Below are 576,716 nucleotides of genomic sequence, written 5' to 3'. Positions count from 1 at the left end.
CCCCTATAGAAATCAGATGGATTAAAGCAAATGACAATACACTGCTGTAAATTTAACCAACTAGTAGACTCACTTAAACCTACTGGTGATATCTTCACTGGAACAGATTAATACAGCCTCTGGTACATGATTTAACAAATGCAATCTTTTAAACCCTAGCTGTAAGGAAGATCAAAAGCAATGTGGTTTTACACAAGGACAACAGCAACATACACACTGTCGTCCCCCAGAGCATCTTTAACTCTTTGGTGTTCTGTCATAGTAATATTGCAAGGCAAGACAGCATGAGCCTATATATATATAAGGTAATATTTTGTCTCAAAGCATCCCTCAGAAAAAAGGAAGTTGCCTTCATTCAACTCCTTAAGAAGTCCCTCGTATTACCTGGTACTCTTTCAATGACTTTATTTTTAATATTTTATTTATTTATTTGAGAGAGAGCACCAGCAGGGGGGAGAGGGAGAAGCAGGCTTCCTGCTGAGCAGGGACCCTAATGTGGGGCTCAATCCCAGGACCCTGGGATCATGACCTGAGCTGAAGGCAGACGACCAGCCAACTGACCCACCCAGGCGCCCCTCAATGACTTTATTTTTAATAGCAAAGTACTGTTTAGAGAAGACATATCAGCCAGAAAAGATCCAATTAGTGCTGGTTTGGGATGGCCACAAGTCAACTGATAGGATAAGCTTAAAAAGAAGCAACAACAACAACAAAAAATAGCATCCTTCTAAACCCTTTTAATAATTATAATATACAATAGTTATATACAGAACTATTTGACCTGTCATTTTTCACTAGAATATAAGCTCCAAGAAAACAAGAACTTTGTTCACCTACATATTTCTGCATCTAGAACAGTGCCCAGTGCATAAAAAATAAATATTTGAGGAATGAATAAATAAATTCTTGGAGTCATGAACTCAAAATTGCACATCTTGGAAGTTGATGACCTTCTAAAGATCATTTTAAAAACAAAAGAAATGATAGGGCACCTGAGTGGCTCGGTCAGTTAAGCAGCCAACTGTTGATTTCTGCTCAGGTCATGATCCCAAGGTTGTGAGATTAAGCCCAGCATCAGGCTCCACTTGCACTTGGCCAGGAGTCTGCTTCTCTCTCACTTTCCCTCTCCCTCTGCCTCTCCCCCAGCTCATGTTCATGAGTGCTCTCTCTCTTTCTAAAATAAATGAATAAATCTTTTTTAAAACACACACACACACACACACACACACACAAAAGAAATGTAAACTTGTTTTATTTTTTTTAATTTTTTATTGTTATGTTAATCACCATATATTACATCATTTGTTTTGGTGTAGTGTTCCATGATTCATTGTTTGTTCATAACACCCAGTACTCCATGCAGAATGTGCCCTCTTTAATACCCATCACCAGGCTAACCCATCCCCCTACGCTCCTCCCCTCTAGAACCCTCAGTTTGTTTTTCAGATTCCATCATCTCTCCTGGTTCGTCTCCCCCTCTGACTTACTCCCCTTCATTCTTCCTCTCCTGCTATCTTCTTCTTTTTCTTTTTTCTTAAAATATGTTGCGTTATTTGTTTCAGAAGTACAGATCTGTGATTCAACAGTCTTGCACAATTCACAGCGCTCACCATAGCACATACCCTCCCCAATGTCTATCACCCAGCCACCCCATCCCTCCCACCCCCGACCACTCCAGCAACCCTCAGTTTGTTCCTGAGATTAAGAATTCCTCCTATCAGTGAGGTCATATGATACATGTCTTTCTCTGATTGACTTATTTCACTAAGCATAACACCCTCCAGTTCCATCCATGTCGTTGCAAATAGCAAGATCTCATTCCTTTTGATGGCTGCATAATATTCCATTGTGTATATATACCACTTCTTCTTTATCCATTCATCTGTCGATGGACATCTTGGCTCTTTCCACAGTTTGGCTATTGTGGACATTGCTGCTATAAACATTGGGGTGCACGTACCCCTTCAGGTCCCTACATTTGTATCTTTGGGGTAAATACCCAGTAGTGAAATTGCTGGATCGAATGGTAGCTCTAATTTCAACTGTTTGAGGAACCTCCATACTGTTTTCCAGAGGGGTTGCACCAGCTTGCATTCCCACCAACAGTGGAGGAGGGTTCCCCTTTCTCCACATCCCCGCCAACATCTGTCGTTCCCTGACTTGTTAATTTTAGCCATTCTGACTGGTGTGAGGTGCTATCTCATTGAGGTTTCGATTTGGATTTCCCTGATGCCGAGCGATGTTGAGCACTTTTTCATGTGCCTGTTGGCCATTTGGATGTCTTCTTTGGAAAAATGTCTGTTCATGTTTTCTGCCCATTTCTTGATTGGATTTTTGTTCTTTGGGTGTTGAGTTTGATAAGTTCTTTATATATTTTGGATACTAGCCCTTTATCTGATATGTCATTTGCAAATATTTTCTCCCATTCTGTCGGTTGTCTTTTCGTTTTGTGGACTGTTTCTTTTGCTGTGCAAAAGCTTTTTATCTTGATGAAATCCCAATAGTTCATTTTTGCCCTGGCTTCCCGTGCCTTTGGTGATGTTTCTAGGAAGAAGTTGCTGCGGCTAAGGTCGAAGAGGTTGCTACCTGTGTTCTCCTTTAGGATTTTGATGGACTCCTGTCTCACGTTTAGGTCTTTCAACCATTTGGAGTCTATTTTTGTGTGTGGTGTAAGGAAATGGCCCAGTTTCATTCTTCTGCATGTGGCTGTCCAATTTTCCCAACACCATTTGTTGAAGAGACTGTCTTTTATCCATTGGACATTCTTTCCTGCTTTGTCAAAAATAAGTTGACCATAGAGTTGAGGGTCCATTTCTGGGCTCTCGATTCTGTTCCATTGATCTATGTGTCTGTTTTTGTGCCAGTACCATACTGTCTTGATGATGACAGCTTTGTAATAGAGCTGGAAGTCCGGAATTGTGATGCCGCCAGCTTTGCTTTTCTTTTTCAATATTCCTCTGGCTATTCGGGGTCTCTTCTGGTTCCATACAAATTTTAGGATTATTTGTTCCATTTCTTTGAAAAAAGTGGATGGTATTTTGATGGGGATTGCATTGAATGTGTAGATTGCTCTAGGTAGCATTGACATCTTCACAATATTTGTTCTTCCAATCCATGAGCATGGAAAGTTTTTCCATTTCTTTGTGTCTTCTTCAATTTCTTTCCTGAGTATTTTATAGTTTTCTGAGTACAGATCCTTTGCCTCTTTGGTTAAATTTATTCCTAGGTATCTTATGGTTTTGGGTGCAATTGTGAATGGGATCGACTCCTTCATTTGTCTCTCTTCTGTCTTGTTGTTGGTGTATAGGAATGCCACTGATTTCTGTGCATTGATTTTATAGCCTGCTACTTGACTGAATTCCTGTATGAGTTCTAGCAGTTTTGGGGTGGAGTCTTTCGGGTTTTCCACATAAAGTATCATATCATCTGCAAAGAGTGAGAGTTTGACTTCCTCTTTGCCGATTTGGATGCCTTTGATTTCTTTTTGTTGTCTGATTGCTGTGGCTAGGACTTCTAATACTATGTTGAATAGCAGTGGTGAGAGTGGACATCCCTGCCGCGTTCCTGACCTTAGGGGAAAAGCTCTCAGCTTTTCCCCATTGAGAATGATATTCGCTGTAGGTTTTTCGTAGATGGCTTTTATGATATTGAGGTATGTACCCTCTACCCCTATACTCTGAAGAGTTTTGATCAAGAAAGGATGCTGTACTTTGTCAAATGCTTTTTCTGCATCTATTGAGAGGATCATATGATTCTTGTTCTTTCTTTTATTAATGTATTGTATCACGTTGATTGATTTGCAGATGTTGAACCAGCCTTGCAGCCCAGGGATAAATCCCACTTGGTCGTGGTGAATAATCCTTTTAATGTACTGTTGGATTCTATTGGCTAGTATTTTGGTGAGAATTTTTGCATCCATGTTCATCAAGGATATTGGTCTGTAATTCTCCTTTTTGATGGGGTCTTTGTCTGGTTTTGGGATCAAGGTAATGGTGGCCTCATAAAATGAATTTGGAAGTTTCCCTTCCATTTCTATTTTTTGGAACAGTTTCAGGAGAATAGGTATTAATTCTTCTTTAAATGTCTGATAGAATTCCCCTAGGAAGCCATCTGGCCCTGGGCTTTTGTTTCTTGGGAGATTTTTGATGACTGCTTCAATTTCCTTAGTGGTTATAGGTCTGTTCAGGTTTTCTATTTCTTCCTGGTTCAGTTTTGGTAGTTGATACATCTCTAGGAATGCACCCATTTCCTCCAGGTTATCTAATTTGCTGGCATAGAGTTGCTCATAATATGTTCTTATAATTGTTTGTATTTCTTTGGTGTTGGTTGTGATCTCTCTTCTTTCATTCATGATTTTGTTGATTTGGGTCATTTCTCTTTTCTCTTTGATCAGTCTGGCCAGGGGTTTATCAATCTTGTTAATTCTTTCAAAGAACCAGCTCCTAGTTTCGTTGATCTGTTCTACTGTTCTTTTGGTTTCTAGTTCATTGATTTCTGCTCTGATCTTTATTATTTCTCTTCTCCTGCTGGGTTTAGGCTTTATTTGCTGTTCTTTCTCCAGCTCCTTTAGGTGTAGGGTTAGGTTGTGTATTTGAGACCTTTCTTGTTTCTTGAGAAAGGCTTGTATTGCTATATACTTTCCTCTCAGGACTGCCTTTGCTATATCCCAAAGATTTTGGACAGTTGTGTTTTCATTTTCATTGGTTTCCATGAATTTTTTTAATTCTTCTTTAATTTCCTGGTTGACCCATTCATTCTTTAGTAGGATGCTCTTTAGCCTCCATGTATTTGAGTTCTTTCCGACTTTCCTCTTGTGATTGAGTTCTAGTTTCAAAGCATTGTGGTCTGAAAATATGCAGGGAATGATCCCAATCTTTTGGTACCGGTTGAGACCTGATTTGTGACCTAGGATGTGATCAGTTCTGGAGAATGTTCCATGGGCACTCGAGAAGAATGTGTATTCTGTTGCTTTGGGATGGAATGTTCTGAATATGTCTGTGAAGTCCATTTGGTCCAGTGTGTCATTTAAAGTCTTTATTTCCTTGTTGATCTTTTGCTTAGATGATCTGTCCATTTCAGTCAGGGGGGTGTTAAAGTCCCCCACTATTATTGTATTGTTGTCAATGTGTTTCTTCGCTTTTGTTATTAATTGCCTTATATAATTGGCTGCTCCCATGTTCTGGGCATAGATATTTACAATTGTTAGATCTTCTTGTTGGATAGACCCTTTAAGTAGGATATAGTGTCCTTCCTCATCTCTGATTACAGTCTTTGGTTTAAAATCTAATTTGTCTGATATAAGGATTGCCACCCCAGCTTTCTTTTGGTGTCCATTAGCATGGTAAATGGTTTTCCACCCCCTCACTTTCAATCTGGGGGTGTCTTTGGGCCTAAAATGAGTCTCTTGCAGACAGCATATTGATGGGTCTTGCTTTTCAATCCATCTGATAGCCTATGTCTTTTGATTGGGGCATTTAGCCCATTTACATTCAGGGTAACTATTGAAAGGTATGAATTTAGTGCCATTGTATTGCCTGTAAGGTGACTGTTACTGTATGTTGTCTGTGTTCCTTTCTGATTTTTGCTGCTTTTAGGCTCTCTCTTTGCTTAGAGGACCCCTTTCAATATTCCTGGGAGGGCTGGTTTCGTGTTTGCAAATTCCTTTAGTTTTTGTTTGTTCTGGAAGCTTTTTATCTCTCCTTCTATTTTCAATGACAGCCTAGCTGGATATAGTATTCTTGGCTGCATATTTTTCTCGTTTAGTGCTCTGAAGATATCTTGCCAGTCCTTTCTGGCCTGCCAGGTCTCTGTGGATAGGTCTGTTGCCAATCTAATATTTTTACCATTGTAGGTTACATATCTCTTCTCCCGAGCTGCTTTCAGGATTTTCCCTTTGTCTCTGAGACTCGTAAGTTTCACTATCAGATGTTGGGGTGTTGACCTATTATTATTGATTTTGAGAGGGGTTCTCTGTGCCTCCTGGATTTTGATGCCTGTTTCCTTCCTCACATTAGGGAAGTTCTCTGCTATTATTTGCTCCAATATACCTTCTGCCCCTCTCTCTCTTTCTTCTTCTTCTGGGATCCCAATTATTCTAATGTTGTTTCGTCTTATCGTATCACTTATCTCTCGAATTCTGCCCTCGTGATCCTGTAGTTGTTTCTCCCTCTTTTTCTCAGCCTCTTTATTTTCCATCATTTGGTCTTCTATATCACTGATTCTCTCTTCTGCCTCATTTATCCTAGCAGTTAGTGCCCCCATTTTTTATTGCACCTCATCAATAGCCTTTTTTATTTCAACTTGGTTAGATTTTAGTTCTTTTATTTCTCCAGAAAGGGTTTCTCTAATAACTTCCATGCTTTTTTCAAGCTCAGCTAGTATCTTTAAAGTCATGATTCTGAACTCTAGGTCCGACATCGTACTAATGTCCGTATTGAGTAGGTCCCTGGCTGACGGTACTACCTCTTGTTCTTTTTGCTGAGGTGATTTTTTTCGTCTTGTCATTTTGTCCAGAGGAGAATAGATGAATGAGAGAACAAAATGCTAACAGGTTTACAACGTCCCCAGCAAATATACTGTATACAAATCAGAAAAGACCTGAAACCAGGGGAAAAGAAAGGGAAAGAAAGAAAAAAGAAAGAGAAAAAAAAAGATAAAAACAAAAACAGAACAATACAAAAAAAGCAGAATGTGATCAAATATGATCAGGCTAGTGCATAGATCAGTGCCACACACTAGATTTTGGGCATATTTTGGTCTGTTAGAAAAAAGTGCCTCCTAAAATTTTAAAGGAAGAAAGACATATATGTACAAAATAAGGGTTGATACAATGAAGGGACAGAAGATGACTGTAAAGATGAAAATTATAAAAGATTTTATAAAAGGACTTGATAAGATAAGAAGTTGTTTGAAAAAAGAAAGAAGATTTAAAAAAAAAAAGAAAAAAGGGAGAGAATGTGATCAGGCAGGAGACTGGAACAGAGCCATACACTAGTGATTTAGGGTATATTTTGATCTGTTAGAAGAAACTGTATCTCAAAATTTTAAAGAGAGAACAACTTATATATATATGCCAAAAATAAGGGTAACTACTATGAAGGGATAAAATATGACTCTAAAAATGAAAAATAAAAAATGTTGTTTTTTTTTTAAAAAAAGAGATTGATAAGATGTTGGTTGAAAAAGGGAAAAAGAAAAAAAAACAGTTAACACAAATTAACTTTGATGAACTAATGAATCATGGTAAAAAGAAGCCATGAATTCTATGTGCAGTATTCCCCTAGCGCTGGAGTTCTCCTGTTCTCCCTGATCAGTAAACTTGGTCTTGGCTTGCTGGCTGTTCGTGCTGATCTTCTGGGGGAGGGGCCTGTTGCTGTGGTTTCCAAATGTCTTTGCGGAGGCTGAATTGCCCCGCCCTTGTCGTCCGGGCTAAGCAAGCTGCTCGGGTTTGATCTCAGGAGCTTTTGTTCCCTGCAAGCTCTCCGTACAGCCTTGGAGGACCAGGGCAAAAATGGTGGCCTCCCAATCTCCACCCGGAGGAGCTGAGAACTCGGGACCCCGCTCCTCAGTGCGCCCACAGAGTAAAGCAGTCACTCCCGTGTCCCCGGTCTCCGGCCGCTCTCCGTGCTCACCCGGCCTGTGACCGAGCGTTTCTATCTCTGGCACCCGACCCCGTGTGGAGTCTCCAAACCCAGCAGATCCCTGCAGTGCGCTCCCGCGCCGCTCCTCCCCGGGAAGGAAGGGGAGTCTCCCCGGATCTGCCGCCTGTTGGGTCCCTGCTGGAGGAGCAGTGGCCCGACTGGGCCGCGGATCACAGTTTATGGCAACCCCGAGCCGAGAGCCCGCGCCTCAGCTCCGTCTCTGCAGCCGGCTTCCCCGCTCCGATACCTGGGAGCTCTGGAGCACTCAGGCACCCCCGGTCTTTCTGTGACCCCGAGGGTCCTGAGACCACACTGTCCCGTGAGGGTTCCACCCCCCGCTTAGCCACTGCAGCGACGTCCCTCCGCGGAGCCGACTTCTAAAAGGTCTGATTTTGTGCTCCGCGGCTCTATCATTTGCCAGAGCGGGCGGCGGAGGCCCCCCCCCCCGCCGTCTATCCTCCCGAATATCGCCTCGGATTCACTTCTCCACACGTCCTGCCTTCCAGAAAGTGGTCGCTTCTCTGTTCAGAGAGTTGTTGCTACTCTCCTCTTTGATCTCCTGTTGAGTTCGTAGGTGTTCAGCATGGTTTGATCCCTATTCAGCTGAATTCCTGAGACCAGACAAAATGTAGGTCTCCTACTCCTCCGCCATCTTGCTCCACCCCCTGTAAACTTGTTTTAGACAAAAACTGTTCGTGAATGTTCATAGCAGATTTATTTATAAAAGCTAAATTTTGGAAACAACCCAGATGTCCTTCGATGGGTAAATGGTTAAATAAACTGTGATAAATCCATACTATACAGTATGACTCAATAGTAAAAAGGAATGAACTATTGATACAGTTAATAATTTTGATGAATCTCAAGGGAATTATGCTGTGTGAAAAAAGCCAACCCCAAAAGTTTATATATGTATGATTCCATTTATGTAACATTCTTGAAGTAACAAAATTATGGAAATTGAAAGTAGATTATTGGTTGTCAGAGGTTAGGAATAGGGGATGGGTGGTGGGAGGTGGGTGTGGCTATAAAAGAACAACAAGAAGGATTCTTGTGGTGACAGAATTGTCCTGTAGCTTGACTGTGACGGTAGACACACAAACTTATATATGTGATAAAATTGTATAGAGGTAAACACACATACACACATGAGTACATGTGAAACTGGGGAGATCTGAATAAGCTCAGTAGGTTATATCAGTGTCAATTTTCTGACTATAATATTATACTATAGTTTTGCAAAATGTTACCATTTTGGAGGAAACTGGGTAAAAGGACACAGGATCCTTCTGTATCATTTCTTGAAACTGTGTGCAACTGTACAATTATCTCAGAATGAAAGAGGACTTCAACTACTCCATTTTGACCTCAGTCTGTACTTTCTAAATGATTAAGCTCTTCTTTCCAGCTTATCTCTTAACTCAGGCAAAGCATCCCGGTGATGGGAACCAAACTGTCCCCTCAAGCAATAAGGACTGCCTAGAGCCAGGAAGACCCCAAGTGACTGACCCCAAGACAATGACCAACCTGACCTGCACTGCCCACCTGCACATACCTACCAACCTTTGCCCCACATTTTCCTTTTATAAACCTGGAAGTATTTACAGCACTTTGGAGACAATCTTTGAGACGTCAGTCTGCTGTCTTCCTGGTGTTGGCCTCACTGAAATAAATTCCTTTCTGGTTTCACTGCTACTCGTTTCTCTGCCTTTGGATTTTGTCAGACACAAGTGGCCAGACGCAAGTGGTCTTTTTGGGACCTCTGAAGCCAGGTGCTCTTGTACTCTTGGGCCCTAGCTACAAAATATTTTTTAAAAATCAATAGAAAACAAAAATAATAAAAACTAATAGAAAACAATATAACAAGTATTTAGGTGGTGGAAATCACAAATGTGTAAAGGACCATGAGCCATACCAGTATGTGAATGAGAAACTGTAGCCTGGATAAAATTTCCCGGGACAGCTTCCTACTCAGATTCAAAGGTACTGTACCTCAAACAACATAATGAAAGTAAGGTTATATGCTCCTGAAAACTCTGTTGGATAACTCAAAAAATTACTGTAGTTGATGACAATGCCACTTATAAAAACTTTGAATAAAATTATTTCTTAAAGACTGAGAATTGAACAAAATACTACTTTTGAATCTAGTATATGCATTTTTAAATGTCTAAAACCAAATAAACTATTACAGGTAGACATTTGACTATTTCATTTACTTTCCTAAAAACATACTCAAGTTTTTATAAATCTTTTTTTTTTTTTGGTGAAATGAGAAAATCACCTTATGTTCCAGAAGGCCCATATATTTAAATGTATGGAATATTATCCATGTGAAAAATTAGGCTCAAAGGAATTGTGTGAGTGTTTATTACCACGATGTATTAAAGTGGCAGATCCAGGATTAGAACCCAGATCAGCTTGATTCTAGACATGGAAGGACTCTTATGGGCCTTTAAGTTCTCAACCTCCAAAACTTGATCATGACATTCTACAAATCATCCCTCAGTGACAACCCAAACTCACTTCCTCCTATCCATCTGTTGAGCAGCAGTGCAGCCTGATTTCAATACTCTTAGTGTCCTCTTAGTGAGCTGCTTTTTCACGGCGTTATACATGTTTCCCATGCATACTTTATTTTGAGCTATACAACTTTTGAATATAGGGTTAAAAGTTTTGAAATATGTATGAATTGTACATAAAATCATTAGCGTCTGATAGGACTCAAAACAAACCAAACTGAAGACCCTCCTCAATGTCTCCCTCTGGAGGCCCAATAAAGAATTTGATTTTTTGGCTTCACTGAAAGTAAAGACAATGCATGGTATAGGAAAAGAGTCCACATTTTGTCTGTGCATGGCCAGATAGCAAATATTTTAGGATTTGCAGGCCATACAATCTCTGTTGCAATTACTCAACTCTGCTGTTGTGGCACAAAAGCAGCCATAGACAACATGTAAATGAATGAGTTGGCTGTGATTGAATAAGACTAATTTATGGATGTTAAAATTTGAAATCCATATACTTTTTACATATCATGAAATGTTATTCTTTAAACATTTTTTTCAATCACTTAAAAATAGAAATGCCATTTTTAGCTCACAGACCATGTAATGGAGGATAGTTGGAAGAAAGGCAGGCAGGGGCAAGGGGCCCTGTCCTAAGAGGAAACTACCCTTAAAAGGAAAAAGACCCCATCCTGTTATTCTACACCACCCTGAAAGGAGCTCTCCACCCTTTCCCACCTAAACAACTCCCTAATAGGCAGATGAGCACGTGGACAAAAATCTGATTGGGTGACAGGCACAGGGAGGGTTAATCAGATTAAAACAGCCTGCCAAAAAATCATAAAAACCCCTAGACTTAGAAACTCCAACAGCAACCCTCTTGGGTCCCCTCCCTTTTTGGGAGCTTTGTACTATCACTCAATAAACTTTGCTTTGCTGTCAACCCCTCTTTGTCTGGTCTACCTCTTCATTCTTCAAAGCTGTGTGACCAAGAACCGTGGGCACTAAAGGAAAAGAAATCCTGAAACACGTGTAAAGACCGGTGGTAAACCAAACTGGCCTCTGGCCGTAGTTTGTTGGCCATTCATGTAGGAAAAAGAACACTGGATTTGGGGTCAGAAGCCCTGATTTAGAGAACTGCTGTAGTCACTTGTCCAACATGTGACATCAGACAAATCAAGTGAGTTCAGAAAAACTCTCAGAATCTTGATTTACTAATCTATAAAATAAACCATTGGATTAGATTAACCTTAAAAGCCATTTCAGCTTTAAAAACCCTATATTGGCCTTCCATTCCCAGCAATATGGCAGACTAGATGAACTAAAAATGCCTCACAATGCAACAATACATTAAAATACTGAATAAAATAAAATATTTTTTTAAAAACTATGACTGAGCTAGCAAGAGCATAAGGGAATTCCTCAGAGGCTAGAAAGGTACAAACTTCTAGTTATAAGATAAATAAGTACTAGAGATGAATTGTACAGCATGATGACTATAACTAACTGCTATACAATATATGCATAACCATATATAATATATATAAAATATAACTGCTTATAATATATAGGAAAGTTATTAAGAGAGCAAGTCCAGGGGTGCCTGGGTGGCTCAGTCAGTTGAGCAGCCGACTCTTGGTTTTGGCTCAGGTCAGGGTCTCAGGGTGGTGAGATCAAGCCCCACATCAGGCCCTGTGCTCAGTGGGGAATCTGCTTGGAATTCTCTCCCTCTCCCCCTCCCCCTGCTCCTTCTCTCTCTCTTTCTCTAAAGTAAATTTTTTTAAAAAAGAGAGAAAGAGAGCAAATCCTCTGAGTTCTCATTACCGAGAGAAAAATTTTCTCTTTTTTTCTTTTTCTTTCTTTTCTTTTTATTGTATCTATGTGAGAAGATGGAGGTTAGCTGAACCTATTGCAGTAATCATTTCACAATATATGTAAATCAAACCATCACACTCTACACCTTAAACTTACACAGTGAATTATGTTAATTATTTCTCAATAAAACTGGGGGCAAATGTTGTATTTAGATTTGTTTAGCTTGTGTTATTAAATATTCCCAGAAGTATAATTCCCCACAACTATAAGTATTAGTGATAAAAATAACTTTATAAGATCCAACAAAAGAAATGTTATGTATTAAAGTATATCAACCCAGCAGTTTGATTTTTACTTCAAGATAATTTCATAAGGAAGCAAGAGATCACAAATAGTATTGGCATACCTCAATTACCATAAGATTTATGTGTGAAAGGGGAATACTTAGTCATCTTATTTGACGCAGAAACATTTAATAAAGTATGCTTTAATCTTTGTATTATCCTAATAATATCATCTTTTTTTAGGAAACAAAAGTGTGTAAAGTGCAATTAACTCAAAGTTTTGTTACTCAAGGAAGATTAGCAAATTTTCATCCACCAAAAATATATTCGATGATTTTTTTAAACACCAGAATTTGCTGATATTTGAGATCCTTTACTTTACCTGTCTTCTCTATCCAGAAACCTCTTTTGTGTTAGTTTTCCAGAGGGGACCTCTACCTTATGAAAAGTAAAAGAGAGAATGCCAGATGACATCATCTAATTTTAGTACTTGTCTTGGTATTCTCAACATAAAACCATACTAACACCAATTATAAAACAATGTATAAGATGAATGACAAACTTCAGAGAAAATTATTTGTAAAAGAAATAAATAGGCAATTCAGAGAAGTACATATTTTATATGTATATTAGCCTTTTAGCTAATAAATATAAAAAATACTCACCTGCACTACTAATAAAAAAGATGAAAATTAAAATAACAATGAGACACTGCTATTCACCTATTTCATTGGCAAAATTTAAAAATTCCCATCATCATTCCAAAATGTGAAGAAAATGCCTTTTTACATGCTACAAGTGGAATCGTAAAATGGTACACAGATTCTGGAGTATTATTTGGCTGTACATTGAAATAGGTAAGAGAAATTTCACTCCACCCAAGTCAGTCCCTCTCCCAAGCAAGCCCAGCTCAGTGCTGAGAGAGATCTCACTCTTCCCTGGGAAAAGGGGTGAACATCCAAGGTCCCCAGCCTTCCAGTGTACTCCTGACTTTCAGGGCACTTTCCAAGAGCTGTTTTTTATCTCACTTCACACACAGAGAGCTGAAAAAAACTAGAAAAGTTCAGAGACCTGGGGCAGCTAGGGCAAAAGGCACCTTCCTGCCACCAGATCAGTTCTATGAGGTTCAGATAAAGCACATGAATGAGGACTTTTCTCTAGAAGAGAGAGATTACTTGAGTTTAAATCCAACATCCCCAGCCTTTCAGTACACTTCCCAAAGAGCTGGTTTCTGCCTCACTTCACAAAAATCTCTGAAGGAAGTGACATACTCAGACACCAGAGGGAGCAAGAGATTATGGGTTCTTGAAAGAAAAAGAAAGATTAGACACCTGAGGCAGCTAGCAACAAAGGCCAAGAATCTCTAGCCAGGCTGACTGGTGTAGGTCTTCTCAGTCAAACCAGTCTATAAAAACTGGGAAACCTGGCTGTTTCTTCAAATATACAGACACCAATGCAAGATTAGAAAAACATGAAGCATCAGGAAACACAACATAATCAAAGGAACAAAATAAATCCCCAGGAAGTAAATGACCTTAAAGAAATGGAGATCTATGCATTGCCTGACAAAAAAAACCTCAAAATAATCATCTTAAAGAGGTTCAGTGAGTTGCCAAACAACAAAGATAAACAACTAAACAAAATCAGGAAAACAATGCATAAACAAAATGAGACTATCAGCAGAAATTTAAACAAATACTAAAAAGTGCCAAACAGAAATCATAGAGCTGAAGAATACAATAACTGATTTTTGAAATTCACTAAGGAATCAACACCAGACTTGATCAAGCAGAAGAAAGAATCAGAGAACTTGAAGACAAATCATTTCAGATTATGCACTCAGAAGAGAAAAAAGAAAAAAAGATTTTTTTAAAAACTAAAGAAAGCCTAAGAGAATTATGGGACACCAACAAGAAAACTGTGATACACATTATGGGAGTCCCAGAAGGAGAAGAGAGAGATAAAGAAAGAGGTATAGGGCTTACTTAAAGAAATAATGGCTGAAAACTTCCCAAAACTTGAGGCAGAAATGAACATCCAGATTCATAAAGCTTAAAGGGTCAAAATAGGATGAATCCAAAGATTACATTAAGACACTTTATCATCAAATTGTTAAAGTCAAAGACAAAGAAGATTTTAAAACCAGTAAGAGAAAAACAAGTCATCACTTACAAGGAAGCCCCCATAAGACAATCAGTAAATTGTTCAGAAGAAACCTTCAGGCAAGAAAAGAATGGGATGATATATTAAAAGTACTGAAAGATAAAACCTGCCAAGCAAGAAGACTATATCTAGCAAACCATCCTTCAGAAATGAAGAAGAAATAAAGACTTTCTCAGACCAACAAAAACTGAGGGGGTTCATTACCACTATACCTGCCTTATGAGAAAGGCTAAAGGGAGTTAAGGAAGTTGTTTAAGTTGAAAGTAAAAAATATTAAATATCAACATGAAGCCATACAAAAGTATAAAATTCATTGACAAAAGGAAATATATAGACAAATACAGAATAATGTAATACTGTAATGGGGTAGTGTAAACCACTTTTAACTCCAATATAAAAGTTAAAAGAAAATAATACTAAGAATAACTATAAATACAAAAATGTGTTAACAAATACATAATATAAAAAGATGTAAATTGCGACATCAGTAACACAAAGTGTTGGGGGAGAGACGTAAAAGTGTAGAGTTTTTGTATGCAATTGAAGTTAAGTGGTTATTAGCTTAAAATAGACAGTTTTAACTATAAGATATTTTATGTAAGCCCTGTGGTAACCACAAAGAAAATAGCTAAAGTAGATACATAAAAGAAAATGGGAAGGAAATCAAAGCATATCACTATAAAAAGTCAACATCACAAAGGAAAATGGCAAAGGAGGGAAAAAGGGACAAAAGAACCACAAATCAAACAGAAAAAAATTAACAAAATGGTAATAGTAAGTTCTTAATTATCAATAATCTTTAAAAATAAATAGATTAAACTCTCCAATCAAAAGACATACAGTGGCTAAATGGATAAAATAAAAACAAGATCCAACTATATGCCGTGTACAAGAGATTCACTTTAGAATTAAGGACATATATAGGCTGAATGTGAATATTCCGTTCAAAAGACAGTCCGTGCAAATGGTAACCAAAAGAGAGCACACTTTAAATCAAAACCTGTGCAAGAGACAAGGAAGGTTATTATATAATAACTAAAAAGTCAATTAATAAGAAAAATATAACAATTATAAATATATATGCACTCAACACCAGAATCCCTCAACATATAAAGAACACATTGACAGATCTGAAGGGAAAAATAGATAGCAATACAATAATAGTAGACTTCAACTACATTTTCAACAATGGATAGACCAACCAGACAGAACATCAATAAGGAAACGACTCAAACTACACTACAGAGCGAATGATCCCAACAAGCCTATACAGAACATTCCACCCTGCAAAGAAATAAACAAACAAAAAAACAAAAAACAAAAAACCCAGACTACACATTCTTCTCAAATAAACATGAAATATTCCTCAGGAGATATCACATGTTAGGACACAAAACAAGTCTCAACAAACTTAAGAACTTTGAAATCATACCCAGTATCTTTTCTGACAACAGTGGAATGAAACTAGAAATCAATAAGAGAAAGAAAACTGGAAAATTCACAAATATGTGGAAATTAAACAATACACTCCCAAGCAATCACTGGGTCAAAGAAGAAATTAAAAACTTAGAAAATAAAAATACAATATACCAAAATCTATAGAATGCAGTACTAAAAGAGAACTTTATAGCAATAAACATCTACATTTTAAAAAGAAGTATTTTAAATAAACAACCTAACCTTATCCTCAAGGAAATAGAAAAAAAAAAAAAAGAGACACAACTAAGTCCAAAGTCAGCAGAAGGAAGCGAATAAAGATAACAGCAGAAATAGAGACTAGAAAAACAAAACAAAACAAAAAAAAGTACCAACGACATTGACAGGTGGTCTTTTGGAAAGGTAAAGAAAATTCACAAACCTTTAGTTTGACTAAGGAAAAAAAGTGAAAACTCAAATAAATAAAAACAAAAATGAAGAAATATTAAAACTGATATCACAGAAATTAAGATATCATTAAGAGACTACCATGAACAATATCCCAACAAATTGGATAACCTAAAAGAAATGGATAAATTCCTAAAAACATACAACCTACCAGAACTGAATCATGAAGAAATAGAAAATCTGAATAGACCTATAACTAGTAAGGAGATTGAATTAGTAATCCAAAATCTCCCAACAACAACAGCAAAAAAAAAGTCCAGGAACAGATGTCTTCACTGGTAAATTCTATCAAACATTTAAAGAAGAATTAATGCCAATACTTCTTAAACTCTTCCAAAAGTTGAAGAAGGAACACTTCCAAATTAATTTTTGAGGTCATTATTACCCTGTTACCAAAGCCAGACACTACACACACATACACTCATACACACACAAAACTATAGTCCAATATCCCTAATAAACATAGATATAAAAAAACTATGGTTGAACATATAAAAATCAATTAATGTGATACATCATATTAATAAAGGAAAAAGTCTTCATCTCAGTAGATGTTGAAAAAGTATTTGACAAAATTTGATACCTATTCATGAAAAACAAACTAGGTATAGAAGGAATGTATCTCAATATATTAAAGACCATATATAAAAATCCCACAATTTACATTGTACTCAATGGTGAAAAACTGAAAGATTTTCCTCTAAAGATCAAGAACAAGACAATAATGTCCACTCTTGACTCTTACCACTTCTATTCAATATAGTACTGGAAGTCCTAGCTAGAGCCATTAGGCAAGAAAAAGAAATAAAAGGCATCTAAATTGAAAAGGAAGTAATAAAATTATGTTTCCAAATGACATGACTTTATATGTAAAAACTCCTAAAGACTTCTCTCTCTCTCTCTCTCTCTCTCTCTCACACTCACACACACAACTGTTAGAAGTAATAAACAAATTCAGTAAAGTTGTGGAATACAAAATCAACATACAAAAATCAGTTGCATTTCTATACACTAATGATGAACCATCTAAAAAGGAAATTAAAGAAATGATCCCTTTACAATAGTACTAAAAATACTTAGGAATAAATTAACCAAGTAGGTGAAAGACTTGTACACTGAAAAACTATATCAATGAATAAAAATTAAAGAAGACAAAAAAATGGAAAGCCACCCCTTGTTTGTGGATTAGAAGACTTAATATTGAAAGCAATCTACAGATTCAATACTATCCCCCATCAAACCCCTAATGGGATTTTTTTTTTTACAGAAATAGAGAAAAACAATCCTAAAGTTCATATGGAAGCACAAAAGATGCAGAATAGCCAAAGTGATCTTGAGAAAAAAAGAACAAAGCTGGAGGCATCACACTCCTGATCTCAAAATATATTACAAAGATAAAGTAATTAGAACACAATATACTGGCATAAAGACAGATATATAGACCAATGGAACAAAACAGAGAGCCCAGATACACCCACCCATGTACAGTCAACTGATCTTCAACAAGGGTGCCAAGAATACACAATGGGGAAAAGATAGTCCCTTCAACAAATAGTGTTGAGAAAACTGGATATCTACATGCAAAGAAAATGAAATTGGACCTCTATCTTACACCATACACAAAAATAAACTCAAAATAGTTTAAAGACTTCAATGTAAAACCTGATACTATAAAACTGTTAGAAGAAAACATAGGGGGAAATTTTGACATTGGTCTTGGCCATGATTTCTTGGAAATGATACCAAAAACACAAGCAACAAAAGCAAAAATAGACAAGTGGGACTACATCAAACTAAAAAGTTTCTGCAGGGCAAAGGAAACAACAGAGTAAAAAGGCAACCTATGGAATGGGAGAAAATATTTTCAAACCATATATCTGTTAAATAGTTAAAATCCAAAATATATAAGAAACACCTACAACTCAATAGCAAAAAAATTTTTTAAGGTTTTTTAAATATGCAAAAGATTTGAATAGGTATTCCTCTAAAGATGACATACAGATGGCCAGCAGGTATATGAAAAGATGCTTAACATCACTAATCATCAGGGAAATGCAAATCAAAACCACAATTAGATATTACCTCACACTAGTTAGGATGGCTGTTATCAAAAAATACATAAATAAATGTTGGTGAAGCCAATCACAGGACAAATATTTCATGATTCCACTGGAGAGATTGGAACCATTTTACACTGTTGGTGGGAATGTAAAATGGTGCAGCCACTATGGAAAACTGTATTGCAGTACCTCGAGAAAATTAAAAATAGAACTGTCAAAGGTTCCAACAAGCTCGCTTCTGGCTATAGATCCAAAAGAATTAAAATCAGAATCTTAAAGACGTATGTGCACTCTTATGTTAATAACAACCCTATTCACAATAGCCAAAATATGGAAACAATTCAAATGTTCAGATGAGTGGATAAAGAGAAAGTGGTATATCCATACAATAAAATATTATTTAGCCTTAAAGAAATAAGGAAATTCTGGCATTTGTGACAACATAGATGAACCTGATGACACTATGCTAATTGAAATAAGCCAATCAGAGGACAAATATTTCATGATTCCACTTATATGAGGTACCTAAAATAGTCAAATTCATAGAAACAGAGAATAGAACATTAGTTATTAGGGACTGGGGGGGTAGGGAGAAATGGGAATTTTTGTTCAATCGATATAAAGTTTCAGTTATTCAAGATGAATTAGATCTAGAGATCCACTGTACAGATCAAAAATGCTGTATTGTGCACTTAAAAATTTGATACACTAGATCCCATTTTCTTGACGAAGCATACATACACACACACACACACACACACAAACAAACACACACACATACACACACACAAAGGGACTCAAGGCACAAGGAAACTTTTGGAAGTGATGGAGATCTGTTATTGTGGTGATTGTGGTGGTTTCATGAGTGTATGCATATGTCCAAATTCATCAAATTGTATACATTAAATATATGTAATTTTTGTATATCAATTTTATCTCAATAAAGCTGTTTAACAAAAACATACAGATTGGAAAGGAAAGGGTAAAATTGTCTCTATTTGTGGATTAAGCAAGTGTTTATGTAGAAAACCCTAAAGAATCTACAAAGGAAAACTGCTAGAACTAATCAGTGAATTTAACAATGTCGTACCGTGCCTGTTAGCAATTTATTGCCTCTAATTTCCAAATTCTTCCTTTCAGTCTGCTCTGTGAAAATAGATCTGGGCCTTTTAAGTATTTTTTCCCATGACAGTCAGTAGAGAGCACTGGAGAGACATTACAGAAGAAAAGTTTTGCTCTCTGTTTCCGGTGTGCTTGCTGGGCATGTTCTTGTCCGGAGTGCAGCTTATCTAGCACAAGCCTCCTAAAACACACATGGCTACTCTAGTGCCTTTCTCCAGCAGTGACAGTGGCCAAGCAGCCCCCACCAGCCAGTAGCTTCCTCTGCAACATCACTGTCACTCCTCTTCTGACGGCTTGGTAGCAAAATGCCTCTAGTGCAGTGTTCACTCACAGCTTCTCCACAACCCTTGGCAGTTTGTAGTGAGTAGTGAATAGCCAATGAGATACCTTCTAGTGAACAGCTTTCCTGGCTCCCTCAAGAGTGGATTTCCAGCATGTTCTTCCAGCATTGCATTCAGCAAATTCTCTGCCGTCCAGTGAGCTGCAGCTCTGTCCTATCCTGCAAGTTCTAGATCTTTGCTCTGGGGAGGGAGAGGGTCTCTTCTCTAGGTGCTCTGTATCAGGACAAGGATTAGTGGGTGCTGCTTTGAACTCTTATTCCTATATTCTTTAGAATTCTTTTTACTTCTTACTAGCCAATCCCTCATTGTTGTAATCCCTCATTATAGTTAATAATTCTTTATATTAAACTTTCCCTGTTCAAATTACTGTGTGGTTACTTTCTCCTGATTGGACCCGGACTTATATACTCTGGATATATTTATATAATGTTGACTAACAATTGTATGTTTATATACTATCATCAATCAATATGAAAATTTTTCAATTTTTAATTTCATTTACAATCACACCAAGAAACATAAAATACTTAGGCATAAAGTTAACAAAAGATGGGCAAGACCTCTTCATTGAAAACTACATGTTGCTAAGGGAAATTAAAGACAACTTAAGGAAATAAAGAAATATGCCACATTTATACATTAGAAAACCCAATACTTTGAGAGTGCAATTCTCCCTAAATTTACCTATATATTTAATGCAATTCTAAGCACAATTCCAGGAAGCTTTTTATTTTTTTTAGAAATCAACAAACTAATTCTTAACTTATATGGAAATGTAGAGGCCTAGAACAGCTAAAGAGATATTAAAAAAAAAAAAAGAACAAAGTCTTACACAACCTGACTTCATTATAAAGTCACAGTAATCAAAACAGAGAAGTACTGGCTAAGAATTGACAAATAGATCAATGGGAAAGAATAAAGTTCCCAAACATAGAACCATATTTATATAGTCATTTGATTTTCAGGAAAGGTACCAAAGCAATGAGGAAAGGAAAACCTATTCAATAAATTATCCTGGGACAACTGGATATTCATGTGAGGAAAAAACAATAAACCTCAGGTCCTACCTCACATTTACCAAGGAATTAATTCCAGATGGACAAGACACCTAAATATAAAAACTAAAACCATAAAGTTTAAAAAAGAGAGAGAGAGAGAGACTATCTCCAAGACTAGGAAAGAGGCAAAGATTCCTTATAACATCAAAAGCACTACCCATAAAAGAAAATATTGTTATGTTGACTTTATCAGAATTTAAAACTTCTACTCATCAAAGATCAGGTTAAGGAAATAGATAGGCAAGTCACAGACTGGGAGAAAAATATTTACAAAATAAATATCTGACAGAGGACTGGTATCCAAGCATATTAGTCAGCTTGGGCTGCCATAACAAAATATCATCAACTGAGTGGCTTAAACAATAGAAACATATTTCTCACAATTCTGGAGGCTGAGAAGTCCAACAATATTTGCTAATTCAGTTTCCTGGTGAGGGCTCTCTTTCTGGCCTCCTCGCTGTGTCTTCACATAAGAGAGACCCCCCAGAGACAGAGAGATGTTTCTGGTGTCTTTTCTACAGGCACTGATCTCATTATGAAGGCCCACTTTCATGACTTTATCTAACCTGAATTACCTTCCAAAGGCCCCATCTCCAAGCACCATCACACTTGGGGATTAAGGATTCAATATACAAGTTTTGAGGGGACACAACTGAGTCCATAGCACCAGGACATATAAAGAACTGTAACTCAACTAAAGACAAACAACCCAACCTAAAATATGGGTAAAAGATCTTAACAGATTTTTTTATCTGTAAATGAACACATATATGACTGTCAATAAGCATATGAGAAAGTGCTCAATATCATTAGTCATCAGGGAAAAGCAAGTTAAAACCACAATGAGATATCACTACATGCTAAAATTAAATAGCTAAAATTTAAAAGACTGACAACACTATATGTTGGTGTGGATATGGAGCAACTGAAACTCTCACATCACTGGCGGGGGGGAATATAGAAAGGTAAAACCACTTTGAAAAAAATGCCTAGCAGTTTCTTATAAAACTAAACATATGCCTTACCCATGACCCAGCAATGAGAAATGAAAATACGTTCATGCAAACACTTATATAAGAATGCCCACAACAGGTTTGTTTTTAATAGCCAAATGCTGGAAATAGATCAGGTATCCATTAATAGGAGAATCTGGAATAAATGACTGATATATGCAACAGCATGGATGGATCTCAAAATTGTTACGCTAACAGGAAGAAAACTTGCACAAAAGAGTACATACTGTATGAGTCCATCCTATATAAAATTTTAGAACAGGCACAGCTAATCTACAATGGAAAAAAATCAAAGCAGTTGTTGCCTCTGAGAGTGTAACTAGGGAGGAGCATAAAGAGATTTTCTGAGGCACTGAGAATGTTCCACACCCTGTAAGGTTTGCATTACACAAGAGTATGCACTTGCCAACATGTACACGTAAGATTGCACATTTCCTTATATCTAAATTTTACACTAAAAAACTATAGCTCAATATTGAACCCAAGTTAATAATAAGCATGTTGATGTACATAGGAGAAGTGTAATGATGTCTCCAGTTAACTTTGAAATGGATGGATAGAGGAATGGATAGTTGGAATGAGGTACATTAAAGCAAGTGCAGTAAAGTACTTAGAGTGAGATGTTGGCAGTGAGTACACAGGTTTTTGCTGTAAAATTCTTTTCATTTTTCTGCGTGCTTAAAATATTTCATGGTAAAATATTGAGGAAAACAACTCCAAAAAGCAAAATATAAGGAAATATGACCTTGAGATGGTGAAAATTTTCTTAAGAGAAAAATATGCAAAAGATAGGTGCATTTACTGCCTTCAAAAAAAATAGAAATGCTTGTCTACAAAAGACTTCGTGAAAAAAGTAGAGTGAAAATCCATGTTAAAATTGAGGCAGCATGTCTGCCACATATGAAACCCATAAAAGGCATAAGAAACTTCTACAAATCAATTTGAGAAAGGACAAATAATCAATGCATATATGAGCAAAAAACATAAACAGGCATTTCAAATAGTAGGAAATGCAGTGACCAAAAAATATTAGTATCGGGGAAGATGTAAATTAAAACCAGAATTGGATACAATTTCATAACCACTGGTTTGGTTAAAAAATAAATTAAAAAAAGTCTGATAACACCAAGTGTTGGAGAGTACAATAGACCTAATAATGGTCCCTCAAGATGTCCACATCCCAATCCCCAGACCTCGTGAATATGTTACCTTGTGTGGAAAAAGAAACTGCATGTGGATGTGACTCAATTAAGGATCTTCAAATGGAGGGACTACCTTGGGTTATCAGGTGGGCCTGATGATGTAATCACAAGTGTCCTTACAAGAGAGATGCAGAGGGAGATATAACTACAGAAAAGGGGAAGGTGATTCCAGGTCTATGGAAGCAGATCTTGGAACGATGCTCTTTGAAGATGGAGTAGGGGGCCACAGGCTGAGTGCAGGATACCGGTAAAGCTGAAGGAATCAGACCCCTCCCCCTCAGAGCCTCCCGAAGGTGGCCGGCCTGTCCACACCTTGACTCTATCCCTGGGGAAACTGATTTCAGACTTCTGACCTCCAGGTCTATAAGAGTACATTTGTGTTGTTTTAAGCCACCAAGTTCGTGGTAATTTGGAATCTAATTCAGGAAGAGTGTGGATCTAAATAGTTATCCACTGCCAGTGGGAGTATAAACTGGTTTAATCATTTTAGAAAATAGTTTATAATTATCTAGGCGAGTTGAAGATGTGTATACCCTCCATAGTGACACAAGTACTCTAGAGAAATTATTGCACATTTGCACCACGATGCATGTATAATAATGTTCATAGCATCATGATGCATAACAGCAAAAATAAATGAAAAGAATAAGAAAAAGAAAACATTACAATCCATTCCCTTTCCACTCCCAACTCCTCTTGAAACATTTGAAATGGTTTTCCTTACCCCTTTGCCCCTGACACCAACCTCTATGCTATGGTAAGAAAACTTAGTGGTTTCCTACTGTCTTTTTAAAAGTTTTTTCTTGAGCCCTTACCTTACACACTTCTACACAATATATTTCTGTGTGTGCATGTGTGTGTGTTTCCTCACTCCTTCCACCTTGAGATTCTCACCTATTCCTTTATTATTCCAGCTGGACCTTTCCTCAATATTTTTCTGTCATGAGGTATGAGGATGACAGACTCTATGAATTTTTGTTAATGCACAAACATCTTTTTTTCCTGCAGGTGAATGATATCTTAGCTATGTGTGGGAAATTTTTGCTTGGAAACCCTTTATTTCAATGGACTATGCAAATTATCCTACTGCCTCTTTACCAAAACTTTTTTGGTATGGGACATACAAAAAAGCTAGGTATTTATAACCTTAGATACATCCATTATTCACAGAAAACTATGAAAAAATGAAAGAATTTGTCAGGTGTGGATTTACTATGATGATTATGAGTTTTCAGAGTTCCTCACTTACATAGACTCCAAGTACTTAATTTTATATCTATAATTGTATAATATTTTTCTTAGAGTGGGCTCCTGGAATTACATAAGTTTCAAGCTCCACAAAACCTGAGGTGAACTTTGGAATTGAGTATTCAACCAAAGAAGTTGGGAAAAGAACAACAAATAAACCACAAGAAACTATGGAGAGAGAAGTAATAAAAGTAAAAGCTTAAAATGAATGAAACAGGAAAAAATAGTACAAAGGATAAAAAGTTTCCCAAAAGTTAGCTATGGAAAAAGCCAGCAAAGTAGATTAACCTCTCTCAATTCTAATCAAGAGAAAAAGAGGGGAAGCGCCAATGGACAAAATCTGAATGGGAAATGAAGCATAATCACGGATACAAACAAGAACAAAAGAATTACAGAACAGTGCAGGCAGTGCTATAGAGCCAGAAGGGAAAACCTGAAGGAACTAAAAACTCTCAAAAACTTATGCAAGATAAAACAGAAAACTTGAATAAAGCCCTTTCTTTAAAAGACATCGGAAAAGTGTTTAAAGACTTGCTATTAAAAAGGTTCCATGACCTTTTAGCTAACATTTGAAAGCTAGATCATACCAATATGTTTTACATTATTTATGTAAAAAGGATAGAAAGTTCTCTAATTTGTATGAAGCCAGAAGATATTTAATATAAAATTCTGAAAGAGAAAAAAGAAAAAGCTATATACCAATCTTATTTGCGAATATGGATGCAAAATACAGCTAAATTAGAAAATAAAATTCTAGGGACAGCTGGGTGGTTCAGTTGGTTGAACGTCAGACTCTTGATTTAGGATCAGGTCGTGATCTCAGGGCGCTGGGTGTGGTGGAGCCTACTGAAGATTCTCTCGCTTTGCCCTCTGCCCCTCCCCGCCCTCTCTAAAATAAAGAAATAAAATTCTAGCAAATTATCAAAAGAATACCACACTTTAACCGAACAGAGTTTAAGAATATATGGAGCACTCAGGAAGTATGGATCCAAATAATCCATTACATCAGGATTGGAAAACTTTCTTAAAGGGCCAGCCAGTAAATATTTTAGGCTTTGGGGGACATGGTCTCTGTTGCAACTGTTCAACTGCCATTGTAACATAAAAGCAGCTTCAGACAATAGTGAATGGCTGGGTGTGGCTGTGTTCCAATAAAATTTTATTGACAAAACAGGCAGCTGGCCCTGAAACTGTGGTTTATCCACATTGACGTACCTGCATTACATCAATAAGCTAATGGAGAAAATCATAGGCATATATCAATTATCTTGGTTTAGGTTTTACCAGAAGCATACCCTGAGTTAAAGATTCAAACAAAAATCATTTATTGGGGACAAGGTCCAGAAAACACCAATAAGGGAATGAGTACATGAGACAGAGACAGGAGGAAACAATAATGGGATGCATTATCAGACCAGTTGCCACTGCGGGAAACATTGGAGAGATGTGGCAAAGCACGGTTGAGACTTTTCTCTCTCAGGAGGCATAGAAACTGGGGAATGATCCACCACTGCCCCACCCCTATCGGTCATTGGCTGAGAGCTGCTTCAGTGGTATTCATTCTTGGGCCGTGCGGGCTTGCCCTGCTGCTCTCAAGATCCAGAAAGAAAACCCTCAGGGAGTCACAGTTGTTCACAGTTGTTTTTAGCAAACAAACCTTTGGTGTGGAGAGGTGAGCACTGAGGGGTCATCGGCAGATACTGATAGAATTTGCTATATTAATAGAGGCTGGAAAAGTACCTGGTAAAAATCAGCAGCAAATCCTAATAAAGACTGCATATAATAGAAATGGAAGAAAGTTACTTAGATATAATAAAGACAGTTTGCTAAAACCCACCGGCAAATATTATCCTAAATGGCAAAAGACTAAAACCATCTGGATAGAAATGCCTGCTATCACCATTAACTTTCTTAAGGTCTTAGAGATTGTAGATAATATATTCAGATACATAGAAAATAATGCATATAACATTGGAAAAGAAGAAAGACATTTGGATTTTTTTCTCTTTTTTTCCTAGAGATGCTATTGTAAACATAGGAAACCAAAGGATCTTCCAAAAAAAAAAAAAAAAAACAGTGAGAGGAGACTGGGTGGCTCAGTCAGTTAAGCATCTGACTCTCGACCTCAGCTCGGGTCTTGATCTCAGGGTGGTGAGTTCAAGCCCTGCATTGGGCTCCACAGTGGGCATGGAGCCTTTTTTTTTTTTTTAATTTTTTTAAGTGAGAAGATTTAATATAATTTGGGAAGAGGATGTATGGATTGAATTGTGTTCACCCAAAATTCACTGGAGCCCTAACCTCCAATGTAACTGTTTTTAGAGATTGGGCCTTTAGGAAGGTAATTAAGGTTAAATAAGCTCAGACGGGTGGGGCCTAATTTGATTGGTCTCCTTATAATAAGAGGAAAAAGAGACACCAGAGATCTCTCTCTCTCCTCTCAAGCATAGAGAGAACACATGAAGACATAGCAAAAGGTGGCTGACTGCAAGCCAGAAAGAGAGGTTTCACCAAAAACTGACTGTGCAGGCACCTTTATCATGGACTTCCAAGCTCCAGAACCATAAGAAAATAAATTATTGTTTACACTGCTCAGCCTGTGGTGTTTCATCATGGTAGCCAATGCAAACAAATACAGGGGCAGAATACAAAAGAAATACATTTTTTATAGTTTTCCTCTACTCCAGAAATAAGCACTTAAAAGGAGAAATAGAATGAAAGATTCTATTTACAATAGCAACAAAAATTATAAAAATTATTTCTAGGTACAGTCAGGAATGAAAAAAACTACTCAGGGATAATTCTATCAGGAAAAATACAGGATTTACATTTAAAAACTATAAAACCTTATTGTAGAACCCTAAAAAATCAAAACAAATACAAAAGCCCACCATATTTTTTCATGGGCAGACATAATTATATAAAAATGTCAATTTTCTCTAAGTAATATGGAATTTAATATAATTCCCAGCAGAACTCAATAGGAAATTAATGTTGGGTTTTCTTTGCTTATACTTCAGAAATAGATTACCTGACCATAAAAAAATAGAAGAATAAATGCCTGGGGCACTTGGGTGGCTCAGTCACTTGAGCATCTGACTCTTGGTTTCAGCTCCGGTCATGATCTCAGGGTCGTGAGATTGAGCCCTGCATCGATTCTCTCTCTCTCTCTCCCTCTCTCTCTCTGTCTCTGATAAATGCCTGATAGGATCTCAGAAATAAAAAGAGAAGGCAGGGTTCAGGGGAGGAGAGCCAAAGTATTGAGAGACTTACCTTACCAAGCAGTAGAATGCATAACCACTGTGTTCAAATCAATAAGGCTTTGGTATAGGAAGAAAAAAAAGCATATCGATAAAAATGAATAGAGAATTCAGAAACAAATCACAGGAGATTGAAATGTTTTTAATTACAATATTGAAAACCAGTAGAAAAGTGTGAATTATGTGATAATTCGTGTTGGTACAACTGGATACCCACATAGGCAAAAAAATAGGATCCCATCTCAAACCGTATTCAAAAATTCAAAATGCATTAAAATTTTATGTTTTAAAATAAATAAATGACTTCCATGTAAAATTATTCCAATGTGTTAGAAGTCAGCATAAAGGTTACCTTAGGGGAAGGTAGTGACCAGGAGGGAGCATGAGGTGGACTGCAGTGTTATAGCTTGATCTGGGTTATATGGATGTGTTTCCTTTGTGAGCATTCATCAGGATGTACCATTACATAACTGGTACTTTATATGTATGTGTGTACATGTATGTTATAGTTCAAAAAATATTTAAAAGTGAAAAAAAAATCTTGTAAGGACATCTAGAATGCAGGTGGACTAAGTAAGGGAACACCTTCCTAACCCATAAGCTGCAAAATAAGAATAAGTGAGGCCACACTTGACTACATAAAAATTTAAAGTATTTGTGTGGCAAATGATATCGTAAAGAGTCAATAGACAAATGATATGTCAGCCAAAAATCTGTAGTTAGATGACAGATAAAGTTTTAATATTTTTCTTATATAAAGAGCTCTTACAAATCAACAGGAATAAGACAGCTCAATTTTTAAATTTGGCAAAGGACTTGAATCAGCACATTGGAGAAAAGCAAGTCCAAGTGACCAATGAACATAATAAAAGATGCTTGAGTTTACCAGCAGTCAGGGAAGGACAAATTAAAATAACAATGAGACATTGGGGTGCCTGGGTGGCTCAGTTGGTTAAGCAGCTGCCTTTGGCTCAGGTCATGATCCCAGGGTCCCAGGATCGAGTCCCGCATCGGGCTCCCGGCTACGTGGGGAGCCTGCTTTTCCCTCTGCCTGCCGCTCCCCCTGCTTGTGCTTGCTCTCTGTCTCTCTCTCCTTCTCTCTCTCTGACAAATAAATAAAATCTTTAAAAAAAATAAAATAACAATGAGATATTATGCTGTAGCCATCAAACTATGGAAAATTTAAAAGCACTATAACACTCGCAGCTAACAGGGATGTAGAGAAAAGGATGTTTTGAAGTGTGAGGTGTTATAGACTTTTTGGAAAGTAATCTGACAATTAAAAATTTTAATTTAAAAGTTTAAATACCTATCTTTCAACCCAACAGTCAGGCTCATAAGGGTTGAGTCTACGAAGGTACAATCACCAGTGTGAAGGACCTGCACGTTTTCAGTGCAGAACATCATAATGCAGAAAAAAATTGGGAAAAAAGTGACTTCCCTTCAGTAAGAGATGGCACAACCTCACCAGGGAACAATACCCAGCCACAAGAAAAAATGCAAAAGTGTTTCTCAACCTCTTTTTCATTATCACCCCCACCCTTCGGAGACATTTGGGGTATTTTTCCCTAAGTGCTCTTTCATGCAATTTTAATATCACAGATACACAGTATATCTGTTTATTTACTATGCCGGTGCTTTGTACATGGAAAGGGTATGATTTTTTTCACCACCCTTCGAGAAGCAATCTTCACCCCTTGGGGTCACTATCACCTCCAATGAGAATTCATGAACTACACTCATTGACTTAGATTTTCACAAGACATTTTCTTTTAAAGACGAATTTATTTATTTTAGAAAGAGAGCATGGTCAGGAGGGGCAGAGGGAGAGGCAGAGAGAATCCCAAGCAGACTCCCCGCTGAGCACAGAGCCCACCCAGGGCTCCATCTCACCACCCTGAGGTCACGACCTGAGCTGAAACCAAGAATCAGAAACTTAACCGCTGTACCACACAGGGGCCCCTCACAAGACATTTTTAAGTGAGAAAAGTCAGATACAGAAAGTTGCATACGATTCTTGTATTTGCATGTATGTATGTGCATGGTGTGATTATATGATTGTATGAGTAAAGAGAAAAAGATGGAAGGATATTGTCATTAATAAGGACTAACTTGAGGTTGGGGACACCTGATATGATCGGGTCAGCGGTAGGAAGAAGAGAGCCAAGCAAAAGAAAAAGTGGGGAAGACACTTCACTAAAAATAAAAAGTATAATAATAATCACATTTATGTAAATTTATATATGTAAAAAAGCTTTGTTTTGCTGTTAAGACAGAGTTTCCAGGCCTCTAGCCTCATGGGAATGGATAGGAAAGTGGGGTCTTCCCCCACTCAGAAGCAGGGAGCTGAGGGTCCATGCCTCCTGCAGTCTGTCAAGTTTTCAATGAACAGAAAATGACAGAATGTTCTTTCAACATTTTTTTACTCTCCCAAATCTTTCTGATGTATCAAATTCAGCTGTGGACATGAAAATTCTCATCTGGGAGAGGCTTTCCCTGGATCAAGGAGAAAAGGAGGAAAGTCACATTAGCACTTCTTGGACCACCCCCAAATGATCTGTGGTTGCAGATGGTCAAAACACAGACAACCATGCAGCTGCTACTTCACTGTGTGGCTCAGATGAGACATTCGTCCTCTCTACACAACAGCCTGTTGAGGAGGGTGGAAGCCTACCAGGCTCTCCTCTGGGGAAGATTCAGCTCTGTCTGCCCCTCTTACTGCCAACCTCAAGACTTGGCATGGGCTTTTTCCCTGGTGACGATCCTTCTGTCTCACACTTACTGTCATCTAACTTTGAAAACATTCATATTGGGGGGTGACATCAGTTTAATTTCACAAATATTGTAGACTTCTCAGCACTTGCTAAGGACCATTGGGAATAATTATGTTTCCTACATACAGATGACAGCTGAGACAATAGCCTCAGAGCTCCAAGGAGGCAGGAGAGGTCAGGATGGATGTGGGATGGAGCTGAAGGAGAGAATTAACCAGAGTAAGAAGTCTGACCCTTGCCAAGGTGGGGCCTGAGTCAGAACTACCAAGTCCATGGAGTGTTGTCAACTCTAGTTAGATCTGAGTTGAGTTAATGCCCAAAGTTTGGATCCCAAAGAGCAGGGCAGAATGATGTGGCAGCATCTCCAAAGCAGCAGTGCTTCTCACCATCAGGCAAGAAGCAGAAACATGGAAGTGAAGGCCTGTGGAGTCAAGGCAAAGGGCCAGAATGAGGACCAGGTGCCGCAAGGAGCTGGCAGGAATGAGGTGGTGGGGTGGTGACTTGAATGAGGTGCAGGTAAGACCAGTCTCTACCCCAGGGGAAAAAAAACTGGAACCAGACAGAACCAGGCAGCCAGCCTGATCATGACCTTGGAGTTCACATGGATTCCCAGGACCTCCAGGGCTCCCCAGACACCAGCTGGAAGGCCACAGCCTAGGGTTCTCCTTGGATCTGGGGCAAGACTTCATAAAGAACCCTTTAGTGACAACACTGAAATAGGGAAGAACTGACACCAGATCATTTGGGAAGACAAGACAATTGAGCATGAAACAACTAGAGAATACTCTGAAACACTGGGATTAAACGCCAAAACATGGGGGCGATCCCTGCTGTCTGCCATGGGGAAGAAGATGGACCAGTGGATGCCCGTTTGTCTGAGAAGGCTGCAAATCACTCCCCCATCTCAAGGTTTCCATTTCTTGCCTTGGGGAAGAGATATGATTATGGAATTTCTGGGGTCACTGGTGAATAACATTCTTGAAACTACATTTCTGAGGGTTTGTTGTGTGTTCTCAAGACCTGTGTTTTGTTACTGAGCTCTGCCTCGCTGTGTTTCTTGTGGCCAGGGGTTCTTTTGCACAACTGCCATGGCTTCTTCCCAAAGGAATTCCTTTTCCCTATCCTAGAGAACAGACACTGTTGATTTGATGTGCTCACAGCCAGCGGTCCAAGGAGAGGGTAGGACTCGCCTCCCAAGGTCCTGGCCCTGGCCCTGTAGCGTCCTGCTCAGTGCTCCAGGTGGGCAGGCCCCATGGACAAACACATAAGACAGACCACCTACTCAGCTGAGGCCAAGCTAGCAGTTCTGAACTGTCTTCTTCCTCCAACAACATGACTTAGAAGCCACCCTTCAATATCAGTACATACATCTATTGCAAATGCCCTTTGAGATCAACAGCTTCTGTGAGGGAACGCCCTTCCCTCTCACTTCTAATGCCATCTTCTTTTAAATTAGAACAATTTAAGAATGCACTGCAAATTTAGTGATCCTTTTTCTCAAAAAGAAGAAGACTGATGAGAGAATAGGAAACAGAAGTTGAGGTAATCCAAAGAGTATCCCAAAGTCAGTGAAAAACTAGCCTTTTTCATTCGGGGCCTTATCACTTCAGCATTTTCTGGAATGCAATGAAATGATCTCCGAGTATACATATACAAATAGGCACAACCAGTTTGAATTTTGAATATGTTCATTTTATACATGTAATATATTATCAATACATAGATATATGTGTGGAGATAGATGGTCAGGTAGTCATAGACATGTCTGTTTTCTTTCACTTAAAAAGCCCTGAGCATCATTTGAGTCTTTGGGCTCAGGCTCCAGACAGTGAAGCCATGGGAACTCTAAAGCTGGCTTCTGGGCAGCAGGGTGACCTTCTGCTCCTAACAGTGTCTGTCATTCCCTCCTTCTCTCCTGCTACCCACCTCTTTTCACTGCTTGGAGGCCCAACAAAGCCTTTCCAAGTGATTACACTTCTTGCAGCCTGCTGTGAGAGAACCAGGCTTTGGAGGACTTCAGAAAATGCCCCAGGGATTGGGCTCACACCCCCCTGTCCCCACTATGGCCAGCAAGTGTCTGCCAGGCTTTCAGCCCTCTCTAAAGGCAATAGCCATTGACTTCCCAATAACCTCTTTCCTCTCTACTTTCTCCCTGCTAAAGCCAGGAAGGCCATAGTTTCTCTTGTATATTTGGAAGTTCTTAGGCCTAATAGCTCTTAGCTGCTCCCAGGGGCTCCGTGCACCCTCATGAAAGCCAAACTTTTGGGAGCCTGAGTTGACATCCCAGACTTCCTGAGGAGGGTGTGCAGACCTTCTCTGTGACCAACACAACATGCATGTTTTACACACAAATACATACATGGCATATACATGTGCAGGTGTATTCAGTCATCAAACATGCATTAAGGGCTTACTAGTGGCAGGGTATACGGTTAAAATAAGAATGATCACACACCCATATAATAGAAATAGAGGAGAGAGATCTTAACCAAGGCACCAGCAAGGAAACAAAAATTAACCTTCCTGCACCCCCATAATGTAGCCAGCTCCTTGGGCTTTGAATTCAGAGAAGCCTGATTAGTGCCCTTCTCCCAGGTAAGCCCATTCTACCTTCACCACCTGCCCAAGAAACCTACTTCTTTTTTTTTTTAAGATTTTATTTATTTATTTGACAGAGAGAGAGAGAGAGCACAAGTAGGGGGAGCGGCAGGAAGAAGGAGAGGGAGAAGCAGACTCCCTGCTCAGCGGGGAGCCCAAGGCAGGGCTTGATCCCAGGACCCTGGGATCATGACCTGAGCCAAAGGCAGACGCTTAACAACTGAGCCACCCAGACGCCCCAAGAAGCCTACTTCTTTATCCCTTTCCCCAGAGCTATGCCCAGTTAGCCCCTGTCTGTCTCTCCTCAAAGATAAGCTATTCCCCTTTCCAGGGGGAGCACTGTTTTCATGAGACTTCAGAGGGACCCAAGGGTCTCTGGCATAAGGGAATCTCAAGGGCTTCTCTCTTCTCCAGCCAGGTAGACTATTCTCTCTTCTCCCCTTGCAGCTCGCCCACCCACACCATCACACGAAGCTAACCTTCCCATCATCTGCTTTCGGATGCTTTCTCCCCTTCCTTGCCATCCCTGAATGTGAACATGTAAGGACCGTATGCTAATCATTCCTAGGAAACAGAACAGCAAAAGTAACAATGGGGGAGGGTCAGTGTTCCTTATAGATTTCAGAGCTGTATGCTGCTTTCATGCCTATTGTCCCTGATCTTCATTTTTCCATCCCAAGTGAAGACCCATAGGCTGTTCCTGCCCTTAGTTTGGCTTTACTGTTCTATACGAAGGATTTAGAAAGTGAGCAATTTCATATTAAAAAAATCTGGATTTTGATCTCCTCTTTTTTTAATTTAATTTAATTTTATTATGTTATGTTAGTCACCTTACATTACATCATTAGTTTTTGATGTAGTGTTCCATGATTAATGGTTTTCGTATAATACCCAGTGCTCCATGCAATACGTGCCCTCTTTAATACCCATCACCAGGCTAACCCATCCTCCTACCCCCCTCCCGTCTAGAACCCTCAGTTTGTTTCTCAGAGTCCATAGTCTCTCATGGTTCGTCTCCCCCTCTGATTTCCCCCCCTTCATTTTTCCCTTCCTTCTCCTAATGTCCTCCATGCTATTCCTTAGGTTCCACAAATAAGTGAAACCATATGATAATTGACTTTCTCTGCTTGACTTTATTTCACTTAGCATAATCTCCTCCAGTCCCATCCATGTTGATGTAAAAGATGTGTATTCATCCTTTCTGATGGCTGAGTAATATTCCATTGTATATATGGACCACATCTTTATCCATTCATCTGTTGAAGGGCATCTCAGCTCTTTCCACAGTTTGGCTATTGTGGACATTGCTACTATGAACATTGGGGTGCCCATGGCCTTTTTTTTCACTACATCTGTGTCTTTGGGGTAAATACCCAGTAGTGCAATTGCCGGGTCATAGGGTAGTTCTATTTTTAATTTTTTGAGGCACCTCCACACTGTTCTCCAAAGTGGCTGTACCAGCTTGCATTCCCACCAACAGTGTAAGAGGGTTCCCCTTTCTCCACAACCTCTCCAACATTTGTTGTTTCATGCCTTGTCAGTTTTTGCCATTCTAACTGGTGTAAGGTGATACCTCAATGTGGTTTTGATTTGAATTTTCCTGATGGCGGGCGCCTGGCTGCCTCAGTTGGTTAAGCAACTGCCTTCGGCTCAGGTCATGATCCTGGAGTCCCGGGATCAAGTCCAGCATCGGGCTCCCTGCTCAGCAGGGAGTCTGCTTCTCCCTCTGACCCTCCCCCCTCTCATGTACTCTCTCTCTCTCTCATTCTCACTCTCTCAAAATAAAAATAAATAATAAATAAATCTTGAATTTTCCTGATGGCTAATGATGATGAACATTTTCTCATGTGTCTGTTAGCCATTTGTATGTCTTCTTTTGAGAAGTGTCTGTTCATGTCTTCTGCCCATTTTTTGACTTGACTCTTTGTTTTTTGGGTGTTAGGTTTGAGAAGTTCATTATAGATCTTGGAAATCAGTGCTTTGTCTGCAGTGTCATTGGCAAATATCTCCTCCCATTCTGTGGGTTGCCTCTTTGTTTTGTTGACTGTTTCCTTTGCTGTGCAGAAGCTTTTTATCTTGATGAAATCCCAAAAGCTCATTTTTGCTTTTGTTTCACTAGCCTTTGGAGATGTATCTTGAAAGAAGTTGCTGTGGCCAATGTTGAAGAGGTTACTGCCTATGTTCTCCTCTAGGATTTTGATGGATTCCTGTCTCACGTTGAGGTCTTTCATCCATTTTGAGTTTATCTTTGTGTATGGTGTTAGAGAATGGTTGAGTTTCATTCTTCTGTATATAGCTGTGCAATTTTCCCAGCACCATTTAGTGAAGAGACTGTCTTTTTTCCATTGCATATTTTTTCCTGCTTTGTAGAAGATTATTTGACCATAGAGTTGAGGGTCCATAGCTGGGCTCTCTATTCTGTTCCATTGGTCTATATATCTGTTTTTGTGCTAGTACCATGCTGTCTTGGTGATCACTGCTTTGTAATATAGCTTGAAATCAGGCAACATGATGCCCCCAGCTTTGTTTTTCTTTTTCAACATTTCCTTGGCAATTTGGGGTCTTTTCTGATTCCATATAAATTTTAGGGTTGTTTCAGCACTTTGAAAAATGTCATTTGGAATTTTGATCAGGATGGCGTTGAAGGTATGGATTGCTCTGGGTAGCATAGACATTTTAACAATGTTTATTCTTCCAATCTATGAGCATGGAATGTTTTTCCATCTTTTTGTGTCTTCTTCAATTTCTTTCATGAGTGTTCTGTAGTTCCTAGAGTGTAGATCTTTATTTCTTTGGTTAGATTTATTCCGAGGTTTCTTATGGTTTTTGGTGCTATTGTAAATGGAATTGTTTCTCTAATTTCTCTTTCTACAGTTGCATTTTTAGTGTATAAGAAAGCAACTGATTTCTGTGCATTGATTCTGTGCATTACTGAATTACTGTATGAGTTCTAGTAATTTGGGGGTGGAGTCTTTTGGATTTTCCACCTAAAGTATCATGTCATCTGGGAAAAGAGAGAGTTTGACTTCTTCTTTGCCAATCTGAATACTTTTTATTTCTTTTTGTTGTCTGCTTGCAGTTGCTAGGACTTTTAGTACTATGTTGATCTCCTCTTGAAAAATTGCAATCATTTCCATGCAACAACGATTGGCAGGAGAAGTGGCTCTCCCTTTTGTAAATGGAGCATGTCACTCTTGTGTCTCGCCAGCGCTAAGTCTGTCACAGGCCACTTACTATCCACCCAGTTTCCTCCACCAAGTTAGCTCTTGTCCCAGGGCTTTGGGAGCATTTGAGCTCACAGTTCCTGTGCTGGAGTCTCAGAGCAGTGTCCCTTCTCTTCCTAACAGGAAAGTGATTTAGATTAAATGGGGTTCTCTGGCAATCAGGGTAGAGACAAAGGCATGGGAGCAAGACAGGCTTCAACCAGATATGAGGAAGAACATCTTGTCGATGAGTGAGGCCTACAGTGGGGTGGGCTGTCTTGGGGAAAAGTGAGTTCTTTTCTCAGCAGAGCTTTCCAGGCATGGGTGAGGTAGTAAGTCCTTTCTGACCTTGAAGTGTCCATTGCTATGAGGCTAACACTCCAGGGGCGCACAGGACATGCCACTGTAGGCTGGAAGACCCCACAGAGTGAGGGAACCCCTCTGCATTTACAACAGTAGATAAGAGTTTCTATTTGATCATGGAATCAATTAAGGAAGAATTTGCTTTAACTTAATTTTCGCAGCTGATGTGCTCCTCTAACTCACCCTGCTGATGCCCAAGTCAGAGCTGCACAGAGAGGAGGGGCCTGGCCCGCTCAGATGGTAGAGGACAAGTGCTCTCCCCCACCCTCAATGTGGGGCAGCAAATCTAGAGTTAATTCCCTTCCTCCCCCAGAGAACAACTCCCTACTACAACCAGAGAACTGGAGGTGCCCTTAGCAAACAGCAGAATCAAAGTGGAAAAAATTACAAGGCAACTTTTCTGGTTTCAACTTGTCCCCTACAGAAAGGAAATAGATTTTAATATAAGATCTAAGAGGCAACATGTTTAATAAACTGCAAAAAAATGTACTTTTGGCTGGATACTAGCATGATGAGCTTTGGGATAAAAGGAGATTTTTTTTTTTTAAAGAAAGTTAGACATGGATCCAAAAGGGGGTTGGAATCCACCTCCCACCATCCCACTAAAATGCTCTCTAAGCAGTTGGGAGCAATCACCCAAACCCCATCACAGATACCATGCAAAAGGCAAGATTAAAGGCTTTTCCTGCTCCCTTTTCACCCAAATGGAAAAGTTTATTACAAAAATTCTTTGTGCAAGCCAAGCAATATATAGCCTCCTTGTGATGGGACATCACTTAGACACTGACAAATCCCATTCCCCAAGTTGTGGGGCCTCTAGCTGACTGTGCAGGGAGTCAGCCCCCAAGGTCAGGAATGAGAATATTTCATTGTGTCCACCCCACCCCCAAGTAAAGAAATATTTCATTCTCTTTCTCTTTACCCCAGTTGGAATCTACAGTCTAGACAGTTGTCAGATAACAACCATTAGAGACAGCAAAGGAGAATGCATATGCCTCCCAAAGATAAGCGGACGCTGGACTTCTCTTGTGAGTTTTTGGAAAGCTCTCAGAAGGCCCTAGTGATGAGCAACTGAGGGAAATGTGTCTGGCAATACATTCCCAGATGCTGGGACACATTTTACTCATCCCTGGAACTTTCGCCCAGTTCTTAGAGACATGTCAGAAGGAGGTCATCCTTTCCCCAAAGCTTGTTTAGGAATAAACACAAAGGCAGTCCATGGGAAAATAGTGGGGTGTACACCAGTGTCCATTTCAGTCTCTCATTAATTCTCTCACTTAGCAAATATTTATCAAAGGTCCACCGCTCCTCAGGCATTTCACTGGACACAGAAGACCTAACTGAACAAGGCCAATAAAATCCCCGTTCTCATAAAATTGAAATTCCTACTAGAAAGTCTGGCAAACCTTTTTTCAGAGATGGGACAATGTCTAAAGTGTATTGTGAATCCCACTGTACTGCTTGTACCTTCAAGCAACCAAATCCTCTACCCCTTTTCCCATATCCGCTGTGGTCTGGGGTTCACAATACTTCAGTATCTCCATTCCAGATAGCAAAGACATTCCACTCCACCAATCCTGGGGTGTCAGAGAGCAGACACCACACCCTCCATTTTCCTTCAGGCTTCCTTAGGACCAGGCTTCCTTCCACTGGGCACAAAATGGTGCCCAGTATTTGCACAGTTACTGATTAAGCAAAGAAACTTACAAGCAATAAAAAGGGTACCCATGCCTGTCAGTTCAAGGGCTGTTATAAATGCAAACTTTATCTTTCTGCCTTTGGGGAGAGGAGCATTTGTGCTGGTCTAACTCTGATCCCTTTAAGACTGACCAGTTTGGGCTAAGGCACTCACCATTTTTGTGTAACATCAACTCCTAAAAGAGCAACCAAGAGTTTGACCAGGTTAGATCAGACCCCAAGGCAGCTTTTAAGATGGTTATGTTGATGCCACTTTTCTCACAAGAGGAGCTGGAAACTCTATCAAGCCTCTGATCTGATACCAGAGTCTAGTTCTAAAAATTCTCTGGGTCAGCAGCCAGGGTATACATAAGCCCTGGGAAAAGGAAAGAATGGCTTATTATTGCTGCATCTTTCTTCCTTAAAGCTGGAAAGAATTATGTGTCTTGATCCCAGTGCTTCTGTGCCTCTGATGAAAAGACTAACCCTGAATCCCAGAGTGATCGCCTGGAGCAAAGGCTTGAGTAAGTTTTCACCTCTTCTCTTGCCAAGATGTGGCTTTTAGAGCCTGGGCTGCTGATGAAAATGTCAACAATGCTCACATCAAGAGGGAAATGCTCATTCCACTGGCAAAGAGCATCAGCATTCCATAGATCAGTGGTGGTCTGAGGCACTCTTCGCTGGGCAGGGAGAAAGAACACACTTCCCTTCTCAGATCCAGTGTAGTTAGTAAGTGTGCCTGCTCCACAGAGGTGAACAAGGAGCAGAAGTCAATGAGGGCTTGCCCTCTCCTCCCATAGGGTCCCTTACAAGGAGGCAGCTGGTTTTGTCCCACATCAGAGTCTCTCCTGCAGCAATAGAAACAGGGGATCCAGGTTTGGAGGCTGACCCCGTTCTAAGATCCCACCAAGCACTTGCAAATTAAACCTAGTTCCAGAGGACAAACAAATGGACCAATCCCAAACCCAAAGATCCAAATGGTGGCAGTTAACTAGAAGGAGGTTAATGTCCCTGTGGGTCTAGCTAACTCTAAGCCCAAGACTCACAGGTTAAAATATAAGTGAATTATTTAGGGCCAACAGACCTGATGGCCAAATCCTGATTAAGAATGAGCTCACAAGACTGGGATCCTGAATGTGCTGGAAAATCTGAGGGAAGACTGGGCTTGTTTGTCTCAACCAAGGTGGCCGCTTGTTATTAACAATACTAACAAAGGAGAAGAAAGTGTTGAAAAGTAGCAATGATACAATAACTGGCTTTGCAGTGATTCTAGGAAAGGAGCAGACATCTGGTACAGAATTCGCTGTATTCTTCCACAGAATCATAGAATCCTCTGGTTGAGTGGCTTCCAGACTGTGCTGTAAGAACAAGGAGTTTCTGGAGATCTTGAGCTCCATCTCCCAGCCCTGTTTTAGTATCTCCACTCGCAGGTATGAGACACGATTGGGATTCTGATTAAGATTCCTTTGAAGAAACGGTTTTGCTGCTTGTATTAATAGTACTCTTTTTAACTGCAAAAGACAGAGACCTCAATTTACACAACAGTACATTTAAACCAAAATAGTGACACACATAACTGAAAAGGCAAAGGCTAAAGTCTTCAAGCAGAGCCAGATACGATGGTTTAAATAGTGTCAGCAGGACTGAGGCACTCTGTTTCTTACTCAGCTTCCTTCTAGGTTGGCTTCATTCAGGAAACCCTTTCCATGCGGTAGCAAGTTTCAGGCTTCCGTTTTTTCACCTCGAAGCCCAGTGGCTCTCTTCCCCAATAGCTCTCTCTGTTAGAATCAGGTTAATCTGCCAAGTAAAAGAAAACTCGAAATGACAATTGTTTAACCAAGAAGTTCATTATTTCTTATAAAAAGAAATTCTAGAGATAAGCAATCCAGGACTGAATAGTTGCTCCACAATATCAGGAATCCAAGCTTCTTTTTTGTTATTTTATTATTTGTCACAGGTGGCTATCAATTCATAGTCTAATAACGCTGCTTGAGCTCCAACCATCTTGTCTGTACTCCACTCAGCATGAAAGAAGGGGAAGGGGAAAAAAGGGCTTGCCCCCCTTCCTTTAAGGTCACTTTAAAGAAGTAATACATGGTACATCCTCTTATATCCCCTTGGTCAAATTTAATTATATGTTCACACACAGCTCTAAGGAAGTCTGGAAATGTAATCTTTATTGCTCACACTTTTGAGGCCAGCTAAGAATTGGGAGTTCTACTACTAAAAAAATGGACAAAACTGATACTGGAAGAAGACCAGTAGTATCTGCCTTGTTGGAACTACTAGTTCCAACAAAAGAATATGAGTCTTGGGGCGCCTGGGTGGCTCAGTCGTTTAAGCATCTGCCTTTGGCTCAGGTCATGATCCCGGGGTCCTGGGATCCAGCCCTGCATTGGGCTCCTTGCTTGGCAGGAGGCCTGCTTCTCCCTCTCCCGCTCCCCCCACTTGTGTTCCCTCTCTTGCTGTCTCTTTCTGTCAAATAAATAAATAAAATCTTAAAAAAAAAAAAAGAATATGAGTCTTATAGGTTGGACTTTAGTCATGTGCCCATCCCTGAATTAGATAGAGGAAATACACTGACTTACCAATTCTGAGTCTCATGGCCATGCCTGATCCTAGAAAGGAGAAAAAGCAGGGGGAGGTACTGGGCAGAATCCATTTTACTGCCAAAATAAGTTTTGACAACAACAGAACTCTAGCACCCTAATACAATCTGTTAACCTTTTTATTTGTCAAGTGTGGGAACTGAGGTCCTAGGAGGTGAAATGACTTGCACTGGGTACGTAGCTGAGTACATACTACTCAACACAAGTCAAGAGTCTCTCCAGTGCTCTTCCTACTTCTGCTTGATGGCTCCCCCCTGTCATATATACTTCACAGAAATGCAAAATTTGAAAATGAAAAGTCCATAATTTATATCTTATTTGCCTGAACATAATGAGTTCCAAGAAATTAGTTCTTAATTTTTTAACCTTTGTGACCAAGATTGGAGAATCGCTAACCCCATAGACTCAGTGACATAAATACAGAAGAAAATACATCTCCTTGTTTCCACCCTCTGATGGGGGGGGATAATCCCCCCTCTCCTTCCTTCATCCATCTATATATCCTTTTGTGAAGCTGCGTATCAAGCACTGGTAAACAAACATGAGAGAGGGTCCTTTCCCTCAGGGGGCTCACATCCTTATGAGGAAAACAAACAGGTAGACAGATAATGAGAAAAAATGGGTTTGTATGCTTAAAGTGCGAAGGAGAACAGAGAGAGAGAAGGGCCTTGCTGTCAAACTCCACAGGAAGGTAGCACTTGAGAAGCCAATCAGGCAAGAAAGGGCGCAGAGACCAGATGTGCGAATACACGTCTGCCTACGGGACACCACGCGGAGTCCCGTGTGGCTAGAGCTCGACTGTGAAGGTCCCCGAGGGAGATAAGGCAAGGAAGGTGACTGAGTGTTATATCTGGAAGGAGACAGCTGGACAGTATCAATACTTACCTAAACCTGAGGACAGAGAATAGTTTAAATTATTCATCAACTCAAAATTAAAATTAAAATTGAAGCAAATAAGTACTAAGTCACCAGCCAAGTTCCAAAGTGAAAGAATCCCATCTATTCTGTGACTATCTTCCTTAAAATGCTATAAAAAGCATTTGTGTAGAAGAGAGGTGAGGTGGGAAGAGAAAAAAAGTACAGCTGATCCTCATAATTTACAGATTCCACATTTGCAGATATGCAAATTTACTCTAAAATTTACGCATAGCCCCAAATCAACAGTGTGGTGACCTTCCTGATCTTTTGCAGACACATGTTGGGGTGAAAATTTTGAGTCGCCCTGCAGGTATGTTCCCAGATGAGGTCAAACAAGGCAACCTTCTGCCTTCTTGTTTCACACTGTAAGCAAATGTATTTTTTGTGGTCTATTTAGTGCCATACTTTTGTGCTTTTTGTTGGTGATTCCACAGTGGTCTGAAGGGTGGTGCCAAAGTTCCCCTAGTGTTCCCAAGCACAAGAAGGCTGTGCTGTGACTTATGGAGAAAAGTATGCATGTTAGGATCAGCCTCATTCAGGTATGAATCACAGTGCTGTCGGTCATGAGTTCAGTGCTAATGAATCAACAATATATATATAATAAGGTGTTTTTAAACAAAAACACATAAAACTAGGTTATATATTGATCAGTATATTGTTACCAGAGGTTCATAGGAACTAACCCCATATTTCTCCACCACCATCGCATGCAGGTCAAGTCCTAGCCCCCCTGCCCTGCCCCACCCAGGCCACGTAGATCCTGGCCACAAAGAGAGACACTAAGTGACTGCCACCTCCCTCTTTACAGCCGATAGTGGCCCCAGTTTGTCTCCATAGCTGACCACTACAAGTATCCCTTCATTGTACCTCAGAGGGACACACAGCAGCAGAGACTGATGCTGCCCCCTGAGCTCACCTGGCCCCCACCACAGACCTTGCCTAGAGGTCCACGTCTGGCCTTGCAGACAAGGGAGATGAACAGAAAGCCTTGCTAATGGGTCACCCCTATTTCAGGTACCAGGTAGCATCAAACTGAAAAAACAGATAGCAGAAACAAGATTAGCAAAAGCAGAAAGGAAGGAGAGTCTTGCATTATGATAGGCACTGTGCAGGTACTTGGTATATCAGATGTCATTTAATCCCCACCTAGGGATAATCCTCACCATACAGATAAGGAAATTGAGACTTAGAAGAGTTCATAACTTATGCAAGATCACAGCTATTGAAGCTAGAAGGAAGATTCAGACCCACATTCACTCAGGGCCAATCCTGGGTTATTTCAACCCTCATCATGTTGCCTCTGCTGTGCTCCCATAGACAAGTCAGGGCCAATGACTCTGTGAGGACTCAGTGATGAGATCTGTGAAAGTGCTCTATGAATTATTAAGTTCAGCACAAACATTAGAGGATATTCTTGTAAGAAATCCCAAAGGACAGTCCACATTTTCTCAGTGTCCTAGAATCTGATTGTATCCAAAGCTGCTGCTTATAGAGAGAAGATTTGACCTTGGTTTTTGTCCAAGGATCCAACTCCTAGGTGTAATTTTATTTGGAGGCAGAACGTGTGGAAAGCCCTGGAGATGAGCACCTTTGTTACCCATCCTTGCTCAGGACAGGTTCACAGGACATTCAAAGTAGAGGTTCAGCATTACCCAGTCCCAATTTCATTCTGACCAAGACCTCCATGGGCCCCAACCTGCAAAGCCTGGACTAGCCCTGGTACATGGTGCCTGGTGCCTGGTCCTGCTGTGAGTGCCAGGTACCTGTGCTCCTCTGGAACAGGGGTCTTTTCCTAACCCCAGCATGCATTCAGAACATCCAACAGAGGTTTGGCCGGCATTTCATGCTTTGGGCCCCCAAACTCCTGCCTTGAATTCCTTTAGTAAAGAAGCTTAGAATTTAGCCAGGTATACAGAACAGATTTGTGGATCCACACGTCCATCCTCCAAGAACAACATGCCCCCTTGTGGCATTTCCCAAAGATAAACAGAGGAGCCTTTGTTTGGAATGAAGAGTTACCATCAGAGTGACCAGCACAACATCTGAAAACCAAGACCACAGTTGTCACCTTTAGAATGCACTCATTCAGGTTAGGATTTGCTGTTAAAGTGGTGGAGTTTGACTCAGAACTCAAGTATTCTGACTCCGAAGACCATGTTTTTTCCCCTAGCTGTGCTGTCTCCTTCCTTTCCTTTTGGAATGTGAATTCCTTTAAGGACTGGGAATGTGTCCCGCATGTAGTGCCTCAAAACCAGTGTAAGCTTCTGAAGGAGAAAAGGAAGGAAGGGAGGGAGGGCTTCCTAGGAAGCCCATACTTCCTGGGCACACCTGGGTCTCTGTTTGGCCCTTTTTACTAAGGGCTCCCAAAGAAAAGATGCACCCAGACAAGGGCTTGCAGTTGAGAGACATGGGAAAGGAACCACAAGTACCCCTCCTTTCACCAAGCTGCACCTGCATCCTTCAATTCTTCCTGACATCCTCCCTCTATCCCCTAAAGTATGGTATCTCTGAGCATGATGTAAACCTTGGCTGTTTGGAGTTGGGGGGACAGCTCTGAAGCTAAAGTAGGTTTTCTGTAGGTGTTTTGACTGATTTGTTGGGATGTCCTAGATAACACAGAGCAGATTTTCATGACTATTAGACTCTGTCACTCCCTCTCTGCTGCCTACCACCTAGGTCTTCCCTTGTGATTAATTCCCAGCTGGCTCTTACCAGGTGGCACTGTGGAAACAGTGCCCCAGGTCGTCTCGGTCTTTGGGAGTAAAGTAAGATGAATCTCCGAATTCAGATGTTTGAATTAACAACAGCACCATTGAAGGAGATGAATGGCCTCACCGTGGAATGTGTCCAGAGCCCTGGATGCCGTCCAGGTGCTTGGGGAGCTAAGCCATTAGTCCCACTGTCTGATTCCATCTCCCTGCCTGGCCCTGGTGTCAGGAGAGATTGAATGAGCCCATGTTCTCAAGATGGAACAGCGGCATGCAAGCAGGGAGGGAAGGATGTGTCAGACAAATGGGGTGTCACAAGACTAGCTGACTTGTCTTCACCAAAATGGAATTTGGTGGGGGTGGGAGCCCAAGGAGAAAGGAGCCTCTGCTCTGCTGCCCCTTCCACAATAATAACTAGAGAGGTCATGATCCCTCTGATTCCTACACAATTAAACAGATATGGCCACAGCCAGCATGCCAGACCACTTTCTTTCATTGGTGCACTAATGGGCCCTACATGGATCCCAGAATCTCAAGCGGCCGAAGGGAGGTATCTGCCAGCATCTCAGGCTACCCCAAGAGAAAGAAAAGAGAATGAAGAATAGGGAGACTTTGGGGAGATTTCCATTTTCCTGATGCAAAATAGAAAGTAAAAACCAAAGACCATGACCGAAAAGTTACCAAAGAAAGTTTTAAGGCACACACAGTGGAAAATAATGCAAGTACAGGGTTGAAATACTGGTAATCAATTAATTAATGGCAACTTTATTAAACACTTCCTTTGGGCCTAAAGCAGAGCTAGATTAGTAGTTCTCAACCAGGAGAGTGATATATATATTTTTTTTTATTTTTTTTTTTTTTAATTCTGGAAAGTCATAAGTAGCTTGAAAACACTCTGGTCTTCCTCCCATACTTAACTGTAATAGACAACTACTGTTAGGCATTGAGAAGGGGAACACCTTTAAAATATGTGTAGCATCACTAATCTGAAGGAGTTTACACTTTCTAGAGAGACCAGACTTTCTCATCCTAAATCATATACTTGGAAGATTTCCATGGAGAAAAACCTGAGACTCAGTCCCTTTGTTTGAAAGATAAGAAACCTGTATCCAGAAAAGGGAGGAGACTTGCTGAAAAACCCAAATCCAGCCTTGCTTATGTGAAAAAATGCAAGTTTGATATAAGACAGAAGAGAACATAATCCTGAACTGGTCACCTCTACAGGGTATGCACGTGTGTGTCTTTTGTGCACCACAGTGGTTCTGGGTCAGTGTACCGTGACATAGTGGTGTGTGGCTATGGGAAGCAATTTTGAGTCAACACATAAGATGTATTTTTGTGACAGCAATGCCTGTTAGATGGATCACTGAGCTGAGAAGGTCACCCATGTGGCATGGAACCGGTGTAGTTGACATGTGTAATACTACCTGTTGACTAGACCTCGCAAAAGCTTTATCTGATGAGCAATTCCAAGGGTACACTGGAGGCAGGAAAGAGTTCTGTTTAAACAGCAGCATGGGGGACCCCTGCGTGGCTCAGTCAGTTAAGCCTCTACCTTCAGCTCAGGTCATGATCCCAGGGTCCTGGAATGGAGCCCCACATCGGGCTCCTTGCTCAGCGGGGAGCCTGCTTCTCCCTCTGCCTGCCACTCCCCCTGCTTATGCTCTCTCTCTCTCTGACAAATAAATAAAATCTTAAAAATAAATAAATAAACAGCAGCATGGTACCAAAGGGTGGCCAAAAGGATAAGGGCAATAAGAATAAGTGCAATTTAATTCCTCCAAGCAGGCTGCAAAAATTCTGGAATTCTAAAGTAAGCCAAAGACATGAAAAACTTGGGACCCACTGATAACTGATAGGGGATGCTCAAGATGGACCAAACCACAAGACTTCATTCCAAAGGCTACGAGTTATGGCTAGAGCAGAGGCGAAAAATGGAAACTACCCCTAGGATCGACCCTGGCTAAATTGTGAAGCCCTCTTCTCGCCTGTCTTTTCAGCTGCACCCCCCACCCCCCGCCCTGCCGAGCCAGGTCCCTGAAACACCCCCAGGCTGTCATCTGTCACAGCATGCTCTCTCCCAGGCTGGTCTTCTTCCCTATCCAAACCTGCTTTCCCTAGCCGTCAGTCAGAGTTCACATGTGGACTTACACTAAGATGTTTATTGGACGACCTGCATTTCATGCTTGTAATCTAAAAAAATAAATTTCTGATAGACACATAATAATGTAATTTCAGGCCTAAATGCTAGGCCTTCCCAAGTGCCCCTCAAATCATCCCAAAGGAGGTCACTTTCTCCTCCCCATGCATAAAAACAGACCCTCAGCACTAGAGTAATTATGATGCTGTGTGTTTTCGTAACTACCTCCCACACTCACTGTATTGTTCACTTAACTTCTGGCCTGAGTTTCTGAACTTACGGTCTGTCTAAACTGGAGCAACGCTCCAAGATCTGGCTTTTTCCTTCTTTTTTTAAATAACAGCTTTATTGAGATACAATTCATACAATTTACTCATTTAAAATGCACAACTCAATTCACTCATTTAAAATGCACAATTCAATGGCTTTTAATATGTTCACAGAGTTGTGCAATCATCACCCTGATCAATTTTGGACCATTTTCATTACTCTGAAAAGAAACTCCACAACCATTAGCAGTTATCCCCATTTCTCCCCAACCTCCTTGGTCCTGGGCAATCAACAATCTTCATTTTGCCTCTATGAATTGGCCTATTCTAGACATTATATACAATGAAATCATACCATATGCGGTTTTTTGCAACTGGCTTCTTTCACTTAGCATAATGATTTCAAGATTCGTCCACGTCAAAGCATGTATTGGTACCTCATTTCTTTTGTAGTCCACTGTTCCATTATATCGCTATGACACACTTTATTTATTCATCCATCAGTTGTTAGACATTTAGATAGTTTCCACTTTTTGACTATTATGAATAATGCTGCTGTGAATATTCTTGTGTAAGTTTTGTGTGGACATATGTTTGCATTTCTCTTGGGTATATACCTAGGACTGGAATTGCTGGGTCATGTGAGGACTCTATGTTTAACTTTTTGAGAAACTACCACACTGTTTCCCAAAGTAGCTGCACCATTTTGTTTTCCTGCCAACAGTGTATAGGATCTCAACTCCTCCGCATTCTTACCAACACTTGTTATTATCTTTTTTTACCCTAGCTGTCCTAATGGGTATGAAGTGGCATCTCACTGTGGATTTAATATGCACTTCCCTAATGATGTCAAGCATCTTTTCATGTGCTTATTTTCCATTTATGTATCTTGGGAGAAAAGTCTATTCAAATCCTTTGGATATGGCTTTCTTCTTTAGGAAAATTTAGAAGTAGCAGGCAGTATGTTTCTGGCTTGAATACATTTTACATGGCATGAAAATCAAGAGATGCTTCTGAGGATTGATAATAAACTATTGGCTTATGCAATTGCATTCCACAAACCCCTGTTGAGCTCCCATAATGTATAGTCTTTTAGACCCTGTAAAGACAAAGAAGAATAAGTCATAGATCTTCACTGAGGAAGCTTAGACTTTCATGAGACAACCATTTGTTTTCCTGATTTGAATTAAAATTTAACTACTTTCAGTATATACATATCAGATTTGTCACTAGTTCTGATGAGCCACCCCTGAATTAATGTAGGTAGTAGGGTTTCTTTCTATTCAATATTGTTTTAATTTCCTCAAAGCCCTTCTTTTTCCCCTCTACTCATTTTTTCATTTTTTCCTAAAGTATCATTTAAGTGGCTAATGACTCATGTAGAAATACATCTCCTTTAGATACTTCCCTAACATGGTAAAGAATATATCAAACCAAGAGTTAATATCATAACAGCAAAACACCAGAAACATTCTAATTAAATGAGAATCAAACCCTATCTCCTTCAGTGTGGATGGACTTAGGTACTTGGTTCCCAAGAATAAGGTATGAAAGGGAATAAAAGTAACTTTACTGAGTAGAAAACCCTTCTTTGGGCCAACTCGCCCTTGGCCAGATGACCAAGTTGCACACTGCCACTGATAAGTCATGTTGATAGCATGATAGCATGTTTATAGCATGAAACAAAAGGTAAAGATAGAGCTCTGCCTTACAACTTATCCAAAACTCCAAGTATATTAAGAAGTTACATGTAAAAATGACTGGAAGAAAATGGATTTACATAGTCTATTATAAAATAATACATTGATATTATAAAATAGAGGTATATGGTATTAACAGCAAAGTTTTTCTTTTTTTTTAATTTTATTTTATTATGTTGTTAGTCACCATACAATACATCATTAGTTTTTCATGTGAAGGAAGTTTTTCTAAGCTTAACACTAAAAGCAAAAAGCACAAAGGAGAAGACCAATAGCTATAACTAAATAAAATGTTTGCAATTCTTTAAAAAACAAGAAGAGATGAAATTGAAAAATACATGCAAATAATATTTTCAATGTGTATAATGATAAAGAGAACTCAGAAATGAGAAAACAAGGAAAGGATGTAAGCTGACAATTCACAAAACCTTTTCAAGGGTCAATAAACATATGATTAAATATTCATCTTCCATAGTAAGAATAAAATGTAAATGAGAACTCTAATAAGACAGTGTTTTATATCTGTCCTGTTGTAGAAAAGAATTTAAAGGTAATACCCAATGTTGGCAAGAATGCAAGGAAAGGGGCACTCTCGTACATTTCAGGTGGGCACTTTGACAGTCTGCATGAAAGCCTTTAAATATGCTTAATCATTGGCTCAAGAAGACAATTCCTAGAAATGTATAATAAGAAAGAAGGTGCATAAGCATATATGTACAAAATATTTTTCAAAGCATGATTCACAATCGTGAAATATTGAGGAAAATGTCCAAAAATGGGTATTAACCTTAAAAATCATAGGACAATTTTATTCCATAATTTATATGGAGATAAAAGGGCCTAGAATAGAATAGTCAAGACAATCTTAAAGAAGAGCAGCTGTATGAGCTATGTTTAGAACTCTTTCTTTTTTTATTGAAGCATAATTAACATACAGTGTTATATTAGTTTCAGATGTACAGTAAGATGATTCAACATTTTTATGCATAACTCAGGGCTCATCATTGAGTACTTCTTTTTTAAAAGAGATGGCTAGAACAAATACAACAGAATATTAATATTGAGTAAATATATGTGGTAGGAATGTGGGTGTCACAGTACCTTCTGCATTTTTGTATGTTTGGAATATTTCATAATTTTCTAAATTGCTATGAAAAGCAGACTTGCTCTCCAAGTTGCCACATGAAGAACCAAAACTGGCACCAGCCGCCTCAGCAGGTGATGGACTTCAGCCATTTGACCATCAGCAGTTGGTTGCTACAGTTGGAGTGATGGGCCTGATGACCTCTGAGGTCCAACACTAAAAATCCTAATCTCTGTGACAATAAAACTGGAATTCTTGATGTTGGAAAAGTATTGAAGATAACTTAAATCTAATAATTGAGGAATATTGGTGAACCTGTGTTTATATGTCTTAGAAATATTTTGAGATCCAAGCTTGATCTAGATGGATAAGAAGGTTTGATTGAGGAGGGGCAGGGCAAGGGGAAAAGTAGACCCAGAAAAACATGAGCAAAGCCACCTTAGACTCTCAAGACCCAAGGTAGATGTGGGGAAGCAATAAATTAACAAAGGGGGGATGGATGGATCCAACAAAGAGCCCCATCGTGAAATACTTCATTCCATTTTTTGTTTTGTTTTGATTTTTAAATATTTTCAGCAACCAAAGTGCTGCAGATCAACTGGCCTTGCTTAATTGAAATGTTTTCCCCCAGGAAAATGCCACTCTCTGCTGATGAGAATTTATATCTCTTCAATCAGTCTGAAGGGCAATTTAACACTATGTATAAAACCTTTTAAATTGTTTACTGCCTTTGACCCAGTAATTTCATCAATAATTTTTTTTCTTAAATGATCAAAATTGCCCTCAGAGATTTATGTAGAAGGATATTCATTGCAGAGAACAATGAATATTTAGAAAACTCAGGGAAAGCAGATATCTAGTAACACAGGATTGACTAACTGGACTATTACATCTCCAAATAACAGAATATAAAGCAGTCATTTTTTTAAAATCCCATTCTTGAAGAATATTTAAGAATGTGAATAAAATCCTGAGAATTGCATTACATGAATAAGGTGGGTTATAAAATTGTATATATGCTCCAATTCCATTTTGTAAAAAAAGAAAAGTGAGAAAAAGGAAGTAAGAAGGAAGAGAGAGGGCAGAGGAGAAAGGGAAGGAGGGAGGGATGGAGAGAGGGGAAGAGGGAGAGAAAGAAAGACTCCCTGCTCACCCCGACCTTGGACCAGTAGCAGAACTTCTCTAAAACTAAGTTCTCTCTTCTGTGAACAATGATTTAATCTTACACATTGTAAAAATTAAATGAATGATATGCAAGTGAGGTCCTTTGTAAACTTTGGTGATAGTACCAATTAAAGGTGGTGGAAGATTAAGAAAGCATAAAGGTTAAAGAACAAACTTAGAAGACACAAGCGCTCTGCCCTGGAGGAGTTTCCATGTGAAAGAGGGAACATAAAACCTCTGGAAGATGTTTATGCATTTACAAACCAGTAAGCACCCAATCCACGCCTGGCCTCCAAGGACCCTGGCCCTCCTCGCTCAAGTGGCAGGCTCTCTCCTTTCTCCTGCATTGCAGCCTGCCCCCCTCAGTTCCTTCAAACCCTAGTGTTCCTCCTTTTTCCAGACTTTGGCACATGCTGCTCTCTTAAGGCAGAACACTCTCCTCCCACCCCCAATTTTCTTTTACTAAATAATTCCTACTTGTCTTCTAGAACTCTGTTCAATTGTCACCTCTTCAAGGATGCCTTCTCAGACGGGGTTGGTTCTCATAATATGTTCTTATAGCATCCTGTACTTCACCTTGATAGATTTTGATTACAACTGAAATTTATTAGTCCCATATTTGTTGCTTTCCATCTGCCTTCCAGGCTAGAATAGAAGCTATCTTGCTCTCTGTCACATGCCCTATACCGAGCACACTGCCTTACATATAGTGAGAACTATAAATATATAAATATGCGCCTAATAAATTGTGCAGTCTCCTATAACCTGGCTCTCTAGAGAACCTAGGATGTATCTCTGGTACACAAAGAAATCATCTGAAGAGATTTAAAATATACATTTGCCCAACCCTCACCCCCAGAAAACCTGGTGTTAATTGGCCTGGTGAGGTGTGGGCATGGGTGGCACCCGGATTTCCCCAGGTGATTCTAATATGCTACCATAGGTGAGAATCACTGCTGAGAATCCAGGCCCAGTCTCAGCACAGGTGAGCATCTCTCAGGTCTGGTCAGGTGGACTCGGTGCAGAGCAGAAAGCCTCGGACCATGAGCTCACCTCTGCCCCCCTTCCCCACCTGCCCCGTGTGACATGTGTAAACACTTATACAGCATTACTCAAATTTGACACAGCCCAGGCCCTAAAGTCAAGCTAAGGAGAGGTTTGTTTTTACAGTACCAACACTTGACAGATTAAAATCTAAAGTTGGAGACTGTTTACATCCTTCCCACTGCTTTTCTGGCATTTGGTTTGCTGAAAGGGCACTATCCCTTTTCAGAGGTCTTAAGGAGGCCATATTAACATTGTGTTATACTAAACAGGAGCACTCTGGACCCAGGGATGTATCACACACAGGGTTAGCTGCTTACCTTCATTTAGTTAAACTGTTTCTAAATAATGTCATTAGATTCAGAGTCCATTTATCTGTAGCATATGGATTTTCCCAATATATAAACCACCTCCAAACTAAACTATCTCTCAGCAAATGTTATTTCCTGTTACAGATGTTGTCTTCCACCTCACTCCACAGCAGGAGAGCTAATCAGGTAATGGAAGCCCTTGGGAGGGTGTTGGGAGGTCATGCATGGCCTTAATACACAGTTTGGTCCTTGGACCGGCAGCATCAACATCACTGGGAGCTCATTAGAAATGCAGAGTCTCAGGCCCCACCCCAGACCTGCTGAATCCACAAAATCCTCCCCAGTGTCTTTCCTCCCATGCACATTTACAGCTGAGAAGCACTGCTCTCAAACACACTGTGCATTGGAATCATCTAAGAGTTTGTTTGTTTGTTTAACTAATACCTAAACCCCACCCCAAGAGATTCTGTTTATTATGGGAGGTGGCCTGAACAGCAAGATTTTAAAATTCTAATGTAAAGCAAAAGGTGAGAATCTAGGCTGATCACTTCTTTTCTGAACAAATTAAGGCAGGGAAAGTTAGGTGAGTCATCCAAGGCCTAGCAGTCAAGATTCAGACTGGGTTATGATTGTGTGGCAGCAAAATGTCTTAGGTCCGTGGTAAAGACACAAGTGCTAAGTTGTGCAGTACTTTTTGTTAGTGCCTGTAGTGGGTTGAATGGCATCCCCCCAAAAGATATTGTCCAAGTCCTGACCTGCTGGTACAAGTGAATGTAACCTTATTTTGCAGATCTCAAAAGGAGACTATCTTGGATTTTGGGTGAGCCCAAAATCCAGTGACAAATGTTCTTATGAGAAGGGGAGAGGACACAGAGAGGAAGGCAAGGTGAAGTTGGAGGCGGAGATTGGTGTGATATGTCTACAAGCCAAGGACCGCCAAGAATTGTCAACAACCATCAGAAACTAGGAGAAAGGCAGGGGTCGGTTTCTTCCTCAGGGCCTCCAGAAGGAACCAGCCCTAAACACCTTGAATTCAGGCTTCCTGAACTGTGAGGAAATAAAGTTCTGTTGTCTTAAGCCACTCAGTTAGTGGTGGTTTGTTCCAGCAGCCCTAGGAAACCAATATAGCCCACCCTTAAGCTTGCCTACTCTTCTGGGCACTCCAAAAAATTATATCTGCATCCAGCCCTGAACCAAACAGTTCTTGCCAAGCATGGCAGCCCAGAGAACACCCAATGCTCAAAAACACTCAAGGGCTCCTCTTTTATAGTGAAGTTAACAAAGCCTGAGTTTCCTGTGTATTCTTTTACTTAGAGCAAGACCTCCAAATTTCATGAGCTTTAAAAACCACAAAACCTGAATCTGCCCCTGCCTTTAGAGTAAAATGTAAAGTTCTTAGCCGGACAGTCAAGCACTCTGCCAGCCAGCCTCAACTCACCTCTCAAAATTCATCCTCCACGTGTTGCCTACCCAAGCCCCCCCCCCCCCCCCCCCCCCCCCCGCCGCTCAGCAGGACCTTCTCCACACTCCATGAGCATGCTGCATGCCTCCCATCTTCCCACTATAGCTCAGGCCAGCCCTCTGCTTCTCTAAGTTTGTGCTATCCACAAGACCTAGTTCAAGTCCCATTCTGCTTGGATAGCATTTCTAGACCTCTCTAGCCACTGGAAATCAGCTGTCTCCTGCAGTATTCTCTACCTTGGATTGCTATTACCTCTTTAACATATTCACTTCCCTCATAATTGGCCAGTTTGCTTCTCTGAACCTCTTAGGATTTGAGGAGAGGAAGAGGCCAGAGAATTAGACCTCGTAGGCATGTCCTACTCTGCACCTCCCTTTCCTTCTTTCTGCTGCCTCTCCCGGATCTACAGATTCCAGATTCCAAAGCTCATCCCAAACGGCAATCCTAAGGCTCCCACCTAAGTGAGGCCAGTCACTTTCTTATTTCCTCTACTATTCCTCTCTTGGTGAAATTCACACCCTAGGTTGCAGGGAACCTCAGTATTTATCTGTATGTCCCAGGACTACCTAGAACCTCCCTTAAGGGTGGGCTCTGGGCACTCTCTTGGGGGGAGGGATGGGCCTCACCACGGCCAGCTCTGTGTCTCTAAACCAGATGTAGGACACCCAGATCCTGTAATGGGCACACCCACCATCTCTGAATCACTACAAAAGGAAAGACAGCCCAGAAAACTTCTCAAAAGAGATTTGCCTAGTTTAGTACCTTAGTTCTTACAGGAGCCTATGAATTTCTGGCCACATCACTTCATTTAAATAGTAAAGGAAAAGATGACCCTGGAAAGCTAGAATAATTGGGGACATTTGGGAAGACTCAGGCAAAGATTCATTTGTGGTCATCTGTAAGCTAGACAAGGAATAAAAGGAATATAAAGGAATAAAAAATAGGACGGAGATGGCTAGCTTACATTTTGCATTTACTGTGCTTCTATAGTATTCCCTTAATGATTTGGATTAGAATGCTTTTTTTGGCACATATCTATCAAGATGACAGTTTGCTTCCCCCCCGCCACATCAATTTCTTCATAGATATCCAGATTGAATTCTGGCTGTGTGTCCCCTTCTCTGTTGGGGGGGTCATGAAATGTTACAGATCACCTCAGTGGATGAGTATGAATGCCACAGGAGGAATAAGTGTAAGGCATTAGTCATTCATTTGTGCCCCCATACTGTGACAGCATAAATATGCAGACTTTAGTCTCAAAGCACCCCCAAAGAGCTCACAGCTTAATGGGGAAATCTCACATTGTATTGCCATCATTTTGTGTCCACATGTCTAAGTGCTATAAAAGAGAAATGAATCATAAGTACAAAACACTATGGAAGCACAGAGGAGACAGCAACTCACTTGTTCCCCATGGATGAATCAATCACATTCTTCCCTAAACCAAATGTTCACAGAGAGAAGGGAAGTGGCAGATATTTAAAAAAAAAAAAAAAAAATAGAAGAATTAAGTGATTTAGAAATTGAATCAGGAATATGGCATAGAGTTAAGGTTTATTTCAGAATGCAAGAGTTGTGCGATAGTTCAATGGTTTCTAAACTTGGTCTCAGTTAAGATAATGAATATTATTGATACACGTGAGTAAAGGGATTATAAACTATCAACTCATATCTAAGCAGAGGGGTTTTAATTACCAAGAGGTCAAGGAGTTAGCATGAGTACATGATTGATGCCAGAGCAATGACCCTGGACAATAAAGGAGTTGCCCAAGTTAGTAAAAATTCATCTTTGTTCAGTGGAACTATGTTTGCCTGAAGTATTAGCACTATGAGTAAAACTTTTTAAAAAATAATAAAATCCAGTTTCTATGATGTGGTCAGAATTTATGAACACAGAATAGCAAAGACCCAAACATTGGGAGAGGACATGAGCCAAAAAAGAGGACATGATTTGAAATACCACTGGACCATAATTCCTACGTGTAGTTCTCTGCCTAAGATAATCTTAAGTACAAACTATAAGGTCTACAAATGATTGTGCAGGATAGTGTGTGTTCTTGTGGTGGTTTTAAGATTAAAAATTCTTTGTTCAGTTACTGTGTTTCCTGATAATTATCCAAAACCCACATCCTTATAACCCATATGACTTTTTGCTTTGATTTTTTTTTAAAGATTTTACCTATTTATTTGAGAGAGAGAGCACAGGAGACGGGGGAGGGTCAGAGGGAGAAGCAGACTCCCTGACAAGCAGGGAGCCCAATGCAGGACTCGATCCAGGGACTCCAGGATCATGACCTGAGCCGAAGGCAGTCACTTAACCAACTGAGCCACCCAGGGGCCCTTTTTGCTTTGATTTGGACACACTAAACACTTAAAGAAAAGTCAGTCCTCCTAGGAATCTACCCTGAAGATACAGCTCAATAAATACATGTGTGGCTTCTACACTCATTCACTCATTGTAAGACTATCTGTAACAGCAGGAGATTGGAAACAATCCAAATGTCCATCAAAAGAAGGCTGGTTAAATAAACTATGGTACATCTACCCAGTGTGGTTTTACATAACCCTAAAGAAATGAAGACTTCAAATGAATGTATATGGAGTGATTTCTAAGACCTTTATTAAAGAAAAAGTCAATAATAATATAAATGGTATATTTAGCACATAAAGTATTTTTTTGTGAAAGAAAAACATGAAGGAAAGTATTCATTTTTTGTGTGAAAGAGGAAAATATATACATTTTTGTTGTTATTGTTGTTGGTTTCAAAAAGAAATATGGGACACGAACAAACATTTCTCCAAAGAAGACATAGAAATGGCTAATAGACATGCAAAAATGCTCAATATCACTCAGCATCAGGGAAAAACAAATCAAAACCATAATGAGATACCACCTTACACCAGTCAGAATGGCTAAAATTAACAACTCAGGAAACAACAAATGTTGGGGAGGATGTTGATAAAGGGGAACCCTCTTACACTGTTGGTGGGAATGCAAGCCGGTATAGCCACTCTGGAAAACAGTATGGAGGTTCCTCAAGAAGTTAAAAATAGAGCTACCCTATGACCCAGCAATTGCACTACTAGGTATTTATCCAAAGGATCCAAACATGGTGATTTGAAGGGGCGCACGCACCCCAATGTTCATAGCAGCAATGTCCACAATAGCCAAAATATGGAAAGAGCCCAGATGTCCATAGACAGTTGAATGGATAAAGAAGATATGGTATATATATATATATACAATAGAATAGTACTCTGCCATCAAAAAGAATGAAATCTTGCCATTTACGACGATGTGGATGGAACTAGACGGTAGTACGCTAAGCAAAATAAGTTAGAGAAAAACAAATACCATATGTGGAATTCCACTCACATGTGGAATTTAAGAAACAAAACAGATGAACATAAGGAAGGGAAGGAAAAATAAAATACGATGAAAACAGAGGGGGAAGCAAATCACAAGAGATTCTTAACTATACGGAACAAACTGATGGTTGCTGGAAGGGAGGTGGGTAGGAGGATGGGGTAACGGTGATGGGCATTAAGGAGGGCACTTGATGTAATGAGCACTGGGTATTATGTGCAACTGATGAGTCACTAAATTCTACCCCTGAAACTATATGTTAACTAGATTGAATTTAAAGAAGAAATTAAAAAATTAAAAATTAAAATAATTTAAAAATTTTTTAAAGATATACAGGAAACGTAAACTGAAACAAATGAAAAAGGGGAGTTGAAGAATAGGGGGAAGGGACAGGATCAAGGATTTTCCAAACATAATTTTGATATTATTTTGACCTTTAAACTTTACAAATATTTTATATATTCAAAAGCTAAAATTAAATCAAAAATGGGGGGAATCTAAAACCTTAAATGGAACACAAACAAAAATAAATTAGTTTAACTGGTTACCAAATGAAAAATGTGACAATATTATTTTGAGTAATTTTTGAATACTATGCTCTGTACATCTTCAATGGCTCTATTCTCTCTATATGACTATATTCTAAGGACAAAAAGCGCTGCAAGGAAATACTAAACTTTATTAGGTAAATTTATTGTTAATAGCAATATTGTGATTATAATCATTAAATTATTTTATGTATATAACAAGATAAAGAGAATAAGTTAAAGTAAGTTATTCTGTAAACCAAGATTTTCAGAACAAGAGAGCAGAGATATCTATACAGAATAAGTGAAGAAAAACCTACACTGTTACATTAGATTTGGAAATACCAACATAAACTCATTTTTTAAAACATTCTTTCCTAGTTCCATTTACTGAAAGGATGGGGAAACTATGAGAGTAAGTTTATAAACATACCTACCTGGCACCAGAATCTTGATTGGTTTTTTTGTGTTTCTTTTTAGTTGCAGTAAAATACACAATATAGCATTCACCATCAACCATTTTTAAGCATACAGTTCAGTAGTGTTAAGTCAGATCTTGGATTTTAATACTCTTCCTCATTGAGAAATCAGGACTGTCTGAGAAATGGCTAATTTCAGGCCCGAGGTGAAAAAAGAGTAAAGGAGCCTGGGATATCATGCCCAAAAGCAAGAACGGTACTCTAAAACCACTAAGGTCAGATTAGAAGGACACAGGAGCCAACTTGAAGTCACTCCCACTGTCTAAATTTGGGGAAATGTAGGCATCAAAAGTGACTGTAGGGGCACGTGGGTGGCTCAGTTGGTTCAGTGTCCAACTCTTGACTTCAGCTCAGGTTGTGATCTCAGGATCGTGAGACTGAGCCCTGCAACCGGCTGAGCATGGAGTCGGCTTGGGATTCTCTCTCTCCCTCTCCCTGTGCCCCTCCTCTCTCTGTCTCTGTCTCTCAAAAAAGTGACTAACTTATTATAACATACGGAATAAATAAAACACAGAAATCTACAGTGATCCTCAAAGAAGGAGAGAGAAGTGGGGGGCGGGGGTAGCCAGGGAGGAAAGTTCTTCTTTACAGAAGGCCAGAGAATGTTGGAGAATGATACACTTAGAAATCCCCACTTTAGTGTACCTGCATGGTTCAGTTGGTTAAGCATCCAGCTCTCAGTTTTGGCTCACATCATGATCTCAGGGTCATGAGATTGGGCTCCGTGCTAGGTGTGGAGCCTGCTTAAGATTCTCTCTCTCCCTCTCTCTCTTAAGAAAAAAAGAAAAAGGAAAGAAGAAAGGAAGGAAGGAAGGAAGGAAGGAAGGAAGGAAGGAAGGAAGGAAGGAAGGAATCCCCAGTTTGTAACCTCTAAAGTCCTTAGTGAGTCAAGGTGAGGAGCATCGAAAGTTGCTAAAACCATTCAGTGAGACATTGGGAGCAGAAGATTCCCAGGGGGCCAAAGTATCACCTCTCAGATTGCAAGGGTGGAAATGGACCCCACAACTGCAAGATGTCAGTTATCACCTTTAACCAAGTGATCATGCACATCACTGACTGGGGACAACCTGTTACCATGTGCTTCCTGATATCTGATATGGAGTGATATAAGGGACACAACATCACCTTTGATTTATTCCTGCAAAAATGTTTAACCTGAATCTAATCAAGTCTGGGTCCTGATTTTCATTTTACAGGAAAAGCAAGGGATAGAGGAACAGGTTTAAAACACCATGAAAAGACAGACAAATCCAGAATGTCAGATATTCTATAAAACACCTGGACTGAAATCCTGAAAAAGTCAGTAGGTGAAAGGACTGCTCTAGAGGAGCCAGGACTAAAAACCAAAAGCAATGTATGAATCTCAATTAAATCTTGGTTGAAAAATAATCAACAAAAGACATCAGTAGGACAAGTGAGGGAAAATGTATGTTTGTATAAGAATTTTATTTATGGGGCACCTGAGTGGTTCAGTAGGTTAAACGTCTGACTCTTGATTTCGGCTCAGGTGGTGATCTTGGGGTGGTGGGTTCAAGCCCCACACCAGGCTCAGTGCTCAGCGCAGGGACTGCTTGTCCCTCTTCCTCGGCTCCTCCCCCCCCCAAATAAATAAAATCTTTTTTAAAACGAAAAATTTTATATATGTGTGTGTTTGTACACATACACACACACTCAGAGAAAGAATAAAATAGATACACCAACTACTTCAGTTGATCTCTCCAACTGATCCAAAGCCACTTGAGAGGTAACTAAAGGACTACATAATAGGTAGGCCAGGTGAGTTTGTATAGTCTGGGCTAGAATAGTCAGTTTTCTAGCCTTGGGCCTCACTACTAACAGGAGCTTGGAGAAAGTCCCATTGTTTCCCAGCTGCCCTTTTCATAAAACTGAAATGAGAACTGCCAACCCCACAGAGGAACTCTCTGAGGACTCACTAGTTAACATCGTAAATACTGTAAGGTTGAAAATCATTATAAAAATCAGATGTGCAAATATCAACGTCCCTGAGATATGTAGAGAAACCAGGACAGTTCTTCCACAAATTAGTGTGTGAGTGTGAAGGGGATTTTAAAAAAGTGGCAGTTCTTGCCAGATTCTCTTTGGAATTTGCACATCCTAGGGTATGACTGTGGAGTCAGACCCCTACCAGTGGCACACCATTTACACTCAAGGAGAGGCTACATGACATGGGGAAGGTGTACCTGGATGGACATTCTAACTCTGCCATATTTTTGGCCAGTATCTAAGGGAAACCCAAATTCCCTGTGTTGGATTCAGAGGCGTTTTATTTTATTACAAACCCTGGCTAGGCATTAACCAAAGATGCATAGTTTAATTAGATCTGTATCAGAAAGTGTGTATCAGGAACTAGCCAGTTCATCTTGCTAGCTTCCCAAAGAACTGTGTTGTGGCCCAGCCACACTGCTGGTTTCAGCCACATCCAGCCATGGCTCATTACTACTCTATCCCAACGACAGAATCGGAGACTGGTGGAAAGGATTTTCAAGGTGCTTCTATAACCTTCATCTCAGTTGATCATTCCAATAGTCCCACGAGACAGGCAGAGCAGGAAATAAATGAATTTTGCAAGTGAGTAAACTGAGGCCCAGACTATCCTGGCCAAGGACACGTAACTAGTACATTACAAAGCCGGAAACAGAATTCAACCCAACCATCCATGTACCACCGTGGCCCTGGGCTTCACGGGGCCTTCTTTCCACACCACGCCTAGAGCTGATCCCTTTCCCTGAACCCCAAACCAAACCCATTCTGCAGGCCAGCAGTTCAACAGCCAGCCCCCGGGGCCCCAGCTCCCCTTCCCAGGAGATCCCCTCACAACGCAGGCTGTCCTATGAAGCTTCAAAACTTCTGAGACTGGCAGGGAAAAGTGCAGGCAGTAAAATAGGACATAATTGGGGCGGGATAGAGACAAGATTCCATCGCCCATTTCCTTCCAGGTTCCAGCCTCTTTGTTGGAGGTCAGGAATCAAAACCTTTTGCCCAGAAGCACAGAATGCTAGATGGAGCAGAGAAAGCTTGAGAAGATCTAATCCAGTGATTCCCAAACTAGGCTTCCCGTCAGAATCTGCTGGAGAGTTTGTTAAAAATAAAGAGTCCTGGGGTGCCTGGGTGGCTCAGTCAGTTAAGTGTTTGCCTTTGGCGCAGGTTGAGATCCTGGGATCCTGGGATCGAGTCCCACATCTGGCTCCCTGCTCAGCGGGGAGTCTGCTGCTCCCTCTGCCCCTCCCCCCTACTCATGCTTCTTCTCTCTCTCTCTCTCTCTCAAATAAATAAATAAAATCTTTTTTAAGAAAATAAAAATAAAGATTCCTGTGCACCACTTGCAGAGATTTTGATTGAGTAGGTCTGCAGGTGGGCCTGAGAATTTGTATTTTTACCAAGCTCCCTTGGGGGCCCAGCTGGAGCGGGTAGCGCAGTGAGCAGCCCTGCGCAGTCTCTGTCAGAGTATGGAGGGACTCTCCAGGACAGGAGACTGATGCTCAGGGGCAGAGGAGACTTGCCCAGGGTCACAGAGCTAGACAGGGATTTATAGCTTTCTAACCATATTCACACACATTATCACCCTGGGGCACTTATCAGCCCTAGAAGGAAAGTGAGAGCCACATGCCGTACTCCTTCTGGGGGAGAACAAAGGGCTTCTTGTGCTTCTGAGCACCCTAGCTTCTGAGCATTCCGAGACACACTGGATTAGGGCTTGCAGATGAGGTCTTCTCCTTGAGTCTTCACATGGTCTCCCATGTGTCTGTGTTCAAATTTCCTTCTCTTGTAAGGACACCGACCCACCTAATGACTTCATTTTAACTTAATTACCTTTTTAAAGACCCAGTCCCTAAATATAGTCACATCTAAGATACTGGAGGTCAGGATTTCACCATATGAATTTGGTTGGGGCAGGGGGAGTGGCACACAATTCATCCTGCAAGACTCACCCTACCCCAAAGTGCTGAAATTGCTACTTGATTTAGAATAAAATCAAGGTAATCAGGAAACAAAAACTAAGCTTTCTAGTTAAGCATTAATTAAGCATTTTTAATGCTTTTTAAGGTCCAAAATATCTTTTGGGTTATAAATGCAGAAAACTTTCTAAGAAATGCTGTTTGTAAGCCCTTAAAATCTGTGTTCAAATTTATTACCAAAGAATGCCGTAATTCACAAGTAATTAATATTGCCTCTCTTTATAAAAATCTGATGAGTTTTGTTTTTAAAAAGGAAACCTCTAAAAACAGATGTAAGAAGGGGAATGAAACACATTTTGGAGCAGCTGAGTTCGTTGGAATAACAACCCATCTCAATGTTCCATTGAACAAAATAACCTTTCATCTTGCTCGTGTCTTGTGAAGGCAGGATTCTGGAGGTCAAAGGTTAATTGGTCTGGAAATGATAGTATGTTTATGAGCAAAATAAACTGAGAAATAACGTGTGAGTAAAAGCCGATCTGTTCTCACTGTCTCAAATTCCTAGAAAAATACAATGAAATTGACAATCCATGCAGTCTTCACACAAAAAAAGAACATTTTTCCTTTTTCGTGCACTGACAAGGACTGTGCCAATACAAACTTCTGCTTTTCATCTTCAGAGTAGTCCAGCTCAACAGTGCTATCTCTGACCCAGGGACATGTTTTTAGAAGCATTGGCTCCTCTTCACACGAAATTAATTAATGGGGTATTTTCAAATCTCTCCTAAGTGCCTCCCCCCTGTTGCTTCCAACCCTCCTTCCACCCATCATTTGCTAAAAAAAAAAAAAAAAAAAAAAGGAGCCAGGCTGCTCTAGGACACTGTAGACAGGCACTCCATTAGAAGTTTGTGAAGCTGGGTTCAAATTTCTGATTTCCCATCTTCTGCGTGATCTGAGGCAAATTAACTCTCTGGGCCTCCATTTTCTCATCTGTAAAATTAACAGGCTAAGACTCAAAGACCTCTTAACTCATTGCAATGACCTTCATATTCTTTTTTTTTTTTTAAGATTTTATTTATTTATTTGACAGAGAGAGAGAGAGAGCACAAGCAGGGGGAGCGGCAGGCAGAGGGAGAGGGAGAAGCAGGCTCCCCACTGAGCAGGGAGCCCGATGCAGGGCTTGATCCCAGGACCCTGGGATCATGACCTGAGCCGAAGGCAGGTGCTTAACTGACTGAGCCACCCGGGCACCCCTATATTCTTGTTTTTTAAAATGAAAAGATGTGAGATCTTGAAAAATGCGTTTAAGGAGTGTCTGGATGGCTCAGTCAGCTAAGCATCCGGCTCTTGATTTCAGCTCAGGTCATGATCTCAGGGTGGGGAGACAGAGCCCCACGTGGGGTTCCCTACTCAGTGGGGAGTCTGCTTGAGATTCTCTCTCTCTTTCCCTCTCCTTCTTTTCCTCCCCCAGCTCGCTCTCTCTCATTCGCTCTCTCTCAAATAAATAAAATTAAAAAAAAAAAAACACAGAAAAATGCATTTAAGTTGTATTTGTCTGACAAAAGAAGAAAGAAGAGGTGAAGGAGGAGGAAGAAGGATAGAGCCAGCAGGAAATGCATGAACTTTCTTTCGTGCGAGAGTTGCTGCCCCAGTCTTGGCTGGAGCACCCTACGAGGGAACATTTGACAGGGGGGGTCCCTGCAAACACACATCACAAGTGGAGAACAGCCTCTGCTGATAGAAACTGGGACTGGAGCTCAGGTCTCCTGACTCAAAGCACACTGTTGTCACTATCTAGCTGTGTGACCTTTGGAAGGTCACATAAACATCTCTGGTCTCTAGTTTCTTCATCTATAAAAGGAGGGACTTAGATTAGATGGTTTCTCTCTTTTCCAGGATTGCATTTGTGAGACAGTTGGTATTGTTAATTGATAAGGAAGCCATTCAAAGCGGATCCATCTGTTTTTAATTAAATTCCATTTGCGACATCTTTATAAATGCTCTGGGTCTAGGAGATAACATTTTAGGAGATACTGACAACATACATATTGAAGCCATATGGCAATGTATAAAGGACAGACCCAATTAAATAGAATTGAACCCGGGAATGGTGAGACTGGAATAATGCTTTGAGAGATTTGGGGAGGGAGTTAAAGTGTATTGGGCATCAGAAAAGTAAGAGGGTATTTTCAATGAAAATTGGATGTTAGCAGCAACATCATGATAGGAAATCAGCATTCCATGGATTCTGACAGAGTAAAAAGAAGTAAGAAAAATAAGAAAACAGAAGCCAGAAGTAAAAGAGAAGAAATGGTTGAGAATGCCATCCCTGGGGATGTGGAGGGAGAGGAAGAGGCACAAAATCTGGAGCAGATGACAATTCCTAGCCACAACTCACATTTACCCATGGCTTTTGGTTTTAGTTTTTTAAAATCAATAAACTTTGTTAGAGCAGTTTTAGGTTCACAGAAAATACAGAGTTCCCATATGCCCCCTGTCCTCACACACACGCACACGTCCCCCACTATCAACATCCTGCACTGGAATGGGGCATTTGCGATAACTGGTGAACCCACACTGACACACCCCTATCGCCCACACTTTGTAATTTGCTTTAGGGTTCACTGCCGGTGCTGTACATTCTATGGGTTTTTGACGAATGTGTAATGACATGTATCCACCATGGTAGCATCATGAAGAATAGTCTCACTACCCTAAAAATCCTCTATGCTCTGCCTATTCAGCCCTCCCTGCCCCCCTAACTCCTGGCAACCACTTTATCTTTTTACTGTCTCCATGGTTTTGCCTTTTCCAGAATGTAATGTAGTTGGAATCTACCAAATCTAGTCTTTTCAGATTGCCTTCTTTCACTTAATAATGTGCATTTTGGGTTTCTCCACTCTGTTACCTGATAGCTCATTTCTTTTTACCTTGGACTAAAATTCCATCATCTGGATGCACCACAGTTTATATAACGATTCACTTACTGAAGGACATCTTTCTTGCTTCCAAGTTTTGGCAATTATGAATAAAGCTGCTATAAATATCCATGTGCAGGTTTTTGTAAGGACATAAATTCTCAATTCATTTGGGTAAGTAAATACCAAGGAGTATGATTGCTGGATCAAACAGTAAGAATATGGTTAGTTTTGTGAGAAACTTCCAAATTCTCTTCCAAAGTGGCCGTACCATTTTGCATTCCTACCAGTAATGAATGAGAGTTCCTGTTCCTTCAAACCTCACCAGCATTTGGTGCTGTCAGTGTTTTAGATTATGGCCATTTTACTAGATATACAGTGGTATCTTGTTGTTTTGACTTGCAATTCCCTAATGATATATGATGTTGAATATCTTTTCATATGCTTACTTACCATCTATATATCTTCTCTGGTGAGATGTCTGTTCAGGTATTTTGCCCATCTTTGAATTGGGTTGTTTGTTTTCTTATTAAGTTTTAAGAGTTCTTTGTATATTTTGGATAACAGTCCTTTATCAAATGTGTCTTTTGCAAATATTTTCTCTCATTCTGTGGCTTACCCTTTCATTCTCTTGATCATGTTTTTAAAATGTTTAAAATGAACATGATCAACTTTGAAGAGGAAAATAAATCACAAACCAAATCATATCCCTTGAAGGGAGTATAATGGAAGAGTGGCCAGTAGAGGAGAAGGGGAAGGTAGTATACGGCAGAGTTCTGTCTCAATATATATGTTCTAGTATATATACCCAAGGTGTGGATAAAAGTACTAAAACAAATTGCCCACATGATATGGGAAAACTCATTTCAGAGAGTATATGGAAGTCTTAGAGGGATGGCTGGGATGGTTAACACCATTTGCCTTGGTTTCCTCTCTTCTTCCCTTTCTTCCCATATTTCATCTCAAATGGGGCACCTGGCTGGCTCAGGTGGTAGAGCCACCTTGATCTTGGGGTCATGAGGTCAAGCCCCATGTTGGGTGTAGAGTTTATTTAAAAAAAAATCGGAGACGCCTGGGTGGCTCAGTTAGTTAAGCATCTGCCCTCAGCTCAAGTCATGATCCCAGGGTCCTGGGATCAAGTCGCGCATTGGGCTCCTTGCTCAGAGCGGGGAGCCTGCTTCTCCCTCTCCTGCTCCCCCTGCTTGTGCTCTCTCTGTCTCTGTCAAATAAATAAATAAATAATCTTTTTAAAAAATGTTTTAAATAAAAATAAATCTATAGCTATAGATTAACTCAAACATTTGTAGAGGAGGTGGAGTTATGATACCACATTTAGATGTTGCTTCTTCCAGAAAGCTTTCTCTAGCCCTCCAGGTACTGATTTAACACCTGCTTTTGTGCACTCTGTACTGTACCAGAGACTTCTCACACTTCATTCTGATGGCCTGGGCACTTATCATGGACATCACTTGAGTATAAGTTCCATGAGACAGGAGCAACCTGCCTTATTTCCAACTGTATCCCAACATCTAGCACAGTACCTGGAATATTATCACCTCTCAACAAATATTTGTTGCATGAATAAATGAAGTAAGTACTGGAAGATGAGACAGAAACTCCTCATATTAGTTTGCTGAGGATGCTGTAACAAAGTACCACAAGTGGGGTGTGACTTGAACAACAGAAGTGTATTGTCTTACAGCTCTGCAGGCTAGTGATCAAGGTGTCAGCAGGAGCATGCTCCCTCTGAAGGTGCTAGGGAAGGATGTTCCAGGCCTCTCTCCTAGCTTCTGGTAGTTCCTTGGCTTGGGGCAGCCTAATTCCAATCTTCTTTCTGTGTGCCTGTCTGTCTCTGTGTCTAATTTTCCCTTTTATAAAGACACCAGTCATATTGGATTAGGGCCTACCCTAATGACTTCATTTTAATTTGATTACCTCTATAAAACTCCATCTCCAAATAATGCCACATTCTAAGGTACTGGGGATTAGGACTCTAACATTTTAGGGGGCAAGGTTGGTCTGGTTCAACCCACCATACTCATCTAGAGGCCTTGAAACTTATCCTGTAGAGAGATAGGCCCTTCAAATAAGAGTATGACACAATCAAATTTGCATTTTAGAGAGATCATTCTGTTAGAAGTGTGAAAGGTGGAATGGAAGCATATATGACTGATGAAGGAAGCTGAGGTGGGTCCAGGTAAGAGGTCAGGAGCCCCAAACAAAGGCAGTGGGAATGAAGAAAGAATAGTGATGTTTTGGAAGTAGGCAGGCAAAGATGAAATAACTAATTGATGTTCACTAATTTGAGAAGGGATGTGAGTTAATAATTTAGAGAATTACAGAAAGGAAAACAGGTAAAAGAAGATGATTAGCTCAGTTGGGGGCTTGCATAAGTCAAGTTGTCTTGTGCCCCGATATCTCTCTCTCTGGATCTCTACCCAGTCAGTAAGATCCTGGATAATTTACAATATCCTCATCTAGCATCACCTAATGACAAAGAGATAAGTACATGCTCATTGCTACTTACCAGGGATCCTAGTATTTCTTAGAATATTTTACTTTTCCATTTTGAAATAATTACATAAAGGGTTGTAAAAATAATCTTAATATATCTTTCACCTAACTCCTGCAAATATCACCTTCTTACAGAACTATAGTGTAATTATCAATAGTACTATTAATTGTATAATTATCAATTATGCTATTAATTAACATGATAATAATTGTGTTATTAATTGGTTGCACAATTAATATTGACACATAATATCAGCTAATCTACAACTAATCTAGTACTTTAGATTTTTTAAGGCAATAATTATTTAAAGGAATTCAAAACAGTGCCTGACACATATAGGCACCCAACAAATACTTGTGAAAGAATGAATGAAAAGTAATGTTAGAAGAGGAACCAAACTAACATTGATTTACCAGAGTTAGGAGACTTACATTAATTATCTCATTTCATCCTCATTACAACCTGTGAGGCCAGTAATTAATGGTCTCTGATTTCACATAAGAAAATTAAGGGTATAAAGTTTTTCTCCATTAAAACATGCTGGATGGATTGGAAGGAAAAGAAAGAAGAAGAAAAAGGAAGGAAGGAAGGAAGGAAGGAACGAAGGAAGGAAGGAAGGGTGGACAAATCTTAAGGAATAGGTATTGCTTAGAGATGGACCAATCTCTAAGCAATAGAGAAGTCCACTTCTGGACTTCCCCCAGAAGTGTGGGTAGAAGAGCCCATTTTTCTCCAGGACAGGAGAAATGTATGTCTCACCTGGCTAGATATACAACGTATCAGAGAACACCTGGTTTTTAAGACCTACAAACTTGGTCACCCCTTCTCAATGCCACTAAATCTTGAAGCAATTGATTCTGATGTCTGCTCACCTTTGAAAGGATCCTATCACTTACAGTGCAACAACTCCAGTAAAAGTAGGAAAAATTTATCTTGAGGGTTTCCACCCCCCCCCATTTTCCCTTCCCAAGTCCTTCCCCTACCTACCTATTAGGGACCATCACACAGAAGCCCACCACCCACTTCAAACCTCTCCCACTTCCTCTGCCTAGTCCAGGCTCACCTGACCTTTGTCCTATTCTCCATGGACCTGCCTGGTCACTGACTAATCTGACAGCTACTAATGCATAGTGGAGAAAGGTAACTTCTCTGCCAGTTCAACACATTACAGGGTAAATGCCTTGTCCTGGACTAGCTTTTAGCAAAATTGTGACTGGGTGCTGACATCCCAGATGTTCATGCCTTTTCCCATGTACCCTAACGTTAGCGGTATTGGGCCACTCAAGAAACCTTCTGGGAGCTCCTTTGGGCTAGTCTCTGTGGCCCAACTATTCCCCTTCACACTTCTCCACAGAAAGAAAACTCACTCTCGACCTATTGTACCCTCCAAGACCCTCCAGGCTTCCAGGAAAAAGAGAAATCAGGGGTGCCTGGCTATCTCAGTCAGAAGAGCATGCGACTCTTGATCTCAGGGTTGTGCGTTTGGGCCCTACATTGGCTGTAGAGATTACTTAAAAATAAAAAATCTTAAAAAAAAAAAGAAAAAGAAAAATCGGTCTAAGTCAACACATTCATGAATGTAAACGTGCCTGGGGAAGAAATTTGCATTCAACACTTGTGTGCCTCTGGTTAAAAGGTTTAAGATCAAAGAAGTAAATCTAATAGAGTATTTTCGGTAGGAGGGCCTTGGGCCATTTCTTCAGTTACATAGTGATTTTTTAAGCCTCTATTACTCACTAACCCTGCCTATCAGTGAACTTAAATGATGGAGTAGAAATTCTGCTGATTAAATGCAGGGGATTCATTAAATTAGGTACAAATGAGACCGATTGTCAAGGGTAAAATGGAATTTAATAGGGACATGATACAAGTCTTATATTAAAGAACTAAAAACATAGCACAAACAATATGAAGATCACATGGTTCAATATCACCCAGCAGGAAAATGTGTGAGGGGCTCACAGGGTGAGCTGAGCACGCAGTGCATCCTACAGAGAAGGGTTCAATAATGTATGGATGGATGGTTTAGAAAGCAGAGAGGATTCTCAAACATACCAAACAGAATTCTGAGTCTGTGGCCACGGATGTAGCCTTCTCAAAACATCTTCTCCAAGGCCTTCGATTTTCTCTGTTCTTTTTCAGGGGGTTCTTCACTTATTCATTCTTCTTGATTCTTTTCCAGCCATGAGTTGTCCAACTCCTTTCCTCTATAAATACATTTCCATGGCCAAATGTCAAGAGGAGAGTAATTCACTTCCCTAAAAGCCAAGATCTAAATATACATCCCTTCTTCGGCAGGCTAGTTCTCAGGGGAAAAATAATTTCTTAAATTTACAGACACTCCCAAGTCCCATTTTGCCAACACCCTGGCATGCATGTTACTATAAAGATACCTCTGTGATTAAAAGTTCCTCCATGCCTGATGGATGTCTGTCCTTTATAAGACAACAAGGCATAATCTGCAGTGAACTTGAAAGGACCTTTTAGGGAGTTGTGCCAATCCATAGCCCTAGAAGCCACAAAAACAATTTAAACAGTGCCAGAGTCTGAGAAGGAAAACCACACGCTTGATGGGCCCTTCCAACTCTAGGAAGACACAATTCTAAGAGAGATTTGTTTTTCTTTCTTACTTTGTCAAAATTCACATTGAATCAGCTTCCACAGAGATATGGAAGCTGAGTCATCTATCCCAGGTAGTGATGGTGTGTTCCTACCAGATGCCCTCTTATTCTTACCACCCATAATCTGTGACGTCCAGCACAAAATGAAAATGTGACTGCACATTCAAAAATTAAGAATTTCTAGATGACGACAGCAGAACATTAAGCCAAGCATGGGCTCCCTGTAGGTGTGGAGCTCTGTGAGACCATGCAAGCTACAAGCCCACAAAGCCAGACTTGCTTCCAGCTCTGTGACTCTGCACTGTGCCGGTGAAGAGAGTCAAACCTCCGAACCCTCTGCTACAGCCAGCTACTGCAGACATAAGAGGGCTGCAATATGAGCTCAAACAGTAAAGGCAAAGGACTCCTATAAATGACATTGCTCAATCCACTCTTCTTACCTCACAGTAAAAGAAACAAAAACACAGGCAAAAGAGCTCTTTCATGAGGAAAGTGTTCAGTACAATAGTTAGGCATCTGTTCAGCCTGTTTCCTGAAATTGGGACACATGTTGTTCTGGATGGTGGGATTTAAATAGGGAGGAGCAGATGTTGTCAACTCAGGTATACTAACAGTATTATCTCAAAATGCAGTGGAGACATATAAGCTTCTGAAACAGAAGCTGACTAGAAATTACCAACAAATGCGTGAAAATGAAGAGACAACAGTCCTTGGAGTTCTGTCCGTTGTGTGAGCACCCTAGAAACAAGAAATTTCATCCCCAGCTCTTATGAGTAAGCACTCAATAAATATTTGTTGAATGAATTCATTTTCAAATCATTTCTTGAAAATCTATCACGAACAGAGTAATATAATAAATATGTAGGACTCAAAGAAACTAGACACAAAGGACTCAAATTTTAAAAAGGAGGAAAGAATGCATTTTTAAGACTATAGACCAGTAGCTTTATAACCAAACCAGCAGGAGTTGGCTCGTTGGTAAATCAGAAGCTGCACAAGGTGGAGTTGTCACACAAGGAAAACTTGATTTGCAGCAAATAAGGAGATCACAGGGAATAACTTCCAAAGCTGTGACTCTCTGACTAAGGGTGAATGGGTTCCTTCAATTTAAGACTAGGATGAACATTCAGATAGGAAAGCCCTGTCGTGGTAGGTAGAGACAGGCATCAGATCGCTCACGTGCCTTACGGAAACATGCCTATACACACATTGCATGTTACGTAAATGAGGCTGAGGCTCCTCCTTAGATGGAGATTTTAGTATTATAATGAGGCAAAGGTAGTGATCAGTCATTTTAGAGGTCACTCCACGGTCCATCTGCATAGGTGTGAGTCAGGGGTTAGGCTCAAACAGGTCGGGGTGGTCTCAGCCAACTGGAGGTCTTGTCAGGGCAGTTGCTACCTCCAGGGATAGTTTTGCTTTCCACTTGCCTGAGTTAAGAGATAAGTTGGGAAGGGGCACCTGGGTGGCGCAGTTTGTTAAGCATCCGACTCTTGGTTTCATCTCAGGTCATGATCTCAGGGTCATGGGATCGAGCCCCACAACGGGGCTCTGTGCTCGGGGTAGAGTATGCTTGAGATTCTCTCTCCCTCTCTTCTGTCCCTCCCCACTGTGCTCTCTCATTCTCTCTCTAAAATAAGTAAATCTTTAAAAAGAGAGAGAGAGAAGCTGGGAAGAATAGTTTAAGGAAAAATGTGGGACAAAGGTAGGACAGTAAAAGCAGGTGGACAGGAAAGCTCAGGTCTTGAGGCCAAGAAAGCTGTGAGGTCTAGCTGGTGACAGCTTGATTTTAGCACCTTAAAATATTAAAAGATTTTTAAAACACATAAAAGAATAAGATGATCATTTGGAGCTAGCGTAGGTTCATGGATCACAGATAGTGTCTGATTCATATTATTTTCATTATTTGGCAAGGGTTACTAGATTTATAGATTTAGTAAAGATTATATGAGATAATGCATATAGACTACTCAGCCTAGTTCCTGACACTAATAACTCAACAAGTCATAGCTATGAGTATTATTATGTTGATTTTCGCAAGATATTTGATTATCTCTAACGATATAACCATAATAATAAAGAAAACAATGATTACTATTTATTATTTATTATGTGGCAAACACGTCCTAAGGGCTTTACATACAATATCGCATTGAAACCCTGCAATCAGGCATACTGGGTTGAATAGTGTCCCTAAATATTCATGTCCATCAGGAATCTCAGACTGTGACCTTATGTGGAAATAGGGCCTTTGCAAATGTAATCAAGTTTAGACGAGGTCATACTGGATTAAGGTGGGCCCTAAATCCAATGGTTGGTGTCCTAGCAGGAGAGAGATTTGAAGACATGGTGGAGACACAGAGGACAAGTCTGTATAAAGAGATTGGAGTTATGCTGCCACAAGCCAAGGAATGCCATGGATTCTAAGCAGGAGTTAGGGGTCCAAGACACAGGTTTTTTTCTTCTTTTTTCTTTTTTTTTGAGAGAGAGAATGAGCACACGCACGTGGGGGTGGGGATGGGGGGCTGAGGGAGAGAGAGAAACTTAAGCAGACTCGAAGCCCAGTGTGAGCCAGACACAGGGCTCGATCTCATGACCCTGAGATCACCACCTGAGCTGAAACCAAGAGCCAGACATTTAACCAAGAGTTGCTCATTTAACCAACTGAGCCACCCAGGTGCCCTGAGACATAGCTTTCTTGACACAAGAAAAGTCATTTTAGACCTCCAGTCATTTTGTAATCTATGCCTTACCAGCACTACTTGGCCAAAGCACATGCCTTGCAGAACTTTCCAAGACGATGAAACTGCAGTAGAACAGACTTCAACAGGTAATTATTTTAAGGGAACAAAAGAATGTAGACCAAACTGCCACTATCAAGCCAGGAGATAGCATAATCATACCAGGGACAATTTATCAGTGGTCAAACTCCCAGTGCTGATTCAAAAGCAAAGATTGACCTGAGTACATTCTTGAGTTACCTCTGAAAGATCTGAACTCCCTTGAGAACTCAGATACCAGACCAACTGGAACCAGGGAATTGATGATACTGACCCTTGCCAGCCTTCAGGACTCTGACCAACTAAGATCTGGACTCTATCACCTTAAGATGACTTTTGGGGTGTCTCGGTGGCTCAGTCAGTTGAGCGGTCGATTCTTGCTTTTGGCTCAGGTCATGATCTCAGGGTCATAAGATCAAGCCCCACATGGGGTTCCATGCTCAGTGGGAGTCTGCTTGAGATTCTTTCCCTCTGCCCCCCTCCCCACTCTCTCTCTTTCTCTCAAATAAATAAATTTTTATTTAAAAAAATGGGGGCATCTAGATGGCTCAGAGTCTGAATGGCCCATTGCACAAGCCCCTTCATGAGTATGTATGCACCCTTAGCTTAAAATTTCCCCAGTTTTGTTATTCAAAGAGATACTGTTTTAGGAAATATCCTCAGTGTTCTCCTTTTCTTGTTGCAAGTAGAACTCTCCTTTTTCCTATTCTTTGGCTTGGTTGTGTCTTCTGGCTCAACATCCACCAAGAGGTGCACCCAGTTTCAGTTAACAGGATTGTCAGCAATCACCAGAAGCTAGAAGAGGAAAAGGAGGATCCTTCCCTAGAGCCTTAGAATAGAGCAAGCTCCTGCTAATACCTTGATTTTGGACTCTTAGCCTCCAGACTGTAAGAGAATAATTTTTTGTTTTTTTAAGCCACCCAATTTGTGGTAGTGTTGTGGTGACCCTAGGAAACTAATACAGTGATTCATTATTATATTCACTTACAGTAAGGAAACTGAGATGTAGAGAGGTTATTATACATCTTGTCCAAGGACACAAAGCTAGAAGAGTGCAGAACTCACATCCCCGCACAGGTCCAATTCCAAAGCCCATGCTCTTAAACATGTAAACTGGTCCCTAGATTTACAGCTGGCTTATCTTTTGCCATCCAGGAATACTAATCAGTATATTGATGTCAACCTTAGGAGTTCTCTAGTGATATTCACTCATTAATCCATTCATTCATTCATTCATTTCTTTAGAAGTGAGGAAGGGATCTATCCCAGACCCTGTTTGCCAATTAGTGAATATTATCAATAACAGCTAATATTTCTCTGTAGCTTACATAAGCTCTGTGACTTACTATGTGCCAGATACAATTTAAGCACCTTTTATATATTAACACATTTATTTCTCTACCTCATATGAGGCAGTGGGAAGACGAATTACAAAAATAGCCCTAATTCATGGGGGGATTGGTTAAATAGGTGAAGGGGATTAAGGGTATACTTATCATGGGGGCACCTGGTTGGCTCAGTCCGTTGAGCGTCCAACTCTTGATTTCAGCTCAGATCTTGATCTTGGGGTGGTGAAATCAAGCCCCACATGGAGTTCAGGGCTGGGCATGGAGCCTGCTTAAGATTCTCTCTCTCCCTCTCTGCCCTCCTCCCAAACCGCCCCCCGACCCCAGCTTGCATGCACATGTGCGTGCATGCGCTCTCTCTCTAAAAAAAAAAAAAAAAAAGAATACACTTACTATGATGAACACTGAGAAATGTACAGAATTGTTGAATCATTATATTGTATACCTGAAACTAATATAACACTGTATTTAAAAGAAGGAAGAAAGAAGGAATTTTTTGTAACTACTCCCCCAAAAAAATGTCCCCAAGTCTCCACTTTTCCCTGTACCCATGCCCCTGCAATGTGACTTTGCAGCCCCTCCCATGAAGAAGAGATGGAACATCTTTCCCATCCCTAAATCTGGCCTGGCTCTGAGACTTGCTTTGGCCAATAGAGTAGTAGAAGTAACTGTGCCAGATGCAAGCCTCAGCCCCAAAAGGCCCTGCATGATTTCCCTCTCCATACCATGAAAACAAGCCCAAGCTGGCCTGCTGGAGAATGAGCTGAGGCATTTCAGCTAATGGCTAGATCACCCTCAAAAACAGAGCTGCTTCCTTAACCTACAGCTGACCACAGACAAATGAAGGAGCCTACCTTCAGACCAGAAAAACTGACCAGCAGAGCCCAGCTCAAATTGCCAATCTGAGAATTAGAAACTAAATAAATGTTGTCATAAGCCACTAAGTTTCAAGGTAGTTTGTTAGCTAAAGGACACAGGAAGGTACATTGATAATAGTGTATTATTATTAGTTTCCTATTTTACATAGGAAGAAACTGAGGTCCAGAGGTGTTTAGTAATGTGCCAAGATTATATAGCTAAAAGAGCCAGGAGTTCAACTTGAGGAATCTGGCTCCAGAGTCCATTCTTATGACCACAACAACATCCTCTCAATCACTTCCATGAAGTCATGGAAGGATTGCTTATAAGATTGGTCAATGACACCAAGCTAGGAAGGATAGATGGCAGAATTAAGATTCAGAATACTCAGTGTTGGCATGACCCAAAAATCTATGGATCTTTAAAATAAAACTTCAGAGGAAAAAAATATATGTATAAAGTCCTGCATCTGAGTCTTTAAAAATACACAAATAAACAATAGGGGAGGTTTGACTTAAAAGCAGCTCAGTTGCTGGGTGGCTCAGTTGGTTAAGCATCTGACTCTTGATTTCAGCTCAGGTCATGGTCTCAGGGTTGTGAGATCAGGCCCCACGTTGGGCTCCATGTTCAACACAGAGTCTGCTCGAGATTCTCTCTCTCCCTCCCCCTTTGTTCCTGCCCTCTTGTCCACGACTCTCCAAAAAATTAAAATCTTTGGGGGAAAAAAAGCAACTCATATGAAAAATTACAAGGGGTTTAAAGAAATAAAATGGAGTAAAAATCAACCACATGATGCCCTGCATTGATGAGGGTCTGGTGCCCAAGCCCCAGGCAGCAAGGGTGTTGCTGCACATGTAACTGGAGGGTAAAAATGTCACACCAAAACTCTGTCACATGAGATGGTAAGGATATTTAATCTTACTGGGATGGGGAGGAGCATGAGTTTTGAGCTCTTAAAACCCCTAAGATTTATAAAAATGTTGAAGAGGAAGGAGATTGATTCTCTGATACTTTGGGGAGAAGATAAAGATCAGTGATTGGAAGTGTAACAGATTTAGTGAGTGGAAGAAGGAATACTTGTGTTCTCTCTCCCACTGCCCCCCCCCTCCCCAGTCTACTGCCTGGACTTATTCTTTCCCATCCCTCAGCAAAATCTCCAGCAGGCCCCTTAGTTTTCTGTGCCCTTTCAATCAACTGAACAGTTTAGTTTCGGTAACTAAAATATCCCACCAGTGTAACATCAACTCTCCAAACTCATCTAAATTTAAGGCTACTCTCTTCCCAGCATGGAAGCTAACAGAGGGGAAGTTTGGGGAAAGGATGCATGGTTGGCCTAGTCTTTCTTCTTTGCTCCGTCTCCTTCCCCGGATTGCCAGTCACTGCATTTGCTTCTTTCAGGGAAAACCCAAAGGGAGAGGAGATGAGAGACAAAGGGCAAAGTGGCTGTATGGCTGTACAAATATGGCTGTAATCTGGTAGTAGTGCCTTGTTGGGGGCAGAAGAACAATTATATTTCTTTCATAAGTGTCAGGCTAGGCTCCTTTGATTGAGTCAATGTCTCTCCTCCCATGAGTGGCTTGTAGCTTTTCCCTGGCCATCCACCATCTATTGGGATCCCTTTGCCTCTCCAGAAGTTCCTCTTTTGTTGGATCTCTTTTAAGAAGACCCAGACCAGCTCCCTTCTGCATGACCATTGGATCCCTGGAAAACATGTACCTTTGCTGTATGATGAGAGAAAGTGTAGCTCCTTTCCAATGCAGCCTCTTCAATAGGTCACCAGGAGTGGGCAGCTACAGGCATGGCCTCCAGCCTTTAAACATTTCAGGAATGAGGTCCTCAAACTCCAGGGAACACACTGGAAGCTCTCAGAATATTCTTCTTGAATCCCCTCTAATTTCCTTTGATAGGAAATGCCACAGTACTCTAGAAATCCTTTAATAAAGAAGGTTCTCAAGGCTAACAGAGAGAGATGGGTGATGGTCTATTGCAGATAGGACAGGTTTTTCAATCTCCTAAATAGGTCCATTTAGGTATAGCTTAGCTTCTGTTCTCAGCATCTGCTTAGTAGAATTATAAGAAGTTTCATTCTAATATATGATTTCAGAAGTTACAGAAAAGTGGATTTCCAGCCAGTAAAAGGTTATCTTTCTAATGAAGCAAATGCACCCAGATGATACAGCTGTAGTCTACCAGTCTCTAAAATTAGTACTCAAGCTGAGGTTGTAGAGTTTCTGCAAAGAATGGGAGATGGACAGGTGACATCTAACATCTTTCTCACTCTAGAATTCTATTATTTCTATTATAAATATATCTATTTATAAAGAAAGCAATATCAAGTGGTCATAACAGTGAGTGCATAATTATATAGCACACATGGTATTCAGAAGTGCTCAGGGGAATTTAAAGGAAGGGAAGCTCTTGGTAGGGTATATAATTTAGTTAGAGAGGATTTGTCTGCTATTATATTACTTACCCCATACTTTTAAAGGAATTTGTTTCTGGTGTTCTTCATTGCTAGGCTGTGAGCCTATGTCTTATCCATAATTGTATCCTAAGTTTTGACATAGTACCTGGTATGGCATAGGTATCAGTATAGATCTGGAGAGTGAGATCAGCTGGACCACTAAAGCCTGACTTGTCCATTCCTGTATCAGAAATAGCAACCAAGGGCCACATGCACAGGCAATAACAACAAGGACATGAGACAGTGATTGCAAGGTACTATTGATTACAATATTTGCCCCGATTTCAGAGAGGATATCATAATTTCTAGCTGGAATCTATCTTAGAAGAGAAAAAAGAATCAAAGAAATCTTTACTCCCTCTACATGTCCATTTTTCTGACCAGAGCACATTCCAACAAGACATGATCACTTGTCATTTGAAGCATCACCAATCCTTCACTCTTGTAGAAGTCTTGGGTGGCTCCATGTGATGCTCTATTGGTTGCCAAGTAGGATGATGCTTCTAACCTTAGCTCAGCCCTCAGGAACTGCAGAAATCTACTGTAAGATTTTAAATTTAGAGGTTACAGGGCCTAGGCAATAATCACAGCAGCATCTGATACTGCTTTGCAGGCTGAATTTTGAGTCATTCTAAAATACCTGCAGGAAAGGAGTGACATCAGCAAAATAGAAAAATAGGAGTTTTCTACTGTCTTCTCCCCAAAGAACACCAATTTTCACAATCACCCATGGGCAATAGTGTCTTTGGGTAAGTCTGGGAATCCAGTGGAGAAGTCCCAGCACACCTTTAAAGAAGAAAAAAAAAAATCCAAGATCGGACCCATTGAAGAGGATAAAAGGAACAGCTTCATTTCACCTGCATCACCTCTCCCCCAAAATGACACAGCTAAATGCCAAGAGACATTCTCAGCCTGTGATCACCTCTCAGTGATTTCTCCCACAGGGAAAGTGAGAGCCTATGAGCGAGTGCCCAGCTTCCCCAGTTGCATGGAATGCTGCCAAAGAAAGAAAGATCCGAAACCATAAAACTCTTAGAAGAAAACACTGGGAAGAAGCTCCTTGACATGGGTCTTGGCAATGATTTCTTGAATATGACAACAAAAGCATGGCAAGAAAATAAAAAATGAACAAGTGAGACTACATCAAACTAAGGGGCTTCTGCATGGCAAAAGAAAACAATTAATAAATTTAAAAAGCAATCTACAGAATAAGAGAAAATATTCGCAAACCACATATCTTATAAGGGTTTAATATTCAAAATATTAAAGAACTCATACAGCTCAATAGCAAAAAATAAATAATCCAATTATAAAATGGGCAAAGGACCTGAATAGACATTTTCCCAAAGAAGATGCATAATGGCCAACAGGTACATGAAAAGGTGCTCAACATCATCAATCGCCCAGATATGCAAATCAAAACCACGATGAGATAACACCTCACACCTGTTAGAATGGCTTTTATCAAAAGACAACAGATAACAAGGCTGGCAAGGATGTGGACGAAAGGAAACCCTTGCACACTGTTGGTGAGAATGTAAGTTGGTACAACCACTGTGAAAAACAGGATGGAGTTTCCTCAAAAAATTAAAAATAGAACTACTGTGTGATCCAACAATCCTTCTTCTGTGTATATAACCAAAGGAAGTAAAATCAGTATCTCAAAGACATAACTGTGCTCCTATGTTAATTGTAGCATTAGTCAAAGAGGCATGATATAGAAACAACTTGTATGTCCATAATCATAATGGATAATGGATAAAGAAAATATTTTTATATATTATATATTTTATATATATATTTATATATTATATAATATATATAAATATATATTTATATATAGTATATACTTATATATATTATATAAAATATGAATATTATTTGGTCATGAGAAAATCCTGCCATTTGCAACAACCTAAATGAATTTAAGGGACATTATGGTAAGTGACATCAGTCAAATAGAGAGACAAATACTGTATGATCTCACTGATATGTGGAATCTTAAAAAAATAAAAATAAAAAGTCTAATTCATAGAAACAGAGAGTAAGTATAATGGTGATTACCAGGGGTTAGGGATCAAGGAGATGGGGAGAAGCTGATTGAAGGGTACAACAAAGGGTTATAAGATGAATAAACTCCAGGAATCCAATGTACAGCATGGTGACTATAGTTAATAATTATGTGTTGTGTACTTAAAATTTGCCTAAGAGAATAAACCTTAAGCATTCTCACCACACACTCACACACACACACACACACACACACACATGCACATGCACACGCACACACACACACGGTTACTATGTGAGGAGATAGATGTATTAATTAACCCAATTGTGGTAATCATTTCACAAAGTATACATATGTCAAATCATCACATTGTACACTTTATGTATATGCAAATAAATATGTACAAAGTATATACAATTACATCTCACTAAACCTCCCAAAAAAGGGGGGGAAATCTGGTAAGTGAATGAGTTAGTGAATGAAAGAACAATACAACGAATATGAAGTGAGTATGGAAAGAATAAGATTTAGTTTAGGCTAAGAAAATATCAAAGTTTACCAGGAGACAAAACAGAGAAGTGAAGATACAGTAGTGGGAACAGGAGAGGGTCCCAACAAGTCAGTAAACACAGAGTCTGACTAAAAATGAAGGGGCTGTGCAAGAGAAAAAGAGAGCCATGTGGTTAAATTATGTAGAATTAGTTGACATAACACCAGAGTTAGATCCAGCAGATGTTAGGAAGATGTTCTAGTTTTCCAAGTAGGGGAGCGAGGCTATGACTAGAATATAGAAAGACTAATCTTCAGAAATAAACAGACAATTGAAGCTCCCAGCTAAATACGGTTTAAAGGGAAATGGTTTAAACCAGAGAAGGGAAACTAGATTAGGCATTAAAAGGCCAGTATGTGAAAAGTTTATGAAATCTTCCCTAGAGTCCTTAGAAATCTTATCAGTGAAGTTTCTGCTATGAGGCAAGGGAATTAGATATCTTTTTTAAGGGCACTTTCACACCATGGTTATTGGTTTCTCTGATAACTAAAACTGAATATGCTAACTAAATATGAATTAGTAGTACCGAATTCCAAAATGTGTTCAACTGCCCAGAATAGGTTGGAACCATTCTAGACCATTCAATACCACTAACAGTAAATCAACTGAAGGAGAAGAGACAGAGGAAAGGAAGAGGGAGAAGGAGGAGGAAAATGAAGTCTGATAGAAATTGAAATGTTTTATCTATACCACGGTCCTTCATCTAAGCATACCCAAGAAAGTGTTTCATCAATGTGATTGGCATCTATCAGGTGTATCAGGCAGAAAAGCAGCTTGGGAGCCACTGGATAAAAGTATATCACTGATCGGTCTTAACCAATTTTGCTTGGAGAAAAACAGTTTCATAGTCACCTTTCTACCTCCTTCAGTAATTTGATAGAATAGAACCTCAACCCCAATCACCAGGCCCAAAAGAAACATAAGTCAGTAGAGAGCCCACCTCACCCAGCTAAAGCCTATTTATATGGAAGATCAGATTTCGCATCTTTGGAGGATAGCTTTCCAGGTGTGCATTGTGAGAGATGAAATTTATAGTCTAGAACAGGTGGGCTAAAGAAATAGAACTTTATTTTCTCTTTATTCTCTTTCCTCCTATTTTGTAGCAAGAAAACTTCCCTTCCAAGCATTTTTTAAATATGAGTTGGGTTTTAAGCTCAGTTAATTATGAGTTCCTCCTTCTCCTGGAGGAAATCCAAGTCCTAGAAGACTTTGTATAGCGTTCTGATTTGTGGGAAGGAGAACTGGGTTCCCTGTTCTGGCATCCTCCTGGGTCTAGCTTGCACTGCCTAGTCTCTGGGCATCTTGTGCTACTATTCAGTAAGACATGGCAAGACCCACCTCGTCCTTTTGAACACCCTGCTGCCAGCAATGTAGAAGTCTGCATGGCCAGCCATAGGTCCTTCCGTTCTGCAACCTCCTCATTCCCATCCCAGGCTTCTTCCATGTCACTGGATCTCTTGGCACTTCCACATAGGGTGCTCTGATTTCCCCAGACTACAGAACAGGATATTTGGAGGCACCATCTCTGGCCCACCAGCCTTGGCTCTCTCATCTGCCACCTGTATGGCACTTGTGTTGCTCTGGTTCCCAGTTCTATGCTGAAAGAGGGACTTCTGGCCTAAATCTTGAGAAGCATTGAGCAAGGTACCCTGCCCTAGCATTCTGGTTGTGTCCACTACCCTTACTCCCAGGTTCTTCCTGAAAGAATATAGACATATGAATGTATGGGGAGGGGAGTAGACATGACACTAATATGACTTACTGTTTTTCTATTCCTATTTCACCTAGGTTCTTCTTCTCAAGTATCAACAGTTGGATTGTACTTTCCCTCCCATTTCCTGGGGCAAAAATGAATGAGTGAATGAACTGTTTCACCACCCTAGCCTTAGTGGTCAGGGGCTACAGGGAAAACCCCAAGTTAAAGACAAAGTACACAGAAAAATATTTCAAAAATACTACCCTTTTACACAATGTATGAAAGCTGTTTTGTCTACTCCCCTAGACTGATAGTTCAAGAGTTGAGACTGTTCTGTTTGAGGATGTTCCCAACTGCAAATATTGAATATGAAGGAAAAAAAAACTCCTAGGAGATCTTACTGAATCAGTAAAGAAACATCAACTTTAGAGTCAAACACTAGTAGACATTTAATGTAAAACAGGGTCAGACGATGGAATGGAATAGAAAATCCAGAAATAGCCACACACACACACACACACACACACGCACGCACGCACACGCACACGCGCGCATATAAACAACTGACTTTTGACACAGCTACAAAGGCAATGAAGTGAAGAAAGGAGAGTCTTTTCAACAAGTGGTGCTAGAATAACTGGACATTCATATCAGGAGAAAAAATGAGCTTAAATCCATACCTGGGGTAGGCAGAATAATGCCCTCCCCAAGATATGCCCACACCCTACTGCCCCCAAACCCAAGGATATGTTAAGAGAGTGAAAATGCAAGCCACAGAATAGGAAAAAGAAAGATTGCAAATCATATATCTGATATAGGACTTTTCTCTAGATTACATAAAAAACTCTCAAATTTCAATAATAAGAAAACAAACACAAGCAAACTGCAAAAAACTTGAACAGATACTTCATCAAAGAAGATATAGGGATGGCAAATAAGTACATGAAAAGATGTTCAAAATCATTAGTCATAGAAAAATGAAATTTATAACCACAAGAAGATACCTCTATACAAGTGCTGGCAAAGATGTGGAGCAACTCTCACATGCTGCTGGTGGGGATGTAAAATGGTACAACCACTTCGGAAAACAGTTTGGCAGTTTTCTAAAAAGTTAAGCACTAGATATTTACCCAAGAGAAATGAAATCATATGTCCATACAAAGACTTGTAGATGAATGTCCAATAGCAGCTTTATCTGTAATAGCCCCAAACAGGAAGCAACTTAAAAGTCCATCAATGGATGGATGAATGAATAAACAAACTATAGGACACCCATACAATGGAATACTATCCAGCAACAAAAATGAATGAATTCTTGATAACACAACAACAGATGAATCTCAAAATAATGTCTATGTGAACGAAGCCAAACCCCCCCAAAAAAATACTGTGTGATTCATTTTATATAACATTCAAGGAAATGTAAACTAATATATAGTAGCAGAAAGCAGATGCCTGGGGAAAAGGAACTGGGTAAGTAAGGTCAGGACAGAGGGATTACAAAGGAGCATAAGGAACATTTTGAGGGCAATGAATGTTCACAATCTTGATCGAGATGATGATTTCATGGTTGTATATATATGTCAGAACTTTTTACATTGTTCACTTCAAATATGTTCCGTTTGTTGTATGCTATTCATACTTCCATAAAACTTTTTAAAATACAGTAAGAGAAATTTTTAAAAATATATAAAAGGCAGGATGAGACAGTGGTGCAAACAAGTTGTATCAGCCAGGCACCAGCAGACAAGGGTAATGTGGGGTTTCTTTGCCTTGCAAAAGTATGCTGAGTTAAGTGAGAGCGCCTGTGGTCAAGGAAAGAACTGCTTGTCCTCTCAGGCCACCTGAGGGATGTAGACTGGGGTGATGGATGAGAATCTTTGGGGTAGGAGAAACGGTAACACCTCGGAGAACTGGAGAAGGGATACTTGATAATAAAGCCCAAGCAGGTTCTTTGTCCTCTCTTTCTCCCGCCTCATTGCCAAAAGGATCCCTAGACGTCTGCTAGTTCCAAATTTGTGTGAGCAGTTTGTTTTGTAGAGTCGGGCGGTGTCCCACGTGTAAGCTAGGACATCCAATCAAGAGTGAAAATAACGCCTTACATCAGTGATCAAAAACTACCTCGACCATCACTAAGGAAATGACACAACACGGATATGACACAACGGGGAAATCCCGAGTCTTAGACCTCTGCTACCACCGGGAGAGTCCAGCCTCCACAGTTCTCCCCCACACCGCCCCCCTCCTAGCCCAGCCTTTTCCTTCCGTGTTGACTCCTCCGGGCGGGGCGAGAGGCGGTATCGGGCCGGGCCCCGCCCCCTGGGCGCGCCTCCACGCAGCAACGCGCAGCCTCACCAGAGTCGCTTTACGGCCGGGAAGAGGGTAGGCCCCGGCCTTGAGGTAGGAGGCCGAGCTGTGGGGCGGGGAAAGAGGCCTTTTGCGGCAGGACGTAAGTGACGGCGTGGGCGGTGCGACTGCAGCTGGAGGGCAGAGGAGGCGGGTTAGTGTTTCCCGGGCCGAACCGGGCTGTGGGGGGCGCGGGGCCTGGGCCGGGGCTGTAGCTAAAAGCCCGCGGTGACAGTATGGGTGAAGGGGAGTGGGGCGGGGGAGGCCTTGGGCCGCTTTGGCCCGTGGGTGGGGCTGGGGTTCTGGCGGGCTGGAGTCTTGGGTCCAGGCCGGGGCTTTGACCCGTGGTTGGTGTCCCCCCCCCCCCGAACCCGCAGCGCGCGCGTCCTGTCCTCGCCATGAGGCCGCAGCAGGCGCCGGTGTCTGGGAAGGTATTCATTCAGCGAGACTACAGCAGTGGCACACGGTGCCAGTTCCAGACCAAGTTCCCCGCGGAGCTGGAGAACCGGGTACGCATACTGGCTCCCCGCACCTGCTCTGGGGCGAGGGAGGGGGGCTCTTCAGGGACCGGAGGGAGTATGGGCCGACACGAGACCCGCAGAGTGTCTCGCGGCTCTGGGGAGGGGCACGCAAAGAAGGAGCCTTGGTTAGAAGAGGGCCACTAAGCAAGACATGGTGCTTGGAGGAGGACGAATAAGGCCAAGCCCCCGGTGTGATGACCTTATGGAACTCTGTTGTGCCCAGTGCCGGGAATCTGTACCCAGCCAGCCGTCTTCTTCCCGGCTGTCCCTCCACCCCCACCCCGGGTTATTAACAGCAGTGATGAGGAACTAATTCCTGAGGTTCCAAGCCACCTAACTCAGCGTGTTGTAAGCTAGATCCTCCTACCTCCCCAGGCAGGAGTAATCATCATTCTCGTGACTGGCGTTTGTGGCCGTTGTGCTGGTCGCACTGCTCGGCAGAAAGGGTTAATATTAAGTTGCTGTGCCAGGCAGTACAGACAGGCCTTTTTTGAACCTGAAAAACGCAGAGCATTAGATCGGCCTGGACAGGGAAAGATCTCAGAACAAGGCCTTTTACGCTTGTCATTCCCAATTACCATCACTGGGAGCCACCTGTATTTTGTTGGCTTGCCTATCAAAATTGGCGTCAGGATATAGGTCCCTTAGGCAACCTTGCATACAGAAATGGAAGAATGGGCTGTTTCCTCTTTCTTCAGACTTGGGGGGTGGGAGTCATTGTATTTTATTTTAAAAGTACAATGAAGTGAGCATATGTTTGTGTTTTCTTATACCCGCAAGTGTTTATCCACCCAAAGAAAGATCTTTTGGTCTTGAGCCATGTTACCTTATATTCTGTTTCCTTTTTAGAAATCGGTTTCTGGTTAGATGGAGCAGGTTTTGTGCTCTCTTCACCTTGATGGGGAGGGTGAGGGACTGAGGTGATTAGGTGTGCTGTGGGTGTGGGAGTAAGAAATACTGGTCATGGGATAAGTGGGTGTAGTTGAGTCTGTACTAGAGAAATGTGTAGCAGTCCTTTAAAATCAGCTTGTAACAGGTAGGTGGTTCTACCTGATTGCCAAGTTTGGAAAATCAATGTATATCAATTGTAGTGTCCTTTGACTTAATTTATAGCTGTGGTCAGGTTAATGACCTAAGTATGTTTCTTTAAGTGCAAATGAAAGATAAGGTATGCTTTATAAAGATGGTTTGTAGATTAGCTTGTCTGTGAAATGCCATATAAATGCTGCAGTTTATTGTCTCCATGTTGGGTTAACTCAGCTTGACACTGGGTGGACATTTCCACCGAGGTTTGAAGAAGTAGAAATTGAGCAAGTTGCCTGTTGGCTAGAGCTACTGAATGTTATTTTTAAAATAATTTAACATCACAGTTAACATGTTTTACATGTTAGGGCTTGTATGAAATGAAGCAAATGTTTTATTTGTAAGCTTGTTATGGAAACTCTGACTTATACTATTTATGTACTTTCAAATCAGTGTAAACTATTCTTTTTACCACACTTATTTGGATGTTACAAGATTCCTTTGTTTAAAGGTTTTAAAGTCAAACTTCCAGCTCATAACTGAGCCAAATATATGTATGCAGAATCAGACATTAGCCTTCCATTCCGTGTGTGGTAGAGCCTTTATTTTATACTCTGAATACAGAAACAGTGTAGTCAGAGTACTCCATTGATACTTATAGGAAATTGATGTTTCTAAATTCTCGAGTCCTTTTATTTCTTTGACTTCAGATTATAGCCTAGAACTGCTTGTGACTCTGAGTACTAGATGGAGTGTTATTTGGTGCTGTTCAATTGTGTCTTTGAGGTTTTTCTTTTTTTTTCTTTTTTTTAAATGTTTGGGTTAAAATACTAGTTTATACTTTAAACTGCTTGGGAGAGCTTTGATTTTTCTTTTAATGCGTTGAAATCAAATTTCAATTACAGGTTTAAATTTTCCTTGCTTTGTTTGATGGAAAATTGAAAGGTTTCTGTCTTTGTTTCTCTACTACTTACCCTAGAAATTGTACTGATTGCTCTTGCCACTGGGGCTGATTTTCCTTTTGTGAGAACATCACACTTGGCAATTTTATAGAGGAAGAAACTAATATACAAATGTTTTGTGTTACTTTAAAGCATTAAACAGACATACATTTGTACCCTTTAATCTGGGAGTGAGGACAAATTCTGCCTATTAACAAGTTTACTTTTTCTGTTGCTTCTTAGAATGTAATACTTAGATGTTTAAGTACTTTGTTGCCAGGACAGTTCCTAAAGAAAGCTTTATTCTCACTTTCGCAAAAATAGTCATGTTAGGCACCCTTGGTCTGGGTAGGAGAGAAATGAGTGAACTATAATTGAAGCATACCTTTAAAAATGTGTCTACATCTGGCTGGTAGAAATTACCTTTGACTTGTTACCTTTGACTTACGATCACTTTAAGCTTCAGCTCCATGCTTTCTACCACATAGTTCAGGAAACAGAAATTCTGGGAAAATGAGTCTATTCCTATTTCCTTCTGATTTTCAATGTTCATTACTCCAAATTTATATTTGGCTCCCACTTCACAAATCCCCCAATTTTGATATAGCTTCAGTATCAGTCTTCAAGTACCCAAGGAAGAACACTGACAGGTTCTTCATAGTGAAGTGAGTGAGAGGAAAATGCCCACATTTGTTCTGTTGAGCCCTTGTATGTTATGTCTTTTGCCTTCACTGCTGGCTAGCATGCTTTTTACCCCCTTTTCTTTTTTAATAACCTTTCAAAGAAATTACTGACTTTTTAAATTTTGTTTTTATTAAACTTTTTTTAAAAAATCCTTCACCTTGGATTTTTTTTTTAATGATCTATGATTTACCTCCATCCTATAAAGCATTATAATCTTGGAATAACTTTTTTAAGAATTCATGTTTCTGGTATGACCAGTAATTCTGACCTGAAAGAAATGTTTCTGGGTTGGATCCCATGGTTTTGAATCACACTATGTCTAGAGAAATGTAAATAATTCAAAGAACTTTCCTTATCAGATCATAACATTTTAGGTAGATCAAATGTGCGTGTTTGAAATTATTTAGACTTTTGTGGATTTGCTGATGCGACAAACTGAAGGTGTTAATGGGCATAATTAGTAAAGATAACAATTTGTTGTAAATATTTGTTCATGGAGTGAACAAAGTCCGTTTTCAGGGAATGAGAACTCTGACATAGATTCCCCAGATGACCATTCTTCAAGTGATGGCTCAGTGCAGGAATGCTACCCTGGCTCCTAGCACCATCTCCACCCACCGAACCCTTGTCAGAAACCGAATATTCTGGGAAATTAAAAGTAGCTCCTTTTGAAAAACAGAAGAGCCGCCACCACTTTAAAGTTCACATTAAAGTTTTTCATGCCATCTGCCCATTGGGTCCTCAATAGTTTTTCCACACAAAGGACAAAAAATAATTGCACCTGCCTCTAACCTAAAGGGTTTTAATAGCTTAAAGGTGATGATCATAAATCGTTTTACATTTTAAAAAATTATGTTCTTGGAACTGTTTTGTCTCAAACTCTATATCGAAGTTCTTTGACTTTTTTTTCCAACTCTGTTTCTATATAAAGACTTCACAAAAGTGGGGCGCCTGGGTGGCTCAGTCAGTTAAACCTCTGACTCTTGATTTCGGCTCAGGTCATGATTTCAGCGTTGTGAGATCGAGCCCTGTGTCAGGCTCCGCGCTGAGCATGGAGCCTGCTTAAGAGTCTCTCTCAAAAGAAAAAAAAAAAAAAAGCCTTCATAAAAGATAGAATTTATATGTAAGGAGTTACTCCTTTCAGGAATAAGGCAGATATGTGAGAGGAGGCCTAGAGTAAGGACAGATAAATTGTCCTTTTTTGCCAAGAATGAAAGTGTTGCATGACATACTCTACTAATGGGGTGAAAGTCCTAGGGTAGAGAATTGAGTTTTAAAATCTACCAAGTTAGGGGAAAAAAGTGAAAGCAGGAGATTAGAGTAAAAATGGATGACAGTGGTAGTATTAGTGTAAATGTGAGAGAATGGTGTCACTGAATAGAAAGGTAATAGGAATGACTTGGTGTGAAGAGTTGTGTGATAGTTTGAGATTTTGTCTTATTTCGTGTGAGCTTTCAGTAGATTCCAGTGTTTAGGGACTCAATTTAGGATTACTTGCTCTTAAGAGTGAGAGAGGCAAACCGAGAGACAGACTCTTAACTGTAGAGAACAAGCTGATGGTTACCAGAGGGGAGGTGGATGGGTGGGGGGGGGTGAAATAGGTGATGGGGATTAAGGAGTGCATTTGTGATGAGTGTCGGGTGTTGTATGAAAGTGTTGAATTACTCTTTTGTACACCTGAAACTAATATTACACTGTATGTTAGTTAACTGGAATTTAGATAAAAACTTTAAAAAAATAGTAAGATTACCTGCTCTTTCCAGATAAAGAGAACGTCTCCTTCCTTTTGTGCCCCCACCATACTTTAAATATGCCTCCACTGTAGTACTTTGTCAATTTATTACATTTATATGTTTATATACCTATTCTGCTTTCATGACTGCCAACTCCTGGAGGACTGAAACAGTTATTCATCTTTCTCTAAGGCCTGTCCTAACATCTGTCTGATGGTAGGTGCTCAGTAAATGTGAATATAAGTGAATGGAAAGATGGAAGGATTGTATAATTTTTTTTAAAGATTTATTTATTTGAGAGAGAGAGAGAGCACGAGCTGGGGGTGGGGGAGAGGAGGAAGGGCAGAGGGAGAGAGAAAATCTCCAGCAGACTCCCTGCTGAGCACAGAGCCCAACATGGGGCTCCATCCCATGACCCATGAGATCATGACCTGAGCCGAAACCAGGAGTCAGACACTCAACCAACTGAGCCACCCGGGTACCCAGGATTGTGTAAAATTTTATTAAGTTACTTGATACTCAGTATAGAAAATAAAGAGATACCATATTGAGTCTTGAAGATACCCAGTGTCCATAAGAGGGATAAGATTAAACAAAGACTATGCAGTTCCAGTAACATAGGTCCTGATTTCATCACCTAAGATGTTTGCCAACTAGTGGATAAGAATGTTGATAAAACAATAATTTAGTGGTAGCAAGCATCAGTGAGTGGTTGATCTTTTTTTCCAAAACTTATTTTTAAATTCTTTTTTCCATACAGATTGATAGACAGCAGTTTGAAGAAACAGTTCGAACTCTAAATAACCTTTATGCAGAAGCAGAGAAGCTTGGGGGCCAATCCTATCTTGAAGGCTGTTTGGCTTGTTTAACAGCATACACCATCTTCTTATGCATGGAAACTCATTATGAGAAGGTAAGGCTACCTTTGTTTTCACAAAATCTCAAAATCATAAAAAAAGGTGAGTTGTTAACATGTTTACATGGTGACAGTTGCCATAAAACTTAAAGGGGCATGTATAATAATAATTCAAAGTTTGTTGCTCCTATATCTAGAGCACATAGTAAAGAGTCCTGAGTCTTTCAGAAACTGGTCAAAATTGATCTGTCCACATGAAGGTGACATACCAATGTTCAAATTGGCTTACACTTAAGAAGACTGGAAAATCTATATTCTCATTCTGTCTAGCTTTCTCTGAGAATCCTCTTACTTTTTTCCCCCAGGTCTCTATCTTCAATCTTATCCTGCCACTTCTCTTTCCAGCTGCCTGCTAGACCTGGAGTTGCCAGCTTCTCAACTTAGATTTCCAAAAGGCAAACCTCACACCTCCCCATTTTTTTGTTTTATTTATTTTTTTAAGATTTTATTTATTTATTTGACAGAGAGAGACACAGCGAGAGAGGGAACACAAGCTTGGGGAGTGGGAGAGGGAGAAGCAGGCTCCCCGCCGAGCAGGGAGCCCGATGCGGGGCTCGATCCCAGGACCCTGGGATCATGACCTGAGCCGAAGGCAGACGCTTAATGACTGAGCCACCTAGGCATCCCTCACACCTCCCCATTTTTTTAATAGCGCCCTGCTTTTTTCAGTACCATCTTAAGGTGTGGAGGATGAAGAAGGGGAAAATTTATCAGTTGTCAAAGACTGAAATATCTTCCAGTTTCTCTTTTCATGATTTCCTCTGCCACTGTTCTAATATGTGCCCTTATTACCTGTCTCTTAGACTATTGAAATAGTCTGACGAGTTTCATCTCTTCCATTCTTTTATTTTTCCAAACCATCTGCTGCTGCCTTCATAAAATACTGTGTTACTGGGGTGCCTGGGTGGCTCAGTTAGTTGAGCCTCCAACTCTTGATTTGAGCTCAGGTCATGATCTCAGGGTCCTGGGATTGAGCCCTGTTTCGGGCTCTGCACTCAGCACAGTCTGCTTGAGATTCTTTCTCTTTCCTGATCTGCCCCTCTCCCCACTCACATGCACTCTCTCTCTCTCTCTCTCTAAAATACATAAAATCTTTAAAAAAAAAAAAATAACAACACTGTATTACTTCCTCTAGCACTCTTACGAAGCCAAAGGCTTTCCCTGGCTTCCCATTTACTGCCAATGAGTAAAGTTCAAGCCCTTTCTCCAAGTGACCTCCAACTTACCTTTCCAACTTTGTCTCCCATCCCTTCTTCACTCAGTCTTTCAGCCAAACTCCTTCCCTCGCCGGGCCCCAAGCACACCCTCCGAGGTCTTCCTCCACCTACAGTGCCATTCTTCCCATGTTCAAATCTCACCAGTTCTTTAGGTCCTACTGTCATCTCACTTTTCCTTACTCTTCTAATCAGAATTCTTTCTCGACTTTGTAGTCCCACAACATTTTATTTTTGTCTCTTTTCCTGGCACTTACCTCTCTTGACTTTGGAATGTAGCAGTTTGCATTATTTGCCCTTCAAGTGTGTGTTTTTCTTGAGATCAAGGACAGTGCCTTAACCATTTTGTGTCCCTCTTCGTGCCCAGCACCGTGACCTGTGTATATTAGGCACTCATTGAATGTGTGTTGAATGAATTTAAGTTAATCGCGGTAATGTTTAGCAACTGAAATGCTATAAGGATATCTATATTACAGATTATACCCCACCTAATAGAAGTGTCCCTGTGGTTATCTTGGACTCTTTGTAGTGGAAAGCAGATACAGTTGCTGCTGAAGTTATTTTTGTGAGTTATTGGCTGAAAATGCTGCCATATGCTTCATTAGCATCCTGACATAAATTGTCTTAGTGTTACTAAAAGGGTGTCTTTAAATAACTAAATCAGTAGTTTATATTTTTTTCCATATCATGCAGAGAAGCAGCTAACTTTCGTTCCTGTTTAACATTCAAAATCGGAAGTTTTAAAGGATCAGTATCAGCTTTCAGTCTGTGTTTTGTCTTAGTAGCTTCTCTTTAATAGTACCTTTGCTGAGTGAAGGGACAAAGGAGTCATTCATTTGGTAAATATTTATTGAAAGCCTACCATGTGCCGAACAGTGTGAAGGGGATATAACAGAATAAGGCAAACATGATTGCTGACCCTGTGTTTATAATTTAGTGGTAGCAACTGAGGCAAAGGAAACAAAACCAACTAAATTATAAATGATGATAAGTGTCTTGAAGAAAATAAACTTTCCTGTGATAGAAAATAATAGGAGAGACCTAATTTAGATTGTGTGGTCAGAAAAGGCCTCTGCAGTGGTAACCTATAAGCAGCTACATGAAGAATGCAAATCCTGGGACCATTCATTCAGGTAGAGAGATAAGTGTATGCAAAGGCCCAGAGAGCGTGATGTGTCCCGGGAACTGTAAGAAGTTGGGTGTGGAAGGAGAGGAGTGGAGAGGGGCCAGAGGTGAGTTTGGAGAGGTAAGGAGGAGTTGTATCATGTAGGAGTGTGTAGTCCATGGAAAGATGTTCAGAATTTATTTTCAGTGCAGCGGGGAAGCTACTTAGAGATTTTAAGCGGAAGAGTGATATGATCAGATTTTCATTTTAAAGCAATCTCTTTATTCTAGGGGGGGGAAAAAGATACAAAAGTGGAAGTAGGGAAACCAGGTGGGATGCTCCATAGAAATCAGGAAGAGATGATGATAGCTTGGACAGGGAATGGAGCAGTAGAGATGGAAGGAGATGAACAAATTCAAGGAATATGGTGATAATGGAACCAAGATTTCATGAGAAACTGAATGTAGGAGGGGATAAGGCTGAATTCATATGGCTAGAAACTAGGCCATTGCGGATGGTCATTTAAAGAAGTATGGGATACTACCAATTTAAGGTAGATTTATATCCTCTAGAGAATTTTGTTCATGCTTAGTGGAGTATTAGAAAATTGAGTTGTCATTTCACTATAGCTTTTACATTTGTTGATAAGATTTTAATTAGCTTTTATTTATCCATGTGCATTTGCTGAAATAGATAGATACCTCCTTCTAATGTCAGTTGTAAAAAGAAATTGGTAATTGGTTGCCAGCCAAGTCAATTACATTAGTTATGGGATCATGGACAAATTAATCTTAAGTCTGAGTTCTCTCAACTATAAAATACATTAAAATTAATGTATTTCCTCACATATGGTAGATGCCTAATAAATAGTGTTCTCTTAACACAAATTTAAAAATTAAGTTAGTGTATATACATATTTTTATATGTATATACACACACTGATGTGTTTACATATATATATACACACACACGTTTTAATTAGATATTTGTGAACAGTTTTTTTCAGGTATAGGTCATCTTTTTTAGCAGCTGCTAACTTATTTAGCTGCTTAAAACATTTAACAGCTTTTAATTAAAATCCCTTTGACTATTGGGGCGTCTGACTGGCTCAGTTGGTAGAGCATGCAACTCGTGATATCAGGGTTGTAAGTTCAAGCTCCACCTTGGGCGTGGGGCCTACAAAAAAATCAATGAATCAATCAGTCATCATCCCTTTGATTATTAATCTTGAAAGGCAGTTCTCTGTATCAGAAATAGAGTGGAAATTGATCCTAATATATGTTTTAACTTGGATTCATAGGCAGTGTAGGTGCTACTTTGTAAGTCTTATCAAGGTTTCTTTCTTTTTTTGGAGTATTATAAAGCAAGTAAAGACGAAATAAAATTAGGGATGCCTGGGTGGCGCAGTTGGTTAAGCATCTGCCTTTGGCTCAGGTCATGATCTTGGGGTCCTGGGATCAAGCCCACATCGGGCTCCCTGCTCAGTGGGAAGCCTGCTACTCCCTCTCACTCCCACCCCACTCATGTGCACTCTCTTGCTCTGCATTCTCTCAAATAAATAAATAAATAAAATCTTTAAAAAAAAAAAAAAGACCAAATAAAATTAGTCAAGAAACCAAAACTTAAGGTGTGGCCACATTTTTTTAAGTAGGTGATTTTATTTTAGAAACTGGACATGAATAACTAGATCGTGCCAAGTGAATAACTGGAATGGTCATAATTAAGACATGTACTTATACTTTAAACACTAAAATTTTCAGTCTACAAACAGTAAGCCAAATATAATAGTGCTTACACTTTGTCATGTGGGTTAAATTTTTTGAAATTGTAAATAAGCCTTTTAAAACTCACTAGAACAATCATGCTTTTTTTCCCCCTATAATATGCTATTTATTGATTTAAAATGAAGATAAAGACTTCAGTGTTATTTCTCTATTGTTGCTGCCCATTATAATTAGGGAACAAATGGGCTTGTAGAAGCTTCTCCTCTCAGTAGCTGTCTTGTACATAACATCCCTTCTGCTTATGTGCTTTAATCTGCAAAAGGAACAAATTAGAAGCAACTTAGATATTTTCTGAAAATACTAAGATCCTGCTGTTCTCGCTTAGCCTCACTTAGGATATTTTTTCTAGAACGTCTGTATTTTTTCTTAAGGGTCTCTCCAGTTTAATATTCTCAAAGAGAATAATAGTCTTTACTGAGGTTTGATTGTGTTTAGCTTTGTAAATATACAGGTTGAGGGTTTGAGGATAACAGATAATTTTGTTCAGTATTATAGTTTGTTTTGACATTGATTTACCAAAAATAATAAACAATGACTAAAATGTCAACATAAAGTTTCTTGGGAGTTAGAATGCTGCTTTGTCCTGCCTGGGATGCATTATGAGTTTACTCATGTTAATGCTTTCTTGTTGCTAAAGAGACTAAGAGTTTACGAGCGTCTTATTTAAGACAGTCCTGCCTTCACCAGAGTGGTATAAGAGGATTTGGAGCTTATGCAAAAAGAAAACCTTGTTTTCTTTCTGAACTGATACCTAAGTGCACATGAATGTTATTAAAGTTTAAATAAAAACCTTGCACAACAAAGTTATGCTTAAATCAAATAAAGGCATGCTATTTCTTTGCTGGTAACCTGTACCCAAGGAGAGAGGAAGGAAAGCTGTTCTGAAGGAGTCCTTTCTTTGAAACCAGTCGTGCAAGCACTTTTCTGACTGTCCCCCCTAGTGGAAATGGACTGGAGTGAGGGTAGACCGACTCTCCAATTTCCAGTTCTGGCAGGTGAGCTGAGAAAGAAATTGGAGAGAAGATTGAGGGTCCTGAGTTGGGCACTTTTATGGGCTACTTCCTTCTATTTGTTATTTTAGCATGATTGACAAACTGATAGAAAGATAGTACCTAAGATTTCTTTTTTGCTCATAAAGACCAAGAATCACTCGAGTTCTTTGAGAATTAAAAATAGGAGAATGATACCTATATTACTTCAGGTAATTAGATGAAAAAAAATGTTTTCTTTAGAAGTGGTATTCTTAATTCACTACCTAAAGAACCCTGCAGGTTGCTCTTTTAATAACATCATGCTCTTTTAGAACTTACAATATTCCCAAAGTATGCAACTTGAATTTTAGTATTCCCAAAATATAGTATTCCCAAAGATGCAACTTGAATAAACTTATTTAAATTTTATTTTCCTTCAATAAGAAAATTCAAAAGATACAAATAATGCAATTCACCTTAAGAGTGAAAAAAAAAAAAAGAAAATTCGTTACGCAGACTACCTAGTGTTTTAAATTCTAAATCAGCTTATACTACAGCACCTAAATTGTAGCATCCTAATTTTGTTAGTTTGCCCTGGTACATTATAGACCCACACTTAATTTGTTTCTTAATCTCTAACGTTATTCTCATACAGTTCTTTTTTCCCCTTTATGTTGTGATCACATTTATCCAAGACTATAGTATATGCTGGTACTATGAATCTAAGAAAATATATAGTAATTAAAGAACTGGATCAAAGCCTTTTTGAAGATTAGAGCCAAAAAAGGGTTATAATGACTTTGAATCTGAAATAAAACATGTAACTCTTTGATTTTGTGTATAGCTATTAAGATTTATTTTCTTCTAGCTTATCTGTCTCAAAATTGACCTTATTAAAGCTAGCGACTTGGCAATTTCCAGAAGTTCCTTTGTATCCTATCTGGCTTTTGTCTGCATTTGCTTTGACTTTTACAGCCTTAGTGCTAAACTTATAAACCAAAGTTCCCATCAAGGACACAAGAGCAAACTACAGAGTAGCATTATATGCAGTGGTGGAAATGATGTAAGACACTTGTCATCAGAAACTCCATAGCAGCTGTCAAATGCCTTACAAAGAAAATAAACTCAGTTTTAAACTAACTGGGCTATTTCTTGTTAATGGGCCAACTTTGCATCATTACTTAAAGTTGACGAAGACATTCAAAGGAGAGAAGCAGCAGTTCTTAAGTGTTAAAGGGAACAGCCAAGAGCTACCTTGGTGTCACATTAATTTTGATGAGTGGGAAAGAGAAAAGTACAGCCAACTTTTGTGTACAGAATCACCTACTTATTTCTCTGTATCCAGGATTGAGCTGACAGCAGGTAAGAAGGAGGGGCTGGTGCTCATGCTTTTGTATGCATTGGTACTTAAGTGACTTGCAGAGTCCATCAGGCTGTGCTGTATGTCGTACACAAGCGATGGTGTGTGCCAAATTCTCACAGCTCTATCCCTTCATATGGATATCCATTTCTTGTTTCAAAAGCTAATTCCACTGCCTGAGTATTTTGAGATCCAGCTGATACTTAATGGGAAATCTGATGACATTTGTTAAAAGTTATGGTGTTTCTTTCTGTCAGGTTCTGAAGAAAGTGTCCAAATACATTCAAGAGCAGAATGAGAAGATATATGCTCCCCAAGGCCTCCTCCTGACAGATCCCATTGAGAGAGGACTTCGAGTTGTATCTTTTTTGTCCAGATCATAAGGTCTAAATATCTATAAAAAAAAATTTGATGGTACAACTAGAGAGAATTTAACTCCCTTCTCTTGTATTTGCCCTGGGAATCTTCTTTCTTTTTTTTTTTTTATTTTATTTATTTATTTGACAGAGAGAGACAGCTAAAGCAGGAACCACAAGCGGGGGGAGTGGGAGAGGGAGAAGCAGGCCTCCCGCCGAGCAGGGAGCCCGATACTGGGCTCAATCCCAGGACCTGGGATCATGACCTGAGCTGAAGGCAGACGCTTAACGACTGAGCCACCCAGGCACCCCTGCCCTGGGAATCTTCTGTGTGAATTGCATACCCACCACAAGCTCCTGTCCCCAACATTTTTCTTAAAGCACATCTCCTTCCTTTGCGTTGTGCAGGTCTCCAGATTGTTTAATATTCTGGTTACTGTCTTTCTTGGTGGTTCTGAGGGCATCTTATAGTAATAATGGGGGTGGCATGAGTAATGCACTTCAGCTGCAGAAACTCTGAACCTAAAGCCTCTTTGAAATGCATAAACTCATAATGTGTGGTGAGACTTGTCATCCAAATGAATTGCAGTTCCATGGGTTCATCCGACTGGCTGAAATCAGTTACAGCTGCCAGATGTGTAATTTCATTACCTTTGACATACTGTGCATATTTTTAGAGGCAGTAAGCTTTGAAACTCACTAAATGAATTTGGTAAATAGAATTGCAAAAAAACTAATTTAGCTTGATAACTGAAGTAATGAGTAAAATAAATTTTTTTTAAAAATCTAGGTCAGATAATCCCAGGCCTTCTGGCTGATAATAATTTCAGCAGTTTTATTATACTCTGCAGCAGTGGTTCTTAAACTTTTAGAGGTCATGAACCCTCTCCCAAGAAAAAGTTTACAAATAATTACAGGGCATTTTAAACCCTTGAATTCATTACCTTATTCGATTCTCAGCTAACAACCCCCTGGTTCTACAATATAGCATCTTTTTTCAGAATTTTTTTTTTCCAAAAAATAAATAATGTTTTGGGGGGGGAGGGGAATTACATGGAGATTACTACAGGCAATTACATTTCTTAAAGTTTTTTTGCAAGGTGGAGAGAGCTTCATGTTTAACTTAAGTGGGAGAAATTCTTAATAAAAAAATGAGCAAAGGAAATTGAAAGCAAAGTTTGTGCAGATCGTACACATCATCTTGCCACAGTCCTCTTTTATATGTTCCATTCTCCAGTGTGTTTTCTTAACAGCTATGCTGTTTAGATTGAAATCACCATTTATGAAGACAGAGGCATGAGCAGTGGAAGATAAACCATAGAATTAAAGGTAAGAAAAAATTACATAATTTATATGTAGTTTTTATCATTTGTAGCACGCGTGAATTTTCTTCCCTGCATGGTAAATAAATCGTTTGATAATGGCATATTCTCTGTATTGGCTTGAGATTTAAAATGTGTCTTTAGGGCGCCTGGGTGGCTCAGTCGTTAAGCGTCTGCCTGCGGCTCAGGTCATGATCCCAGGGTCCTGGGATCGAGCCCCGCATTGGGCTCCCTGCTCAGCAGGAAGCCTGCTTCTCCGAACTCTCCCACTTCCACTCCGGAGCCCTGTTTGTGTTCCCTCTCTCGCTGTGTCTCTGTCAAATAAATAAATAAAATCTTAAAAAAATAAAATGTGTATTTAACCCAAAGTTCTATTCAGTGATCTAGAATTTAATCCTGATTTTTCCCCTCTGTATTGTTTTCAGACTGTTTTGTTGTTACTTTGTTTTGGCAGATGTTTTTTCAGGGGAGGAGGTCTTGTTTTAATATTTCAGAGCAATCCTAGACATTTTACATATAAAAATCATTTTGGATTTTGCATATAAAAATCATTTCAGCGATTGCCCTGCCTGTATGATGAATGGCTTTAATAACGAAAAAAACATTTCAGAGTGGAGGGGGAGATTCTGAATATTTCATTTATTTAAGTGGCTTCAGAAGAAGCCACTTGTAGAAGAAAACTTACCCTCGTGGTTAAAACCATAAATTTAGTTATTTTGTTTAGAACATTTATGTTCTTCTGTATCCATATAATGACCTTGAAGAAGTGAGAAACAAATTAGTTAATACTGATAGGAGTGTAGATGCAGAATCATGTGGAAACCATAGCCCATTAGCACAGGCTTCTAAGTAACAGAAAATCGTACTGCACTGTTTCTGCCAATTCGAGTCATTTACGCTTTCTACCGAGAGTGTTCTGCTGCTGTACTTTCCTAAGTGACTCTTTGCAGGTGTTTGTCACTGACAGGCAGCACAGACACAGATTCTGCCAAAGCAGACCTCCTCCTCCTTCCCGGGGCAACAGTAATAATAACTGCCATTTCGAGGGCACCTGCTCTGTGCCAGGTGTTCTACAAATGATATGTCTCATTCTTACAAAAAGTGTGCGGAGTATTTCCTCCATTTTAGAGATGAGCAAACCGAGGTACAAACAGATGAAATGGTGTTCTCAAAGTCATACAGTTTAACACATTTTGGGATATGAACCCAAGTTCGATGGACCATAAAACCCCTGTTTTTTACACCATACTTCCTATTAAGTACTTGCAGCAGCAGAAACATGGGGAGAGGGAAGAGTTCATCAGATTCAGATTATTCTAAGTGTTTATCCTCCCCTTTTCTTTTTCAAGACTTTCTTAAAAAGATACATTTTGTCTGCCCCTGTACAATTTATCAAATCCTATAAACCAACCAACATTCCAAAGCTGCTGTCTTGTAGCACTAGTGAAAGTGTTACCTGAATTCTTTGACTTTGAAAGCCAAAAATCTAAATAATGATATCCTCTGCCATGTGTTTTCTTTTCTTTAAAAAGGTCTTGTTTGGGAACACTTAGTGTTACTTGCTCATAGACTTTGTCGTGTACAATTTCCAAACTGACACTTCTCAGTGGAGCAACCAGGAACCTTAATGTGTGGTTTTTCTTATGTGCCATTGGAATAAGTTTATCAATTGCAGCTGCATTGACTTGGCACAACCCATTTGTCATGACTCATTTTGCAGCTATTATTGCTAACTGTAATGTTTTTCTGAGGTGGTGTCGGGTTTTGAGCAATTACACACCAGAGACTAATCTATCAATAGTCAGGCAACTGTGAAATTTTGAAATGGGAAAGATTTACATTAAGAACTTCTGGATAGTTTCATGAATGCAAATATTTCTGTTCAATTTAGAGCCGTGTGTTCCTCAGGCCCAGGATCTAGTGTGGGCGGAAGTCTTGGAGGAGGGGGAGAAACTGTAAGAATAATTAAGTCAGTTCTGTGGTTTTTCTTAAGTCTCTAAGGTTTCTGCAGGTTGAAGTATTACATGAGAGTTAATGATTTAACCAAAAAATACACAAATTATGGAGATGGCCTTTATTAAAAATGTTTAAAATAGCTCTATTAAAGACTGATGGTGTTTTCTCTTTGGATTGTCTTTTTTATTTAAAAATTGGAACATGTCATTACCCGGTCACAATAAATGAGCGCTGAGGAACATAGCTAACTTTTGTGGGTGCTCATTATGTGCCTGCACTGTTCTAAATGCTTAGTAGTGATCATCACAATGGCCCAACAAGGTACGTACTATTATCCCAGTTTTCTCAGATGAGGAGAGTCAGGCGCAGAGAACCCAAGTTACTTGTCTAAGGCTAAAGGCTAGTAGGTAGCAGTCGAGGTGGCCTGGCCCCAGATTCGCCACTTCAGTCTGTGCTGTGCTACCTACCTCTTGTGACAGGATTGTTCAAAGACTGAAATATCCAGGGCTTGCATTTCTAGACTGTTGAGCTATGTCCTCACTTGTCAGTTAGTACAGATTCAAGTATTCTATTAGAACTAGCCCACTTCTGAGGAGCTCCTATGAGCTGGTGTAGAAGAGATGTTGTAGAGGTTATCTTAGCATCCCTTTCTAAAACTTCTTTTTGCATCTAACTGCAGATCCCACCTCCAGCTGGGACCCTCATCTATCCACTGGCCGATCGCAGAGTGTCCCCTACCTCCTCTCCAGAGCATCATTCCTTTGTATCTGCTGCCAGAGCCACGGTGCCATTTACTCCAAGGACTAACTTTCTAAAATTCCACACCTGGAGTGACCTCTAGTCGCTCAGCATCCACTTTGTGTCTCCAAATTGTGTAGGACTCTGTAATCTTTTGATTAGTTTCTGAGAAAACACAATGACGCATTTCACTTTTTTTATTCAAAGCCGTTAATAAAATAGGCCGTTGGTTAACCCAACACAAAGTTTCTTTCTTATCTGCCACCAGGACCAGTGGCACCAGTTCCCTTCATTCCTTGGGCCAGCTTCCCAGGTGGCTCTCAACTTCCAAGTCATATCTCAGCCCGTGTTCAGTCTTATCTCCCGCAAAGTCATAAAATGCTTTTCTCCAGGATTTTGGTGAAAGGTAGGCTGTGTCTGTGGTTTTGCTAATGCATCTCCCAGATTTCGAAGAACTACCAGTTTTGCCATGACTAAAATCTTAAAGATCTGTTTCTGTTCAGTTTCTCAAACTGAAACTCATTGGAAAAATAATGTATAATGTTATTTGTTTTATGATAGCAATTATTCCTAATTAAAGCAGTATTTAATGCAGTTTCCAGTTATTTTTCTTTGGAGAATTTTGTTATTGCATTACCTTGAATGTTGGGAAGATGTAGTATGTGTTGCGTGTTCCTTACAAAAATAAGTAAGCACAATAAAGTGGATGCTAAACCATCAAACACATAAATGTCCCTGCTGTGTCCCTGAATGTGTAATAAGCAAGTATAATAAATATTTTAATTATAGTTTTGTTATAAATATAACTTATGAGAAAAAAATTTGATAGGAATAATACTGTATATTGCTAATTTTTAACTGTCCCTACTGGCAAATCTTATGATTCATAGACTTTCCTCATATACAGTATTCAGTGCACAGAAGTCTTATGATTGGTTCAAGTACAGTAAGTTCAGTGATTTCCAACTAAAACTTTCAAGTCTGAGTCAGTGTTTCTAATTCTTTTGGCTGTATGTTTAGTATCCGGGTTTCTTATGCCCTTCCTTCATCTTTGGGGTTTGAGAGCACTGTTTTTGGGAGAAAGTTCAGAAATATATTAGGAAAGAATGAAACAGTTAAAAGTTTTACTTTCAGAGATACTGTAGGTGCTAATACTGGATTTAATCTTTCAGATTTAGTTTCTTTTACAGATCTGTTATTCAGTAAATCTCATTGGTCTGTGTAATATTTTAATTGTATAAAATTCCTTTGTTACTTTAGAGCCTGTAATAGTGTGTCTGTCTGCCTTTTAAACCTGTTGCAATAACTTTGCTGAAATAAGAACACATTAGTAAAACTTTTCTTAAACAAATCGTCTCTGTATCATATTTGGTGTGATTTGGTAAAGTGATATGGCATTAAATTCCGCAGATAAACAATACTACTAGAATCGGTGCAGCTTAATAGTTTCCAACAAACATCTTACACTCACCACACTTTCTAGTTTTTTACATGCTTTATCTCATAAGAGGCAGATATGTTAGCTAAATAGATAAAAACCAAGAAATCATCCCTGAGAGTCAAAACTGTATTCAATTAAAGAAATGAAAGATTAGGATGTTTCATTAGGAATAAAATACCAGTTATTGTTACTATCTTGGATCATGTGATGACTCTTTTTTAAGATGAAGTGCATTTTAGTAGAGAATAACCACTTATAAAATATAGTCCATATTCTGACTTTTGTGAGATTATTTTTCTTTATAAAATTTTCAGGGGTGCCTGGGTGGCTCAGACGGTTAAGCGTCTGCCTTTGGCTCAGGTCATGATCCCGGGGTCCTGGGATCGAGCCCCTCAGCGGGGAGCTTGCTTCTCCCTCTCCCTCTGCTACTCCCCCTGCTTGTGCTCTCTCTCTGTCAAATAAAAAATAAAAAAATCTTTAAAAAAGAAAATTTCAGCTTCTCTTTCCTACCCAATTTACACTAACAGTAAATGGTACGCATAAAGAAGGTCATAAGACCCTGCCTGGCTCCTAGCATAAAGACATGGTTTCTCAAGAGTAACATGCTTTGTTTTTCGGGAGGTCAGAGTACTAGTGCTATACATGATTTATACACTGAACTCGCCTTCCCCTTGCCATGTGTCTCCTAACCCACCCTAATCCTTCTAATTCCATGAGGGCAGAGGTTGTTTCTAGTTACCCTTGCATCTATCCCTAACTCCCAAGCATCATCCTTGCAGGAGACACATCTACTTAACACTCATATTTGCTAAGTGAGTAAGATACAGGCTGATGGGGCATTAGCAGAGTTACTTCACTACATCTTGATTAGTAAGGTGTTTAACTTCGTAAGATAGTGACTTGTATACTCCCCCATGTAAAGTTCTAAGACTGGAAAGATACCTGTGGCTTAAACTCCATTAGAATAGACTTTTGCACAGAGATAACTACTCTTGAGGATTCTGGTGACCTTCTTCCCAGGGAACATAGGAATTCCCAGGGAAAGGAAAGGAATTACATTTTAAAAAAATCTGGAAGTACGTAGATCTGTAAATAATGAGTAAGCCTCCAACTCATCCTTTGTCCTTTTTTTTTATTCTGTAGATCACTGACATTGTCCATAAGTGATCCCCATCCTCTGTGCTTGGTTGGAGGATAAACCAATAAATGTAAGCATTACACAGTGACCCACTTTAATCTGCAAGTGTGTAAGGTGTGAAGGATTTTATTCTTCCTCCCACCAAAGCTGTAGTGAGTGGTTTTACAACAGTACTCCACAGTACTCAAAATTTGGAAATGTGTACAAGATAGCAAATATGTACAGTGAATTGTGAATGCCAAAATGTAGGTTCTGTGCCACCTAAGTTCTAGGATGGTTCGCTTCAAAATGAATAAACATAGAATTATATGACTGTAATAAAGGCTATAGCTCTTCTTGTCTTACATCCTAAGTTCTTACATATTTCAAATGGTGCAGATGTGAGGTTCTGTGAAATTCTGCCTACAAGCCCTGTAGGAATTGAATGCCTACTTTAAAAAAAAAAATTAAACTTCCACTTTGCAAAAAGCAGTAATTTTATGAATCAGGCACAACCAAAGATTTTGGTTAAGGGTCATTGTCAAAATGAGTTTATGCTAGCAGAATTTTCTGATTTTTTAAAAAGAGCATCTGAGCAATATAAGTGTTTACTGACCTTGTAAGAACTTAACTTTTGTGCTGTCACTTTTTTTATGTGAAATCTTTAACCGTCAGAACCATAAATGACCTTGCCTTTGACGAATTTATTTCTTTTGTTTCAGCTACAAAGATTTAAAAAAAAAAAAGTGGCGGGCTGCCTGGGTGGCTCAGGCAGTTAAGCATCTGACTCTTGGTTTCGGCTCAGGTTGTGATCTCAGGGGTCATGAAATCGAGCCTCATGTCAGACTCCGCACACAGCAGGGAGTCTGAGACTCTCCTTCCTCTGCCCCTCCCACTCATGCTCGCTCTCTCTCTAAAATAAAATAAATCTTTAAAAAAAGGTGGGGGGGCTAAAAATCAGTTCATTGGCTGCCAAATCTGTCGTTCTTGATCTTAATGTTTTTGTTCTTATATATATTTTCTTACCTCGTATTTTCACAGGCCAATTTATTGCCAGGAAATGAACATAATAATTTGTATTCAAAATGTTTTGGCAATTAGTCTTCTGGGAACAACCAAATGCCAAACAACATAACCGTAGAAGCTCAGATTCTGTGATATACAAGGACTCAGAAACAGATGTAATGTGACCTTTTCTTCCCAATTAAAGGATTGCTGGGCCCATTTGCATATCTTTGTGTATCTCATACAACGCACAAATGTTTTATTTAGTCCAATTCCTAATTTCTTAGATGTTTGAAGGATTATGTGCTTGAAAAAGCAACATTATTATAGATGTGACTGTCTACTTTAAAATGAGTGATGCTTTAGTTAAACAATTAGGAAAGGAAAGGCCTAACAGCAAGTTGTGGGCATTTTTAATATTGCAGAAAAAGATCTTCACTTAATGTCTAATGATATGGAGGGACTACATCAGGATGGGGAAAATCACCTTTTTAAGTAACCAGAATTCCCAGCAGAAACCATATTGACAGAAACTTTACCAACCCCTGACGGCAAGAGCTACAGATTAAAAATAATCAGATCCTTGATCGAGACTCTGAGAAAACTCTTGAGGGGGAAAGAAAGTTCCTTGTGTACATTGATTTCTATTTCCAAGTACTGTGTAGGTTTTGAAGTGACCACAATCTTTCTATTTATCAAGGTAATGTGCAGTGTCAGGATAATACTGCAACTGCATATTAATTCTATGTAACAGTTAAAGGCAGAAAGTAAAAATCCCTCTGGGACTGGAGGAAGCATTTAGGGTAAAATTTGGTCTAATCAATTCATTCTACAGACAGGCTTATTAAGAACTTAAAAAATTATTTGCCTAAGTCCTAATAAGGTTTTTTTATGCAACTTGACATGCTGATTCTAGAAAAAGTGAAGAGACCTGCCCTACAACTAGCAAGATAGATTAAGTTGTAATGCTTAACACGGGGCATTGGTACGAGGATTAGCTCGCAGAATAGTGGAACAGAATAGGGACCGGGATGCAGACTCAAGCTTATCCGGTTGGCTGTTCTCTTGCCCCTCCAGAGCCTTTCTCCTCCATGTGCAACTTTAGGTTCTAGAAAACTGATCTCTGCGGACGGCCTCCACCACGTTCCCTTGGCCTGTGGCTTCCAGTAGGATTCAGCCAATGGGAGAAAAGACTGAGCAGGAAATCTGAGCATGGTACGCTGATTCATGGGAGTGGCTAGCTGGCCATCTGCTTAGGGACCTGGGAGGACAAAAGTGGAAGGCTGGTGAAGAGTAGAGGAACGCTCTGTGGAAGAACCTCCAGGAACAGTCTCAGAGTGTGAAGAAATCCATATGCCATGTGAATGCCCACGAGATAGCACCCACTGCAGAGAGGGTCTCACTGTGGACGTGGAAAGTTCTCTGATGTCAGTCAGCCTCTCCCCAGCCCCCCTGGGGCTTGCTCACTGGGACCATGTAAAATGGTCATGGCAGCAAGGATGGAGGCTACACGTGACTCAGCAGCATTGGCTTCCGCTCATTATGACGGATCTGGCTACTGCCACTGCCCAGCGCCCAAATGGCCAATAGAGGCCATTGCTAAGACCCCAAGGTGGCACTCTTCTCCAGAGGGGGTTTTGATGAGAACAAACTAGACATTTTAATTACTGAATGGGCACTGTGTTTTGTGACTTATAAAGATCATGGGACTTTTTTTTTTTTTAAAGAAATAGTTTTTTTTTTATTTTATTTACTTTTTGAGAGAGAGAGAGAGAGAGAGAATGACAGAGAGCATGAGAGAGGGGAGGGTCCGAGGGAGAAGCAGACTCCCCGCTGAGCAGGGAGCCCGATGCGGGACTCGATCCTGGGACTCCAGGATCATGACCTGGGCCGAAGGCAGTCGCTTAACCAACTGAGCCACCCAGGCGCCCCACTTTTTTTTTTTTTTTTTTCAACCGAAGAGTGACAAGAATAATCACAGACCTTCCTCAGTTTTCATCCAGGATAGGGGAAGAACTATACCCACCCAACAAATCAATGTAAAGGGACAAAAATAGTATTGGAGACAAAAATAAAGTTGCTTTACAATTACATTCCATGAGTTCTCCTAACTGATACACATACACGCAAGTTGTATATTAGTACATTATTTTTGGATACATGCATCTATGGTAAAATATGTCCATCCGCCTGGGAGCAATGAACACTAAGTTGACTGTAGCTGGTGGTTACCTGTAGAGAGGGAGGAAAGAGAATGATGGGGTCAGAAAGAGGAGCACAGAGCTTAGACTGAATTTGTAATATTAAACGGCTTTTTATTTTCTATACATTTTCAAATTTAAAAAATTTTATTACAAAAACAAACACCTACATATGTCCATACTATATCTAAGTATTATACACACCAGTTAGTATCTGCAGTGTCATGATGGGCTTTGATAATTTGGACACATCCCCTCGGATTTCACTCGGGTCTCTATTTCCAATTTCCTCTAAGGGTTCAGGCCTATTTGTCTCGTTGGTTTCACTGTTAAGAAGCACTAACCTCTGAGTTCTGCTACTTGTAAATATACCAAAAAAGTGAAAAATATGGACAAAGGGCTTTTTCCTGTTTATAGATATGTGAGTAGCCCTTTTAAAACAAATGAATTAAACTTCTAGGCTAGAAGCAGCATAGAGCCGAGGGTAAAGTTCAGGGTCCAGCTGAATTTCTCATGTAAACATGTTGAAGGTGAGAGAAAGAGAAGCTGTCTAGGAAACTTAGGATCTCACTTCCCCATAAACAGGGTAAGTCCAAAGTCACTTCAGCCTTCCCAGAGCTCCACGGGTCACATCCAAAGCTTACTGACCCTAACAGGTTGGCAACACAGAGAATGATAATGATAATGCTCACAGCAAGATCAGCAAGTGGCCCAAAGCTTCTGGTTCTTGTCTCCAAAAATATCAACAGTTAACACAATTTCATGACCAGATTTCAGTATTTCCAGCTGAAAACATTTTCATAACTAAACTGGACATAACAGAAACTGACAATTTCGTGGGTTTTATCACTGTGGGATACTCTAAAGGTAGAATAGAATTATTACTTTATCTGCTCTAGCTAATTTAGTAGTAAAATACCCAGATAATGTTCTGGGACATGGAACCCAGGTAAAAATTATCTATTCTCCAGTCTTCTCATAGAGGATGAATACTAAACTCAATTAAAATGATTAGCTCACCAACAAGAAACCTGTAAGAAGTGTTTAAATGAAAAAACCTAGACATAATGCCAGAAGCTTTTAAGATGTAACAGATTTTTAAGTTTCACATTTTTATATTAATCCAGGCCTCTTATTTCTTATTATTTTAAGCACTGACATCTCGAGAGATGTTTAATTTATAAATGCTCCATATAAAAAATAAAAGAGAATGGTAATAATGACAATATAATTCCATCTCTGTAACTTGAACCAGAAAGTTTGGAACTTAACGTTTTAAAATAAATCTTCATTTATCTTGTCATCTCATGGAAACTGATGCCCATATACAGATGAGTCTCAATTGTATTCTAAGAGTCGTCCCTACACAGAAAAATTATTTCAATAAACTTTACTCTGAAGTGGAATGACCCATTTTGTTAGTTATATGAAGTTCTCAACATGGGGCCATGTCTGTGATCCATTAACACCAAAAAAGGTAAGGCATTAAAATGAAAACCAATGAATGGAATTTTGATACAGGGTAGACTCGATCAAGACTACCCTCTAAGCCTACCTTTACCTGTGGCTACATACTTAAAAACAAAAGAGAGCACTGTGCTAAACTGTAAGTACTTAGAAATACTGAGTTTATCCTGGTTTTCATTTAGACCTAAAGACAATTCCCTAGGGCGCCTGGGTGACTCGGTTAAGCAACTGCCTTCAGCTCAGGTCATGATCTTGGAGTCCTGGGATCGAGTCCCACATCGGTCTCCCCGCTCAGCGGGGGGTCTGCTTCTCCCTCTGACCCTCTTCCCTCTCGTGCTCTCTGTCTCTCATTCTCTCTCTCTCAAATAAATAAATAAAATCTTAAAAAAATATATAAAGACAATTCCCTAAATTACATGGACCCTAACAAACATGAAGACCTGCCAGCACTTAGATGCCCCTGACATAAAGTCACATGAATTTTTTGATGGAAAGACCACATTTCTCTTTGCTGACTCATCCAGAAAATCATTAAGAAAACAGTTTTCTGTAACCCGCTAAATGGCCATCGTTTTTCAGAAGATAAATTACATTTTTTTAGAAAAGGAAAAGGCGTGGTCATTGTGTATTCTGCAATGACAAAATGACAATACAGTTTTTGTTTCTCTTCACATTGTTGCCCGCTCATCTCTCCTGGAATTCATTCACTCTTCCTGCAAACTCTGTCACATGTCACCTCCTCAGGGAAGCTGCTATAGGCTGAATGACTGCGTCCCCTCAAAATTCATATATTCATATATTAAAATCCTAGATAGACCCCTAGTCCCTAATTCAGAGCCCTCATGAATGAGATCAGTGCCCTTATACAAGTAGCCCAGGAAGCTCCTTTGCCCCTTCTACCATGTGAGCTTACAATGGAAAGACAGCCTTCTAGGAAGTGGGTGCTCACCAGACACTGACTCTGTTGGCTCCACGATCTGGGACATCTCAGTCTCCATAACTGTGAAATGCAAGTTTCTGCTGTTTAGAAGCCACAGAGTCTATGGTATTTTATTATAGCAGCCCAAATGGACTAAGACAGATGCCTACTGCAACCTTCTAAAATGTCCCCACCCGCAACATTCTGTTACCCGGCTTTATTTTATACCACCTGACAAATAATTATTTGTTTATTGTCTATCTCCCATCAGAGTCTGTGTTTTCTATTCACTGCTTTTTCTTTAGCACTTACACAGAGCCTGGCAGTAGATACTCAAACATCACTAGATGCTCAAGACATATTTGTTGAATGAAGAAATAAATGCATGCATGAATGACGGGCGCTGTGATGGATTTGAGGGTTACCTTCGGGGAATGCACAACCTAATGGAAGGAACAGACACATAAAATGTGCAATATAGCATGATAATTGTTATACCAGAAGAGTATAAGGCATATGGGTGACCTAAAGAAGGGGTGGATAAATTAGGGATGCTGTCACAGAGAAAGATTTACTTCAGCTGGGTCTTGAAGGATGCAGAAGAGTTCATTGGGTAAGGTGAAATAAAGAAAAGCCTAGAAAGAGGGAATAGCATGTGCAAAGAAAGGAGACAAAATCCCTCGGGTCCTTGAGTAGTTCAACAGGAGTGGAGCAAAGAGGGTGTGAGGGAGGAAGACCTATACTACAAGAAAATCAGCAGCACTGTTGTCTAAGAGAGCAACTAAAATCACACCAGTGCCTGCTAGCCTCCCTGCTTCTCTCCAGGGAATCTACTTTGTCCTGCACCTCCAGTGCAGGTGTCTAGGCCTAAGAGCAATGAGGTGCTAGCCTACAGGTGTTCTGTTCACTCTCTTCTAAGGAAAATGTCAAGAGTGCAAAATAGCGGAATAGAAAACCCAGAAATAAACCCACAACTATATGGTCAATTGATCTTCGACAAAGCAGGAAAGAACATGCAATGGGAAAAAGGAATCTCTTCAACAAATGGCGTTGGGAAAACTGGACAGCCGCATGTCAAAGAATGAAACTGACCACTTTGTCACCACGCACAAAAATAAATTTTTTAAAATGGATGCAAGACCTAAATGTGAGACATGAAACCATCAAAATCCTAGAAGAGAGCCCAGACACAGTAACTTCTTTGACATCGGCCAGAGCAACTTCTTTCAAGATAGGTCTCCTGAGGCAAGGGAAACAAAAGCAAAAATAAAATACTGAGACTACATAAAAATAAAAAGCTTCTGCACAGCAAAGGGAACAATCAACAAAACTAAAAGGAAACCTACGGAGTGGAAGATATTTGCAAATGACATATCCAATAAAGTGCTAGTATCCAAAACAGAGAGAGAACTGAGACAACTCAACACCCAAAAAACCCCAGATAATCCAATTTAAAAATGGGCAGAAGACATGAACAGACATTTTTTCCAAAAAAGACACGCAGAGGCCAACAGACACTAAAAAGATGCTCATCATCACTTACCGTCAGGGAAATGCAAATCAAAACTACAATGAGATATCACACCACACCTGTCAGAATGGCTAAGATCAACAACACAAGACAACACACAACACGAAACAGGTTTTGATGAGGATGTGGAGAAAAAGCAACCGTCGTGCACTGTTGGTGGGAATGCAAACTGCAGCAGCCACTGTGGAAAACAGCATGGAGTTTCCTCAGAAAGTTACAAATAGGGCTGGACCCTACAGTCCAGCCATCACACTACCGGGGCTTTACCCAAAGACTATAAGAACACGAATCCAAAGGGATACATGCATCCCTATGTTTATAGCAGCATTATTTACAAGAGCCAAGATAGGGAAGCAGCCCAAGCGTCCATCAGTTGATGAATGGATCAAGAAGATATGAAATATATATTTCGTATCTGAATACTATTCAGCCATAGAAAAGAATGACATATTGCCATTTACAACAACATGGATGGAGCTAGAGAGTATTGTGCTAAGTGAAATAAGTCAGTCAAGGAAGGACAAATACCATATGATTTCACTCATATGTGGAATATAAGAAACAAAACAAACGAACAAAGGGGAAAGAGAGAGAGAAACCAAGAAACAGACTTAAACCACAGAGAACAAACCAATGGTTACCAGAGGGCAGATGAGTGGGGGAATGGGTGAAATAGGTGATGGGGATTCAGGAGTATGCTTGGTGTGATAAGCACAGGATGATGTATGGAAGTGTTGAATCACTATATGGTACACCTGAAACTAATATAACACTGTATCTTAACTATCTGGAATTTAAATAAGAACTTTTTAAGAGTGTAGACACTGAAATGAAAGGTCATCGTCTTACACTTTGCTTGAGGAGTCATCAGCCTCTGACCCGGATCATCACCTCTGCTGCCTTAGGGACAAAGTTGAGGCAGGGGGTTCAGGAGGGAGATGGCCTCTACCAGTCTTGGCTCAGGCTTGGGAAGCTTGTGTTCAAGCTGAAACTTGGAGCCACATGATCTCTTTCCTGGGTCCACTGTCCCTCCAGAGGATTAGTACCCACCATCCATAGCAAACTGCCTCTTCTTGGATATTCTGAGGCTGATGCTATAGTCATGAAAAAAGCATCCTCCCATTAACCACGAGAAAACAAAGCACAGAGGTGAAAGTAGGAGTTATGTGTCTGTGCCAGAAACTGGGAATACATTAAGGCCAAACTAAAGGAAGAGCGTCACACCATGTTGCCACAGGGGAGGGCACAGACAAGACGGAGAGCATGGCACTGACGGTTTGTGCATGCTTGAACAAGATTATAAATTGTTTATTACCAAGCATATAATCTGCTGTTACCGGTTAAAACTCTTGAAACCATGATCTCAAAAGTTAGAAAAGAAGAACTTAGAAGAGATTTGAAAAGCGTCTATCTTTGCTGGAGACATTTCTGTGTTAATTTAATGTGCTTGAAATCAAGATGGGTACAGGATGAGGAAAGAAATCTGAGGGGGGAAAAGGAACACAGATTACCCGGAATTGCCCAGATCTTACATTTGTCAGGGAGATCCAAGGCAGACCCTGGCCTCCGGAGTTTTCCAGCATCTGCCCATACAAGCGCATATGGGGTTTTACCATTGGCTAGAAAAACACTTGTAAGTTCACCCGTCAATAGCTTTCCTTGAGCGGCTAAGGAAATATCCTAACAGCACTTCTCTGTACTCTTCTTTAATAATGCAAGTTGCCTAAAAATGCTTACCTTCCTATCCTTAGTCCAAATTGTCATTCATTCAGAACAACTGGGGGTTCAACTTCATTTAATATACTCCCCAAAACATAAGGCTTTTCTTCTCAGGGCAAGGGGACCAAGAATGTGATGGAATTTAGAAGAAGGAAACAGCAAGGAACAGCTGTTGACCAAATAAGCAAGGGCAGGGATGGTATGAAAACAATAATGATAGTATTACCTTGTATTTCAAAAGCACCTTTCTGCAAAAGGCTTGAAGTACTGTATAGAGTATGCAGATTTTGTCTCTTATCCTCGGTGATCGAAAAAAAATTAGATTCATTCTTATTAACGTGTGTTTCCATAGCTACCCACAAATATTTTGGCTGTTTCTATTTGCTGTGTCTATAAGTGCAATTAATTTCTTCATTGAGCAGTATCGGGAAATCCCAGTAACTTCTCAGCTTCTTCAGTTGTTTAGGGTGATGTTTTCCGTACGGTCGGGCAGTAGCTTTTCCCTTCTTTTGCCATGTTTGTGGCTTCACTGTACTTCGTTGTACTTGTCTGAGTCCAGGTTAGCATGTGTGTCTTGCCCTTTCAATCATCAGAACTTGCCTACAATCTCTGCCCTGCGGTTCCATTCACCACCATCAAACTTGCACCTTCCTGGTATCATAACCTCTGTGATTCTCTTCTATGTGACTGTTTTAATGAATGGCATTCCATTTACATGGCTGTGTAGTCATTTTTTTTTTTTATGTCTTGACAATAGGTACACATCAACCTGATTTTTCTCTTCATTCTCCATAATGTAACTTAAGACACGTCTTTTCTCCCACCTTCCTGAACTTGACAGTGCCATGTGACCAACAGTTTCATCACAGATTTCTCCCTAGGTAGTTCTATATATTCTGTCTGGACATCTCCTTAAATCCTCTTTTTTTACGTAGTAGAAGTGTTTCTCTAAAAATTCATTTTACTCTCTTGTGGTTTCGTCTGATACATATTAGTTGGAATCAAAGATCTTAGAAGTGAAAGAGGGCCCCTCGATTTTGTATCTATCCCTCTGCCTTTAAGAAGATACATACTGCTCTCACGAACAGGTGGCGCCACTGAAGTCCAGAGAAGAGATCTGTTTATGGCCACACCTCTATTAAGGAAGCAAAAGCTGGACCCCCACTCCCCAGTTGAGGAACAGTGGGAGACTGGAAAAGGCAGTTGGCCCTGGAGAAGGAAAGTCTCTGAGTCAGTAAAGTAGTCAATTGGTACTTGGGTGGAGAAGTTAGAGTGCTTGGACTCAAATCTATAATACTTAAGGAATATTAATAACAACCACTGAAAAGCTATGTAGGAATGAAAATTACAGAAGAATGGAATTGTGCTCAATAACTAATGTTCCGATCATCTAACGCTCCGATCATCTAATGCTGCACAACAAACTACCCCAAAACTGAGGGATTTCAAATAATATTTTGCTCACAAATCTGCAATCCAGGCAGAGCTCTGCAGGGACAGCTCATCTCCACTCCCTCCAAGTTAGCTGGGATTGCTCACAGTCTGAGAGTTAGAATCATCTGAAGGCTCACTCAACTCAGACATGTGGAGGACAGAATATGGGGCTGCCAGGGCTCCATCCAGAGACATCACTCTGTACCTCCATGTGACCTCTCCATATGGACCTTTCAGCGTGGCAGCGGCAGGACAGTCAAACTTCCTACATAGCAGCTCATTGCTCCCCAAGGGATGTAGCTCAAGAAAGAGAGTCAGGTGGAAGCCTTTTATGAAGTCATACAGCATCACTTCTGCCACATTCTCCTGGTCAAGGCAATTACAAAGTGCCGTTGAAAACCGACCTCTGCTCTGGGGCCAAAGTATGTACCACGAAGACAGATTTTACACATAGTAATAAACTTTGCCAGGCAAAGGAGGCTGTAGCAGGCTAACGCCTCCGGGACTGCAAACCCACCCACAGTAAAAGGCTGAGGGGTTTTATAAGAAAAAACAGGATCTGGGTGGTTTCAATAGGAAACTGGTACTTGCTGCCAGCCACGTTCGTTATGTCTTCAAGCTGGTCTCATGACTAGTGCTGGCGCTGGCCATCCCCGCCTTGTTACTACGCATACACTGAGATCAGCGATTTGTCAATATTGACACCGCATTCCTGGAACAAAGGATTCTACAGAAAAACAAGTGAAAGGGAGGAGGAGGCTTCAAGAATTAGGAAGAGAAAAATCTGTTTAGTTTGATGTCAAGCCTTGCTGAAGCACTAGTGTGTCCATCTTGATTTCCAGCCCTCTTTACGTTTCTATAGCGGTTTCAGAATGTCTTTCCAGAGGCGGATATAGACACCCCCTCTCTCGATGGAGGAGTGTCAACATCATATTGCAAGAAGAGTACATGGGATGAGATCTATATCAGAGCAGCTGTCTTTGGAAAACACAATCTGCCACAACTGAAAACCACGGGATTACCAAACCATTAAAACAGCCCTTGAAAAGGCCATCAGTTTGTCACTAACAAAACTAATTCTGCAAGATGAGCTCAAACGTAATTGTCCCATCCTTTTGGAATTCCTCTTCAATGTCCCCCAGCTTCCATAGCCCTTTGTAAATATGCCCACTCTGCCATCAGGATGTTCTATTTTCAAAACATGATTGTAATCAGGCAGGTACTATCAACCTGTCAATTAGCCAAACTTCTTTTTCAAATCAATCAGTATAGCATAGAAAACATCACAATTTAAGAGTCTTCGGACTGATGGGGAAGTGACCCCTCAGGGGAGCCACAAGTGGTACTTTGCATAGAAAACAGAGCAGAGAGGAAACATCAGCAATTCTGAGAAAACCTGACATCAAAGAAAAAATATATATATATACACACATATATACGTATGTATTTGTCCTACATTAAAGGTAGAAGGTACAGCAGTACAGTAAATGTCAAAACAACCTCGAGAATGAAGCAGCTGGGATGGAAGCATAGCCTAAAGCAGTGTTCTCCAACCTCACCTGCATCAGAATCACTTGGAAAGCCTGTCGAAACACCCCCAGAGCTTCTGACTCAGCAGGTCTGGGTCGGGCCTGAGAATCTGCATTTCTCACGAGTTCAGGGACAACGCTGTTTGTGGTCTGGCACCACGCTCTAAGAACCACTAGCCTAAAGGTTTTTAGACCTGGAGGTAGTGGCCCCAGCTGAGGCCCTGGCAAGGATGAAGGAACCAGAAGCGCCACAAGAGCGGTGGGCGGGGAAGATGACCCACGGGACGGAAGTGGCCTGCTTTTAACAGATCCCATTTCTCCTGTTGGTCCCCCTGCAGGCCCGGGCACGCTCCGGCCATTGCACCGCGAGCCCGTTCCCCCAGCCCAGCCCAAGGCTGACGCCGCCGGGCCACTGCAGCCGCGGTAGCGACGCGCCCCCTCCCGACCGTCCCGGGTAATGTCATCCGAGAACTCACACTCAGGCGGCCGGCCGAGGTGGGCGGGGCTAACCTCCCTTCGTGAGGCTGTTGGGAGAGCAGACCTCGGAGATCCGAGTCCCCGCCCCCGAGCCGTGATTGGTCAACGCCGCCCGAGCGCGGTGACGTGAGGCCGGGGCGGAAAGTTTGTTTGGAAGAGCGCGGGAGCTGGGAAGTCCAGGGCCTGCTACGTCCGGGAAAGGCCTTAAGATTGTTCCGCTGCCAGGTGCTCCTTCGGAAACGCGGGCTGATTCCTCACGACTTTCCGGTACTAGCCGTCTGTTACCTCGGAGTGCCTCTCTGCCTCCCTGGTGCCCAGGTGAGCGTCTGAGTGGGACCTCTGGTAATGTGTGTGTGTTGGGGGAGGGGATTACTGTGCTCCTGGCCCCCCAGACAGGAGAGGAGCTGGAGGAGTATGCTCAGTTTCTCCGATGCTCCGAGGACATCCTCTCGTTCCCACCACCCACCTTCTTAGCATTTGGGATCACTGGTCTGATGGTGCTGGGCCTTGTGGCTCTGGCTGATCAGTTCTTGCAACAAGTTAAAAGTACCTGCCGTGAGTTAAGCACAGGTAATTATGTCCCAGTACTTACGAGTGCCGGTAACAAAGCAGATGCGTGATTCCTATTTGAACTGAAGTGAACACAGCCCCTAAGGAAAGGACTCTACCAGGAAGACAGGTATTACGTGGCGTGACAGGTGCTCACTTCGAGGTGTATGGGGAAACACTTTTAAGGGGTGACTTCTTTGAGAAACTGGTATCTGACCTAAAGTTCGAAGGAAGAGGCAAAGAATTGAAAAGAATCAAAGCCTGTGAATTGACTGGCGACTGCTAGTCAGCCTCTACAACACCAGCGGTAGACAGACAGTTGCCTATTCTTGCAAATAAACGGAAACCACACTGCAGGGTATTGGTTCTTTTATTTTCATTAGGTACCGGTTTCAGAGAACATGACGGAGGCACTGGACCTCACAGGGCGGGACTCTGATGCGGGTAGTGAAGAAGTGGTCCTAACTCCCGCAGAGCTCATTGAAAGGCTGGAGCAGGTAAGCATTAATAATAGTGGTTATTTCACAGAGTCATTGTGAGGAGTAAATGGGATGATATATGTAGAATGCTTGCTTAGCGTATTGTTTGGCCCACGATAGGCACTCAGTGTTAGCTGTGAGTAGTAATAATCGTTACTACAACCCGGTGAGGCAAGTATTACTGCCCAACATGAACCAAGTCTCTCTGACTCCCATATTATCTGCTCTTAATGTACTACACCTGCTGCCTTATTCTTCTCTCTTTAACAGCCCCTTTCTGGAACTCTCTGTTTGTTACTCTAGTAGTCTTCATTCTGTCCTACCATGCATGTCATCATGAGTGACAAAAGGAAGATAATTTTAAAATTATATCTTATATGATAATTCTTACTGTATGAGTAATTCTTCATTTGTATTTGTATCACAGACCTTTCTGAAAATCTGGTGAAAACTGGCCCTTTTTCCCAGAATAATATATGTATACACACACACATCCAGAAATTTTGCATGTCATTTCGGGAGGTTCACAGACACCCTGAAACCTGCCCACCTAGTTTAAGAGCCTCTGCTTTATTAGGAAAGGATTCATGAGACAAAAACCCTAAAGCACAAAGATTAGGAAAAAATGGATACATTCAACTACGTTAAACTTGAGAACTTTTGTTTTTACACCTTGAGGGCAGTAAAAAGACATGCTGCAAAACTGGGAGAAGATATTTGCAATATTAGTACCCACACTGTATAAACAAACTTTACAAACTACCCAATAGAAAAAAATGAAGTCTTAACAGGCATCTCCCAGAAGCGGAAATCAGGACGGCCTAGTGGCCATCATATGGAAAAGATGTTCAATCTTTTTAGTAATCAGGAACATAAAAATTTAAATCCCAAGGAGATACCACTTCATACCCATCAGATTGGCAAAAATGGAAAAGGTGAACAATATAAAGCAATGTATAAATAAAACAAAGGATTGTGGAGCCATTTGCACACTTGTTTACTGTGGTGAATTGGTGCACTTTGAAAAATAATTTGTTACTGTCTTGTCAAGTTGAAGGCACACGTATCTTGTGTCCCATTCTTTCTGCTCCCAGGTCCATACCCTGGAAAAAACTTCCCGGGGCCATGCACAAAATGTTCATAGTATTGTTTGCAACAGTTAAAAACCAAAAGTAACCCAAATATCTGTCAACAATAAAATAAATAAAAATTACGATCTATATGCACAATGAGAAAAAAAAAAAAAACAGCAATACAGTGAAAGAGAGCTCCTGCAACAACACGGATGACTCTCGAGAGCATGATGTAGAACAATAAAAAATAAGTTTCTGAAGAAACCATTTATGCTAAGCTCAAGCACTTGCAAAACTGTTGTTCGAGGCGTAGCTCATGACACATGCTGGTATGCTGCAGTGCATCACAATGTTGACATTTGTCCTCTGGGACAGGGGGATCCCCCAGACTGGTTGCCTCTCGTGGCTCTGAGGGGCTCCTTGGAAGGCAGCACAGCCTCAGCTTGGCAGTGGGTGAGCAGAAGTTACATCTCGGGCCTGAAGCTCTGTCGCAGTGCCCTGAGTGCAGCCGAAGAGTTGGTCCACCGCCTGGACAGCTGCTGTAGCCAGAGCATAGCCTGAGGAGCCACCTGACAGGGCCCCTCATAAACACAGCTCCAGGAGCAGATAGAGGATACTCATGAATGCCTGTTAAAAAAATGATTTAAAAGTTATTACCTACAGTGCAAAGTTTCTCACTTTAATAATTGTGTTTGTTTGCTAAGGCTGTATAATGAAGCATCATAGCCTGGGTGGATTAAACAAACAACAGACGTGTATTTTCTCAACTCTGGATCCTGGAAGTCTGAAATCAAGGTGCTAGCACCGTAGATTTCTTCTGAGGCTTCTCTCCTGGGCTTGTAGATGGCCATGTTCTCCCTTGTCTTCACATGGTCTTCCATGTGTGTCTGTGTTCAAATTTCCTCCTCTTAGAAGGACACCAGTCTGGGGCGCCTGGGTGGCTCCGTCGTTAAGCATCTACCTTTCGGCTCAGGTCATGATCCCAGGGTCCTGCGATCGAGCCCCACGTCGGGCTCCCTGCTCGGCGGGAAGCCTGCTTCTCCCTCTCCCACTCCCCCTGCTTGTGTTCCCTCTTTCACTGTGTCTCTCTCTGTCAAACAAATAAAATCCTTAATTAAAAAAAAAGGACACCAGTCATTGAATTAGAGCCCACCTAATGATCTCATTTTAACTTAATTACCTCTTTAAAGACCCTGTTTCCAAATGCAGGCATTCTGAGGTACTAGGAATTAGGACTTCAACATACAAATTGGGAGTAGAGAGGAACACAGTTTAGCCCATAACAGTGAACAGATTGTCTTTAAAAATTTTAATCGGGAATCAGATGTAGCTATTTCAAACATAGAACCTGATTATTAAAAAAAAAAAAAAAAAGACCATGGATTTAAATGCAAGTTTCTCACTAAATATTTTGAAAACATTTTGTTTGAAAGTTTTATACTAATATAAATTTTTCCTAATGTTTTAAAATTTTTACCAAAATAATTTCATAATGTCAATGAGAAATCCCCCTCAAATCTACTCCGTTTACCCCAGTGTACCCAACAAGTGCTATCATTTTCTTTGAAATCTTTGGGAATCATAATGTAGAGATACAAACAAATGTAGTGAGACTATAGAAAATTAAATACTAAGGTCAGGCTAATGATTACCTTTGAAGAGGGAGGAAGACAGGGACTTTTAAAATAATGATAATACTTGTTAATGAAGTTATGTGTTATGTGTACACAGGGGTTTATATCTCTATTCATGTTATATGTAATAAATATTTCTTACCTATTCAGTATTTAATAAGATCAGTTAAAAAGAAACATTCCTGCTTTGTAAGTCCTCTGTGACAGTTTCAGTCTTTTCTCATTTGTAATGCTCCTTGAAAATACAGACTTTTCTTTCTAGTTAACATTTACAGCACTAATACAGGAGCTTGAGCCCGTGGAAAAAAAATTTATGATAGTAGCAATACCTACTATTTAATAATATGTCTTCATGGTGATAACTGGAGATGAAGAGACTCAAGGATGTCAAAAGGAATAAAGTAAGCCTGATTGGCATGTAATTCTGAGCTTTGCTTGAAACTAACTGTAATTGAAAGACAAGATTAGTTTTCGTCAGTCACCTGTGGATATTTCGGTTCTCTAAGCCTTGGTAATTTCTGAAATGTACCAAATATCTGGGCCTGAGTCATAAATTAAGGATTTAATCTCTTGTTCCAAAACTGTTTAATAGTTGATCCTTTTATATTGTGATCCTTTATACTCTTAGGCAGTTAGTAAATCTGTGTTTTCTCATTAATGAGATAAGGATAACTGTATCCATTCCTCTCATAATGAATGAAAAGGTATTTGTAAAGTACTCTAAGCTTCCCAAATGAGATGTGTAGATTTAGGTTACTTCATCTCTCAAAATAGAAGGGTGCTGGCGCCCCCTCGTGGGAAATAGCAGGTGAAGTTGTAGGAACGAGTTGATGCTGTTTGACGAAAGGTACTGTTTGAACACCAGGTGTTGCTCTCACTAGTAGGCATCATACTGGCAACATTTTTTTTTTTAAATAAATGGTATTAGGGAACTGCAGAGGCAAACTGACAATATTTTTGAAGTGAACAGTGATTTTTTTTTTTTTGCAATTTTGGTTAAATATAAAATTGTAAGCACGGCCTTCCCACTAAAAGAAATAGAAAAGCCATCATAAACATAGCTCGTTTACAAAGCATTTCCAGTATTTCCAACTCATAGGCAAATAGTTTTCTTTGCTGGAAAGAGCTGTGATTTTCATGGGATATGTACAAACTCACAGGGTTATTTTGCTCCATTGTGAATGATACTGATATATATATATGTTTGGTGGGGGACATTGTTTTTTAGGCCTGGATGAATGAAAAGTTTGCCCCTGAGCTGCTCGAAAGCAAGTCTGAGATTGTAGAGTGTGTCGTGGAACAGCTAGATCACATGGTAAGAGTTGCTTATCTCGGGATTACAAAGGAAGAGAACTTTAAAAGGGTTTTGTCAGCATAGTGAGAGGTTGAAGTATGATACCAAATCTGTTTTGTTTGGCCCAGCCTAGTGGGTTTTTTTTTTTTTTAAATGAAACTTTTTTTTTTTAAAGATTTTATTTATTTATTTGAGAGAGAGAGAATGAGAGATAGAGAGCATGAGAGGGAAGAGGGTCAGAGGGAGAAGCAGACTCCCTGCTGAGCAGGAAGCCCGATGCGGGACTCTATCCCAGGACTCCAGGATCATGACCTGAGCCGAAGGCAGTCGCTTAACCAACTGAGCCACCCAGGCGCCCGGGTTTTTTTAATATTGAATTAGTTACCTGCGTTTATGAAGCATGAGCGTTCCTATAACTATCTGCACGTCAGCTTCCCCTGAAAAGTCTAAAACCCTGTCAATACTGGGCCCATGTTTCTATTAGAGAACAGCTGACCAGAGCAAGGTAAGGGCCACCCCCTTTCATGTGCTCTGTTCCCCACAGTCCCTACCTACCCACCCCTCTCAGATAGCTTGCCTGCCTGGCCCCCGTAGACGCCTGAGTTTGTGGCCTTTGGCTTAGATGGGCTGGGCTTAAGTCATTATTAGCCTCAGAGTAGCTTTACAACATTGGTATTTTACAGTTTCTCAATTGGTGATTTAACACTGCCCTTGGACATGTCTTCTGTCTGCTGTATTATCTCCTTTACAATTGGGCCGGAGTCCTTCTAGGCCCTTCCCACTCACCATATTCAGATTCTATTCAGATGGTTGTTTTCTAAAAGTAAATGAGTATTGTTTGAACTTTTTATAATGAGGCTGTAGTTTTTTGGTTCTCCTTTGACCTATATGTAGTCTTTGAGTGCTCAACTTTGCCAGTGATGGTGGTCCCTGTGCAATTGTGCAGACTGAATGAGAAACGTCCTTCTTCTGAATATCATGTTTTTTATATACTTCATTTTCTCTCTTAATAGGAAGAAAATCTCAGGAGAGCCAAGAAGGGGGATCTGAAGGTCAGTATCCATCGAATGGAGATGGAGAGGATCCGCTATGTCCTTAGCAGCTACTTGCGGTGTCGGCTCATGAAGGTTTGACGTGGAGATACCTATAGTTAGCATTAAGGCAATGCAGTGTGTAATATGGACTGAGCATCTTGGGGAGACGTTGGGCTGGGGCCTGAAGATGCTGCAAAGCCCCAATATCAGGGTAGCTAAAGAATAAGGAGGGCAAGAGATTATTCTGGAGAAGCCTAGATGGAACATGCATTGCACACCTCCGGGGACACATTTGTAGTCTTTGTCTGCTGTGTGAAAGGTGCCCCTGGAATTACAGCACGGCAGTGCCGAAGAGTCATTTACATTAGTTCACTAGGGAGTACTGACCAGAGGCGAATAGTTTTCAGGAATTATTTTGCAGCCATTGTATAACCAATGTCAAATTGACCGTGATAACTTGACATTCAGCCATAGTTATGAGGCCATCTAACTTATGAAAATGAAATTGCAAAACATTCTTGTTTTATATGATGTTTATTTTAACCCGGAAAGTTCTTACTTCTTTGAAGTATCTTCTCATTTGGTTCCACTTGTTCCCTTAGTTAATACAAAATGAATACATCCTCTCCTACGTGAGAGTGCTCTCAACTAAACATCTCAACCATTTATTTCCATTTGCTTTCCTGGTTCTGGTTCTGACAAAGGTTCTAGTTTGTCGGTATCCTTAAATTATACCACCTGCAACTGAGTACAATATTCCATTTGTAGTTTGGCCACTTTTGTGAAAAACAGGATCATCACTTCCCTTATTCTAGATATTAAACTGTAGTAATGCCACCCAGTATCACATGAGCGTATTTCACAGAGACATCACACTCTTCATTCTGCACTTGCCATGAACTCTAACCTCTTTGAAGTTTTTGAGTTACCATTTTCCCATCTTGTCACTATCCTATGTTTGAATGGTTTGATTTTTCAACCCCTAAGTGTGGGACTTGATACCCCTCTTATGCTTCGTCTTATTGAATTGGGCCATTTCCCTGGTCTCTGGATCCCGATCTTGTCATTTAATACATTAGCTATCTCTTAACATTTGGTATCATCACCTTATGTCAAGTTTGATAAGTATGTCATCAAAGGTCTTATCTGATTCATTAGTAGGACTGGGCCAAGGACAGAATATTCCACCAGAGACTTCCCTACAGGTCAACATCTGTCTGTTGAATCAATGTAGTTTCTTCAACTGCTTCTGAGTCTGTACTGATCTATACTGTCACAGCCCCAGCTTTACACTTTGCCCCCAAGGATGTCATAACAGTGGTGTCATGTGTTTTGACAAAATGGAGATTTAAAAAAGAAAAAGCCTCTCCACCCCACCCTCAACTACCAGGCCATCCTTTTTTTTTTTTTTTCCCCTTAAGTTGGATAAATCCTTTTCATGTAATCACTTAATTTTCTTTGAGTTCACAAACCAACTCTTAAATGATCAGTTCTAATATAATGCCACATACCAATGTGAAGGCCATTAATCTGTATTTGAAGGTTCCCCCACCGTCTTTGTATTTTTGGAAGTTGGGAAATCGGCCCACCTCCACTATTTCTCATCTCTGTGAGTGCAGTGATTCTGAGACCGTGAGACTGCTTGCATCGGTGGTGCACTAAGTGACAGAGGGCGGTTGGCGTGCATCAGCGCAGAGCGCCTTATACTCCAAAACACCACACAGACGTTCATTTATCCTGGAATGTAATTGGTCCAAGCCAAAAGACATAAACTCCTTTAAGCAGATAAAGGCTCCTCTGTCTTGGCCTGGGGTCCTCCTTCCCATTGTCCTTTCCCTACTTGCATTTCCTTCCACAGACAGCCCTAACAGCACTGACTCTGAGTGGTGGCTTAATCCCTGTGCAGTTCCTGACCACTTACCTTCATGTAGCTTTTAGCGTTTTATTTTTTTTTTTCTGTTTTGTTTGTGTTTTTTTCCTGGTATCATTTTTTCCTAGCCTTGCCTCATTGTGGACTTCATCCTTGCTGGTTATATTCTTATAATTAAGAGTCACTGTTCTCGGGCAGCTGGGTGGCTCAGTTGGTTAAGCGTCTGCCCTCGGCTCAAGTCACGATCCCAGGGTCCTGGGGTCGAGCCCTGCATCGAGCTCCTTGCTCTACTAGGAGTCTGCTTGTCCCTCTCCCCCTGCCCCTCCCCCTAGTCATGCTCTCTTTCTCTCTCAAATAAATAAAATTTTTTTTAAAAGTCACCCTTCTCTCTGCTTGTGTATTCTATATGTGTCTTCCCAGCTTTTGTACATGCTTCCTCTCAGAACAACCTGTGCAGTTGCCTAGAAATGTTAAACGATACCCCCTTCTCTCCCTCATTAATATCATTTACAGTTACATTTTCATATTTTCTTTTATGAAAGCCTCTCACCCTTTTGAAGTGGTCTTCCTTTTTAGAGCCCTTATCTTTGCTCTGCATTCTTTGAAACCTGCCTCCTTGAAATCTTGGAAGTCTAGAAAGGGTCTTGACTGTGAAGACTTGCCATTTTTGAAGTCAATTCTAGTTTAACCTCAACCTGTTTCAGAAAATTTGTATATTTGACTCTCGAATCCTGACACATTTACACAATGCTTTTTATTTATCCTCAGATAGAGAAGTTTTTCCCTCATATCCTTGCAAAGGAGAAAACACTCCACGAGGGGGAGCTGTCTAGCCTTTCTCCAGAGGAGCTGGTCTTTGCCAAACAGTGAGTAAGCAAGACGCGTGGGGACTGCTTTCTTTCCGTGGCTTGTGAGCATGAGTTTTGGTGGTTGTCTCCATGAAGTTGATGGCTGGACCACTGTTGTGTGTCTGACAGCCTGGCGGCTCCTGCAAGGAGGGTGGTCACAGTAATTTGAATTCCTCTCTTTCAGGTACATGGCTAACACAGAGACCTACCTCAAGAATGTTGCCTTAAAGCATATGCCTCCTAACTTACAGACAGTGGACCTCCTGAGGTCAGGTGAGCAGAGCACTCTCTTTTCAGACGTATCTTCAGGTGCCTTAGAATAAGATCTTCATCTTTACTCTCTAGCCTGGAAAAATAAATATGTAGATAAGCAAAAAAGAGAAGAGAGGATGTGGTTTGGTTTAAAAACAAACAAACAAAAAATCATTGTGCTCCTGGGTGGCCCGTCGGTTAAGTGTCTGACTTCAGCTCAGCCAGGTCCCTGGAATTGGAAGCTTGTGGAGAGGATCAACCTGCGTCAGTGCAATAAATCTTGCTTAGTTAGCCCAGGTGCCCTGAGTCCCCTTCAGGCCTCTGGAGCATTGTAGACCCTGAGGGCAGAGTCGGGGAAGGCATGTTGAAATCCAAGCTGGGTTTCCTGGAATAAGTAGCTGCCCAGCCGGGTCATCTGGCCCTGTGAAGTTGGAGTCTCTGTGGCAGGCCCCAGACCCTGAAGCGGCCCAAAGGACTCCCTTAGACCTTTGGAGCCAGTTATCCTGAACCCCCACCTGTGGATGAGGAAATCAAGGACAATATGAATGCTGAGCTAGGCTCTTAGAACTGAGAGTTATCCAGTAGGTTCTTAGAACCTGCAGTTGTTGGAGTCCTCTGGGTACACACAGAGCTCTAAGAAATGAAGAGCTGTCGAGCAGCACAGCCTAGGACCCCTCCTTACATGCAGTGTTGGCTGGTGATAGAAGAGGCAGCAACCTCTCACCCCGGAATCGACCAGGGAAGGACCGCTTACGGTGAAAACCTGTATTCCGTCGTCTGGCACTCAAGACTATCCCCCTGTGACCCAGTCTTTCTAGATGTATAAAAACATTTTCTCACTAGATTTATACACTCCTGTCCCCCCAACACTGCATGCATATTTCTGCCTTGGCCCTTGCTGTTAGCTCCCAGGCTCACTTTCCTCGTTGAGTCTACATTGACCTCTTCCTCCCCACTTGCCTGAGGGACTGTGCCACCAGGGTGAGGCTTTATCAGATGCTGCCGGTAGCCCTTTTCAGAGTGACTCTGTGTCACGCTTGCTTGTATCTTCCACAATGTGCACATTTTACATACTCAACGTCTGTTGAATGAGCCATTGCTGTGTGAGGCCCTGCGTGGAAAGTGTGCTGTTTCTGTAAAGAGCCAGATCTCTCCTCAAGTCACCCTCCCCGCAAAATGCTGTCACATCAGGGGTCCCTTAGTGCTCGGCGCAGTGAACCCCAGCAGCTTTCCCCGACTGGTCTTGTTGGCTGAGCATTTTCTGACTGCATTATCATTTCTCTGGCAGTTCCCAAACCAGATCTAGATTCATATGTGTTTCTGAGAGTGAAAGAACGACAGGAAAACATCCTGGTAGAACCAGAAACAGATGAGCAAAGGTGAGCAACATGTGACCTTGACGGTGGGAAATCTGCCTCCACTGGGGGCACCAGCTCAGCTCTGCATACATTTTTTCCTCCTTTTTCAGGGACTATGTGATTGACTTGGAGGAAGGCTCACAGCACTTGATCCGATACAAAACCATTGCGCCCCTGGTCGCTTCTGGAGCAGTTCAGCTGATATAAAATCAAAAGTAAATACACAATGACAGCATGGAACCCTAAAGATAATGTGTAAGAGCTCCTTACCTCTTTGTGCCTGCAGACGGCAGAGTTTCCCCGGCAGTGCTCTGGGTCACCTGGGCATTGAGAAGGAGCTCAAGGCACGATTCCTAACTTGCCACACGTCCTCACTGCCATCCTAGCCACAGTCAGCAGGTGGAGCCATCGCTCTGCTGATTCTGCATGCTGGCCCCTCTGGCCGAGCCCTCTGAGACGCTCACTTTGTGCGCCTTTTTCCTTTGTGGTATTTCTTGAGCTAAGGGAAGTGAGGCAACCGCAGTTCATAAACGAGCCTCGCTGCCTGTGATTAAGGGGCAGTAGTTAGCCCTGACCTGAGGGTGACCTGACAGCTCTTTCACCTCCCCAGTAAGAAGAGGATAAATGCAGTAGAATAACAGAAGATGAAATATCTTCTAGATTATCTCACTGGACTATGTGAACTAACCTTCTGGAACCTCTGATATTGGACTTAAAAGCAATTTCTGCCCTGGTGGGTACTGAGAATCACAAATAAACCAAGAAACCATTACGGAGTTTCAGTTTTGTGCCAGAAGGAGCCTCTGGGCAGTTCTCAGTTTGTAGCCTAATGAAGTATATACTCCCTGCTGCTAACCTGCAGCCTTCCCTGAATCTCGGGCAGCTTTGCCAAGCCAACCTCCAGGCCATCTGGCCATTCTTGGCCAGGGATCTGCTAACAGCAGCATTAACTATCCTATCTTGTGACCTTAGTAACAGCGTTTCTGTTTTTAGCTCTACTTTCTCAAGGGAAGTGGATGAAATTCACGTGAGCAGAGAGTGTCACAGTGACACCTGAAGGAAGGATGTAGAGACAGTGAATGAATTGTCTTTCCCTGAAACATGACCAGAAGGAACCTGCATTCCAGTCTTTTCTTGCTGATGAGAAGGCAGCAGATTTTCGTTTAGAGTAATCAATGTAATATGGCTATCATTTCCAAGAGAAATCACTAAGTAAAAGCAAGAAGGGTTTATTTGTTAATAAAAGCATTTTCTATTTCATGTAGTGCTTTACTTTTTCCGCAGTGATTTTACCTTCTTCAGCTGTTTATAAAACAAATAGGTATTGAGCATGTAGGGTGCTAGGCACAGTTCAAGGCACTGAGGCTCCAACCCAGAATAAGACAGAGACTTGGAACAGGGCGACTTCACTAAAGAGTAACTAGAGTGAGGGTTTGAGAGGTTCTTACCTAATTCAGTGAATCTCACTAAATTGGGCCAAGATCTGAATACCAAGGAGCCAGACACAGATCAAAAGGAAGGTGATTCCAGATGGAGAAGACAGCTTATACAAAGGCCCTGAAGCAGAAACGAGGTCTGCCCATAGTCCTAAAACACAATGGGCCCTCAGTCGGGTCTAAGAGGCAGTCTGGGCCCAGATCACGTAGGGCTTTGTTAGCAAGGATCCCATTTGGTTCTCACAGCAGTCCTGAGAAGTTGACAGGGCTGGTAGTAATAGGTGGGAAATGGATGTTAAAGTGGATGTTTAGTGGTTAAGTCTGAGACTAGAACCCACAGCTGCCTCCTAATCACATGTAATACGAGCTCTCTCCCCAAGGCCTCCCTTGTGCTGAGCAGCCCGGAGAGGGATGTGGGCTATTACGCTGTTACCTAGAACGGTGCCTCCAGAGCCTTGATACGAACACCAATCGCCCAGAGGTCTTGTTAAGATGCCCATCCTGATTCGAGAAGACTAGGGTGGGGCCGAGGATTCTGCATTTCTGAGGATCTCCCAGGCTGTGCCGGCGGTACTGACCCAGGCACCCACCTGGAGTGGTAGAGCTCTGTGCCGTCACCGGCTCCCACCACGGACGTGCCAGACACACAGAAGACTTGAAGGTCTCTACAAAACCACAGAGTGCGTTTCTCCATTTCCTAGGCCACCTCTTTAAAGGAAGACTGGTTTAAATCAGTTGTTTTAAGATAAAGGGGAAGTTCAATTTCAAAACCAAGTAAGAAAGGAAATGAAGTGGCTTAGTGTGACATTGACTTCAACTTGTCCAGTTTGTGGTATTTTGCTCTATTGATAAGAACTCATTATGAAAGTATGAGAGATGGTTTTTCAAATAATTGCATCATACTTCATCATAAGCTTGTTGCTAGCAAGATGGTTCTTCCTGAGAAGTGCTGGCAGGTCCGGATCTGGGTTTTTCCAGCCACAGCAATCATGATTCAGCTGTGACCTTAGAACAAGGTCAGCTGTTTTTACTCTGTACTCAGGCTCCAGCAAGCAATGTGACTTTGGTGCCATCAAACTTCCTTCTGTGATGTACACAAGTTAACCATAGAGCTTTCAGAGGAAATTGTTAAGCAAGGACATTGTTAATCAATTCTTATGTTCTTCAATTTTTCATGGGAAGCTAAAATTCCAAACATTTGGAATTCTTCTAGAATTGATTTTTTTATATATTGTGGTAAAATACACATAACAAAATCTACCATCTTGACCATTTCTAAGTGTACGGTTCAGTGTATATTAAAGAGATTCACATTGTGCAGCCATCACCACCGTCCAACTCCATAACTTTTCATCTTGTAAACCTGCAACTCTTTACCTCTTTAACAATAGCTCCCCTTTATCTCCCCTCCCCCCCAGCCCCTGAAAGCCACCATTGTACTTTCAGTCTTTATGGTTTTGACTACTCTTAAGTACCTCATACAAGTGGAATCAGAGTATTTCTCTTTTTGTGACCAGCTTATTTAGCATAGCGTCCTTGAAGTTCATCCATGTTGTACATATCATGTGTCAGAATTTCTTTCCTTTTTTTTTTTTTTTTTAAGATTTTATTTATTTGAGAGCACGAGCAGGGGGAAAGGCAGAGGGAGAGAGAAAGGGAGAAGCCGACTCTCCACTGAGCAGGGAGCCTAACATGGGGCTCGATCCCAGGCCTCTGGGATCATGTGCTGAGCTGAAGGCAGATACTTAACGGACTGAGCCACCCAGGCTCCCCAGAATTTCTTTCCATTTTAAGGCGAATAATATCCCATTGTATATGTATAGATCACCTTTGCTTATTCATTCATCCATCATTGAACACTGGGTTGCTCCACATTTCAGCTATTAAGAATAATACTATAGGGGCACCTGGGTGGCTTAGTTGGTTAAACGTCTGCCTTGGGATCCAGCCCTGCGTCGGGTTCCCTGCTCAGCGGGGAGCGTGCTTCTCCCTCTCTTTGACCTTCCCCCCACTCATGCACTCGCTCACTCGCTCTCTCAAGTAAATAAGTAAGTAAGTAAAAGAATAATACCATCAACATGGATGTACAAATATCTCTTTTGAGACCCTGCTTTCAATTCTGTAAACCCAGAAGTGGAATTGCCGGATCCTATGGTAATTCTGTTTTAACATTTTGGTACTGTTCTACTGTTTTCCACGGCCACTATACCATTTTACATTCCCACCAACAGTGCAGAAGAGTTCCAGTCTCCAGTTTCTCTACATCATCCCACTGTTTTCTATTTTTGTTTTATAATGACCATCCAAATGTGTGTGAGGTGGTATCTCATAGTTTTGATTTGCATTTCCCTAATTATTGGTGATGTTGAGCATCTTTCCATGTGTTTACTTGCCATTCCTCTATCTTCTTTGGAGAAATGTCTATTCAAGTTCTTCACCCATTTTTTAATAGGGTTGCTGGTTTTTTTGTTGTTGAGTTGTCAGAGTTCTCTATATTCTGGTTATTAACCCCTTATCAGATTTATGATTTGCAAACATTTTCTCCCATTCTGTGGGTTGCCTTTTTACTCTGTGGATAGTGTCTTTTGATGTACACAACTTACAAATTTTCGTGAAGTCCACTCTGTCATTTTTTTCTTTTGTTACCTGTGCTTTTGGTGTCATAGCCAACAAATCATCATGAAATCCAATGTCATGAAGCTTTCGTTATATGTTTTCTTCTCAGAGTTTTGTTTTATGTCTTACATTCAGATCCTTGTTTTATTTTGAGTTAAATTTTATATATGGTGTTAGGTAAGGGTTCAACTTTTTTTTTTGCATGTGGATATCCAGCACCCCCCCCCCCCCCCCCCGCCGCCCAACACACACACACGCCATTTGTTGAAAAGACTGTCCTTTTCCCATTGAATTGTCTTGGTATCCTTGTCAAAAATCATTTGACCGTTTATGTGCGGGCTTATTTCTGGGCTCTGTACTCTGTTCCCTTGGTCTATATGTCTGGCTTTATGCCAATACCACACTTTTGATTACTGTAACTTCATAGTAAGTTTATCATCAAGAAAGTGTGAGTCACTTTCTTGATGATAAAACAGTTTTTTTCAAGACTGTTCTGGTTATTCGAGATTTTCTTGAATTTACGTGTGGGTTTTAGGATATATTTCTTCTATTTTTGTAAAAACTATCATTGGGATTTTGATAGAGATTGCACTGAATCTGTAGATCACTTTAGGTAGTACTGACATTTTAACAATATTAAGTCTTCTATTCCATGAGCATGGAGCGTTTTTTCATTTACTTAGGTCTTTAATTTCTTACAACAATACGGTGTAGTTTTCATTGTACAAAGCTTTCACCTCCTTGGTTAATTCCTAAGTGTTTTATTCTTTATGATGCTATTGTAAATGGAACCATCTTTATAACTTTTCATTGTTTGTATATAGAAATGTAACTGATTTTTGTGTGTTTGTATCCTGCTACTTTGCTGAATTTATGTATTCTAACAGCTTTCTTGTGAAGTCTAAGGTTTTCTACTTTTAAGATCATATCATCTGCAAACAGAGATAACTTCACTTCTTCCTTTCCAATTTGGCTAACTTTATTTCTTTTTCTTGCCTAATTGCTCTGACCAGAACTCCCAGTACTATGTGAAATACAAGCGGTGGAAGCGGACATCCTTGTCAAGTTCCCGATCTTAGAGGAGAAGCTTTCAGCCTTTCACCATTGAATATGGTGTTTGCTGTGGCTTTTATTATGTGGAGGTAGTTTACTTCTCTTCCTATTTTGTTGAGTGTTCTATCGTGAAAGGGTGTTGAATTTTGTCAAATGCTTTTTCTGCATTAACTGAGATGATCTTGTGATTTTTTTTCCTTCATTTTGTTGATGTGGCCTATTACACTGACCAAGTTTCATATATTGACCCATCCTTGCATCCCAGAAATAAATCCCACTTGGTCATTGTGTATAACCTTTTCTGCATCAGTGCTCATAAGGGGATTGGTCTGTACTTTTCTTGTAGTGTCTTTGTTTGGCTCTGGTATCGGGGTTATACTGGCATTGAATGAATGAGGAAGTGTTCTCTCCTCTTCCATATTTTGGAAAATTTTGAGAAGGATTGGTATCACTTCTTTAATTGTTTGGTAGGATTCACCAGTGAAGCCATCAAGTTCAGGGCTTTTTTTTCTGGATGGAATATTTTTGATTACATATTCAGTCACCTTACTCGTTATAAATCTGTTCAGATTCTCTATTTCTTTGTGATTTAGTCTTGGTAGCGTTCTGTGTTTCTAAGCATGTGTCCATTTCTTCTGGGTTAACTAATTTTGGTTCATGTACTTTCTTACAATCCTTTTTAACTTTCTGGAATCAGTAGTAATGTCCCCACCTTTATTTCTGATTTTAGTAATCTGCGTCTTCTGTCTTTTTTTCTGTCCATCTAGGCAAAGGTTTGTCAATTTTGTTGATCTTTTTCAAGAACCAATTTTTGGCTTTATTGATTTCCTCTGTTGTTTTTCTATTCTGTATTTCATTTATCTCTTCTCCAATCCTTACTATTTCCTTCCTTTTTGCACGTTTGGATTTAGTTCTTCTTTTCCTAGTTTCCAAAGTTGTAAAGTTAGATTGTTGATTTGAGATTTTTCTTTTTTTCAATGTAAAACATTTATGGCTATAAATTTTCCCATTAGCTCTGCTCTTGCTACATCTCATCATGTTTTCATATGTCATGTTCTCATTTTCATTTGCATCTGTTTTCTAATTTCCTTTGTGAATTTCTTCTTTGAGCCAGTCATTGTTAAAAGGTGTATTGTTTAACTTACACAATTTTGTGAATTTTTCATCTTTTTTATGGATTTCTAACTTTATCCTGCCGTGATCAGAGAAAATGCTTTGTATGGTATCTATTTTTTTAAATCTATTGAGACTTAATTTGTGACCTAAAATGTGGTCTATTCTGGAAAATATTCCATGTGCACTTGAGAAGGTGTATGCTGCTGTTGGATAGAGTGTTCTGTATATGTCTGTTAGATCCAGTTGGTTTATTGTGTTAAGTCCCCTGTTTCCTTACTTAACTTCTGTTTCTTCTGTTCTTGTTGTGAGGGTGCTATTGAAGTCTTCAACGGTTATTGTAAAACTGTCTATTTCTCTCTTCAGTTCTATCAGTTTTTGCTTCATATATTTTTGATGGTCTATCATTAGATGCATAAATGTTAATAATTATTATATCTTCTTGCTGTATTAAACATTTTATTAATATATAATGTTCTTCTTTGTCTCTTCTAACATTTTTTGATTTAAAGTCTATTTTGTCTGATATTAGCATAGCCTCCTATGCTCTCTTTTGGATACTATTTACTTGGAATATCTTTTTCCATCCTATCCTTTCAACCTGTTTGTTTCCTTGAACCTCAAGTGAGCTTCTTGTGGACAGCATATAGTTGGGTCATGTGTTTTGTCCATTCTGCCAATCTATTGATTGAAGAGTTTATGTACAAATTTAAAGTAATTACTGATTAGGAGAGGCCTAGTTCTGTCATTGTGCTGTTTGTTTTCTATATGCCCTATAGCCATTTTGTTCTTTATTCCCTGCATTTCTGTTCTTCCTTTGTGTTTAGTTGATTTTTTTTTTTTGCAGTAAATGTTTAAATTCCTTTATTATTTCCTTTTGTGTATACTCTATAGCTACTTTGTGGTCACCATTGGATTACATTTAATATCCCAAAGTTATAACACTCTTAATTTTAATTCATAGCAGCTTAACTTCAGTAACATAAAAACTTTGCTTATTTGCAGCTCTGTCCCACCCCTTTCAGTTATTGGCGTCACAGAATTACATCTGTGTACACTGTGTTCCTAAAAATATAAACTCATTATTCATCTAAATTCATTAGTCTCCTAAATTATGTAGAAAGCAAGATTTGTAGTTACAAACCAAAGTTACAGTAATACTAGCTTTGACATAAAATTGAGGGTTTTTTCTTAAAATACATGTCTCTTAAATCATGTAGAAAACAAAAGGTACAGTTGCAATAATATTAGCTTTTATAATTGCCCATATGTTTACCTTTATTAGATTTTTATCTTTCCATATGGTTTTGATTTACTGAGTAGTGTCATTTCATTTCACCTTGCCGACTCCCTTGAGCATTTCTTGTGGGGCAGGTCTAGTGGTCACGGACTCCCTTAGCTTTTATTTATCTGGGAATGTCGTAATTTCTTCCTCACTTTTGGAGAACAGTTTTGTTGCATAGTTTTTTTGTTGACAGTTTTTTTCTTTTAGCACTTTGGATATATTGACCCACTGTCTTCTGGCTTCCCAAGCTTCTGATAAAAAATCTACTCAATCTTATTGAAGATCCCTTGTTATGTGATGATTTGCTTCTCTCTTGCAGCTCTCAAGATTCTCTGTCTTTGGCTTTTGAAAGTTTGATTATAATGAGTTTTAGTGTGGGTCTCTTTGAATTCATCTTGCTTGAAGTTTGTTGACCTTGGATATTTATATTCATGGCTTTCATCAAATTTGGGAAGTTTTCAGCCATTATTTCTTCAAATGTTCTCTCTGTCCATTTCTGTCTCTCTTCTCTTTCTGGGATTCCCATGATGCATACATTGGTCCTCTCGATGGTGTCATGTCCCACAGGTCCCTTAGGTTTTGTTTGCTTTTCTTCAATTTTTTTTTTCCTGTTCTTTGGCCTCAATAATTTCCATTGGCATGTCTTCAATTCACTGAATCTTCTGCTGTTCAAATCTGCCTTCAAATCTGCCAGTAAATTTTTCATTTCAGTTACTGAATGTTTTCAGCTCCAGAGTTTCTTTTTTGTTTCTTTTTAAGTTTTCTCTATCTTCGATATTTCCATTCTGTTCACACATCATTTTCTTGGCTTTCTACACATCTTCTTTTAGTTCTTTGAGCACCTTTAAGACAGTTTTTAAAGTCTTTGTCTAGATTACTATTAGATCTTTTTCAGGAACGGTTTCTATTGATTTATTTTTTCCTTTGAGTAGGTCATAATTTCCTGTTTCTTTGTATACCTTGTGATTTTGCATTGAACACTGGACCTTTGAAACTAATAATGGGGTAACGGTAAATCAGACACTCCCTTTTCCAGGGTTTGCTGTTTTCTTGTTATTGTTTGTGTTTATTGGTTTTGGGGTTTTGTTTGTTGTAGGCTATCTCAGTGCCAAGGCGTGGCCTGAGGTATAAACTTCATGTCTTCTCAGGTCTTTTCGGAGCCTTTCCCTGGGCATGCACAGCCACTTTCTAATTTTCCCTGCATATGCAATTATTTTTGAATGTCCTAGTCTTTTAAGTCTGGCTCCTGAATAGGGAAAAAAATAAAAAACAAATAGGAAAAGAAAAGGTACCAGCCCTTTAAATACCTTGGAAGTCATCTCAACCAGAGGGAAAGGGGCTTGCAACAATGAGTGGAGGTTCAATAATGGCTGCCTGCCTCTTTGCACCTGTGCCACAAGAAGCACCAATCAGCAATCAGAGCACAGAACACCCTGTATTTAGAGGACTGGGTCCTTTTTACCCACCCTGTCTCCCACAAGCGGAGCACCAGCTGCTCCAGGAACACTTGTACAAGCACCTACCACATGGCTAGGAGTGAAGGATGGGTAGCTGCTACAGAGCTAAGAGCTGAAACTGACCAAAATTAACTGTGATTTACCATCCAAGTGTTCCCTCAGAAGTTGCAAGCCTTCAACAGACCCCAGAGTCCCAAAATAGTTAAAAAAGACAGATTGTGCCAGTGTAATTGTTGTCTCGGCAGAGAGATTCCTGGTGCTTCCTACTCTACTATCTTCCCAGAATCCTCTGAGAATTTATTTTTTTTTAAAGATTTTATTTATTTTTTTGACAGACACAGAGAGGGAACACAAGTGGGGGAGTGGGAGAGGGAGAAGCAGGCTTCCTGTGGAGCAGGGAGCCCAATGCGGGGCTCGATCCCAGGACCCTGGGATCATGACCTGAGCCAAAGGCAGATGCTTAACGAGTGAGCCACCCAGGCGCCCCAATTTTTTTTTTAATGTATCTAATAAACCAGCTCTGAAAATACTCTCACTTGTCAAAACAACTTCATTTTTAAAAAGGCAAAATCCGTATCCTTTATTTACAGCTTGGTTTCAAATAATGTAGCTGTTTCTAAAAACTTGAACATCCCTTCCATGGCTGAAAAACAATTACTGCGTGTTGTGAAAATTAATAAAGGAAAACCTCACTGACGTGGAGGCCAGAAGAGAGAGCAGTACCGTGCAACATCAATTATAAGCACCAACAGAAGAGTTCCCAACAGGAAAGAATCATCAATTCCAGGTCCCAGTAGGGAAAGATGTACATTGCATCTCCCACAAGACCTCTGCTACCCCTGCAACTCACCCAATGGGAAACTGTCATCACCCTGGACTCTTACTTTTTTCCAAGAGACTTTCGTTCAAAACAACACCCCCCAGCTTTCTCCTTCTCCATAATATAACATGCCTCTCCTTACTTTGTTGGACATGCCTATGGTTTTACCCTAGCTTGCATATTCCTAAATTACAATTTTCTGTTATTCCTGAGTAAGCCCATATTTGCTGGTAAAATAACTTTTAGTTTTTTTAAGATTAACAGGGTATTCAAAGGAATGTACTACAGTTTCTGAAGGCAATAATGTTGATCAAGTATTTGCTATGAGTCATACTATTCTATGCCTTCAGTAGGATAAATTTGTAAATCTTCACAGCAACTTTTTTTTTTCACAGCAACCTTATTTGCTTACAAATTCTTCTTGTTAAGGAAAACTATTCAAAATAAATTCATACAATTACCTAAACTTTGCTTTTTGTCCCAGTTCTATTAGGTTCTATGAGAATAAAAGTAAATGACTATTTCTGCCCCCCCCCCCAAGGAATTACAGTGAATACTAAGAGAACCACCTAAGTGTAAATCTGAAAATATGAGATTGTTTGACAAAGGAAGAAGATTGTCTTAAGAGCCAGGACTATGAAGTTTGAAAGGAAATTATCTGCTTGGGTTCAAAGCTTTGTATATGAGAGGATGTTTTAAACCTCTTAAGTAGGGTATTCCTTGGGACCCAAAGTTGTTCCCAGCTGAAATGTAAATTTTTTTAAACTTCAAGTTGCAGCTCCTCTTATCTCTGAAGCTGCAATTTTCCTCAAGTATAATTCTGACCATTTCATTGCCTCTTTTAAAAAGCTTCAGTGGCTACCCACTGCCTACAGAAAAGGAAGGGAGTAAAGGAGATTAATATTTTTTGTGCACTTGTGTCCAGGACAATGTACGAATTGCCCTCCACAAATTACCTTGTTTAATCCTCATACTCACATTGCCTCCCAGCTTCCTGGTTAAATCACCCTTTCCCTTTCCCTAAATGGTTTCTAATCTTTTTATACTTATAGTTTTACTGTTTTCTGTTGATTAAAATCCCACCAAGGTTCTTTGGAGAATTAAGTAAGGTATAAATAATTTTATATTAGGAACACTGGAACAAACAAGATGATTTAAGCATGACTGCAATCTAATTTCCTGAATAGATCATGAAAATAACATAATGAGAAATGGCATATGCCTCATCTCATTTCATTTGTTAACAAACCCGGCATGTGTGCACCCACTTGGCTGTGTTTGCAGGCGTGGCTGCCCTCAACGTCCAGACGTGGCAGCTGGCCTGCAGTCTCAGTGAGACTGCAATAATAGATCATCAGCTTTGCCATCTCCTTGTACCTAAAGCTTTCTGACCTGCAATCAACAATATCACGTCTCCACTTGAGTGAACTCGGTCACGAGTAATAGACTGCCAACAATGGTGTGTCAACAGTTTAATAAACAAAACAAGAGAGATACTAATGGCCGTATCTTCAGTCTCTTTCTCTTGGTTCCACAACTTTTAGTTCTGTATCAAACTTGGTCCCAGAAAGCAGTTACCCTGGGCTAATGGGAATGTATTAGTTCCTTGATTTTAGCAGAGAAATAGCTGTGTGAATAACATCTCTATGTCTTCCAAAAATTATAGTCAAAGACAGTCTCAATTATGTTACCTTCTGTTGTCTTTATAAGGATCCATGTAAGAAATTTTTCTCAAAATTTAGTACAAATAAAAATTTGTCTCTTCAAACTTCTATGATTCATTGTATCAGACAGAGGAGTCCTACCAGTTCCCATTTTTAGCCTTCCTACCAGGGAGCTCAGAGCCAATTACTGTGTCCATTGCCTCACCATGGCTTCCCATCACATTGCCCTGAGTCTTTCCTTAAATAGTTTGATTTTTTTATACCTACAATTTTACTGTTTTGTCTAAATTTAAAAAGCTATGTCAAATCTTGAGAATTAAGAATAAGTAAGTACATAGTAGTAACTTGGACATATATTAGCAACCTAGTGTTCCCAGTTTTTAAAACGCGTAGGAATGAGCATTTCGTGGAATACGAATTCCTAGGTGAGGAACAAAAACAAAAGTTGTAATGAAGGCAAGAGTTGTAGTGTCCTGTCACTCTAGAATTTTGCAGAGTGACTAGATCATATAAATGATACAATAGAAATAGCAGTATGCGGTGTGCTTCATCTAAAATTCAATAGTAAAAAAAGGTGTGAAGTTTAAAAAATTAAAATAAAAAAAATAGTATGCCAAGTACAACTCCTCTCAATTTGGTAAACAAACATAAGATCAGACACTGTGGCGTGTAACCTGCAAGTAACCTGTGTATCAGAGGAAGAGATTGTATCACTCAGTGAGGGAGACCAACAAGAACATAATCACAGAATAATATGTTTTCGTAAAAGTAGGAATGGGCAAGAAGTGGTACAAAAGAACACAGGAAGGACTCCAAGGACAAGAAATCACAAAAGCTTCTTGGAAAGGGGGGGGCCTAAGCCAAGACTTGAAACACTAGAGCAGTTAGCCAGGCCAAGGAGGGAGGAGGAGATGGCTATTTTGGGTAGAAATACCATGAGCAAAGCACAAAGCCATAGGGTACATACAGCACTGTGGGCACTCCAAGAAGCTGGGCATGGTAATACGTTAGGATAAGAGTGGGTTGTGGGAGGACGGCAGCTTCCCATCTTTTAGGGTCCCATAGGAGACACCTGGGAGCTTCTGGAGGACTTGAAGCTAAGGTCTGAAATGATTAGAATTATATTTTAAAATCTGATTTGCATTTAGAAAAATGCTTCTGGTGACTATGGAGAATGGAGGGCACATCACAGGGTTAGAAATCAGTGGCTATGCTGGCAGTCCAAGTGAGAAGAAATAAGGACCCCATAGCCCATAAAGGTGGGGATGGCATGACAATGGGCAGGCAGCTCTGCTTCCTGTAATGGCGGACTAAGTAATTTGGATCAATTCACCCTGAAGAAAATTTAAAAATTGGATAAAATATAAAAACATTTTTCTGAAGACATCAAATTGCTAATGAGGTAGTGAAGGATTGTTGCACCAAGATCTAGGAGAAAACAGAAGTCCTGGGAAGTGAGTTCAGCATTTGGCCAGGCCAGGTGTTAGCCAAGAGACTGAATAGCACCGCCAAAAGCCAAACAGCCAAATGCAGTGATCCTAAATCTGAGGTCCACAGACCGTTCAATTCAGGGGGTCTATGACCTCGGTTAAAAAAATTACATCTTTCTTTTCCTTAACCACTAAATGAAGCTTAGACTTTTCTTCTGTTACTAATCTAGGCCACAAGCCATAGTAATAGCCACAGTACTTGTGACTTTGTCATCAACAGAAATCAAATGTTTTCATCAACATTTACAGTTGTTGCAGATACCTGAAAATGTCATTTATGTTCATCACTATGCTAAATTATAGTTGGTATTAGACCTGCTGCAAGAACTTGCTATTTAATACATTAATAGAGAAAACATGTATTACCATATCACAAATTTTTAATCAGTGTTTTGATAACTTTATTGGAATATAATAAGTTTCCTTTGTAATCCTATTTATTTTATGATTTTAGGGGCACTTGGGTGGCTCAGTCAGTTAGGTGTCTGACTTTTGATCTCAGCTCAGGTCTTGATCTCAGGGTCATGGGCTTGGGCCCTGTGTTGAGCTCCACACCTACTTTAAAAACTTAAAAACAAGGCAAAACAAAACATTGTTCCAAGGAGTCCGTAGCTCCATCAGATTGTCAAAGGACAAAAAAGGTTAAGCACCTCTTGCCTAGTGGAACCAGTGGCACAAAAGTTAGAGTTCAGTGCCTGTGAAGATTGAGAGTTCTGGTAAACCATCCTCCTTTGGGATCAGCATTCAGGGCGTAAAAGAGAATTAGAAGTAAACCAAGCCCTCACACACAGATTTTAGGTCAGCTTTGAATCATGTGGATGGTCCTGAAAATTTCAAACTTGTAAATTGGATTAAAGCAATCCAGACTGCTGGTGAACAGAACTAAAATCATATCTGAAGAAAGAGAACATCCTAGGCCTCAAATGATTTCTATAAATAATTTTTCAAAAGCAACATCTAACATAAAATTAACTAGGCATATAAAGAGAAAAGATAATATTGTGAGAACCAATAGAAGCAACAGATAACAGAAAGTCAGGTATTCCAAATGGTGGAATTAATAGGCACAGGCTGTAAAACAGCCATATTCGTGGGGATAAAAGATGAACTCCAAAATTTCAGGGAGGAACTAGAAGCAGTACAAAATAACATTGCATATTTGAAAAAAAAGGGGGGGTTAGCAATGAGCAAGTCTAAAGGAGATGACCATTTAGATTGGAGGTGAGTGGAAATTACAGTAGAAGAGAGAAGTCTAGAATGACATCCAATCTGGGTAACTGTGAAAACAAAAATTACATTAATTGGTATAGGAGAATATAGAAAAATCTTGTTAGTTGGAAGTAGAGTGAAGGAAATGATGATGTCATGGACGTATGGAGCTTAATGTATTCATGGGACATGAAAGTGGAAATTCCTGCAGAAGTATGACTGGGTTCAGCTCAGACAGGAGGTCTGGCATGGAATATAACATGGAAGTCATCAGTACTTGGGTGAAGTTGAAGTCCTAGGAGCAAGTGAGATAACCAAAGGACAAGTTTAGACTAGAGGGTGTGAAGACAGTTCCATAGATCAGGGATTCTGGTTACAAGTGATGAAACTCAACCTGAGTTAACTTCAGGAAAAGGAATTTCCTGGCTCCTGTAACTGAAAATGGCAGCTGGCCTCCAACAACCAACTAGGTCCACAGATTCCAACACTACGTTGAGAGGGATATGCGCGCGTGCGTGCGCGCGCGCGTGTGTGTGTGTGTGTGTGTGTGTACCAGTCTCTATCTTTTCTCCTGCGTCTCCATGTCTTTTGACCTTACTCTCTCCTGCAGATGGGGTTTCTCCTGAGCAGGAAATAGAGCGCAGGCAGCTTCATGGTTACTCCACTCCAGCGTAGTGAATTCACATGTTCAAGTCCCACCCCTCCAAGGTGATGCTATTTGGAAGTGGGGTCTTTGAGAGGTAATAAGGTTAGATGAGGTCATGAGGGTGAGACTGCAATGATGGTATTAGTGCCTTTATAAGAAGAGGAGGAGATCAGAGATACCTCCCTTTCCACCATGGGAGGACACTGCAAGGAGGTAAGGAGGTAACCAACTACAAGCCAAGAAGTAGGCTCTCACTAGAATCCAACCATGCTGGCATCTTGATCTCAGACTTCCAGCCTCCAGACCTATGAGAAATAGTTGTCTGTTTTTTAAGCCACCCAGATTATGGTATTTGTTTTGGCAGCCTGAACTAAAACAGCATACAAAAGTTCCATGGACGGGCGCCTGGGTGGCTCAGTTGGGCCTTCGGCTCAGGTCATGATCCTTGGAGTCCCAGGATCGAGTCTGGCATCAGGCCCCCTGCTCAGCAGGGAGTCTGCTTCTCCCTCTGACCCTCCTCCCTCTCATGCTCTCTCTCTGTCATTCTCTCTCCCTCTCAATAAATAAATAAAAATCTTTAAAAAAAAAAGTTCCATGGAATTTCCATCCTGGGAGTCTCTGAGAAAGATGTAGCTGTGTCCTCTGTCAATGGGAAATTGGGACTTCCTTGCTGCTTGTGATTCACAGCCAACCAAGATTCTTTAGACTCCAGTGACCTTTAAAGTGAAACTGCTTAAAAATAAACTATTGGGACTACACCAAAATAAAAAAATTCTGCACAGCAAAGGAAATAATCAAAACTAAAAGACAACCTACAGAATGGAAGATATTTTCAAATGATATCTCCAAAAAAGGGTTAGTATTCAAAATGTATAAAGAACTTGTACAAAGCAACACCAAAAAACCCCAAATAATCCAATTTAAAAATGGTCAGAAGACATGAACAGATATTTTTCCAATAAAGACATAAATGCAAATCAAAAACACAATGAGATATGACCTCACACCTGTTAGAAAGGCTAAAATTAGAACCACAAGAAACAACAAGTGTTGGCAAGGATGTGGAGAAAAAGGAATCCTCATGCACTGTTGGTGGGAATGCACACTGCTGCAGCCACTGTGAAAAACAGTGTGGAGGTTCCTCAAAAAATTAAACATAGAACTACCATATGATCCAATAATTCCACTACTGAGTATTTTCCCAAAGAATACGAAAATGCTAATTTGAAAAGATACATCCATCTTTATATTTATGGCAGCATTATTTACAATAGCCAAATTATGGAAGCATCCCAAGTGTCCATCTATAGAGGAATGGATAAAGAAGATGCGGTATATATACACAATGGAATATTACTCAGCCATAAAAAAGAATGAAATCTTGCCATTTGCAACAAAATGGATAGATCTACAGGGTATAATGCTAAGTGAAATGGTAAGTCAGAGAAAGACAAATACCATATGCTTTCACTCATATGTGGAATTTAGGAAACCAAACAAACAAAGGAAAAAAACAGACTGTTAGGGTGCCTGGGTGGCTCAGTCATTGAGCGTCTGCCTTCAGCTCAGGTCATGATCCCAGGGTCCTGGGATCAAGCCCCGAATCAGGCTCCCTGCTCAGCGGGAAGCCTGCTTCTCCCTCTCCCACTCCCCCTGCTTGTGTTTCCTCTTTCCTGTCTCTCTCTGTCAAATAAATAAATAAATCTTTAAAAAAAAAAAAAAACAGACTTTTAACTACAGAGAACAAACTGATGTTTACCAGAGTGTCGGTGGATGGCGGATGGGTGAAACAGGTGAAGGGGATTAAGAGCACACCTTGATGAGCACTAAACAGTGTATAGAATCATTGAATCACTATATTGTACACCTGAAACTAATATAACACTATATGCTAATTATACTAGTATTAAAATTTTTTAAAAATGAAACTGCTTAATTTTCATGAATTAAACAAAACAGACAGGAGTCTGGACATGATGACCAATGATGAAGCCATCAATTGGTATGTGGTAATTATCATAAACTAGATCTGATGACCAATTTGATCTTGGTTTTTAAGGGATAAATTAGTTTTATGGGATAAAAAAAGCAGGAAGAAATGGCTGGGAAATTATTTAATTGAAAGGAAGAAGGAAGGAATTAAGCAGCTTTTAAAAAAAAAATGAATGTTAAAAGGCCAAAATTCTCTCGTATTATGATTAGCAGGAGGAAAACAATGGAAAAGAAATGGAGACTCATAAAAATCAAGCCGCTTTTCTAAAGTATAAGTCCGCACACTCAGGAACATGTATAAAGAACAAAAGAATCAGAAAAATGACAAGCGACAAAGACAGAACTTTTTACCAAGAGGAAAGAGACTTATATGGTATCATGAAGAAAAGGCTGTTTGTCATAACACTGGATTGGTCTACCAAAGAAGTTTGTAGAAGCTAAGATCTTGGAGATGCAAAAAAAGTCATAAATACTTTTCTGTTCCTAAAAGCTTTCAACACTTGCTTGCCTAAACCTTGCAAAGGCTTGGACCAGAAAATCTCCCAAGTTCCCTGGCAGTTTTCAGTCTGCCAGCAGCCCAGCAGTCTTCTGAAGATTTATGCCCAGACCCACACATGCCTCTTTCAGAAAATTAACACTAAACCCTTACATTTGCAAGGTGCTTTTTGTTTATCAAAATGTTTTCCCAAGGAACAGGTTACCATGAAATGATGCTGGGATTTGGAGTCAAAACTAGGCTCAAGTCCTGAATCTGCATTTTTTTTTAAGATTTTATTTATTTATTTGACAGAATGAGAGAGCACAAGCAGGGGGACTGGCAGAGGGAGAGGGAGAAGCAGGCTTCCTGCTGAGCAGGGAGCCCAACAAGGGGCTGGAGCCCAGGCCCCTGGGATCATGACCTGAGCTGAAGGCAGACGCTTAACCAACCAAGCCACCCAGGTGTCCCCCGAATCTGCATTTTTATCGACTCAGGAGCCTTGGAGAAATCACTTCCTTATATGTAAAACAGGGAGAATAGTAACGCCAACATAACAGGGTTGTCAGAAGGAAAAAGTGAGATGAGGTGTGAAAAGGTTTTAGAAAATTCTTAAATATTAATACATATATAAATTGTTCATTTATTGCTGTCTTTTTCTACAGTACCTTGATGTAGGCAGAGATCCCTATCGCATTTGTAGACTATCATGGCTGTTCGTAATTACCACTAAGTGATTTGGCCAAGACGAACCTAGCACCTCTGACGCAGAAAACCAGTTATCTTTCCTTGACCCCACATCACTTGTCCAACAGAAATATGTTCTAGCCTTGTGCTCTTCAGATGGGAGTCACTACAGAAAACGCCTCCCCAGCTCCCCAATTTCCATGTTCTGTGTTAAGTAGTAAGGTTGCATATCTTGTTGTAGATCTTTTCCACTTCTAACTTTGGTTCAATATGTTCTTCCAACTCAATGTTTTTTTGTGGGTGAAGGTTTTTAAAATCTTTGCGACTTTTGCATGCCTGCATGCACATGTGTGTTTCTGTGTTTACCAGATTTGGGAAATTTAGGTGTACATGATAAATACACACAATCCTGATATTAGGAGGTCTGAATAGTGGCCAGAAACTCACCTTTCAGTCCACATTAGCTTTGAAAGCAATGCTAGGATCTCGTTGAACTAGATGTTTGGCATTAAGACAATGAGGATGGAGAAAAACCAACTCTTACACAATGTAGGTCAATTGGAAACCTAGAGCTTATTGAAAAGGACCAAGAGCAAGAGGAAAAGAAGAGAAATATAGAAAAACACAGTCCAGCTATTTCTGTTCCTCCCAAATAACCTCACACTTAAAATAACAAAAAAGTGGATTTAATAAACAGTAAATACAGCTATAACAGACTGATATTAATGAAGCAAAATAGGGGTACAGATAGAATTATCAATGTAGACTGCAAGGCAAAAAAGATTAAATAGGATAAAGAGGGTTATCATTCGTTGATATAAGATAGACTCACTAAGAAGGTATAATAGTGCTCAGTTTTCATGCACCAAACAAGATAGTATTGCAATAATATAAAGCATAGTTATCAGAGAGTATATGAATTTGAGAAAACCACTATCATCATAGAAGATTTGAACAACTCGTTTCTCAGAATTTGAATTCAACTGAGGGAATTTTATTTTAACAAAAGAAGAAAACACTTTTTTTAAGAAAATTTGTTCACATTTTGACCAACAAAGAAAATCTCAATAAATTCCCCCCAAATAAAGGTAATAAAGACCATATTTTCTGAATGCTAAAAATTAAACCCCATGTGGTCAGCAACCTTGCCATTTCTGTTCACCTTTGTACCTCAGCACCTAACACATCCTTTACCACGTTGTAGGGATCCAGAGTATTGGTGCATAAGAAAGAAAGGAAAGGTGACCCACAATATAACTCTAAATCAACATGAAAAATATATCCTCCCCCAGGATCATCCCTTAGAAATTTCAGTAACATGCTTAAGAATAATTCTCACAGGGGCATCTGGATGGCTTAGCTCATTGAGTGTCTGCCTTCAGCTCAGGTCGTGATCTCAGGGTCCTGGGATCCAGCCCCATTTCGGCAAACTCCCTGCTCAGCAGGGAGCCTGCTTCTCCCTCTCCTCCCCCCTCGTGCTCTCTCTATCTCTGTCACTATCTCCGTCTCTCTCAAATAAATAAAATCTAAAAAAAAAAGGTAGCCCACGGCACCAACATTATTAACCCACCCAAGAACTACTACTTCATTTAAAAATATACAAATGGCTTACTATAAAACTTGGCAAGAGATTTGATTATGCATCTCGCTGAGAAGAAAATGGAAATGGAAGAAAATATATGAAAAAAATACTACATACCATTTTCATTTAAAAATATAATCGGGGCGCCTGGGTGGCTCAGTCGGTTAAGTGTCTGACTCTTGATTACAACTCAGGTCATGATCTCAGGGTCGTGAGATTGAGCCCCACATGGGGCTCTGCTCTGGGTAAGGAATCTGCTTAAGATTCTCTCTCTCTCTCCCTCTGCCCCTCCCCCGCCCCCCCTGCCGTTTTCTCTCTCTCTCTCTCTCTCTCTCTCTCTCTAAAATAAATAAATAAATATTTAAAAAAGGAACAATCAAAACAATCATGAGAGAGGTGCCTGGGTGTTAAGCATCAGTCGTTAAGCATCTGCCTTCGGCTCAGGTCATGATCCCAGGGTCCTGGGATCAAGCCCTGCATCGGGCTCCCTGCTGTGCCGGAAGCCTGCTTCTCCCTCTCCTACTCACCCTACTTGTGTTCCTTCTCTCACTGTGTCTCTGTCAAATAAATAAATAAAATCTTTAAAAAAATCATGAGATACTGTTTTTCACCTATCATATTGGAACATATTTTAAAGTGTGATCATTCTAGTGATGGTGAAGCTATGGAAATAGGGCAACTCTTGAAGGTTATTGGTGAAATTATAAACTTACACAGTCTTTCTGGAAGCAATATGGTGGTACTCATCAAAGTTTTAAATGTGGGTACCATTTGAAATAACAGTCCTCATTCTAAATATCTGTCATGGAGAAATTCTCACACATGTACACAAACGTATGTATGCAAGAGTTTTTCGGGGTCGCTTCATTTTTTTTTTAAAGATTTTATTTATTTATTTGACAGAGAGAGAGCAGTAGCAGGGGGAGCTGCAGAGAGAGGAGAAGCAGGCTCCCCACTAAGCAGGGAGCCTAATGTGGGGCTCAATCCCAGAACCCTGAAATCATGACCCCAGCCAAAGGCAGACGCTTAACTGACTGAGCCACCCAGGTGCCCCAGTATCCAACCGTTTTAGTTGCACTATTTTATTGGCAAAAAATTTGAGATTCACTTACGGGGTGCCTGGGTGGCTCAGTCGGTTAAGCATCCAACTCTTGGTTTCAGCTCAGGTCATGATCTCAGGGTTGTGAGATTGAGCCCTACCTCAGGCTCTGCGCTCAATGGGGAGTCTGCTTCTCTCCCTCTCCCTCTACCCCTCCCCCTACTCATGCTCATGCTCTCTCTCTCTAAATTAAATAATCTTTTAAAAATATTTAGAATCACCTAAATGTGTATAGTAGAGTATGGTGGACCCATATGATAAGAATACCATGCACCATAAGGTGAAAAATAAGCCACATCTATAATATGAAAAGATGTTCACAGCTGTATATATATTAAGTGTAAAATACATATTGCCTTTATTTTTTTTTCATATTGCCTTTATATATATTCATTCTGAGGCCATTTTTGTAAGAAAAAAATCTCCAAACCTCTATATAATTAACAATTTTACCTCCTTGCTGGTTTTTTTCTTTATTTTTTTTTTTAAGAGAGAGCACGCGCACGAGCAGGGGGCAGGGGCAGAGGGAGAGGGACAAGCAGACGCCCCACTGAGCAGGGAACCAGTCGTGGGACTCAATCCCGGGACCCTGGGATCATGACCTGAGCAGAAGGCAGACGCTTAACTGACTGAGCCACCCAGGCGCCCTTTTTTTTTATTTTCCTTTAAATAAACCTTTGATTGATTGAAGTAAAACATACATACAGAAAATTACACAGGGAGCTCACCTTTGGTACCACCGCCCAGATCTAGAAGTAGAACCATCATCTAGGAGCCTGGAGTGTGATGAGAGAAAGGTCTAAGCTAGGTCCAGATGTGTGAGTTAGCATATGAAAGTCATTGAATAGTTGTCAGAATTGGATCAGGATCTCGGAGGAAAAGGTCTAAGGTGAAAAATGCAGAAGGCTGAGGACTTGGGGTGCCTTACGATTGAAGTGACAGAGAATACAGTGGTCTGCAGCAGAGACTCGGAGAAGGATGCCAGAGGTAAGAACACAGCCCCTGAGGCAATCTGATCACATCTGGCGCAGGAGCGCCATGCCCGCCGGCCCGGTGGGATTCCTTATGGAGGTACTTTGTGCCCTGTGACCCTGTCGCTCTGGCCACAACTGACTGAACCAGAGATCCAAGCCCCAGGCCCTGTAGGAGCGATATTGGTCAATGAGTGCCTCATCCAGGGACCCTCCTCTCTCTTAGGATCACACACACACACACACACACACACACACACACACACACACACACACACACACACGGCTTACAAAGTAATAAATCAACACAGAAACAGAAACATAGAAAGAAAGCAGTGGCGAAATGTGATTGGGGAGAAGATCAGCCCCAAAAGTAGGCAGCAGGTCACTGGACAGGGAAAAGCCCCAAAGCCGACTCTGTCAAGGGAGAGGCCGAGAAAAGTCTGTCTCCCCTGGAGAAAGGAGCCGCAGTGCGTGGGAAACCCTCCCCTCCCTGGAAGCCTGGGTCTGTGTCATTGCCCTGCCCCTCCTCGTCCCCGACCACAGCCACAGATAACCCCAGCGTGACCCCTAGGGCTGTCTGGTCAAGGCTGGAGTGCTGGCGGCCCAGGGCAAAGTGTCTGAGTCACACTTCTTGTCACATCCTTTCACTTCCCCAAGTGGTTCCGACGCGAAAGGCCTTTCGGATTGGCTGCCTCCAGGTGCCCGCGCCCCGCTGCGGCTGGCCGGCTGGGGGTCAGGAGCCCATAAATACTTCCGGCTGCCGAGAGCGGCCTCAGACTAGGGGAGCTGCCGCGCGCGCCGCTGCCTGGAGCCGCGTGGGTAAGTGCGCCCGCCTTCAGGAATTGACAGGCTCCCCGTTGCCGCCCAGCCCACAGCCACTGCTTGCCTGTGCTTCCTTTTACCCATTTTCGTCAGACATTTGCGGGCAGGGGACCCCACGGGAGGAGAAGCGCGCGATGGGGCAGGGAGGAGGGGCAGGCTGGGCTGCAGCGGAGAATGCCAGGTCCTTCTGCCCTGTCCTCAGAACATCGTTGCCCTCTTGTCGAAGGTCCCAGTGCTGCCGGCCCGTCTCCTGTGCACCGCCCCATGCACCTCTGCCTCAGCCACAGCCCGTCCCCGCAGCAGCTCCTGCGGGCTGGCGGAGCCCAGCTGCGGCCCCTGCGGTCCTTAAGCTCCTGTCTGGCACGACCTCCTAAACCCCAGGGCCCCAAGAAGCAGGTGGTGTTTGCAGACACGAAGGGGCTTTCGTTGACATCTGTGCACCTGTTCGAGGATGCTGTGGGCGGAGACTCTGAGGAGGGCTCGTGTCACCTGTCCAGCTTCCCGCGCCCCGCCCCCCCCCAACCCTCTGCGCCCCGGGCCTCTTGGCCCCTGGGCCGGACTCGGGGTTTCCGGAGGCGCCAGCAGAGCCGGAGCGTGTGCCCGGAGCAGAGCGCGGGGCGGGGGCGCTGCCTGCGAGGCCCCGTGCCGGCGCGCACTCTGGCTTTCCAGAAGGCAGTGCAGACGCGCACGACCTTTGATGCCAGCGACTCGTTCCAAGAAGCGCCCCAGCGTTGGTGGTACAGTGGTGAGCGTAGCTGCATTCCAGAAGCGCCCTGTGTTCACACGGCCGGTCCTTGCAGAAGCGAGACTGACAGCTTCGGCTTCCAGGTGGCGAGGTCACTAGAGTCCCCGGGCCCTGAGGACGCCATCCGGTTCTGCATCTCTTTAGGGTGTGCTCAGCAGCTTTCGGGGAACAACAATCAAGGACAGAACTGTTGCGTGGTGCCCAGTTCACAGTCCTGCTCATCAGACTGAAATTGAACTCTCTCGAGGGCCCACAGGCTGAGCCCTCTGGGATTACTTTTCCTGCACAGGCAAAGCTTGATTTTCTTGCCCAGGTGGTCCGTGTTTCCTCTCTCTCCAGGAGCTTCCCCCAGACTGTTTTTGCTCCCGGATTCATAGTGGGAAAACCGGAATGGGGCAACTCCCAGCCACGCCCCCTCCTCGGGGGCGGGGGAGCCCAAGCCTTGAATGCCTTGCATTCTTCTTTCTGGGGGGCAGGCTCACTTCCTGACCGAAGGGATGAGATTTCCTTCCTGAAGATGCTCGGTATGGCACCTTTCTACCCTTCGCAGGGAAGGAAGCCTTTGGAATGTGGAACAGGAGAAACGTAAATAAAGCTTTTAAATGTAAATCTTTAAAAGGCCTGGCAGAAAGTGTCCCTTAGGGCTGGGTGGGTGTGTGGCAGAGGTCAGGAGGAGCTCTTTACATTGAAGATAGAGATGCAGCACAGAAATGTGCTTTTACTTTCCCCTCTATCCAGAAAGGGCTAGTTTTCTGGTAACTCAAAGTCGTCTTGCCTCTTCAACTTTTGCCAAAAAAAAAAAAAAAAAGTTTGTTAGAGCATCCTCAGGAGTTCATCTTGTATTGTCCACCAACACCTGACCTTTCCCCCTCTTCCAGCAGATAAGAGTCTGGGAAAACTCTGTCTACCTCCAATAAATGTACTTAAAAAACAAATATTTTTAACTCTTTAGCACATTCTTTTAAGTGTAATTTACCTACACCCAGAAGCCAGACCTTTGTTCCTATTTGCCCCTGCCCCCCCCCACACACACACACTTTCCCTGTTGTATTTATCCCCCTGTACTGAAACTGCTAATTGAACTGTTTGCTCCCCTCAGAGCCTGGGAAAGGCTGGGGCAGGCCCAACCATGTACTGTACTTTGCTGGCCCATAGGCTGGCCACCCCTGAGACACTCAAGACATATGGTTTGAAATAATGCATGAGTATTCATGCCAGGTATGCCCCCAGCTTCAATTTATAATGTTCTGAGATCCTTAGCCTTTGGAAGATCTTAACCTCTTTTCAGAGACTGTTCATTCTCTCAGATTATCCTTCATAGATGACAAATTTTTAACAAGTGTTGTTTTTGTTTTTGTTTTTTAATCTTTATCTCCTCTCATCCTTGACTTCTTGGGCTACGTTTGTTTGTGCCTGTGGTAGGCTAATACACGCAATCATAATGGTTGAGCAAGCAACATTCGCTTTATTTATTTTTGTCCCTTAGAGGGCCTGCCCCCCGCTAACTCCCTCTGGGTGTAAAACGGCCAGGTGGTTAACAGGGTAATGATAGAAGGAGCCGAACAAGCAAGCTTCCAGGACAGGGAGAACACAGCTGCAGCTTCCTCGTCTGATAAGGGGTGCTAGGTACTGCCACTGTTTCCTCCCCGCCCCCCACTCCAGGCTTCTAGTCTTGACTCATGAAGAGATGATCGGGGAATAGGGTGGGTGGTCCCCACTGGGTAAGCTGTCCGGATTGGGGGTCGGTCTCTGAAACTAAAGCTGGTAAGAACAGAAAAAATGAGCAGTCAGCTGTAAAGGTGACTTACTCTCAGAATGTGTTGAAATATAGTTCTCATGAAACTAGGGTTTTCTGAAATCTCATTGATGAGCTTCTAAGAAAATACAGTTGAGGTCAGGGCCCGCCACTGGAGAAGGGAAGTCTTGGAAGACCACATAGGTCAGGTCTAACAGTTTGGGGGTGCTAAGGAATCTAGACTTAGGATAGTTATACTCCTGCAACCACAGAGACAACCAGCAGGATTGAAAAGAGATGCAGCTTGTTAGTCATCTTTGAATTTCACATGTTTCAATGCCAGATCACAAAGTATACTATGGAATTAATATTTGATATTTTTATAAAGCCTTATCTTATAAACAGCATAACAGTGTTTAATTGTGACTTTTGGAAATACACACATGTACTATATGCCACAGTTATATAATCCTGTAATTCGTTTTTTTCTTTTTTATAGTGATAATCTCAGAAAAACAAAAGTGGCCCAGGACTCTTGACCTTTCAAACGTCCAGACTAAGATAAACTGGTTTAATTTATGACAACCTTTCCTATGCAGGTAATTTTTCCATTCAGTGACCCCTTTCTCTGTCTTTCCCACACACACCCTGTATTATCTACCAAATTTCATGCATTAAGTACTAGTTCATTCATGATTTTATTAAATACATGCATACTTTGTCAATTTTCTGGTAGTCATCATGTAGTTTTGAGTCATTCAACAAACATTTACTGAGCAACCATACTGTGCCAGACATCATGTTAAATATTGGGGCTAGAAAGATGAATAAAACAAAATTCACAGTCCAGTGAAGGGAGCCATACATACAGATGATTGATAAAAGTAATTCTAGACACACCAGGCAGTGTGAGAAACACATGGAGGAAAAAAAAAAAGGAGAAAAAGAAGAAAACACACACACACACACACACACACACACACACACACACACACAGAATGAGCACCTAGGAAGAAATCAGAGAAAATGTCTTATAGGAGTTGCCCCCCAAAGTGAGTGCCTAAAAGATGAGTAGATGTTTGCCAGAAATTACATTTCAGTTAGCTTAAGTGGCCTTATTTATATATGTGATTTCCACAAGACTTTTGAATTATTGTTCCACTTATTGGAAACTTCCCTTTTGTTCCCCTGAGGATCCCAGGAAGTCAGCCCTTGTTTTAATGGAGGTGATAATGGCCAGCAGGAGTGAATTTTGGAAAATGGAGAGCTGGGCAAAGAGGAAAGTATGGCCATATTCATCCAAGAGGACATTCTGCTCAGCCAAGTGTTTTTGGCTGTTTGGCAGGTAGAGCTCTGTATAAGCACAAGGTATATCAAATTGCCAGAGCCTTTAGAGTCATACATTTCCTTTTCTCTTTTTTTTTTTAAACTTTATCATCAACCTATTGATGCTGATTTGGTTTCCCAAGTAGACATTGCTGTAAGGGTTATGAACTGACCTATGGATTCTATTATTCCAGTTAATTTTGCATTTTCAATTATCCACCTAATTTAATAAATAAGTCCCCTTTATCAGTGTCTCCTGCAGATTTGATTACTATAAATCAGTCCCCAGAAACAGATCATCTTGCTGTGAACTGACAAAGTTGGGTCTGTGAATTTTCAAGTTGAGGACCACAGTGTGGCTGCAGACTGAAAAACTTGTCTTCTTCATTTTGTTCTTAACTACAAAGTCTCTACTTCTTAAGTCAGAGTGTTCTTGTATTGATCTGATCCAACATGCATATTAGCCATATTCTGATGACTCTCAGATTTAAATCACTGGATCTCTCCTCCCAACTTTAGACTCCTATATCAAAGAAGAGCATCACAAATGGTGGTTTCTCCCAAAATTAAAAACAGAATTACAACATGATCTGGCAATCCCACTTTGGGGAATAGATCCAAACGTACTGACGGCAGCATCTCAGATATTTGTACATTCATTTTCACAGCAGCATTTTTCATAACAGCCAAAAGAGGGAAGCAACTCAAATGCCCATCAGTGGATGAGTGGGTAAAGTAAATGTGGCATATACCTACAACACAACATTATTCAGCCTTCAAAAGGAAGGAAATTCTGACACCTTGCAACATGGATGAACCTGGAAGGCATTAGGCTAAGTGAAATATGCCAGTCCCGAAAAGACAAATATTATAGGATTTCACTTAGATATGAGTATGAGGTATGAGTAATTAAACTCAGAAACAGAAGTAGAATGGTGGTTGCCTAGGGCTGGGGGGAGAGGGAATAGGGAGTTTTTGTTTAACGGGTATACGTTTTGGTTTTTCAAGATGAAAAATTTGTAAAGACTGATTGCACAATAATGTGAATATACTTAACACCACTGAACTGTACACTTAGAAATGGTTAAGATGGTAAATTTTATGTGTATTTTGCCACAATTAAAATTTTTTTTATAAAGAACACACCTCGGGGTGCCTGGGTGGCTGTCAGTTGAGCATCTGCCTTCAGCTTGGGTCATGATCCCAGGGTCCTGGGATTGAGCCCCGGTCTAGGACTCCCTGCTCAGTGGGGAGCCTGCTTCTCCCTCTCCCTCTGCCCCTCACCCTGCTTGTGCTCCCTCTTTCTCAAATAAATAAATTCTTTAAAAAATAAAATTAAATAAATAAAAAGAATACACCTTTTCTTAATTTGTCTTTTTCTCTTGGTGCTTGGAAATGAGCATTGGTATTGCTAGTTGTTTAGTAAATAGTTGTGGTTCACCTCTTAATGTCAAAGGCTTTATACATGAAAAGGTATCTGTGGAAGGAAGCTGCAGCACACTTATGGGAATATTCTACTGGGGGAAAGAGCATCTTTTAAAAGGAATATCTTCCCATTTGCCATACACACAGCAAACACAATGATTCTAAAGGCACATTTTGGGAAATTAGCTCAAAGTCAGAATGACACGGGGGTTGTTAACACTGTGATCCCCCTTTAAAATTTTTTTATTTATATATTTTTAAAGATTTATTTATTCATTTGAGAGAGACAGAATGTGTGCGCCCAGATTGGGGGAGGGGAGAGGCTGAGGGAGAGAGAGAATCTCAAGCAGACTCCTGATTGCAGAACCCAAACGGGGCTCCATCTCATGACCTGAGATCATGACCTGAGCCCAAATCAATAGTCAGACACTTAACCGACTAAGCCACCCAGGTGCCCCAAGATCCCCCCTTCTTTTTTTTTAAAGATTTTATTTATTTGACAGAGAGAGAAAGAGACACAGCGAGAGAGGGAACACAAGCAGAGGGAGTGGGAGAGGGAGAAGCAGGCTCCCCGTTGAGCAGGGAGCCCAATGCGGGACTCGACCCCAGGACCCCGAGATCATGACCTGAGCTGAAGGCAGACACTTAACGACTGAGCCACCCAGGCACCCCCCCTCTTTCTTAATGGACTATCAGGTTTTTAAGATTACTCACATAGCTTTTGTATTAAAAGAGTATTTTCATTTTAAAATGGGGAAATACCTCAACAAAAATCTAAAGACAGTCCAAATTCAGAGTGACAAGGAATTTAGTGTTGGATGTAAGCCTAGTCATGCTATAGGCAGTGGGCCTTCTCTATAGTTAAACCTACTTTGTGTCTAACTTTTCAAGCATTATTTGCTCATCTTCTCTCTCCCATTTGTATTCCTCTGCCTAGAAATGGGTATGACAGAGATTTGCCCATAACATTAACCTTTGAAAACAAAGTTCTGGAACCTGAGGAAACCATATTAACCCAGTTCTTTTTGGCTCCCTCTTCAAAAGGAAGTTTGATTGCCTTCGTGCACTAAAGAAGTTTAGAGAATGTGTCAAGGAGTGTGTGTGTGTGTGTGTGTGTTGATACCCAACAACTGAGTCTACTATTTGGCTGGGCAAAGAATCAATCAATGTCATTTGTGTTGAGTCTCTAAAATGTGTGAAACATTTTTTAATTTCAAAATTATCATATAGAAAGAACAGTAATATATGGTGGGAATTGTAAGAAAACATAAACACAAATACACAAAAGCAGAGAACAGACTACTTCTAAGTTTTGACTGGTTCTGGAGGCAGGAAAGGAGACCAGATATCAGAATCCAAAAAGCATTTAAGATGGTAGTGACCACTTTAAAACTCTAGCCCTAGCACTGAGGAGGACACAAAAATGTATGATGTCCAGTTTCCTTTATGGAATTTAATCTAGTTGAAGATTTTCCATGGCCATGAATTATTCAACTTTGTATTGCCATTGGGACAATAGCAAAAACTGGCCACATGGGAAGGACTCGGTGAAGATTTGTTAAATGAATAGATAAATGATTGAGTTTAAAATATGTGATAAGTCCCAAACAGGTGTGGTGATGAGTGGAAATGAGTGGTCCGGTGTTTTGGAGTAGAGCCGTCATTCTTAAAGTCAGATTTTGAGGCTTAAGAATGTGGACTTTACCCTGAAGATTTATTATCAAGTTATTTAGCAAGGAATGGCAATCCGACCCTAGTACACAGAATAAACTGGGGGGGGGGGGGCGGGCTTGGTATTGGGAGGTAAAAATGTCTTTTAAGAACAAGGAGAAGGGCTAATTTTTTTCCTAAGGAGAATCCATTTGAGGGAAGATGATAAACTTGAGTCCTTGGGTTAGGCATTTGAAGTCTGAAGTGCTGGTGAGAAATACACAGGCAAACTCCAGCAGGCACCAGGCTAGAGTGATCCCTTCCGAGTTGAGGTGGACGTTGGAAAGTTCCAGCTGCAAAGGAACAGGGAGATTGTCCACACAAACCCCTTGCACTCCGTGGCTTCATTAGTAAGGCAAATGACACCCAGGGATGATGACGATGGTTTCCGTGACGGTGATGGTGGTGGCAGTGATGGCGATGTAATGGCAGCTAATGTTTCTTGAGCGTGCCAGGCCTTGAGCTAGGTTCTTTACGTACAGAACCGTATCTCACCGCATTACTCACAACAGCCCCAAGACGACAAGATAATTTTGTGACTCAAGCCTTTCTCGCTGATCAGGACAGATTTCACCCTCTCTAGAACCTACACGAGTGCACCTTGGGGGAAGTAGCCAGTATTCGGGCCCGGGCACAGCTCAGAAACGTGGAGACCCCTCTTTCGGAAGCGCTCCCCTTATTGGAGCAGGAATCCCGAGGGTCGCGCGCCGCGGTGAGGGGCAGGCAACCAGTGCCCTCGAAGCACAGCATCAGCCTCCACAGCGCTCCGCCAGCCCGAGGTAACGGCTCCTCGCCCGCCAGGGAGCGCCTCGGTCCGTCCCAGGCGCCCCCGACCCCGGGCAGGTGACGCGGCTCCCCGCCCCTCGTGGTCCCCGCCCCTCGTGGTCCCCGCCCGGCGCACGCCCGGCGCGCGGGTGCCAGGCGAGCGATTAAACGGCGGGAGGGGTGGGGATGGGACGCGAGGGGTCACGTCAAAACGGCGTAGACAAAGGGCGGGCGCGCGCACGTCTTTACGCACGCCTCGGCCGGCGGCGGCGGCGGCCAAGGGCGGGAGGGATCGGCCACGGAGAGATTGGGAGCCCCGGAGCCTCGCGGTCGGTGAGTATGACCGCGTTCCCGCCGGTCCTGAAGGTCACTGGCCCCAGGGGAGCCGACAGCGGGCCCCGGGGTTCGGGGCCGGCACCCCGCGAGCGGCCTGCGGTCTGGGAACCCCGTCCCTACGCCGCTCCGGCGTCAGGAGACACCATTGCCGCTTCCTGGGGTTTCCCGGCCCGTCGGAACGTTCCGCCCCCTCGGCCGCAGTGGAACAGTCCGCGCCCCTCCCCGGGCGAGCTCGCCGCGCCACCCTCCGGTCCCGCCGCAGCGCCCCGGAGGCCGGTGTCGGGTGGCTCCCGCCACTCCCCTGCTCGGTCCGGTCCCCCTCCGGCTGGGCTCTCCGGGCTTCTCCCCGTATCCCAGGTGCTCCGCAGCCCGCCCTCCCCAAGCGTGGAGGAGTGGAGCTTGGGAGGGCTGAGGGGGTATTAGAGATCACGAGGAGGCGCCTTCTCCTGTAATTTCTTTTCTTATGTCCTTTGGCTTCGCTGGGATGTAGATTTTCCTCGCTTGTTCTCCAGAGGGACCCATTTTTCTTTCTTTAGAATTTCTTAACCCCCGAGATCCCTTATCTTTCCGTTTTGATTTCACGCCCTGCATGGCATCCTCCTACCAGAGGGTCTTGTTTATTTACTCACTTCGTTTCACGTAGGATTTTAACTTTTGCAGTTTCAAAGTTAGAGAAAACGTACTGTAGGAAACATACGGTATTATTCTGTGGAAATAAGTTCCATACTGTACTAGATATAAGTGCCTCTCACTGCTCATGCTCTCAGTGCCATGGATCTTCTCAGTGATAACCTTCTTGACAGCATTTCCTTTCTGGTTCATTTTCCTTAATTTTGACTGAACTTTGAGTGCCTCTGCTTAGTTTCATCTCCTGTAGATTCTATCTCAACCCAAAGGAAATGGTGTGAAAGCAGTTATCCGTATGCCAGAGACTGTAGAAATGAGTCCTGTAATAATGCCAGTCTGGTATTCTCTTCTAACTTTGATAGTGTTTTTTGTTTGCTTTTTTTACAACTTTGTATTATGGAGATTTTCAGACATAGACAAATAAATAAAATAGTGAGCCAGCATGTATCCATCATCCAGCCTCAACAATTGATCTTCAGGTTAAGCCTGTCCCATCCATGTCCCCCTTCCCTAAGCTCTGGGATAAATCCTTGATGTCAAAAGGAGCTTGAGATTCAAAATAAAAATCGTACTGTTGTATAAAATCATAATGTACTTTTTTGGGACATACCTACTCTTGGAAGTTCTTCAACTAAGAAATACGTAATAGCATTGGAGAAGGGCCAGAAAAGGACACCTAAAATGATCAAAGTGCCGGAGGACAGGTTGAAACAAAAAAGTCTTCAGATGTAGATGAGAACTTCCAGGTCATCTTTCTAACTTTTTCTTTTCTTTTAATTTTTTTTATTTATTTGACAGCGAGAGAGACAGCGAGAGAGGGAACACAAGCAGGAGGAGTGGGAGAGGGAGAAGCAGGCTTCCTGCAGAGCAGGGAGCAGGACCCTGGGATCATGACCTGAGCTGAAAGCAGACACTTAACGGCTGAGCCACCCAGGCGCCCCTAACTTTTTCATTTTTAATGCACCCTCAGGGTCCATAGATGTTCAGAGACTTGTCCAGATCAACCGGGAGTAAGAGTCCAAAGAGGCTGGAAACCTCTCCCAACTCCACATTCAGTCTTTTTTCTCCTTTACCATAGTACTGCCTTTAAGTTGTTTCTTTCAGGAAAGGGAAGTGTGTGGGAGGGCTATAATGAAGACTTTTACAGTGAAAGGTTTGGATGGGTTCATAGGAACTTTCCCATCAAATTCTGGAATAATAAAACTAGGGGTTATGTCTTAAAATATTTCTTAAGCCAGATAGGGGACAAATGAGAAATTCTAATCACAGCTTTTAGTAAACATGGGAAAATTGTGACCTTAGAAGGGGAATACCAGACTGAGAAGAATTATAAACTTTAACAGATGTAGATAACATTCACAGCTATTTAAGAAAGAGTAACTAAAGATTTGGCATGCACTTCTGAAGTTTTGCTCTTGATAGCAGAGAGAATAGTAGCCTTCCATAGAACATCCTTTCTTGCCATTAAACGGATGAAAATCCTAGGCTGGATGTAACATGGATTAGGTGTTTGCTTTCTTTTTTGTTGTTGTTTTTTTTGTTTTTTTTACAAAACATAGTATGTATTTCTTAGCACATTTTGTGCTTGTTAGGTTTCCTTATCTCAGGAAAGACAGGTAAATTCAGTACTTGTACCGCAGTCTTCGCCCTTAAAATTGGAGGGGATATTGTACCTCCAAGGAATCTTTGTATATAGAGTTCATCGAGTTTGCTTTTAAGTTTGGTTTATATGATGTAACATAGTTGTTCATAAATTATTTTCAGGATGGGCTTTTGTTAACTTATGACTTAAATACAGTGGTCGACACATGCATCCAGCTTATGGAAATAACTGCTGAGATAACAGCGTCGGGGTGTCTTGGTAAATCATTACCCTACAGACATGGGTGCAGGGAGAACTTTTATATTTTGTGTGGGTTTTGTGGTTTTTTTGTTTTTTTGTTTTTTTAGAGAGAGAGGGAGAAGGGGGGGAGAGAATCTTAAGCAAGCTCCACACCAAGTGCAGAGCCTTACACTCAGGACCCTGAGATCATGACCTGAGCCGAAATCAAGAGTCAGCACTTAACCGACTGAGTCACCCACCCCTTGTGTGGGTTTTTTTTTGTGTGTTTGTGGTATCGGAAATTTCTGAGTACAGTGGTTAGCTAGGATTCTAGCCTGGTAACTGGTTTCTGCTGAAGAAATAAACCACTTATCTGTAATGCACATCACAAAATGTTACCTTTTTAAAAAATCTCTTGCTTTCTGGAGCCAGAAGCTGAGATTATTTGATCCTGGTTGAACTGTACTACAAAAGTGTTTTTTCAAGTAAAGTAGAACCTCATTATGGAGTGGCATTTACGTCTTTCTGTATAATTATGCTCAGGGGAGGACTTGACCAAATATCATCAATTCCATGTATCACTAAACTGCAAAATACTTATGATAGCATGATGAATGCTTTTTAAAAGCACCGAGTTTTAGAGTTAGTAGGAATGTTATAAAGCTTGCAGTTTTTCCTAACTCCTTTAAAGGTACTCTCTGTCCTGTAAAACATGCATACTTTTGCACCTGCCATCCAGTCACAGGGCATTGTCTCCTTTCTTTGGGCACTCTTTTAGTTTGCCTTGTGTTTGCTTTGTACCTCCTTTTAAACTATAACCCCAAGATCTGCAATATTAGAATAATGCTTTGTAAAAAGTAGGAGCATAATAAATTTTTGTTGACCTTTTGAATTAAAATACCAAAAAACTGATGAGGAAATTGAAATCCAGGGAAGCTGAATGACTTAACAGACCAGATAGTAACAAAGCTATGCCTGAATTCTTACCTAAGGATACTCCTGAGTTCCAATTCTAAGCTCCTTTATGGTATCATTTTCTTCACACAGCAGAGGAATGGGGAGGGAAAAAATATTTATGTATGTTTTTTTCTTTACCAGTTACACATATTTTATTTTCAGGGTCTGCTTTAAAAGTTTTTGATCAGGGGCGCCTGGGTGGCTCAGTCAGTTAAGCTTCCGGCTCTTGATCTCAGCACAGGTCTTGATCTCAGAATTGTGAATTCGAGCCCTGTGTTGGGCTCCATGCTGGGTGTGGAGCCTACTTAAATAAAATAAATAAAAAATAAACGTTTTTGATCAGTGCTGTCCAATAGAAATACAATACATACCATATATATGATTTACATTTTGTAACTAGCCACTTTTATTTTTTTTTATTTTTTTTTTTTTCACCAAGTATTTATTTGTCAGAGAGAGCACAAGCAGGGGGAGCAGCAGGCAGAGAAAGAAGCAGGCTTCCCACTGAGCAAGGAGCCTGATGCGGAACTTGATCCTGGGACTCTGGGATCGTGACCTGAGCCGAAGGTAGATGCTTAACCAGCTGAGCCACCCAGGCATCCCGTGTAAGAGCCACTTTTTAAAAAGTACAAAGAAACACACGAAAACAATTTTAATTGTGTATTTAATCCAAATTGTCCAGAATATCACTTCAACATGTAATCAATATACAGATTATTAATGAGGTCTTTTACATTCAGTTTTTCAGAGAACATTTAAATCCAGTGTGTATCTTATTTACATTTACAGCATATTTCAATTTGGACTTCCCACATTTCAAGTGCTCAAGAGTTATATGTGGTTAGTGGCTGCTGTGTTGGACAACAGAATCACTGTCAGCTGAGCATAAAGATAAAGGAGCATTTTAGGCTCTTAGTTATAAATTCTGAGATTAAAATAGTTTGTGGTTGTATTCATTGTTTTTTTTTTTTTGTTTCTTAGTGATTTTTCTTTGCATAGTTAGGATTGTTTCAAGTTTGTAGAAAGTTGAACAGAGAAGTCTGATGGTCCACAAATTTTGTACCTTTGTGATTAAATGCTCTCTCTCTCTCTCTCTCTCTTTTGGTCTGTGGGATCAATCTTCTCTCTCTCTCTCTCTTTTTAACCATCTTGACCATTTTTAAGTGTGTAGTCCAGTAATAATGCTTTCTCATTTTAACACTATTTAGTCATTGGGGGGAAAAAGCTTGATTTAAAAAAAAAATAGTAACAAAACTAAGTAATAAAATAACCTAATAAAAAACAGGTAAAGATTTGAACACTTCACGAAAGAAGATAGATGGATGGTGAATAAGCAAACAAGATGCTCATTATCATTGGTCATTGGGGAAATGCAAACTAAAACTATGAGATACCACTTCACATCGATTAGTGTGTCTAAAATTAAAAAGACTGATCCTATCAAGTGGCAGTAAGGTTGTAGAGCAAATGGAACTTTTATACGCTGCTGGTGAGGATGCAAAATGATGGTACAACCAGCTTAGAAAGCAGTTTGGTGGGGCGCCTGGGGGGCTCAGTCGGTTAAGCGTCTGCCTTCGGCTCAGGTCATGATCCCAGGGTCCAGGGATTGAATCCCACGTCGAGCTCCTTGCTTAGTGGGCAGCCTGCTTCTCCCTCTGCCTGCCATTCCTCTGCATGTGCTCTCTCTCTCTCAGATAAATAAAATCTTAAAAAAAAAAAGAAAGCAGTTTGGCAGGTAAACATAGACCTGCTTTAGACTCCGTCATTCCACTCCTAGGTATTTACCCAAGAGAAATTAAAATGTACGTCCATATCAAGACTTGTAGATAGCAGCTTTATTTGTAACAGTCCCAAACTGGAACAATCCAGTTGTTCATCAGTAGGTGAATGCATAAGCGAATGTGGTATATCCATACCTTGGGCTACAGCTCAGCAGTAAAAAGGAATGAACTCGTGACAGGTGCAGCAATATGAATGATTCTCAGAATAATGGTGCTGAGTGAAATAAGCCAGACAAAAAAAGATTAAAAAAAAAAAAAAAAAGGCTAGAAAGTTGCTTCCAATTACATATACAGTACTTAAATGTAAAAACACCATCTCTGAGATGGAGCTCGCAGAGCAGCATTCAGGTTGGGTAATGAAATGTCTTGGGTCTTAAAAACCCCAGAAAGTTAAATTGTCCTTTCTTAGGCTGATTGCCCCTGAATATCAAAATATCCTGTGTCCTTTGTCCTTTTTTTCTTTTTCAGCTTCGAAGACTTCATGTTGCTGTGGGGGAATTTGGTACCAGGTTTCTTACTACCCAGTTCCAACTCAAGTTAGTCCTTTGTAGGCAAGGAGAAAGGTACGTAAGGTCAGAGTGACCTTAGCTAAGATCAAGACCCCCAAACTGACCCTGTTACTGTCGTCTTTCTGGTGAGTTGAGTTACCCTTTAGCTTACTGTATCTTGACTTTGTCTTGAACCATTTATTTTATCTAGCATTGATGTCAGCTCAATGTATAGTCTTGATTTTTTAGCACTTCAGGTTCACTTCAACCTCTTAGCTCTGAGTGCTGCCCTGTTTCTTTGGAAACACTGTGTACTTCCTCCTAAGTACCAGCATTCCATTCAAGCAAATTTCTTATACTCCACTACTCTGATACACTTGACATTCAGTTCACCCAGCACTATTACCTATTCAAAATGGTAAATAAAATTTTAAAGGTAGCAAAAAAGATAAAGTGACCTGCCCTCACACTCCTAGAGGCAGCACCTGTAGCCATTCTTGTATCTTTCCAGAGATCTGTATCTTTGCAAATACATATAAACTGTATATATTTTTCCTTTTCCTCCCTCTCAATTGGTATTTACTGTGGACATTGTTCTGCATCTAACTGGTAGATTGTTTCTTTATCAGTGCACAAGTAAATGTCTTTTTTCATTTAACAGATGAATAGCATTCCATTGTGTGTTCTGTTAATTGTGGACATTGATGTTTCTTTGGATATTACAAAACAGTGCCGCAGTCAGTAACCGTGCACGTACATCGTCTTGTATGTGCATCAGTACAGGGTTCTCAGCCTCAGCACCATCGTCATTTGGGGCTGGATAATTCTTTGCCATCAGAGGTGACCTACGTATTACAGGATGTTTAGCAGTACCCCTGTCGTCTTTGTACTCGTTGCCAGTAGCCCCCCATCCCAAGTCCTGACAGCTAACAAAGTCTACAAACATTACCAAACGGTAGGGGGAGTGTTGGGGGAGAGGGGAGAGGTTGGGGGGCAAATGGCCCCTGGTTGAAAACTACTGTTCTAATTTACCTGTTTTTTGTTCGTTTGTTTTTTCTTTTTTTAGAGAGAGTGTGTGCAAGCAGGGAAGGGCAGAGAGAGAAGGAGAGAGAGAATCTTAAGCAGGCTACACGCCCATCATGGAGCCTGACGGGGGGGGGGGGGGGGGGGGCTCAATCTCAGGACTCTGAGATCATGACCTGAGCCGAAATCAAGAGTCGGATGGTCAACTGACTGGGCCACTCAAGCACCCCTCTAGTTTATCTTTAGGATACCTTTTTAGAGGTAGGATTGCTGGAGCTAAGGTTACGTGCATTTAAAATTCTGATGGCCGGGGCGCCTGGGTGGCTCGGTCAGTTAAGCGTCTGCCTTCGGCTCAGGTCATGATCCCAGGGTCCTGGGATCGAGCACCTGCATCCGGCTCCCTGCTCAGCAGGAAGCCTGCTTCTCCCTCTCCCACTCCCCCTGCTTGTGTTCCCTCTCTCACTGTCAAATAAATAAAATCTTAAAAAAGTAAAATAAAATTCTGATGGCCTTTACTGAGTTGTTCTCTAAAGAGGTTGTACCATTTTTATGCTCTAGCCAGCAGTATTTGAGACTATTTTCTCATTGTCACCAGTATGGTGGTTTATAAAATAATTTTTTTTGCCATCTCACTAGTTTTAATTAACATTTATGTGCTTTACAACTAACCTTTTTATTGAGCACCTAGTGCTTGTTAGGCATGTAGTATTTTTTGGCCTGTGGGTTTTGTGACATACTTTGAAATGCTTTCCTCTCTATCTAGCTCTCTTAAAGTTTGGTATTTAGAACTGAAGACAGGGGGCCCTGGATGGCTCAGTCAGTTGAGCGGCCGACTCTTGATTTTGGCTCAGGTCATGATCTCAGGGTCCTGGGATTGAGCCCCATGTTAGACTCTGGGCTCAGCAGGGAGTCTGAGGTTCTCTCTCTCTCCCTCTGCCCCGCCCCCCCACTCACAGATGTGCTCTCGCTCTCTTTTGTGCATGCGCATGCTCTCTCTAAAATCGATAAATCTTTAAAGAAAAAAACTGAAGACAATACCCTGGGTTTCTTCTGATCCCAATGGAATGATGGTACATACCATTTATTGAAATCTAATATGTGACAGACATTGTGCTTGGTGTGCTTAAAAAAATGCATTATCCCTCTGTTGCCTAAGCATTTATGTTTAATGAAATGTTTTATTTTCTTTCTTTGAGTTGGTATGTGACATCTCTCTAGACATATTCTGGTAGTCATGGTCTCCTGAAGTAGGATGTGTCACAGAGAGCTAGCTGAAAAGAAATGCAATTGGCCCTTGAACAACATAGGCTTTAAAGACTCCGATTCCCTGTACAGTCTAAAATCTGCGTGTAACTTTTTTTTTTAATTTTTTTATTCTTTTAATCACCATACATTACATCATTAGTTCTTGATGTAGTGTTCCATGATTCATTGTGCGTAACACCCAGTGCTCCACGCAGAATGTGCCCTCTTTAATACCCATCACCAGACTAACCCATCCCCCACCCTCCTCCCCTCTAGAACCCTCAGTTTGTTTTTCAGAGTCCATCATCTCTCATGGTTTGTCTTCCCCTCCGACTTACTCTCCTTCATTCTTCCCCTCCTGCTATCTTCTTCTTTTTCTTTTTTCTTAACATATGTTGCATTATTTGTTTCAGAAGTACAGATCTGTGATTCAACAGTCTTGCACAATTCACAGTGCTCACCATAACACATACCCTCCCCAATGTCTATCACCCAGCCACCCCATCCCTCCCACCCCCCACCATTCCAGCAACACTCAGTTTGTTTCCTGAGATTAAGAATTTCTCGTATCAGTGAGGTCATATGATACATGTCTTTCTCTGATTGACTCATTTCACTCAGCATTAACACCCTCCAGTTCCATCCACGTTGTTGCAAATGGCAAGATCTCATTCCTTTTGATGGCTGCATAATATTCCATTGTGTATATATACCACATCTTCTTTTTCCATTCATCTGTCGATGGACATCTTGGCTCTTTCCACAGTTTGGCTATTGTGGACATTGCTGCTATAAACATTGGGGTGCACGTACCCCTTCGGATCCCTACATTTGTGTCTTTGTGGTAAATACCCAGTAGTGCAATTGCTGGAAAATCTGCGTGTAACTTTTAACCTTCCTGAAACTTAACTAATTGCCTACTGTTGACCGGAAGCCTTACCGATATGGACGATTAGGTTAACACGTATTTTGTGTGTATGTATCATATGCTGTGTTCTTATAAAAAAGTAAGCTAGAAAAAGAAAATGTTACTAAGAAAATCATAACAAGGGATGCCTGGGTGGCTCATTTGGTTGGTTAAGTGTCTGACTCTTAGTTTCGGCTCAGGTCATGATCTCAGGGTTGTGAGATCGAGCCCTGCATTGGACTCTGCACTGAGCATGGAGTCTGTTTGAGATTCTCTCCCTTTCCCTCTCCTTCCCCCTCTGCCCCTCTGCTCCCTTGTTTGCACATGCGTGCGTGCACGAACTCTGCCTCAAAATAAATATAATTTTTAAAAAATCATAAGGAAGAGAAAATACATTTATGGTACTGTGGTTATCAAAAAAATCCATATATAAGTGGACCTGCACAGTTAAACCTGTACTGCTGTTCAAGGGTCAACTATATTTGATTCTTCAGTTAGAATCATAATAGTCCCTGTCTTGTGATTGGGTCAGAATTGGTTTAGATGACCTGATTTAAATGGAGTTCCCTCTGTTATTTTTTCTTCCAGGATCCTCTTTTTCTTGCTAACAATCATCAGAGTGTAAAATTATGATTTTGTGTATGCTTATTTGCTTAATGCTTGTCTCTAGGCATATTTGTTCACCACTAAATACCACCTAACATAATGTGTGGCGCATAGTATGTGCCCAGTGAATATTTGTTGAATGAACGAACTCGTCACTCTGAGAACTGAGGAGCACTGGAAATTGGGTCATTTGGGGGCTTAAAGGCCCAGATGTGCCATTCAGTGGGTTGAAGAGTTTAGTTAGCTTAGTGATGGGCTCTGTCACATTCCCTTCTAAAAGGCTGAGAACGTGGGTTGAAGAGTTTAGTTAGCTTAGTGATGGGCTCTGTCACATTCCCTTCTAAAAGGCTGAGAACTCCTTGGTTCTTAGGTTTTTCTCTGGACCCTTTGGGCTGTTAGGGGAACTTTGGTCCAAGTAACTCTCCGTAAGTTTGGCTGAAAGCTGTGGAAATTAAGAGAACGAGCAAATACTACCTCATGCTTATGGAGTCATGGTTATATTCACTTGAAGCAAAGTGATATCCTCTCCTAAATGAGCAGTTATCTGGAAATTGTGGTGTGGTAGAGCTCTGCTGTGACTAATCTTCTGATAATATTTCCAGAGATCAAAGTTTGTGTTAAGGAGGCCTTAAGACACCAGTCTTCTGGCTTTAATGGCCGCTCTGCTAATCCCGCAAGATGTTTGGAACTCTGTCTGATAACTGCAGTTGGCTTGCTTTTTCTCTTTACTTCTAAGAATTTATGTGAGGATTGTTTAGCATTGGCCAGATAACTTGTTTGGCTAGGTTACTGTTCTCTCTGTTCTGGAGTCTGGCACTCATGAACATGAACTCAAGGGGTGGGGCAGGACCGTAGGGGGTAGTTCAGTGCCTCTGAGGGGAGAAAGGAGTGGCTGGATCATGGGTTGGCAAACTGTAGGGTCAGATAGTAAGTATTTTAGGCTTTGCTGGCTGTGGTCTCTGTCACAAATTATTCTTTGTTTTTTACAATTCTTTAAAGATGTAAAAACCATTCCTAGCTAATGAGTCTTAGAAAAACAGGCCAAATCCAGATTTGGCCTATGGGCCATGGTTCGCCAACCCCTGAACTAAGTGAGGAAATTAGTTTATAGCAATAACATGTTTAATGTTTGGGGGACATGAACCCAGAATAACCTTGGGAATTCTCAGTTGATTGTGATTCGAAGAAAAGAGATCTAAACTCTGGCATGGGAAGTCACAGTGACCCCAGTGTCCGTCATCTTGAGAACATGGAAATCAGGGTAACCATAGCTAGTGGGACGGAGGGATTTTGCTGCTGCTTTTCCACGGGAATGCTGGACAAGGGGGATAGGAATGGAAGAGTGGGACAGAGATGTGGCCCGAGAATTAGGCTGGAATTAAACAGGTTTAAAGAATACAGTGACTCAGCAAATTAAGTCTCAGAAATATTTCTAATTTCCTCAACCTCTGCTGGGATGTCGTTAGAAATCTGGCATGTAGAGTCGGTTTGGCCAGTTTATAAAAATGAAAGGGCAGGTTTGTACCTTGGATTCTGAGAACACCAAATTCTGATACATGAATCCAGATTGGCCTTGTGGTTTTTCTCTGACCGCAAGAAGTTCTGTAGAGCAGGCCTGGCATGAAGGAAGTGTTAATTTATTTCAGGGTAGTTTGGAGTTAGGAGGGCATAGTGGTTAAAGAGCATGGGCTGTGAGACAGATCCCCTGCTCCAAATTCCTACTCTGCTACTTAGTAGCTGTGTCATTCTGGGTAATTTACTTAATCCTCTGAGCCTTGATTTCTTCATCCTGTATCAAATAGCAATGGTAGTAAGAACTCCACCATAGGCTTGTGAGACTTAGGTGAGGGTCAGATATGTAAAATGTTATGGGAGCTCAGGGTCTTTCGTGTTGTTAGTATTCAATAAACGTTAGCAGTGATGATGATCATGTGAAATTGGAAGAACTGGAGGATCCAAAATAGGAACTAGTATTTGTGACTCAGTGCCACGGAATAGCATGTCATTTTGATTTAATCACTAAATGCATGGGAATGTAATGGGAGCAATACTGGGTTAGGAGTCCGAAGAACTGGATCTGTCTCCGTCTGCCTTTGTTTCCTAATTGGTAAAACGGAAATAATACTGTTGACAGGTTATGAAAGAACCTGTGAAAGAGGCTCTACGAGTTCTAAAAAGGCACTGGACAAAATTTAAGGTAAAGGTAGTAACCTTATTTGTTCAATTTCTCAACTTTCTATAAATGTATAGGAGCGGAGCCAGAAGGTGATTGGTGTGAAGCCGCAGAGTTTGCCAGAGATTTGAAAGGACATTCCCAAGTGCAGGACTTGCATTAGTAACTTGTGGTTAGGGATAAGTAATATAAAATTGAAATACTTTTGTAAGGTATTTAAAGTAGTGTAGTTCACGAGTGGCTATGTTAATTTGAAAAAGCCAATTTGAAAATACGATTCAGACTAAGCCACCCTGGCGCCCCTATGGTATAGTCTTAAAGTTGAAACTATGCACCTATAAAGAGAGGGAGCCCTGCATGTGCTGATGAAGTACTCTTCCAAGATATGGTAAGCTAGAGACACAAACCCAAAATGCAAGTTGAAGAACAGCGTGCAGAATATGGCATTATTGTTGCCAGGGTGAGGGGGTGAGTAGTAAAGATAAGTTAGGATTTCCTCATATAAGGACAGAACAGGTTGGGGAGAATATGAAGCTGGTAACATGGCTGCATGTGCAGGCTGCAGAACTCTGGGTAGCTGGGGACAAGTAGGGAAATCTACTTTTTGTATTATAGATGAAATGTGGCATATATCCGTATATGATGGGTCTTTTGTCCAAACTTCTAAAATGTGGCATATATCCATATATTTTCTCTTCAAAAACTTGGCCACAGATGGTATCGTTGGAATCGAAAGCTATACGAAACATCTCCGTTTGCTTCCCGCCTCTGCGTCTGCCAGACGCCTACCTGTTGCTGTGCCTGTTCCCTTTGACCTTGATGACTCAAGAAGCTGGCACTGACTCTAGGCTTACTCTAAAACAGCCCCCCCCCAAAGCATATTGATGTTTCTCCTCCTGATTTGTGTGACTGATGGTGTTTCTGTTTCCACCCCCAGCTTTGGCAGCATGTGAGCAACTTCTTGCCAAGAACCCAGGTCACCGCTGAGAAGGGGGCCTTAGGGAGAAGACTGTCCAGAGGAAACCAATGCCAGACACGTCTGGAGTTACGCTCAGCGCAGGCAGCATGAGACATTCTGTGCCAGCCCCTGGGTCCTGCTGGCAAAGACTGTAGCTCTCCAGATTGGAGGGTCCTGGAAGCAGCATGCACCAGGAACCTCTCTAGAGGAAGAATGGGGCCAGATGTGAACTCTCTACAATGAACACAGTTTTCAGCTTATGAAGGAGTTTTAAGTAAAACAATTATTTAACTTCCACATATTCAAGTTCAATAGCCTTCTGTGTGAAGGCCAGCAGTCACCCCCCTCCACAGAAGTTATCAGGATTGTTCTGGCACCAAGTTGAACTCTTCTTGGTACTTCTGGCAATGACGGATGTTCAGGACAGATTTATTTGCTAAATGCTCTTGACCAGGAAAGAAAAAGTAAAACTTGTGGAAGGAGCGGAAGGGTAGCAGAGCAGAGATCCCTCCCTCACTACTCACTTTCACAGAAACTCTGCCTGGATTCAGATGCTTGTACTGAAGATTGGTCCCGCCTCACTCACCTCCAAAGTCCATCGGTTCTGGGGAGAGCTGGTGTTTTTGGGCTGCCCCCTGTGGCCCTTTTTACTGTCCTTCTGCCCCCAGGCAGTCGAATGATGTGAACGTGGAACGGGGTTTGCTATCCTATGGGGACTCGCTGTCTTTCCCAGGCCGGTGCTAACTGACAGGACCATCTGAAGACGGTGGTTTGTTCTTGGGGTGGAAAGCGCTGGCCTTGCCTGGATCTTCCACCATGTTCCTGTTGCTGCCTTTTGATAGCCTGATTGTCAACCTTCTGGGCATCTCCCTGACTGTCCTCTTCACCCTCCTCCTTGTTTTCATCATAGTCCCTGCCATTTTTGGAGTCTCCTTTGGCATACGAAAGCTCTACATGAAAACTTTGTTAAAAATCTTTGCGGTAAGTTGTGCTGTTTACAAATGGTTGCTGCACAGAGGATGGAAGAAATGCTGTTATTAGTAAAGAGTTTTTCTTACCTGGCAGATGATTCTCTCTTTATTGCATACAGAGAAAATTGGGAGAATGGGAAGTAGCATTTTTCGTAAAAAAAAAAAAAACTTCCCTAAATGTGTACTTGTGAAAGCCTTTAGCAGACTTTCTTTTCAAGCTAAGGTCCTTGTATGCTTGATTCTTCTGAGCAAGGGAACCTATTCCATAACTCCACACCTTGCCTATTTATAATTTCAAAGAGAGGGGCTTAGAATTTAAGAAAAAAATCACTGCCAGACTCTGCCTCTGCTTATGTAACAGATAATGAAACACGGAGCTGCTGCTCACATACTCCCTCACTAATAAGTTTGAGAGAGACTTTTCTCTTGTTTAGACATAAATATCTTAAATAGATTCTTGCATTTCAGACAGAAGAAATTAACAGGGCAGGGCATTTGGTGAATTGTTTTATCTTCTTAAAGACAGAGGAGAAGGACAATCAATTTCTTAACATGTGTCAGAACTTAGCTAATTATACCGCTGAACAAAACTGGCCACAGTGTAAAGGAACCGTTCCTGGAAGTTGATTCTTGCCACAGGACTTTTAATATCTATCCAAAGACTTGGTACTTTATTAGCAATATCTGTGTTCAGTAGTCAGCAAATCTTCAGTCATTCTTGTTCATAGCTGAGACCATTTGAGAAGTCAAAAATTTGAGAAGTTACTTATTCATATACTATCTTATGGTTCAGAATAGATTCATTCATTTTTCTTTGGTTCCTTGTAATTCTTCAGTGGACAGGGTATCTACATTTTGTCAGTGAAAAAATAGAGACTCTGAAAGATTAAGTGAGCTGTATGAAATGTTACTTTATGGTGGGAAATATTTTTTATGTGTCTTATTGAATATTGGGTTTGGGTATTTAATATTCCTGTAAGAATGTGATTTTTGTCACATTTAAGAGTGGCATTTCTTATATTCACAGTGTTGTACAGCCATCACCTCTGCCTAGTTCCCTAACGCTTTCATCACTGCAGAGGGAAACCCCACACTCATGAAGCAATTGCCCTCCATTCCCCCCCACCCCCACCACCATGAGTTTATTATGTTCCAGCTTTGGATTTGCCTATGCTGGATATTCCATGTTCATGGAATCATATAAAATGTGCTCTCTTATGACCGTCTTCTTTCATTTAGTGTAGTTTTGAGATTCATCCACATTATAACATGTTTCAGTACTTTTTTTAATGGCTGAATAGTATTGTGTGTCTGTACCATGATTTGCTTATCCATTTATCCAGTGGTGGACATGGCTGGGCTGTTTCCACCTTCTGGCTGTTGTCAGTAGTGTTGCTAGAGTGTACCTGTTTGTGTTTGAGTGCCTGTTTTCCATAGTATGATTTTTGAGCCCTACGGATGGTCTCTGAGGTTATCTAGTTCCTTGCTACTTGGGGAGTAGTATGGATGCCAGCAGCTTGAGTGTCACCTAAGAGCTGTTTAGAAATGGAAGTCTCAGGCCCACTCCACACCTGCTAAATTAGAATCTGCATTGCCGCAAGATCCAGGCAATTCATATGCACACTGAAGTTTGAGAAGTGGTGATCTAGTCAGTCTTTGGACCAGCTACTTTGCTTATGTGTAGTATTTATTTTAATTAATCAGGAAATGTAATTTTCTTAAATGTCAGTCCAAGAAAATCTTCATTAGAGCCCAGGATTCCTGTGGACGGTATAACTTACTACTCATGCCCTTTTGCCACTCTGGAAAACCAGTTAGAGGGTCAGTAGAACAGCTGGTAAACTTTTAGGAGACAACATTGAGTGTTGGCTAGCTTTCATTCAACTTTAGAAGCAAGTGGTTATTAACTCATAGATCTGTGGAAATCCTTATTTTTAAAACATAGAAATCATAGAGTTATCAGCCTTTTGAGTTATTCTGTAGTAACTAAAATTTTCTAACTTGGATCGCTTTGGGCCACAGAAGGCCTAGAATCCATGCATATTCTCTATTCCATTTTGAATATCTGCCCCCAAGTTAATATTTTAAAGTTCATAGTCAATTAAAATCCCTCTAATTGTGACTGTATTTTTAAATGTATATTCTTGTGACTTTCATTGTAGATTATAATTGCATAGCTGAAATTCATTAAATATATATTGTTGGGCCAATCCATGGGATAGGTAATATTGGCCCGTCAGAGGCTTTCTTTGCCGACCACATCTTGAAAATCACTAGTTTGAGGCACAGTGATGTAGAAGTGATTATGGAAATAATGTGTGTATATTTATGTATGTACCCATTTTTTACCCCAAGATTTAGGATTTCAAAAACTGGATTTACACTTATTTCCTAGAGATGTATACATCAGGCACTAAAAGGGTTCTGGATACTCTGGGTGCTGTCCTGTTAGCTGCATGGATAATTACAACTTGGCTATAAGCTAGAGTCAGGGGTGGGCTAGAAAGGACTGATACCATTCCAGCAAGGTTATAGGTGGCTCTGCAGGAATGTCTGGTCTTTTCTGACTCTATTACTATTCTGAGTTGACCTTTAATGGACAGTAAGAACTGAATGCTATATATATCATCATTAGTATTAGACACAAGTTGGATTTGGCCAAACTGGTTTTGTTTTATTTTATTTTATTTTTTTAAAGATTTTATTTACTTATCAGTCAGAGAGAGAGAGCACAAGCAGGGGGAGTGGCAGGTAGAGGGAGAAGCAGGCTCCCCGCTGAGCAAGGAGCCCAACGCAGGACTCCATCCCAGAAGCCTGGGATTATGACCTGAGCCGAAAGCAGACGCTCAACCAACTGAGCCACCCAGATGTCCCACTTGTGGGTGTTTTTTAATAGACTTTTATTTTACCTTTTTTAGCCTCTTCATCCTTCCTAAATCAGGCTGCTATGTATAATTTTGGAGCTGTAGAAAGCTCAGAGATCATCTTAATTCTGTGGGTCTGTCCCCCAACTACACATTTGAATTGCCTGGGGAATTCAGTAAAAGTACTTATTTGGGGGCACCTGGGTGGCCCAGTCAGTTAAGCATCTGCCTTCGGCTCAGGTCATGATCCCGGAGTCCTGGCATCGAGTCCCACATCAGGCTCCCTGCTTAGCGGGGAGTCTGCTTCTCCCTCTGCCCTTCACCCTGCTCGTGCTTGCTCACTCGCTCTCTCAAATGAGTAAATAAAATCTTAAAAAGATAAAATAAAAAATAAAAGTACTTATTTGGGAGCACTAGAATCTCCCCAGAGATTCTGACTTAATTGGTCTGGATGGGTATATTTTTAAAACTCCCGAAGTGATTCTGAGGTCTGCCATCAAAAGGTAGAGTCTGATCGACTTCCTTGTGAATAGGGGGGCCTGCTTTATGACTTGATTCTAACAAATAGAATGTAGTGGACAGGGCGCCTGGGTGGCTCAGATGGTTAAGTGTCTGCCTTCAGCTCAGGTCATGATCCCAGAGTCCTGGGATTGAGTCCCACGTCGGGCTCCCTGCTCAGCGAGGAGCCTGCTTCTCCCTCTGCCTCTGCCCCTCTCTCTCCCTCTCTCTGTCTCTCTTGAATAAATAAATAAAAATCTTAAAAAAAAATGTAGTGGACCTGAATTATACTGTGTAATAGGTGAGATTAGGTTAGAAATGGCAGTATAACTTCTGACTCTTGGGATGCTTGCCCCTGGCACCCAGCCACCATGTTGTGAGGAAGCCCGGGCTATGTGTTAGGTATTCCAACTCGCAGCTCCAGGGAGGCCCTGACAACCAGCATCAACTGCCACACACAGGAGTGAGCAAGTATGAAGAGGATCCCAGTCCTTAGCCTTTGAGCCACCCAGCCAATGTCAGACCTCATGCAACTTGCAGATTCATGAGCAAAATCAATGGTGGTGGTGGTTTAAGCGTCTAAGCTAGGGGATGGTTTGCTATGTAGCAATAGATAACCAGACAAGTAATAGAATATTAAAGAATTTTAAACATTCATTCATGTTTACACAGCTTCTAATACCTTAACATTTTGTATGTGTATTACTTCTCAGTCTTTGGCACTGCATTCATATTTTATGGTTGTGTTAATAGCATGTATATATAGTTTCGTATCCATATTTTCTTTTGGGATTTTTGTCGGCCATTTTTAATAGGTAATCTTCATAAAGATGATTAAAACTGCATATCCTCTTGGTGCAGGCCATACCTATCCCTGTGCTTTCGGCAGAACTCAGCAAGCCCTGGCTTAACAGCTAGTTTCCCATAATTAGTGCATCCCGTATAGAAGAACCTCGGTATCCCTGCCAAGGGGAGAATATGGGTGGGTCCGTGTCTTCTCAGTTCCCTGTCCTGGAAGACTTGACTCCGTGTAGGTCCTCTCAGTGCTGAGTTGCAGCAGATATCCGTGTGCAGAGGGCAGCAGTGTTCTTTAAAAGTGTTTTTGTTGTCTTAATGTTTGTGCTTCAGATTTACCCTCAATACAGTGATGATGATAATATTTGGGGTAGAAGTCCTGGGAGTGGCTTTCCACTGGGTTGGGAATGATTTGGAAAAGAAGAAAGTAGAAAGCCTAGAAATAGATGGAAAGAAATGACCTGGGTGATTTTGCCTCATGGGTAGCAAGGGCTCGATCAGTTCAGAGACCGTTGTAAACGTTACAACAATTCTAAACATGATGCTGGAGAGTCCCAGAAAGTGGTAGTTTTGAGGAAATTGAAGAGGCTGTACAGTGGGAGTGGCATGAGTTTTTGAGTCAGTGGTCCTTAGCTTGAAATCCAGGGCTCTTCGATGAGCTCTGAAACTTGACCTTAGTCATCAGACTTTCCCCATGTGCTTCCTCATCTACAGAGTGGAAGTCGTAACCCCTGCTTCATGTGCTTGTAGTGAAAGCGGTCATGTCAACCAGGCATGTCCTCCCTACTCCAGCAAGAAGGGTGACTTTAACAGAACCCTGACGAGCTGAGAGTATGGACTGAAGAAGGTGAGAATATGACTCTGGCAGGGAAGGTGATGGGAAGTAGTTGTAGGTTGTATCTTTTCACATGGAGATCTTGATGGAGAGAAATACTGGGAGTTAAATTGCAGCCCTTAGCGACTGCCTGCTAAGTGCAAGACCTTCTATCAGACTCTGCTGGAGTGAGAACATGGGTACGTTCTGACTCCTGTTCCTCAAGGTATTTACAGTCTAGTAAGAAAGACAAGTATATGCATAGGTAACTCATTCACAATTGGATGCTAATTCAGATACACCGGGAAAGATGAACTCTGCAGGAATTGGGTAGGTAACATTTCATAGAAGAGTTGGCATTTGAATTGGATCTTAAAAAGGAAAAGGCATTCTAGAAGCACGGGTGAGAAAATACAGTCTTGTTTAGTAACGGTACATAGCCTAGTGGAGCAAAAATATTGGGTGCACAGAGGGAGTGAGGTCGATTATAGAAGCAAATGTTTCTTTAGGCATTGAAAAGCCATTGAAGTTTTTTTGAGCCAGGAAGTGACATGATCAGACTGGCAGCATGTGTCTGGGTGGCTTGAAGGGAGGAAAGAGCAGTTGAATTGCCTTTGCATTAATACAGGCAAGAGAATAAGCTAGAGAGCGAAGGTTCTGACATCACCCGGGAGGCAGCTGTGAAAGAGTCCCCTTTCAGGGGAGGAGCGAGAGGACTTGGTGACAGATGGGAAGCTTGAAAGCTTGGTGAGCAGTGCCACAGGAGGAGGGCCGGAGGGAGGGGAGCACTTTCGGGGTTGGGAGGTGTGCCGCCTTTAATTTGCAACATGCTGGTGAGGGCTGGTCGGACTTGCATGGGAGATGACCAGCAGGCGCTCGGGAATGTGAGGTTGGCACTTCAGTGAAGTGAAGACTTGCAGATCTGCTAGTAGCTACTTAGTGGTCACAGCTGAGGCAGAGAGAGAAAAGAGAGTTGTTCAAAGAGGTAGTGTGTGCAGGGGAATAGAGTTACTAGATGATGAGAGCCTGAATTTTCTAAGGGTCTCGTTCTTGGGGTATACATGGTTAGTTCATGGGACAGTGCAGTGAGGGCTGACTGAGAAGGAGGCAGTTTCTGCTGAGATTAGGTTGCGAAATCCGTTAGATGTGACTTGTGATTAATTCCTAAATTGCAGTGTTCAGAAGAATGAGTAACTAGCAAAAGTACACATTGTACCCTCTGCCTTTCTTGGAGCTGGGCCTGCCTTTCACCTGCCAGGGTCTGCCTTGGTTTAATGTTACCTAAGAGTGCAGCATCGTTAATGCCCTTAACTGGGCTCTTCTCTGTCTAGGAGAAGCTGAGACGAGAATAATTGAGTAATCTGATGCTAACTAGCACGGTAAATGGCATCGCATGTCAGGGGAAGGAGAGGACGGTTATAGGAATGAACTCTGAACCTAGGATTCTCCCTTTATTCTGGATCTTCTGAAAGTAACCACTCAAGAGAAGCCAGCTGGGGAGTTACAAGACATTGCTCCTGTGCAGCGCCCCTTTCCTTCAGTCTTCTCCGCAGGGCCAAAGCAATCCGGTTCACCAATCAGGCTCTCCTCCTGAACAGGCTCTTCCCAGCTAACAGCCAGGTCCCTCCGGCCTTGCGACTGGACAGTTCTCTCCTAAACACAGAAGCATTTTGTAATGTACCTGAAGTGTGAAAAAGCGAAGCTAGATGCACAAAGCAGGAGGGCAAGGCGATGTTGATGGCAGCTCTGCGACAGAGCTAGATGTAGGGTCTCATTTACCCTGTACCTTTCCAGTTAAAACACCTCAGCCATCTTGAATTTTGCAACGAGGCAGTTCTCACAGACTTAAATTCTAGTGCTCAAGAGGCTTGATGTCATATATGAACGGCCTATTGTAGCCTCATCTGAGTATCAGACTTGTCAGTACACAACCACGTTCTTCTGATTCCGTCTATGCCTGCTGTACCAGTGCGGTCTTGGCCACAATGGAAAACCCCAAACTCCAGTTGAGTGGCCTGTGTTTGTATGTCAGGCTTGCTATAAGCTCTCTTGCCCCTATTACCCTCTTCCCTAGATGGAATTCCCAGGCGGAGTCTACCTTCCTCCATTGTAGGCATTTCTTTTACGTTTTTTTCTAGAAAAGATCATCCATGCATAGAGCCAAGAAACATCAGTGCTAAATATCCGAAGTATAGAAAATGGGCTATGTGGGTTTTCTTGCCTTAGACCTCTTCTGAGTGGGTGACTCTAAGCTGTCTTTTTTTCTTAGACAGTGGTGTTTGAAGAAATTTCCAGATGAGGTCAGGTCACTGATTAAACTCATGTCCTGCTTTTGGCTCTGCTGGACCGTCCAGAGCAGTCTTGCTGACACTTGAGTCTCTGCCAGCAGAATCTACGCCAAATGCTTTGGGCTGTGTGGGTTTTGCTGCATCACAGAATGATAGGGTTCTCTCTCACCTTGCGTAACTGTGGAAACAGGTTTGAAAAGACACCTTTTAAAATTTCTATTTCTTTGACTTGCCATGGACATAACTTTTTTTTTTTTTTTTTTTTAGATTTTATTTATTTGACAGAGAGATACACAGCGAAAGAGGAAACACAAGCAGGAGGGAGTGGGAGAGGGAGAAGCAGACTCACCACTGAGCAGGGAGCCCGATGCGGGACTCGATCCCAGGATCCCGGGATCATGACCTGAGCCGAAGGTGCTCAGACGCTTAACGACTGAGCCACCCAGGCGCCCCTGGACATAACTTTTTATGCAGTGATAACATATTCCAGTTAGGGATAAGTGAGCTCGTTTTCACCTCTCATTATGGGATAGTGGGAGAGACCCTGGCTCACTGTAGTTAGATGGGTGTTAAGGAAGAGAGTCTCTAGGAAGAGGCTTCTCTTCTAGATCTCTTCTAGAGTCCATTAGTATTTCAGTCACAGTGAGGACAATTAGGGTGTTTTGCAGTTTCCGAAGTTCTGTCCCATATATGATCTCATTTGATCTTAAGCAACCCCGTGAAGCAGGAGGTTGATGTACCATCAGTCCTATTTTGTAGATAGAAAAGAGTGTTGGGATGAGTTGCTTAAGGGACTTAGCATAAGTGTTCAGTTAGATTTTTTTTTTTTAATCTCCATATGGTGTTTTTGTTTAACACTATGCCCTTCTATATCATGTTGTGGGGTCCTCCTATTACAAGGCTACTCAGAGGTGGATGGACAGTCTAGACATGTATGTTATTTAAATACTCAAAAACTAAAACTGTTGCTTCTGGAATAATTTGGGGGGTAGGCAGCATCAGGTGGTAGGCAGTTGCTGAAAGGATGCTTGATTTTGCTGTTTGTGAATAGCTGCTGTTTGGCAGTGAAGAAGAAACACGAGAGGTCTAGTACCGTCAGCTAGTGATTTCCTTAGGTGCCCTGAAGACAGACTTAGGCAGAGAACCTAGGCCCAAGAAATTTACCCAAGCTTCTTGAGACTCTAGGCCTTTACTGTAGGTGACTCATCTTTTGTTCCTTGTCATCAAGGAGGGGGACTGCTCTAGAAGGAGAAGGCTTTGACTTTCCTTTTAGAGTGAGTGCTTTCTCAGCTACAGTCCCATCTCAGGTGACTGGGATTGAGGCTTTCTTAGAATGGAAATGGAGTCATTTGCTGTATGAAGAAGGATCCCCTTCTATGTGTTGCCGTTTCTCCCCACAGTGGGCCACCTTGAGGATGGAGAGAGGTGCCAAGGAGAAAAACCACCAACTTTACAAGCCCTATACCAATGGTAAGACCGGCTCTTCCTCCTTATCCCGAACAGTCCCTTTGAAACATGTTCCTAAGTGCTTTTAATTCCACACATACTCTTCACTATATCAAAGGGAGGATATGGACTCTGAATATTTTTTAATGATTTTTATTTATTGATTTATTTATTGAGAGAGTGTGGGCGGGGGGAGGACCAGAGGGAGAACGAGAAGCAGACTCCGTGCTAAGCACAGAGACCAATGAGGGGTTCGATCCCAGGACCCTGAGATCATGACCTGAGCTGAAACCAAATAATTGTGTGCTTACCTGACTGAGCCACCCAGGCGCCCCTGGACTCTGAGTATTTTTAACATGCTTCCTTCCAGCATGCTGCTTGACATGGATATTCTCGTTTGCAGGAATCATTGCAAAAGATCCCACTTCACTAGAAGAAGAGATCAAAGAAATTCGTCGAAGTGGTAGTAGTAAGGCTCTGGATAATACTCCAGAGTTTGAGCTCTCTGACATTTTCTACTTTTGCCGGAAAGGAATGGAGACCATTATGGATGATGAGGTGACAAAGAGATTCTCAGCAGAGGAATTGGAGTCCTGGAACCTGCTGAGTAGAACCAACTATAACTTCCAGTACATCAGCCTTCGGCTCACCGTCTTATGGGGGTTAGGAGTGCTGATTCGCTATTGCTTCCTTCTGCCACTCAGGTGAGGGCAGGCTGGATGGGGATTAAAGGCCTGGGCTGCTGCTGCTGCCTAAGCCCAAGGCGTGGTTGGCCTCTCTGCATCGCTCTGCTTTGCTTTCCCATTTTAGAAAGGAGCATGGTTTGATTCTGTCACTGGCCAGTCCATCTGACTCTTGGAAGGGTACGCTGGGGTTATCTTTTAAAGGCCCTTGGATTCTCTGCATATCAGACAGAAATCGTGGGGTTTCTTAAAATCAGACTGCTTGTCTAGATGGCCTAAACAGGGACAGGGAACATGGTGTACTTTCTGGCCACTCTTCGCTGGGCATGGCTGATGCTTTCCTGCAAGCTTGCCGCTCTAATACAGAGGCAATATTGAACTCTTGGTTTTTCTGTACCACGTGCTATTCTGAGTATGCCTTGCCAGCTGCCGGTACCTTCAGGCTCTACTTCCTATTGCTCCACAGAGAAGCTCTGCTTCCGCCAGGGTGTGGAGCCAAAGGGAAGGGTGAGACAGCAGGACAGCAGGTGCCTGAGGGCAGAGCGGCCAACAGTAGGCTTTTCCATCTTTCTGGCTGCCTCATGGCTGAGGAGATAGCATCTGCTGAGAGCCAAATCCATAGCTCACTGTCAGTTTGGAATTAAAAGGATTTCTGCTCTCTTTTCTAGATGAAACTTACCTGGATCCTAGGTGATCAGATGGTCTTGGGGTTGGTTTTCATGACGCTCACTTTCATCTTCACATGTTCCAGTCTATCTGTAGTGCAAGGATTTGTTTGCTGTGTTTTCACGTGTCTTCCTCTTACAGGATAGCTCTTGCTTTTACTGGGATTAGCCTTCTGGTGGTAGGCACGACCGTGGTGGGATACCTGCCAAACGGGAGGTGAGTGGTTTACGAGAGTCCGTGCTGGAAGGCACTTAGTTCTGCAGTGGTGGCTCCAGCCGGGCCGCTCCTCTGCGGGCAGCCAGGCCCCCGGCATCTTATATGGATAAGTTAACCCGTTGATAACAGTGGCGTCAGCATTAAGATTGTATTTTTCACCAGTCACACACTTCCCATTTTAAAGACAAGGGAGGAACCTCACAGCCGTGGAGTCCAGGGCCAGCAGATTTTTTTTTTTTTTTTTTTAAGATTTTATCTATTTGACAGAGACACAGCAAGAGAGGGAACACAAGCAGGGGGAGTGGGAGAGGGAGAAGCGGGCTCCTTGCCCTGCGGGGCTCGATCCCAGGACCCTGGGATCATGACCTGAGCCGAAGGCAGATGCCCAATGACTGAGCCGCCCAGGCGCCCAGGTCCAACAGATTTTACAGCATTAAATTTAGTTTTGAGCATTCTGCTGTGTTGATAAATTGGTAAAAGGAAAAGAAATATAGGTAGGGTTTTTTTTGTGGAGAAATTTGTTCCTCCTGGAAGTTCTGGGGCTAGCTCTCTTCTTCCCTGGGCTGTTGAGGTTAGACTCTGTCCTTGGAAAGGAAAGGAATCGAGGAGGCTCACCTTTGCTGGAAATTTGAGGGCTATAAATTCTAAACCCAGTCACTTCAGTGAATATAAGCACTTCTTGTCATTTCTCTGTTTCCTCATTACATAGGCATAAAGACACTTGTACACCATAGAGTTTTACCATATGCGGTAATATTTATAAAAACATCTGCAGTCGTAAAGGGCTGTAGGCAGTGATAGTTACATTGTTAGAGGCCGTAACTTTTCCTGACTTCCTATGTATGAAGTAAAAATAAAAATCTTCGTCCTGTCCCACCAGGTTTAAGGAGTTCCTGAGTAAACATGTTCACTTAATGTGTTACCGGATCTGTGTGCGAGCCCTGACAGCCATCATTACCTACCACGACAGGTGAGGGCACTTTGCATGACACGGGGAAATGGCATTGGCCAGCGAGGGCTCTTCTGAGCTCTCAGAGCCCATGAGGTGGGTGAGGTAAGGGCTGAGTTCCAGATCAGTTGTTTCACATGGATTTTCTTGTTTTGCGTTCTTTTTTAAACACAGGGAAAACAGGCCTCGAAACGGTGGCATCTGTGTGGCCAATCACACCTCTCCAATTGACGTCATCATTTTGGCCAGTGATGGCTATTATGCCATGGTAAGATCATTTTCTGTTGCTTTCTTGGGTAAGTAAGAGCTTTAGAATGCTCAGGGCTGGGGGATGCTTCTGGACCCTTCAGAAAGCTCTTACTTAGGAATATAAACGTGGAAACATGTTTTTACCCACGGGCTCCAATCTAGATTGTCGCCTCTGTTTCTGTTGCTTTGAGAAATCCTTGGGACTTTGATAGGGGGTATTCTGAGCAGGGTAATAACTAAGAGTGTGGTTGGAGATTAGACTTTGGATGTTTAGGCAGACCATGGGAGGGGGTGAAGGACAGGGAAGGAAGATTTGAAAGGACTGGGTTCAAGGGCATTGGAGAATTTGCCCAGGAAAAGCATTTTTACACAAGGTATTATTTCTTCATTATTTCTTTTTTGGGTTTTCAGCTATGTTTTTAATGATGTATCTTTGATATCACTGAATAATAAAAGGCAAAATTTAAGATTCAGAGAGTCTAATAATGGTTTCTTAATAGTGAGAAACCTATGCTTGTCAAAGGTTTTCACATAGAGGGTGAGAGGTTGGGGTACTTTCCTTTTGGGATCTGGGGCTGTCTCCACAGAGTGGGGGATTTGTGTGAGGATGGCTTCACTCCCGGTTATTCCTTTCTGTGAGATTAGGTGGGTCAAGTGCACGGGGGACTCATGGGTGTGATTCAGAGAGCCATGGTGAAGGCCTGCCCGCACGTCTGGTTTGAGCGTTCTGAAGTGAAAGATCGCCACCTGGTGGCTAAAAGGTAAATCCACAAAATGCTGTTGCTCTGTATGACCAGTTAGAACGAATGCGTTTTAGGGGTAGTTATCCCTCCACCGTAGAATCATAGCGTCTCCTACACTGAGCCTGTACTGCTTTCATAATAAAACTTTTTTCTCCCCTAAGATATGGAATATAAGAAGGTATAGAGACCTTGGTATTATTTGCCAAGTTAGTAATCTCTCAACCTTTTTCCTTCCTTCTACTTCTTGTAATAAACCACATATGAACTTTTAAGGCTATTTGAAATATCAAGGTGAACTCATTATCACAAATAAAAACAAACTTAAGGCAGTGGAAAAAAGGTAGAGCTGGTGTACATAATGGCAAGAGCTTTGCAGGAAACCGAGAGGAATGAAGACTCAGCTGAGACCATCTTCTACAGGGACAGGTGAACCTGCCCCGGATTCCCTTTACTGCATCTCTCAGGGACAGTGCTAAGCCAGGTGGACTGGTAGGTTTAACCCAGCACGGCTGTCAGGAAGTCCAGAAATCCAGTAACAAGTGTTTATTGAGGGTGCTGTTAGCAAGGCCCTGCGGCAGGCACATCCTTTAGGTCGTCCCACGTCTGAGCAGTGTCCTCTACATAGACCTTAATACTTAACTGAACAGCTGGATTAGTTAAATAGTCATCTGATTCTCCCTGTCTGTATAAGTTTTGTCTTTATGAGATTCAGACTGTGGGTTTATAAAAGATCATATTTGTTAACTTTCATACGCCATCCGGTGTGACATCTGCATAGCTTATTTATAAGTGCATTTTGATGATGGATGTAAGGCTGTCTGAACCTTTGTTTTCTTTTTCCCTTCCAAAGGCTGACTGAGCATGTGCAGGATAAAAGCAAGCTACCCATCCTCATCTTCCCAGAGGGTAAGAAGGGGTCGATCCCTGTAGAGAGCTTCTGTGTGGGAGGGTCCAGAGGCCATGCAGGATGGTTTTATCCTGTTTGAAGAGCCATTAGAAGAATTTTTCTTAATATATTCAGTTCTTAAACTCCTAATCTCTGAGGTAAAAGGACCAAAAGAAATTGCATTTTACTCTCCTGTGTTTTAGGAACCTGCATCAATAATACATCAGTGATGATGTTCAAGAAGGGAAGTTTTGAAATTGGAGCCACGGTTTACCCCGTTGCTATCAAGGTACAAGACCTCTGAGGACGCATGTGGTCATTGTCACAGCTGCCATGAATGGGACACAGCGAGAGAAAGGGGAGGAAGAAGGTGGTGTCACCGGTCAGCGGGTCGGTCCTCCGGTGGAGCAGCTTGGGCCGGGCTAGTGTGGGTAGAGCGTGCCAGAGGAGGAGAAAGGAATTGTTCACGGTTCACAGCCCACTAGAAGGGACAGGGGAGTGTCCGAATGAGAACCAGCCCGTTCTGGCCCACACCTTGCTGCCATCACCAGATTCAGGAAATGGCAAACTCTTTCACAACCTTTGCATGTTGTCCCCCGCTTATGACATCTTCATAAACCTTCCAGGAGTGGAAGGTAGTCCACTTGAAGAGGAGGCTTGCTGCAGGGAGTGGGGGTATGGTCCAGCTGGATGTGTACATTTGGTGGAGAGGTGAGCATGAATGGCTACAGATGTGTCCTTGATCCTGAAGGAAGAAACAGCTCCACTGCTCTGTGGTGCGGTATCATTGTAAATACCAGGAACTATGGATGAAATGAAATGCATCTTAAGAGCTTGTCCAGGCTGTCCCCCACCATTTAGGAACTTGTACTTCAAACTCACTGGGAAGATGGGATTCAGTTAGTTTCCTCTCTCCGCCTTTATATCCATCTGGTTTTATAAATCCGTACATTGTACTATTTCTAAAAGAATGTTATGACGTTATTACTTCTAAACACTACAGGCTGTTGTCAGTGTGTTTAGTGCTTACGTTGAAATCTCAGATCAGGGTAGAACAGCAAGTACGTTTGTGCCAGTTCTACTTAAAATTTAGCCTCCACCCTTCCGCAAGGGTCTGCGTGTTGTCTGCAGAGCATTCTGTGGAAAGAATCAGCGTCACTTAGCACGGCCAGTGCAGTGGAGGAAGAGGGGTCTGTCTTGCGGAAACATGCTTACCAGCACTCCCCTTTGCCAGGGAGGCCGAGCACTGGGGCAGGAGTGGTAGATGCATGCTAGCTGGAGGAGAACTGGCTGACCCATGGGTCAGGGCTGCCCAGGCCTCCTATTGAGGGTACTGTCTCTGGGAACAGCACAAAAGAGAACAGTCTGTTAGTGGTGTCTGCCATGGGAGGAGAGCTGGGGAGTGGTGTCTGTGTCTCCTACATCCCATTCTGCATTTCAGTATCCAGTGCACCCCATACATGGGCATTAAAAACATTATTAGAAGAGGCCCTTCCTTACTGTTTGCTCCAGAACGTCAGTTCTTTGTAGCTGTATCAGCATCCCCTGGAGGGACTGGGAAAATGGTGTTTCTGAACTTGCATTTCTAACCTGTTCTGGGGTGCTCCAGATGGGCTGGTTGGGAACCACACTTGGGGAGCCCTGCTGTGGAGCAGTGGTTCTTAAACAGTTTTGAAACATGTACCCTTAGGCCAGTTGTGGCTCCTCTCCAAAGAAAAAGGCATGTCAGCTTTACATATAATTTCACTCTGTCCACAGATTTATTTAAGCCCACTTAGGATTAAGAACTGCTCTACAACAACTTTGCTAGTTTTTGTAAAGCCTTCATTGGTAACCAGATTTGGATAACCTTAGCAGTTTCGAGGCTCTTAATATATTTCCACCAAAATTAGGCCGTTATTTGATTTTGAGAAATTTATTGCAGTTTTCAGTTTCTGCCGCCTTTTTCTCTCTACGGTGTCAGCCCAGCATGGAACAGAGATTCAGCTCTAAACAAGGGCTCTCACATTTGATGTCAAATATTTTATCCATATAGTACTTTATAAAATATAACACCATTTTCTTCAAAACATAAGTATTAGTTTCAGTTTAAAACTCATTCTTCTCCCTTATTTCCCTTTGCTATTATAATGTAAGCTCACGGAACTTTCTGTAGTTAAATCTAAATTTCTTAGTTTAGTCTGTAATTTAATCTAAATGTCTTCCTTCCTGTGCGGTCAGGTCCACAGCTAGGCATAATTATCAGAAACTGTGAACAGTTTCTGTTCTGAGAATCATTAAATCTAGGCTTGAGGAGCCTGAAAGATCCTGTGGTTCACACCCAGCCCCACCCCGTCAAGGGCGACTCCCCGCAGCATCCCTGCCGGTGCTCCTCTCAGCTTCTCCAGGGAGAGGGCGTTTCTCACACCGTTAGCAGCTTGCTCCTGCGCGATCTCTCTTGCCATTCCATCTCCTTTTCTTTTTCTGGTCCTCGTCTTTGCCTGAGGTCGTGCGTGTGATAGCCCCTCAGACATTTGCTAGCAGGTTCGGGACACTCCGTTCCGGAATTCTCTTTGAGAACTCAGTTCCTTTTGTTGCTTCTTACGTAACTTCCTCACCTCTCCCCCACTGCTTACCTGCCGCTTAGATTTCTCTTCTAGTGGGTGAGATTGCGGGTCACAGCTTCAGCCATGTTGCCCACAAAATGCAGCCTTCGCTTGCATTAGAGTCACTGGCAAAAGAAAGTTTCTGGTGAGCCTGCTGCTTGTGCGTGGCGGAGGCCTCGTGAGCTGTCCTGCGCACCTGAAGTGCGCTGAAGAATGCTGGTGCCACGATCAGACCAGAGCCTCTTGCTCACAGTTAGCTTTGTTCGTGGTGTCATCACAGAAGTGTATCAGAAGCTTTGTCATTGTTTTCTCCTTGGTCAGGGGCACCAGAAATGATATTAAAAAGTTGGTATCTTTGGGTGAGGTACATGTAGAAGTATGGATGAGTGAATGAGGCAGTGTTGGAGATAGGTGAAGCACGTGTGGTGGAATGTTCTAATGGTCAAATCTGGGGAATGGTGGTAGGAGAGTATCTTCTTCTCTCCGGTTTGGGATATGCTTCAACATGTTAATAATTACATACACCTATGAGTGAGGAAGACGTGAAAAGGGTCAAAGAGGGAGCTCATTTGTTTAAGGAAAGCAATTTGGGGAGTCCTCCCTGATGATCTACAGCAGAATCTTGAGCCCATCGGGAGGTTCATGTTGCTAGAGGTCAGAACTGCCCGGGCATAGAATTACTTCAGAAGTGTTCGTGCAGGGGTCTGAGAGCGGCTTTCTGGAACTGATACTGCCCCAGGTGATGCAGTCACAAAAGTTGCTGGCGACACCCACGTTTTGTTAGAACTACTGACTTCTTATCATCCAGTTTTCCACTGCTTTTCAGTATGATCCTCAATTTGGTGATGCCTTCTGGAACAGCAGCAAGTACGGGATGGTGACGTACCTGCTGAGAATGATGACCAGCTGGGCCATTGTCTGCAGCGTTTGGTACCTGCCTCCCATGACCAGAGAGGTGGGTACTCACACCGTGCAGAGGTCTTGGCTTCCTTCTGTGTGACTCCAGCCTGTGTTGAGTGGTCTCATTTATTCTTTCTTACAGACAGATGAAGATGCCGTCCAGTTTGCAAATAGGGTGAAATCCGCCATTGCCAGGCAGGGGGGCCTCGTGGACCTGCTGTGGTGAGTCAGAGCCAGGTTTTATCTGCAGAGTCTAGCAGGATGTGAATGTCTGAAGCAGATGCTGAATTGTCTCCTTTTACGAAGAATCTGTCTCTCCCTGGTGTGGAGAATTAAGCTCGCCAGCCTTGGAGAGTGAGCAGTGTGACTCCTTTCTCCTAGTTCCAGCTCAGAAGTGTCCCATGCTGCCTTGACCTTGGGCACACAGAGCCCAGCATGCTTGGGCTGAAGCAGTTGATTCTCTGCACCTTCTGGGGTCTGTACCCGTCTGCCAGGGCACCTAGACAGTCCTTGTCTCTTTAGGTAGGGGTGACCTGATGCTGGTCTGGAAACTGCCTAAACTGGGCTCTCTGATCTTATGTATTTGGTAAAACTGGACCATCCATAGAAAGGCAGAAGTTTCATTTATTACATTTAGTTGTTCCCTACTAGAGCAGGAGTTGGCAAGCTCTCTCTGTGAAGTCAGTAAATACTGTAGACTTTGTGGATCATGCAGCCGCTGTCATGACTGCTTCAGTCTGCCACTGTCATGTGACAGCAACCTGAGACCATATGGAAACACATGAGCATGCCTGGGTTCCAGTAAAACGTTCTCAGAACAGGTGTTAAGGCTAGCTTTGGCCCACGGGCCATAGTTGTGGACCCTTACACTAGAGTATGAGATAGTTAGACTCCAAATATCAGGAGCTGAATTGGGAGGAATGCTGGTTCAGGGAAATCATTCCATCCTCTAGGCCCCTTCGTTTTAAGCACAAGGGTCAGTTCTATGGGGCACTTAACTAAAGTGGGCATTATGGGAAAAGGATGTAGTAGAGATTCACAGTTTAAACTGACATGTGGGTTCTCAGGTGGTGGCATGGTCCTCGAGTGCTCATTGTGAGCCAGTCACTGTGCCGCTGCCGAGGATGACCTCACCCCATCCTCACAGTAAACCCATGCAGGGTCAGGATTGTTACTCCCATTTCACAGATGAGACAGCAGAACTCAAAGAGGTCCAGAAACCTTCTCAGAGTTGCAGAGGAATCAGGGCATCAGACTTTGAGCTCAGGTCTGACAGGCTGTTAGGGCTGGAATGTTTAACCACTGTTCCACATTCCCTGTCCACGGGGCCTTAGATCAGCGTGACTGCCTTTAAAAAGGCACCTTTGCTGTGGATTGAAAAGGGTGTCACACATAGAAGAGCGTTTGCTGTGAGGTCTGTCCAGTGATGGGGGCGGTGCTTCATCAGACTTTCTCTGCCGCCACCACCTGCATAACTCAGAGGGGGAAGTATAGGTGTTCCAGAAAGCCTGGAAGTGGACTGGGGTTTCCGTCAGTCACTGAAGGTAGGTGATGCTAATTCTAGGGTGTAGGCGAGCAGTTGGGGTGCCAGTTAGGAATGGGACTTTGAAGAAGCAGATCCCAGTGTAGAGGTAGTCGTCAGCCCAGGAGTCTGAGAGCGACTTGGATTTCTCTCCAGCACCATCCTTCAAGCATGGAAGAAGTAAGGATTCGCAGTTCCCCTTGTGTTCGTTGTTAGCATGCATCTCTGGGTCTGAGTCTTAACAGACTTTATTTCACAGATCAGATTTACAGCTGCATTACAGTCTCAGTAGTTCTTAAAGCTTGGCTCACCTTTCGTGATGCCAGAATACCTCCTTTATCTGTTGTCGGGTGAAGGTGAATGTTTGAGTCGAAAGCATTGTACGCTCCTTGGTCGGTAGGTTTGAGCGATTACAAAGTACCTTGACCACCTTGACCGTGAGTAGTGACTTCTGACCTCAGGGCAAGAGTGAGAGATTTAAGGTAGAAACGGTGGAATTGGAGAGTGCCTGGTCAGTATCTGAGGCCACCCTCCCAGGGCAGAGAGCCATTGAGTGCTTTTGTTTCTGACAGGCTCTGGGGTTTTGAGCAGTGTGGTGCTGTGATCTAATGGTGGGTAGGAGGCCTTCTTTGCTATTACACCACACTTTCTCTCATCAGGGATGGTGGTCTGAAGAGGGAGAAGGTGAAGGACACATTCAAAGAGGAGCAGCAGAAGCTGTACAGCAAAATGATCGTTGGGAACCACGAGGACCGGAGCCGGTCCTGAGCCTGCGCCTTGCGCTGCCTGGAGCCACCCCCCGCAGGTCTGGACCCGCGAGCCAGCTGCTGCCCCCGCCGCCTTTCCGACTCCGGGGCTCCCCAGGACTCCAGCTTCTTCAGACCCGCCCCAGAGATCCCTGGGCGCACCGCCTGAAGTGGACGCTTCTGGGGGTTGCTGCCCAGGATGAGATGCCTTCTTGTTTCTTTTACACTAAGTCCGTCGGAGGAATGCCATTAAAGTCACCTCTCCACCTGTACATGTGTGGGGCTGAGTGGTGGGGAAGAAGCGGCCACTTTCCCGTGTCCGGGACATTAGCATGTCAGTCTGTTACGGATGCCACCTGCCAGGGACTTTGTTGGGGAAAGGGTCCCCCCATTTGTGAGGAGAGGCACTGCCGAGGCAGTGTGACTTGCTTCAGCCTAAACATCACCCCCCGAAGCCTCGGAGCTCCGCAGACTGGATAAAAGGAAAACCGCTGTCTGCAGGGGCTTTCGGCAAAATGAGGTTTTAATTCTTGTGCTCCTGCCCACGGGCAGTCACCAGACGGGATGGCAAGAAGCGAGGCGGACCGGTGACTAGGGTGTGGTGGGAACCAAGAGTCATTTTGTGTTCAAACTCCAGTGCTAACCCTGAACTCCCATGTGACTTGCTCTTTGTTAACTGCTGCCTCAGTTTCCCCATCTGTAACCTGGATCAGGAGGGGAAGGGTGGTGATACCTACCTCACAGGGTTGTTGTGGGGATTGAAGTGCTATTTTAAAGGACAAATTGTTCAGTGTTACAAGTATAGGTCCATGAAACGTGGCAGGAAAAGGTCTGAACTCAGAGCTGCTGCAAAGGGCTTTGAGTTTGTTTTTGTGAGTAAATAAAATTGTCTTTGATGGTCAATTAATTGAGGGGCTTTCCCCTTCACTCTTTGTCCCTTGGATGTAGCCCTAGGCAGCACACTTCCTACAGCAGTTACAGTTTTCTGACTCAACCAAAGCCCCGGGACTGTAGGGAATCCACTTGACTTCTGGAATGAGGAATAATAGTGTTCAGAAGAAGCTACTCCTCATATCAGATGTTTGCCTATCTCTCTGATTAACTTAGAACTTCCAGCACAGACTGAGATGTGGATTTCTCCGATGGGTGCCTGGGATTAGAGGCGTGTGAAGAGGCACCATTTGTTGGGGTGAGGGCAGGGCGGTCTGGATGTAAGGACAGTGGGAAGCAGCAAGGAAATGGGGCAAGGTAGGAACAGAGGCTCTGGAAGGGTTAGTGAGGGGTCAGGATGGGCAGGTGGCTCTTGGGTGCACTGTGGGCTTCCACACAGCCGGAGGAAAACTGTGGGCTTCCTGGGTCCCCTGCGCCCACCTACAGTCACCGTGAAGGCGGATCCAAAGCCACGCAACCCTCACCAGTTCTGGCTCCTAGGGTGTACCAGTTTCACATCCCTAACAAGAGAGAGTTGCCTTCCCCGCCCACCCAGCTTTCCGTCCCTCCCCACTTCCACCCCTGGCTCCAGCATGGCACAGCTGTGGCCCCTTTCAGGATTTGCACCAGCCGTGGTAAGCATCACCTCTCCCAGACTGCCCTCTGGCCTGTGCCCAGGGATGAGGTGGGAGGGCAGCCCTGCTCCTGAGGCACTGACTTGATAGCACTTGGCCTTCCCTGCCCTGACTGCTTCCGCTTCCTTTGCCTCCCTTGCTAGCCTTCCATTTCCTCTTACCTGCCCTATTGCTAACCAGTGAAAAACGATTTTTCTTTCCAATAAAAACCCTGTTTTGACTGTAAGGAACAGCCTCTTATGACCTGTTTTACGAAGAGTAAACAGTGGTTTTCAGCCTTTAGGAGGAGGCAGTATATTTATAGTGTTTAAAGACCATCCAGAATGATCTTTAAAATCAGTTTTGAAGATCAAGTTCCCTTTTTTTAGTTCTTTTTTAAAAAGCTCTGTTGTTTAGTACGTTTATATCATGATTTTCATAGGTGTGCTGAAAAGATAAAAACAGTATTAAAAATATGCCTATCTATTGATGACCTAGCAGAGGTTTGCAAGAGCCAGGGTTAGAATCAGCTGCTGTGTAAAGAAATACTTGTGGAAACTAAGCAAGGATTATTCTACTGTTTTACTAAGAGAAGAGATGTGAATTATACCCCCCAGAAAAGCAATTTCTAAAATTTTCATATAGTGCTTGTCGTAAGTATGGAGACTCATCAAACTACACGGCCATCCTTTTTATTTGGGGACCTGCAGGCCCCGCATTACCCCTAAGTCAGATGCTTGGTTTGGGATAACTGGACAGGTCTTGGGTGGTAAAGCCTTACAACATGCAGGAACGACAGAATCATGTAAAGCAATGCCAAGTACAGAATACTCTCATGCTTAGGATCCTAGCAACAATGAGGATGATTTGGGAATAAAACCAACGGCATCAATTTGGCGGGATGAGCACTGGCCAGCTTCTAATACCACTTCCAAACCTGCTGCTCATTTGCTGTTTTGACTTTTATTTCTCCATTTCCTGATCCACAATTAAGGACTTGGGCTAGATGGCCTCCAGAGCTCTTTCCACCTCAAGTGTCTGTAATTTTAAAAACCCTGGTTCAAATTTTATTTCTGGGTTCTAAAGTCATCTGGTTCCGAAGTAGTTCCGTTTGTATCGGTTTAGTTCCTCTAGAACATAGGGCTAGTGGACGCTCCAGTAGAGTCCCCTCCGTGTTTTAGGTGAAGCGGGGGGCTGCCTGGGTTTGAATGTGGATCTCGGCTAGCTGTTTCCATTCAACCGGGAGGTATTGTTCCAGCTAATTAGACAAGGAACTTTCCAGAAAGGCTAGTAAAGTTCCCCTGTCAGAGGGAGCTCAGCAGGCCATCAGCCAGGCCAGAGCTCCGCAAGCTCAGCCTGATGGAGCAGTTTGAGATGATGGCCTTGTGACAGGAGAACCAACTTGAGCACTTGCTTCTTTACTCCCTGCGGCTGCCCTTCCGAGGGGAAAAGAGTCTGGCCGTGAGGGGGCAGGGAGCCCCCCGCGGATCCCCGAGTGCTCAGCCCTTGGCAGCATCACCCCGTCGACGGCGGGCGCCAACCCTGCCCACCCGCAGAGGTGTTCTGGGTCTGGAGAGCCTGCCGTTCCTTCCGGGAACTGCCCCCGAGCCCCCTGGTCCGTGGGGTAGGTGCCCCCGCGTCCGGGACACAGCAGCGACAGAGAGCCCGCCGGGGTGTGCCCCCGGGGCGCACGCGCGCTGTGTGGCCTGGGACCTGCGGGTCGGAAGGGCAGCGGCACGCACTCTGGCTCTCGAACCGGCTAGGAGACGGCCGTCCGGCCATCCATCTTCCGTGGCGCTAACACCCCCTCTCCCCCTCTCCCAGTCAATATGTCTCTCTCCGATGGGAAAGTTAATAAATTTTGCTCTAGATTAAAAGTATTGATCATTTCATTTGTAAACGATAAATAAAAAGGGGGGACTTTTCATTGCAGCCGGGGTAGCGTCTGGTGTATTTTGCCGCTGCAATCGCGCCAGGCGTGGGGGGGCGGGGGGGCTTCTCATATGCATTCCGGCCGGCCAGCTGCATTGATTTTCTATTAGTCTCCCCAGCACCACCCAGTAACACATCATTTCAGTACCTGCTATTAATGGTCTTTTGATAAATAATCACTTGTAAGTCAATAAATTTTTATTAAACAGTGTGGCTCTTTGATTTATTAAAATCCGACCGTGTTTGTCTGGGAGAAAAGGGATGCTGAATTGAAGTGGAGGCTTTCATACATCTTCCTGACGCCGAGCAGTCACCGCACACTCCAGAGAAAAACAATTGCATTTTAACAGAAACAAAACAGCCGAGTTTGGAACTTGAGCCCGGGGAAACTTTATCTTCGTCAGTCTGATCCTTTCCTCTGCAGGGAGCAGCGGCGGGCCGGAGGGCGCCGTGTCAAGAACTTTGTTTACTTCCGAGAGCGGTGAGCTACCTTGGCCGGGCCCCGCGTGCGCGCGCGCACACAACGCACGCGCACACGCACACGCACCCGGGGTCAGCGCAGAGCCTGAGCCGCCCCACAGGCCACCCCACCTGCTGCACCCCCGAGTAGGCACCCTTGACAAGCAGGCATCGGGGACCCATGAGAAAAGTTGGATTGCAGGGCCTTTCGGCTTCCATCCCCACCGAATCTCCCAGGTCCCATCTTGTGGCAGGAAATGCCAAGAGATACGTTACATTTTATGTAGAGATCTGGCTGTATGGATGATTTTTTTTAAAGTGGGCCAATAGCTGAAGACTGGAGGACTTTTTTTGTGAGATGGTCATGGCATTAAAATTTGCTGTAAAGGGTTGACAAGTTTTCGTTGAGGCTAATATGGCCCCACAGGGATTGTCATGGGTACAGAGGCCCAAGTACTGAATACAGAAGCAGAACTCCCAGCCCGGACGGAAGCAGGAGAAAGGGGGAGAATGTGGCTAGTAAAATGCTTGTATTAAAGCTCATGGGTAGAACTCCTTGACTCTGGCCCTATCCAGGCTACTACTGTGACTCTTTTTCCCTTCCTGGTCAGTGTGACAGGTGTTAACAGGAAGACGTGCAAAGTGGGGACTGCTAGTAAGTTCAGGTGAGGGCTTTAGCGTTTTTAAACATTTTAGGTTATTTAATGTTTAAATTACATTTTTAAATGTTTTTAAAATGTAATGTTTTAAACCCACTGCAAGTCTTCTCTGTTGCTTGGAGTTCCTTTTCTGTCCTGGTCTTGGTGGGGAAAGCTTCAAGGGAACCTCAAAGGGGAACAGGAAGCTGAAGAGCAGAAAACAAACAAACGCTTGGCGCTTGGCGCACCAGGCAGGTGAGTACTGATGCGGGTTCTCAGGGGCGTGGCCCATTCTGCCCTGCAGGAGGTTGGCCAAGGAGCCGGGCTTCCCCTTCCAAGGAGCTCAGAGCCTGTGCCTGAGGCTTGAGCCTCACCCCAACCCCCCTGGGGGAGGGGGGCGTGCAGTGGTGGCCCAGGCAGGAGAGCCTCAGGGCAGCATGTTCCTAGCTTTCTAGAACACGAGTAACATTGAGTATAATCTGTACTTGATATGTGCAAAATTCAAGTCCACTTTCAAGGTAAAACAGGAGACCTGTGAAATGTTTCACTTGGGGAGTTTACCTCTGGCCTCTGTTCATTGCCCCTCACTTCCCTTGACCTGTCCGTGTTCTTTCCACTCTGTTTTTAGGACTCTGGTGAGGAAGGTTGGGGGAGAATCATCTTAGAGTTTCTTGAGCTCCGTGAGTTTACTTCCGGTGATTCGGAATCAAATACATTAAACTCTGGGACGGGGGTGACTCTCACTGCTGGGCAGCTGGTTGGGGGCTAGGGGTGTGAGGCTGGCCCAGAGGAGGTTACAAGGGACTTTGGGGCCATCACAGCAGGTACCTGCACACCTGTAGATACAGCCGGACAGTAGAGGCCAGGGGAAGGTGGAGGTTGGGAGGGAGTCAGGGTGGAGAGCTGAAGCTTCCAGAATGGAGGATTTGGTAATCCTAGAGAGCTATGACAATGGATTTCCCTCCCTTGACCCCACAGCTCCCCAAATGCATATTCATTGCCTTTGAACCCCTCCATGCAGCACAGATTCAGCTCTGACTGGCTGGAAGTGAGGTCAGGAGAAGGTTAGCTGGTGCTTTCCCATCTCATCCCATCCAGAGTTCCAGGCCAAGATGGTCCTCGGCTCTCCGTGCTCCCTCCTGCCCTGTTTTCACTGTTCCTCCCTTGCTGAGGAGTGGCTCCGAAGGAGCGGCCAGGGGAGGTGCCCAGCCTCTTGGGGTCTCTGGTTCCACCGCTGCTGCAGTGGGCTTGGGGAAGGGCTGCCTGCACTCCGATTGATCCACCAGCTGTGATTTGTCATTTCTCTGAGGCAGGCGCTGTTTTCTCTTGCTTCAGGAGGCCCCTTCGACACCTGCTTTATTTTTCTTCCTGCGCTGACGTGACGGGAGACAGGTGTTAAACTACTTAATCACTTTAAAATTGTTTTAATTTTCTGTTTTTTATTGATCTCTCCAGCACCAATTAATCAGCTCACTGGACCAGGCAGTTAGTACATTAAAAATTGTCAGGGAGGCCGTGCATCTTGCAAAATGTCTAAAAAATATTCGGCTAGCAAATTGCGTTTTTCTTTGGCATGCAACAGTCCTTGGCCCACAGAGCTCGCACTTGCAAAGGACCTCTGGGAGTATTCAGGGTACAGGAGGGATCCTGGCCAGAGAGGCTTCCTGTGGGGGAAATGGAAGCAGGTGCCCTTTTCGGTGCTGATTTGCCACCTTTCCTTCCACTTTTGTTTTCTGCTTCCCACACAACTGGGTCTCCTTTCCCCAAGAGCACTGGGAATTTTGGTGGAAGGGCGCACTCGCCCTGCAACCATGTGTCCTGACCCCCACAAGGGCAGGAATTCATGGTCTGTAACTGTTCTTGCAGCCGGGCACCCAGCCCACAGCCAGATTTCCTCTCCCTGGGACGTCGGCACCTTTGATTTGTCCTTCTGATGTTGCCAAAGCCACCTCCCTGCGGCAGGGGGCCTGCTAAACTTGGTAAACTCTCTCTCTTGGCAGGTGGCTGTTGTGTCACACCGCCTTGTCCCTGGCACCCTGATGATGAACTGAAGCCTTTCCACAGAATGTTCTGGACAACCCCACCCCCACAGTCACCAGGTCCTGTGCTGCAAACCCTTTGCCATCTATCTTTTATCACCCCTCCAGAAAATTATTTATTAACTGCTTGGCTGTACTTTCTGAATTAAATAAAAACACGGACAGAATAATCAGGGGCTTCAGTATCACTTCTTAGGGGTAGAAATTTGGTTTCCGGTTTTCCCATTTTTGCTTGACTTTCTATCACTCTCCAAAAGCAAGTGCCTTATTTTTTATGTGGTGAACTAAACATCCAACAGCCCGTTTGCAGGCTCTGAACTGTCTGTGCCATCCCAGGGCTGAGCTCCCGAAGCATCTCCATGCCCTTCTTCCTTCCTTCTGAGCTGCTCCCAGGACTAAAGGGCAGCTCTTCTTTACCCAGCCCCCCAAGACCCCTGCACCGCTCACACAAGCTGCCCCCCAGACACCTCAGGTGAATCAGGGCTGGCAGCCCCCACCTGAGGAGGAGAAGGGCAGGAGCCCCAAGTTGTGGGGACGTTGGGGGCAAACACGGTCAGGCCCTGCATGCTGGCCGGCCAGACTTATCTTCCCCCAGCACCCAGCCCCACCCGCTCTGTATTAATTGGCATTTGATTGGGCTAGGGCATATAATCTAGTATTGATTTTCTCTCTGGACGCCACAGCTTTATTTGCTCACATCTGCCTTGTGTTTAATTGGTGCTTTGCTCTGGAAACGAGAGATCTGATCGGCTTGTTTAGTTTCTTTTCCTGGGGCACACAGGCACGCACACACCCTCGCACTCTCAAGTTGGCCGGCCCAGCCCGGCCTCTCTCTGACCCACCCCCCAATAGTGAGGCCCTCCTGGCAGATAGGAGGAACACGGAATGACCCAGAAGGCTTCCTCAGAGACTCCTGGTCTTTACACTTGACCTCACCTGCAGTGGGCTGATCCTTCCTGGTGTGAAAGTGTGTGTGACCATTCCTGGGGGGAACCACTGACTCCAGGGTCAGACCTGGGTTCAAATCCACCTTTTGCCTGTATGTGGCCTGGAGGCGAACCTATTGGATCATCTGCCCTGCAGTATCATCCTTGAGACCTTCTTTGCAGGACACTTAGGGAAGCACTGCCAATCACCACACTCCGTGCCTGGCACTTAGCGGGTGCTCAATAAGCAGCAGCCCCTTGGCCAATAACGGTGCCCCATTCAGCCTGTGCAGCTACAGCGCACTGCCCGCCTGGCGTGAAAGATCGCAGCCCTGCGTACCGGAGAGAAACAGTCACCCGAGGCCACGTCGGTCCACGCACAGGGAGGGGTGCGTGTCTCCTTGGGGCTCACAGTCCAGTGAGAACCTTGGCCCCAAGGCACTGTGGGCACCACTCACCTTGTCTGAGGCTGGCAACATCTCCCCTGCTCCCCCTGCAGCAGAGACCTCCCTCCCAGCCGGGCCTCTCCTGTCACCCGACGTCCCATCCAGCACAGCCTCCCCGGGCTGGGCCCTGGGCCGGGTTGCGGGGGGGGGGGGGGGGGTTTCTTTCCTCTGACTCTGGTCCTGCGTTTGGGCTGGTCCGCCCTGGGCTTTTTGTAGCAAAGGGAAGATGTAAAGGCCAGAGGCAAACACTAATTTCCTATTGACACAACATTAATTCTCTTGCTTGGACAGGTGAATGTGCTTTCACTCACTTTGCCAAGATTAATGATGTTTGTTTGCCTGCTCAGAGAGGCCCTAATGAGGGGTTTGTGAACGGCACGCCTCCTGGGTTGGCTGTGGGGAAAGAGGCTGGAAACTGCCCTACACCAAGGAGAACGGCCTCTTCCCCCACTTCCAATGTCATCGTGTCCCTATTCAGGCGCTGGGGCCTTCCCTGGAAGAAACAGGGACAAAAGCATCATTGGTTAAAGAATGTGAGCTGTTTGGGGCGCCTGGGTGGCTCAGTTGTTAAGCGTCTGCTTTTGGCTCAGGTCATGACCCCAGGGTCCTGGGATCGAGTCCCGCATCGGGCTCCCTGCTCAGCGGGAAGCCTGCTTCTCCCTCTCCCACTCCCCCTGCTTGTGTTCCTGCTCTTGCTGTGTCTCTCTCCGTCAAATAAATAAAATCTTAAAAAAAAAAAATGTGAGCTGTTTGTGTCCTGCCCCCATGGGGTTATTACTGACAAGGAGACCTTCTCAACAGACCTGCACACAGGGCTGCAGCCGGCCCGCCCCTCCCCTGCCCTGCCTATCTAGCACCTGAAGCTCTCTTCCCACCTGGGGCCTTGCCCCGTTTGCACACCCGGAGTTGTCAAAAGTCGGGGCCTGAAGAGCAACAAATGCGTGTGGCCAGGCCAGGGCTTCTAAGGATGGGCCGCTTTCCGAGGAGCATCAGGAAAAGGGAGGGTGCCCACTGCCGCCAGGGGAGCAGACTCCTGTAAGTGACGGGATCACTAGACTGGTACGGAGCGGCTTCAGTGTGATTCTGCAGGCTCAGCACAGCCCAGGCAGATGGGCAGGGAGGGTGGTGCGGGGCCCTGGAGGTATGAAGCCATGCACTGTGGGGGGCTCTGCAGGGGGCTCTGCAGATTTCACTGGCCACCCTCCATGGAGCGCAAGTGTCATTCCCCACGAGAGTCAGGCGCTGCTCTCTTCAGGAATCTGAGCCGAACTCCGAACCAATAATCACCGAGGAGGGGAGGGATCGCTTATTACAGCCCCATTTTGTCACTAAGGATGGTCCATTCATTACAACCTGGCCATCCGAGGTTTGGGGGGAAGTGGGGGGAAGCGGGGAGTAAAGAGAGGGAAAGGGTAGGAGCCAGCTCTGGGTCCGGGCTGGGAGGGAAGGAACGCTGGGGAACTCTCGCCCAGGGCGGTTCCCCTTTGTCCACGTACCCCCATGTGGCAGGCCCCCTGAAGGACCAGCCTGTAAGCAAACAACAGGGTTGTCTATTTATTTTTGCTGTTCGTGTTCTTGCTTTTATAAATTATAGAAACCCACTTCAACCAGCCTCAAGACAAAAGGGTATTATCTCCTGAAAAGGCCAGTGGTGGATTAGGCCTGGGCTGAGTTTGGGCCTGAAACAGTGTCACCCATTCAGTCGCGCTCCCCCTCCGTCTCTCAGCCCTACTTCTCCCCGGGGTTGGATCCCTTCTCAGGCGGGCGTGCCGCACCCTCCCCGAGGTAAGAGGGCCGAGGTAGCAGCCGGAAGGGCGCCCGCTAGACGGGTAAGACTGGTAGCCCGGAGGCCAACCTGGTCCTTGCTCTCTGGCTGCAATTGAGCCTCAGGCCAATCCCAGAACCAATCCATCACATGACCAGAGAGGTAGCATTCACTGATTGGCTTAGGACTGTGTCAGTCATGCAGGCCTGGGGGTGGGGTCAGCCCGCCCAAACCAGATCAATCGAATGAGGCAGAAGGGTTTTTTTTCCCTAGAAAAGTCAGGGTGGCCTTACCAGAAAAAGGCAAGGATCAGTGGCAGGCCAGCCCAAACCACAGACGCGCACTGCACCCCTTTACTACTCAGTGAGTGTAGAAGCTGCCATTCACTGAGCAAGGCACTGTACTTTACAGTTATCCTGCACCTCGCCCGCAGACCCCGCTTGTGCCGGCTCCTTCCACCGTGGCATCTGATGGACCCAGCTAAAGCAGTATTAGAACTGCAAGCGCAATGTTGCTTTCTTTTCCAGAACACAGCGGCAGTGGTTTAGCAAATCTGTTAGAGCAGGGTCTCTCCCTGGAGCACTTGAAGGATTGACTATATTAGACCTCGCAAGTATCACAGCCCCAGAGCGGATTCGGCAGCAGGAGACCGGAAGCGTCCTACCATCTCCCCATCTTTCGTTGGGAAGAAGATCCAGACCCTTTGCTGCTTTGCTTCCATCCGGGCTGCCTTCCCTATTTGAATCTTTGTCACCCGAGTAAGAAGGAAGCCCTACAGAACCCACAATGCAAGTCATTGTGAACAATTCCAGAGCCGGCAGGGAGAGCCAAAATGTGGGCTTCTAAAATCACTATTTGCCAAATTTGTCCACTCCAGTGCCCTGGGCACTTTTCCCCAGACACATTCCAGGGGCAGCCCTCGTCCAGCTGAGTCCGCAGATCCAGAGGGGCCCTGGGGGTCTGTATGCCTGACAAATCATAGGTCAGGCAAGCTGGGGCAACTGCCTCAGTGAACATCTTCTCTGGCTGTGGCATATCTGCTCCTTCCAGAGACACCGGTGGTCAACGGCAAAGCAGCATAGACCACACCAAGAGAAATGCTGTTCGCCGGAGTCGTTTGCTACAACGCATTTGATCAGTGTGTCTTTGATTAGAGGACTTCATCTGGTCATCTTGTGTCCTCTGTAGCTTTCAGGTGTTTACACGTCCACGGAGAGACGCAGCCTGGACTTAGAAGACAAGGAGTTTTGAACTTGCATAGATCTTAGTTTCCACATATGCAAATTGGGGATAAAATCCAATGACCAGTCTATTGGAGAATCAAATGAAAGAATGTGCATGAAAGTGTATGGAAGGCCATAGTGAGTATGGCATTATCGTTCAAATGAGCATTCAGTCATTGCTTTTCATTCAAGCTCTGTAAATTCTAATGTTTAGGTCATTCAGACGCAGTGATTCTTACTAATGAAGGTCACCTTTATTCTATAGTGCCCCTTCTTACACAATACAGGATATACGCTTTTGATGAGATATGGTAACGTGTGGATCAACGGGGAATTGCGTTTTTGTTAGTGTCCATTGCCATCAATTAAATTCTCTCTAATCCTAACCACTGCCTCCTGGGGGGTCCCTCTGTTCCCTGTGAAGACGTTCATCACAATAGCATTGTGTTCCCCTTCTTTCTTGGCAGCTGGTCTCCTTCTAGACCGTGAGCATCAGGAGGGTAGGGAGCTTGTTCTCTGTTCGGATGCCCAGCAACAAGCACAGTGCCAGGCAAAAAGCAGATCTCAAATGTTGACGGCATGGATTTTAATTTATTAACACATATAATCCTAATTTTCTTTTTAAACAGTTCACAGCCCAGACCTAACTCAAATGGCCCCTCTCTCTTTCCCCTTTTATGGTAGTTAAAAATGGAAGCTCCAGAGTCAGACTGAGTTAAGCTGTGTGACGTAGGGCAAGTTACTTAACTTCTCTGTGTCCCCAGTGTCCTTGGCTATAAAATGGGTATCATAATGGTGCTTATTTCATGTAAGGTTTTTCTGACAGTGAGACGAGAGAAGCCCCTGGAACAGGGCATGGCCCCATGGGTGTTTAATGAATGCGATCAGTGCAGTTGGAGGACAGAGCATGATTCTGAAGTCAAGCAGAATCACTACTGTGTATCCATGGACTTGGGGTCAGACTCATATCAGTTGGTTTCTCTGCCTCAGTTTCTTCATCCGGAAAATGGGGATACTAAATTGTACATGGCTGTTGGAAGACAAATGAGTGGGTGTGAGTAAAGCATTTGGAAGGAGTCCCTTTCACAGAAGGCTCTGGGGTCTTCTTCTGCAGTATAGGGAACAGACGAACACCTCTTTGGCATCCTGGCCTGATGCCAAAGCTCTTGGCCTGGAGACAAGATGACCACAGGGGTTCCCTTAGCCTCATTCGCATGACCCCTGCCTCCCGAACAACAGAAGTCCTTCCCACCACAGGTTTGTACTACATTCCTCTGTAAACTCCCAACCCACCCTCTGAACCAAGTTGAAATGACATGATCTGATAGTCAGAACAGCACATTTCTTTTATTTGGTATCGGTTGGTTTATCTGAGCATCATCAGAGAGTGAACTGTTCTAAGCAAAATAATTTCCCAATGAAAATCCTTCTAAAATACCCTCCTCTGCCATCTTACACAGAAGACAAAAGACGGGGTTTAGTCTTTCTGATGGCTCTGGGACATCGTTATGAACAGGAACCACAGTGCTGTCTTCAAAGACCTCTGACCTAAGTCAGGCTTTCGGTCCTATTGCCAAACGCCCACAGAAGAGCTCTGGAATTCCTCTTTCTCCTTGTGGACCGCTGCATACACTTGCCACCTTGCACCTAGGCTCTGGGCCTCTGCCTCTGATCTTGCAGCCGAAGGGCTCCGGCCACCTGGGAGAGCAGTGCGGGCCCTGTGGTAGCTACTTTCTTGTCCTCGAGACTTTTAAAAATGTTGCTTACAATCAGGTCCCAGCTGTGTTTTCCGTGGTCACAAATGCTATGATTGTACCTACGCTCAACTGTATCCATTGAACAACTTTTTATAGAGCCAAGACTCTGTGCTCCGAGAGGAGAAGTGCTGCCCGCCCCTTCACACAGCCATACCCACCCTGGCCCCTCTCACACGGTGCTTGGTGAGCCTGGGAGCCGGAGGGGGATCTGGTTATACGCAGATTCTGGATGGGGCCTGCGGGTCTGTGTTTCCAACAAGTTCCCGGGGGAGGCCGCTGCTGGTGCCCAGATCAGGTCCCAGAGTAGCAAGGCTTCCGTGCAGAAGAGACAGATCCAGACGCCCCGGGGCAGGCAGGCCAGGCAGCCGTGTGGCGCCCAGGCAGGCAGAGGTGCCGGGAAGAGGTGGGAACCCCTCCCTGCCCCAGCTAACGTGTCTACAGAAGCAGAGTTGGCCTGGAAGAAACACATCTGCAGGCTGCACTCAGCCCTCCACGTCTGGTAGTGGCCTGCCGGGGAGTTGGGCATCTCAGGCGCTTTGTGGGTAAACGACCCGGGTCACACGCGAGTCCTTCCACCGCCGCCCAGAGAGCAGGTGACCAGCCGTGGCCGAACGCCTGACAGGAGCCGGGAGCGGGTCCGTTGTGGAGAACTGTGCAGCACTGGCTCAGGCGCTCCCTGAAGCCATGAACTTGGGGAGGAGGGAAAGGGCGGCAGCATCCTCATATTTAAGTGCCCACACCGGTCTGTTCATTGTACCCGATTTCCTTTCACCTTCCCCGTCTTGCGGCTTGCGGCGTCAGCCTCATTTTACAGATGAGGAAACTGGATTTCAAGAGGTTTACTAACTTGGTCACCTGACCCAGCTACTCGTTGGTGACGTGAGGACTCAGAGCTTCGAAGCCCTCTTCGGATAATGCAGCAGGTCGGGTGTCTGCATATGCTGGGCACACTCATTAGCTCTGATCTCACAGAGCCCCGCGAGGTCTGTGCAATTTTTCCTGTCCACAGATGGGTATACTGAGGCTCAGCGGCTGAGTAACCAGCCCAGGCCACACGGCGGTGGAGCCAGGAGGCAACTGAACACAGTCCTCCACGCTGTGCTGCGGGAAAAGGCTCGGGTCAACTGGTATCCAGCCTCAAGCCCTAGAAGGGGCCCGAGTATGGGGAGGGGTTGCCAGAAGTGGAATTCCAGTACCCTATCTCTTTAATTGTCGCGATCAGGATGTGGCCGTCCTCAAGCTGGTAAGACACTGCCATCGCCGTACTTGCCCCCAGCCCGCTGGGACGCGTCCCGTGTCCTTCTAACACTGGCAGCCACAAATACGAGGGCTGTGGCCCAGAATGTGTGCCTGCCTATCAGAGCCTACTGGGCTGCCCATCAGCGCAGGACTCTGTGGCTATTGGGAGCATGGGATTTAATTTCTTCCCGCTCGTCTCATCCCTGAAAAGTTTGCAGTGTGCTAGGAGAGGAGTCACAAGAAGCACAAATTTCCAAAATAACTTCGGCTTTTTGTTGAATTCAGGACGTACAAGAAATTCTTTTTATAATCAGGCATAAAATGTCTAGGGCTTATGATTTCTTTACGATAGATGAAGTGGCATAGCCTTGAGCTCTCCCTGGCAACACACATACGCGTGCACACAGGTGCACACACACATACATGCACATGCACCCAGGTGCACATCTGCTGAGAACAAGACTTCTTCCAATTACCCTCGGGAATCTGGGCCGGTCACCGGGGGCTCCTCCCTCCGTGAGAGTGCAGTGAGGGCCAGGAGCTCTGGCTGGCTGGGCACCTGTGCTCAGGCTGCCCGTGAGAGCCGGAGGGAGGTAGACGAGACGGCGGGGAAGATGGAGTCTTCGAGCCACAGGTTCCAATGGCAGGTGTCCCAGAACTTGGAGACTGGAGAAGATTTTGTTTAGCTCAGCAAATGTCTCCCCAGGGAAAAACCTCCCCCAAGCTTGATTTAATACTGACCCCAAACGACTTGAATCAGACATGCAAGAGTTACAGCTATACGAGAGCAGTTGGGATTATAATACGCTTACAGAAGAAGGAAACAAGCTCAATTTGGGGGTCACTGGCCTCCTCCTCCATACCCGCTTCGTGATTTGGCACGTGGATTATGTTCCGCTGCCTCCTCCCGGCCTGCAAGCCCCTTGCTCTCCTCAAAGTGCTCGGTAGACACTGGGCAGCTCCTGGCTCCCAGAGCCCACAGAGGTTTTTCATCTTGGGGGGCTGTGCTGAGTGACTCCTCGGGTGCTCCCAGGCTGTTGTCCCACCTGCTGCAGGCCCCACATGTCAGCAGAGGGCTCCTCAGTGCAGCCTGTGGCCAGGAGCTTTCAGAGATGGCGCTCTGTTCTTCGAAGCTGTCTTCTGTCTCCTTCCCACTTGCCCTCCAGAGAGACTGAGTGTGGGCATCGTTTTGGGTTGAGGGTTAGAGCTCAGAAGCATTCTATGTTTTCTTGTCAGTCACTCCTTGTCCTCTGGCTCCACTAGGGTTATTATGAAAGGTTGGTGCCTCAGTTTCCAAGCGGCCCCAGCTGGAGTCTTGCTCCTACCCTTGCTTCCACTCCAGGCAGATTCCCCAGGCCAGAGTCTCCTGCCCTGGGGGCCCAAGGGACGAACTGAAGGACTTGGGACAGCAAAGGGGACTCAGGCCGTGCTGGTGTTTGCATGGAGCATTCAAGTTGGAAGGCTCCTAAAAGCACACCTCGTTTTGGCCTCTCATTTTACAGAAAAGGCTTTGAGGGGCTGCTCCTGGGGCAAGTGGATGTGAGAGCCTTGGAATTCACTCTCGGCTTGCTCGCCTTCCCACTTCTGGGACTTGGCTTAGGTACCTTCTGAGCCCGGGGTTCCCTCAACCAGGCGATGAGCATAACACCTACCTCTTAAGTTCCTTGTGAGGTCAAGTAAGGTCATCCAGGCCTTCCACGTGGGAGAATTTAGTTGGGGGGGGGGGGTGTTCAGTTAATGTTAGTGCTTCTATTTCTGTCCCCCCTAATCTTTTCTTTATGGTACCTAGTTCCCCAAATGGACCTTTTCCCCCACTAGGCTATGAATTCCGGGAGGTCAGGAACCCCGTTCAAGTCTTGGGTTTCTCAGCACCTATGACAGTGCCTGGCATTGACCCATGTAATTTCAAATTGACCAGTGTTAGGCAGGGTTTCCAGACTCCCCGAGCTCAGACCCCCCCCCCCCCCGGGGAGTGGAGAGGCCTGCCCTCAGAGGGCCCCTCACAGCCCGCATGGCTGGGATTCCTCAGCCAGGTTCACAGAAAGACAGGAGCCGTGGGGAGATTTCTGGGACTTTTATTTTTACTCTTTATATTTTCAAAGCCAGTAAAGATGGGCAAATGCTTCGTCCCATTTGGGCTGCATTCCTCTAGCCAGCCCTCGCCCGCCTCCCCCGCCCCTCCCACCTGCCCACCTCTACGAGTCACCTGGGCTGAAAAATGCCACCCCACCAGTGCCAGGCTGCGGCAGTCTAAGGAAAGGAAGGACGGGGGTGGGGGGTCCCCTGCAGGGGCCTCCCCCTTCCTGTGTGGGCACCCCATTTGGAGAACCCCAGTTGGAGGTCCCCGCTGGGGCCTCCCCACTTCCGGTGTGGGCACCCCAGTCTGAGGTCCCCTCTCTCCGGGTGATCTTGTCCTTGTATCAGCACCAAGGGAAACCCAGGTGGGCGGCTCTGGGGTGTAGCAGCATCGGCCCCTGGGATTCTCTCATCTTTTCTCTGCCTCTGCCTCCAACCTCCCTCTTTCCCAGCCAGGTGGAGTTGGGTGGCGGAGGGGGGGGGCGGGTCTTGTCTCTTCCTATTCTGGGGGAACCCCCGCTGACGGCAGAGTGGAGAAAGGGGGCCAGGAGGACTTGGCCCTCCAGGGGTGTGATCCTGGAGTTAGGGTGTCAGGAGCGTTTCTCCTTCGCTGGGACCCACTTCCCCTCCCTGAGGTGGATTTCCTCCAGCCGGGGTTCTGTAGTTAGTTCTGGCCCCTCCAGTGGGATCCTTCCTGCGCCCGGGTCAGAGAAGGGTACCTGGACATGCCCTCGTTTCTCCTGCAGTCAGCCAGGAGCCCACCTGGATCCAGCACCCCGGTCTCCCAGCTCCCAGAGCAGAAGGGCGACCTCTGCCCCGGCCAACTAGCTCCGTGGGGGTGGGGCCCCCCTGCAACAGCTGGCTCACAGTGGCACGTCCGGGACGCCACAGCCACTTTCCTGGTCGCAGAGCCTGGTCATTTTCATCTACCTGGGCACTCAGGCGTTTGCGGAGCGGGCAGGGCCAGGCCCGGGCCCCAGAGGCGCGGGACGGCCGACAGGGTGCCCGGTCTCAGGCAGCAAGGGGCCGTCCCTCCCTGCTCCCTCCTCCCTCCTCCCTCTTCCCTCAGCTGGGCTGGCCCCTCCGCCGCCGCCACCGCCCCTTGGCCTCCTCCCTCTCGCCCTCCCCCTCCCTCCACCTCCTCCTCCTCGGGTGGGGCGGGGGGGGGGGACCCGGACCCCCGGGCGGGGCAGGGGAGGGGACGCAGGCGGGGACGAGGGACGGGGGCGGGCGTCAGACGCTGTGCGCGCCCAGGCTGAGCACCGAGAAGGCGGCGCGGTGCTTGCGGAGTAGCAGGCGGATCTTCTCGTCGTCCGAGTCGGGGTCCAGCGGCTTGTTGTACTCGTCGTCCTCGTTCTCCGAGGCCGCGCGCTCCCCGCCCGCGCCCGCGCCCGCGCCGCCCGGGGCCCGGGGCGTGGAGGACGACGGCTCCAGGGCGCTCTTCTTTCGCCACTTGGTCCTTCGGTTCTGGAACCACACCTGGGTGGGAAGGGAGCTGAGGCTCGTGCGCACACCGCACACACAGGGCCCCGCTTCAGGAGGGTGACTCCACTGGGCGGCAAGGACCCTCGATCCTTATTTTTCTAGTAAAATAAATGGCTCAGTGATAGACCAGGTTGTAATATTCACACCGTTTGGGCGGCGGGGGGGTAAAATAGAAACGAATGCGTGTAAGTGAAGCAGCCCTTTCTGCTTAGCTATAAGCCCTCCTTGCGGTGGATCTTCTCTTTTGCCACCTGGGGCACTTGGATGGAAGATGCTGGAATGCTCCCGTGAGGGCACTCAGTAGGTGCTCAAGAGTTGTCCCTTCTTTAGCTTCATGGACCTTCACTGCACTTCATGAATAATTTCCCCCTAATTATAAAAATAACATATTTACATTGCTTAAGATAGTTGATGAATGCAGAGAAGTACCTAAAGAGGCAGAAAAATAGGTAAGAAGGCCCAGACACGCCCTCCACTTCCATTCAGCAGACCTGGAAGCTGCAGAGGTAGGTGGCTGGTGATGCCAGCGGAGGCCAGCCGTGGGTCCCAGCCCGCCCCTGTTGCTTGCCTCTTCTACCCTTAAACCTGTCAGCATGTCACAGAGCTGGGCAGTTCGGGCATAGCTTTCTTCTGCCCCCCCCCCCCAAAGTCTCTCAGGAGAGATCTGGCATCGCCGTGGCCTCTGGGAGCCTGGAGGGAGAAGCCTGTTCACTGATTGCAGGCTGGGTGACAGGCAGCGTGAGCATGGCCCTTGCATGCCGCTTAGAGGCTGCCTGCCCCGTATATCCCGTCCGAGCTTCATTTGGGGTGGACTTGGAAGGAGGTGTTATCTTCACCTTATTGGCAAACCAAGGCCGGCTCCTCCTGCCAGGTGAAGCAACAAGCCTATAAATCCAGTTCTAACGTGGCCCCGAGACTGCCTCCTGATCTGGGCCAGAGGCTGCCAGCAGCCCTGGAAATTTCTGGCCAACACTGTGCAGAGGAGGGTAAGGCATTAGGTGGGTGCCCCACAGATCTGGCTTTGAGCCCCAACTCTGCACTTACCAGCCAGGCGACCTTGAGCAAGAGCCTCAGCTGAGATTGTTCCTTCCAATGTAAAATGGGTAAGAATCCCCCCTCCAGGTTCCTGGGAGGCTTACATGAGCTCCTGCACTCAAGATTCTCAAAACAGAGAGCAGTATTGACAGCCATCTTTTTGGGTATGGTCATTATCGTCACCTCTGGGGTGCGGTGGGCAGGACAGCCTCCCGCTGAGAGCCGCCTTTCTTCCCCTGGAAGGCTGCTCCCTGCAGGGCAGACCCCTTCTCCCACACAAACTCACCTTGACCTGTGACTCAGTCATCCCCAGCGAGTATGCCAGCCGTGCCCTCTCAGGGCCAGCCAAGTACTTGGTCTGCTCAAAGGTCTTCTCCAGGGCAAAGATCTGGTGTCCCGTGAAGGTGGGCCGGGTGTGCTTTTTCTTGTGGATGCTGTCGCTCAGGGGATCTGGGGCTGGCGGGAGGAAGAAAGTGTGTGGTTAGCGGGAGGAGTAGGGGTGCCAGCCCTGTCCTCATCTCCCACTGGGCGAGCCCCCTCCTACAGAGACGCCCCTGAGATTGTGGGGGCATCGTGACTCCGCTAACAAGCAGCATTCCTGGTGATCGGACAATAGGACTGTGACCTCTGCCACATTTGGGTGGACAGGGACCCCGAGAGGGCCCCTGCCCCAGGGGAGAGCTACTTAGGGGCAGAGGGTGCCCTGGTCTCTCTGTAATGTTTTCACTACTCAGTGATGCTGCTTTCCCTCCAGGGGCAGCAAGAGGTTCTCGGTTTTCTCACCAAGACACAGGCTAGGTACCTTCCACCAACTGTCAGGGCCCCAAAGGGTCTGGGAATTCCTCTCCTGCCTAATCCCTTGTTCTTGGGATCCCATTTTCCAGGTTTCTGAGAAAACCAGAGCTTTAGGCCCCAAGTTACTGCTCTCCCTTGTCACCAGGCCTAGAAGTCCTACGGTCTCAACCACGCGGGACAGTCTGCACACAGAGGCTCGGGGCCCTGCCCCCTGCCCAGCTAGGGCAGCCACTCAGGCAGGAGCCTGGCTGGAGAACAGCAGGGCTCCGGGGAGGCAGAAGGCCTGCCTGTTGGGCCTTTGTCAGCGCAGCCCAACAGCCCATGTCCCATCTCCTCATGTTACAGGTAAGGAAACTGAGGCACTGGGTGGGGAAGAAGCTTCTCAAGAGACTGTCATCCGCAGTCCTCTCTCCCTTTGTGTTAATTCAGCCACCGACTTGGATACTTTCCTGTGTGTGGCTGTGCACTTGGGATTGAAGAGTAGGGGTGTGGGGAGAGTGTGTGTGGTGGGGGGAGGGGGAGATGGAGGTGAGAGAGACAGGCCTAAAGCACCCCCAAAACCAGTTCCAAGAGATGAGGTCTTCACCCACATGGAACTCGCCATGCTTCAGGCTGAGTGAGGGGTGGGCTGTCAGGCGGTGTGACCAACCGGAACAGTGCAGCAGATGGGGAGGCAGATGTGTTTTGGGGTTTTCTTGGTGGGCGCCAAGCCCCTATTGCGGTGGGGCAGCCCCGAGGTCCGAGAGGAGCAGAAGTTCCCTCCGCCTCTGCCCCTGCCTGGTCCTGGCTGGGCCTCCGTGGCACAGGGAGGGCTCCTGCGGCCACTGTCACTTCCCTGCCTCCCAGGGGAGCCTCACGGGCCCGTGCATGTCCTGCCGCCTCCTCCGGGCCCCGACTGGCATCCTGGGGACCCCGCACCCGTTCTCTGAAAACAGGTTTGGGCATGGTAGGGTAGGGAGACCCCCCCGCTCCAACAACTAGGGCCAATTCTGACTTGACTCGGCAGCTGCTCCCGGGGGCCGGGCATTTGTCGCTGCTCCTGCTGACATGAGCCCCGAGGAGGATGGTGGATGGCCGCCCCCTTGATCGCAGGTGGACCAAGATGGGGTCGGAGTGCATTTGGTGGCCCTGAAGGGTGTCAGGGCACGAGTGGGTCTCCCTGGGAAGGTGATGCTTTGGCAGCTTCTCACTGGGGACAGCATTTGCCTGCTTTGGAGGAAGAGGTGACATGGGCTCTGAGTGGGAGAAGGAAGCTAAGCTTCAAGGCGGACCCTACATAGGGCAAATGTGGGTTATGGGGTCTTCTCCTGACCTGGAGACCCCCGGGGTTTTTAAGAGGGTAGCTGAGGCGGCCGCTGGTAAGGGCGAGGGGTGAGGGGCAAGACACCTGTCCAGGCAGAGCTGGGTGGGCCCAGGAGGGGAGAAGTCAGTCGTGCACCACGGTGAGCCATGGACCCAGGTGTCTGATGGTGGCTGAGGAGAGGTGGATGGCAGGTACGCACCACCCTGGGAGCCCTCCCCTCCCTTCCCACACCTCCTCCTCCCCTCATCCTGCAGGGGGCCGGGGGCCGGGGTGGGGATGGAGCCTTGCCCTGTACTCACTGTTGCCGCATTGCCGCCCGCCTCGCCAGTCCTGGCCCGTGTCCGCCCAGCAGTTCCGGGTCCGGGGCGGGTACTCATTGCCAGCCTTGGGAAAATTCCCCACCTGGGGTCCATAGTAGACCGCCTGGGAGCCGAGTCCACCAAAGCCTGCCACGTGGGGGTAGCTGGAGAGGAGGCTGCTGTTCGGCGTGGCCACGGGCCTGCTCAGGATGTCTGTGATCCCGTGGGGGGTCCCGGCAGCCAGCTGGGGGCCCAGCCCCGGAGGGCTGAGCTTGTAGAAGGAGTTCTGCACCGAGTACTGGCACACGGGGGCCTTCATCTCCGAGAACTGAGCCAGTGGCGTGTTGTTCAGCAGGAACGTCCCCTGCAGGTTGGACTCCATGATCCTTGGGTCAGGGTGAGGGAAGGTGAGAAGCCCAAATCTAGGCCCCTAAAGCCAGAGACCCCGAGCTCTGACCCAGAAGCCCATGGCAGGTTTGAAGGGGCAAAAGCGGCCCGAGCCCCAGACTGCCCTCCTACCTAAGGCATCCGGCCTGGCCCTGGCCCGGGGAACAGCATCTACGTAAGCGGCTCGGAAGTCAGGTGCTCCTGGGGCAGGTGAGAGGCCTCACCAGCGCCCCTTGGCTCTCTCCCTGTCTGTCCTGGAGAAGGGCGGCTCCCCACGCCTCAGCTCAGACCCCTCCTCTGCCTGTGAGTCTGGGGACCCTCCATGAGAAGTTTTAAGTTCAGAGAAGCAACATTTCCCTGATAAAGATATGGCCCATTAGAATACAGACCTGAGACTGGCTGAGCTGTGAGAGGCGCGGCGCCATTGGTCGAAACCCACACAGGCCTCACATTGGCTTTTCCAAGACAAATTGCACTTTGAAAGATTGACTGTAAAATCAGCCAGGGCGCGCGCGCGCGCGCGCGCGCCTGTGTGTGTGTGTGTGTGTGTGTGTGTGTGTGTGTGTGTGTGTGTGTGTGTGTGTGTGTATGTATGTGTGTGTGTGTGTGTGTATGAGAGAGGGGCGGTGGGGGGGAGGGATGAGCTCTGGAAGCTCTCTTCATTCTCAGAGGGTCTACCAGCTCCTGGTCCCCCAAGCCCAGCATCTAGAGAAAGGTGGGTACCTGGGGCCCCCTGGAGGCTCCTGAGGCAGCTGCTCCCCTGAGGGTGAGGAGGCCAGGGTCGGGGTCGCTGCCCTGGGGTGCACAGACCCCTTTATGTGCAGATCCCCAAGCCAGTGGGGGAGTATGGCGTCTGAGTGTGGACACTTCTCTTCCTCCGAGCTGGGATGGGTAACTGGGGAGGCTGGGCTTTGGCTGGGAGGTTGGGGGGTGGGGATGTGGATCTCTGTGACTGGCCTGAGAGCCTGGGAGTGGGAGCCTGTCAGCAGACTGGGGCGGGCGGTGGGAGTGGAGCAGCTCTGCGCGCCTGCCGGGTGTGTGCTCTTCCCACCTCCGCCTCCAAGCAGACTTTCCTGATTCCCTCTCTTCTCCCATCTTCCTCCTCCGAGGAATCATTTGTGCCTCTGCTGGAGCCCATTGCCATGTTCTGTCTGGCTCGGCACCTGGGTTGGAAAGCTGTAATGGCTGAGATGGGTGTTGATTCAGTGGTGGGCCCCCCTGGCAGGCACTTGGTTGGTGCTCAGTCATTATTTGACTGAGTTGCAGAGCACCCATATGCCTTTTTTCTAATGAAAAAAAAAATTTTTTTTTTTTTTTTTTTTTTGCAACATACAAGGCTCTACTGGGGGCCTTCTTCCGTTTTACAAACAGGGAAGCCATGGTGAATACCCGGTTGTTTCTGCATGGGGCAACATCCTTTCTTGCAGTTCTTGTTTTTGTTTTGTTTTGTTTTTAAAAGTGGAAATCAGCGTGCCACTGGTCTGAACATGTAAAAATGACAGGACATTAGTGACTGTCAGGCAGATAGACTTCTGTCCCTCCTCTGCGGGGCAGTTCCAAAGCCTTTCCAGATGAGGCTGTGGGCTCCTTGGCTGTCTCAACAGCCCGTGGTCCCACTGTGGCAGGTGGGAGAAAAGAGGTGCCCTTCGCTGGCCTTCTCCCAGGCTTCTGGCTAGAGGTCTGGACCCAGGACTTGAGGAGGGCTCCCCTCTCACACAGAGCCTGCCTCTCCCCACGCTGCTATCTGTTCCTAGTGGAACTGGCTGCCCCCAGCCATGTTCTCTGTAGTGTACGTGATGTAGGCTAATGCAAGAAAGATCTCACACAGGCCGTGGAGGTTATTTCTCTACAAGTTTAGACTAAAAACAAGAAAAAAGGATCTTACCCCTCTGAGTTGGCTGTGCTACCAAGCTGCCCATCCCAACCATTTGGGAAATTTAATTCCGACTTCCATGTCGCTGCCTGACACCCACCCCCCCCCCCCCCCCCCCCCCCCCCCCCCCCCCCCCCCCCGTGACTGTGATCCTGAAACTGTGCTTTTGAAACAGCTCTGGGCCATGCGGCTGCACAGCCTCGGCTGGTGCCTGGTCAAGGGTGGCTTTTCTGAGAGAGAAGTTACGGATTCCGAGTGAGGGCCGCCCGTGCTCCTCGAACCCTGCGACTGTGACTTGGTCACCCCCTAATGATGGGAACTTATGAGGAAGAAAACCTGCAGCAAATGATTTCTTATTTACTGCCAGGCGTGACAAAGGCATTCACGTTTGGGAATCCCAGGAGGACAAACTGAAGAGACTTTAGCAATTGTTTGATCCATTCCCCCATTTGACAGATGAGAAAACTGAGGCCAGCTTGGTGACCAGCCTCATGAGGTGTTAGGAACTAGTGAGGAACAGGGCAATTTTCTCAAAAGTTCTTGAACTTTGAATGACATTGAGTGCAGGGGCCAGACACCTTCACAGGGAGGGACTGGGGGGGCCACCTTAGTGTATACTGTGTGTTCAGCCATGCACCCTGGGGGAGTCTGGTGCCCCCCTCCACCACCTTGGACTTGCCCCCATCTCATGGTAATCCTTAGGAGACAGAAATCTGTCCTACTAACCCCAGCAGTTTGATGGGCTTCTCCCAGGATGGGTGGTCTGATGAAGGGGCTGTCCAGGTTTCCAGGAAGGGGACACCCCCCCACCCCGGGGGGGGGATGCAGGCCTCCCTGCTGACTGATCCCACCCCCAGACTCCTTCAGGCCCCAACCTAGGCTTCACTCTTGCCCCGGCACCTCAGATTGCCCCAGGCCGAGCCAAGAAGGAGAGATGGAGCCCTGTGCCGTGAGTCAATTTCTTTATTAATTTTGACATTTGTTCAGCTGGTGTAGGGAGAATGGTCTATACATCAGAGTGGGGTGGGGGGATTCTCTCCCGATAACAGAGCATTTGGGAGAGAGTCAAGAAAAGAGTCATTTCCATAACAATTAAAAAAATCAGGGTAATTCCAAAACTTCTAAAAAGCGTCTAATGTGCAGACTGCAGCATTCTCTAGGCATCGTGTGGAGACCCCAAACTCCTCCCCTAACAGCTCCTACTAGCAACTGGAGCGCGCAGCCATGCGGCCGAGGGCCTGGGGCCGGCGGGCCAAGCAGCCATGCCAGACGCAGCGGAGGGTGCCAAAGCATAGCCTGGAGCCGCGGGGCCCACGCGGGGCTCCACATGGGGCTCCACGAGGGGCTACTGGGGGCGGCGGCGGCGGCGGCCTGCGGGGGACGGCGCGGGGGTCGAGGAGGGGAGGCGGGCCCTGCGCCTGTCTTTCCCCGGCCCGGCGGCCCGCCGCGCTCCTCCCGCCCCCGGCCGAGCCCGCCGGCTCCCGCGGTGGCCCCGGCGCCTGGCCCGCCGCGGAGGAGCGTCCCGGCGCGGGGGCCGGGGCCGCGCCTCCCGGGACGCAGCGCCGAGCGCCAGCTTGGCCTCCGGCGCCCGGGCCTGCCCCTCGGAGAGCCGAGCGCCCGCCGCCCGGTCGGAACGGTGGGAGCGGTGGGAGCGGAGCGCCTCGGCCGGCCCCGGGCTCGTGGGGCCTGCGGCCTCCGCCGGGAGACGTGTGCGCTGGTGACGGGCACCAGGGCCGCGGGGGCTCGGTCGTGAGGGAGCCTCTGTGCTACTTGGAAGGTCGGATGTGTCTGAGGCCGCCTCAGAGGAGCGGCAGGGAGGAAGGTGACAGGACGTCCGCAAACAAAGGCCCTCGCGAGCGAGAAGAGCCTGCCAGTCTCTCTCCCGGCCCTAGAGGGCGCCCGCCGGGACCGGGCGGGGCAGATTGTGCTGATTCGGGCCTCGCTCCGCGGGAGGCTCCAGTGTCGCCTTAAGGCTCTTCCCTGGTGGTACCGAGGCGAGGAACAGCCCGCTGTCGGTCTCCTTCCTGCTCTGCCCGAGGGCCTGGCCCAGGAGGCGCTCCTTCCGAGCCCGGGGCCTCCCGGGGGCCGGCTGCGCTCTCCTCCGGCTCTCTTCCCCCTGCGCCTGTGGTCAGGAGTGGGCCCCTCGCCCGCCTCTCCCGGTGGGGCAGAGGGGCTTGGTCAGAGTGGGGGCACTGAGGCTGTCCGGCCTAGGCCCCCCATCCTGTGGGCTGCCTGGACTTAGAGCACCAAGTTGGCTCTGGGAGACCTTTTGGGGGGGGGTGGCTGACTTCTAAGAACTGGCAGATACATTCACTAGCCCTACTCCCTTCCTTCCTCTTTCACTGAAAGACAGGCTGTAGCTCCTTCTCCTGCAGCCTGGAGAAGTCCTCAGGAGCTGAGCTCTTAGTGCTTTGTACATACTGCTAAAGTGTTTCTATTGGTTTGCATAGTATTTATTGTTTTTCATATACACAAGGCTGATTACTGTACAGTTTACACTTTGAACACAGACTATGATATAAGTGCTTGAAGATATAGGAAACCTCTTCTCTATTGAACACGCTGGTGCAATCCTGGGACAGCCACCGGCCCGCCCCCCGCTGAGAGAGAACACCTTTTCAGAGGGGGTACTGGCTCCCTTTGAGGCCTACAGCTGAGCCTGGGGGGTGTCCTCGCCTCAGATTCTTAAGTCCCTAACACAAGGAACCCCGAATGCACTCTCAAGGTAATGATTTTCCATTGGAAGATGATTAATACTGAAACTGGCAGAGAGAGAGAGAGAGAGAGAGAGAGAGAACATAAAAAAATTCCAGTTTGTCCACAGGAGATTCTCTACAGCTTTGGACATCACAGTAAAATCTGTGTGTATACTGAGAGGGGAGAGCTGCTTGTGTGTGTGTGTGTGTGTGTGTGTGCGTGTGTGCGCGCGTGTGCGCGCCTATGCGCGTGTCCTGAATGTCATGTAGAACATTCTGGGAGGAGCGGCCCCCTGGGGAGTGGGATGGGATGGCTCGAATGGAATGGAGGCGTGTGTCGGTAGGGAAGACTGGCAGATGAGAACATGGCATTAAGGTGCCGAACTGATTTGGTGCCTAGTTTTCTTTCTTTTTTTTTTTTTTTCTTTCCAGGAAGCCCACATGGATTTCCTACAGATGAGGATGAAAAAAAAGTACCCTGTAACAAGTCAAAATTAAAATGATTTTACAAAAGATACCATCCCCAAACACAAAAAAGCCCTTGTTCACTTTCGCGTTCCGCGCTCTCGCGCTGGTTTTCTATCCCCCCCTCTCTCTCCCCACCCCCCTTCTGGAGGCGTTTGTCCTGATTCCCGACAGAGACAGAGATCCGTGGTCGCTAGAGGCAGGATTGAGGACTGTAGGTCATGCGTCTACAGTCGGTCGTTCATGCGAATAGGAGACCAAAGGAAGTCCCTTACAGAGATCATGCCGTTAGCCTAGAACAGGTGCACCATTCCGTAGCCCTCTGCTCCAGCTCTCCTCCCGTGTGCATGGCAGAGTGTGTGGAGTTCAAGGGTTGGGTGTCGAGGTGTGATCCTGAGGGACACAAAGAGAGAAGGAGTTACTTAGGATCTAAAGGGGCAACTCCCAGCAAAAAACCCAACTACTGAGTTTTGTGCTGGCTGCTGAGGCAGGGTCTGATTCAGGAAAAGCATCCTCCCCAAGCCAGGCAAGGAGGTGAAAGACCTTGAGCTCAGAGCCCCCTGACCTTTGGGAACTGCCAGCCATCGTTCTCCCTCTCCCCAGCCCAGAGGCTGCCCCTCAGGGGTGGCTGCCCAAGCCTGCATGGGTCCCCTGCCCAAGTGGACGAGCTCCCCAGAAAACCCTCGTGTGTGTGCTCTGTGCCTCAGAGAGGAGGCAGGAGGCTCCCACGCCTGCGGTCCCCTGAGGGAAAATTCCCTCGAGTAGATCCTTGGACCTAGGAAGGGGGCCAAGTTCATAAGCCAGGGCTTGTGCTAAAGAAGGCAGCAGTGCCCTCCACTTTCTCAGTTCAGTTCAGCCAACACGCACTGATGTCTCTCAGTGCCAGCCCTGGGGACCCAGAGATGGAGCAGACATGATCACAGACAGCCTCAGGAGCTTGGGACCTCAGGGGACAGCCGCCCCTCTTTGGCTCTGGTCTACAAGCTCTTACTGTCAAGTTCCTCTGGCTCCACTCCCCATGCCCTGGGGGTGGACAGCCTCTGCGGTGGCAAAGAGATCTCTTTTTTTAAGAGATCTTTGAAAACAAACGGGTGCATTCTCCCCAGGACATTGTCTATCTTTGGCTGGAGAAGAGCAGCTTTGCCTGCAGAGTGAAGTCCACTTTCTGCAGCTTGGGGTTCACAGGGAGACACTGCTCCTGCCACGTCTTGGTGCCTCGTCCCCCTCCTCCTTCCTGGGGCGAGAACTCTGTGTTTCCGGGACTAGCCACTCAGGATTCTGTCTGCAGGACCTTGGGATGGATGCAGGGGGAGGAGCACACTTAAATAAAGAGGAGCTGACAATCTCCGGGGCGGCGTAGGAAGTGACACAGAAAGGCAGAGACTCATTCCACGGTGGAGCTGTCCCCAGACAGGGAGCTGCCCTGGGCCCTACAAGGTGACACGGTTACGGAGGAAGCTGGAGGGGGTCAAAGTGAACTCAACTCTGAGTGGTCCTCCAGGGGTGGGAGGGCCAGGCTAGGTCCCCTGCCAGAGGCTGCCCCACAGCCAAACACCAGGCATTCTGCTGCTGTCACCCCGGAGGGCAAGACTCTTTCGTCACTGCCTGAGCTTCTCTGTTGGCCAAGCTGGCCTCCTCCAAGCCTTCCGAACCCACGGCGCACACCAGCTTCCTGCCTTGCTCGCGGCCCTCCCCTCATGGATGCTGTCCTGTCCCCTCTCTGCAGAAGCTCTGCTCACCACACTCAAGGCCTCTCCTCCAGGAAGCCTCCCTGATAACCCTGGCTCCTTGTCATTTCTCTCTTCTCAGCTCTGGAAGCTTCCCACTCCCTCCACCACCTTTCATTGAGAGCGATCACAGGGCAGAGTGGGTAAAAGCAGGAACTCCGAAGCCAGCCGGGTTGCCTGAGTTCATATTCTGTCTCTGCCAATTTCCCTGGTCCCATTACTTGCACTCTCTGTGACTCAGTTTCCTCTGCTGTTAAACAAGGGCAGTAACAGGCTGCACCTCATTAGATGGTGGTGATGTTTCAAAGAGCTTCCGAGTACTCGGGACAGTGGATGTACACTCTGACTAGGCTCTCTTCCCTGTCTCACGCCTGTGGCATCTCCCCAGCTGGAGCAGAAACACTCTGAGGGCCAGGGCCCGGCCTTACCCTTCCCAGGGGTCCGCCCCCCACTCAGGGCTAAGCACGCCTCAAACAAGAGACCTCGTAAAAGTTTGAGCCTGGGGAAAACAGCCGACCACCTTCCACTTTTCTGCCCAGACACAGCGCAGAGGAGAGAGGTCAAAGCTTAGAGATCATTCTATGGTGCCCTGCACCTCTTGTCCCAAGAGAAAGGTCTCACCCTATAAAGAACGGGGAGAAGTGGCGGTCCTGCTCCGTGCCTGTCCTGCCCCATCCCTCTGTGCGGTACCTCCTGTTCCCACCCTGCCCAGTGTCTGTGGCCCTCTCCCCTCTCCCTCAGCCCCAGACTCACACCCCTGCAATGGCTGGCCTGTAACTTAAAACAGCAACATAAAACATGACCCCCTTGCCTCCCTGCCCCTTCCCAGGGAGATGACTAATTGCTTAACTTTTAAACTTACTAAAACAGTCCATTGTCGGAGCTAACACAAGCTCTTAGAACCACAGTGTCTGAATGGAAAGCGTTTCTTCAAAAGGAAAACAAGAAAAAGCTGCAGCCTTGTTGTGCCGCAGCTTCCTGAAATTCCAGAAGCCAGAGCCATGGCGATGCAGAGAGATGCCAAGACCCAGTGCCTGCCCAGGCTGCAGGGAGCCCAGCAGACGTCAGGGCTGCCCCTGCCACAGCCCTCCAGCAGCCCACTCCATGCCGGTGCTCCCGCACAGCACACACCCCAAGTCTTGGACCCACCTCCTGGGGCCCAGAGCAAAACCCACCAGTTGCTACCATCACCAGCCGTCAGGCCTTGGATAAATAGCAGTATGGTAGCGTCTCAAACACCACCAGAAAGCACCCTTCCCCCCAACTTGCCAGGCCTATATACAGAGTCCTTCCCAAGGTGGGGGTGATTGGGGGGGGATTGATGGGTGAGGGGGTCTAGTCGCTCTTCACCTGGGGTGGGGGCATTCTGCCATCTTTGAACAAACTTCTAACCTTCATTCCTGGCGGCCCGCTTTTTAAATACCAAGTGTACAACTTGCTATCAAGTCCATGTCACCTCTTGGTGGTTTGGAAGGAAAACCAAATTTGGTCGGAAGAACTCACTCTTCAATACACATAAAAATCACTTGAGGCGCTTGAGGCAGAATCCCGAGTTCCAGAATTTTAATTCAGTAGGTCAGGGGCAGGGGCTGGGAATCTGCATTTTAACCTGACTCGACTCTTGGGTGGCACTTGGAGAAACAGCGGGTGGGAATTGAACAATGTATACAGCCTTTCACAAACACGCCCCATCCATCACGAAAACCATCCTACAGGGGAAGGGAGTGATGCAGCTGAGATTTCATGGTAGGAACCCGAGGCGTAGCGGGGTCGGCTGACCTGCTCCGGGTCAACCTCGGATGGACACCGACTGAGCACAGCTGTCCTGCACTCCTCACCACAGCCTGCCCAGGGACCACGACTATTTCTAAACCTCTCGAAAGAATGGAAGGAACCGTCTGCAATCTCCCTCCAGGGGACGGAAGCTCAGGGCAAGTGACTAGTGCAAGGCCACACCACCTGGAACAGGAGGCCAGCCTTTGCATCTAGATTCCCAAGCCCCAGCTTTGACTCTCTCTGAACCTGACACAGTAAACTCTTGCCATTCGCAGTGGTCATGTTCGAGAAAGTTGCCAACACTGCACCACTGCTCTTAAGGAAAATGCCCAGTTAGGTTCCTGTGAGCCTCCATTCAGCACATCTTTGTCAAACAATGAATACATAACCTTGTCTCATGTGTGTTTCTGTATAAAGACACCTTATTTAATACTGCTGATCCCGTAACTCCCCACCGACAGTGCCCTGACTCACGGCCAGTGACTCTTATCTAACACACGTATTTGTCCCCGTCGGGTACATCCCAGCCTTCTTGCTCTTAGGAACTTGAGACAGCACTTGGGCACTAGGCTTGGGAGCCATTTTAAACAGCAAAATCAACAAAAAGCACAAAAAATGCAAACAATGTGGCACTGAACACAGATTTTTCACCATCATGGGTGTGTGTGTCTGTGAATGACCACGAAAGCACCGTGTGTGTGTGGGTTTTGGGGTTAACATAAATTTTAGGCAGGGGGCAAATTTGCAAGTGTGCAACCCAGGAATACTGAGGGCCGACTGTACGGGCTTGCGAGTGGGTGGCAGGAAGTACTGAGAGGATGAGAGGGCCATCGGCCCCTCAGGGTCTGCTCTGCGGTCTTTGTCCTGTTGTGCGGGTGGAGCACTGCAGGCTACCCACCAGGCCCTTCGGGACCAGGCAGGAGCCTGTTCCACACTGCCTCCCTCACCACTGTCCCCACCGCATACTTCCCCGGCCTTTTCTTGGCAGAGGCCCCGGCACCGCGCTGGAGCTGGGCTGCCCAGTGCTCCCCACACCCATGCTCAGTGGTCTGGAACACTATCTCCTTTGGGGGTTTCAGTAACCTTGCAGAACATCCACAGAAATTAAAAAAAAAAAATTCTAGGTTCCTCCCTTCCTCCCAGCCTGGCTTCTGGGCTGCCGCTTTCCTGTTCAGGAACATGAGTCGAAGGAACCCGAGCCAAACAGAAGCAGAGATGTAGAACCCCTGCTGCTGCTAAGAAAGAATCAGGCAGAAGAGTGCATTTTTCCTTCTCCTCCCTGCTCCTTCAAATTGTTTGCACCTTTGGATTCTTTCCAGGACTCATCCCAGCTAATCTAAACCAGCAGCCTGGTGGCACCCTTGGCAATGCCGGGGTTAATACTGTGACCTCCTTAAGCTGCTGAGAAGTCAGGTCTAATTTTATCCTATAACTGGATCCGCAGTCCTTTTTTTTTTTGCCCGGTGCTGAGGTATGTTGGGAAGCCCAGAGCCAGCACTTCTGGTGGCTTGGGAGGCAGGGGCCCTGCTTTTTGCTGAATGCAGAAAGCCAGAGCCTGCTTTCCTCTTGGCCCAGAGCCAGGCCCTGGGTGGGGGGGGGTGTGCTGAAATGCCAAGAACCGGATTAGTACTATGCTGGGGCCACCATGCTTCCTTGCTTCCCGCCGACTCCCACCCCGATGCATCCTGTACTGAGCTGCCCCGAGCTGGGCACAGCGAACGGCCTCGGGGCAGCTCAGTACAGGATCCCTCAGGGAGGACGGAGGTCAGAGCTGGCCGCCGGAGCCCCCAGCACTGCTCGGGCCTGCTGGAGAGCCTTCGCTGCGGCGTCTTCACGGCCCTCCCTCATTGCAAATCCCCACACACCCCCACCCCTCAGCCACGCAGCCCTCATGCTCCCGCACGCATGCACCAAGCCTCGACAGCCCTCCTAGCTCGCTGGGAGGACGCCATCCGCCCCTCAGACCTGTTCACTTCACCCTTTCCTAGAAAGCAACGGAGCGACCTGTCTCCAGAAGCACCGAAGAGAATGGGCGCCTTGGTTTGATCAGGACTTTCGAAGGGTTCCAGGCTCAAGAGACAGTGCTGTTCTAAGTCTGTCACTGCTGGAGCTCTGCCGGGGGACTTGCGTTGAAGTGGCCCAGGCTAGACAGACTCCCTGTGCCCCCCTAGGCCCGTCCCCACCGTCCTCCCTCCCCATCGCTTGGCTTTCAGGAGAATATCATCACTGAGATTTGCCGAGTATTTTCACTCATCAAAGCATTTTCTCAAATTTGTATTTCTGCGCCCCGGGGGAGGTCAATCAGCAGATACTGTCGGCTGTTTTCTTGAGGAGGAAATTGAGACTCAGAGAGACAGTTAGCAGGTTGGGAAACAATCTGGGCCTCGAGGCCACGGCACCCCTGTTCCTCCTGCATCGTGCTGGGGGTGGCGGGACGGAGAGCTCCCCCGGATGAGGGGGAGACGCGAGGAAGTGAGCAGCCATTCCCAGCACCAGCCACTCCTCGAGCACCAGGCCATGCAGAAAGGATGCAGAAAGATGGCGTTACCTCCAAAGAGGTCATTCGAGGGGAGGGGCTAGAGATCACTGCTTCCCCCTTTTTAGGCTGGCCCGCTTCACTATCTGAGCCCCCTTCCTGCTCTCTGTCAGGTCCGGCTGCAGGCTACTCCCTCGCAGCTGCACCTGGAGACAGCAGCAGAGACAGAAGGCAGGACGGATCACAGAGAGACAGGAGATAGGCAGGAGAAAGCATGGAGGCCGTGGAAACGCTGCCTGCCAGAGGGCACGGAGGCACAAGGGGAGACCGGCGGGAGGGAGTGTGGTGCCGCCTGAAGCCCAGAGTGGGCGGGCGCAGAGGTGAGCAGCCCGTAGAGGTGCTGGGCGCCCCGAGGCCCGGGAGCCTGGGGAGCCTCCAGGAGGCTGCAGCCTCCGCAGTACCTGCGCGTGTCTCATAAAGGAATCAACATCAGCTTCCATCTCACTGGGATCCTCCAGGGGCCCCTCAGCAATCACCTCCTCATGCTCCTGGGCGTCATCGGCACCGGACGAGTCTATCTGCCGAACGACTTTGCGAATGATCTGGAAAAGAGGAGAGGACGAAGGGCCCGTGAAGCCGTGGAGACAGAGGCTGGGAAGAGCAGGTCCCCTGGCAATGACATCTGGAGGAGAGGCAGCCTTTCTCCTAAGGCATCCTTCCTCCAGTGGCCAAGAGCAGGGACTGGTCTCCCGCCCCCACACCCCTGCCCCATCACGTGGCAAACAAGCTCTGCGAAGCCTCAGGGGGGCTAGAATTTGCAGCCAGTCCATCGATGGTCAGGGTTTTTGCCTCTTGATATTGTTGGAAGGTCCTGCTGTCTTCCCCACACCATGAGCTGCTGAGGGCAGAACAGCTCTTTTTCATCTATAGGGATTCCAGGCAAGTGTGTTCTCTTATTCCCTCACCCAAATATTCTAGCCCTGTCTACTCTGTGCCTACCACGTCCTGGGACCGAGAGATGAAAACACAAGGCACCGTCCCTGCCTGCATGAGGCACACTTTGCAAGAGGCAAGATGGACACCTGACGGGTCTTGCTTCAATTTACTGGGAGCAGCACACAGTGGGAGCACATACTAGGTCCCCCCTTTGGCCCTTCTTCTCTCTTCTGCCCAGACCTAGCATGGTGCCCAATACTTGACAGGCAAAATCAGGTCTAGCGAATTAAAAGCTGTGGCCAATTCAATGCATTTCCACAGCCTTTTTGCTGTTGGAGGCCCGTGGGAGTTCGGGGACCACCACCCTGCCGTCTTATAGCAGTTTCCAGGGCTAGACATCGCTGGGCTAGGTTTGGGCTGTTCCATGGAGCCTGGTCCTTCTGGAACAAAGTAGCAGGAGCTGAATTCAGGCGGAATCAGGTAAAGTGGCTATGAGGAATGTCAGACCGGACCTCAGATGACCAGAGCTCCCAGCACCTGAACCAGCCCGCCCGAGCCATCCTGACCCTCTGTTAGGGCAGCAGTGAGAAGCAAGGAGGGGAGTCCAGCACCTTTTAGCTTCTGGCCCCGCTGCCTCTTCCCAGCTCGGGGGCACTCTGTGCACCCACCTTCTTGGTGACAATGTTGCCCTGCTCATCTGTGAATTGTTCCTCTGTCACCTGCTCCCCTGGAATATTCTGAAACTCACTCCCCTAGAATTGTAGAAAAGGAGAAAACTCAAGATTAGTAAGTGGGTGGCCTGGGCGTAAGGCGGAGGATGAGGGAATTAAAGAGCACGGCCAACAGTCAGAGTCGGACAAATCCCCACCACGGCAGGCAACTCCAGCTCAGCAAGTAGCAGCGGCCAAACCCAGGGCTCTGAGCACGAGAGGCGCCCCTGGGGGCCGTGGGGCCTGAAGACAGGATGGAGCCCCACGCTTGCAAGAGCCTTGTGTGCCTGATCCCTCACCAGCACCAGGGAGCAGGCAAAACCAGGGCGGTCACGCAAGTGTTACAAAGGAGGCCCTGAGAGAGGAAGTGAGGCACCTAATTTATCTCTGGACAGCCCTTTGCAGCGTGAAAGCTCTTCCACAGACACCGGCGCCCTGAGTGTGACCTGCCCGCTTCCTGAAGCCGGCTGGAGACAGGGGCAGGCCAAGAATGGGCCTCCCAAGTCCCAGAGCGGAGCTGCCCGCGCTGCCGCAGCGCTGGCAGTCCCAGTGGGCTCCACAGCCCCTGGCTCCGGCTCCTGACTCAGGGCCCCGTCCCTTCCCCCAGCTGCTGCCCACGCACATGGCGGTGCCGTGCCCTCAGCCCTGTCTCCTGCCTGGCGGTTACCTTCAGGAAAACCCGACGCCGGACCACCCTGGTGGAGATGGTCTCCTCGTCGTCACTCACGCCCTCGCTCTCCCCCAGCTCCTTGTCCAGCTCCTGGTGGATATGTTTCAGCACAAAGCACAGGGAGCCCTTGACAATGTGCATCACGTTCTGACAGCTGACCAGAAAGAAGCCCAGGAGCACTAGGGTGACCAGGAGCTGGGTGATGAAAGTCCACATCCTCACCTCCTCAGCAGCTGGGCCCTCTGGGGACTAGCGGGGCCAGGGCTCCGGCCGCTGTGGGGGTCCAACCTCTCATTCTCCTCTCAGACTCCCACGTGCCCCTGGGACCCCTTGCATTCTCTCTCCACAGGAGACCGGACGGCCCCTCACTAGAACTGCCCGCTGAGTGCCCTCCTGCCGAGCAGCCCCAGGCTCTGCCCTCACGCCTGGGTGACATCAGGCTTCGATAATTTTAGCTCCCCAAACCAGCTGCTGGGGCTGTCCAACTGGGCTAGAAGGGAGCAGGCAGGTGCGCGTGTCCCGGGCACTGAAAGCGCATGTCAAAGTCACTCTGTGGGTGACGGATGCCCCGCCCCGCCCTCTTGCCCCACCCACCCCCGCCCCCCAGGCCTGCCCGGCCCATGCGCACTAGAAGCAGTTCTGCCCAGGGAAGTATTCTCTTTCCGGGACTCCAGGAAATAAGGTGTCCGGAGAAAGTGGCCACTTGTGTGTTTCTCTGGGCGGTTACTGCCGTGGTCAGAATGGAGCTCACCCCCACCCACAGGGATGGGACCGGCTACTACCCTGGAGAGAGAGTTAAGGGTTTACTTCAGAAATAGCCCTGGGATGAGTGATGTGCTCAGGCCTAACCAAATTAGCTCAGCGGGGGTCCAGCACAGGTTGGGGGGCACCGGGAAGCCTGTGCAATTCCCATCAGCCCTGAGGGCCCTCGGCACACGCCCCGCCCTTTCCCCCCCGGACCCAGCAACCCTAAACGGTAAGCGTGTAACTGGTGTGTCTATTTAAGGCCTGTCCTCAAAGGCTCTTCCCAGGCGGGGCCGTCAGCGCCCACCAGCAGGAACCACGCGCTCGCCTTTACAGAGCTGATTCACAAATGCAGCCGTGGCGGCTGTGGCCCACAGGAATTTCACTTTCCGGATCAGGCTGTGCCGCTCTGAGTAACAGTCCACATGGCAGAGGGAACAAAGATCTGGGGCACAGCCCAGCGACTTGCAACTCACCCACCGCGGGGGCCGGGGAACTCTGGGTGCCTTCTCTGGGAAACAGGGACGGACTGAGATGCTCCCCCTACCCCATCCGGCGAGGAGCGCCGGGGTCAGAGTACTATCATGATGAAGAGTCAGCGCAGGCCCTCATGCCCTGCGTACTCCGTAGGCATTGTGCTGTGTGTACTCCACATACGAACTCGGTGAAGCCTTCCCACAGCCCTACCATGCAGGTTCTATGACTTTTCCATTTTACACAAAGGCAATGGAGGCACAGAGTCAAAGAGTAAGTAAATGAAAGGGTCCAATTTCAAGCTCCCGTCACTACACGGTACTGCCTCGTTTCCACAAGGAAGCACCTGGAGAAATAAAAGCCCACCGCACATGCAAAGGAGCTGGGCGCCGGTGAGCACTCGGTTTGGGCCCAGCCAAGGAGAGCCCAACCTCACATATTTCCAGCTGGGGCCTCAGAGAAGAATGTACAGTCATTTCAGGCTTGCCTCCCTAGCCCCAAGTTATAGGGCATCTTTCTCTCTCTCCGTCAGTGTTTTCAGAGATCCACCGGAAATACCAGTCAATGAGTGCTCTGCAAACCCTTGCCGCCCGGGGTCCTGTCAGATGATTAGGATGACAGCTCATCTATGCCATCTAATCCTGTCCTGGACCTGAAAGGCGGTAGGCCTGGTGGCCCTGCACACTCACTCGCTCTGACTGGGAAGCAGGATCCGGACCCTCCTGGCCCTCACACTGGATCTCTGTGTGACCCTGGAGAAGCCCTCAGCCTCTCTGGGGCCTCAGCTTCCTCATTTATAAACAAGGCAGTTGGACCCTATGACCTAGAAGGTTTCTCCTGTGACCCCTGGAGTGCTCCTGCTTTCTCCCCAGTCCTCCCCTCACCAAAGGCTAGCTGCGGAGGGGCCATGGATAAGAAGGCTCCTGGCATCCTTCTCTTTCCCCAGGAATCAGGAATCAGACCCAGTTAAGAGCACCTGTGCTCCCAGCCAAGTGCTTGCTATTAGGAGTACAAGTGCCAAAGAGGAGCCTGCTGGCCAAGAATGCACGGGGTGGTCTGGGGTTAAAAATGGACACAGCTGCCTGTCCTGTCCGAGGCACATCCTGGGAGGGAAGCAGTCTAAATAAAACCTTACTGGATTCCTAGCAGTTCTTTGCAGATGGGAGCCCAGGAATGTTGTGCAGCTAACCTAGTCGTGGGGGCCCCCAATGTGCCTACTAGGGCTCAGGTTCAGGTAGGGTAGAGGGAAGAGAAAGTGGCAGAAGGCAGGCGGGTGGGGGGGGGGCGGCGAAAACTTCCCGAATGAGGATAAACTATTAGAAACCAAATGAGATGCAGAACACATTGTTTATGCGCACACTAAAAATAGGCATAGAACAGCGATGCATACATTAAAAAGGCACACCTTAATGAGATGTCTGGGATTTGTTTCAAAAAATATGTTGGGGGGAGAGAAGAGAGGGGTAGGTATCAATGAAACAGGATTGACCATAATTGGGCAACTGTCGCGCCTAGGTGGTGCGTGCACGGAAATTAATACGCTGTTCTGTCTTTGTATTTGTTTGTGATTTTTCATAACAAAAAAATATTCCCAAACACATTAAAATGGATGTTTATGGGAATGGGAATGGGGAGTGAAGGTAAAATGAACAGATGAAGGAAGTACAGCAGGGCAAACCCGGCGAGGGGAGGGAGGTCTGAGGGAGGCAGGGATGGCAGGTGGGGAGTGAGGTGGGGCGCCTCTCCCGGTCCACCTGCTGAACCCCACCCAGAGGATCGCAGCATTCCCAAGCCAGTGAACCTTGGCAATAATCCATGCAGTCCTCGTTTCCTGGTGAGCAAACCAAGGTGCTGAGAAGCGAGTGGCTTGTCTGTGGCCATGCAGACCACGGTAGGACCAGAGTTAGCCTAACACCCAGGTCTCTCTGCCCTACGCCCTTCCTAAAACACAACGGAAAAAGAAAACAAAGACCGTGGCTTTGCAATCAGCCAGACCTAACTCCAAAGCCCACCTCTGATCCTGTGACCGTGGGCAACCTGCCCAACCATCCGCTGCCACATGGGAGTAACAGCTGAGAGCCGAGGGAGCGTGAGCATGACAAGCACACAGGCCCTGCCTGGGATCCACGGAGGCTCCAGGGGGCTCCGAGAATGTTAGCTCCTCCCTTCCCTCAGCAGAGACCGTGACTTTGTATCCTTACTGCTAGAGAAAGTGAGTCCCCGCCACAATTTCTAAAGAAAGGAAGCAGGCTCAGCCCGGGGCTCCCCTGAAGGAGAGGCCGCCCTCGACCTCAGGCTCCTCCAGCGCCGCTGTGGGCATCGGCAGGTGCCTCTGTGCGCGCCCTCACCTCTGCCATCTGGGAGAAAGTGCTCTGAGCCTCCTGCACCCACGCTTGGTGGCTTTGTCGTCTCCGTTCCCTGCTCTCAGCTTCTGACGGCTCTTCCCGAACGTGCTCAGTTGCAGACACCAGGACCTTCTCATACTCCTGAGACCCACTGGGCTCCAGCTCTTGGATGGTGGTGACCGTACTCCGGAAGGAGTGTGGGCCTTGGGTGACCTCCTCTGGCCAGGAACCTTGGGCAGCATCTTGCAGGTACGAGACAATGGAGCCTTCCTCATCCCAGTCCTGCAGTCTGGGGCCCAGGAAGAGAGAAAGGACACCCGGTCACCCTTCAGTCTCTGGCTGCTCAGATACCCTCCTCCCCGCCCCCGCCCAGAGCTGGAGGGATGGGCCTGCGTGAGCAAATCCCACAGCCCGCACACGGCTGCCTGTCCTGTCCAGAGAGGCGCAGATGGTCCGTCCGTGCTGTCCAGGTGGAAAGGGCCATGCGGACCAGTACCACTGGCCCCATCCCTTTAAGTGGATGGCTCTCCACCCTGGGCTCCTGAGGCACTTGGCTCACCCAGCTGGGTGTCACCGGGTCTGCACGCCCGTCACCTCACCGCCTCCCCTCCAGCCCTCCAGGCCACCTGCCCTCCACAGTCCTTATCCCGGCACTCGTCCAATAAGGTGGCCACTCTCTCCCCTGGAAACATGCTCTTCTATGGCTTCCAAGACACCACATTTGCCTCGTTTCCCCACACCCTCTCTGGCTACCACTTCTCAGTGTCCTTTGTTGGTTTCTCCTAATTTCTCTGACTCCTGAACATGGGAGCACCCCAGGGCTCCGTTCTCAGACCTCATCTCTACCTGCACCCACAGTAAGCTCATTCAGTCCACGGCTTCACACCCCATCTGTGTGCTCCGCGTGCCCCGGTGTGCACACAGCACCTCTTCCTTGACCTACAGACGTGTAGACCCAACTGCCTCTGCACATCTCTGCTTTGGGGGTCTAACAGGCCTCTCAGGGATAGCACAGTCAAGTCCACACTCATGACCTTCTCCCCAGCCTTCCCCCACACTGCAGTATAGTATCTTCGTCCTTCCAGTGGACAGATCGAGGGTACCAGTAAGCTCTGACGTCTCTCGGTCTCTCACACTCCACGTCTTGTTTGTTCAGTGAACCTTCTGGTTTAGCTTTCAAGTATATATCCTGAGCACAATCACTTCTGGCCACCAGCACTGCTACCGTCTTGGTCCATACCAGCAGCAACGCTTGCCTCCTGGCTCATCTCCCTGCCTCGAGCCCTGGCCATGTCAGGCTGCTCTCAAGGCAACTGCCACATCACCTCACTCCTCTGCTCAAAACCCTCCGGTGGCTCCCCATTCCACCCAGTAAATGCCAAAGTCTTTCGTCTTTCTAGAGCCTCAAGGCCTGACATGTCTGGCCCCATTACCTCTCTCAATCACTCTGCTGTGATCAGTGACCTTCTCACTGTTCCTCGACTGTGCCTACTGCAAGGCCTTTGTGCTGGCTGGGCCTTCTGCTGGTTATGTGCCCTTGGTATTCACATGGCTCACCCCTCAATTTCTTCTGCTCTTTACTCCAACGTTGTGGTCTTAGGCTTCCCTCATTTCGGCCATCTCCTCTCCACACACTGTACATACGACCTATCTCCCCCTCTTTATTTTCCTTTTTAGCACCAACACCTAACTTTTCCCTTTTCTTCTGGGGGGGGGGGAGAGGGGCAGAGGGAGGAGAGAGAGAATCTCAAGCAGGCTCTATGCCCAGCATGGAGCCCAACATGGGGCTTGATCTTACAACCCTGAGATCGTGACCTGAGCCAAAATCAAGAGTAGAATGCTTACCAACTGAGCCACCCAGGGGCCCCTAACTTCTCCCTTTCAATTACTTTCCATTTCATTGGCTTTATCTCATTTATTGTCTGTTTCCCCGCTAGAACATAAACTTCTTGCAGATGGAGGCTTTTGTCTATTCTGTTCAATGCTACATTCCCTGCACTGAGGCACGGTTCACAGGTGCCTGGCACACAGTAGGCGCTCCATACATACTGTTGAGGGAGTGAACGAAATTCACCTGTCCCCACTGGAAGGCTGACCGCGGTCAGAGAACCAAACTGTACCACACTGAGGCCTAGCACCAGGCCTTCTGGTTCCCCCCTGCGAGGCCAGGCTCCTCGTGGTGCAGCGGCCGGGCCAGCATGCAGTGTGCGCAATGCGCGCCCAGTCAGTCCTCCTCAGTGACTGGCTGTCCCAGGTTGTTGGGGGTGGCCTTGGCCACAGGGATGCCACTGTTTCACTCTGAATCCCCACAGGCCCTGTCCTTCTAACTCTCGCTGCTCATCGAAGGATTCGTTTGGGAAATGAAAATGAAATGACATAAATCCTTGCTCTCTCATCTTGTAAATGGTCTTCTTTCCCTCCGCCTAGGGTATTCGGGCCACACTGGATGGACCCCGGGGAAGGGCCCAGTCAGCCTGGGCTTCTGAGAGGGCCAGAGGAACTGGCGGGTGGGGGCAGGTGTGGGAAGAGGAAATGAGAACAGGTTGCCCGAGGCCTGGCCAGACCTGAGCCACGCGGGTATGGTGGGTGTGCACAGCCTTCAGGGGGCACACGGACCATCTCCTTGCTTTAGGGAAACTTTAGGAAGCAATTTTGGGGGAAAGGGCCACTGCGGCTCAGCTCCTATGCCAGCCCAGGGAGGCCAAAGTGGTCCCCCGCACTCCACCCAGCCCCGGGGGTGTGGTTCCCCCCACCCCCGCCACAGAGGTGAGTCGGGCCTGAGGCCCAAGACCCTCAGTGTCTCCCCGCGTGGCTGCCTGCTGCAGGCCCAGGAGTGGCCCAGGAGAGCACCAATCTCTCCACAGTGGAGAGCTCTGTCCTGCGCCTACTAAGCCCACCAGCCTTACACTTCCAACGGGGTAAAGCAGAAGGGCACCATTATCAGCTCTGTCACACGCAGGCTGTGTGACTGCCTGAGTCACTCCCCTGGGCCCTGGTGCCTCTAGGTTTCTAAATATGGTCTTCCCCAATAAGCACCCAATAACGACGGGGGCCCAGAGCACCTACCCTCAGCTGCACTCGAAAGAGGTGGCTGGCCTGAGCCTTGTAACTTCTCTCCTCATGCCCTCCCCTGTGCCAAGCCCCCTGCCCCCAGCCTCTCTCTGGCAGGCCACACCCGGGGCGGGGGGCATCTTGGGTGACTACTGGCCTTTGCAGATCACGGCTCCACGCCCACAGGACAGAGGCCTGAGCGACGGCTCCCGGGCACTTAGGACGCAGCACCTACCAATTCCCTCTGTGCTCCCCATCAGCCACAATCTCCCCCGAAGCCCGGGAAGACAGATCCTGCCCCGGCAGCCCAGCCCTTACCTGTCCTGGCGCAGCTCCACCGCCCGACTCCCGCTGGGGGACTCTGTGATGCGGGCTTGCGCCCTCTGCTGGCCTGAAACAAGAGACACTTCAATCTCTGAGTCCTGCCCTGCACCTGTGGAGTCCTCCTGCCTCTCATGACCTGGCAGCTTCTCTTCTGACCTCTGACCTTCTTCCTGGTCAAGCAAATCGATAAGGCCATTTATGGCATCTGAATCCACTGTGTCGTCCTCCACGAGGTCCAGAGAGCCTAGCGTGGGGCCCTGGGGTCCCTCGGAGAGCACCCCCTCCGGCTTCCACTCGTGGCCGGTGGTATCCAAGTCCTCAGCTTTGCTGCACTCCAGAGAGGAGTCCTCAGCAGTGACCAGAGAGGGTGTGAGGCCCGCGGACCACACCTGCATGTCAGACATCTCCAGCATGGCGTCATGCTCCGTGGCCGCCAAAGGGATGGCGTCTATGACGGCCACCTCGTTCCAGTACTGGTCTGCACGCAGCGGAGAGGGAAGCGCGTAGTGCAGGGAGGCAGGGGACAGCAGCTCGTCCTGCAGCGAGGAGTAACCTGGATGGGCAGACAGAGGGCAACATGCTCCAGAAGCGATTTCTGTCACACACACTTACGTGCAAATCCACGCACACGCACACGCACACACAGGCACGGCCATAGATATGCATGCACATTCCGGGTAGGGAGGCTTTCCAAGCTCAGTGTCTAATGCTCAGGCCTGTGGCCGCTGCCCAGGGCAAGGGGGCAGGAGAAACAAGGCTCTGGGGTGGGCAGGGGACAGCCGGGAAGTGGGAGCGGAGAACAGGGCTCCTTTGCTGAAATGGCAAAGAGCCTGGAATTCTTTCTTATCCAGTTCAGAGCACTAGATCAAGCAGGCTTGCTCCGAAGGATCTGTGCTCCAATCTGTCTCCAACCAGATGAAAGCCCACTTCTTGATGTCTGGGCAGAAAGAAATGTTGCTCTTTCTTTGCTCAAAACATCCCTTTAGCACAGTCCTTGGGGTAACCAGCCAGGGATGTCCCTTCAAGGGAGGGAACAGCACCCCCCTAGATCTGGGGCCAGTAACCAAGCTGCCTTGGAGGGGCCTGATGGGGTACACCGAACGCCCACCCTCCGTGCGGTGGTCAAATGGGAAACCACTTGGTTCCAGATGAAGTCACTTTTTCTCAAGTTGCAGACTGGTTCTGGAAACTCTGAATGATCTAAAGTGGCATGAGTGAGCATCCTAAGGGTTCAGAATAGGGGGCCAGGTCAGAGGGCAGCAGGAGGTACCAGGCCCATCGTGGCTGCGTCGGTGCTGTCCCGGGAAGCTCCTGGCCCGCAGGCCCTGCCGCTCCCAGCTCAGTGGTGAGCTGGTGGGACTGTGGTCAGTGAGCTCAGGCCCCCACAGGCCTGGCCTGGGGGTCACCGTGGCCTGTTCATGCATCTGTCCCTTGCAACTGGCTCAGATACGCGTCCCTGCTAGTTTTCTGCTTGGCTCTGGCATGGGCTCCCTCATGTTCAGAAGTGACTCGGAGCCTGAGTGAGGGGCACATGTAAGTGCATGAGGAATTGAGTGCAAGCCGAATGGGCAGTGTTCCGTCAGTTGGCTCCTCCGCTCTCCTCTAGCCAGGAGTGGGGGGGTCTGTGGGTAGGGCAAAGAGGGCCTCTGACTCCCCTTCAGAGTTCGTGCCAATCTGTGGGTGGGAGAAAGGACCGGAAGACAAGCTTCTCCATTCAGCTCAGCTTAGCTGGGGAACCGGGGCCTAAAGACCTAGTAGCGCCAAAACAGGACCCCTGGGTATGGGCAAGGCCGCCCCTACAGTCTCTAGGGAATTTCCTGTGCCCAGAGAGGCCCCTAACTTAGCATCCAGACTCTTCTTCCCGCCATTCACCGCCTCCCCGCCGCCACCGCAACCAGCTCTTCCCAGGGCTTGGCCTTTCTCCCACACAGATGGACCCTCCTCATCCCCAGGCTGGACACAGCTCCGGCTCTCTCACTGCTTCTCTACTGGAGACGAAACTGTCTGTGGCTATCCTCATTCACTCACTTGTTCAACCCAAAGATACTAACTGAGGGCCACTTACATGCCGGGGACTGTGCTAAAGGATTGAGGATTACAAACACACGAATGCACACTAACAAGGCAGGTTCTCTTCACCCTCTGCTTTCTTGACGTTTTCCCAGTGACTTCGGCTCACCTCGTTTCCCCCCCATCTTTGAACCCGTCCTGTGTTCCCTTGTTAAGCTGGTTCGTGGGACAGTGCACTCTTTGAGGGCAGGGATGTTGTCTCCCTCTCCCTCCCACTTTCCTAGAACAGGATTGGGACTCCATAGGCCCTGGTGACTACTGCAAAACTCTCCAGATGGGTGAGGAGGACATGGGAGCCAGAAGAGATGACCTCAGCCACACTTAGTAAAAACAAAATCGCTGATTTACGTATGTGTCCCAGGTGCCAGAAACCATGCTGTATGATTGACATACAACCTCTCTTCATCATCCCAGGAGAGTTTTCTTCCTGACCGATCTCTATAAGTCTCTGTGGTTCCGGGGCCCACAATGAGATGGGGGAGGAAGAGACCATCAGGTGCTGGGTGGCTGGGAGGGTAGCACTGTGCTTGCAGGCTAACAGCTCTGGCCAAATGAGGAGGAACAAAGAAGAGGTGGAAGAGTAGGAGAAATGGGTGGGCCAAATCTTCCTGTGTTAAATCCAAATCACTGTATGTGGAAACTCGACCTAAGGAATTGGGAAACCAGGGTCAATGGCCTTCAACCCCTCCATGGAAATCTCTCCGGAATATATGTGAGCCGAACATCTGAGAGTCAAGTGATTATTTTTCTTATTCCCCCCCCTTTTTTAAAAAAGATTTTATTCATTTACTTGAGAGAAAGAGCAGAGCGAGAGAGAGCACATGAGCAGGGGAGGCAGAGGGAGAGGGAGAAGCAGGCTTCTCGCTGAGCAGGGAGCCCGACTCGGGGCTCAATCCCAGAACCCTAGGATCATGACCTGAGCTGAAGGCAGATGCTTAACCGACTGAAACACCTAGGCGCCCCTCTTCTTATTCTTGAAGGCATTATTATATTGTTTCCATTACTAATTAAGCATCTATTTTGTAAAAAAAAAAAAAAACCTAATATGTTATTTTTAGTTGTCACAACAACCCTACAAGGAAAGCAATACTTCTCCTACTCTATAGATTAGCAAACTAGAGGTTCAAGAACTGGCTCAGGGCACACAGTAAGAGTGGTCTTGTCACGAGATTTTGCCATTAGTATCTTTTAAAATTGCTTTATTGAGGTATAGTTGACATACAGTAAGTGCACATATTTTAAAGTAGATAATTGGGTAAGTTCCAAGAAACCATCACCACAACGAAAAGAGGGATATTCATCGCCCTTGAAAGGTGTCCTCATGTTTCTTTGCAATCCTTCCTTCTGCGTCCCCGTTCCCATGTACCCACTGATCTGCTTCTGTCACCGTACATTAGGTTGCATTTCCCAGAACTTTCTATAAATGGACTTAGACCGTGTATACTCTTTTCTGCCTGGTTTCTTTCACCGGGCCTAGTGATTTGGGTATCACCCATGCTGTTGAATTCATCGATGATTTATCCATTGTTACCGCTGAGCTGTATTCCTTTAGGTGGATACATCACAGGTGGTTCATCCATTCACCTGTTAATGCACATGTGAGTTGCTTCCAGTTGGGGGCTGTTACAAATAAAGCTGCTTGTCCGTGTGAACATATGTTTTTTTCTTTTGGGTATACACCTAGGAACCAAGTGGCTGGATCACAGGATAGGTGTATTTTAACTTCTCAAGAAGCAGAGTCTTTTCCAAATCGGTTGTCCCGTTTTACATTCGCACCAGCAGTGGATGAGAGGGCCAGTTCCTCCCTATCCTCATTGACACCTGGTATGATTGGCCTTTTCCATTTTAGCCATTCTTAAGGGGGGTGGGGGGTCGTGGGATCTCCTTGTAGTTTTAATTTGTATTTTCCTAATGACTAACAATGCTGAGCATCTTTTTATGTGCTTATTTGCCATCTGTATCTCTTCTAGGTTAACTGTTCAAATTTTCTGCTCCCCTAAAAACTGGACTGTTTGTTTTCTTACTGAGTTTTGAGAGTTCTTTATATATTCTAGATACAAGTCCTATATCAGACGATTATTTCCAATATTTTCTCCCAATCTGTGGCTTAATTTTTCACTTTCTTAACAGTGTATTTTGAATAGCAAAGGTTTTTTAAATTTGATGAAGCCCGATTTATCATTTTTTACAGATTACACTTTTCGTGTCGTAGCTAAGAAATCTTTGCCTTAACCAAGATTTCTAAGGTTTTCTTTTATGTTTCCTTCTAGAAGTTGTATAGTTTTATGTTTATTTCTAGAAGTTTTTATGTTAGGTTTTACATTTAAGCTGCCATCCACTTTGAGTTAATTTTTGTGTGTGCTGATGCAAGGTATGAATCCAAATTCAGTTTTGCTTATGAAAATCCAATTGTTCCAGCCCCACTTGTAAAAATTACCCTTTCTCCACCGAATTGCCTTTGCACTTTTGTCGAAAAATCAGTTGTTCATATAGATGTGGTTCTATTTCTGGACTCCATTCTGTTCACTAATTTATCCACCTTTTGTTGTTGTTGCTGTTTTTTTTTTAAGTCAGGAATGGATATTGGATTTGTCAAATACTTTTTCTGCATCTTTTGTGATAATCATATGGTTTTTCTTTTTTAGTTTGTTAATCTGATGGATTACATTGATTTATTTCTATTCTTTTAAATTTATTAAGATGTGTTTTATGGCTCAGAATATGGTCTATCTTGGTGAATGTTCCATGTGAACTTGAGAAAAATGTGTATTCTGCTGCTGTTGGATGGAAGTAGGCTATAGACGTTAGTCACATCCAGTTGATGATGGTCTTGTTGAGTTCAACTGTGTCCTCACCCATTTTCTGCCTACTGGGTCTGTCCATTTCTGACACAGGGGTGCTAGAGTTTCCAACTCTGATACTGGATTCATCTGTTTCTCCTTGCAGTTCTCTTAGTTTTTGCCTCCCATAGTTTGATGCTCTGTTGTTAGGCACATACACGTTAAGGATTATTATGCCTTCTTGGAGAACTGACCTCTTTATCATCATGTAATGCCCCTCTTTATCCCTGATAACTTTCTTTGCTTTGAATTCTGCTCTGTCTGAAATTAATATAGTTTCTCATGCATTCTTTTTTTTTTTTAAAGATTTTATTTATTTATATGACAGAGAGAGAGAGACAGCAAGAGAGGGAACACAAGCAGGGGGAGTGGGAGAGGGAGAAGCAGGCTTTCCGCCGAGCAGGGAGCCCGATGCAGAGCTCGATCCCAGGACCCCGGGATCATGACCTGAGCCGAAGGCAGTCACTTAACCAACTGAGCCACCCAGGCGCCCCTCTCATACATTCTTTTGATTAGTGTTAGCATGGTATATTTTTGTCCATCCATTTACTTTTAATCTACATGTGTCTTTATATTTAAAATGGGTTTCATGTAGACAAGATGTTTTTTGATGCGTTCTGAGTCTTTTAATTGGTATATTTAGACCACTGACCCCCAAAGTGATTCTTGATATAGTTGGATTGATATCTATCCTATTTGTTACTGTTTTTTATTTGTTGTGCTTGTTCTTTGTTCCTATATTTATCTTCTACTCTTTTTCTGCCTTTTGTGGTTTTAATTGAACATTTTATATGATTCCATCTTTTCTCCTTTCTTAGCATATTAGTTATGCTTCTTTAAAAATTTTATTTTTAGTGGTTGCCCTGGTGTTTGCAATATACACTTATACAGTCCACAAATAACACTACAGCATAGGTAGTGTGAGTATCTTATAAAAAAATAATTTTAGTTCCTCCCTCCCATTCCTTCTACCACTGCTGTGCATCACTCATCATTCATTTCACTTACACATAAGCATGTATGTATGTGTGTGTACATGCATAAGATACATACATAAGCATGCATAATCGAATACATTATTGCTATTATCATTTTGAACAAACTGTAGATCAACTAAGAGTAAGAAAATTTAAGCTTTTATTTTATTTTCACTTAATCTTTCTTTGATGATCTTCCTTACTTTATGTACATCCAGGTTCCTCACCCATATTGTCTTCCTTCTCCCAAAAGAACTTTTAATACTTTTTGCAAGGCGGGTCTGCTGGCAACAAATTCCCTCAATTTTTGGTTGTCTGAGAAGTCTTTATTCTTCTTTCACTTTTGAAATATAAAATTTTAGAGGATACGGAATTCCAGGTTGGTGTCTTTTCCTCTCAACACTTTAAATATTTCACTTCACTTCCTTCTTATCTGTAGGGCTTCTAAGAGAAGTCAGATGTAGTGTTAACTTTGTTCCTCTATAGGTAAGGTATTTTTTTCCCCGTTTTTTCGCCCCCCTCCCCCCAGGATTTTTTTCTTTATCTTTGACTTTCTGTGACTTGAAAATGATATGCCTAGGTGTAGTTTTCGGCATTTATCCTACTGTGTCCTCTGAGCTTTCTGAATTTGTGGGTTGGTGTCCAACATTAATTTGGGTAAATTCTCAGTCATTATTTTTTTCAAATATTTCTTCTGTTCCTTTCTTTCTTCTCCATCTGGTATTGCCATTATGTGTATGTTACACCTTCTGTTGTCGCTCCACACTCCTTGGGTATTCTATTCTTTCGGTCTTTGTTCTCTTTACTTTTTGGGTTTGGAGATTCCTGTTGACATATCCTCAAGCTCAGAGATTCTTTCCTCAGCCGTGTCCAGCATACTAGTAAGCCCATCAAAGGTGTTCTTTATTTATGCTAGTATTTCTTTCTGGTTCCTTCTTAGGATTTTCATCTCTCTGCTTATAATACCCACTGTTCCGACATGATGCCTATTTTATCCATTAGAACGCTTAGCATATTGATCATAGTTGTTTTAAATTCCCAGTCTAATAATTCCAACATCCCTTGCCATGACTGCTTCTAACGCTTGCTCTGTCTCTTCAAGCTGTGTTTTTTGCCTTTTGGGATGCCTTATAAATTTTTCTTGATATCCAGATGTGATGAACTGAATAAAAGGAACTGCTGAGAATAGGCCTTCAGTAATGCAGTGGTGAGGCATGGCAGGAGGAAAAGCATTCTCTAGTCCTGTGATTAGGTCTCAGTCTTTTAGTGAGCCTCTATGCCTTTGGACTACGAGCTTCACAAGTATTAAGATTTTTTTCCCACTACCTTAGGTGGGAAAAGATAGCTAGCATGGGCTGGAGTTGGATATTTTCCTTTCTCTCATGTGGATAATTTTTAAAATTTGAGAACGTTTCTCTTTTCCCATGTAGACATTGTCCACCCCTAAGTACTGCCTTACTAGTGTAGCGTAAGCCCTGACTGTTGGGTTGTCTTTTCTTTTTCTTTTTTTACTTTCTGTAGTGCAAGTGCCTGACCTAAGCTTTAATTGCCCAGGTATCCACTTCAAAGATGGCTACCTCAAATAAACATATTGCCAGGCACATGACACATTGCCGGGCCACCTCCCCTGACTGAGGCCCTTCTGTTACGGAGATCTTGGTTGATTTCAGTAACTGATCATTTGGGCCACTTGATTTTTCTTTTCTCATGCTTTAAATTCCCACTCTTATGTTTTAAATTTACCAATAGTGAGCTCATGAGGGGCACCTGGGTGGCTCATTTGGTTAAAGTGTCAGCTTTGGGCTCAGGTCATGATCTCAGGGTCCTGGGATTGAGCCCCGTGTAGGCTTCCTGCTCGGTGGGGAGTCTGCTTCTCCCACTCCCTCTCTCTCTGCCTGTCCCTCCTGCTTGTGCTCTTTCTCTCTCTCAAATAAATAAAAAAAAAATCTTAAAAAAAAAGTGAGCCCATGAAACCCTAGGTTCCCACTCTCAACCCCCCAAAAGCAGAACCTCAGCCCCAAGCTTGATCTCTATCTCTTTCCTCACAACCTTGCTATGTGGCCTTAAATATGCTATGTAATTTTCAAGTTCTGTAAGTAATAAACCTCCCCCACCAAACATTCCTGGTGGTTATTGCTAATGGACATCTTGCAATCATAATAAGAACCACAAGGGCTGGTCCAGCCACAATATTAACTATTGATAGGCTGAGTCCAACACACAACTGGCATCCTATAAATTTTGATGTCTTGTGTTCAACTCAGACTATATTCTAATTTCCCTTTTACTCTCTTTTTTGACCCATGGGTTATTTAGGAGTGTATTAGTTAGCTCCAAATATTTAAGATTTTCCAGATTTTCTGTTATTGTTTTCTAATTTAGTTTCACTGTGGTCAGAGAACATGCTTTGTATATCTCAAATTCTTCTAAATCTGAGACTTGCTTTTTGGTCTAGAATATGTCCCATGTTGGTATAAGTTCCAGATGCAACTAAGAAGAATGTGCATGCTGCTGTTAATGTTTATAAGTGTCAATTAGGTCAGGCTGGAGGACAGTGTTGTTCAAATCTTCCATATGCTTACTGATTTTTCTACTTGTTCTATCAATTATCAAGACAGGGATATTGAAATCTCCCACTATAACTGTGGTTTTGTCTATTTCTCATTGAAGTTTACTCAGTTTTTGCTCCATGTATTTTAAAACTATATTACTAGGCACATAAGCGTTTAGGATTGTCATGTCCTCTTGATGAACTACTTACAAAATTATTTTCGTCCTCGCTGGTAATATTCTTTGTTCTGAAACCTACTTGTTTGATATTAATATAGCCATGCCAGTTGTTTTTTGATTAATGTTAGCACAGTTTATCTTTTCTCATCCTTTTACTTTTAAGGAATTTGTGTTTTGATATTTGAAGGGCATAGTTGAGATTTACCTATATATTCAATATGACTATCTCTGCCTTTTAACTGGAGTATTTAGACCATTTACATTTAATAAGATTATTTATATGGTTAGGTTTAAATCAATCACTTGCTAATTTCTACTTTTCTATTTATCCCATCTGTTCTCTTTTTCTTCTTTATACGTCTTCTTTTGGATTAATTAAAATTTATTATAATTTCTTTTGGTCTATTTTGATGGATTATTAGGTATAATTCTGTTTTATTATTTGAGTAGTTGCTTTAAGGCTCATAATATACATCCTTGACCTATCACAGACTACTTTTTTAAAAAGACTTATTTATTTATTTTAGAGAGACAGAGAGTGTGTGAGTAGGGGGAGGGGGAGAGGGAGAGGAGAAGCAGACTCCCCACGGAGTGTGGAGCTTGAGGCAGGGCTGATCCCACGACCCTGAGACCATGACCTGAGCAGAAACCAAGAGTTAGATGCCTAACCAACTGAACCATGTGATAGGCACACCTATCACAGTCTACTTTGAAGTGAAATTGTAACACTTGGTATATAGTATAAGCACCTTATAATAGTACATCTCATTTTTCCCTCTTGACTTTTTTAACTTTTCTACTATTGTTGTCATACATTTTACTTTTACATATGTTATAAACCCAACATTACATTGTTGTTATTTTTGTTTACACCACTGATTATCTTTTAAAGAGATTTAAATAATGAGGAAATAATGTAATTAACTAGAAAATTATGTATTAATCCTTGCAGTTAACATTTTTGCACTGTTAATTCCTTCTTATAGATCCATATTTCTGTCTGGTATCATTTTACTTTGGCCTGAAAGACTTCTATCTATTTTCTTAACCTTGCTTGAAGCATGAGTCTCCTGGTGGTGAATTCTTTCAGTTTTTGTATATTTTGAAAAGTCTTTATTTGCCTTCATTTCTGAAAGCTATTCTTGCTAAGTACAGAATTCTAGGTTACTTTAGAAGTGTTCTTTAAAGATGTGGTCTACTGTAAAGATGTTGCTCCACTGTCTTCTGACTTGCATTGTTTCCAACAAGAAGTTTGATGTCATCCTTATCTTTGTTCTTTTGTACACGTCCCTTTCTCTTTGACTACTTTCAAGACCTTCTCTATCACTGGTTTTGACCAGTTTATTTAAAATATGCCTTGCCCTAGTTGCTCTCATGTTTCTTGTGCATGTGATTCATTGAACTTCTTAGATCTGTGTATTTATAGTTTTCATCAAAATTGGACATTTTTCAGCCCTTATTTCTTCACATGCTTTTTCACCCATTCTCTGTTGGGAACTCTATTTTCACAAATATAAGGTCACTGAGGCTTTTTAAAAATTTTCTTTTGGGTTTTGAAGAGTTTCTACTACTATGTTATCAAATTCACTAATCTTTTCTTCCGTAATGTCTAATCCATTCAGTGTATTTTTCATCCTACACATTATAATTTCCTCTCTAGAAGATTGGCTTGAGTGTTTTAAAATGTTTTCTATGTCTCTACTTAACTTTTTTAACACCTAAAATACAGTTATAGTAACTATTTTACCATTCTTGTCTGCTAATTCTAACATCCTGTTTCAGTTTAGAGTCAGTTTTAATTGATTGATTTTTCTCTATTATGGGTCACATTTTCCTTTTTTTTTTTAAAGATTTTATTTATTTATTTGACACACAGAAAGAGAGAGAGAGAGAGAGCGCACAAGTAGGCAGAGCGGCAGGCAGAGGGAGAGGGAGAAGCAGGCTCCCCACTGAGCAGGGAGCCCCATGTGGGACTCAATCCTAGGACCCTGGGATCATGACCTGAATGGAAGGCAGACACTTAACTGACTGAGCCACCCAGGGGCCCCTCCTATCTCTCTTTATGTCTGGTGATCTTTAACTAGATATCAGACATTGTGAATTTTATCTTGGTGGGTGCTAGATATTGTTGTATTCCTGTGAATATTCTTGAGATTTGTTCTGTTATGCAGTTAAGTAACTTGGAAGCAATCTGATCCTTTTGAGGTTTGCTTTCAAGGTTGATTAGATAGGACTGGAGCACTGATCAACCTAGGGCTAGTTTTTTTCTTCCATTTCCAGATAAGGCCCTCTTTTGTTCCCTATGCAATGTCTCTGAATGATCAGTCTGACTGTTGGGAATTGCTGATTAATATTCAACCAAAACTTGCAGGGGACCCTCTGAAGATCTCTAGAATTCTCTAAGCAGCTATGTCTCCCCTGGTACTCTATATCTCGACAACTCTAGCTGCCCCATTCTCTCTGGATTCTCAACAACTTCTCTTCAACCCAGGGAAACTTCTTGGATTTCTCTTCCCTATGTCATGACCTAGAAACTAGCAATTACAGAGTTTTCCTCAATTATTTCCCATGTCCCATGGATCACGGTCTTTTATTGACTAATGTCCAAAGTCGTGAGAACTGTTGTTTCATATATTTGGCCCATTTTGGGAGTGGGGGGCTGTTTTAAGCAAGAGGGTATATTCAGTCCTTATCTATTTACCTCATTTTGGCCAGAAGTGGAATGCATCTTAAACAGCCCCTTGGTTATAGCCAAGTGAATTTCTGTCACTTTTGGGAATCTCAGTAAAACCTGATAAAGACAGGAAGAGGGTAGTTCTACTGGCCACAGAATACCTGAGGCTCATTTGGGTATCCTTTGGGAACGTTCTTCCTTAAAACTTCTATGGTGTTTACTTTAATGGAATTTCACCCAAATGAAATGTGTCCATGAAAAGAACTCATGCATACCCTCTCCCAGGCTTTTCTTTATTCTGGAGCCCCTCCTCTAGTAATAGTGTTTAGGGTGTATGCCTCGCTGCTCCCTCTCAGGCTCCAGAGGACACCCACTGATCTATCCACATCCCCATAAGCTTAGATCTGAGGCTGCGGGTGGCCATACACAGTGCCAGTGGGGATTACTATTAAGTCAGAGCAATGCTCATAAGGCCTGAGCTTATCCTCATGAGGATTATCTCCCAAAATCTGGGGTGGACCAGACCATAGGAAGGTCTGCTGAGTCCCCTAGGTTGAGTTTCAGGAGTGCCCATCTTTCTAATAGTCTCATGTGGCTCTGCCACCCCTGAGTCACCAGCCCACCCCTCACTCTAGAGCTCCTCCCTCTGGGGTTGCATTTTGGGGAGATCAGGTAAGAGGCAAATACAGATACTGCTCTGGGGCAGAGTACAGGCCAGCAGTCCCTACCCAAGTCTCTCTTCATCTCTGGTTATCCTGCTGGGTTTCTGCTGACCAAGATGTAATGATCACCCTCAGAGTTTAATGTTAGTAGCAAGCTAGACAAGGAGCGGACAGCCAGCCTGGCCTCAGACAAGAGCCACATTCACCAGTTGTATTCAGAAGTTGACAGAAGTAAAACACATTTTATTTCGACATTACCACATGTCCAACTAATCAAACAAATGGACCTGACAGGTGTGGATGTGAGAGATCCATTTTCTTCCCTCTTCTATGAGAAATCTGATTTGTTTTTAGAAACATGCTTTTGTTTTCTTTTTTTTTTTTTGCTTTATGGGCAGTTTTTTTCTTCATGTTTATTACCCAAGAGCCCAGGGCAGCCCTCCAGTGGAGGAGATGAAAACTGGCCTTTCAACTTAAGCCCCTTTCTGCTTTGACCAGGCCAGGCGCATATGGCAAGAGGAGCCAGGACGGAAGGAAAATAGATCTCAAGTTTCTGTTTCCTTGACAGCACAGAGCACTCAAGCCCTGCCCTTCATTCCCATCACTTCATAAGGAGGCTCAGACAAGCAAAGACGCAAGGTAAAGTGCAAAGGAGGCAAGGTTCAACTGCAACATCTGTGTGGAGGGCTGGGCGGGCAGCCGGACAAGCCATCATGGGCCCCTGCCCAGGAGAGTGCCAGGGGAATGACGGGTGACTGCTCTCCCACCACCCTTCTACCTCTCAGTCTTCCTGCTCCTTCTTTCCAGGCTAGAGTGGTACCCAGATATGGGATGGTCTTTCTGGGACAGGGAAGAGGGCAGGATAAACAGAGAGAAGCCAATTCTAGTGCCAGAAGGGCAGAGCAGACCGAGCCGGGTGTCTGTCTGCTTGGGCCGAGGTGGGGAGCACGCATGCAGGGCACAAAGCCTGTGTCCATCAGGAGGCCAGCTGGGGGGGGTGGTGGAAGGGGTGACAGGGCTAGACAGGGAAGCCAGGACGCATAGAAGCATTCAGTTTGTGATTATCTAAGAACAACAAAGCAGGGAGAGGAATCCTTTGAAACCTTAAGTTAGATCATGCTACTCTTTCTCGCCAAAGCCTCCAGTGGCTCCCTATCTCACTTCCAGTGACCAGTGTCCTCAGGGGAGTCTGTAAGAGCTGGCCTCCTGATGCCCTCTGAGCTCTGCTCCTGCCCTGGCTTCCTCCCTCCCTCTGCTAGCGTGTTATATCATTCACTTACATACTACATTGTTGCTTGACTCGCCAAACAGAAGGTAAGCTCCCTGGAGGCAGAGTTTTAGGGGATTTCTGTGCGTGTATGTCTGAGAACCGATTTATCTCCTCTGCCTAGACCAGTGCCTGGCATGTGACGGGTGTTCAGAAAGTATTTGCCAAATGAGCAGACCCACTAAAACAGAGCCTTTTTTTCACCAGTCCCGGAGCACCCAGTCCCACAGAGGGATTTCGAACTCTCTTGAGGCACTGGACTCTCTAAGCCTGACTGGGTCTGCAAGTCTGGCGGCCGATGGGGAACTCATAGATGCCTGAGTCTGGGACTCTTTTTTTTTTTATTGTGGTAAGAACACTTCACATGGGACCCACCCTCTTAACATAGTTTTAATTGTCATCCTGCCTTGTTTCTGCTCACGTAATTCTATGTGCCTGCTGTCCCCTAGGTACGTAACTGGGGCACAAAGAAACAAAAACTTGCTGATTTGACTTGACTGAAACAGCACCAGGAATGTTAGGAAACCCAACCAAGGGATCAGGGATCAGAGTGAAAAGGAGAAGCATTCTGTCCCGTGGATTTCCCAAAGTTTCCAGCATCCCTCAGCTGCCCTCCCTTTCTTTCTCTGTGGAAGGGAGCTGGGCTCCTTAGCAGTCCCTGCAATGCTCCAGCTTGGTCCCCCCGAGGTACGTGGGAGTAGACCACTGTCTCGGAGCCTTTTTATGCCAGGCATGAAGAGCGGCGAGCAGCGCGCAGTACACAGCCTCCCCTGGAACCAGAGGACCCCCGCCCCGCCGTGCACACGCGCACACACACGCCCTCACACACAGCCGTGAGACACACGGGGAGGAAGGGCTAGAAGTCCTTCACGACATGCATCTGCGGAGGTGGACGGCTCCTGAACACCGGGCCAAGGTGGAGACAGTGGAGCCAGGCAGTGTGAGAGCATGAGCGGACGAGAGGTCCAGGTGAGGTCAGAGGCAGAAGAGAAAGACGACAGGACGTGATCAACAGAAGAGCCCTGCGCCCAGTGGCGCTAGATGGCATGTTTCAGGAGACACGGGGCACAGGAGAGAGAAACGTGTAAGGGGCTCGGCATGCGCAGGCTCCACCTGGCAAAAGGAGGCCGCACGCCCAGACAGGCCAGGAACTTACCGGCTCGGGGCACGCCCCCCCGGCCGCAGGCACCTGCGCAGGCAGCACAAGCGTGTGCGGCCCCGGACGCCCGTACACTGGCAGCCTGCGGAGCGCGGCGGGAGGTAGCTGCCCCGGGTGACGACTTAGGCACCAGAGAATTAAAATGGTTCCTTCAAGTTCTGTAAGGACCCTCGGGAATAGACTCTAAGTTGCTGACTTTAAAGAAGAGGAGCTAGTCAGCCGCTCATGGAGTCGGGAGGAAAGAAGGGACTGGAACCCTAGCTTCCTGGCTCCCACCGAAGAGCAGGGCCTCTGCTCTTTCTGTGCCCAGTGGCTGGAGAGACGGCAAATGAGGGGAGGGGGTGCGGGACCCCCAGCCCGTCTCCTTCATGCAGCTGGCTACTTTCACTGCTGCTGGAAGGAAAGAGGTGCAAGGGAGGCACCCCCTTCCCCCGCCCCCAGTGGGGGTCCTAGGGGCAAAGGTCAGGGGCCTCCGGGCTTCCTCCCCTTGCCACCGGTCACCCTGGGGGTCTGCGCCATGCTTGAAGCACATTAAAAAGAGGGAGACGAAAGAGATGGGGTGAGGAAAAAAAGAGAGAAGGAGAGACCAGGCTCAAAAAAAGGAGCCCAGTTAGCCTCACAGAAGGGCTGCAAGAGGACTTTGAAAACACCAGCCAGCTTATCCACATCAGATCTTGGGCCCAAATCTCTACGCCCTTTCCTTCTCTATCACTGACTGTCTTACAGATGGGAACACGAGCCCAAGAGGGTCCATTCCTGGCGCAGAACTACAGAGAGGGGCGGGGGGCCCAGCCCTGCCCCGACTCCAGCTGTTGCCTGGACCACGCCAGGATCCTGTCGCTGCGGAGAGCATCAGGAAGCATCTCTGCCCAGGAGTGCACACCTGTCTCTCCTGCTTGCCTCTGCGCTCACCCCCACCAGGGAGGGAGCGTGTGGAGGTCGACCTCCCACCAAAGGGAGAGATGGTTTCATGAAGTGTCACATGCTGGTGCCTGGAAAGTGGCACCGAGGTCAGCCCCGCCTCCTTCCAGGAGACACTCACCATTCATCTGGGAGGGCGACGAAGAGTAGTCCCGGTCCGTGTGCCGTCGCTCAGGTTTCAGATTGCGGCTTTGTCTGCCAGAGCCTTCCAGCATGTTCACGATCTCACCTCGGTCAATGTTCCGCAGGGCTGCGTACAGATTCTCCACTGTGGGGGGGGGGGGGAGAAGAGAAGGGGCGCTTGCCGAGGGGATTCTCATCATCGTGGGTGGGGCGGGAATGTGGGGGGGGCAGGCGGGAGGTGGGGGGTGGGGGTGATTTATCATCTCCGAATGTGGAGGCACCCCTCTTTTGTCATAATCAAAACTACCCGCCTCTTTGGGGGATATTTTGTTATCCTTCCACAGATCTTTTCCAACCCCGTAATGGTGGCCAATTTCAAAGCATGGAAAGACTTTTTTTTTGTCATCTAAGAGGAATTCCACAGGGAATGAGAGTGAGGAGAATTGGATACTGTCTTTTTGAAATCCTTGGTCCTTGCCAGTTGATTTGAGATGCAAATGCAGACACTCAATTTCCTCTTAGTGTTCCTGAGGACTGGGAATTTAGTTGAGGAAGAACTGATGAAAAGAGTGAGACAAATCTTCCCTCCAGGTTGGAGGAAAAGATACTCCCGCATCAGGCAGGATTTGCTCCCCCATGCTGTGTCCTGAGAGGACAGTCCTCATGTGTTTGAGACACTCCACAGGAAGTCATACAACCTGCACCTATGTGGTCATCTTGGTCCCCGTGTGACTGTTCTCTTACTCAGATGGGAAAAAAGATGAGGCCAAGACTTTCCTATCTTCTTACGACAGGATTGCCTAGAGGACCCCGTGACCCTGGAGAGGTGTGTGTGTGAGAGACAGAGACAGAAAGAGTGTAAAAGAGATTGGTTCCAAAGGCCATGATCACAACTGGAATTTGAAAGAAGAACTGCTTGGGTGAAGAGGCCCAGGCTTTGGAAAGAGAAGGCTTCCTTAGCTTAATGGTACTGACTGTTTGCGTTTTTGCCTTCACGGATGACCCAGAGGTTCAACAAGGCTACACTCTGCTCCAACAAGGAGTTGGGGTTTTCCACGCGGATCCTGTTGATGTCTTCCACACTGAACTGCAGTTCCCGAGCCAACTCTGCAAGCAAAGACCCGAGGCCAGGGGTGAGCCACGCCAGAGCCCGGCTCCGGCTCCCCAGCTGGGCGCCATGGAGTGGGGGCGTCTGGCAGGGAGTACCATGACTTAAAGGACAGTCTCCCCGTGGATTTGGTAGTCCTTCTTACCCAGAAGTACCTAGTGAAACAGAGACACCTGCATCTTTGTATCTCCCAAAAGTGGGGCGTAAACACGAGTGCTCAAAAAATAGATAGTGAATGAGTAAGTGAATGAATGTCCTTTCTTTCTTTCATCACTTCAAATATGAGATGACAATACTGAGCCTCTCAGCAAGGCTAGCGCTCATGCAAGGTCACAGAACAAGCCAATGCCGGAGCCGGGCGTGGGCTGAGCCAGCGGATGCCCACTCCAGGGCTGTTGAACAACACCAGGGTGCCACTTACTTTCCACCAAGAAGCAATTAGAGTGGAAATGCATTTCTGTACTTATGTTTCTTCTGGGAAAGGCATTATTTACATTGAAAATGAAAATACAAGTTCCCATCTAAATGCAAGGCAATAACACAGAACGTTAGCTTTTTCCCTGCCATTGTTTTTATTCTTATTTCTCACAGGTGCTTTGGAAAGGAGAACAGCCTCAGAGTCCAATTTCAAGGATGAGGAAGACCAGAGGACAGTGATGGTAAGAATCAGAATGTACACGAACCCCCCCCCCCCCCCCCCCGCCCCAACACACACACACAAGAAGCAGCAGCAGACATTCTTTTTTGGCTTAAGAATGAATACTCCCTGAACTTCTGTTGTAAGTTTTTGTCAGAGTCTTTCAGCAAGTTATTGTTAAGGTTTCTGAGTTTGTCTGAAGCCCCCTCTACAGGGAGGCTGAGTGAAGGAAGTCCTTTCATATGAAAGTTAACAAAAAAGGACCAGGGATGGGGCGTGGTGGTGGTGGTGGTGGTGGTGGTGGTGGTGGTGGTGGTGGTGGTGGTGGTGGTGGTGGTGGATTAAGTTATAGGGCCGGTGACTGAGTAAAACACCATATTTTGAGCTTTCACCATATTTTTCCCACACACAGCCTCACTTCAAATGAGATCTGCCCTCACTGTTGATGTGACTTCTGGTAGACCTCAGTGACAGCCAGAGATTCTAAGTGAAGAATTTTGAGACTTCTTTTCTTTCTTTCCCTCAACAAAGCCAGCCTTTGAGGAAGGGCAACGTGAGAACAGGGAGCAGTGGACAGGTGGTCAGGAGACGTAGTTTTTTGTCTCTGTGTTTTTTATTTGTTTGATGGTTTTCCAGAGTTCTCTCACTAACTAGCTACAAAACTAGAGTCACTCTATTTAACTGGATCTCAGTTTTCCCATCTGTCAATTGAGGTGAACCAGATCAATTGTAAGGTCTCTTGTAACTTCAGAAGTTAATTCTTCCTGGGGTGCCTGGATGGCTCAGTTGGTTGAGCGTCTGATTCTTGGTTTCAGCTCAGGTCATGGGATCAAGCCCTGCGTTGGGCTCAGCGCTCAGTGTGGAATCTGCCTCAGATTCTCTCTCCCTCTCCCTCCTGTTCATTCTCTCTTTCTTTCAAATAAATAAATAAAATCTTTTTTAAAAAAGTTAATTCTTTCTTATAAAGAAAAATCAGGCTGAAATGGAGGAGGGAGGGGGCTCACTTTTTGCACTGGTGCCCAAAGGCATTGCTGGGTCCAAGACAATCACACATCAGATGCACCAAGGATGGTGAAAAGAGGTTGCTCCTGAAGGGGAAGGAGCTGTAGGGGTTTGTGTAGACTGGCAAAGTGCCGACTCACCCGCCCAGCTGAGGCCAAGGTGTTCTGATATAATAGCCATCTTCATATCTGCTCGGTCTGTCCCACTGAGGGAACCTGGGGAGAAGCATTGGGTTGCAGTCAGTCCTCTGGGCAGGACAGGCCATCAGCAGGTGTGAGTAAATGACCTTAGATGGAGGCTCAGCTCACGGGCAGCCCTCAGCGTCCGCTGACCTGGTGGCCAAGCCTGTGCAGGCTGGGTGCAGGCCGGGGCCAAAGCCTCCACATGCTGTGCTCACAACGGGCTAAGCTACTCTAGGAGTGAGGGGGAGTGATGTCACCTACAACCTTCTGGAAAGGCGGCGACACACATTGCCAAGAGTTTATACCCAGTGAGGATTCGCTGAGAATGCTGTATCTCAGGGCCAACGGCGTCAGAGTCCTTCTCCTCTCATCAGCACCGCTCACCTGCAGAGGGAAGACAAAGAAAGGGGACTTGGGGTCTGGGGCGTCCCCCTTCTTGGAGCTGCTTCAAGCCCACAGGCCGTGCGGTGGGGCGTGATGCCCGTCCTGGCAAACGGTAAGTAGCCCTGCTTCTCTGGAGCCGCGACACGAAGAACAGAAGTGTGCAAAGAGGTCGGGGCAAGAGGGAGTGATGAGATTCACATACTTTATTAAGAATAACCAGAATGGCAAGCTCGTGTGGCCCTTACCAGGTGCCAGGCCCTGTCTGATGCTCGCCACGGCCTCTGGGTAGGTATTAGTACGACTCCCATCTCATGGATGAGGGTACTGAGCCATAGAGGGGTCAAATAACTTGCCCAAAGTCACTCAGCCAGTAAGTGGTAGAGCTGGGGTTTGAACCTAAAAACCAAGTCTTTCTTTCTGGGTCCCTTTATACTCAAAAGACCCGTTTTCGGTACTGGCCCGAGGCCTAGCACCCCAGCTCTGCAGAGAAGCACCCAGATGCTTGCTCAAGGCTGCAGGAAATCCTCTTTTGAAAGGGAAGTTGGTTCACACCCTCCCTGGACAGTAAAGAGAAACTAAGCCACGGACATAGGGCCAAAGCCCTGCTTTTTCCCTAGCTGGCCATGGAAGGCTCACAGCACAGCAGCAAAAGAACAACAGGAACATGGAGACGCACAAGCCCTCCAAAGTCCCTGGTGCAGCGGTGACTCTGAGGCTCTTACAGGGACGGATAAATCAACATATTTGGTCAGGACGCCTTTGCTGAGCTCAAAAATCTGGGTGTTTGCAGGGGCTGAGACACCAGGGCTCCCTTCTCTGAGGGCCTGGCACACTGGGGAAGATAAGCAAGTACATGAAAAAGAGGCTTGAAAAAACCTCGTAAATGGCCAGTAACCTCGAGCAATTCGACACCTGGTTCTAAGCCTCAGAGGCCTCAGACAAGGGGTGCCATGGTAGATGCCTGTGAGGCTCCTTCTGACCTTCGAGAAAGATCATCCTAGAGGGCTCAAGGCCCACAGTGAGGACACGCATACTGCTGTCTGATACTGGCATTGCTCCTAGCTTGCAGGAAGGCCTGGGGTGCGCTCTCCCTGCCCAGGCCAGTCAACTGTCCCGAGGACAACCAAGAGCCTTCCTGGACCTCAGGGAACTCAAAGGCAGCTTTTCAACAAGAAGTCCTTTGGAAGCACTTGACCTTGAGTCTGTACGGGGACCCCCCCCCCACCCCCCAGCAAGGGCCCTCCTCAGGGGGCAGCTCACCTTGGTGCAGGGGGGCATGGTGATGTTCAAGTGGCAGAGAATGTGCTGGGCATCCTCATACTTCATGGCCTTGCGCAGAAATGACAAGGACCCTGCTGGTTCTCGACTGCTGTCCCTCACCTACATTCACGCACACAAAAGCAAGCCTCGGGGGGCTGTTCCAGAGGCTTAGAGATTTCTGCCTCCCAAACCCCCTCGACCCGGAGGATTCATCGGCACCTTCACAGGTATGGCCAGGCGGTTCTCCCGAAATGACTGGAACTGGAAACTCCGCTGCTGGGCAGCTTTTCTGACGGGTACCAGGTTCCCAAAGAGCTCTGCGAAAAGAGGCATTCCTTCCAGAACCTGCAGGAGGAGAAAAGCAAATACAGCTTGTCGGGGAGACATGCCTGCAAGTCCCGTCCTGCCTCCAGCTCTGGTCTTTCTTTCACCAGCTCACGCCCCATCTACCACACGAGGCACAGGGGCCGTGCTCTGGGAAACCCCACCATTTGTTTTGAAAAAGGTTTTGTTTCCGAGGTTATAATGAGCGAGGCACGCCTTCTCACTTCAAAGGATTTTATAATAGGCAAGCGTCTTTGTATATCTCTGGGTGGTTGATCAGAATTGCCATCTGAGTACTCTAGAACTCCACTGAAGGGTCATCATAGGGCTTCCCCAGGAGAGCTGGGTCTCTTTTTACACCTGTCCAGGAAGGTTTAGTTTATGGGAAGTGCTACAAGGACCACGTTATATTGGAATCTCACCCATGGATATAGGAATCCTTACTGCGCATATGCACGGTTCGAAGCCATTGAACTTCATGGGTTTGATGAAATTATCATCAAACCCATTTGACAGTTGAAGAAATTGAGGCCCAAAGAGAAGAAATGTTTCATCCAGTTAGTTCCCGAATTGGGACTAGAGGTAGGGCTCCAGAGTGCCAGCCCTGTGCCCTCAGCCCCCTGGGAAGGCTCAGAACAGACTCTGAGGGCAGACGTTTGGAAGGGTCCTGGCTCCTTGCACGTCTTGACACGACAAGTCTCCTGGGGTCAGGACTAAGTTCCGATCTAGTCCCTGGTCCTTTCTCCTCACATCATTTGTCCAGCTGTCCTCCCTGCCTCATCGGGGTGCTACCAGAACCCTGGCAGAGCAGGTAAGCTCGTGTGCTCGGGGCTCAGACTGCTCAGACAAATCCTTTCTCTACCTTTTCCTCAGGTGCATGACCTTGGAGGGTGACTTCACCTCTCTGGGGCCTGGTGCCCCAGTCTGCAGATGGGGATCATAAGAGCACACCCGCTGATGAGACTCAGGGGAGATCATGCTAGCTTGGCACAGCCAGTCACGGTACCTCTATGTCCCTGCTCCGAGCCACCTCGATGAAGTTCTCATGCTGCTCCAGGGTCTTGTCCACTTTGTCATCTGTCATGCAATAACAGCGCAGACGCCCTTCGCGGGGGTCATTCATCTTGGCAAAAATGACAAACTTGGCCATGTAGGGCACGGCGGTGAGCTCCTTGTACAGCAGGGAGGCGAAGTTCACAGCTTCGGCAGTCCGAGGACAGTCGGACAGCCAGAACCTAGAAAGAGGGGGCTGATCAGAAGCATGTTCCGGCATGCCCGGTGGAGAGCTTCATCTCTGTGCCCACAGAAGGAGCCCGTGCGCCACAGGGGTGGCCGCTCTGATGGCCCCGCTGGTCGGCGCGGGGCCTCTGTGTGCAAAGGGGCAGTGGAGGGCCCTCCCTCAGGTTCAAGCCCGGGATGGGCGGGTCGAGGCGGGAGGATGGGGCATGAGTGGGGGCCGCGCCGACCCCCCTCGGTGCAGGGGCTGCAGCCCACCTGGCAGAGACGTTGGTGGTGAAGGCAGCGCACTCGTTGGCATACACGAGCTTGGTTGTCCCCGTTATATCTTCCCACTGGGCTTGGTCTGTTCCTCCTGCAACAGGAGCAGAGACGGGCTGGGGGACAGCGTTCAGAGGGTAGACAGAGCTTGGCGAAATGTAAGGGCAGAGCGTGGAAGGGCAGAGCCGGGGACACCTGTGTGGCCCTGAGCGCACCTTTGTTCTCATACTCTCCTCCTCCTGGTGACCCCTTCTTCTAGGGGCCAGAGGGCTAGACCACGGAGGGGGCTCTACCCAGACGGATCGCCCCTCCCTCCATCCCCTAGGGAAGCCAAAGCAAGCTGATGGCTGGCTTCACCTTCTCCCGTTTCCCCTGAATGTGGCCACAGGGAGCCGCTGCCGCCTGGAAGATGGCACAGAGGCAAAAGGGGGCACCTCTCACCAGTGACACTGCAGAGCAGGCGAAGGCTGGTGGTGTCCCCCTCGCCGCTGTCCCTTGGGTTGTCCGTCCAGGAAGGAGGGAGCGGGATCCGAAGCCCAATGGGGCGGTAGAACTTCCGGCGCCGTGGCTCCACGGTGACAATGGGGCTGAACGTGGCCTGGTTGCCCAGCAGTTTGGTGACCAGCTCATCTGGTACGGGCTGGGCCTGTGAGGCATCAAAGGTGGACCCTCAGCCTCGAGGAGCAGAGGGGCTTGTTCACGAGGGGAAGCACACCCCCAAAGGGAGAGCAGGCTGTTTATGCAGAGGGCAAAGTCTCCCCGGGGGGACGTCGGGGGCCCTCCACCATTGGACCACGCAGATCTGTTTTGATGAGCACAAGGCCTGTGTTGGGGTTGACGTCACTGCTCAGCTGTCTTTCTGGAGCCCCCTTCTCCCCCTTTCCCTCCTGCTCCTCATTCCCGGGATGACACGGTCCTTGCTCCACATTAGTTAGCTCTCCAGAAGAATCCCCTTGTAGCTGAATGCACGATCAGGGGCTTTCTGCAGCGTAACAAGGAGCACCTGTCTTTTCCTACCCACCCGACTTTCTTTTGAGCTTTAAGGTCACACCTCTAACTGGAATTTTAAGGCATTAGACAAAAGTGGGGGGATGTCCTGGGGAAGAGGGTCATCCTCCCGGGGGCCTTGAATTCCTCCCAGCCTCCGTGAACTCTGAGTTGCTGAGTGGGGGGTGAGGAGGAGGGCTGTGTCACCTGCAGAGCCAGCTTCACTCTCTTGGTAACAGCGTTTTCCGGGAACGTTGCCTGCACCAGTGGGACCAGCTTGCTCTTCAGGAAGCCCCCTTCAGGGCCAATGGTGTCATAGTCCTGGCAGAGCCGTGACATGATCACGAAGTACAAGGGGAAGTCGGTGGTGATGATGCGGCAGACCCTCTTCTTCTCCAGCTCCTCCAGACTCCCCAGCTCTGGAATCACACAGCACGGCGCCGCCCCCTGTCACGCTGGGCTCAGGCTCAACCACTGAGTCCCCAGGACCTCTGCATCCCTGGTGCCCTCCCCGGGCACCCCCTTAGATGCTCCAGAACTGGACCTGTTGGGGCCATCCCCAGTCCCTCCCACCCTCCCAAACTCCAGGCGGCCCCAACAACCGCCCCAAACGGGCAAGCTCAAATCCCACCTTCCGGAAGGAGGGTGCCTTGGGGCTGTTACCTTCGTCCATCCCATTGAGGATCTGGTCCAGATCCAGGTAGCTCTCTCCATGGCGGTTCCTATGTTCCTTCCACACGGAGCCGTTTTCACTGCGCAGCACCACAAGCTCGCGGTCCCCACGGCCATGGGAGGCAAAGTGGGGGATCTCTACGATCACGGGGCTGAGGGGACAGAGCAGATGGGGGGCAAGGGGCCTGGGTGTGGGCGTGCGTGCCTGCCGAGAGGGGGCTGGGCCCTGGGAGGAAAGCACAGGGGAAGGGGGACAGTGCGTCCCCGCCTGGAGGAAGAAGGGATCCTGCAGCCATGGCGAGGCCCCCCTGGGGCAGGGCGGACAGGGGAGCAGACCCGCCTTGGGTTCCCGAGATGTTCCGAGGGCCCCTCACTCACGGCCAGGCCCCCGAGGAACAGCGAGCACAGGATTCCACCCCATTTCACAGGGGGCCCTCCTGCCACGGCCACAGCGGAGGCTCGCACATTAACCTAGCCCTCGGACCTGAGGCCCAGAATCCCCGGACGGGGCACCAAACCTCTCCTAGCCTCAGCTGCCTTCTCTCTCCACCAGTGCCGATGACACTTCCCTCAGAGGGAGGCTTCAATGACTACATCAAAAAGGGAAAGTCAACACGAAAGCACTCTGCAGGCTATGGTGGGTGGAAACTCGGTGGCAGGGATGGCAGTGCACAAAGATGGACGGGCAGGGCCTCCCGGGCAAGACCTGCCCCAGCATTACCATCCCTGGTGCCTGGTGCATAACAGAGCTCAAGTAGAACCCCACACTTCGCTTTGGAAAGGGAAAGGAATAGGTCTCTGAAGCCCATTAATCTTGTCCTTGGGGGCAATGCTGCAGGGCTGTCTTCTAGATATACCATTTTAGAGCTTAAAGAATTAAACCCTTGGGGGGCCCAAAGTAGCCCTGTCTTCTCAGTACCCTTCCCTAGTGTCCTACAAGGTTTGAGAGGAGTAAGCTCCCCCTGGGCTATGGTGTATCTGGGAGAAGGGGAGTCCGAGCTCCTGGTTCTGCTCCTCGGTCAGGACAGCAGAGAACTGAGATGGCTTGGGGCTCCGGGGCTCGCCTCTCCCTCTGCCCTGCGGCCGGCCTGGCTCTGGGTGGTTGCTGCTGGGGCGGCTGCGACCGACCAGTGGGGTGGGGACAGGTTAGGGACACGTGCCGCGCACATGCATGTCCAGCTCGAGTGACCTCTCACCTTAAGAACTGGGCCCCCGTGGGTCCCAGCGCAATGATCCTGCTGGCCAGGCCCTCCTCCTCAGCCAGCGGGGGCGGCGTGCTCAGCTTCTGGGGCTTGACCAGGCGGCAGGTGATGCGAGTAGGTGCGGCGCACGTCCGGGGCGGGATCACCACCCGCAGGCCATTGTGACGACTGCCCCTCATGGAGCCTCCTCGGGCATCCACCATGAAGCTCACCAGAAACCTACGGCACAGGCAGACCCGTGTCGGGCTTCTGTGCACTCTCTCTGAGACAGGGAGAGCGAGGGCCCAGAAGCCACGAGGCCCCGTCACAGGGGTCACTCACCCTGTGTGGACAGGGCTGGCCACTGGGCTGATGTTGTCTGAGGTCTCTGTGGCCGGGCTGCTGGGGATGAGTGAGTCTTCGTCATACTCCTTAGATGCCTGAGGAGGAGAGAAAGGCCAATGGCCCCATCACTTCCTGGACCACGGGAGCTAGTCCCGCCCAGCTGGTGGTGTTCCGGGCTGGGGAGGCTTGGGAGCATCTCCTTGCCAGAAAGCAAGTGACCCAGAGGAAGTATTCCCACACACTCACCACTGACCCTTTTGGGACAAGTCTTTCCTGGAGTCGAAAAGGAAGCACAGACTTCTTCCTACCACCATGGCTTCTCCTTGGCTCCTTTTAGGTCCCACATCTACTGCACAAACGGCAGACCCACCCGCTCTTTCCTCCAGCCACATCCCAGTGTGAAAACCCTGTTCTAGGGAGCTTGGTTTTCGAAGACTCACCACCGGAGCCATGCACCATCACCTACTAGCTACTTAGCTCGGGCAAGTGACTTATCTTGCAGGCATCTGAGATATAGGAGGTGACCAGAGCAGACCCTACCCTTGGGGGGCTTCCTGTGGCCTCATCTGCAAATGGGATGGTCCCTGCCCCTCAGTGACGCTGTGGTGGCAGAGACATGGGGTTGCCACACATGGGGCCTTGCATATCACAAGGACTCAGGAAAGCCAGCAGGGTCTGCATCTGGCCCTCGGCCCTTTCTGGGTTTATTCCCAACTCTGCTCTCACTCCCAGGGGCCTGATGCCCTTGCCCCTCTCTGTCGCTGGTCCAGTCCACCCACCCTCACACCTTGCCTCCTACACGAAGCTTTCCCATGACTCTAATCCAGAAGGCTTCACGCGGCACGATCGAGCACCAGGACAGGGATTCTTCCTGCATTCTGGGTTAAGTAGCTTCAGATATCTGAGCCCACCCTTCCCAGTTGGCCCATCTGCTCCTAAGGGGCAGGCTTGGGTCTCACAGTTCTACGTCGAGCCCGGAACAGGGCATGGAGTAGGAATCCAGGAATACCCGCTGGCTTGAGTTCATGATTTAGTAAGAAGCTGAAGAGAATGGGTTGGTCACAGAACAACAGGACATAGGCTGACTCGGTGACTTTCTAGTCTTTGGCAGCATCCGGGGAATATGCCAGAGCTGTGCCAGGGCCATAGTTGACCCTATCTCCCAAATGCCTCCACGTGAGTGACAACAGCATCACAGCACTGTGACATACCCTAGCATGGAATGGCTGATGGGACAGCTTCCTAGCTGCCTTGTCCCTGCACGCCACCTCTGTGCGGGGCTATGGCTGCTGCCGTCACACCCGGAGTCCCGGGGTGGCGAAGGCCAAGACCGGCCATGGCTGGAGATGGGCCATGCCCGGCTTGGTTACCAGGCCTCAGGGCAATAATCTCCAATCTCCAAACGTCACACTGCTTTTTATCCTAGAAGACCCCCTCGCCGTGGGGAAAAAAAAAAAAAAGGTACCAAATAGCATACAATGAAATCAAGGGGAATTAAATTGTTTGAAACCACCCTACTGTTTTTTGGGACAAATTCAGGTGGCATCCAGGGAAGCCGCAAGTTGGGGACTATGATGACTAACAGTCCCCCTGGGAGCACTCTCTGACGCCCCTTCCTGTCTGCATTGGTCTTTTCAGCTCCCAATAATCCCTTGAGGAAGGGGAGGCAGAAACTGTCCCCCTTTATAACGGATGTGAAAGAGAGGAGGTCCGTTCCTGTGTGTGCAGCTCGGCCTCAGCTGCCTCCCCAGCACCGTGACCCGCTGCGGGGGCACCGAGCCTGTGCCCAGGGTGGGGTGGTGGTGGCTGTGGCCGGGACAGCACGGGCTTTGGAGCCAGAATTTCGGAGCCTCTCTTGTGTCTGGACGAGCGTGTTTTGCACACTCTTGGGTCCTCGGAGGCTCCTATCATTCATATCTGGGGTAAGAACTCGGGCAGCATGGGGGTCGGCAAGGGACACATGGAAGCAAGGATCTAAGAGCTTGGTAAGCGCCACAGGCTTTAGAATTCGTAGTTGCTATTGTACTGCAGGTCATCTCAAAACCATCACTGTCCTGGGGTACCCGCTCTCCGCCGACGGGAAAAAAGAGAAAAGGTGCTTCTTACCTGTTCTGGCTCTTCCGATCTGATCACCACTGTCTCAGGTGTGACACAAGGGATCCTCGGGATGGCTGGAGATTCCACCCTATATGCCCAGAACATTGGGAAATCAAAGGGATGATCCTTCTAAGTGGCCCCCATCTACCACGGGAGGCCTAACAAAACAGCTCTGTACCCCCGTGATAACCTCTCCCACCTGCCCCCGTTGCTGCACCCCAAAGCGCCCATCACACAGGCAATACTTCCCAGCCTTGCACACAGACCAGCCTCTTCCCCTCGCCTCAGAGCCTCTCCCCGGGGCCCAGCTGACCTTCACAAGCCAGGTGAAGGGGCTGCCTCCTGCACGAAGCCTTCCCTCACACTTATCAACTCCTTCTCAGTCTCACAGCCCTTACTGGTAGGATCCTCACTCTGGCCTTAACATCTCATTCTCTGGGTGTGTGTGTTGTGATCCCACCAAATAAATCGGTCAGTTCTTTATGAACGATCAAGTCTCGTATTTCTTTCTAGCTGATGTGCAGTAAGTACTAATGATGTTGAGTTTTGGGATTTATATTTTATCCAATAAATACTAACTGATTAACTATTCTGGGGTTTCACTTCCCACTGGTCCACTGCCCTGTTTAGTAGAAGCTGTGGGACTGAGCCGGCACACGTCTATTTTTTCAGAAAACACTGAGGACTTGGTGTTTCTACAGAGTTGTCGCTTTTAGACTTATTTGCCAAACCTCCCTGTGTGCCGAGGGACCCACATGGGAATAACTCCCTGCAGGGTGAGGGAGGGATGTGTTCCAGGCAGACACAAACCCTCCGTGGGTCTCCCTAAGGTGCCATGATGACAGAGGGACATGGTCAGCGTGTGAGCTTAGCTTGGTCACCATTGTGAATGTGAACCTTCCTCAGGGGACCTTTCTGGTGGGAAACTGGGGGTGCAGGAGAGGGAAGGGCTGTGAATAGGAGACCGAGAGAGGGAGGCAGAGAGTTGGGAGCAGGTCACGGAAGACGAAGGGACACACACTGCCGGACAGCATGCCATAAGGGGGGGCCTCTGTGTCCCCATCTGGAGGTCAAGGCACAGAGCTCGCTGATCCTAAGGATGCCACAGTCTGACCACCCAGCATCCCATCCCCGTTAGTGGCACACGTGGCGCCTGGCCTTCTGCTCGGGCCTCCCTCTCCTCTGTGTCCCAGAGCTGGACCTGCACGTCCATGGTATGCCCACTCCTTACACTTGGTCCAGCTTCGGCACGAAATCCAGCAGCTCCTTCTCTTCGTCTATATCCCTGGAATCCTGCCTCTCAGCCTTGGAGTCGAGTTCTTCCCCTGAAACCACACAAGCTGATGTGAGGGACACAATGGAGATTTCCTCTTTCTTTTTAAAAAAGTGCTCTCCCACTCCTCTCAGTGCTGGCTCCCGAGGAGTGGAGCAAGGTCCTTGCTGCTCCAAGGGGACCACTAACAGCATCTTCGGCCAGTCCTGTTCCTCCAGCGCTGGTGCCCAGAGCAGGGCAGCCAGCTCCTCACAGCTCAGTCTACGCCAGGCTTTGTGGAAGACAAAAAATACAGCCCAGAAGGGACTGTCTCGGCCTGACAAGTCGTACCTCACAATAGCCCCCGCAAGGTATGCAGACACCAAGGAAAGAGTTGTTTCTGTCCTTTGCCACAGGGCACACTGCAGAAGGGTCAACTACAGTGGGACTGAACCCATTCATTCTGAAGGGCTCTAGGCTTTTTGGCAATGACAGCAGCCGAAACCTCATGATTTCCTAAGTCCCTTCCCAAAAGGTTCAAACTAAGTCTGCAAGCCAGACTGCCTCTTTGTGTCTCTCTCCTTGCTTGGACTGGAGTGGGAGCCCTCGACCTTGCAGTGTCCTTTCCTGTCACTTGGTGGTGAGTGGCCTGGCTCTGTGATCTGAAGCTGACAGAATGGAAGAACGGCTCATGCAGTTATGATCACGAACACGGTGGCATGGGCACAGACACGAAAATGGAGAGGCGGGAGCCACCCGCCTGGGCATGGATCTTACGGGCGCACATCTCCTGTTAGAGTCAAGCTCCTGGCTCCGAACTGTTAGCCATCGGAGGAGGGTAGAAAGCAGGAATGGATTAGTGAGAGCTGGGATTGCTTAGGGTGGGGTGCACTCGTGAGAAAGGGCCACAGGGAACAGAAAGTGTTTCATACCCATGATAGTTATATGAGCGGTTCCTGGAAAGCAAAGAAGAGCCAAGTTTAAGAAAGGACAGGATTGAAGTCAGTTAAAGCAAGAGGCATATCATTAAAGGGGATACAAAGGGAGCTTGAATCATCTCGCCAACACGGTTATACCACCAGGGGCTGGAGGGAGAATCCAGACCAACCCCACCATTTTACATCACAACGGGTCCCCTCAGACTTCCGTGAAGAGATGGGCTTATGTGGGGCAGGAAAAAATACTAAAGCACTCTGTGGGTCACAGAAGCTGAAACTCTAGTCGTTTCATAATAATAGATACACTCCAAGACTTACTGACCCACGATACACTCCAAGACTTACTGACCCACGATGGGGTCAGAAGTGTAGCTTGCTAAGAAAAAATTCTTCCAGAATTTAAATGAATAACTTCTTATTTGTTCAAAGCACAAGGAAAACCTCAGGCAAAACTTTATCGCAGTTTTTTACAGTCTGACAGTTGATCTGAGTAGAGTCATACTCCTTGTATTACATATGTAAACACATATATTTATGAAACTTCACGGAATTTTGTATTTTAATCTCTGAGATGTCGATTTTTCCTTCTCCTAAAATTACACTAAAGGAGTGTTTTTGATAACACACAACATCATTAAAAAGCGGGTCTCTCTGGCTTTGGTACAGACCTGCAGACTGAGGCTGTGCAGCATGGCAGGTAGCCGGAAGCCCCCAGCGAGGGAGGGCTCACCGTCCCCTGTGCTCCCTTCATCCTGACTTGCCCCCGCTTTTTGTTAATCCCAGACTTTACCTTCATCTTCAGAGACATCCAGGATCTCATCTACCGTCTCAGGGAAACTCAGCCGGTGCTTGTCACTGGTTAACTAAATTGAGAAAAAGCAGAGAATTCAACCCAACTAGAACAGTGGGCCATTTCACTGATCCAGCAGTTACCTGGTTATGACTGTGGAGGAAGGAAGTGGGAAAGGAGGTTTGTCTTTGCCCTCGGCCTGAAAGCTCAAGTCTGGCAAGGGGGCAAACAGGCAGCGCCAGCTTCCTATCGCCTTGTCTGCCCCCACCCCATCTTGCTGTTTGACCCCCCTTAGCTCTGCTCACAGCCCGAGCCTTCTCGCCACTAGGTGGCAGCACAACTCCGTGCGATGGAGAACACTCTCCCCGCGGGCCCCAGCCCCGCCTTGGCGTGGTGCTTCCTACCCCGTCCCCCGAAGGCGCTCCTCTTTTCCCTGAATAACCCACAGGGGCGCCCTGTCAGGCTATGTGTGTCGGGGGTGGTGGGTGCAGTGGAGAGGCGGACATACCACAAAACTGGGTTCATCCGTGACCACCTTGAGCACGTCTGTGACCGAAATGTAGCCCAAGCGCTTGGCTATTGCCAGAGGTGTGGTTCCATTCTGGGAGAAACGGCAGAGAGCGGATGACATCAGACAAGGAATGGACTCTGGGGGTAAAGCATTGCCCCTTTTACACAGACCAAGCTCACGTTCTAATTGTTTGGAAGGGTCTAGGTGGACACGTTGCACCTCGGAGCCCAGAGCAAGGCCCCTGCACATGCGTGAGCCCAGACGGGTGTTAGCAACGATGCTTGCAAAGACCGGGTACGGAAGAGAGGAGGGCAGTGATCCTTTAAATCTGGAGCACTGAGCGCGGGAGTTTTGAAACGAGAACAGGGGAAATCCTGCCGGGACATGCCAAGAACTGCCAAGAGGGAACCAAACCGACCAGAAGGAAAGGGTCCGGAAAGCACCATATGCAATTCTGGAATAGGAAAGTGATGAGCAACGCTGCTCACTGCTCCCAACACCGGTTCTTTGGGTGTCAGTTACTGAGCGTTAAAATAGTTAAAATAATCCATACACACTTCAATGAACTATGTAGGCCAATCAGAAATCACAATCACCAGAAACAGGGGAGGGGCGTATCTTCTACTCCTATTTGAAGAGACAGAGCTACGTGGAAGTAAATTGATGTTGAGGCTTTATTTTTCTTTTGAGTTCTCCAGTCCCAGGATGTGCCCTGGACCCCGTGCAGATTTAGCTCCGACCACAGTTATAAATTTAGCAACCACATCTACAGTCAAACGTCCATATGCTTTCAGAGCTGGATGCGGCCAGGAGGAGATCTAGTAAAGCCTTCAGGGTGTCGGATGAGGAAGCCCCACTCAACCATGATCCCGATGTCAAAGACAACCCTGAAGCCCTGAAACAGCAGGAACCACCTGAGATGTTTGGTTGTGTGCACTTGTACTCTATTGACAGCAACTTCACATAGTATAGAAAGAGTTTCAAAGGTAATATTTAAATAAAGGTAAAAGGGGGAGGGTAAATGGTACTTAAAAGGATATCCTACAGGGGCACCTGGGTGGCTCAGTTGGTTAAGCGTTTGCCTTAGGCTCAGGTCATGATCTTGGGGTCCTCAGATCAAGTCTGCTTCTCCCTCTCCCTCTGCCCCTCCCCCTGCTCTTCCATTCACTCTCTCTCTCAAATAAATAAATAAAATTAAAAAAAAAAAAAAAGGATAACCTACAGTTCACCAGAACCTACAGTTCACTGCAGCCTGCCTAGGCCCCAGACGGGCAGTAAGGACAGGCTGAGCCTCTGTGGTTAATAGGGGTCTCACAGGGCTGCCCGTGAGAGCGGTTTTCCGAAATGAGGAAACTGGTGGGTACTTACCGAGCTGACCTCGTTTGGGGAAGCACCATTTTTGAGAAGCAGTGTCACGATGTCTGTATGTCCTTGTTGGGCCGCCTGGTGCAAGGGACTGTATCCTTGCTGTAAAGCGAGGTGACATTTTGACAGGATTAACTAGCTATGAGAGAAAGAACTGCCTACATATTACAGAGCCTGTCTTCTATGCGCAACCCACAAAAAATGCATTTTCCTCAGTTCCTCCTCCAGGGTCAAAGCTTAACATTGTGGCAGAGCCCCAGGCACACCAGAGTAACTCTGACTGCACCCTAATTTGGCACTTAGGAAGCATAGAGGTCAGCTCTCCAGTGTTCCCATACCTTCGTCTTGGCATTGACGTCTGCTTGGTGCTGTAGCAGAAACTTCACCACCTTGATATTTCCATAATGACTGGCCACGTGGAGTGGAGTATAACCCATCTGAGAAGCAAGAGGTGAGAATGAGTGAGCAGGGGGGCTGCCGGGCATCCCCAGAGCCACTGTGGCTGGGCATTGCTGCAATCCTTAGAATGGCTGTTCAAAAGGGAGGATGGCCAGGAAGCCCGTTGGAAGGCTAGCAGCTGCCAAAAGGGGTGGGGTCCACTGGCTTGGGGAGGAACAGGGCTTGGTTTCAGACAAATGAAGTTTGAGATGCCTGCAAGCGCCGAGTGGAGATGCCAAGTAGGCAACTGGAAAACGGACACTGAGCCCCATGAAGAGGTCTAGGCAAGGAGACACCTATGCGAGGTGCAGGTCCTGCAGACGAGAATGAGTGTAGAGAGAAAAAGTGGGGCCCACATTCCGAGGCAGCACATAGAGGGAGAGACAAAGAAGAGGAGGTGTGAGGAGACAGCAGGCAAAGCTGGGGAGCCACAGGTTAGCAGAAGCCGGGGGAGATCAGTCCAGAGGGAAAGAGCCTCCATCGCACCGTCTGCTGGGAAGGGGGCTCCGACGGGGACTCGTTGTTGCATGGAGGTTGCTGCCAACCTGGGCAAGGGCATACTTATTTCCACTAGAAAGGTGAAATCCCACTGTCCAAAAACCCCACAAAGGCTGTCCAGGTTACTGAGTTGTAATGGAACGGAATGTATAGGAACTGGTCATTGCTTGAAACAACCAGGTTTGGGGTATTACTGACTACTTAGAGCTTAGGCTGCAAAGGAGTTCATTTTCGAGAAATCCGTTCTGCTGAATGGTTGGGTGCTTCCCTACAAGCCGACAAGCCAAGGTTCCCTGAGCCCTTTGGTCCTAAGTGTCCCTGAGGAGCTGGTGCCAGATCCCAGAAACTATCTTGAAACAGACACTGCAGGCTGGACCTCAAGCAATAGTATGGCTCTGGGACCCCCAATTCTAACTCACACTATAGGGTCTCTCATGCAGGACCCCAAAAGACCTAAGTGGGCCCAAAAAACCTCAAAGATCCAGAACATTGTTGGGTTTTAAGCAGATTCCTGGTGAAGCTGCAGACAGTTGGGGATCAAACAGTTGCTAGATTTTTCTCAAAGAGACTTCAATATCACATGGTTGATCGTCAGTCTCCCCCAGCCTCCTCCTGACCCCTCCACACTGGACTGCAAGTCCTCCAGGCAGGTCCCCCACTGTGTGCTGTGCACTCTGTTATCCTCAACTATCCCCACAGAGCTTCTTGCACACAGAAGTGGTTCACAGAAAGTTGAACTGGATTTAACTAATTGCTGGAATAAAAGGCCTGAATTTTCAAGCGAATCCACAAAAGCCTGACATTTTGACACACTGCTCACATAGACTAGGTCATAGAATCATGATTAAATGTTCCTCTTAGTTTCTCACTACAGAGGTTCAAAGGTCTAGCAAACTTTCCGAAGTTCCCCACCGGAAAGCAAGATCATTAGGATCGGTGTCTTCAAACTCCACTGCCGCCCCTAGGAAGTGGCAGAGAAGAATGGGCTGCTGAGCCCTTGGGGTTTCAAAGCTCTGCGAACAAGCCGCCTCTGAAACGGGAGGGAGTCTGGCGCCGGGCAGGACGAGGGTGCGCACAGGGGAGAAGGGAGGCCAAGCCAATGTTCTGGAATTAGATAGTGGTGATGGTGGCCTGATTCTGAAGGGAGACACAAGCACGAGCTGCCTGCCTTACCCGGGTGGTGGCGTCCACCGTGACACCGTGTTTGATGAGCACGTCTGCCACTGGAACGTGGCCTTCTTGTGCTACCAGATGGAGGGGGGTGAGTCCGCTCTGGAAACAAAAAGAAGTTCATCACCTTGTGTCCAGTAAAGAACCCTGGGCCACCGTGAAAGAGCACTGAGGCTAGGAGCCCAACCTGGCTGTGCAGCCACCAAACAGCTGTGGGACCTGGGACGAAGCTCTTCCAGCTCTGAGCCTCTATATCCTTATCTAAAAAATGAGGTGGTTTAGCTAAATTAGAGGTCAGCAACATTTTCTGCTAAGGCCCAGATGGTCAATAGTTTAGGCTTATGTCTCTGTCACAACTACCCAACTCTGTCAGTTATAGTGAGAAAGCGGCTATGGCCAACACGGAAACACACAGGCACGGCTATGTTCCGATAAAATTTTATTTATACCAACAAGTGGTGGGCCGGTTTTGGCCCACGGGCCCTAGTTTGCTAACCTCTGAACTAGATAAACTTTATGGAACTTTCCATTTTTAACATTCCCTACTTCCCTGATTTAAGATAAGCCTCAGATCCTACTTTCCTTACCTAGAACAGAGGTTATCACTGACCTATCTTGAGGGCAAAGTAAGGTTCACTTGAGAAAACACACTGGAAAGCACAGTGTGCCATTCAAACGTGGCACATGACTAGCACCTCACAACCCATCCCGCGCTGCCAAAGGATGGATGAACCTGCTGGCACTGAAAATGCCATATTCTTGGGAGTTCTCACCACACCTTTCTCAGGAGGATAAGGATGCGCCAGAGATATGGCCTGGTTTGTGCACACTCACACCAAAATGTCGGAAAAGTCTTCTCTCCCCGGTACCTTACTCAGTACGCTCCCCTAACTATGGGGCAAACAGAGCTATGATTCCTCTGCAGTTGGAGTCAGGGGGCAGGGCCTGTCCCCTCTCCAGGGTGGAAGGCCCCCCTCGGCCTTCTGCACCTCCCTGCCTGCCGACCAGAGGCCCATGAGCAGTAACCCTCCCCAGCCGAGGCCTGAGCAGGCGGGCGGGTGGGGTGGAACAGTCCTACCTCAGTCACAAGTCTCTGGGTGCCTTGCCTGATTCTTGGGATAACACGGTAATTCGCTCCCTGAGGTGGTGCATGGATGAGTGAGGATGTCTCCAGTACAGAGAATCACCATCACCCTCATGGGTCCTCACAGAGCCTGTGTGAAATGGCATGGCACAAGCAAGAAACGAAGCATCCAATCCAATATAACGGTCCTGCCCCTAACAGTTCTCTCCTGGGGGTCACCTGTCCAAACCTGTGCAAAAAGAACCAACGGATCTACAGGGTTTTAACAGATCTGCTTACCCTTAAAACGCTTGCCTTTCTGAAACCATTCCCTCATCATCTAAAGAAGTGGCTCCTTGTATTGGTTCCATGATATGAAATGTCCAGAATAGGCCAATTCAAAGAGGTAGTAGATTAGTGGTTGGTGAGGACTGAGAGATTTGGGGGACATGGGGAGTGGCTGCCAACAGGTATGAGGCTTCTTTGTGGGGTGATGAAAATGTTCTGGAATTAGATAGTGGTGATGGTGACCCGATTCTGAAATATACTAAAAATCACTGAATAGGACAGTTCAAAAGGATGAATTTTATTGTATGTAAATTATATTTGAATAAAACTATTATTTAAAAAAAATAAGTGATTCTTAGTCTTTCTGGAGTCATGCATTCCTCTGAGAGGGTGAGAAAAACTATGAAGACCTCGCCTAGAAAAATGCTCATGTGCCCGTCCTTCCAAAATGCTGTGTACAGTCTTGGAAGTACTTGTACTCCTCCACCAATAGTCCCTGGGTTGGGAACTGCTAGTTTAGTGTATGGGTGGGCATTTAAAATATTCTCCCACAGAAAAAGAATATTTAGTACCAAATTACTTACTACATTCCTGAAGGTAGACACTAGCCTATATTTGGAAAAGTGTACTATGGATTTTAATATTGATCTTTTTTGCAGACCCTTAAATCAATCTATTTTGAAAAGGCTCTGGCATCAGGTAGGCTCAGGGACATGCAATCTGGGGAATGAGCAACCTTTCTGACCCTGTTTATTCATTTATAAAACTGCACTCAGTAGGTGCTCAATATTCAAAGAGAATAACTGGTTAGCTACTACAAAAGCGTTACCGAACCGGCAGGGCAAATTTGGGAAGCCGTGTTTACCTTGTTCCCCAGGTTGCCATTGGCTTGTTTCGAAAGTAACAGAGCCACCATCTCTGCGTGACCCTCTTGGGCAGCCAGGTGAAGGGGGGTCACACCTTGCACCGACTCGGCATTCGCTGACCCCCCGTACTGCAGCAGACTGCGGGCCACCTCCATCTGGTTCTGCTTGGCAGCAATGTGCAAAGGGGTGTAGCCATTCTGAAACAGAAGAAGCATCGGGAGGCTGGTTAAGAGAATGCTGAGTGGACAGGAATGAGCAGAGACCTTAAATGTTAAATCCTCAGAGGGAGGGTGAGGCCTGCTTCTTGGCCTGCTGGACACCCACTGAGCAGAGCTGGAGTCTCCAAGGAGAGCAATTAAAGTCAACAAACAAACCAAATCCCTTTGATTTGGAAGGATCCAACACAACGCGCCTCCCCCATCCCAGCCGGCAAACATCCTGTGCCGCTCCTCACCCCCTATTTTCTGTATTCAAGCTCTGACAGACTGGTCTGCAGGGCGTGCTCTGCCACCACAAAAGCTAGGATCCAAGCAGGCAGCTCACGGAAGAACTGGCAGGCTGGGGAAGTAAATGAAAGGCTCCTGTCTGCAAGAACCACTCTCCCCCCACCCCCCCCCACCCCCCCCCGATAGTTCATGAAGGAAAAGGATCCTAACCCTCTTCTTTCCCCGTGCAACAGCCCGGGCTCCCCCTGGGCTTGCGGGCTGGGACTGCTGGTGTAAGGGGACAGGTGTCCCTGGCAAGGAACTGGGGATGTGGAGTCAGTCCTCCTTCCACACTAACTAGCCAGGTGACTGGAGAGTCAGTGACCTCTAGACATCCTTATTTTTAAAAGGCATTTATAGCGGATAATGACATCCAGCGTGTTCTTTTCTTGCAGCTGTTGGATGGATAAAATATGATAATATATGTGAAGGTGTTTTCCAAAATAAAGATATAAAAGTAATAAACCTGCGTACGGTTTTGCAGTGCACTGGTTTACAAGATGTTTGAGGCCATGACAAGATGAAGGAGCCTGGCCAAAAGTAAATCGACTATGACACCATATACTGTTTATTCAGGGGCTCCTCTCTCTCTCTCTCTCTCTCTCTCTCTCTCTCTCTCTCTCTCTCTCTGGTAGGAAGACCTTTTCCGTGAAGGAAGCAGTACATGGGTTTACAAGCCAGAGTGCGCCCCTCGTCCTGCTGCAGACAGATGAAGTCTGATTTGGTCATCACTGTTAGAAACCCCTTTCACCTACATGGTCCCTTGTACAGCAAGTCAGGTAGGCATTTTTATTATTATCTCATTTTGTGGCTAAAGAAGTCAACTCTCGGCAAGGTTAAGTGCCATATCTCATGTCACCGAGTAAATGAACAACAGGAAATCCATGCCGGCCTTCAGACCCCAGAGCTGAGGTTCTATCAGCTGGAAGAGTGCTTCTCAAACCACAATGTGTACAAAAAGCACGTGCGATCTCGCTCAAATGTAGACTCTGACTCGGAAGTTCTAGGGAGGCCCCAAATTCTGCATTTCCAGGTGAGGCTGAGGCTGCTGGCCCAGGGACCACACTTTGAGTAGCGAGGCCCCCACACATTCAGGGCTAGAAGAGAGGCCAGGCCTGAGGACTCTGAGCTGGACCCATACTTTCAAAGCCCACGCCCGCCAGTCCCAGAGCGCATGGCATACAACACCTGGTTTCCCCACCTTGGCCAGCATTCTTCCCGCTACCCCAGAGCACTGAACCTCCCCGCCAGTGTCTGTCAGACTGTGCAAACCAATGTTTCTGATTCTGCCGGGATCACTGATCAGGAAAAGGAAAGAGGAAAAAAGGGGTCTGACAGTATAGTAACATTCCAGTTTTATAGCATTGGAGGACAGGGAAAGAGCCACTTGGAAAGTGGACTTCGTGGGGAAATGAAAAGTTGTAATAAACCCAAAGAATTAAATTGAATTAAAAAAATCATTTCCTTTGAATAATTATGTGAGATAATTCATTTGAGTGTTCCTTTTAAAAAAAAATGAGAATACGTTCTTTTTAGGCTGTGTTCCCATAACGAGATCAACATTTTGATTATAATATTAACTAAACAAATAATGTTTGGATCGTATCAACAGAAAGCAAAGAAAGAGGTGTGGCTTGCCGGATGAAGCCTGAGATTTGGAGCCATCCCCAAAGGAGATCACTCTCTGTAAGGGGAGCATCAGGGACCGCTGTCCATGGGAGGAGCGGGGATGAGGCAGCTAAACCCCTCGCCAATGCCCAGTCTGTAGCAGGTATCCACAGCATGAAAGCAATGATTATTAGGACTTCTTTGAACAGACAAAGGGCAGAAACTGGAGCGAGCTGCAGTATTCTCCTAGCGGTATAATCAGGAGTCCAGGTCACTTGGGCAACTGGGGGTGTGCACACTGGCAAAAGCAGCACCCTATCCTGGCAAAGGGCACCCTGGTGTTGGAGGCAGCTCAGGCCAGGTGACCCTTGGTTAAAACTGACATACACAGGAGAAGGTGGCCTTCTCAGAACAGAGACTAACCCTCTGCGCTTCCCTAAAAGCAGGATTAAAGGGAATGAATGACCTTCTGTAGGTGACAAGGACAGGGGCAGCCAGGTAGAGAGGTTAGGGAGGGCTGTGTGCCCCGAAAAGGTCTACTTCCCCAAGGAAATGAGCTCATCCAAAAGAATCCACTGCTGGAGAGAAATCTCCCTTAAATGTTAAAACAACATTAGCATCAAAATTAGAAGGGGGAGGGTTTGGTTTGGGTGCAGAGAGATTTGCATGTGAAATTCTACAAAATTGCCAGACTACTTGGGAAACTATTTTTTGCCATGGAAACAAACCCCATCTGTACAAGGTTTGTACTTGGATAAGGTTCTCTTTAAATACCATGAACCTGGCTCCAATTTCTTTTCTATAAAGAGGGGAGTGAGGAGGCAGGGAGTCCAGCTCTTTATTTTTAGAGGCAGGAGTAAGCCACATCTTAGCAGGGCCGCATGCTCCGTCTACACAGTGACGTGGGCTTGCTACAACAGCGGGGACAGGAGCCCAAGGAGACAGAGGTGTCTGGGAGACGCTGTTGTCTCCAGCAAAGTGATGCTGGAAAATTCAGATGAGCATCCGTTCTGAGGAGGGGAGACAAACTGAAGGCCCGCACTGATTTTCCCTGGCTCGGGCTGTGTTCCCACTGAAGTCAGCAGGTGTCAGCTGTCATCACAGACCAATCCCCCCCCCCCCCCCGGAGGCTCCTCCTGCCACGTGGCTGAGGACTGGGGTGTGCTCTCCCCGAAATTATCCTGGTTTTCTGAGTCTTGGCTGCCCTGTAGTGAGCTCCCCGGAGTGCAGGGACCATGGGTGCATCCTTTGTGTCAGAGCCCTGCCCCCACCTCTCCCCTTCCTCCCCTGTGTGACCATCAGCCCCCTCCCCTCACAAACAAACACTGCCTGCTCTCTGGTCCCACACAGGCCAGCCTGTCTCCAAAAATGATCCTCATGACTAGCTTTATCCCTTCACCTTGTACTAGCTCCCCGCCACCCCCTCCCCCGCCCCGAAGTCAGATCTTACATAAGCAAGCCCAGTCAACTCCATTTACTTGGTTCCCCTGAGAGGCAATGAACCTGCTACTCGGGGCAGCGTCTTTCAGGGGCGGGCACACTGGCCTTATGTCCACCATGTAATATATGGGGGTGTGCCTTGTTGCAAAAACACCTTGATGTAAAAGTCTGAACTCATACGAGAAATACATTTGGGGGTGACTATTCACGTTTGAAAGAGGCCCCCCCACTTCAAGGTTATGGCAGGGTCCCCCGCAACCCTGGATAGTTCTCCAAGTGGGGCCATTGTGCCAACAGGTCTCACCACCCCCGGAGATTCCTGGACATGCTGACCCTTGACAGCCGGCTGACAAAACGCAGCTGACAGAACTCAGTTGACACACAGTCGTTGGGGAACCCGTTTGTTGTGTAACACGAATCCCACCTCTGTGAGGTAATCTGTTGCTGAGAAGTGGTACCCCTTTCCCACCCCACTCCTGGTCTCCAAATAGCAGCAATTACAGCAGGTAACATTTGTGTGAGCGAGGCGAGATCTCTGAGGTAAAAATAAAAGCAAAACAGGAAAACCCTCCCGCTGCTCCTGGAACAGCCCCTGCTGACGGGGCAGCGGTGGGCCTGCCTTGCAGGGGCCGTGGCCCTGAGCAGGTCTGGGGCTGGAGCCCTGGGTGTGTGGCCCAGGGCGGGCTTACCCAAGCAGGGCTGTGCGGGGAGCTGCCCCGGGGAAGCAGCAGCCGGACGATGTCCAGGTGGTTGTGATGGACAGCCACGTGCAGGGGAGTCAAGCCATTCTGCAGGGAACAAGACAACAAAGACAACCACCTTCACTCAGCTGGCTTTCCACTAGCGACCCCTCCAGCTATCTATCGACAGCACCGCTCGGGGCTCTGTATCGCTTCTTTTATATATGGTGCCGGCTGGTTAAAAGGCTTCCAAATCCAGTATTGATCTGAAGTCACTCCAGAGCATAACCCACCAGACCCGGGGCCACCTCTTTGTTCTGCAGGGCCCCGGGGGCCGTGGGCGGCCAGGCCCGGCACAATCAACACACTCGCTCAGAGAAGGCCACCAGGTTTTTCTAAGAGCACAGGGCCCTTGTCAGAAAGGGGGTCTAGCCAGAGCCCCTTCCCCCTGGATGGCCGCCCACTCAAAAGATGGACACAAGAGGCACAAGTAGCGAAGTGTGTCCTTTGCTCTGGCCTCAAAGCTGAGACAGGGCGGGAAGTTCAAGCTCACTTTTCCGGCCGCATTTGGATGCGCATCTCTTTCCAGCAGGAGCTCTGCCACCCTGACCTTGCCATACTTGGCCGCCACGTGGAGAGGGGTAAATCCTTTCTGAGGAGAGACACAGGCTGTCAGAAGCGTGGGGCGTCAGAGCTGTGCCCCCCCCCCCCCGCCCCCAGAACAAGATGCCCCTTTGCCACGGCAAAGGAGGCATCCCACCTTCACCGGCATGGAGACACCAGCCACGTAAAGGACACGATTTCTGATCCCTCCCAGAGGCTGGGGCCCAAGAATCAGCAGGTTTCCTCTCCCATTTGCCACCTGCACCTCTGGTGATGGCACATATAATAACCATCCTGTGTTGTTACTCCACTACTCACTAGTTGAGGGCAAGGGTTGACTAAGATTCATCTTAGTCCTTCTTGTATTCCCAGACCCGATTTGTCTAGAGCTAATAGCCAGTCCATGATAAGGGGATGAAGGCTCGGTGGGTGGACGAGAAAGGACAGTTTTACCACCTTTCTGGGGAAGGACGACACATCGGGCTCACAGATGGCGGCCAGTCTGGGGTGCCGGCCCTCCTGACTGCTTTCAACATCATCCGGGCCACACAGAGAACCAGGCAGGAGTGCCCATCCCGCACCCCAGGCCCGGTGGTGACTAGCCAGGCCCCTCTCCAGAACAGGGGAAAAAGGCTGTACCTTGGTCATGCATGCCTGGGATGCTTCCTTTTCCAGAAGGGCCAGGGCCGTCTCCACATGGCCCTCTCGGGCCGCAATGTGCAGGGGGGTGTGCCCGGCCATGGTGGCCAGGTTAGGACTGGCATTATTTTCTAGCAGGAGCTTCACCATGTTCATGTGGCCGATGCGAGCCGCACAGTGAAGCGGGGTCTGGTCATCCTGGGACCCAAAGTGAAAACAAAGAACAGGGCATGATCTTAGGGTTTCTTCATCCAACTCTTCACTTTACGAAGGACGAAGGTGAGGCCCAGAGAGGGTAAGTGACTTTCTCAAGGTCACACAGCTAGGAAGATGAAGAGCTGGAATTCAAATCAAGTCTCTGAGTTATAGAAACAAATACGCTCTCTCATTTCATCCTCACAACGACCCTTCAGGTTAGCTGTTATTTCCACTGAATTGCCAAAAGGCTCAGCCTTCCCATCTGTAAAATGGGAACAATAATCTACCTCATAGGGCTCTGGTTGGGATTAAGCAGGTAGTGTATATAAAATGTTTCACACAGTGTAACAGGCACTCTTCCTGTTTCCCAAGTCACGTCTGAGCAGCAACTTGCCTTTCTGCTTGAATGGGGTCGCAGGAAAGTCTAAACTGCTGCAGGGGAAAGGTGACTTTCTTCCCACCCTTGCTCCTCCTCCTCCCAGATACTGAAGGGGTTCAAGGCTAGGGTCTCTGTGCTGTCGGGCCCAGCTGGGGGCCTCTGTGCGTGGCCCAAACACAAACCACAGTTCTAACTCTCAACAGAGCCTCTGTCATCAGTAGAGTAGGAAAACCCAATCTTGGGCAAAGCCCATCGCCTTGCACATTCAGTAGCAATTCTTACTGTTCCCTCGCCCAATCCCTGGAGAACACTTTTTACAACAAGGGGGCATCTTCCATTTTTTAGGTCAAGTAATTCCTGACTGGTTTTCATTGGTAACATATTCTCCAAAAAAGTTGCCTCTCTTCTTACACCAGGACTGTAACCACCATGAAACCCTTTCAGCCCCCAAACCCTGCAGGCCAGCCATGCTCTTTGGGCTTTCATTATCCCAATGAATAGGATAGCTCTGATACAAACATATCTCCGGCCTTCTCAGAACACCTGCAAAGCAGAATCTGAGCGTTCAGGGCAACCACCGTGGGAATGATGAGGAACCTTTGTGCCAGGCCTCTAATAAGGATGGATTTCTCCTCATTGCGCTTGAATCGCTTACATCCCAGGATCCTTCTGGCCTCCAGAACTCACCTTGGCCTTGGCATTGACTTTGGCTTTGTTCTGGAGCAAATATTTGGCCACTTCCGTGTGTCCTGCTCTGGCTGCCATATGTAGCGGGGTCTCCACTTTCTGTAAAACCACAGAATTATAGAAATGTTAATCCATGCCGAGTTTCGAAAAGGACACACGCAGAGCTCCAAAGTGCCAGCCTGGAGTAACTTGGTGGGTTTTCGTCCAAGAGGTGGAGTTGTCCCAACAAGCAGCTACTTTAGCCTTTAGCCTGCTGACACCTAGTGTGTGTGTGTGTGTGTGTGTGTGTGTGTGTGTGTGTGTGTGTGTGTGTGTGTGTGTGTGTGTGTGTGTGTGTGTGTGTGTGTGCGTGCGCGCGCGCGCGCGCGCGCACGCGCACATATGTACATGTTTTAGGTATACTTAAAAGTAAACCTCAGAGCTAATGAATGCTAAAAACTATAAATGAATTCCCAGATAACACAGAAGTTCCCAAATTATTCTCTAAAAGAAAACTCCTAGGACTGACAGATGTGTGATGAATTTAATTGGGAAAGGCTCAATATATACACATATTCTCCCCAAACCTGCAGTCTCTCCTATTGCGAGAATTCTCGCTCTCTCCCCAGAGAAGAGACCTTAGGATCAGTAGCTCATCTCCCCTCTGAGCTCTCAGTCGAGAGGACAGAGCGCTTGCTCTCCCCAGTGGGCTTACCACATTGGAGACATTGGGTGATGCCCCCCGCTGTAGGAGGTTCTTCACGATGGGCAGGTGCCCCATGAAGGAGGCCACGTGGAGAGGTGTCAAACCAGACTGGAACACACAAGAGAGGAATGAGAACAGAGGAGCCTTTTCCTGCTCCTACAAAGAAGAGAGAGCCAGGTGAATCTAGTGCTTTCTTGTTTCTAGGGGCTCCAGAATGGTTTTCTAAGCAAAGGGAGTTAAATGAGATGCGTTTTTCTTCCAGGAAAATGGGTGGAGGAAAAAAGAAATCACTGCAGGGTGATTCTGTGTGCTTTACAACTCAAAAACTTGCATCTGGTCTTGGAAAGCTTCCTGAAACTTGACCCATGTCCCCCTGTCTCGGTCACCCAGTTTATTCCTTCAAGCAGTCTGGACTTGCATACACACACGCAGTCCTGCAGCCACATGGAGCTAAAAAGAACAACTGTCCAGAAAGCTTTTGGAGGAAGACCCCGGGCAGGGACCATTGGTCTGTCTGTGGAGTTCTCCTACCTCAGTGACAGCGTCAATGGAGGCCCCCGTCTTCAGTAGCAGCTCCATAACACGGATGTGGTTCTTCTTGCAGGCGATATGTAAGGGGGTAAAGCCATTCTGCAGCCCCACACATAGGGAGACAGACAAGCAGGAACTTACAACACTAGGCCGAGGGTCCCCCAGACCCCCCTGCTGATGAAAAGGCAACCTCTGCCCACTGCCTGGACTCCGGTTACTGTCAGTCGCCCGAGAGGCAGCTGGCTCCCACTTTAGGCACCAAGCACGTTCCTGAACGAGTTGTTTATAAACCTTTTTTAAAAATTTAATCATATTTTTGGATGCACAAAAAGGGCCTGCTGTTTTAAGTTTCCTTCAGGGGAAACTGACAGTAAAGAGCACTTTTTGTGAAGCGAATCATGTTCCCTCTCCCCTGAAACCACTGATCATTTTTAGTAAAGTGGATTTCGGGATAGCAGCTCTGCTGTGTACGTCAACTCCACAGGGGCTAGGGAGTTTTATTTGTTTGTTTTTGTCTGTTTTTCCAGGGCTTTACTCTGATAGGCAGTGATTCTCCAAGTGGGGGGGAGGGGATTTTGTCCCACCCGACCCCTGGGGGACACTGCTGATTGTCACCACCAGGGGAGGAGGGTATCAGCACCTGGGGGGGTGGGGGGCAAGGATGCTGCTAAACATCCTACCAGGCACAAGCCAGACCCCCACAACAAGGAATGTCAGACCCAAAATGTCAGTAGTGCTGAGGCTGAGAAATGCCCCAGCTACCCCAGAATAGTCCCTGGCACGTGGCAAGAGCTCAGTGAAAGCTTTCTGAATGAAGGAGCCATCCTTGCGAGACCTGGAAGCTCTCCTGCCTTCTAAATTCTCCCCTGTGGGAGTAGGCAGAGAGGAGATGGTGGTCAAGGGCATGCTCTGTGCAGAACTCTGACCCCACCACACCCCTGACACTGTCCTGGGAATGCCTGGCCTGGGGCAAGAGTGAGAGGAGCCAGAGACTCTAGGCAAGAACTCACTTCTACACCAGCACTAGGAAAACTCTAAGTCCATGAGCAGAGGAAGGATACTTAGCTCAGCCCATTTCACTCACCCCCCAAAGCAGATACAAAAGTCAGGCAGCCTATAAGGAATCACTGTTCTGCAGCACCAGGCTGGCTTAGATGGAATGGCACCCCAACCCACACACATACCACGGAACCGCTTCTTAGTGAGGTCTCCTGGGCCCAATCCCCCCCTCCATGACCTCAGCCTGTCATCGGGGTGCAGAATGGGGAGTGTGAAGGTCACCATCCTGCCTGTGTGTTGCCATGCCTCTTGGGCCCTAGCCAGTGCCACCACTTTCCAGGTCCCAAGTCTCGGGGGTACCTCCAGGCACCCTGGCCCTTCCCACCAGGCTCAGCCAATGCAGCTCTGGTCCTGCTTCCCTTCCTTTGCCCCTCTGGTGCCCTCTCTAGTGGCCTCCCACTCACCAGGGCTCTGGAATTCGGTTTGGCTCCTTTATCCAAAAGGACCTTGGCTACTCTGTGATGGCCACAGTGGGCTGCCACGTGGAGTGGGGTCAGATGGTCCAGGGTGATGTCGTCTATCTCTGCGTTGTATTGCAATAGAAGTCGGACACAGTCAAGGTGGTCTCCCTGAGCCGCCATGTGAATGGGGGATAAGCCATTCTGGAAGAAGAGGGAGAAACAAGCGGTTGCAAAGGAAATTCAAGGCGATGACTCCAACTTCGCTTCCTACTTCTTCCTTACACGATGCTTCCACATCTGGCCCCTGTGCTCATGCTGGTCTCTGACTCTGCTCTCCTTTCCACCTCATCAAATCCTCTAAGCCAGCTCCAGCCAGGCCCACCTCTTCCGGGAAGCCTTCCCTGACCACCCTAGACTTCTGTGGGCTTTTCTTTCTCTGTCCCACTCACTCGGACTTCCTCACAGATTTGCTGAATTGTGTCTGTAATTAACTTGTTGGGTGTGTGTCTCCATACTTAGCAGCCTCTTAAGATCAGTGACTGTGCGTCCTGTCTCTCATATGCCCCACAAGCTCCACACGAGCACGAAACACACAACTGCGCTTTTGCATGAATGAATGACCACAATTTGGAACTCAGATCTAAATCCCTCTGTTCTTTGCTCCTAACAAACACACATCACTTGAACAACTTCCTTAAGGACTCTGTTTCTTAGGTAGCAATCTCTTTTTAAAAAATAAACGAACAAACATTAAAAACAGAGGAGACTCTTTACTCGATCCTTCACACATTAATTCAACAAATATTTATTAAGCGATTAATGAGCACCACGTATGGGTTAAGCTCTGGGGAAACAAAAGAGAACAGACATAATCCCTGGTGGAAGGAAGCTTGTGGACCCATAGGCAAAGGAGGAAGAAACAGATAACATTGTTGCCATTCAGTGTGGTAATATCAGGGAAGGCAAGTTCAAAGCACAGGAAGGTAGAGCTTCCAGGAGGGAGGATGGGGGAGAAGGCTTTCAGAAGGAGGTGGCCGGGAGCTAGAACTTCTCTAGGAAGACAGAGGGGAGGAACCTCCCAGCGAAGGGAGCAGTGTGTGCTGTACCACAGAGGCAGAGATCCTTTGGGAACTCGGGGAGCTCTATCTTTGCATTTAAAGCTGCAGGAGGGCCAAGCCTGACGGGGGCGTGGAGCTGAGCTCCGGACAGGCAGGAGCAGCATCATGACAGTTTGTGAGCTCCGGAACTGGGATGTTAGCTTTCAGAAAGGGACCATGAAAAGATTCTCAGCAAGGGAGACACACAGTCAGGCTGCGTGACAGCTAGTATCCGTGTTATGGGTGGAATTGTGTCACCTCAAAATTCACATGTTCAAGTCCTAACCCCAGGAGCTCAGAATGTGACCTTATTTGGAAATCAGGTCACTGCCGATGTCCTTAGTTACGATGAGGTCTTCAGGGGGGCCCTGAAACCAGTATGACTGCTGTCCTCATAAAAAGGTGAAGTTTGGACACAGACACTCACACACAGAGACCATGCCATGTGAACATGAAGGCAGAGGTCAGGGTGATGACAAAGGAATGCCAAAGATTGTGAGCAACCACTGGACGCCAGGAGAGAGGCTTGGAACAGATCCTCCCCCGCCCCCAGCCTCTGAAGGTACCAGCCCTGCTGACTCTGATCTCAGATTTCCAGCCCCCAGAACTGTGGGGTAATGGGCCGCTGTGGTTCACGCCACCCAGTGAGGCAGTTTGCTACTGCAGCCCCGGCAAACTAATACAGGTAGTTGCCACTCAGAATTTCACAAAGGTCACACCATACTTCCCAACTGAAAAGTGGGAAGTCCTCAGTGAAGAACCTGGCCTGCCGCCTGTATTTGTAAATAAAGTTTTATTGGAACACAACTGCTAGTTTGCATATCATCCGTGGCTGCTTTCCTACTACAATGGCCGAGTTGAATCGTTGCAACAGAGATCGTGGCTTGCAAAGTCTAAAAATACTGACTACCTGACCCTTTAGAGAAAAAGTGTGCCGCGCCTGATCTAGCTAATAATTAGAGCTATACCAAGGGTCTCCCGTGTGACAGGCATTGGGGTACACATCACACTGGTTCAGTTAGTAGTATCAGCATCCCCGTTTTTTAGAGATGGGATTTGATCCTGGGTTGGCCCAACCTGAAGCCCTGCCGAAAGGATGCTCCTCGCGGAAAGGAAGCTACGAACCTTGGTTTTGGCTTGGATGGGTGCCCCGTGGTCCAGCAGGATCTCTGAGATTCGCACGTGCCCATTCCGAGCTGCACAGTGGAGAGGTGTCAATTCATCCTTTAAAAGACAGAGTCCAAAAGAGAAAGCCCCAAAGGCACCTATCAGAGCCACCGGAGGGAAGACTGCCCGCAGTACCCCTGAAACCACCGAAGCGAGGATGCTTCCTTAAGGACCAGCCCGACTCCAACCCATCTCGTTGTGTCTCCTGCTGCCTCCTGGCTCCCACTGCAGGCTGTTCTAGGATAATGGAGGCCCAGCACCAGCCCATCACAGAGAGCCCGCCACACCAGCAGGGTCTCTGGAAGGCAGAATTCCCTCCCCTGGCCCCGCCGCGGAGCTCACTGGCACCCACCTTGGTCCTTGTTTCTATCTGGGCCCCGCGGTCCAGCAGGAGCCGCACCATGATCACGTTCCCCCTGCGGGAGGCGATGTGCAGTGGCGTGATGCCGTTCTGGAAGAGGAGGCATAGGGACCTGTCAGGCTGTGGCATCTTCCTCTCGAATGCAGCTGCTCTGCCCCCCATGCCCGTGTCCCCCCAGCCTTGCAGTGGCAGCAATGCAAGAAGCCACTTTCAGCCTACTCTTTAGGACACTTCTCACTTAAGAACAATCTCAAAACCTATGAGGACAGGACGGCATCCTGGTTAATCGCAGCAATCTGGCCGAGCCCTGTCTCCCAGCATCATCACAACAGACTGGCAGAAAGCCCTGCCCTCCAGGCTTCCCACCTTGAGAGCGGGCAAATGGAAACTGATGGGTAGATGATCAGATACCCATTAAGGAGGAGCCTTAAGAGACACCAGGGCTGTCTCCCCCAAGGGCACTCGTGCCATAAGGAGGAACCCCGTGGTGTCACAGTGAGGGGCAGACAAGCCCAGAGCCCAGGCCCGAGAGTGGGGCCTGCCGGAGGGCCTTACCTGGGGCGTGAAGTTGACACTGGCACCCCTGTTGAGGAGTAACTGGGCCACATTGAGGTTCTCGTAGTGAGCTGCGATGTGGAGGGGGGTGAATCCCGTCTGGGGCACAACAGAGGGGGACAACTTGTCACAAGCCATGCTCTGCCATTTCCACCTCAGAATAAGGACAGGGATTCTGGAAATGTTGGCAGGGCCCAAGGACCCGAGACGGAGAGGTTTGCTGAAGGGGTCGAGAAAGGCTTTGCGGCAAGTCATATTCAAAGCTGGGTCCCACCTCCGAGGGCCCCCCATTGTTTGTTTTGTGGTTCCTGTGGACAAACCACAGACTAGCATTACCTCAAACTCGGCAGGGCCCACTTATGTGAACGGTTACTTACGAAGAAATGTTAATTAATGAACAAAAAGTGTTACTGGGGCCATGATCTTCACTCTAGAGATTGTTTCAGCCCCCTAAAAGGGCGCGGCGACTCAGCTGGCTGGCCAAAGTGGTCCTTTGGGCCCCTTGGTGGGTCGTCATCATTCTGTCCCATAACCTGAGACCATGCCTAATCCAGTCAACAGCCTCCCAGATAAAACCCAGCAACCGTGGGGTGGAGGGACCATGTGAATAGCTCAGGGCAATCCACTCCCACTATAGAAGAAGTCATCAACAAAACAGCCTAACTTACAGATAATGGATCGGCAGTGACTCAGAACATCTGACAGCTAGAGGTCCAAGCCCCTGGGGAGCCCTCCCCATTCTCACCTCCCCACGTAGGGACACCTCCCTTCCTCCACCAGGGGCCAGCCAGGAAAAGAGGGGCATACATTCTAGAACACCACCTGCCAGATCCCAAAGCCAGCCTGCCCTGGATACTTTTCTGGATGACCAGGAGCAACAAGAACATTCCCTGCTCCACACCAAGCACATTTTCCTGGGTGTTCACTAGGGCGTTTAAAACTCCTCCAGGTCACTAGTGGGAACCTGGAGGCCCCGTGGGGGCTGGTGGTGCTCCGAGTGCACGGCTGGTGCCGCCTCCAGCCACGGTGCATTCTCAGGGAACGGCTGGGGGTCAGCCCTATGGCTCCGCGGCCAGGGAAGGCCGCCCTCACCTTGGAAAGCACGTCAGGGTTGGGGTCATTCTGCAGCAGCACTGCGGCTGTCCGCGTATCGTCGTTGCGCGCCGCGATGTGCAGGGCGGGCAGGCGCACCTTCCCTTTCGTCCCATAGTTGATGAGGTGGGCCACCACGTTCTCGTGACCCTGCTGCAGAGCCACTGCTAGAGGAGTGAAGCCGTCCTGGCCACAGGAAAGGAGGAAAGATCCATTTGCTCCGACCCTACCCGACCACTGTCTTCCAGGCAGGACGCACGCTTTCACACCTCAGGGCTCTTGCTTGTGACGGGCCCTCAGCCTGCAATGACTTTCTTACCATTCAGAGCCCTCTTTATCTGTCAAGCTCAGATTAAATGCCACCTCTGCCTTAAAGCCTCTCTTGGCCCCACTGTCTTTCTCTGCAATCTCCCTGAGCGCAGAGCCATTCATTTTCCTTTATGACTTGTTCCCAGTCTGACTGCTTGGAGTGCTCCTTGCCTACCCTCCCTTGCACCCTTCAACATGGCAAAGGATCATTCATTTCTTCATTGCACGAGTATTAGTAGCACCTACCAAATGCTAGAAACTATGCCAGGACCTGAGGATTCGATTGTGAGCTACTGTGATTAATCTCCTCGGTTATATGCCGAGGGGCACAGGAGCCCACGAACTGGCGAAGCAGAATGAGCACAAAGTCACCTAACTGCTGAGTGTTATAATGTTAGTAGTCAAGAGAAGCTTTGGCTCTATCTAGTTCAATTTCATCCTTTCATCAATGACAAAACTCAGGACCAGAGTTGACGTGACTCATGGCTTATGGCAGGATCCTTTCTCATTAGGGTCCGGCCTTCAGTGGTGCTTAGTGTGGGAAGAACAAGCTTGAGTCTGATGTCATTTCTCTGGTATGTGTCTGGGCATTCCTCAAGACCCATGACTCTGTCTCTTCTTCCCTCGCATAGCCTGGCAGCACCCGGAATTACAGTGCAGTGATCAGAAGGTAGAGAGCACGCAACGACACTCTACACTGCGACAAAGGAAGTCTTTCAAGCCACGTCCCAGGTGTCCTGCACCCGGGGGCGTCCAGTAGTGAGGACATTTGCCCCAGGTACTTACTTCTGTGGCTACATTCTGATTAGCTCCATTTTCCAGTAAAAACTTAACCACTTCCAAGTGATTCTCTTGTGCTGCCATGTACAGGGGTGTAAAGCCTTTCTGTAGACCAAGAGCAAAAGTCATTAACATTCACCCACAAAAGGAGAGATGCTAAACCCGGTGCACAATCCTCTCAACTTGAGGACAGCTGTCTCTTCATCCTATTTTCACCTAGCCCACAGGGCCATGTCCCCACCAATATCTCCTGTTGGAAAAACAGGCTTTGAAACGGCTTAGTGGGATTATTACAAAAGGCCACCAGGTGGGGGCGACAGTCCATGGACAACAGCATCTTGCAGGATACACACACACACACACACCCTCTATTTTCACTCCCTTCCTCGTGAACCCCCCATGTCCCACCCACCCCTAAACAGGCTTTCTCTCCCCAAGTGAGCCATAGCTAGATATATTGTTTGGCTGGTTTAACTGAACAGAGATGGGGCCCTCAATGATCAACCACATCATTCATAGAATATGCAATAGAAGCATGAAAACATAATAAGGATGCCTTCATTACTGCTTAGAGACACACTGCCGATTAATCTAGACCATGCGCCCGCAATATTACAGAAATGCAGGTGGAGAAGAAGGGCAATGCCTGGGACCCCAGAGGACCATTACCTGTGACTGGGCGTTGACATTGGCGCCATAGTTGACCAGCTCCCGGACCACCTCATCCTGACCGGCGAGGGCGGCGATGTGCAGAGCTGTGTTCCCTTTCTGAAACACATGGGGGAGAAGAAGCAGACGAGGTTTCCCACTGGGCTGTCAACGGTACCGTGACGGTCAAAGGTAAAGTCACCATTAAGGGTACACTAACAAGGCTGCGGGTTGGGGTGGGGGACAGTGGGCTTTCTTTAGGGCCAAAAGGGGTAGACAACACCCATGAGTGTGCCTGACCCATTATACACCTTGAAATAATACCAAAAGCCCAAGGAGGAAAAGCCTTCCTGTTTTCCACACAAAAAATCACGCTAAAGAATAAAGAAGCCACTTTTCAACATCGAATCTGCTGCCTGCAGACATAGCGTTCTGTCATCGGCTGACAGTCAGCATTCCTCAGGACACACACTGAAAGGTTTGCCAGGCAAGCCGGCCTTCCGTGGACTTCCAGCTCCTCACAAGCTGCAACTGCAGGACGACGCAGAGTCCCCGAGAGGCCCAGAGCCCTGGGGAAGGAGGCCGGCTGAGGCCGTGGGCTCGGTGCCCTTCACCCGAAGCTGGGCCAAGGGGGGACAGAGGACTGAGAGCCGAAGAGAGGAAAGGGCAGAAATATGTAAAGGGACTGGGGGCAGGTTCTGAGGAGGTGACTAGAACACTCAGATTTTCTTGTCCAGATCCATTCTGGGTATTTAGCAATTGGTAGACGGGGTTCAGGTCTGGCAGGCTGCTTGTGATCAGGATGCCGGCCTTCCTGCCAGTCTTCCTCCTGCCTCCCAGATGTCCTGGGGCTGGAACACAGGCACATTCTCTGACTCACCTATGTGACCCCACTGGCACCCCTGCTCAGTGAGAGGCAGGCAGGACAGCCCCCCTGCCTCGCCGACAGCTTCTGTCCATAGGGCAGGCAGGAGAAAATGGGACCCATCTGGGCCCATCTGTCCCTCTGCTACTTAAGGAGCAGAGATCCCAAATGAACTCATCTTTTTATAGTTCAGATGGTATATAATTTACCTAAACTACATAAACCCTTGCTAATCCATCTCAGGCAACTCAAGCCCCGACAAGTAGGGACTTCAAACTCAGTCCATGCACTGGGGCCATCTGCCACTGGGAGAAGAGTGTCCTCACCCGGGCAGAACAGAGCAGCGCGGGCGCCAAGTTCTGTGGCCCCTCAGCCAGCACGGCCCCAGGCGCCCGCAGGTGGGAGAAGTAGCCCCACTGAGGGCTCCTGGGGGCTGGAGGGGGCTCAGGTCTTTGTTTCTTTTAAAATGTGGCCCATATCAGGCCAGAGGGCCCTGCTTGTCACCTCCTAAGGGTGTCTTTTTGATTTCTCCTTAAGTTCCATTTGATAAACCAAAGGGTTCTTCCTCAAATATCTGTCAGAGAATAAGTGCCAGAAATGAAGGTATAGATGCTAATTAATCATTTTTCATAGAAGTCCAAAGAGCTTACATTTAGAGGCCTTGGCACCTGGGTCCGACTCACTCACTGTACCAAGTGGGACACGACTGTTGGCACCAGAACCTTCTCTAGAAATCAGGACTCCGATCTCCAAGTCTCCTCATTTAGAAGGAAGTGTGCTGTGCCCATCCATGCGAATGCTGCACACTGAGCACATGCGGGTCAGGTGCTAGTCCAGGCGTGGGCGTATAGGAATGACGGACACTCAGCCTTCTTGCCCTCAAGAAGCAATGTCAGATGTTGCTTCCCACCTGCCCCTTTCTGCCTGAAATCACAGGACATCCAAGGTCTCCCCACAGAAACCCATGCGGGCGGCAGGGGAGGGGGACAGCTGGGCCCACGTGGAACCCTGACTATGGATCCTGGCCCACCTTCTGGATCTGGGCTGAGGGCAGCACGGGTGATGGGTAAGAGCAAAGGGGAGACTGTGGGAAACAGACCCCCACCTACACATACGTGCACACTGTGCAAAGTGCAAGAGGGCCCTGACCTGGGGTGAGGGTCACAGGGCAAGGAGGTAGGGCTTCTGTTTCCTCCACCCTTCCCTCTGCATGAAGGAACATGCCCTCGAAGAAGCAAAAAAAATTCTTAGCCACGTGTGATCCACAAAGACCCACTTTGTCCACTGGCAGGGGGTCCCGGAGCTCCTGGAAGGGAGGCGGCTGGGGCAGGTGCGGGGTAGACACGAGCAGGGAGATTAGGGCTTTCTCCCTCACCACCAGCCTAGAGGCTGAGCATGGGCCTCTGAGAGGCAGAGACGGGAGGATGGGGACACGGATGCTTTTGTTTTGTGCTTTTAACATTTCTAAGCACAGCTTAGGAAACTATATTGGTTTTGGCTTTTTTACTCTTTTCTTTTTTTAATCTTTCTCCTGCTTGCGAGACCCATTAGAATTCCCCAATCTGCTAGGACTCTTGCTCAGCCCACGGTTTCTGCTTCACCTTTTTTCCTCCCTCTGTGTGGCATTCAGAAACCACGTTGGCTCACAAAAATGCCTATAAATAACAAAGACACACCAAGCGCTCGCTTGCAAAATAACAATCAAAGGGGGAAATTCGGCAAGAGCAAAAACGCTGAAGCGCACTATTGGCACCACTCGCCCGGAGCCCGCAGACGGCGCGCTGCAGGCAGCCAGGTACGTGGGAGCACCAGAAGGAAAACTAATCGCGTCCCCTTTGTCCACAGAAGAAGGGTGGAAACCACTGGTGCCTGTCAGGGAAAAAACAAAAACAAAAACAAAAAACGCCGCACAGACGTCCAGGAAGAACAACTCTTGTCTATTTCACCGGTGCGATCTCTTCACCTTCAGGAAATGGCATGAAAATTCCAGGATTTGACTGCCAGGGATGACTGTACCTTCATAATATTCGGGTAATACTCTTCATAACCACTGTATCTGCTGTCTACCTCGTGTTCTTCTGGTTCTCCGCTCGAGAGGGGGCAAACACACTTGCCGCCCGGAACTGAAATTGGGGCTGGGTGTGAGAGCACCCCGGGTAAGAAACAGCAAATGGGAAGAAAGAGGCCGGCGGGACAAAGCCAGGAGGAAAACCGCTGGAAGCAACAGGGAAGGAGGAGAAGAGGAAGCAGTCCTCGAGTCAGCAGAGAGATGTGATTTTTGTGTGTAGCTCTGTTTTGAAATGCCGGCAGCAGCATCTTGCTCACTAAGCAAACAGGATGGATGGACGTAAGAAATAAAACCGATTTTGCAACCTCTAGGTGCATAATTCTGTGACATGGTTTCTGGGCTCGCGTCCCTGGGGCTACGGGGAAGAGTGTGATGGTGTGGGGGCTGGGACCGCAGCCTTCGCCCAGTGCCTCCTAATAGGAGCTGAGAACGCTGTTCAGGGTAATCAGGGAGGGGAGGAAGGAAGTGTGGAGCTGCCCAAGGAGATTGCTGGAGAAGGCTAACTGCGACAGTCTGGCCCTCTCCTCCTGACCTCGGTAGCAACACAGCCACCAATATTTGCTGATGCCTGTTCGTTTGTCATCTGAATCCTGAAACCAAGTATTATCATCCCCATTTTATAGAGGAGGGAGGGAACTGAGACTTCTCACTAGCTACCTGCCCACAGTCACAGAGCATGAAGTATCCCTGCTGGGATTTGGACCCCGGGCACCTGACTGTGGGGCTTCTGGTGCTCTTAGCCCCTGCGCTGGAATCAAAGACCCCAAGAAAACAGAAAGCCAAAAAAAGGGTTCTATTTCTAGGTTTCTAATCTAACGAGGAGGATAAAGAAAAGCCCACTCTTTTGTGGAAATAGGGTCCTGTGCTTTTCAGGTGACTTCAGGGATGCCTAGAACTAGGAAGCAATGGGAAAGACAAGAGAAATTCAGAGGCACGCTTGGGTTTCTCTCAAGTTTGGGACAAGACATGAGGGACCCCCACACTTGAATTATCAATGAAAAGCTCCCTGCTCCCTAAGAGACGTACCTTGGTTGTCGTTTCTAGAATGATTTCTTTGTGCAGAAGTTCAACCACCATCTTCACATGGCCTTCTTTAGAGGCCAGGTGCAAGCCGTTCAGCCCATTCTGTAAAGAGCAGAGAGGCAGGAAGAGTGTGGTTAGGGGACTATGCATTCTGCTGTTCCAGTGGTTGGGATGAGGCCATTTCCCTGTGAAGAGATGTGTGACAGGCCAGAAGGAAGAACGGGAGGGGCCCTGAGTGGTGCTGGCCCAGCCTCTCCAAGTTCTTTTCCGCAGAAGTGCCAGATAATAGGAAAGCAGGGCGATAACAAGACCACCACTGCCCGGATTCATCTCCATCTTAAGTGTGGAGAAGCTCTCACTAAGGCAGTGGGTGACCCTGAAATTCAGATCTTGGCCAGGCTTTTGGCAATCACTTCATGGAAGTGCTATAGCTTCAACACCCTGGTTAATTGTCACGGCAGCAACCAGTAAAAGCAAAGGGGCAACACCAGTGTATCCTAAACATTTGTAGAGCTAGATGCATATTTAGTAAAAAAAAAAAAAAAAAAAAAAAAAAAAAAAAACATTCTGAAATAAGGTCTTTTGAGAATTAAATACCACCAGCCACCCAGCTATAAGATTTCTCTGACAGAAGAATCAGTATTAAAATAGCCCCTTGGCCACCTTGCCATTTCAAATGTGGTCATAGCGTGTCTGACAGTTCGATTGTGGGGTAGAGGGTGGGAAGAACCAACACTATCCATGCCTGCTCGGCAGTCCAGGGGAGCAGAACTCTCCCTGACCACAGAAACTTCCAGCCATACGTGACGAGGTACGAGAGAAGGCTTTACTCGGCACTTTTGCATGTCCCGTCTTCTGATCCTTGCACTTAAGATGCCTGGAAACTTCCTGGCAAAAGCTGACTTCAAAGAGTGCGACTTAGAGCCACACATAATTCCGACAATATGTTGGAACTCATTTCGCTTCCAGTGATGAGCAGATCTTGGCTCCGTAAGGAAGATGACTGTAGTCAATCAGCACTCCCCATGCCCTACTGTTGTGTTTTCCTCCTCCGCCTCCTTGCCCACCAGCCATTTCCCCTTCTTCTCCCATTCCTTCCTGTCTCCTGTTTCAGTCAACGCCGTTCTAGCATGTTCCCTTTCAGGGGATGCCCTGCAGCCACCGCAGGCTCTGGCTAATAAGAAAGACCCTTGCCACCACAGCAGAGGGGCTTGGCTCCTGACGGTGTGCCTCCTGCAGCCCCACCTAGCACGGGCCCCTGAAATCCCCACTTTCCCTTTGTGTCCGGGCATTCAGAACCCAAATGCTCGTGGCCAGGGACTGTCCTGCCCACGGGAGCACCAGAACGCCAACAGTCAGCATCAGGAGATTCCTGTTAAAACGCAAATATTCTATCTGGGAGTGGCAGCGCATTAACCTTTAACAGGTACGTTCTGTTGCTTTGCTAATACTGGCAGAGGAAGTAATGAGGGAACACTGCAATAAGGAGAGGGAGGGCAGGTACCTCGGGATGGGAGAACGGAAGGTATCTAAAACTCTCTTTACACTGGTGCCTTGAACAGGGAAAATAAAACGGGTGCCTGGGGTGTCAGAGCAAAGAGGAAGTGGGCTCCGAAGGGAACTTCATCTCATTTCTATTTAATCGGGCCCTCCCTGCACCCCAAAACACGCAGAGTGCAGTGGGCCAAATCTTTGCATGTCAGCACTGCCAGCTTGGCTAGGGAATGTGTGGGGGTTGGGGGGCGATGGAAGGGCTGTCTCATGCAACATTTCCTCATGCAAGGGCCTAGAAATCACCGTAAGATGTTTTCCTCTTGCAGATTGTACACACCATTACATGCAGCGTCCCAAGTAGTGTGAATTATTCACACCCCGGTGTGAACGGGCTTATCCAATAAAGGCTGGGTTCCCGTCAGGTTTGATAACAGAAAGGGAGACAGTGATCTGTGAGAACAGGAATCTGGGGGAGGGAGAAGAACACTGGGGGGCAGTAAACCAGTTCCCCTCAAATCAATCTGCAAAACACAAATTCACTGAAAAGCAGTCTGTCCAGGGACTGGGGCTCTGGAAGCCTGGAGCCCCTCCCTGCAGCTTCGGGCCCTGGGCTCTACCCCAGGGCAGGTCTGCCCAGGAGCCCCTCCTCCCTCCCAGTGCACTGCGTTCTGCCATCCCCTCTTGAAACCCAGCAGTGTTCTGGAAGGCTCCCTGCGAGCACGCTGGTGTCTGCAGCTGCTGCAGTGTGCTTCCCGCAGGGGACTCGGCTGTGGCGACAGGGAGAGTGGCACGGTGCTGACTGCTGTGGGTTTCGTGCTTACTTGGGCAGCACGGTCCCTTCCCATCAGCGGTCGCGGCTCCTGAATGCCTCAAAGCTGGGGAGTTGGCAAGTCAAAAAGGAAAACACCCAAGTTGACTGCTGATGCTCCAGGGTATCTGTCCCTGCTCTTTGGAGCCCGTGTCAGCATCTCCATCCAGAGGGATTCTAGACGTCCTGTCTGCCCAGAGGATGGAGTGGAATGGGAGGTTGGGATCCCTGAATGAATGCTGAGGAAATCAAGGTCTGGGGTAGTCAAACGAGTAGCCAAGGTCACACATCTTTTCTAGGGCACAGCCACATAGAAAACAAATCTGGATTTCCCAAGAAAAAAAGGGCTTGGGGTTTTTTGTTGGTGGTGGTTTTTGTTGTTGTTTTTGCCCCTAGGAACTAGTAGGTTTCCATCAGAGGATAAAAGCCTATTTCTCCTTGTTTTGCTCACCAGGCAGCTCAGAACAAAGCTTCAGTCACGATCACTCACACGGGTCCGGTCATGGCCATTATAGTTTGACATACAGGATTTTATTCCTTGCTCTGGTCCACAGAAAGCCCTTCTGCTTTCCTCCCTGCATCACAGGCCTCCCTCCAACAGCTACACTCCTGGCAGAAGGTGGCCACTTATAAAAGGGACCATCCGAATAGATCTGCAGTCAAATGCTCTACCCCTGAGCTATACCCCCTCATCCGAATAGATCTGTATCTTAAATTGTGTTACTCACCTTCCATCCCAGATCCTGGATCAATGTTCTCTTTCTTCTTTATGACTTTGTATTTTTCTGACTCTATTTTTAATTTGTTTTCAACACAGTCACCCTAAGTCACTTCGGAGTCTATCACTGCAGTGATCTGAATGCAATGCCCTCCTCAGAGCCACAGAACCGAGCCCCATTTGACGTGCATAGGAGATCTGCAAGAAGGCCCGGAACTTATCGTAGAACAAGATCACCTATGGAACATGGCTGGACCGAACACTTATTTCAGCTACACTCGGAGTCACGGCAGTTACCTAAGGTGAGCATTTCTTTAATCCAATTCAGACAAAATTTACTGAGAACCTGTTCCGTGCCTGGCACCATGCTAGAGATAAATAAGACGCAGACCCCTTATCCTTAAAGATCTCAATTTAACAGAGGCAACAGATGTGTAATAAATAAGTGCAAGATAATGTTAAAATGCCCCAAATGGCACGCATGAGATTAGAAGGAACACAGAGGAGGAAGGAGTGCTCCGCCCAGAGGGCCATGACATCTTCCTGGAGGCCTTTTTCAAGGCAGCCTGTGTGCAGGCAGGGTTACAAGTTCATTAACAATGGCAAGATGAGTTGTTTCTGAGTTTAAATTCTAAACCCATGAGCTAAAATTGCAGAGACTATGCTCCCAGCCCTTCTCATCAAGTGCCATCCCTTTCCATCCAGGAAGCCTCTGAATTTAAGAGATACACAAACACTCAGACCCCCAGCAGCAAGTGTTCTCCAGCAACTGGCCTCGGCAGGTAGACAGCTGGTCACCATCTAGCAGCTAAAGTCGCCGAATGCCTGAAAACTAATTTACGGCACATAAACAGTAAGGAACTTATACAACTGTCTTATTAAATGCATTACTAGGGGCGCCTGGGTGGCTCAGCTGGTTAAGTGTCAGACTCTAAATTTTGTCTCAGGTCGGGGTCTCAGGGTTGTGAGATCGAGCCCCATGTCGGGCTCCACATGTAGTCTGCTTGAGATTCTTTCCCTCTCTCTCTCTCCCTTCTCCTCTGCTTCTCCCCCTGCGTGATCTCTCTCTCTCAAATAAATATAAATAAAATCTTTTAAGAAATGCATGACTAGCCAATAGAGGAGATCACTTCCAGTATTTCAAAGATGAAATGAGCCACAGAGATGAACAATAACCTACCACCTCTTCAAAACCAGGATCCATTTGTTTTATTTTAGTTAAGTCAAGTTTAAGTTGTTTGCTGAAAGGGAAAGGTAAGCTGCTGAACCTTGCCTTGCATTTTTTCACCACTCCAGCTACCTTTCCAAGCCCCTCCTCTTGATGTCAAATGACAGACAGACTGCTGAGGGGATGATGGGGAAAGTCACATATTCCATATCCCAAATAACTGGGTGTAGAAGATAAGCAAGAAGGAGGTGGAAGAGTATGAGAGTAAATGCTTCAGTTAAATTAGAAGCTGGAGAGCAAAGCAGTAACTACTTTTGGCCATTTTTTAACCACATGCCTTCCTTGGGAAAACACCAGCTTGCCAGATTCCTCTTCCTAAAGATTCCTCCTTCTGGGTCTCTAATTACATGTACATTCAGTTAACTGACATTGTCCCACAGTGCTTGGCTGCTCATTTCTGTTTTCTCTTTGCCTATTCTTTTTTCTCTGTTGTGTCAATTTTGATCATTTCTATGGACTTATCTTCAAGTTCTTTGATGCCTTCCTCATCTGTGTCCAATCTACCAATGAGCCTATTAAAGAAATTCCTTATTGCCAAAAAACTGGTTTTTTAAAAATTTCTAGCATTTCATTTGATTCTTTCTTATACTTTCCATCTCTCTGCTGAAATTCTTCAACTATTCATGAACGTTGTCCATCTTTCCTACTAGATCCTTTAACACTTTAATCACAGTTATTTTAAACACCATCTGATAGTTTCAACACCCAGGTCATCTCTGAGTCTGCTTCTGTTGATTGTTTTGCCTCCTGACAATGGTTTTGTTTTTTTCTTACGTGTGTGTGTGTGTGTGTGTGTTTATGTGTATGTGTGTGTGTTTGTATGTTGACTTAGGTCTGAGTTTTTTTACCTTCAGTGCACTACAGCCTTCAAATTCCTCTAGATGGAGGCTGCTGTTACTGTAAGCTTAGAGTAGGAGCAAGGGTGCTGGAGGGATTCCTGTGTTCCTGATCTCCCCTCAGCTATCAGCCAGCCCCGCATGCCTGTACCTCAGCTGAGGTCCTTCTCCATGCTTCTGCCCCCCTTCCAGCAGTAAATGCTCTTCCTTGTCATGGGGCAGGGGGGCAGCAGGAAAGCTCTCCTTTGTCTTGACCCAGACTTAGTCTTACAAACGATACCGCGAAAGGTCCTGCACCTGGACCTTGCGGGGGGGGGGGGTGGGGGGACTCTTGTTTTAAGCATTCTTTCCCCTTGTCTCTGTGGCAGCAAGACCTGCCTTACCTTTATACTTGGTCTTGGGTGGGAATTTCTTGCTCCTCTTCCAGCAGTAGCAGACCTCTGTTCATTATTGGTACAAGACCCTTTTGGGGCCAGGACAGTCTCCTGCCCTCCCCCGGGTGAACAGGGGTTTTGCCTCTACCTTTCCTGCAGTACCACTGGAGTTTTACTGTGTCCTGGGGGCAGAGGTAGTTTGTTTCTATTCCTTCCCCTCAAGAATGGGTTTTTGCCTAAGGTTTGAAGGTGAGAGGATTTGTTTTTGCTTCACATGAGGGAGGAATCTGGGGAAGCAGCCAAGGCTTTTTCTGTTCCTGCCTCTACCTCTGCCTCCAAAGCCACCAAGTGCCTCCTGTATTCCTTTGCCATCCTGGGAGACTCTCTCTTATCTCCTGACTTATCCCAATATTTTTCATGAACACCTACAGGAGGCCTGTGGTTCCAGACACACTGCAGTTCACACTGACCTTGTTAAGATTTTGGCTTGTACAATAGCTGCTTCTTTCTCCTGTACTCTGCCTCAGCTGACACAGTGGCCCCCTCTTCAGAGGGGCTTACCCCACTTCGGAATTCAGTTAACTTGGTTGCACAGTGTGATCTCAGCCCTCGGAAGGGCTCAGGATGAATTATAATTTTGTAGATTGTCCAGGTCTTTCTCATTGTTAGGGTAGGAACAATGTTCTTGGAAGCTCTTTACATCCTACATACTCCCTATACTAAGCCTCTAAGGACACCTGACCTCATATGATCTCATTTCACATGGTCTTAATAGAGCAGACAACCCTTTTATGATCATGTTTGGCAGAAGTGTTCATGCCAAGCACATACACCTGGAGTTTTTCATCTGCCTTTGCTCTTTTTCAGGTAAAATGTCAATTTAGAGGATTTTTCTGAGAAGCAATCTGTCCAACAGGAGGGGGAGGAGATCTCAGCCAGGCTGTGTTTCTTTTAACATTTTTAAGAAGGGAAAAAAAGTCACATTCAGCCTGAATGATTTAATTTGGAGTATTTTCTTGTACCAACTGTGAGAAATTCCATTGGCAAAATATACAATTCCAGACATTTGTTCTCAGTAAATTGCTCCTCTGTTTAGCATCTCTGATTGCCCCAATTACACTAATTGATTTCTAAATGTACAAATACAGTAGACATGTCACAAGGAATTTAACTCTTCTCCTGTCCAATGCAGAGGATGGTTTCAAATAGAAAAGCTATGGTGTCCTGAGAAGCTACATCTCTTTGGAAACTGCAGGAACATCTCAAAAGTTGCTGCTTACCATCCCATGTGGACACACAACCCTTCCACCTCCTTTTCTCACAGCTGTTTATTTTACCCACAAACATGGCTGGCCCCCACCCCCACAGAGCAGGCAGCCCCAGGTTGTGCCCTGAGGACCTTGAGGCCCACCTCCTCCTCCCACCCCCACCCTGTGTTCTGAAACTTATTATTTCCTCTTTCTTTGAGCCAAGCAGTGTGTTTCTAGAGGACTTAAGCTAACATGCTAATGTAGTATCCAGGAAGCATGACTTTTTTATTCATGAATACCTACTGGTTCAGCTCATCAAATTAGTTAGCTGCCATCCAGTCAGGCCCAGAGGCAAAGGAGCACTGGCCAGGGGAAATTGTGATGGGGAGGAAAGAACTGGGATCTTGGGAAGAATAAGCCAAGAGCAGTGGCAGAGAAAGGCAAGAAGTCTGAGGACCCCAGAATAAAGAAAAAGAGGGGTGGGGGAGAGGGGCTTCTAAGTAACATTGTCTTCATGCAATATTCCGCTTTACTCATGCAATCAGTAAAGGTTAATTGGTTAATTGGCCAATTGGTTAATCAGAAGATCTTGCCCATAATAAGGATAAGGATGTAGACAGAGAGGGTCATATACCTAGGTCTTCATATTACTGTCCCATTTTCCTACTCAATCTGGATTCTCTATAAGTTTGTTCTATCTGTCCAGAGAAGATCAGGATTTGACTCTATGTTACAGAAGTTTAATTCTCCAAATAACACACAGCCTGTACACTTGTGACTGCTAACTGCTCTATTATTTATCCCTATTTGTGGAGCAAGATCATGGACATTATATATTTGGAAGTCTGCAGCCGTGAAACAGAACAGGAAGTAAGAATCTAAACAGGGCTTATGGAGACAAAAAAAGGATCACCATTCCTACTCCAAATCCCGAGACTGATGAGAAAGAAAGAGGAAGGGAAGAAAGAAAGGCAGACTATGGAAAGCAGAGGCAGAGAGGATGAGAACCAAACGAGGTGCTAGAAAAGGAAAGAGGGGGTGACTATCACTACAGTCTGACTACATGAGGAAGTGAATGAAGCTGCCAGCCAAAAAAAAATCACTGGAACACTATAAATTTTGATTCCTTTCCCCAAATTGCCTGCATTAAATTTTCAGCCAAAACAGAAATGAGATAAATGAAAGGGAGTTTTTCCACCTTCCCTTCTGTTCCTTTCCCTTTCCCTCCCCTCCTAGCTCAGAGATGTCAGCTTCTGAGGAAGCAGAGCCGTGAACCAGAAGGGGTGCCCTGCAGAGGTGTGGGCAGCAGTGTGTCTGCTCTAAGAGGAGGGGGCTGCTCCAGTGGTTGGGAGATTGATACCCTGAGCAAACAAGTCAATACACTGAGGATGATGAATATCGGTGGGAGTCAGGTCCCTCACTGTCTGAAGGGATTTACAAATGGGGAAAGAGGAAGGCCTAGAAAGAAGCCCGAGGTGTTGGACTAGACCTGGAAGTATTGGCACAATCTCATGGATTTAAAAAGTAGATAGATGCAGAACTAGATCTCAACGTATGGACACACATGTGACAACCAGTAGCAACGAGCACATCAAGTGACCAGATTTTGGTGTCTAAATACCATCCTACACTAAAATGAACCTTGGAGAAATGGCTGATCCAAGGCTGGGGCAGAGAAAGTACAAAATCACCCTGGGACAACATGCTCCAAAAAGGAAGGAAATGCCCAAAGAGTGACGAGGGCATGTTGAAGAACAAAGAAGCCAGCCTAATGAGAGTGCTTCCACTGGCCTCATTTAGACCTGAACATCAAAATAAATCACGAGAGTATTGGTTTATAACCCATCAAATAAAATAGGACCCCATGAGTCTGAATAGGTATAAACAAAGAATGAAAAAAAAAAATCAATGAGGGAGGAGGAAAAGCTCATCCTTTGGTAGAATGCCAGCTAATAAATGTACTAGAAATGACAGAGATGGAAAATCATTGTCTGGAACCATCATAGTGGCAGCTGATACAGGCAGACAGTATCAATGTTTGCCAAGGTTGGTGGTTGGAACTTTAACGAAAAACAGGATATTGGCATTATATCAGAATATCCACCCCCACCCATATACACACAAAACACTGATCAATGACAAAGGGAAAAATCAATGACACCAACAGATGACCAAGGTTAACATCACCAGGGGTGGAAAGGGGGCATGATTTCTAGGGTGTTCCTACCAAGACTGCACTGCCTTGGTCTGGCCATAAGGAAACATCAGCAGACACACAGCTGAGGTTCAAACTACAAATGGAAACTGTAGGAAACATGCAAGACAGGCAAAGACTTGAGGAAGCATTCCAGACTGAAGGAGACTGATGAGAAATGACAATTAAATACAGTCTGGAGAGACCCTAAGAATAGAGGAAGAGAGAGAGAAGGGGGAAGGAGCATGCAGGAAGGGAGGGAGGAGGGAGAGAAAGGGAGGGAAGGAGGGAGAGGTAGAACAATTTCTCATTATCTGGACAGTTAGCAAAATTTTAATGGAGTCTGTAGACGGCTGTGTTGCATCAATGCTGATTTCCTGCTTTGGAGGCCTGCAGGGTGGTTATGTGGGAAAGTGTCCTTACTTTGGGGTGGTACACACTGGAATGTTTAGGGGTGATGGGGAATTACATCATACATGTATATATTATAGATAAATAGACAGACAGGAAGAGCAAAGGCAGTAAAATGGTAATCGAGAGTCTAGATGACAGAGATGTGAAAACTCTTTGTATTGTTCTTGCAACTTTTTTATAGGATCAAAAGTATTTACCATTTCAGCAAAGAAAGCGGGAGCGAGGAGGGACTAGCAAGAGAGGAGAAGAGGCTGTGGGAGGAGGGACGAGCGTGGTGGGGGACTCTGGGCTCTGGCTGTGGTGGGAGGGGATAGGGTTCCTGCATGCCTACAGACTGAGAGCCAGAAAGGAGCTGAGCACACAGACCCTCCTGTTTCTAAAGGATCTGTGAGGTACCAGTTTTCCTGGAAGTCTGAGCTTATTCCAAGATGGAAGCCCCAGAGAGCCACCGCACCGGACTGCCCAGCGTGGGCACCAGCGGATGGAGAAGCCTCTCGCAGAGGCCAGGGCCCTCCCCCTGCTGCCTCTGTCTCACCCAGCTATCCGAGGGCTCCCCAGAGACTGCTTGGTGGGAAAGGTCTGCTAAAAATATAGGATCCTGGAATCCAATCAACCAGAAGCCAGGACAAGCTGAAGCAATTACCATAATCTTGGTGGAAAATCACCCCAATCCCCTTTGTCAACCCATCCTTGTCCTGGGACCAGGGAGGTAGAAGAGGAGTAGAAATCGAGGGATGGCACACACTCAGAAGCGGGTGGCACAAAGGGAAAGGAACAAGACCGGCCCTGAGCACTCGGCCCTCCTCGGCTTCATTCCAACGCAGATTTAGCTCTCCTACCCAGGTAGGTAAGATCCAGTGTATGAGGTATTCACAAGGAGGGAAAACACTTGAATGGTTTTTATTATCTTGAAAAAAAAAAAAAAAAAAAAAAGAAACCCACACTAGTCAGAGGCCTGAGAGGAGATGAGTCAACCTGGATCACCTTCTCTCTACTCCGGGGACACAAGGTGCACAACCCTCCCCACCCCCACACCGAGCAGCGCCCCGGCTCCGTGGCAGATCCGATCTGCTGCAGGGGCTGAAGGCCCCCTGGGAGCCTGGAGCAGGAAGTGCGAGCTCAAGTTAATGAGAGACAGGGACTCTGAAATTCAGCTCAGCAGCTAAGAATATCTCCTGTGGACTAGAAAGAGTTTCTATGTCCAAGACCTTGGCATTCCTTTAAAAAGATAAAAAGAGCCAGACCTTCAGAAGAAGGGCAGTAGGGGGGTCAGAGGACAGAGCACTGGAGAAGGAGGTGAGGCCTCTGAACTGTCTTCCTGCTGCGTCCCCTTACCTCTCGGGCCTCACTCTCTGTATTTTCAAAATGATAGAATTGCCCTGATCCCCTGGCTTCCCTTTAATTCCACAATTCCACAGTAAAACAATGCAACAGCTCTCAGAAAACATTTAAGATATGCATGTAGAGATGCACAGAAGAAGGTATGACAAGATTCACACCTCATCGTTCACAGTGATTTTGGGGAGTAGGAACTTACAGAAGACTTTACATATTTTTGTATAGTGTAAATTTTTTATTTTTTAAATTTTTTAAAAAAGATTTTATTTATTTGAGAGAGGGAGAGAGAGAAGGAGCTGAGGGAGAGGGAGAAGCAGACTCCTCCTTGAGCAGGGAGCCCAATGTGGGGCTCGATCCCAGGACGCTGGGATCATGACCTGAGCTGAAGGCAGATGCTTAACTGACTGAGCCACCCAGGCTCTCCTAGTGTAAGCTTTTAAATAACTACCATGAAGTCATTTTGTTGCTAAATTAAAAATCACAAAACAGTTAAAATCAAGGACACAATTGTCAAAAACAACAAAAACATCTATAGCAAAAAATGCATAACACATGAGAATAATCCCAGGCAAATTCACATGCATAGTCTATTCCAATGAGAAAGAACTGGAATTGTAAATTGAGTTTAGCATTCCTATAATAACCAGAGAGGCAAATCTTCCTTCAAGGCCCAGATCAAATGGCATTTTTCTCTGGGACTTTTCCTGTCCCTTTCTCTTTGCCACACTGTGCTGTTTCCAGCCTCCCCGAAGTGAATTGCTCTCTCAACTGTGTCCCCCAGGCACTTGGGGATAATCTATCAAGGCCCTCATCTCGTGAAATTGCTTTTATCTGTTCTGGTGCCTGTGTCTCTCAAAGTAGGACTTTCTGTGGTTCCTATGTGTTCCTCACCTTTGGATCGTAGGTCTTAGCATGGGGCCTGGCCCATCGCACACACTCCATAAGGGTTTGTGGAATCAAATGCACCTCCGTGCAACCTGACACTGCACAGAGTTACCTGGTTTTCTCAGTCTGGCCAGACTAAGAATATCACATCTGCTCTTCATATTGTAAATCCATAGCAGTCAAAGCCTAAAGTGGAGCATGGAAGGTGTACTCTCCTTAAAATACGTTCCCGATCATTCTTCACTATGCCATTCACCCTTTTCCCGGTCCCTAGGATCCCAGAGACATCCCTGCTCATGTCACTGAACTGGTGAGTCAACTCTTCCTTAACAGAGAAGGAATGAAAACTGAAAATGAAAGCAGCTCAGGGAGGGCCTCCCAGGAGAGTAACCGGCCCCGCGGCACGGCTCAGCTCCAAGGCTGACATGCGGGACACAGAGACCTGGGTTGGGAGCTGGGAGCTGGGAGCCCCTGGCCCTTGTTCTGGAAGAGTCTTGTCCTCTTTGCCTCTCACAAGGGTGAAATGAGGTCATGCTGGGGAAAGCAAAGACACTGCAGAGCTGGGATCCGTGATTATTAAACACCGTGGGTCACTCTGACTCATGACAAGTCATCAACTTACTTTAAAACTACAAATTGGTCATGACAGTCACCCAGACGAACATCAAATAGCTTATTTCTGCTGAGACACAAAAGCAATTTACCTATTTAAATTAATTCAGGGGATGGGGGTTTTCAGTCCCATCTTTTTCCCTTTTGCCTTTTCTCAGAGGAACCAGAACTTCTGAAGAATCCATAGTACCCGGCCCAGGGGAATCTGGTTGCTTCTCTTGTTCGACTGCACACGGCAGAATGCCACTGTTCCACATGGGGGCTGCAATCATACATTCTTTCCCTTCCTTCATTGCTATTCCAGAGCTGCACCATGGGAGCAAGTCTCAAGAGGCTCGATATTCCCATACTATCCTTTGGTGAGGCTTTCTGTGTGAGTTGGGGGTGGTTCCAGGCAGAGTCAAGGGATGGAGTGCCATCTCTGTCTGTCAACAGTTCCTATGAAAATGATGACAGAGAAAAGTAACAGCCTCCAAATCCACACTGATCTAGAGGTAACCTCCTTGGCCTGATCGACCACCACCCTCACCTTGTTGTTACTGGTTTTTTTTAATATATTATGTATTTATTTATTGGAGAGAGAGCGCACAAGCAGGGGGAGTAGTAGGCAGAGGGAGAAGCTGACTCCCCGCTGAGCAGGGAGCCCAATGTTGGACTCGATCATGACCTGAGCCAACGGCAGACGCTTAACCGACTGAGCCACCCAGGAGTCCCGCATCCTCACCTTCTTTCACTTCATTTATCCCAACATCACCGATCTCCCTGCTGCCCGTGCCCTCCGCCGCTCCTGCATTTGCCTGGCTCTTCCTTCCCACGGCAACTCCACGTTCCCATTTCTCTACCTGTCAAATTCCTACTCTTCCTTCAAAGCTTCTCTGACTCCTTGGCATTTTAGCCACGCCCCAGACCAGCAGCAATGTGAGAGCTGTAACTTGGACTTACTCCCCTCCGAGTAGCCAGCACATGGCCTATAGCTCCACAAACATTTGTTCAGTGAATGCATCACTGAATGGAAACATCCTGTGCCCGTTCTGGCTGGCACATGTGACACTCCATTTGTAACCTCCTATTTACAAGTTGGACTTGCTTTGCTGGCCTCTGAGTTCTCCAAGAGAAGGGGATGCATGAAGTTAGTCTCTAGCAAGGAGCTTGGGTAGTTCCTTGCAAGTGCCTGATACATGTTGTGGAATAAATGAAGTTGCCGAAAAACTTAAGATGGTCATGTTACCACCAGCTCACCAAATCCAAACTCATAAAGCCCTGAAGATATTCCAAGTAACCTCTAGACCTCAGCTTTCTGAGTTATAGAGTGAGAGTGGAATGACCTGACCTCCTCCTGGCTCTAAGGCTCTTTAATTTAGAAAGGTAGCAATCAACACAATCGCCAGTGCCCAACAAATCCTGATCAAAAGACTTGGCATGTGGCCACCGCGGAAAAAATTCGTCTGGAGCAGAAACTATTGGTACAGGTGCTCCATTTATTTGAAATAACTAAAACCCTTTACCTTCAAGATAAACCAGTACCCAGCAGTGATGGGGTTCATGTGGAAGGTACATGTGAAAATTCAGAGAACATCAATGGAACACACATGGTTTCACATGCTTTTGTTGGTTGTGTGTTAGCACTGGAAACCACTTACGTTTTTGTGATCATTCAGATGGTCAAGCTTCTGAGGTTTCAGCAAATATGACCACATACTTGACTGTTGGGGCTGGTGCCAGCATCAGAACCACCAGCAGGCAAGAGAGTCATTGCCCCTAAGAATGATTATTTCACAATGCTCTTAAAAGTGACAGCACTCAGGGGCACCTGGGTGGCTCAGTCGGCTAAGCGTCCGACTCTTGATTTCAGCTCAGGTCACGATCTCAGGCTCTGTGCTGGGCATGGAGCCTGCTTAAGATTCTCTCTCAAAAAAATTTAATTTAATTTAATTTTTTAAAAAAGTGACAGCACTCAGATGGGCTAAGTGTCAAACACATAGCTTGAATCATCGGTGGGTACAACAGGCATAGTATCTACTGATTGGATTTACAGAGCACATACTATATGCCATGCAAAATCCTGATAAGGAGCACCAAATTAAAACAAAGTCCTCTCTCCTCGAGGGCCTACATTTTAGTGGAGGAGACAAGGACAAATGGAGAGACATGTAGAGGCGTAGCAAGTCTCATGGTACTCAGTACTGTGGAGATACATAAGACAGGTCAAGGGGACAGAGGACGCCTGGGATGCTCCAGGAAACCTCTCTTCTAACTCTCGGCCTTATGACAGTACTGTAGACATCAAGGCTTCTCTTTAGGGCGTGAACTATATCTTCACTTAGATTCCTGAAAGATTCCTTAGCAGGATCTCTGCACAGCCCACAAGTAACTGTCCTTCCTATCAGGAAGGCCAACTGAGACAGTGTTTGTTAGATTTATAAGAAGAATGGGGTGCATGGGTGGCTCAGTGGGTTAAGTGTCTGACTCTTGATTTCGTCTCAGGTCCTGATCTCAGGGTTGTGGGATCAAGCCCCACATGGGGCTCCGTGCTCAGTACAGAGTCTGCTTCTCCATCTCTGCCCCTCCCCCTGCTCTCTCTCTAATAAATAAAATAATTTTATTTTTTTTAAAGATTTTATTTATTTATTTAAGAGAGAGAGAATGAGAGATAGAAAGCACGAGAGGGAAGAGGGTCAGAGGGAGAAGCAGACCCCCTGCTGAGCAGGAAGCCTGATGCGGGACTCGATCCTGGGACTCCAGGATCATGACCTGAGCCGAAGGCAGTCACTTAACCAACTGTGTCACCCAGGCGCCCAATAAAATAATTTTAAAGAATTAAAAAAAGAATAGAAGAGAAAACTAAAACAGTGAGGGTTTTTGCCCATGGAATTACAGCTCGTGATTCCCAGTGGAGCATCTGTGTTCACCCGACAATTCTAGGAATTCAGGAGAACAGAGACTCTGACTTACTCTCCTCTACTTTTCTTTTTGTTTGGCCAGCTGGTGAATATGTAAAGTCAATTGGATCATCCCAGAAAATGTTTTTTTTTTTACTGCTGCAGCCTCCATAATAAAATATTTTGATTTGATGTAAGTAATAATTCTGGAAATTGGACATACGAAGCTGATATTGGTATGCGACATAGCCCCGGGCTGAGCAGGTGGACCCTGGTTCCTACATGCCCCTGTGTGGTGTGTGCTGAGACCTCAAACCAGGGTGGCAACACTCCAAAAGGCTAGGGAGACCCATCCTCGGGTGTCACCACTCTGCTGTCTCCCCGTTATTCCAAGCCACCGTGTGGATTGACCTGGTCCATCGCTTCAACCTCCTAACCAGCCTCCTTGCTTCAGTCTCTGTGTCTTAAGTTGACCCTCCACCCAGCAGCCAGGGCTGGCGATCATTTAAAAACCTAAATCGGGTTGAGCATCTCTCGTGTAATACCTTTCAATGGCTTCTCATCATCCTCGGAGTAAAACCCGAGTCCTCACCATGGCCTGCGGGCCTTTCACCATTTGGCCTCGGCAATTTCACCTACCTCCTTGCCTAGCACTTTTCCCTTTGATCATTCCACTGCAGCTGCACTGTCCTTCTTGCTGTTCCCCGAACACCAAGCTTACTCTTGATCCCAGGGCCTTTGCACCTGTTTCCCCCTCTTCTAGGACTGCTCTTCCCCAGAAACCATGTGGTTCTCCCTTACTTCTTTTGAGTCTCTCAACAGTCATCTCCTAGAGAGGTCTTGCTTCCCTAACCCATCTGCAACAGGCACCTTTACTTTTCTCCTCCATGCTGCCTCTCATTAGCTGACCTTATACATTTGCTCATTTTCTTGGTTATGGACGGTCTTTTCTACCAGCATATAAATGCCACAAGAGCACAGGCTTTGTCTATTTGGTCTATCTGGTTTAGTGCCTAGAATAGTAGCTGGCACAAAGTAGGTGTTTAATAAATACTCGTGGACTAACCCCCACAAAAACACTGGTGGGACGGTGTTCAACATGTCTCTCATCCCTGTTTTCAACAGCCAACGCCAACATCGGACTTCCTCGCATGCTCAGTGACTTCCAAATAGCTATCTTTGGGTTGGACCTCTTATCTGCACGACAGGCTTAAATATCCAGTTGCTTACTATATATCTTCACGTAGATTCCTGATCTCTGCACAGCCCTGTCCTCCCCTTTCCACACACTGAGTCCACCCCAATGCTCCTCGTCTCAGTGAGCGGTGCCACCCTCCACCACCCTGCACAAGGCAGACATCTGAGGGTCATTCTCGAAGTCTCCTTCCCTGCTTTCCCCCATGCCATTCACCACCCAGGCCTGTTCACCTCGCCCCATCTCCGCAGTCATGACCCTTATCCCAGCTACCGCCATTTCTCTCCCGCACTGGGGTGACTGTCCGTAACTGGCCTCCCCATTTCTACCCCTGGGCCCTTCCATCTGTCTTCCACGCAGTGGCCAGTGCGCACGCTCCTTCAAAGCACACCTCTGATCATGTCACTCCTGAGCTTGAGTCTGTGGCCCGCTTCCCTCTGCTCTTGAGATAAAGATCAGAAGCCTTACCATGGCTTCTGCAAGCAGGGTGGATATTCCAGGACACGCAGAAACAGCTGTACCCATTGCTAAAAGCTGAACTGCCTCCATTCCTCCGAGATACCTGGAATACCTCCAAGAGCTGCTGCCTCGAGCTCTTACGTACCCTCCATCCCTGCTGCTCTGGCCACTCTGTCCCTTCCCCTGGATTCTTCCCCCCAGTCAGCAACTGCAGTGTGGCACAGCAGGTGAACACCCCCCAGACACACACACAATGCGTGTACACGTGCATGCACACACATGGCTCTGGCCCTGGGACACGCTATCCCAGCTGACTGTGGTGACAATCACCCCTGCCTAGAGGGCCCAGCAAAATCCCAAATTCACCTCTGCAGCCTCATCCACAGCCCCTTGCCTCTGCACTGCAGCCTTCCTTAAACTTTCCGTGCTTTTTGCTGCCTCAGGGACTTCGCACAGGCTGTTCTCTATGATTGGAATTTTTTTCAAGATTTATTTATTTATTTATTTGAGAGAGAGAGTGTGTGCATGTGTACACAAGAACAGGGGGAGGGGCAGAGGGAGAGAATCTTCAAGCAGATTCTCAGCTGAGCGCCGAGCCCACGGGGCTCAATCTCATGACTTGAGATCATGACCTGACCCCAAATCAAGAGTCAGATGCCTAACTGACTGAGCCACCCAGGCACCCCTACGATGGGAATGTTCTTCCCTTCCTTCGCATCATTAACTTCTCCTTATCCCCTACTTCAAATATCTCTTCCTCCTGGTAGCCTTCTCTGCCTTCAGTTTTAGGGCAAGTCTCATAGATGCTCAAAAAATCCTACGCCTTTCCTTCACATTTCCAAACACACTTCGGTTTGCCTACTATTTATGTGCTTATTTGATGAATAGCTCTCACTACCAATAGACTACAGTTCAGAGAGGATGAGGACTGGGACTTTTCTTCGTACTATCAAATCCCTAAGGCCTAGCACTCCATCCACATGTGGACATATACGGGAAGACACTGGCTACATGGGTCTAAAGCCTGCCTATGCCTTGGCTAAATGAAAGCATCAGGCATTCATATAAAGATACTGGTGCGTGCATGTGTATGTCCTTATGTGTGAATTTGTCCTTTTCTATAAATATAATAATGATGACAATCAAAATTAGTAGACATAATCCATGCATTAAGGAGACTGCCCTGAATATTCAGATGTCTCTTACATAAGCCAAGAGAGTTCCTCTTTTCACACTACTTAGCGTAATTACTTCCCATCATGGCAAGCAGCCCTTATTCTTTCCACAAAACGTACTATTTGAAAGGGTGTTACTTATATAAGGATTAGCATTTGCTGTATTCCTGCTATCACAGTCCACCAGCTCAAAAGATTCAAGCCAAAGCACCTCCTCAGGCCATGGCCCCGGGACAGGAGCCCGTTTTCAGCATCTCAAAACAATGAAGGCATGTTCTGAGGAGAAGCAAGCTCTAGTCCCCTCGTGACGTCAGCCCTGTGCACGCTATAAAGCACCAGCACTGTCCCCATGGCCGCACTAATGTGTTTAAAGAGGGCGTCAGAACCACGAGAGAGGAAGGACTCTGAAAAACAAACCGAGGGTTCCGGGGGGCGGGATAGGTTAGCCTGGTGATGGGTATTAAAGAGGGCACGTTCTGCGTGGAGCACTGGGTGTTATACGCAAACAATGAATCATGGAACACTACATCAAAAACTAGTGATGTAATGTATGGTGATTAACATAACATAATTTAAAAAAAATAAAATAAAGAGGGCATCAGTTCAGCTACCGTTGTCCCTCCCGCCCTGCCCATTCTTCACTGCGGAGCCCAAGGCCAGCCGCCCTAGGGGCCGGCATGAGCTTGGCACCACAGGCTCTTCCCAGAGGCCTCTGTCTTCAGCTCCTGCTCCTTCCCCTGCAGCAGCCACGAGCAGGAGACCTGCGTGGCCCAAGATCTGGGGAGCCAGGGAAGGGGCCCTGGGCATAAGCCAGCCCCAAGGGGCTTTGCAGCACCCAAATCCTTCCCTTTCCTCCTCCCTGACATTCATGCCAGTGCTTGCAGCCGTGTCCTCTCAGAAAGGAGGCCGGGCTTAGCCAGGACCGCAGACACCCTTCTGGGACTGGAGCATCCCTTTGGTGCTCGCAGGGCTCAGCGCTACCTGCCCCTGGCACCAAGCCCACCGGAAATAGTGTCATAAAGTACAAAAATGCTGCTCGCCGAGCCCAAGATGAACCCCGGAGGTGCCCTGAGGAGAGATGGCAGGGGGACGAGCCAGTGACACCCGGGGCCTCACCAACAGGAGACCAATCAGTACAAAGCCATTTCCCCGGTGTCATCAAAATCTTCCAATTTCACACCGAAAATAAGCCCTGGCTCATGGCTTATGGGCATCCAGTTGTCCCCATTTCTGCCAAATGGATTCCTCTGAGAGCTGGCATCTTAACCCTTGGAAGGCCTCCGAAGGCTCGCCGCTCCGCGGGCGGAACTACACTGCGGAGAAGCCCTCCTCTGCATTTCTGCTGCGGAAGCCTCAGAACTTTCCAGGTGGGCAGAGAGAGCCATCCCCTCGCCTGTGGGGGGCTGGGACAACACAACTACAGCTGCTGTCAGGGTGCAGTGTTGAAGCAGGGAGCCCCTCTCCTGAGCCACTCCGATCCCAGGACTTGCTCCCTGCCCCATACTTTGCTCCCACATCCTCATCCCTTGAAAGAAATGGGTTCACAGGTTCAATCTGTTTTCCAGAGGCCACGCCTGGGCTCTGTGTGTTTGCTGAGTCGCCACAGATGTCCTCACACTTGGGTGGAGGGGTGGGAGAAAGGGAGGAGGGCTTGCTGCCTCTACCCCGTCCACAGACTCGAGCCAGGGCACATGCTTGTCCCCCGTCCGAAGCTCACTGCCATGGGCTTCATACCACACACCTGCTTTTATTTCCTACCACACACCACCTGCTTCAACCTCTCTCATCTTTGAGCTATGAATTTACACCACAGAGGACCAACTGAATCCAAATGGGGTCTTGCCCTGAGAGAAAGAGCAAGTGGTATGTTGCATTTTAAGCAGGGTGGCGGGGACAGGGAGGGGATGGGTGGTGAGAAGGCGGGGGTACAGAGGCACATTGCCTCCCGGGAATTGGCCCCAGCTGGCTTGTAAAAGCAGTCTAGTGTGCTACAACACGGAGGAACCTTGAAGACACCACACTAAACGAAAAGGACAAAGCCTGTGTGATTCCACTTAGAGGAGGGGCCTAGAGCAGTCGGATTCATAGAGACAGAAGGTAGAGTTGTGATGGTCGGGGTGGGGCGGGGGGGCGGCAGGAATGGGGAGTTACCGCCTAAGAGATGCAGAGTTTCAGCTGTGCAAGATGAACAGCATTCTGGAGATGGATGGTGGTCATAGTTATTCCACAACATGAATGTACTTTATCCCACTGAACTGGACACTTAACAACAGTTTAAGATGGTAAATTCCATGTCATGTGTATTTCACCACAATTAAAAGTAATTTAATGGTTAAAATGGTAAAAAAAGAAAAAGTTATGATTGGTAAATGTATTCTAAATTAGAAACTGATTTAGCACATGTACCCAACGATTTAACTGGCTGGCCAAACCAAACAAACCAAACCAAGGTCATCCATCCATGAGCCCAAGCTACACCCCCGTTCTCTTTCTAGACGATAATTTCCTCTCTGTTCAGTCAGTTCCTAGATCTTTGGCCCCAAACCTGACTCTTTGCCCTCCGATCTGACCTGAACACACGAAATTTCCTTACTACCCCCACCTGACACCAAACCCACCGCTTAGCACCGGGAACCTCCAGAAAAGCAGTTCGAGCCACGGCGGCTCTCAGCCTGAGCCAGACTCGCTTTCATCAACACCTGACAGAGCAAGGGAGGCATCATCACGATTTCCTTCTCAGCACAGCGAGAACCCACAAAGGCTGCTAGTGGACAAAGGAGATTTAATGTCACCACTGACACAACATCCTTCAAAGGCCCTTCCTCCTGCCCCCTTTCAAAGGCCACATGTTCTAAGACCACAGCGGGAACCAAGGCAACTTCTGAGGGAAGAGGCAGCAGGGGAGGGAGCCTGGGCCCAGTCCACACGATTCAGGCATCAGTCCTTCTCTGTGGGGCCCCGAACCGCGTCTGGGATGTGAACACCAAGGTTAGGGCCTTCAGCAGGCAGAAGCCCTTGGGGAGTTTTGAGGCCACTGGGAAAAGGTTAATAGAGGCGGATTAAAGCTGTCAGGAAAAGGCACCAGGCAAGAACCTCTCTTCAGAGACCATATGCCTGTCCCGACCCCACGTACCTGGTTACAGGTGTTAATGTCTACGCCATTCCGCAGGTGATCCAAAGCTTTGTCCAAGTTGCCTGATCTTGCTGCCCTCAGAAAGCTGGTAGCAGCATCGGCCTGTGAGGAGAAACGGCAGGCTGTGTGAGTGTGCTCTGTGGTAATGACTTCAAGACCCCATTCAAGCCCAGGGCTGCCAAAAAGGGCTAAAGTCACAGCGGCAGCCACTGCAGCCTCCTGTAAGGCACCCTGGTGCCCCCTACCGTGGCACCCAGGCATGGGACGGGCCTAGAGTCCCATCTAGACGGCTCTCAGGTCTGTACTGTGAGGCACCTTCTTCTTGGTATCTTTATAAGCAAACCCCCTTGGCTAGGGCCTAGGATGCACCAGTCTTTGAGAGGGACCCTGTTCCAACTGCAAACACTCAGCACTGCCTGGCATCCTACCGCTTCGATGTTTCCAAGGGCTCCCCATTCTTACAGAGGACCCTATAGCACATAGCCCCTGACCCCAGGGGGTCACGGATACAGGCATCAGAGGAACCTAACAGGTGCTTCTGGGTCCTGTTTTGTGGTTTGGTTTTTTAAGTACACAGCACATAGCACTGACTTACTATGCACTAAGATTATCAGCACTTCACAGTTACTATCTGTTCACATACCCACAGAGATATGCATTGAATACTCATTTTTGAAAACCCCAAGAAGTATGTAGTATTGTGGTCCCCCTCTTACAGATGAGGAGCCAAGGCGCAGAGAGCTAAGGTGACTTGTGCAGAGTCACACAGTGGGCAAGAAGCGTAGCCTGGACTCAAACACACACAGCCCTCCTCTGAAATCCATGAACTTGCCCTCCTTGCTCTGCTGCCAAGTTAACGTGAGGTTTCGCCGGCAGGTGCCCCTCACCAGCTCTCGTGAATGAGAGTAAAGCTGTTCCTTTCCAAAGCCATTGCTCTGCCACCCACACCATGGCCATCAAGACCCTGCCACCAAATAATATAGGCCATTACAATTATTATAGCAGGACAAGGGCTGAGCCCTGTGCTCGGCCCGGGGTGCGCAACCGGGTGGGTGAGGGTCGTCAAGTGACACGCCATGCATGAAGTGCTCCAGAAGACCCACCCATACCTTGTGTTTCCCTCTCCTTTCAAGGGTACTCTGTCTCCTGCCTTCATGCTCCCTCCTCAGAGAACATGCCATAGTGGGCGGAATGGTGGCCCCCACAGATCCGTCTGTGCCTGAATCCCTGGAATCTGGCAATGTCACCTTATTTGGAAAAAGAGCCTTTGCAGATGTAATTAAGTTATGGGTCTTGGGATGAGACCCATCTAGATTACCTAGGTTGGTCCTAAATCCACTGACAAGTATCCTTAAACCCCGATCCCCTCCCCAGAGCAGGGTTACATGCCTTTGCCCATCAAACAGTCAATCCATGGCAGCAAAGACTTTCCAGCCTCATAGACACTACCTTCACCTGTCCCTCCTTCTTGCCACCTCCAGCCTACCGCACTAGAAGAGCTGCTTCCTTCCTCTGCCTCCCAGCCAACCCCACTCCACCCCTGCCTCGCTGATCTTCCGAAAATCCAGATTTCCTGCCAACCCTCTCATATTCCAGACCCCACATGCCCCCACCCCCACCCCCGGCCCCGTTATATAAGCTCAAACCTAAGCTTTCGTCCACTTATTCACAATATACACACACTTGGGGGCTGCCTAGAGGGGGCGCCTGGGGGACACAGTTGGCTTTGTGTCCCACTCTTGGTTTCGGCTCAGGTAGTGATCTCAGGGTCCTGGTATAGAGCCCCGGTTGGGCTCTGCACTCAGTGTGCAGTCTGCTTAAGACTCTCTCTCCCTGTCCCTCTGCCCCTCCCCCTGCTCTCAAATAAACAAATCTTTAAAAACAAAAAACAAAAACACCATACACACACTTGGCTCTCCCTGCCCCCAACAGAGCTGGCAGAAGAGCCCCTTCCTCCTTCCTTCTCTGTCCTCCCGTGGCATTCCCAGGCTGTCTGCCTCCAGGCCCACACCCAGATTATTCGTGGGACCCTGAAGCCCTCTGACGCTTGCATTTGCTAATTCCAATCCAGGTCCACTCAGCTCCTATCTCCTCTATGATGCGGTCCTGGGATACTCAATATTTACCATTTTTAAATCTAGAAACAGGAGCTTGATTTTTTATTTAAAAAATGTATTTTAAATACATCTTTGTCTCCCCAGCCAAACTGTTTCCTTCTTGGGGCAGGGACCAAATCTTCCACCTCTTTGGAAATCCTTCAAAGCTTGAAATGGCTGCTAGGCCACGATCCCCCTTGGCTGAAAACACAAGGCCCCTAATGTCCCCTTAAGTTCCTCCGCTAGGCATCTATGGGGGCGGGGGGGAAATACCTCAGAAATGAGGATCGCTCTGTTGGTTCCCCATGAGCTAGATTCCCAGAGAAATCAGACTCAAAGTTTAGTTCCTCAGAGAAATATCTGTTTGTACCTGCTGAATCAGAAAGTCTGTCTGCATTTAACTATTGGGAAAAATATTAAAGTATTCCCCAAGAATGAGAGTGTTTGAGAAACCTATCTCTCACCTATCCCACCTACCCAAACTACCTTCTGTAGCACAATAATAAGATTCAGGACAAAAAGCTGAGCATGGCGGGTAAAAACAGTGCAGCGTGACACGGCTTGACTCGTCAGGGTACTGCATCCAGGTACTGAGGCAGAATATTTATGATAGACAGACAAGCAAATAAATAGAGGGTAAGGAAAGCCCAATCGAGAGTAGGCTACAAAGGGCGAAATAGTTGGTGTGGTTTGTGTGCTATAAGAATGAAATTACAACAGTAATACCAGTCATTGGGCAGGTGTCTTACCAACATGGTATCTTTCCATCCTTATTGCAACCAGTGAGGTAGGTACAATTATCACCCCCATCCCCATGTGATGAAGCTGAGGTTTGGAGAGGTTAATAACTTGTCCAGGTTCTGCAGTTAAGTTAGGTTAAACTCAGGGATTCAGCCCAAGACTCCCTGATGAAAGCCCTTCCACTGCCCTTGACCCCGAGATGCATCCCCAGCAATTTCAAACCAGGGGCAGCCCTGACAGATTGTGGGGGCTGGGAGGAGCCACATGCCTTTGCCAATCAAACAGTTAATTCATGGCAGGGAAAGGGTCCCAGGCTGGTCCCAGCTCTAACCCTGAGGGCTATGTTAAGTCCAAGACATACCTCAAGAATGGGACCATCTCATCCCAGTCCTTCCTTTTGGGGATAATAAAACCAGCAGTAAGGATAAAGTGATTGGCTAAAGTCACCTATAGAGTTAGAGGTGAAGTTCAATTGCTAAGGCGCCTTTTCATTTTCTGTTTGGTCTTCTCTGGCATAGAGTAGTCAGGACATTAGCAGGATCCTCAGGGTATCTTACAGGTGAATTATAGATAATGGTGTCACTCCCACTGTGTATCACTCAGTTTAATTGTACAATATATTTGCTGAGGTCCTATTTCAAGTCCAGGATTCTGCTAGGGCAAAAAGAAATAGAATAAAAATTGAGAATATAGGTCCCTGCCCTCATGATTTGAAAAACAAAGTGACAGAGTTATAAAGGGGTCATTTGTGCATGCATTGATTCATTCCACTAGCATTCAGTGAGCACCTCCTAGGTGCCAGGGAATATTTAAGTTCTGAAGCAAATGACCCTGGTAGGAATATGAGACCCATTCTCACCATCTTGTTCTTCCGAGCCTAAGCTGCCCATCTATCTAATTCAATTACCTCCAAGTCAATGACCTGTCCCAGGTGCAATTTCCTGGTGCATCCCAGAATGGTCTGTGTAATCCAATAGGGCAGAAAGAGAGTCAAATGAATCCAACATGTTCCATTTAGAACAATTACCTGAGTAGACACCAACCAGAAAAACAATAATGGCAATAGTGACAAAATGCTAACCAGACTATCTCTGGGCTCTGATAAATTGGAGCAGAATTCGTGGCCCTCCCCGAGTTCCACCTGTCCCTGGGATGTGGGGCAGCCTCAGAGAGGCCTCTCTGTTAGAGGAAACTAGATAGAGGGCCTGAAGGAGGCTGTTCACTGTGTTCCAGAAAACCAGTCCACAAGGGCCCTGAACCCTGCATCACACGGAGGAGCTACCCGCCCCTCTGAGCACCCACCAAGGCTGCCTGCTTGTGTCTTTGCCCCTTCTTCATCTTGAGCTTCATTTTAATCTAATTTTACCTGTGAGAAAATTGCCCGCACCTGTGTTGAGGGCAAGAAGGTGTATATATGTTTTGTTGCGTCCTCGACCCACATCCCTGCTGGTTAATCCATGTGATATCTCTGAATTTCCTTCCATAACAAAATAAGTTTGCCTTTTTTTTTTAACATTTTATTTATTTATTTATTATTTATTTATTTATTAAATAAATAAAATTTGTTTAACATTTTATTTATTTAACAATTTATTTATTTATTTATATAGAGATCATGAGTAGGGGTGTCGGGGCAGAGGGAGAAGCAGGCTCCCCAGAGAGCAGGGAACCCGTGGCAGGGCTCGATCCCAGGACCCTGGGATCACGACATGAGTTGAAGGCAGATGCTCAAGTGACTGAGCCACCCAGGTGCCCCAAGTTTGCCTTTCTAAATCCCTTACTATGTTTTAGACACTTTACATAAATTAACTCATTTGCTCCTCCCAATAATCCCGTGAGGCAGGTGCACTTATTGTCTCTTCCGCAGAGATGAGTTGAATGAGTCACAGAGAAGTAACTTATCCAAAGTCACACAGCGAATACGTGGCTTGGCCAGGATTTGAATCCAAGTAGCCTAACTCCAGGGTCTTTCTCTTCACCCCTGTGCTACACTTCCCCGTGGGCCAATCCCTTTTAGTGCTCATAATGTTCCTCTCAAGTTCAGCTCTGGGAGGAAGCCTTCCACCCGCGCTCAGAGGCCGTGCCCACTTTGGCCCTTACTTCAGGAGGAAGTAAGGGAGGGGAAAGGAAGGCCCTCGAGTTCTCATCAGGACTGCTTGGAAAAGGGAGGTGAACCCTTGGTTACCTGAGACACCCAGACTATTATTAAACTTGCACTTCCTGAGTGGGGTGATATGAATATAGCAATAGAGAAGTAGCCCAGGGGGCTCCAGTGTCCTGGGAGGGAGAGGCCGGAAGCACACTATGAAATGTCAGCGTGCCTGAACACATGAGCACAGAAGGCTCCACAAACCCTAGAGGCCAAGCACAGTTGAGTTTCAGGCCGAGTAAGAGAATCCTGGGGCCTCTTTGTACCATCTCTGGGGCTTGAGCCGGTCCAAGTTTGCCTAGGACAAATCATGAATTACTTTCTCAAGGTCTTTCAGTACAAATTCATGTCTAAAAAGGTGAATGGAAACAGCTATTATCAGTAAACAGTGATAAGATAATAGAGATAAGATAGTATCTCTTTCCCTAGGGGTCTTGTTTGAGCAAAATGCAGTTTCTTTAACAAGGCCATTGTCAGGACTCCCAGGAAGAGATTCTAGATCTTTCTAGGGGGGTGCTGAGGCACATCCAGCGGACTAAGGCAGACCACGGTTCTAGACGCGGAGCTGCCTGCTTGTGTTTGGGGGTGGCCCTCCACGGCAGACTCAGCACCTTGCTCTTCCTAGGAGCCCCCGTCAGGCCTCGCAGGAAGAACAGACAGTGCTAGCCAGCATGCCCACCTGTGTGGCCCCTGCCTTTATCCCACAGACTACAGAGAAACAGAAGTGAACCCTGGGCCACAGCGTGTATTTTCATTAAGTTTTTCATTTTTCTTTCCAGAAAGTTGTGCTGGGAAATCTTCCCAACCTGTCTCCAGGAGCCCCAGTCAGACTACCACTGGCAAAGGTAGAAGGGACATATTAAAAGTGTCATTAAGGTCATAAAAGGTGCAAGCAGGAGTCCCGGGTTCCCTTCTAATCTCCCAACACAACTGCCAGGCCTTGGGAAAAACCCTGCCCAAGCCTGCGTCTGGCCTTAAAGGCTGGGTGATGCAGTGATGTGTGAGGAGTCCACCCTGATGCTGGGAAGACCTGGAAAGATCCCGCTCTGCCACTTGATGCTCTGCCTCCTACAAGTTCCCAAACCTCAATTTCCCCATTGCCCAAACGGGGATGATACACGGCTGGCGGGGGGTGCAGGGGGGGGGGCGTGAGGATGACAGGGTACGGAAAGCACCTGCTCCCCAGCACACAACAGGTCTGCCTTCCTCTCATCCCCATTCATTTCCCGCTAGCTCCAGGACCTCCGGGCACTAGTGTTTCTAAGGTTGAGGGGTCAGATGTGCGGCGGGCGAGGCGGCCCCCTCCCCGGGCAAGGCCAAGGCCAGGGCAGTGGCATCCCCGCGGGTGCGGGTGGGTCCCCAGCAACAAACCCGCTCGGCGGGACAGTCCTCCGCGCCGAGGGGACGCGGCCTCGAAGAGGGCCCCCGCGCGCCCGGGTCTCCTCACCCGCGCTCCCGCGTGCGGCCGCCTCACGCGGGCCGGCCACAGGTCGGGCCGCCTCCCACCACCGGCCCCTTCGCGGCGGCAGCCTCCAGGCCAAAGGAATTTTCCTCTGGATCCTGCTAGAAGCCTTGGCGCCCGGCCGGCGTGAGGCAGCAGAAGGGCCGCCCGGCGCGCGTCCCCGCACCCGCCGGGAAAGTTGGCGCCCGCCGAGCCCGGCGGGACCCGCAGCCCGCGGCCAGGGGCGCTGCGGCCCGGACCCCGCACGGCGGCGGCCCAACGCGCGCCGAGCTCCCCGCCCGAGCGGCCGCGAGCAGGCCGTGCACTCACTCACCGCAGGGTCTGGACCGGACCTGCCCTGTCTCGCTGCCATCGTCCGGCGCCCGCGCTGAAATCCGAGCCTGGCTCCCTGCTCCCCCTCCCCCGTTATCTGCTCGGCGGCGCGGGAAGCGCCAGCAAGTTACGCGGCATCTGGCTAAAAATACAGGCTCCCTCAGCTCGGCTTGGGCTCGGGCTTCAGCTCCGGCGCGGGCTCCGGCGCCCGGACCCTGAGCTCACCCGCCCGCCCGCCCGCCCGCCCTCCAGCCAGCTAGCCAGCCGCTAATGGCATCTCTTCATTTTCTCTCCATTATTATGTCAGATGGGAAAGTTAATGCGAAGCGATCTCCGGAGAGAAGGCACCTGCTGCCAAGCCCAGCAGAGGGGGTGCGTGGAGCGTGCGGGTGGGGGTGCGGCCCGAGCTGCAGGTGCCGGTCGGCCAGGCGGGGAGCAAGCGTCTTGCCGCTGCAGAAGGGAGGCACACACGTCCAATGGAGGTGAGGAGCTCCAAGCTGCATGGCGCTCCCGTCCTGCCCCTGCCACCCTGACTGCCCTAGTGAACGGCTCCGGAGCCTGCAAAGATGGCCAGAGTGAGCTCAGCAAAGTCTATTTATGCCCCATAACTAATTTGCATGTTTTGAGCTCTTACACCGTGTCCTGAGATACCAGCTAATCAGCCTAATCCAGATTCGGCCAGAGAGCTGCGATGCGAACTGAAGCTGAGAGGCAGGGCACAGATCTGTTACTACCATCTCCCTCATCCCTCAAGTCTGAGGGTTAATGAAACATCACCCGAGGAGGCTGGAGTAACCTCCCAGTTTTCTGTTCCGGGACCACCCTCACCTTTTCCTGAGGTCATTTCAGGGGCAGATGTCAAAAGCATTTGGGGGGGGGGGTGGCCAAGCCTTGAGGTGATGCCAGATTGTTAAGAACAGGTGATGACAAGTAATCAGCAAAAGCAATGCCAGGTAACTAGGCCCCTCGCAAAACTGCTTGTTCAGACCATGGATGTTTTATATCATGAGCCCGGCTTCACCTTCTCTTCAAATAGCAGCCTAGACACAATCCCAAATGCTCTTTTTCCACCCTCCTCCTCTGACACATAGGTATGGTAGAGCTGTGTGTGTTGGTGAGGTGAGGAATTAATGCACTGAGCACCTGTTAGGTGATGGACATACTGCCTTACCTCAATTAACCCTCACAGCCATCCCATAAGGTAGACATGCTATTATGGTTGTATGGACCAAGAAACTGAGCCCAAGAGAGGTAAAGGGTCAGGACCATGGTCACCACTAGTAAATGGAGGGTCCGGCGGATCCAAAGCCCTTCCATTAACAGCCCTGGCAAGATTCCTAACAAAAGTGTACTCGGGGCCAGGAATAGATAATGTGGAGCAAGCTCCTGAAGGTTAGAAAAAACTCTGGGTGTTTTCCAAAGTGAAGTGCTCTTCAAAGCCATTCAACAATTAAGGCAAAGTCCCAAATAAGTGGGATAAATAAAGATCAAGAGAAGAGGCCAGTATGTTGTCAAAAAAAAGTTATCTGAAGTATATAATGCAACTAACTCCGCCCCATGGGGGTAAAAAACCTGGTATTTGAAGACTGCAGCATCAGAATGTTCCGGGTCCAAGACTTTCAACATCATCAGAGGATGAACTTCAGGCCAGGCCACCTCTGCAAGGGTGCTGGAAAGCACCTGCCCTGCTGTATCAAAGGGCAAGGTGTCTGGGTATGGGAAGTCACCCCAACCCCCCCCTCACTGTGTAAATGTTGTTAAAACACACACCCCTACAGGTCTTTTGCCCAGCACCTCTTAAAACTGCCTCTCAGATTTGCTAAAATCCTCTACAAAGAGAGCTTCAATTAATAAATTATGGTTACTGGAACAGCCCTGATCATAGCCCAGTGGAATATCTCCAGGGATTCTAAAGCAGCGTTCCAACATTAATATTTAGAGAGAGAGAAAATGCCCTACTCAAATGGAAGATGAATAATATGCACAATACTTTCAGAAACACTGATAGAACTGACTCACAGTAGAAGATCGACTATTTTTTTAACAGCTATATTGAAGTTTAATTGACATACCATAAACAGCATATTTAAAATATACAGTTTGGTAAGTTTTGGTTTATGCATACCCCCCATAAAACCATCACTACAGTCCAGATAATGAACCTCCAAAATCATCTCTAAAAGTTTTCTCCTGCATCATAATCCCTCCCTCCTGCTGATCTACATGGCCGCCAATACTTGGGATGGTCAGTCTTAATTTAGACATTCTAATAGATGTGTAGTAGTATTTCACTGTGGCTTTCATTTGCTTTTCTCTAATAATAATGGTGTTAAACATCTTTTCAGGGGATTACTCACCATCCACATATCTTCTTTAATGATATATCTGTTCAAATCTTCTGCCCGTTTTGAAATCGGGTTGTTCATTTTCTTATTATTGAATTTTAAGAGTTCTTTATATACAGAATATCTGTTTTAAAGGTGAGATAAACTAAGACCTTGCAAGTAAAGTGATTCAAAGTTAAATATCAAAACATTCCCAGTCTAATTTTGGTACCCAGATCTTATAACTCTTAAGCCCAGTGTCCTTTGTACCATACAATGCTATGGGTTATACACAATCACAAAGAAAAAGGACGACATAGTTATAGTGGACCAGAAGCTAACTACAATCAGAGAAGAGTACTCTCACAGAAACTGTGAGAGTAATGGGAAAGATGCTGAGGTATAATCAGAGGACCTGAGTATTCAAGACTGCCAAGAATTCTTGACATTAGCCATGATGACCTCATTAGGGTTGAGGCTTTGCAACTTAAATATGCAAAGAGGCAAGGCCCAAGAGAAGAAAAGAAACAAGTTCATACATGTTGTTCAGTAAGACCCGAGGTTATAGGAGCTAAAGAAGAGAAGGCTAAAGGATATGGCCCTTCAGATGTAAAGTCCTCTAGCACTAGAGCCCGGAACCCCAGGACGGGCCTAATTATATGGTGTCTTTCCCAGGTGTGGTAGCCTGGTCACCATGATGCCATTATAAGCTTCCCCTAGGCAGAAGCAGCTTGGTTCAAATGTTCTGTATTCCCAGCCCTTCCCCCTCCCCTCCCCCACCTGCTCCCCTATGGACAGTAGTGCCCCATAAATGCTTGCTGACTGATGTTTGAAGAGGCCATACCCACCACCATAAGGAAATAGGAAGTCATGGGATTAAACTGATGTAGAGAAGATTTCCATTAGACATTTAGACAGAAAGAACTTTCCAGCTGTTGGGTATGTGACTTAATAGAACTCATTATTCAGAAAGGGCTGAATCTTTGCTGGTATCCTTCAGGAGAGCAGAGACAGATAGCTCACCATTCGATAAGGTGTACAGCCCCACAGGATAATCTACATGACTTACCGCGGTGTCTTTGGGCTCTAGGCATTCAGAAAGATAAGGGATTATTTTTTCCCCATGAACTGTCCTTACCCCCCCCATCATGACCACACCCTTAGACAACAAATAACCATCCTGCTCCTTGCTCATTTCCTTTCCTTTCCAAACCCAAGGGCTGCACTTTTTACTGCAGGAATTTAGTGTGTCCATGAGATCTGTCAGTGCACGTCACTGAAACCAAAGTAAAGCGACAGAAAGGAATTGATGGGCGAGAGAATAAAACGGGGCTTCTCAGGAAGGACACAGGACCACTTGTTCTAACCTGTAGGCTCAGGGTGTCTACAGCTTTTTTCTAAACTTGCTAAATATTTTACCCGCTGTCTCCACAGGTCCCTTGGCAGACAAGCCTGATGAGGTGCTAGACTCCAGCTGGGGAGCGCGTTCCTGGGTCCCTTGCTGCTCGGTCAGGAGAAGAAAACAAAGCTATTCACTGTGCGACACGAAAACCTGTGGGGGCACTGGGAGCCCAGGACAGTTTACAGGGCCCCTGCCGCGGATTCCTCCATGAATCTAGCTCTTCCAGAAACAGGGAGAATATGTCTTTTTGCTCAAAAGCCTGGAGCAAAGAATCTCAGGTGCATGGGATTCTCAGATGACTGGGCACCCCCAGAACATTCCTGGGGGACAGGAACAGGCAGCTTCAGGCGGCAGCCAACCTGGACCGCAGCTGGCTCCTCTCTAAAGGAACACGAGAGCTGACAAATTTGTTGCAGACCCAGGATTCCAGAGAAGGGCCTCCGGGCACCTCAGGCCCTGGGCAACAAGGCTCTCCCCCTGCCGTTCACTGAGGGACACCCGTGCCCTCCTGCGCCTCTGGTTTAATTCTCTGCAGTCAACTCAGACATGGAACTAACTTAATGACAACAGCACTGTTTGAATTTCTGGGCAGCCTTAAAACACTCCAAGTCAGTTAGGCCCACTCCACTGCAGCTGAGCTGCGTAACTTTTGATAAGGGAAATAACTTTTCGGAGTGTTGGTTTCTTCCTCAGTAAAATGGAAATAAGGTGACTCACTTCTCCAGGTATTATGAAAATCACGTAAAAATGCCCAGCACCACTATGGGGCACAAAGCAGGTACTCAGTTAAATGACAATTGACCCTCTTTTCCCCTCCTTCTCAACTAAAGCTTTTGTCAAAGGTGAACCCTCCCCACCCCCAGAGGTATGGGGTGTTGCTGATCTTGTTTCTGTTGTGGAAAATTAAGGTCTAGGGACAGCTTCCCCAAGGCCCACCATCCATGGCTGAGAACAGGATGCCCAAGAACCCCCAGCACTCTGCTACAGCGACAAGACTCCCTTGGGCTTATCATGCACCATTTCAGTGTCCATTTCCTCTGCAGTGAAGAAAAGTCTCCAGGCGTGTGTCTAGCTGGAGCCCCACTCCCAAGCCCGCATCTGACATTCTCCGTGTGGCATCCCTGTCTCTGGCTGCCCCATGGCCTTCTGACAAATACAGCTTTGCCCTCAACCATTCTTCTATCTGGCCGAGCCCTCATCCACGCAGGGAGTTGCCCCAGCTCCCGGAGCTTCTGGGCACAGTGGATAAGGGTGGGTACCAGAAACTCCACCCTTTACCGAGAAAGACAGGCTCCTTTATCGCCGACAGAGCCAGCCATCAACCACCCCAGGGAGTTTGTAAACCATCAAGAGCATGGCTGCTGGGAAGATGTTATTCTTCAGAGACATGGTTGCACCCTCCTGCACTACCCCCCACTCCCCTTTCCAATAATTAATTAGGAAGGCACTTGGCAGAATATATGCTGTAGCTATTATGCCGAATGGACTAAGAAATCCACTCCGACTCCCTTCAGACCTTGTAATTCCTTCTTAAGCTTTTCAATAGTGAGGGAAGAAAGGAAAAGGAGAAAAGACGGTCTTGGTTGTTTTGCTATTTAATTTTGTGTGGTGCTCACCAGTGCTCACTCAGTGGCCAACTGGGTAGCCCCGGGTGCCCTGCCTCACCAGAGGAAGGGATTGCAAGTGTGGACTCTATTTAAGGAGGTGATCAGAGCCGGGTATCAGGTCCCATAGTGCTGGCACTGATCTCTATCGTGTTCCTTTTAAGAGGGTTGGTAGTCACGGAGTCTATTTTTAAACCCATGAGAAAGGTGCTACATGGAATCCAGAGAGGAACAACATTAAACCTGAGAACGCTGCAGGGGGGCACAGCTGAATCTAGGATTTTCTCTTCACAAACATCCAGGGGTTCCCCTTACTCATGGGACCAGATAATGACTGTCCTTCCATAGGGATCTTTTTAGTTGTAAGCCCACTTTTGGTGGAATTCGACCCTTCATGAGCCCTCAATTTGGAAAAGGGTTTTATATTCTGGGTCCATTTTTCAGTATTGAGATTTTTTTTTTTTTTTTGGCATATCCCCACTCCTGGTATGAAAAATCAATGTGCTTTTGAATCTATTTGTCATCTCCCTCTCTGATTTTCAATCATGTGCTCTGGACCTCCCTCCCCACCCAAAGCATGACTGAGCTCATAGCCAAGATTTTGCCAATGGGAGGGGCCAACAAAGGCTGACCTCTCCAGTGGTCTCTGTGCCCAGCACCCCAGAAATTCTGCCCTTGTGCTGGAGAAAAAGGAGGGGAGTGGACCCCAGTGGCAAGTCTACAGGGGACAGGATTATTTTCCCAACAGCGAGAAGCAAAGAGGCATCCAAACGTCACTGTTTTGCATCTAATAACCAGATGAAGAGAGCAGAATGTTTTATGTACAATAACAAATTTCAACTTCAGTATCCATTTCTGTTTTTGGATAAGAAATAGAACCAGAATTCCTAAAGAACTCAATGCCTTGAGAATAAGCAAAAGCTTTTGCCTGCTGAGCAGTTCTAGAACCACCCAGGACTACTCAGGCAGAGAACTAAGTATGAGATGAGGGATCTTCTGATATTCGTTCATCTTGGCATCTCCATGCCCAGCACAGAAGCAGCACGACTACGTGTCTCTCGAGTTGAACAGGATTATGTTCCTCAAGTCAGCCAAATGGGAGCTTCAGCCAGGCGGGGTCAAAACAACATACGTCAGTGTTAGCATGATACAGACTACACACCAGAGGCTCAGGAAATGTTAGCTGAACTGGAATCCAAAGAAATTCATTCACTTCAGATTTTAAAATGAGTCACATCCATGAAAAAAAATCAGATGTTCTGAGCTGGTTGGCCAGATGGTTCATTTCCCCAGACGCTGTGATGGCCCCTGAGGAAACAGCCTGGAAACCCCTGTCATTTCCGAGGTGGGGCAGAGCCCTGGGCTGTGCAGCAGGAAAGGATCATGCACACCAGGGCTCACCTCCAGCTTTTCCCCACAAGTCTCCGTTAGCACGAAATTGCCAGCCCAGCCCCGACAAAGCCAGTGTGCTTCCTCACTCCCCAGGCAATGAGGCAGACGGGTCCTTAATGGTTCATATCTGTCTGCTGCGGGCAGGAGGATGGTGACAGGTCACAGGGTGCATAAACAGACGTCTAAAGGCATCCCCCACCATCAAGCGTGCTGGCCCGTGTCCCGTTGCCATGTTCCGTTCTCACCACTGTGTGAGGGCCTGGCTAGGTTCAGAACATACTGCCTGACCGCCAATGGGGGGAGCCCAGACTCAGGGTGCAAATCAAACACGTTCTGGAAAACACGTATGAGCCGCACTGCCAAAATGGCCCGATTTACTACACTCTGTCCAGTGCTCACACACATTACGGAAACCTTCCTCTGCAGCCTGCTGCTACAGGGAGAAACTGCAAAATCAAACTCACTTCACACTTGGACATGCTAACATGCACAACTGTTTTTTTTCAAACTGCCAAATGGGCTTGACTCTTGGCAGTGAATCCTACGGCTCACTTTCCAAAGGATGTCCACATATTCCTTCAGACGGCCCTACATGGCTGACCAGGAGATCTGCTCAGGCCTCTCCTTTATTTGAACAATTCTCCCTAAAGAGAGAGAGCTGGAATGGGTGGCCCATGGCCAGCCTGACCTGCCGAAAGAATTCCAGAGGGGCCTGTGTTCCCCGAAGTTCATCCAGTCTCTGGAGCAAGGCTTCCCCAGCTTGGGGGAGGCAGTGTGGTGACACCCACTAGGAACTGGGGCCTCAGAAGATCATGCCCTGTGACCCCCTTCCCTGCCCCCTGGCCCATAATACTTCACTCTGGTGCCAATGAGGTACAGATACAAGAGCAGGAAGGGGAAAGATGCTGAAAATAATGTAGCTAAGATTTAAGAGCCAGGCGCTGTCCTAAGCATTTTATATGTCAACACATTTGATCCTTACAACCACCCTAGGAAGTAGCTGCCATTAGTATTTGCATCTCACAGAAGACAAGCTGTGGCATAAAAACATGAAGTAATTTGCCCAAAGTCACCCAAGAGCACGACGGTGCTCTGGGCAGGGCATGAAGCAGAGGGAAGAGAGCTGCTCTAGGTCTTGCTTGATTATATGAACTAAGGTATTTGAGGGTAGATGAGAAAAATGAAATTCTGTTGTTCTCCAGGAAGAATGGATCCGTCTTGGAAATCTGAATGCAACTCAGGACCTCTTTATTAATTTGGGATTCCCGTTGGTCAGAGGAGACCCCAGCCACCGATCAGATGTAGGTTCGACGCAGAAATGTTGACATGACCCTAGGCCCTAAAGGGTTTAATGAGAGGGGACCGAGCCAAGACTGTCTCTTCCCAAAGGGTTGGGAAAATGGAGAGTCTTGAAACAATAAGGTGGGTTTTAATCCCAGTCCAACTGAGTTCTCTAGAATTATCACAGCAACTTTGGTAATACCCCCTCTGGAGCCAGGTGCAAACAGCTCCAGGAAGCAGGTGCTAAGCCTCCACAGCGGGCCCTGGTCCTCAACCCCAGGGAGGGATAATGAGGTAGTGGAGTCCTTAGGGACCCTCTGCTGTGGAACTGTCTTCTTTCCCCTTCACTGGGGCCCTGATGGTCAGAGCAGGCCCAGCTGGCCAAATGCTGACTGAAGGAGTTTCTTCTCTCTTCCCGGAGCCAAAACATTTCAAAGCAATTAAGCCCAATTAAACCAGTACCTGGCCTACCTACTATCTCCTGAATTTTGCCATTTCTCACAACCTGACAACAGGAGGATAGGCTCTTTCCTTTGAGATCCTCTTAAGCTCCTTTCAACAGCGTACTTAGCAGTTACCACTGAAGAACACCTTGGTATCTGCCTTTTACTTCCCAGGCCTATTTTCTCTTTACTACCAAGCCAACAAGAGCAGGTGCCACACATAATATTTCACACGGGGCTCATCATATTATTCTTAATAATTGAATAGAGACCATTATCTTTCTATTTAATCCCCTTGTGAATTCTGGCTGGCTTCTCCTCGAGATATCATTTCATACAGTATTTATATCACCCCTTTTATAATTACTTAAATAAAAGGTGAGGAAATAAGTTATAAATCATCAGCCACATCTGCATTTCTCTCTGTCCCGCTCATCTGCAGAAATCCCCACCTACAATGGGTGAATCCTAAGATGTGTTACTCATTTGGACATTTCTAATCTGTACAATGATGAGGCATATCTAGATGGCCTCTTTTTTAAACCTTGGCTTCATATCTTTTTAAAGAAATAAAATGTTATAGAAGTATTGATGTTCTTTCCATATCTAAAATTTTCTGACTTTATGAGTATCTTCCTTGTACTCTAAAATCAACCTTGACAAGTACTTCTACAAGCTGTTTTTCACAATGACCTTTCTCAGCACGCCTGACCTTGAACTCCTAAATAAAAGTATGTTAAGTATTGGAGAAAGAACAAGAGAAATGGACAGTGAACCAAGTATCACTAAAAAACCCATTATCGTTTCTATAATGACTGAGCTGGTTCTTGCATCCAGAGAGAGAGACATTTCCAGGATTTTTGAAATAAGATACAAAGATGTCAATCAACATTTCCAAAGGAAAATCATTGCCAATATCCATATGGACCTTTGGTCCCTCAGATGCTTTTAAGGTGAGGGTAACAGAAATAAATTATCTGCATAAGACTTGGTGGTGCTCATAGGTCTGCTTCTCATTCGTTTATTCTTCCATTCAGACATGAACTGTTGAATTGCCATGTGCAGTCCAAGAACCGGATGGAAGACATAAATAAGCAGACTCCAAGGTTGCCACCCTTGGGAAGATTGCAAACTAGCAGACGTAAAGATACAGCTGTATGGAAAATAAATAGAACAATAAAAGGCTGAAATGTTCAGTAAGAGATGCCCCATGGCCCAGTTAAAACCAAATGAGAGGGCGCCTGGGTGGCTCAGTCGTTAAGCGTCTGCCTTCGGCTCAGGTCATGATCCCAGGATCCCGGGATCGAGTCCCACATCGGGCTCCCTGCTCAGCGGGAAGCCTGCTTCTCCCTCTCCCACTCCCCCTGCTTGTGTTCCTGCTCTCGCTGTGTCTCTCTGTCAAATAAATAAATAAAATCTTTAAAAAAAAAAAAACAAATGAGAGGTTCCCATAAGGCGTGCCAGTAGTTCAAAGGAGAGGCTGAGGTCAGATGGGGTGATAGTTCTCGGGGCAATCTTTTATTGAGCAGTAAGATTTGAACCAAACCTTAAGGACTGACTGCCAATCTTTAGGAAGTCATGGGGATCAGTTTCAGTTTGCACCCCCAGGCCCCATGCTCCAGGTGTTTGGTTATAGAAGATAAAACACACGGATCCAGAAACAAACACTTGTAAATACACATATATATGTATGCCAACAAAAGAAATATGTCTACTCTAGGGAACTGTGTGAATATTATGTAAAAGAATAATTCATTCCAAATGATAGTACAGCATTTAACGTTTTAAATGTTTCCTGTGATGAGGTTGCATAAAACCCTCACAAAGGTTTTATGCAAACAGGAAAATGAGTTGATGGTTGTTCGATTTATTCATTTGTCCAAAAAATATCTGCACTGGGGCACCTGGATGGCTCAGTCGGCAGAGTACGTGACTCTTGATCTCAGGGTCGTGAGTTCAAGCCCCATGTTAGGCACAGAGTTTACTTTAAAAAATGTATATATCTGTATACTTGTTAGGTTCTAGACACTCTTCAGGATCCAGCACTGAACAGAGAGACAAAAATCCTGCCCTCAAAGAGCTTGCATTCTAATGGGAGAGAAAGGAAGTGGATGGATGAGCAACAAGATAGTGACCCTATAGGGAAGTGAGAAGTGCCATAAAAGATGATCGCACGGGGAAAGGGACAGAGAATGAGGTGGGATGCAGTGGTAGACACAGAAGGCCTCTCTGAAGAGGTGATGCTGGAGCAGAGGCCTGAATGCAGGCAGAGATGGAGTGCATGGTATCTAGAAATGCATAGGTTGTGAGAGGTATGCTTGATGTGGTCAAGGAACATTCTAGGGCTCTACCCCATCCCTCTGCCAACACTAAAACATGCCTCGTACTGGGTCTGGAGTGCCCTGCTCTACACCCACAGAGTCTATGCATCTTTTGATGCCCATGGGACAAGAAGGTAGAAGCACTCACTGGTGAGTAACCAAAAGAAAGAGACAGTAACAGGTAACATTTGGGGGGGTGCTTACTATGGAGTAGGCACTGTTCTAAGCAGCCTGTAAGTGCTAACTCATTCTTTTCTTAGTCAAAGGTTTTTCTTTTTCTTTTTTTTAAAGATGTATTATTTATTTGAGAGAGAGAGCATGCACACACGTAGAGGGTGGGTAGGGGGAGAGGGACAGAAGGAGAGGGAGAGAGGGAGAATCTCAAGCAAACTCCCTGCTGAGCACAGAGCCTGACCCAGGGCTCCATCTCATGACTCAGATCATGACCTGAGCCAAAATCGAAAGAATTGGATGCTCAACCAACTGAGCCACCCAGGTGCCCCTTCTTTAAAATAACTAATAAAATTGATAAGTCCCTGGGAAGATGGATCAAGAAAAAAGAGAAAAAGCACAAGGACCTAGGTCAGGAATGAAGTAAGGGACATCACTACAGATCCTTTGGATATGAAGAAGATAATAAAAACATGAACAATTAATGTCCACAAATTTGAAAATTCAAAAATAACTAAAGAATTCCTTGAAAAAATGCAACTTACTGAGACTTTAATAAAAATATAAACTCATAATTAAACCTTTCCACAAAGAAATATATAAGCCCAGATGGCTTTGTTAGTGAGGGATTTATACACAGGAAAAATAACTCCAACCTTACACAAATTTCCAGAAAAGAGAAAAAAATGAGTGTAAACTTCCATTGTTTTATAAGGCCAACATAATCTTGATATCAAGACCTGATAAGGATATTATTGAAAAGGAAATGTTATAGTCCATTTACTCTTATGAATGAAAATGCAAAAAACCTAAATACAATAGTAGTGGTAACTCATTTAATCCTCACAGCAACTTTAGAAGGTACATGCTCTAATGGTCCTTATTTTACGAGTGGAAAACAGAGGCACAGGAAGGTTAACAAATTTGCCCAGGGTCACACAGCATATACGTGGTAGAGCCAGGATTTGAACTCCGCAATCTGGAGCCAATCCTGCTCTTTCAAGCTTTCGGCTCTTGTGGACACCGAGACTGTGGAAGGATAGAAAGCCCAGGAACTCTGAGGATGCCATAAATAAACAAGACATCAGTTCTGTCTGGGAAAGCGACAAGAGAACACCAGGGAAGGTCTCTGTTCTCTAATGGGAGCTTGGTGTGTTCTACAGCAGTGCTTTGTCCAGGCCACTTACTCTAATTATTATTTAGCATTTGCTAAGGGCCTACCCTGTCCCGAGGCCAATCAGGGAAGCTGAAGTCACAGACAGCTGAAACAGACCCCAGGGGCCTCCCCGGGGCTCCCGGGAATGCAGCTGGCTAATCACACCGGATAGGAGGCCCAAGTTCACCTCTCTCGATTTTCAACCAGTAACTTCCAATTATTTCCTCTTGGACACTGACTGAATTCATAAATAGCATTACCATTTTTCAAATGCCTGTAGGAGTTTGTTGAGTTAACCTGAGTGACTCATTATTATAGTGTTCAGCTTATTCTCCTCTCCTCCTGGGGGGAATGAGCATCCTCCTACACCCCACCCAGAGAGAGGGGAGAGGAGCAGACTCCTCTCCTTCACTAGATTCTTAGCATCCAAGTGGGTCAATGCTTGTTGGGCCCACAGGCTCCTGGTTTTCCTGGAGCCCAAGGCCTGAGTGGCTCCAGAACCTGCCCAGGCCACTTTGAGGAAGAGCGTGTGTGTGTGTGTGTGTGTGTGTGTGTGTGTGTGTGTGTGTCCGCGTGTGTCTATGTGCGTGTGCTCAGCCTCAGACATGGAGACAAACAGCGTGTGTGTGTGTATGTGTGTGTGTGTGTGTGCGCCCGCGTGTGTCTATGTGCGTGTGCTCAGCCTCAGACATGGAGACAAACAGCGGGTCCCAGGGCATTAGACTCTGGGGCTGGGGGCCGGGAAGGGGAGAGGATGGTGAGGAGGGCAGGGGGCTGCTAGAGGCACTGTCTTTTCTGTGGGCAGGTGTACGGTTCACCGGACAGATTACTTCAAGATGGCAGTGGGGGTGGGGAGAGAATATGCCACATACAAAAAATCACATGCTCTTCAGCATTTAACTTGCAATCATGCCTCACTATGAAACTGGTGAAATCCCTAACCAGAGATGTTACAGAGAAATATCTCTGCCCTCTGCTTCTGTCTGTGGCAAGTCTCCCTCTCTGGGAAAAAAAGCACCACTTTCTGTTGGAACTGGGGGCTCTATTTGGAAGGCTTGAGAGAGGAGGTAAAACCCAGTCAGAGGTCTTGTCAGTGATGAGGAGTGGGTTTCATCTGTGGCCTTGCAACTCACCCCGAAATCTCCTTGACCCCCTCTGCGTCCCCCGCCCTCTGCAGTTTTCCCAGCCAGTCAGCCGCTTTGGACCATCCACAGACCCCGCGGCCTGGCCTCCCGCCTCGGGGCTCCTCCCTATTTGAAAAGACACCGTGTTGTGCAATTCAAGAGACGCCTTTCAAGCAGGTACCACAGGAACCACACCCACCAGCAGTTGTGTCAAGCGTCTTCCACTTGGTGGGGGGGCACATCCCAGGGATCATAGGTGTGGAGGACTCAGCAGGACCCACCTTCCGAGGCTCCCAAGCCCTGGGTGCTCAAGCTCTGATCTCACCACACTTCCTACCTCTCTGCCCTCTTTTGATTTCCCCTCACACACCGCTGCTGTCTTCTGCAAAAGAAGAAGCATGCAGTCATTCCCAAACCCAACAAAAGTTGAAATCAAAACCTGCACTCAGAGCTGCATGTTCTGATTACAGCTGGAGAAGCAGAGATTTCAGGGCCTGGAGACAGCCTGGAAGGACGAAATGACTGGCTCGAGGTCACAGGTCATGGCAGAAATGGGGCCAGAGACCAAGTCCTCTGTCTTCTAGTCCAGCATGTTCCACAAACTCACCCCTGGATCTGCTCGGGTGACCTCTTCTCCCTGTCCCTACTGGGATAGGACACAGACAGCAAGAACCAATGGAGCAAGGAGAGTGGAGGGCTGGGGGAGGGGAAGGCAGACGGTCTCCAAGGCCAAGAGGGGCTGGGGGCAGAGGTCAGCTTCAGGTCTGATCTCAGAGCCCAGGGTTAGGGAGGTGAGAACACATGTTGGGGGGTAAGGAGCCAACTCCGGAGGGGCTGAGGGATCCAAGGCTGTTTAGAGGAAGCAGCCGCCTGGGGCCTGGTGGCTGACCCCATCTAAATTAAGACCAAGGGCAGAGCAGTCAAAACAACTCCTAGCCAAACTGGGAACGCAGCTGGTAAACGCGGGGATTTAAATGGCTAGGTACAAAACAGGAGTGTAGTCACTACTTGCTGAGTCCTGGGTTTAGAGAGATTGGGCCATTCACATGCCTGCCCACCCCCCCACCCCTTTCCCTGGCACCAGTCTAAGGGTGTAGGAGCCCTTCACCAAGGAGACCTGCCTGTCACGCCCTCTTTCTCATTCCCGATATTAAGTAGTCCCCCCCACGCACCCTAGTTCCGTGACTGTGTACCTCTGCCATGGGACCGATGCTCAATGGAAGAGGGAATATTTCCACAGCCAGCTGTTAAATCAAACCCTCAAAGCCAAGACGTAGGCCCAGAAAGAAATTGGGTGTGTTGTGGGCAAGTCATCCGTGATAGCTGAGCATGTGCCTGCCATTTCTTGGGTAGCTGTTTCAAACCGGGAGAAAAAAGCTGCTAGCTACCCTTCAGGCTTCCTCCGTGAATCTCTCCTTATTTGTTTGCCACGGACCAGTGAGTGACTGCAAGCCAATCGCCTAACCTCCCATTCCCCAGTTTCCACCTCCACCAAATGAGATCGTGTTTCCAGTGGGGCATCACACTGAATGAGTCAGTTCTGCAGCCTGCAGGCCTGTCTCAAGAAAGCTGTAAGGCCCTCCTCACCCCCCAGCAATTTCCTAACACCTTACGAGAACCACCTCAGGTGGTCTGGGATCCTGTTGAGTCAAACAATAAGCCTTTTATTTGCATCAGAATATAGTACACTGCATATATTCATTTTTATTTCGTCTTACACACTTGGAGTTTGGGTCTCTCTAATCACCTATGCAAATCTTAGTAAACAAAATGCAAATCTGGGTCCCAAATTAGATGAAAGAATTCCATCCTATTTGGCTTATAAAATTTCAAGTATTTCATTGCCTTGATCATTAGACACCAGCTGATCAGAAAGCCCCAAGACTTCCAACTGTTGTATATACTGGATGGTATAGGCGTTCCTAAAATATCCACACCGGAAAAAGCTCCTTTGCTCATCCCAAATCCATTTCCCCTGATTGAATGATTTTCTCATTTCCACAGAGAGCTATTAAACCGACCAGGCAAATTATCAAGGCCCTACAGACCCAGGAGGAGAAAGAAAGAAATTAGAAGATAACATAAGGTAGTCAACCTCAGCAAAGGGAATACGGCACCAAACCCCATTTCCTCTTTGTGTTGTTTATCTTATAATCACATCATTCAAGGCTCTCCTTTCCAAGGACATCTAAGTCCTAGGCCTGGTCCATGCCACTGTCCTTCCTTGGAAGTTTTTGACAGGCCTCTGATCAGACACTTTCCTCTCTACTTGTTGGTAAGTTCTTCCTCAACATTCGATTGGAATCTGCCTTCCTCTGACTTCTATCCCACCTTTCACCTGGTAATGACCTTGAGAACACCATGGGATGACTCTCCGCTCTTGCCAGTGGCACCCTCATGACAATTAGGGACTTTCTTCCAGACTCTATTCTTTTTCTGCCCCTTGTTCCTTCAAGGTTTCCCCCAGATGCCATTCCAGACCCCTTTCCTTGGTAATTTCCTGCCTAAATCTGTGCTCCAATTACCAAGGTCAATCCTAAAATGAAAATCTGAACACCACCCTCTCAGTGTAGACTGATACTACGTTTCCCAAAGTATGTTCCTGGGACCACCAGCCCTGTGCACTGTCACCCACCCCACCCCGAAGGGTGCACTGGGCTAGGAAGTGTGGGAGACACAAACTCTATCCTTAGAGATTCTCAGAGCAAGGGAGCACGGGAGAGCTCTGAGTGGTCTTGGAGAAACCTGACCAGCGGGTGGAAGCCACTGTTTCCCAGTGCTTGACTCTAAAACTCTTTATTTCCCTACCCAACATAGGGCAGGAGGGGCTGGTCATTTTCACACTGATCTCCAGCTAGCTCAGCTCTACAGACCTCCTCCTGTTTTTCTGCCCTACTCTTCTTCACTCCATGAACTTCAATGCAATAGCTAACTGTATTTACTGAATTCCTTCTTAAAGCAGTACACTGTTTTAGGCTATAATTAGCCAGTTCCAGGGGATCCTGGGTGGCTCAGTCGGTTAGGTGTCTGCCTTCAGCTCAGGTCATGATCTCTGGGTCCTGGGATGGAGCCCCGAATCAGGCTTCCTGCTCAGCAGGGAGTCTGCTTCTCCCTCTCTCCCTCTGACCCTCCCAACTGCTCGTTCTCTCTCTCTAATAAATAAATAAATAAAATCTTTAAAAAAAAGTAGCCAGTTCCATAATTTTCCTGTTTTGTACATGTGAACTTTGGTATCTTACATTTTCACCTCTTCAGTAAGTTTTTTAATACAATTCAAGCTACCAGCTACCACATGAATATTTTTTTAGGTGATTGATATTTGTCATTAAATTCACTGAGAAATACAAAAGGCAAGGAGGAAACTGGAAACATTCTGAAATACTTTACCATGTATGGTGTATCTGAATCTAGGCAAAGCATTTTGTTGCCTTCAGTGAAAGTTTGTATATATAAAATAATTTTCCAATGCACTTGAGAGCTAACTACTTAAAAAAAAACCCATGGTGACGTTTTTTGCAAATTAAGTGAACATCCTGTTACACATCTGTTTTGGGGGTACACACTTACTGAGGCGGTTCTACTTCGTGTTTTAAAGTATGGGGGAGAGCCTGTCCATGGTGAGTCCAATGAGGCTTTGCTGAAGGAATGGGCAGAGTGGTATGCATCTTTTTTTTTAAGATTTTATTTATTTATCAGAGAGAGAGAGACTGAGAGAGCGAGCACAAGCAGGGGCAATGGCAGAGGGAGAGGGAGAAGCAGGCTCCCCACTGAGCAGGGAGCCTGATGCAGGGCTCAATCCCAGGACCCTGGGATCATGATCTGAGCTGAAGGAAGACACTTAAGCGACTGAGCCACCCAGGCGTCCCTGGGCAGAGTGGTATGATATGAAGGATTCAAAAGGTGATCTGCCAGGATCCCACCACAGAGCCAGCGTCTGGGGAGTGGGCTCCCGGGAGTCTCACAAGAAATGCCACCACGTGGTCAGGGAGGAGAGAGGCCAGCCCCTGCTTCTCTTCCCGAGTCGTCTGCTTCTACCACTCAGATGACAGCAGAATAAGGTACAGGTTAAGGAGTCGGACTCTGGGCCCAGCTTTCCTGGCTTCATATCACAGTTCCAACAACTCCTGGCTACATGGCCTTGAGCAAATTATAATCTCCCTGTGCCTCAGTTTCCTGATCTGTGACATACACTGACTTTGTAGAGCCACCCCAGGGATGCAATGAGGGAATACGCGTAGGGCTCTTAGAACAGGGCCTGGCACGGGGCTCAGGAGGTGTTAATGAGGCTCTTTCGCTTTCTTTTTCTTAGTTTGTTCTCTCCCATCCATGCACTGCTTTCCATTTTAACTCGAGCACCTGAGCCGGGCACTTCAGTCCTTCTCACCTGGTGACTCAGCAGCTCCCCACTGCATTCCGGTGCTTTGACTACCCTGGCAGGTCATTCCCAGGTCCTTCTTTATCTACTTTCCAGCTCACTTTCCAACCTGATCTCATACCCTTCTTTTTTCCCTGCACGCGTTAACATGAACACACACTGACCACTCAGGGTCTTTCCCCAAGGTGGACCATCCACCTTCCCATCTTCCTCCATTCTCGACTATCTGCAACAAAGCTGTCCCTTACAGCCAACCCGGAGGCACTATCTTCATGGACCTTCCCTTGATTTCCTCTGCTTGCAATGTCCCTTGCAATGGATTCCTTTCTTCTTTGGGATCACAGTGGTTTGTGTTCACGCCTCACACCCCCTTCCAGGCTGAGGGGGCTTGAAGGGCAACCACCACAGGGCACTTCACATCGGCACCCCCGCAGGACCCTGCCCCTCTTGGGTGCTCAGTCATTACTCATCAGCTTGGAAAATGCTCTGGAGTACGACTCTGAAGGAACGGGAGTGAGAGCAAGCCATGATGGGGATAAGGGAATTAAGAATATTTCAGAGGAAGGCCTCCACGTGTGAAAGGCATGGTAGAAGACCGTCTTCAGGCAGCCCTCCTGCTGCCCCCGGGCCCAGAAAGAGCTGCCTGAGGGCGTGCTAAACCATGGAGACCCTGAAGACAGAGGCCCCCCACTCCCCGCCACTGCCCAGTTCAGTTATCAGCAACGTCCCAAAGGGGGACGCACTTTTATTGTGACATAAACAAAATTAGACGCAAACAAAGTCTTAATCAAGAACTTAAAGCTGCACCAGGCACTTCTTGCTCCAAATATCTCATCTATTCAAAGGCTAGGAACAAAGTTACTGACAGCCATGTTGCAAATGAATGGAGTAGGGAAAGAGGGTTTAGTACAGTTGTCCTAATCCTAGAGCACCCATTTCTTTTTATTTTTAAAAAGATTTTATTTACATGAGAGACAGAGAGAGAGAGAGGATACAAGCAAGGGGAGGGGCAGGCAGAGAGAGAGAGACAAGCAGACTGCTTGCTGAGAAGAGAGCCCAATACAGGGCTCGATCCCAGGACCCTGAGATCATGACCCCAGCCAAAGTCAACCACTTCATGAGTGAGCCTCCCAGGGCCCCCTGGGGCACCCATTTAAATATCACTGTGTGCCTGAGACATTCAGAACAACCTGCTAATACTAACTCAGCACGTGACACCAAACTCCTGCGGTTGTCAATGTCAAGTGCTAGTATCTGCATTTCCCAGGTGGAGAAACAAGGACCTTCACAAGTGATTTTTCAAAACCCCAAAGGAAGACAATTTAGATGGAGACTAAAAATCCAAAGCTCCCCACCAGTCAGTTCATCACTCCACCTGCAAATGTGTTTTAACCAAATCCGAGAAAGACCAATTAAAATAAAAGGCTGTTTCTATGAGGATTTCATAAGGAGAAGAATAAAGGTAGTGCTGGAGCAGGTTCCATTTAACCAATCATTCAGAGCAACCACCTTGCCACATTTTCGAGTTTCAACACACACACCGGAGTCAGAGTTCAAAGGTCATTCATTTTTTTTTTTTTTTTTTTAAGCTCCACAGTATTTATTTTGTACCAGAGACATCCTGAAGCAGAGATGGGACAAGGGCTAGATGAGTGCCACGGCCTTACGGGGCGCCGAGGATGGAGGGAGCTCTGAAATCTGCAGAGGACAGCGGACCTTCTCCAGCTCAAGGGATGGGTGGTGTTTGGATTGGTGCAGAGAGCTAGGGGTGGAGGGGCAGGCCCGGCCTGGGGGCCAAGGGTCCTGGTTTGTTGGTGATTCTATCAAAAGCCTGGAGAGGTTGGGTTGGAAAGCTCCATTCCAACAGTTGATACCGACTGGCAATTCACACTCATTAGGCAAAGAAAAGACCAACAATGCCCTTTGCTTCAGTGTGAGGGGGGCAGCTGGGCTCTGCGCTCCTACAGGTGTCAGTCTGGATGGAGACTCTGACCTGAACCTGACCCCCGGGAACCTGAGAGTGATAGCTAGCAGAGATAAGGAGCATTCTCATCGGCGGTGTTATAATACCTTCTTGAGGGATAGCCAGCAAAATCAGCACATGATGCAGAACACGAGTTAGCTTGAGAAGCCTCCTTGAAAGATTGGGTGTCTCTCAAATAAATAACTGTTAGAACATGGTTCATCTGATTCGGCTCCATTGGGGGGAAAAAAAGAAAGAAGAAAAACAGTACTGGTCCAGAAATGGCTCCGATAACACCCACCAATACAGCCGCCCTCCCCCACCTGGCGCCCTGGCAGAGGCTGCTAATTTATCACAAAGTCTTGCCCATCAGCCTAAAAGTGGCTTCAGAATCTTTCTGAACACAGCATTTCAGGCAGCTGCTTCCAATCAGATTGGCATCACACAGGCAACGAGACTCATTTTCTATTCCAATGTTGTTTAATCAGCAATTTATAACAAACATGATGCTCTCGGCTGTGGGGCATGAATGGTTCATCAGTCTTGATGACATATTCTTCAAGATTACTCCCCCCCCGCCCCCGTTTCTCTGATTGCATGCTTTCCAGAACACGGTTATAACTGACTGCCAGTTAGATTTTCTTAATGGGCTGGAATCTACTAACCAGAGAACACAAGTGAGTAAGGGCACAAGAGCACCAGATGGCCAGAGAAGTCATACCTCTCGTTGTGAAGTTGGCAGGCTGGTGTCAACACCAGACTCTGGTGAGTCAGATTGGTGGTAAGTCAAGTTCCCAAACCTGCTGCTCTGATGGTGCCTCCAAATCAAGTTATCTGGCCTACAAGCTGAGGACTAGCCCCCTGACCATGGAGCACCCCTATGAGCAGCCTGTCGAACCCCCGGACAACCTGATTTCTTCACGTTTTCTGACTGCAACAAGACTCAGTTTCCTCATCTGTAACATGGGTGTCTGCTGTGAGCATCAAATGAGCTGAGGCGTGTAAATCACACAGCGCCGTGATTGATACACAGCAGTTACTAAGTACTATAAATTGTCTGCCACTCCCCTTAATTAGGATGTCATCAATGCTCACCTGGAGACTGGCAGTGTTTCCCTAACTGATTTCCACTCCCTGCCACTCCAATGACCCCTCTTCCTCAACAGTGCCACAGTGAGCATTCTGAGCATGACACTTTCCTGCTTGAAAGCTTTTGCTGGATCTCCAACGTCTGCAGAATCAAGTTCACAGTCTTAGGCTGATGTTCGGAAACTCACAATCTAGCCTCTGCCCAATTCTTCATCCTCCTCTCCCACCACCCACCTGCACACCACCCACCTGTCCCTGAACACCTGGACCATGCACCTTTCCCAGACCCACGAGGCACTTCTATGCCTTCCATATGTTTGATCATGCTTTCTCTGCCCCCGGCCTCCTCCCAGTCCCTGATTTGTGAAATTCTACGGATTCTTCAAGGCCATTCAGAGTTCTCTTCCTCTACGAAGTTTCCCTGACAAACCCCCTTGTTCAGCTGACAAGCAGAATTAATTCGTCCCCATTCCAGCGTCCTACTAATGAGCACTCACCCCTTCCTGAGGGTCATTTACCCTTGTTTCCTACTCAGTAGACTCTGTTGACCTGAACTGAAGTTATGTTGAAGGTAGGAAGGTATTTTTTAAATTTCCAAAGTTCTTAGCATGTTGAGAGCTATTGATCCACAGAAGAACTTGTGATTCGATATATATATGTATACATATATACATATATATAAAACAAATATTTGCTGATACTCCAGGCTCTATCTCGTGTACTCCTCACCACAACCATAGGACAACCACTATTGCCTCCAGTTTACAGATGAGGAAGCGGAGGTATGGGGAAGGTCTACAGTTGGCCCAAGGGCACCAGCTAGAAAGTGGATTGAAACCCAAGTGGTCTGGCTGCAGATCCCACAGGTCTTCAGAGTTGCTTGGGTGAGTTCACCCACACCACGCAGTTTGGGCACTGGGAAGGGCAGACTAGGGGAGTCAGGCACATAAAGTAATAATTTCAGTGTGACCGGTCCTTGAGGTGAGGAAGATGCACACCTGCCAGCATCCATCTATAGAGAGTCAGGGGACAGACAAAAGTTGGCAACCCAGCTGTGGGACGTGGACCAGTTAATTCGCTGCTCAGCCTCTGTTTCCTCATCGGAAAAGTGACAGTAATAATACCTCCATTGCAGGGTGATTCAACATCACATTAAGACAAAGTATGTAAAGAAAATGCTATACTCGATACACTATCAAACTATATTGTTCTCGAGGCCCGTCCCAAAACCCTAATGCAAAGTGACTGTCCCATAAAGGAAAAACTCCCTAAAAGAAAACTCATGAGTCTGTGTTTCTTGAGCAATATATCTTATAGGAATGCAGAAAACAGGACATCAACTTAAAGGAGGGAGCCAGCCACTTGAAAGAACTAGTGAGAAACAGACCTAACCAGCCTGCAGCAGATGGACCCCCATGCTGGCCTTGCCGTGTGCACAGTGACTGCCGGGACCACCTTCAAGTTACCTTTCCTTCATTTAAATGTTAAAAATCACGTGCAGGGATGCAGATTTCACATGCTAATGAGACATGCAACGTATAGAAAAGCATGTTCTCTAAAGTACGCAAGCGCCAAGAAAAACCTCACCTCTCCATGCTTAAACATCATCCTTTTCCGATATGCTTGAGGGCACCTCTGAGATTCTCCGTTCACTATCTTCCGGGTGCCATTTTAGACAGAAATCCTTTGGTGCTAGAAATACAGTGTCTGCTTCGTGGCTTCATAGTGCAGAGCTTTTAGCCCTCACTAACAGGGCCAGGGCAAAAGACTAGTCAGCTGTGGGCCATTTTCCACTTTGTGAGGGAGATGAGCGGCTCCGCACCTGAGGGAAGCCCTTCCAGCTGCCCCTCGTCCCATGGAAGCCGGACGGGAAGGAATTTGGCATCCATCCTCACCACTCGGTGATCCCTTTGGAAATCATTTAGAAGTTGAACCTCAAGATATTGGCCATCGAGCAAGTGAGCTGCGCAGTTTAAGAAACCATCCCTGAGGGGCGGAGCAAGATGGCGGAGGAGTAGGAGACCTGGATTTCGTCTGGTCTCAGGAATTCAGCTGAATAGGGATCAAACCATTCTGAACACCTACGAACTCAACAGGAGATCGAAGATAAGAAGAGTAACAACACTCTGAACAGAAAAGCGACCACTTTCTGGAAGGTAGGACGTGCGGAGAAGTGAATCCGAGGCGATATTCGGGAGGACAGACGGCGGGGGGGGGGTGGGGGCCTCCGTCGGCCGCTTCTGGCAAGTGATAGAGCCGCGGAGCACAAAATCGGACCTTTTAGAAGCCGGCTCCGCTGAGGGACGTCGCTGCAGTGGCTAAGCGGGGGGTGGAACCCTCGCGGGACAGTGTGGTCTCAGGACCCTCGGGGTCACAGAAAGACCGGGGGAGCCTGAGTGCGCCAGAGCGCCCAGGGATCGGAGCGGGGAAGCCCGCTGCAGAGACAGAGCCGAGGTGTGGGCTCTCGGCTTGGGGTCGCCATAAACTGTGATCCGCGGCCCAGTCGGGCCACTGCTCCTCCAGCAGGGACCCAACAAGCGGCAGAGCTGGGGAGACTCCCCTTCCTCCCCCGGGAGGAGCGGCGTGGGAGCACACCGCAGGGATCTGCTCAGTTTGGAGACTCCACACGGGGTCAGGTGCCAGAGATAGAAACGCTCAGTCACAGGCCGGGTGAGCACGGAGTGCGGCCGGAGACCAGGGACAAGGGAGTGACTGCTTTTCTCTGGGGGCGCACTGAGGAGCGGGGCCCCGAGTTCTCAGCTCCTCCGGGTGGAGTTTGGGAGGCCACCATTTTCGCCCTGGTCCTCCAAAGCTGTACCGAGAGCTTGCAGGGAACAAAAGCTTCTGAGAGCAAACCCGAGCAGCTTGCTTAGCCCGGACCGACAAGGGCGGGGCAATTCAGCCTCCGGCAAAGACATCTGGAAACCACAGCAACAGGCCCCTCCCCCAGAAGATAAGCACGAACAGCCAGCAAGCCAAGACCAAGTTTACCGATCAAGGAGAACAGGAGAACTCCAGCGCTAGGGGAATACTGCACATAGAATTCATGGCTTTTTTTTTTACCATGATTCATTAGTTCATCAAAGTTAATTTTTTTAACTGTTTTTTTTTAATTTTACTTTTTCCCTTTTTCAACCAACATCTTATCAATCCCTTTTTAAAAAAAATTTTTTTTATTTTTCATTTTTAGAGTCATTTTATCCCTTCATAGTAGTTACCCTTATTTTTGGCATATATATATAAGTTGTTCTCTCTTTAAAATTTTGAGATACAGTTTCTTCTAACAGATCAAAATATACCCTAAATCACTAGTGTATGGCTTTGTTCTAGTCTCTTGCCTGATCACATTCTCTCCCTTTTTTCTTTTTTTTTTAAATTTTCTTTCTTTTTTCAAACAACTTATCAATTCCTTTTATAAAATCTTTTCTAATTTTCATCTTTACAGTCATCTTCCATCCCTTCATTGTAACAACCCTTATTTTGTACATATATGTCTTTCTTCCTTTAAAATTTTCGGAGGCACTTTTTTCTAACAGACCAAAGTATGCCCAAAATCTAGTGTGTGGCACTGATCTATGCACTAGCCTGATCATATTTGATCATATTCTGCTTTTTTTGTATTGTTCTGTTTTTTTTATCTTTTTTTTTCTCTTTCTTTTTTCTTTCCCTTTCTTTTCCCCTGGTTTCAGGTCTTTTCTGATTTGTATACAGTATATTTGCTGGCGACGTGGTTAACCTGTTAGCATTTTGTTCTCTCATTCATCTATTCTCCTCTGGACAAAATGACAAGACGAAAAAAATCACCTCAGCAAAAAGAACAAGAGGTAGTACTGTCAGCCAGGGACCTACTCAATATGGACATTAGTACGATGTCGGACCTAGAGTTCAGAATCATGACTTTAAAGATACTAGCTGGGCTTGAAAAAAGCATGGAAGTTATTAGAGAAACCCTTTCTGGAGAACTAAAAGAACTAAAATCTAACCAAGTCGAAATCAAAAAGGCTATTGATGAGGTGCAATCAAAAATGGGGGCACTAACTGCTAGGATGAGGCAGAAGAGAGAATCAGTGATATAGAAGACCAAATGATGGAAAATAAAGAGGCTGAGAAAAAGAGAGATAAACAACTACAGGATCACGAGGGCAGAATTCGAGAGATAAGTGATACGATAAGACGAAACAACATTAGAACAATTGGGATCCCAGAAGAAGAAGAAAGAGAGAGGGGGTAGAAGGTATATTGGAGCAAATAATAGCAGAGAACTTCCCTAATGTGGGGAAGGAAACAGGCATCAAAATCCAGGAGGCACAGAGAACCCCTCTCAAAATCAATAATAATAGGTCAACACCCCGACATCTAATAGTAAAACTTACGAGTCTCAGAGACAAAGAGAAAATCCTGAAAGCAGCTCGGGAGAAGAGATATGTAACCTACAATGGTAGAAATATTAGATTGGCAACAGACCTATCCACAGAGACCTGGCAGGCCAGAAAGGACTGGCAAGATATCTTCAGAGCATTAACGAGAAAAATATGCAGCCAAGAATACTATATCCAGCTAGGCTGTCATTGAAAATAGAAGGAGAGATAAAAAGCTTCCAGAACAAACAAAAACTAAAGGAATTTGTAAACACGAAACCAGCCCTCCAAGAAATATTGAAAGGGGTCCTCTAAGCAAAGAGAGAGCCTAAAAGCAGCATAGATCAGAAAGGAACACAGACAATATACAGTAACAGTCACCTTACAGGCAATACAATGGCACTAAATTCATACCTTTCAATAGTTACCCTGAATGTAAATGGGCTAAATGCCCCAATCAAAAGACACAGGCTATCAGATTGGATTAAAAAACAAGACCCATCAATATGCTGTCTGCAAGAGACTCATTTTAGACCCAAAGACACCCCCAGATTGAAAGTGAGGGGGTGGAAAACCATTTACCATGCTAATGGACACCAAAAGAAAGCTGGGGTGGCAATCCTTATATCAGACAAATTAGATTTTAAACCAAAGACTGTAATCAGAGATGAGGAAGGACACTATATCCTACTTAAAGGGTCTATCCAACAAGAAGATCTAACAATTATAAATATCTATGCCCCTAACATGGGAGCAGCCAATTATATAAGGCAATTAATAACAAAAGCGAAGAAACACATTGACAACAATACAATAATAGTGGGGGACTTTAACACCCTCCTGACTGAAATGGACAGATCATCTAAGCAAAACATCAACAAGGAAATAAAGACTTTAAATGACACACTGGACCAAATGGACTTCACAGACATATTCAGAACATTCCATCCCAAAGCAACGGAATACACATTCTTCTCTAGTGCCCATGGAACATTCTCCAGAATAGATCACATCCTAGGTCACAAATCAGGTCTCAACTGGTACCAAAAGATTGGGATCATTCCCTGCATATTTTCAGACCACAATGCTTTGAAACTAGAACTCAATCACAAGAGGAAAGTCGGAAAGAACTCAAATACATGGAGGCTAAAGAGCATCCTACTAATGAATGAATGGATCAACCAGGAAATTAAAGAAGAATTAAAAAAATTCATGGAAACCAATGAAAATGAAAACACAACTGTTCAAAATCTTTGGGATACAGCAAAGGCAGTCCTGAGAGGAAAGTATATAGCAATACAAGCCTTTCTCAAGAAATAAGAAAGGTCTCAAATACACAACCTAACCCTATACCTAAAGGAGCTAGAGAATAAACAGCAAATAAAGCCTAAACCCAGCAGGAGAAGAGAAATAATAAAGATCAGAGCAGAAATCAATGAACTAGAAACCAAAAGAACAGTAGAACAGATCAACGAAACTAGGAGCTGGTTCTTTGAAAGAATTAACAAGATTGATAAACCCCTGGCCAGGCTTATCAAAAAGAAAAGAGAAATGACCCAAATCAACAAAATCATGAATGAAAGAGGAGAGATCGCAACCAACACCAAAGAAATACAAACAATTATAAGAACATATTATGAGCAACTCTATGCCAGCAAATTAGATAACCTGGAAGAAATGGGTGCATTCCTAGAGATGTATCAACTACCAAAATTGAACCAGGAAGAAATAGAAAACCTGAACAGACCTATAGCCACTAAGGAAATTGAAGCAGTCATCAAAAATCTCCCAACAAACAAAAGCCCAGGGCCAGATGGCTTCCCAGGGAAATTCTATCAGACATTTCAAGAAGAATTACTACCTATTCTCCTGAAACTGTTCCAAAAAATAGAAATGGAAGGAAAACTTCCAAACTCATTTTATGAGGCCAGCATTACCTTGATCCCAAAACCAGACAAAGACCCCATCAAAAAGGAGAATTACAGACCAATATCCTTGATGAACATGGATGCAAAAATTCTCACCAAAATACTAGCCAATAGGATCCAACAGTACATTAAAAGGATTATTCACCATGACCAAGTGGGATTTATCCCTGGGCTGCAAGGATGGTTCAACATCTGCAAATCAATCAACGTGATACAATCCATTAACAAAAGAAAGAACAAGAATCATATGATCCTTTCAATAGATGCAGAAAAAGCATTTGACAAAGTACAGCATCCTTTCTTGATCAAAACTCTTCAGAGTATAGGGGTAGAGGGTACATACCTCAACATCATAAAAGCCATCTATGGAAAACCTACAGCGAATATCATTCTCAATGGGGAAAAGCTGAGAGCTTTTCCCCTAAGGTCAGGAACGCGGCAGGGATGTCCACTATCACCACTGCTATTCAACATAGTATTAGAAGTCCTAGCCACAGCAATCAGACAACAAAAAGAAATCAAAGGCATCCAAATCGGCAAAGAGGAAGTCAAACTCTCCCTCTTTGCAGATGATATGATACTGTATGTGGAAAACCCAAAAGACTCCACCCCAAAACTGCTAGAACTCATACAGGAATTCAGTAAAGTAGCAGGCTATAAAATCAATGCACAGAAATCAGTGGCATTCCTATACACCAAAAACAAGACAGAAGAGAGACAAATCAAGGAGTTGATGCCATTTACAATTGCACCCAAAACCATAAGATACCTGGGAATAAATTTAACCAAAGAGGCAAAGGATCTGTACTCAGAAAACTATAAAATACTCATGAAAGAAATTGAAGAAGACACAAAGAAATGGAAAAACGTTCCATGCTCATGGATTGGGAGAACCAACATCGTGAAGATGTCAGTGCTACCTAGAGCAATCTACACATTCAATGCAATCCCCATCAAAATACCATCTGCTTTTTTCAAAGAAATGGAACAAATAATCCTAAAATGTGTATGGAACCAGAAGAGACCCCGAATAGCCAGAGGAATGTTGAAAAAGAAAAGCAAAGCTGGCAGCATCACAATTCCGGACTTCCAGCTCTATTACAAAGCTGTCATCATCAAGACAGTATGGTACTGGCACAAAAACAGACACATAGATCAATGGAACAGAAGAGAGAGCCCAGAAATGGACCCTCAACTCTGTGGTCAACTTATCTTTGACAAAGCAGGAAAGAATGTCCAATGGCAAAAAGACAGTCTCTTCAACAAATGGTGTTGGGAAAATTGGACAGCCACATGCAGAAGAATGAAACTGGACATTTCCTTACACCACACACAAAAATAGACTCCAAATGGTTGAAAGACCTAAACGTGAGACAGGAGTCCATCAAAATCCTAAAGGAGAACACAGGTAGCAACCACTTCGACCTAGCCGCAGCAACTTCTTCCTAGAAACATTGCGAAAGGCAAGGGAAGCAAGGGCAAAAATGAACTATTGGGATTTCATCAAGATAAAAAGCTTTTGCACAGCCAAAGAAACAGTCCACAAAACCAAAAGACAACCGACAGAATGGGAGAAAATATTTGCAAATGACATATCAGATAAAGGGCTAGTATCCAAAATCTAGAAAGAACTTATCAAACTCAACACCCAAAGAACAAATAATCCAATCAAGAAATGGGCAAAAGACATGAACAGACATTTTTCCAAAGAAGACATCCAAATGGCCAACAGACCCATGAAAAAGTGCTCAACATCGCTCGGCATCAGGGAAATCCAAATCAAAACCTCCATGAGATACCACCTCATACCAGTCAGAATGGCTAAAATTAACAAGTCAGGAAACGACAGATGTTGGCGGGGATGTGGAGAAAGGGGAACCCTCCTACACTGTTGGTGGGAATGCAAGCTGGTGCAACCACTCTGGAAAACAGTATGGAGGTTCCTCAAACAGTTGAAAATAGAGCTACCATATGATCCAGCAATTGCACTACTGGGTATTTACCCCAAAGATACAAATGTAGGGATCCGAAGGGGTACGTGCACCCCAATGTTTATAGCAGCAATGTCCACAATAGCCAAGCTGTGGAAAGAGCCAAGATGTCCATCGACAGATGAATGGATAAAGAAGAAGTGGTATATATACACAATGGAATATTATGCAGCCATCACAAGGAATGAGATCTTGCCATTTGCAACGACGTGGATGGAACTGGAGGGTGTTATGCTGAGTGAAATAAGTCAATCGGAGAAAGACATGTATCATATGACCTCACTGATATGAGGAAATCTTAATCTCAGGAAACAAACTGAGGGTTGCTGGAGTGGTGGGGGGTGGGAGAGAGGGGGTGGCTGGGTGATAGACATTGGGTTGGGTATGTGCTACGGTGAGCGCTGTGAATTGTGCAAGACTGTTGAATCACAGATCTGTACTTCTGAAACAAATAATGCAACATACGTTAAGAAAAAAGAAGAAGAAGAAGATAGCAGGAGGGGAAGAATGAAGGGGAGTAAGTCAGAGGGGGAGACGAACCATGAGAGACGATGGACTCTGAAAAACAAACTGAGGGTTCTAGAGGGGAGGAGGGTAGGGGGATGGGTTAGCCCAGTGATGGGTATTAAAGAGGGCACATTCTGCATGGAGCACTGGGTGTTATGCACAAACAATGAATCATGGAACACTACATCAAAAATTAATGATGTAATATATGATGATTAACATAACAATAAAAAATTTTTAAAAAAATCATCCTTTTCCCACCTTTCTTTTTAAAAAATAGATTTATTTATCCATTTTAGAGAGAGAGTGTGAGCGGGGTGGGGTGGGGATGTTGGAGAGAATCCTGAAGCAGATTCCCCACTGAGTGTGGAGCCCAGTGCGGGGCTAGATCTCACAACCCAGGAGATCACGACCTGAGCTGAAACCAAGAGTCGGATGCCCAACTGATTGAGCCACCCAGGCGCCCCTCCCACCTAACTTTCTTTAAGAAACTCTTCCTGACCTTGCCTCGGGGAGTCAGCCTGAGGACACTGTGTTGCCTCCATTCTACTCGAGCACAGACCCCAGTGAAGCCTTGTCTGGAACGCCCCTTTGGCCTCTTGTCAACTTCTATTGGGGAGAGAGCCCAACGGCCTGGTCAATCAACTCCACACAGTGTTTTCAAAGGTCTAGTGGAAGGGCACAGTTTGATCAACTCTGGCCCTGGAGCCAAGAAGCCCAGCTAGCTACAGGGCTGACCCCATGGCGTGTGCATGAAAAGGGTATTCACAATCTGTCAACTCCATCACCAGTCCCTATTGCCACTTCCAGCCCAGCATCGCTCATCGACTTGCACACTCCACATTGTGACAGGTAGATTGCCTGGGATCCAGATCTTGGGATAGATATATAGCTAGGACGGAATCTTAGGCCCAGCCACTGTCCTAGGCAAGAGAGTGAGCCTTTCTTTCCTTTCTCCCCTCTGTGCCAGCACCTCACCCCTCTCTGCATCCCTATTTCATGAACCTGCCCTAAATCCCACTCCTTGCTTTTGCCGAAATCCTCAACTAATCCCATGCAAATGAGAATTATTTCCTTGCATCTGTACAATTCAAGATCCTATTATAAAGGCTTAAGTGTATGCCCTTAATAGAAGATGTTTAGAGATCAAAACCCCTTTAAGAACCTAAGGAATAATCTCTAATGGTGTAACTTCAGGCTTCACTTTGGACCCAGGGTGATCGTTTTGGAGGGTGGGGATTCTACTGGTACCTTTGGATCACACCACTAGACAGAAATATTAGCCTGCCCCTAGCCACTCCCTTCCCTAGGAGAAAAGGAAAGCCACGGTATACACCATGACCGCCCCCCCCCCCCGACCCCACTGGAAGGATAGGTTGCCAGAGTGGGCAAGGGAGTGCGGCCCAGAAAGGCTTTTCCGAGTAGCTGGAACCTGTTCCATTGTCAGCAAATCATCATCACCCTTGATCGATGGCCGGGCCATCAGAGAACAGGACTGGACCAAAGCCAGCTTCTTTTCAGCTTTTCTAGGCACGAGCTTCCCAAAAGAAATTGAAACCAGGTACTCTCTCTTACAAAATAATGCTTCACAATCCACTCCTGGAAAGGGCAGAGCAGTTTTCTGACCATTATTGTCCCGGGAAGGGCCAGACAGGCTTCCCCCTGACTCCTTCTGTCTCCTAGAGACAGCTGGTGCCTACAGCTTTCTCAGGAGGGAGCTTGGGTTCCAGGCCCTGGGTAGGAGAGCGGGGGCTGTTTGATGGTTTTGTTGGTCTTAATCTGCCCTTCAGCAAATTCTCCCTTCCGGCAATGCAGGCTGCCCCCGTCCCCGCCCCACCTTCCACTCCAAGCAGATTTCAGCAGCTGGTTGGCCAGGCGTGGGAGCTGTGGGACCGCTTCCGCCCTTAATGTGCCTGCCTTCCAGAGCCGTGACAGTAAATTCAGGAGATAAATCAGTCTCTACTCAGAGAGCCAGCCGCAGAGGGATGGTGTGGTCAAGGGTGAGCGGGAGGCAGGGGAGGAAACGATTCTGTTTCTCACCAGATCTCTAATTGGTTGTCACTGCCTGTCAGACAATGATGACAAACTTCGAATGTGGCCTGAGCAGTCACACGGGCCTTAGTCCACACTGCGCAACCAGAGAAAGCAGGTCGGTCGGCCAGCTTGGGCCTTAGGTTGTGACGGCCCCCACCCCGCAGGGCCTGTTGATTTATTTTCCAAATAAACGACCCAACATATTCCTAACACTCAGTCAATGCTCAGGGTTCGGACAAGTTCAGCCCCACGTTCAAGACGTGGTTGATGCCGGGGAAAACAGGAGGAGTGACTCAAATGTGAGTCAGCTGGAGCTGCAGCTCTCCTCCTGCCACCCCCAGCTTGGAGGAGGAGACCGATGTGTAAATAAGTGTAAAGAGAGAGACAATGAGAAGGCTCTTAAGGGAGGTTCCGAGAAAGTGCAAGGAGAGCTCTGAGGAAGGAGAAATTATCTTGTGAATTTTTAAAAAATCCCAACAGCAAAGTATCTTAAAGGTCAACATAGAAACCACCAGGGCAGTGATTTCTGATTGCAGGTTTGTGACCAAACTAGTGAGCAGGAACCGGTCGTGAGGTGTTTTTGCAAGCAGTCTGTTGTTCATTCATGAACGCAACCAACACTTCATGAGCGCCTGCTACTGGCCGGGCACCATGCGACGTGCCTAGGATACCACAGCGAACCAGACAAGCACATGGCCCCCCAGGTGGAGCTTACAAATATAATATAAAAATTTCCAAGTGCGGCCTGTTTGGTGTGCCCGAAGCAATTCTCATGGAGCCAGAGGTAGGAAGCAAGGTGGGAAAGATGGGCAGGCCAGGGCAGGAGGGGTCTCGTTAAGGAGTCTGGATTCTATCCTAAAGAACGTGAAGCCACTGAATATTTGATTTATGTATTTCTGAGAGAGAGAGTGAGCGCAAGTGGGGGCTGGGGCAGAGAGAGAGGGAGAAGCTCCAGCAGACTCCCCGCTGAGCACGAAGCCCAAATACGACACAGGGCTGGATCTCACAACCCTGAGATCATAACCTGAGCTGAAATCAAGAGTCCAACACTCAACCCACTGAGCCACCCAGGTGCCCCAAGTCACTGAATATTCGAAGTTGGGGAGTGATATGGCGAGACTTGCCTTTCTACAAAATCACCGTGGACCTGGTTCTTCCCACAACTCACACCTGCCTCCGGACATTTGCATGTGCTGTTTCCGCCAAAGTTGTGCATGGCTCCCTCTCCCACCTCCTTGACGTCTTTGCTCAGCTGCTTTTTTTTTTAAGGGAGGTACAAAAAACAATATTCTTTATTTTTAAGAATGCTGCTAACCAAGATCATCATGTTTGTCAGTGCCCATTCAACTGGCCATCTTACAAATTTTCTCCCCAAAATCATAATGGATAAATACAATCATCAGCAGTTTGACATTAGAAATGCTAGCCACAGACAGCAGAGGCCTGATTAAAATGTTATCGAACCAGGTGGGCCAGCCAGAAAGAAAAGCCTCCAACTCAATACCCTAAGAACCTGACACAGATAACTGCATTCCCAAGTATCACGAGTTCTCTTGGATTCTACGGGTAATCCATCTCAACAGTGAGAATGTAACTGAAAAATATGTAGCTTCTCATAATCGACAAAGTCTCCTATTTAAGATTCTTGACATCAAATTGTAATCCTTATTAACAGTCACGTGGAATCTAAGTTTGAAACACAACAGCTGACGTGAACTTCACTGAGGCTCTCTCTGAGTGCCTTATTGACACTGCGAATGCCCCAAGCTTCCTAAGACCCTTTGCATGTTCCCCGCCCCCTGCACTTCTCATCTTTCGGCAAATGAGTACTCATTTATTTTGTTTCCAGTCTGTCTCCTTGCCCTGCTGGAGGGTAAGCTCTGCAGGGCAGGGATCTGTGCCTGCTCTGTTCCCTGCCTGTATTCCCAGTGCCTACAACAGGACTTGACAGACACAGGTACTTGATGAATGTTTATTAAACGTTGAACAGACCTTGAGGACAAAGATTTTCAGTGCCTTTACCATCTTTCTTACTTTCTCTCTTTTATTTTTTTGGCAACAGCAACAACAGTCTTTCTCAATATGCTTCCCTTTGATTAAATTCAAAATAAGTCAGCTGATTTTTCAAAGACACTGGCCAAATCATTTGGGGGGAAGGGGTGACAACCTGAATTTAGAAACTAATTGCAACTGGCCCCTGAAGTCTAGGGTCAGCTGAGTTTATACGACGCTGCTTATAAAAACAACCTTCTATACTTGTGCTTCCTTTTCTACTGTTTCCATGTTCAGCTGCACAAGACCAGTAGCCAGAAAGAAACACACACACAAAATGAGGCTCTCCTGAGGCTATTTGGTTGGTGAAAGTCATCACGCTCATTTGAAACATTTGTCATAATGCATTCCTTATTCCTGCAAGACGCTGGGCTTGTCTTTGGGTCTGGAGACGCTCTTGCGCCTCCTGCACCACTCACGGTCTCCTCCCCGAGCTCTGAGGTCTGTTACGAACAGCCTCCAAGACTCCATTTGAAACCGTGGCCTAGGGTTACCCGGTGAAAGGAAAAGCCTCAGCTGCACATAACCTGCTTCCTACTTGCTGCTGGTGAGGCTCAAAGCCAGAGTCCCCAGGTTCCTGCACAGACCCTCCCTTCCTGGGGAAGAAAATTAGTCATCAGGAAGGCGAGTTGTGAAGATGTGAAACTGCTAAAAAGAAATTCCCACTTCATATGGTTTCCCTTGTACCCACACACTTTTACACAGGTCAGAAGGGTGCATGCTCTCCCAGGTGACTCCACTAGGGTCCCTCTGAGCATGTGGCCTGGGGTCCACCTCTGGCCTCTGAATCCCCCACCAAAACCAACAACCACACCCTGACACAAGACACTTAAAACAGTCCAGCAGTGGTGCTGCTACATTGTGATATGTCCTATCACCACAGGAGAATTGGGGGTGGGGTGGGGTGACCCCCTGTGATGCTCTGTTGCCCCTTAAAGAATATCCGTCAGACCCTAGCTCCCACTCTGGAGCTTTTGCCCCTCTGTCTTAGACTTTTCTCCCTCTAGTAAGTTAGCAACAGAAATCCAAAGTTCAGTGTTTCGAGAACAGGGAAGGTGTGACCATGAGGTAACTGACTTTTGTGGGTCATTGAGTAAACAAGCAAGCCCCCTTCCAAATGAGGCTGACCCAGGCCCCCTGTCAGAGCAGCCCAAATTCTCAGGGCCACTGGCCTGTGAAAACACACCGGAAATACACACTGCTCCGTGGACTCAAAGGAAAGCTTCTAGAATCCCAATAGACCAAAGAAGGGATATAATCCAAAGATTATTCTTCCCAACCCCTAATGCAGACAGAACATAATTCAGAGAACCAGGTAGGTGGAACTCAATTTGACAGATCTCGGGCTGTAAAACATATGAACTGGACTAATTGAGCCAAGCAGAGGCCACCTGCCGCCTTCAGCGCCCAAGCGAATGAGTGCTGACGCTACTACAAAGCCTGGAGCCCAGGCGGTGCACGCAGGTGAGCCGACAGACAGCTGCGCTGCTCGCCGCCCTCGCCGGCTCCTCGCCCTTCCCAAGCACCCCGCCTCCGAGCAGCTGCTGGAGCACTCACTTTGAAGAAGCCCCTCGGGAAGGGCATGCCGGTCCCTCACCAGGATCCCGCCGGGGGTCCGCTGTGGTCCGTCGCGGTCCGCTGTGGGAGCAGCTGGGGCTGCGGGACGCGCCGCGCCTGTGCCGGGCCGGGGCCGTCTGGGGCTAGGCGGCCGCGGCGCGCGGCCCTCCGACGGCCTTATCGGCGGCAGAGGCGCGCTATCGGGCGGCCCCCGGGAGCTCAGCGCGCGGGCGGAGGGGAGGCGCCCGCCTGGGGCGGGCAGATTACAGCGGCGCCCTCGCCGCCTCCCGCTCCCCAGGCCGCGGCCGGCGCAGTCCCTGCCGAGGGCCCCCGGGCCGCGACCAGGCCGGCCAGCCCCTCACAGAGCTGCGCCGCGGGGAGGTGAGGGGAGCGCCGGCCCGCCGCTTCTCCCCCTCGGCCGGCTGCGGGCTTGGGGTGCGGGCGGCGGTGGGGGGGGGGGCGTCTTCCAGAGCCGGGGCTGCCCGGAGGAGGCTCCAGGAGGAGACGAAGCCCCCACATGGGGGCAGCATGCCTTGCACGGGCAGAGGACTGTGGGGGAGTCGCTGGCCTTCTGTGCTAACCGGCCCTGGGTCTGCAGGGACCTGTGGCTCTGGCCCTGCTTTTCACATGTTTTCACGGGGGTGGGGGTGGGGGGCTGTGTTCCTTAATTGCTGATTTGCAGGGAATCTGGGCACAACCTTAATAACATCGGGGCCAAAAATAACAGCGTTCCTGGGAACCAGAGGTGAGTCACCACCAACAGCGGCCACGAGGGGGGGGGGGGGGCCCAGGCCGCTCCCCACACCACAGCTGCCAGGAGGTGGGGCCTGCCCAGAGAGCCCCGGCTGGGCCCATTCCGGGCCGAGCGGTTGCGGGCCTGCCTTGGGAAGCCTCCTTTCCCGGCATCTGTCCCTCACACAGCCAGATGAGGTGGCATCTGCCCAGATGAGAACACTGCGCCCCTGGAGTAGCAGTTGGTGGCTGGCAGAGGGGACGGATGACCCAAAGGAGCTGAGCTGTAAGGCCGGCAGAACGGCAGGCTCCCTGGGGCCTGAAGTGGCTTCGGCTGGATGGAGCTGCTCCGTCTGTGCCGTGGGTCCTCGTTTTCTTTTCTAGAGGCACATGGTCGCACTGAGGTAGTCCAGCCTGAGAAGGGTCCCTCCGGCCTTGTCACATGCCTCTCAGCCTGCCGCTAGACTGAGACTGGTCCAGGTCCCCTGACAGGCAGCCATCTGGCTTCGGAGCTTCTCTGCAGATCCAAACGGGTCCTGCTGTGAGGGCACAGCTGTTGTGGAAAACGCCACCGAGGGCGCTGTGGGAGCCCCTGTTTGCCACACCAGCTAGAAAGCCCTCCAGTGGAGGCCAAGGCCATCTCCAAGCGGACCAGCACCTGACATGGTGTGGGGAGGGCGAAAGCAGGTTCTGGGCCGCATCTAGACTAAAAATAACCACCACAATCATTACAGCACAAGTCCTTACAGATGTCTGTTGAAGCATGTAATTCCAAAGAATGGCTTGCTTTTTTTAAGGGGCCCAGAAGGCTAAAAGATGTAAAAGCAGGTCCTGTTAGGCATGACTTCAAACAACTCTACCACAGGACAAATGGTCTTCCTTGGCAACAACTATTGGGCTAGGCTAGCCAGTGATGAAGAGTGCTGGCCTGCACCCCACTCGGGTGCAGGAATGGGTTTGGAGTCAATTGTAGAGGAATCGGTACATAGCAAGCACTCAGTAAATGTTTCTGGAATGGATCCATGGTTGTCACCAGCAGCATGATAAGAGCAAGAGGCCATTTCACCATCCAGGAAAGAGAAGAGACTAGTTTCCCGTCTCTGAGGAGAAAATGTCAGCAAGTAAACATAGCGTGTAACACGATTTAGAAAATGCCCTGTAAATAGAAACTCATTTCAAATCTTTGGCAAGGGTAGATGTCAGGCAGCCTTGATTCTTTGTGTGAGGTCCTTGTGTGGTGCTTCCTGCAGCAAGACAGTCCCTCACAGGTCCCCGAGCCCCAGGCTCCAGCAGCTGAGCGGCTCCGAGAATCAGGGCGCCTCAAACTTATCCCCAGAATGGGGCCCCCCTTGGCAACGCAAGGCTCCTCTCCCGTGGATACATCAAGGGGGGAAAGTGGCCCGGCACATGTGGGGTCGACCAAACAACCAGGCTAAAGGGAATGGGACCTGCAAGCAAGCAGCTGGGTCTCAGATAACTGGACCCACGGTGTGCTTGAGATCCCCGAATTCCTCCCTGGAGCAGGGTTCCCGGGACAGTCAGGTGTTGTGTGGTGTTGCATGCATTTTGTGATGTGGGTTGAAGTGATATCTGTCACTCTCTTGTCAGCAGGCAGCTCTCCAGAGCTTTCATAAGCTCTCTGCCACAAAATACCTTTCTCCTTTCTTAATCTCTAAAAGGGAGACACAAAGCTGTCTCAGTGTGCAAAGTTCAGGCCCAGGCTATTTCAGGATTGTGAGGATGCCTTGAAAATTCAGCAGCCCCTCCACCCCAGTCCTTCACAAGCCCCTCTGCTCTTTGTTTGGTTTATTTATTTACATGCAAGCTTATACCCAGTGCTTCGTGTGTGTGTAAGCTTATGCCCAGTGCTTACTGTGTGTGCTGTTCTTTTTTTTATGTTTTTTTTAAGATTTTATTTATTTATTTGAGAGAGAGAGAGAGAGAATGAGAGATAGAGAGCACGAGAGGGAAGAGGGTCAGAGGGAGAAGCAGACTCCCTGCTGAGCCGGGAGCCCGATGTGGGACTCGATCCCGGGACTCCAGGATCATGACCTGAGCCGAAGGCAGTCGCTTAACCAACTGAGCCACCCAGGCGCCCCTGTGTGTGCTGTTCTAAGCACTTGACATTCACTCATATAATCCTGAAAATTCCCCTATGAGGGATTCACTATCATTAGGCCCAGTTTACAGATGAGGAAACTGAGGAACGAAGTGATCAAAAAACTACTTAAGAACAGGCAGAGAGCCAGTTTCTATCCCAGGCAGCCTGGATCTAGTGTCTGGAGGCCAGCTCGGTCATTTTGCTTTGGGATCGACACTCTAATTTTGTTCACAGTTAGCCAATCCATTTTCCTTAATATTAATTATCAGTTAATTGATTTTCCTTAATATGAACTTATTCACTCCATGAATGATAAGCACAGAATTCAACAACTGTTGAATGTTTCAAGTACTCGTTTCAGGTTCTATTTTTCAGAGATGATAAATAAGTCAATAAAAGAAGTTTTTAATAGGTTTTTATTATAAAACTAATAAGACATCCCCATTGAAAAACATGTGAAAAATGGAAGGTAGTGCATATAGTCTTTCATCTGATTCCTTCTACCTCATGTCCCCACCGTCCCCAGACAGATGTAAATACCATCCTGAACTTTGTGTCTGTCATTCCCTTGCTTCTCTTTATAGTTTTACCACTTCTGTAGGTATTGTTTAGTTTTGCATGTTTCTCTAACTTTGCATAAGTGGAATTATACTGTACAGATTCTTCTGCTTATTTGCACTTTCTATGCAACATGATGTTCCTGAGATTCAGCCAGGAGTCATTTATTAATTTTCACTGCTGTACGGTATTCCATTGTATGCAAACAACACAAATTATTTATCCATTTTACTGCTAATGGAATCTGAGCTGTCTTCAGCTTTTTGCTATTAAAACATTACCGCTATGAGCTTTCTTATAAGAGCTTCGTGCTGCACATTGCAAGATTTGTCTAGTGTGAATGCCAGCAGGAGCAGAATTACTTAACCGAGTCGTACATACGTCTTCAGCTTTACTGGATAACGCTGAGTTGTTTTTGAACCTGGCAGTTCAATCTGTACTCCCAATAGCAGGGTATGCAGTTGCTCCTCAAGCTTGTCACACTTTTAAACTTTTGTCAAACTGGCAGGTGTAAAATGGTAAGGCATTACTGTTTAATTTGCATTTCTCTAATTACTAACAGAGTTGAGCATCTTTTCACATGTTTATAGGCCACTTATTTTTCATCTTCTGTGAAATTACTGTTAAGCCCTTTGCACATGTTTCTGTTCTGTTCTGTTGTTTGTCTTTCTCTTATTGAGCTGTAGGAGTTCTTTATGTAGTCTGGATAGGAATCATTTACCAATTACGTGCATTGCAAATACCTTCTCCCAGTGTATGGCTCATCTTTTTCCTTTTTAAAATATTATCTTTCCGGGCGCCTGGGCAGCTTAATTAGTTAAGCATCCAACTCTTGGTTTTGGCTAAGGTCATGATCTTGGGATGGTGGGATCGAACCCCACATTGGGTTCTGCTCAGCCCAGAGTCGGCTTGTCCCTTTCCCTTCCCCATGTGTTCTCTCGCTCTCAAATAAATAAATAAATAAATAAAATCTTTTAAAAAATAAATAAGATAGTATCATTTGATGAACAGAAGTTGTCAATTTTAGTGTAGTTAAATATATCAATCATTTCCTTTGTGATTGGTGCTTTTTCTGTCATGTTTAAGAACTCCTTCCCTAACCTGAGCTCATAAGTACATTTTCCTGTATTATAAATACTTTATAGTTTTGATCATTATATTTAGATCTTTAAATCCACAGGCTTATTTTTATGCACAGTGTGAAGGAAGAGTTCTATTTTTTTCTATATAGATCCTTGATTAACCTAGCACCGTTTACTGAATAGCCCATCCTTTCTCCATTGAAGTGCAGGGCCATCCCCATCATATACGCAGGCTCCGCGTATAGGAGTCCATTGGGAGCTCTCTCCTGTTACCCATTGGCCTGTGCATCTATCTCGCTGCCAATATCACAGTGTCTTTATTGCTATTGCTTGTTCATAAGCTTAATATTGTTTGTAATGAGTCTTAATACCTCCTTGCTCTAGTCCTCTTTAAAAGTATCAAAGTTTTTCACCTTAAACAACTAGAAAAAGAAAAGTGTAAGAAACCCAAGAAGAAGAAGATAATTAAAAGATCAGAAACCAATGAAATTGGAAACAGAAAACAATAAAGAAAATCAGTAGACTGGCGTAGACACAAAACTAGACAAAAGAGAACTGGGGTCTATTTATGCCTTGCATTGAAATACTTGATTTTAGTTTTTGATTGGTACGTTCGAAAATCCATTTTTAGGAACTTAATATAATATTAGCCCTTGTACTGAATCATCATATCTAGTTATTGTATTTATGAACTACTTAGTAGTTTATATTATAAGCTTGAGAGTGTTTCTTTTATAGCCCATCAATTTCACACTTACATAAAAAACGTGTTTTGAATATGTAAAAAAAAAAGTATCAAAGCTTTTCTTGGCCCTTTGCTCTTCCGTGTACATTTAGGAAAATGCCACATACACACACACAAAAAAACTCTAGAGATTTTGATTGCAATTATGTAGAATTCATTTATCAATGTCAAGAGAATTGACTTTATGATATTGAATATTTCAATTGTATGTACATAGTACTGTGTTATCTGTATATACCTTTAGATCTTTCATGTTTTATAATCTTATAATTTTCTCCATAAAAGATCTTACCCATATTTTTTAGGTTTATTCCTTGGGACCTGAAACAAGATCTTTTATTTGATTATATTTTTGTTTGGTTATTGCAGTGTATAGGAATATTATTAATTTTTATATCTTGAACTTGTAGCCACCAGTTGGGTTGAGCTTTTTTATTAGTCCAAATAGTTTGTGTCTATAATTCTCTTTGATTTTTCTCTACAGACAATTATTAATCACAATTGAGGACATTTTGATTTCTTTTGCAGTTTTTGTACCCCCTATTTTCTTTCCTTGTCCTATTACATTGGGTAAGACATCCAGTACACTGTTGAATGGAAGCAGTGATATCAACATATTTATCTAGTCACTGACTTAAATGGGGCTGCTTTTTTAAAGCTCCATCAGTAAGTATGATGCTGTGTAAGTTTTTGTGGGTACCATTTATTAGTTAAGGAGGGTACCTTCCGGTCTCAGTTTATTAAAAGTTTTTAATCAGGAAAGAATGTTGAAATTAAAGTCTTTGTTTTCCATTTCTGTGAAGGTGTTGCATTGCATTAATAGATTTTTCCAAGGCCAAACTATCCTTGCATTCCTGAATTAGACTCTTCTCGGCCACCCTGTAGTACCGTTGATGTAGCACCACTGAATTAGAGTTGCAACGTTTTATGTAGGATTTTTGCATTCATAAATGATATTGGTTGTATTACTTTGGTACTGCTGCATGACACATTACTCCAAACTTTTAGGAATTTAAAATACACGCAGACTTCTTACTTCACAGCTTCTGAGCATCAGCAGCTCAGGACCAGCTTATCTGGGAGTTCTGGCTCAGGGTATTTCATGAAGTGGCAGTCAAGATGTCAGCTAGGGTTGCGGTCATCCCCCCACTTCATTGGGGCTGCAGATTCCACTTTCACAGTCCTCAAATGCCTATTGGTAGAAAGCTTCAATTCATCATCTCACGGACGTATTCTTGCGTATCCTCATGACGTGGCAGCTGGCTTCCCCCAGAGTCATCCAAGAGAACACAACAGAAGCCACAAGCCTTTCAGTGACCTAGTCTGGACATCATGCATCTTCACTTCTACCATATCCTATGTGCTAGAAGCAAACCACTAAAATCCAGCCCACACTTGAGGGTGAGGGCATTGTCAAAAGAAGTGTGTCGAAGAATCTGTAAACCTATTGTAAAACTATGATATTGGCTGATTATTTTATTTTATCTTTTGGTTGCCTCATCATGCTATAATAAACTCATAAATGAGCTGGGGGTCACCTCTCCTTCCTTCTCTAGTGTCTGCAATGGTTATGAGGGGTGTTCATTGTTGCCTGCAAAATCATCTAGTCCTCATGTCTTATCCAAAGAGACGGTGACTATAGGAGAGGGAGGCTACTGATTTGCTCTATTTAATGCTATATGTGTATACAAATTTGTTAAGAGATCAAAATTTGGGGAACATATTCCAGATTCGGAAAACTTGGCTCTCATTCTCTTCAACCTTACACATCTTCATTCACTCAGCACTGGCCTAAAGTGCTGCAAAATTCTTACATTCAGGCAAAACGTAAAATAGAGAAGTGACCTCATTCTTTTAAAAAAGCATTTCATCATGAAAAGTTGGAGAAATTAAAAGCTTAAAGAGGTTTAACCATAGGCACTTAGTTAATAAAAAAAAATAATCCAATGGTAGACTCCCACTTATTCTGGTAAATGTAAGATAGCGGCCCATAAACTTTTTGGTCTTAGGACCCCTTTACCTGCTAAACATAATTGAGGACCCCATAGAGCTTTTTTGTAAATATTATCTTTATCAATATTTACTGTGTTAGAACTGAAAACTGCAAATTTTAAAAACCAGTATGTACTATTTCATTTGGACATAGCATAATAAGCCTGTTTTGCATTAACACATAAAATTTTCATGAAAAATAATTATATTTTCCAAAATAAAACAAAAATTTACCCAGCAGGGGATTGTTGCTTTACACTTTGCAAATCTGTTTATAATGTCTGGTTTAAGAAAAGACAGCTGAATTGTCATAACTGTTTCTGCATTCAAGGGGTTGCAATATGTTGTTTTGGTGGAGGTACCCGACGACCTGGCCTCAGTCGGGGAAGGCGGGGTGTTTTCACCTGTGTTCCATTAGTGGAGTACGTTCTTGTTAGCACACCAGAACTCCGCAAGCAGTCCTCACTTAAAGGTTAGTTGCGGTGTGAATCTCGTCAAATGTCCATCAACTTTTCCTGTTCTTTACACTGTGAGAGAATGAGAAGGAAAGGCCAAATGACATTTAGTGTGGTGAGAACAGGCTTGGCCTCAGAAGCTCCAGAAAGGGTTGGGGGGCTCCCTGAGTCCTTTGAAACTGCAGATTGAGGTAGTCGAATAGTCTCTGAGGGCTGAGACTCCTGGCACCAGAGGATGAGAGACTGGACAGGGACTCCTGGGTCCTCGTTGTGAAAAGGAAACTGCGGCCTGGGGCAGAATGTGATTTGTCCAGGGTTTTTGCAGAGCAGAGGCCCCCGTCCCCGGCTCTTTCCACTACTGGGTGAAAAAAAGGGGAAGGAAGATCAACAGAAGAAAGAGGAAGAGCAGTAAGGCAAAGTTCCAAGGCAGCAGACCATGACCGACTCCACTTGTTGCATGTGTAATGAATCAACTGATGGATCTTTTAGGCCCTTCTTTGCCTCAGGAGTCCCTTGTTTATGCCTGCATTTTGCCATTCTCTTGGTTGGACAATCCCATCATCAAGAGACATGAGAAAAAGGTCATCAAATTCAAATCAATAAAACTACTTCCTATCTTTTTTTCCTTTTTTTAAAGATTAATTTATTTGAGAGAGAAAGAGAGAGAGCGCATGAGCAGGGGGAGAGAGGAGGGAGAGGGAGAGGGAGAATCTCAAGCAGACTCCCGGCTGAGTGAGGAGCCCTACTCGGGGCTTGATCTCACGACCCTGAGATCATGAGGGAGAGGTACTTACCAAGGTCACAGAGCTAGAGAAGGAGGCCAGGTCTTACTCTGGAGCTGTTCCCTCGTAACCACAATAGCATATTGCCTCCAGAGTGGCAGTGGGTCGCCGGTAGCTTCTCTGAACTTATGCTCCCCTGGAGTCCAGCGTGGAAAATCCAGTCATCATTGTCCCACCCCTTTTGACTGACGCACCTCCTTTCACTGAACATCTAAGCCAACACTGGAGCCTTGTATCCCAGAGCAGGGACGTGGCTTCATCAGCTTGACAGGAATGGTGGTTAAGAGCTGGCTGTGTACTAAGACGGGTCACGCATGAGGGCGGGGGTGGTCATGAGGTCAATGACAGCCATGGCGCGGGGGAGTGCCAGTAACATCTCTGATCATCTCTAAGAGACTCTGAGGTAAGAGGTGGAAATCTAAGGACATTAACTTCCTCTTATTTTTAAATTTGAGGGTAAAATACTGGTCTTCCAGGGGCCCTCGCTGAGGAAAGTCAGATTTATGTCATTGAATTCTCTTCCCTACATGTGTCTACAAGGGGGGAGGAAAAGAAAGGGGCGCACTGGAGAAAGTGGGGTGGGGGGAGAAGGAGAAGGGGGGAAAAGGAGAAGGGAGAGTAAAAGGACTGCTTTTCTGGAGGAAGAGCCTGTTGGGCCTGTCCCCAGGTCTGCATCTATCTGCTCGGAAGCTAGACCCACAGAGGCGCTTCTGCTGCAGAGGCTCACAGAGCACAGCACATCGTGACTATCTGCTGCACCAACTCAGACGTCTCTGCTGCCCACCCACCCTGCAACTTCCAGTCCCACCCAGCTCCCATGGGGTATGTCCACTCTGAACAACTTCTCCTGAAAGCCCCTTGTCATGGTAAATCCCTGGACTAGGAGTCAGACGGTCTCAGTTTGAATTGAGTCTTTGTTACTTTAGGCTCTAGAACCTGGGACCTGCTACTTACCCTTTCTGGACCTCAGTTCTCCTCATCTGTAAAATGGGTACAAAAATACCTTCTCTTCTTGTTTCACAGGATGTTTATAAGGATGTCAACAAGTGCTTCATCTAAAAGCACTTTATTATTATCAACTGAAATAATAATCATTCTTCTAGATAATACATGCCAAGAATGATAAATGACCGATTTTGTGCATTTCCCTGTGCCTGACAATTCAACAAGCTGGGGGCTTTTTCAGCAGTATCCAAAATGCCAGTAGCCTCTGGTGGCCATTCACCTCCTTGGGCATCCATAGATTTCTCCAAGTTGAATTCCCCATCCTATCCAATTGGGAGGAACACACTTATTTCCTTAAATACCCAGTCAATGGGAATTTGTCATAAGATGAAAGTTTTTTTTAAAATAATCAGATAGTTTGGGAAAATGATAAAATAGCTCATCATCTCACTGTCTGAATATAACCACTATTGTGACTGGAAGACTATATAGAAACAGGGTCATGAACCCAGGCTTTGGAGTCAGAGAGACCCGGGTTCTGCCACTTAGCAGCTGCAAGACCTTGGGACACCTTACTAACAGCTCTCAGTCCCTGAATTACCTCTGCCCTGAGATAAGAATAGGGATGCTCCTTCCGGTGGGGGGGGGGGCTGCTGAGAGGAGTAAGTGGGGGTAACACGTGTGTAGAGCCCCACCCCACAGCCAGGGCTCAGGAAATGCTAGCTGCTGTTATTAATCTAGTGACTATCCCCGCAGACTTTAAAAAAATGCATACATAGTACATGTAAACATACATATGGTTTCAAAAATAGGAGTCATGATGTTTTATAACCTGCTTTTGGTAACAACATATCAAAAATGTTTTTTCACATGAGGAAAATGCACATCTTTTCTGTGTCATCTTTTTTTTTAAAAGATTTTACTTATTTATTTGAGAGAGAGCATGAGAGAGAGATAGCATGAGCAGTGGGGGAAGGACAGAGGCAGAGGGAGAAGCAGGCTCCCCACTGAGCAGGGAGCCCGATGCGGGACTCAATCCCAGGACCCCGGGATCATGACCTGAGCCGAAGGCAGACACTTAACTGACTGAACCACCCAGGTGCCCATCTGTGTCGTCTTTTAACGCCTGCAGGGTAAGGCGTCCTCAGGATATTTGTGACCTCATTTAACCCGCCCCCTATTGCTAAACACTTAGATTCTTCCCCCATTTTTTTTTTTTTTTGCCAACTTAAACAATGTTACAATTAGTATCTCTGTGCTCTTACATGTGATAATTTCTTTAGGATCTTTCCCAGATATTTTTCTAGACTGGCTAGAGTCAAAGGTTGTGAACATTTTTGAGGCTTTGAAGGGCTGTGTTAATTTTCCCCCAGAAAAATGTAACTGTTTTCTGCCCTGGCTAGACATGCGTGTTTGTTTGTTTGTTTGTTTGAACTCTTTGAAAAATGGACTTCTTACTGTAGGATTATCATTCCACAATACTGACCGCACTGCAGGCCTGTCTGCGTCTTGCTTGGGGGCCTGACATGGACAGCCAGGCCCATGCGATCATACCAATGTGGCCTGGTGACACGCTTTCAAGAACTGTCCTTGGCCAGGGAGTTGTTCTTAATCCCCACTGTGATCTCATTCCTTACAGTTTTTACTGTATCTTCTTTGTGCATCTTGCCAGTTAAAGACCACCTGGTTTGGCCATTACATATGCTGCCTTAGCAGAGATTTATTTACCTAATTATCCCAACCCTTCGAGGATCCATAAAACAAACACTGCATTTACAGCAAATACACACCTCTGTAAAAAAACCTCTAAACCAGCGGGAAGTTTCCATCTTATAATAATCATGGTAATAATGTACATTTGTAGAGCAATTCGCAGTTTGCAAGCATAATGATATACACTATGATGTGTAATACTTAAAACAATCCGGGGGTTTTTATTATCATTAAAAGTTATTATTATTTCTGTTTTACAAAAGGAGAAACTGCAACTCAGAACATCATACTGAGTTGCCCATGGTCCTACAGCTAATTAGTGACTGAGGCTGGAATCTGTTCTTCTGACTAAATCCTAGTCTCTCACACCACACTGCTTCTCCTACTTTGTGAACATAAATTAATCATGTTGTTGAGGGTTAATTGATCACTGGTATTCTCCTACAGGGTATCCAATGGATGGGGGGGTTGGGGGGTGGTTAGAGATGAGGAGGAAGGAAAAGAGAGAGACAGAGAGAAGGAGGGGGGAGAGAGAATTTCACTTTGAGTTTCCTAAATTTTAGCTTTACCTCTGATCAAACGATAATAACGTTTAACGTTGAATATTCTGGGGGCGTCTGGGTGGCTCAGTTGGTTAAGCATCCAGCAGACTCTTGATTTCCGCTCAGGTCATGATCTCAGGGTCCTGCAATCCAGCCCCTAGCCGCGAGTCCCCAGTCCCACTCTGCACTGGGTGTGGGTTCTGCTGGAGAGTCTTCCTCTCCCTCTACGCTCTCTCTCTCTCAAATAAATAAATAAATCTTAAAAAAAAAAAAAGGCAGAATATTCTGTCTCAGGATCATTCTGCAACCCGGAGGGCATTTAGACTCCTAAAATCTTCAGTTTATGCTTTCAGATGTGGCACAGATAGTCTGTTTATTTATAGTCTGGCATTTCCTAAACTAGGCAGTGTTTGGGGAGGAAGTCAGCCATCCTGACAAATGCTGAATGTTCACAATTCAGCTGAATAATCAGTGAATCTAAAGTTTCATGGTAGAAGGTATAAAGGTGGAATGCTCTTTTTTATTCTCCTCAGAAAGGTAGATCCCAGGCCTAGCGGCTCAGACTTGCTCCTCCCTTCCCTCGGGGCAGGGATCTGGCCTGCCTGGAAAGGAGCTGGGCTCCCACAGGGAAGCCATCTGTGGCTCCACGAAGGCTGCCCAAAAGCCAGATCAGTGTCTCTTTTAATGGCCCACACACCCACCGTCTATGGGCCAGGGACTGCGGGTCCTTCATTTCACACAGGTTCATCGAACTCAAAGTGCAAACAGACCTTAAAGATCATCTAGTGCCCGAATCCTTCTTCTGATCTCCCCAGCAGGGAGTGGGGCCACCTCCCCTTGACCTTCCAGAACCACGTGCCCCAGAGGCTCAGAAGGTCCCTCGCACACAGGGGCTCCCCCACTTCGGTCCGGGTTCTGCCCACCACATCCTTCCTCCCAGGGCTAATCCCCACATCGCTCAGACTGCCTCCCTTCTGGGCCCCAAGCCCAGGTCCTGCCCAGGGTGGGAATAACCATGGTGTCCACATCATGGGGCTTCTGTAAGGACCAAACGAGATCGCGCATGGCCAGCGCTCCCCAGGGCGCCTGTGCATAGCAGGTGCTCAGTAAATGCAGCCGTTATTATGCGACTTCATTTTCTCCACCCCAACTTTCAGTCTGTCCACGCTTCTCAGGGTCTTTCACCTGGGCATCCTGACCAAACACTCAAGAGAGCAGTTGTGATTTCTGTCCGTCCGAATACTTGTAATGCTCCACCTCCCCCAGAGGTCAGTGGACCTGCTAGCCAGGTCTGCAAATGGGAAACTGGTAGGTTAAATAGTCCCCGGCTGAGGACCATTTGTCTCTCTGGGCTGATCTTGCTCCATTAAGTAGCCTACTTTGGGTAGAGTTGTTCAACTAGTTAAGCTGTTCAAGTCACCTAACTGTTATCATCCGACGCAAATGTCTTCAACGACATTAGCAGAGACTCTGCCAATATGAAACATATCCAAAATAGAAAATCAAAATTTTATATTAAAAAATAAATATATGGAGAGCTCTAATGTTTTTTTTTCCTTGCTGAAATGGCTGGTCTTGCTGCTAGGAGTCCCGGTCTCTACAGTATTCTCCTTTTGCTGAATGCCAGGCACATTTGTTGGTAATATAATCACTTTGTTTATGATATAACCACCATGTGGCATTTAAGAAATACTTCATTTCATTGTTGTTATGTGTGTACATGTTTGTCTCCTTTATTAAAAGGAGAGCTCTTTGGGGACAGAGATTGCAGTATATCCATCGCTAGATGTCATCCAAGCACAGGGCTTTAAACATAATAGATGCTCAGTGATTAACCGTCAAGTGGACCATGAATGTATGCATGCATGAAAAAAATGAGTGAATGAATGATTTCTCCCAATAAATTATTGTTGAGTATCATAAAGTAAATGAGTTTATTTAGGCAGGACTCATTCCTGGTGAACCCATGCTAGCTGCCAGAGACCATGATTTTCCCCTAACTGGTCATATACCATCTGTTTAATAATCCATTCTAAATTTTTTTTTCCAGGAATTTGGCATTGTGAAACCTGCTTTCTTGAGAAGTGAGACATCTACCTGTTTCCAGTCTCCTCTGCAGTTCTTCAGGACTTCACCAATATTCCCAAGAGTGTCTCTGTGGCCACATGCCCATTTACTGGACACCGGGAAGGACCTGCTCCAGACAAGGAGACCCGAGGCCATTCAACACTTGTGTACTAACGTAACAGCTGGTCTGAAACAAGGTGGATCAGTTCAGTTGAGCAGACTCTGCAAAGTCTCCAAACTTTTTAAATCGTACACTCTCATCAATAAAAATATTTTTGAGCATAAACCTTCAACATAACAAATATTTATTTATCTATAAATCATATACAAGTAATACTGCAGCAACCTATTTTATACAGTGTAAAACATATAATGAAATAGAAAATTTTAAAAAAGATGAGATATTGTCTTGCCACATCTTCTTGCACAGTGCTGGGGTACCATGGACCCCACTTTGTAGACCACAGGACCAGAGCTTACCATCAGGGTAATGAACCAATTCCCCTGTAGGACACTGCCCTCTGGAGCCACCACGGGCTCATATCCTTAGCTCTCCAAGCACCTCCCAAATGTGTGCCACTGGTCACACATTGACCAGGAGCACAGAGCAAGAGCATGGGCAGGACAGGACCGTCTGGGTGTGAGCTCCTTCCTGCCACAGACTCCCATGGGCCCCTAATCCTGGGCAAGTTGCTGAGTACCACAGAGCCTCCATTGCTCGTATCATAGAGGAAAGCTACTACCTACATTTTGGGCTGTTACGAGGATTATGAGGTGATATGTGGAATGAGTGGGATGTGGGCACAGAACTTGTGTCCAACCAACGTCTATCTCCTCTCATGTAGGGTGCATGCTCTTTTACTTAGAAGATAGTGACTACAAGAAATAAAGTCACTTGGAACTCATCAAGAGCCTCCATATTGATGCATGGAAGTATTTCTCTTCTAGCCGGTAGCTGAAGATATAATTACTTAGAAACGCTGAAAGGGACAATCTAGGGAGAGGGAATGGTTGGTGGAGATAAGAAAGGGAGTGGGTGTTAATGAGCAACACGAGAAAAAAGGCGCCCAACTTGGGAAGGAAACAGACATATTAACTCAACTTTTCCGCCCTCCACTTTTTCCTCCGGCGAAGCGATCTTTATATTAGAGATATTTTTTAAATGTAGTTTTATTTAGATTTAAAATGTATCGTGCAATATTTAAGACATACAGAAAAGGACAAAGAAAAATGCAATGCACAGCTGTGTGTCTAATACTCAGCTCAAGAAATAAAACATTGAAAACAGTTAAATCCACCCTCTGCACCTCCTTCCCAACCCAATTATATTATTTTGATATTTATCACTCCACACACTGCTATACACCTTTATAACATACGTATGTATCCCTAAGCAGAATAGAGTATCGTTTTGAGTATTTTTAAACTTAAAAACTATGTCTTGGGGCACCTGGGTGGCTCAGTTGATTAAGCATGTCTGCCTTCAGCTCAGGTCATGATCTCAGGGTCCTGGGATTGAGCCCCACTTCAGGCTGTCTGTTCAGCTGGGGAGTCTGTTTCGCCCTCTCCCTCTGCCCTCCCCCACTCCCATCCCCCCCCCCTACTCATGCTCTCTCTCTCTCTCTCTCTCTCAAATAAATAAATGAAATCTTAAAAAAAATCAAACTGTGTCTTATTATTACATTATTAGTATCACTTTGGTTCATTAACTCATCCATGCAACACATATTTATGAAGTGCCTACTATACTCTCTGTGTAGTGATTAATTGTAATATAAAAGAAAATCCCTTCCCTTCCTGGTCCTAAAAGATGTCAGCACAAACTACATGAAAAATGATTCCTTCGCAAAATCATTTTCAGGCTTGCAAATTCTTACTGCTTTCATTTCACTATTTCCACAGAAAACTCAGAGATCTGTTAGCAGGCAGAGCGATGATGGACTGTGATTCTAGAAGTGGGGCGTAAAGACATGTCAGGAAGGCCTGAGTCCTCCCTCAGAGAAAGTGGGTGGAATGTCTTGGAGAGGCGGGAAATTCAATGCCACCTTCACAGGTCTTATTTTTCTAGACAACAGCGTTCAGCATAGAGCTCTTGAATCCCATCCAAGGGAGTTTAGTTATCCAGGCATCTGTGTAGGAGTTTATGCTAAAGAGACTGCTAGCCTTCCCTGTTCTATCCACACACAGCTGTTAGGTGGGGAAAGCTGGCTCCAGACCGTTCCATCTGGCTCTAGGGCCTGCGTTCCCCTCACAGGCTGTGTGTCTCCTCAAGGCTGAGGACTTTGTGGGCCTCCCTTCTTGCCTCCCCCTGGTTACAGTGGGTACAGCAAGAAAGCGAGGCCAATTTCGCAAATCACCAGCAGAGTAACCCAATGTGACAGTTCAACCCTTCCAGTTTTCTGTCACACAGGCTTCTGGCTAAAAAGATTTTCCAGGTCATGGTCTTCTTGTCCTTTGGATTAAGTAAACAAAACTTCTACAAATATGAATCATCAATACTCTATTCATCTTTCACTGCAATTTTTGGTAAGTTGCAAAGCTCCTCCAGCCTCTGTTCCCCACCCCCCCCCACCCCCGGACCGGTCTCTGGGTCACACTTTCACTTTGATCACACTCATGCCAATGACGCGCATTGATCGCACACCTACGTTGTGGGCGGGAGAACCGCCCTTCAGCACCCACTGTACAGAAGTCAGAGTGATTTTTACCAGTGAAAATGCAGTGTTTCTTAGGTCTTTAGATGGATGCAGAGTCAGGTGAGCAGTGGTGTTAGTACTGATCCTGCCCTAAGCAAAATGCGGCCAAGGCCGAGGCTCCTCTTTCCTGCCTGTAAGTAGCCATGCAATGCTCAACAGGGCCCCCGCTTGACGCAGCCCCCCATGCTCAGGGTCCCCCGTGCAGCAGCTGCCTCTGAGAACTGGGTCCTGCTGGCTGAGGTGAGCTTCAGAGAGCACACTCAGCACTGGAGGCCAGCCCCCCTTTACAGGTGGAGATTTCAGACAAGGTCATGGGGTCTCACTTCCGCCCCACTCCCATTCCTATCCACTAGTGAATATACACAGGAGATCACCAACTGGTCCCCCAAAGTCCCCCTCCAAAGAGGCCTGCCACCTTGGGAACTCCCACCACATGCTGATGAAGGGCACCCAATCCTAGAGAGAGACAGGAAAGGTCATTTCAGGGCCTCTCAGGGCCCCTGAGATGTCACCGGTTAGATTCTTTGTCCTCCCTTTCCTGCCTGTGTGTTGCCCAGGACAGGTTTCTCGGGTCCATCTCACTGTCTGTGACCCTGCGGGTGCCCAGGGTCTCATTCCCTGGGGTCTGAATCATTCACTCTTGCAAGAGCCTCGGAGCCTCCCCAGATCCCCCTGCTCACTCGTGCTGGATGGGACTCAACGGCAGAGCCCACCTCCTGCCGCTTGGAGTCACCTTTCCGGGCCTCCAAGTGGGCCCAGCGCTGGTCTGTGAATCTCCCCAGGCACACCCTACCCAGGGCCCCTGCGAACTCAGTGTGTCACCAGCACCCGGGCGCATCCCTTTCTTAATAAGGGACGATGGCTTTGTTTTTTTGTCTGGTTATACTAATAAATCATTTCATTGTAAACAGAAGATACCAAGTGAAAAAAAGAAACTGAAAATTACCCATAAACCCCTTTGCCATGTGATAAACATTATGTATATTTTGATACATTTGCTTAGAGTCCTTTTTCTCGGCATATGAATAAAACATATTTTTTCCAAATTGGATTTACACCGTGTATCATGGTTTGTACCCCGTCATTTTTTCAAGCCTTGCTGTAACAATAAACACATCCCTCTCATTCTTGTCTCTGTACCCCAGGCATGCTGTTCTCAATTCCCTGTCCTGCAAAGCCTTGCCTAATAATCGCAGTCTGTACTAATTTCGTTCCTGTCAGTATGTTCAGCCTTTGTCGTACATTTTGCATAATTCAGTGCTTGATATATTGTCTTGTCCTTTCTAATAACTTGGAGAATTGGTCTTAGGTTCCTGCAATTAATGGAAGTCCCTAAAGGTCAGCAACCATACTTCACACAGTATTTGCTAATTTTCAGATCACTTCCTATTTTGCAGATTCTGTGACACCCCGCCCCCACCCCGGCCACAACTTTTGGTGTTTCAGCACAAAAGTGGAAATCCTCACATAAAACCACCAGAAGCCAGGAATGAAGACCAAACTCATGGTGAGAACACTTTTGTCAAGCTCACCCTAGAAAAGCATGAGGCTCACATCTTGTATTCTCATAACTCAACCCTGCCCTTGGCTGGTGTTGACGTAGCATCGTTCCTTCAAGAGCATGGGTGAAAGACTAGAACCATCCTGGACCCCAGCTGGAGTTGTACGGAGGCTGGGCCCCCCTGAAGCCGAATGACTGGAGTGTCAAAGCAAAGCTAGAGTAAGAGGCAAACTCTCCTCACCCTCCTCACAATTTAAAAATAAATAAAATTAAAAAGGTCTCTAGAAGAACATTTAGGTTAAAAAGGACTGCAAATTAATGAGTTATGGTCTAACATGAAAATAGCATTTCTCTGACCCATTCTACAAAGGTAATTCCCTCTGCTCCCAAACATAAATACACACGCACACACACACACACACACACACACACACACACTCACACTCACACATACACCCTGCTGGAGCAAGAAAGACTAACCTCCTGTTATTAATAACAGAGTGAGATCATTCACAAGTCCAATTTAGCCCAGGGGCCACAGAAACTAGTAAGGACACTTTATATCTGGCTTGTTGGGGGCATTTTAATTCCAGCCCCTCAGCATCCACTTAGGGTTACCAGTCCTCCATCACCTCACATCTAATGCTTCACCACAGAGCAAAGGAGGAGGAGGGGGCACAGCAAGTCTGGGGGCTGCTCCCTCTTCCTTCCAAACGCCCCACCGTCCCTTCCTCCTCCCCAGCGCTGACCCTGCGCTTGCTTAGCTGTGTGACTTTGACAAATCACTTTACCTCTCTGGGCCACTTCTCCCCATTGGTACCCGCACTGTGGTCTCTTCCAGCCCATGGCCCAACATTCTCTGAAATACCTTCTTCACCTGCACCATCTCCATATTCCAGATCTGAAAGTGCTGGTCTAGGGCGTGTGACGGGGGTAGGGGACAGTAGGTGCCAGCGGTGTGGCCCTTAACCTCTATCTCCTGCCTGACCCCCCTTTCCTTGGGCAGGGGCTTAGGGACACCTCAGGTGTCACCTCCTCCATGAAGCCTTTCTTTCCTTGTAATTCTCATCATTATCATCACCACCACCAGTTGGAGGGAGTCTTCTCCTCCTCCGTGCTCCATGTATGTCTTGTTTCTTCCTCTGTGGTGAGTCTGATACAGAGGGCTCTCATGTCCTTGGACCAGTAGCACAGTCGTGCCCTTGGGTGCCACTGTTAACTGGATTATTCCCGCTCACACTGCACCAACAGGGCCTGGGAGAGGGCACTGGCAACAAAAACAGGCATTGTTCCTCCTGCATGCTTCACAGTCCTTAGTCTTTGCCGGGAAGTTACCTTTCACTTCCCTGAAGATGTTCCACAGAAGGTTTGAGAAGACGATGCATCCGAGTGTTGGCGGACAGGATAAAAGGGGTGAGGGGAGGAAAGGTGTTGGCAGGCTGCTAATCCCCTGGGGAGCCCCGAAGACAGAGGGGCAAGGACAGGTTCCAGCAGAAGCTCCTCCTGTTGGCTTCCCGCCAAGACCCAGGGGGACACTCCCTCCCTACTCGGGTCCAAGGGCAGAGCTCCCCACCCACCCCCATACCGCCTGTCCTCCCCAGAATGCCCCCTGGCAACCGCTGGGCCATCTGGGTCCCAGCGGCCTCAAACCTGGGGTGCCTCACTGTTTAAAATAAAATAGAATAAATCCTATTCTGACCCAATTTTAGAACAGTTAGTGAGGAGTCAGTGTGGGGAGGGCCCCCTGCTCAGTGCACAGCCTGCCACCGACCTGTGATGCCACTTCCCCACCCCCGCTCCACCTTCAATGGGGACCACTGTTTACACAGCAGGGGTATTTGGGGAAGCACCTTCCTAGATCTGTGAGTTGGTTTTCAGAAGCTTCCTCCCCAAGGCTTCAAGGGGAAACCTCAACTGTGGCATTTCCGAGAAAAAAACAATCTGAGGTTTCTTCTTGTGGCTTTGCGATCTTAGCTGATGTTTCTGAGGGGCTGCAGATATATCACCTATTGCTCCTTACAACCTCATGAGTGCAGCCATCACTACCCCCATTTGGCAGATGTAGAAACTGAGGCCCAGAGAGGCTAAGTGCTACTTGCTCAAGCCTTCGCTGCAATGACCAGAGCTGGACTGGAACCCAGGCAATCTGACTCTAGAGTCCAAATCCTCACCACCAGAATCCACTTTCTTCTTGTCTAACCCGTTCTGTAAGATCTGGCATTTATAGTTTCCTGGGGCAGAGTAAATAGTCTTCCAAAATTCAGATTCTCCTTTGGATTCTCCATTTGAAGTGCACCAGAGGACCTCATTGTTTAAAAGACTCTCGTCCCCTGGGGCACCTGGGTGGCACAGTAGGTTAAGCATTGGACTCTTGGTTCCGGCTCAGGTCATGATCTCGGGGGTTCATGGGATCAAGTCCTGCGTTGGTCTCCACGCTCAGCCCTGAGTGTGCTTGAGATTCTCTCTCCCCTCTCCCTCTGCCCCTTCCCCTGCATGCTCTCTCTCTTTCTCTCTCTCTAAAAGAAATAAAATAGGGGCACGTGGGTGGCTCAGTTGGTTAAGCGTCTGCCTTCGGCTCAGGTCATGATCCCGAGGTCCTGGGATCAAACCCCACATCGGGCTCCCTGCTCGGTGGGGAGCCTGTTTCTCCCTCTCCCTTAGCTCTTCCCCCTGCTTGTGCTTTCTCTCTCTCTCTCTCTCTCTGTCAAATAAATAAATAAAATCTTTTTTCAAAATAATAAATAAATAAATAAATAAAATCTTAAAAAAAAAAAAAAACTCTCATCTCCTAACTGGTCTTTTACAAGAAAAATCTGACATGAAAAGTTATTTCGTTTTTCTAAGTGAGGTTTCCCTATCCTTGCCTAGAGAGTCGCCAGCCAGTATCAATGAATGTATCTAGTGCATTTTGCCTGGCACACAGTGAGCCCTAAATAATTATTTGTTGAATCTAATTTTGGGCCTGCATGAATCCAACTGAAAACGTCCAGTCAGCCATTGCTTGACCCCTCTCCAGCCATTTGCCTGTCAAACTGGGACTGCCCAATATATGCCCCCACGGTAGACATCTAGACCCAAGAAAAGACCCTTCTCCTTTTCTTCAAAATACACACACTTCTACAAAGTACACGGGCCACCAGAGAAGCATGCAGTTCCTCTCTGGGGTCATCTGCTCCTGATGAGGCTTATTAAAATAGGAAACTATTTTAAAGCTAAATCATCAATCAAAAGCATTCTCCATTCTGGTGTGGCTGCTTTCCACAGATAATAAAACCCCATCACTTGCTCCAAAGAAAAAGTGACCTATATAACAATGACTGCATGAATAACAATTAATCCTCCATTGAAATGTTCAAAAGCTGGAATTGTGGTAAAGCCAAGATTCCCAGGGAGTATCAGGAGCTGGTGTTTTGATTGTAAACTTGGAGCAGATAAAGGAAGGGCTATCTGAGATCAGAACTTTCAGGGATAGGACTCAAATCCCAAATGGCAGGTACATGGGGGATGATGTGGTCAGACCAGAACAAGAAAAAGCAAACGGTACCTGGTGCCCAAGGAAAAACACAGGAAACCAGCTGTGTGTCAGTTCTGCTTGAGATGCCCCCTGAAGAATAATTTTGTAGCTGAATCATACAAGAATAAGGTTGGCAATGACTTCACCATGCCAAATAACCAAGGCGAGGGCTGTGTCTAAAGTACTCTCATAACCCGTGAAGAGCAATTCACCTCAGCCAATGGCTGTGGGTACAGAGCCACTTGGTTTTCCTCACCAAATGGATTAATCCTTTTGGTCACATTCTTTATCACTGGATGTAGAAGCTCAATGGTGGTGCCTAATGTGTCCCCAAAACGGTCTCCCAGGAAAATAAAGTTGCACCAAACGATGGTGAAGGAAACTGTAAGATACAAAACAGTGACCTGAGAGCTAGGAGACCCTGGTTTTGGCTTGGACCCCAACATTGACTCTCTTTGAAGCTCTGGATGAGTCCTCTGACCTCTCTGGATCTCCACTTTCACTCTCCCAGCTGTAAAAAAGCCGAGCAGCTCTCATCTGGAAAGTGTGGGAGGCTGTGGTACCCATCAGTTCCCCTGATAACAATTAAGCCCAGAGAGTTTCTTATAACATTTCACATAGACTTAGCCCATGACCTGGCAATCCCACTGCTGGGTGTGTATCCAAGATAAATGAAGTCTACGTTCACACAAAAACCTGAACACCAATGTTTACAGCAGCTTTATTTATAATTGTCCCATACTGGAAGCAACTCAAATATCCTTGGGTGAGGGAATAAACATGGACACGACCATATGGTGGATCACTGCTCAGGAATGAAGCATTTATACAACATGAGTGGATTTCAAATGCATTATGCTAAGTAGAAGAAGCGTGAAGCAAAGTCTACATACTGCATGATCCCATTAAATGACATTCTGGAAAAGGCAAAACTAGAGGGGTGGAGAACGGAATTGTGGTTGCAGGGGAGGGGATGAGGGAGAACTTGACTACAAAGGGGCAGCACAGGAAAATTTGGTGGGAGAGTGATAGAACTGTTTTGTGTCTAGATTGCTGCAATGATTCTACACATTTGTCACAACTCAGGACTGAGCAAAAAGAAAAGTGAACTTTATCGTAATTAAATTTAAAAAATAAATATTAAAAATTATTTTAAAGCTCAAGCCCAGATCCTCCAAGACTGAAAAGAGAGGAAGACTCCCCAAGGAAGAGAGAGAGAGAGACAGTTTATTAAAGAGAAGTGTCCCCAGAGTCAACTCCAGTTCCCAAGAAGCCACCCACCCACTGCCACTTCCCAGTGGCCTCACGGGGCCCTGCTGCCCACACACCAACCATGCCCTTGTTCAAAGCTCCCAGCCCATCAGACGCCAGACCAGAACATGTCACGTGACTTGACTAAAAGCCCAGGGCCAACAAAGGGGAAATAAACCCAGAGAGTAAAGCCCAATTCATTGGCTACCTGCCTAGTTCCTGCTCCACGTCAATGAACCAAAGGCCACTTCTCCTACGACCAGGCTGGCCAAAGACCTGTAGACCCCAAAACGCAAAACCAAAAGCAGCGACCTTGGTACAAAGGCCCAGTTTCCCAGCCCCTTCTCCTGAATGAGAACCCACTTCTTCTTGATTGATTGACACTGGGAATGCCCACCCCCTTGGAGGAACTTTTCTCCAGCAGGATTGCCAGAGAAAATACAGGATGCCCAATAAAGTTGAATTTCTGATAAACAATGAATAACGTTTGATATAAGTATGTCCCCTGCAATATTTGCATGTATTTTTATTTGCTAACTCTGACAACCCTATCCTCCATCCATAGGGGTATGGCCTCACCTCCCACACATCAGAAGGTAATTTGTTGTACCCCCATCAATCTAGATTCACACACCCCATGTTGTTCATCCTAGCACATCCCCTGGGGATTCGAGAACCGGCTCTGTCAGGCAAACCTCTCTAGAAACATGACCCCAAAGCAGACCAAGGTGCCAAGGAAGGGGGAGGTAAGTTCATGCAAATAGCATGCCCTCTCCAACATCTACTCCCTACCAGAAGCTGGACTCCAAGGCCAAATGTGGATGGGGTAGATGGGAAAAGGCAAACCTAGCCTGAGAATCCATTCACGAGCAGGCTGCAGAGAGGGCACCCAAGCCCTCCCAAGCCTCCCCCCACGATACATCAGATCCTCTCAAAGGATATCATGGGTCACCCCTAGAAGACTCCCACAGAGGGACTCTGCAACCAGTCCCCCTCTAGGTCTTCCCCAGTTACCCCTGGGTGATTCACGGTGGTCTTTTTTTTTTTTTTTTTAAGGGGCGGGGAGGGGCACAGGGAGAGAGAATCTTAAGCAGGCTCCATGCCCAGCACAGAGCCCGATGTGGGGCTCAATCTCACCACCCTGAAATCATGGCCTGAGCCGAAATCAAGAGTTGGACACTTCACTGACTGAGCCACCCAGGTGCCCGAGTCACAGTGGTCTTACACTTTCCAAAGCCCTGTGATTACAGCAGGTGTCTGGGGAAGGTGCCACCCACAGGCCCCCACAACATATGAACGTGGGTGATGCTTCCTTTCTGGGGCTTTTTATTTTGCCATTGACAAAGGGAAAATCTGTCCAGAATTTATATTAAAGCCTCCAGCAGATGCTAAGCAGCTGCTCTGTGAGGGTGATGAAACAAGGTTAAACTGAAGCCTGGGCTTGGGGTTAGCTGGGTTAGCAGGAAGGGATTTGTGAAAAGAAAGATGGCCAAGGGTGGGAGGGTCAGATCATGCCCTGCTCCGGGGGTTCTACAATATGGGTTAGAGTTCTCAGCAGGGGCCCAGATGGCGTCTCAAGTCCTCGTCTCGTCCCACGGTTCACCACTCACACCGTTACCGAACATTCCTCGAGCCCTTCTGTGTTCCAGGCACCGGGCTAGTGCTGTGGTTACAAAGATACAAAACAGTGCTGGCACTCAAGGAGCTCACAGCCCCGGGGACCACCACCACCACAACAGGTCAAGATGAAAACAGAGCTGAGTCTGGGGAGAGGGGCTGCCGTGGGCAGGCGGGCTGGGTTTCCTGGAGGCCATGTGTGAGCTGGGTCTCAAAGGAGGAGGAGGGGCACGGCTTGGAGATTGGAGAGGGATGGCACTCCAGGCAGAGGCCTCAGCCTGGACAAAGTCATGGAGGTGAGAAGCTGAGAGTGTGCAGGATGTACTCGGCAGGACATGGGAGCATGAAATCAGAGCGGCGAGAGATAAGAATGGAGGGCCTGGGGGGCCTGGCAGGACAAGTTGAGGGTTTTTCACTCTCTCCTGAGCAGCCATGAGGGCTTTTCATGCGTCAGAGTACCATGTCCCAGGCGCATCTCAGAAAGGCTACTCCAGGTATGTCCAGGGTTGGGGTACCCACATTTGCGGAGGCCAGGGCAGTAGGGGTAGAGAGCAGGAGACAGATCTGAAAAGCACTCAGTAGGCCATTCATCAGCAGAGCCGGAGATTAACAGGAGGCGCGCGGTGAGGGGGCGCAGAGGAAGTGAACTCCCCGTTTCCAGGTCCCATGATTGTTCAGCATCACCTAAATAAACTGACTTTCGACACCAGGGGGCAGCACTGTGGTTTCGTTCTGGCAAACTCCATCTAGCACACCTCCAGGCTCCCTGGCGCCACCAATCAAACTCTATCCTCAAACCCCAGGACACAAGTTCCAACAAAAGCAGCTCTCCAATCCGCGGCCCATCCCAGCCTCTCCCTGATCATTTCAGCCATAGCTGCGTGGCTGCGGCCAGGCCCGGATCTATCTGCGGAAACACGGTATCAGGGTCCCACTGGATTTTTAGTGGTCACCATGGCGATGTTCTGAAGGCATCAAGGATGTCACACAAGGTACAAGAATGCGGCCCAATCACAGCGGAAGCAACGTGGAGCACGAAGCCCCTGATAAGGAGTCGGGAGCACTGCCCCGACTGGAGCTCCGCAACCTTGCTGTCCAGTAACGAGCATGCAAAGGCCACAGTCCTATTGGGTCTCGGGATCCTGCGGAGGATGAAGGGGAGTACCTACAGCTCAGTGCTGCCGCCTACTGTTCTCGTCCTGACATTACACTCAGCGCCCCGGGACACCCCCCCCCACTTCGCAGAGGAGCCTCTCAGGGCAGGGCTCTGACCTAGGGCGGTCACCTCACCCCAGGGCGGGGGGTGCTAAGACCCAGCAGCTGAACATGTGAGCAGAAGGCAGCGAGAAGGCAGCTAGGAATTGGGTCAGAGCAACCACAGGGGGGTGGCTAGAAGGACGGAGGTGCGCTAGAGACGCAGGGCTCTTCACATCCAGTGGAGGGAGTGATGGGTGCCGGGCTGTTGCAGAGCCGTTGCCCATTCTCGTGTCGTGGGGAGGCTTGAGGAGGCGAGAGGAGGACTACACAGCCGGCCAGACGTCGGGCTGCGGTACCCTGCAAGCCAGACCCAGCCACTGGCTCTTTCTGTACAGCTCACAAGCCAAGACTGGTTTTTATCTTTTTAAATGGTTGAAAAAAAAAATCAAAGGGAAAATAATAGTTGTGGCAGAAGCCATAGCATCTGCAAAATCTAGACTATCTTCTGTCTGGCCTTTTTACAGAAGTTTGCCAACTCCTGGACTAGCTGAGGTGTCTCCACGCCGAGATGTTGATGGGGGGTCAGGCCGCCCTGCCACACTGTCCCTGAGAGGTCTGCGGCTCCTCCAGCCCCCAGAAGCCTCACCTGCCCACCCTGGGACCCCCACAGCCAGCACGAGACCTGGCTGGTCTCCTCACTGCCGCCACCGGGGAGAGGGGACAGAACCTGCTGTTTAACAAGGGTCGGGGAGAGTCAGAAGGAGCAGGAAGGAGAGCAGCTTTGCTCAAATGTGCTGATTTCCAAGGCTCTCTCTGGGCCTGTGCCTGGCACAGCTGTTTGACTGGGGGGCCGATGCTCCCCCTTGGAACTCAGTCAGGGATGACACGACTCTCTGAGGCCTCGGAAAAATACTTCAGCAGTTCTGGCAGGCCCTGATTTGCCAGAAAGTTCCCCTGTGCCCAGCGCAACTCACAGGACTTGTCAAAATGACCTCCTTTCATGCTGCACGTCCCTTCTCAACAAGGAAAACCTGCTGACGGTTCAGTTCTTTTGTTAACAACCAAAATTTAAAAAAAAAGAAAGAAGGAAAGAAGAAAAAAAATCCTCAGTTCTTGCTCCTCCTGAGAGGAGAGGAAGTCATTCGTAACATAAATAAATGAAGCGAGATGTTCACCCTCCAGTAATTTCTTGCTCTGTCTCCTGTCTCCGATAGCAGGTACCATGTGACTAAAGAACAAGAATGCCTAATGACAAGACACAAGCCATGCCAGACACTGTGCCCTGCAGGCCCTTTCCCCACATCATCACTGCAGTGTGGGCAGGGCTCCTACCCTCCCCAGGATAGCAGTGGTCTTGGGAGCCTGAGGATCACGGCGTCCTAGGCAAAGTTCTGTCCTCAGCGCCTGGAGGCCGCTCGCCTGCATTAAGGGCCCCGGAGGCAGCAGCCTCCAAAAAGGAGGCCAAGAGGTAGCAGAAGCCATGGGTAGCATGTGGAGGCCATCGTCCTGACTCTGAACTTCGGCTGCTGCGTGGCACCTCCTCAAAGCCTACATGCAGGGATTCAATGAGATAACCTGGGCAAAATGTCTGCCTGTAGAATGCCCTCAATAAGTGTTTGTTTCCCTCACATTTCCTTGGCCCCCCAAATGGAAGTCATTCCATCAACTCCTTTCTCACAGGGCAGCTTTAAGCCTTGGATGGGTAAGGGTGCAGTGAAGCCCCTGTGATCGTACATTCAGCAAACATTTCTTAAACACCTGCTAGGTGCCACTTCCTGGACTAGGTTCTGGGGTGCAGGTGAACAAGAAAGACTCCTTGCCCTGATGGAGATGTAAGTCTACTTTTCATAAATAAAGATGGTGTGCTTTTCATTACTCGAGGCCGGGATCCTTGTGTTCAAGAGGTGGAGAGCAAACATGCTGGCCAGTGGGCTTCCTATTCCACTGTTAACAGTTTCATGACCTGAGAATGGTTATTGGAGCCTTCATTTCTTCACCTGTAAAATGGGATACTGTTAGTGAAAATCAAATGAAATAATGTGAATGGAAGAAAGCACTTGACCTGGTTTGTGCCATATGGTAGACATTACACATGTTAATCAGATAAATGATGTGAGGAAGCATAAGCATATTCACCTTAAAGACTGAGGCTGTAGGGAAAGCTCTGGTAACCTGACTCTGGAGCTTTCCCTACAGTCTGGGGACGGGGGATTGGGGAGGGGAGACTGGGGCCTCAGATGTTGCCTCTTTCACACATCCACCCCCTTCTGCCATTGGTCCTCCCTGACCCCCTAAACAATGCCTTCCACAAAGGCAGTGCCTGTGGATATGTTAATAATGTTAATCACTCCCATTTGTTGAGCGCTTACTATATGCTGATACCCAGCACCCCATTGAATTTTCAATATAAGCCTGTAAGGAGGCACTATTTTCATCTCCCTCTTACAGATGGGAAAGGTGAGGCACAGAGTTTTGGTACACTGCCCAAGATCACATAGCTGGTGGTGATCCGGGATTTGAACCCTAGTGCATCTGACTACAGGGCCCACAGGTTAACCGCTGGGCTATATGATCTGAATCGTGGGTGGGGCTGGGCAATGGCAATGAGCCCAGGGTGCTGTGCAACACACTATCCTAATAATAGCACAATAGCACTGTCTGTGCCACACACCCCTGCACTGTGTCTTAAAGAGATCTTAAAAATATAACAACCGGGGGGCACCTGGGTGGCTCAGTCGGTTAAGCCTCCAGCTCTTGATTTTGGCTCAGGTCATGATCTCATGGGTCATGAGATCAAGCCCTGCCTCGGGGTCTGTGCTGGGCTGGAGCCTGCTTAAGATTCTCCCTCTCCCTCTCCTTCTGCCCCTTTCCCCCTCACCACATGTGCATGTGCTCTCTCTCTCTCACTCTAAATATATATATATATATATCAACACCGTTATTACCTGCATCAGCTAGGAACAGTGCCATGAAAGAGGAACTCACCTCTCTTCTCTGTGTGCGTGATTTCCAGAGTTATAATTGGTGCTTTTATATAAGAATAATAGTGCTGACTCTGTGCCAGGCAGGCACGCTCTAAGCACTCTGCAGATATTAAGATGGCTACTACTGTTAGCCTCACTTGGAGGAAACAGGGTCACTTGGCCAGAGTTACCTGGGCTATAGGTGGCAGGGCCTGATCCAAACCCAGGCAGTGGGGCTCTACAGCCTCTGTTCACAGCCCAGCACGCTCCCTCCTTGAGCTGCACTGGGGTTCCGCATGCTGTGGAGAAGCAGGGCCCCTTCTCCCTAGACAACTGTGATTCAGCAGACAATGGGCTCAGTTTCCCTCGCACCCTCAAGAAAGCTTTGCATCTCTGGTTTGCACACATGGGTGGAATGAGAATTCCCTTGATTGAAATATTGCCCAGGAAAGTGGTGTGTTTAGCCCCAAATTCTCACCCACAGTGGGCTCTCCCTAACATTAACGTTTGGGCACCCCTGGCTGAGGCCTCACCTTTGCCAATGACTGACAACATCCAAACTAGTCAAAATGAAACCCTGGAAAACCAGGGGCCACCAGCACTCCTCAAAACTGTCATGGTCACCAGAAACAAGGGGACACTGTCTGGGAAACAGTCACAGCCAAGAGGAGCCTAAGGACACATGATGACGAAATGTAGTGTGGCATCCTGGGATGGCCTCCTGGAAGACAGGAAGGCTATTAAGAACAGATTAAGGAAATCTGAATAAAGTACAGACTTGTAGTTAATAAAACTCTCAACACTGGGTCATTAATTGTAACAAAAGTACCATACTAATGTAAGATGGTAATTATAGGGGAGACTGGATATGGGGTATATGGGAACTCTCTATACTACCTCTGCAGTTTTTCTGGAAATCTAAAACTGTTCTAAAAATAAAGCTTATTATAAAAAATACATACTCATTAACGATACTACTTAATTTTACTGCTGTGTCTGCTTTTTCACATCTCAATTTGTCTCGGTCAGCTTGGGCTATAACAAAATCACATAGATCTGGTGGCTTAAAAAACAGACTTCTAGTTCTTACAGTTCTAAAGGGTAGAAAGTCCAAGATCAAGGTGCCTGCAGATTTGGTTCTTGGTGAGGCCCCCTCCTGGCCTTCAGATGGCTGCCTTCTCCCTGTGTCTTCACCTGGCTGAACCTCTGGCGTCTTTTCCTTTCCTTACAGGGACACTGATCCCATCATGTGGGCTCCACCCTCATCACCTCTCCTAAACCCAGCCACCTCCCCAAAGCTAATACCATTACGTTGGGGGTTAGGGCTTCAACATATAGATTTTGGGAGGACACATTCAATCCATAACACAGTTGAGGTCAACAAGAATGGAAGAGTGCCCTCCTTTTTTAAAGGGAGGATATCCTCCCTCTTGTGACAACATGGATGACCCAGAAGACATTACATTAAGTGAAATAAGCCAGTCACAGGACAAATACTGCATGATTCCTCTCATATGAGGAATCTGAGACAGTCAAACATACAGAAGCAGACACTAGAATGGTGGCTACCAGGGGTTGGGGGGGCAGGGAAGGGGGCAAGTGTTGTCCAATGGGTATGAAGTTACCATTACACCTGATGAGTAAGTTCTGAGGCTCTGCTGCACAGCTTCACGCCTCTAGTTAACAGTGCACTACTGCGCACTTAAAAGTGTGTTAAGAGGGTAGACCTCGTGTTAGTATTCTTACCACAAAACCAAAACAAACCAAACAACAACAACAAAAACAAAAACAAAAGCCACAACAACAACAACAAAATAAAAGGGACACAAAGGACCTTTTGGAGGTGATGGATATGTTCATTACCTTGATTGTAGTAATGCTATCATGGGTATATACCTAAGCCCAAATGCATCTAATCATATACATCAAATATGTGCAATGGTTTGTAAGTCAGTTATGCTTCAATAAAACTGTGGAAGAAAGAAGAAAGAAAGGGAGAAGGAGAATGTGATCTCTCCTGCCTCATTGCAAGGCGCCTTCCCCCCAGCAGGCACAGGGAGGCCCGCCCTGTGGGACCGGAGGAACACACTTCCCTGGGCACGGGCCGCCCCCAGCCAGTCCCGCCCCGTCTTTACTGGGAGCATCACTTCCAGAAGAAATAACCTGTGTTCCCAGAGTTGAGGTTACAAGTGGTTTCTTCAAACCCAGGGATGGCGGGGGTCTGGGATACGAGGGCAGCCTCTGTCGGGCAGGTGGGAAGCCCCTCTCCGAGCTGGGTGGCCGCTAGGAGGCGCTGTGCCGATCACTAGTCAGGCTCGCCTGGGAGCCAGAGAACGACGCCGGGGGCGGATCCAGGGGCTGCTGGGGGCGGACAAGCAGGTGAGCGCCCCGCCGCTGATTGCACGGCATGGTGGCTTCCAAGTAAACGTGTGTCATCAAGCCTCAGCTGGGCCATTTCCCAGCTCAAGCGGCCCCAGGCAAACCACATGTCCCCTTTAAGACTCAGTTTCTTCAACTGAAAAATGGAGATGATAAGACACCTACCTCATGTGATTGCTGTCGAGATGAAAGAAAAACACATGTTACTGTTTAGATACGAAGGTAACCGCCCGAGACCTAAACAGAGAAACAGCTCAAGTAGCTCCATTTGGGATGGGGGCCGGGGGTTGGAAAGGATGAGGGAAGGGACTGTTGCTTTGATTTAACCATGGGTATCCGTTATTTGGATAGAATGACGCAAAACACGTTTAAAAGGGAGATCGTGCACATGAAGCTCTCAGCCCTGCGTCCGCACCCAGAGCAAACACAGGGCAAATGATGCAGATGGTGCCACTGGGAGTCAGAAGATTCTCGCTGTGGCTTGAGGCATTCATTCCCTGGGGCTTCCTGGGAAGGCCGAAGGGATGGTGATGATGGGAGTCTAGAAAATCTCAACAAGCGGGACTGACGGACACTAACTTGACCAAACGTTAGCACACCACAGCAAGCAGATCTCTCTTGAAGTTTGCAGGTGATTTGAGAACAAATTTATAGCAGCTTGTAAGTGTATGGAGCTGGTTAACCCAAGTTAGGGTGCAGGCTAGAAATCATAGAGAGGTAGGTCAGAAAGGGCTGCCATAAATCTCATATCATGAAACCATATATTTGTGACTGAAAGGAGCCCAGGAGGCTTGGCAGTGTCCCTGGCCATTTTGAAGTTGATGTCTTGAAAGGCGGCTGTGCCCCAATCTTGTCAACCCCTCCTCCTGCCAGACCTCGGTACCACCTAGGGACATCCTTAAGTGAACTGTGGCTGTAACCTGGCGTGGTTTCGGAGCTGTGGTTACACAGGCAGACCCAGATCAGGAAAGTCCCACAGACATCTGCACCTGCCAGCTCAGGACGAGCCCGTACAGGTGACAGTCTCCCCGACCTTCATCAGCACCACAAACCTTATGCCTCACCCCCATACACGCAGACACAGGCCACTGCATACACCCTGCATCCCACCCTACACATGCACACAGACGCGCATTGACACGTGCACACACGCAGGCACACGCTCCTATGGAGGGGCAAGCACAGGATACGGAGTCCGAGGCTCTTGCCACCCATCAGTAATGACTTTGCCATAATTTAACTGAGCTGAGATTTCCACACCTACAAGCACAGACCTACCTCCAAAGAGCCATGGCAAAGACAAACAGGAAACAAAAAGTCTGTGAAAGAGCTGTATAAATTACAAATCAGTTTATGAAATTGTAAGCTGTTGTTGTTATTAATTAAGTGGTCAGTTCTGCTTTAGATTACAGTTGACCCGTAAACAACAGAGGGTTAGGAGCACCAATCCTCCAGCACAGTCGAAAATCCATGAATAATTTTGACTCCCCCAAAATGTAACTACTAATAGCTACTGTTGATTGGAAGCCTGACTGAGAACATAAACAGTTGATTAAACAGATTTTGCATGCCAAATGTCTTATGCATGTATTCTTATGGTAATTTAAATTAGAGAAAAGAAAACGTTTTTAAGAAAATCCTAAGAAAGAGAAAATACATTTACAGCACTGTACCGTATTCATCAAAAAAAATTCACGTACAAGGCGACCCACGCAGGTCAAACCCGTGTTGTACAAGGGTCAACTGTATATAAAATGTGATTTCTTCATCCAGGGAACTAGGAAGGAGGAGTGGCTAGGGGCAGGCCCAGAGTAGGGAGAGAAAAGGTCAGAAGCAAGAGCCTCAACAGCAGCCCCTGGGCAGGACTGCCTGGACCGGCCTGCACCTTGGGCAGGACCAAAAACTGAAGAGTGAATCTGCACCAGCCACAGGATGCAAGGAAGGAAAAAGTTGTCTTTACTCAGCTAATTGACCAAGTTCATTTTTATTCTTAAAGAGACACCCACCCCCCAAAGAGCACGGCAGCCAGTGGGGTCCCACAAGGATGTGCATTCCCGACCAGTGGGCAGGAGAGCTCCTCATTCAGTTCCTGTCCCATTTCTTCCGTGGCCTCCTGGCGGGACACCTGTGCCTGGGAAATTCTGTGCTCCAGGAGGCGGAGGGGAAGCTGATGGAAAGCAGTGAGCCTTTGAAGAGAGGGCTCTGAGACCTGGGGGGGGGGAGGTTCGATTGTGAAACAGTGAGTCACTCCCTTCCTGCTATGGTCCCACTCATTTCGTGAGTGGGGAAAGGAGACAGGTTTAACTCTAGGAAACAAGCTCATTTGCATGAACATTTGCATAGATGTACATAAATTATGCCTTCCTACGAAATAATCTGAGCTTGAGTAAAGGCAAAAAGGAAATGTGCCTTTCTGTTCCTCTTCCCCATCTGCTTTTCTTCCTCCCCTTTCACTACTTTCTTTCTTTTTTTTTTTTTTAATGAGAGAGAGAGAGGGAACAAGAGCAGGGGAGGGGAGGGGAGGGGCAGTGGAGAGGGAGAAGCAGACTCCCCACTGAGCAGGGAGCCGATCCTGGGACTCCAGGATCATGACCCAAGCTGAAGGCAGACACTTAACCAACTGAGCCACCCAGGGGCCCCACTTTCTTAAACATACCAAAACAATCTGAAGCTTCCATCAGCAAAAAGTACATGCCTGTGCCTCTATTACACAGAGATTTGTGGACTGCTGGAAGTCCTGCTTTCTTCCCTGTTTACCCCTACCTCATCCACAAGTTCATTCACACATTGTCCACAGAAGTGAAGAATTCGTGAGCTCCAAGGGCATGGTATGGTGAAGCAGACTGGAAGCTTGAGGAGGGGGGCGTGTTTTATGTGCTGCACTGTCTCCCAGGGCTTACGGCTAGACAGACAAGACCGCCTTGACTGCTGTAGAAAGGAGGAAACTGAGGCTCACAGCATGGCTGTGGTGTGGCTGGGTTCAGGCAGCTTGCTCTGGACACCACCAAAGCCCTACCCAGGGTCCAGAGCTCTCTCCACAGGACCGCGCTGATGCGTTATACTGGCAAAATGACACGTTGGGCAGACTCACCTTGTGCCCTAAATGCCCCTTTCCAGCAGTGGTCACCCATGGAAGCAGAGCACAAAGATGAGTCAGGCCTGGAGCTGGGACAGAGTTGTGCCAAGGCCTCCACGGGCCGCAGTGCATACAGGCGTGTGTCACCTGTCCCCATCTGAGCCGCTCCTGAAGCCGGCAGCACGGAAGGCTCGTGGGGACTGGCATTTGTCCCAGGAACAGAGGCCAAGGGCAAATTGCTTCTTAATTACTGCTTACAGTGCAAGTTTTTGCTCTGGCCTGGACAATGGCCAATCCCCCAAAATACACTGAATCTCTTATCAGCTTGCAGTCAGTTGATCCTGGGAATTGAGGCTTGTCTGACCCGTGAATTCTACTGTAACTGGAGAAGCTGCAGCAAAGCACCCCAGCCACAGGCTCCTCTCTGCAGCTTGAAGCTGCTCAAAGGCCCTTCTCCCACCTGCTCTCCCCCGACCCCAGCCACCCCAGCCATTCAGATGGTCTGTGGCCAGGCCCTCCTTCTCAGGGGCCTCTCCCACTAGCGTGGACTCTACCACATGCCTGAAGGCTCCAAAAGGCACAGTTCCTAGGGGCCCCCCAATCCGCCACCGCCTTTGCAGCCACAGAGTATTCACCATCAATCTCTCATCTCATTTTAATGCACAGCCCTCTGAGGCAGGCAAAAAAGCTCCCCCCCCCAAAAAAATAGTGACTTTCCCCATCTTACAGTAAAGAAACTGAGATTTAGAGAGTATAACAGACACCCAGCATTGACAATAAATAACCCCAAATCTCAGTGGCTTGACACAATCACTTCACTTCTTGCTCCTACTACACTGTCTAATGTGGGCTGGGTGGATTTCTGGGTGGCTGTGCTCTAAGGGGACACTCAGGGATGGAGACTCCTTTCATGCTGGGACACCACTTATCTCTAACGTTTACCTGGAGAGGTAAATGTGACGAGGATGACACAGGTGGATTTGTGGCGAGGCCAGAAATGGCATATGTCACTTCTGCACATGGCCAGAACTAGTCACGGGACTGCTAGCTGCAGGGGAGCTTGCGGAACATCAGCTTTCTGTGGGTCCCAGAAGAGGAAATGGACAGGGAGCATCCGATCACTCTGCCACAGAGGGGACAGTGATGCTAACTTTCATCCACGGAGTTCCCTGTGGTAAGCATGGCTCTAGCAGCTATATAATCATCTCATTCAATCCCCATGACAACTCAATGAATATTACTCATCTTTTTTCACATGCAGAGATTCAAATAATCCAGAGCTCTGAGTCCAAATCCCCTGCTCACATATGAATACACTTTCCTTGGACAAAGATGAACATAAAGAAGACTATAATCCTTTTCGGCCATCCTATCTCCCACCCCAGATCCCTCCCCAGTTCACCATTGTTATCAATTTGATGTATATCTTTCTGGATCTTTTTGTACATGTGTTTATATGCATGTGTGTACTCACAGTGATTATCCAATTGATTTATCATTTTCTTGAAAAAGTAGAACGATATTATATACATAATAATGCAACAAAATCAAACACACACCTCCCATAATCATCTGGTGCTTTTTCTACCAGATCATACAGCCTCCCAGATTTCCACCACACAGTACTTCCTTTGGAATAAGGTACAGTCTCTAGAAGGTTTTGGCTACAATGCAGGTACCTCACAAGGCCAGTGTAAATCATGAGGAGCCAACAGACATTTACACCCTAGCACCACATCATTTGTCTCTGTAGAGCCAGACCTAGCAGGGCTACGCACAGGCCTGATGCCTTCTCTTCTCCAGCAGCCCAGCCCTTGGCCCATTGCCCAGTTAGAGGACATGCTCATCTGTACCCTTAGACTCTGTTGGATGTGGACAATCTCTCATCAAACCACCCAGAATATTGGGGGCTGAGGGAATGGATTTCTGAGGTTGAAGAAATACCCTTTTTGAAAGGAGGACTATAGGAAGCCAACTCAAAAAACAGCCCGAGTCTGGACAAGCTGGGTATACCGTACCCTAAGGGGTATCCCATGTAATCCTAGCAATCCCCGCTGTGCAGAAAGGTGGGTTTGGCTAGCGTCATTTTACAGTTGGGTACCCCAAATCCGAGGTGGGGAGGTAGACTGATCAAAGTGGGCATGCAAAACCATTCCCTTACTTGCATGGATCCTGCCTTCCAAGTCTGGGACCATCATCCTGAGTGGGGCCTGTCTTTAAAGCCCCTAAAACCTTGCCAAATAGGGCACCAGGGATTTGCACCAAACCTAAAAATGATTCAAAATTCACCAAACTATGTGAACTTTGAACCAAGCTTGAACATTATTTCACTGGCCTCTGAATCACATTTAGAGGAACCTGCTTTATATCTCCTACGCATTCTCAAAGACCTAATGGAAACCCTATCTCCTAGGTGAAGCTGCTTTGATGTCTTCATTTGAGGTGACCTGAACTCTTGAGCACTTAATGTCTGTACAATTAATGGATCAATCAATCAGCTTCAGCTTCACCTTGTACCAGCTCTTCTTTGGGGCTGGGCTGTTATTTAAATAATTTGCTTTCATAATTTATCAGGAGCTTCTATCTTATCTCCTCAAATAGAGGATAATCTCTTTGAGGGCAAAGGCTCTCCTGACTATGGCCGTGAGCCCCCGAGAACTCAGCCCAACGCCTTGCACACAGAAGGTGCTCAACACACACTAGGGGGCGTAGATCATTTTCTTGTTTTAATACTTTCATATTTGATACTTTCTTATGCTCACCTAACAGGATAATGAGGTTTCTAAATGATCTCATCTCCTTTCATTAGCACACGTCAATCACAATTTGCTCTCTTAACTCTCAACTCTTTTTCACCAACTGTGTTGAAATTTGAGAAACATCTCATCGCCATCATCTTCATCATCATCTCCATCACCATCACCACCAACACCACCACTATCATCGTCATCACCTTCATCACCATCATCACCACCACCATCATCACCATCATCATCTCCATCACCATCACCATCAACACCACCATCATCGTCATCACCTTCCTCACCATCATCACCACCACCACTATCATCACCACCACTATCGTCATCATCACCTTCATCACCATCATCTTCATCACCATCACCAGCAACACCACCACTATCATCACTACCACTATCATCGTCATCACCTTCATCACCATCATCATCACCACCACCACCATCATCACCACCACCACCACCATCATCATCATCATCATCTAGCAGGTGTCTGCCATTGGCCAGGCACTTGGTATAAGCAGCCAGCATGACAACAGTGATCCTCACGTTCCCTTATCCCACTGTTTCCATCACACCATCATCACCCCACCCCAGTGGCTCCCCAGACATTCTCTCACTGAATCCTCCCAACAGCTCTACAACTGCTTACATGTCTGAGGTCCCCACCATTCTTCGGGCACTGTCTGATGTTCATGACAGGAAGTACATCATTTAATCCTCTAGACTGCCCTACAAGGTAAGTGCATTTTTCCATTTTGCAGATGAAGAAACTGAAGCTTAGAGAGGTTTAGTAACTCACTTAAGATCTCACAGCAACTTCCCTGAACGCTTAGTAATTATCGAAACTGGGTGATTAAGTGGTGGCTTAGTGAAAACCCTTCTTCTGCGTGAATTTGACATTTTTCTTAATAAACGTTTAAAGTAAAAAGTTATTTCAAGCAAAAAAATAAAAAAGAACTCTATCAAAACAGCCCCCAGCTCTAACTCACTCACAGGTACATCCTAAGAACCCTGTATACAGTAGGTGTTCAATAGTTATTGAATGAAAACCAAATGAATAAAGAGCTTATGCAGTACGTCCGAGGTCCCACAGCAAGTAAAGTCAGTGGCTGAGCCAGGAGGGCCTCAGATGTGCCTCACTCCAAAGCCCACGTTGCCTCTGGCCATACGAAGCTGCCTTCTCCTCTTTCTCAGGGAGGGGAAAGGAATTGCCACCACCTGGGAATTCCTTTGAAAGGATTTCAACAGTCTCTGGAAAAGAAGTCCCCTCCACAGGAATTTTACCCATGTCCTCTCACTCTAAATGCACTCCAGGATCTGAGCTGGCCAAAGCACCTGACTTCTGACAGTAAGATGCCTTCCTATTCAATTTCAGTGCTGAGATCGATACTGGGGCTGCCGAGTTCACAGAGAGAAATTGATTAAATCTTGATCAATATGAACAACACGGCATGGTCACCTGACTCAGCTACTTCTCTTTCTGTCTCCCACTCCCTCTCTTTTCCTTTCTATGTCTTGCTCAAAAGTTTCACCAGGCCCAAGAACAGCAAGGAACATGGGAGCGGTGAAGCAATGGCGTGTTGCGGGTCAGCTGGAAAGCGGGAGCCCACCGTGCCACCTGCTGGGTCTAAGTCTCCTAGATTTAGACCCAGGAGAACCAGAGGCAGGGCAAGCGTTCTCCACATGGAGGGGCTCACACCTTAGCCGGCACAGAGCAGGCACTGGATAACGTGCACTCCCTCAGGCCCTCCTGCCTACCGGCCAGACCTTCTGCAACACAACTGTGCCTCTGGAGACGCCTCCTTCACATGCTAAGTTGCAAACGTGTTACCTGGCTCAGCTATTCCATTCTTCCGCCATTGGCCCCCCAGTCCTTCACTCAAATGAGCTCACGGTAATAACCCAGGACAAGGGGCTTTCTGTATAGTATCCTTGATCTTCAGAACTTTTTCAGTCAGATATCATCATCCCCCTTTTATAGCTAAGGAAGCAGAGGCTTTAGGATGAAAAGTAGCATATCAGGATCATACAGCTGGTAGGTGGTTGAGCCCCAGCCACCTACTACCTGGGGGGTGGGGGGGAACTCGGGTGGGGGCAAGGAGAGCAAAGTTAGGGGTTCTGGGCCCTGAAGGGGAAGCAGGAAGGCACAAGGATGCCATGGGGAGGCATCTAGGGTGGAAGGGAGGAGGCAGAAGTACACAGGAAGGCCAGGGGCTGTTCAAGTCACTAGCCAAGAAACAGATCAGGTCAGGAAGAGGGACTGGCCCACCCTAAGATTCTGCCACTTGTCTGGGTGTTTGGTGTCAGGGACCATGGGGGCAGTAGCTTGGTCTAAAACTAGATGGCAGCTGTGACATTTAGATGTCACCGCTCGCATCTCCTGCACACGAGAGACTCGGCTAACTGATCATGGTGCTCTCTACCATTAACTGGGAAAAAAAAATCACCTGTAGTCCGTAAGAGCAGCCCAAAGTAGGGTCAAGAACGGCAAACACAAGAAAAACTACAGGCTATTCCAGTTTGGTCAAGGAGCTCTTCATCCAAAGGCCCTCCCCACCCCAGCCTCACACTGAGTGTAATAAATGGTTGCTATTTATTGAGCATCTCCTATTTGCATGGCATGATCGTGTTTCATTCCTCAAGCAGCTTCTAAGGGCAACAGCCTCAGCCTTATCACAGAGGTGAGGAAGGGCAGCACACTGAGGTCCAGTGGCTTATCTCAGATGGCGTGATGGTGGGGGAGGGAGTCAGGAGCCAGACCCAGGCCGGTCTGGCCCCAAAGCATCCATCTCCCCCTTCCTCATGCCCTGGGCTCCGCAGCACGTGGATCTGTCCCGCTCCTGAAGGTCTTCCAAAAAGATGGCTGCTCTGAGGCTTCCCAACACTTGGCCCAACTCTCGAAATGTTCTCCCAGCCCTCAGCCCAAACCCTGCAGTCTGTGATCCGGACCACTTATCCTCCTCTCCTTCCCTTTGTTGGCAGGTGGTCCCTGCTTTAAGCAGACAAAATATACAAAAACCCAGAATTGGAAAAATCTTACAAATTGTGAAACAAGAGAGAGAGAAAGCATTCACTTAACCAAAAGTCTTCTTTGATTTTATGGGATTCCCCTAGTGCATTCAAAAAAAAAAAAAAAAAAAGAATCAATTTACAAAATCCATTTGAAGCTCAACTTTTCAGGAACATGACTATTGTGAATTTATAAGAGAACAAAATTGTTCTCTTTCCTGGCTTTCCTCCTGATACTGACATGCCAAAGAGAGTCAGGGTTTGCTAAAAAATTATTTACTCTACAAAAATGTTCTGGCAACTTTGCTTACAGTGTCTCTTTAGTGCAATGTTCAAATAAACTTTTGGAATTTCTGCGTTGCAAAGGCAAAATAGAGAGGGAAAAACAAACTTAAAAATGCTCTGACAAAGGGTGCCTGGGTGGCTCAGTCGTTAAGCATCTGCCTTTGGCTTGGGTCATGATCCCAGGGTCCTGGGATCGAGCCCCACATCGCGCTCCCTGCTCCGTGGGAAGGCTGCTTCTCCCTCTCCCACTCCCCCTGCTTGAGTTCCTTTTCTTGCCGTCTCTCTCTCTCTCTCTCTGTCAAATAAATAAATAAAATCTTTTTTTAAAAAATGCTCTGACAAGATCAATGAAAAATATTTTAGACTTTACCTTCATCTGGGGTCTGAACACTTCATGTTTTTCTTCCTCGGGATCATTTTTCAACTTGAAATTTTATTACTGATTTTGTTCTAGGCTATATCGATGTACCACTCCTTTTAAAAATTGAATTTTAATTTTTATCTCTCACAGATGGCCAAACAATGAGACAAGAATAAACTGCTTCTTGACTTCTCTTAATTCAATCCCCTCACCCCACTGCCTTGTAATAGACACCTATAGAGGATGAGAGTTCATGAAATGCAAGGTCACCTTCCCTTGGATTGTACTGGCCAATTAGAGGCTGCTATGCTCATCCTAGGCATAATATACAATATGGCCATTTTCACATGAAGGGGACAAATGCTTTCCCCTTGTCAGGCTCATAGTATTTATTTAGTACTTAATCTTGGATTAAATACTTGGCTATTTATGATGGCTTCCAATCTTGCCAATTACTTAAGTGGCAGAACCACATCTCCCTGCAGAGGGTCACTGCTTCCCACTGGGCCATGCCAGGCTCTAGGCAATCTCAGGAGAAAGAGAATATTTTTCATAGAAAAGCTCACATGAAATGGAAGGAGAGGAAGGAGGGGAGAGGGGCCTTAGTTTATATAACTGCCTGATCTAACTCTGACTCTTCTGGGACCCATCTAGCTCAGCATGGCCCCCAATTCCACTGGTCCAGCCCGGAGGCCAAATAACACTGCCCGCAGAAACCATCTACTTGTCTGGAACCCCAGAAAGGACACATTGCAAAAATAAGCATTCTGTTTGACAAGTACCTTCTGTGTTTCTAACATATCTTTATCTACGTGAACCCACTGGATCATCACAGCAATGCAGAGAAGATGGGGGGACATGGCAAGGACTTGGAGCCACTTGCTCCTCAAAGTGTGATCTTTGGGCCAGCAGCATCAGCACCACCTGGAGCATCTTTAAAATGCAGAATTCTGAGCCCTATCCTGGACCTCCAGGTCAGAATCTGCATTTTAACAATGGCATCTGTGTGCATTTTAACACCGAGAAACTCTGCACTGGTCTCCAGAGCTCAAGGACTATGGGTTGTTCACCTCAGTATTTCCAAATTGCAGTGCTGGTTAGCAGCTGATACTCCAGAAATGTTAGTTGAATAGATAGATAGATACATGAATAATTGGTTAAATAAATGAGATACACTGTGATAAAACACAAAAGTGTTAAGCGACTAAAGTCACAAAGATCTGGACCAATTAGAATCCAGATCCTCTTTAGACTCATTCACTTTCTTTCTCTACATTTCAAGGTAAAGAAAGTGGCTGCAAACCCTGATATGAGTCCTCCCCTTTAGAATGTACTAGAGTGGAGGAAATATAACAAAGCCCCCAGCACAGAAGCCATTCATCCTCCTTTGGCCAACATTTCCGATCACTGGGGCATGTTTCGAGAGTATTTTTCACAGTCCAATTCAATGAAAGAAGCCACATTGTGTATGGAGGAACCAACAGATTCACTGCGATGTGTTTGTTTTTCAACCATGTTGGAAATCAAATAATTCTAAGTAAAGAAGTCAGGAGGAAGATCTCTGCCTACCCAAGATAACCTACTCTATTTTTATAAAAGTGAGCACGACAACACTTTGGATTATCCGAATCTAGACTTTGCTGTGAGTGCATTCTGCCGCCTGGACACATCCTTCCCCTCCTTTCCCCTGGCATCAGCAAGAATGCCGGAATGCATTAACCCAAGAGGGCAGAGCTTCGCTCAGAACCTGCCCTTGCCAAGTGAAAAGTCCTACAGCTTCTGGCTCCCGTACCATCCACCTTCTAGCACATCCAACTCATCACCTACGATAGGATAGGCCCGGAGACTGCAGTCACCATGGATTCAGAGCCAGGACATTCTAAACCTAGAGCTTCAAAAGGGCTTTGAGACATTTTCTGACTCTGATTCCCTCTTGAATGCACGTGAATTTCTAAGCCAACAACCCAGGACAAAGCCTTCTCCGCGAGAAGTCCATGGATAGAATTTCCTACAGGAATCTCTTTTCTGTCCCTCTAAATTGGAAGCCATTAACCTTTTTCTGAGTCAATGGACACCTTTGAGAAACTGACGAAACCTAGGGTCCCTCTTCCTCTCCCAGAGAAAAACACACATAAACACACTTTTTGCTTTCAATTTCAAGGGAACTTCTTGAGAGCTATTTGTAGAATCTCTAGGGTCCAGAAATTCTAGGTTAATAATCCCTGATAGAAATGACAGCTTTAAGCCTTTTGCTCTGGTCTTCTAAACATGATTGTGTCTCATCTCATGTTACCACCGCCAAGAGCTGTTTTAAATCTTTTGCCTTAATGTGCCTTAGAAATTAGAGAAGAGAGGCTTTATGTAGAGTGGAAACTACACAGGTTATGATTAGAAGAACCTGGGTTTGTCCCAATTCTTCATTTAATAGCTGTGCCCTTGACGAAGCCAATTCATCTCTCTGAGTATCATTTTCTCATCTGAGAGACAGCAATGATAATCCTACCTCATGGAGTTCTCAGACAAGGCCTGAAAAGTGATTGCTACGTATTGTGCCTTGTTGCTTAATACATATTATTTCATTATCCTTCCTTCTTTTTTCCTTTCCCTTAATGAAAATGGACAGACTTCCCAAGAAAGCTTCTTACCCATTCAAATACTTTGAATCTCCTCTGTGACTCATTTCTTTGTGCTAAGACTTTGATGGACTCTGTTAAAAACCTGCCTCGCCAAGAGGGGTAACACCTAAATTATCTGTCAAGAAACATTTGTTTAGCACATCTTCCCATGCGCGAGCCACCAGGAGAGGTAGTGGGGGATGTTCCTCAAGTTGTTTGGGGTCCCGCTGGAGAAATAAGCATAATCCCACAGAAAGATAGTTACACACCGGCCATGGATACTGAGTGCGGGCTAAGTCATTCACACAATGAGTATAGATGTTGAGGGGCATCTGAGGTTTGGTGATCAAGAGCCAGGGCTCAGATGTCAGGCAGATCTAGCTTTGAATTCTAGTCCTTCTACTTATCACCTCTGAAATACAGGGCAAGTTCATCTTAGTCTTTTTGTCTGAAAAAAACAAAACAAAACAAAACAAAGAACAGCCACGATAAAACCTACTTCACAGGGTTGCCCTGGGGATGAAATGACACGTGTGTGTAAAATGCCTAATATAGGCATAGGACGCAACTTAAAGAGCATTTAATGAATTAAGGCCATTCTCATTACTTGTGTAGGGTGCGGCTGATGGAGGCTTCCAGAGGAAAGTGGATAATGGGCATTGAAGAATGGAGAGAATTCAGGACAGGGCGGAAGGTAGGGAGTGAGAACAGGAATAGGAGCAGAGGGGGTCCCATCAACCTCTCCCACTGTCATCACTGACACCACCATGTTCAGAGATGGTGCCCTAGGGGAGAAGGACATTGAACAGGGAACCAAGGGAATCAGTTATCCATTCAAAGGGGGCAGACCTGGGTGGTCCCACGTGGGGGTCTCTGAGGCCTCAAAATGCACAGATAGAGCCTAGAACCATGGAGCAGGCATGGGCACCCAATGGGAAAGCAAGCTCTCTTGAGCTGGAAGGTAGGAAAACGAGTTCCAACAGCACCTACAGGAATTTTCCTGGTGCTTGGCCCTCTGACAAGAGTTGAGTTTCTTAGATCCATATTGCTTTAGTGGCTACTTTTTTGACAGTTACAGACTATGTGCTCAATAAATACTTATTGATTGATTGATCTCTCCCTTGGCTGATGTTGCCAGGAATGATGGCAGTGTCTCAAGCACAGGGTTATGAACTGCCTGTCTCTCTACCTCTAAGGACCTAGAGCATTACAAGTCCAAGCAGGGGCTCGGTGGTGGCGGCCAAAACAACAAGTGACTCTGACCCCAGACAACTAGAAAAATAGAGGTGTTCACAGTCCAGATTCTCTAGAAAATTGCCAAGCCTCTGACTGACCCCTGCCTCCAAGGACTTCATCTCATAAACAAGGGAAAATGAGGAGGTACAGTTGGTCAGAGAGAAGGATCTGCAGCAAGGACACCTCTCTCCGGACACCTCCCATCAGCAAATAAGACAGAGACAGACAGAACCTGCTCAAACATTTATGACATAAAAGAGGGAGGAGACAACTGGGGCAGGGGAGGGCGGGGGGAAGCCTATATTCTAGATGGACACTTTAACATTCTGCTAAGTCCAAAGCCCAGAGGAGCCAGATCATTAAAATCCTGTCTTCGTGCACCAAGAATAGCTCAAGATTTATGCTCCACGTTGGATAGTCCAGCCCTGCCTGGATGCTGCCTCCGAGCAAGCAGTGCTCTGTCGCTGGGGTTCACTGGAAAAAGCATCCCAATTTATAAAAGGGCCAGATCAGCCCTAGCTAAGAAAATGGGACAGTAAAGGAAAAGTCCAAGCCAAATCAAACACCCTTTGTAAAAGGGTGTGGTCAGTACAAAACAATGAACCCTTAAGAATACATTCATGAGACACTCAGATGGAGGCCATGGGCTGTGGTGGAATTCTGTGTGACATGAGCAGGTGACTTAACCTCTCTGGTCCTCAGGTTCCTCATCTGCAAAATGGGAGTAATAAAAGCACCTACCTCAGATGACTAATGTGAGGATTAATGGCAGGAACATTCACAGGATGGTGTTTGGACTGAACAAGCATTCAAGAGGAATTGTTGCTTTTAAGGAAGGCATCTCTCTCAAATATGGGGACCCTAAATTAAGTGGAGGAATCTGCAATTAAGTAAGAACATTCTCCAGGAGGTGGAGAACCCCTCTTAGGGTTGCTGTGGAGGCCAAATGAGACACTGGAGGGCGTGAAGCAGGCCCTTACAGCACATGTCCTGACGAGCCTACAGCCACACCTAAGGTCAAATGAACAGATTTCCAAAACCGGGCTGCAAAGCTGCCAGCAAAACTCTGGAAAGCGAGGCAAATATTCTCAAGCAGTTGGTGGACTGAGCAACTGCTGCTTCCAGAACACCCCTCTGCCATTTTAACAACCTCAGAAGGCTTCATCTCAGAAACCCTGGCAGGAGTGAGTGAAATACTAGCGAGATCCCCTGAACCACAGCTTGGAGGAAACATCAACAGGAGGCAGGGCCCTGAGCACGGCTGAGGAAGAGGGCTGTCTGGGAGACAGATTCCTGAAAGAGACAGACAGACACGTACCAACCCTTGGTTGGAATCTGTTCCCAAGCAGCACAACAATGTGCACTGGATGAAGCTCTCCTTCCAATGCGGCAGTGACTGATGATCACGTGTTACAGGATGCAGAGTTTGACGGAGTCGTTCCCGTAATCCTAGAAAGTAGCATTTCCCAGTGTATTCTGTGGACACTAGTACTACCACATGTTCCACTGTTACAGGACTCCACGTCAAAGTGTTTGGGAACACTGCAGAATATAACCCCTATTGTACATTTGCAACGCACAGAGTAAAGGCACCAGGTCCTGCAGTAAAGAAATGCCAGACTTGTTTGAGCATGGAACTGTTTTGTTTTTTGGTAGAACACCATGGAACACCCCTTGGTGACATCACATCAGGGCTCTGCCATAGAAGAAGCCTGGTTGGGAGTCCCCACTCTGCTGCTAACTCAACTGCTAGTTCTTACTCAGTGCCTTACTTTTCTTGTCTGCAGGACTCCATGTTCATAGTCTGCCATGGACCAGGACATTCATGGTCTACCATCAGAGACAGCCAGGCCTATGCCCTCAAGACAACAGCCACGCAGAGGAGATGCTCAAGAACGGGCATCTCGAAGGACAGGAGGGAAAGGGGGTTTCTTAGCCTCTTCCTGGGTTGGAGTACTGCTTTCCTTGCTAAATCTTTTTTTTTTTTTTTTAAGATTTTATTTATTTGTCAGAGAGAGAGAGAGAGAGAGAGAGAGCACAAGCAGGAAAAGCAGCCGGCAGAGGGAGAAGCAGGCCCTCCACTGAGCAGGGAGCCCGACACAGGACTCAACTTGATCCCAGGACCCTGGGATGATGACCCAGGCCGAAGGCAGTTGCTTAATCAACTGAGCCACCCAGGCGTCCCTCCTTGCTAAATCTTAGGAACTCCTATTCTACTTTACTAGCAAGCCTTCTTAGAAAAATCATTATCACCTCACCAGCTAAAGGTAATTTCAAAACTCTGTACAACTCAGTGACTGTCCTGCCAGCCATTTTTGGTAGGCAAAGATTTATTTTCTGATCAAAATGAAATAATACAATATGTACCGCTTGGTAATTTGTTTTATTAATGCATATTAATACATGCATTTTATTTTGCATGTTAATATATAATGGACATGAACATTGTGTGCTTTTGATAACATTTATAGAATCTTAGCTTTGGGTGGATTAAGGCCCTGGCTGGACTAATCGATAAATATTCTGAACATCACCCTTGTCAATGAGGTATTATCAACCCATTTTGCAGATAGAGCAACTGAGGCCCAGAAAGTTGCCTGACAAGTATCATACAAGTTGTAAGAGGTCAACTAGGGCCTAGAGCTGAGATCTCCTATCTCCTGGAATAGTGAACATTCTCTCTTTCAGGCTGTTCCTATGAGTCCTGGGACTAAAAAAGCGCTAAAGGTCAGTCATACTTGGTTCTGATTACATAACATTAGGTATAAAGAATGAGTTGGTTTTGTGTTAAGTGCTTCCTTTAAATTTAGGTATCATTTCCTACAGAAGCCAAATGGAATATTATTTCTCCCATTGGACCATATAGGGAAAAACCTATCCTAGAGTTTCCTTATTTAAATGCCTGGGACACTCTTCAGTGGCCATCTGGGGCTGTGGACAGTCTCTCCAGCAAAGGTGAGTTGCTAGCGCAGGTGCACGCAGAGCTATTGGAGCCAATTAGCTCCCGTGGCTCTGGAGGAACCCGCCTCATCCTCCATGGCTCTCCTCCACCCGCAGCTCCTGGTTGCGTGGAGCACAGGATTTACGGGCTGGTAACCATGCTCGGCCTCCATTGTAAACAACAGCAAACCACAACTGCTTCCGCCCAAGTTATTGCACCATAAATAACATAAATGGAAGAATTCAAGGAACATTAAGCCCTACAGAGAGGTTAACACAGAGAGGATGAAGCCGAAGGGGAAAATGATCAGTCTGACCACCTCATCAACATAACTATGGTCAGTCACGGAGCACATGCTTCGAGAAGTGTGTGCAGAACAATGCAGGACTGGTAACCTGCACATTGCTCTTTCTGTCTTCTTCCAGGGCCCCCTGGCTCCCGGGCACAGCCGTGTGCCCAGGAGCCCAATGCTGGGAGTTTCACAAAGTGTTTCCTAATGCACATTCTGCACCCCGAGCAGCTCGGCCTCTCCCCACAGGAAAGGTGCGTCTCCAGTGTGGAGTGTGGGTCAGCTTGATAACAAGACAACAAGAAGAGAGTCCTCCCTCAGTCTGTAAGCTCTTTAGGAAGGCTTGCGCCCTCAGGGACCCAGGACATCATCCCCAGAGCTGCCAATCCAACCGCAGCCGTCCCTGAGCTCTCACACTGTGACCGGCTGCATTCGTGAGCAGGGCTGTGCTCCTGACATCCTCTGGCCTCCCAGACACTCCCGAGCTCCAGCCCAATGGACACAGGCAGCCTGATGCCTCCGACGTGGCTTCACGAGCACAAACAGCTGAGTTAGCGTGATTTGCAGCAAACTTTCCATTTTAGTCTTGGCAAAAAGACCCAACTCATGAGGCAACTGAACGCCGTGCTTGGGAGGGTTAGCAGATTTCATTCCCTTAGATTAAAACATTAGAAATTTGGCCAAGAGCCCCATAAGATTTTGCTATTTTTATAGGAACAATATCGCCTATTAGGAAGGAGCCACTCAATGAGTTGCCATAAACCCCACATTTTCAGGGGCTCTGCTGACTCCACAGGGTCCCCAGGCCTATCTTGTCTGAGAGAGGCTCAGGAGGGTATTGAAGGAATTGTCTAAAGTCGATGGTCCCCCTTGTAGCAACTGCGTTTGCAGGGTCTGCTCTGGGCTGAGCGGAGCCTTCCTCCATCCTTCCTCCCAGCGAGGTGCCCAGCCCATACAAGGCACTGAAAAAATGGCACGTGAGCACGTACGAAGTGCAAGTTTGCACCCCGCTGTGCCTGGTATGTGTTAACTCTAAATGGGGCTCAGCAAATACTTACTGAAGAAATAAATGAATGGCTGCCTCACTTACTGCTCCGGCTATGATCTGCACCTCCACATCTCCCAGAAGCGTGTCTCTGGCCCTGCCCTTCCTCCTCAGGGCCAAATCCAGTACCCTCCCGGCTCCCACAGCCCATGACCTCGGGCACCTGAGGCTGGATACGTCTGAAACTAGGAGCCTGTTAGCAACAGCTCCTCATTCTTCCCTCCCTCCAGCTCCTGGCGACCACCATTCCACTTTCTATGAATGTAACTACTCTCGATGCCTCATGGAAGTGGAATCATACAGCATTGGTCCTTTTGTGTCTGGCTTATTTCACGAAGCACAATATCCTCAAGGTTCATCTAGTTGCAGCGAGAGTCAGAATTGCCTTCCTTTTTAAGGCTGAATACAATTCCGTTGTATGGCTAGACCACATTCCGTGTACCCACTCATCCATCCATGAACACTGGAGTTGCCACCGCATTTTCGTTATGTACATGGGTGGACAGATACCTGCTTGAGTCCCTCCTTTCGATTCTTTTGGGTGTGTACCCAGACGTGGGATTGCTGGGTCATACAGCAATTCTATTTAAGCTTTTGTGGAACCACCATACTGTTTTCCATCCTAATGTCAATGTTACATCCATCTTACTAATGGACTCCAAGCGTGAGGGAGGACAGACCCCAGCCCTGGGAGAAGGAGCTAAGGTACTAGCCGCTGAAAGCTCATTTAGAGGCCCTAGAAAGAGACCTCTGAGGACAAGGGTCTCTGAGAGAAGGGTGAGTGCTGGCCTAGCCGCATATGTCTGATCATGCTCCTCTGCCTTCTTGTCTTAGGATGGGCTTCTTCCTGCTGAAGGAGGCAGCATCTGGGGGGTGGCCATCAAGTACCACAAAGGGAGAAGACATTTTCTCATAAATAAGCCACTTGAGGGCTAAGTGGAAGATGTTCATGCCTGTTTCTCACAGTGTCTAGCGGACATCATACCATCAACAAAAAAATCTCTTGAAATGCTAAAAGCCAGGCCTAAGGAACAAAGTTTCTGGAAAGGGGGTTCCGGCCATGGCAACGCCCCGTTCCTAGCGTGCTCCATGCCAGCCACAGCGAACACCTCGAGGCCCCCCAGACAGGCCCTGTCCTCTCTCCAGGCCTTTGCATGCACTGTTCCCCCTGCCTGGAACACTCTACCCCCCACCCCCGCAGCCACCCATCAGTCTCTTACTTCTGCTAGAGGATTCCACACAAGCACCGCCTCCTCGGGGGAGCCCTCCTGGCCTGCAGGCTAGGTTATGGCCTCCTCTATGCCCCAAGCGGCTCGGCACATCTCCATCATGATGCTGCTCGGTCTTCTTTCTCATCACCCCACTCATCTGCGTAGGCCTTTGTTGAAATGCCAATGATTCTCATCCGGGATCCCCAACTCCTAGCCCGGGAATGGGCACATGGCTGAAGCTCTGAGATAATTTTGGATGGGTGATGATATTTCTAAAGCAGGTTTTGATGACCACGGCAGTGGCGGGAGTACTAAGAGAGGGCTCCTTAACCTCGTCACCACTGACACTGGGGCCAGCTAGTCTTCCGTGGGACATTGGCCTGCACGCTGGAGGACGCTTAGCAGCACCCCGGCCTCTACCCCCCGGATGCCAGGAGCAGGCTTCCTGCCAGGTACAGCAATCTCAATGTTCCTCGATTTGGCCAAACAGCCACAGGTGGGCAGGGCAGGGAGAACCCCGCCCAGAACCACCACACCGAGACGCCATACAATCATTTCGGCAGGGTTCATCCTCTCAGGGCTTTGTGCAAGGCCTGAATGCGGATTCCACACAATGTATGAAACCTCATCAGAAACATTCACAGCATTTATTATCATCTCATGGATGATTGATAACTTTATACATCTTGTGAATAATTAAGAAATGTACCTGGGAACCTCTTCCAACAGATCATCTGGTAGGAATCTTCAATCATTTGCCATAAGATATTGACGCCAGTCTGATTCATTATTTACAAACTTCACTAAACCCTGAGGGGAGGAAATGCTGCATCAAAACTGTTCTGTTCAAAATAATGTTTAAAGAGCTTAGAAAGAAGACTGTTGTTCTGGAACTTTGCGAAGCAGAGAATCATCAGGGATCTTGCTTAAAATGCAGCTGTGAGGACCCCACCCGCCAGAGATCTTAATTCGGCCGTCCCGAGGCAGGCCCTGGATGCTGCACTGTCTACACGGGGCCCTGTGCACTAACAGAGCCCACTGAGGAGTGCTGCCCTATGAGGAAAAGCAGTCAAGAACTTGTGGAGGCTGCACCCATGGAGGTCTGGGAGTGCCTTCTAACACCCGGAGGCTGTGTGGGCCCCAGTCAGCTCACACAAGATTTTGACTTGGTGACACCACACATCGTAAAAGCTGATATTCAGTCAAGATGGTAATGAGGAGTAACATGTATTTTCCATATTGCTACAAGTCCAAATGTTCAATAATTTTGCAATAATGTTGGTCTCTTAGAGTAGTAGCTCCCAAATTTCAGTGTATGGAAAACTTACCTAAGAAGAGAGGTTCAAAAAAATTTCTTGGGATGCCTGGGTGGCTCAGTGGGCTAAGCGTCCGCCTTCAGCTCAGGTCATGATCTCAGGGTCCTGGGCTCCCTGCTCAGCAGGGAGTTTGCTTCTCCCTCTGCCCCTCCCCCCTGCTTCCCCTACTCATGCGCTCTCTTGTTCTCTCTCTCTCTCAAATAAAAACAAAACCTTAAAAAAAAAATTTCTTGAAGTCCACCCCAAGAGAATCTGACTCAGTTGGCTGAGGAGGGCAAGACTCTGTATTAATGGAGCTCTCTAGATCACAAGGGTGCAGTTGTCCAAAAGCTGCACTGCAAAGAACAGAAGCACAGCCACATGAGAGGGTCATCTCTTCATGCCCTGCATTAAAGGAGGAGGCTGAGAGATCCAGTCAGACAAGGGGAGTCACTCCAACCCTTTGAGGCCTGGTTCCCAAATGCCCGTGAGTCCCTTCTGAAAATGAGGTAGAATCACCTTCTCCACCACTGACTCACCTTTATTCATTCAAATCCCATGTACTCAGTTCCAGTCGCGTGTCATGCCCTGTGCTAGGCCCCGGGGACAGAGTGTCACTCCCATCCTAAAGAGTTCCCTGTGCCTTCACTGGTGTTCTCCGGGGATTCTCGACCCCATGATATCAGTGGCCCCTCTCAAACCCCTAGTTCCAGGGGCCATGGAAAGAGCTGCACGAGAAATTTTAGGTCTTCAGCAAGGCTGCCAGGGGCCAGAGAAGCATGTGGCCTTGAGCAAGAGCTCTGTTGGGAGGCCCATTTCTTGGGATGATGAACAGACACAAGTTCTAGAGAAAGACAATGAAATGAGTTCTGAGCCCACCCAGAGCTGAGCGGGCAGAGGCGGGGCAGGTGTGGGCTGGCCCACACACACCAGCTGGGTCCCAGGGCTTCAGCAGCAGTGGCCCAAGCTCACACCCACAGAGCCTTTGATCGTGTGGGTGATCCTCCGACCTGAGCACCCGAGTTCTGCATCCCAGTGTGCACATGGAAAGGGCACAGCTGGCGGCAATGGGTCGGTGCCTCCACGTGATAAAAGCGCCTTCCAGAATCAAGGACAAGCTGCTTCCCCAGCCCACCTAGGTCTTATGTGATCATGTGGCTTATCTGTCCCTTCCCATCCCATTCTCTCACTGTCCTGCAAACTCGTGCTCCATCTAGTCACTGTCCTCAAGAAGTGGGCCTCTCTGCAGCTTCCATGTCCATCTTCTTCCTCCCAGACCACACACCCAACAAAGTCAGCCTCTCCCACCAGGCAGGGCACTGGTCTAAGAGGCCCCCTGCGGTCATCATTCTCTCTCCAGGAACTTCAGTCCAGACCCCCACTTGTCCACTCAGACCAATATGGACCTTTACATAACTCTTGTATTGTTCTCTGGTTCATTTATGAGTCTGGATCTTCTCTCCCCAGGGAAATTAGAAGCCAGTGAGAGACAAGGCTATGGATATGCTTTCCTGACCTCCCCATGGAATCTAGTAGGGTTGGGTCCACAGTAGGTACTTCAGCAAATCTGTATTGATTTGACTTCCTCATCTTCCCCTCTTTCCAACCAATCATGGGTACAAGCAGTCACTGCTGAGGTAGCACCCGGTGGGAAGGGGAAAGCGTGGGAACTTTATGTGGACTGACTGGGGTCCTAACTCCAGCTATACCACTAGCTGGGCAGTGCAATCTCTGACCAATTTCCTGACTTCTCAGAGCCTTGATTTTCTTGTCATTAAATAAGGATGGAAATTCAATAACAAAATACAAAGAGCCCAATTCAAAAATAAGCAAAGGACACGAATAGACATTTCTCCAAAGAAGATACAGGAATATGGCCAATAAGCACATGAAAAGATGCTCAACATCACTAATTATTAGGGAAATGCAAATTGAAAGTACAATGAGAAACTACCTCACACCCATTCAGATGGCTTCTATCAAAAAAAGTAGAAAACAGCAAGTGTTGGCCAGGATGTGGAAAAACTGGAACGCTTGGGCAATGCTGGTGGGAATGGCACACCCACTGTGGAAAACAATATGGCGGTTCCTCAAAAATTTAAAAATAGAAATGCCATATGATCCAGCAATTCCACTTCTGGATACATAAAGGAATTGAAAGCAAAGACTTGAACAGATGTTTGTATTCCATTACATAGCAGCATTATCCACAACAGCCAAAATATGGAAGCAACCCATGCATCCTCAGCAGAAGAATGAATAAACAAGATGTGGTGTAGACATACAATGGATTATTCCTCAGCCTTGAAAAGGAAGGAAAGTGTGACACATGCTACAACATGGATGCACCTTGAGGACATTCTACTAGGTAGAATAAGGCAGACACAGAAGACAAATTTACTGTAGGATTCCACTTCTAAGAAGTAACTGGAGTAGTCAAGTCCATAGATACAGACAGTAAAATGGTGTTTGTTGGGGGCTGGAGGAAGGAGAATGGGGCATTATTGTTTAATGGTTGCAGATTTCAGTTTTGCAAGATGAAAAGAATTCTGTGGATGATGGTGGTGATGGGTGCACAACGAGAATGTACTTAAACTGTACACTTAAAAATGGGTAAGACAGTAATTTTGATGTTATGCATTTTTTCCCCACAACAACAGAAGGGAAAAATGAGAATGGTCATATCCAGCATAGATGTTCCTATAAAAATTAAATGAGATGTGAAAGTATCTGGCACACACTGGATGTTTCCATCCCCCTTCCTTCCCGTCCCTTCCTCTGCTCCAGGAAATATATGGACTCACACCTAACTGTCCCCGGAGAGGCACGGAGGGGGATGGGAAAGCACACTGGCCTGGGCTTCAGGCAGCTGGTCTTCTGCCACAGGGGCTCCCCCTTTCAGAGAGGGTTTCCTCCTTGGTGAATAAGAAGAGGCCCCTAACAGCTGAGAGTCCTGAGATTCCAGAGCCCAGAGGCCCTCCCCAAGGACAGTCAGTCAAGGGTTTCCAGGTGGCGCTGTCCCCAGCTTGCGACCCTCCAGGCACACAAGTTTGGCCCATGCCTACCCGTGGGTTATGGGCTGAATTGTTCCCTCCCACTAAAAAAGAGACGTTGAAGTCCTAACCTCCAGTACGATAGAATGTGACCTTATTTTGAAACAGGATCTTTACAAAGATAATGAAGTTAAAATGAGATCATTAGGGTGGGCTCAAATCTAATATGACAGGTGTCCTTATACAAAGGGGAATTATAGACACAGAGATGCACATGGGGAAACACCATGTAAACATGAAGGCAGAGATCGGGGTGAGGCATCTAGAAAGCAAGGAACACGAAAGATGGTGAGCAAGCCACAAGAAGCCAGCAAAGAGGCCTGGAACACAGTGTCCCTCAGAGCCCTCCTGACGAACCAACCCTGCCAACACCTTGATCTCAGACTCTCAGCCTCAAGAACTGCAAGACAATTGGTCTCTGTTGTCTAAGCCCCCCCGTGGGCAGCAGAACTGTGTTCAGGCTGCACCAGCAAGCTTGTACACCATGCAGCAGAGAGCCCTGATAGGAACATGTGTTCGAAATCTGTGAAGTTCCACGGAGCCACAGCAGTGGCCACGGAGCTGGGGGGTGGAGGTTGTGCTGGCCCTGCATCCACGGATCCGGGAAAGCCCAGTGCACGTGGTCCTTGGAAGCCCTTTCTGACGACCCTGGCTTGGGAGAAGAGGCCCCCGTGCTCCAGACGACAGGGCCTCAGCAGCCCATGATGGGTTTATTATTTATAAGCTGCTGTCATCACTTTGGTCTAACTCACTCGAAAGAGTTTTTAATATTTCAGAAACAGACAAGCCTAGCATTGCCCAAGCTGATTCGCAGTCTTAGTCATATAAACCCTGCCTCCAAAATGAGGCTGCAAGATGACTTCATGCTTAATGTCTCCATGGGCACGCAGAGGGAAGGAACTGACCCCCCCCAGGGCTTTCGTGCCCCCCACGTGGAGCCCCAACAGGGTATTCAAGAGCGGCGTGGCCTCCTTGAGCCCAAACCCAGCCCCTCCCGGCCCCTCCCAGCCCGGCCCACCCGGCCCACCCCTGCCCCACGCCAGGCACTGGACCAAGGCCTCCGGGCACATTATCCTACCGGCCCCTCCAATGTTGTTCTTCCCCCACTTCAGATGAAAAGAAACAGGGTCTGAAGAAGTCCAACAACGTGCCAGAAGCCACACGGGGAGTGCTCCAAAGCCAGGATTCTAATCTAGCTTGAATTCCGCACAAACGAATTCGATTTCCCCATTAACTAAGCCGTATTTCTGGAAGTCATTCCAGGTAAAGGTGAGAGTGAGAGCCAAGCTCCTGGGTCACAGACCTGAGGGCCATGGGGGGCACAGCCAGCTGTGGATGTGTGATTGGTGCACCTGGGGTGTGTGCCAAGCAGGGTGGGGGCACTCGCTTCATGATCCTCAACATGGATTACAAAGGGAGTTTAACGTTAAAAAAAAAAAAGGTGAAATATGTGCAGAAAGGCTCTCAGAGACAGGAGGTCTGCCCAGGTCTTTCTCTGCAACGTCTTTAAGAGACTAGTCAGGCTCTCCCTTCCCACATGGCTCCCACCACCCTGACCTGAGGAACACTGAGACCCCAAGTCTCAGGGCACGTCCTCCCCTGGATCCACCCCCAGCAGCAGGGACCCTCACTCCTGCCCACAGCGCTGGTGGCAAAGGCAGAGATTTGGTGGCAGAACCACGGGTAACATGGTGTATGGAAACACAGTATTAAAGTCTCAAGCCTCTTCTCCTGAACAGAGTTCTCTCGAAGGAGCACATTTCCACTGGGCAGAAGTCTAAAGCCATCAATGTGAAAGAGCTTTGCTTTCTGTGACTGTTCCTTCTACCCAAAGACTTCCCTACTCTGTTGTAGTTCATTTCCTTGGGGGAGGAAAAATCACTATTCTATTTTAAAGAGTTGATTGATTTTGTCTATAAAGAAATAAATGACTAAATTTTCCTCCTTGCTGCCTTGAAGTTTCATTTAATCCCATCATCTCTGGCCATGTCTTGAGCACCTCCTTGTAAGAAGGGTTTCTTAAGTCTTATTTGATCCACCACAGCCTGGCGATGCCACTCTCTCTCTCTGGGATAGCTTCTCTCTCCAGGGCTCATTTTCCCATTTCTAAAATGAGGATGAGAATATCAAGTCCAGAAGTTACACCCTGAGCACTTTCCATGAACCAGGCACGTTATATTCACAATCTCACTTCATCCCCATAGTGATCCGACAAGACAGGTATTATTAGTCTCATCCCCATTTTCCAGATAAGAAACTGAGGCTTAGAGAGGTTAACTGGCCCATAGTTACAAGTGGTAGAGCCCAGGTTTGTATTCAAGCTAGCCTTATTCCAAAACCCAGGCTGGAACCACGATGCCCCCAGAGGGGATTAGATTAAATAAGATGGCTCAGAGCTTTGTTGCCCGGTTCACTGAGGGTTCTAGGGGTGAGGAGGGGCTCCTACCAGCTCAGGCAGCTCTAGGAGCTTCGTGCCTTGCTCTGTGCGAGCTGAACCATGCTGGACCTTGAGGCCCTGGACACTGCAGCCACCTCCTCCTGAAGCACCTCATGTCCCTCTGGGGGAAAGGAGGCCACCAGCACAGAAGTGATCTGCCTCTGCCTCATATGCTGAGCCAAGGGGTGGTGGGAAGAGCATGGCCAGAGACCTTTGTTGGACGTGTTCCTCTAGGAGCCAAGTAGATCCAGCCAAGTTTAACATCAACACCCTCCCCCTACGCGCACAAGTGTTCGCGCGCACAGACACACACACACACACACACACACACACACACACACAGAGGCGAGTATGTACTAAGAGACCCTTTGACACAAAGCGAAACAGCCCAGGTTTGGGGGCATCTCCTGGGGAAGTGGTAGGGCAGCTGCACGGAGAGGAGGACGCGTCCTGGGACCTGCACCCGGAACTGTCCAGGGAACCCCCCCCATGAAACCACGGCTCTTGCAGAGACTGAGCGTGCGGCACTGCTTTCAGAGAAAGGCCCGCGGGCACGATCCAGGGCCAGACACTTGGAAAGGCCGCTCTTTCAGGTCTTGTTTTTGCTCACAGCCATCATCATTTGTTTCTCCTAAGTGAAATTGCATTCGAACGGTTGCACTGGGCCCAGGAGAAGGCCAATGAGCTAGGGCAAGCATTGTCTGGCAAAGGAAGTGTTTCCCAAAGTTCAGCAGCCCCAGGTAGCGGCCTCCAGGTGGCCCACGGCCGAGCAGGCTGAGCGCGTCTCTCCCAGACTGTCCCAGAGAGGGGCCGTGCGGTGCGGCTGGGCCCCCTCTGCTTCTCCCTCTATCTCCAGGCGGGCTCCCAAGGCGGGGACAACAAATGCTTCTATCGGACCCTCACTGGCCTATAACTGAGAAGGCCCTGGAACACCTCTGTCTCAGCCACCCCACTCTTCAAAAAAAAAAAAAAACTGAGAATTTCACTTTCTGGCTCTGGCCTCAGCTCACTCTGTTTTCCCTTCGAGGTCCCGACTTCCTGCCTTTAACTGTCCCATTTCTCCAGTGAGACAGAGCCTTCGGGGGGCACTTTAACCACGATGTCTAACTATGAGATGAGAGGCTTCGTCCCAGCTCCGAGACGCGCAGGACCGGCTGGTGGGAGTCCATGGCAGTCCGGAGAGGGGGCGTCTTTCATCCCTGCTGTGGGCCCTTGGGACAATCTACTTCAGTCTATTTATGGAGCCCAGGACGGCGGATGAGAGGACAAGGAACTGGGCTAGAAGGGATGGGGGGATGACCAGGTTCCTCTCTTCCTGCTCCCTCTCTCGCCCGACCTTACGCCAAGCCCTCCACTCCCGTTTCTCCAGACCATGGCTGCCCAGAAGCTAGGGTCTTGCAGCCCCGTGGCACACAGTGTCAGCTGTGCCAGGCTCCCAGTGTCAGGTCCCAGCTCAGAGGCCTCCACTTACCTACGGGGGGCCCACAGGTAAGCACCCACCCACCTCCTTTCTCCCCTCTCCCCCCAGCTGTCCTCATCACATGGCATTTCTTCCTGATGCCACCTGCCGTGCACATGGCCCTGACCCCACCCAGGAAAGGGGCTGACCTTGAGCCTACATGTGGGGAGGGGGCGCATTTAACGGTTCCTTTCAACTTCGCTGCCTCACAGAGATGTCGAGGAGGGAATTGATGACCTATTTTACAGGTAAGAAAACTGAGGCTCAGATGTGCACCAAGGCGTAACACCAAAACCTCTGCACTTTCCTTTACACGATGAAAAGGCTTGACTTTCAACCTCAACGCTGAAGAATGCCAAAAGGACGCTTCTAAAATCCCCTTACCGGACCCTCGTTGGATTGATTGATTTTACGAAGAAATGAAGGCAGCGTTTTTGGTGGATAGTGCTAATCCCTCACATTTCTGTACCATTTTTAACCTTTCCCAGTCATGCATAGGCTATCTCATGTTTACAGGGAATGATCCATGGAGGTTCAGACAGGTTTCATGGATTTTTTTTTCCTTTCCAATAGAGGCCATTCGATCAATGTAAAACTAAATGTGATTTAATGGAAAGACTTGTGTTTAAAATTTTGCAAATCAAAATCATTTCTGTGTCCGATTTTTTAGACATACCAAGCTATTGTATGGAACTTTCATGCTGTCACGGAAGGATCCCAGGAAAGGAGTCAGCGGGCCTGGAACTGCTGTAGATGCCCACACCCCCTCCTGCTCAGTGAGCTCCAGGCTGGGGCCGGCAGCAGGGTCACGGAGAGGCAGGAGAGCTGGGTCCTGGTGGCTCGTCTCGGCTGCAGAGCCAGCAAAAGCCCTCCTTGCTAAACTGGGAGACTTTGGGCAAGTCACTGAATTGCTCTAGAGTCTCAATCTCCCCATCTATCAAATGAGGCTACTGGTGCCTAACTTATAAGAGTGTGGTGATGATTCATCATGTTGTTCAATATATATTCACTAAGCACCTACTGTGTGCCATGGATTCTTCTAGATGCTGGAAATACAGTAGTGAATGAGACAGACAAGGTCCCTGTCCTCATAGAATTTATTTTTTAATGCGGACAGGGGGAGACAGATAGTAAACCAGAAATAGGAGCATTCCAGCTGATGAAGACAAACAGAATGAGGTCACAGAGTGGGTGGGTGGGCAGCTGAGGGTGAGGTTGTGTGGGCAAAGGGTGAGCTGGGACAGACGAAAAGGAGCCAGCTAGCTCTGGCGAGAACAGGGAAGACAGAGAAAACTTGAAACGCAAGGGCCCCAAGTGGGACAGGTTAGGTGTGTCTGAGGAAGAGAGCACAGGCGAGCGCAGGGGCCACAGCCACGGGAGGGAGAGGGCAGAGCCCGGCGAGCCTCGGCACCCGGCCCTGCAGCCAGCTGGCAGTCAGCGTCCATGGAGACCATCACTCCTGGTAGACACGGTCCACGGAAAGCACGTAAACTGGCATTCTGGAAGGTGAGTGTCCAACAGCAGTACCAAACCCCCACGCCCCTCAAGCCCATCATGAGACCTATAAAATCATCCCGAACGCCACCTGCAGCCATGACAAAAACTAACAGAGAACTTAGTTTGCACCAGACCTGGGGAGTAAGAGTGGCTCTGAATGCTTAATCCTCTGGGAAGACAGTACCCAAAGACTGGGTGGTGCTCCAGCCACAGACAGGGGAGGGGCCCTTCTCACATCTTTAGCCTCACCTCTGATGTGAGAACCGTCCCCTGCACGCACCTGCACACAATCCCGTCCCACAGCCTGGAGGCAAAGGTGAAAGGAAGAGGAGTTGAAGGCTGACCTGCTGGCTTTCTCAACAGAGGCCACGTGGAAGCTCATCTTCAGACAGGTTTGGGGGCAGTTATTTATAAAAAGAAGCACCCCCAGATATCCCAGCTGCCATGGCCAAGATCAACTCACACTCAAGGTTAATTAGATAGAAAAATCCAAGTGCTAGCCCACAAAAACAATCTTATGGCCAGGCCTGGCTACATAATTTGCATAGCCCAGTGCAAAATGAAAATGCAGTGTTAAAAAACGATGAACAATTTTTTTAAAGATTTTACTTACTCACTTATTTATTTATTTGGAAAGCACGAGCAGGGGGAGGGGCAGAGGGAGAGGGAGAAAGAGAATCTTAAGCAGACTCCCCGCTGAGCGTGGAGCCCGACATGGGGCTCGATCCCACAACCCTGAGATCATGACCTGAGCCAAAACCGAGAGTCAGATACTTAATTGACTGAGCCACCCAGGCGCCCCAATAAAATGACGAACAACTTCAAAAAGTCACAGCAGAGCACTAAAACAAGCATAAGTCCCTTCTAGGAGCTGGACCGTGAGCCACTGCCCTGGTTGTCCGCACAGGAAGAAGCCAGCCTCAATAAGGGTAGGGGGTGGGGGGGTTGTTTTTAAGCTCTAGCACTAGTAGAAAGGAATCCGCCCAGAAATCAGACCTGTGTGACCTGCTGTGACCTGGGGAATGGAACCTTACCCCCGCCCCCACAGCCTAAGCCTTCCTTGTCCCGAACAATGGGGTTCACGGGATCACATCCTCTGGGCTACTGTCCTGCCGGTAAGGAGGGCAGTGTGAGGCCAGTGAGCTCAGGAAGGTGGAGGTGCTGGGAATGGGGAGGCCCCGCACCACTCGAAGGATCCTGAGTGTTCACCAAGACCGGCAGAGTGCTTGGATTTCTGAAGAACAGTGACATTCCCCAGCCATTAAGTCAAATTAACATAATTCAAACAAAACACCTAATTTTAGCTCTGTGTAACAATTCCTCCTCACCAGAACAGACACCCCTGCCTCCCCTCGCAGGAGCGCAGTGCCCGAGAGAGAGAGAGGCAGGAGGAAACCAAACCACTCCGACACAGGCCTCTCACTGAGGCAGGCACCAAATTGTTCCTAGCTTCACAGCCAAGAGACGTGCTCCTGGCTGGCTTCTGCTGCATCCAGCAGCTGAGCATCCTGCTGGCCCAGCTCCTCGGCGCTTCGCTCGGCAACTGAGCAGGGCTCAGCACTCAGAGCAGCCCCTCTAGGACCAGAGACACCGTGACAGCCCGGCCCAAGTGGGAAGCAGGCGCCCCGAGGCTCTCCCAGGGCACCGGGTCCCACAGCCTCAGCTGTCCTGCCTGTGAAATCAGAGCAGTGTCTCCTGATTGGCCTCCTTCCCTCAAAGAGTTGTTTAAGACATTAAGGATTGTTATTCCATGGGTCTGTGTTGAATGAACATCACCAGATTCATTCAATCAACCCACAGGTTCCGGGGACGCAGAGATGACCAGCTACAACCCTGTGCACCATCTAAGGAGGAAAACAAGCATTTAACCCCGGGATTGGCAAGTGGTACAAGGTCAGATCCAGCCCCCACAAGTGAAGAATGATTTTCACATTTTTAATGTGAAATGGCGGGGGGAGAAAAAGAATAACATTTGTAACACATGAAAATAAATGCCATTCAAGTTACAGTGTCCATAAATAAAGTTGTATTGGAACATAGCCATGATCATTCATTTGCGGCTGCCTTCGTGCCACAGGGGCAGAAGTGAATGCCTGCAGCAGAGACTAAAAAATATTGGCTCTCTGGCCTTTTACAGCAAAAGTTCGCCTTACCTCTGATTTTAACAAAACACTTAGTGCCCTGACACTGAGATTAGCAGTGCTCATGGAACACAGAAGAGGTTATTTCTACTTAATAAAGTCAGGGAAGCCTTCCTGGAAGGGGTGATACTTTTTTCTGCATTTGAAAGACGAAGAGGAGTTCATTTTGTAGCCCAGGGGAGAGGAGTTTCAGACTTAGGTGGACAGCACTGCCAGTATGAACAAGGCCTGCGGGGCATGGCAGCCTATAGGAAAAGACCAGCACATTATTTACAGGAAAAGGAAGGAAGAATATAAAGCTGAAAGAAGACTTAGGCCAAGTGTGAAGAGTGCAGTGTACCTGCAAAGGCGCTTTTCTTGTGCCCCTTTGCCCCAAGAAAGAAGCACAGTGCAAGAGAAGGTATCTAAGATAGATAGATGGATGGATAGATAGACAGATAGGCAGGCCGACTCAGTAACTCAAAGGGGCAACAAGACCTTGCATCCAAATAGTACTCAGAAGTGTCCGGCTCGGGGCCTGCTCAGCCAGGAGCCTTGGGGAGGTCACTGCCTGCATCCAGGCCTCAGGTCCCATCTGTAGAATGAGCAGGTTGTATTTGATGAATGTGCCTCGAAGGCCAGGGATGCACAGAACAAACTAAGTGTCCACCCCAGGCCACGGCTGGCAGCGCATCGGGCCCTGAACCTACCCGGGGCTGCACGTGGCACCAAAAAGCATTAATTAGGGCAGTGGGACAAGGACCAGTTTGGAATAATCTAACCAGGGCACATCTCCTTCCACCAGGCCCGGAGAGGGCTCAGGCTTTTGTGCCCAAATTGGGCTCCCTGCAGCCTCCTTCTAGCAGAGGCACCCAGGGGCTCCCGAAAGGACATAGCCCCTCCGCCCACGGTGCAGAAATGCACACTGATTTCTGCATGTTCTTGTTGTGCCGCCTTTATGTGGTAGGGCTGTTTCTACATGGAACAGAAGAACCCCAATCCCCCTTTCCTTCTCTGAGTTCCCCCCACCATGTTGTGCTCAAAGAATCACAGCTTGTGATTTCTCGCCAGAGCACAGAAGACAGAATCCTGGAGAGCTGGTTCTGGTATTTGCTTGGCCAATAAAGACAGCTGCGTACTCTGGACACATTTCCTTTCTCTGGACCATAGTTTCCCCAGGAAGGGTTGGGGTATGAGATCTCCAGGGTCCCTTCCAATCTGCTATATCAGCTAGCCCACTCCGAGCCCTCCGTTCTACAGGTGAGAAGACAGAGGCCCAGAGAGGTGAAGTGATTTTCCCAAGGTCACCCAGCCACTTCCTGAGGGGCACAGTCAGGACCAGCATCCTTGGCTCCTCCTGTTCCCATTCTCTGGCACTGGGCACGCCCTGCCTGTGTGTCTGTTTGTCTGGATGCCTGTGTCCAGCCATAGCCCTGGGTCTCTCTGCATCCACATCTGCACCTGCATCTCCATCCTCACCTCCACCTCGTGTCTGTGTCTCCATTGCTAGACCCATATCTGCGGTGTTGGCTCTGCTTCAGGGAAGGCACGCCTTCTCTTCCCACTTGCTCTGGAGGACCATGGAGGGCGGCGGGGGTGGTATTTTATCTCCGAGTCAAGGGTAGCATTCTCACCAAGCCCTGGGCTCTGTGTTAGTGCTTACACGCATCCTCCCCTGAGGTACTTACTTTCATTTCATTCCCTTGATCCTCAGAACAGCCCTAGAGGCAGGAAGGTGAAGGTTTCCAAATCGGGTAGCTGGTGTGAACTTCGGCCCTCGCTCTCATCAGATGTATGACCTTGGGCAAGTTACTTAACCTTCCTGAGCCCTCCAAGGTCCTCATTGGGCTGTTGTGCCAGTCCCTCGGGCTAAGTGGGCTCAAGTAAGGGGTGTGCAGGTCAGAGGTGCCTCTTGCCTTCCCTCCTCTCCTTCAGTGGAGGGAACATCAGCCACCTACGGCTGGGCCTCACTGTTCTTCTCCTGGAAGCTGGGTAGGCAACGGATAGATAAAAAAAAAAAAAAAAAGAAAGAAAGAAAAGAAAAAAAACAGAAGGCGACATGGCTTGGTCCACAACTTCCCACATCTGCTACCGCCTGCTTGTTATAAAAAACCAGGACTTTATCGAGACATGTCCAACATTTCAGTCCCAGCTCCAGTGCTCACTAGCATGTGAAACGCACTTAATCTTCCTGAACCTCACCTTCCTCCCATGCAAAATGGAAAAGCTGCTCCCTGCTTCTCCAAAGGGCCATCGGGAGGACAAGGGAAACAAGGCACTGGGTGCTGTAACCACGGCTACTGTCCTCGAGGCGCTGGCTCCCTGGCTCCTGGGGCTCTCTGAGGCCTGAATATTCAGGGGCTCATCTCCCGAAAGATGCGACCACTGGAGAAGTTTCCAGTTCAACAGCAGCCTGGACTGGACTCCCCCTTTCTGGGACACTTCTCTCCTGCCTCTCTCCAGTCCCAGCCGAGCAGCCACTGGAGAAAATGTGACAGGTTCTCGGCGCCAGGGGCTTCCATTAAAACCAGTGAGCCCTGCATTCCAGACAGAAGGACAGGGCCACTGGGGCACAGGCCTGAAATCGGAAAAGACCTTCAGCTGGGGCTGAACGGGAATACTGACCTCTCCTGATAATACTCACTCCTTGGAAACTCAGTCAGTGATGAAGCTGGGATTTTCCAAAAATGCGCAATTCATCTCTAAAAGGGAGCCTCTAAAAAAGCCATGATTGTCTGGCAAACCACATCGTGTATCCAACAGCAAACTGCCTGTGCTTTGGGCCATGGGTTTGCCTGAGTCTGCTTTCCAGGAAAACACAGGCAGCAAGGGCTGCTCGAGCCCCCTCCCCCACTGGAGTCAGGGCCTCCCGGGCTCCACCAAGCTCCACGGGAGGACGAGTCTCGCTTTGCTCATGACCTTGAAAGCAACGCAGCGTGTGACAGATCCAGTCACCTTCCACTGAAAATAGAAGGTGCTCTGCCTCCTGAATTCTCTGTTCACCTGCGGCAGGTACTCTCTGCCCTCCCAGAGGTTACACTTTGTTGCAAACATAGAAGGAGGCACCTTACTGGCCTCAGCAGGAGGTTTATGGAGCCACAGGGGGTCTGATTATTCAGGCTCTCCAAAAACATACACCCCCAAGGACGGGATCTGTTCACCTTGAGCATGGAGACCTTCCAACAGCCCAAGTAACTCACACGTTTTATCAGCACACCTTCTCTCCTTGACCCGTCCACAGGAACAGCAGGGTCGTGGGAGTAACAGACTGGATGGGATGAGGGTCAGCCAGCTGAACCAGAACCCTACGCTGAGTGCTCTTTCACACTTCTGCTAACATTCCTATGCCCTGAAGCCTCATAGCCATTAGAGCTGGACCACAACACAAGACAGCCTCCCCCGCCCCCAGATTTCTCTGCCAGCACACCTGAGGCTGGCTTTGTAAATTCACAGAATCTCAGAATCACTGTACGACCCCCGCCCCCCCCAGAAGCCCTCTAAATCAATCCCCTTATTTTAGAGGAAGGAAAACTGAGGGTCAAAGAAGCATCCAAAGCTACACAAGAGAGTGGAAAAGAAGCAGAACTCGGCTCTCTTAACTCCAAGTCTGTTCTTTTCATCCACAACCACAAGTAGTTAATGCTCACAAATCAGAGAGGTGGTATGGAAGGAAGGAGAGGCTCCATTATTTTATTATTTATTTATTTGAGAGGGGGAGGGGCAGAAGGAGAGAGTTTTAAGCAGACTCCACGCTGAGTGTGGAGCCTGCACGGGACTCGATCTCACGACCCTGTTATTATGACCTGAGCCAAACCAAGCGTCAAAGGCTCAACCGACTGTGCCACCAGGTGCCCCAGGAGAGGCTCCATTAATTGAGAAATGCCAGGTAATGATTTAGTTTCATTTCCTGACTGGGTCCATAATCCTGATTTGTCCTGGGACTTAGTTGAAAGTGCCATTAGCTTTAAAAGGCTTGGGAAACTCCCTGGACCCATACATAGTGGCTGAGTGGGAAGGGATCCTGGACACCACCTCTCCAGCCTCCCTTCAGGGCTGGCACCCCTTCTATCGCATCTCTGACCCCGAATCAGGAAAGCTGCTTAGAGGAAGCGAAGCTGGGCCCTAAGAGAGAGTAGGGAGTAGGCTGAGTTCCAGAGTGGGTGCGGCATGTGAAGGTGCAGGGCTGGGAGCACCACAGGCCCTGGGAGCACAGTGACGGGGGTGATGAGGGATAAGACCCCAGTGGCAGGCAGATCACGAGTGGCCTCGGGAGCTGTGGGAAAGAGTCTGACTTTATCCTAAAGGCGATGGGAAGTACCGAAGGGTCCTTGTGAGGAAAGGGGATGCCTATCACACAGTGTTTGTAAAAGCATGACTCTTGCTCTAAGGTAAAGACTGGATTGGAAAGGCAAAGCCTAGAGGAGGTTATTGCAGGAATGATACATGAGCAAGAGCATTGGAGACACGGGCTGGGGCAGAGAACGGCGGATTCATGGGCAACATCCTTAAACGTCCTACCGGCTGATGGTAGAGCTTCACCCTGGTACAGAATCATAACGTTTTTTCCAACCCCCTTTCTAGGTCCTGTCGGGCGTGGGGTGCTACCCACGTGGAGTATAAGTGTCAAGATTCATCCACACGGCTTGCAGTCCAGATGTCCCCCCAATGCAGGTCTGCTCAAGAACAAGGTCAAAGGCTGAGGCGCATGGGACAGGCAAAGTTTTATTTAGAGTCAAAGAGGAAAAGGCCAGTGGTCACATTTTTTAAAATCTTCATTGATTTATCCATTTGGTGGTCAAAATGCAGACGTGTTTCTCCCTGCCACCCGACCCCCACATCCACAGGCTGTTTATGCTCGTGTTTTAGATTTATCGGTTGCTCTGTGGGAGATGGGTGTGTGTGGTGACGGAGATCCTAGAGCAAACATTTATTGGGTGCTTTACATATATTAACTCACTCAATCCTTTTTTTTAAAGATTTTATTTATTTATTTGACAGAGAGAGACAGTGAGAGAGTGAACACAAGTGGCGGGGGGGGCGATCAGAGGGAGAAGCAGGCTTCCCGCCAAGCAGGGAGCCCAATGCGGGGCTCGATCCCAGGACCCTGGGATCATGACCTGAGCTGAAGGCAAACGCTAAACGACTGAGCCACCCAGGCGCCCCTCACTCAATCCTTGCAACAACCCTGCATGGTTGAGCAGTACATATTACTTTCTCTACCTTATAAATACCACTGATACTCAGGGAGGGTAACTGAGCAACTTGCCCAAAGTCCCCAGCTAATAAACATCTGAGCCAGGACACCAACGCATGGCCATCTGAATCCATCTCACTCCAAAGCTCGCATCTCTTCATTGCTGCTTCAACAGCACAATCAAAGATGACCCCCTGACACGCACTGAAGTCCTCTGACTTTTCTGGTCACCTTGCAACATGAGCATAGTGGAATATGGGGCAGGGCAATCTAACCTCGTTGAGGACTTGGGAGGCCATGTTCACACTGAATTCTGCCAGAAGAGTTGGCATTAGTGTGTGAGGCAAAAGATGCTGCAGACAGAGGCGCCTGGCTGGCTCAGTGGGTAGAGCATGCAATTCTTGATCTCAGGGTCATGAGTTCAAGCCCCACGTTGAGTGTAGCACTTACTTAAAAAAAAAAAAAAAGACTCAACAAATAGCAAGATCTAAAGGCAGAGAAAGCATACATATCTGAAGTACTAGAAGCTCAGAGTCCAGCTGAGTGCAGCATGCAGAAAAGAGATGAAATGGGAAAGGTAGTTATGGGCTAGTCTGGTGGGGGTGGGGGGTTTAAGGAGCCCAGAGTAATGAGCCTGGACTATATTCTAAGGGCAATTAGGAAGCCACTGAAGGATTTAAAAGAGGGAGTGTCAAAATCTGATTTGCATTTTGGAAGCTCACTCTGGCTGCAGAACGGAGGATTAGACCCAACACACACACATTTTCAAGTTGGTTTACAATGGATGGCTTCACATGCCAAGACCCAACTGCCCAGACTTTTGGGACCACACTCCAGCTCCACTTTGAGCCAGTACATTCTGTTACCTACTTGGCTCTAGTCCACATCACCTTGGAATTCTTTATTGGGGGTGTGACATCATCTATAAATTCCAAGCTTTCAATCCAGACACAGAGGCAGAGAAGGCTGGCTATCCTTTCTGACAAGCAGGGCACCCTCTGCCTTTTCTTTTAATTATATTACATTGCAGTTTTAATTACATTACATCTTAAACATATTCTTACCTTTTTATTAGAAACATATTCTTAAAAACAAATTCTTTTAAGCAGCATTTGTAGTGAATGCATAGCATTTTGCCATATGGGCAATGGTGCTGAAGTCCTTCATTGAAAAGTCAGTTAGTCCTGCCTCCCCACAGCCCACCCCAAGCCCCGGGACTTGCCTTCCCTGCAGGCAGGAGCATCCACCAGTCAGATTTCTTAGTTTCACATGGCCGGTAGGCTTTGTCACGTGCATGTGCCCTAGTTAAAGCAATCACTCAGAAGATCTGCACTCCAGGGCCTTGCTGGAAAGCGCGGACTGGAACCGACACCTCTCCTTTCCACCACCAGCCCAACAGACTCCCGGATATTTAAGAACCTTTTCTATTAGCTCTCTCCCTCTCTCAACCGAGAGCTCCAGGAAGCTACCTGACAATCTATGCTCCCAAAAGGACTCATCATTTTCTTCCTAAGCTGTTCCTCGCCTCTTTCCTGGTTCAATGAAAGGCATCGCCAACTAACTAGCCCAACACCAAATCAGAAATGAGGTCGCGTGGACTTTTTTTTTTTTTAACCAATGAGCCACCCAGGTGCCCCTGAGCCATATATTTTTTTTTTGATGTAGTGTTCCATGATTCATTGTTTGTGCATAACACCCAGTGCTCCACACAGAATGTGCCCTCTTTAATACCCATCACCAGGCTAACCCATCCCCCCACCCCCCTCTCCTCTAGAACCCTCAGTTTGTTTTTCAGAGTCCATCGTCTCTCATGGTTCGTTTCCCCCTCCGATTTACTCCCCTTCATTCTTCCCCTCCTGCTATCTTCTTCTTTTTCTTTTTTTTTTTTAACATATGTTGCATTATTTGTTTCAGAAGTACAGATCTGTGATTCAACAGTCTTGCACAATTCACAGAGCTCACCATAGCACATACCCTCCCCAATGTCTATCACCCAGCCACCCCATCCCTCCCACCCCCCACCACTCCAGCAACACTCAGTTTGTTTCCTGAGATTAAGAATTCCTCATATTAGTGAGGTCATATGATACATGTCTTTCTCCGATTGACTTATTTCACTCAGCATAACACCCTCCAGTTCCGTCCACGTCATTGCAAATGGCAAGATCTCATTCCTTTTGATGGCTGCATAATATTCCATTGTATATATATACCACATCTTCTTTATCCATTCATCTGTCGATGGACATCTTGGCTCTTTCCACAGTTTGGCTATTGTAGACATTACTGCTACAAACATTGGGGTGCACGTACCCCTTCGAATCCCTACATTTGTATCTTTGTGGTAAATACCCAGTAGTGCAACTGCTGGATCTTATGGTAGCTCTATTTCCAACTGTTTAAGGAACCTCCATACTGTTTTCCAGAGGGGTTGCACCAGCTTGCATTCCCACCAGCAGTGTAGGAGGGTTCCCCTTTCTCCACATACGTGGACATTTAATCGTACACACATACACACACACACAGGCAAATAGGTTAATATAAGTCAAAGTGAAACCTACTACAGATCAGCCTTGACTACTTATTGGTACCCACTCTACTACAACAAAGACCAATTTTCTCCACCACCCAAATAGCTCATTGGCCACATGCTCTCTTGTCCCCAGGAGCCACCCCAGCTCAAACCAGCCTGCCCCTTAGCTGCATTATCCCTCAGCATGTCACAGAGTTTCTGTGCCAAGGCACAGGAACCTTTCAGACTTCTGCCTGGAGCCCCTCAGGTTGCCTCTGCCCTGTGGACACAGCTGGGCCCCTGCCTTAGCTCTCTCTGCTGCCCCTTCCAGGACTCGCTCACGCCGCTCTCTTTGTTCCCACTGTTGGGCCCATGGTTCCCAGCCCACCGCCCCCTCCAGACCTTCTCGCCCACCCTCCACACACGCTATTGCCTCAGCTGAATGGCCCGGCCCACTGAAGACCCAGCCTCGACCTCCAGAAGCCTCCCGGGCCCCCTCCCCAGGCCACCCCTCTCTTGACCCTGACCAGGCTTACTCCCCGCATGGGACTGGCCATAGCGCTTAAGCCAACCCTTTACTTGCCCCCTTCCTATGGGGAATTGGAGTCTGATGCTGGGTGGAGGGAGGGGCCAGGCACCTGCATGTCTGGCAAGCTCCCCTCGGGTGAGGCTTGCACAGAGCTAACCAGAGAGCATTTGTTCTAGCAGAGCTATGGGAATAAGCTGACGGATTATGACAAGACTAAGGGAAGATCAAACCAGGAGATGAAGGAAAGAAGTGAGGAGTAGAGGCTTTGTATTTACTTATTCTTTTATTCTATATCTAACTCCCCAAAGGAAGTGGGCAAGTAAAGGGTTGACTTTAGCATTGTGGCCAGTCCCAGGAGAAGGAAGCCTATCGCTCTACTAGAACAAAGGCTCTCTGGTTAGCTCTGTGCAAGCCTCACCGGAGGGAAGCTTGCAGGACATGCAGGTGCCGGGCCCCACCTGCACCCAGTGTCGGACTCTGCAGGTGGAGATGGGGCAGGTCTGTGGATAACAAGCCCTCTCCCCCAGCTGCTCTGATACTAGCAAAGTTGAGGGGCCATGGGGCCCATTATCCCATCTCTTTTCTGGTGGGTCTCACCCTGGGTGTTTGGGGGCTGCCCTTTCAATCTCAGAACCGAGTGGAGGAATCACGGACCTCCTTCCTTTTCCCTATAGGGCTTCCTGTTGCTCGGTCCCTACCTGTCCCAATTCTACTTTAATAACATTCACTGCCTTCTGACTTCCTGTTCCTGTCTTCTTCCTGACTGTACCCTGCTCCCTCGGCCGTACTTAGACCACTTGACTTCTTCGGGGCAGCAGATGAAAACATGGGCATCCAAGCGAGGGATGGGCATGGGCAAGAGCTGGGCCACCCTCCCCTCCTGTTCCTGCCATGCCTCGCGGCCCTAAACACCAAGTCCAGCTGTCGACAAGCACTTCATATGAAGGCCCAGGACCCCAGAGGGCCAGGGATTCCTCCACATAACAAGCAAAAGTGCCAGGTAGGAGGAAAGAATAGAGGACAATGGCAGAAATGCTAGTACTCCAGAGCTACACATTATTAAACAATTCATGGACAAGATGCTGACTTGGTAGGCAGAGAAATCTCCACAACAGAAAGTAAAGAGGAAATAACCATTTTGTGAGGCAGAAGAGCCAGAAATAGAGCAGGTAATCTCCAGGATTCAGTTTTCAGCCACTCTTTCATTTGGCCTGTTGTCTTAACCCAAGTGCCTGGGCAGACCCCTCACGGTCACGCGGGCTGCTCCTGAGACCTACAGAGGAGCCTCTGAACACGCATGTTCCAACGGGAATCAGAGGCCAGCACTTCGGTCCTAAGCCCAACTCACCGGCCTCCATTCTGCCCTGGGTTACTTCCTCCTCTGGCAAGCTTCCCAAGAATTTGCAAGTCCTTCTGGTGAAGGCAGCAGAAGTACGTCTGTGCTGTCTCCCCTCTGGGTGCCTCACACAACCTTGACTGCCCTGGGGGTGCGTCATATACCTAAGCAGGCAGCCTCATGCCGAGGTCTGCGAATAAGCTCGGAAACCAGGCTGGGCATGAGCCCCGCTCTGCGAGGCTCCAGGGAGACAATGCCTGTAGGACACACAGGCTCTCGATAAATACAGACCCCTCCTTTGATAAACAAAGCAGCTTGCTTTGCAGTAGCATGGTCAACAATGCTCTGAAATGGACAAAAGTGTACTAACGGAAACGGAATATGTATTATCGCCTTAGCAAAGACACGGAGAAATTCTCTTTGAAGGGAACCATCCAGTCACATTGGAAGCAAAGGAAAAAAGTTTTGTTTTGTTTTTTTTAATTGGCTGACATTAAATCTTCTTTGCTTTAGCTTTGAGCGACCATAATGCACATTTTCCTTTCTTGGTGCATGTGTTACGCTTGCACAGAGTCTCCCTGGAGGGGTCTGGTCTGCCCATAACACCATGTGTTCCATTATCTGTGATATCACACACCCTGGATTTATCAGCCATGGTTCTACCGGTGATGGTATTCTAAGAAAATTTAGGAACCACTTTCATGTTCCCCTTTTGATTTACAGCTACAATTGCCATGCAGGACTTTAATAAAGCCCATCTCAAAGTTTTAGACTGGACCCATGGAGATAACTAAGTCTGCAATAATAAATCTTGTCAAAATGGGAAATTCATTCCTTTCCTGAAAATGAAATGAAGATATGATTTGAAGTACCCTTTTCTCATTTACCAGCACTGAAATAATAATGTGCTGGTCTTCCCAGGCACACATCAAAATTTCACACCACCAACTGGAAGGTCAGGCAAGAGCTCTGGTATTGGATTCATTAGAAAGAATAGTTTAATTAATAATCATTATGTTATTTAAAAAATAATCATTATGTTATTAACTATAACCTTTTGAATATCATGGGAGTTTTAAAGTTTACAAAGCACATTCGTTTGATTCTCATCCCTATTTTGCAGATGAGCAAACTGAGGCTCAGAGAAATTCAGAAGCATATGCACGCACATGTAGCTGGAACTGCAATCCAGGATGGACTCCTAGCCTAGCATGCTGTAAAAGAGAGGTTTTGAGCTGTTTTTCCAGAACCAGAAATGGAGATATGGAGCCAAGGAAAGCTTATTTGCTTTTTTTCAAAAACCAAACATTGATGACTTTGCTTTAGTCAGAATAATTCAGGGAAAAAATAGATTTAGTTGGTTCCAATTCTGTAGGGCCAACTCTTCCAAAATCAGTTTAGTAGAAAGGATAAAACAAGAATGCACATTGCACACACACACCCTAGGACAAAGGTTGACAAGGTGGAGAAGGAACAGTGGGGTGGAGGTGAGGAGGGCATTCAGGAAGGGTTCCCTGAAGAATGGAGTGATGGGCTCGGACACTGAAGGGGAAGAAGTGATGAGAGATCTGCCTCTACAAAGGCATTATGGAGGCAAAGCATGGGGATGAAAAGTGCCTGCACATGATCCCCATTCACTAGTGTCCGTTCATTTTTGTTGAAAGGAGGAGGAAGAAGCCTCAGACTGGGGTTAAGAAAAAGCCATAGTGAAAGGAGATAAGCAGAACCAGTGAGCCAGCACTTTGCTAAGCTGAACAAGAGAAGGGACAGGTCACAGGGGCTGCCACACGGTCCCCTTCACGGGGAGGCCATTTGCTTCAGGTTCTGAGTTTTGGCTGCCGACCCACTTACTTTGAGCAGCGGCTGTGAGGAGCAAAAGATGTGCAAACTAAAGAGTGCTGGACATCACTGAGGATGTAGTGTCTGTGCTCACAAGACCCTGCTCTCCTGGTCTGGCAAAGGGCTGGGGTGTCGGGAGCAGCCAGGGAACAGCCCCAATGCCACTGTCCCTGCAGCTGGGCTGGAAGCACTGGGTTGGGAGAGGAACCTAGAGCAGGCTGGGAAAGTTCGCACAACTTCAGCCACTGCCGGTAGCTCCCAGAGCTCCAGAAAGGCAGGGCTATGGCCGTTTTTGGAGGATCCCAAGGCACTAAAATAAGAAGAGATGCCAAAGCAGGGTTGTGGTATATTTTAAAGGCTCGCAACTAATAAATTAACATGTTTAAATAATGAACGTGCAATGTACCATGATTATGCTATTCCAAAGCCAGAGACTTTATATACAAATATTAATTCATACTGCAACATATACTCGTGATGTGATGTGGCAACGGGACCTAGAGTTAAAGACGTCTGCGGAACACCCTTCTCTTTCCATCCCGTCTGCTATATCTCAGATTGAAAGGATAAACTCATTTGCAGACAACAGCAGAAGTTTACATCTGAGACCCTTACAATCAGAAGACGTGGGCCCACATGACACTCGGGCTTAACTTCCTTCCCTTCACCCCACTCTTGCTCACCCCTCCCCCACCTCACCCCATCACACTCCTGGCCTCGACCTACTCCGGACTCGTGCAAGTCACCCCAAGTCTCCCCTGCGAGTCCAGTCACAGGATCACACAAAGACAGGTCCGCAGTCTGGGAGTGGGGCCTTGTCCCGCTGTGCGAGGGGGGCCGAGCACTCCCCGGGGAGCCCTGTCTGGTCTGGAAAGACCAATGGGCACAGCTGCACAGCAGAGTGGTGAAGACCACGTTCCCACTCCTCTGCTCGCTTGGCTTGTTCTCTGCTCTCTTCTTCTTGGCTCCTTGAGGCCCTGTGCAAACACTGTTGTTCCAAATGGCTAAAACCACTTGACATTTAGTGCAGCAGAGACCCTGCAAGGAACTAACTACATGCTCTGTGGTGGAATTCACTGCACCAAAAAATTAGATCGTTCCACTGCTTGCCTGTGAATCTCTATTGCCTTGCCAATGATTAGAAAAGAAAGAAATGTCAGACTTTCTTCGGATGCCCCCAAAAGACAGTCAAAGAGTATATTGTTCACCTGAACCCGTGTCTATGACAAGACAACATCGGAGCAAACAGAGACAAATATATTAATCTGCTCATTCAACCAATCATCCCATACATGTTCGCTGCACACCCATTATGTGTCAGGCGCCAGGGCTACAGCCAGGAATAGGGTATGATCCCTTCCTTCAACAAAAGCAGAAGATGAAGCAGGGGGACAGAAGCAGGGACAAGGAGAGAGCTTAGCGAACACCATGCCAGGGTACTGACAGGTATGGCAGGGAGCAGGATTAGCGGGACCCCTTAAAGCAGGGCCGAGCTGCCAGACCCTCTTCTCCCTAGCTATCTCCCTCACGCCTTCATCCTCTCCTCCTTTATTTAATTGTGACCCTCCTCCCATGCTGGGCCTTACTTTCTCTCCAACCTCCCTGTCCTCCTCCCCCAACCTCAAGCCCTGGGTAAACATAAAAAGCACACATATTCCTGTGCCCAAGGCATCCTCAGCCTTAGAAAGCTTTCATTCTTCATGCAAATGCCTGCTTTACACATGCTTTGCGATTTATTTATTTCCATCCCAACCTTCAGAAGCAGGGGGACTTATCAGTAAATGTCATAAATTCCGGATTTTTTTTTCTTTAAAGCTGCAGCTCCAACAGCCAGCATCTGACAAGGATGCATGCTACACAAACAGAAACCTGAATGAAGCCCCAGAAGAATGCAGGCATTTTTAGAGCTCCAGAGTTTTAGCTCAATTCCCTGTGTCGAGGTGGTTTCTATCTGTGTCAGTCAGTGCGTCACAACACCAGCCTCCATCCCCCGTTGCACAGCACCCCCTTAGCAAGCACCTTCCCACACAATATCATCAACCATAAAAACTGCAACCAGTGTTGAAGTTACAACCACGATTCTTTCTACAAACGGGGAGGGATTCGGTCTGCTCAGTCAGTCCCCGCTAAGCAGGTTACCCATGGGACAAACACCTTTCCTTTCCGTAAATTCAGCGTGCCCTTGGCTCAGCTATATATTCCTATGAATTACCAATTCACTGGAATAAAATGTTCGCTTGCATCTGTGAAGTTCTTTCTTCGTGCTCATGACAAGGATGGTTCCACGGCAGCCCCAATCTGTGGTGACCAACGGTAAAGTCCTCACCTGCTTGATTTTAATCATCTTTCCCTTCAAACATTCCTTCATTGGCCCAAGTTAGACTTCACCTCAGATGAACCTTCAACCCTGGCCATCTGCTTCCCCGGCCCCTACAGGAGCGTCCTCTGCCTCCTCTAAATATCTCTTTCTGCATGGTTCTGTCTCCCTCACTTTTCCCTCCAGGGCCCTCCACCTTCTTATGATTTTGCATTTTGCTATAAATTTTAACTCTAGTCTCTGAGATGGCCCTCTAGACTATGCCCATAGCTAAGAGACCTCACAGTTATTATGGAATACAAACCAAGCACCCCATATCATACCCTCCTCGCCCCAAGAATTGGCTCTGCGAGTTTATGTCACCACTATCACTTTGACTTAAGATTTCCCTACTATTGTATCAGTCCTAGCACCCAGGGTACGGCATACAGTAATGAATATCTGTATGGGAGATTTCTGAATGCTTACTGACGCAGTATGCTATGACCAGCTATAAAACAAAATAACACAACTCAGGGGGAGGAAAATCTATTTTCATCTAGCACTCAAAATGGACATAAAGTTCATAAGAAGGTAAAGATTAAGACCAAAGAGATAAAAGGAATATTGAGATTGCCACTCTTATGTGTGTGTATTATATGCAGTTGGGATGCAGAGTTATATTGAAGGGAGCTTCATAGGATGGAAAGAAACCAAAGAAGAGAAGAAGGGAGAGTTCTGTTTTGACTATTGCTCAAAAAAATTATTTAAGGTATCAGGAGCATCAAGGAAGAAGCTCCAGAGCAAGAAGTGGGATAAAAACACCGAGTGAGCAGTTTGGGAGAGGATGGGCTTGGCTCCTAAAGCAATAGGCAGGAATGGAAATAGAGAGCACGCTTTTCTAACAAGAAATTTACATGCATGCCAAGAAAGTGGGTGAACACTGTCAGATATAACCAGACTTCCCCCTGCCTGACTCACAGGATGGGCTCTGGTATTTCAGACCCTAGCAGAAGGACTTGAGATTCTCTAAGTGGCACCAACCCAAACTCTGATTCACCATAGGTTTGGGGAAGGCCTCTTTTTCCGTCCTGCTAAAGGGGTGGTGCCTTTGGGAAACTACTATTTACACACACCATGGAAATCCCTTGAGGGAGGAGGGGCTGGCTCTTGAAGGGGTGCAGGAAAGCCTAGAGTGGGCTGGTTAATTCGGTTACAGTCAGAGAACATCTCTGCCCCTGTGTCTCATCTCTAGGAAAAAGCCTGATGTTGGTCTTGCTGACCAACTGCTAAGTGGAGTGTGACCCACAAGCTGTCTTTTCTGCTGTCAACCAAGGCTCCAAACTTCTTTCTCAGCGTGAGACAATTTCGGGGGGGGGGACCCAAAACCAAAAACATTTCCTTCTCAATCAAGACCAGTGCCTCTGCCTGGAACCCTGAGGGGTCCCATTCCCTGGTGAGTAAGCTTGCAGGCTGTGCCACACACGGACTTCTTTGGGTTAAAATGGCTCTCCTGACGTTGGAGTTCAGCCCTACCTCCACTTCCCAGAACTGCATCCATGTACTGCTGGCCTCCTCCACGGGGGGAAGGTGGGCTCTAAAACACCTCTTAGCTGGAGCCTTCTGCCCAATTAACCACACCCTCCCTTTGCAATGAAAGATATTTCAGACTAAGAGGTGTTTCTCACCAAAGGTGTTTCTAGAGGTGCTTTGAGTCAGGGGTAGGGAGACCTCAGACCCAGAAGAAAATGCTCAACACACCAACAGCTGCTTTAAGGGGTCTGGGTCATGGGGTGGGGGCAGGGAGATACCTTGTCTCGGCACCCCTCCACAAAAAGGCAGACCTGTTCTCTGACCAGGCCCTTGGGCCAAGCTGGACAGCACCCTGTCTGGCTTCCAAAGGAACTTCCCCTCCTGGCCATCAGTCGCTCATCTTGAGTGACCCAAACATAGGATGCTGCCAAATGCCCCGGGGGCATGCCTTTCTGCATCTGGACTCGGGAGGGTTAGGAAAGGCACTTCCTGGGCTCGAGAAGGGTCGAGGAAGGACAGGAGAACTTGGGAACAAAGCTCTCCTTGTGGGAGCGTGGGTCACCGGGGGAGGCGCCAGGCAGAGCAGCCTCGGGAGCCCGGAGCCGCATTTCCCCAAACCAGCTTCCTCTCAAAGCCAGGAGAGGCGGCGAGCCGGAGCGGAGTAGCCCATCACCCTCGCGGGCCGCCGGGAGGCCGGAAAAGTTCCTCCCAGGGCGGCGCGGGCCTGCCGGCATCTGTCCAAGGTGCTGAAAGGTCTCCGCGGCCGGCGGGCCGGCGGGCTTCTGCGCGCCTTCAGCCTGCTGGCCGCCCGCTCTGCCCTTCCAGCCTCTTGCCCTGTCCTCTGCCCCGCCGCACCAAAGCCTCTTCCCTCCTCCTCTTCCATCCCGCGCCCTCTAGTCTCGAGCGGCATCAACTCCGCCGGCGCCCGGGTCTCCGCGCCCCCACCTCGTTCTTAGGTCCGCCGAGCCCCTTTCCCCAGCGGCCACCTCCAGGGCGCCTCTGCCGCCGGGCTGTCGCCGCCGCCCCCCTCTTACCTTCTTCTTTCGGTCACGGGAGCGGTTCCTCCGCTTCCTGTTGGATTCCTCCTTCTCCTTCTGCTCCTGGAGGGCCTGCGCCTCGATGTCTTTGATTTTCTTCAGCTGTTTGGCCGCTTGAGCCATGGCGGGTCACGGTGCTCCGGTCCCCGCCTCCCGGACCCCTCACACTTGGCAATCCAGGTGGCGACACCCTCCCGAGGAGGGAAAAAAAAAATGAGTCTCTGCTCCGCGGAGGGGGGAGCTTCTTTCCCCACCGCGGGAAGGATGCGGCCGGGTCGGCTGGGGAGGCGGCTGCAAGACGCTCGGAGGGCGAGGCGCGCCGCGGCTGCCCGGCGGCCCCCGGATGGCGCCTCCCGCCGCGGCCGGAGCTCGCTCGCCAGCGCCCGGGACGGGCTCTGGGCTCGGCCCCGCCGCCTCCCTCCCTCCGTCCCTCCCTCCCTCTCCTGCGGCGGCGGCGGCGGCGGCGGCGGCGGCGGCGGCGGTGCGGGGGGCGGGGGCGGGGAGGCGGCTCGTACTGCGGCGAGCGGCGAGCGGGCCGGGGAGGAGGCGGACTCCAGCAGTTAACGCAGGAGGGCGCGGGGGCCGCTCGCGGCCGGGGGACCCGGCCGGCCCGACGAGGCTGGGCGCGCTCGGCGCCCGCGCTGGTGCATTGCGAGCGGCCGGCTACAGGCGGGCGGGCCGGCCGGGCTTCCACCACTGCAGTGCCGCCGCCGCGGCCGCCAGACGCACGGGCCCCCGTGCCGTCGGGTCTCAGGGAACAAAGCCGGTCGCTCTACCCGGAGCTATTGGGGCGCCACGGGGGACCCTACTGCGGGCAGCCTCGCCGCGCCGAGGGGCGAGGGGAGGCTACGGCGGGCGACGGGCCCCGTGCCGAGGCGACCAGCAGACCAGCGCGCCTGGAGGCGGCGGCGGAAGCGACAGCACCCGTGGGGCGCCGAGGCTCGGACCGCGCGGCTGGGGTGGGGGCGGGGGCGGGACAGGGGCCGGGCCTTGCGGCGCCCCCCGGCGGCAGCCGCGGCACGGCCGGGCCAAGCCAGCGCCGAGCCTTCGCGGTTGTTTTGCCGAGGGCGCCCGCCGAGGGGCGCGCGCGGTGCCAAGGCTCCCCGGGGAAGAGGCCGTTTCCCCCACGTCGCTAGCTTAGAGCTTGATTTGCCCCTTCTAGACCATGTGGGCCTTTCATTTGCATATTTGCCAATTATAGCTAGAAAACGTGTCCAAGATGAAGTGAGCAGTTTTCCCTTGAGTTCCCTTTTGACGGGAGTGGAACTAGGTTTTTGCACCAGAGACCGCCCACCCCCCATTCTCAACACTCTCACACACACCCCCTCTCTCGGCAACGCCGCCTTTCCCGGGGTTCAGCTGTAAAGAACCAAACACCTGGCTGTTTAGGTCACGCAGCCGCAAAGGCAGGCTGCGGAAGGAGGAGGGGCCTTAAGCTCATCCACCCCCTCCTTCGGGCGACCCGCGGGAAAACCGAGGCCCCAACTTGGGAACCACTGCCCCTCCAGTCTGGTGCCGCTCCCAACCCACTCCTTCCATCAGGTGGCACGGAGCTCCTGACCCACATAAGGTAAAAGTGCATTTGTAGAAAATAATATTTAGGAATTGGTGAAGTCAGATGAAATAGTGTGCTTCCTTTGGTCCTAAACTGAGGGCTTGATGCAGACATTTAACCAAGCACAGAGCAGAGCCTGGCGAGTGGGAATCTCTTCTGTATTATGGCCAAATGCCTCCCAAAGGGCTCTGAGCACGCCCCTCATCCCTGCCTAGTCTTCCACCATCCTCTCTACCTAGATGCGAGTCAGTAATTAAGGGGCTGGCTGAACCTTTGCTTTGACCATTGTCCCCCAGGGCTGGGTTCTGGACCCTCTTCTCCTCTCTCTAGCTCAGCATTGTCCAACTGAAGCTTAATGGAAGCCACAAATCCCAATCTCCTATGTAATTTAAATTTTCAAGTAGCCACATTTAAAAAAGTTAAAAGAAACTGGTAAAATTAATTTTAATGATTTATTTTATTCAGTGTATCCAAAGTGTTATCATTTCAACATGCAGACGATGTAAAATTATTAATGAGATACCTCACATTCTTTTATACTTCAACATTCAGTGTGTATTTTATATTTAGAGCGCATCTCAATTCAGACCAGGCACATTTTCGTTGTTTAGGAGGTACATGTGACTCCTGCTTACTGTGTTGGACAGCACAGCTCTAGATGGTCTCCCCAAGCCAGCTCCCCCGTGTCCATGGCTATAATCAGCCTGCCAAGGAGGCACACATTTCCTCTCGGGCGCAGACCTCTCCTCTGAGTGCCAGGCCCGCGCACCTGTGACCGGAGGCCTCCTCCCTGTTAGCGCCTGCATCCCTGCTTGCCACCCGCCCATCCATCCCTCACAATGCAGTCACACTCATCTTTTCAAAATACACATCTGATCATTGTCACTTCTCAGCTTACCATCCTTCTTTTTGGCTTCTAGGACAAAGATCAGAATCTTCTGTCTGGCCCAGGAGAACCCGAATGATCAGGCTCTTCCTACCCCCGGCTGGTCTTACCCCAGCTGTGCCCTGGTACAGTGCTCCAGCCCCACCTTGTCAGTGCTGTCCCTGCTGCCCAGCCCGGACTGCTCTGTCCCGGTCTAACTGTCCTCTCAACCAGGCCCTAGTCTGGCTAATTCCAGCTCACTCATCTACATCAAGGGAGTCTTCACTTTGTCCAGCAGGCCCTTCTGGAGCCCCCAACTAGCTCTACCATCTCATCATAACACCATCTGTGCCTCCTTCAGAACACCTGCCCTAAGTACACTTTTACACTGGTGTGATGGTTTTTTTGATGCACGTCTCCCCAACTAGACTGTAACTCCGTAAGGGAAGGCATAGTGTCTGGTTTGGCTCACCCTTGTATCCTCAGTAGCTTTCATGGTGCCTGGCACATAGTAGGGCTCAATAAATGTGTGTGAAAGAATCAACAAGTCTACCATGTACGGGCTTCAGGAATAACAATAAGACTAGCTGACACTTATTCAGCACTTCCATTTGCACTGGGCATTGTCACCAGCTTCCAGATGGGGGAAATGGGGCACAAGGGAGTGAAGTCACTTACTCAAGGTCTCAGCTCATCAGTCGTGGAGCCAGGATCTGGCCCTCACCGGCTGGCCCCAGAGCACATACTCTTAACCATGAAGCTGCACTCAATTACTCAATCTCCTTATCTATAAACAAGGACACTGGTAATACCTCCCTTGAAGCATTGTCAGGAGGACGCGGGGAGAGAGCAAATGCGAAATGATTCAGGAAAACAAAGTGCCGTATCAAGCTTCAGTTTCCTCTTTTTTTGTTGTTTTAAATTAAATTATAGTTGACACACAATGTTACATTGGTTTCAGGTGTGCAATGTAGGAATTCATAACTCTCTACATACGTTATGCTATGCTCACCATAACTGTAGCCACCGTCTGTTACCATACAATCCTCTCCAGTACCGTTGGGTATACTCCCTACGCTGTGCCTTTCATCCCCTGTGACTTAATTCCTTCCATACCTGGAAGCCCATATCTCCCCCTCCCCTGCACCCATTTTGCCCATCCCCCCACTCTGCAACCACCAGTTTGTTCTCTGCATTTATGAGTCTGTTTCTGTTTGTTTATTCCTTTGTTTTGATTTTTAGATTCCACACATCCATGAAATCATATGGTATTTATCTTTCTTTGTCTGACTGACTTCTCTTACCGTAACACCTCTCGATCCATCCATGTTGTTAAAAATGGCAAGATCTCATTCTTCTTTATGGCTATATTCCCTTGTGTGTATACACCACATCTTTATCCATTCATCTGTGGATGGACACTTGGATTGCTTCCATATCTTGGCTATTATAAATAATGCTGCAATAAACATGGGGGTGCAGATATCTTTTCCAACTAGTGTTTTCATTTTCTTTGGGTAAATACCCAGTAGTGAGATTACTAGATCATATGGTATTTTTATTTTTAAATTTTTTGTGAGCTTTAGTTTCTTAAGGCAAGGAGTGCAGAGATTGGACGACTTGGTGTCCAAGGTACCTTTCAGATCCAGAATCCTGATTTCTCCTATATATCAAAATCCTCATAGGAAACTTTTGAAGATTAAAAAAAAATTCTGAGACACAGAGGGAAAACATTATCATTAATGAACCGTGGGCAGTGAGTACAGAGGCCCTGCCCCAAATCACCCTTCATGGTGGCAGCTCTGGCCTTGTATTTCAAAAACCCCATAGGGGGAAAGATGAAAGTCCTGTCCATGTCAGGGTTCCTTTGTAGGGTTGTCCCCCTGGATCCTATTATATGTTAGGAAGATTGCAAGCTGAGAAAATGGGATTGTGCTGTCTGAAGGCATGTGCTCCCACAGGCTGATGTGGAGGAGGGCAGAGGGGTGAGGGGCCGCTGCACCCCTGCAGCAGATGAGGACACAGGAGAGAACATCAGAGCAGTTAGAGGGGCTTCCTTCCTCCTGGTCAGAGGACAGACAGTGTTGGGCATCTGTGGAATTCTAGACACTCCTCATGTCACAGAGAATAACGATAATGATCATTTATTTACCGACAGTTCACGATGCCCTGGGCACTACTACTCATTTACATAACATTTATTTCTCATCACAAAGGCCTTGTTACCCCTACTTCCCAGAGGAGGCAGCCGAGGCTCAGTGTGTTTACCTGACTTCCCTGAGGTCACACATCTAATGGGGCAGTCAGTATTCAGACCCAAACTGCCGAACTCCAAGCCTGACCTTAAGGAAACCATCAGGTGACTGGTTTTGCCAGTGACTCAGCGGGTTCTCGTGCAGTGCATAAGTAAGAGTAATTATGTGAGTTAGCCGCATCCAGTAATATCCCCAGGCCGCCAACCAAAGGGCCAGCCTATTCCTCTGATGGTGTAGAAACAAAACCCACAGCGCTCTGGGCAGCATCCAGAGACTGCCCCTCTGTGGTCACTGAGGGCCACTTCCTCCCCTGCCACAGACCCATCTGTTGACCAAGTGGATGTGTCAGAGCTGTAACCCCTGCTCGGGCTCTTCTTGCCTTTTCTTCTCGCACCCCAGAGTCCTGCGTGCACTCACGCTGAGGGCCGGCTGCCCGCTCAGAAGTATGGGAAAGCGGCCGTGGGAAGCAGTGAGAGACCCCAGGACAGGGGACAGCCCCCAGAAGCCCCTCTTCCTTCTTTCTCCCTGGTGACCACTATTACTCACCTTAGCTGTTAAATAAAAGGGGAAGAGATCCATTTTTATAGTTTTGCTTTCTTCCCTAAGATTTCCAACTAGTTCCCTCGACCCCATTCTGTTATGATGCATTTATGCAACCAGACTGATTTGTGTTCTTAAAAGAAACATTATTAATAATTAATAAAGCTTCCCAAGATAAAAGCTGCCTCCTGCACTAAATAATATAAATAGCTAAAATACATGGACTGTACCAGACATTCTTCTGAGCATATTTAACCTGGGCAGCAACCTCAGAGTTAGGCACCATCAGCATGAGCAACATTTTACAGATGAGGGTACTGAGGCACTGACAGAAAAAAAAAACAACAGAAATGTATCATCTAGTAGATCAGGGGCTGGAAGTCCGGGATCGAGGTGTCTGCAGCGTTGGTTCCTTCTGCTGGCCGTGCAAGACAACTGTTCCAGGTGTCTCTCCTGGCTTCTTGTAGCTTGGGCACTCCTGGGCTTGGGGATGGGGAGCTCCCTGTGTCTTCACCTTGTCTTCCCCTGTGCTGTGGTCCCTGTGCCCCAATTTCCCCTTTTCATAAAGACACTAATCGCATCAGATTAGGGCCCAACCTAATGCCCTCATCGCTTTTCTTATGATAAATGTGCATATTGTTTGAGGGCTTTCATGTGGAAGGGGTAACAAATTTATTTAGACCAGTTTAGAAGACAGAACAACAATCATGCCCCCCCTTCTCCCATTAGCCCCCCTTCTCCCATTAGCCTCCCCCTTCTCCCGTTAGCCCCCCTTCTCCCGTTAGCCCCTCTTCTCCCGTTAGACCCCCTTCTCCCGTTAGCCCCCCTTCTCCCGTTAGCCCCCCTTCTCCCGTTAGCCCCTGCTGGCCTTTCAGATACTAGATCGAATGTCATTCCTTGCCAGTAAGTCTTGCTTGCTTGCTTCTTTTTAAAAATTGAAACAGAGTTGACCTAAAATGTAGTAGTAGTTTCAGGTGTACAACATACTGATTGACAGTCTATACCCTACACATGCTCACCACGGTAAGTGTCGTCACCAGCTGTCACCAAGCAATGCTATGACAGTATTATTGACTCTATTTCCTATGCTGTACTTAGTAACTCGATCATTGGCAAAGACCCTTTTTCCAAATAAGATAGTCCCATATTACACACACAAATGAGTGACTACTCTGAAGGTCACGTTCATGAGTACTGAGGCTTAGGACGGCAACATCTTTTAGGGGACCCAGTTCAACCCATAACACTCACTTCCCTCCTTATTAACAACCTTTCGGAGCTTCCTTCCTCTCACCTGCTGAATGAAGGAAAGGTTCCCCCAGGGTGAATGGCAGGGCTCCCCTTGGCTGGGTCCCTCCCGGCATTCGGGCCTCTCCCCCACACCCCTTCATTCCGTCCCCGGCAGAGGACAGTATCCCACACCTTCACAGCACTAACTGGGTTCTCCCTGCCTGGACCGTCTTGTCCTTCTCTTCCTTTCCGATGCTCCCTCCCCCCAGATCCATGCAATTCCAACCATCCATCCAGGTGTAGGCACGGAAGAGCCTTCCCAGACCCGCCAGTCATCAGAAGCCATCAGGTTCTACGCACATTGCTGTTAGGACCTATCACAAAACTTAGTTGCTTTCTGTTTCACTTCCCTCCATCCTACTGGCCACTCTCGGTTCAGCTCAAGTACACCTTCACCCCACCTCATTCACCCACAAAGCAAAGACTAACCACGTGCTGGGCACCAGGCACCGTGCAGAGTTGTGTTCACTGCCTCTTTGGAGCCTCACTGCCCCCCCCCCCCAGGTTACAGGACATTGTGGTACAGAGCACAGGTAAGTGACTGGTCCCAGCGTCACCCTGAGTGACGGACGCCTCCCTGGTTGTTTGTGTGTGTCACTATACAAATCCTCTTGCATACAATTGCAGGGGGTTCTGAGAGACTAAGTGAGAGAAGGGGGAAGACCTTGTGGACACAGCAGTCCCTGGTGGGTCAAGGGAGATGAGTCAGCAAAAGAGTTGAGAAAGAATGGCCCCAGGGACCGGAGGAGACCCAATTACCCAGTGGCTCGATGGAAGGTGACAGACTTTGGGCTGGGAATTAGGAGGGGCTCGTGGCACGTCTTATTCATGCACACATCCCGAGCACCTTGCGCAGTATTAGGCCAAGAATATGTGTCAGTTAAGTGTCTGCTGAATAAAGACAGGTGAGGGAGGGAGCGAAGGAGGAAGAGAAGCTGCAGGCCTCTTACGGTCAAATCTCCTGATTCAAAATAGGGCCCCAACCCTATTTTAAAATCTTTGCAGTTTTCCCACATACCTTGCACCAATTTTCAGCCTTTGCCGTCAGCGGCTCCTCTCCCCTTTACTCTCCGGACCTTTACCCCAGCCCACCCCACACTCCTGTTCCAGAGCAGCTCTCAGTCCCACCTGATACGGCCCAGCAGCGGTATTCCGCACAGTGCTCGGAATGCCCTCTGCTCTCGGGGCACCTGCCGGCCAGCTTCCCCCTGACTTCCTGGCTGCTCTCTCGCCTCTCTGCCTTTGCTTATTGGCAGTCCCGGGATCTCTCCATGGACCACCCTTCTCCCTCTGCCCACACTCTGGTGCCCACTTGGTCTCGTGGGTTTGGCTCCATGGGTCTGCCGATGGCTCCCACACATACTTCTTCTGCCTGCCCTGTCTCCTGAACGCAGTTCTAGCATCCAGCTATGGAAGCATCATCTCCTTTTGGATTTCTAACAGGCTGCCCTACACCCAGCAGCTTCCAACATGCCCAGCGCCGAGTCCCTGCCGTCTCCCCACTCCCACTCCGCCCACAGGCTTGCCTGTCCCACAAAATGGCAACTCCACTCCCCTAGATGCTCAGAACAAAAACACTGGAGTGCTCTTGATTCCTCTTTCTATACCATTCCACATGTGACTTGTCAGCCGTTCTTGCTGGCCCTGCCTTCAAAATACATCTGGAATGGAACCATGTTTTACCAGCCCCTCTGTCTCCGCCTTGTTCAAGTCACCGCTGGTACTCATCTGAGGCACCGAACAGTCTCTCCGCTGGTTTCCCTGCTTCCTCGTCTGACATCTCAAGTCAGCAGCCAGGATGCTTCTGTCAAAACATAGGTCAGACCATGTCAGACTTCTCTGTTCAAAACCCTCCAACAGTTTTCCATCTTGAAGGAAAAGCCAACGCTGCCCCCCGCCCCCACCGCTTCCCTACACACCAGGTCCCCTCCCTGACCTTCCACTACTCTCTTCCAGACACGCAGGGCACATCGCTGCCTCGGGGCTTCTGCACCTGCTGTCCACCTCATCCCCTAACACCCACCTGCTTAGCTTATCCCCTCGCTCGCTTCCGATCTCTACTCACAAGTTTCTTTTTCGGTGAGGTCTTTGTGTTAGCTTGCTCAGGCTGCCGTATCAAAGCGCCAAGACTGTGGGACTCCAACAACAGAAATTTATTTTCTCACAGTTCTGGAGGCTGGAAATCCGAGAATAAGATGTCTGCAGGGCTGGCTTCTTCGGAGGCCTGTCTCCTGGGCTTGTAGATGCCCATCTTCTCCCCAAGTCCTCCTGTGGTCTTCCTTCTGCCTGTGCCCTAATCTCCTCTTCTTCAAGGTCACCAATCCTGTGGGATCAGGACCTACCCTAATTATCTCATTGTAACTCACTTAGCTCTTAAAGACCCAATCTCCACATACAGTCACACTCTGAGGTGCTGAGGGTTAAAACCTCAACATATGAATGGAAGGGTAGGGCGAAATTCAGCCTGGAACAGTCTTCCCTAACCATTTTACCTAAAACCCCACCCCCCTTTGCCCCACACACTTCGTTTCTCCCTATTCCTGTTCGTATTTTTCTCACCAGCCCTTATCACTACCTGCCACACGATGTGTTGTCACGATGTACTGTATTCTCCTATGTCGCCCCCACTAGAGTGTAAGCCCCACGAAGGCAGGGGCTTTTGTCTGTTTTGTTCACCGCATTATCCGCAGCACCTCTCACAGAGCCTGGTATACAGCAGGCACTCTGCTAACACGATACAATTAACATATATCATTAATACACATTTAATGCGTGAAAGCCACAATTGGGTTTGCAAGGCCTCCAGAGCATCCTGGTGTTCATATTTCTTTCTTTGATTATTTTTATTAAAGATTTTTAAATGAGTTTTGAAAATGGACTCATCATCGAAAACATTTGTCATCATCATTCATAACAAGCGTTTGCTCATTTATTAGCAGATTGTTTTCTCCCTGGTACCTTTTCCCTCAACCCAACTGCAGGAAGCCTTTTCGTTTCTTAACCTCTTTTTGGAACCAGAAAGCATGTAATTTTTTTTCCCTCTTGCCCTTCTGTTTGGTATTTAAAAACACACTCTGAGAGGCATAAATGCAGCTCTTTTTTTTTCCCTTCGGTGAATTTTCTGTAATTGTGGGCCCTGCTTTACGAAGACTCAAAGTACAAGAAGTTGAAGATGCCAAAAACACCAAGTAAAAGGAGGGGGCGCAAAGGGAAGGATGATTTCTTTGCTAAAAGATCTTTTTTTTTTAAAGATTTTATTTATTTATTTGAGAGAGTGAGAGAATGAGTGATGGGGAGGGGGAGAGAGAGAGAGAGAGAGAAAGAGAGAATAAGAAGCAGACTCCTCGCTGAGCAGGGAGCCCAATGTGGGACTCGATACCAGGACCCTGGGACCGTGACCTGAGCCGAAGGCAGACACTCAACCAACTGAGCCACCCAGGCGCCCCTCAGAGATCCTTTTTTTAAAAAAATTATTTTCTTTTTAAGGATTCAATGTGCATGTCCTTAATAATGGCTTTCCTCTGGTGCTTTCCACGTGGCTAGACTTTGACATTTTCATTCGTGCAGTACTAGTTCGAGTACTGTGTTTGAGCATTGAGTTGGATACAGCTGTCCCAGCATTTTTTGGGTAAAGGCCTTCTCTTAACCTTTTCATTTATTCCCACTAGAATTTCTAAATGGCTACTCTAGGCCCACACTGTTGGGATCAAGGCCTTGTGTAAGGACAGGGCGGCAGGGCGGTGATGCAGAGTCATGTGGAGGAGTCCAGAGAGGGAAACCGGTGACAGGCACCTCTGCTCCCAACTTGGTGTCCGTCACAGCTTCCTCTGATTTCACCTGTGACCCAGGGGGAAAGGCAATCACAGGATGGGATTTCAAGAGTTCAGAGACAGTACCCCTCATCCATCAGGACCTCAAAGTCATGAAGGAGGGCGGCCTCCAGAACCCCTGATGGAATCACAGGATGTCAGAGCCAAAGACTGCTGACTTGATATGTCAGCCCTGCAGACAAAGGCTCTACGATCCTCCCTTCCTCATCCTGCCAGGGAGGAAACTGAGGCAAGGGGAGGTTACGACTTGCCCGAGGCCACCCAGGGGTGCCTAGAGGGGCTAGGAGAGAGGGCCAGATTTCCCTGAGACAGCCTGGGATGGCGGTTCCGGAGACAGCGATGCTCAAGGGAGGAGACAGTCCTCTGGATGCAGCCGAGGGGGTGTCTTGGTTTGAGGGCCGCCAGGCACTTCAGGTTCAGCTGAGGTGCATCTTGCCAGGTGTCCCAGTGCAAGGTGCTGCCTGAAACAGAGAGCCATACAGGTTGCGGGAGGGCCTGGACAAAGGCGCTGAAATGGCCAGGCACAGGGGAGGGTCAAGGAGGGAAAGGACCTGCCATGAGCCCTTGCCAGTGAATGAGCAGACAGGAGCATCCTGACCCGGCTGTCAGGGCGCCGTCCCAAGGGGGAGCCAGTGACCCCTGTGATGGGGGCCTAGAGCTGGTATATTAAATTAATAATATGCAGATTATGAACCGTTGACTGAGGGGGCACGAGCCACCCCCACAGTATCTGAGCTCCCACTTTGGGGAAGGGAGAACCTTGGGCTCTTTTGGATTGAAGGCACAGTTTCAATTCACTCACAAAGGAAGTCAAGTCACAGATTAATGACCTACACATTCCAGAAACTGGGCGGGGTGTGTGGGCCACGCACAGCGGGGAAGGCCAGTCCTCCGCCCCAGGTCAGCAGCGAGCAGGGGACGGAGAGCAGGGAAGCAAACACCTACTACTTAATGAGGGGGTTGGAGCAAAAGTCACTAACTTTTCATGGACTCACTCTGAGTGGTTATTGTAAAGGTGCCCCCAGAAAAGCAAAGGGGGAACCTGGGGTGAGAATCCTAAGTCCAGGTTCCTATCTAAGTGCCCAGACTCTCAGGGCGCCTGGGTGGCTCAGTCAGTTAACTATTGGACTCTTGGTTTTGGCTCAGGTCATGGTGTCCCGGGTTGGGGAGTCCCCTGCTTGGGATTCTCTCCCCTCCCTCCCCCTTCCCCTCTGCTCCTCCCCCTGCTCGTGCTCTCTCTGTCCCTCTCCAAAATAAATAAGTAAAATCTTTAAAAAAAATGTTCAGACTCTGCGTGTTTGCAAAGTTGTCATACTGTCAAATGCCAAGGCAGCTCTCAAAATGGCTGTTTTCTCATCACATTGCCCAGGGATCAGCTCTGTGACTCCCTGAGCCTCAGCAAGTGGGAACGCAGCTCATTGGGTCTCTCTCGTCCTGTCACCGCTAGGCCTTCGGCCTAATCCAGTGCGGGCATAGAACTCAGTCCATGTCTGTTGAGTGAATGAACGAGACATATCTCCGTACACAGAATCACACATGGCCTCACAATGACAATCAGGTTGTGCGACCACAGGAGAACCCCCTACCCTCTCCGGGCTTCAGCATCCTCATCTCTAAAACAAGATGCTCTGCAAACTCCCTTCCACCTCAAATATTCTCAGATTCCGTGAAGTTGTGCACATTTAAAATCAATTTCCCATCTACTAAGACCAAAGGCAGACATCCACAGAGATCCATATTTCAGCATGAAGAGTTTCAAATGTGTCTGAACATAAGCTGCGGAGCGTTCTGTTTAACCTTTCAACATAGGTTTGGTTTGGCGTCGAATCCAGCGCAAGGTGAAAGGCGCCCTGGAGTGACCAGGCAGCCCTGAGCAAGGACAGGAGTCCAGGCCAGGGCAGGTGGAGGGTGTGGGAAGCCAGCCACCTTCTCAAAGGCATTTCGGAGGAAAGGGAGCGGGCAGCAGAGTAGGGTGAAAAAAAGAGCGAAGGAACAAGAGGAAAAACACAAGTGAGAAGGAGCAGAAGGAAAGCAAAGTGAAGGGTAGGGCGGTTTTCGGGGCCAGAGAATGTGAGCGATTTCACCTGCCGAAGTCACTCCGGTCATACTCAGGTGCCTCCTGAGCCTATCTCTGGCACGGCCCTGGGCGGAGGGCCTCTCGGTGGCACTGGGCACCCGTGCTCCAGCTGGCCCACTGAGCAGGAAAAACCTACAGGCCACAGGAAAAAGTGAAAAGCAGTATGAGTTAGTCCAGACGCATGACGAAATGTGGCCACACGGTGGCAAACTATGCAGCCCTTAAAAAGAAGGAGGCCACCCCAGGTAGTGCAATATGCATACAAGCTCCCCAAGAAACAGCAAGTGAGATGCAAGGATGATGAAGAACAGCACTGATGGGAGGCTTTCGCCTGGGTAATAAACAAGGGAGCAGAGCTATTCGAGAGAGCCGCGCAGAGAAAATGTCTGGAAAGACACAAGGGAATTCTTAACCAGGCTGCCCTTGGGGAAGGGACAAGGAACTGGGGAGGCGGAAGGGGTTTAGCTTCTCATTGTCTGCATATCCTTTTATGCAGTTTTAATTCTTTAATGTGAGGATGTCTTACTATTGATTACTAGTTAATTGCTACGAAGCCCAGCGTTTTTAGGCTCTCTTTGGTTGCTCTGGGTTTTCCCTGCCCCTGTCTCCTGGAGTCTCAGTCATCTCCTGGCAGGTCGTTGATGAAGGACTCATGTCGGTGCCAGTGTGAAGCTGGTCAAGATGGTTCTCTTTCATTCTCGTTGTTCCGTATTTACCCTTCCCGTGAGCCTGTCGACGGCTTCCCAGCTCTTCTCCCATCAGTCATTCAGTGCTGCTCTGCCGGCTGGCAGACCCACCTTCCTGCTGGCAATGGGTCCCCGAGACAGCCCCAGACCTGCCATCAGGGCAATCTCTCAGAAGACCTAGGAAGAAAAAATTGGTCCCAGCTCTCCTTTGTTGGTTCTTTCCTTTCTCGCTCTCTCTCTTTTTAAATTGTAATAACATATAGAACATAATTTTACCACGTTAAGCATTTTAATTGTTCGGTGGCATCAAGTACACGCACACTGTTGTGAAGCCATCCCCACCATCCATCTCCAGAACCTTGTCATCTTACCAAACTGAAATTTGGCACTCACTAAACACTGACTCCCCATTCCCCACTCCTCCCAGCCCCTGCTGGTCTCCATTCTACTCTTTCTATGAATTGGACAACTCTAGGTTCCTCATAGGGGTGGAATCATACCATATTCATCCTTTTGCGTCTGGCTGATTTCACCTTGCATAATATCATCAAGTTTTACCCTTATTGTACCATGTCAAAATTCTCTTCCTTTTTAAGGCTGAACAATATCACGTTGTATGTACGTAACACACTTGTTTATCCATTCACCCATCAGTGGACACTTGGGTGGCTTCCACTTTTTGGCTATTGTGAATAATGCTGCTATGAACAGAGGTGTACAGATATCTCTTGTTTTGTTTTTAATCAGATTTAATCAGATATAATCTATATACAACAAAATTTACCCATTTTACATATGCAGTTTGATCAGTTTTGTCTAGATATGGAACATTTCCATCACCTAAAGAAGACCCTTGTGACTCTGGGTGGTCAATTCCTCCCCCCGACCCTGAGGCAACCACTGGTCTGGTTTCTGTCACTAGAGGTTAGTTTTTTTACTTTTATGTGTACATAAAGAATGATACAAAAAGTACTCTTTTGAATCTGGCTTCTATTGCTCGGCATCACGTTCTTGAGATTCATTTTGTTGTCAATAATATGTCAGGAGATTTTCCCTTTATTGCAGAACAAGTATCCTGTTGTATGGTTATACCACGTTTGTTTATCCACTCAACAGTTGATGAACACTGGGTTCATTTGTAATTCAGCTGCTATAAATAGTTGTGTACTAATCTTTGGGTGGACAGATGTTTCCATTTCTCTTGGGTACATACCTAGGAGTGGGCTTGCGGGGAAGGACGTGGTAAGTTTGTGTTTAACTTGATAAAAAACTGTCAAACTCTTTCTCAAAGTGGTTGTACCATTTTCCATTCCCACTAGCAGTGTATGAGAGTTCAAATTGCTCCACGTCTTTATCAACATGCAGTAAGGTCAGTCTTTTCCATTCTAGTTGTGCGAGGTGGTATCTCAGTGTGGTTTCAATTTACATTTCCTCAATGACTAATAATGTTGAACATCTATTCACACTTTATTGGTCATTTGTATATCTTCTTTGTTGAAGTGTCTGCTCAAGTCTCTTGCCTAGTTTTTAAAAATTGGGTTGTTTTATTGTGTTGTAAGCATTATTTATATATTCTGGGTACCAGTCCTTTGTCAGATTATGTATTGCAAATATGTATATCTCCTGGCCTGTGGCCAAACTTTTATGTTTTAATGGTGAAGAGGAGATTTTTATTTTTATAAAATCCAATTTGCCCATTATTTTATGGTTCATGTCTTTGGTGTCCTATGTATTTTTTTGTTTGCCTTCTTTCACTCATCATTATTCCTAAAATTCATTCATTGCAGCCAACTGTAGTCCTTTCATTTTCACTAGTGTATGGAATTCCTTTGTATGTACATACTGCAAATTATTTGTCCATTTTATTGTTGAGGATATGTGGATTGTTTTTGGCCATTACAAATTTTACTGCTATGAATACTCTTGTATATGTATCCCAGGGCATATATGCATGTACTTCTCTAGGTTTACAACACAGTGGAATTGCTGGGTGATAGGATAAATAAATAAATAGAGAGAGAGAGAGAGAGAGAGAGAATAGAGAATATATATATATATATATATATAAATGCAACTGTACTAGAAAATACTGAGATGTTTCCAAAAGTAGTTGAACTAATTTACACTCCCATCAGTAGTTTATGAATTCCAGGTTCACATTCTCGCCAATAGTTTATATTTTTTTCATGTTTATTTTTCTGGTGGGTGCATAGTGGCCATTCATTTTTCAGTCCTTTTAAAATATATGTATTTTATTTATTATTATTTTTTTAAAGATTTATTTATTTTAGAGAGAGAGAACGAGCACAAGAGGGGGGAGGGGAGAAGAGGGGGAGAGAGGGAGCAAGAATCTCAAGCAGACTCCCTGTCAGGCATGGAACCTGACACAGGGCTCAAGCCAATGACCCTGAGATCATGACCTGAGCTGAAATCAGGAGTTGGACACCCAAATGACTGAGCCACCCAAGTGCCCTAAAATATATGTATTTTAAATAAGGCCATACATTTTTTGCAAAATACTTCTTTGCATGTAGTGATTTTTTAAAAACACTTTTATCATGAAAAATTTTAAATGTATTCAAATGTATAGAGAATAGTATCATGAACTCCCGGGTACATTACATTAGCCAGTTTCAACAATTGTCAACTCACTGCTAATATTATTTTATTTATATCAATGCTGGATTATTTTGAAGCAAACCCCAGACAGCATACCCTTTCATTTATACATATTTTAGCATTTAACTCTAAAAGAAAATGATCTTCTAAAAAAGAGGCACAATATATCATAAAGCATAATATAACACACTTAAATAATATCAAATTCCTAGTATCATCAAATATGCAGTGTTCAAATTTCCAATTACCATAAGCAGATTTCTAAATTAATTGCTTAGTATCAGGATTCAAACAAGGTTCACACATTCCATTTCATTCACATGTCTCTTAAATCTCTTAATCTGTAAATTCCCAACACATTGTTGCTTCCCTCACCTCCTATCTTTTATTATTCCTTGCAATTTATCTGTAGAGAAAACTTGGGGCATTCATCTGGTAACATTTCTCATATTCTAGATTGTGTTGATTGCATCACTCTGGTGGTATTTAACATATTCTTCTATCTCTTGCATTTCCTGTAAACTGACAGATTGAGGTTTATTCAAAATCAGGTTGATTTTCTGGTAAGAATATTTTCATAGGTGATGTAAAAACACATGATGTCCTGGGTGTCTCTTTTTGTGATGCTAGCAGCACTTGTTGATCTTTTTTTTAATTAATTTATTTACTTGAGAGAGAGAGAGGGAGCACAAGGTTGGGGGAAGGGGCAGAGGGAGAAGAAGAGGGAGAGAAGCAGACTCCTTGCTGAGCACTGAGCCCAACACGGGGCTTGATCCCACGACCCTGAGATCATGAACTCTGTCCAAATCAAGAGTCAGATGCTTAACCCACTGAGCCACCCAGGTGCCCTGATCTTTGTTTAGATTCACTATTTCATATGAATTGCAAATAATTCAGCTCAGAATACTTTCCAATTTTTATTTTTCCCTGGGCCATGAATTATATAAAAGCATATTTTTAAATTTCTAAAAATATAGGGATTTTCTAGTTTGTTGTTGTTGTTACAGATTTCTAGCATAATCACGTAGTAGTCAGACTTATTTGGTGTGATTTCAATCCTTTGGTATTTGTTGAAGCATGCTTTATTGCTTAGTATGTGCAATTTTTAAAGATAATGTATATTCTGCTATTTTTGCATGCTGTTTTATATGTGTTTATTAGGACAATTTTGTTAATCTTGTTCATTTATTTTATATCATGACTGGTAGATCTGTCTTTATAGTATGACTGGTAGAACTGCTTGCTAGTTCTGTCATTTACTTTATTTCTTTTAAAGATTTTATTTATTTATTTGACAGAGAGAGAGACAGTGAGAGAGGGAACACAAGCAGGGGGAGTGGGAGAGGGAGAAGCAGGCTTCCTGCCAAGCAGGAAGCCTGATGCGGGGCTCGATCCCAGGACCCTGGGATCACGACCTGAGCTGAAGGCAGATGCTTAACGACTGAGCCACCCAGGCGCCCCTCTGTCATTTACTTTAAAAAGTCTTTTAAAATCTACCACTCTGAGCTTTCCTATATACCAGCAAAGAACAAGAGGAGTTTAAAATTAAAAACACACTACCATTTACATTAGCAACCCCCAAAATTAGATACTTAGGTATAAATTCAACAAAACATGTATAAGATCTGTATGAGGAAAATTACAAAACTCTGAGGAAAGATATGAAAGACAATTAAATAAATGAAGAGATAGCCCATGTTCATGGATAGAAGTCTCTATATAGTCAACATGTCCATTCTTCCCAACTTGATCTATAGAATCGGTGCAATAAAAATAAAAATCTCAGCAAGCTATTTTGTGAATATCAACAAAATGATTTGAAAGTTTATATTGAGAGGCAAAAACCCAAACCAAAAATAACAAAACAAACCCAGAGAAGCCAACTTAATATTAAAGAACAAAGTCAGAGGACTGACACTGCCTAGCTTCAAGACTTACTATAAAACTACAAAATAATCAAGACAGTGTGCTATTGGCAAAAACAAAACCAAAAACAAACAAGCAAAAGAAATAGATTAGTGGAACAGAAGTAGTACCACATAAATATAAGCCACTGATCTTTGACAAAGAAGCAAAGGCAGTTATAATAAAGAAAAAATCATCTTTTCAACAAATGATGTTGGAACAATTGGACATTCACATTCCAAAAAGATGAATCAGGACACAGATCTTATACCTCTCACAAAAGTTAACTCAAAATGGATCATAAGCCTAAATGTAAGATGCAAAACTTTAAAACTCCCAGAAGATAACATAAAAGAAAACCAAGAAGATCTTGGGTATGGCTATGACTTTTTAGATACCAAATCAAAGGCACAATCCATGAAAGAAATAATCTATAAGCTTGGTTTCATTAAAAATTGAAAATTCTGCTTTGTGAAAGACAATGTTAAGAGAATAAGAAGGCAAGCAAGATTGGGAGCTAATATTTGCAAAAGATGTATCAGAGAAAGGACCATTATCCAAAATATATGAAGAACTCTTAAAACTCAACAATAAGAAAATGAACAATAAGTAACAAATGAGTAAAAGAGTTGAACAGACATCTCACCAAAGAAAACATACAGATGGCAAATAAGCATATGAAAAGATGTTTAACATGTCATTAGGGAATTGCAGATTAATACAAGATACTATTGGAATATCCAGAATTCAAAATAGTGATCACACTAAATGCTGGTGAGGATGTGGAACAACAGGAATTCTCATTTTTTGTTGGTAGGAATGCAAAATGGTACACTCACTTTGGAAGATAATTTGACAGTTTCTTACAAAACTAAACATTCTCTTAATGCAATCCCTATCAAAATACTACCAGCATTTTTCACAGAGATGGAACATGGAACCACGAAAGACCCTGAAAAGCCAAAGCAATCCTGAAAAAGAAAAGAAAAGCTGGAGACATCACAATTCTGGACTTCAATAAACACATCATTTCTCATAGTTCCCAGAGTCAGGAACAAGTTCTGTTACAAAGCTGTAGCCATCAAGACAGTATGGTACTGGCACAAAAACAGACACATAGATCAATGGAACAGAATAGAGAGCCCAGAAATGGACCCTCAACTATATGGTCAACTGATCTTTAACAAAGCAGGAAAGAGTATCCAATGGAATAAAGACAGTCTTTTTAACAAATGGTGTTGGGAAAACTGGACAGCAGCATGCAGAAGAATGAAACTGGACCATTTCCTTACACCACACACAAAAATAGACTCAAAATGGTTGAAAGACCTCAATGTGAGACAGGAATCCATCAAAACCCTAGAGGAGAATAACCTCTTTGCCTTGGCCACAGCAACTTCTTGCTAGACACATCTCCAAAGGCAAGGGAAACAAAAGCAAAAATGAACTGTTGGGACTTCATCAAGATAAAAAGCTTCTGCATGGCGAAGGAAACAATCAACAAAACTAAAAGTCAGCCTACAGAAGGGAAGAAGATATTTGCAAATGATATATCAGATAAAGGGTTAGTATCCAAATCTATAAAATTATCCAAACTCAATGCCCAAAAAAACAAATAATTGAGTTAAGAAATGGGCAGAAGACATGGATAGACATTTTTCCAAAGAAGACATACAAATGGCCAACAAACACTTGAAAAGATGCTCAACATCACTCATCAGGGAAATACAAATCAAAACCATGATGAGATACCACCTCACACCTGACAGGCCAAAATTAACAACTCAGGAAGCAGACGTTGGCAAGGATGTGGAGAAAAGGGAATTCTCTTTTACTGTTGGTGGGAATGCAAGCTGGTGCAGCCACTCTGGAGAACCGTATGGAGGTTCCTCAAAAAGTTAAAAATAGAACCACTCTGCGATCCAGCAACTGCGCTACTAGGTATTTATCCAAAGGAACAATTGGGTACATGCACCCCAATGTTTATAGCAGCAATGTCCACAATAGCTAAACTATGGAAAGAGCCCAGATGTCCATCGACAGATGAATGGATAAAGAAGAAGTGATACACACACACACACACACACACACACACACACACACACACAATGGAATATTACTTGGCCATCAAAAAAATGAAATCTTGACATTTGCCACGATGTGGATGGAGCTAGAGAGTATGATGCTAAGCAAAATAAGTCAGTCAGAGAAAGACAAATACCATATGATCTCACTTGTATGTGGAATTTAGGAAACAAAACAGATGAACATATGTGAAGGGGAAAACAAAGTGAGAGGGAAACAAAGCATAGAGACTCTTAATGATAGAGAATAAACTGAGGGTTGATGGAGGGAGGTGGGTGGGGGATGGGCTAGATGGATGATGGGTATTAAGGAGGGCACTTGTGATGAGCACTGGGTGGTATACGTAAGTGATGAATCTCTAAATTCTACTCCTAAAACCAGTATTACACTATATGTTAACTAGAATTTAAATAAAAATTTGGAAAAAAAAACCCAAAACTAAACTAAATTTTCTCTTATTATATGAGCCAGCAATCACACTACTTGTATTTACTCAAATGAATTAAAAACTTATGTCAAGGGGCTCCTGGGTGGCTCCGTTGGTTAAGCGACTGCCTTCGGCTCAGGTCATGATCCTGGAGTCCCGGGATCGAGTCCCACATCGGACTCCCTGCTCGGCAGGAAGTCTGCTTCTCCCTCTGACCCTCTTCCCTCTCGTGCTCTCTATCTCTCATTCTCTCTCTTTCAAATAAATAAATAAAATCTTAAAAAAAAATTAAAAAAAAAACTTATGTCAAATCACTGTACTGTACACCTAAACTAATATTATACTGTATGTTAACTAACAGGAATTCAAGTAAAAACTCTAAAGAAAACCCAACTTACGTTGACACAAAAACCTACACATGGATGCTTATAATAGCTTTATTCATAATTGCCAAAACTTGGAAGCAACAGAGACATCCTTCAGTAGGTGAATGGATAAACTGTGGTACATCCAGACAATGAAATATTATTCAACATTAAAAAGAATTTTCAAGCCATGAAAAGACATGGAGGAAACTTAAATGTATATTATAAGTGAAAGGACCCCATACGAAATGGCTACAGATTGTAGGATTCTAACTATATGGCATTCTGGAAAAGGCAAAACTATGAAGACAGTAAAAAGATCAGTGGTTGGCCGGGGTTAGGGGAGAGAGAAAATGAACAGGGGGAGCACAGAGGATTTTTAGGGCAGTGAAACGATTATGTATACTACTACAAGGGTGGAACATGTCAAAACCCATAGGATGAAAAAAAGGGGGGGCGCCTGGGTGGCTCAGTCGTTAAGCGTCTGCCTTCGGCTCAGGTCGTGATCCCACGGTCCTGGGATCGAGCCCCGCATCAGGCTTCCTGCTTGGCAGGAAGCCTGCTTCTCCCTCTCCCACTCCCCCTGCTTGTGTTCCCTCTCCTGCTGTCTCTCTCTGTCAAATAAATAAATAAAAATCTTAAAAAGAAAAAAAAACCCATAGGATGCATAACACCGAAAGGGGACCTTAACATAAACTCTGAAATGTGGGGGATTATGATGTGTCAGTGTAGGTTCATCAGTTGTAAAAAAATGTACCACTGTGGTAGAGAATGTCAGTAGTCGGGGGAGGTATGCATGTGTGGGGACAGCGATTGCATGGGAAATTTCTGTACCTTCTGCTCAATTTTACTGTGACCCTAAAACTGCTCTAGTAAATAAAGTTGATTAATTTTCAAAAATCTGCCACTATGTAGAGTTTTTAAATTTATTATAGTTCTGCCCTTTTTTGCTTTATATATTTTGGAATTGTTAATAAGCATGTGTGAATTTAGAATTTTTATATCGTACTAGTCAATTACAACTTTACCATTAAGTAACCCTCTCTAGCTTACTAATCCCCCTTCTGAAATTCTATTTTGCCTCGTAGTACTAGAGCTCTAGTAGCTTTCTTTTGGTTAGTAATTTCCTGACATGTCTTCTTCTATTTTTTTACTTAAAGATTGTTGATATTCTTACATTTTTTCTGTTTCTCTTATAAGAAATATTCATATTATGAAATTCTAAGGTTCTTCTTCCAACAATCTTTGTCTTCCTAATGGAATATTTAGTCCATTTAGAAATCATTTAATTGTGGACACATTTGGGTTTTAAGTCTATTTGTTGTGAGTTTTCCACTTAATCTACTTGTCTGTATTTTTTCTCTCCTTTGTTCCCTTCTTGGAGATTTATTATTATTTTCTATCATTTCATTTTCCCCACATACTATTTTGGAAGTTATACACTCTGTTTCTATTCCTTTAGTGATTCCCCTGGAAATTAAAATATGCATTCTAAATTTTCCGATAGCTAATATTAGGACAATGTAAGGACATTTGTTTAACCCAATTTATTCTCTTCTAACTCATATGAAATTGTCATCTTGTATTTTAATTTTATACATATGTGTGTGTGTAATTCCTTAGATTCACCCATATATTTTCCCAAATATTGGTTTAACATTAGAAAATCAATCAACATTTGGGTACATTGACAGATTATAGGAGAAAAACATTGTAAGAATTCTCAATAGATGTAGAAAAAGCATTTCATAAAATCCAGCACCCACTCGTGATAAAACTATTTAAAACTAGGAATTAAATGGATCTTCCTTCGTCTATTAAGAGGATGCCTGCTTTTACCACTTCTCTTCAACATTGTGCTGAAGATATAACCCAGTGCTGAAAAAAGAAAAAAAGTATAAAAATTGGAAAAGAAATAAAACATGTTTAAATATGTTGTGACAATATAGGTAAATAAACCAAGAACCTGCAGATAAATTATTAGAATTATTAAGTGAGTTAATAAGGTTAAGGATACAAGGTCAAAATACAAAAATTACTGCTATTTCTGTACAACAAAAATAAACAGAAAATAAATTTTTTAAAAGTTAATTTTTTAGGGGCACCTGGATGGCTCAGTCGGTTGAGCATCCTGCTCCTGGTTTTGGCTCAGGTGGTGATCTCAAGGGTGTGGGATTGAACCCCAAGTGGGACTCCGCACTCAGTAGGGAGTCTGCTTGAAGATTCTCTCCATCTGCCCCTCCCCCTGCTCTCTCTCTCTCTCTTTCTCTCTCTAAAAGAAATGTCTTTTTAAAAAGTTAATGTTTTTAATAGTTTCAAAAAATTCAAAAATATTAAATACCCAAGAATAAAGTAACAAAGTACAGAACCTCTGTACAGAAATTAGTAAAAAATTTTTGATAGAAATTGAAGAACTCTTATACAAATATATCATGTTCAATGAATGGCACTGTCAATACTTTTAAGATACGAATTTTTGCCAAATTGATTTTGAGGATCAATGCAATCACAATAAAATGTCAAAGGATCGGGCACCTGCTGGCTCAGTTGGTTAAGTTTCTGCCTTCTGCCTGAGCTTCTGCTCAGGTCATGATCCTGGAGTCCTGGGATTGAGCCCCATGTCAGAGTCTGCTTCTCCCTCTCATCCTCCCCAGCTTGTGCTCGCTCTTTCTCTCGCTCTCTCTCAAATAGATAAATAAAATCTATTTTAAAAATGATCCAATGATGATTTTAAATGATTTTAAAAATGTCAATAGGATCTTTGTAGGAACCTGGTAAGGTGATTCTAACAAGATATGGACATACAAAAGGCCTGGAGGGGTTAATCACTCTGAAGAAGAAAAGCAACTTAGGAGGATTTGTTTCATTTAATAGCAAGACTTCTCATAAAGGTACAGTAATTAAGACAGGATAGATATACAGGCCAGTGCATAAATATTTCAGGAGAGATATACAGACCAGAATAGTTCCAAGACAGATCTACGCATCTAGACGTACAATGTCGAGCAGGGGTGGAGGAATAAATGGTATTGGAATTGTATATTTATATGGGAAGAAAATGACACCGTTCCCCTGACTCATGCTATAAATGAAAATCATTCCAGGTATAGTAAAGAATTAACTAGGTAAGCAAAACAATGAAGCTGTTAAAAATTACTACAGAGAATACTATGATAATCTCAGGGTAGGAAAAGACTTCTTAACCCAGGCAGAAAAAGCACTCCCCATAAAGGGAGATATTATTGAACTGGATCACATTAAGAACTCTGTTCATCAAAAGACACCATTAAGAAAGTGAAAGGGCAAGTTACAGAATGGGAGGAGATATGTGTAGTACATATAACTGACAGAAGACGCATCCAAAATGCATAAAGTACGCCTACAAGTCAGTAAAAAAAGGACAACTCTGTAGTAATACAGGGAAAAGTCTAGAACAGACACTTCGCAAAAAGAGGAATTTCAGATAGCCAATAAAAACATGAAAAGGTGCTCAACATAATTAATAATTCAGTAAAATGCAAAATATAACCACAAAGAGATTCCACTACACATCCACTGGATTAACAAAAATTAAAATAATTGAAAATATCAAATACTGAGGAGAATGTGTATAACAGGAGCTCCCATATACTGCTGATGGGAGAAAAAAATAGTATTTTTCTTTAAGATTTTATTTATTTATTTGACAGAGAGAGAGAGAGAGAGAGAGCTCACAAGTAGGCAGACAGGCAGGCAGAGGGAGAGGGAGAAGAAGGCTTCCTGCTGAGCAGAGAGCCTGATGCGGGGCTCGATCCCAGGACGCTGGGATCATGACCTGAGCCGAAGGCTTAACCGACTGAGCCACCCAGGCGCCCCTAGTATGGTTATTTTTGAAAACTTTTTGGCAGTATTTAGTACAGTTGAATTTACATTCTATCATCTAGCAATTCCCCTTCTAGGAGTATACTAAGAGAAATGTCTGCAAATGTATGCAGGAGACCTACACAGAGTTAAATATAGCCACATTGTCTAATAACCCCAACTAGAAACAACCTAACTCTACATCAACTTTAGAAGGTATAAATACACTTTGTACAGTCCCATAATAGAATATTACATAGCCATGAAAATAAATGAATCATAGTGACATGCAACATCAGGAACAAACCTCACAAACATGTTGAGGGAAACCAGATGCAAAATGCAGAATTCCATTTTTTTTAAGATTTAGTACATGTATTTTTAGGTTTGTAAAATTGTCAAATATTTTTAGACCGTCTCAACTTCTAGAAAATTATTCCATTTGTGTTACAGGCTTTTTTAAAATTCATGATCCAATTTTATTCCTGAAATAGATTTTTAAACTTCAGGAGATAGCTATGAGGTCTTAACTAAAATTTTAGGTACTGTAAACTTAGTGAAAATGCGTTCTTTAAAAAAAAATTTATTATTGAAATATAGTTGACATACAATGTTATATTAGTTTCAGGAGTACCACATAGGGATTGGACAATTCTATACATTATACAGTGCTCACCATGGTAAGTGTGGTCACATCCGTCACCATACAGACATTATTACAATATTATTGACTATATTCTCGATGCTGTACATGATTCCATTTCTATAAAGTTCAAAACCAGGCAAAATAAAACTATGGTGTTTTAAGAGTGCATACCGAAGTAGTAAAATATTTTTAAAAATTAAGAAAGTACCTATCACGAGTCTGGTGATTATCTTTGGCTGGGAGAGAGGATTGCAATCCGATTTCTGGGCTCTGTACTATTTTCTGGACTGATTCAGTTGTCCCAAGGCATTCACTTTAAACAGATGCATGAAGCTGTACATGTTTTACGGACTCTGTATATGCTCTGTTTTCACAATAAAAACAGGCACAAAAAGATGCTGAGAACCAAGTCACTCTTCTTCTCTGCGCATATTCACATTTTCATGGGATGCCTGGAATGGCAGAGGAGGCTGCTTGGGGAGGAGCCAGCTGAAGACTAAGCTGACGCGTGGAGGATGGAACAGACTGATAGAGCCATCCCATAGCTAGGGAGCCCCAACGAAGTAACTCAACAAAGATAAGCAATAGTGGCTTGGTTTGGCTTTGTTTTGTTTTGTTTTCCTTTGTAATTTTAGTAGAATTACTTCCTTGGCCCTGTCAAGTTGTTCTTGAAATATTCCACGTTACTCAGTTTTCAGATTTACGACTGTCAATCAACAGTCCTTTGAGGCTGTCAAGTTAGGGGTTCTAGTCAATTTTAGTTACTTTCCTTAAATAGGAGCTAGACAAACTTTTTAAAAACGGGGTAATTATCCTATTTTGCAAGAGGTCTTTGTGTTTGGTTAAAGCCTCCATCGCTGCCTCCTACTCAGTATATAAGTGTTTTCATTTTCTCTGGAAAACTATGATCAAATGCAATCATTTTGACATAACTGACTACAACTGCTGTTCTTTCTTTTTGTTGTTGTTCTTTCTTTTAAAAAGAACATCACACCAATCAACTCTATTGAAAGCAATACATCAATTAAACAATTAAACAATTAGAACTTGTACGTAGGGCAGAGCCTCAGTCCCAGCAAAGAAGTTTTACGTATGAATGTTTTTCTTTACTTTGTTCATAAGAAACTTCAAACTTAGGGTACCAATTTCAAGGTTTTATATGAAGTTTCCAAAAATAGGAGGTTCTGGGACTCAAAAAGCTAAGGCAACTCAAATAACTTGAGAAGTGATCTGAATGGCATGTGTCTCCCAACGTTCTCCAGATGTCAGTTTTTCAATGCAGAGTCGCAGAAATGCCGCCGTCCCAGCCCTGCAGTGCCAGGCACTAAGTACAGGCGACGAGTCGATGTCAGTCAGCCCCTTGTCTTAGTTTGCTCATCTTTGTACATGTATAAACTAAAAATGGTTGGTTAAAAATAAACGTTTCAGAGAATGTTTAAATTTTTTTGAATGTCGCTTAAATGTGGCTTTCAGAGATGTCTGTGTAGTAGAGTTAAATGCTAGAACATTTTTTTCTTATGACAAGAATATATTCTCACACTTGAAGTTTATTCACAGAAATCACCAGAAAACAAATCGCTGAGACTATCTCTGCCTAGTGTTTTAAAAGATCTCAAAAAACCAAAGCCCATCATACCCCAAGGGTTTTCCTTATTTCAGGCAGAAATTACACCTGCCACCTTTTTGAGGCTTTATATAATCGGCATACCGGTATGTAGGCTCCTCATCAATATAGCAAGGAATCTCATTAAGCCCAATTTGTAGCTGTCACTTTGGAAAGAAAATCCACGGGTCTGTGCTGCATTAGGTAACCACACCAACTTAATATAACAAACCCATCCTGCCCCTTAACAGAAATGTATTAACAAATGAGTTGAGTTTTGTTGTGGGGATTGTCAGCTTTCAATTGGATGACCATGCTCAAGAATTCCAGACATTTGTCAACATAAGAAATGTTACTCTATGTGGTCTTCTGAGTTCATTGACAGAAATGTGTCACTTTAATTTTTAGTTTTCTTGAAAGCCACATCAAGAATATGGAGTTTGCTTCCCCACCACCTGTCATAATAACCTTGCTTCCTGTGTTCTGCCAAGCAGTTTTTTCTTTTCACTATGTATTTCCATTTTCATCATTGACCTATGTCTTGCACATTAAGACAAGAGGAAGGACAAAAACCACCATACACTGCCCCAGCCCTAACAGCGAGAACCTGGAACAGCAATGGTCACCTGCAGAACTACAATTGTCTAGCTGACAAGACTACGGCGCTCAGGGACTACACATGGTCACCATGCTACAGAGGAAGCTGGGCACCACCTGAGATGCTCAGAGAGGCACAACAGGAAGAGACGTCCTGGAACCCTAGTTACTGAGTGCGGGGCAATAGATTCTAACACCAAGGCTGAGGCCAAGGCTCTCAGCAACATACATGAATTAAGTGTATTATCGTTTTCCTCCCACATCTACCTTCTGATATAGAGTGAAAAGGTCAGAAGGTGGACAATAAAGAAAGGAGAGCCCCTCCTCTACCTAGATCATTCATGAGTTGGCTATAAATGGAATTTCATTATTTAAATTATATTTTAAATGTAATTTAAATATAGTGGGGATGTTAACACTTTAAAGTCTATCATACATTCTTTGGGTCACATGTCCTTTGGAGAAAAATCAGAATTGGGGGCGCCGGGGTGGCTCAGTCGGTTAAGTGTCTGCCTTCATCTCAGGTCACGATCTCAGAGTCCTGGGATCGAGCCCCGCATCGTGCTCCCTGCTCAGCGGGAAGCCTGCTTCTCCCTCTGCCTCTGCCTCTCCCCCTGGCTTGTGCTCTCTCTAATAAATAAAATCATAAAAAAAAAAGAAAAATCAGAATTGCTTTATTTTGAATTCACTTAAAGCAGGTAGTGTGCAGTAGCAAAGACAAGAAGCTTGTTTTGGAGTCAGTCCACTAATGATTGCATAGTACAAGGTACAGTCTTTGGGTCCAAATCATGGTTACTTGAGCAAGCAAAAGGCATCAAGGGAAACAAATCATTTCTTTTCTGGAGATGACCTGACCTATGTGGCCTCAAACCTGAATGGCATGAGACAGAACAAATGTCTGCTCTCGGTACTATTCATGGACACTTCGTAAATTCCCTAACTCAGGAAAGAGTGGCAGCTAAAACTTATACCTACCTTACCTCCCCACCCCCAGCTGTCAGTTTCCCAAAGCTAAATCTAATTTTCTGAAGTCTGCCTCCTATCCAAAATTCTCAATGAAGAGAGGCCACGTACAACTCAGAAAACATCAAAAAAGATCATTTATGTTCAGGACCTTGATTTCTGGCACATCTTCCTCGATAGCATAATCGGGTAAGCTGAGAGGAGAAAACTGCTTTGTTCCAATTCTAGGAGCTACTTGCATTGCAACTGCATTTCCGCTTTTTGGTTGAGTGAATTAGTCCCTTTAGGTTTTCAAATGGATTTCCCTCAAAAATCCAAAGTGAGGTTATTATACCAAAATTTTCACTGAAGAGGAAAAACTATCTACATTGTCAGCATTTAAACACACATATGAGTGAAGACTGGCATTTCAAAGTAAAGGCCACGAACAGATACTTGCTGTATAAAGAGGAATGTGAAAAAGGCTAATATTTATAAAGAACTGGAGAGTGTGAAATATTTGGGAGAAAAATTCCACATGCAAGACAGACATCCAAAATGGCTCAACATAATTTATTTTTTTATGTTAAAATGTACAGAGTTCTTTTGAAAGTACTTGCTAGAAAGGGGAAAAAAAAGTGATATTACATACAAGGAGAGGAAGGGAGACCAACTGGCCCAGGAGCGCATGACATGGAGAAATACAAAGGCATCTAGGCACCCCTTCCCCGTAGCTTACAAGTCACCATGAACAAAGTACAAAGAGGTTACAAAACAGGAAAAGCAAATATAAACAGACAGGAATAGACTTAGCTTCATTTGTACATGCGGCTTTTAGAGGCATCTGGAGCTCTATTCACACACTCTAGAGATCTCTTTAAAGAGAATTTTTATCTTTCTTAAAATAGTTTTTAATATTCTACAACAAAGATAAAAAATTTTAAAGATGGAATGAAATGAAAAAGCTCTTATTTTAAAAGGCATCAAAGTCACTAACAGTGAGTTTTTAAATTTCTTTTTTAGAAGATTACCCAAGTTATCTTGCTAAAAATACATTTTTTTTTAAACAGAAGTGAAAAAATGACAGGTACCAATATTACTGTGTTGGATAATTTCTTTTATAATATAGAAAAGAACATTTTCTCTACAATAGTTCTACAGTCACAAAAAGGCTTGTGGAAAAGGGAGCTGCCCGATTGAATTTTTTTTTTTTTTAAAGAAACAAATGAAACCAAACACAACCGCAAACCAACAGAAACTGAATTCACGGCCCTCATTTCAACAGCTTCTCCTTCTGCCTTGACCCACCCTCCACCCAAGATACCTCCCTCCCGACCCACCCCATCCCCACCCCAACCAGGAAGCAATGACATAGCTGAAGATGTAGGGAGAGGGCAGCACAGTGCACTTTCTACATAGATGATTGGGAACTGGAAGAGTATATACAGAGAAACTGGGTCCTACACAGCCTTGCACATGCTCAGAATTGATAGCGGTTAAGATGTGGAATTCTGCCGTTTTCTACCTAACACATTTAATTGAGAAAGTCAATTAAAGTGTATTAAAAAAACAACAAACCTGTGCATTTGAAAAAATTTAATGCCTAATTAGTACTTCAAAAATTTATCTATATAAAATGTACAAATAAAGGAGAGAATTTAATGCTTACAGGTATTTCTTTAAGCAGTACTTCCCCCTTTTGGATATTTGACTGCACATACCAAGTGGTATAATAGTTTCCATCTTCTAATGATGGAACATATATATAGATATATATAGATATATATATATTCTTTTTTTTTTACCTATCCCTGGAGCAAGTAATAGGAAGAGAATGGGCGAACTGGCTGCACGAGAGAAAAGACAATGGGAGTTGGGAGCAACATAGGAACCTGCTTAAAACCCTGCTGTCCAGATTTGCCCTACTATGCTGGTGGTTGGTTTATCCCTCTTCTCTTTTAACCACTCACAGGAGAGGGGCTGGTGCACTCTGATTCACAGGGAATGAACTCAGGATCTCAAGACAAATGAAAACTAGAGGTATGTATCATTTAAGTAGCTATAAAACTCAGACCATGATCTCCCTTACGTCATCTCTTCCAACATAAAATAAACAGTGTCAAATGTTTGTCAGGTATTTTTCAAATCACTGAAATGTACAGTCATCCATCAACACTTTATGTAAGAATGTAAGAGGCTAATCACTGGGGACTGCTGTTTGAGTTTAGTCAGAGTCGAAGGCTCGAGAATCAAGACCCTTAGCATCTCAAAGTACATACTAAAAACAAGAGGCTGTGTGGAGTATGTGCATTATGGCTGATTCACCAGGTGGTAAAAAAACAAGAGGCAAAATTCCTCTTTTCTGATTGTTAATTGACCATCTCTATTCCTCCAAAGCTGGATTAGGATTGCAAACAGCTTTCCTCTGAGATTCTGCTGTTAATTGAGACTTACAGTATTTTTGTGTCTCTGAGTGCTGAGTGGGAATAGTAAACAAAAAACAAAAACAAAAACAAACAAGAAAAAAAGAAAAAATTATATTACACTTGATTTAAAGAAAAATAAACATTTCAATGAAGTCCATCTTAAAGAAACATTCTTGGGGAAAGGTTTCAAAAGGGGTGTGTGTGTGTGTGTGTGTGTGTGTGTGTGTGTGTGTGTGTGTGTGTGTGTGTGTGTGTGTGTGTGTGTGTAGGGAGTGGAGGGGATTTTAAAAGGAGAAGCATTTTCCTGCCTCACTTTATTAATAATAATAATAATAATATTAACAATAATAATAAGTTTAAGGAGCTTGGGTTGTTCTCCATGTCCCCGTCCGAGTCTCCTGTAAGTGCCTCCTGCTGGAATGAAGTAGGAAATGAAAGGTTGGGTTTGGAGGAAAGGGTCTGGTTAACCCCCGAGATGTATATATAACATTTAAAAAATGACAACACTGGGAGCTGCAAACAGTGAGGGGAAACACACATCTTAAAATAAAGATAATTCACTTTTACACAAATTCTGTCCATGTGGTGTGTAAAGAAAGTAAGGCTCTTTTTAATTATGAAAAGATTTTTGTGCATGTTTCCCCTATCCCCAAATCCATTTTTAGATGAGTTCTATTGTAAAATGTTCAAGATCGTGAAGAAAACCAAAACCCAGAACAAAATGAACCCAAAAAAAGAGAAGACCAGGTTTTCTAAAAAATAAAATAAAACCAAAGAAAAATTCCTCTAAATCTACAGCAATATTTTAACTGGAAAAAGGTCCATTTTTCTCTGGTTTGTCAGTATAAAAGGTTCCTTTATTTATATATATTTAAGTTTTTAATTGCAAGTTCATCTTGCTCATCTTCTCATGTAAGGTCCATTGAGTGACTGCTTGGGCACGCCAGCAGCATTCATGTAGCTGTGATGGGAGGGGCCAGTGTACATCATGTTTCCATGAGGGTTTGGCTGCATAGGCTGCTGGGTATAGGCCTGGCTCCCCATCATCCCCATCTGCATCTGCATAGGATACTGTGCTGTCTGGTTCATGTAGGCAGGGTTACTATGGTAACTGCTGTTCATCATGGGCTGTGTCATTCGATAGCTGTTCATGGCATTCAAGGTGTTCATATTCATGGAATTGACATTATAGGCAGGGGTCGGCATCAAGTTGACCCCCATGTTCATGCCACGCTGAACAGCCAATGCGCGAGGGCCGGCCTGCATGGCAACCGCTGGTGGGCTGCGGCCGTACAGCTGCTGCTGGTGAGCAGCCGCAGAGGGCAGCGGCGCCGACTTGGAGCGGATGGAAATGTGCCCCTTGACTGGCATCTGCCCTTGCAACCTCTGCGTGTGAGGAATGCCAATGTTGGCGGCAGACATGTTGCACTGCAGCAGAGGCGACGTGAGGTTCATGGTGGTGGATGCCAGGTTCGGGGGCGGCGTCATGGTGGCTTGTGCTTGAGGGGTCCCAGCTAATGGATGAGATGGAGCTAGCTGAGCCAGTCCTGTGTTAGACAAAGAAACACTGGTTGCATAGGAAGTCACAGCAGGAGAATGGCTATAAGGCATGGCATGAGGGTCCATAATGGTGTTAGTCAGCTGCTGCAACTTGGCTAAGCTGAAGGTGGCCGACGGCTGCGAGTAGCTGCCGGCACCGAAGTCCCCTGGAATCCTCTCATAAATACTTATGTTCCCAGTGCCGCCCGATTCCGGGATCTCCATGATCATGGGCGCTGGAGTGAAACTGTTGTTCATGCTGCACTGCGACAGCGGGGGCTGCTGCTGCGGCGGCGGCGGCGGTGGGGGCGGGGGCGGGGGCTGCTGCGGCTGTGGCGGGTGGCGGCGCGGGCGGCGGCGGCTGCTGCTGCGGCGGCGGCTGCGGCTGCTGGGGCGGCGGCGGCGGCGGCTGCGGGGCCGCTTGCGGCGGCGGCGGCGGCGGCTGTGGCTGCGGCGGCGGCGGCTGCGGGGGCGGCGGTGGCGGCTGCTGCGGCGGCGGCGGCGGCGGCGGCTGCTGTGGCTGCTGCTGTTGCTGGTTACTCGGAGGCCTCTCCACCACACAACTCTGAGGTGACTTGATGCTGCAGTTGGCCGCGGCGGCGGGCTGCACGCCGTTCTGCGGCATCATGCTGCAGCTGTTGCCCATGCTGGCCATTTGCTGAGTGACAACACAGCTGTTCTGGGTGAGGCTGCTGGAGGATGACAGGCCGCCGTAGGAGCAGCTGCTCTGTGAAGAGCTATTCCCACAGATGCTGCCGCCCATTGTAGAATCGTAACTGCTGGGGTTCTCGTAGTTCTCTGTGGTGCTCTCAATGCTGCCCAGGTCACTGAAGCCACTGTCCACCACCTGCTGAGAGTGGTCTGATACGGAAGGCACATCCATCATGGGGCTGGTCTCCATGTTCTGCATAGAGGGTGCGGACAGGGATCCTTGCTCCGGGCTGATCTGGGTGTAACCACTTTCGAGGGCAGGCACGGTGGGACTACTGACTGAACGGACCGACTGGCTGGGATGAGACTGAACAGAAGATATTGGACTATTATGTTCCGAGGCATGGCAGTCTTCAACCATTGACATCTGAGGGTCTTCATCAGCCTGGGTGTAACTCTGCAGGGTCTGACACGCTGCCAGAGTTTCTTCACAGTCCTGGTAGGCTCCCTCGTGCTCGTTACTTTCCTCTTGAGTCAAAGACTGCACTGCTTGCACGGTTTCCAGATCCAGTTCGCTATGAGGAATCTCTTCTTCCTCTTTCAGCTCAATTAATTCTTCCTTAGAGTTTGAATCTTCTTCATGATCATCCTCAGACCCTGGCATATGCTCTGATACCATGGACGTTTCATGGGAAGTCTGTTCCTCTTCAGAATCTGGTTCCGTTTCATCTTTATCCTTTATAGTCTCCCTACTGCCCTGCATATTAGTATCTAAAAAAGACTCCTGACCACCGGGCTCCTCTTTGACATCTTCTCGAACGAGCTGCTCCTCTAGCTCTTTTCTCTTGGTAGATTCCAGATGACCATCATCTTCATCATCTGCATCATGGTCTTCATTCTGGTTTGTCTCTGTAGCCACTTCCTCCTCTTCCTCTTGCTCCTGTTCTTCTAGTTCTTGTTGCTCCTCTTCTGACTGCCTCTGCTCTTCTAAGACACGGGGCTTCTCCTCCTCCTCTTCTATCTCAGGTTCTTTCGTTTCTGTCTCGGGACTGTTGCTATCCACTGGAGATGCTGCTCTAACTTCACTGCCGGTGGTGTCTTCTTCTTCTCCCTCTTCAACCTCTTCTGCTTCCACGTGCGTCTCCTCCTCTTCCTTCCTTTCTTCAGTTAAAGGCGAGTCTTCTTTTGGTTCGACAGTTTCTTCGTTCTCCTGAAGTCTGGCTTTACGGCCCACTTTAGGAATGGGGACAATGGGCTCAACAATGCATTCTTGAGTAGAAACAGGTATGATTTCCCGATTCAACTTAAATCCTGGTTTGCGACCAGGCCTCTTCTTCCAGTGGATTGGTTTGCGGCTTTTGCCTTTGGGCCATCCCTTCTTCTTTTTCATAGGTGTGGATGTATCTGGCTCAAGTTGAGAATCCTTCACATCACATTTTCTCAAGAGAGATACTGGCTTTAGGACAGGAGTGTCTATACAGGAGGGATAAAAACAAAACAAAACAACACATTAAAAAAGTCACAAGATATTCTATTTGTACCAGTGCCGTTTTCTGAGACCATATGTGCAACAGAAATAGTTTTATTAATCATCACAAACTCTTCTGATTACCTTCCCATTCAAGTTAAGAATCTAAAGGAGAGACCTAATAATGACCTCTTCTAAAGTCACGCAGTGAGCTGGCAGAACAAGGAAAGAATCCTGGCCAACACTCTGCTGCCCCCCACTACTTAAAACCAGTTCAGGTTTATCATCACCAACCACACGGCTTTAGGAAGTTAGTCTACAGGTCAGTTTTCTCCTCTAGGAAATGGAGCTAAGCTGTGTAATGATGCAAATGCTCAGCAGTGATTACAAGTACTTCAGACAAGCGGTCTTTACTGTGTAAGTCACAAATCAGCTCATTTCTTCTTTTTTCTTTTTTTTTCCTGTTTGCAATTTATATTCTCTCTCTGGTTTTCTTGGTTTCCATAAAAATCATTACTTCAGGTAATATCATGAGTTAATTACCCCAGGCCATGACTGAGCAATCCTACATGAATAACTGCTCAATCGATGCTGTGTTTGTACGGGAAAAGCCGCAAGGCATTTAGTCCTAGACAAATACTGACCTGAAGAAAAAGTGAAAGCACCAATGACAATGATTTATTAGAAATAAATTTGACATTGGCATTATTTTCTCCCCATTTACTTTTTTCTATTTTTAAAGATTGTAGTAAACTATGCATAGCAGAAAATGTACCATTTCAACCATGTTTAGGTGTCCAGTGTGGTGCAGCATTAAGTACACATTCATATTTCCCATTAATTTTTTTTTCATTTAATCCCATTAATTTTTAAAGGGAAGAACGCCAAGGCAAGAACAGGATTTTGAGGGGGAAGCTAAAAAGGTACAACTGGCAATAATAACGTGAAAATAAATAAAGAAAGGAAATGGCCACATCAGAGAAAATCTGTCCTAGTCAACAAGAATTTAAACAAGGGATATTATTTTAATCTACAAGGATCCCAGAGAGAATTCTACCGAAGGGCCAAATTTACACAATAAATCTTTGGTTTCCTAGTTATATACCTCAAAGCGTAACACAATAAAACTGCAGAAAATCATTCACAGCAAAGCACTCAAGTCATCTAGTCACTAAAGTATTTCTTATATAAAAATATCAGAATGGAGGAAATGCAAGTTTCTACTACATATGAAATTGAGCAAATTTATTTTTTAAAGAATAAAAAGCTCAATTAATAAATAAATGCTATAATTCCACCAAGAGTGGACAACTGCATTCCCCCAATTTCACCCAGCAAAGTAAAAAAAAAAAAAAAAAGCTCAGTTTGACCACCGCCCCCCTACCCCCCTTTTAGGCAAATACTGCAGACGCAGGCAGCATAATGCACCGGCAGAAACTTTAGGGTAGGATGTAAATGACCTGGTCTGTGACCCAGCACATATAGGAGCCCCCGTTTCTTTATTTCTAAACGATAAGGCTATTTTAAAAGTAAATCACTGGATTTTGCACTATGCCATAAAATTTAACCTACCCTGAGGCACTGTTACCATTTTTATTAGAAATTTACTACTCACAGAGAAAGGCGTATTAGAGATATGATTCAGAAGGATTCCTGAACAGATGTGAAGCAAGTCCAATTTACATGCATCTGATCTTATTTAAGAACCATCCTCCTAGCATGTATCCATTTAGCAATATTTACCAAGTGCCTATTTTAGGCACTGAGCATACAACAATTAGCAAAACGGGTAGGTCCACAGAGTGTACTTTCTAGTAAAGGGTTATTACTTCAATGTCTTCCTGATGCTAAGTCCAATTCACCCATTAACTAAAGATTCCGATTATGGCTGAGAAAGGATTAGGCAAAAAAGAACAATATCCCAATAGCAAGATATTTTCTGCAGAGGCAAAAATAGGTCCCTTGAAGGGGAAACTAGAAAAAAAAAAACAACTTTTTAAAAGGACAGACGGTTCAATGAGAAAATAGGGACGAATATACTTGACACAAATTTTGAGAGGTTACCAAGTTGGCCGTCCTTTACTGGCTTAGTGGGGAGCGTCGCTTTTTCAGCCTCTTGATGGAAGGGTTTGCAGCTATCAATTGCAGCCTGTTTCTTTAAAAACAATAAAACTACCATAAGCAACAGTTTTCTGAAACATACCATCAGCATCATCTGACTCTTCATCATCCTCTTCATCTTTAGATTTCCTCTTGGAAGAGGATCGACACCTGAGCACATCCTGTGAGGAGAGGCGGTGGAAGTACCCTCTAGAGAATAGTTCACTTTCATCCTCTTCCTCTTCCTCTTCCTCAATCTCAAACGTGGGTTCTAATCTTGGCATCGGCCTCTCAGAGTCAGAGTCTTCAAAAGGTTCATCTAACACCTCCGTGGTCTCAGAAATAGTTTCTGTGACCACACTGCTATTGTGGTGTTTGCGCTTTCGGACTCTCCTCCTTCGGTGAAGAATCGGTTTCTATTTAAAAGAGGAAGGAAGTATTTTATTTACAGTAATGAATGTTATCACTTCTATTAATAACCTAATGAACAGTGTCTGAACCTAAAAGAATTAGCACATATAAAATGGGTACACTGTTTGCCAAGAGACATTTTGAGTATTATTTCAAAATACTACAGTAAGATACTACACATAAAGTTATCACAGAAAGATGTTGGATGATTGAACACACTTTATAAAAGGCATGCCCAAAGAGCAGATATTATAATTCCTTTATTAATACTTCAGTTACATTTAACACTCTAGGGAAATGCCTATTTCAATACTGAAATGACACAGAAGCTACTCCTTTAACATCTCTTTACCTCAAGAGAAAAAAAAACAAAACACTTTGTTTGTCTCATAGCTCATGATAGAGCAACAAAATGATAAAGACGATGCACCAGAAATGATCTAGTCCAATCCCCTCATTCTATAGAGGCGAGAAAGGTTACAGGGCTTGCTTAAGGTCACATACCCAGTCAGCACAGAAACGGTTGTAAAATATAGTCTCTGACTCCCAGTCAAGAAATTCTCTTAAGAACGTCAAGTATTTTGTGCATGATCTCACTGCCTATTACAATATTCTCTTGTTTACACAGGGAAATAGCATAATTTTATCTTACAAATAGGCAATATAAGCCTGGAATGGCAAAGATACATTCTTCATGATCACATAATGAATGGCAGAGTTAGCTAGTGTTGAGTTTTTCTCCACTTCAAATTTAAATTTACTAGTCCTTTCAGTTGAGAGTACAATTTTCAAACCAGGTTCAACATGTTTGGCTCTGCTCTTTGGAAAAATGGCTGACTCTACGATTGGGACATGAAATATACAAGATGAACCTAGACTATCCTGTAGTACTAGAAAGTAAGGAAGTGCTCAAAACAAAACGAAAAACCCTACACTGATGACGGTACATATTACATTAAAGGGACGTGGAGCGAAACTTAAAAACTCCTAATGGCCAAAGCTGGAACAATTTGAGCAACAAATTAAATCAAGTGGTACTGCTGGGTTGTAACTCAAAGTGTAAAGTAAATATCTGAGTCTACGCCGGTATTAATAAATGCTTGAATAAGTAAACAGATGGGCGGGAATGAATAAACCCCCAAGCAGAATTCCAAATAATTAACACAGATATTCTGCTCCTAAGGAACAGAGTATAACTCTCCATATCACTGCCGGCAGTGACTACCTTCCAAAGAGTACAGCATGGGAAAGGGGAAAAAAGGAGTGACTAATTTACAGTGGAGAAATGTGACAAACACAACCTCAAACCAGGTGATCTAGGCTGATATCAATAGTGAAAAGTCATACCGACAGTAATACTCTTGTGTTTCGTGTGTATGTGTGTGTATACATACATATTTATCAGACACCCTTTATATGATAAGAATGACACTTTACCTCTGTGGTCTTCTTCCCAAAAACATATTACCCCATCCTAATATCATGAGGGACGTTTTAAAATACCTAGCCAGTACTCGTCAAACTGTCAAGGTCATCAAAAACAAGGAGTCTGAGAAACTGTCACAATCAAGAGGGGCCAAAGAGGCATGACTACTAAGTGTAATGTGGTGTGCTGGATGAGGTCCTGGAAGAGAAAAAGGACATACAGGAAAACTAAGGAGATCTAAATAAAGTATGGACTCTAGTTAATAAAATACTAGTTCACTATTTGTGACCAATGTACTATACCAACATAAGAGGTAACAAAAGGGGAAACTGCCTATAAGGAATACAGGAACTCTCTGTACTTTCTCTGCAATAATTGCATAATCTAAAACTGTTCTAAAATTAAAAACTTGGGGCGCCTGGGTGGCTCAGTCATTAAGCGTCTGCCTTCGGCTCAGGTCATGATCCCAGGGCTCTGGGACTGAGCCCCGCATCGGGCTCCCCGCTCAGTGGGAAGCCTGCTTCTCCCTCTCCCACTCCCCTTGCTTGTGTTCCTGCTCTCGCTAGCTCGCTCTCTGTCAAATAAATCTTTTAAAAATTAATTAATTAAATTAAAAACTTATTTTTTTTATATATTGCCCTGATCCCCCTCCCCCCATAAGCTTCTTTTAAGGAAAGGAACAATTTCACTGCTTTGGATGAAAGCTGTCACCCCACCACTACAGGGTGGCTCATCCAGGGGGCCGAGCTCAGTCTGGCTGGCTTGTGGCAATGCTTAAAAGTTCACTGCACAGACTGGGACAGTTCTGGTATACAGTTTGCCAGAATTCATTATCAGCATCACAACACATTTATAAACTGGCTATCATTCAAACTTTGCAAGATGACGAGACAAAGTTGAGAAAATACTTTTAAAACCAGGTTTAAGTCAAACCACTGAAAGAAAGAAGGGAGAGATGGAGATGGGAGAGCACAGGGGAAAAGGCCCACCCCCCCTCAAGACGAATGGCCTCTCTGAGCACCCCAACAAAGGGCACCGCTGTCCATCAAGCTGTCAGATACTTTTCTCCTTTTCTAACGTAAATATTTCTCATCTATACATACTTTTGAAATACTTGACAAATCCCTAAAAGTCATGATTACAACATCAAACCAGCAAGCTGAAAAAGAGTTTGTCAGCCCTTAAATAAGCTTATGACATCTATGTTCATTCCCACAAACCACAGAAGCCATATCCACATTTCAGATGTTTACTGGGAAGATCATAAGCTACAGTACACTGAGGCATAAAGTCTAAAAAAATAACACACTAACAATTTCTATATTTACTTTTTCAGAACTCTAGAACAGACAGATGTATATAATAAGCTGTAATTCGGAAAAGAACAGGCAAGTCAAAAGAAACAAGTCAAAAGAAAAGCCTTACTTTTCTCTTCAATGTGGGCTTTGTAAGAACTGGTGGGGAGCTGGACCGAGGACTTTCTGGCTCTTCTTCCTCCTCACTACTCTCACTGAAGCCTCTGAGGAGAGCCCTGTCACCATCACTATAGCGACGGGGCAGTCTATCAGTGCCTTCTGGTAATCTACACTTCAGTGCCTCGGGGCTCTTCTTCAGCTGTCCTCGCCAGAGCTCAACCCCCTCACTTAGTCTTCTTTTGGGAATGTCTGGCTTCCCATCCTGGCTTGGCTGCTCCTGAGAGGCTGCCAGCTGCTCCTCACTTTCAGTATATTGTTCTTGGGAGGTTTCTGATTTTTCCTCACATTCTCCATATTGTTCCTGAGGAGCTGATGTCTCTTCCAAGAGCAGTTTAGAATCTTTATCACCAAAACGTTCCTGGGTTTTTCGGTTCTTCCTCCCCCAGCGGCCTCTCCGGGATGGCTGGTTATTTGCAGGAAGACTATCACGGGAAAGGACTTGTTTGTGCAGACGCGTAGAACTGGCTGGTGCCCTAACTTCCGGTTTCTTTTCACTTTCTACTGAGGAGTAAGAATCTTGTTCTTTGTTCTCCCGAGATGCAGACTTTCCCACCTGATTTTGGAAAATAAAACCATGTCGATTAATTTTTCAGTCTTATTTTTATACCTATCTGACCTCTTAAACAGAGATAAGACAACAGAGCTTTAAAAAGAAAAGTATAATTTAATAGCTATCAGGAATATTTCTCATGTGTTAGGCACTGCTTTAAATGCTTAATAAGATTCATTTAATCCTTACAACAATTGTATGAAGTGTTATTATTATATCCTCATTTTAAAAAATGAGGTAACTGAGGCACAAAAAATACAAGTAACTCGCCCTAGGACACGCAAGAACAAATGTGGAAGCTGGGATCTAAACCCAGGCAGTCTGACCCAAGAGCTAGTGCTCTTAGCCACTATGCAATCCCACCTTCAATAAACAAAGTAAACAGCATTGTTCTTATAAATGTTAAATGATATAATTTACCAAATTTCTCAGCAATAAAATTTATAAACAGAGAGGAGATGGGCTCTGGAGCATGGGCAAGAGAAAGGGGGTGTTTGAAAAAAATGAAAGAAAATGTCTATTTAGATTTATTTTTATTCTGAGTATTTAATTTCATTTTGAAAATTAAATTACATTAAACGGGCGTGAAACTGCTTACGTTTATCAAAGGAGGACACAGATTTTTAAAGGATGAAAGCACAGTTTAAAAAAAAAGAACAGAGAAGGACAGGCATCACAACTATACAATGTTGTACAGTCCCTCATTAACCCTTTAACGGCTTAAAGACATTTGTGTACCCACTGAATTATTTAGTGCTCTATTAGAAAACATACACGTTTACATTATTTCCTTAATGTTTTTATTTTAAGGAAAAGGGATCTTCATTTCATTTTTAACAATGGTCAGAAGTAAGTTAAATTCAGATTCCTCAATTACTACTACACAGCTTAAACTTTGGCTGTGTATCAGGACCCTGATAAGGAATTCTTAGTTCTAAGTAACACACTGTAACAAATTTGAAGGTCTCCTAATGATCCAAGGCTTAAAAATATACAAATAAGTAAACAAAACCCAGTCTTCCTAAAATCTCTATCACTGAAATCAACTCTGAAATTCTAATGTGAACTGTGTTGGCTTAAGATATTGTAACACGTATCACAATACTCATTAACCAAAAACAGAGCCTTCTGTCATCAAAAATAGAGACTAGTCATGCCCTTACACTCGTCTCTAATTCTCTTTCCTGGCACTGCAGATCTTCGTTTTCGCCTTCCTCAGCTTCCTCTTCTTCCTCCTCTGAGACAACAGAATTGGAGACTATGACAGGAGTCCAGCGCAAACATTCTGGATCTACATCTACAGGTCGCAAATTCAGCTGAAGCTTTGCCATGTGATCCTGGATAAGTTTTTCCCGGCGGATTATCACAAATCTGGAACCAGAGCAAAGTTTATAGCGATCAACAATGTACAAGGAGTACCTAACAATGAATATGGAGCTATAACCCCCAGAAAATCATGGAGGTGATGACTAATGCTTCAAAAACTGCCAGCTCGGAAGCATGAAATACAGAAATACGCCACCATATAAGATAGCTAAGAAATAAGAAGTTGGACAGCTACTTCACACTCAACGAGAACAATGGATGAAGTGATTTTAACCATTCACACTGTCTCACACTTCCCACCTCTGGAATTGCTGTGAGACTCTCCAGTACCCTATCTCCTATCCTCCATATTTCTAGCCCAATGCCTCCTTCTCTGTGATCTTTTCCCAACCCCTTTAGATAAGGGTGAGCTGACCTTCCTTTGACCTACATTTTACTTTGTACCACTTTATATGGAAATAAATCATGGGTATATTTTATTAGACATTATTTCTAGAGTTGTTACCTCTTGTATTAAAGGCGCTGCCAACATTAGAAAAGAAAAGCTTCAATAGCTTAGGTCCAAAAGTTAGAAGGAAAACCAGAAAAAACAGTTTAAAAAAAAAATGTGGTCAATGGTATCAAATTATCACAGAAACGAAAATGGTGTCTCAGGATCACCAATGTACCCCTTGTATTAGTTTATGCCCTTTCATTGATAATCTGGCTGCCTCATCCAAACACTTCCACCTAACTGTCTTTGGAAAGTATACGAAGGGATGTGATACTCACTGATCACTACGGAAGTCCAGCATTCGTAGGTGGTGGAGTGTGGAAGTAATGTCTTGAGGGCAGATTCCAGTCAACTTGCTTAACTTCTTAATGCTGATTTGCTTGTCATTTTGGTGATAAAGGCACTCCAATATTACACTTTTCCAGTAAGCCATGTAGGAAAGACGACCTAGATCGGATAATGGTTTCTCTGGAGACCCTGCTTGGCCTTCACGCTTTGATAACAAATAACCTAAAGAAACCCCCGAATCACAAATATGTCAGAGAGCCTAAAATAGGCTAATTCACCAAAGTAACAATTCCCTCTTCCACAATCAATTTAAGTAATACAGGCATGAATAATGTCAAAGGTAAATTCTTTCAAGAAAAAGAACAAAACTGAAAAATTACTTCAACACAAATTTGCACAAGATTATGTAGTTTGTATATATTGAACCTTAGGTTAGTATTACTTTGTCTGTACTTACTATAAATCAACTGTTAAAATAAATCAGAGGACTTCATATTAATAGGATGCTTTAATAAGATTAAGGCAATAATGCTTTTTATTTTATGGGGGAAAACCTCCCTTGCATTTTTATTTGGACTACTAGATAGCAACAGTTATATCTGAATTGCTGAACAATACAAAAGAATGCCTTCGTTTTTACATAATCCTATCTGTTAAGATCATGGTTCTTCTGTGAGTGACTCAGATGACAATTTCTCACTGAGCCAAAGCTCTCCTCACAATGACCTCTTACCCTTAAACTCTTAGTGAGCAAGGATGTCAGTGTGAGGGTGTCCCTGTGAGTGTATGGTGGTATCTGTCCTCCTGTCTAGAGCAGGACTCTCAAGAACAGAAAGAGAAAAGGCATAAATTCTGAGAGCATCAACAACAGAGATGGCAGAAGAAATGCAGTTTTTTGTCATCAAAGGAAACTACTAAAAAGCAGTCTGTGAATGATAATGTGGGAAAATAGATTACATTAGGAAAAGCAAATAAAAACAAATACTGTAATCATAGATTGCTGTTTGCGTATCTCAAAAGTATAACTAATTAGTATAATAAAATATTTTCCCCTAACTTTGCTACTTAATGGCATAACACATCCAAACATGAGTCCTATTTCAAAACAATATATTGATATTAAAGGAAATAATCTGAGTTGCACTCTCTACTACCAATCTAAGAAGGCCAAGAAAACGTACGAAATAATCCACTGAATCCAATGAAATATGGTCAGGAGTACAGTCTAAGGCCAACTGAAATAAGCTGAACTGGTCCATCTGAGAATTAACTTCTTAACACTGGTGACATAATCATCTGATATTTAGAAGAACTGCCTGTATCAAAATAGTCCCTCAAAAATATCACTTTGTTATAATCAATACAGAATTTATTGTAAACATATATTTACTTTCTAAGCAAGACTATCAACACGTAAAACAAAATTCAAATTCTACAATGACTTTTTAGAGCTGTTTGGCTTTCAATGTTTAAATCAGATTAAATTATTTCCTATGCCATATATTTTAAGATTTTTTTAAGGTGTACTGCATATTTTAACCACTAGGTAGAGCCCGTAACTAAAAAATGATGTACGCATTTTCTGATAATTAGGTAACAAAAATAAGGTGAGTGCTGTACTTCTTTACTGTACTAACTTGCACAATGTATTGAGTATTGCTGTGAGTTAGAATTATCATGAAACTAAGTTCCACCTGTAAATTAAGAGTTGAAAATTCAAAGCATTTTCAACAGATCATACAAAGATGGTGTTCGGTATAAGCTATTTAAAAATATTTCATGTCTGATCAAAAGAAAAAAATTCACGACTTTAGGTTTTAAAGTCCCATACTGTGACGAACGATACTAGCAACCAATAAATCATCTGCAAATCTCTAAAAAATATATGTATCAGAAGGCCCACAAGAAGAGATAATGAAAAATTATTATAATCCTTACTGAAATCGATGAGAAACCTGCCATAGCCCTTACGCTGGTATTGGGGAAGAATCATTATACAGGAAACGTTGTACTTCTGTTGGCAGTGCTTTTCCTGGTAAAGAAAGTTTTAAAACAACATGCGAGTAAGACTGAATAGTAATGCTAATTATTAAGAAACAAAGACTTAACAGTCAAAACCATAGCCCTGGTCCTTTGAGAATAGCATGCACATCAAGAAAGAAAATACCCCACTGGGAGGAGACAGGACAATGTTAACTCATTGCCATTACCCACAAAGCAACCACACCAGGAGAATATAAATGTAAAATAAAATTATGCCATCTACTACCATTTGCAACTCAAAGATAGTATGCCACTGCCTAAGATGAGCAGAGGAATCTGAGTCCCAATCAATCTGCAAAGCTATAAATGATGAGTTAGTGTGGCACTCCAGAAATGGGAAAATTCATCTACCACTTCAAAGACCTCTTATTTCCTGGTCTGGTGCTACACAGGGCAGTCCCATCTCCCCATCAGTTGTATCTAACTTCACAAAAAAACAATCTCAAAATGTTGGGGATAGACACTTTTAAAAAATCAGGCAATATATATAAAATTATACTTAACTTCTGAAATAGACAACTGACAGAAAGCTGGTACTCCCACTTAACTATTTCATACGCTTAGATTTTATCATAGGATAGCTTAAATAAAAGTACATCTTTTATGTTGTTTGACTACAAAAACACCTTTTGTTCTCCCCAAGAGAATGGAAGATTACAGGAAGAAGAGAAAATATCCGTGAATAAAAATGGCTTCTTATTCTTATTTCTATTCTTCAAATTTAAACTAGGACAAGATTTAAAATGAAAAAGAGCTCACAGAGGTATTGACTGTGTTTATTTCACAAGTTCTAGCTATTATTACCATGGGACTAGAAGGCATTTAAAAACTTTTCCTCTTGAGTATAAACGGCAGCTCATGTTCCTAGGAGAGTACAGTCTGTTGAATGTTACTAAGCACCTTCGAGCACTTGGTACATTTCTGAATGTTCCTTCATTTTCCTTTCCAAAAAGCTAGATGGTACCCAGAAGGTGCTGCATTGTGTAGTGTCTCCCAGTGAGAACTGACAAAAATTGTTTCAGATTTCCATGTGAATTCAAACAAATTTTAAGCTGATATACTTACTTTAGAAAAGTAGCCAACAAGGTGGCAGCCCTTGACATCATTCTGTGTTAGTACATAAAAAAGAAATGGCTCCACGTCATAATAGAGTGTTTTGTGGTCAAGAAACAACTTTGCCAAGAGACACAGGTTCTGACAATAAATGGTACTCACATTCCCATCAACCTAGAGGAAAATAATAGAACAAAATGATGAGGAAAGTGGCTCTTTAGTTCTAGAATAATAATACACATCACTTACAAATACCTGTGAGTATCCACAGTCCAGCCTAAGAGAAGCTGTCAGTGATCAGAACCTGGAAGCTATCCTTCCAACAGCAGAATTAGGGTACCTGCTGTAAGACAACTAAATATATAAAATACTCTACTTCAACAAAGTATGACAAGGAAATGATGACCCTTTTAAAAATTGCATTTTCTGCTTTTATAACAAGACTGGCTGCAGTAATACCTCAGATGGCAAGCTGATCTGATTCATTTTTTAAAGTAATTCAACAAAAGATCTAAAAGCAACCTCTTCTAAAATACATTTGTTAAGTAAAACAAGGTCTAACTAAAGTCTCTATGCCAGCAGCCAGAAGCAATGCAGTCTGACTGCCACAATCAGATTTACCCCCAAACAAAGCTATTTTCAGGAGTATGAACTATTGCCAGAGGCACCAAGCAGGTTCCCTAGGTGGGAACTTGGCAAATGAGATATTTCTTGGAACCGGGTTGGCCAAGACCAGGAGCACTACAGTGTATTTCTCCTGACACACCTGTGTTGTTGGAGTTGCCAGAGCTTGCTCTTTTATGCAAATGCCAATGGATGCCCACATTAAACCCTACAACATTGCTATTTAAGGACAGAAACCTCCTCAACAATTTCAGTAATTTAGTATTACTTCTTTTAAAATACACACCAATATATGCTTAAGGTGAGAAGCAGTCTGTCTGCTCTTGGGTATTCTGAAACAGTATTGTAAACCACACCCTTCCTCCTCCCCCCAAAGTGAAGAGCTCCGCTAGTGCTCCCCTAAAATGAAGGTGTAGGGAAAATCAAGAAAGTTAGAGACTGAGCAGATCCCAACAATCTGAAATTCTATCATCACAGTCATTAACAGAACTGAATACATGGCAGGTACTCAAATTAATACCTGGCGATGACACCACAAAACTGAGGCTCAAGAAGCTAGGAACCCATGACTGACAACAGAATCACAGACATAGCCTAAGTTATATCATCATGATGAAGTGAAAAAAAAAAAAAATACTTTTGTATCTTTACAAAGTAAGATTTACTACAGCTATTAAATATACCTCTACAAAATATTCCTTTAAGTAGAGCAAGAGAACATTTTTCATTTAGATACCACTTCATAGATTCTAAGATGCAATTTTATCACATCTAAACATAAACAATCAGTTGGCATTTTATAATCAGATGGAATCCTGAGTTATAGAATAATTTATTCTGATATCAAGCTGGTGTGACCCTGGTACCATTTGGGTTGGCCTAATTCTGCTTCTCATAACAGCTGAATCATTGGACTCAATCGTTGAGTACAACAGTAAAATAACATTCCAAAAAAATCCAAGTACAATTAGACACAGTATAGGCGGCACTACATTCGAAATGATAGGAAGACAACTATAAAAATATCTACTTTACCTCAAAGACAGAAATATTATTTTTTCTGTAAATCTCATTGGCAGGAGGATGGAACCAACCACATTTCTTCATGTGCTGCTGGAGAATAGTTCTACTTTTCATATATTTTAGACAGAATTCACAAAGATACAATTTAGGCAGCCTGTAAATAATAATTAAACAAAAAAAGACAGGGCTTTATAAGACTGTAAACTTTCACAACTATCCTTTTTTGACTCTCATTACTACTCAAGTAAAAAGGTGGAGAATGTATTGTCATCCCCATTAATCATATGAAAGAGAGAAAACAAACTAAAGATAAAACTAATTTGGTTAACAGCATCCAACTAATTAACAAGGAGGGCAAGGGTGAGAAGTAAAGAGATCCAATTCAGTGATCTTCCTATTAGACTAACACTTCCCAGGCTTTTTTAAAATTTACCCACTTGGCAGACAGCGAAAATCTCATATTCTCCCCTCCTTTGATAATCTCTACTAAGTAGAAAATAAAACCTACCTTCAGAACACCCCAATAAGTGAAGAAGATTTTTGTCAAGGTATATACTGTCTTCCTTTACTTGATCATTTATCCATTTTTTCAGAACAACATGGGTTTGGACATCCACTCATATGTGGATTTTTCTTGATAAATACAGTACAGTAATATAAATGTATCTTCTTTATGATTTTCTTACTTTATCTTCTCTCTACCTTACTTTATTGTAAGAATATAATATATAGTACATGTAACACAAAATATGTTGACTGTTTATGCTATCAGTAAGGCTTTTGGTCAATAGTAGACCATAAGTTAAGTTTTGGGGGAGTCAAAAGTTATACATGGATTTCTGACTGTGTGGGGAGTTGGTGCCCCTAACTGCAGTGTAGTTCAAGGGTCAACGGTACTACTGAGTGTCAGACCTTGGGTTAGGTGCACTAGGTATAGAGTGCTGAATAAAATGGATATAAAGTGGGTATTATAAAAGCAGACTTTATATATCTTTTTAAGTATAAAACTATAATAATACATCTTTTCAAGTTAGGACATACAATATACTACCTCCTTCCTTCGACCCCTGAAATTCTGGCTTTCCCTCTGGTTAAATATCCCATTAAATTCTGCAACTTAGAAGTCTACTATTCAACAAGTGAAATAAAAGTTCAAATTATTCTTTCAGATGTTCTGTTATTAATTTATATTTATACAATAGTCAAGCTATTTTAGCAGTAATTTAATAGGACTTCTTTACAATGTCCCGTTTATGAGAAGCTAGGCAATAGTGACTGGATCAGTTCATAAAGTAACAGAAATAATATAACCTAAATTAAAAGTCAGTGGCTTTTATACCTATTTTAGTGTAATCCAGAAGACCATGTGGCTCTTCTATTATAAAATACACACCTCATTTATCCTCAGCACAGACTTCCCTGCATCCTGAACTGTGTCCAGAACTGGTCATGCCTTGGTAATCTGAGATCTGATACTATCATTAAAAGCTACATATACAAAAATACTAGATATGATGACAAAAACTATAATCCAAATTACCGCATTTTCTCTCAAATACAGAAGTATTGAAGCTGAAGGAAATTTTAATAAACCTCATTAGTTTAGTTGCTATCAGTGTGGATAGCTTTAAGATTACACTGGAATTAAAGAAAAAAGTAGATTAACACACAAAAACGTCTAATTTGTTAAAGTGTGAAGACTACACTATTTTTTCAAGTACTACTTTGGAAGCCACTTTTAAAACATAATTATATTTTATCTGAAAACATTTAACACTCAACTGAGGCCTTTGCCAAGGTGTATTCATGGAGCTCTAGTCCTGTATGCAATAAGTGTTTCATGCTCAAGTAAGGGTGGAAAAAGGCATGTTTGTGACTTTTTTCCTTCTCCCTTGGAGATTTACAATGCGTATTCATTCTTCCTACACAACCTCACAGCTTACTTTTAAAACTGTCATTCACAGCACACTAAAAGCTTCCAGGGAACTATTCAGGTATAATATTTCTAAGTGTCTATAATATCTAATCCTGGTTTCCAAAATCTCTCATATTAGACAAACCAATACAACCTGAAATTATGGCATTAGTACAGAAGTCATTTCAAAACAAAGTACTGAGTAAAACAAATAATAACTGGCATTACAAATCGAACTCAAGAAACAGGAGCCAAGAGCACTGCAAAGAAAGGTTTCCTAGGTGACTCTTACTTCCTTTGCATGCTGCCTCAAAATTCTACTACTCAGAGAAAGAATGGCAGTAAGATAGATAGTTTTTACCACCAAAATTAAAAAATCTCAAAACGAAGTGGCCCCAATTATAAACTTCATCATCTAATGTGGGCACTAGATATACTAACAGAGTCTCAGAGCTGACCCACAACTGCCAGACTATTTTTCTGAATATGTGGATTTTGAATAATTTCTTCTGAAAAGAAAGGTAGAACCCTGGGTAATTAATGGCATCCTCCTTCTTCCAACTACCCTTACCTTTATTTACTGGTGCTAAATTCTCAATGAGCAATTTTACCTTGTTGCAACATAAAGATATAGAAGAATCTGTGAATACAGTTTTGTTTTGAGAGCTAAATATCACAACTAAATATTCCCTACAATGTGAATCTGAGCAACATAAACAAAAACCTGGGAAAAAAGGAAGGAAGAGTGACAGACCACTAAACTTTCCAGATTATGCTAAAGATAAATGCCAACATTAAAAGCATCCAATTCAACTTTTAGGTCTTGGTATAGAGACATGAAAATAAAGTACAACTTATTTTGTAAGGTCTATGAAAGAAGGTCTAATTTTTAAAGCTCTCGCAGTAAGCAAGTTGTTCAAGGAAACCTAAGAAGGAATGAAATCTATAAAAAAATTACTGCCAAGTCTTATCTGGTAAATTATAAGCTCATGCTATTTCCTTGAAAAGCAAGATGTGTGATAGTTTCTTGATTAAAAAAAAACTTCAGCAAATCTTAGTATCTGAAAAATAACAAAGTAAAAGCAAGCATCATAATCTACTTGATTCCAATTCAGTTCTTGCTGAAAACATTTTAAAGCCTCTTACTTTATTATAACCAAGCCCACTGGGATGACACTGTTAGTCTAAAGGGAATCATCTGATAAATGATTTATGTTTTAGTACAGTTCATATGGCTGAAGTTCTTTCACTGAAAAAACACATCCTATAGAAAGAATATCAGATCATATGCAGTGAAGTATAGTTATAGAGAATATGAATATTCTTCACCCTAAAGAATCCTGCTGGGTGCTGCTGCTTTTTGTCATTGCCTTCCTGACAGAGCAACGAGGCCTTGACTAACAAATAGATGTATGGTCGCTTTGATCAACTGCATCATGGGGTGTAGCTTCCAAACCTGAAATTGATTCTAGAGTCAGCCACTCTGCTGATACCCTAGCATGTGAAGCATGCCTAGCATGTGAAGGCAGGACTGGGCCACAACTGTATGCACTTTAGAAGCATTGCTTCCCTTACTTCTAGGATGATGCAAATATTCTTCCCAGGAACTCCTATGGTATCTTCTTGGCTTCTGAACATTGCCCAAGATAGTAGCAATTTGTGTAGTCTTTATAATAGGTCTACTTGTAGTAAAATTTTAATACAACAAAAACTCTATCAAATATTACTTAAATCAAAGATCATGGTAAAAGCCATGTGAGATCAATGTAGATAAAGACGCTATATGGAGTAGTGCAAGCTTGATGGTAAAAGGTTATGCCTATGTGGTTAAGAGAAAAGTGAGACTAAATCCTGGTCCTGCCACTTATAAATATGGTCTTGAATATGTTTGCAGGGCCCTGGTCTGGAAAATGAAGATAGATATATCTACCTCTCACAGAATTATTCCAGAGATGTTTAGTCCAGTACCAAGCTCAATGATGGTTACTAAAGCTACTATTAATTTATGATTAATACTATGAATAGTTTTATTCTTTCATTCATTTTATTTCATAAATGAAATAATGCTCAGCTTTAGTAACTGGGGCTGTAAGTAATCTATGCATCAAATCAAGTCAGGAACAGGATCAAAAGGGAGAGGAAACTTCCCAAGCTACTTAATTACAATCCTTTAGGACTTCAGTATGATCTCCTTGCAAAAAGGTTATTATGAAATAAGTTCTAAACAGCTCAGGAGTAGGATACCCCACGATCACAGTTACTCTTGCCTTCAGCCCATCTATGTCATGTTTTAGGGGATTCTCTATGAAACCTGTTTGCCATATATGAGCATCACATGGCCCTGTTGGAGAAACTTAGGTTAAAACTCTGGTTTATACTATTCAATGTCTAAGACTTAACCATAGTGCTCCACACGAAGCATTATTGGCTTCAATGTTGTTGTTTCATTTTGTTTTGTTTTTTAGGTCAAAGATGCAAGATTACTTAATATACAATGCACACACAAATATCTGGATATTATGGGAAATAATGCACAATCCCACTTCCCAAAAGATTTTCCTTTTGGGATCTTTTTTATTTGCTCCAACTGTTCTGTTCTTGCATGCTTTGGGATTTTGAATTTTTTAAAAAGTGTTCAAAACCTTGAATATCAAGAAAATAACTTAGAAGTAATTTAGCACAGAATAATAAATAGTCATTAACAAAGTAAGGACATAGGTTTTTTTATTTGGAAAACGTAAGGTCTCTAAGCATTTTAGCCAACTCAAGTTTAATAGAACAAGCCTAATAAACTTAATTTAAAATTAGACATATGTATTTTTAAAATGTAACTAGGAGAATTATGAATAAAGAAAAAGTCATAATTACTTAAGAATCTATTAAACTATAGAATATTTTTTGATGGAAAACTCAGGGAACACTCCACAATGGATAAAGAAATGTACTAAATGTCTAAATGTCTAAAATTTATTTAAGAAAATATCTAAAATTTTATTCAAGAAAGTTAATAAATTTTACAGTTCCTATCCCACTGCTGCTTTCTAATGATTCTTATTTATTGGTTATTTATTTTTCTGTAGGCAATGTTTATTAAGAATAAACTGATAACCAATTCCCTCAAACCTGATAAAGAGATCAGGTTCTAGTGACAATCTTATCAGAATAAAAAACATTTTTAATGAAGCCTTTTCATATCTTAAAAGACAACAGCCTCATGGTTCCATTCTCATTCTCTTGAAAAGCAAGTGCTGAGGCTGGCTCTCTAGTACCATCTCTGAGTAAATTTCCTCTCCTCCCCTTGAGTACAAGAGTCAAGGTGCCTATGGTTTCAATCTCTCTGTACCACAATCCCTGCACCAGCTGATACGCATGCACACTGAACAAACTTTGTTGTCTAAGTCGAGCATGCTTTTTTGATTTGGACAGCTTGCAAAGAGTTCACTAAATAAATAATAATAATTATTTCTTTAAACCTAACGAAGAAATTAATTCCTCAGCATACTTCTTCTTGATCCTATAATTCTCTGAATATCCAGAACTCTTGAGGAATTGCCTTGAGTACCTGAGTTCTGTAGTTGAGGAATTTCCTGCCCTCTTTTTTAACATATATAAATACATAATCACATTATCATGTAATCTTCTTTTAACAAACTCATGTTAATTTTTGTTTTCCCATGATATAAACAGAGTGCTGCCTTACAGCTCTAACACGGTGTTTAGGGCTAACTAACCCTACAATAATTGGCTCTCAATTGCTGTTTCATGAGCTCGTGTGTTAGCTTCCTGAAATTTTGCTTTCTCTTCTTTTTTTTTCCCCCCAGTCACTGAGGTCTGTGTCCATAACATTCTCACTCCTGTTTTTTCTACTTCTGCTTATATCTGGAAACCAGTTATCAAATTATGTGGAAAGAAAAAGTAAAAACAACACTGAGTTTTAGTTTTGTTTTTTTTTTTTAACAAATATACTAGCTTATTCCCAGCTTCTGGAAATAAACCATGTTAAAGCACTCTGTATACTGTAAAGCACTAAATAAATGTTGTAATTACCTGTGCTAATATTTTGGACTAGCAATGTCACTAGATAGGTAAAAAGCCACATAATGAGAGTACTCTGAACATGTATTTAACTCACAGAGCACTTATTATTCCTTACAACACTCTGCTAAATGGGAAACCTGAGGCATAAGTAGTTTACAAATTAAAGAGAACATTAATGTGACTGCTATACTTTAAAGTTTAATTTTTTGACCAAAACTTATTTTTCAAGTCTTTTAAAAATTCCAACCCTAAAGGAAAAAAATACTATCTGACATTATTGAGCACTTATCTCCTAAGTGATTTACATGTTTTAAATCAATTTAATGTTCACAATAACCCCTATGAGGTGAATACTATTTTTACCCCCATTTTGCAGATGATGATACTGAGGTACAGGCTAGTTGGGTAACTTCTAAGGTTATACAGCTTACAAATGTCAGAATTGAGTCCTGAAACCAATTTGGCTTTACTAAAAATGCTGCCTCATCCCAAAAAGCTGGTGACTGATTACTTTTTATGTCTTGAAAGCCAAGCTATTTACATGTAATATTATCGCATACCATTCGTCCAATTATTCCTGGGAAAACAAACCATTCACTAAGTTTGTTAAATTATAAAAATTTAGGTAAAAGGCTAGCTACTCAGTGGAACTTTATTTATACTTCAGTAGTGTGAAGTATGAAGGCAAATTTCTCTTAAAGAAAAAATGTTTCCCTGTTGTTCTGACCATGTGTCAGGTTTCCAATTTTAAGTAACAGCTTTTGGACAGGTTACAGAAAAGAAAATCTAAAGCCAACTGGTATTAAGTGGCTGCCAAAATATGCTGCTACTATGGACATTTAAAAGCCACCAGTTTCCTCAAATGTATAAAGATGAGCGGACTAAAATGTCCCCAAGATCTAGTGTTGGGAGTTCTATGAATCTAAAATTAGAAGGTAAAGGGTTTCTCAAAACATACCTTGAGTATTCTTGAGGATATGGGGAGGAGTACCAGGTGTGAATTTCATACTTCCCAAACTCAATGACAGAGGGACAGCGGACTTGTGGATCAGGGGGACCAGTCACTCCAACTTTCTGTGCAGTCAAAAAATACATCACAAAAGTTAGCTAAATTAAATCTACTGGGATAGATATTTTAAAAAGCTGAAATTAAATGTTGTCCTCTCAGGATTCCAAAGAACAAAAAAAAGCCAGGAACAAACTAACAAGTTTTGAAATAAGCTGTATTATTTTTTGTAAACAGGGTACTCAAATGGAGAACAAAAATGCTAATAAATCTTTTAGAACCAAATGCAACTGGTGTCATTCCATTTTCCATATTTAATAAGATTGCGAATATTTTCCGCAATTAAACTCACTCCCTTAATGACTTAGTTGTTAAAGAGAAGCTGCTGGCATTTGGGGATAGAAGACAAAGAATAATTTTTAACGAGGGAGAAGGAGCTCTGAACACTTGCCATTGTCATACAGACAGTGCCTTACCAGACAACAGAAAACGACCCACTGAACATGTGAGCACATAGAAAAGAGTGACTATTTGGTTTGGGAAGGTAGGTAATATTAAAAGAATATGACAAAACAAGTACCAAAAGAGTCTTTAATTCATTTTACACTGCCCCTAAAATTCCCTTCATTAGTAGCTCTTCACAGATTTAACAACAAAAATACTTTTATACACATACTGTTATCCCTTTTATCTACCTTCTGTTCATAATGAAAACAATCTCTATGCCCCTATCTCTGCAATAACCTGAACCACATTATCTAAAAGAATAATAATTTGTAAAGCCTTTATGACTTCCACACCAGCAATTTAAATATAAGCCACTGCTGATGACTACAAAGATCAGGTTTTAAAACCTTAAATTCAAGAGCAATCTGATTTGTTCTATAACCAATAGAGGAATAGATTCATACATATATACATGTATATGGGTGAGTATATTATGTATATTATATATTGTATATTTATCATAGATACCCCATAAACATTCATTTAAGATTAAGCATTGGGGTGCCCAGGTGGCTCAGCTGGTTAAGTGTCCACTCTTGGTTTCGGCTCAGGTCATGATCTCGGGTTGTAGAATTGAGCCCCACCTAGGGCTCCGCGTTCAGTTCACAGTCTGCTTGTCCCACTCCCTCCCCCTCTGTATCCTCCCCCACTCTCTCTGTCTCTCTCTAAAATAAGTAAATAAATAAAATCCTAAAAAAAAAAAAGACAACAGTAACACTGACTTAAGAAAAAGAGTTAGAATTTAGCCCAAACACAGTATTAAAAACCCTTCATCAAAAGAATAACAAACATTATCCTTCAACTTTATGCTTTAAAACCAGAGAAATTTATTAGAAGTCTCTTGTTGGAGCCCACAGACAGACACACCTCCACACACCCCTACACACTTTCTAACAAAACAGAAAAGATCAGATACTTTTATTCACTGTTTTATGTAAACTCATTTAAGGAAGAGGCTCTTCACTACAACTAATAGGAGAACTCTCCCTGGCCTTTCTAACCATTTTCTTTTACAAAAAGGCCAAGGGATTTATCTCAGGTTTCATACTGGAATACAGCCAGGTGAAACCTCAACCTCTTCCTTAGACATCTCAAAACAAAAGACAAACATCTATTAGTTGGATCAATTGTGTTATGACACCAAGGAGTACTGCGGCTCTTCCAAATGCAAAAATCATTAAAAACAAACACACAGGAGGGGAAGAATGAAGGGGGGGAAATCAGAGGGGAAGACCAACCATGAGAGACTATGGACTCTGAGAAACAAACTGAGGGTTCTAGAGGGGAGGGGGTGGGGGGATGGGTAGGCCCGGTGATGGGTATTAAAGAGGGCACGTTCTGCATGGAGCACTGGGTGTTATAGGCAAACAATGAATCATGGATCACTACATTAAAAACTAATGATGTAATGTATGGTGATTAACATAACATAATAATAAAAAAAATCCACACACACAAGACAGGATTAAAATAAGATTTTTTCATTTCTCAAAACCAAAATAAAACTTGTAAAAAGGCTTTTAAAAACACTGTTCTTTAAACTACATTCCAGAATCAAGTACTCTAATTCATAAAGTAGCATCTTTTTACCTATCTTCAAAGCTCAAAAAAAAAGAACAGTATAGAAAGTATCAGAATAACAAATATCAGAAAACAACTTCCTGAGCCAAGGATCAAATACAAAGCACAGAGGTTGAAAAGATGCACCTGCTGAGGCACTGCCTGTCCTTTGAGAGCTTTCCCATCAGCTGCCCGTGGCTCTTCCAGGAGGATGCCCGATGTAAAAGTGGATAGCCAGTTCCAGTATAACTGTTTGCACATCACCGCCACTCAAGAGAGTCTGTGTAAAACTAGATTCACGGCAGACCTCCCCACCGCCTTTACCTATCCTCACCTTTCTGCACTGTGAAATGGCTGGCACATGCGCTCATCCACCTCTGTCCTCCACCACCATCTCCAACTCCCTTATGAAAGCCTCAAGAGCCTGTGTACTTCCGTTTACTAGGGTTTACAAGTTAACAAAGGCTCTCTGCAGTGAGGAAGCAACAGCTGCATCCAAACCACTCATTAACTCAGTCCTCGCCAAAACCAAACTGTCAAATCTGAAATGAAAGGCACCAGGGTGGCTCAGTCAGTTAAGCATCTGCTCAGGTGGCGATCTCAAGGTCCTGGGATACAGCCGCCCCCTCCCCCACTGGCAAGCTCCTTGCTCCACAGGGAGTCTGCTTCTCCCTCTCCCTCTGCAGTCCCCTCAGCCCCCTGCTTGTGCACTCAACAAGTGTGCTCTCGCTCACTGTCTCAAATAAATAAATGAAATTTTCTTCAAAAATCTGAATGACAAGGTTAGTTTTGCTAGGTTTTATTTTTAAATTTCAGCCAAAATACTCTCTCATTAAACACGCAGCTTTCTAAAGCAGCAGCTATCTAGTATAATCAAGAACACAGGGCCACCTGGGTGGCTCAGTTGTTAAGCAGCTGCCTTCAGCTTAGGTCATGATCCCAGGGTCCCCCATGTTGGGCTCCCAGCTCAGCGGGAAGCCTGCTTCTCCCTCTCCCTCTGCCCCTCTCCTTCCCCCTCCCCCTGCTTGTTTTCTCTCTCTCAAATAAATAAAATCTTGGAAAAAATGCACCAAAAAATTTTTTTAATTAGAATTCTGCCACTTTGTGCCTCCTTTTCATTTGAATATGCCAACATCTTGAAATGATGACATATATTCCAAATCAGAATGGACCTTTCAATCTAAGAAAGTAAGGGTGGGGGGCACTAAACCAAAAGGTAACTTTAAATATGCCTATTCTAGATAATAAAACTTTTATTACTAGTTTATGAGAAAAGATTATTACTCTTCTGCAAATACTCCATCTCCACCAAATGACTCGAATTCTAATTTCCAATATACAGAAGCAACTCTTGCAGTACCCTCCAAGTCCAGATCTGGTACAAACATGAAAATTACAGTTGATCTACAACTGATATACAGTTCCGCTCCCTTCCTCTTGCCTTCCATCAGATAGCTCCCCCTCAACTTTCCCTTTCCATTCCCCACAGAAGAATGGCATTTTGAAGTGGGAGTGGAGGGCGGGAGTGTACCCTTATTATTAGTATGAGAGTGAAGTGTAGGGAAAGAGAGGTCTTTCTGGTATTTGAATATTTTCCTATAGAAACACTCTAATAAAAAAGGATTTGGGGCAACACGCCATAATCAGATACACTAATATTTCTTTAGCAGAGCATATGAATATTCATATTAAATGGGATAAGTAAAGAATATGTACAGTCTCATGTGAATTCATACCATGTTTTGCCAACAGTTCTGTTTAGTGAGATCTTACTGTAAAATGAGTTATATATATATTTTTTTCATTCTCCACAGAAGATATACAGATGGCCAATAAGCACATGAAAAAAAATCACTAATCATTAGGGAACTGCAAATGCAGACCACAATGAGCTATATCACTTCACACCTATCAGGATGGATACTATCAAAAAAAAAAACAGAATAACAAGCATTGGAGAGGATGTGCAAAAACTGGAATCCTTGAGCAGTGCTGGTGAAAATATAAAACGGTGCAGGCACTGTGGAAAACAGTTTGGCAGTTCCTCAAAAAAACAGAATTTTCATATGAACCAGTAATATATAAAAGAATTGAAAGCAGAGACTCAAAACAGGTATTTGCCCACCCATTTTCATAGCACCATTATTCACAATAGCCAGAAGGTAAAAGCAACTTAAGTGTCCATCCGATGAATGGATAAAACATTCATGGTATAGATACCAAGTGATAAATATACATATAAATTCCGGTAAGGGAATTCTGAATGAACATGGATGAACCTTAAAGAAGTTATGCTAAGTAAAGTAAGCCAGACACAAAAGGGCAAATATTTTATGATTCCACTGAGGCCTACCTATAGGAGTTAAATTCAAAGACAAAAGGTAGAACAGTGATTGCCATGGGCTAGGGGAAGGAGAAAAGGGAAATTACGGTATAATGGGTACAGAGTTTCAGTCTGGGAAGACAAATAAATTCTGGAGATGGATGGTGGTGATGGCTGCACAACAATGTATACACATACTTCATGCCACCAGACTGTATTCTTAAAAATAGTTAAGATGGTAAACTTTATGTTATTTCTATTTTAACCACAGTAATTTTTTGTTAAGTTTTCAGTAATCTGGATCTCAGAATTGTCGATGTGATTACAGACTACTTCCTGTCTCTTTCTTCCCCAATGCCTTTTTTGTTTCTCTACCCTCAGATATTTCCCTTGTTTTACCATTATATACTGATAAAGTCTAGGGTTTTATCTTCAGCCCTATTATCCTTTCTCTCCCTAAGACCTCTCTAATCAGTGACCCTACCAGTTTTTCACTCTGCGTATGCCCTCTTTTCTCCTCATCCAGCTTAGATTCCAAGGTCTTTTACTGAACCTCATCTTTGCATATATCCTTATCTTTCCTGCTTTTCTCCCGATGCAACAACAAAATCCCAACTCTGGTTAAATTCACATCTCCACATAATCCAACATCTGAATATGGTGAGAGAAAAACACAGAATCACACTGTTCTCAATTTATATTTCTTAACTAACCTCAAATGCGCCCTTTGATGCTTCTCTAACTCTATTCACTCTCCCATTTTCCTTAAAAATTACTTCATACTTTTTCCTATCTCCTCAAGCCTCCAACACCTCTTAGCACATCTTCATTTTCAATCAATGCCTTCACTTCCTACTACACTAGAAAACTAAGAAGCAGTCAAAAGAGAACTTCCACGCTTTCCAAAGCCACATCTGCATGTCTACCCTTTGCGCCCACAAAGCCCATCGTTCCTTAATACTACAGCTCAACTGTCTGTGCATCAGTGCCTCCACTCGCATATTGGACAATTTTCCCTTCCCTCTTTTGCATCATCACGTTTTTCTCCTCTAGATCATTTCTATCAGTATATAAACAACTGTTATTTCTTCCATATTTAAAAAAAAATGGGTACATTCTTTTGCCTTCACATCTTCAACCAACCATTCTCTTTCTCTGTTCCCCTTCATTGCAAACTATATCAAAAGAGTAGCCCCATATTACTTCTATAACCAATTTCTCTTCTTCCATTCCTTTTTGAACAAGCTCCAACCGCCTTCCCCTTCCCTCATGGAAATTGCTTCTCAAGTTCACTCCCATGTTACTAAATCTGATGGTCAATTTTCAGTCCTCAATTTACTTGATGAATCCACAGAATTTTCCATTCCTTCCTTCTTGAAGTAGTTTTTTCTCACTTCGTTTGTAAGGAACCAGTATCTCCAAGATTTTCCTCTTCCACTGGCCATTCCTTCTTTCTCCAATTTCTAAAAGTTGGAGTACCTCAGGACTCTGAGCTCAGAGCTCTGCCCTTTCCTTTGGTGACCTCATCTAGTCTCCTTCCTTTTAGTACCACCAACTTACTGACAAGTTCTACATTTAAATTTTTGGCCCAGACCTACACTTTGAACTCCAGACACATATATCCCACTGTCTACTTGATATCTTCTCTCCTGAATGCCTTATAGGAATCTTAAGTTCAACGTGTTCAAAATCAAACTCCTGACTTTTTTTCCTCAAACCTGCTCCTCCATAATTTCTTATGATCCCATAACCATCAGCATATCCTAATGGTCTACCACCTTCAAAACATAATCAGAATTCCAATTCTACCTCTAACACTATGTTCCAAACCACTGTACCTCCTACTTGGATAATTCTAATAGCCTCCTAAGTTTCCTTGTTTTTGTATTTCTGCCTCAATCTACATAGAAACCAGAGTAATCCTGTTCAAACTTAAAAGTCACTCTTCTACTCAAAATCCTCCAAGAGTTGGTATCTCACTCAGAGTAAAAGCCATAGTCCTTATAATGACCTAGAAAACCCTATCATATCTGACCTCCCAATACCTTTCTGTTCTCTCATCACCTAATTTCTATTCTACCTTGTACTTACTCGGTTCCAACCACACTGGCCTTTTTTGTGTTTCCTTGACCATGCCAAATACAAATCCCAATTCAGGGCCTTTGCATTTCTGCTCCCCTGTCTGGAATGTTATTCCCCCTATACTCACATGGTTCATTCTCTTACATCCTTCAGGTTTCTGTTAAATGTCAGACAGTCCCTAACCCAACAATTTAAAACTGCACAAAGCCAACCTTTGCCTCTGAATTCTCTCTCCCTCCCTCGTTTTTTCTCCATAACACTACCACATGGTATACTATTTACTTTAACCTAGCCCCAACCCAACTGTAAGCTCCTCATGAGGATTTAAAAAAAATCTGTTTTGTTCACTGCTGTATCTCCAGCACCTGGCAGATGGTAACCTGTACTCAGTAATATTTACTGTTAAATGTTATCTATGATAACAACCTCAGCTACTACCTACATAGTTTCATCTATCACTTGTGTGCTGATAATCTGGCATATCTCCTACCTAAAATCCTCCTGATCTGCATATCCACAGAACAGTCTACAGAAGTCCCCCATTTTAGATTTCATACAAGCCCCCAATTTATGTAAGCAGTGTGTCTTCTTCTATCAAAAAAGCTCCTCTTTCCACATTTAGTATCACCCACTCAGAACAGAAGAACACGGGGAGATTTATCTGGTTCTGCCCTCTCCTCAACCCCAACTCCCAACATCCCATCTTTCCCATTCTACCCTAAATCTTTCTCAAAATCTCTGCCTACTGGATCTCCTCCACCTTCATTTGGGTCCTAGTCACTTTTCATTCTGATTACTGTAATCACTCGATTGGTAGATATCCTTGTTCATGTCTTATTCAATCCACTGCTCACTGTATCACCAAAGCTGAGCTTCTAAACACAAATACAATTATGTCACTTTTTTTAAAGTCTTCAATAGCTCCTCAAGAACTATTTAACTACTTGAAAGAACTCCTGTAACTAAAAAATAAAGTACAAACTCTTAACATGAACCATGGGACCTGTGTGATCTGGTCCATACTTACCATTTCAATCTCATCTCTCACTTGAACTCCAGCCAAACAAATTGCACACAACTCCAAGGGTTCAATAAGCTTTCTCAAATCCAAACTGTTCTTTTTGAAATGACTTCCTCCTCTTGCCCAATAGTAAATTCTTACTCACTCCCTCAACAGCCTGCTCAAATATCACCTCTTCTATGAAGACTCCCCTAACATCCCTAGACAGATACCTTCCTGTTCATTCTCGTTTCATCTTATGTATATCTCTATGGCGGCATGATACCATGAACTAGATTAAGAGTTAAGGATCTAGAGTCGGACTGTATGGGTTCAAATATTGATTCTGATACTAACAACTATATGACTCTAGGTAAGACAATCTTTCTAAGACTTAATTTCTTCATCTGTAAAACAGGAACAAGTAACAAGGTTGTACTAAATGAAAAAAACTCATATATAATGCTATATGTAGTATCTGGCACACAGTAAAAGGATATATATTACTAACCACATAGCTTTGTTTATAAATGTCTCTTCAACTAGAGAACAGGGACACATTTTCTATTTACCTAAGAATTTCTAGCACCTAGCACCAAGATAACTAGCAGAAACTCACATTTATCTAGTGCTCATTATATGAATGATACACTAAGCACTTTGCAAATATCAACTCATTCAATCCTTTCAACAAATCTATTAAGTAAGGTCACTCAGCAGAGGTAGGATTTGGACCTGTGCAGACCTTGCTTACATAAATTGGGGGCTTGTATGAAATCCAAAATGGGGGACTTCTGTAGACTGTTCTATATATGGATATGCAGATCAGGAGGGTTTTAGGTAGGAGATATGCCGGGTTATCAGCACACAAGTGATAGATGAAACTACATAGGTAGTAGCTGAGGTTGTTATCATAGATAACATTTAACAATAAGTATTACTGAGTACAGGTTACCATCTGTTTCTAATACGTAGGCTCTTAACCACTATCTTAATAAATAATAAAATTGTGCTAAACTGTCAAAGGAATGAATTCAAAATATATTTAACTAGCCTTTAATATACTACTTGTAATTAATGGGTAAACGCTTAAGACACTAAAGCAACCTCCCACTCCCCATCTCTAATTTCACCAGTACCAAAGAGAAATCATTCCAACAACAAAAAAGCAGTCATGGGTATACCTTTAAATCCTGGCATGCCAAGACTAATGTCCTCTTGCTAGCTTTTTTTTAAAGAGAGAGAAGGCCGTGTGGTATGGAAAGGGAGAGACATCTTAAACAGGCTCCACACCCAGCTCAGAGCCTGACATGGGGCTCAATCTCACAACCCTGAGATCATGACCTGAGCTAAAATCAAGAGGCAGATGCTTAACCAACTGAGCCACCCAGGTGACCCCCCCCCACTACGAGCCCTCCAAAATTCAGCCCTATACTAGTTAGTGAATATATTTCTTACCATTGCCCAACAAAAATTCACTCTGTTTTATCTATCAAACTAAATACAAGCAGTTCTTGCTTTATAGGGTGCCATGTTAACTCAAACTTATGAATATCTAAACTGAGATCAAATCTCAGTCACCACAGAAATGTATAAAGAATGGACACGATTCTACTAGGCACATGTTTCCATTAACACAGTACCATGCAAAGCAAGGACTATCTGTACCATGACACCTTTATGAGCAACTACTGTGTTTTCTACATCATCTCCACAATGTGACTTGCATATATTAAGCCCTCAAGTATTTGTTGATCTCATGGACCAATAATCACAATGTCTCTATTTATAGTTGTCATTTATTCCTCAAAGCTCAACTTAATATTGTTTATCCTACCTGGTAAGCCCTCATTCTCTCCATTATACCTAAATCTGAATCATCCTTGAAGTCTGCTTCTTCTGTAATCATCTCCGATCATACCAACTCTTACTAATCTTAGTATACTCTGACCATATGGAACAATCTGTATCATTTAATATAGCAATGACTTACATTAATTCCTATTCTTATGTCACTATTTGCTGTTTATCTTCTATGTACCTTTCCCTACTTGGATTTAGTACCTGCCTTATGATTTTGATGCCTATATAACTTTTTTTTTTTTTTTAACAGTGTAATGCAGGATGTTATTGTGATTAAGGGTAGAAGATGTGAAACCACACAGGCCTGAGTTCAAACTCCACTTCTGCCATTACTAGTTATATAACTTCAGGAAAGTCACTCAACTAAAAGTCTTGGTTTCCTCATATGTAAAATGGTAATAACAATCCTTACCTCACAGGATTAGGAGAGTTGCTGAATCTAATTTATTCCATTTCTAATAACTGTCTGATTCTTTATGCAAAGAAAACGATTATTTTAACAGTCCACACAGATTTCAAAAAATGCTCTGTTAACTTTCTACAGCCATACAAAAAAAAAAAAAAAAAGCAATAAAATTCTTCAAAATTAGAAAGCACTAAAATTAGTATGGAAATATAATGTGCTATTTTGATATCTTATGTAAAAATCATTGTATATATTCCAAAAAGGCTATTATGTTCCAATGGGATGAGCTGAATACAAATGCTTCTTCCTGGTGATGAAACTTGCAAGAAAAATCATTTCCTCCAGGCCCATAAGATTACTGTTGAAAAAAAAAATTCCAGAACAAAAGCCTATACTACTAATTTCTCATACTTTTTTCTTTTCAGAGGTGGCTCTTTTTTAGTGAATGTATTCACTGTATAGCTAATGAAGAAACATAGTACCAGATAAATGATGTTTTTACTTCTCCTGAAATTAAAAAAAAAATCAAAACCAATTAATAGATGGTCCTTTTTTATAAACATTTCAATAATTCTTAATTCATTTAGATAATGCACCATACAAAACTTCATTACTCAATAAAATCACTATGAGCAAATGTTGGATTTGCTTTTCTGGGCATATTTCTTACTACATGGTAAGCTCTATGAGAATTAAAACTGTACCTTACACCCATAGCCTCTACACCTAGCACAGTTCCTAGAACCAAGATGGCATGCAATAAATGACAGGTTGTTCGTTGGATGAATTAAAAAATTAACTCCAGTATCACTTATCTTTTACTGGTGCAGCTGTGAGATCACCAAAAACCCTGTAATCTTCCTGCAAGGTTTTTGAAACAAACTTTGAACGAGCTTCTACTAAGCCAGATCTAGTCTCTCAAAAATTACTTCATGTATTATCTTTGTAAATGTTTTCAAAACATCATATAATCTAACCAATGGTAACTTTTTCCCAATTGGCTTCAACCCACTGTCTCTATTTCATGAAGTCAGAGAACCTGGGAGTGAACCCTGGTGTCCTCTTGCTCCTTCAAACAACATATCAAATCTATCACCAAGTTCTGCTGATTCCATCTCCAGAATATATTCTAAATCCATCCACTTCTCTCCCATTTCCACAGCACCTCTCTAAGCTGCTGTCTTCTTGATCATTGAAAAAGCCTCTAAATAGGGTTTCTGTATTCCACTCTTGCCTAATTCTAATCTATTCGTCATATAGTGGCCAGAAAAAAAAAAATTTTAATGCAAATCTGATCCTGCTATTTCCTTGCTAAAAATCATTCAATGGTTTCCTACTACAATTACAATAAAAACCCAAATCCTAACTAATGTCCTCAGCCTATCTCTCCAGCTTCATCTTGTGTGACTCTTTTATTCATTGTACTCAAGTTATACTGGTCTTCTTACAGCTCCTCAAATTTACGAAGTTCTTATATGCCTCAAAACATTTACACGGGCTGGAAAATTCTTCTCTTTAGCTCTTTGACTTGCTGACCTTCTACTCATCTTTTAGGTAAATTATTACTTCCTTAAAAGAGGAATCCCAACCTCCAGCAATCTAGATCAGGAAGCCCCTGTTATAATCTCTTGCTGCATTCCTATTTTCTTCCTATTACCTATCAGTTTGTAATTAAAGATTTATTTATATGACAGTTTATGTATACGACTGTTTATTGTTTTACTGTCTCGCTCATGAAACTGAAAGCTTCATGAAAGTAGAGTTTATGTCCAAAAAAAAAAAAAGAAAGTAGAGTATGTCTTTTTGTTCATCCTACAGCTCTCATACTATGCCAGGCACATGAATACTAAATCAAAGAACCTCATGGAGAAATAACACCATCGTAAGAATTTTAGTTCACTGTCAATGAAAATAAGCTCAAATCAGAACTCAAAAATCTAGCTGTTTATTTCCTTGGTGCCAGATACACACATGGACAATCACAAGTTTAATAAAATGCTGGAAGAAACACACAGTTAGCTAGATTACTGTTGATACAAATTTATACTGTCTCCACTGGGCCTCAGCAAGGCTCAGCATCCCTTTCAACTCTTTCTAGTCAATCTTTCTCCTCACACCACTACTATTCCAACTCCTGCCAACCAGACATTTAGACTAAAGGAAGAGTAATCCAGACAGAGAGAGCAGTAAGTACAAAGGCTCCAAGGCAGGAGGGTGCTTGGTTGTCTGAGAAAGAGGAGTCCTGTGGCTGGAGTCAAGTGAACAAGGGCCAGAACAAGGGGAGTAGCCAAAGAAAAAAGCAGCCATGAGATGCTACTGGGTCTTAAAGATAAGGATAAAAACTTTGTTAAAAATTCTAAGCAAGTGCTCGCTTCAGCAGCACATATACTAAAAATTCTAAACAAGACTGGAAAACATTAAAGATTTTCTGTGCAGAGGAGTGGTATGATCTAACTTAAGTTTGAAAATGTTTACTCTGGCCCCTGTATAAAGAAGACTGGAGACTGGGGTGAGGGACAAAAGTAGAAGCAAGGAGATTAGTCTAGGGATATTACAACAGCCTAATCAAGAAATAATGGTGGCTTAGAATAAGGTAGTAAAGGAAGAAATAGAAGCAGTCATATTCTGGATATATTTTGAAAGTGGAACCATTAGAATTTGCTCATGGATTAAATAGAGTATGACAGAGAGAGAGAGAGAGAGAAAATCAAGATACCTCTTTGGACCTGAGCAAGTAAAAAGACAAAACTGCCATTTACTCCCACTTTCCACTAAAAGAAACCAAGGATTCTTAGAGAAATGGCTGAATCTATAGCTAGAACAGTAAGAGCCGAGAACATATCGCTGTGGTCAAAAGTAATGATGATATATACAAATATCGAATCATATGTTGTACACCTGAAACTAAAAGAATGTTATATGTCAATTACACCTCAATTTTTAGAAAGAGTTGAATAAACTGGAGTTTAAAAAAAAAAAAAAGACAGGGAGACATGTCAAAAGGACACAGCAGCTGGCTTGAAGAGGCTCCCCTGCCCAAATCTGGAACAATGTAAGCATCAAAATAAATATCGATAGCAACAAATTATAATTCATAAAATAAGAATCAAGTCTAAATGGAATGAACAGATAAACAGGAAGAAAAAAAGCCTCTTCCTTACAGTGGAATGCCAGTTAATAAACTTCATAAAGAAATAATGGAATTAAAAAATCATCTGTTTAGCAACCAACAAAGTAATAGTTTCAGGCAAGAATCACCACTGGATGCTAAATCCAGTGGGTAAAAGTTTAATGAGAAACAGGATATTTACATGGTTTCAAAGTGTACTGCCAGAAGATACTTAGAGAAGGAAAATAATTTACAGAGAAGAAATTCTACCTTAACGAAGTATTCAGAGTTAACATCACTTGTAACAGGACACATACCTCCTGATATCACGCACAGAGGACATATCACCTCTATAGTATTTCTGCCCAAAGTGGATCACCTGAATCTCATCATGAGGAAACATAAAACAAGCTCAAAGTGGTGGACAGTCTATGAAATAAATGACCTATGCACTTCAAAAATGTCAAAATCATGGAAGATAAAGACTGAGGAATTGTTCGAGATTAAAGGAAACTAAGGAGACATGACAATTAAATGAAACACATGATCCTAAACTGGATAACAACCCAGGGCAAGTTGTTTTTTCCTTTTGCTGTAAAAGAACATTAGTGGTACAACTGATAAAATCTGAATAAAATCTTCAGATTGGATAATATACTTTATCTGTATTAAATTCCCAATTTGATGATCGTGCTATGATCATGTGCAAGAACATCCTTATTTTTAGGAAATATACACAGATGAGTAGGAATAAAAGGACATTACCATTATGTCTGCAACTTAGAAAAAAAAAGTTCCTCAAAAAAGGAACCACCACCTCCTCCTTTGACTATCCACTGAACTCCATGTAAATTTCTACTACAGCATCTATAACAATTTGTTTTTCTTATTCCTAGGAAAAGAAATGTGTCTTCAGTGGTTAAACAACCTGCCCAAAGTAGAAGTCAGTAAATGACAAACCACAAATTGAACCAAGATCCAGCTGACTCAAAGCCAATACTTTGTTAAATCATAAGATGGTAGAATGCTCAGCAAATATTTGCCATTATATTGTTTTTATTTTTCAAAAATACTCATATAATGACCTACACAATCTATTCACCAAAGGGTTTCTTAATCCAAAGAGTGTCAACCTATACAACAGGAATCCCCAGCATCAGCCTTATAAACTCTTACTTTCAAGACAAGAGACAGAACTCAACTTGGCCAACATAGTGAATTGGTGGCAAAGAAAGAAAAGACACAGGATAAATGAACATAATCCAAAAGAGCCTTTATGATCTAGCCCTTGCGCTTTTCCAATCTCATCTCTTACCATTATCTATACCTAATATTCTTTATCCTATGTGAAAATTTATTTATTCCCACAATTAAGCATGTTTTCCCCCATTTTCAAGTCTTTGCGCTTCTTTTCCGTCTGATTATATGGGAACCCATCGCTTGTCATCCTGACAAACTCGTACATAATTCTTTAAGACCGACTCATATAGTATATTCCCTAAATGAATCTTCCTCTGACCTCCCCAGGCACAGGTAGATGCTATCCTCCCAAAACATTATTTACCCTACAATTAAGCCTTCCACACGAATGAAATTATTTATTTACAAGTCTCTCCTAGACTATACTTGAGAGAAGGAATCCTGTCACTCACTTTGGCATCTTTAGCATCTGAAGCATAAGTAGGTTCTCTGTCTATACATTTATATCTTGCTACATGTTGCAAAGGATTAAGGCAAAAGCATTTAAAAAATATTTCTAGCAGTAATGAATATGGGTGTTTTATCACTTGAAAAAAGCTTGGTTTTTGTTTTTTGGTTGGTCAAATCCCAAACTCTTCTTCATTCATAAGACAGAAAATAAATAAACCAAGCTCATTTAATACTGGTAGTCAAGGGGTACCTGCGTGACTCAGTCAGTTAAGCGTCTACCTTCGGCTCAGTTCATGATCCCAGGGTCCTGGGACCAAGCCCCGCATCAGGCTCCCTGCTGGGGGGGGGGGTCTGCTTCTCCCTCTCTCTCTGCCCCTCCCTCGGCTCGTGCTCACACGCACGTGCGCTTTCTCTCTCTCTCTCTCAAAGAAAGAAATAAAATCTTTATTAAAAAAAAATACTGGTAGCCAAAAGAAACTTGTTTATCTGCAAAACCAAAGCAGTCATAATGGATTTAAAAGGAGTATGTTAACAAGCAGAACTATGTCTATACACAAACCACATCTATTTGCAGATCAGACGGATAAATGAATTGCTGTTACTGCTTTACCCCAGGATAATTAATCCTCTGTTTCTTGTCCATGACCAAATTATTTGTCCAATCTGAATATCCAACTTTACCTGCAGTGCTTGTTCTTGGATATCACGAAATAATTCCATATCTTTCTCAGTCATGATTTCCTGGCTCCCAAAAAGCCGTTCCTCACTTTCTTGTTTGCCATCCCAGCCATCCTGATTGTCTGCACATAAAAAAAGGGCTCATATGTTATTAATATTATCCTTAGTTTAATATATGAACTAGGAAAAATTTCAAAAGCCTTTATTTCAGTTTGAAGACCATAATATTATTTTTATAAGAGAAGAGGATAGCAATAAACTGACACCTATAAAGATGGGTCAGTAAATAATAAGTAAATATTGTATCTGCTTATAATGAAAACCTGACCTGTCCTAAAACTTCTTAAAATTATTACATAACTACATTTCCACTTCATTAGTACATATTTTAGTATACTATAATATATACATATATAATATATACATATTATATATGAATATATAATACATACAATTATGTATTATAATATATACAAAAGTTTGATGAGCACCATGTGATGTACAGAAGTGCTGGAACACTATACTGTACACTTGACTAATATTACATAATATTATACTGTGTATGTTAACTAACTGTAATTTAGATAAAAACATAAAAGAATAATACATACAAAAGCAGAACAGAAAAAAGGTCTAAGGAATATGAAACTGAAATAATATGAATAAAAAATTTTTAGTATGGATTTAATATATCAAAATTCAAATATTGTTTTTTCATTCTTTGGTAGTATGGAAGAAGTTTATGTTAACAGCAGGACATGATTTTCATCACATGGGACCAAAACACAGAAAATTTGTTCCTTTTATAAACCTTAATGATCCTGTGATCTTCATAAGGCCAGTACATTCTTATCTCAGCAAGAAGATAACCTTCGAAATAACTATCATACTCCCCTCACATTCTGGGTGCCCTTTTAAATAAAGCAAAACTCCACAAATCTGAGGATCACAGATGATAATCCTCTGGGTAAGAAATTATATTATTAATCATTCAGTAAATGATGTATCTTCCTCACATGGGCAAGGGAAATTCATGAAAGGAGTACTGGGGGATTATGGAGATCCTTATCTTCCACACTTGAAGATGACACCACTGATGGACTAATTTCCTATTTGTATAAGTATGGCAGAAAAGACCAATTTGTGACAGTTCTTTTCAAATTAAACAGAATATAGGCTGTCTGTTATTCACTTAGTGTAAGAAGAATAAGGACAAGGACTCACTGCTGAAAATATTCCCAAAATGAACAATATGTATCTGAAGATACTACGTGACTTTAATGCCCCCTAGTGCATGACACAGACGGATGCAGGCACAGATTTAGTACAGCATTCAGTAGCATTCAATCAGATGGTGCAGACTGTTCCTTAAACTCTACAATTCATAAAAAAAACTTACAAAGCCAATTACAGCAAAAACACCAATGCAAAAAGTCAATACCAATTCTCCATATACTTTACACATTTTCTCTAATGATTTCTATTTCTAAAACTTTCCAGGAGATTCTTGTAATAATCCATCTCCAGTGAAACAGTTAATTCAAAAATGCCTTTCACTAGGATCTGCTTTAGATTCCTTCCTCCTAAATCCAACCTAAATGGCGCATATTTTCTTAGGTAAACGTACTCAGACCGGAGCTACAGTGTACATGGCTGATAAAGACATGAAAAGTACTTAAGCACTTACAGAGTAATTAGTTGATTGCCACTCTGGTGAAAAGCCAATCAATACAGCATAAAAAGGGGGATCTGACAATGATGAGGATTTCCTCTCCTGTGCTGGACCAATCAACCATTTATATAAGCAGGAATGAAGAAGCAGTGAATATAATCACCAATGAGACTGAATTCAGGGGAGGGAAATCAACATTAAGAAATTGTCTGGCAGTATAAGAGATACTACATCTTTGGCCCTTGTGATCCAAAGGAGTCCATTCTCATTCTTCTACATTCCTCAGACGCTTTTCTACTTCCTTCACAGGGTTAAGTCTGTAAACTCACGGCACTAAATAGCAATGAGACTAGTTTAAACTTTAATTATCAAGACAGCTAATGACTTGAATTACCTGTTACACTATTAAGTCTTCTCTACAGATCTTTTCTACTTTGAAAACTAGGGAACTCAACCTGATACACAAGTATGAAATGAATAAAAAGAGGGCATGCTACAACTGATATCACAGAAATACAAAAATCATAGAAGACTACTACAAACAATTACAGCTCCAAAAACTGGACTATCTAGAAGAAATGGATAAATTCCTAGAAACATACAACCTACCAAGACTGAATCATGATGAAATAGAAAATATGAACTGACCAATTACTATTAAGGAGATTGAATCAATAATCAAAAACTTCCCAACAAACAAAAGCTTCACCGGTGAATTCCACCAAATAGTCAATAATACCATCCTTCTCAAACTCTTCCAAAAAACAAAAGAGGGAACTCTTTCAAGCTCATTTTATGAGGCCAGCATTACCTAAGCCAGTCAAAGAAAGAAAATTACAGGTCAATATCACCAATGAACATAGATGCAAAAATCCTCAACAAAATATTAGCAAACTGATTTCAACAATACAATAAAAGGGTCATCATACACCATGATCAAATAGGATTTAATCCAGAGATTTAAGGATGGTTTAATAACCGCAAATCAGTCAATACACCACAATAACAAAATGAAAGATAAAAATCAGATGATCACTTCAAGATATGCAGAAAAAGCATTTGACAAAATTCAACATCCATTTATGATAAAAACTCTCAACAAAGCAGGTATAGAGAGAACGTACCTCAACATAATAAAGGTCGTATATGACAAGCCCACAGCTAACCTACTCAATGGTGAAAAGCTGAGAGTTTTTTCTCTCTTTAAGATCTCTCTAAGATCAGGAATAAGACAAGGCTACCTACTCTCGCTACTTTTATTCAACATAGGATTGAAAGTCCTAGCTAGAGCAACTAGGCAAGGAAAAAAATAAAAGGTATCCAAGTTGGAAAAGATTTGTAGATGACATAAGAGAGAAAACCCTAAAGACTCCATCAAAAAACTGTTAGAACTAATAAATGAATTCAGTAAACTTGAAGGATACAAAATCAATACACAAAAATCTGAATTGTTTCTATACACTAACAATGAACTACCAGAAAAAAGAAATTAAGAAAACAATCCCATTTACAACTGCACCAAAAAGAGTAAAATACCTAAGAATAAATTTAACCAAGCAGGTGAAAGACCTGTACATTGAAGACAAAACACTGTGTGTGTGTGTGTGTACACACATATATATGACATTAATGAAAGAAATTAAAGACACAAATAAATGGACAGATATTCCATGCTCATGGATTGGAAGAATATTGTTAAAATGTCCACAGTACCTAAAGCCATCTATAGACTCAATGCAATCCCCATCAAATTTCTAATGACATTTTTCACAGAAATGGAAAAAAAAATCCTAAAATTTGTATGCAACCACAAAAGAATCCAAATAGCCAGAGCAATCTTGAGAAAAAAGGACAAAGTACTAAAGCTCCCTGATTTCAAACTATGTTACAAACCTACAGTTATTAAAACAGTATGGTATTAGCATGAAAACAGACCCAGAGATCAATGCAACAGAACAGAGCACCTATAAATAAACCCATGTATATATGGTCAATTAATTACAACAAAGGAGCCAAGAATGTACAATGGGGGAAAAGACTGACTTTTCAATAAATAGTGTTGGGAAAACTGGACAGCCACATGTGAAAGAATGAAACTATGTAACTCTCTTACACCATATACAAAAAGTAACTCAAAATAGATTAAAGACTTGAATTTAAGACCTGAAACCGTAAAACTCCTAGAAGAAAACAAAGGTGGTAATCTCCTTAACATAGTTTTTGACAATCATTTTTTAAATCTCATGCCGAAAACCAAAAGCAAAACCAAACAAGCTGGACTACATCAAACTAAAAAGCTTCTGCACAGCAAAGGAAACCATCAACAAACTAAAAAGGCAACCTACTGAATGTAAAAAGATATTCGAAAATCATATATCCAATAAGGGGTCAACATCCAAAATATACGAAGAACTCATTCAACCCAATAGCAAAAAACAAACAACCCACAGGGCACCTGGGTGGCTCAATCGGTTAAGCGTCTGACTCTTAATTTCAGCTCAGGTCAAGATCTCAGGGTCGTTGAGATCGAGCCCTGTGTTGGGCTCTGTGCTGAGCATGGAGCCTGCTTAAGATTCTCTCTCTCCCTCTGCCTCCCCCCTCTTCCATGCTCTCTCTCTCAAAAAACAAACAAAAAACCCACAAAAACAAACAATCCACTTAAAAAAGGGCAGAAGATCTGAACAGATATTTTCCCAACAAAGACATAAAAATGGGCCACAGGTACATGAAAAGATGGTCTACATCATTAATCAACAGTGAAATGGAAATCAAAAACCAAGGAGATACCACCTCACACCTGTCAGGATGGCTATTACCAAAAAGACTAGAAATTATAAATGTTGGGGAGAATGTGGAGAAAAGGGAACCTCTGTGCACTGTTGGTGAGAATGTATATTGGTGCAGTCACTATGGAAAACAGTACAGAGGTTCCTCAAAAGATTAAAAATAGAACTGCCATACAATCCAGCAATTCCACTTCTAGGTATGTAATCCCAAGAAAACAAAAACATTCATTTGAAAAGATATATACACCCCCATGTTCGCTGTAGAATTATCTACAATAGTCAAGATATGTAAATAACCTAATGCATCAATGGCTTAAGGAAACTGTGGTGTATGTGTATAACATTATTCAGCATAAACATACATACATACATACATACCAAACTCACAGACTGGTTGTTTGCCAGAAGAAAGGTGGGAGGTAGAGGGTAAGAGAAATGAGTGAATTATTTTTTTGTTTTTTAGTCTCAATAAACAGAATTTTAAATAAGTAAATGAAAACTAGGAAAGTTAGCCTAATATATAAGTAAATGGTCTGAAGTTGTAGTTCTCTCCCTTTCTCTCTTTTAAAGTATAATTCATGAAATACTACAACTATATTTGCCAAGATTTGAAGTAGAAAAATCAGTGACCTTATCATACTCGCATGTATTTTGGTCTTTTCTCTATGCTTAGATCAACAGCATTTTATCCACCCATACTCTTTCCAATTTCCTTCTGGAAATAATCATCATGATGCTCATCACATAATTTGTTTTGTAATTTATGAAATGTAAAGATATCCTTGATTTAAGGTCAGACCTTAAATTTCTATAGGAAGATTCTTTGTGGTTCTACAAAAAAAAAGCACCATCTTTTGCCTAAGAGCTCCTATTTGCCCACTCTTACAATTTCATCTCTCCAGCCTCTCAATCCCTGCCACAGTCACCACCTTACTTTAATCTAAATATGTACCTTTAATCTGTTCTTCTAGTCCATAACCATAGATAATAATCAACTGTAAATCTATTTTAGATAACTAGTGTTATTCCAAGTAATACACTTTGGGAATACATTTTGCTTCTAAGTAAACTTTTACCTGTGGGCCAATCTGAAGTGCTCGATTTTCTGTTGCCCTTTTTCCTGATTCTATATTGCTCAGAGTAGTCTACCACTTCCCCTCGAGGTTTCCTCCCATCAGGGGAAGGGGTGAAGAATTTGGTAAGGCCATCAATGAGCCCTTTGGTTTTCTTGTTGAATTTCAAGGGGACACTGCTATCTCTGCAGAAGTCCAAGCCATCTATTCGCTCTAAATATCCTTCTTCTGATGACGATGCTGATTGGCTGGAAAGGGTGATTTTACGTTTCCGGCCCCTTCCTGGACCAGTTCGAACTTTGCTGAAGGGACCTTTTGATCTAAAAAAATCAAACAGGGAAAAGGGTAACTATTAAAAAAGAAATCCTTGTAAGGTTTCTATTTAATATATAACATGTAATTAGTAAATAACCTCTAGTTTTATTTAAAAAACTATATTGTTAAGACTATTCCATAAACCGTAAGTATTATAGGAATGAGAAGTAATATTGTTATTAGAAATAATATTTTTGGAGAATCTAGTATTTTATAGCAAAAAGAATCCTGAGGTTGGGAGTCAGAAGGAATGTTTAAGTCATAATTCTGCCACTTTCTAGCTATACGTCTTATTAAAGAAATCACATTCTGTCTAAACACCATTGTCTTCATCTATAAAATGAGAGCTGGACCAGAGAACAATTAAGACCCTTCCAGGTATAAAGTCCTATGATCTCTGTACCAACTCAGAGTTACACTTTTACCTCTAAACACAAGGATGCATTACTCTCTCAAAGTCAGGAATCAAAAGATCATCTTATAGGAAAATTAAAGCCTGATTTAAGATTTAAAATATGAACTACAATACTGGTGCTGTATATTTCAAGCTGCTTGTGCCCATTCCTTTCAGTTATTACCTTCAAGACAGTCTAGAGTGTAGGAAAGGTGGGTAAAATTTTTAAGAATACAGGTTTACAGACTTAAAGATATCTTACATATCATCAAAGGGGAATTACTATAGACACTCACACACACACACAAAAAAAGAATCAGCTACTGAATCTTGCCCCACGTCCTCCAGATATAGCCCAGTTTCCTAGTCCACAAGGGATAATTATATCCCTGACTTCTGCTAACAGATGAAAAACACATTATTTTATTTTACATCAGGACACAGAAATGGGACTTGGCTATGACCTCAACAGCACAAGTTATCCAGTGCTTATTTGCACATATAATATAAATAAACTACTGAGACCACATCAGGAGAGGAATCTGTGAAATGCTATAACAACATAATTTTTCCTTTCTTGTTTACATAAGAGCAATATAAGGCAGTGTTTAAGAGTCAGACTTTGGTGCCAAACTACTTGTGGGTTTTAATCCCAGTTCAACACTAAACTATAAACTGTGCAAGTTAATCTACTGTGTTGTAGTTTCCGCCTTTGAAAAACAGGAGTAACAACAATACTACTTCATTTGGTTGTTGGGAAAGTTCAGTGATGAACACAATGTAAGGCACTTGGGGCTTTATTATAACTTGGCACTTTTACTCCGAGTTCAGGTGCACGGCAGTGCCAGCTGCGACCAGTGGGGTTGCCCACAAGGTGGACAGGACTCCTACCCCGAGGGAACACCCTATCCTCTTCTCCCCTCACCTTGCCGCAAGTACAACTTACACCGTGTTTTGTTTCTTTAACCTGTTTTTTGGACGTCCAATTGGGTTAGCATAGCGCCGTTTTATCTGTGCTGCCTTCTTCTGTAGAAGTTTCCGTCCTTTTTTCCTAGGTCGACATATCTGACATATCCACATGCCTATAAAAAAATAAAATTCCACATAAAGCACGACAGACATAGATACACAGAAAGAGTGCAGATACTCTAGGAGTTCTTAACCTCTCTTAGGTCAAGGACTCCCATTTAAAAAATCTGATGGAAGCCCCTGAGAAAAATAAACATGAAAACATATACACACAAAATTCTACAAACAACTGGAAAAGACTCACAAATATCCTAAAGCCCACATATAGTTGAAGTCCACTGACCCTTGGTTAAAAAGCCCTGCTCTACCCCGGCACCAGATTATTCGTTTCCAATTACCAGTCTATAAGAAAAGAAGCCAGGTTTCCATAGAGTAATAACTGATTCCAGGACTGGAGCAAGGGAAATACTTGACAACCTGGAGCATCTTATGGTGCCAGAAAATGGAGAAGTGCTCAAAAGATGAGGAAGGCATGTCAAAAGGACCTAGAAGCCAACTTGAAAGAGCTCCCAAGAGCCAAATCTGGGTAATTCTGAGCAAAAAAAGGGATAATCACATCAATGGATTATAACCCACTGAATAAAATATCCATGAGTCCATTAGGAATAATTGAACAAATAAATGGGAAAAGGGATAGCTCTTCCTTACAGTAGAATTCCAATTAATAAATGAAGAAGGGATGATGGAAGCAAAAAAACCATCATCATGTAAACACCAAAGTAAAATTAGTGCAAACAAGAATCGCTGATGGATGCTAAAGTTAGTACAAGGAGGAAAAAGAGTAACTTTAAGGTCAGGTTCTACTGTAAATCATTAAGTGGTCAGTTAACATTACCAGTAATAAGGCATATTCGTATTATACACCCACACTACAATGCACTAAGAAGGGTACAATATCACTTCTGTGGTGTTCTTATCAAACTTCATAATCTTAATTTAATCAAGGAGACAAGCCTAAATTTAAGGACTTTCTACAAAACAGCTAGCCAGTTTCTTCAAAAGCGTCAAGGTCAGGAAAGACAGTCTAAAGAATTAACACAGACTGGAAGACACTAAGGAAATATGACAATTAAATGCAATGTGAAATCCAGGACTGGATTCTGGAGCACAAATTCCAATACGGTCTACAGATTAGTTAATTGTATCATAACAATGTTAGCGTCCTGGTTTCAGTAATTGTACTATGGTTTTATAAGATGTTAACATCAGAAGCTGGTGGTGGCTGAAATAAGAAGTCTCTGTACTATTTTTGCCACTTCTCTGTAAATCTGCAATTACTTCAAAATAAAATGATTCCTGCTTTAAGCTGCAATGAAACTTCTTTTGTAGGCACTATACACAGGAATGAAGTCCTAAGAAAATCTTTCTTATCTTGAAGGATTCTCAGGCCTTTTGCCCAGACTTCAAATAAATGGAAGAGGTAGGAAAGGGGGTATTTATTCTTCCAATACATATAAATCCAAGACTTTTCAAAAGGTAACAACCAAAAGAATGACATAAGAGGGACTCAAGTAGGATCCTAAGCGGAATAACTTGACTATACCTAAGGTTCAGTCCTTCCCAACTACAGGAAAATTTTTCCCAAGAAGAAATTATCAAATATCCTATAAGCATTTTACTTAAGAAACCTATTTAGTCACAAAATCAGAGTTAAAAATGGAAATTGTGATAAGGAAACAGCAGGAGAGACTAACTGGACTTTTTTTTTTTTAAGAAACTATAAACATATAATAAGATGGATGTTCAACCAACAGGCAGCTATCTTCCAACCAAATACCTTTCAAGGAACAGAAGTCAAAAGAATAGAATAACGTTAAGCTGTACTCTTATGAGTTAGGGCACAAAAATTACTCGTTTGCAAATCATTTTATTAAAACATTAAGTTTTGAATAAACCAGAGACGCTCTAGGCCTTCCAAAAGTGATGAACAGTGAAATAATCAATACTGATATAATCAACATGATCTAATAGAATTTCATTTCTTCCTTTACAGAAAGAGATATTTCAAAATATTATGCAAGGTCAAGTATTTTGTCCTCTAGCTACAGGACTGGCAAATATTCATTCATAAATGAACTACTTTGCTCTCCACGGATACTTAAACATCAAAAATAGAGGAAAATAATAAATCCATACACCTAAGAATGTTAAGATGCCTCAACAGACTGTCCCCACCTTTAAGGTGACAGCTCTCTTCCTACTTATACAATCCCAAATAGAAAGATGCAAATTATTCTTTCATTTAACAAAGTAGATAAAAGGTGCTTTCACTAACATGCCCTTTATACTGCCAATCTGATTTCAGAAAGTATTTCTCACCTTTTGGCATCCGGGTGAGTGGCGGATCACAACACTCCATGTGAAAACCTCGGTCACAGGAATCACAAAAGAGCATGTTATCCTAAAAAAGAGAAAGGACAGTTTTGCTTAACCTTATGAAACAAAAGCAGATGAGGATCACAACTTCATAAAATCTAGGAAGCTTCAATGATCTCATAAAGGAGATGAACTACCATAATAGTAAAAGTTTCCTTAATTTGTATTTTTTTTTAAAGATTTTATTTATTTATTTGACAGAGAGAGCCAGAGAGCACAAGCAGAGGAAATGGCAGAGGGAGAGGGAGAAGCGGGCTCTGCACCGAGCAGGGAGCCCGATGCGGGACTCGATCCCAGGACCCCGGGACCATGACCCGAGCCGAAGGCAGACGCTCAACCATCTGAGCCACCCAGGCGCCCTCCTTAATTTGTATTAACTGAGTAAATGGACAGTCTGAGTTAGCCCAAGTTTTGCTTCAACCAACCTTTAATAAAGAACTACAGTTTCATAACTTTCAAGTTTATCCAGTAACCAGATATAAGCTAACTTTAGTTTTCTAATGGAAAAGAGAAAAGAACGATTTGTAGTTAATATACTAACTGACCATTCCTACTAAGTGAATGCCTCCATACTACTCAAACAAATTTCAGGAGTATTTCTTTAGGGGAGGCTGGGTAGCTTAGTTGTTAAGTGTCTGCCTTCAGCTCAGGTCATAATCCCAGGGTCCTGGGATCGAGCCCGACATCACACTGGGCTCCCTGCTCAGCAGGAAGCCTGCTTCTCCCTCTCCCACTTCCCCTGCTTGTGTTCCCTGTCAAGTAAGTAAATAAAATCTTAAAAAAAAAAAATGTTTATTTAAAGTAGCTTAGTCTCTCTGCAAACATATAATTAAGGTGCTTTAGAAACCACCTAGAAAGAATCGAAGTCTCAAAGAGTAAGTTTTTCTAAACTAATGATGTGTAATTTAAAGGGACTCCTGTTTCAAATTCTGCTGGATCAAGTGACAAAAAACTAGCCAACAATACTTAAAGGAAATTACCAGTTGTACATTCTACTTCTAAGTGAAATATTCACACTGTAAGGCAGATACTCACTGCATTTTTGCCTTGATCTCGACAGGAGCTGCATGTTTTACACTCAATGCACTGCCACCGTAAGGCCTTCACTCTAACCGTTAGTTCAGGGGAAAACTTTAAACAGGATGGATGACCTAGTAAGAGAAGAAAATTCTCAAATGAAACAATCAAGGATCATTTTGTAACTGTATTAAAGGAATAATGTAGAAAAAGTCAATTACCTTAAATCAAAATACGTATTTAAAAAAAGATGCTCTTGGAAGCTTGCCAGACATGTCTCATCAGGACTTGGCATTCCTATTCAGTTTTACTGATGCTAAACAGTACTTAGTATACCACCTCCCCCCACAATGTGATTATAAAAAACCTGACAAACTCCCAACTTTTATTAAGCCTGCATTAAAGCATTATGTGAGTACACATGCTTATATGTACACCAACACATAGCATGCCTAGGCCATTTCTGGAAGGATACACAGAAACTGTTTGCAACTGTAATGTCCTAGGATATGAAGCTATAACTGTTTTAAAGGAGAAGGATTTTACCTTTCACTTCACACTTCTGTGCTCTCTATTTTTAAAACAGTAACATATTACTTTTATAACCAAAAATACATTTTTATTAAATCCCATCATTTAAAGTGAGTTATTTTAGCTAAAAACTAAAATCTAAGCAATATTTCTATTGTGATCAGAATTAACAGTAACAGGAAAAAAAAGTTTCCTCTTCCAAGAGTTAGTATCCATTTGATTATCAAATTTTTAAGAAGCAAATCTGCTCTCATTGAAAAGATCTGTCCCTTTCCTCTAAAAGTTGGTTACGTTTATTTTTCTTTGGTGAGAGAACCAGCTAGTTAAATTATTTTCTCTCCTCTCCTTTCTATTCCTAAATAAATTTCTCTTTTATGAGATGCTATGAAGTTTACTAACAAAACATCACTGACATTAAAGGAAAATGATAAAGTGTCAAAATCTCATTCATAATCTCTTCTTCCTAGATTAGCCATTCCCTGTTCTACTTTTCCTTTTTAGATTTGCTAAAAGCCCTTGCACAGTTTTAATTATAGGGTATGTACAGTTTTATTTTGCTTTTCTTCATCCTTTTAGTCAAGTAAACGTGGTATTTATATTCCTTAAACTGAATGATTCCACTGAGTTGATACCCTATAACCTACCTAGCCATTTCCCTATTGTTATTTAAACTATTACCCAAAACAGAACACTACAATGAATTATTTTATGTTTACAGATTCTTTCCTTCTTTTAGATTAATTCTTTAAAGTCCTGAAAGTGGGGTTGGTAAGTGAAATGAAAGAAACATTTCTGTAGCTTGAGAAGTAGATATGCACTGCCAAACCATGTTTCCAAATCCTCTGATATAATATCTAGTGCTACCAGCAAAGTGCAAATGTTTTACCACGATTTCATCAGCTCTAGGTTTGGGTTCTCTTATTGTTCAAATTTTATTATTATAAAATATATAAAATGACACTTCACTGCTGCACTGGTACGCATGCTTATTATTACTTGGGTAAAATGTTTTCTTAGTATGTTCAACAATTAACCTTCTCAAACTACCTGTTCATAGGCTCTGACCTTTGGACTTCATGCTAGAAATGTAAACATGCTCTTCACACTTTATAGCTTTTGGCCCTTTACCATATTTAATGCAATTATTTTCCCCAAACAATTCTTTACAAAAATTTTTTTTTATTTTGGGTATTTTAGTTCTCAGTTTGGAAAGTATCAACTGTCATATATTTGACTATATCCATAGTTTTTTCCTTTGCTACTGTAATAGCCAGGTTCCAAGCTGCCTTCCAAACATTCTTGCCTTTTGGCAAGAATACCAATTGACACCTGTATAGTTCCCTCCCACACTAAATAGGGCTGATCTGTGTGCTGAAATGACAGGCTAAGGCTAGGTAATAAAAGATATTGCAGCACCTTGTTCTCTCCCTCAGATACCTGGTTGGGGGAATCCAGCTCCCATGCTATGGGCATGCGTGCAGCTCTCTGAAGAAGTCCACATGGCAAAGAACTGAGGCTCCCTGGCAACAGGCAGCATTAACGTGCCAGCCAGGTAAGTCAGCCATCATGGAACGGAAGCCTTCAGATAACTGAGTACCAGTTAAAATCTTGATTGCAACCTCATGAAAGATCCCAAGTCAAAATCACTCAGGTAAGCCACTCCCAAATTCCTGACTAACAGGAACATGAATTAAAAAATACTGCTTTTAGCTGCTACATTTTGGAGTAGTTTATTTCTACAGCAATAGATAACCAATAGTTATTTATTCTAATAGTTCTTTAAAAGTTCTATTGTTTTCAAATTGCAAGAACTCAGAGACCACCTCAAATATAATGCGTCTTACAAGGCAGGGCTATCACACAACTCCCCCCCCTCCATTTTATTCCCATCTCACCTGAGCAGATCTATTTTTATCTGTTTTATAATACTTAGGGTCCCATATGATTTTTTAAGGGTTCTACTATGAAAATAGTTTGGAGATCACTGCTAGGTAGGATATGTCACTATATTTTTGTCTAATATTTTATGATTTTATGGTTTATATTTTACTGTAAAATCCATCTAGACTTCATTTTGGTTTGTGATATTATGCTAGATATGATCACCTACTACTCGAGATCTCTTGCCACCACCTTCAAAAGCCTTCTGTAAATAAAATCCAAAAAGCTAAAAGCTATACTTCCTAGACTCCTTTGCAGCTAGACTCTAGATATGAATTAAATTCTACCAACTGGATGTGTTTGAGTGATTTTTTGAAAGGGAGAAATGAAACAAAGACCACTTTTCTCCTGGTACTGACTGTTTTCTAATGATAAAGTCATGAAAATGCCAGTACGCATCCACTCTTCACCTTCATGGCTATCCAGAGGCAATTGTGGTGATGGCCAAATTCAGTCTTTCAATAATCCAAATTCAGCTACAATCCTGCAGCAGGCTCCTGCTTCCACCTCTTCCAAATGGAGGCAGATATTAAGTGACTCCCCTGGTGGATCAGTTCTGTGATATTCCAGAATCAGTCCTTAAAGCCCTGCTTAGAGCTTTCCTCTTCAGCCCTTCTAATAATTTCACAAACACCTGGTCCTGGTATTAAATTTCTTTCCTCTTGAAGTATCTAGAGTGGTTTCTGGTTTCTCAACTAAATAATGATGGTTACAGATATAAAACACTGAAAATTAAGCCAATGATCAAAGATAATATATAATGTTGGTTTACTAATATGGCCTTCCTACAAAAACTTGTAAGATCTGAAAATGTAGACCAAGAATATCTCTGGAATTGACAAACTAGGAGAGTCTTTGCAAAATCATTTTTAGAGCCCAGGATTTCACACAGCTCACTAAATTGCAGTGTCAACATTCCATTTCCCAGTGTGAATATGTAAGTTTCTATCAAGAAAAACAAATCTGTTATCATCCTGGTTCTATTCATAAAGCCTGAGGCATAAATCAAGAAAGATAAGTAGTGATTATTAAAGAAACTAGCAATAATTTCAAACTGATTGCTGTGATCTGAACAGATGTTTGATAGTCAACTATAAAGATCAACAGGAAAAAATAAGTCTATGGAAAGATTAAAAAAAAAACCTAAGACCTGATTTAAATTAACTGAATAAAACATTTCAACTATACATTTAAATCCTTCCCTTGTCTAGAAGCTTGTCCCAGTTACCTTAAACCAGAATCAAATTAAAGTATTAGTTTTATAAGGATCAAGGATACCATCTCAGTTAAATGCACCTCCCCCTTGGCTGACAGCACATGTCTGAAGGAATCCAGGGGATTACATACCACTATTACCACAGTCGGCACAGGAGATGAGTTCCTCTGGCTTCTTTTCTCGGTTTTGTTCTTTTGTACCAAGACAGAAACTACAGATGGGGATTGGTTCAGCAACGGGCTATAAAGAAAAAAAACAATTCACTCAGGTACGAGTTTTTTTTAGTATTAATACAAAAACATTAAAATTACAGTTTTAAATTCCTGTGAAAGTTATATGTAACTTTAAGACAACTGTATCACTCTCCTAAATCTCCGACTAAGTAAGGGAATTTTTACAAAGCCTGCTTTGGCTGGACCTTTACAACCAGTCCTTGTAGTGACAACTTTGGTCCAAAAAATCATATCTCAATTGGTCACTTAAAAACTAAATGACACAGTATGGATTAAACAAAGCAAATCCTTCACTGAAGATTGAAGAGATTCAACTGAATTAAGTGTAAGAAATCACAGTCTCAGTCCTTAAAAAGTTATGTCATCTGGGAGAAGTGACAAATGTACAGAAATCAGCACCACATAAGGCGGCAGACATTAAGTGCTAGAAGAGACAAACAGTAAGTGCTCTGTACAAATGAGAAAGAAATTTCAGTTGCGGTTTAGAGAAGAAGGGTTGAAAGAAGAAGATAATATGTATTAAGTAGTAGTACTATGCTATGGGATCTTAAGAAGTTTGTACAAGGACAATAGATAATAATTGTTAAAACTGGGTTTAAACCTAGGTTTCTAGGTTCCTCTACAGCACTGCCCCTGCCCCTGCCCCTCTAGTCCACAGTATGGAGAGAAAGGCAGTACAAGTGGTATGAACAAGATGAACTTAGGTGTGCAGTCTGCTAAAGCCAGTACTTAAAAGGATCCAGTTTCTGTGTTACATGTGGGGGTGCAGGTACATCAGTTTGTGAAGACTGTCACTGAATGTCTTATACAGAAGTTGGACTTTATCCCGCAGGAAGAGAAGAACAATAGATGGCTACTGAATCAAGAGATAATCACCTGTATTTGAGGGAAAAAAAAATCCAGTAGCAATATCAAAGACAAATGGGGGAAAAACCTAAAGATAAGTAGAACATTTAAACAATGACTACAATAGTCTGGTGAAGACAAGATAAGAACCTGAATCAAAAAAAAAAAAAAAAAAAAAAGGAACAGAAAACAATAGCTATGGACTTAGAAATCAACTAGTTATGGAAGTTAACAGAAAAGGAAACGAGTTAAGTATGACTGACTTAATGAAAAGATGGTGTGAATGGTTAGGCCATTTTCAAGAAGAAAATCAGGAGAAAAAGAGATGCTGAGTTTGACGTTAGATGTGTTTAGCTGGAGGCACTCTCAGTCAAATCTCAACCATTTATATGGGACAGAGATATAAAGCCCTCAAGATTCTTTGAGTCTACTAGAGAGAACAGATTAAATGTCTGTCAGTACTGTGACAGAAGTGTTACAATAAGAAACAATGGAGGAAGGGAATCAAGTAGGAGAAAGGGCTGTCAGAGGAAGGTTTCCCAGACTTAAGTTCTTCTGGAGGTATTTGACAGGGAGACCACCTGATGGGGGCGTTCAAACAAAAAATAAGAATCAGTTTTAGGAGGAGGGGGATGAGCTTAGTTTGGGACTTATTGAGCATAATATGCCTATGGAGCATCCATGTAGCAATGCCCATGGACTTTATGATACAGGGATGTGAAGTTCAAGAGAAAGGTTAGTCAGGAAATAAAAATCTAGAAATCACAAACCTACAAAATGGCATTAAGACCTTCAAAGTTGATGAGTTCTCCCATGGCGAACAGGGAGAAAGAAGAAACCTAAGGTCAGAATACCAATATTAAAGTGGCTGTTAGAGGAAACAGCCTGGGAAGGAAATTGGATTAGTAAGACAGTTGGATGGTACATCAGAAATGTCCAACACAAGCAAATCAATAGTATTCCTTAGCCAAGAGATTAAATGAGAGATGAACAGCTGGAAGTTGTCTTAATAATTGTGACTCTGGTAAAGATGGCCACATCCTCACCTTTTACTAACTAGAATTTAAATAAAAATTTGGGGAAAAAAAGGAATATGAAAAAGAACAGATGAGTAAAGTCAGGAAAGACTTCACTGAGGAGTAGAAACTACAAGTAAGTAAGCTCTCAGTGAACAGGCAAGCCACTGAATGGAAGCTATTAACAGCATATCTAACTAACAAATAATGGCTTATATCCAGAATATACAAAGAACTCTCACAGTCAGTATGGAGAAGACAGACAATTCAATAGAAAGCTAGGCAAAAAACTTCAACAGGCACTTCAAAACAGCAAATATGTGAATAATATATAAATGGCCAATGAACATAAGATACTCAACCTCATTAGCCATCAAGGAAGCAGATCTCCCAAGAATGGGTAGAATTCAAAGACTGGCAATAGTAAGTGTTGATAAGAAAGTAGAACAATAGAACTCTTACACTGCTGACAAGACTATAAACTGATAAAACTACTCTGAAAACTATTTGACATTATCTACTAAATTTAAACACAGATATATCAAATGACCCAGCACTTCTACTCCTTGCTATATATCCACCAAATGAAATACACACACACATGTACAATAAAACACACACAAACATGATCAGAACAGTAGTCATAAAATTTACTGAAACAAAAATTACCCAAATAACCAGCAATGGGTGCACAGATAAATTGTGCTATATCCATACAGTAGAGTATTAAACAGTAATGAAAATAAACAAATTACAGTCAACAACTTGTATTACTGTCACAATACTGAATGAGAGAACAGACATGGAAGAATACATACTGCATCATTTTATTTATATAAAGTTCAAAAACAGTTCTACACCGTTGTTAAGTCAAGACAGCAGTTAACCTTTAGAGAGAAAAGAAGAGGTAGTGAATTGGAAAGGGACTTCTGAGGTGCTGGTAATGTCTTTTTCTTGACCTGGATGGTGGTTTCATGGAAGTTAATATTTAAGGTACATATTTACAATCTGTGTACTTTTCCGTATGTTTCTTTTAATTAGAGAGTTATCAAACTTAAACTAATGAACATCTATAGAGTAGGACAATGTTGCCTTTGGAATATTCGGAAAGAAATACCAATGGTGATTTGGACACTGGAGTTTGGAACTTAGAAGAATAGGCTAGAGAGATTTAAAAGACAGCAATATGCTAACTGACAGCACCCAGTGAGAAGGAGTGAAGTTGTAGTAAAGGACAGAGACCAAGGGGAAGAGAGTGGAGAAGTGAGATAAAGTCTAAGACAGAAGAATATCGACATTTAGAAGCATGAGTGGGTGGGTGGGGAGAGACAAGAAAGGACCAGTCTGAGGGAAAACAGAACCAAGAGGAAGTGATGGCACAAGAATTACAGGAAGTAGAGCAACCAACAATCAATGTTGTATATCTACTGGATTGTACAACCAAGAAATAGTTGGAAATGTCACTAATAGTGAGTCTTTTTCAGTGACAGGGTAAGAACTAAACTCACAGGAACCAACAAACTGCCATAAAGGGACAGAGAGCAGACAGGAGATAGCTTTAAAAAAATGGCAACGGGTTTTGATGTGTTCTAGGTATTTAAGATGAGAAAGACTAAACCTATTTAAATGTGGAAGAGAAGACACACATGGTCAAAGAGATTCAAGAAACAAGAAATAACAGGAACATATTATATAATAAGGCTTAAAGCTGCACTATTCAATATGGTGAACACTAAAACATGTGGCTATTTAAGTCTGAAATAAAACAAATGTAATTCCTCAGTCGTGCTAGCTACATTTCAAGTACTCAACATTCACATGTGGCCGGTGATTATGATATTGGACAGCACAAATATAGAACAATTCCATCATTACAGAAAGTTCTACTGGATAACACTGATTTTGGAAAAAAGGATGAATTTTAAAGTAAGGATAAAGGGACTTTATAGTATAGGATGGTGTAGATGCATATTGTTTGTAGGTGAGATGGTGGGAAAAGGGAAATGTTGAGGGTGCTCATGTCGGACAGCCTCATTATTTCTGGAAAATAGTAAATTAAAAATCGCCTGCCAGAAGTGGGGCAGGAATTGGACAGATATAGCATGAGACAGTGAAAGCTGACTGAGAAAACTGAGAGGTGAGATTGGCTGGGTCCAAGAACAAAGATAATGAAAACACCCTCCTATCAAAATGGAAGGTGGACACACATTTTTCAGGCAAGGAAGAATCAGAAAAATATGTATTAACAGAGAATAAATTCAAAAAGAAGAGAGAAAAGGCGATGGAGTCCCTGCAAAAAGGCCTCCATCTCTTCACTAAAATAGAAGACAATCTCACTTGCTTAAACAGAATTAGACAGGTATGGGTTTGGGCATTTACAGAGAGCAAAAAAAGTCTGGAAGTCTCTGTGTGGAAGATGAAAGAGAATCAATTAGTGATGGAAAATAAAACTGTCAATCAGCCCTAACCACACAGCTAAGATCAGAAAGTTCAACTTGTAGTATTTCCAACCAAAATGATTACACAACTTTCCTTAACACCTTGAAGCCTTGGACTGACAAAATCAGAGAGCTGTAGATTCAGGAGACAAGCCAAAGGGTAAAGTCTACTAGAATGCAAATACAAACATGGCTGACCTTTGAACAACACAGGTTTGAACTACCCAGGTCCATTTATAAGCAGATTTTTTTTTACAGTATACTACTGCAAGTGTATTTTATCTTCCCTATGATTTTCATAATAAGATTTGTTTCTCTAGCTTATTTTAAGAATACAGTATATAATACATATAACATACAAAATATGTATTAATTGACTGTTTATGTTATTGGTAAGGTTTCAGGTCAACAACGGTAAGCTATTTAGTTAAGTTCTGTGGAGCCTACTACACAGAGGTCAGAGTGCTGCGTTGTTCAAGAAGGGTCAACTAAAATGGTAGGCCACAAAGTTGAGGCTGGACGTCATAAGCAGAAGGGGGCTTACAAAAAGCATTTGAAGTTATGGTACCAAGGGAATCCTGATGAACTGAAAATAAAGGTCCAGCAGGAAGTAAAAGGACTGAAGACTGGGGTCTACAGGGAAACTTTAGAATTTGTGATTTCCTAAGTAAAAAGTCCTAGCTAATAAAGGAAACTTCAAATCGCAAATGTGCATGAATTTTTTAATATTTAGTAAGCACTATTCTAGACATTTGAGGGAAGAGTGGTGAAAAGGCAGCTAAAGCCCCAATTTTCATAGAGTTTACACTCTAGCTGACTATAGAAACAAGTAAAATTAAAGATAATAAAATTAGGAAGTCAAGAAGCTGGGGAAGCATGACTTTAGAAGAATCATATAAATGTGTTCAAGTCAGTAAAAATGATGATTGAGCCCCAAAATAGGAAAGTTTTACAAAAACTTTTCTGAAGTTTTAGAGAAAACACTGGTAAATGACAGATAGCTACCCCCCAAGCACATACCTTAAAAAAAAGTAGAGATCATGGTATTAGTAGATGGGAAGAACTTGATGTCAGAAAAATTTGTTCAGTAAAGGAACAAAAATCATCTTAGAGGCAGTGAAGACCAAGGAATGTGTTAATTCTTCTTGAGTCTCTCCCCACCCCACCCTCTTTTTAAAATAGGGTATGAAAATGGAAAAGTAGCTCTACTAGTAGGATATGGACATAATTCAACGTAATGACCTACCAGTACTAAACTAGTGGTACCACTTTCACAAATAAGTACATTATATTATTTCAGCATTCTGGCTAAAAAAGGAACAAGTTGGGAGGTGCCTTGATGGCTCAGTCAGTTAAGCATCTGGTCATGATCTCAGGGTCATGGGACAGAACCCCACACTGGGCTCCACACTCAGCTGGGAGTCCGCTTAAGATTCTCTCTCTCCTTCTCCCTCTGCCCCTACCCACCCCCCGCTCTCTCTCTCAAATAAATAAATCTTTAAAAAAAAAAAGGAACAAGTTGTGTTCAGATAAAGAATCCCATGTACGGTGTTATATGCAAACAATGAATCATGGAACACTACATCAAAAACTAATGATGTAATGTATGGTGATTAACATAACATAAAAAAAAGAATCCCGTGTAACCTGCAGCTGTGGTGGAGATGGAGAAGCCTACATTATAATAAAAAGCTAAATGGCAGGGGTGCCTGGGTGGCTCAGTCGGTTAAGCATTTGCCCTCCGCTCAGGTCATTATCCCAGGATCATGGATGAGCCCCACATCGGGCTCCCTGCTGGGTGGGAGCCTGCTTCTCCCTATCCCTCTGCCCTTGGCTCCCCTTGCTTGTGCTCTGTCATATAAATAAATAAAATCTTTAAAAAACAAACAAAAAAACTAGTATCTTTAAAAAAAAAAAAAAGAAGCTAAAGGGCAGAGCAGGTACAGTAGTATACTTCAAACTCAGTTACCATAAATAACATATATTAGTAATAGCAAAGTACTTGCTTAATCTGCTAGATTAGATCACACTTAAGGGGGGGATGCCTGGGTGGCTCAATAGTTAAGCGTCTGCCTTACGCTCAGGTCATGATCCCAGTGTCCTGGGACTGAGCCCTGCATCAGGCTCCCTGCTCCACGGGAAGCCTGATTCTCCTTCTCCCACTCCCCTTGCGTGTGTTCCCTCTCTCACTGTGTCTCTCTCTGTTAAATAAATAAATCTTAAAAAAGGAGAGAGAGAGAGAGAGATCACACTTAAGGGAGCAAACATACAGGATGAAGAGAAAGTCTGAAAAACTGTTGTTATTCCCCAGCATAGGAAATGCAGTCTTCAAAAATTAAAACTATGTAGCAATCTGTCTTCAAATATGTGTCTTTATCACCTAGAACTAAAATAAAGTTCCCAATGGCAGAAAATGTTATTTAAAATCATACCTAAGAAATCCTTAGCAAAACTGTCCCTATATGTTCCTATATATTCCCTGTAACATTACTGCTGTTAATATTTTTACATATGATCAGTGCTTCATATTACTAGATTTTTTTCTATCCCAAAACAAAATAACTAAGGTCATTTAAATCTGTTCATTAAAGCTGGTGAGGGTAGCAATTTAGACAAACTGGCTGCCTCCTTACTTAGAGCTGAGCTGCGCAGAGAGCCTAACTCAATTACTCTAATACTTATCAAATGACCACAGTCTTAGACCTTGCCTACTTACTATACAAAACAATTTGCTGGCTGTTCTCAGTAATGACAACCTTACCCTAGTTTAAACAGTATTGGTATTTCTTTAAAGTTTTTATTTAAATTTCAGGTAGTTAACATACAGTGTAATATTAGTTTCGGGTGTACAATTTAGTGATTCAGTACTGATAGCTACAGTGTGAAAATCAGACAGGCTGAAAAGATATTTGTTAAGTCAAATACAGACTTTGGTCCAAACAGACTCAAATTACAAGGAATAAGTTTTTAGTAACACAGGGCCCTGCGGGTATAATTTCCTTAGCCTAAACATTTCACACTGAAGATATTTACTCTTTGGCATCATAGAACCAAGCACAAAAATGATAAAATTTTCAGCTACCAAAACAAAAATGAATCCACAGAGAAATACTACTACTGGCAATGATTATATCTTGATAATTTCAGGGTATTTTTTAAAATGTAATTTGGGAAAGAATAGTAATACTTTGAGGATTAGTCATTTTAGCGGATAAGATTACAAGCCCAAAAAAGTGACTTAAATAAATCATCCAGCTTACAATATAAATCTACGAGTTTTTCTTTGATCAAACAGCACTGCTAACCAATAATTCTGTGATCTGTTTTAGAATATGCCTAAATATTGTTAAGTGCATAAAAAATTACAACTCCAGATCATTCTCATTCCCAAAATACTAATGAGCAGGAAAGTCAGTCAGAAAGAGCTAAAACTACATTGGGTTCACTGTAAGGTTTGAACCTGAAGTGTACTGGGGTGATTTTAGGACAGTGAAGAGACATTCGTAACATTTTCCAAGTGAAACTCTACAAGCTGGTTTCAATTTTTCTGTATCACAAAGATATAATAACAACTGATAACTTATCAATACAGTTTCTAAAAACCTGTGTAGAGATATGCAACATGCCATACAATCACTGTTCCCAGACCTGTCCAAGCATAGTCTTATAGCTTACTGTTTTCCTGTCTATATAAAGTGAACCTGTTCCTACAGCTAGTAAAAGTTTTAAAGTTTGTAGCAAATGACTTTACACACCATTAAACACAGCAGCCAGAGTGAACCTGTTAAAAGGTAAATCAGAGCACATCACTCAGCTGCCCCAAACCCTCCATCCAGACCAGTGGTTTTCACCCTATAGATTAAATGCCAAATGAACTACAAGGCCCCATGTGATCTGCACCCCCACATATAAATACGCAATTACTCTCTGACCCATCTTCTGTTGCTCTCTCCCTCTTACATTCTACTCTAGCTTCCTTCCTTGCTTCTTCTTTAAAAGTCAGACATTCCAATCACAGGGCCTTTGCATTTGCTTTCCCTCTCTCTGCAATGCTCTTCCCTAGACCCTTCTAATCTTTAATCAAAAGTCCCCTTCTCAGTAAGGCTTCCCTTGACCACTGCATCAAACATTTCAAAACAACTCACCAATGACAATAATTTATATCCCCCTTCCTTGCTTTATTTCTTCCCCTTAACCCTTTCACTAATTAACATATTGTGCGTGTGTATATATATATCTTATTTGTCCCCCACTAAATATAAACTCTATGAAGATTCTGCTTTTCATCTGTTTGTTCAGGATTGTATTCCTAGTACTGTGAACAGTATTAGGACCTAGTAAGAATAGTGCCTAAGATATGGTATGCATCCAGTAAGTGTTCAATACCTTAATTAAATTACCTTGTAGAAGAGAAAAATACTATCTTAGAACAATGAGTTCACAGAAGCCTGATAAAGATGTGTGTGCATCTTAATAATATATAAATGCTCTACTGTTTACAAAGCAATCTCACACAGTAATTTCATGGACTCAAAAACTAAATTAAGATTCCTGCCATAGCAACCCACTTCCATTCAATTTCTCCAAAGTAGAGGGGAGACTTGTGGTAGCAGGCACTTAAGACTGTACCTTGTGTCATCTGTTGCCTTTAGGGTGCCTTAAGCACCATGCTGAGATCTCCATAATAATCACCAGATGGCAGCATTGAGGCAAATACATAGTAAATGCTGTGATAAGTAAACAGTTGACTAGCATTTGACTTGGGCTTTTGGAAATAACTTTTAAAACCAAAAACAGCAAAACTTTTGCCAATGATCTCTGCTATAAGATTTATACTATGAAAGGAAAAAATTTTTAGACACAATCATTTAGAGTATCTTAAATATTTCTGTAGAATCTGAGACATTCCAATCTGAAAGTCCAAATCTCCCCCCAAAGACTTGTCTTTAATTTTTTTGAAACCATTATCCACTTGTCTTTGTCTCCATTTCCTACTATCTTCTGAGGAACTCAAATCCATCTTCTTGTCTCTGTTCTTAAACACTGACATAAAGAATAGTCGAGAATGTTTTGTAAAAAAAAAAAAAAAGTTTTGTTCTACGTAATTATTTCTAGTTTTCTCAAGACTGAACTGAGTAAGTTCTAGAATTTATGACCACCAGAATTTTCAATGGAAAAAACTGCACATTTAAACTTAGACTTATGACTTCAGGAACCTCTAAGAAATCATTTCATAAACTATCAGGCAATAAAGATGTGTGAGACAAATTAACATAGTTAATATTAAGAGTATGAAAGTACATAACTCATATAAGACTCTCTTATACCCAAAGATGCACTAAGCAATAATGTCACATCATTCTTCCTTAGACTTAAATACAAAGTATCCATAAAGAATTATAAAAACATGTTAAAAGCTTATGTTCATCTATAATTACTGCAACTCATTTTTTAAAAAATCAAGGAGTATAACACAAAGGACAAATATATATAATTCCACTTATATGAGGAACCCAGAGTACTTAAATGCATACAGGCTGAATGCAGAATAGAGGTTACCAGAAACTGGAAGAAAGGGAAGAATGGGGAAGTTATTCCTTAATGAGTACAGACTTTGAGATGATGAAAAAGTTCTGGAAATGGACAGTGGTAATGGTTTCAAAGCACTGTGAATATACTCAATGCCACTGAATTACACACTAAAAAAAAAATGTTTAGCATGGTAAATTCTGTTAATGTTACAATAAAAAATTGAACTAAAAAATTAAGTGGTATAAAAAATTAAGTGGTATGTTTCAGTCTCACAGATCACATGATTTAAGTAATAGGTCAAAACTCACACAGTGAGAAGCTACTTCTAAAGGGGAGAGGGAGAAGCAGGCTCCCTGCCAAGCAGGGAGCCCCAATGCGGGGCTCAATCCTAGGACCCGGGGATCATGACCTAAGCCAAACGCAGCCACTTAACCAACTGAGCCACCCAGGCACCCCTAATTTGTCTTCATCTTAAAAACCTGTATCTTTTAACTGTTCCTGTGGAACCCTTTATTATGTTAATCTTGACTGTAGTAATTCATTAGATTTAGAATACAGTTTCAATCCCCCTCAAATAAGTTTTAATTACTAATCACAAATTCTGGCTACTGAATTTAAATGTTAGCCATTTTATTCTCACTGTACCCACATCAAAGTTGGTTTCATCTTTTAATCTCATTACATAAAAATAGCTCACCCTTATACCTTAATATATTTCTTTTAAGACAAGTCTAACAATTAAAATCTATATCTATCAAGCACTGCTCACTCACAAACTAAAACCTTTCTGACTGCTAAGTATCTGATCCAGCCAGGTTACCCTGCATGAAACACCATAAGCTCCTATCAAATCTACCCACCTAACTCACTTCCTTACTTTTCTTCAAGCTATCGCCTTGCCTACCTTTGAATTCTTCTAGTGGTTCCAAAGTATTTGTTTATCCTCCCCCTTTCTTCTCACACCATTACAATCAAGTAAAGTAAATTTAACTGCAAGTTCAGTTTCCTCAATGGATATTTATTTCATAGAACCTGTAACCTAAATAATTTTCAGCTGAGATATCATTTACTAGTTGATAATACCTACTGCTGAAATACTCTATTATGTATAATAGAGCTAAAATAATGGCTCTATTGCACATAATAAATACCCAAAGGATAAAGAGGAGGTAAGTCTCAGCTTGGGAAGGAAAAAATTATTCTTAGGCATGGTATACTGAAAGAAATCAAAATGATGCTCAATGGCTGAGCACAAGGAAAACAAACATTAGGAGGTTATCAAAATACCGTCCAAAGCATAAGAAGTCTGGTAGATATTACCAGTTTGTTACGCATTTTAACAGAACATAAAAATGTGATAAGATAAAAAAGCAGCAGTACTGACATTTTCAAAGCACTTATAAATGTCAGTAAATACAAAATCCACACAAAATAATTAGAAAACAATTAAATACTATTCACATTATCCACTTACACACCAAAAACTTCAAAAGTAAGTCTTTTGAGAGGATATCTACACAATTAGTTATTTCTGATATAATAAGGGAAACATATGGGTGCACAGAACTCACTTTAGGAAACTAATGGTTTGTTGGAAGGTACTTGTACTTTGCTGAGAAAGCTTAACATTCTAATACAGTGTTCTCTTCTCGTCAGGCAAGCCCTCCTCTCGGTTTTACCCAGTTCTTCATGCCTTCACTACTAACGGCCTTGGATGAACTCCTGCTCCTCCCAAATCCTTTCTGACAGTTTAGAATTTAGTTTTTCTTGATCTTTTCCAAAAGACGGAGCTAGGTAAGCAGAAATCACCCTCAACCTCTTACTTCTTAAGTGCACCTTGCACACTGTATGTACTAAATAAGCATTTATTGAAATTAAAATACAAAAAAACCATGCTTAGCTCTAAAAAGGTTTATCAATTCTTACTCAAAGCTTCTCCTCCAAGACTCAATAATCTTCAGAAGCACTGTCCTTGGGTAGGATTTAATCTCTTTAAATTTGTCAGCACCCCATGCACTATCAAGCACTCCATGGTTGCTTATTAAACATTTTTTAGATCATCTTTTCCTCAAAAGTATATAGTAAGGGCGCCTGGGTGGCTCAGTTGGTTAAACCACTGCCTTCGGCTCAGGTCATGATCCTGGAGTCCCGGGATCGAGTCCCACATCGGGCTCCCTGCTCAGCAGGGAGTCTGCTTCTCCCTCTGACCCTCTTCCCTCTCGTGTTCTCTATCTCTCTCAGTCTCTCTCTCTCAAATAAATAAATAAAATCTTTAAAAAAAAAAAGTATATAGTAAAAAATACATATAATAATAAAACAATATGAATGGCCTGGAAAAGAGTCTATTTTGTTATTAATAGTCTACAATAAGGTAACCTTGTATAATTTTAATCAGTTCCAACATAACCCAGTAGCCATTACAAAGTTTTAATAGGTACTAAAGTGAATTTTTATTCTGATGAGTTCATTCAATGACTTGTACTATTAGACACAAGATTTTTGGTGAAATAAGTTAATGATATAATCAGATCAGTAATGATCAATTTCAGCTTACTTTTACCATGTATGCAGACTACTGTAAATTTAAATGAGAAAGCAATCATGTGTCAAGATACTATAACAATTTCCTCTTTCCTAATCAGAGGTAACATGAAAAATAACAATGTATATCTGCTGAGCTTAAATTCTATGCTAAGAAACTGTAGAGTTATCTTTCTTTCACATATTCATCAGTTCTTTGAAAGCTCCACTTTCTGTTTGTCAGTGATATATCATTCTCTTCATTCATCCAAATAAGATAACTGCCAAGTTATTACTGCTTCTCCTTTCCTCTGTGGTCCTTTACTTTCTATTTTAGTTTGTTTTATATCCTTATGGCTCTTCCCTAATTCAGAGTCACATCACCATATGCAATCTTCTACAAGGACTGACTGACTCTTGGTAACCTTTTGATTTTTTTCCCTGCACATTGCTTCCATAAAACACTGCTTTTAGGGGCGCCTGGGTGGCTGATGGTTGGGCGTCTGCCTTCGGCTCAGGTCGTGATTCGAGCCCCGCATTAGGCTCCCTGCTCAGTGCAGAGCCTGCTTCTCCCTCTCCCACTGCCATTCCCTCTGCTTGTGCTCTTCTAGCTCTCTGTCAAATAAATAAATAAAATCTTTAAAAAACAACAACAACACTGCTTTTAAAATCTAGTTACCATCCTGGCTCAAAACTTACACAGCATACTCCAAATGCCAACTCCTATAGCTTGGTATTCAATTATTTCCAACACACACACACACACACACACACACACACACACACACACACACACACACACACACACACCTACTTTTCTCACACACACACACACACACACACACACACACACACACACACACACACCTACTTTTCTCACACTTTCACTACTCCCAATCTATTCACTTGTCTTCAGAGATCACACTCTATGCTTTTTCTCCAGGTAATTGCACCCTGTCCCTCAAGGTCCTTTGTATCCCTGCCACTAGCAATCAGCTCAGCAGAGCTCAAAAACAGACTGAGTTCTGCCACTTATGGCTTCACTTTGCCCAAGTTAGTTAGCCTCTTTGGTGTAAAATGAGACAACATAACCTACCTTTCGAGTTACCAATAAAGATTAAGTAGGATAGTTATGGGAGTATAACTCAAACATAAGAGGCATCTAATAAATGCTGATTTCTTATATCCCCTTTCAAAATTGTATCTATCCTTCAAAGCTTATCTTCGTTAGGGAACCACTGCCACTTTTTAAGTCAGGACAAGATTTTGTTTTGACATCCCAAAAAAGGCAAGGGGATGAAAATTCTGTGTGGACTAATATATTTTCTATATATGGTATTTATCTACATGACTGCATTAAGACACATTTACACACTGCACATTACCCACTTATAAAATTAGTAGTACTTGAGTTGAGGAGTATTAGCATGGGGATATTTTTTTATGCTAAAAATACATAAAAGTGATGGTTTAGAAGGAGCAAGATGTTCAGTAAGACTTTCCTGTTCATTGCATTTTTAAGAAACGGCAATTGCAGGCATTTATTTTGGCCAAACTATGGTCTAAAATAAGGAACTGTTTGAACAAATTGGCAAATAGCATTACTTTCTTCAAGACCTACAAAAATAATAACTGATACATATCTGATAGTATGTGCAGTGTTCTGCTACTATCAGAATCATGGTGTTTGGAAATAGAAGGGATCTTCAAAAAACATTATACATTTGACCCTTGAATGCAGGGGTTAGGGGCACCAACCCCCTGCACAGTCAAAAATCTGTGTGTAATTTTCGCTCCCCAAAACCTTAATTACTAATAGCCGTCTGTTGACTGGAAGCCTCACCAATAAGATGAACAGTCAATTAACACGTATTTTCTATACAGAAGATATACTGTATTCTTACAATAAAATAAAGAAAAGAAAATCTTTTTAAGAAAACCATGGGGGGGGGGGCTGGGTGGCTCAGTCATTAAGTGTCTGCCTTCGGCTCAGGCCATGATCCCAGGGTCCTGGGATCGAGCCCCGCATCGGGCTCCCTCCTCCACGGGAAGCCTGCTTCTCCCTCTCCCCCTGCTTGTGTTCCCTCTTTCGCAGTGTCTCTGTCAGATAAGTAATATCTTTAAAAAGAAAGAAAGGGAAGAAAGGGAAGGAAGGAAGGAAGAAAGAAAAAGAAAAGAAAGAAAAGAAGGAAGGAAGGAAGGAAGGAAGGAAGGAAGGAAAGAAAAAAGGAAGAGAAGAGAAGAGAAGAGAAGAGAAGAGAAGAGAAGAGAAGAGAAGAGAAGAGAAGAGAAGAGAAGAGAAGAGAAAGAAAGAAAGAAAGAAAGAAAGAAAGAAAGAAAGAAAGAAAGAAAGAAAGAAGGAAAGAAAGAAAACAAAACCATAAGGGGGGAACGCCTGGCTGGTTCAGTCAGTGGAGCATGGGAGTCTTGATCTCCAGGTCATGAATTCGAGCCCCATGCTGGGTGTAGAGATTACTTAAAAATAAAATCTTAAAAAGTTAAGAAAAATGATAAGGAAGACAAAATATGCTTATACTACCATACTGTATTTGTCAAAAAATTCACATATAAGTGGACCTGCACAGTTCAAACTTGTGGTGTTCAAAGGTCAACAGTATACTCATTTTACCAAAGATAAAAATCACTGCCAAAAGCTATGATGAGGGGCGCCTAGGTGTCTCAGTCAGTTAAGTGTCTGCCTTCAGCTCAGGTCATGATCCCAGGGCCCTGGGATTGAGCCCTGCATTGGGGTTCCTTGCTCAGCAGGGAGCCTGCTTCTCCCTCTCACTCTGCCTGCCGCTCCCCCTGCTTGGGCTGTCTCTCTCTCTCTCTCTAATAAATAAATAAAATCTTAAAAAAAAAAAAGGCTATAATGACTAGAAAAAGTGACTGAAGTTATTCAAAGTCAGGTACTCTAAGTTTAATACATTAGTTTCAACTCAGTCACTCAAGTAAACAACTTACAGATAAATTCATTTTTTGAAAGAAAGAAAGACTTTATAGATGGAAAGTGTTGAGTTTCCATTACTGGTAAATAGTGATACTATTTATTAACAATACGGTGTGGAGGCAGGATTTAAACTTATATATATAGAACTGACCAGAGGTTCTCCTGCCTTCTTCAAAGAGCAGCATTATTCACAGCAGTAAGTTTGGTTCTAAGCAAAACAGAAAAAACCTACCCAAGGAACCAAGGCAAAAGTAAGATGGAGGCCTCAGGAACCTAGTCAGAAGCACCATAGTAATGCAAGTCCCTGAGCATTTGTAGGGACCTAAGAAAGAATGAAGTTTCCCCACAAGAAATAAGGAGCTTGTCAAAAGACAAGCCTCCGTTGACAGCTGCATCTAGGCTGCAGTGGGAAGTGCTATTCTACCTATAAAGCATCCTGGGGTTAGTTATAGGACTTCCGGAAGTAAGCGAAGAACACTTAATGCATCTTTGCCAGCTTCAACATTTTCAATTACAATAGAAGAGCTTTACTGGTTATCCTAATCATAAAGTCATGATATTCTCTCTTTAAAAATTGGATAATTAGGGGTGCCTGGGTGGCTCAGTCGGTTGAGTTCTAACTTGATCTCAGCTCAGGTCTTGATCTCAGGATCATGAGTTCCAGCCCCACATTGGGCTCCATGCTGGGTGTGGAGCCCACTTAAAAAAAAAAAATAGATAATAAAGGGAAAAAAGACAGTAAACTTCGCTCCTAAGCTTTCTCTTCCTCCCCTATAGTATACCTAACATTAATGAACACTTGAAGCAGTTACACATGCTTCACAAATATTAACACTTTTAGACTTAACAATTGCCCTATGGGGTATGTACTATTATCACCATTTTCCAGATGAGAAAACAGATGCCCAGAAAGACTAATTTACCTAAGATCATAAAAAGTGGCAGAGCCCACATACAAACCCTAGGCTGTCTGACTCCAGAGCCTGCCCTCTTCAACTTGGCACTGTGCTCTCTATGTATGTTGTTCTCAGCTTTTCTTTTCTTTTTTTAAGATTTTTATTTATTTACTTATTTAACAGAGAGAGAGAGACCGCGAGAGAGGGAACACAAGCAGGGGGAGTGGCAGGCTGAGGGAGAGGGAGAAGCAGGCTTCCTGCCGAGCAGGGAGCCTGATACCAGGACCCTGGGATCATGACCTGAGCCGAAGGCAGACACTTAACTGAGCCCCTCAGGTGCCCTAGTTCTCAGCTTTTCTTATATATAGTTTTTAGAAAAATAAACATGTAAATAGGTCCATACTACATATAGTGTATAATCTGGTTTGTTAAATTTATTTCCACATCAATAAGTCCAAATCAGCATCATCTTTCTAATGGCCAAATAACATCTCACTACATGTTGTTTAGCCAGTCCCATATTGATAAACATTCAATACTTCTAATTTTTTATCACATTCAATACTGTAATCAAGCATCCCTTACATACATCTTTGCTCACTTTTTGGATTATTTCCTTAGGATATAGTTCTTGAACTGTAATTGCTGGGTCAAAAGATTTGCACATTTCTAAGATTTTTGACACATATCACCAAACTGGATTTTAGAAAAGCTGTACTCCCACCAATAATATCTGTGCCAGATATGAAACTGTTGTCTCTCAATTCCAAGCTTGCCCTTACTCTGTTTTATGGTGTTAGGCTCAGAGTGCATATGTCATTTCTTCTCTGTCAGCCACCTTCCCATTAGGCTACACCCAGTAGGGAACACTAGAAGGATACAAGAAAGTAAAGATGACAAAAGAATGGACTTGCTCCTTCCAGACCCTTGTGCTCTTCCTGCCAGTGCCACCCTGGCATGGGTCCTTTCTCCCAGCAACAGCAGTAGTTGGCAGTCTTCAGCTTCCTACAGAAGACTGATTTCTCTCAGAAGCAGCCTCATCATGCTCCCTCAGAAGTACCAGCAGCAGGGGAGCAACATACCCTCTTGGAGGGTTCCATCCCAACCTTTGTGGGGCCCCTCCCTAAGGTTTTTAAAAGCAACCAAGCAGTGAGACCTCCTCAACGATGTGAATCCAAGTTCCATGGGGCCCCTCCTCTAAACCTCTAGGTTCTTATAACCCCAATCTCCTTTTTTCCTCCAGCTCTAAGGGTGGTAGCTGCTCTGTGTCACTTCAATGTTCCCATTTTGCTTGTCACTTCTCCCAACATCTGCTTTATCAATTCCCTGGACTACACTCTCTCATAGTTTCTGTTGTCCTTACTATAACATGACTGATATGTTATCTGATAGCTCAGTAACTTGGCATCTCTATCTTCAGGCCAGTGTTACGGACTGAACTGTATCCCTCCCCACCCTGAATTCACATGTTGAAGCCCTAACCCTTAATGTGACTGTATTTGGAGATAGGGCTTTTAAGGAATAATTAAGTTTAATGAGGTCACAAGGGTGGGGGCCCTAATCCTACAGGCCTGGTGTATTACAAGAGGAGGAAGAGACACGGGGGGGGGGGGGGGGGGGGGGGGGGGTGCTTGTGTGCCCAGAGAAAAGGTCCTATGAAACACAGCAAGAAGGCAGTCATTTGCAAAACAGGGAGAGATGGCTCAGGAGAAATCAATTGTGCAAGCACCCTGATCTTGGACTTCCAGCCTCCAGAACTGTGAGAAGAAAAAAATTCTTATTTTTTAAGCCATCCAGTCTATGGTATTCTGTTTTGAGAGCCCCAGGTAACTAAGTCAGCTAGTGAAATCACCTCACCCTATTCTCATCCTCAATATTATCTCCACATACCATTATCCCATACTATCTCATGTATAAGGACACGGAGTTAGATGCTAGAGAAACAAGATGTAACAAAACTCCCTGCTGGTAGGTCCTACAATCTAATTATAAAAATAAAACATATCATTAAAAATACATTGCTATACAGAGTAGCACATGATAAGGAACAAATGCAATGAGAATACTGTAGTTAAAGGCGCCCAAATGAACCTATTCAAATTTATACTTTGCTAAACTAAGTCTAAAGGATACAGGAAAAAAAGAAACTAGGACCCCATCTTAATTTTTTAAGGGCAATATAAAGCTTTAATTAAGAGCCAAAACCTTTTCTTTAGACCTGAATTTAAGCAGTCTCACCAAATCGAAGAATAAAAAGTAATTTTTTCTCTGAAATCACTGACACTGTCTAGATACTCAACTTTATCAGCAGTCTTGAAAATAAGAACCCCAAATTTAAAGATTTCATATTATCTTCTTTAATTCAACATATATTAAATAAATGAAATCACTTTTGTTCTAGAAATGTCTATCTGCAATGCTGATCAACAGTTAAAAATCAATACCTCTCTAAGCTGTCTTCAAAGTCCTTTGAGAAAATGTTTCTTCCTGAAGAACAGAAAGATTTTTTAAAAAGCAATGTAATAATTTCAGGTAGTTACCAGTATGTTATCTTCTCCACACTATCCTAATATTGCCCAGAAACACATGTGAGCACATGTATACACACATACCTTAAGTCGATATTACATCAAATTAAATATATTTCATCTTCAATACTACCACCATAACAGTATAAACAAAGCCTTAAGTGTTTAACAAGTTTGAAGCCTGAGGACAGTTGCTTTTCAAAAGAAAAGACAGTATAATGAGGGTGGAGAACATAGTGACGTAACGCTCAACTAGGAAAGCCCTGACAAGTGTAGACTGCACACACACAATAAAAGATCAGGAAAGCGAGGCTGAAGCAGCCAGTTTGGTTTCATGCTGCAAATTTTTGGCAGACATTCAATTCCTTCTGCTGTTTTCCTAGCCAGCACATTTATCTATGTAATGTCACCAGATCTAGGGAGGGAGTGAGGTTGAGAGGAGGGGGAAGAGGAGAAAAAAATGTTTTACAGGCTGCCAGCCCCTCCGCACATGCTGTTACTATACAAAGGATGTCTAGAAAGCCAATGTGCTGCACAGATCCAAATGCTACAAGCAGACACACGCACACACATACACACACGCGCGTGCGTACATGCACTCCACCCAAAGAACTGCAGAAAAAGGAAACTGCCTTTCGAAAGAAGAAAGCCTATAATTAAAGTCTTGATTCACAAGCAAAGACTCCCTTCTGAAACTGATTTCAGTTCTTGGGGGAAGGAAGGAAGCAGGAAGGTATTCTAACCCCGTGGGGAAACAACCAGTGTTCTGCAAAAAAGCATGAGTTGGTCTGGTCCATCCCAAATACAAGCATATGCTACCACAGAAACAAAACCAATAATATTCCTGAGAAGCAAAAGTATCCTGTCAAATAACAATTACCTTATGAATACCTGATGATACTTTACCAATGACTCTAAGGAACGAAAATCAATTTTAAGAAACAGTTCAGGTACCTCAGAAATGTAAATCTTGTCTGTAGTAGGATAGTTTGCTATTCTTAGCACTCCTGTGAGTGTGTACATACACAATAGTAATACTGAAACCGAAACTGTAACTGGAATATAAAAACAGAGATTAAAATTCATAGCTCATAGAAACAGTCAAGACTAGTAGTTTCTATAAATGGACACTCCAACCCCATGACATATTATATAAGTTACAATTTACAAATGCAATACACGAAAATACAGACCCTGAGCATTTATTTAACCTGAGAAACCACTCAATCTATTCTAGTCTAAAAACCAAAAATGCTTTTTCAAGATCAAAATGCTGCATCTCCAAAAATAGCATACAATCTGCCCCTAAGAATGTGTCATAAGAAACAAACAGGAAATATCATGTGTTGAAATCAGGAGTTATAAATAACTTTGTTCTACACTGACATAGTTTATACACATATAGTCTTCAACCAACAGTAGGGCTTAGGACTTCCTTGAAACTAAATTTAACAGTCAATTAATTAAGGAGGTGGCTTGAAGGAAGGCTATCCAGATTCTCTAGTCCTAGTTCCCCAACAATGGGCAAGTAAGCTATCCTGATTCTTCATTGGTAAAATGAAAATATTTGACATGATTATCTCTAAAGTCTCTTTTTTTCTTAATTTCTACAACTACGGGTATTTTAAATTAAAAAAAAAGGGGGTTCCTACTTTCAAGGAGCTCATAATCTATTTAAGGGTAGTCATAAATGAATTAGCAAACAATGTTAACACAGTGACTGGCCCAGAGTAGCTACTTAACAAGTGTGTAGACTGCTCCATGAGGCACTAAACTCAGAGCCCTGGCTTTAAGGGCTTAGGGTCTAAAGAAGGAGAGTTGAAATTGAGATGACTTCAAACAGAGCAGAGTTCTGCTGGGACTAGAGGTTCATTAGGATTCAACTTTTTAACTTCATAAACCCCAATCATTTAACCCAAATTCCATATAGTCATTATCTCATTATCTTCATTCTATTGATAAGGAAAATAATATTAAGCATTAAGGCTTAAAAGATATTAAGCACCAACAACCTAAAACACATATTTGCAAATTTTGTATTCTTAGTCCAAATTATCCCTCAGCCCAGTATGACTGATTTATGCAGAGCCAGAAAGACTAATAAAAGATTAGGCTGAGTTTGAACACCACAAGCTTGATCCACAGAGAGTAAATCACAAAGCTCCTCTCATTAGGATACATAATCTAAAGCTAACATTTTTAACTACAAGAATCCTAAAGCCTAATAAACAAAAATAAAACCTGTCCTCAAGTGGTATTTTCTTTAATACTGTCCTTAAGAACAGTGCTATTTTAACAGAACTTTCTGTGGGGATAAAAATGTTCTGTATCTGTGCTGTCCAATATGGTAACCACTAGCCACATGTGAGGTACCAGGTACTGGAAATATGACTATCAATTCTTCTTAAATTGTAATTTATTTAAATAGCTACATGTGGCTAATGGCAACTGTATTGCTACAATTCTAGAAAATCTATATAAAGGGAAGATATTTTAAAGCTGATTAATATGGTTTTAAAGTTGATGAATAGGGGCGGCTGGGTGGCTCAGTCATTAAGCGTCTGCCTTCAGCTCAGGTCATGATCCCAGGGTCCCGAGATCAAGCCCTGCATCGGGCTCCCTGCTCAGCTGGGAGCTCAGCTGGGAGCTCTCCCACTCCCCCTACTTGTGTTTCCTCTCTAGCTGTCTCTCTCCTCTGTCAAATAAGTAAATTAAAAATCTAAAATAAAAAAAATTTAAAAAATTTAAAAAATAAAGTTGATGAATAAAGCAATATGAAAAATGAATATAGCAATACCTACACAGCAATTTTTTACCTTGAAAAACAACTTTTTACATGAACTCTATAGTGTATGACTCTGCATGCATACTACCCTGTGCATGACTTCTTTTTATACCAAGTGCCTCAAATCATGTATCACCCCTCACCTTTAATATAATGCTCTCAGGGTTTACTTTAATTGGTTTACTGGTTCTTTCCTCCTCCATAAAACAGAGATAACAGTAACTAGATCTGGCTGACTTCATTAAATGAAATAAAATGGAAACCATAATTAAAACATAAAAAAGCATTATTACTTTGCATACGAATAAAATTTTTAAATATGATATTTAAAGCTATTATCTCAGTAAACTTCACAGTAACTGTGATTCTTACCAAACAACTATATATAGCACTATTCTAGGTGTATATAACCTAGCAAAGGAGTTAAAAAAATTTTTTTTAAAATACAGAAAAGGCATAACAAATATGTGTTCATAGAAAAGGTAACATGAGGTGGCCCTAAGATGACTAACATATACGTGTTTTACATTCTTCGTAAAACCTTTAAGTTTTTCTGCTTTTCCTCAAAACATTTGAAATTAGCATCCTTGCCAAAAGCAAGGAAGTCTCATTAAAAAAAAACACACATTTACCTAACAAAAAATTAATAAACCCAATTCTGCAGTGATAAGTTTATCCTTATGGAATTAGTCTTGCTACATACTGTCAAAGCTATTAATCTCAATCACAATGCTCCTATTAACAATCCCAGACTGGAATTTTAAAAACGAGAAGAAAATTCTATGGTGTACACTTAACTATAAAATTCTGCTATCTCCCTAATGTAAGAGTTCAAGTGTGCTTTACATAAATAAGATTTAAAAACTAATCTTAAAGCCCATCTTTCTTTCCAACCTATTCTCAAATATGTACTACAACTATCTGTGGGGCAAAATGGCAAGACAGTTCGAATTTATCTGGGAAAATTTTTCAATACTAGCCCAAAAAAAAACCACTCAACCTTCTACTGACAGTAGGCCAGAAGCTTGCGGATCAGACAACCCATACATTCTTTGAGTGAACATGACAGCTAAACACGACACTAGTTTCCTATGGGAAAGTAAAAGAGAATTAGGTTCTGATTCTAGGATTTCAACCTTATCCATAAGGCAATTACATTTGCTAATTAGGACAGATCTACAGAACCCTTGGCTTTGCTTACATTTTCAGTTCCCAAAAGAATTTAGGAAAGCACAGAGCTGTACCTGGCTTCCTCCTACACACTTTTAGGCAAGTCTCTTCCCAATTCAAAAGCCCTCAGACTCAGAGCACCCTATCCTGCAACAACTGATTACCACCTCCCCCTCAAAGGGATTCGTGGGGGCAATCCAGGTTTACACCTGTTCCTGGCACACCCTCTCAAAAATGACCTGGTTTGGATGACAAATTATATAATCACCCTAACCTTCACTAATTCAGCAGTCATTCCCATCCAGGTTTATTAAGCTTTTTGTACTCTACTATGTATCCAAACATTCTTAACTCCAGACCCCTCTCTGTCTTGAATTTCCCACAGCTGGTTAAGAGCATAACACAAAAATAATCAACAGGAAAGTGTTAGAAAGGGACAATACAAGAAGCTGAACAGAAGTCCCCAAGGGTAAGCATAATCGAGCAATGTGAAAACTGAATGTCATTACTGATGCTTTAAAACATCTGACTGGCCCATAACATGTCACTCAGTCCACTGCATTAAGTAGCTAGAAAAAGAATGCTAATCAGACTCTACTGGCTATTGTTTTCAATAAAAATCTTAAACTGAGTTTAGACCTATGCCTACAGATAACTCTTAGAAATTATTTCTATTCAAATAAAAATATTAACAAGCATAATGATTAATACCAGAATTAATCATTAGTATTTCCAAAGAGTAAAAAAAGCATTAGGTGTGGCATCTTAATGTAGGTTCACTTGGAGCCTTTAACAGTGGCTATTGTGTTTCTGTCCATCCACCAACCCCCACCCCACAAGGCCACTAAATCTAAATTGGGCCAACTGCAGAAATGCATTCTGATTCATTCATTCAAAAACCTTTACACAGGCCTACCATTTGCCCCATACTGTACTATAACTGTAGATACAAAGGTAAACAAGATAATGTCCCTACATTAAGGCAATTTATATAGTCTAGTGGTAAAAAGACAAAATTCAAGTAAGGAATGACTCTCAGTTATTTTAAGCAGTACTGTGAAGCAAATAAAAAAGAAGCTTGTAAAGAGATGGAAATGAAGGAGCTACCTGTTTTAGAAAAAGAACCTCTGTGAAGTGACACTGAAGTCAAGACCTAATATAAGAGAAGCTTTGCCTCTAGAGGGGAAAATCACTGCATGCAGAAGGAACAGCATGTGCAAAGGTCTCAAGAAGAGAAAAGAACATGGTATATTAAGAAATTAAGAGAAGAGCAGTGTGGTTACAATACAGTAAGCAGGGGTGATGGTCTGGATATGGAAAAGGTCTGGCTATTCCTTAAAGGATATCAAGGAAGAATCAAAAAGGACTCCCTCTTTTCTGGCTTTGATAAGGGGTAGATTTACTGGTATGGAGGAAAAAAGAAGGGGAATCAAGAGTTCGGTTTGTTCACATCAAATTTGAGTTAAGATGTTCAACTAGGTCAGAGTGACTGCTTAGTGATATGCATGTGACTTCAACTGAAAACCCCAGGGGTTTTCTGAACAAAATTTGAAAAGATCCCTTTTGCGGTGCCTGGATGGCTCAGTCGTTTGGGCGTCTGACTTCGGCTGGGGTCGTAATCTCAGGGTCCTGGGATAGAGCCCCATGTCTGGCTCCCTGCTTGGTGGGGAGTCTGCTTCTCCCTTTCCCACTGCCCTTCCCCCATTCATGCTCTCTCTCCCCTCCAAAAGAAAAGATCCCTTTTTTCCTCTAGGGTCAGGAAGTTGGAAGGATCTGAGTCCTAAGGCACCTGCAACCATAAACCCAACCATTTGGAGAAAATCCGTCTGAAATAAGAGACATTGTAACCAATTCAAAGAAAGAAGCAGAAATGAGAAGAGAGAAACCAAGCAATAATCTAACCCTTTGTCCAGCTGTCCCTAAAGCCAACTCCATCCGTGTCCTTCCTTGCAGTTTGGTAACATGCACTATTAATAAATCACTTTTTAGACAGTCTCTTCAACAAATGGTGTTGGGAAAATTGGACAGCCACATGCAGAAGAATGAAACTGGACCATTTCCTTACACCACACACAAAAATAGACTCAAAATGGATGAAAGACCTAAATGTGAGACAGGAATCAATCAAAATCCTTGAGGAGAACACAGGCAGCAACTTCTTCGACCTCAGCCAAAGCAACTTCTTCCTAGAAACATCACCAAAGGCAAGGGAAGCAAGGGCAAAAATGAACTATTGGGACTTCATCAAGAAAAAAGCTTTTGCACAGCCAAAGAAACAGTCAAAAAACCAAAAGACAACCGACAGAATGGGAGAAGATATCTGCAAATGACATATCAGATAAAGCGCTAGTATCCAAAATCTATAAAGAACTTATCAAACTCAACACCCAAAGAACAAATAATCCAATCAAGAAATGGGCAGAAGACATGAACAGACATTTCTGCAAAGAAGACATCCAAATGGCCAACAGACACATGAAAAAGAACTCAACATCACTCGCATTAGGGAAATACAAATCAAAACCTCAATGAGATACCACCTCACACCAGTCAGAATGGCTAAAATTAACAAGTCAGGAAACGACAGATGGTGAGGATGCAGAGAAAGGGGAACCCTCCTACACTGCTGGTGGGAATGCAAGCTGGTGCAGCCACTCTGGAAAACAGTATGGAGGTTCCTCAAAAAGTTGAAAATAGAGGTACCATATGACCCAGCAACTGCACTACTGCATACTTACCCCAAAGGTACAAATGTAAGGTTCCAAAGGGGCACATGCACTCCAATGTTCATAGCAGCAATGTCTACAATAGCCAAACTATGGAAAGAGCCTAGATGTCTATCAACAGATGAATGGATAAAGAAGATGTGGTATATATATATACAATGGAATATTATGCAGCCATCAAAAAAATCTTGCCATTAGCAACAATGTGGATGGAACTAAAGGGCATTATGCTAAGCAAAATAAGTCAATCAGAGAAAGACAAGTATCATATGATCTCACTGATATGAGGAATTTGAGAAAGAAGACAGGATCATAGGGGAAGGGAGGGAAAAATGAAACAAGACGAAACCAGAGAGGGAGACAAACCATAAGAGACTCTTAATCTCAGAAAACAAACTGAGGGTTGCTGGAGTGGAGGGGGTGGGAGGGACGGGGTGGCTGGGTGATGGACAATGGGGAGGGTATGCACTATGGTGAGCACTGTGAATTGTGTAAGACTGATGAATCACAGACCTGTACCCCTGAAACAAATAATACATTATATGTTAATAAAAAAATAAACAAATCACTTTTTACTCAAGGGTTTCAGTTGCTTGCAACCCCAGACCTGACTAACAACACACCCACTACATGCTGATTTAAATTCTATTTCCTTTATTGAGGAAATCTATTAGGAGCTAGAAAGGAATTCAAGTCTAATTTATTCAGTTTCTGAGATTCAAAAAGGAAACGAGTCTGCAGCAAGAAAATATAAAAAGCAACAAGATTACAAAAGAACCAACATCTTCCTAATTCCCTAAGGTCCTGGACTAACTCTGAGGAGAACCGAGGTGTTAAAAAAAACAAGCAAACTCAAGAGAGAAAATAACCCAATTTTATTTTTTATTTTTTTTAAAGATTTTTATTTATTTATTTATTTGAGACAGAGAGAATGAATGAGAGAGAGAGAGAGAGAGAGAGAGCACATGAGAGGGGGGAGGGTCAGAGGGAGAAGCAGACTCTCCGCCCAGCAGGGAGCCCGATGCGGGACTCGATCCAGGGACTCCTGGATCATGACCTGAGCCGAAGGCAGTCGCTTAACCAACTGAGCCACCCAGGCGCCCGAAAATAACCCAATTTTAAAAATGAAAAAATAAATGGACAACTCACCAAAGAAGATACAAATAAGCACATTTTAAAAGATGCTTAACATGACTAATCATTAGGGAAATGCAAATTAAATCATAATTAAATACCATTATATACCTGTTAGAACAATTTTTAGAAATGACAATACCAAGTGCTAGTAAGGATGCAGAGCAAATGAAACTTTCATATGTTGCTGGTAAGAGTGCAAAATAGTATAGCCACTATGGAAATAGTCTGGCACTTTCTTATAAAATTAAATATACCCTTACCATATATAACCCAGCAATCCCCCTCCTGGTGTTTACCCAAGTGAAATGAAAACCTACTGTAGTAGGCTGAATAATGACCCTCAAAGATATCAGCTCCTAATCCTTAGAACATGTAAATGTTAATTTGTTTGGAAAAGGGCCTCCGAAGATGTGATTAAATTAAGGATATTGAGATTAGAGATTAGCCTGTATTATCAGGTGGGCCCTAAATGCCATCACAGTATCCTTACAAGACAGACAAAGGAAGGTTTGACACACAGACACAGCGGAGAAGGCATGATGGGAAGATGGAGGCAGAGACTTAAGTGATCCAGCAGCAAGTCAAGGGATGCCAGGAGCCACCAGTAGCTGGAAGAGCCTCTGAAGGATCACGCCCCTGACAATACCTTGATTCCAGCCCAGGAATACTGATTTTGGACTTCTGGCCTCCAGCAGTGGGAGAGGATAAATGTCAGTTATTTTAAGGCACCTAGGTTGACAATTTATTACAGCAGTCACAAGAAATTAACATATTATATTCACACAAAAACCTGTATATGAATGTTTATGGCAGCTTTATTCATAATTGCCAAAAACTGAAATCAACCCAAATACCCCTCAACAAAGGAACAGATAAGCCAAACTCTGGTTTGTTCATACAATGGAATAGTACTCAGCCACAAAAAGGAAAAAAATATTGATACACACGACAAGGATGAATCTCAAATACATTATGCTAAATGAAAGAAACCAGACTCCAAAGGCTATATATATATGATTTCATTTATATATAGTTCGGAAAATGCAAAACTACAGGAACAACACTGGCTCAACAGTTTGCCAGCTTGGGGGGGTGGGGAGGGGAGTTGGATCTGACTTCAAAAGGTTAGCATGAAGGAAGGTTTGGGGAAGAGATAACGGAATTTTTCTGTATCTTAATTGTGGTGGTTATAAAACCCTAGGCACTTGTCAAAACTCCTTATACTATACAGCAAAAAGAATCCATCACTGGGGTGCCTGGCTGGCTCAGTCGGTAGAGCATGCAGCTCTTATCTTGGGCTTGTGAATTTGAGCCCCGAGTTGGGTGTAGAGATTACTTAAATAAATAAATTAAAAAAAAAAAAAAAGAATCCATCACTGTGTGTAAACTTATAAATAAATGTAGCATTATAAAGGGAAATAAACTGCCATTTACTGTTTATTTTTTAATTTTTTTTTAAGACTTTATCCATTCATTTGAGAGCGGGGGGGGGGGGGAGAGAGTGAAAGGGAGAAGTAGGCTCCCCGTGGAGCAGAGAGCCAGATGCAGAGCTCCATCCCAGGACCCTGAGATCATGATCCAAGCCAAAGGCAAATGCTTAGCTGACTGAGCCACCTGGGCGCCCCATTTACTGTTTTTTTAAATGCTCATGTACCCACGCATAATCACTCTTTTATTCAATAAGCATTTAAACAACAGATATGTGACCCTTTGTTCCTATTTTAACCAAGGGTGCTAGTCCTTTTGTGACTTTCTTTCAAAATCGTCCTTGATACTAATTTATGAACCCTATTTCATCTAGACAGGTGGGAGGGGAGACAGTTGGACATTAAGATGGCCTTCCCGATCTCCTAACACACTTACCCCTCACAGACCAAGTAAACTTTGAAATAACACTAATCCATGCATAAGTGACATTCTGAACAATTTAATAACCACCCAGAATTTTTGTCAACATGCCCTAGAAACAAGACTGCCTTGGAACACTAGACTGATTTACCAGAGGGGCTCCATTTTCTTCCCTCGGTCTTTCCCTTTCCTCTTCCCCACGATTTCAGTCACTAAAAATGCATAGAACAAAATGACCAAAAATCTCTTCTGCCTAACCTCTTTAGGAAAATAATCTTCAATCTGTGATCCAATTTTGTTCCAAAGTCTGTTTGTAAATCAATTGTTTACAACTTGGAACAAAGTGTCCCATTTTAATGATGTTCTAAAAACTGGTTAAGCCCCCCAAAATTCAATGAAGTACAATGTTACTGAAATAGATCTCTAACTACTTTTCAAGACACAAAGGACGACCGAATTAAAATTCTAAATGACAGAAACCCATTCCTTCTCTGACCCTAAAATATATGTGTTGGGGGGAAGGAGCAGTGATTCCTAGGTAGCAGAAATCTTTTCACTACACCATGACAAAATAGAACTATGATCTGTGAAGCATTTTTAACTATATACTAGTACATTATAAGCATTTGTTCATTTAATCATTACAAAAAACCCTATACTATCAATTTCTGTTTTACAGATAAAAAAAAAAATTAAGGCTTAGAGAAGATAGTTTGCCTACTAAGATATCACAGAAGAAGGGAATACCACTCACCACTGATGTGAAAAAAAGTACATAAAAAATAATGGGCTGGAGATTCAGGATCTATACCTAGAAAGCTGTATGACCCCAAAAAGTTAATTTTCTAGTCTCAATGAAACCTATAAAATAAGTGAGATGGATTACATGTTCCAAATGTAAAGTTCTATTATTTATGAAGACCACCACAAAGAAGTATCTTTCTCCCCTAGAAACAACCAAGAAGGTACCTATAAGTCAGAGGCTGGCAAACTGTTTCTGTAGAAGGTCAAAAGGAAGTGGTTTAGGTTTTGCAGACCACATCAGGTCCATATCAGCTAGAGCATATTATCTGTTTTGGGGTGTTTTTTTTTTTTTTAAATATAATCCTTCAAAAATATAAAACTGGCTGAAGGTCCATATAAAAATAGGTCTTGGGCAGGATTTGGCCCCCAGGCTGGGTAAAGTTTGCTGCTCTAAGTCAACTGTTTTGAGAATTTTTTTTTAAGTTTTTATTTATTTATTTGACAGAGAGAGAGCACAAGTAAAGAGAGCGGCAGGAGGAGGGAGAGGGAGAAGCAAGCTCCCCGCTGAGCAGGGAGCCCGACACAGGGCTCAATCGCAGTATGCTGGGATCATGACCCGAGCCAAAAGCAGCCACCACTTAACCCACTAAGCCACCCAGGCACCCCAGTTTTGAGAACATTTTTAATTGGGAAACAGAGAAGAGTGACAGATGAGGGGAGGAACATTTGGGTAGATTCCCTATGGGTCAAAGAAGTTGGATATCCATGTCATTGACTAGATGTATATTTGAGTATAGCCTATGTTTTTCTTCTCTCCCATTCAGTCACTTCCCAACATCACTTTTCTTCCTGGCTATCTTCCTAAATATGGATGGATTAAGTATCCGTTTGGTCTGAGTAGAAACGAAATCATCTTGAAGAGTACTTAGTAATGCTGAACTTCCTCCTTTGCTTCCAAATTTATTGCCCAATAACCTACTTCTTGTTAAGAAGCAATAAATAAATGTGGTGATAAGCATGTTATAAATACACTAGTAAAGATTAAGTCTAGGGATTATCACTTCACCTAGATTGATTCATTTCATAAATACTTACTGAATACTCACTATGTGCCAGCCACTAAGATAAACAAGTCATGCAAATATTTACTTTGGAGACACCGCCCCCCCCCCCCCCGCTCTTTGCATACATACAATTTTATCCAAGAGACCCTTCTCAGCACACACTATTTTTTCCATTGCACATATCTCATAAAATACTGTATCTTCTATTTATGTTTGCTTTTTTTTTTTACTGTCTACATATACACACAAAAGAATGTAAACTTCATATATATATATGGGATTTTAGGTTTTGTTCACAGATATATTACAAGAGTTGAGGACCTCACCTGCTACATAAGAGGTACTAAACAGATACTATCTGGGGGAAAAGTGTTCCAAGTAAAAGGAACAGCAAATGCAAAATGCCCTGAGGCAGGGATGTTCCTACAAATCAATCTAGCTGGTGGATAGTAGAAGAGAGACAGAATAGTAGGAAGTAAAACCAGGAAGTACATATACATGGGAAGGAAAGGGTTTGGGGAGGATTTGGTACTATCTAGAGCAGAAGTCAGAAAACTACAACCTAAAGGACAACTCTAACCTACCACCTATTTTTTTTTGAAGATTTTATTTATTTATTTGAAAGAGACAGTGAATGTGAGAGAGAGAGAGAGAGAGATCACAAGCAGGGAGGGGTAGAGGGAGAAGCGGACTCCCCGCGAGCAGGGAGCCCGATGTGGGGCTCAATCCCAGGACCCTGAGATCATGACCTGAGCTGAAGGCAGACGCTTAACCAACTGAGCCACCCAGGCACCCTACACCTGTTTTTGTAAATAAAGTTTTATTGGAACACAGCCATGTCAATTTGTTTTCATACTGCTTATCTGCTTTCACACAACAGCATAGTTGCATTGTTGCAACAGAAAACTGTATAGAAAAAGTTTTCCAATCCCTGATCTAGAGCTTTGTATGCCATTATAAATAGTATTTTACTTTTCACACTTAACTCTGAACAAGACAGCAAACTGTTAAATGGCTTTGAGCAAAGCAAGATTTGGCTTACCTGTTATAAAGACCACTCCTCTGGCTGTGTAGATGTAGGGGGACACAAACAATAGCAAGGAGATAATTAGAAGGTAACAGCAATAGTTTAGTCAAGAAGTTTAAACCAGATTGTAGCAGTAGAGGAAATGAGAAGTGGATAGATTCTGCATTTCCTCTACAGCAGGGTTTGGCCAACTTTTTCTGCAAAGGGTCAGGCAGTAAATATTTCAGGCTTCACAGGCCATAAAGCCTCTGTTGCAACTATTCAACTTTGCTGTAAAGCATGAAAGCTGTGAACAAGTGTGGCTGTGCTCCAGTAAAACTTTACATGAATACTGGAATTTGAGTTACACGTAATTTTCACATATATGGAATATTCTTTTGATTTTTTTCAATCATTTAAAAATGTAAAAATACATACTTAGCTCACAGGTGGTACCAAAAAAGGTGGGGACCAGATTTGGCTGGGGGCCATAAATTACCAAGGGAAGAGCCATAAGGATTTGCTACTGGACTGCATGTAATGTGAAAAAGAGAGAGAGAGAGAGAGAGAGATGTCAGATATGCTAATATAGTCTCTTTGCTATAGTTAGTTTTCCTACCGAACTGTTCCATATATAATATTGGACCATTACTGGATAATCAGCTAATACAGACTAGTCACAATCACCTATACCCAGGCTATAGGTATCCAAGGTGGAAACCCCATAGAAAAATCAGTTGAAGGCAATATACCAGTAAAAAGAACCACATTTTTTGGCTTGAGATTTATGGGCTATGCTCTTTCTTAAAACACACACAGAAAAAGTCTCAAGCTAGCAGTTTTCTAAGAAATACAAAGTTAAATCAACAAATATACCTTAAATCCATAGCATAATCAGTTTCTGGTTTTGTTTGGGTGGGGCAGAAATCACAGCAATAAGACAAGGACAGGTGGGAGGATAAGAGAAGCAAAGAAAGAAAGAAGACAAGGATAAAGTGGGACAGGGAGGACAAAAGATTACAAATCAATCAATCTATCTATCTATCTACATTAAAAAAGAAAGAAAGAAAGAAAGAAAAAGAAATCCAGATGTTATTCAATTAGGACTGGCAACCTCACACACAAGGGAGATGGAAACTGAAGCAGAAGCTGGAACAGTGTGTGATCCAATAACGTATTTTGGTATGTGCAGTGATTCACTTTTAGTTACCGGTTCAGGATTAGGTTAGACTACAGGTTTAGGTCTCTTTGATTAGCTGAGGAATCACTGTTCATAATTCTTCCACTACTCCTCATCCTTCAACCTTGAGATTCTATTTCAAACGGTTTAACCACTGCATGAGCGAACACATTATTATATATACATAATATAACAGAGTAGGCTAGAAAATGTAAAGTCAAAGTTAGAGGTGCTCCACCAATGTCATCCACAAAGATATACCAAAACCTTTTGACGTATCACTTACATATCAAAACCTACAAATAATCTGTCCAATGAGGTCAGGGCCATGGCCTTGTATCTCTGCTGTACTAATGAGAATCCTGACTCTCAAGCTGGCAGCCCGTGTACTCCCTAAGCAGGACTGTAATCCACAGCCCCTGTGTGCTGGGGGAAAGCAGAGCTGGGAAGCAAGGACAGATGAATCAGGAGGCAACCACACAAACAACTTTCCAGATACCACAATAGCATTTAATGGCCAATTACAGATGGTTAACAATGTCAGGCACAAAGGAGGCACTCTGTAAGTGAAGATAAAGACCCCCTTGCCTTAAATTCAGACACAGATTACTGTCACTCATAAAACAGTATTTGCCTGTGAGCAATATAAAGACACTTTATCTTCAAGGTGCTTATAAATTAGTAGATCTAGGAAGCTTTGAATGCCAATCCACAACTCCCTACACAGTTTTACAGACACATTTCAATTCCTAGAATATGTATTATCCTACCTTCTCAGCAGAAAAACAGGTAATAAAAGGATGAGCAAAATAATGCTCACGAGCATTTTGCTTCGTTTCTAAGTTTTTCTTTAAAAAAGGGGGGGCATTTTAATTTAATCATACTTTTAAACAACCTGTCCCTTCCAATGCCATGAACAATTGATGTATCTGTTCCTACTCCAATAATCCAAACAGCCAACAAGTCTGATGTTCAAACAGAAATTAAAAAATAGCAAAGGGGTGCCTGGGTGGCTCAGTCGGTTGAGCATCTGACTCTTGATTTCTGGTCATGATCTCAGAATCATGAGATCAAGCCCTGCATCAGGCTTCAAGCTCAGTCTGCTTGTCCCTCTCCCTCTGCTCCTCCCCCGTACTTGTTCACTCTTTCTCTCTCTAAAATAAATAAACGAATGAATGAATGAATAAAATCTTTAAAGAAAATAGCAAAGAAGTTTGCTCATGGATATACACTGTCAGATCCTAAAGACAGGCTTTTCCAACTGAAATAGACTGGCTCCTTTTTTCCTCTTGAAGTTAACTCCCACAGATATTTTACTGCAAATGCAGAAAAGCACAAAGACTCTAATTGCCACTGACAACCAAAAGGCTAAGAGTTCTGAAAGAATATTAGAGTCCCAGAAAAAGCATAATATCAGTGCTTCCGCAACAGGTCCTAGGATGTTAAGAGGTGTAAGAAGGGGGTGAGGGTTTTCCCTTATACAAATAAGTTCAGTTAGCAAAATTTAAAAAGTACAGAGCTGGGGATTCCACGGTTCTTTTAATATGCTTATGTGAACTATGAATATGCACTGTTTCCTTAATTTACTCTGATAGGGATTCCTCTGTTCTTTGAATGCATATTCAGGAACTGGTGTTACCAAGGAAGCAATTTAGGAAACAACTCTCTCCTACTTACTGTTTTAAAATTAGTATTAAAAGTGAGCAATAAAAATTAATATCAAGGATCATTAGTCAAAGATTAAACCTTTTCAACAAATATACACATATGGTATATTTTAACAATCCTTTTTACATATGCATACCCTTGAATTGAAAACACCAGCATGAATACACAAAACACTTTTTAACATTTCTATAAACAGAACACAACAGATTGAGAGATTAATGGTTACAAATACAATTTTAAAGTATAACATCCATAAAATAAGAGTCAAAGAGAACTGCAATACAATAATGTACTATTTTAAAAAAGAGGAGTGTTGGTGAAATACGAGATATACAAATAGACAGCTCTACTAAAAAGGGGGGGGTAATGAGACAAAAAAATTTTCTCCAAGAGTAGCATTAAAAGGTCAAAACTTCAGGGGCGCCTGGGTGGCTCAGTCGTTTAAGCGGTCTACCTTCGGCTCAGGTCATGATCCCCGGGTCCTAGGATCGAGCCCGGCATTCGGCTCCCTGCTTGGCAGGAAGCCTGCTTCTCCCTCTCCCAATCCCCCTGCTTGTGTTCTCTCTCTCTCTGTCCAATAAATAAAATCTTTAAAAAAAAAAAAAAGTCAAAACTTTTAACAGAAGAAAATATTTACAAGTCTTCAAAAAAGTTTTTTGTTAGTGTGAACAGTTTTAAGTTTTTACTTAAATTCCAGTTAGTTAACATGCAGTATAATATTAGTTTCAGGTTTACAATACACTGATTTAATACTTCCATACACAAGCCTTCACATTTTTAAAGACAGTAAATACAATGATGTAATGAACAAACACAGTTGTTTAAAATATATTTTGTATGTAACTAAACCATGCAAATGACTTTGTATCTCTGGGATGTGCAAAAAAATATTTGCATTGCTTATACTTTCATTTTTTTTTAATTAATTTATTTGAGAGAGAGAGAGACCATGTGAGCAGGAGGGAAGAGCAGAAGTAGAGGGAGAAGCAGGCTCCCAACTAAGTAGGGAGCCCAACGCAGATCTCGATCCCAGCACCCTGGGATCATGACCTGAGCCAAAGGCAGACGGACATTTAATCAACTGAGCCACCCAGGCACCCCTATACTTTCATTTTCCCCCAGTTTTTTCCCCAAACTCTTGTTACTTAAATTTTTAAAGTAAACTTATTGAAAGTGCTCTGGGACATTTTTATCATATATCAATCTTGTGCATACAAAGAAGAAAAATGTAAGCAAAATTAATTAAGTATCCTCAAACCTTCTCTTAATTCAGAGTTCATCTCTTCAGAATCACTTTCTATTCAAAGTTATCAGTGCTTATTTTTGTTTTTTTCCCTTGTTTTTAGAGTTTCATTTTTTGAACCACCTAGGGTATCAGTGATGCAGTAATTCTCAAAGATTATTTCCCTCTGGTCTCCAGAATTTTCTTCCAAGTTACTGACCCTACTCTGCAAGTCTGGGTGCTGACAACTTCTTGATGTACCAGAAGGTGACCACAGCAGGTTTTCTGACAAACCAGGACTCATATTCCTTGCTCATATGATCCTAAAATGGTTTGCAGATCCCCACATTTTTACGTCTGTCTTCAATAGTTTAAAACACTGCTTCATTAAAAAGATAACAGCAGCACTGTTTGGATACTTGATAGAGACTACTTATTTATTAGTAATACGTGTGCACACACTCGTGTGTATGCGTGTGTAATAAAAAGGAGGGTCTGTTGTGAAAATAAGCTGTCAGCCTTACTGTTGATTAATCTGAGAACAGGTTATCTATTTATCTCCATTATCTGGCACAAAGTAAACACTCCACAAATTCAAAGGTTTATTGAATGAACCCCCAACATTCTTCAGTCAGCTTGATAGTGCTGAGATAGAAGTTCAGGCATTTCATTCATTTGTTCAATGAATATTTCAAACTAAGAGCCAGGCCCCTTGACAGACACTGAGAAAGAAATAAAAAGCAGCTCTTGCCTTTAATGCCAGTAGGAGAGGCAGATAAATAGACTATCAGAGTAGAGAGGAATTAAATGTCATAGCGTCAGCATGCCTAACATGCCATTCATAAAGAAAGTCATCTCACTAAGCAAGTAATGGTAGTGGAGGCTTAAAAGATGAGCATCAGCTATTTTTTTTGTTTGTTTGTTTGGAGGAGCATCCAAAAGAATGACATTCCAAGCAGAAATACATACATATAAAAACCGAAAAGCAAGAGTGTGATGCCTATAAGGAACTGCAATGTTTTGGAAGGCAGAGGGTTAAGAAGTGTGGCAACAGATGACAATGCATAACAGCAAGGAGCCTGAACTTCATCCAGAAGGGAACAGAAATCCATGAGACTTGAGGATTCTAAACAAAGGGAGGACATGATATTTTAGAGAGAGTAATCAGATAAAAGTATAAAGGTGAGCTCCTGAAGTCAAGACTGGAGTCTGCTAGATAATCTAAGCTCCACAAGGACAGACACTACTTTCCATTTGATTCCCTGCTAAATCCTTAAACTTACAACAGTACCTACCACATGTCATGTATAATTAAATATTTACTGGATGAAAGAAGGGAAACCAGCCTAAAGACAACTGCAGTAGCCGAAAAAAGTGAACTAAATTAAGGCAACGGGAGACAGACATAGGTGGCATAACTAAAGATGCTAAACAGCAATTACTTTATATATACAAAAATTTTATTTTTTAAGTAATCTCTACACCCAATGTGGTGCTTGAACCCACAACCCTGACATCAAGAGCTGCACACTCTACCAACTGAGCCAGCCAGACGCCCCTACTTTATATATATATATATATATATATATAGCTTGTCAGTAGTGAATGTCACCTTTTCCTTCTACTGATGCAGCTCAAGGAGACTAACAATATTTTAAATTCTAAGCTCTGTAAAAAATCCAAGTTAGTTTACTAAAGAGCTACAATAATGTCATAGAAAATTGTTCCTGGCAGCAATCTTAAAGAAATCAAAATTCTTTACTTTACAGTCAGGACTATAGTTACTCTCCAGCTCTGTCGGGCTCAGAAAATTACTTGAGTCTACATACCAAGGGCTTACTATGTACCAGTGCTATACTAGGTGCTATCAGATACAGGTGTTTCTTATCATGTCCTAAAGTGTGTGCAGTATCATGATCCCATGAAGAAATGGAGGGGCAAAGAATTAAATACTTTGCCTAGGACCACACAACTAATTAAGTAGTGAAACCAGAAAGCAAACTCCAGATCCCAAATTCTATTTACTACCCTAAATGATGGTAACTGATTTGAGTGTCCAAGGATGTCGGTCTTCTTCTCGGCCTGTATTATACATTTTTCAATACTGGCCAGAAAAAGCAATTTACAAAAATGCTTCACTGCATAGTTATGTTGAGATCCCCTAACCCCCTCTACTTGTCACAGCTCTTTTCCCCATACAGTAAAAGGAGAAAATAGGCATTTGTGCTGCTCTTTAGGAGTATGAACTAAAATTCTCAAGCAAGGGACACCTGGGTGGCTCAGTCAGTTAAGCACCTGCCTTCAGCTCCGGTCATGATCCCAGGGTCCTGGGACTGAGTCCCACATCGGGCTCCTTGCTTGGCGGGGAGCCTGCTTCTCCCTCTGCCTGCCACTCGCCCTGCTTGTGTGCTCTCTCTCTCTGACAAATAAATAAATAAAATATTTAAAAATAAATAAAATAAAATTCTCAAGCAATAGCTCTTTACCTTTTTTCCCAGTGATACACATGACAAATGACAATCACATGTACAATACAGTCTCCTGGTATACAGGCATAACCCATATTATTGGGCTTTTGCTTTGTATGCTTTGCAGATACTGCTTTTTTTACAAATGGAAAATTTGTGACAACCCTGCATTAAGCAAGTCTATTGGTGCCATTTTTCCAACAGTATCTGCTCACTTCATTTCTGTGTATCACATTTTGGTAATTCTCACAATATTTCAAGCTTTTTCCTTATTATTCTATTTATTATGATGATCTGTGATCAGTGATTACAACTCAAGCTCAGATGACAGTATTTTTTACCAACAAACTATTTTTTAATTAAGATAGGTACTTTTTTTAGACAGAATACAATCGTAAACTTAAAAGACCACAGTATAGTGTAAACATATCTTTTATATGCACTGGGAAACCAAAAAATTCATTTGACCCATTTTATTGTAATATTTCCTTTATTGCAATGGTCTGCAACTGAAACTGCAATATCTCCAAGATATGCCTGTATAAACAACTCATGTTCCCAGTTAGCATATTTGAATGCAAATAAATCAGTGATGTTATTATAGAGGTTTTCAATTAAATCATTTCTTACTTGAAATTATTTTCAACATGTCTCACAACTGAACGTAAAACACTACTATTCTAGAGCAGGGGTGGGCAAACCATGGTCTACAGACCAAATCCAGCCCACACCACCTGTTAGGTAAGTAAAGTCTACTGGAACACACACTAGTTTACATATTGCCTATACTTGATCCTCACAGAGCTGAGAAGCGAGATCAGAGACTATATGGCCCGCAGAGCCTAAAATACTTACCCTCTGGCACTTTACAGAAAATGTCTGCCAACATCTTTCTTAAACTAACAATTCAATCAAAGCTCCAATATTTTGGGAACTTAAATGTCAATACATCAGACAAATCAGTTTCCTTAACTTTTAAAAAAAACAATTTTTGTACTTAAATTCTCAGAGCTCCCTGGATTTAGGCATCACCACTTCTTATAATTTATTGCTATTTCCTTGGCTCCCTTACTTGACTGAGGGCAGAGCAAGTATCTAGCATCCCTCTTATATATAATCCCAGTACCTAGCATAGTACCTGGGAAATAGAAATTCTGTGGAAATTTGCTGAGTACATGTCCGAAAATAAGCATATGACTTAAGACATCAGTCAAGAGTAAAAGATATTCAATCCTACAGAAACTTGTTACTCAAAGTGTATTCTGTTCAGCAGTGGAATACTCAGGAGCTTGTTAGAAATGCAAAACCCCAGGCCTCACCAAAGACCTAAAACTGTATTTTAACAAGATCCCCAGATGAAAATTTGAGGAACAGTACTATACAAGGGGGTAATTATATATTAATTATAATTTTATTAAATTTGTAATAATTATATTAAAGTTGTTAGTTTGTTTCCCAATATGAGCCAGGCCACTCTGCATGGGGAAAAACAACCGCTTCAAGGCTTCATCCTTACCTTAATTCTGAGCTTCAAGATACAAAATAAAGACCTATTTGACAACTTTGACAAAGGGGGTACTTTCTTTTTTTGTTCTTTTATGGGGTGGGGGAGAAATGTTTTTTACTAAAAAATAGGACCAAATGTGGGGAATGTTAAATATTTTGCCTATTCCAAAGGACTATGACCAGAGGACCATGTCCATCCTAATCTGATTATAAAGTATATGAAAAACACTTTTTAAACTACCTAGATGTCTGTTTTTACATCCTGTTAAAACAGATGTGTTCATGAAAACTTCAAATACTTTTCAAAATATGATGGCAATATTTTGTGGGTTGATAAATTGATTTGTTTTGTTGTTTCACTGGAGAAAAGAGAGGGAAGTCAACACTACTTCTTGCTGTTTAGTTCTGAAAGTAAAGGCTAAAAACCATTGCAGCTATGACCTGCTCAGGCTAAAAATAATCTTCAAAAAGGCTGATGCTTGATGAATTTGGTAATTTCAGTACTATTACTATCCCACTTACAGAAAAGAAAACTGACACCCCTGGAAGATAAAGTAACTTGAATATCAAACAACAACTGATGAGGCTAAGATCTATGGCTCTTAAATATTCTTATATAAGCCCCAAACTAATCAGAATTAGTTTTGTAATAATTCACAAAGAACTTTAAGCTACTGCGCCAACTTACCAGAATTTCAGTTTATTTCAACTCTGAATTCATAGTGTTTCTTTCTTTTGACTACCACTAGCCTCTACATTCTAGTGCATATATTTTAGCTCTATAACCTTGGGCAAATCACTTGACCTCTATGAGCCTTTAGTTCATCTATAAAATAGACAACCTTCCTTAAAGGGTTATTGTGACCTACCTAGCACATAATATTTATTCAAAATTATTTAAGTTTTCAAATATAAGTACTACATAACATGCATTTAAAAAGACTGACAAGCAAGAACATACTAAATCATCTACTGAATAGGGTTTCCCCACCATCAGTACAAAAGCAACAAACTTAAGATTTGGGGGAGTGGGTGAAAGGTCATTCTACAGGAGAGAATCTAACAGCATAGAGCGCTATAAGAGAGAGGTCATTATAAGCTTATAAGGGAGACTCAGCAAAAAAGACCTAGATACTTCTCAAGCGACATCATAACAGTTAAAAAGAAACTCAACAAATTTCTGATTACCTCTAAGAATTGTATGTTTTTAAGTAATCAGGTTTAAGAGAGACTAATAGAATACAGATCAGAGGTTGTCTCTGGGCACTAGGATAGAACAAACTCCAGTGAGAATCAAAAAATGGAGTCAAAAATGGATAATGATTTTTCACTTATCAGACTGCCAAAGATCAAAAAGTTTGATAACACTGTGTTGCAAAGGGTGTAGGCAAAAAATACACTGCTGGTAAATCTCTATGGAAAGAAATTTAGAAATACCCAAATTACAAAGGCATATACATTCTCTGACCCAATTATTCCACTTCTTGTACTTACAAATCTAAAATAATGCACAACGGAGGTTATTGAGTGTGGAGAAAAACAAGTGGGGAGAAAAACAAGGCAAGGTGCAGTATAGTATGTGAAAGTATGCTATCAACTGTGGGTGAAAATGCATATATAAAACCAATTACTTATATACACAGAGAATCTCTCTGGAAGGTAGAAACCAAGCGCACTGGCTGCCTCCTAGGAGGGGAACTGATCAGCTGGGGAACAGGAGATAGAATACTTTCAATGGAACTCTTTCGTACTTTTTGAATTTTACATATCAATGAATATATTATCTACTGGGCAAACACAACTTCTTAGTTTTAAAAATATTTTATGGGTAACAGAGAACAAGTATTACCCTGAAGGAATAGCAAATGGTACTTTTTAGCTGAGGTATCAAACATTTGCTGAAAACATCTGAAACTCTATCTCCCCTTTTAATCTACAGAGGCTATAAATTTTGAGAGGATAAATGGTTTAGCCTCTAAGTTTAAAGAGAGTTAATAGTTTAAAAAAAAAAACAACCTGATTTCTATCACTTCCCCTTCCAGTTTAAACCTGACAGTTTCAATTCAACAAACATTTTCTGAGCATCTTGCAAAGTGTCAGGACCTGGATACAAAGATTAATAACATGTATGACCTGATAAATGGTTGAACAGATGTACATAATAAATGGTAAAGGACACCACTTTTTTTAATGCCTGTCATTTTCATGAACAAGAGGCAGCCTGATGTGGCAGAAGGAGTATTGGGCTTGAAAGAGACCAGGACTGTAATTCCATTTATTCCCTTTATTCCCTTAACCAATCATCTAATTCTGCATACATAAAATCTAGCAATTTTAATACCTGCACTGCCTACCTTACTATAAAAGTGTTATAGCAAAAGAAGATATATGTGAAAGCAAAATTCTTTATAATCTGTGAAACACTTCATAAACATAATTATTACCACCCAAATGAAGTTTTAGAGAAAAATATTTTACTTCCCTTTTCTTTCTCTAGCTTTCTTTGCTGAAGTTAAGAGTTCTCTGTTTAACTGAAGTTATCAGACACAAAACTGTGTATTTTTATTATTCTTTCAAAGTTAATAGATGACAAAGCCAACCCACTTGTAAAGCATTCAAAGAAAGTAAAGGTAATTTTTTATTGTAAGTTACATATGTAGGGACACCTGGGTGGCTCAGTCTGTTAAGCAGCTGCCTTCAACTCAGGTCATGATCCCAGCATCCCCCATCAAGCTCCGTGCTCAGGGGGGAGCCTGCTCCTCCCTCTGCCTGCCACTGCCCCCTGCTTGTGCATTCTCTCTCTCTGACAAATAAATAAAATCTTAAAAAAAAAAAAAAAAAGGAAGGAAGGAAGGAAAAAAGAAGTTACACAAGTAAAATCCAAACAGACAAAAGCAGGTATTCAAGTGCAACTCGAAAGAAAGAAAGAAAGAAAGAAAGAAAGAAAGAAAGAAAGAAAGAAAGAAAGAAAGAAAGAAAGAGAAAGAGAGAGAGAGAGAGAGAAAGAAAGAAAGAAAGAAAGAAAGAAAGAAAGAAAGAAAGAAAGAAAGAAAGAAAAGAAAAAAAAAGACGAAAGAAAGAAAAGAAAGTAAGTTACACAAGTAAAATTCAGACAAAAGGAGGTATTCAAGTGCAACTCAAAGTTGGGAGCTTACAGCTCCCAACAGTAGCCTTGGGGATACTCTTAAAACAGTGGGATAATGAGAACAGGAAGCCTAGGACGGCAGCAATAAGGGCAAAAGGGCCGATAGAAAGAGGGACTACAAAAATACCAACAGGGGCACGTGGGTGGCTCAGTTGTTAAGCGTCTGCCTTCAGCTCAGGTCATGACCCCAGGGTCCTGGGATCGAGCCCCACATCAGGCTCCCTGCTCCTCAGGAAGCCTGCCTCTCCCTTTACCATTCCCCCTGCTTGTGTTCCCTCTCTCGCTGTGTTTCTCTCTGTCAAATAAATAAATAAAACCTTAAAAAAAAAAAGAAGTACCAACAATTGTGGTTGTAATGCTGGCAGACTGTCAGCTTTCTTAATGATATGCTTTGTCAACACTCTAAGTTTGAAGTTGCTTTTTTAAAAATCTTGGCCTATTCTTAAGCAATAAGAGGAATGCGTTTACCTCTGTACCACCAATGTATACTCGCCCTGCAGAATAATTCAGATAAAACCAATCCTATCTTCTATCATTGAAAGGCAAGCAAATAGATATATTCAAATGTATCCTGCTGGCTTGGAGATTACCCTATCACACCTTACCATCAGTTCAAAGAAAGCATGATATCAAGAATAAAAGCTGCTGGGGCACTAGGGTGGCTGTCAGTTAAGCGCCTGCCTTCGGCTCAGGTCATGATCCTGGGGTCCTGGGATAGAGCCCCATATCAGGCTCCCTGCTCAGCGGGGAGCCTGCTTCTCCCTCTCCCTTTGCCGCTCCCCCTGCTCATGTGCTCTCTCTCTCACTCGCCCTCTCTCTCTCCCTCAAATAAAATCTTTAAAAAAAAAAAAAAAATAGGGGCAGCTAGGTGGCTCAGTGGGTTAAGCGTCTGCCTTCGGCTCAAGTCATAATCCCAGAGTCCCAGGATGGAGCCCCACATTGGGCTCCCTGCTCAGCGGGGTGTCTGCTTCTCCCTCTCCTTCTGCCCCTCTCCCTGTTTGTGCACTCTCTCAAATAAGTAAAATCTTTTTAAAAAAAAAAAGCTGCTAACAAAATGCAGAAACATAAAATGCTAACTAGTGTTTGCTGGGGAGGGTAGTGACTCTAAAACCAAGATCTAAAAGTTAGACATGTGATTTGGTTCTTTATTCATATTCAATTAAGCATTTATTATGGGCCTACAATGTTTTGCTTCCAGGCCTTTGTACGTGCTGTTCCCTCTGCAGGAACCACTCTCTTTCCCACCCCACCCATTTGCTTCCCCACCTCACTAACCTCTCACATGTGACTTCCTCTGAGAAGACTTCCCTAACTTTCCCCACCCCCTCCTCTGCGAGCACTTATCACTACGTGTGTTAATTACAGAGACTGTATCTCCTTTACTCAGGACTTACACCGTGTTGGCACCTGAAAATGTTCCATAAATACTTGTAAAGCATACCAGACACTGTGCCAGGTAGACAGGGATACAAAGATGAAAAACAAGATCCTAAATTCACTGTCTAGTGGGAAACAGGCTAAAGCAACAATACAATGTAAAATGGGCTATGAAGGAGGCATGTACAGGATATCAGGGGCATGAAGAGAGCTAAGTCAACCTGGAAGCAGGATGAGTAATAATGAAGAAAGAAATAGAAAAGAGGATATGCCTAAACTAAGCCTGCAAGATTCTATAAATAAGAGCTAATTAGTAAAGAAAAGAGAAAGGATAGGGGTGCCTGGGTGGTTCAGTCGTTAAGCGTCTGCCTTCGGCTCAGGTCATGATCCCGGGGTCCTGGGATCGAGCCCCACATCGGGCTCCCTGCTCAGTGGGGAGCCTGCTTCTCCCTCTCCCACTCCCCTGCTTGTGTTCCCTCTCTCGCTGTGTCTCTCCCTGTAAAATAAATAAATAAAATCTTAAAAAAAAAAAGAAAAGAGAAAGGATAATCATTCCAGATAGGAGAAAAACAAGAGAAACAAGGTGGATCTGAGGAACTACAAGTAGTTTGGAATGTGCAGTGGGTCTCAAACCTTAGCATGCATCAGAATCACCTTGGAGGGCTTATAAACATACAAGTTGCTGGACCCCACCCCCCAGTTTGTGATTCAGTAGGCCTGGAATATGGCCCAAGAATTTGCATTTCAAACATTTTCAGGTGACACTGCTGCTACTTCTGGTCCCTAGGGCAACACTTTGAAAACCACTAGTATAACAGAACACAGAGGGCATACGAAGAAGGAGCAATAGACAAGTTTGGAGCAACACGATGGGGCAAAGGGGGTTAAAAGTTACATACATTATGCCACAAAATTTGGCACTGAAGGATTTTGAGCAGAGGAGTAAGTTTTAGAAAGATGATAATAATAGCTAACATTTATAGAGCACTGGACTTTATGTATTCTGTACCATCCAGTAATTATTAGCCATATGTGGCTATTTCAATTAAATTACAATTATATTAAATTCAGTTCTTCATCAACCAGCCACATTTCAAGAGCTCAATAGCCACATTACAGCCACTGACTACTATACTGAGCACAGATATAGAATATTCATTCCATCATCACACAAAGCACTGTTAGACAACACTGATGTATATTAACTCATTAAATCTTCGAAACTTCATTTTGAGATAGACACTGTATTATCTCCATTTTATAGAAAGAAATGTGGCTAAGAAACATTAAGCAAATTACCCAAGGTCATAAAACAAATGGTGCCTACATGGGATGCAAACCCAGATGGTCTGGTTCTTGAGCCTGTGTTCGTAATCACTTCATAATGGGATCAGTCTTGGCAATAATATGAACTGGAGGGAGATGATATTGAAGGAAGGAACACCAGTGAGGAAACTACTAAGGCAAATCCGGAGAGAAATGGCAAGGACCTGCACTAAGAGTAGCAGGTGGAATGGAGAAGTTAATTAAAAGAGATGTTAAAGAAGTAGAAAAGACTGGGGATGGACTAGAAGTGAATCCAAAAGAAGTGCAAGTGTAGAAGATAACACCAAAGTTTCCTTTAGGAATCAAAGGCAATGGCAATGTCTCATACCACAGTAAGAAATCAAAAGAGCAAGTTAGAAGGTGATGAATTCCATCTGGGTCATCATGAATTTGAAGTGACCAAGACACTACACTGTGGGATATACAAGCCCAAAGCTCAAAGGAGAGATATGGACTATAAATTTAGTCATTAGTACAGCAGAGGTTAAGTCTAGAGATAACTCAGAAGGTTGAGACAAAAAGAAGCAAGCAAAGAACAGGATCTTGGTGGCGGGGGGCACCTGCATGGCTCAGTCAGTTGAGCATCTGACTCCTGGTTTCAGCTCAGGTCACGAACTGGGGTTGGCGGGATCAAGCCCCACATGGGGCTCCACATTCAGCTCCGAGTCTACTTGAGAGATTCTCTTTCTCCCTCTCCCTCCCCCTCTGCCCCTCCCCCTGCAAGTGCTAGTGATCTCTCATTCCCTCAAATAATCTTTTAAAAAAGATTCTCCCTCTGCCCCTCCCCCCTCCCCCCTCTCTCAAAAAATAAAACAAAAAAACAGGACCCTAAGGAATTCAACATACAAGATTCAGGCGAACGATAAAAAGCCAGCAAACTGAAGATGAATTGCCAGAAAGATGGAGAACAGGAAAGACACCTAGCAAAGAATTACCCCAAAGGTCAAGGGAGGAGAGAATGGTCAACAGGCACAAATGGGGCTGAAAAGTCAGGTAACTGAAAGACTGAAAACTGTACACAAGAACTGTTTCAAATGGTGCTCTAGAACCAAAGGGCAGATTGCAACAGATATGGAATGAATACAGACTTTTTTTCAAGAAGTTTCAAAATGAAGGAAAGGAGACAGGGTGTAGATGTACAGAAGGATCTCGAGCAGTGTTTCTGTTTTTATTCTAACTTGATGGGAGAGACTTCCCCATGTTAAGGGGGCTAAGAGTGGAAAGACAAGGAATATTATTAATGGGACAAGGCCCCTGAGACAGGAGAGAACATAGAGAGATGAGTTCTAGACAAGACACTTCTTCTCTCATATCCTCTGAAAAGGTAGCAAAGAGGGTAAAAATAAGTACAGACATATTTAGGTTAGTGTAGGAGGGGTATAAACTTAATGAGCTCATATGGCCACAGAGAATCCATTCTGTGAAGGAGAATATGGGAGTGTCTGCAGACAATGAGAAAAGCAAAAGGGCTAGAGGAAATACTGAACTGCTGCAGAGAGAACAGACGCAAGACACAGACATACATCCCAAAGCAGAACTGATTAAAGGCCACAAATTTGTAAGTGGCATCCCACCACATGGTTTGTGCAACTTTCTTCAAAATGATAAACAGTCCCATATAGGAGCAGAGAGAGAAAAATGGTTGGCTTAATGTCAAAGTTGGGGTTTGCCAATTAGAGGAGTAAAGCAAGTAACTGAGGTGATAAACCATAAGGCCAAGCAATTAGAAGAAAAACAGCATAGTGGTGGGAGGGGCTCACCCATCAAACTCACACATGGAACTTTCTCCAAAATATATACCATGAGACCCTGATGAGATTAAAAAAAAAAAAAAAAAACAGGTATAGTAGGAGAGAAAGGTGGAAGATTAGGGAAGTTATGGTCAGGAAGTAAGATAAAACAAAATTTAGGTTTCCATGGGTACACTGTCCTGGGTTCATTCAAAGTATGTTCATGGGAGTGGATGTGAAGTATGTTGTTTCACGTACTTGTCTGAATTGCAATGATTAGACAAAAAGTAGCTGCTTCTGTCCTCTGATTCCCTCAGCCAGTTCTGTCAGAGCAGTGGTTCTCATCCCTGGCTCTACATTTGATGCACATGGAGGCTTCAAAACAAAACAACTTGAAATCTGGGCCCCCTAGATCTGCTAGAGTCTAATTTAACTGGTTTGTTTATTTTTTGAGGCTCCTTGGGTTGTTCTAAAGTGGATATAGTGTCAAGAACCACTGCTTTAGAAAGAACAGGGCTTTAGATTTATGTTATGAATTTAAAGAAAAACTGGCATAAGAAGAAATGAAATAACTAAAGCAGGAAAATGATAAAAGAGGATCTAAATCCTAAATCAGATTAAAGATGTCCCCAATAGAAAAGTTGAAAAGCCATCTTAAAGCACAGCATCAGGCTTAACACACAAAAAAATGTAATAATGTTTCTAAGGATTCTGTTACAGGTTCTAGAAAACTCAGGAGTTAAATGCTTCACTGTAGCCAATGAAGAAAAAAGAAAAACCTGCACTCTACTAAGCAGAAAGAATTGAAAACCAACACTTAACAGCAGCTCTCCAGGTCAACTACAGTTCACAACTCCCTGGAGGAAAAAGCAGCCTATAATATAAGCATGATAACCCCCCTCACCCCCCCCCACAGACACACAAGGAATCTACCTCTTCTGCACAAAAGGTAAATGGCAAAGGAATCAGCTCTCTTCTTTCACACAAAGATTTTAAGTTTTTTAGCTACCAGATTTTCTTTCTACATCATTTACCAATAATTTTAAAACCACCTAATTATTTTATAAATAACTGTCCCCAATCTTAACCTTTATTTGCCATTATTCTAATGTATTTGCTAAATTTTACATTAGTAAATGTAGAAATGAACTTACACAATGGCCAAAAAAAGACAGACAAAATCTGTTGTCTGCTGCCTTCTCTTAAGGTTTACTATTACAAATCACCCAGAACCAAGACTATGTATACATAACAATGAGGGTAGACTCTACATTCCTAATCTCCCCATACCCGATGCCTTTGGTAAGAATTACTTCATTATTTAATAGAAAGGCTGGTACCTTTCTATCTCAGTCCTAAATTTTTTAAATTCTAACCAATTATCCAAGTCCCTCAGAGGTCTATGTTATAGACTTTCTGAAAATCAGACTTAACTATAAGCAGACTTTTTTTTTCCCCCAAAATTCAGAGTACTTTCCCTTCCAGCGTTAAGGTAGCTCAACATGTTCTTCTAATATTTAGCTAAAAAAATAAGACAACTTTCTAACTCCTCTAATTTGAGCCATAAAAAGTCTTTTCCAAAAAAATTAAAAACTGTTTCAACTTTCAAGAATGTATAGCTATCTTCAAACACTGAAACAAGCTGATTTACATATCTGTGGTTATAAAAACGAGCAAAATTCTCTAAACCAGGGTTTATTCTATGGTTTCCATTAAGCAATACATTATTTTATACTCATTACCCTGTAATACTTTAAAGCAGTACTACAGCTTAATGAAAAAAAAGCAAAGAATTGAGAAGTTTCTCCCAGATTAACTTGCTGTGCAGCACTGAAGACACTTAAATCTCTTGGGCCCTCAATTTCTCTATTTGAAATAAGATTAGAAACACTGTTATCCAAGATTGCTACTTGCTCAAAATTCTATAAAAGGCAAAAGATTTTTTTTCAAATAATTTATCTATACTTTGTAAGCATAATATAATCCAAGTATAAAATATACCTTACTCAACACCACAGCCAAATTTATTTTTCCTTAGCAGGTCTTTTTTTTTTTTATTGCTGGCAGTTAAAAACCATTTTGACCCAGAATGGCATTCTGCAAATCTAAATGCTACACTACTATAATCCCCATGCTTAATTTCAACCCTTAACCAAATAGTGCCATACTACAAACTGTTTCTTCACCTGTTCCCTAATGAAGTTGAAAGTAATTCTTTGGGCTTGAATTTACAGAGTTATGTACAGTGCTGACGAAAGCCATCTGTTGGGAACTATTGGAAAACACCAGAAGAAATAGCCTAGATTTTCCTGGGAACCAGCTGCAGCTCAATGAGTCCTAATCCTGCTCCAGCTGGGAAAAGCAGAAGGGTGAAGTCGCTACAGGTCTAATTCATCTGCTGCAGATCCTTTGTGAACTGACTCCACCCATGAGCAGCCAATTGGTAAACAACTTTATCAGAGGAGGCTCTTAATAATTCCTACACATAACATTCATTTGTTTCTTTAAAAATGTTTAAATCAGAACACCAAAAGTATTCATTATTGTAATTTTAACACTTCTCAGTTCACTAAAAACAGAACAAAAAACTTAATTCTATTTTAACCAACCAACCTGGCAACCAGATTCAGTCCTCTTATATAGCTAAGATCCAAGTCAGTGCAGAAAATATACTTTCTCCAATGTTCTACATAAGAGGAGAAAAAGTCCTATTATCTGCTTTCATAGTATTAAAGGTAAATGTAGTGTAAAAAAATACTGGCCCTTGTATCAGGATGAACTAAAAAAACAGGCAGCATGGATAAGATAATGCATTTTGCATACATTCATTTTCTATTTGGTGTTTTATGAGAAGCCATAATGAAAACCTATATTATTAAATGTTATTAAATAGCTATTATATAAATATACTACACCTATAAAATTTAACCATGTAAAATTCTCTGAGACTTCAATAAGAAAACATGTTAAAGCACTCAGAACAGTACTCAACACATTGTTAGCCCTTAACAAATGTTAGCTATTAATAGGTTTCTATAAGCAACTGCTTACATTCCCTTGGCCTACTGATACAGGGCAAAGAAAGGTCAAGATAGTTAGATCCTCTAGATCCCTATTCCCGAAGCAATTTATAGTATCTGACGTCTTCTTTAATGTCTTCCCTTTATTTCATCAATTTATTAGAAGTTAGTCCAGGAAAGAGTAAAGTTCTACTGTCAAAAGTATAGGAAAAATATCTAGGTCGTGTGCATTGGCTGGGTATAGAAGTTTTGATTAGCAATGGAAAACCAAAGGCTGCTTTAGTAGATCAAATTTTCTTTCAGGGTATGTCATGGGCTGAAAATTAACCAAAACACACACAGCTCATAGGCTACCTAGAAGATCAAAAATTGCCTGTACAGCTGATTGTACCGCATTACAAATATATCTCTGAGTTATTTTTAAAATTCTGGGTTTTTAATAAGACTAAGTCTGCTGAGACAAAGTCAATTCCTTAACCACATTTATATTTAACCTACCTCAATAACTTGTTAGTAACAAATTTTTATTTCTAGCCAGCTTTGCCTCAGGGCCCACAACATTTAGAGTCACCAAAAAATGACGTAGCATCAATTTTACTATAAAGGCCATTTCCAAATAGCTAAATCAAAGCTTTATTATTCTTAACTCAGTAACTTGAAAACATATTCCCAAATTCACATCTCTACATCAAAGCCCCACTTATTCTGTGAATTTAAAATGTCAAATTCCAGTAACAAAAATAATTTGGATTCTACAAAGGGTTTACTGTATTGAGATAGAACTTATTTTAAAAAGGCTATAAATTTATCACTTGATCTTTCTCCTCCAGGTTACCTAGCTGGGTAATTACCTAAACAATAACACTGGTTGACAATACTTTCTCTACCCTTTCCAACTATAATGCTTCAGCAAATGTTCCACAACACTATTCAACAGAATAACACTTTAATGATGTAGCTGATTATCACAAGAGTACAGTTTTCTGGACTAGTAATATGGAACATAAGCAATATATATTCAAGTACATTTTTCTGTGTTAAAATGAACCCAAAAGTTTGAAATCAAGGTGAAAAAGGTTCCTTCCAAGACTCAGTATCTAGATACAAACCAGCACAATCTCAAATAATACAGCCTCCCCCAAGAAACATCTCATTATTTCTCAGGGATTCACAACACTTAATTGTTATGAACACAATCACTGTAAAAAACTAAAAGTTATATTTTATAAACTAAAAAAGAACCCCAAAAACATTTATTTCGCCTCTTAGCCTTAATCCTCAGTAAGACCTGAATCCTAAATTCACTGTTATAGTAGACATCTAAATGTTTGCTGAATATGAATAAATGAAACAAATGAACAAATAATTTACAGTAAAATCTGTTTTCAAAAGGAAAGAAATTTGCAAGGGGCCAATTGTTATTTAAGCCAGTTTCACACTATCACTCTCATCTATATGCCACAATTCAAGGAAAAGCAACATTTTGAATTCCCAAATGAAAGCATGCTATTGCAGCCATGCAACAAATCCCAGATTGCAAATCAGAAAACTTCAGTAACAGATAAACTGAAAATTAATAAGCACAGACTTTATCTTCAAGAAAAAAAAAGTCATGTAGACAAAACCATTTTTTATGGACCTCAGGTATACAAAACTAGATTTTTCATAATCTCTGGTTTCTGATACATTCTTATCACTGGTTCAAAGCCAGTTTTAAAATCCAGTCTATCATAGAGAAAAAGACACAAACCGTGAAGAGGTGGAGTTAGGGGGAAATGTGTCCTTTTACAATTAGAGAATGTACTATGAAGTTAACACCAAGAACATTCACAATTGTGTACTTGACTGCAGTGACAGGCATTATATGTAACAAACCCCCAAGAGGCAGTAGGTATAGCTGTTATAAAGACTGGAGCCAGACTGCCCAAGTTCAAATCCTAGCTTTGCCACTTAGTATCTCTGTGACTCCGAGAAATTACTAAACCTCTTTTATGCCTCAGTTTCTTCACCTGTAAGATAACAGGACCTACTTCATTGAGTTGTATGAGAATTAAATAAGTTAATACATGTATAGCTTTAAAGTAATGCCTGGCACATGGTAAACATATCAAGTTAAACAAAGTCACCATAAACTACCACAACCCTAAAGGTAGCTCAGAAATTTCCCTTACAATGTGGATAAAACTTTTAAATCATAGTATCCCACAGATTTTCCTCACTATTTATCAATGTGAAAACACACTTAAGTTCAAGTGTGTTCACAAAAACTCTTAAAAATACAGTATTTCTACACAGCTGATCCCACCAAAAGTAGCAAAAACCACTCAGTTGCTGAAAATCTAACATACAGTTCTACAGTTCCTTCCAAAGGTTGATATCCCAAAGAAATAAAAGTTAAAACTGATATAGAAAAAAATAAAGAGGAACTTGAAATAATGCCATTTCAGTTCTAAGGAGAGTGCCTGGCCCACAACAGGTGCTCAATAACCTTTTGCTGAATTAAGGCCTAAAAGTGAAACTACTTCTGGCCTACACTTTCCTTTCTCCATCACTGTCAAATCCACTCCAGATAATTTTTTTGAGAATATCTAGGTTCATAACCTATGAAACCTACCAAACCAATCAATTTTTAAAAAAGGAAAGTAAATAAAATACAATATAAAGAGCAAACTATATAATCTGTTCAGAGAACAAATAATTCTTCACTGTATTATGATTTCGAATGTGAGCTTTTCCTATCTTTGGAGGAAACACTCAGGAAAATCACTACTGAAAGAAAGACTATTTAAAAATATATAACAGATCTCATCAACTCTAATTTCATAGATATCATAAAATTAGTTTTCAATTCAGACCAGTACACATATATAGAAGTCTCAATTCAATGAAAATTTTTCCTAAGTGTCTACTCCAAATTTAGTTACTTCAGTTAATAACACTATATATTACAGTTATGTAATATAACTGTAACCAAAAAGATAATATAACCAAAAAGATAATTTCTAACCAAAGTAAACCAGCAAATCTCTACTGGATTAAACTTTTTTTTTTTAATATAGAGGTCTCAGCTCAGCTGCAAAGTAGGAATTGTTGGATTAGATGGTTCTCAAGATCCCTTTCAAAAGTAAAATCCTAGGGTGACAGGACTCAGATATGTCCCATAGTGTACTATATTGGCTACCTTTTAAAAATATGCACAGTTGACGTTTTATGTATGGCCAATATTTTTAAAAATTAAAATATCTAATTCAAGCAAGGGATACTATAATAAAAGCAAGCACCCAGGTGTTCTAACAAGAATTTATAATACTCAATTCACAGAACACTGAATTCACTGTAAACTATAAATTATTTCCTGTTTCCATGTAGTTAACCTGTAGATCATTTGGTAACAATTTCAGGAATCAATCATACTTTTAACTTCAGCCATATGTGATCAAGAAACAGTTCTTACAGTAAGAGTTCTACAACAGCACTGAACTACAGAATAAAGCATTTTAGTTACCTGTCCACCTTGAATTTTTAATACCACACTTTTAATAAATGCTCAAATGACAAAGAACCATTCTATCAGAATCATTTCAAGGTTAATAACAGTAAGATAATGTTTCTATTTCAAAGTTCACAGGGAAAATTGAACCCTAAAATAGATCTCTAAAAACTTCATCAAAGAAAAATACTGTTAATTTTCAATTGTTATTTAAACAAAAATCTATAGGTGGGTTACTAACTGCAATAAATTTAGACTGAATCTCAAATATTTTAAAATACATTCAATGTTAACTTTACAATCTTCTCAACCTAGAAGTAGCTTCCATGATCTTAGGCAAGATAAAGATTATTTTACTATTGTATACTAAAGTGTGCATCTGTACTACCACTCTCCCCAGAACTACAATTCAGAACACTTGAAATAAATTTACAGCTAAGACACTAGGTCAATGTAAAAAACTGCTACTAACAAAATTCTCCTCATCCCCCAATATCTATTTAAGGGCCATATTTTGCTGTTTCTTAGTGTACTTTCAACTGCATAAAATAACAGCATGAAACACAGAGTACAGTAAGGTATACCACTGTGTATCAAAACTCACAACTCCACAGAACTTTAGAAATACAGGATACTTTATTCCTGACCCATGTAGCTACCCCGTCATAAACAGTAACCCTTAGGACTTCATCCTATGCAAAGAATACATGACAGAAAGTTAGAATACAACAGAAATAAGAACTGATAAATTTGCTTAGCTATTACTATGGGTCAGGAGAATCAGTCTCACTCCTGCCTAATGATAACATAAAACAAAAAGAAAAAAAGGAAAAAGAGAGGTTCTTAGAGTCACCTGCTTATTTCAAATCCAAGCCTCCAACATTTAGCAGTGCTCATCAACTTCCAGCAGTAAGATATTATAAGAACTCAGAACAGCCTTCAAGTTGAATGCTACTTTTAAATTCTAATCTAAATATGTTCTTTTAGGTGCATCAATACACTCTGAAACTCAAGACATCAAATATTTCAAAGTATAAGGACAACTGGTATCTACTGAATTCTAACAACTCATCAATAAAAAACCAGAGGTGATCATTCCATAAGTCCCCAAACACAAAACCTAAATGTAACTTCTACATAACTTCTTAGAAATGTGACTTTGTAGCATGCTCTATCATCAGCTCTATGAACACTGATGCATATGCCACTCTTACCTTATCCTTTTCATGTGGAAGGAGTGACACTGGAGGTAAAGAGGAAAGAGACTCACAACTCTCTTTCCCATCCACACTGGTTGCTTTAGTGTTGAGCCGATAAAGAGGTCCATCTTTAAGGAGTCTGCCGTGGCCAACGGCTCGTTTAATAGCCAATCGTAACTGCTGGTGAAAGCCAGAGGCAGCACTGCCTCCAAATAATGCAGACACATCCTTCTGACCTTTCAAAAAACGTTCAATGCTTTTCAAAGTCGAGCCACTGGACTCTGCCAAGCCCTCAACTGCCCGCTTGATCAGTTTATTCCAATCTACATTTTGTTTATTATCCAATTTTCCATGGTTTCGGGGTTTAGGAAGTGCTATTCGCCCAGGATTATCAGGATCTTTATAGGAATTGAGTCCTTTATTGGAGACTTTTAAAATTGTTCCATCTTTAACACTCAACTCCAATTGTTCTAAAACAGTTTTACGATCCAAGCCATGGGATGAAGACACTGCATTGCATATCCTTTCTTCTGAAGGACGCTGTTTTTGCTTCTTCACTTTTTTGATGGCCTCCAAAATCCACTCCGTATACAGCGGGTTAGCGAGTTTTACCATGGTGAAGGATTCTGTATATCCATAGAGTCGTTATCCCTTATCCTGATGCTGAGTAAGTTTTACACCATGGAAAACAACATTCTCGGAGGCTGGGAACCAGTTAACCATAGCATACAAGTTTTCTGGCCTGAGTCCTTTCCCCCTTCACAGAGTGCCTCCTCACTTTTACTTTAGAAACCAAAACAACCTGTTATTTGAAATGTCTTTAAATTTCGCAATAAACTTCTCAATAGCACCACACATGGGTCTCTTCATAAAGTTGTAAGAACTCAAGAACATCTCCTTCCCAGCAGAAAAATGTGCATCTTATGCCTGAAAAACAAACACGGTCAGTTTTCTATCAAGTCGCATTTTGTAAATAAGCTAATAACTGAGACATCCTAGTCGTTAAAGATAATCAAATATCAAGTGTTTACTGAGCACCTGTAGAGTTTTAACAAGTTTCTACCAACATTCCAAAAACAGTTATGTATGTAAACCATTGGGGTAAAAAGGGAAAAAAAAAAAGATGTATAATTAGGATACAATGAGGAAACAAGATGAGATATACTATGAATGACCTTAAACTACAACTAAGCAGAGGGTTGCTGACTATTCTGTACTCCACAATCTCTGCTCACCAGTCTATGAACTGAAACTCTTCCTTCACATCTTTCCCCAAGAACCTATTCAGCACTTCAACAAGTATCTGGATTAGTAGAAAGAATCCTGCAATGAAAGTAAGAGTGAATCTTTCATCTTTCAAAATTCCAGACATTCAAACTGCATAAAAACAGTCAAAAAAGAAAAAAACAGTCAACAAGGCAAAAAACCATTGAGAAAATTTTAACTATTTCATATATTAAAAGAAACAAAGAATACAATTTACACAGATCAAGTTCATATTTTAAGTACATTACTGTAAACATTCTAAATGGAAACAAAAATAATATTGAAAATCAAGTGAGAAGTCCTTAAAGAATTTTAAAATCCAAATTCAAATTTTAAGAATTACATGCTGATAGCTTCTCCTAAACCAAACTAAAATACTAATATTCGATATACTAGAGGGAGAAACAACTGTCAAAATGTTCATAACCAAGCTACACATAAACCAGAAGAAAGGTCCAGAATCACTGGGTTCAAAAATGCACACACTACATATCAAATGTACTATATTGCCTGTTGGAGGTTTAAAAAGATCTCACAGATTCAAGATTGCTGACCTGAAATGTACATTAATGAGTAAAACACAAGCACATATATATATATTCCCTCTTCAGGATCAAAGTCAATAGTCTTCTTTGAAACAAAAGAATCTGGCAGATACACATCTTTTTGAAAATCACCAAAATAATGAATTCTGAATCAAATTAACTTCTTTGCTTCCAAAAAATAAATATAACTTGATTTATTTTTTTTAGAACGTCTGTTCTTGTTCTGAGGAGCATTTACATTACAACATAAACAATGATAGAAAAATGGCTCCCGCAGCAAGTATTAGGACTGACATTAAAATCAAAAGGAAAACTAACAGACATTAGGAAAGCTACAGTCCTATTAACTCTAATAGGAAAGAAAAGGCTGAAGTAAACACTCAAACCTGAGCCAAGATTTATTTTTAAATTAGCTGACTAAAAAGAAGCCCCCCTGAGAGAGCTATGCTTCATTTTGGTGAGAGTCTCGAGAGGATAGAAATCATAGTCTTATTACTCCAAGAACGTTCATTATATAGACATTAACGCTAAACTACATGAGAGGCTACAAATCTGAGTTTAAGAAGCTGGGAACGTCCTAATTGATTATGCTCGCAGGTAAACTAATGAATGACAGCTACTCATTGTCTCTCTGGCCAGGGTTTTCACCAGTCTCCAGGTCTTCCGAAAGTAAAGCGCCTGCAGACCTGAACTTTAACTCTCTGAAAGTACACCAGCGGCTAGAGAGAAAGTACAACTTGCTTCCGACAGTCCTTCCCTGGTCTCCATTCCCCACCCCCAAACACATCTTCGCGCTCTCTTTTTAAAGAGCGAGAAACTTTAAAAACTTGGAACTGCACAACCCTGCCGCTTGCCAACGGGTAGCTTCGCCGTTCCCATCAGATGGAAACAGAACCCGAGGACTAAGTTAACAATGAAATCACGTGAAAGAGTTAAGAGCAATGTATCTCCCATTCCCGGCTCCTCCAAATCCTAAGCTCCACAGAGGCCGGTTCAAAGGAGGCGTTTGGGGCACGCAGGCTGCCCAAGGAGCCTGACAGGTCCCGCAGCTCCCGTCCAAACCGGCCGAAGGTTGACAGGCAGCCCGCCGCCTCCCCTCCCAACACAGGGGCTGACAGCCCGACAGACACAACACCACACGTGCTGCCTCCTCCGCACCACAACACCCGCCAGCCTGTCACCCCCACTTGCCGCCTCAGCCCCGCTCGGATCTCCGCGAACCCGGCCGGAGCCGGAGAACGAGCGCCCGGGAGCGCGGGCAGAAGGGGCCGCGCCCGGCCTGGGGCGGCGAGCGGCCGGGCGCAGGTGGGGCCGGGGCTGTGGGCGCGCCCCCGAGGGAGAGCGGGCTTGCCGACACAGCCCAGCCCGAGGCTCCGCGGCCTGGGCCGCTCGCCGCCCGCCCACCCGCCGGCTCCCCGGGGCTGGGCCCGGCGGGCGGGCGGGCGGGCGGACGGCGGGGGCGTTGGGCCCGCGAGAGCCGGGCCGGCGGGCGGCGCGCGGGCCGCGGGGCGGGGGGAGCCGGGCGCCGGCCGGGCGCGAGGGGGCGGCCTCGGCGCCCCAGCCCGAGGCCTGGCGCAGAGCAGCGGGAGGCGGCGCAGGCCGCGGCGGGGCCTGCAGCGGCCCGCCGACCCCGCGAGGCGGCGGAACGGGCCCCGGAGCGGCTCAGCCTCGGGCTCGACGGCCAGGGGCAGTCGCCGGTGGCTCCTCGGCTACTTACCGGGGGGGAAGAGAGCCGGGATCCCGGGGCCCCGGGCCGGACCGCGGAGATGCCCCAAACTGACACGGCCGCCATCTTGGAGACAGTGAGCTCCGGCCGGGGGGAGGGGAGGCGAGGCGGCGGAACAGCCGCGGGGGGAGGGGAAGCATCGCGAGGGAACGGCTGCCTGGGGGAGGGAGCGGGAACAGCCTGGGAGGGAGGCGAGGGGGAGGGAGAAGGGGAGGCTCGAAGGGGGGCCGGCGAGGAGCGGGAAGAGCTGTGCCGAGAGCCGGGAAAGGCCGGAGGGCGGGGCGGGACAGGAGAGAAGAGCCGGCCGGGCAGGTCACGTGGGGCCGGTACAAAAGGCCAAAGCCAAAGTGGGAGGAGGACCTGATGGGCCTGGAGGCCAACAACTGGGGGTTCCTTCTCTTTCTCACGCTGTTAGGTCAGGCGGATAGCGGGAGGAGGAGATGGTGTATCCCCATTACACAGCTGGGGAAGCTGAGGACAGGCGCATGGGTGGGGTGGCTTCAGTATAGCACGGAAATCCGGTGGCCAGACGATCTGAACTCCTGATGATGCCTGTTTACAGTTAGCAGATCCTCCCTCCCGACTTCTGTGCCCTCACCCCACTTCCACAGTGACTCTCCCGAACCCGAGGTTGAGAGCTGGGGGAGTGGGGAGAGGACAAAGGGCGGGAGGAAGTTGCCTCCCTTTATTACCTTTTTGCTCTCACTAGCACCCCACATATCTCATTCTATTGTAGGAAAAAGAGTAGGTGCAGTGAGGAGGGGAGAAAGGGTGGAAACTTAGACACCCATAGCAAGCTCTTTCACCACAATGACTTCATCCTCCCCACAACGGAGAGTCTTGTTGGACCTTACCAAGCCATTTGTATAGGAAACAGAAAAGATTTGGGTCCTGTGACTTGCACAAGGTCACACAGCTCTTGTGTGGCACACACCTGAGTTTGAAGCCTTGATCTCTTTTGTTCCACTGCCTTCTACCCATGCCCTATGCAGAATTGCTTTTTTCCGAATTGATTGCTGAACCATGAACTGGCACCTCTCATGGCCTGTTTTCTACTGGCGACATGTATGTCTCTTTGTCTTGTCTCTCGTCTAGTTTAATCTCCTTGAGGCAGAGATTGAGTCATACTTTTTTTTTTCCTGCAGTAAGTGACAAACGAATAGATATATTAAATGCTTAATAATTTTTAGTGAAAGTGTTTTCCTGCTACTGGACCTTTAACTGCTTTGTGCCCTGCCCCCATGTAGACTGTCCTCCCTAGCACCTCCTAATTTTATCTCAGCTTTACCTTTTAAAGACCACCCCTTCACTCACTGCCTTAGCTTTGATTTGTATTTTCTTCCTGAACTTTTGTAGTATTGACCATTTGCCCTATTCCTTTGGCACTTGATATGTTGCTCTTGTATACATTTTATGAATATATTCCCAGACATATGCTCTTTCGGAATGTGTCTGTATCTCCAGTGGCATAGTATTGTACAAGCCGTACAGACTCAAAAAAAAAAAGTTCCTCGTGAGTGAACATTTCTTCAGTCACTAGGAAAAAGATGGAATTTTTATCCCCAACACCAGCCCTGCCTCATTTATCTCTTTAGCTTTTATCCGTTCTAATCCTTAGCCTTATTGTTCTATACCAGAGGCCGTCTAGATCATTCAGTAATAACATAGGAATTTATATCTTCAGATGATAGTCCAGCCAACTCTATAATCTAGTACTGACGCTGATAACATAAGCGTGGTGTGGTGATATTTACTGAATCACCCTTCATCACTTACTTCCAAGCCACATCCCCACATGAGAGAAATTTGCGAATACAAAATAGTCTGTTAGAAAGGGTATTTTCCATCCTAGATGAATCAGACAGATGAAGTCTCAGGTAAAATGGGAGCTCTTTGTAATGGAAATCATCCAGAAGAAAAAAAAATGTAGTGGGAGCATGGGGATTCTCTTAGAAGAATAAAATAAGGTTTTATTTCCCAAAAAGGACAGATGAAGTCATATTAATAGAAAATGAGTCCTTCGTGTGAGACTAGTATGTGGTCTTCACAAGAAAAATAATACAGAGATGAGTTGTGTTTGCTTTTTGATAATTTGGAAGAAAACTAACCATAGCCATTCCCGTGAAAAGAGCAAGCTAGAGTTTAAGCACATAGTAGCAAGAATTTAAAACAATTTACAACTGGTGCGCCTGGGTGGCTCAGTTGTTAAGCCTCTGCCTTCAGCTCAGGTCATGATCCCAGGGTCCTGGGATCGAACCCCATATCGGGCTCCCTGCTTGGCGGGAAGCCTGCTTCTCCCTCTCCCACTCCCCCTGCTTGTGTTCTCTCTCTTGCTGTGTCTCTCTCTGTCAAATAAATAAAATCTTTAAAAATAAATAAGTAAATAAATAAAACAATTTACAACAACAAAGCACAGTTTAACTTTTCAAACAACTTCCATAGAGAGTCTTTGCTTTACATTTGCATAATTTAATGGCACATTCAAGAGGTCTTCTCAGAATAAAAGGTTTGCCACAAAGATCAAAGCCCTCATCTTTTGCATGTTAAAAGACAATCCCTAGGGCGCCTGGGTGGCTCAGTCGTTAAGCGTCTGCCTTCGGCTCAGGTCATGATCCCAGGGTCCTGGAATCGAGTCCCACATCGGGCTCCCCGCTCAGCGGGAAGCCTGCTTCTCCCTCTCCCACTCCCCCTGCTTGTGTTCCTGCTCTCCCTGTCTCTCTCTGTCAAATAAATAAATAAAATCTTAAAAAAAAAAAAAAAAAAGACAATCCCTAGCACTGAAAGGACAGCTTTTCTTGGTTCAAATTTTAGTCAGAATTCAGCTCTGGAGGACTTATCCCTTCCACATTTTGCTCTAGGAAGCCCTGCCTTTTCAGTTGTATTTGTTAACTACACTTTATACAGAGTTCAGCTAAGCCGAAAATAGGAAGGCTATTGTATCCTCGTTTCAACAGGAAAAGTTTTAGTCCATTTATATTTAGTATAATTACTGCTGTATTTGGATTTATACATGCCATCTTACTATTTATTTCTTTTTGCCCACTTATTCATATCCCTTATTCTGTTCTTTGTTGTCTTCTTTTGAATTAAAATATTTTCATTATGCCATTAACCTCCTCTATTAGCTTATTAATTACACATTCTTTTAGAAGTCAGAAATTACAACATGACTCTTTGACTTATTACACTCTAATATAAATGATTACTTTTACCACTTCCCCAAGAATGCCAAAACCTTAAAATACAATGCTCGCACTTACCCCTTCCCCTTTTGTGTTTATTTTTGTCATGGATTTTAATTGTGCATATATTTTAAGCCATACAAGATTTATAATCATTTTTCTGTACAGTCAATACTCATTATATTTACCTACATATTTATCCTTTAAGGTACACCTTGTTCCAATAATGCATTTATGTGCTTCTGACTGGAATTTTTTCCTTCTGTTTGAATAATTCCTCTATCAAGAGCAGGTCAACTGGTGACAAATTCTCTCCATTTCTGTTTGCCTAAAAACTTCATTTTTGTCCTTAATATTTTTGCTGGGTATAGAAATTCTAGTTTAGTAACTTTTTTTCCCTCAGCATTTTAAAGATGTCGCATGGGGCTCCCTGCTCAGTGGAGAGTCTGCTTTTCCCTCTCCCTCTGTCCCTCCCCCTGCTTGTGCTTGCTCTCTCTTTCTCTCGAATAAATAAATAAATAAAATCTTAAAAAAAAAAGATGACCCCTAGTTTCCATCATTCCTTTGTCACTCTTGAAAAATGATGTATTTTTTCCCCTAGCTCCTCTTAGTATTTTTTTTTCTTTAGTTTTCAACAGTTTTCCTGTGATATGTCTAGATGTGGTTTTCTTTGTACTTATTCCACTTGGGTTCTGAGGTGGGATGAGTGCCTCTCAAGGAGTTCCCTGAATCTGTAGCTTGATAACTTTTATCTGTTTTAGAAAACTCTTGGTCACTATCTCTTCTTATCTCTATCTCTCTTTTCCTTTTAGGACTTCAGTTATACATATGTCAGAATTTTTCACTCTTTACCATCTGCATTTCCTGTCATCTATTTTGCTTCTTTGTGCATGAGTCTGTATATTTTGCACCTATCTATCTAAATCTTCTCTTCAATCTGTTTGTTGAGTTCTTTTTTTAAAAAAATTTTATTTATTTATTTGACAGAGAGACAGAGTGAGAGAGGGAACACGAGCAGAGGGAGTGGGAGAAGGAGAAGCAGGACCCCCGCCGAGCAGGGAGCCCGATGCGGGGCTCAATCCCAGGACCCTGGGATCATGACCTGAGCTGAAGACAGATGCTTAACCAACTGAGCCACCCAGGCACCCCTGTTTGTTGAGCTCTTAATATTGGTCATTTTATTTTTAAGTTCTAGAATTTTCCTATGGTTTTTTTAAAAAATAAAATCCAAAGCATTTGGAGAAATTCTCTTTTTATTTTCTCTACCTTTGCCTATACTTTCTTGATATATCAATCCTAGCAATTTTAAATCTTTCTGATCATTATAATAGCTAGATCTTCTGTGGGTCTATTTCTATTGTATATTCTTTCCATTGTTTTTTGGTCATTTTGTTTTTACTGGCTCTTGGCCTGCCTGGTAACTTTTAACAGAATGTCACATTAAGTATGAAAAATTACAGAAACTCTGGATAAAATTATCTTCATTTAGAGGATCTGTCCTCTATAAAGTAGTTAAAATGAGAGCTGAATACCTTAATCAGAAACTGAACTAACTTGAGGTTGGGTTTTGGCAAGGTTTAATCCACCTCTTTTTTGCTGCTGTTCCTATAGCTCAGCTCTCCAGGTGTTCCAACTGAGAATCTTGTGTGTTCCCTGGGGCCCTTGACCCGCATGGATACTGAAGTCTAATCTTCATTTCCTCAGAACCATGAGACTGCAAAAAAACTCCACTCTGCTTTTCAGAGGTTTTCTTCTTTGTACCTTAGCTTTCTTTCCCATTCATCTTCGGAATTTGGCAAGTGACCTGTGGGAAACTAGCAGAGTACTGGGCTCATTCACCTCTCCCTTCTCACTGAGAATCTGGCCCTTCTGGTCTTTATGTTTTTTCTCTCCAACCTTGGTTAACTGCCAAAATCCCTGCTGGCATTTTTGCCTCTTAGGACCACTTTCTTGCTTCTGTTCCAAAACTCAGACTGGTCTTATGCCCAGAGTTTTCCTGAGGGACAAAGGTGCTGGAGAATATCACGTCACCTCTGGGTATAGTTTCCCATTCTTTAATATTGTGTCCTCTTAAGTCCTGGTTGCCTCAGCTGTTCGCTGATGTCTCCAAATAGATGTCTTATATTGTAGCTACTCACTTAATTGTTTTAAATTGGATCATTGATTGGCTGTAACTACCCCATCATATTCAGAACCAGGAAAAGTTTTAAAAATGAAAAGGTCTGGCCTTCTAATTAGAAGAATGTCTGAACAAGCCTTTGCCTAAGGTATCAAGATATAGTTTCCAACACTGTGTGTATATCAAAATCACCTGAGTACTTTTTAATAAGTAAAGATTCCAGGATTCCACACTAAACCTACTAAGTCTGAGTTTCTGAGAGAGAGATGAATTTGGCTCTATATTTTGAGAAACTCTCCAGGTAAAACTTCTGTTCTAGCCATGATTGAGTAATAGGGACTGGATTTGTCCTCCTCTCATAAAAAACTAGAAAACCTGGCAAAAAGTATGAAACAATGGTTTTCAGACATTGGACAATAGACATTATAAGATAGTAATCACTGGGGTGCCTGGGTGGCTCAGTTGGTTAAGCATCCAACTCTTGATTTTGGCTCAGGTCATGATTTCAGGGTTGTGGGACTGTTGGGCTCCATGTTCAGCATGAGTCTGCTTGAGATTCACTCTCTCCCTCTCGCTTTGCTCCTCTCCCTGCTTGTGCATGGGTACACACACACTCTCTCTCAAATAAGTAAATAAATAAAATCTTGGGGGGAAAAAGAAGACAGGGGTACCTGGGTGGATTAGTCAGTTAAGTGTCTGACTTTGACTCAGATATGATCTCAGGATCCTGAGATCAAGCCCTGCTTCTGGCTCTGCTTCTCTCTCTCCCTCTACCTCTCTCCACCCTTCCCCCACTCATGCTCTCTCTCTCTCTCAAATAAATAAAATCTTAAAAAAAGAAAAAAAGTGATCACTAAAACAAGAGAAGTGAATAAGTTGAACCATATAATTGCTCCAGCCTACTGCTTTGAGAAGGCTTCTAGACCATAGGACCGAGAATGGGTACCCCAGACCTCAGCAATATTGCTGAGTTGAGGAGGCTAATGTCAGAACTAAGGGAGACAAAGACAGCTAACATTTGCAAGACAGAGAACCAGAAAGGAAAAAGATGCATATGTACAGAACTCAATATCTACCGAGGAGTCCTTTTGATTTGTGAATGAGTATTGATTTGCACATTTTTGAGAAGAAACAAATTGGGGAAAAGAATCATTCAAAAAGGGTAGGTAAAACGATTCCCAGGATATCCATATGGTTGGAAATAGTGCCTGTTTCCAGAAGCCAGGATAGAAAAACTTCTATTTTTTTTTAAGATTTTATTTATTTTATTTGAGAGAGAGGGAGAGAGAGCATGAGGAGGGAGGGGCAGAGGGAGAGGGAGAGAATCTTAAGCAGACCCCAAAGCTGGGCTCGATCTCACGACCCTAAGACCACAACCCAAGCCGAAACCAAGAGTCGGACATTCAACAGACTGAGCCACCCAGGCAGCCCTAGAAAAACTTTTAAACATTTAAGGCCTTAGATAGAGTCCTCAGGAGGACTTAATATTATTCTTCAGGATGAATTTATCCTATATTAGGGATTAGGGGAGAGATTTGAAGAAATAATGGCCACAATATTGCCAAATTGAATAAAAACTATAAATCCACAAGTTCAAGGAGTTCAATGAAAACCGAGCAGAATAAACAGTCATAGCCACACCAAGCCATATTTTAGTAAAATTGCTGAAAACCAATGACAAAGAGAAGAATCTTAACAGTTGCCAAGAAAAGAAAGACACATGATCTGTGAAGCAATAAAGAATTATACCAGATTTCTCCTTAGAAACTATACAACAAGACGAAAATGAAAAAAAAACTTCAGATTTCTGAAAGACAAAAAAAATCAATCTATAATTCTTTATTCAGCAAAAATATCTTTCAGAATGGAGGAAAAATAGAGACCTTTTCAGACAAAAAGAAAAAAAAAAGCTAAGACAAATTTATCCCTAGCTGACCTAAACTGCCAGAAATGTTGAAATTTTCTTCAGAAAGTAGAGGAAAAGATATATCCTTTATTAGATGGAAATTTGGATTTATGGAAAAGCATTAAGTGTACTGGAAATGAGCAATGTGTGGATAAGTATATATATTCATCTAAATCTCTTTATATGATTGATTTTTTTAAAGATTTTATTTATTTATTTATTTGACAGAGAGAGAAACAGCGAGAGAGGGAACACAAGCAGGGGGAGTGGGAGAGGGAGAAGCAGGCTTCCCACAGAGCAGGGAACCCGATGTGGGGCTTGATCCCAGAACCCTGGGATCATGACCTGACCTGAAGGCAGATGCTTAACAACTGAGCCACCCAGGCGCCCCTATATGATTGATTTTTAAGAGAAATTAATAACAATGTATGTAGAGTTTAAAACTTATGTAGAAGTAAAATGGATGGTACAGTTGTCTGGGGAAATAGGAGTTAACTGTTGCAAGGTTTTACAATGTACATGCAGTGGCATACTATTTGAAAGTAGACTGAGATAAGCTAAAGATGTATATTGCAAACTGCAGAGCAACTCCTAAAAGTAATAATAACAATTAAAAACTAAGATACACCCAATAGGCCAATCAAAGTAAAATCACAAAATTATGCAATCTAGAAGATAGGAAAATAAGAAAAAAGGAGGAAACAACAGATGAGATAACTGGAAAGCTATAGTAAATGATAGATGTTAAGCTCAACTCTATTAGGTATATTTGATATAAATGGTATAAATAACCGATTAAAAGATACAGATATTTGGGGCACCTGGCTGGCTCAGTAAAGTATCCAACCCTTGATCTCAGGGTCATGAGTTTGAGCCCCATGTTGGGTGTAGAGATTACTTTAAAAAAAAAAAAGAAATTTAAAAAGTACAGATTATCAGATTGGATAAAAGTGTGAACCAAATATATAATGTCTATAAGGAATAAATTTTAAATAAAAAGATATAAGTAAGTTAGAATTAAAAGAATGGGGAAAGATACACCATGCAAACACTAATGAAAAGAATTCTGGAATTGTTATAT

General features: G+C 44.3%; 7 protein-coding genes and 1 long non-coding RNA gene across 37 annotated transcripts; 5 read left to right on the top strand and 3 right to left on the bottom strand.

Moving 5' to 3' along the window:
• The first annotated feature begins 84,018 nt into the window (after positions 1 to 84,018).
• Positions 84,019 to 101,988, top strand: GOLGA7 (golgin A7). 4 transcript variants are annotated; one of them, XM_027599356.1, is made up of 6 exons: positions 84,019 to 84,167; positions 84,391 to 84,522; positions 89,676 to 89,828; positions 96,523 to 96,624; positions 97,888 to 97,950; positions 100,579 to 101,988. In XM_027599356.1, exons 2-5 carry the CDS (start codon positions 84,412 to 84,414, stop codon positions 97,933 to 97,935), a joined length of 414 nt encoding a protein of 137 aa, XP_027455157.1. In that variant the 5' UTR covers positions 84,019 to 84,167; positions 84,391 to 84,411; the 3' UTR covers positions 97,936 to 97,950; positions 100,579 to 101,988. The 4 variants fall into 4 exon arrangements, 2 of the variants coding, with proteins under 2 accessions (XP_027455157.1, XP_027455158.1); XR_003520865.2 differs by lacking the exon at positions 84,019 to 84,167 and adding an exon at positions 99,835 to 99,898 and having other exon boundaries at positions 84,201 to 84,522; positions 97,883 to 97,950; XR_003520864.2 differs by lacking the exon at positions 84,019 to 84,167 and adding an exon at positions 99,835 to 99,898 and having other exon boundaries at positions 84,203 to 84,522.
• A 13,647-nt stretch (positions 101,989 to 115,635) lies between these two features.
• Positions 115,636 to 136,103, top strand: GINS4 (GINS complex subunit 4). Of its 6 annotated transcripts, none has more exons than XM_027599028.2 (9): positions 115,636 to 115,795; positions 116,410 to 116,523; positions 120,441 to 120,527; positions 121,520 to 121,633; positions 124,179 to 124,276; positions 124,443 to 124,531; positions 125,799 to 125,889; positions 125,979 to 126,123; positions 135,419 to 136,103. In XM_027599028.2, exons 2-8 carry the CDS (start codon positions 116,428 to 116,430, stop codon positions 126,073 to 126,075), a joined length of 672 nt encoding a protein of 223 aa, XP_027454829.1. In that variant the 5' UTR covers positions 115,636 to 115,795; positions 116,410 to 116,427; the 3' UTR covers positions 126,076 to 126,123; positions 135,419 to 136,103. The 6 variants fall into 6 exon arrangements, with proteins under 6 accessions (XP_027454829.1, XP_027454831.1, XP_027454830.1 ...); XM_027599030.1 differs by lacking the exon at positions 135,419 to 136,103 and adding an exon at positions 126,862 to 127,122 and having other exon boundaries at positions 125,979 to 126,083; XM_027599029.1 differs by lacking the exon at positions 135,419 to 136,103 and adding an exon at positions 126,479 to 127,122 and having other exon boundaries at positions 125,979 to 126,083.
• Positions 136,104 to 147,388: 11,285 nt separating this feature from the next.
• Positions 147,389 to 149,968, top strand: LOC113925410 (protein phosphatase 1 regulatory subunit 3C-like). Its single transcript, XM_027600068.1, has 3 exons — positions 147,389 to 147,479; positions 148,124 to 148,285; positions 148,515 to 149,968. The coding sequence occupies exons 1-3, from the start codon at positions 147,389 to 147,391 to the stop codon at positions 149,261 to 149,263; spliced, it is 1,002 nt and encodes a 333-aa protein (XP_027455869.1). The 3' UTR covers positions 149,264 to 149,968.
• Positions 149,969 to 155,235: 5,267 nt separating this feature from the next.
• GPAT4 (glycerol-3-phosphate acyltransferase 4) lies at positions 155,236 to 189,645 on the top strand. 6 transcript variants are annotated; one of them, XM_027598324.2, is made up of 14 exons: positions 156,181 to 156,327; positions 161,986 to 162,080; positions 168,897 to 169,898; positions 178,548 to 178,617; positions 178,997 to 179,297; positions 180,084 to 180,158; positions 181,039 to 181,128; positions 181,282 to 181,375; positions 182,002 to 182,117; positions 182,950 to 183,005; positions 183,189 to 183,274; positions 186,397 to 186,525; positions 186,613 to 186,692; positions 188,652 to 189,645. In XM_027598324.2, exons 3-14 carry the CDS (start codon positions 169,734 to 169,736, stop codon positions 188,758 to 188,760), a joined length of 1,371 nt encoding a protein of 456 aa, XP_027454125.1. In that variant the 5' UTR covers positions 156,181 to 156,327; positions 161,986 to 162,080; positions 168,897 to 169,733; the 3' UTR covers positions 188,761 to 189,645. The 6 variants fall into 6 exon arrangements, with proteins under 6 accessions (XP_027454127.1, XP_027454126.1, XP_027454125.1 ...); XM_027598327.2 differs by having other exon boundaries at positions 161,986 to 162,151; positions 178,997 to 179,255; XM_027598323.2 differs by having other exon boundaries at positions 161,986 to 162,151.
• Positions 189,646 to 193,198: 3,553 nt separating this feature from the next.
• LOC113924172 lies at positions 193,199 to 195,495 on the top strand. The gene is made up of 4 exons (XR_003520564.1): positions 193,199 to 193,338; positions 193,436 to 193,566; positions 193,940 to 193,991; positions 195,312 to 195,495. It is a non-coding gene; the product is annotated as an uncharacterized LOC113924172 (long non-coding RNA).
• A 10,520-nt stretch (positions 195,496 to 206,015) lies between these two features.
• On the bottom strand, positions 206,016 to 210,081 carry NKX6-3 (NK6 homeobox 3). The gene is made up of 3 exons (XM_027597290.1): positions 209,700 to 210,081; positions 207,589 to 207,758; positions 206,016 to 206,261 (listed from the first exon to the last, which is right to left on the bottom strand). The coding sequence occupies exons 1-3, from the start codon at positions 210,079 to 210,081 to the stop codon at positions 206,016 to 206,018; spliced, it is 798 nt and encodes a 265-aa protein (XP_027453091.1).
• A 3,446-nt stretch (positions 210,082 to 213,527) lies between these two features.
• ANK1 (ankyrin 1) lies at positions 213,528 to 426,874 on the bottom strand. 17 transcript variants are annotated; one of them, XM_027597645.2, is made up of 44 exons: positions 426,609 to 426,873; positions 306,984 to 307,085; positions 285,995 to 286,093; positions 282,057 to 282,155; positions 281,394 to 281,492; positions 280,299 to 280,484; positions 279,207 to 279,305; positions 278,643 to 278,741; positions 278,249 to 278,347; positions 276,030 to 276,227; positions 274,567 to 274,665; positions 274,045 to 274,143; positions 273,351 to 273,449; positions 272,087 to 272,284; positions 271,398 to 271,496; positions 270,854 to 270,952; positions 266,631 to 266,828; positions 264,418 to 264,516; positions 262,647 to 262,745; positions 262,312 to 262,410; positions 260,941 to 261,033; positions 260,433 to 260,505; positions 259,637 to 259,660; positions 258,684 to 258,777; positions 257,462 to 257,540; positions 255,353 to 255,450; positions 255,026 to 255,250; positions 253,821 to 253,981; positions 253,365 to 253,576; positions 252,612 to 252,816; positions 252,168 to 252,264; positions 251,680 to 251,908; positions 250,569 to 250,694; positions 250,350 to 250,469; positions 249,011 to 249,089; positions 248,664 to 248,738; positions 246,752 to 246,883; positions 245,775 to 245,921; positions 230,348 to 230,906; positions 226,982 to 227,267; positions 222,704 to 222,787; positions 221,636 to 221,701; positions 221,172 to 221,305; positions 213,528 to 215,513 (listed from the first exon to the last, which is right to left on the bottom strand). In XM_027597645.2, the coding sequence occupies exons 1-43, from the start codon at positions 426,732 to 426,734 to the stop codon at positions 221,207 to 221,209; spliced, it is 5,757 nt and encodes a 1,918-aa protein (XP_027453446.1). In that variant the 5' UTR covers positions 426,735 to 426,873; the 3' UTR covers positions 213,528 to 215,513; positions 221,172 to 221,206. The 17 variants fall into 17 exon arrangements, with proteins under 17 accessions (XP_027453446.1, XP_027453454.1, XP_027453453.1 ...); XM_027597653.2 differs by lacking the exon at positions 426,609 to 426,873 and adding an exon at positions 313,745 to 313,936; XM_027597642.2 differs by having other exon boundaries at positions 213,529 to 215,513; positions 221,561 to 221,701; positions 426,609 to 426,871.
• A 28,416-nt stretch (positions 426,875 to 455,290) lies between these two features.
• On the bottom strand, positions 455,291 to 568,531 carry KAT6A (lysine acetyltransferase 6A). Its single transcript, XM_027598181.2, is given in 18 exon segments — positions 455,291 to 459,039; positions 459,041 to 460,827; positions 463,026 to 463,338; positions 466,185 to 466,787; positions 467,948 to 468,155; positions 468,882 to 469,113; positions 470,830 to 470,923; positions 472,000 to 472,161; positions 473,647 to 473,788; positions 480,546 to 480,661; positions 495,775 to 495,893; positions 501,306 to 501,622; positions 502,958 to 503,093; positions 505,360 to 505,441; positions 506,452 to 506,567; positions 510,253 to 510,361; positions 564,907 to 565,818; positions 568,420 to 568,531. Coding segments are annotated over 17 exon segments (6,111 nt in total). The 5' UTR covers positions 565,507 to 565,818; positions 568,420 to 568,531; the 3' UTR covers positions 455,291 to 458,064.
• Between the last annotated feature and the right edge of the window lie 8,185 nt (positions 568,532 to 576,716).

Source organism: Zalophus californianus, chromosome 2 (assembly GCF_009762305.2).
Source record: "Zalophus californianus isolate mZalCal1 chromosome 2, mZalCal1.pri.v2, whole genome shotgun sequence".
Taxonomy (NCBI): domain Eukaryota; kingdom Metazoa; phylum Chordata; class Mammalia; order Carnivora; family Otariidae; genus Zalophus; species Zalophus californianus.
The sequence above is the reverse complement of the archived record's forward strand: the minus strand, read 5'-3'. Positions and strand labels throughout refer to the sequence as shown.

What these genes read in the sequence shown, in the direction of transcription:
- NKX6-3 (XM_027597290.1), bottom strand. Translation starts at nt 210,081, where the DNA reads ATGGAGTCCAACCTGCAGGGGACGTTCCTGCTGAACAACACGCCACTG. An exon ending in CGGGCGGCAATGCGGCAACA is followed by an intron (nt 207,759 to 209,699) that starts GTGAGTACAGGG and finishes TCCTCCCGCCAG; the next exon opens with CCCCAGATCCCCTGAGCGAC. An exon ending in TGACTGAGTCACAGGTCAAG is followed by an intron (nt 206,262 to 207,588) that starts GTGAGTTTGTGT and finishes CTTCCCACCCAG; the next exon opens with GTGTGGTTCCAGAACCGAAG.
- GPAT4 (XM_027598326.2), top strand. Translation starts at nt 169,734, where the DNA reads ATGTTCCTGTTGCTGCCTTTTGATAGCCTGATTGTCAACCTTCTGGGC. An exon ending in GGATACCTGCCAAACGGGAG is followed by an intron (nt 180,159 to 181,038) that starts GTGAGTGGTTTA and finishes CTGTCCCACCAG; the next exon opens with GTTTAAGGAGTTCCTGAGTA. An exon ending in GGCCTCGTGGACCTGCTGTG is followed by an intron (nt 186,693 to 188,651) that starts GTGAGTCAGAGC and finishes TTCTCTCATCAG; the next exon opens with GGATGGTGGTCTGAAGAGGG.
- GINS4 (XM_027599028.2), top strand. Translation starts at nt 116,428, where the DNA reads ATGACGGAGGCACTGGACCTCACAGGGCGGGACTCTGATGCGGGTAGT. An exon ending in TGCGGTGTCGGCTCATGAAG is followed by an intron (nt 121,634 to 124,178) that starts GTTTGACGTGGA and finishes ATTTATCCTCAG; the next exon opens with ATAGAGAAGTTTTTCCCTCA. An exon ending in AGTGGACCTCCTGAGGTCAG is followed by an intron (nt 124,532 to 125,798) that starts GTGAGCAGAGCA and finishes TTTCTCTGGCAG; the next exon opens with TTCCCAAACCAGATCTAGAT.
- GOLGA7 (XM_027599356.1), top strand. Translation starts at nt 84,412, where the DNA reads ATGAGGCCGCAGCAGGCGCCGGTGTCTGGGAAGGTATTCATTCAGCGA. An exon ending in CCGCGGAGCTGGAGAACCGG is followed by an intron (nt 84,523 to 89,675) that starts GTACGCATACTG and finishes TTTTCCATACAG; the next exon opens with ATTGATAGACAGCAGTTTGA. An exon ending in TTGAGAGAGGACTTCGAGTT is followed by an intron (nt 96,625 to 97,887) that starts GTATCTTTTTTG and finishes TATGCTGTTTAG; the next exon opens with ATTGAAATCACCATTTATGA.
- LOC113925410 (XM_027600068.1), top strand. Translation starts at nt 147,389, where the DNA reads ATGCAGAAGGCTGAGGACTTGGGGTGCCTTACGATTGAAGTGACAGAG. An exon ending in CTCGGAGAAGGATGCCAGAG is followed by an intron (nt 147,480 to 148,123) that starts GTAAGAACACAG and finishes CACTTCCCCAAG; the next exon opens with TGGTTCCGACGCGAAAGGCC. An exon ending in CGCTGCCTGGAGCCGCGTGG is followed by an intron (nt 148,286 to 148,514) that starts GTAAGTGCGCCC and finishes CTCTTGTCGAAG; the next exon opens with GTCCCAGTGCTGCCGGCCCG.
- ANK1 (XM_027597642.2), bottom strand. Translation starts at nt 426,734, where the DNA reads ATGGCTCAAGCGGCCAAACAGCTGAAGAAAATCAAAGACATCGAGGCG. An exon ending in CCATGCCCCCCTGCACCAAG is followed by an intron (nt 249,090 to 250,349) that starts GTGAGCTGCCCC and finishes TTCCCTCTGCAG; the next exon opens with GTGAGCGGTGCTGATGAGAG. An exon ending in GCAACATTGTCACCAAGAAG is followed by an intron (nt 221,702 to 222,703) that starts GTGGGTGCACAG and finishes CCTCTTTTCCAG; the next exon opens with ATCATTCGCAAAGTCGTTCG.